Source organism: Papio anubis, chromosome 13 (genome assembly GCF_008728515.1).
Source record: "Papio anubis isolate 15944 chromosome 13, Panubis1.0, whole genome shotgun sequence".
NCBI classification, from domain to species: Eukaryota; Metazoa; Chordata; class Mammalia; order Primates; family Cercopithecidae; genus Papio; species Papio anubis.
This window is the reverse complement of record NC_044988.1, coordinates 48842425-49304765: the sequence shown is the minus strand read 5'-3', so window position 1 is coordinate 49304765 and position 462341 is coordinate 48842425. Positions and strand designations below refer to the sequence as shown.

The window sequence follows — 462341 nt, the reverse complement described above, 5'->3', positions numbered from 1 at the left end:
TAATGAATGAATTCTCACAAGATCTGATGATTTAAAAGTGTGACACTCCCTCCCTTTCTCTATTCCTCTCCTGCTGCCATGTAAGATGTGCCTTGCTTCCCCTTTGCCTTCTACTATGATTGTAAATTTCCCGAGGTCTCCCCAGCCATGCAGAACTGTGTCAATCAAACTTCTTTTGTTTATAAATTGCCCAGTTTCAGGTAGTATCTTTTTAACAGTGTGAGAACAGACTAATTCAAGAGATAATGATATTTACCTCACTAGCTTGATTAAGGATTAGATGAGATTATTCATATAAAGCCTTAACCAATTTCTAAATTTAATCTACCCATTCATTACTTCAACAAATAAATACTGTGCATCAGGCCTTCGGCACATAATAAGAGCTCAATAAATACAGATATTATTGTTGTTAAGGCTAAGTTCTTACTATGTATAAGGTGCTCTAATAAACACCATGGGTTAAAAAGATGCATAATAAACCCATGCTGCCATCATAGGGCTTGCAAAATTTTAAATGACTTTTAATTTTATTTTCTAATACTTTTTCAGTTCTCATAATTCCTCAATGATTAACCATTTCATTTGCAAATATGTCAGAATCTGGACGTCATGGGTACATGACCTATGTAGTCATATAGGAACCCACACTAAGAAAGTTCCTGTGCTTGCTTTAATGCTCTGCTGTTGGCTTCCTTGACATTTTCAATAATGTTTCCATGGGCACCCTGCATTATCTTTTTATTTATTTATTTATTTATATATTTTGAGATGAAATCTTGCTCTGTCACCCAGGCTGGAGTGCAGTGCCATGAACTTGGATCACTGCAACCTCCGTCTCCTGGGTTTTCAAGCAATTTTCTAAGTAGTTGGGATTACAGGGTGCTTACCACCATGCCCAGCTAGCCTTTGTATTTTCAATAGAGACGGGGTTTCACCATGTTGGCCAGGCTGGTCTTGAACTCCCGACCACAAGTGATCTGCCTCCCTCGGGCTCCCAAACTGCTGGGATTACAAGCATAAGCCACAGCACCAGGCCACATTTTCTTTTTTCACTGGCCTTACAATTTACGAAGCAACACAAATCCAGTCTTGACCAGGATATGTTTCTGGGCCCAAGAATCCTGAATTCTTTTAGAATAACCAAGTTTTCACCAAGTGCTTCTCAGGCTTCTGGTTTTTTTGTTATTTTGGTCTGTGCTGTTTTGAAAATAAGAAAATAATCCCCTCAAACCAGCTCAATTAAAGGAAGGGCTAATGTAAGGAACTGGTGACAAAATAAATCTAAGGAGGGCCTCTCTCCGGTTTTGACCCTCCCCTTGCACAACCCTGAGAATGAGGACCTCCTTAAATTTTTTTCATCCTAGGACCTCACTTGCCTCACTCTAATCAAGACCAGCTGTGGTCCTTGGTGAAGTACAAGGGCCCCAGGAAGAAAGAAACCAGGGAATTAAATATCCAAGAGCAGGGAAATAAATATTCTCTCTCTTCCATCCTCCGGTCTCCAAATAGGACTTCCTATGGAAGTCACAGGGCAAGGAATCCCCTTTGATGCAGTCCTTTGAAAAAGTCAGCCCAGAGCTGGGTTGGGAGGCTAACAGTGAACCTAGAGGAGAAAACGGGGAGCGTGCCACACAGACTGGGAACAGGATGGACAATAAAGTTTGTCTGGTGAGATCACCACTCCTTATGCTATGCATTTTGTTCCCATCCAGAATGTTGCTACTTTTGAGCTTTGCTACTTCATTCCTATTATTTGTTTTAAAGGTTTCTCCGGATAAGTCAGGATTCAATCTCCTGACAAGGCTAATACAAGGCGTAGACCAGCTCATATGTGGAAGGTGACCTCCTCAGAGACAGCCATTTAACTGGCTCCTGACAGATTCAATTACGACTAATGGATCTATTCAGTGGCCATCATGCCCTGTAATCACACCATTTAGGATTTGTCCAATCTTTATAGCCTATCCTAATTTCTCTCCTTTTCCTCCCCCTGCAATTTTTTTATGTAGATGTTGCCTTATATCGGAACATAAAAAATAGAAATATGAAAACAATAGTTAGCTGTTCGTAACTGCTTCTAACCACCAGGAGTATTTTATTGCACAGTATAATAATGCTAGCAAATAAAGCAACTTGCTTATATTAATAAACATTTATAAAATGTTTCCACTTGATTCACATTTCTATCTGAATGGGTTAAGAGGATGTCCTTCATCTTGCTTCTCTTTTTGTATCTAGTTGTCAAAATGGAGTCATTAAAGATCATATAATTCTGGGGTCATTTTCTCCCTTATGATTAAATGTTAAAAGTATTCAGCAATGAACTCTCAAATAGAGGAAAACAAAGGGAAATTTGTCATTATAATTTCACTCTTCACTCTTTAAAATACAAAAATGAGATGCAAACAAAACCAAATTTCTTCTCTACCATATGAAACATGGAAATGTATTTATTTACAGGAAACTGTACATTAAATTGTATTTCACTCAGAAATTATTAGAGATAATAGATCTTCTTTCAGCAAATGTAAAAGAAGAAAAATGTATACTTCCATTTCCCTGTCTAAACATGCTTAAACCTTTTCTAGTGGCATCTATAATCAACTAAAAAAAATTATGATTCAACTCAACTTCTGTTATCTACATCAGAATGATCTTTTTGGTGTATGCAGAGAAGAAAGAATCCGGTCTTTATTAGGGAGGTTTTTTTCATATATGGTTTTTATTTTTGTTTTTTGTTGATGTTGCTGTTGTTTTTAATTTCTTAATTCTTTGGAAGTCCAAGATTTTTCACACATAATCTCACCACAGACTGACCATGAAGCAGTATTATTCCTGTCACAATCGTGACCATGTCAAAAAGGACTTCAGCTGTCAACTGTAAAGCACCTAAAAGATACTTGGAATTTCTGCAGTGGTTTCCTGGGTAATTCCTTTCTGTCCTCTCGGGGATGTTCCTGAACCCCAGGCTAATATTGTAGCATTAGAGAGAAAGATTCCTTTGTCAGGGATGTGACCAAAAAGTGGGATTAATTTTGGATGGGGTTAAAACAAAGGAGATGCACTATTTATTGTGTACTTTTTATTTTGTAATTTAAATTCCCAATTATAAAATTATATGGCACAAACTTGTCCTCTTCTTTCTGGGTTAATGCATTTGTAGACTGTTTTAGCTTTAAGACTGCCAACAAGACTTATAAGGCCATTTCAATCTCAAATAAACGTGTGGATTATTTTTAGTTTTTTCCTAAAGTATATAGCCTTTGATTACTTATCAGAATATTTTGAGTAGTGAAAATTTTAATTTTTAATTGATCAAGATGATAGTATGAGACATGGTACAACATGTGCATTTCACATGAGGATGATTTTAGTGACTTTATAAGATAGACAAAGAAAGAGAAACTAATTAGTGGTAGATTCGAAATTCGATTTAAATGTAATTATTAGTAGATTTAGAGAACAATGGCTATGAAATTTGCCAAAATATAAAGTGACTTCAAATTTAAATCAATTTCTTTTTTCCTAATGAGTAGATGCAAAAGTAGTTTTTGTGGGTTTTTTTGTTTATTTTTGCCAACAAGAATATTTCATATTTCAGGAATATTGAAGATATAGTCAAAAAATAATTTATGGATTTATTTACACATACATGTTTACAATTTCAAGTTATCTAGTATTGTAGAATGTTCCCCAATTGATGTGCTTTTCCCACTTGTATACATTGAACAATTTAATCAAACTCTTCACCGGCACCTGCAGCATCAGTATTGTTGTTGCCACTGGAACTACATTTTAAATCATCACCATAATTTTGTAGAAAATACCCTCTTCTCTTCCATCTAAATTGTCTGAGGTTAAGTATTTACTAAATCTATATAGAAACTCTAATTGGAAACTTCATTCCAAATCGTTAAGTACCTATTTGAGTAAGAGTAAGACAGGTTTTGTTTGTTTGTTTGTTTATTTTAAGATAGGGTCTCACTGTCACCCAGGCTGGAGTACAGTGGGGTGATTTCAACTCGCCGAAACCTCCGCCTCCTGGGCTCAATTGATCCTCCTGCCTCAGCCTCCCACATAGGTGGGACTACAAGCATGTACCACCACTTCCAGCTGTTTTTGAATTTTTTTAGTAGAGACGGGATTTCACCATGTTGCCCAGGCTAGTCTCGAACTTCTGAGCTCAAGCAATCTCCCACCTCAGCCTCCCAAAGTGCTGGGATTACAGGGGCGAGACAGTGCACCCAGCCAGTTATTTTTATTCATACTATACGTAATATTTATGGTCTTCACCAAATAACCACCTAATAGAATGCATAATAATATGAGTAAATAATTTAAACAATGAGATACTACTACAGAATTTTTAACAACAAATGAACAAACAAACAAAAGCCAGCAGTCTTCTGACCCATCCTTTCCCACACTTGATTCCAGATCTCTAGTGACAACCACTTTCAAGTCCATTCCTTTTCCTCTCCCTCTTTGTATTTACCTTCCTAATTCTTAATAGATTATAGCAATATTTCTTGATTTTTAAAAAATGTTTTAGATGGTATCTATTGACTTGCTACTTTGAAAGACAAGGATTTAATCTTTCTTATACATGTCTGTCTCTGCAAAATGCACACATACATATACACATTCTCATCATCTTTTCAATGCAGTTATATCACTGTTTGGGGTTAAATCAATATTCAATATTTATCTTATTATGATTATGGTAATATTATTCACAAATTAGCCACCTTGTGTACTATGGTAACATTTTCATTCATGTGCAATTTTTTTTCTTTTTTTCTTTTTTTTTTTTTTTCCTTTTCTGAGACGGACTCTCACTCTGTCGCCCAGGATGGAGTGCAGTGGCATGATCTCGGCTCACTGCAACCTCCGCCTCCTAGGTTCAAGTGATTCTCCTGCCTCAGCCTCCTGAGTAGCTGAGATTACAGGCATGCACCACGAATTCCTGCTTTATTATTATTATTATTATTTTTTATTTTTTATTTTTAGTAAAAACAGGATTTTGCCATGTTGGCCAGGCTGGTCTCCAACTCCTGATCTCAGGTGATTCACCTGCCTTGGCCTCCCAAAGTGCTGGGATTACAGGTGTGAGCCACTGTGTCTGGCCTCGTGTGCAATTTTTTGGTTTGTTTTTCCTGGTATTAATGATCACCTTATTTGTTCAGTCTTCTATGTACCTATTACTAATTAATTCTCAAACACTCAAAGAAAACTGTAAACCTTTGTTTAACATGTCTAAACACAGGTAATCTATGAGTTATGTGTATGTGTGTGTGTGTGTGTGTGTGTGTATATATATATATACACTCTTCTTTTTGAGATAGGGTCTCACTCTCATCCAGGCTGGAGTGCAGGGGAGTGGTTTCAACTCACTGCAACCTCCGCTTCCTGGGCTCAATTGATCCTCCTGCCTCAGCCTCCCAAGTAGGTGGGACTACAAGCATGCACCACCACTTTCAGCTGTTTTCGTATTTTTTTGTTTTGTATTTTGTGTGTGTGTGTGTATATATATCCATATATATATATATATTTTAGATGGAGTCTCGCTCTGTCACCCAGGTTGGCGTACAATGGCAGTCTCAGCTCACTGCAACCTCCACTTCCCAAGTTCAAGTGATTCTCCTGCCTCAGCCTCCTGAGTAGCTGGGATAACAGGCACCCGCCACCACGCCCAGCTAACTTCTGCATTTTTAGTAGAGATAGGGTTTCACCATGTTGGCCAGGCTGGTCTCGAACTCCTGACCTCAGGCAATCCACCTTTCTTGGCCTCCCAAAGTGCTGGAATCACAGACGTGAGCCGCCGTGCCCAGCCATTAAAATCGTATATTTCAATTATATTCTGGGTAATAAGAGATTAAAACCTGGAAAATGCAAACATTTAAAGGACTTTTATTCCCTTTAAGAACTACTTTTCACTTTGTTCATCTGCTTAGGCTTGCGCTGTCACACTTTTCACCAACATATTTACTCATTTTCTTTCACTCTTATATTTCTAGAATCAAATAATTGTATAGACAGATGAAAGGTGGATACGCACTTATTCGATCTTGTCCTGACAATACAGACCACAGTCCTGAGGAAGTGACTGAACTGAAATCACTAACCTTTTTATTATAGAATGAGATAGAGAGATGAATTAGCTGATTCATCATTCATTAGTTACAAAAGTTAAAGAGTTGGGCTTTATTGTCCTAAGTAGTGTAAACGTAATATTTACATTTTCTGGGAGTCACTGCCTCCCAGAAAAGGCTTTGCAAATTAGAAGATATTTATGTTTTTCACTATCATCACTATCATACTCTTCTATAAGACTTGGAAACCTATACAGTTATTCTAGGTCTTTAGACTTCTTGGGACTCATTCTTACTCTTAATGAAACTTCAAGCAAGGTTTTTCTTTTTCTTTAGCAGTCTCTAAGCCGGTAACTCTAGCTCTATTAAGCCATTAACAATCAACATGCCTACTTAATCTAGCAGAATACCCCCCATACTGGGGCACTCTACCATGGCTTATCATTTTCCTTTCTTAACTAAGTCAACTAACATTGCCACCAACTTATTCTTCATAGGGCAGAATACCAGTTTTGTTATTTCTCTGCTTTAAAAAAGTGCAATGTTTTCCACTATGTATAACATTTCAAAATACCAAAAACTAGTATTTTGAAAAATAGTTTTATTGAGGTAGATATGACATACATTAAAGTTTATGTATTTAAAGTATACAATTTAATAAGCTTTGACATACTTATAAACTCTTGAAACCATCACCATTATTAAGATATCACCCTGGGCCGGGCACAATGGCTCACGCTTGTAATCCCAGCACATTGGGATGCTAAGTCAGGAGGATTGCTTAAGGCCAGGAGTTTGAAACCAGCCTGGTCAGTAAAGCAAGACCCCATCTCCATGAAAAAAAAAAAAAAGGAAAGAGAAGAAAAGATATCACTCTGATATTTGAAGCTCTCCACTACAAGGTTTCTTCTTTATGGGATTTGTCTCTCCCTTCCTGCTTATTTGCCTTATTCCTCTTGAATACATTATAAACTTATAAACCCTTCAGAAAGACTGACAAAGCCCTACTTGTTTTTGGAGCCTTAAAAATGCTTAGCAAATAATATGCACTGAGAAATGAATATCTGTTTCTAATTGAGGTCTCATTTTTTGAATCATTAAATAGAATCAGTATTAATTAAACTATTACTTTTTACCTCTTTTAATAAAGTAGGTATTTCCATGGTCATATTAGATGTCAGATCACTTAGTCAATATGGCAGATCACTTAGTCAACATCGTCTCACAAATAGATATAAATGTAATACTATAAACTATTTTTTATTTATATATGGGTCTAGAAATACAGAACTTTTTAAAAGGAAAACGTATGTTATTTAAATATGAAACTTTTAAAATTACATTTTCTGCAGAATCTTGAGTAGAAAACAGGGTTAATACCTTCATTCCATTAATAATTAATGAAAACAACAATTCTGATAGTTTCACTTCACTGTTGGAAAAGTGCTTTGAAATTTATTGTCTCAGAGGACCTCATTAAGACAAAATAACAACACAAAATATGTAACTAGGAAAGCAAATTTAAAAGACATCATCCACTAGTGATTTACTTCATGACATTAATAAAGAATAGAAATAAACATAATCCCTACATGTTTATTTTTTCAAGTATGAAGATTGGGAGAAAATATCATACAAAGTATATTTTGTAAAGATACTGGAGATAGTTTTTTACAGAAAATGTGTTTTAGAGAAATGGAAAATTCAGAAGTCTGAAAAGGAAAGTCTTTCAAAAAATACTGTGATATCTGAAGTAGCCTTAGGTTTGAGGTTACATACTGTTTTCCTCACACCAGAATTTTAAAAGCATTCTGGTATGATTATTCAAGTGCCAACTATATTGAGTTCTTTGAAAACAGGGCCTGTGTCTTAGAACTGTTTTTGATGCATAGCATTTAATAAAATGTCTATTAAGTGATTAAGGATAGAAGATAGATTGGAAGATTGCAAACGTAGTCGTCAACTCTGTGTGTGTGTGTGTGTGTGTGTGTGTGTGTGTGTGTGTGTTCATGCACACATGCTTACATGTAGTAGGTAATATGGACCGCTGGTAGAAATATTTCATTAAGAAAAAGAGTGCCTCTTAATTTATTATATTATTTATTGTTTGCTTGTTTGTTTTTTGAGACAGGGTCTTTCTCTGTCACTCAGGCTGGAGTGCAGTGCATGATCATAGCTCACTGTAACCTCAAACGCCTGAGCTCAGAACTACAGACGTGTGCCATGATGCCTGACTAATTTTTTATTTTTATTTTTTTGTAGAGACAGAGTCTCATTATGTTGCCCAGGCTGGTCTCAAACTCCTAGCCTTAAGTGATCCTCCCGCCTCAGCCTCTCAAAGAGCTGGGATTACAGACATGAAGCTATCACACCTAGCCTAATTTAATTTGCAAACATAGTGACTGTTCCTTGATATTGTCAGAAGTAAAAAACCTTTTGTTACATAGTTTGTTTACTGAGAATAAGATACATTGTAAGTGTTACTATTAGAATTGTAACTTTGAAAGGTTATATTGAAATACATTAGACTCAAGACAACTGGATACAAATAATTTTCTATTATGTTATTTGAATTATTCCTTTAAGTGTAAATGTCTTGATTTTTCTATTAAGTATACTATGCATTGAAAACTAAATCTTTAGAATGTTATCAAATATATGTTCCTGACTCTTCCAAAAGCAGGCTCTGAGCCAAAGTTCAGGTTGCAAGATGTTCATAAAGGATAAATATCTGACTGGGTGCAGTGGCTCATGCCTGCAATCCTAGCACTTTGGGAGGCCAAGGCAGGATGATCACTTGAGCCCAAGTGTTCAAGACTAGTCTAGGCAATATAATGAGACCCCATCCCTAAAAAAAAAAAAAAAAAAAAAATTAGGCCGGGCGCAGTGGCTCAAGCCTGTAATCCCAGCACTTTGGGAGGCCGAGACGGGTGGATCACGAGGTCAGGAGATCGAGACCATCCTGGCTAACGGTGAAACCCCGTCTCTACTAAAAAATACAAAAAACTAGCCGGGCGAGGTGGCGGGCGCCTGTAGTCCCAGCTACTCGGGAGGCTGAGGCAGGAGAATGGTGTAAACCCGGGAGGTGGAGCTTGCAGTGAGCTGAGATCTGGCCATTGCACTCCAGCCTGGGCGACAGAGCGAGACTCCGTCTCAAAAAAAAAAAAAAAAATTAAAAATAGAAACAAAAAGGTATAAATATCTGTCAAACGTGTTGGGGAGTGGGGAGAGGAAGCAGAATTGAGCAGGAAAAAAGTTGAAACCAGATGCAGGCTGGGCAAAGTCCCCAGTAACCTTGGCTGGGAGCTTAGCAGGCTAAAATTGCCCTTCAGAGTTGACCCAGACTAAAACGTCCCAGTCTTTATTCCCTCGCTTCTCTCAGTCACTAAATGTAAGCTGTCTTGGGAATGGCATAACTTTGGCTAAGATGACTCTTTACCCCTGAGGCTGACCCTAAAGGAGCTGACAGCTGGAGGCTCTTGTGTAGACTACCTTCTCCACAGCTGGGCAGTAATTCATTCCTTGTAATGAGATCTAGACTGTGCATCTTCATGGCTATTATAATGTAGCTTGTAATTATATATATATACACACACCCACACACACATATATACATATATACACACACATATATGCACACATACATGTATATTTCCACTTAATGTTTAGCAACACAGCCACATATGTAAAAAATAAGAACAATATAACAAGTTTACAGTGACATCATGTCCCATCCACTACTTGTAGGTGTTTTCAGCAGTTCTTTATGCAACTAAGGCAAATATCATATGCATTCATAATTCCCCATTTTTATAGACAAACAGTGAACACTCTACCACTGTTTTGTACCTTGCCTTTTTTTCACTTCATAATATATCTTGGTTATCTTTTCATGTCAATATATAAAGAATTTCCTCATTTCTTTTATAGCAGCATTTTTGATGGCCATTTTGGAGGTTTCCAAGCTTTTACTAACCACAGTGCTGCTTTTGCCCACATCATTTTGTACCTGCCTAAGTATATCCGTAGGGTAAAGTGACAGAAGTAGAATTTCTGGATCTAAATGTAAATGCCTTTGTAATCTAGTAAGTATTACTGAATTAACATCCATAGGGCTTGCAGCAATATGTACTCAATGTATCCTATGTTTGGTAATATGAAAATTAGACACAATGGCTGATTTTCTAAATATTAACCACTTTCTCCCCGTGTGACAAAATGTAAAACTGTAGGAAGAGAGAGAGTGAGAAAAAGCAGGACATTGAGAATACCTCAGTTTAAGAGTTCCCTCTTAGATTTTAATTTCCTGCCCTGTCTGTGCTCCTTGGCCCATCAAGTGGACAACTGCCTCCCAACCATTTAAATTCCCTCACTTTTAACACCTCTCTTTCCCCACTCCTCACAACCAGCTCGGGTTTTTCTATCACAACCTGCTGCAAAACCCAGTCTTGAGACAATCTTATAATGCATGTTGTCTATTCTTCCTCCTACAGAACTCAGCACATTGGAGACTATCATACATCTTTAAGTGTTGCTGACACTACAATTTTAATGTTTCTCCTGTCTATTGAGCCCTTCATGCTATTTCTCAATCCTTTTACTGATCTTTGCTTGTCTCCCAATCCATTTTCCTCTACCACATTTTTCAGATAACTTTGACTCCGTACTTCTCAGAGAAGACCAAGAACATCAGAGTGAATGCCATCATTTTCAGTTGCCATTGCCAAACATCTCCACAGCCTCCTTAGCTCTCTAGCTGTGCTCTTAATTATACTTCTCTACTTTCTCTAAAACATCCCTTCTCAACTTTTCCCTCTCTGTCTTAAACCTCCCCTCTTCTGCTGACTCCTTTCCATAGTCTATGAACATGTTCAACCACCCCATTTTATTCACAGTCTTGTCACGGAGTGTCCCTATAATTCTTGCCCAAATTGCTCGCTCTCTCTCTCTCTCCCTTTCTCTTGCACTCTCTGTCTCTCATATCCTTCTCAGCCATAATTCTTCTTTTATTTCTACATCCTCTTTTTCTAATTTCTCAAATCACTGTAATCTGACTTCTGATTCGTCTCCCTCAAACCCAAATAAAATGATCCTTGCTGGGGCTATCAGCTTTCTCCTACTTTTCACATTAAGTGAACACTTTTCTGAGTCTGTTACTTGGTATCTCTGTGGCATTGACACTGTTGGCCACTTCTCATCTTGGTCTTCCTTCTAACATTCCAACCAAACTCTTGCTGTCTCTTCGGATCTTCTTTTTCTGCTAATCTCTACATATTGGTATTGAAATGTCCTCAGATTTTATACTTACCTCTTTTCTTCTCACCCTATAGAGATCTCCTCTCTAAGGGATCTGAATATTTTTCCATAATTTTAACTACCAACTACATGAAGAGGCAAATCACCTTGTCAAGATACATGCTGTAAAACCAGACTGTGTGGGCTATAAGCCTGGCTCTACCACTTACTGGCTGAGAGTAACTTTGGGTATTGTTTCTCTGCCTCAGTTTCCTCATCTTTAAAATGGGAATAACAACAGTTTCTACACCATAGGTCATTGTAAGGATATGTGATATCCAAAGGGTTCAGAACATTGCTTGGCACCTGATAAGCCCTGGGTTAAGTGTTAACCATAATTACTATTATTGCTGTTATTATTGCTGATGACTCACAAGTTATTGTCTGTAGCCCCTCTTATCTCCTCATCTCCACATCTGGATACTTAGCTACCACTGAACCTGTCCACAAGGATGTCCCACAGGTACTCCAATAAAACATCTCAAAAGCCAAACTCATTATCTTGAAAACGAAACTAAATTTTCTTCCTAAATTTCTTACTTCAGGCCTTGATGGCATATTATTCACCCAGCCACTTGAGCAAGAAACCTGGAAATGTTGCCAACTTATCCACTCTGTCTCCATTAGTTTCTACCTCTGAACTATCTCTCAAATCTCACTGCACCATTCCTATGGTCACTGCCTTATTCAAGTCCTTACCATCTCTTGCCTAGACTGATGCAATATCCTAACTGATCTGCCTACCTGCATCTCACTGCTTTCCAATGCTTTCACATTGCCATCAAAATGACTGCTTCCCTGCATAAAATCTTTCAATGACTATTACTACATTAGTTTGCTATGGCTGCCATAACAAAATATCACAGATTGGGTGACTTAGACAACAGAAATTTACTTTCTTCCAGCTCTGAATGCAGGGAAATCCAACATCAAAGTGTTAGTAGGCCTGGTTTCTCCTGAGGCCTTGCTCCTTGGCGTGCAGATGATCACTTTCTCACCATATCCTCACATGGTCTTTCCTCTATGTGCATACACCCGGGGTGTCTCTTCGGCCAAATTTCCTCTTCTTATATCTTAATCCCCTCTTTTACTTTCTTTGTTTCTTTGTTTGTTTGTTTCTTTCTTGCTTGCTTGCTTTCTTGTTTTTTTTTTTTCTTTTTCTTATCAAGATAGAGTCACTCTGTCACTCAGGCTGGAGTGCAGTGGTGCCATCTTGACTCACTGCAACCTCCTCCTGCCATGTTCAGGCAATTCTCATGCCTCAGCCTCTCGATTAGCTGGAACTACAGGCACACACCACCTTGCCAGGCTAATTTTCTTTTTAACGTTTTTTGTGTGTTGGTGGGGAGAGGAGCAGAGTCTCACTCTGTCGCCTAGGCCAGAGTGCAGTGGTGCCATCTCGGCTCACTGAAACCTCCGCCCCCCAGTTTCAAGTGATTCTCCTGCCTCAGCCTGCCAAGTAGCTGGGACTACAGGTGCACACCACCACACCCAGCTAATTTTTTGAATTTTTAGTGAGAGATGGGGTTTTGCCATGTTGGCTAGACTGGTCTCGAACTCCTGAGCTCAGGCAATCGCCCACTTCAGCCTCCCAAAGTGCTAGTCGTGAGCCACCACACCCTGTCACTTAATCACCTCTTTAAAGGCCCTATTTCCAAATACAGTCACATTCTGAGGTACTAGGGGTTGGACCTGCCACATAGGAATTTGGGGAGAAACAGTTCAACCCATAAGAATCACCTACCAATTAAGAATGGAGTTAGTCGTTATAACCTGCAAACCTACGCATAATACGACCCCTTCCAACTCTGCAACTTCATGTCTTCTATTTCCCTCTGTTATTTTAATATCCAAAGGCACCAAATTTCTGTATAGTTCTTTAAACATCCAGTCTGTTTGGTGCTTTTGAGCCACACACTCCTTTTGACAAGAATGCCCACCCTGCCCTCTCGTCACTGGTAAATTGCTATTCATCCTTCGAATCTTACTCTGAGACTTTTCTGAAATTCCATTCCCATGGATCAGCAACTGTTATTTATTATGCTGTTTTGATAGTTTCATTGTATTTCCTAGTACCCTAGTTCCTAAAGACAGAACTAGGAGCATATCTTTTTTCCTCTGAATGAGTGAGCCTGTATAAAAAAGAAACAGAATCATAAAATATAAGCTTTTTTCCTGGACCTAGTGAGAGAATGAGAGACACTTACCAGAGGGAAATAAAGGACTGCTCCAGGCAAGATGAACATGAAGAAGTGAGTGAGCCTTGTCCCATTAGACTTGCCTCTTGGCAGAAACTGAGTCTTGTCTTGTCCATTCAAGAGAGGAACAAATCCTCTGCAAGAATGTCAGAGCAGCCACACAACAGGGACAGGTGTCTGTCCTGTTGCCTCAGTCCTGCATAGTTTATGCAGCCAAATGAGAAGGCAAGTTTGCATCAAGAGAAATCAGGCATTCAGGAACTGGGCTATCCAGGCATGAGAAACTCATCTATACTTTCAAACTTTATGGCTTAAAGCCAATCACACCTTTTTTCAATGTGGCACTTGCAGGTAAATCAAACCACTACATTTCAATTACATTGAATCATCTAACTTTATATTTAAGACATACTACTTCCCTCCCACTCCCTTCTTCAGACTGTCTTGCTCTATCAGCCAGACTGGAGTGCCATGGTGCGATCTCAGCTCACTAAGCCTATCTTGGCTCAAGTGATTCTCCTGCCTCAGCCTCCCCAGTAACTGAGACTGCAGGCATACATCACCACACCTGGCTAATTTTTGTATTTTTTGTAGAGACGAGGTCCCCCTGTGTTTCCCAGGCTGGTTTTGAACTCCTGGGCCCAAGTGATCCACCTGCCTCAGTTTCCAAAAGTGCTGAGATTACAGGCATGAGTCACTGTGCCCAGCCAAGACCTACTCTTTTAACTTATTTAGGGGATGGGGTGGTGCCCCAAAAAAGAGAGCCTTGCTAGAAAATATACCTGTTTTGTGTAGACCTAAGTCCAAAAAGGGACCTCTAAGATCCCTGAAAAGGGATCTTTACCAATATCCTTAGTAATCAGAAACCCACAAGTTAGGCAAAACGTTACCCTAGACTGAAAAGAAGGTGTCCAATTTAATAAAGAGACACTGATCTTCAAGGTCTTTTTTTCTTGTAAATATAGCTGTATTTCTTTGCCTTGTGATTACGAGTAGATTAAGTCATGACTTTCAAAACACTAATTTTGTCACCACTATGAGTTGTTCTTGTGCTGCTGTTATAATGCTCTATAATTCTCTGGCATAGGATAGGTCATATTTTGTTTTTTGTTTTTTTTTTTCAAAATCAGATCAAATCAGGGATGATCACAGTCATCTTTCTGAGGCACCTCCCCTCCTAGTCTCTGAGACTAAGGTCATGAAAGATGACTTGTTGCATCTGAGTGATGTTGCAAGTCCTGGTCCCTCACCTTCAGAAAAGGCAGCCAAGTGTTGCATGCCCCAGGGGTATGCCACGGGCTGCAGAGCCAGCGAAGGAAACCTTCATGGAGGAGCCCAAGGGAATGCCATGAGTATCCTGCTTCTTGTATTCACATAGGTACCCCATGTCCTGCTGCAGGACTGAGTCTCCATTTGTGATATTCATAAAACCCTCAGAGACCTGACAACTAGTCTGTATCTCAGTTTCCAAGAAGACCAATTCTGGGGTTAAGTCCCACTCTCTTTTTCCTAGAGGCACAAAATCCATAGAACTGAAGAAGAGGAAAAAAATAAGTTTTCTTTCTTTTGCTGATGAGACTGGATGAGGAAAAAGAGACATGAAGTATACCTCTACTGAACTTTCTAAAGTTGAGTTCACAGTTGGGTTATTGACAGGAGTTTTAAAAAACTTTTTTTGTAAAAGAAAACACATTCCATTCTCCCCATACTCCCACAAAACCTTTGTAAACCTTCCTCTGTACCTTCAGGTATAGGTACACCCTCTATACCTGAAGAGGTTCCTTGCTCATTACTATTTATTATTATTTGTTGTTGTTGTTGTTGTTGAGACAGAGTCTTGCTCTGTTGCCCAGGGTGGAGTGCAGTGGCGTGATCTTGGCTCATGCAAACTCTGCCTCCCAGGTTCAAGCAATTCTCCTCCCTCAGCCTCCTGAGTAGCTGGCACTACACGGATGCGTCACCATGCTCAACTAATTTTAGTATTAGTAGAGATGGGGTTTCGCCATGTTGGCCAGGCTGGTCTTGAACTCCTGGCCTCAAGTGATCCACCTGCCTCAGCCTCCAAATGTGCTGGGATTACAGGCGTGAGCCGCTGCACCCAGCCTCTTTTTATTTGTGTACCTTTTACATAGCCCTCTTATTTTATGTATCTACAAAAACTGGAAGCTCCCTGATAACTGAAATCTGATCTGTTTTGTGCACCACTGCAGCCCCAATGCCTAGCATGTTATTTAGTAATAGCCCATACTCTTAATAAATTTTCATGGAAATGAATTAAGTATTGATATCAAATCAGCTCAGGTATCTAGTCAAATGATAAAGGAAGAAGGAAAGCAAGTATCTATCAGTATACCTTACTTCACTGTGCTTCTTGGATATTGCTTTTCTTTTTTTCTTTTTGAGATGGAGTCTCACTCTTTTGCCAGGCTGGAGTGCAGTGGTATGATCTCGGCTCACTGCAACCTCTGACTCCCGGGTTCAAGTGATTCTCCTGCCTCAGTCTCCCAAGTAGCTGGGGCTACAGGAGTGCGCCACCACGCCCAGCTAATTTTTATATTTTTTGTAGAGACAGGGTTTCACCATGTTGGCCAGGATGGTCTTGATCTCTTGACCTTGTGATCCCCCCTGCCTCGGCCTCCCAAAGTGCTGGGATTACAGGCATGAGCCACCGCTCCCAGCTGGATATTGCATTTTTCACACCTTGAAGGTTTGTGGTAACCCTGTGTCGAATAAGTATATTGGCAACATTTTTTACAGAGGTATGTGTTCACTTCATGTCTCTGTGTCACGTTTTGTTAATTCTCAATGTTTTAAATAATTTCGTTTTATTTGTATCTCTTATGGCTATCTGTGATCAGTGATCTTTGATGTTACTCTTGCAATTTTGTTGGCGCACCATAAACCACACCCATAGAAGACTTGAATTTAATTGATAAATGTGTGTGTCCTGATTGTTCCACACTTTCACAGATCAGACATTCCCCCATTTCTCTCCCTTTGCTTGGACCTCCTTATTCCCTGAGAAATAACAATATTGAAATTAGACCAATAACCCTATGACCTCTAAACGTTCAAGTGAAAAGAAGAGTCACACGTCGCTCATTTGCAATCAAAAGCTAAAAATGATTAAGCATCACAAAAGCCAAGGTAGGCTGAAAGCTAGGCCTCTTGCATCAGTTAGCCAAATTGTGAATGCAAAGGAAAAGTTCTTGAGGAAAATTAAAAAGAGCTACTCCAGTGAACACATGAATGCTAAGAAAGCAAAACAGCCTCATTCCTGATATGGAGAAAGTTTTGGTGGTCAGGATATAAAATCAAACCAGACACAGCATTCTCTAAAGCCAAACCTCATCCAGAGCAAGGCCCTAACTCTCTTCAGTTCTATGAAGGCTGAGATGCATGAGGAAAGTGCAGAAGAAAATTTAGAAGCTAGCAGATTGGTTCATGAAGTTTAAAGAAGGAAGTCATCTTCAAAACATAAAAGTGCAAAGTGAAGCTGCAAGTGCTGATGTAGAAGTTGCAGCAAATTATCCAGATCTAGCTAAGATCACTGATGAAGGAGGAACACTAAACAACACATTTTCAGTGTAGATGAAACACCTTTCCATTGAAAGAATATGCCATCTAGAAATTTTATAGCTAAAGAGGAGAAGTCAGTGCCTTGCTTCAAAGCTTCAAAGAACAGGTTGACCCTCTTGTTAGGGGCTGATGGCTTTCATTTGAAACCAATGCACACTTACTATTCTGAAAATTTTAGGGTCCTTAAAAATTATGCTAACTCCATTCTGCCAGTGTTTTATAAGTTAAATAACAAGCCTGAATGACAGCACTTCTGTTTATAGCATGATTTACTGAATATTTTAAGCCCCCTGTAAAGACTTGCTGCTCAGAAAAAAAAAAAAAAAAGATGTACAAAGAGATGAATGTTATTATTATGCCTGCTAACACATCTGTTCCGCAGCCCATGGATCAAGAAGTAATTTCAACTTTCAACTCTTTTATTATTATTATTATCGTTATTGTAAAGCTATAGCTGCCATAGATAGTAATTTGTCTGGTGAATCTGGGCAAAGTAAGTTGAAAACTTTCCGGAAGGGATTAACCATTATAGATGCCGTTAAGAACACTTGTGACTCATGGGAAGAGGTCAAGATATCAACATAAACAATTTAGAAAAAGTTGGTTCCAACCTTCATGGATGACTTTGAGGGGTTCAAGATTTCAGTAGAGAAGTCACTGCAGATGTGGCAGAAATAGCAAGATAACTATAATTAGAAGTGGAGCCTAGGGTTGGGTGGCTCGCGCCTATAATCCCAGCACTTTGGGAGGCCGAGGTGAGCGGATCACAAGGTCAGGAGATTGAGACCATCCTGGCTAACACAGTGAAACTCTGTCTCTACTAAAAATACAAAAAATTAGCCGGGCATGATGGCACACGCCTGTAGTCAGGAGGCTGAGGCAGGAGAATCGCTTGAACCCGGGAGGTGGAGGTTATAGTGAGCCGAGATTGTGCCACTGCACTCCAGCCTGGGCAACAGAGTGAGACTCTGTCTTAAAAAAAAAAGGTGGAGCCTAAAGATGTGACTGAACTGCTGTAATCTCATGATATAACTGGAACAGATGAGGAGTTGCGGAGTTGCTTTTTGTGGATGAGCAAAGAAAGCAGGATTTGAGAAGACTGACCCCAATTTCTAAAGAAGTTCTGCTGTGGGTAAAATGCTATCAAACAGCATCACGTGCTACAGAGAAATGTTTTGCGAAAGAAAGAGTTAATTGATATAGCAAACTTCATTGTGTCTTGTTTTCAGATATTTCTGCAGCCACCCCAACCTTCAGCAACCACCACCCAGATCAGTCAGCAGCCATCAACATTGAGGCAAGACCCTCCTCCAGCAAAAAGATTACAACTCAATGAAAACTCAGATGATTATTAGCATTTTTATTGGTAACATATTAATAAATACTGTTTTATTGATAGCAATAGTTTTTAAAATTAAGGTATGTACTTTTTTTTAGACATAATACTGTTACAAACTCAATAGACTCCAGTATAATGTGAATATAACTTTTACATGCACTGGGAAAAAAAATTCACGTGACTTGCTTTATTGTGATATTTATTGCAGTGATCTGGAACTGAACCTGTAATATGTCTAAGGTATACTTCTAATCAGCCAAAATGATAAATCATCAGATTGAAAAAAATTCCAGAGTGAATATATTGAAAGGTAATAATGAATGAGAAGTAATACTGTACCTTAGTAATCTTAACTCTCTTCTCTATATACTTTTGTTTCTCAGCTAACGGTTCTATGTAACTAGGGCACTGCAAAGTTAAAGGATTTTCTGAACACCAGAATTTTACTACTAATAGAGCCATTCTAGAATCTGGCCCTATCCATATTTTAGCCTATGGGCACGTGATTTATCCATCTCTCTGTAATAATTTATCAATGCTATTGCTAGTAAATAGAATAATAAAGGTTCTTGAAAGAACATAAGAAATATATAGTTCTTCTTTCACCCCACCAATAGAAATAATAACTCTGAATATAAAATGGTGAGAGGTGGCCACGTGCAATGGCTCATGCCTGTAATCCCAAAACTTTGGAAAGTCAAGGTGGGAGGATAGCTTGAAGCTGGCATTACAAGATCAGCCTGGGCAACATAGTGAGATCCTCACATCTACAAAAAATTTTAAAAAATAAAAATTATCTGGGTATAGTCCTATCTATTCCAGGCTGAGGTGGGAGGATCACTTGAGCTCAGGAGTTCAAGTTTGCAGTGAGCTGGGATCATGCTACTGCACTCCAGCTTGGGAAACAGAGCAAGATCCTATCTTAAAAAAAAAAAAAATGGAGAGAGGTATGTCAAACGGATCATAACCAATATATGTGAAATGGTGATGAACAGAGCCTAGATATATCTTTTATATATTCTTGGATCCCAGAACTGAGAACAGATGCAATATATTAAGTCAATGAATTGCCAGCTATAGCATCAGCCATGTACATGCAAGATTTGACTAATCCTGGTCATCTTTTCAGGGAAGTACAGAACTGTGGTGTAACCATGTCTTCCCCTTTTTATCTCTTCAATGGAGGAGAGGTGGGATAGATGTCTCAGGCCAGATGTTGCTGGAACAAGAAGACAAGTGTCAGAGGGAGAGGGAGGCAGAGCTGATACCAAGCGTGTCAGAGGGGTAGCCTGCTTTCCTGCCATTTGAAAACTCATTTCCTAAATAACAGTTACACTGTGCAATGTAATAATATTTTGTCACTAAAAAGACAAGGCAGCTCTACACTTACCAGTATGGAACAGGCTCCAAGTCATATTAAGCTTGAGAGGGGTAAAGGGTGGGAAACAAAATGTAGAACAGTGTATATAATATGCTATCATATGTGTACATAATTAAATATATATTTATGTATGTATATGCTTACATACACCTGGAACATGTTTGGAAGATATTGAAAATTTGAGAGCTGGGTATGGTGGCTCATGCCTGTAGTCCCAGTTACTCAGGAAGCTGAGGTAGGAGGATTGTTTAAGCCCAGGAGTTCGAGACCACCCTGGACAACATAGTGAAAGAAACCCCATCTCTATCCCAAATAAAATAAAATAAAATAAAACTTGCAAACCTTGGGGGAGACAAACAAAGCAGGGCTTCCATGTAAGGCCACACATGATGGAAATACAACCTTCCAGAGGCATCAATTACATAGGCTCTTGCTACTCAAAGGTGTGGTTCCCAGACCAGCAGCATCAGCATTACCTGGGAGTTCATTAGAAATTCAGAATCTCAGCTTCTACCCCAGACTTACTGAATCATAATCTACCTTTAAAGAGGACTCTCAATTATTTTTTAATTGCATCAAATTTTGAGAAATACTGTTATAAATGCAAAGGGTATCGAGCATTCTAGAGTTGTACACTGCATAACCTTCATAACCAAGAGTAAAGGGAAGACTCGTGAGTAAAGGATGGAAAGAAGTCTCTTCACCATAGAGGCTTTTTTGTTGTTGTTTATTTTTTTGAGATGGAGTCTCGCTCTGTTGCCCAGGCTGGAGTACAGTGGCACAATCCAGGCTCGCTGCAAACTCCTTCTCCCAGGTCGAAGTGATTCTCTTGCCTCAGCCTCCCAAGTAGGTGGGATTACAGGCATGTGCCACCACACCCGGCTAATTTATAGAGCCTGTTTGCATTTGGTACATGTTGAGTCATGTGGTACTGAAATAATTCTAAATATTGAAAGTTAAACTAAAGCAAACAGGACTTTACAGCCTAAAGGGGATGACTTTAATAATTGAGAGTAGGCCAGGCACTGTGGCTCACACCTGTAATCCCAACATTTTGGGTGGCCTAGACGGGAGGATAGTTTGAGGCCAGGAGTTCAAGACCAGCCTGGGCAACATGGCAAAACTCCATCTCTACAAAAAATACAAAAATCAGCTGGGTGTGGTGGCACGTGCCTATACTCTCAGCTACTCAGGGTTGGGGTGGGGAGCTGGGGGATGGTCAATGGGGGCTGAGGCAGGAGGATCACTTGACCCTGGGAGATTGAGGCTGCAGTGAGCTGCAGTTATGCTACTGAACTCCAACCTGGTGACAGAGTGAGAGCTTGTCCCAAAAAAAATAAATAAATAAATAATTGAGAGTAACTGATCATTATGGAATAAGATATTGATGAGGAAAGCCAGTCAATGACAAAGAGCATTTCTACTGAGCACAGTGGTGGTAGTTTTTGGAAGCCATAGAACTGTTTCATGCTTATATCTCAAAGAGATATTGGTTACATTGGGACAATTAGTTTTAACAACTTTTGCAGATAACTAAGTTAGGTATTGGAACATCCACGTAATGTGTTTGGGTTCCCAAATGGGAGACTAATGCCTTAAGTGTGACTTCTGTTCTACCTCCCAGTCGCCCCACTTTCTGCCCTCTAGGACTTGTGTACTGTACTGCCATTTATGAGGCAGCACCAAGCTCATATTTTGCTTCAGATAGCATCATTATTTAGGTTGCAGTCTCAGAGTTATTTTATCATTTCAATAATAAGCAAATACTGCTGTATAAATGAGGAAAGGGGGTAATGTTTTAAAATTTAATTATATTTACACCCTAGAATTATATACATTTACATGGAACACAAAGTATAAAAAGGTACAAGGTGAAAAAGCTCTTCTTTATGGCTATAATCCAGTTATACTGTTTCCTTTTCTAGAGGCACCTACTATGAGTTTTCGTGTATCTTTCTGAAGATAACTTATACATAAAACACAATTTACATTATTTTACATCCTGTTTTTAAACAAAAGATAGTATACTATACATATCATACCTTGTTTTTCTGAATAACATTAGATCATGGAGATCATCCTGTATCACATAAAGATGATCCCCATAGCTACTGTATCCCTAGGGATACATTATTATGTATATCCTCTACTGGTGAAATCTTTTGGTATTATAAACAACGCTGTAATGAGTAATCTATTTCATACATGAGTGAATAAATCTGGGATAAATTCCCAGGAGGAAACCTGTTGAGTTACATTGTTAATTCTGTGAGATAATGGCAAATTGCCAACTTACACTCAACTAGCAATGTATGAGAACACACTGTCTAATCAAACCTTTAGATCTTTGCTAATACAATAACTTTAAAATGATATTCCAGTCATTGGAATTTGGATTTCTGTTTTTGTGAATAAGACCGAACATCTTTTCATATGTTTAAAGGTCATTTGTATTTTCTTTTATATAACCAGTTTTCTTTCCCTTTCTTTCCTTCTCTTTCTTCTTTCTTTCTTTTCTTTTTTCTTTGACAGAGTTTCACTCTTGTTGTCCAGGCAATGGCACAATCTTGGCTCACTGCAACCTCTGCCTCCAGGTTCAAGCGATTATCCTGCCTCAGCCTCCTGAGTAGCTGGGATTACAGGAGCCTGCCACCACATTCGGCTAATTTTTTGTATCTTTAGTAGAGACAGGGTTTCACCCTGTTGGCCAGGCTGGTCTAGAACTCCTAATGTCAGGTGATCCACCCACCTCGGCCTCCCAAAGTGCTGAGATTACAGGCATGAACCACCATGCCCAGCCTGGTCATTTTCTTACTGATTTTCCAATGCTCTCTCTGTATTAGAAAGATTAGCACCTGCCTGTGTTATAACTAGCAAATATTTTTCCAAGTTCGTCATTTGTCTTTTGAATTTTTGTTTGTCTTGCAGAACTTTATTTTTATTTTTTATGCAATCAGATTTTTAAATCATTTCTTTTATGGCTTCTGAATGTTATGACATATCTAGAAATAGCTTTCCCATCCCCAAATTTTTTTAAAAGGAAATCTTCAGAGCTTTCTTCTAGCTCTCTTACGTTTTCATTTATTTACATGTAAATATTTGAACCAACTTGAATTTGTTTTGAGGTAAGTTAGGAGATACAGATCCAAATTTATTTTTCTTATATTTTCTAGATGTCTATTGGTAGTCCTAATAGTATTTTTTATATAAATCATTTTTTCCCACTGATTCAAACGGCTGATTTTATAATTTACTAAATTCTATTTCTGAATGTTCTCATTTATTCCATTGATTCCTTTTAAGATATAAAAAGGCTAGTTTACCTTCACACTGTAGGCTTTTCCTACATTTTCCTAGATACTATTGCTTGTTATTATTATTATTATTGTTTTTTTGAGACGGAGTCTCGCTCTGTCGCCCAGGCTGGAGTGCGGTGCCGTGATCTCGGCTCACCGCAAGCTCCGCCTCCCGGGTTTACGCCATTCTCCTGCCTCACCCTCCCCAGTAGCTGGGACTACAGGCGCCCGCCACCTCGCCTGGCTAGTTGTTTTGTATTTTTTAGTAGAGACGGGGTTTCACCGTCAGGATGGTCTCGATCTCCTGACCTCGTGATCCGCCCGTCTCAGCCTCCCAAAGTGCTGGGATTACAGGCGTGAGCCACTGCGCCTGGCCGCTTGTTATTTTTAAATATAAGCTTTAGAATTTGATTGGCTAAAATAAAATCATCTTGTCTTTTTATTGGATCAATCCGTGTGTGATAATAAGTCTTCCTGTTCAAGAATATGCTATGTCTTTCCCTTTGTTCAAAGTTCTTTTGAAACTTCAGTTGCGGTTTAATGATTTTTTTTCTTTCAAATAGATTTTCTACATTTTCATTGGTTTTGTAAATGGAATCTTTTTGTCCATTATATCTTCTAAACTAACTAGTTAATATATGTAAATGGATTGACTATTCATTTCCGTATGCTAATTTTATACTTAGGCAACTTACTGAATTCTCTTATCATCTGTAGTAATTTTTCAGTTATCTCAAGTTTTTCGGAAATGCAACAATAATATTTACAAATAATTATAATTTTACCCTCTTCCTTTCCACTTTTTATACTTCTCATTTCTGTCTCCTTTCTTGTGATGGCTACTATCTCCAAAATAGTGTCAAACACAGGTGACAGATATTTTCACCTAGCTCCTGATTTTAATGGTACTTCTCCACATGTTTCCCATGATGCTGGCTTTGGGGTTGAAATACATGTATTTTATATACTATGACTATTCGCTGTGTATCAAATTAAGATTTAAATGACTAATGAAATCACGAGGGATCTCTTAGAGAGAGATGGTACCTTGTTTGGTCCAATTTGGTAATATATGGCTGTTAATGACTTATCAAATGTTTTTTACTTGTATCAGTTATCTCACTGGATCGCCACCATAAACCTGAGTTAGATACTCATTCCAGCATTTTTTTCAATTATCATGCCGTGTTCTGGCTTCTACCAGATAATTAGAAATGACCTACGAATAATGAGAAAATTGTTCTTCCTTCGAAAGCACAACAAAGTGGTCAAGAATAGCAGAGATTTAAAATAAACTATTTTATAGGACACGGTTTCTAGAGTATTAACAATATGTTCAGTGTCTCCTGCGGCCAAGAGATAGTTTAACCCTCCATTTTTCCTTATAGTTAAATCAGAGAGTTCCTTATTACTAGAGGCTAAGCCTAAACACGCAAAGTGAGAGCTGGCCTAGAAGAAGAGATTTGAGAATCATCCATGGGCAGGTTATAATTGAAGCCGTAGGATTAGATGAGATAATCCACAATAATGTACTCTAAAAGGAGAAGATAAATAAATCAAAGATGAAAGCCTGGATAAAACCAGTAAGAAGGGTGAGTAAAAGAAAAAAGGTCTAAACAAGGGAATAAAAGTGAACGGCAAGAGTTAAAGAGAGGAAAAAAACACAAGAAAATTCATTACTGAAACAAAGGGAGAAGGGAATTTCAAGAAGTTGTCAACAGCATCAAAGGCTTCAGAGACTAAAATAATTCCAAGAGTTGAAAAGTATTCGTTGTAATTAGCAACAAGGTGATCACAGGCAAATTTGACAATAACAATGTCAGTGGATGCAGTGGCTATTGTCTGCCCAGAATGCCTTGCTCTTCTTCATCTGGCAAGAAATCCTGCTTCTCTGTCCACAGGAGTAGGCACATGATTCAGCTTGTGCCAATGATAGCATCACATCTTCCTGGCTATAGAGATAGGCAGCATTCAATTGTAGGCACATAGCCAGGCACAGTGGCTCATGTCTGTAATCCCAGCCTTTAAGAGGCTGAAGCGGATGGATCACCTGAAGTCAAGAGTTCGAGATCAGCCTGACCAACATGGTAAAACCCCTTCTCTACTAAAAATACAAAAAAATTAGCTGGGTGTGATGGCATGCACCTGTGGTCCCAGCTACTTGGGAGGCCGAGGCAGGAGAATCACTTGAACTTGGGAAGTGGAGGTTGCAGTGAGCCGAGATCATACCACTGCACTCCAGCCTGGGCAATAGAGTAAGACTCTGTCTCATTAATAATAATAATAATAATAATAATAATAATAATGATGATGATAACAATAATAATAATAGGTGCATGACCCAAGCTAGACCAATCTGAACATTTGCATGGAATTTTTCTGTCTGGAACTAATGAGAAAAATCTTTTTTTCCTTCTGAATGATGGAAATATCAGAATGAAGTAAACATACAGAGATATGTAGAGATGAAACGAGCAATGGAGAGAGAGAGCACGCATGTGCGCTCCTGTGAAAGAGAAATATCTGCCCCACATTTTTTTGAATCTTAATTCTCTTCACTTAATTCTATGAGCTTCCTTAATGTCCTTCAAATAATTTCCACTACTTCCTCCTGCTTTTTTTTTTAGTAACAAAAGAATTAAGATTAATAGGTAGAAGTCAGATTGTAATTGGCTTAGAAATGAATGATATAAATACTTCAGAATAACCATAACAAGAAATGGACAGGAACGATATAAATAAAACTACAAAATTTTACTGAAGATCATAAAAGAAGACTTGAATAAATGGGAAGTCCTCACACGTTCCCGGGTAGCAATGACTATTATAAATATGTCAGTTCTTCTCAAATTAATTTATAGGTTTAATGCAACTCCACTCAAAATCCAAATAGGATACCTTTTGGAGCTTGAAACGGTGATTCTAGAGTTGATTAGCTTAAAGAAAATAGAAAAGAATGAGGAAATTTTTTAAAAAAGAAAGAAAATTGATGAGGGAAAGAGTGAATTGTTATTAAGTATCTTCCCCAGCTCAAAGGATTCAATAGGATTGGCTCTGTAGCTCTCTTTCCTTGTCAAAGAGATCCTTGCCTCTGGGCACATGGTCCATGGATATTCTCCCTTTTTCTTAAAGTAAGTTAAATAAATTTTTGTTACTTGTAACCAAAAGAGTCCTAATTCAAGAACTTGCCCCATCAGATATTAAAATAGTACATAAAACACAGTACTACTAGTATAAATGTTTATGAGCATATCTTTGGGACAAAGTAAATAGCCATAAATAGATACTATCTCTTACTTATAAAACCGATATAAATAATAAAGTTGACATCACATAGAAATGTGTAAAGGAAAAAATCATTCAATAGGTTGGTTAACTGAAAACTTAAGTTAAATTGTCAACTTGCAATATATACTAAAATAAATTCCAGATATTAATGTGAAAAGTGTTCACTGTAAAACAAACCAATGACTATTAAAACATGTGTCTGAAACATAGTAAATCTTTGCCAAAGTGCTGGTTAAAAAACTAGGAGATTATTTAGGGAACTATTTACTTGTTCTTGAACTGAAGGCAGAATTGTCTAAATATAAAATCAATGGGCTAAATCACAAAGGAATCAACATCAAATATTTGACTACATGAAAAATTCAAGTCTATACAACAGAAGCCATCAAAATGTGAAAGGTAAATTATAAAGTAGAAAAATATTCCAATATATCTGACAAAAAGCATGTAGTAGTTTAAATCAATAATGAAAACACTGAAACTTCAATGGAAAAAAGTACAACAATGTGCAGAGAAATCTCAGAAGCAAAAATATAAATGACCAATAAATATGTGAAACAATTCACTTTTACTGCTATAAGATAATACAAAAAGGTTACAATTTCAATGATATATCATTGTATTCTACTAGAAAAGTTACTAAAATTTACAAAATTTAAGGCTAGTGAGGTTGTTTCAAAAATAAGATCGTACACTCCTATTAAGAGTCTAAACCGGCATGTAATTTTTAGAAAGCAATTTGGCAACATATCAAGAACTTTGTAAAAGATTCGTATTCTTTGACCCAGATTCCCATTCTAGAACGTTTAAAGGCACAAAATGTATCTCCTGTTCTCAGAAGTGTAAATATGCATGAACATAAAGTTGACAGCCAGAGGGAAAGAAGGCAGTAGGAAGAGAGAGGTGGCATTAAGATTCTGGTTGTAGTCACTGAAGTCCCTAAAACGGCCCTGGTTCTTCATAATCTGTGAGCTATCTCAGAACCTTTCCAATAAATCCTCCCCCACAATCCCTTAGTCTCTGTCCCCTGCACGAAAAGATAATTGACTAACATAATGACCCTGGCCTGAAATATGTATTCCTTCCTTTTGCTAGATTAACCTACTGTATAATTTTGGGTAAAAGGTGCTGATTGCTTTGATTCATTGCAGTTGGTTCTAGTCCAAGCTTAATTAGTTTGGAATTAAACTGGATCCAATACTGGCAGCTTTTATAGTGTCTATTTAAATACAATATTAGAGTGATGAAATTCTTCTTGAATGAGAGGTGTTGGTGAGATTTTTAGCAAGACAAAGTACTAGCTGTATTAGTCAGGGTTCTCTAAAGGGACAGAACTACTAGGATATATGTATATATGAGGGGGAGTTTATTAGGAGAATTGACTCACATGACCACAAGGTGAAGTCCCACAATAGGCCATCTGCAAGCTGAGGAGCAAGGAAGCCAGTGCGAGTCCCCAAACCTCAAAAGTAGGGAAGCTGACAGTGCAGCCTTCAGTCTGTGACTGAAGGCCTGAGAGCCCCTGGCAAAGTGTAAAGTCCAAGAGTCCAAAAGTTGAAGAACTTGGAGTCTGACGTTCAATGACAGGAAGCATCCAGCATGGAAGAAAGATGAAGCTGGAAGATTCAGCAAGTCTGCTGTTTCCAACTTCTGCTTGGCAGCTGATTAGACGGTGCCCAACCAGCTTGAGGGTGGGTCTGCCTCTCCCAGTCCACTGACTCAAATGTTAATCTCCTTTGGCAACACCCTCACAGACACACCCAGATCAATAATTCGCATCCTTCAATCCAATCAAGTTGACACTCAATATTATCCTTCACACTGACCAAAGTAGATCAGAAACAAAAATTAGAAGAAATTTACTGGACTTAGTCCTAATTAGTGAGATAGAGCTGCTTCGTGTGGTGCTGTGGTTAGGTAATTAGGTAATAATGATTGAAACACAATAAAATTCAACATCCTGAGGTGATGCCTTATGAATCCGTTCCTCGTTGAAAAGCCTTTAACACAGTGGACTACTCTTTTCTTGTCTTTTCCCTAGCCTTCACAATTCCACACTCTCCTGGAACTTCTCATTAGTCACATTCTCTCCTGGTTTTAATAATAGTTGGATTAGCTTAGACAAAGGCTAGACTGAGGCAGCAAGAGACACAAAATACTTAAACAAGATAAAGAGTTATTTCTCATGTAATATTTTGTGTATATTGTCCAGGAATAATATGGTGGCCCAATAGGTTAGAGAACCCGAGGTCCTTTTGATGTATGACAGCCACTGGGTATGACCCTCATCCATGTGGTCAAAATGACCTCACTGTCATATTTGCATTCAACCCCATGGAAAGCATGGACATGCTTCTTTCCTATAAAAGGCATAATTGAGAAAGTGCAAACATCATTTCTAATAAATCCCACAAATCAGAACCTAATCATATGGCCACAGTTAGCTGCACAGAGGCTGGGAAATGTCGTCTATATTTGGGGAATCGCGGGCCCAGCTAAAGTTCTATTTTATAGAAAACCAGCACTTTCTAATACTGAGGTTTACTAAATATGTCTCACTAGTTCAGATTTCTCTCCCGATGTTCACACTTATTTATTCAACTGTTTACTGAGCATTTATTTATTCAATAAATATTTAACTGAGCTCCTGTGTTACCAGCCACACTAAAAAAGACGCTTTTTCTATTTAGATGTTATTCAGAACTCTAACATGTCCAAAGCTGACCATTCCATATTCCCTAAACTTTCCTCCTTCCTATCTAGGTCATTTGCACCATCATTCGACCAGTTGCCCAACTCAGAAGTAAAGGTGTCTCATACTTATATTCTCACCTGTCTCATCCAAACAGTCACCAGGCCTAATCAAATCTACCACCTAAACAGATCTTCATTCTAGTCACTTTTCTCCACATACCTCCTTTTAACTGTCATCTAGGGCTCAGTCCTCTCTCTTTTTGAAATTGAAGTATAACATATGTACAGGAAAGTATGTGAAGTGCACTAATATAAATGTAAAGTTTAATGGATTTTATATATGTACATATGTGCACACCCATTTAACCACCATCCAGATCAAGATACTTCTCAAGATTCTCTGTGTTCTTTCTCAATCAAGTACTATTTCTCCTGTTTAGATAGTTGTTGAAGCCTTTTCAATGGTTGCTTCTCATACAATAAACTCACTGACCATCTTTCAGTTTCTTTATCTCTCTGTTTCTGACTGCCTGCTTGTCTGTCCATCTCTCTCTCTCTCTCTCATTCTCTCTCTCTCTCTCTCTCCCCCCCACCCCCTCTCTCTCTGTCTCGTGTGTGTGTGTGTGTGTGTGTGTGTGTGAGAGAGTGTATTTCCCTTGCCCCTGGGGCTTCATTTTACTCCTGTTCTCTCTCTTCCTTTTTGGCTGAAAAATCCTTCTGTAACCCAGATCTCAGCTGAGATATCACCTTTATCAAGAAACCCTGTCAGTTGCTGGTATGGGGATTTGCCTAAATAATCTTGTATGGTTATCTTAGCTTAGGAAAAGGAGAGAAAAAAAAACCATGTTGAATATGTTTTGATGTAGAATATAGAATATATTTGTTTTGGGTAAATGAATTGGAGATAATATTCTACTCATCAGTGGGGCCTGGTCACCAAAATATTTTCATTCCTAGTATTAGTTTAAACATTGCTGCTGTAAGTTAGCTATCACAGCAAATCAATAATATTTAAGTCATAGTTCCTTTCAGTGGATCTCACTAGTAAGTAAGCCATTGAAGCCATTGAAAAGCATGACCATGTTTATTTTTAGTGAACTAATGTTTTATAATTTACATCTAGTAAAGTATACATAACTTAGTGTACAGTTTGATGAGTTTTGATGACTGTATATCTCTGGGTAACCAATATCCCAATTGGTTTCCAAAGCAGAACTTTTCCAGCACCCCAAATAGTTCCTTTGTGCCTTTTTGGTCAATTCCTCTAAAAGGCAGTTACTGTTCTAATTTCTACCACAATTCATTGGTTTTGCATGTGTTGGAAAGCCATACAAGTAGAATCAGACAGTATATATATATACACATAGACTCATATATTTTGCTTCTTTTGCTCAACATAACGTTTTTCAGATTCTTTATGTTGTTGCATATATGAATAGTTCATTCTTATTTTATTACTGAACAGTATTCCAACATAGTATATATAGCACAATTTATCCATTTTACCAATTCTCGTATTGGTGAACTTATGGACTATTCCCTATTTTGGCCTATAACAAATAAATCTACTATGAACATTCTTACATAAATCTTGTGAAGATATGTCTTCATATTTCATAAACACCTAGAAGCCGAATAGCAGATGGATCACAGAATAGGTGTATTTTTATCTTTATTAGAAACTGTTACACAGTTTATCCAAGATTGGTATTATTTTATACTCCAACTAGAAATGTATGCAAATTCTACTTGTTCCACATTCACATCAAAATCTAGTGTTGTCAATTTTTTTAATGTTTGTCCTTTCAGAAGTGTGAAATGATTTCTCATTGCAGTTTTCACTTGCATTTCCCTAATGACTAAAAATATTGAGCACCTTTTCTACATTTCTGTCCTGGAATCTTTAAAGTGTGGGTTTTGTTCTCATTCTTACAAAATGGCTGCTGGAGCTCTAGCTGTCACTGTATCGTAGGCAGAAGGAGGAACAAAGGGTCCAGATCTTACAGTCATGTATCTGCTGAGTCTTTCTCAGAAGCCTCACCCATGGGCTTCTCTTTCTATCTCATTGGTCAAAATTATGTCACATGCCTAAGCAATCTTCCAGGAAGGCTGGGAAATGCAATTTTTTAAGTGGATCTTCCAGGTATCTATTACTGTGAAACAAACCAACTCAAAACTTAATGGCTTAGAATGAAAATGTGTTTTTCTCACAAATAGGCCATTTGGGCAAAGCTCAGCAGAGACAGCTTGTCTCTGCTTCACTTGGCATCAGCCTAGAGGCAATTGTTGCTGGCTGCTGGCCAAGAAGACTCACACAGTTGGAACTGTGGTTAGAACACCTACACACGAGCTTTTCATGTGGGTTCTTGGACTCCCACACCACGATAGCTGAATCCCAAGGGTGAGGGTCCCAAGAGAGACCCAGGTAGAAACCATATTGCCTTTTATGACCTGGAAGTCACACATTATCACTTGTGCTATATTTTATTCATGGTGGAAAATACAAAGGTCTGCCTGATTAAAGGGGAAGAGAAGTAGATTTTACAACTTGATCTGGGGGTGGCAAGGTATGGAAGAGCAAGTGGCCCAAAATATTGCTGTGGGCTGGGCACAGTGGCTCACGCCTATAATCCCAGCACTTTGGGAGGCCAAGGCAGGTGGATCATTTGAGGTCAGGAATTTGAGACCAGCCTGGCCAACATGGTGAAACCCCATCTCTACTAAAAAATACAAAAATTAGCCAGGTGTACTGGCACACGCCTGTAATCCCAACTACTTCAGGAGGCTGAGGCGGGAGAATAGCTTGAACCTGGGAAGCAGAGGTTGCAGTGAGCTGAGATCGTGCTACTGCACCCCAGCCTGAGCAACAAGACTGAGACCCCATCTCAAAAACAAAAAACCAAAAACAAAGTATGACTGTGGCCATTTTGGGGAAATACAACCTTCTACAATTGGGCACGTTGCTTACCCCTAACTAAAGTGGGATTCTCTTCACAGGGAAGATGTGGCGAATAAATGTTGGGTAGGCAAGCTGAGTTTCTGTCATGTTCTTTACACATATAACATTATAATTGTTTGCTTTCCACTAGACTGTAAACTCCATAAGCGCAGCAGCCAGATTTGTCTATCTTTGTTAATTATTGGTTCCTTAGGGCCTAAGGAAAAAAAAAATAGGCATTCAAGAAATATTTCTCAATGAACAGGTATTAAACTAAACAAAACCATATCTAGAATATCAGTTTTAGAAAATAAACAGTGATGTAACATTAGGAAAGAATGTAAAAATTGGAATTTTAAGTCAATAACCTCCCAGCCTGGAGCCGGGACCTGTTGCCCACACCTGTAATCCCAGTACTTTGGGAGGCTGAGACAGGTGGATCATTTGAGCTCAGGAATTTGGGACCAGCCTGGGCAACATGGCAAAACCCTGTCTTTACAAAAAATATAAAAATTCATCAGGTGTGGTGGTGCATGCCTGTGGTCCCATCTACTCAGGAGGCTGAGGTGGGAGGATCACTTGAGCCCAGGAGGTTGAGGCTTCAGTGAGCCATGATTATGCTACTATACTTCAGCCTGGGTGACATAGTGAGACCCTATCACTAAATCACTAAATAAATACTTGTCAGGCTGGGCAACATAGTAAGACCCTATCTCTACAAAAATCTTTTTAAAAAATTAGCTGAGTGTGGTGGCATGCCCCTGTAGTGGCAGCTATTTGGGAGGCTGAGGTGAGAGGATCACTTGAGCCCAGGAGTTCAAGGCTACAGTGAGCCATGATCACACCACTGCATTCCAGTCTGGGGGATAGAGTGAGATTGTCTCTAAAAAACAGTCAGTAACCTACAAAAAGCCTAATAAATACATAAGCTAAGGATTAAAACAAATCTCATTCGACTTTTTAAAATAAAAAACAAAATAAAGTACTATTCAGTGAGGCAATCAGAGACCAAAAGTCAGTCCCTATGATTTTTCTATACATTACTTTGTATCGGTTTAGAATATCCAACCCTTGACCATTATTTGCTATTGTTGGAGAGAGTTTGGAAAATGCATGCTCCCTGATTCTTACTGGATCAGTATTGAGGTAAACAATTTGTTCATTCTGTGAGCTATCTCTTCTTCATCCTTAGGTACATTGTTAGCTTACACAGTTTAAAATCTTTATTTTCTCTTTTTAATTTTTTTTCGTTTTAGAGACAAGGTCTCAGTCACCGAGGCTGGAGTGCAGTGGCACTATCATAACCCACTGTAACCTCAAACTCCTGAACTCCTCCCACTTCAGCCTCCACTTCCCACAAGCAATCCTCCCACTTCGGCCTCCCGAGTAGCTGGGACTACAGGTGCACACCACCATGCCCAGCTAATTAAAAAAAAATTCCTTGTAGAGACGGGGTTTCTGTGTTTCCCAGGGTGGTCTCTAATTTCTGGCCTCAAGCAGTCTTTCCACCTCGGCCTCCCAAACTGCTGAGATTATAGACGTGAGCCACTGCACCCAGCCTTAACATTTTTTGACTTATGTTGTTTCATATATTTAAATATTTTTATCGTTTTCATTGGTTTCACATTCTCTTTCAAAGAGTTCTTCAATGTTTTGTTTTTCTTTTTCTGGTCCATTTAATAACTAGTTTGCCATTAACCATGGCTTTGCATGGCACATTCCTGAGGACTGTGACAAATATTATCATACTGTGATCTGATTATATCATACCTCTGCTCAAATTTTTTCAGTGGTTTCTTGTCAGGCACAGAAAACTCTTAAGGTTTTAAGCATGAACAGAAGACTCTTTCTGAGGAGACTCCTCATCTCCCAACACTTTCCTTCGGTCAGACCTTAGAACAATTATAGCTACTGAGCTTGCCATACCTTCTCTTTTCTCAGTACCCCTCCACCCCCACCCTTCCTAGCGTCTTTCCAGGCTGAGGGAAGAATATCTGTTAAGTGTTTGCTCCCAGTTTCAACTTCCCTCTCCTCATCCTTGTGACAAACTCTTACCTTCCAGTATCATCTCAAGTGTTAATGCCTCAGTGATTGTTTCTCTAAGCTCCCATCTCAGATTGGGTGCATTTTCCTTGTCTTGTATTTGCATACGCAAATCTCAATTAGACTTCTTTTTTTTTTTTTTTTCCTACTTTCTCACAGCAAATAGTTCTACACAAAATCTAGGTGGAAGGAACCAAGCACAATCATTTATTTAAATAACATTTATTGTTTCTTCCTCTCTCTATGTCTTTTTATAGAAGGGAGATATGAATTGGAGGGAGAGGCATCCTACTCTGTTGTTGGCTCTTTTTGTACCTAGTATTGGCCAAAGAAGGAGAAGACAGTTGGAGAGTAGTGATGCTCCTCCTGGAATGCCAAGGTGGAAGGAAAAGTGAGTGATTTGAGAGGTGATTGCATAAGCTTAGACTCAAAGGCCCTGCTGATATATTTCCTATCTTTTACTTGCACCCTTCACCAGGTGAAGGAGGTTTTAGGGCATTTTTCGCATCTCCCCATGGGAAAACCCAGCCATTTTCTCTGTCCTCTGGGCTCCCTGCCTTGAAGAGGCTTCTTACTTAGTGTGGCGTTGTCACAACAAGGCTGTAACTGTGATTGAAGGGAAAAGGTCAAAAGACGCAGACAGCGGAAAGTTTATTTAATAGCCATGAATATATAAATGTACAGAAATAGTCAGGCAAAGCAGAAAACAACATAAAGTACTCCCAGTTGGATTTACAGACTTTTCAAGTTCCCCACTGGGTCCCACTTAGGAAGAGTGAAACATCTTCTATGCCATTTTATCAGAGAATTTCCAATCCCCCTGCTCCTCCCTCTGCCTTTCTGAAGATTCTGCAATTGCCTTGCAGCTCTTCAGCTGCAAGCAATTGATGAAAATCAACCCTAGTAAATTCCAGAGTGTTTATGGGGAGACTAGGTGAGTTGAAGGTGAATTTCTACTTGTAGCGTCTATAAGTAGAGCATCTTGTAGCAGGCCCAGATTTCAGGGTTGCTTTTGTTTGGTCCATTTCTACACATGGTGTTTCTATATTTATTAGAGTTATCCCTGCATTGTTATAAAAGAGAAAACATGTTAATAGCCTGGAGTATGGAATTAGATTGCCGGGGTTTGAATTTTAGGATGACCAACCATTCTGGTTGTGCTGGGACTGAGGAGTTCTACAAGGATGCAGGACTTGTCAGTACTAAAACGAGGACAGTGGTCACCCCAGAACTTTGCTACTTACTAGCTCAGATCTAAATGGAGGTAAAAGTATTCCAACACTATGGAGGTGTTGTTGGAGTAAGAGTTAATATTTGTAAAGTGCTTACAACAGTGTCTGACATATATAAGTGTGTGTTAAATCAAAAACTTATGGAAGATATGACTTTTTTCTGGGCATAATCGCAGTGTCCAAGCAATGTTTTTAATTTTTGCCATCATCTTAGGGGTTTACAAAAATGAATTCTTATTTATCCACACATTTATATGTACACATATGCAAATACTGTTTGGGTTTTTACCATCTAATTTTCACATAAAACAATACATACTCAAAATAACTTCACCGTAGTAATGTTGAACTACAAAATAGCATGAGTAAAAAGTGATGTGGATAGTAAAGAAGGATGTCCAATTGTGAACAAGTTCCTCCAAACTCCTGCCCCTCTTTCCTTTCTGCTCTTACTCTACCTTGATCAAAACCCTGTTAAACAATTACTGTATTGTATTGGAATTATATGTCTGTTGCCACCAGATAGGGTGTGCAAAAGGAGAGCCTGTGTTGCAGCTGACAGTATGGAGGGAAAAGAGAGCTTGGGCCAGTGGCTATTCATTACTGGAACCTTTCACCAGAAATGAGAGACTCAGTGAGTATCTGACCCTCACCTATCAGATTAGCCATCCCTCCTCCAAAGCAGGGGTATGGGCAGTCCTAGAGAAGGCAAGAAGTATTCAGGCCATGTTCTATGGAAATGAGAAACAGGTTTGGATCACAGATTTATCCCCCAACCTATACAACCTTTTGACTAAAAGCTTCCTACTTTAAAATATTTGTTAATAGTTTGAAGCTTTTTTTTTTTTTTTTTTAAGTTTTTGAATCCCTTGTGGCTCAAATCCAGAGCAGTTCTCTTGACAAGAAATGAACATCATGTGAACATAAATATTTTTAAATATCAAGACCTTTAGATTTTTCTTGAACCTCATGAAAAGGACTCACAGACCCCCAATACTTCTTAAAAATCCTCCCTTCTTTTCCCATTGGCTACTCTATTCAGCTAGGCAGAATGATCTGTGATAGCCCACTTCCATTTTCCCCACCCCAAACCTCTTTCACCCTTAAGCCTAGAAGTCTTTGGGACCTTGTTCCTACTCTTTTTCCTACCCCTCTGAGTTCTTTATTGTGTAAGAAATAATAATTGACTTAATTTCTTCGCTAAATTGTTGCCTTCTAACATTCTTAAATTCTAAATCTGTGATGTCCTTCCAACACGTCAGCACCATCTTAGCTATTGAGTCCTTGAAAGGTGGCGAATCCTATTGGAGACATACTGTGGCAACCTAAAATCAGTGAGAGACCAACTCTCCGAAGAGTTCATTCAGGAGTAGCAAGGGATTGCAATGAGGGATATGTGTGCTATGAAAATCATAGGTGCATCCAAGAGAATTGAGGCAAAGGGGAAGCTTTTAAAGGCAAAATAAATGTCCATATAAGTCATTTTGAAACAAAGGCCATTGATTACAGGGTCTCATTGCTGGAGTTGTTAGCTTATTGGTGGAAATAGCCACTGTTAGGCAAGTGTCCCTGTGCAATCAGGTTACTGCAGTTTTGAGTAGTTCCCATCATAGGCACACATGTGTGAGGACCTGTCCTTCACGGCATCCCAGCTCCATTGTGTTAGGGTTTTATATTAGTGACTCCATTTTGGTACTGATAACTTTCACAACTGCAAGTGTATACACACTGAATTTCAAAGGCAGAATGAAAAGGAATGTAAAAGATAGCAATAATAATTTTTAAATTAATTTCATATTGAAATGATATTTTGGTTATATTGGGTTAAACAAAATACATTGTTAAAACTAATTTTATCATGTTGCTTTTTAAAAATATGGCTACTAGAACATCTAAAATTATATATGTGCCTCACATTACATTTCCATTCAACAATACTGTTCTAGATTGGGTCAGCAAACTTCTCCCATAAAGGCCAGATAGTGACAAAGATGTTTTGCTTGGCCAAACTTTAGTCAGGCTGCCGAACCTTCTCCTAGACCCGTCTGTGCACTTCCTAACTAAACTCAGTTTTAGGAAGAACCCCCTACCCTTGGCAGCTGACCATCTTCAATATCCGATCAGGCTCCTCATCCTCCGCCATCCTCCAGGTGATGTCTGGTCACCCTGGCCTGCCTTCAGCAAAAATCCTGTTAGGTCAGTTTAGCCAGACTCACTTTTATCCCTGATGTTTCCTCTTAGTAATTTCCATCCACTGAACCACACCCTGCCCCTTGACTATGAATTTCCACTTGCCCAGGTATTTGGAGTTGAACCCAGTTTCCCCTTCACTGCCAGACCTTGTTGTAGTGGTCCCTGTACCTGTCTTAATGGTGCTGAGTAAACTCTTCCTTATTGTGCTTTAATAAGTGTCATTGAATATTTTTTTTTCTTTAACAAGGATAAGCATTTTAGGCTTTGTGGGCCATGTGGTCTCTGTTGCAACCACGCTATTCTATCCTTGTAGCACAAAAGCAGCCATAGATATACAAAAACTAATGACTTTTGTTACGTTTCAATAAAGCTTTACTTATAGACACTGAAATATGAATTTGAAAATAGTTTTCATTTGTCATGAAATATCCTTTTAAAAGTTGTATTTAACTATTTAAAGATGTAGAAGTTTTTCTTAAACAGACTTAGAGTCTGATTTGACTTCCTGGCCACAGTTTGCCCACCATACATTACCCACATCCATTCTATATCAACAACAGGACCCTAAGGATGAGACTATCTTCACTACCACAGAAAGGGCCTCAAGAGCTGGGCTGCTTGAGTAAATGAGTAAATTGGGGAAATCAGAACTGTGGACAACTAGAGGAGGAGTACCTAGTCTAAGGGGGGTAGCCTGAACTCCGCTTCAGCTGAGTCTTCTGGATGGGTGAGCCCTGGGTGGCCAGATTTCTGATTTACTTTGTCCCCAGGAGAAGCAGGGATTTCAATTTTCTATGTAAAATTTTCCAAACTTGACATATTGTCTACCATCTTAAACAAATAAATAGGCCAAAAATTTTGTTCGGGTCAAACAAAAATAGGATATAGGTTCAATTCAGTTCTCCAGCCACCACCTCATATCCTCTGGCTTAGCCATGGAATTTTATTCCTGAACACATTTCTTTCAAACCTTGCAGATAAAGGTGACTGGTGTTTTACATTTTTATGTATCTTGCCAGAATAATTTTAAATAATTTCAGTGTGACATAATTTTGCAATTACTACTTCACGTTCTCAAGGATGATTTTGTTTCATGTAGAGATTTTTTTTTTTTTTTAGACGGAGTCTCGCTCTGTCACCCAGGCTGGAGTGCAGTGGCGCGGTCTCAGCTCACTGCAAGCTCCGCCTCCCGGGTTCACACCATTCTCCTGCCTCAGCCTCCAGAGTAGCTGGGACTACAGGGGCCAGCCACCACACCCGGCTAATTTTTTGTATTTTTAGTAGAGACAGGGTTTCACCTTGTTAGCCAGGATGGTCTCGACCTCCTGACCTCGTGATCCTCCCGCCTCGGCCTCCCAAAGTGCTGGGATTACAGGCGTGAGCCACCGTGCCCGGCCGAGATTTTTTTACTTAGTAAACCATCATAGACTATAACTAATTCTCTCCCTCCCGCTTCTTGTATATTTCCTCCATTTATTATGGTTTTATTCTTTGCAAAGCACATTCTTTTCTGAAAACGGCTTTTAAGTGACTAGTAGATATGAACTGTCATGACTCAAAAAGGCCAGGCTTTTAGTTTTATTATCTGAGGGAGAATGAGTACTTAGAAAACGACATGTGTTCACTGAAAGAAAAAGCAAACAAACATGAAAACTGATTTGGGGGTTCTAAAAATATTGTTGTTTTTACCTTTGACTTAACAGTTACTTTGGGGTCATCTTTATTTTTAAGTTAAATACATTTTCTACTATTGGCTTAATGAAAAATTATTTTGAAATTTTTTTTTTATATTTCTACAATAGAGTAAGATGGCTCAAAATGGTTATTTTGGGCAAGTCTGCTATCCCTGAACTCTGCCAGTTGGAGACAACCTCTCCTGTCAAAGAACTTCCTTTTTGAGACATGTGCTTGGCTCAGAATTCCTTCTGCTCCCCAGTTTTGCCAAGTGGGCTTGCTTATACCCGAGAGTTCAATAATTTTATCTTTGACATTAAGGAGAAGTTTAGCCAATTTATATTTAGGTCAATATTTTTAAAGGAAAAAAAAGCTAAGATTGATTTAATGCCATTTTGTAGCATTTTTCATTTATCTGCATATGAGTTCAATGAACTCTTGTATCCAAACATGTAAAATTAAATCATAAAGCCTCAGCAATTACCTTCAGATCTAATGTTTCAGAATTTCTACCCATGTAACACAAAGCAGCTTTTCAAAACAACCAATATGATAAAATACTGGAGTGGAGGGGAAAAGAATGAAGCTAAAGACTCCTGCTATAGTAAAACCAGAATCAGGAGTGTTCTGATTTATCCCAACTGGAAAAATGAGGATTGGTGTACCTCAACCTTGACAAAATTCATTAGTAATGACAGAATCCTGTGTAATGACAAATGCCCTTGCTTCTCCATTTCTAAATTGTTATTGAATTCAAACTATGCCTTATTATTTTATTCATATTGTTTCTTGTTATTTAATGAGTAGACTTATGCTAGGAAACAGATCATCTTGAAAAACTCAAAAACTAAATACCTGCAAGTTTTTCAACATTGTCTTTTAACAGATTTTCTTATTTCTCTAAATACTTTGAAGTGTTTCTTACCTGTGCCTTTTTACTTTTTACTTTTTATTTTTGTAGAGATGGAGTCTTACCATGTTGCCCAGGTTGGCCTTGAACTCCTGGGTTCAAGGGATCCTCCTGCCTCAGTCTCCTGAGTAGCTGGAACTCTTGGAACTATAGGCATGAGCCACTGTGCCCAGCTTTTTCTTATGTTTATCTCTTTCCTTTAGCCAATATGGCTCCATCCAAATTAACTTTCTGCTGAATTCTATTTCAAGTTGCAGAATTTAATTTTTTGTGCTTTATACATAATAGTTATACAATAATATTTGTGAAATAAATCTATAATGTTAGGGAAACTAGCTATTCTTTTCTGTTTTGTATTTGTTGAATATGTTATATCAATAGAATCAATAAACAATTTCATCCACTAATATGGTTATTGCCGTTTTAAGTAGAATAATTACAACTTCTTCCCATTCTCTCCAAAATAAAATAAAAATCAAAGCCTTGAGTGTCTCGCCAAAAATTTGTACCAAGTTGTTGAGTCAAGGAAGACAAAATGACTTGGAATATTTTGCATTATGACCTAGAAACTGTGTTTACATCTTTTTCCTGCCATGTGCATATGATCACTGCCTTACGGTTCAACTTTAGTTTTGGCTTGAAGTCAGACCATTGCGTTAGCTCTCTAATCAAAATGTCTGGGATACAGCGAGACCAGTACATAGTTTTAAATATAGGGTTGTACAAGAGAATTAAAGGCCTTGATTGAAGGAAAGGTTAGGAGGTCTGACATCTCTAAAAGACACTTCTGGTGCCTTTTCTTTACAGAGTACCACAACTTGGGTAAGAACCACAGTATAACAACTAATGAATTGAGAAACTACATGGACTGTTACATACAATTACAGCTTCCACATTGGGATTGCTGAATAAAAATCAAAACCAGTCTCTGAATGCTTTGCCTTTAGAGTAAAAAGAATTTTTCCAGAACACTGTCATCATATTTATAATTCCCATAAATTTTGCTTTATGGTCTAGTTTGGAAGTTTTTATCTTAAAGTGGTTTGGATTTATTTTGTTTATTTGTTCTTTATTTGGGACCTGATTTTTTAAATTCACATTTTCACTCAATGACCTTCTCTACCCCTCACAGATATTTTAAGGAGTGAGTGGCGCCTTTGAGCATTCTCTCTCAAGTTTGCAAAGGAAACATAGAGCTCTCTACCCTGTTATTTAGTCTACTCTTTCCACATTCCTCTCTGGTACCTGGTTGGCAAAAAAATCTCCATAAAGATCCTGGGTATAAAATGACAGCTCAAAGAGCAATCTGTTAATCTGCTATTTGTTCAAAACTGCTGGCCAATCTTTAGACATTGCATTGGCTGTACTTGATCAAGAAAAGGTCCTATTCTCGATTTTGAGAAGTACTAACCTGACAGGTGTCAGAGGTAGGTGACCTTTAAAGAAAATATTAACTGAGAACAAAAGCATTAGATGGTTTCTAAATGAGCCAAGGCTACTCATCCAGCTGCCCTTGAGCAATAAAAAAGGAAACTCAGTGCATTATACAACGGGTCAGTGATAAAAGCCATGAAAAAAATAATCTTTCTAAGTTAGACAATGCTGATATTGGCAGTCCTTGAATGCTATTAAAACACACACACTTCTTTTTGAGAAATGCTTAATGGGGCACAATTAAGCAGTCTGTAGAATTGAATGACCTTTAAATTGCTGTAATCTCATGAGGAAAACCTTTCATACACAGCATCTACTTTTGAAAGAACATTCCATGAAAATATTGTCACTAATTCAGCAGGGCATGCCAAACCTATGTCTAGTTTCTTGCTCCCTTTGGAGTCCTTCATTCCCAGGGAAAAGCTGAGATCACCAAATATGCTGACCTCAAACATGTCACTCAACTAAAAGCCGTCACATTATTATCATTCAAAAAAAACTTGCTGATAGGCAGAAAGGAGAAAACATAAAATAGGTAAAGCTTTAAACTGACAAGAAAGAAAAGAAAGGAAGAAAAAAGAAAAAACTATAACCTCTTTTACATAAAAATAAAATCAGTTAGATTGTAATATTTTCTCTTCTCATTTGTCCCACTTTTGTCCTTATTAAGCATATATTTTTAAGAAAAAATCATCAAATAACAGATATAGAACTGTGACTTCCTAAATTAGTTCTGAATCTTAGGAGTCAATTTTTCCCCTGCAACTTATATTTCGAATAAAAGAGACTAGGCATGCTGGCTCATGCCTGTACTCCCAGCGCTTTGGGAGGCTGAGATAGGAGGATTGCTTGAGGCCAGGAGTTCGGGATTAGCCCTGGCAATATAACAAGACCTCCTCTCTACAAAAAAATTAAAAAAAAAAAAAATACAGCAGGGCATGGTGTCTGGTGCCTGTAATCCCAGCGACTCTGGAGGCTGAGGTGGTAGGTGGATCACATAAGTCCGGGAGGTGGAGGGCTGCAGTGAGCTATGAATGTGCCACTGTACTCCAGCTGGGGAATAGAGCAAAATTCTATCTTTTTTTTTTTTTTTTTTAAAAAAAGGCAGTACAACGATAATTTCAATTCATTTGCTTTACCTCTCTTTTATCTTAATCTGTATCTTTATTGTTTTGACTCACCTACTTGAGTGTAAGTTGTAGACATGACACGACCCTAAATACTTCGACATGTATTTTCCAAAAACTAGGAGAGTCACCTATCTAATCACAATACTATTAGCACAATAAATTTAACTTTGATAATATCTTCTAATACACAGTATAGATTCAGATTTCTCAAATTGTTCCAAGAATATCCTTTAGGCTATTTTGTGTTTATATATATATGTTTTTGGATCCAGAATCCCAGTAAGTATTAAACATTGTATTTAGTTGTCATGTTTTAGTCAACTTTCATCTGGACCTATCCTCATCTTTTGGGTTTTATTTTTTTGGCCCTTATGATACTGATATTTGAAGAGTTCAGGTCAGTTATCTTGTAAAATGTTCTACATAATCTGGATTTGTCTGATTACTTCCTCTTGATTAGATTCATGTTAAACATTTTTGGCAAGAAAAATACCTAGGGGGTGATGCTGTATGCTTTTTATTGCATCACATCAAGAGGCACATGATGTCAGCTCTTTCCACTGGAAGTGATAGTAAGTTTAATGACTTGGTTAATTGGTGTCCATGAGATTTTTCCACTGTAAAGGTCTCTTTCTCCCTTTGAAATTAATATGTAATCTGTGATACTGCAGCACTAAATTAATATTGATATATACAATTAATATGTAATCTGTAACACCAGACTTTGTGAATAATGTATTCCCCAAAATTTTTCACTTAATACTTTCAGCATATACTGATGAGCCTTGACTAAATCTATTACTGTTACGGAGTCTGCAAAATTATGACTTTTCTAATCCTACTGTTCCTTTTATGTATATTAGCTAGCATTTTTCCATAAGGAGAAGTTTTATTTTCAACCTTCTTGTTAGTTTTTTAAAGTACCATTATGGAATCATAGATTCTTTCTGAAGTTCAAATTGTCCCAAATTTGACCAGTTGGATCCCTTAAAAGTAAAATTTTAATTTGGAAGTGCTCTCAATACTTGTTTTAATCTTAGTAAATAATTTCAGCGTTTTTTTTTTTTAAAGTAGAGGTTACTACAATGTCATGGCAAAATATTTTTTTTTCTTAAATAAGGATACAAGTGAATAACCAGGGCTTATTGTTATGTACTTAATAACATCTTTCATTTGTTGTGGTAACCTGTCAACTTTAATTCAATAATTATGAAATGCCTTGAAATAAATCATAGTTAGAGGCATCCTAAACTTACCCTGATTTGAAAGGACCAAGAAAAGTAGCTGACCTTCAATAGAAAGTCAATAAAAGTTAACTGAACACATTAAACTAATCATCAAACTAAAATGCTAAAGTCATGAAACATAAGAAAAAAGATTGAAATAAGAGATGTTAAGGGTTTGATTGTACAGAAATAAAGTAATTTAGCTATTCAAAAGTTATTTTTATCTCCTTGTTACTATATGAAATTTCTCCTAAACTGTTATCAATATAGTACAGAAGACAGTTCTTCACTAACTTTCCCTTATTTGGTTTCATAGGGCATATGTAATAGACCTATAATTAGGAATAGCCTTTAAGAGTTCTTTTGATTTAGCAAACTGTAAATGAACACTCCTTCTTTCCAATTGATTGGTATTGCTTCCTAGATCAAGAGATTTTTGCCAAAGCACCCTATATCTGGGATGAAAAATTGCTTAATAAAATTTAGAAAGTTTTTCTTAATAAAATTTAGAAAGAGCTCCAAAACAGAAAGGATGAAATAATATATAAACTTTTCTGTGAGAAAAACTATGAATGGAAAGTAACAAGTAGATGCAGTGATACACATTTTGTATAGTTTAAAAAAAACCTGCTTATAACATAAATTTACATTTAACCCCCCTCCCCGCACACACACACATAAATTGCATCATTGTGGGTTATCTACAAAGTAGGTAATATACTCATGGATTATTCAAGGCTGACTGTAAATAGCTTAACCCAACCAGGATACTTGATCCTACCAGAAGGTAGTAAATCACTGGCTTCTTAGAGGCTTAGTATTATTTTCAAGCCACTGTCACACCATTTAGTAAATGGAGAGGAGTCTTTTTTTTTTTTTTTTTTTTTTTTTTTTTTTTTTTTTTTTTTGAGATAGAGTCTCACTCTGTCACCAAGCTGGAGTGAAGTGGTGCAATCTCAGCTCACTGCAATTTCTGCCTCCCTGGTTCAAGTGATTCTCCTGCCTCAGCCTCCTGAGTAGCTAGGACTACAGGCATATGCCACCACATCCAGCTAATTTTTGTATTTTTAGTAGAGACAAGGTTTCACCATGTTGGCCAGGATGGTCTCAATCTCTTGACCTCATGATCTGCCCGTCTTGGCCTCCCAAAGTGCTGGGATTACAGGCGTGAGCCACTGTGCCAGGCCAGGAGTCACTTCTTTTTCCTAAGTTTTTGGCAGTTTTTGTTGAAATTTGAGCTGTCCAAATTAGTTCATAGGCCTGATATGTTATTTTTCCATTTTTACCATATAAGACAAAATATATTTTATTATTTTAAGATAAAGTGATTATTTTAAGCCCTGATTCATTATATGTGAGTGGTAGAGGGGAACTCATATATAGAAACAAACAGAATTTCCATTAAAAATAAAAGAGATCAAATCATTACATAAAGAAAGAAGGAACGTTGCACGGTAGCATTTGAAGAGATGCCAGAGATACATAAAGATATCGTCATTTGGTCTACTTTTTTAGATATTGTTTTATAGCAAACATTTTCAACTTAATATGTATTTTACCTATAACTATTCCACTAAGCCTCCTGTATATATTAGGGCAACACATTCAATCACATTGTATCAGCTGTCCCCCAATACTTATTTTGCTTCGTATTGCTGGTTTTACATGACATCCTTGATTAATTTTCAGGCCTTGAGGTGCTATTTATTAAATTAGGGATACAGCCCACTAAATTAATAAATTATTACTGTGGAGGCAGTCTTGTCTTCTGCATGTATAAGTGCATTGCTTAAATTACTCTCAGGGAATAATTTACACATGAAGAGGCTCTGGTGGTTAAAAAAGCTCTGTGTATTTCTTATCTCTGGAAATAGTCCTGGACTAGGTGCTCAAATGGCTATCAAAGCAATTTTTTTTTTCAAAGTAGTAATGATTCTTACCATTCTAGTGTTCCAACACACTATCCTAGAATCATGAATTAAATATAATGTTATACACGTAACAGTTTGAACCAAAAATTTCCATAAGAAATGGGGAGGCGATTTCAACTGAGAATTGCTCATGATCTTCAAAAGACAGCTTTCTTTCATTGTGGGATTTTTTTTTCTCCCTAAAAGAGCTGTAAAAAAGTGAACATACTAAATACTTCAGATCAAGAAAAAGGAAATTAGGAATTGGTTGCCGTTGCAAGAAAGATATCTGCCCCTCCCCACCTTTTAGGTATTAAAAGGTGGAATTAAGGACAATAAAATGACTCCTGGCTTCTAATCTCATTCCACTGTTTTTCCTGTCCCTGGGCTGTTCATGTCAGGTTTCTATGTTCCTCGCTTATATATGACACACATGTTATCCCAAATTTAGGTGTTATGAAATTTAAAAAATAAAAACAAATGTTTTTGGTGAAACTTCTCCCCTGGTTTACAAACTCTGATATCAGGAACCCTGTCATTCTTACAGTCTTAGGGCCTAACTCTCTGCCTGAGACATGGAATGATTTGGGTGAATAAATACAGAAAAAGGTGCACCATTATGGAGGAAGAATCCTTAATTATTTTGAGTCTGATTTTTGCAAAATGTCTGTGTAGTGTCTGGCACATTTTCTAGTTTTTTTCCCATGCTTCTTCTTCCTCTTTTCTTCCCAAATCTATACAGCAATGATGGGAAATAAATGGTAAATATTTATTGATTTGAATGTGTGCATCAATAATCTATCACAACAAATAGATAAGTTTATTTTAGGATGCTCCTTAACACTCTAATTACACTTTCAAGGCCCTCTCTTTGTTCTGCCAGAAACATGGAAACTGGCTTTAGCTTCCAGACTAAACAAAACAATTGCAAATAAAAAGGCTGGAGCCAAAATGATGGTGGTAGGGCAATGATGATGGTAGTGGTGGTAGTGATCTGTCACAGACACTGTTCTCTTTTATTCTTCATCACGATTTTTATTTGATATGTTAATTACTTTTCTGATCTTCAAACTAACCCCATGGTGCTTCATACTGTGCTATATACTACGGTATGAATTTTGGTAAGATAATTATTCTTTGGATAAGTAGATGATTTTATCCCTCATCACTTCCATTTTAGTTATTATATTACTATTTCTGTATTTAGCACTGAAGTTTGCCTTAAAATTTATTTACAATGCATTTTCTGTAATTACATTGTCAAGTACACAAAAGGTTATTTTCCACATTTTTACCTTACGTAAAAGTGTGAACATCTCCAGATAATGCTGCACAGGAAATTAATCTATTTTAATTGTTTTTAATGGCAAGCTTATTAAAATAGGTTGTAATTAATAAATTGAAAGACTTGCATAAATTCCTTTGTCTAAAGTTGAATGGAGAGTATTCAGGCTTGTGTTTTCTTTTCTTTCTTTTCTCTTCCTAACTGGTCTTTTTGTTGTAAAAGGGTCACGTAAGGACGTCCATGGAAGAGCTCCGTGCGCCATCTACTGACGGAATCTAAATGTCCAGTATTTGTAGATTGGGAATAACTGTACATTGGGTTGTTAGCACATTCTCTGAGAAAGGAGGGGTACTGGGAAAATACCCTTTCAGACTCTATGGCTTATTAGTGATTGCTGGAATAAATCTGAATTCAGCAAACACATAGTTCAAAAAAGAGACCTCTATCTGTTGTGCAAGTACAAGTTTTGGAGACAATCCCAAGAGATTCCGGTGGCTGGCGTCGGAAGAAGTTAAACCCTGAAATCAACTCAAACGGAGAATGGGATTGTTGTTTCTTGCCTGTGTCCTGAGCTACACTCGCTGTTAATTTTTACTTCCTAATAAGAAATGGCTTTACTAATGGCACATCCAGAAAACCTTTAGTTTCCATTATTATTATTACAAGGGATTGCTCTCCAATTTGATTATTTTATCAAAAGTTTAACAATGCACAGCAAATAGGTCTCCCCTTCACGTAGATACTACCCACACAGCTTGTCTCTGTGAATATAAATTTAGTCCTTGTACACACATACAGACACAGCGACACATATACCTACAGGATGATATGCATTTAGGTATATGTGTGTTAGTTGATAAATCTAAGCCCTTGGATTTAGATTAAAATGTTTCTCCCTTCAGTCGTTTGCTCCATTCTATGCTAAATCCTGTAGAAGGCTGGGAAGAACTGGGGACCTCAACCTAAAGAAGTTTCTTGATTATAGCTGACGGGCAGCAGAATATCAGTTTTAGGGAATCAAAAGTTGAGTTGGAAGGTTGCTGGTTTGGAAACTAAGGTTAGTTCCAAGTGGTCCGACCTGATTCCCAGGATCTTTTTGAGAGCTGCTGGGAGAACTGAAAATTAACAGCGAGGACCCAGGACGCCCTAGGTAACCTCCTCCCCGCTATTCTGCTCTTCTCAATTCAAGGGCCGAGACAACTTGCTTTTGTGGAAGATGGAAGAAAAGGGAAAAGAGGAAAGCAAGAAAGTTGAGTCAGAAGGAGGAAGAGGGACAAAGAGAAAAGGCAAGGAGAAGAGAAGGAAAAATCAAGGTTCAGCAAGAAGTTGGAAGGCGAGGGAAAAAGGCGAGTAAAGAAAAGAGACGGCAAAAGAGGTCTAAGGTCTAGGAAGATGCAAGGATCTTTGTTTAACGAACCAAAGTCACACCCATCTTTCACTTTCAAATCAAACGTCTAGATCTTATCCGTTTCCTTTTTAAAGGTTGTCTGCGTTTCTAAAGGAAGCCAGTAGTTGATACCCCTCGCCGCGCCCCACGCGTGGCCGCGCTGTTCTGTCTCCGGCCACTGAGACCAAATACAACGCGAGTGAGAACATTTGCAGAGGCGCGACTCTGGGAACACTCCTGCGACTGGTTGTCACCGGGGAGTCTAACCGGATTAATACCCAGAGATGGATTACGCTGGCTGTCACCAATACGCCTAAAGATTATAATCCAATTTACGCACATTACAGTCAGTATTAACTTTATCTGTTATTTTAAGACTCCCAGTTGCCCCGCGCGTCCTCAGAGGAAAATCCTCCACGTTCTGATGCAACTCAGCAGGCTGTCAGGAGGGGAAGCCTCCCGAAGAAAACAACTCCAAGCCTGGTCCCTGAGGGTCTGTACCTGGCACCCCCAGGTGTCTTGCCTTCACCTGGACACCGCTTTATGAAGCTTCCCAGCCGGGGATTACCAACGAGGAAGGCGTTCCCTTGCAAGGAAATAGCATCCTTATTTCTCCCTTGTTCATTTCATTTTCAAATTTTCAGTGGCGGTGGCAGGAGGGCGGGGAGTGAGGGTGGTGGGCGGGTGCCTGTGAGTGGATAGGGCAGGGGGCCAGGGGATCGTTGCGGGTTAGAATAGCCTCAGTGATTGCTATTTTCATGCTCGTTTTTTGCAGGATAGCATTTCTCTCTCTCTCTCTTTAAATAAGTTTGTTTGGGTGTGAGTTCTTGTCTTTTCAGCACAAAACCATAGAAATACGTGGTGGAAAGTAAAAGAAAGCCCACTCCCTCCTCCCCGTGCGTGCTAGCTAAGGACTTGATTTAACACCCCTTCTCCGGCTGCTGGGGGCTCTAAGCAGTGGCTACATTCCAGCAGTTTTAATCCGTTTTTTATTGTAGGGCGAGCAGAGTTTACACAGGGGCTGGGATGGCTCCCCAGCTGGCCGCTCTCCCTAGTCCCGCGCCCCCTCCCTGCCACCCCCGCAGCAGGAACCTGTTACTTTAAGCAAGGCTTTCCAGTGTGGCGCTGCGGGCCGCCGGGGTTTCGGGAGGTGGCAGGTGATTGGCTCTTTCGAGCTCCCCCTGGCTCGCTGGCTCGGCCTCCCCGCGCGCTCCGCCCCGCCCGCAAGCCCTCCCTCCGCCCCGCGAGGCTCGGAGCCCGGGTGTCAGGCGCCACGGCGCATGCTCCGGAATCATCTTCTTTACCCTGGAGCTGCTGCTGCTGCTGCTGCTTTTGCTTTTGGGGCTGAGTTTATTAAGCGAGCGAGCGAGCGAGCGAGCGAGCAAGCGAGCGCGGGGGGAAAAAGGCAGAGAATGTCCGCCATCTACCCTCCGCTCCTGGGCGCGCTCTCATTCATAGCAGCCTCTTCATGAATTACAGCTGAGGGGGGGCGGAGGAGGGGGGGTACCACACAACACCCCAGCAAACCTCCGGGCCCCCAGGCATGGCTAGCTCGGTAAGTACGCGCAAAAATAATAATAAAAGACCTCCCCCACTTTCCTTCCTCGCCCTGCGCCGCCGCAGCCCAGACAGCGCCAGCGCTCCGCGGTTCCAATTAGAGAAAGGTTGGTACGGCTTGCAGGGAGCTGCCGCCTCTCCCTCAGCCTCCGCTCCCCTCCTCCCCCACCCCCCCGGCGCGCGCGCACACACAGACACACACACACACAGACACACACACACTCACACACGCTCACACTCGCCCCTCCACCCCCCGCGCCTCCCTCCCTCCTCGCCTCTTTGCAATCACAAGAAGCGCACTCACACACTCCCTCTCGCTCACACGCGCGCACTCACACACACACTCACGGTGGAAGGAGGCGAATAATAACTCAGCCATATTTCAGTCGCCGCTGCCGGGAGCTGCGGGCACAGTCCGGGGACGCGGCGAGCAGCCTCGGCGGCCGCACCTCCGCAAAGCGCCGCGGCCGCTACGATGGTGCGTTCTCCGCGGCGCGCGTGTGTGAGCCGGAGTGTGCGGGGCTGACAGCGGCGGGGCCGCACGCAACTTTGCCCCAGCGCCGGGGGGTGCTGAGCGCGAGCCGAGGCTCGGCGGCTGTCCGCCCGCCGCCCTGCCTTTCTGAATTTCATTTTTGAGGGGGAGGTGGGAGATACTTTGGAGCCACTTTGGCTCTTGAAAGTGTGTTGCGGGGTCTCGGTTCGACTGGCCTCGCCGATCGCCTGGGGCTTTTAGTTGGGGGGTGCGGGGTGCTTTAAGTTATGGATGCCTCGGTGTGTTTTCCTGCGGGCGTGTGTGTGTGTGTTTCAATGTGTGTGACGATGTCTCATTTTTGTTGTGCACGAACCCCGTGGCAAGAGCACGGGAGTTTGTGCCCATCAGCAGAGGCTGCCTGTAGTTTCCATTCCGCCTGGCACAGCGCTCCACACGCACGCACATACACACGTACACAAAGACTTCCTCGGCGTGTGCCTGTCGCCGCGGTACTTTCGGGGAGGGGGCTCGCCAGGAACCCTTCGGTCCCTCTGGGTCCCAGCCACCTACCCTTCCACGCCGGAAAACCGCCCCGGCATTGCCTTCTGATTTGTTTCCGATGCATTTGTTATCGTCCTTGTCGTGGCTCAGTGTGTTCTCCCTCTTTCCCCGACCCTTTTCCCGACTGGGGATAACATTCCGTTACAATCCTGTCCGATGTGGATGCGGGGCCCGGGGCGCCTGGGGCCGAGCCGGGCCGGCCGGGCGGGTATATTTGGGGGTGTGGGATGTGCGCGCCCACGCACGTGAAACGTGGATGCAGAGGGCACCGCCGTTTCCTTTTATGTGCGTTTCAAGAAGGAGGAAAAAAAATGTCAGGCGCAACGTTCACTGCCGAAACGTCGCCTTCCTGTTGTTCACGGCTGTCTCTCCTCCCCCTGCCCGCAGTGTGCCGTGCAGGTGAAGCTGGAGCTGGGGCACCGCGCCCAGGTGAGGAAAAAACCCACCGTGGAGGGCTTCACCCACGACTGGATGGTGTTCGTACGCGGCCCGGAGCACAGTAACATACAGCACTTTGTGGAGAAAGTCGTCTTCCACTTGCACGAAAGCTTTCCTAGGCCAAAAAGAGGTAGGGCTCGAATACAAAAGGGTCTTGATAAAAAATGTCTTTGCTTGGCGAGGAAACAATCGCTTGGCCCGGGCGGTCCCGCTGCCCCGCTCCCCGCCCCCCGCGCCGCGCTCGCCGGCGTAGCCTCGGGATCCGGGTGCGCGGCGCCGCGCGGGCCAGGTCCCGGCTCCCGCCTGCCCGCGCGCGCGCGACTTCGGCTTGGTGAAAGTCACCGCAGAGAAAGGACCGTCAGGTGTCGAGTGTTTATTCATCCCAAGCCAACCCTCACCAGTCCTCTGGGGTTAGCCGCGGGTTCTGTGGGGAAGGTGCAATTAGTTGTTGAGTTTGGAGATGTGGGGAATGGGGCTGGAGGGAATAAACACTTTGCGTGTGTGTGTGTGTGTGTGTGTGTGTGTGTGTCCTAGAGAAATTAAGATTTACCTGTGTTATTAGCAAAGAATGTATTGGATGTAGTTATTGTTCGGTCTTGGCAAGTCAGTTCTCTTTAGGGTCTTCTCTGCTTTCCTGTCTGTGTATGAGGCACCAGGTACCAGTTGCCATAGACTTTTCTTTTTGTGGCTTAGCCTCCGCCACACCCCACTCCAGTCTGGATTTTATGTTTACTTGGGGGGCTTACTCGTTCCTCCCTCCCACCCCCGCGTGGCACTTGACTGCTCCTTTGATTCTGAGCAACGTTACAAAGTGTCTGCCGGATGTGATCTGCAGGGAGACGGTTCTTGCAAAGGTCGAAGCTAAGTTTAAGAGGAACATTGTGGAGGAAGCCTTTTGCTTTAGTCCCTCCCCACCTTGGTTCTTAGCTTTGGAGTCTAGTTTGCATAATCCTAGTGGGCCTCTGCGGTCCCATTTTCCATAATGGGCAGGACAGTTTTGGAAAAAAGAAACGGAGTGTCATTTTGAAAGAAATTTGAAGAGGGTTTGAGAAATACCGATTTCTTTTCCCTTCAACCTCTGGAAAGCTAATGTGTGGTTGTTTTAGTTGGATTAGTGAAGGTAACAGTACAAATACAATAAGGTGCTTTGTTTGTGAGCAGGTTTATTTATCTAAGTCGACACAATGGTTAGTAGTTATCTTCCATTTGATCCGTAATCTTTATTGGCATCTAGAACTCCTGCCGTTTCTTAGAGTAACATCATAATAAATCCATTCCGCTTAGAGCTATGTGGAAATTATTGAACATTCTGGGGGCTGAATAAAGAAAGGAGAAATGCCGTGTGCCTTAGAGGTGGCAGGGGTTTGTATTGGTGCTTATTTTTGTTTCCAGGGCTCATGTAATGGGAAGTAGGATTGTGTTTTTTGGCTTTAGTGGTTTGGTTTATATCTCCTCCTGAAAACTTAAACAGTTGAATTTGATGGTCTTTGTTGGATGGTTAATAAACCAATCCAGTTTCTTATGGAGGGCTAGAAATATGCATGGCCTATAGGAAATAACATTTGAAATTTGTTAGCATTTTCTGTTAAAATATAGTCAGAGATTATTATATTTCATATTTCCTCCAAACTGGTAAGGATGAGCGATGTCAAGTTTCTGTCACTGATGAGGTTGATGTGATGCTTCTTGGAATCTCTCGCTCCCTTTCCATGTGTCTGTAGAGCAGAGGAGTTTAAACAAAAGAAACCACCTTCTAATATCCTTGGTACACATTATTACTACTACTTGGCTACAGTTTGCTTCAAGGTGAAATAAGCTTTTAAAAAGCAACATTTATTAGGAAAATTAACTCAGTTGGCAGAAGATGTAGCTCTTAAGGTAACTTTGTTTAGGCACCTTGACAATCAACAAATTGACATTATAAAATTAAAGATGATCAACCTCTATTTTACCATTGTTTTTCTGCTTCAGTGGATGTGTGTACTGATGTTACTTTTATTTCCCATACTTAACGATTTTCTGTCTAGCCTGAGGGAACATGAGGGTGCTGCTCACATAGGCCACACCTGGGAGTTGTTGCTAGGCGTGGTAAGCTGCTTGATAGCAGTGATGCCTTCTCAGAGGTCTCTGGTGAGAGATGTCTGCTTGTCGGTTGGACTCCTCAATTTTTATACTCAACTGTGGAGGTTCTCTATGCAGTCCATAAGCCATTGTTTTAAAATGTTTATTTTTGGATTTTTATTTGTATGCGTGCTTCCCATGATGTGACAAGTCCTGGGAAAAGTGCCAGCTTACATCGCCCAGGAGAGACCTTGTCATACTGTAATTACACATGATTCAGATTGCAAGAGAAGGTTTCTCTGTTCATTGGGAATAGTTAGTTGTAAGTTCAAGCAACACCAAACATGCCACTTAATCCTGGGACTTATTTTTTGGCTTATAAAGTCTTTCAAAATGATAAGAATATAGAATAAGAACGCCAGGAATTTCTATGTCTACTTCCAGTACCTTTTAGGGTGCTATGTTAGCTATCTTGTAGATCTGTAAGTGATAGAGTAAAATTCTACCAACTAGAAATTGGCAAAACTGCAAATATGAATTTGTGAGAAATCTGAGTTATAAGATCTTTAAAAGAAATGCTCATATTCTATAATAAATAAGCTGTGTTGGCTCTAGTGACAATCTGAATCACTTTCACTGTACACAGTAGCTGCTAAACAGATGAGCCTTAGGACTGAGGATGAACTGCTCAACCACAAAGATGAATGAGTCCTTAGTTTTGTAAATCTTTGGTTTGGAAAAGTGAATTGATTTTCAGGTTGATTTCCTTTACTTCACAGTAATATTAGAACTTGTAGGAGAAGAAATGATAGTATTTTTAACTTGTGGCCTAATAAGAATTATGTATACCATTTCAGAATTGAGCTAATTGGATTTGAATTAATGAGGTTTTACTCTGTGATAAATATGTGTGGGAGACCTTCAGTTTAAAACTACTGGCACTAAATCTTAGAAAAGAGATTTTGATGAAATGGTGAAGCCTGGAATGTCTATTAGCCATGACAAAACAGGTAGGCCAGAGTATGATGCATTTTTAAACTATCTACCTGCAAAAAAAGACAATCTTATTTATTAGTACCAAAGATTTGTACTAGTCTGATATGACTGAAATTAGTAGTCACATTTGAAACATTTCTTTTAAAATATTAATGTTTTTGTTTTTAGTATCATGTGAATTTGAACTTACTTTCCAGTTACAGCCATCCTTGCTATTGCAATTTGTTTCACAGACATTTATGATATGAAATCTATTGCTTATTATTTTATGGAAGCTAATTTGGCCACTGGTATGATTTGATAGCTTTTTATTTGTAGCCTTAGTCCTTTGAGTGGGCAGATAAAGCATAATAAATCCACTCTAACAATTTTCCTGTAAGTGTTAGAGCCCAGCTTTACTGCATAGTTTGATTTGTGTTAAATGGTCTTCTGAAATAATTTGGATAAGTTTTTATCAAGGTAACTAATATTTGAGGGCTTACTAGCTAAGAAGTTGTGTGCATCTGGTATATTTTCTCTTCTGAGTCATTTAAAAGATATAAGGAAGAAAAATGAAGATGGGTGACTATTGTGATACATTCAGTGAGTGTTATTTGTGTAGGGTCTGTATGAAATTTAGATGACCAGTGAGTACAGTTTTACTACTGTGCATTTTGAAGCACATAAAGTATAATTTTCCAAGGCACTTAAAAGCTGAATTGTTGGAGGAAATCTCATATTCTGTGGGCGAGAATGTAAATTGGGCAGGGGTATTTTGGAGAACATTGGCAAGGTCTATTAAGATTTTTAATGTTTATACTGTTTAGCCTAGCAAATTTACTTCTAGGAATTTTCTGACAAATATGTTCTCACAAGTACACAAAGATACAGCATGTTTCTTGTGACTGTTTTTGTAACAGTCAAAATTTGGAAGCAAGCCATATAGGGGCCCTCAACTAGATACAATTAAATGATGATAATCTGTAAAAAAAAGGTATATCTATTTGTAGATGCAGGAAGATCTTCAAGAAGAATTAAGTGAAATAAGGCAAGTCACTAAATCATTGTGATCTCATTTTTAAAAAAAGTTCTTATGCAGATAAGTATGTGTGTGTGTATACATGCATATGTCTATAAATAAGTAAATTTGTATTAGTGGGCATCAAACTCTTACCAGTAGTTTTCTTTAGTAGCTACTTATGGTGGTGGTGATGGGAGGTTATTTTTCTAGTATTTGATTTTTTTAAAAGTTAACTCTGTATATTTAAAACATTACAATGAGCACACATTACTTTTTAAAACTGAAAAAGAATAAAGAACCAATATATAGAATATTGTTTTAAAAATAGGGATTAGCATGTAGCTGTCTAAAAGTTAAAGATCTAAAAGTGATCTTTAATATCTTGAGTAGATACTGTTGCTTAAAGATGAAGAGAATTTGGGGTTAGTAATTACAGACTTGTATTCAAATGCTGGTTTAAGAGACTCCTTGTGTGGTTTTGGACAAGTTACTTCTGTATCTGTTTTCTCATTTGCATTATGGAAATGATGATAAAATAGAACTATTAAGTTGAGGTTGAAATATGAATCAACTGTTGTCAAATTTATTGGGCTTAAGACCTTTTACACTTACAAATTGAGGAACACAAAGAGTTGTTTTGTGTAAGTTATATCTATTAATTTTCCTGTATTAGAAATTAAAATAGAGACATTTAAAAGACATTATTAATTTGTTTAAAGGTAATAACTTATTACATGTTAACATATAAGTAAATTTTAATGAAAAATTAACATTTTCTTTAAAAACACTGACAAAAGGGACATTGTTTATTTTTCTTTTTTTTTTTTTTCCCCCTCAAATCTCTTTGTTTTAATAGAAGACACCTAGGTCCTCTTACCTGCTTCTCTTTTCAGTCTATTGTGTTATCACATGTGCTGGAGCCTCTGGAAAACTCTGCTGTACACTCATGAGAGAATGAGAATTGAAAAAGGCAAATAACTTCATAGATTTTATTATATATATAGTTTTGACGTCACCAATCACCTGAAAAGATCATAGGGATCCTGAGGTCCTAATTCTACACTCTGAGAACTGCTGGTAGAAAGTATTTGGCATACAATCTGGCACACATAAATTGCCCAATATATGGAAGCTGATTGTTATTATTGTTGCTAATAAAAATTTATTTAATGGAAACAGAAAAGGTAAATCTTCCAAGGTATTTGCCTCATTAAATTCCAGTGAATGATTACCTAACAATAGTTTTTTCAGAAAAGAAAAATTTAAACTTGGGTTTTTCTGGACATATTTTATAGTTACTGTCACTGTCCATTCTTTTTTTTTTTTTTTTTTTTTTGACAGGGTCTGGCCCTGTCACCCAGGCTGGGTTGTAATTGTGTCATTTCAGCTCATTGCAACCTCCACCTCCTGGACTCAAGCCATCTTCCCATCCCCTGGTCTCACGCCATCCTCCCATCTCCTGGTCTCAAGCCACTTCCCCAGTAGGTCAAACTACAGGCATGGACCACCATGCCTGGCAATTTGTGTGTGTGTGTGTTTTTTTGGTAGAGATGGGGTTTCACTGTGTTGTCCAGACTGGTCTCCAATTCCTCGGCCCAGGCAATCCACCAGCCTCGAATTCCCAAATTGCTGGGATTACAGGCATGAGCCATTGTGCTGGGCCTATCACTGTCCATTCTATGATGCATTACCTGAATTATACAGAAGTCTTTTATATTCATTATTGTAGGTGCCCCTCTGTAGAACTACCTATCTTTGTGAAGTAGGCCAGGCAGAGATATCACTTGGTTTGATAATTTTGCCTTAAAGGTCCTTTGTTCCTTCTCTTGGTTCTTTGAAGTTTCTTTCCCATGGGTCTTCCATGGACCAATCTTGGCCTGTTTCTTGCCTTTCTAGTCATTTATTACAGGTAATCCCCACTACTTAACATCACTTTTATAGTTCTAAGATATATAACTTTTCTTGTTTTGAATCTTCAAAAGAGATGTTATAGAAGTTGGGAAATTACATGGCACAATTGTAGCTTTTGTGAAGAACCTTGTTCATTTTTTTAAACAAATGAAATGTGTTTTTCTAATTTATAAATATTTGTTCATTGTAGAAAAGTCAAAACATAGAGAAGTTATCTGAAATTTTCATATATAACCATAGTTAATATTTGTTAGACATCTTTATATATATACACATACACATCAGTATTAACTATTAACATTGATTCATTCAACAACTGTGTGTGTGTGTTTTTTAGCTCCTACTATGCGTGTGTGTGCCTGCCTGCCTCCCTCCCTCCCTCACTCCCTCTCTCCCTCCTTCCTTTCCTTCCTTCTTTCTTTCATTTTGGGACAGAGTTTCCCTCTTGTCACCTAGGCTGGAGTGCAATGGCATGATCTTGGCTCACTGCAACCTTTGCCTCCTGGGTTCAAGTAATTCTCCTGCCTCAGCCTCCTAAGTAGCTGGGATTATAGGCATGCGCCACCACGCCTGGCTAATTTTGTATTTTTAGTAGAGATGGGGTTTCACCATGTTGGCCAGGCTGGTCTCGAACTCCTGACCTCAGGTGATCCTCCCGCCTTTACCTCCCAAAGTGCTGAGATTACAGGCATGCGCCACCGCACCTGGCCCTAGCACCCTTCTTAGAGCTGGAGATAAAGCACAGAGGAACATTCCTACCCTTGTGGCATATCATCTTTTAAAATTGTTGGATTTTTCTGGCATGACATTGTATATGGCTTTATTATGCTTCATTTGGATTGTTCCCAGTTTTGATTTGTTATGAATAATGCTGTGATGGACATCTTTGGCATTCATTTTGATGGTTTTTCTAATAATTTACTTACGTTAAATTTCTAGAAGGGAAGTAGTGGAGTTAAAAGGTATACAGAGTTAAAATTTTGTTATATATTACCAAACTTTCTTCCAAAAAGATTGTCCCAGTTTATATTTCCTCAGGCATATGAACTAGAAATTAACAGCTTAAAAAAAATCTTTGCCAATCTGTATAGAAAAATGACCTCATTTTGGTTTGCATTTATATGATTAGCAGTGCCACATAACTTTCCTTATGTATTTATTTACCATTTGTCTTTTGTGATGTGCCTTTTTTGCCCTTTGTAGTCTATGGCTGCTTTTTTTAATTAAAAAAAAAAAAAAGGCATGGGGAAATGCAGAGAATGATATAACAAACATTCAAATCCCCACTACCAAGAATGAGTAAATGTTTACATATTATCATATTTGATTCCTTGTTTGGATTCTGGAGAATTAACTATTAGAGATGCAGCTAATGTTTTAAAATGCTTCCCAGCCTTTTCTTCCAACCCTTCTGCCTTTCTTCCATTCTATTTATCTTGCACATTTATATTGCTTACAAATAATAATGTATTGTGTCTTAAAATCAACATGAAGAGGATCATGCTAGTGAATCTTTTTTTTCAATTGAGATATAATTCACATGCAAAATTCACCCTTTTAAAGGGTGCAAGTCTGTGGTTTTTAGTATATTTGTAAGGTTGTATAACCATTGCCATTATTTAATACCAGAATATTTTTATGAGTGAATACATTTTCATCTTGCTTTTTTCACCTGCTCAATTATGTTTCTGAACCTATCCACATTTCAAAGAGCCATGTCATTCTCTTCAATTTCCTCTGCTTAGTATTTCATCATGGGAATATATTATATACCTTACTTTTCTGTTTTCCTATTAAGAAATAAATAGGTCATTTTCTGTTCTGTGCAGTGAGCATCTTTGTGCATGTTACCTTGTGCAGATGAACAAGGGTTTGGACATAGGCCTAGATTTTGAGTTACTGAGTTGTGGGCATGTGTGTCTTCATTTGTACTAGCTGTTGTCAGATTGCTCTAAAAAGTGGTTGTGACAGTTTATACTTTGTCAAGAAAATGAGTACCATTTTTCTTCTATATCTTTGCCAATTTTGGCTATTTTAATATTTCCTATTTTTCAGAGTTGAAATTTGGTATCTTTTTGTTTTCATTTACATTTCTCTAGTTCCTGGTAGGATTGAGCATTTTATATGTATTTATTGACTATTTTGATTTCCTCTTTATTGACTTCTTTTTATATCTTTTTTCTTAAAACAGGGATTGGGATGTTTGTCATTTTCTTGTTTGTAGGATGTTCTTCCTTTGTTATTTGTGTTGAAAATATCTTGCCTCATTTTTTTTTTTAATCTTGATTTATGGTATCTTTTCACCATATGCAAGCTTTTAATTTTGTCAGATTGATGTGCTTTATTTTGTTTTGTTTTCCTCTCTGGGCTTAGGGTCTTATTAGTAATGTGCTTACCCAAAAGGCATTATATATGTAGGATACAGTGGAAGACTGAGGGAGATACAAATAAGAGTAAGAGGAGGTCCCTGCCTTCAATGTGCTTGTATCTTTTTAGAGCTGGAAAGGACACTTGAGATTCTTCATCTTCAATTACCCTTTCGTTTTACTTTTAATCAGAAGCCTAGAAATGTAGAGCGATCTTATATGTAGACACAATGAGTCACAAGTATGCCTGTGCAAAGATAACTAGTAATAAATGGTGGTCAATGTTTACTTTTAAAACATTGAGTAATTATTCACTTATATTAGCAGACAAATGTTCAGCAATAGCTGCTTTTGTAGACATGATCTAGGATTTAATTAAATAGTGGTCACCATGGTAGATGCTGTTTAAAAGGAAAAAGTTCTATAGCTACTTTCAGACAAAATCAAATTCTCTATATAAATTAAAGTTTTCCTTTGAGATTAAATCTTTAGAAAAAATTGTTGCTGAGTGGTAGTTATCTCCTGATATTTTGTCCCCAACTCACCCAGTGGTAAGAATTGCAATTACATGAAGGATGCAGAGTGTTGTTTTAAGAAGTAATGTTGCATGCCTTAATCCTTTCAACTTAAGTGTGATAAGTTTGCAGTGGTTGAAGACTGAAGAAGGCTATTACGATAGAACTTCTAAAAAGATAAGGCTAGCATTTGGGTGTTACTTAGTTGGTATGTAGCAGTTAACAATTAACTTTTTGGATAAAATCAAGTCACCATTTTTTATTAAAGAAAATTATGGCTTATCTTTAAAATAATGTTTGTTAGTGATTATAAAGATGATTAGTTACATTTAATTGGAGTTATTACACATATTAGAAGGTTGATATTCTCAGAGCCAAGTAAATTTTTTCTATTTTAAAATACTTGATTTTATCAAAACTAGATTTGTTTTCTTTGTTCCCTTCCAATAGAAATTATCAGTTATTTCCTCATCGATACCAGGCGAAATTCTCTGTTTGTGTATATTGATTTTTAAAAGCAAAATATATATTAACAGTTTCCTGAAGTATTAATAATAATAGCAGTGGCGTGGAGAGTAGGGAGGTAATTTGCCTCTCAATGTTTTCAGATATAAATTTAGTCTGAATGATGCCTTTTCATTTTTGCAGATAGGTTTTTATGTCCAATTTCCCCTGCCACCTTCCAAGGATGGTACTGGGGATAGCATACTGTCTGATTATTCCAGGTATCTATTCATTTGATAAACATATAAAACGCTTTGGGTGTTTAAAAACAGAGTTCATTGTAGACTTTATGTAATCTTTACCCTTTACCCCAAATACTTCATTAATATGAATAATGAAAGCAAAATAATGAAAGCCTTTTTTTGTATCAAAGAAACATTCTTCTATTTCACATAGTATTTTCCTTCATTTTATTTATTTCTCTGCTTTTCTATAATAAGCAGCTGTTTTATAGAGGTTCAGTGAAAAATGGGGGGTTTGGGCTGTTGAGATTTAGTTGCATTTAGCGGAATAGGTTATTTGAAAATGTTGACACGGTTCAAGATTGTCTGATGCTTGTTGTATGACTCTTTCTCTGTTTGCACAGAAATAGTAACTAGTGGGTTGGAAGCTAACTTTTCTCATTTTAGGGGCACCAAAGCAGCACGTGTTATGCATTACATACTTTCATCAGTCCAACACTCCCCTCTCTTTGTATATGTTATCTCTTCTTCCTCCTGTGTTGCATTAGAGTTACACATCAGAGAGGATGGGACCTATGTTATCACTGTAGATACCACTTATAGCTTCATCAATGTGATATCTTGACACTGGAAGTTTTTGGCAACCATATAAAGGCAGGTATTGCAAGTCAGAAAAAGGGTTTCAGAATCCCTGACTTTACCTTCCACTCCTGGAAGTTATAAATTATTACTCAGATTTCTGAAACTCATTTCTTCTGCACCTCTAATAATTGACTTTGTGTAAATGGAACCACCACTTGAATTTAGCAGGAAACATTGTTTCTGCTGAGAATCACATTTTCTAGAGTGTGTTCTAGCATTTGTAATAGCCAAAAATGATTTTTTCTCTTTTCTCTTTTTTCCCTTATTTTTTCTTCACTTACTTTGGATGCTTAAAAAGAAAAACTAGACACAAACTTGAAGGACTTGGCCAGCTCTGTCATTTTTTTTACTACCTAATCCACGAAATAACAACCAGCCTTTTAACTTTAAAAATAAGAGTCTAATGTATTCCAGTAACTGGTAGGAGCAGTATTTAGCAGTGCGGCAGGAAAGGCCCTGGCCTGAGAGGTAGAAAGGATGTGTTTGGACTGAATAAACTGTGTGGGCTTTGGCAGCTCTGAAAATACTGTTTTTCCTTGAGTTTTAAAAAGGATAAATTCTGCAATTGTCATTGATCTAGTGTTTTTATAACAATGAAATAATAACTACCCTTTATTAAATAGCTATATTGGTTATCATGCTAGACAATAGACGTGGTGTATTTAATTTCTCACTCTTCCTAAGTAGTAGTTTGGAGAATGATATTTTTGAGAAAATAAAATATCGATATATGAACATCAGTGTATTGAAATTTTATCTTTTCTTATGATGAATGGACAGTGAAATGGGTGAAAGACTTGCTGCAGTAATAGGGAAGTAGAAGATAACATGAGTAATTCACCAAATAAGAGATTAAGTTACACTTGTAAAAGTTATTAATTTCTGATCATATTGTGCCATTCACCTCAACCGTCAACTACTTGTAGGTTGGAGCATTTCAGGAACTCAGAAGACCACCCAGTGTTGATAGGAAACTTCTTCCTCAAACATGGCTCTTGACCATGCCATTAGATCTGTGGATTTCTTATGCTTTTTTGTCTTTTAAATAAAATAGACCTTGAAATTTTGTCACTTAATTTGCTTTTCTGAAGTATCACTTACCAGATATTAGTTGTGATTATATTATCAATAGAATAATATTAGAGGACTGCCTATGTAAGCTAATTGAGGACTGTCCATATTATCATGTAAACAGGTTAGAAGAAAGTATATGAAATCTTTAATCATCCAACATACTTGTATACATACATATAAGAATAAATAGGGTTTTTCTATTTAATAATTCAAATGCTCAATTGAAGTTGTTCTGAAAAGCAAGTACCTTTCCACTCTTCAGTTGTAACATGCTATATAACTTTTAGGACAAAGAAAAAAATAATTCTAGTTAGCATTCCAATTCTATAAAGGAAATTGTCAAGCAGTTGATTAGAGCCAATAATTTAATTTATCCAAAAATACACAAATGCAGACATTTAAAATAGAGCTGCAAATAAATAGGAATTTTCTTATGTTGTAAAGGCTACATAAGAGCTTATAGTTAATGCTTCTTGACAGAGTATCTTTTTTAGGTTAACATAATTGATTTAGTTCATTTTCTGTATTAGAGTGGCTAGATTTGTTCATCTTTACCCCACCTTTTGAGACGCATGTGACAGATAAAAATACATCACTGAAAAGATGGGAAGAAATGCTATCACAAAATATTAATGTAAGTGATTTCTGGGAGGTGGGATATCAGGAACTTCCTACTGTTGTCAGTAAAATTTGTTGACTTTTTCAAGTTTCCTTGAATGACTCATATTATGTGAAAGTAAGACTAGTATTTAAATGTATATATGGGCACATTTACAATAGGATTTTTAGTTTTTTCTAAAAGTAATCTGGAACGTGATTAAGACTGTTTTTCCCAAGAAACATTTTCAAATTTTGTTATTTGACATTTTTGCCACCTTGTGGTTTTGAGTCTTTTCCTTTAATGTTACTATGAGTATTTGCACAATGTTTCATAAGTTGATCGTAAGCTTTAAATGGAGACATGTAGATAATGTTCTTACCTTTCTTAACATTTTGTATTGAAGTTATACAAGTAATGAGATTAACCTGATTTATAAATGTGTATTCATATAGGATAGTCTTGGTAACAGAAAGATACCATGTGTATTATATCAGTACAGTATACATTTTTGGAGTAGTAAAGAATGTTTTTGAAAAGTTCTGGTCTTTTTTTCCTGTGGAGTTTTGATAACTTTGATAATTAATATGTCTATCTTGCTGTGTAGTGTTAAAAATTTTTCTAGAGCCTACATCTGACTTTAAAAATCAGGTACAAATAAAAAGGCTCATCATGTTGTTTAGATATATGGCGATTATATTGAAGAATAAATAGTATTGATAATTGGAAATAAAAGACTCATTTCCAGTTTCTGCATCTTTTTATATAATTTGGAAGTTAGATATGAACTTTTAAGAAATAAAAAGTACCAAAACAAGTACCAAACATAAGGCATAGAGAAAAAAAAGATTTGGGGCAGAGAAAGAAGTGGTCCTTTTTGGATGGAGAATTCATACATAATTCCATAAATACAAACTATTTTGATACTAAGATGATTTTATTAATATTTCATATATAAGCTGCAAAAATATCTAGAGGTTTTTACAAAGGGAAATTAGTACATAATTTCATGTTTTATGTACAATGCAGATTGATATGAATATTCCTTAAACATAACTAAAAATGATTTCTGCAAAATGAGGAGGTTAATTTTAGTTGTCTCCAAGGTCTCTCTGCAATCTAAAATTTATCTAAATAAGTCCATGATTTTATAATCTGTGAGAAAACACATTTGCATTTTGACATTAAACTTTAAAAGTGTGCTGTGCACTAATGCATAGCAAAGCTATATGTCAAATAAAAATAAGGGCGTTTCCCTTTAGTAGTAGATAATTTTACAAAATCCATACATTCCAATTAGATTAACTCTACCTTAGAATGTTTATGAAATGTAAACATTGATGTTTGTGATCTGGGTATTTCTTATTAGCTGCTTGAATACAATTGCAACTTCAAATTCTATTTGCTAGCATTTGGAATAAGATTATATTCCATGAACTTAATTTAGTTCTGCTGACAAATTTCTACTTAACTATGTCTATTCCTTTTGAGAGAATTCTGAGAGAATTCTAAATGTGATTTATAATGGCCTGGAATCCTTTCTTCAGGATTAAGGTATGTACAAGAATGACGAAAATGTACTCTTTGGCACGGTGACTACAGATGGCAATATTTATTTGCTACTTTTATTAGTAAATTGATTTATATAAATGTCTTAACTGCAAAAATAAAATAATAGTTTTAAAATTAAATAATTGTTTTAAAACTTGTTATAACCAAATACCCCAGAGACCAAGTTGAGGAGTGGAGAGTTTGAGCAATACGAAGGCCTGGTTTGAGTATTGCAAAGAGATTCCAAATTGGCACCAAATGAAATAAAAATACTCATAAAATTTTGTTATAGGACAGACAAAACTATGGTAGATGACGATAGTGTACAAATGGCCCTTATTTGGAGCATATGGAGTGGGAGCATATTTTTGCAGTGAAAGAGGAACCAGAGGACAAGGTGTTCTCTACTTGTAGGCTTGTAAAGACCTCTGAGTTTTCTTTATGTTATTGTAGAAAGACATTATTTTTGCTTTGGCGTGCTTAAAACTAAAGGGCAAATGATCCAAAAGAATAATCTTGAAATTCAATAGCAAGAGAACTACTTGACATTGTGGGCTGGAGGCCAGCAAACGTGGGGCTTTCATTGAATGCGTGGGAAATGGGGCAGGCCTGGAATTTAAAGAGACAGGGTGCAGTACCCTAGAAAAGAAAAGCCCTCCTGTATGATTTGCTTACTTGGAGAAAAAAAATAGACTTAAAGTTTTCTCTAAAGGATCTTTATTGGATCAACTATTTAAGGCATTGAAAGACACTGAGTGAATTTTTCCTAACTCCACCTCCCACACTCCCTAGCCATCTTCTCTTGTCTGAAATTGGTGCAGAGTAAAATTGTTTATAACAGAGCAGAAGCAGCTTTTCAAATAAAAGTACTTTGTAGCCTGTTCAAATGGAGTATAATGTAATTCTCTCTGAAATTGAGCACTTATTACTTTGTTTATGTAGCTGTTTTAAAAGTACGGGTGGGTGAAGGGGGTACAGCAGGAACCTCTGCTTTAGAAATTACTGTTTTTTTCTGAGTTTTCCTCCCCCATCCACTCATGAATCCCTCTTCACCCCTCCCCCACCTCCCGCAATCCCTCAATAAAATAGTATTTAAAAGACTTGAATAACCAGTCCTATGTACCAGCTTCTTGCTGGAGGCAATAATGTTGTACTATTTTCAATGGGTGGTCTTGAATCTCCATGGGAGATTTTACAGGCAGTGGGCTTCAAGACCCACTAAGTGTATTATATGAACATAACCAGCTAAATTTCCCAGCCATAGATAATACGCAGGGATAGTTTTACATTATTGAATTCTCATCATTAATTACTTGCAAACTGATTAATTTTATTTGAAGAAGTTATGGTTTAAGTCCTTAAAGTGAAACATATTAACCCAGCATTTGGGAGTTACTTTTTAAAACCAGTAAGCCATTTGTGTGTCAATTTAGGAATATCCATTTGTGCATGTACTTTAATTATTAAATTTTAAGTAATTTGTACTCCTTTACAAAACCAACACTTAGTAATTGTCTTCAAATGCTTAATAGTTGAAGTGAGATTTCTTCTACTTAAGATAGTATAAAATGATGATATAGGACTCATAATCAGAAAGTATATTTGATATATTTATAATCAATTAGTATCTCTTACCTGTGGCGTATAGTATAAATGTTATACTAGCTTAAAATCTAACTAAAATTGTTCTGGGCCAAACCTTTGTGGAAGTAAACATGATTGGAATTATGTTAAATAGTGGATTAAAATTGCTCTTTAGGCAAATTACTTGAGTAAGACAATAGATTTACATATGCATCATAAATATTGAAATGGGGAATGTTGTCATAAATATCGAAATGGGGAATGTTGTAGTCATACCTATTCCAACATAACTTAGTTTGAAATTATCTTGCAGCTTCTTTCTAGTATGAACCCGTGGTTATTAACTAGAGTAATAAACATAACTTTGTTGGGTCATTTATTTAAATTACTTTGTTTCCCTTATTCACATTCTTCAGAAACTTGGTTTATAAATAAATAAATATTTATAAGTCCCGATTAGCTAGATGTCTGAAATACCTGTTTTCCTCAGGCTAAGTAAAAAAGAATGTAGGAATAGATACATTGATAGTAACCGGATGATGATATGTAATGAGAGAGCTATTTTTGGTTTATTTTGAACAGTGTAAGTAGTTTTTGGTAGGAAATTGTAATCCTTGAGGAATTGAGTTTGTTTCTTTTATAAAAATCATTATACAGTTGTTTTAGGTCTTATATAAAATGGTATAAATCCTGCAGTTTTCTTCACTGAAAGAATCAAACATCTGTGGCTCAACAGTTTACAGCAATGACTAACCGTTTGCCTTTTATTTTTTAGCTTAATATGTTCTTGAATAGCTAAAAAATTTTCCAGTAGTTTTTATAAGTGAGTTTAAAGAAGTGATAGCCATCTGAAGTTTTATCTTGTGTAGCCAGTATTTAAAAGTTATTAAGATTATCTACACACAAAAAAGATACAACTTACTTCTGGCCATATATGTGAATAAAAGTTTAACATTGTTAAAAATTAGCTTGTCAAGTAAACGTACTGACTGAGGCATAATTTTGTTTTCGTTATCCATTCCGTTGGCTGAAAATGAAATAGAAACGATCTGGTTACTAAAGACCAGTGCTGCATTGGATCACTTCCTTGAGCTTTTGCTATGATCGTTAAAGGCAAAGTTAGACAGCTGCTGTAGATTTTGCCAGTGGCCTCACAAAATAAATTGTTTAACCCTATTAGTTTCAGACACTATCATTTCTACTTTGCAGATATGCTAGCTGTGTTCGATATGAATCTATATGACTATGATTTGAATTTCTGATTTACAGGAAGGTAGTATAGCAGAAAATGAGTAATTTTAACATGATATTTTCATGTCTTGGAATATAACAAATCTCAACATTTTTGCTTATATTGGTTCATATTTAAAAACTTCAACTTAGACTCTTTAAAGTTAGACTCTTTTTTTTGTATCTGAAGACTTTTAGAAAACTGTGAAAATTGAGTTTGACTTATAATCCTTGGTAATTGGATATTTAAATGTCCTTTTTTAGGCTTGAAGTTCAGAGGAAATACTAACTCATTGACTTTAAAATCTCATCTTGGATAAGCGTAGAGTTAGAACGACACCATGTATTCCTGGAATTGATGTTGTAATGTTAAAAATACCAACAAAATTTCAACAATGTTGGGTCCTTCTGTATAATGTGTTTGCATTATTGCTATAGGTTTAAAGGGCAGGGAAATACTTTATTGTTAAGTCTGAAGAGGGCAAGATTTTGAAACCCACTGCTATGTGATTAAATCAGTGTGTTTGCCCTGAGGCTTCAGCCATTCAATCTGAATTCATAGTATGAAATTTTGGATACCTTCTGTGTTTGAAAATAATACTTCTTAAACAATTTAAAGACTGCCTTTGCCTATTCACATGAAAACTATTGAGGCAAATTACCAGGGTTAAGATTTTCATGTAATCAAGACTCTGAAGATACATTTCAGTATTTTAAAGAGAAGGTTCACAGCCACTGTACATAAAATTTTACTGGGCTTTTCATTAATCTAAAATAACTGGTCTATAAGTACTTTATCAGTGAAAACTGCTCAGCATGTAAAATGAGGAGTAGAAGAGCACAAAGGCTTCCTGCAAATTAAGGGCACAATGAGTACTAACGGACTTTCCAGCCATCTCCAGCTGTGAGATTATTATAGTTTTTGCAAACCCTTTTCTCTCAAAACTAAATCAAGAATGGTAGAGTCCTGATAAAAAGAAGTGTAGAAAAGCCTAACTAATCCTTGGATGAGTTACTTCAAACGTGCCAAAATAGAATAAAATCAGTTAATAGCATAGATTAAAGGTTACTTTTAATGCATTTTTATCACTCACATTGAGAATTTTGTTGTATGTTAATGCATTTGGCCTTAGTTAACAAAATTCAGAGGAGAAAACATAATTAAATTTGAGAGATTACATAACCACATTGTTTTGAGGAAATTTAGTACCAAGTTTTGGGTGCCAGATTTGACCTAAGAGGTAAAAGTGGTGTTCTTGAGATCAGAGCCATAAACAGGTGGCTCCAAGTTTTTGGGTTATAATTAGAAGGCTCACCTATATTCTTATAAGAGTTGACTTATTATATAGATTTTTAAAAAACAATGTGGCTATGTGTCTTTGGATAAATATGTCCAAGTGGTTTCTTCGATAAGATTATAGAAGACTGCCGAAATCAGATCTGGATTAATGTTTCAAAAGTGCTTGATTCTTGCTAATGGTAAAGAGAAAGTGAGGAGGAGAAATTAGAGGCAGATTTTGGGTGCAAAGATAGTCTTTGTTTTTATGTATATGTCTAAAAATGATCTTTCATATATAGAGGGAGACTATACCATGTCTACTTTTAATTCAGAGCCACATATTAGCCAACTACTTAATTTGTGGAATTATGGCATATTATGATAAAGCTGCCAAAAATATTGGGTTAAGGAAAAATTTATTTGGCATGATGCCATTGGCAGGAGGAATTGAAAAGTGACGTGTCTTTCTCTTTTTAGGTGGAGATGTATAAATATATGTGTGGATATGCTGTGTGTATGTATGTATATATCAAACTTAATAAAACATTGTTACTAGAGCCTGGCAGTAGGAGATTTGATAATCATGTTACGTTTGCCACTCCTCCAAGATGCCAAATTGTAAGTGTCTCTATCAGGATTTAACGTTTACTTCCTTGTAATAAATGTATTGCTTTTGCAGTGGGGTAACAGGAAATAGTCTGTCACTCCTGAGCACATGCATGTGCTATATGTGTTAGGTATTTGTGTGTGTGTGCGCCCATCCCACATATCCCATATACAAATGTAGATTTTTTTTATAAGCCATGTGAGAGTAAAGTTCTGTTAATTTATAGTCAAAACATAATTTGCGCATACATACAATTCCTTTATTGAAATTCTGACCACATTTAACTTTATTGAAAGCTTCTAGCTTGAATGAGTTTTGCTACATTGAATAATTACTATGCTGTATAGTTATTTATGTGCTTAAGAAGCTGAACTTTCATTCCATCCCAGTAAGTTCCCATGGGATAAGTTATTTTAGTAAATCAGAAAATTTTTCTGAAAGCAAAGTAATTCTTAATTTTTGGAGGCTTGAAAATGGAGAAAATAGCCATACGAGTTAGGGGGAAGAAATTCTCATTGATTCATTTCGCTACAATTAATTTAAAATACTTGTACTCTGAAATTATCGTGAGGGGGAAAACCCCACCAAAATGCTGCTGAATTGTTTTACTTCTGGGATTCTATCTTTGTGTGTTTATAGGAGTGGGAACATTTTATCTTCTGTGTTTCTGTTGAGGTTGTTTTTCAGCAGTGCCCCAAGAAAAGTCCTGGAGTCTAGCTTTGAAGCCCTGTGGACAAGCTGGATATCAAAGAGCCAGAGGAATTCGGCAGTAATTGTTTTATGACTGGCCAGAAATCAGACCTATTTGTATAGGTAGCACACAAAATAGCTGTGATTTGACAATTTGGTGCTATTTATACCTACCATAAAAAGAGAAAAGAAAAAGTTAAAGGGATATTTTGGAAACAGGAACTAAGCTGTAAATGCAAATTGCTTCATTTTCTCAAAGGAACAAAAAGAGAAAGGGTTTAGGAAGTTTTTATTGAAGCTACATTATTGAGGATCTGTCTGCTTTCAGGACACTCAATATTGTACTCACATTGAAACTACACTTTTTTCTGTTTGCAGTTTTTTCCCTATTCCCATCTGACTAAAATTATTTTTGTGGAGCAAAAGAAACTCTGGTGGAGGAGGGATAGTGGAGTCACAAAGTTTCCAACTCTATCTTAGTAGACATTTACAGTTTCATATTGCTGTTGTTATTTAGCTTGGGGTAAGAACAGTCTGCTGTTGCTACAGCTAAGTATTTTTCCATATAAAAGTTGCAGATCATTTATTATAGTGAAGTGTGAGGCTTTGCTAGGTAAGTTTTCATGTCTTTTTTTTAGAAACATGCAGAATAAACTTTCTACTTTCTATGACTATTTTTGATCTGGAAGCCAGAGACATCTTTTTGAATACAAAATGCCTTAGTTATTTGTTCCTCTCACCTGGAGAATATTCTGAACTAAAGGTGGGCAGTGTATCATGGTATGTCTGTACTTCAATGGGTAGCCCAAAGTGAAGTTTGACTGTTTCCAGAATGTCATTCTGACCTTTTGAGGTTGTCAAATGCTTCATTGTTTTGCCTCCAAACCCCCAGCCCGTACAGCAGTCTGAGTCTGGGGGCAATGGTGCAGAGAAAAAGCAAACATGTCTGTGATTGACTACACTTTTTTTTTTTTCTTTTTTTAAAGAAACTCTAGAAATGCCTTAGGGATCCCTGGGGCTTTGTCACAATTTAAAGCCATTTTACCATTGAATTTTGACTGTATTAATTTGCTTTGGTTTAAATTTTTTCCAATTGGATTCTGATTCTCCCATAATAAGTAGAGTGATCTTTGTCATGTATACGTTACTTTCTAGGGAGAGGCTCTATAGTTATGGTTGGATGAAACGAGTTCACTGAGGGTAGGAGAAAAGAAGTGGAAATGGGTGGAGGTAACTGGGTGTTCAGGCCATCAGTTCTGGCTTCTTTGAAAGAAGACTAAGAGTTTAAGATGGTGTGTGAAGGATCAGAAGCTTCTGAGTAAGGATTTAAAATGGGACTCTCCCAAAAGCCTAAAATCTGGTTGGATTTCAAGGTGGGTTCCTTATTCGGGAAATAGGTGACATCACTATAGAGAAGAAACATTTGGATTGCTGTTATTCCTGAGGAGTGTGAACACTCAGATGGGAAAAGAGGATACAACCTTACAGAATATTTTCGTGGGTTGAGAATGTACACCAGTTGGGGTTGGTTAAGGAAGGGGTTGTATTTCTAAAGTATTGATCATTTATTCAGCCAACATAGAGCACCATCTATGTGCCAGGCACTGCAGTAAACACTGAGGATAGCAACAGAACAGACGTGGTTCTTGTCTTCTGGAAGTGCTTAGTCCGGCATCAGGCATGTTTTCCACACACACAAAGCACAATAACAGCACAGCAAGATAAGTGCTTTTATGAAGCTATGAAAAATGAAGCTGTGGAAATAGAATTCTAGGTGTTTAGTATTGCCCAGGTATCAGAATATGAACTAAGTTTTTTTTGTTTTTTTAGGAAATTGCAAGTGAAGCATTTGGTAAGACAGAGAATCAGTGTGGATTTAAAAAAATTATCCTGAATCTATCAAAGATAGATTTTCGTCTCTTTGAGGGTTCTCTTTATAGGGCTGTATAAGTGCAGTGTTCTTGGAATTTCTGAACTCACTGGGTTAACATCGTACAATACAGTATTATATAGGTGAAAAAAGAAGAAAGCTAAGCAATTTATAGTTACTGAAGGTTTAATTTTCCACCTTGTTATTTTACAGACGTGGCATCCAAGACTGAAGGTTAACTAACTTGCCTATGGTCCACATGGCCTATGAATATGGTGACTCTATGCCCTGTTTTGCTGGGGACAGTCAAAGTATATGCCTGTTGTCCTGTGTTGGTGACAAAACTATTGCTTTTTGGATGATAGATTATATAGTCACCCTTTTTTAGAGTGGCATAACTAAGATTTAAACTTAGGCCTTTGACTCCGAGTCATAAGCTCATCACTGTTTTACTCTGTTTATATCATGCTTCTAGGTCATGTCTCTACTTTTAGGTTGGTCTAATGAGAAGGATTCTGAGGCCTAAGTCTGGCTTAGTACAATGTTCAGTTCTTCGTTATGTTTACTATGGGCAATGGGGAGAAACGTGATAGCTTTCATGCTACCTTTTTTTTTTTAAACATCCGATTACTAATTGTTTTAGAATGCAATTTAGTTTTCCTTCAGAAATTCTGAAGGCATTTGAAGAACTTTATGTCTTAGGCTCATATTTATAAATATTAGTCATCATTACATGATACTCAAAGAAGATTCTAATGATTTGAGTCTTCTGGATAAATGGAAATTTAGTACATCTCTTAATCATTGAATATTGTGCTTTTCCCTTTAATTTTTGTTTCCCTTTCTTCGCCTAATCAGAAGCCTAGAGCAGGAGAATGGGGTTTGAGGAAAGTAAGTCTAATTTGGAAAAGAAAATTGGGCCGGGCACGGTGGCTTATGCCGGTAATCCCAGCACTTTGGGAGGCCAACGTGGGCAGATTACGAGGTCAGGAGATCAAGACCATCCTGACTAACATGGTGAAACCCCCTCTCTACTAAAAATACAAAAAATTAGCCGGGCGTGGTGGCGGGTGCCTGTCGTCCCAGTTACTCAGGAGGCTGAGGCAGGAGAGAGAATGGTGAACCTGGGAGGCGGAGCTTGCAGTGAGCCAAGATTGCGCCACTGCGCTCTAGCCTGGGTGACAGAGCGAGACTCTGTCTCAAAAAAAAAAAAAAAAAAAAAAAAAAAAGGAAACTTATGTTGTGATTTGTTTAAATTGATTAGCTTTTCCACCAGGTTCTCTGGACAGCTTTTGAGTGAATCACCTTAATTTGGTTTCATTTAAATGGCTCAGCACTTCAGAAAGGTAGTTGTAGAAGTGTACTGTCTATCAGGTAAATCAGCTAAAACTTAAATGGATTAAATTCACTGATCACCTCTGGTAATTAGATAACTTTATTTTGTTCTGTGTCATTTCTTTTATGTAGTGTCTGAGCAGTGCTTCACTGAAGGCTGTAGTGTCTTCACCTAAAGAATGACTAATGGCAACTGTTAGAATGGTAAAAGCAAAACTAAAGCCATTTTTGAGAACTTACAGGTTAGATGGTATTGGGGTGGGATGGAAATGCCTTATGTTACCCATCCTACTTCTCTTCCAAATTTACACATCTAGTTAGACATATGGCTTCTCTGCCCTCAGAGACTCATATGTGGGGTGAAGGGGAGATAGATTTGTAAGTGGATAAATTTCAGTACAATTTAAATAAGTTATAGTTGGTAACAGAGTTTTTTGGGAACATAAAGTGGTAAGTAGAGATTGAAGATGAGCACAGTTATGTTTCCATTTGTATAGCAGATGTTTGAACCTGAATCCTTCATATTTTATATCATTTTTGGTTTCTGCAGCATTTTATGTTGTTTTGCTTCTCTTTTCAGAGACTGTTTATGACCCAACTTGAACAATGTGATGAAATTCTTCTTTAGCTCAAGCTGTTATGAATCCAAAAATAGATCTGGGCTAAGATTGGACTTTGTGGCACAAATTGTGGTTAGGTTGTGGCTGTCTTTCTTCCAACAAATAAATGTAATTTAACAATTATTTAGAAGTAAAGCAAATGTTGCTGAGACAGAAACAGGGCCTGGTTGATTTTTAAATGGTGCTTTGGAACACTAAGCAGATATCTAAGTTTAAAGTAAAGTACTATTTGGAAAAAAATTGTTTTAGTAAAAAAATATTAGTAAGCTTCTGTAGAATGGTAGAATTGGTGACTGCAGTTCTATAGGAACCTTACTTATTGTAATCTCTTACTGCTTTTATTTTCCATTTCTTTTTGTTTCACTTCTGAAAATTCGAAAGCATGAAATAGGCTTCACAGAAAGAAAAAACAAAGCTAGTAATTACAAGACACTAAAACTTTCCTATTGTATTGGTCAAGTGCAATACATGACACCACTCTGCAGTAATACTGGTGTTCAGAAGAGTTACGGAATAATCTAGTAATAAACATAGAAAGAAGAAGGAGGGCTGAACCTCATTTGTATGGTTGAAAAGTAGATGGTCTTCTGAGGCTCTTAACAGTATATAAAGGTAAATTTGTTATAAAGGAAATCTTATTCACATTTTTAATCTGATGTCTATACAGATTACTTGTGGGACAAGGATGATCTATTTCTGCAGTTAGACCTCTAGCTCCTTATGGACAGGATGTTTTTTAAGTCACTGTGTTATTCAGACCTTTGCACATAAGTGGTATTAAATAACGACTTTATAGTAAGATACCTTTGTAAGGTCCTAGATAAATAAAAGTACTTTAGTGGCCTACTGTGTGCCAGGCTGAATACTGGGTACTCTCCAATAATTACCTTATTAGTCTAATGAGCCCTACGAATTGAGGTACTACCTGTGCTGTCTCCATAATGAATGAATTTATCCAGGTTATAGCATACAAGATTAGTATACAAAAAACAATAGTATTTCTACATACTTGCAGTGAACAATCTGAAAACGAAAGTATTTCTATATACTTGCAGTGAACAATCTGAAAATGAAATTAAGGAAACAATTTTATTTATAATAGCATCAAAAAGGGTAAAATACTTAGGAACACATTTAACAAAACAGATGTGAAATTTGTGCTCTGAAACTATAAAACATTGTTAAAAGAAATAGAGGGCTATTTAAATAAATTGGAAACTATTCCATGTTCATGGATTGGGAGACTTAAAAGTAGGATGACAATACTCCCCTAAATTGCTTCAGGTTGCATACAATCCCTATCAGTCAGAACCCCAACTGGCTTCTTTGTAAGTTGACAAGCTGATTTAAAATTAATGTGTAATTGCAAGGGACCCATAATAACATTTTGTGAGTGAGACTACATTTTTAATGTTCTCAAGCAGCTTTTTATTTTATTTTATTTTATGTTATTTTATTTTATTTTATTTTATTTTTTTGAGACGGAGTCTCGCTTTGTTGACCAGGCCAGGATGGAGTGCAGTAGCACATCTCAGCTCACTGCAACCTCCACCTCCCGGGCTCAAGTGATTCTCGTGCCTCAGCCTCCCAAGTAACTGGGACTACAGGAATGCACCACCATGCCCAGCTAATTTTTTTGTATTTTTAGTAGAGACAAGGTCTCACCATGTTGGCCAGGCTGGTCTTGAACTCCTGACCTCAGGTGATCCACCTGCCTTGGCCTCCTAAAGTGCTGGAATTATAGGCATGTGCCACTATGGCTGGCCAGAGCTTATTATTTTAAATGAAAACTGCAAATCAGTTTTTAAAAATCAGTCATGAAAATAGTGACATCTTAAATCAGGGTACTCCTGATTAAATGCCGTAGTTTTCCTGGTAATTCAATGTTTTGGGGTCGGTTTAAAGCTTTATAAATTCAATTCTGCAAGCTTTTATTGAGCATTTCTTTTTTGTAGTCAAGAAAATGTGCTATAAGAAAGTTCAAAGGAGGCAATTCCTGATATAGAATTATCTGGTGATAAAAGCTTATAAAATAGTTTTACAAGTTTTTTAAGTTTTCCCTTAAGCCTGCCCATAATTTAAGCTTGTGATTTTTTATATTGTCTTTCGTGGCTAGGTTTGTGTATACCCTGCAGTGGTACTATCTAAAACAGTGGCCACTAGGCTTATGTGGCTTTTAAAATTTAAATTATTTAAAATAAAACATTTAATTCCTCAGTCACTGGCCACATTAGAGGACTTAATAGTCATAGGTAGCTAGTGGCTGCCATATTGGACAGAGCTAGGTAGAGAAATGGTAAGGTATTTCCAGGACTTCTTTTTACAGTGGGATTGAGATAGTATAAGTGCTTTTGTGAGGGACAGAAGGTAGAGGAAAATAATCTGATTAAGACTTTTTATATAAAATCATGTCTTTTTTTTTGTGGTTACTGCTGCTAGCATGATGACACTTTGTATGTTTCAAATGTCGTGTGCTACAATAATCTTTTCTCTAATAGTCTTAGCATCTACTGCTGATCTTTTTTTGATGAGCCTGAATTAACTATTTTATTGGGGTTGCAAATTGGTGCTTTTCCATCTTTGATAACACTTACGTTTCAAATGATAGATACAGGATCTATGCTATTTTTCCTGTTTATGGTTTTGACAAAATTTTATATTGTGACAAATGTTTCCTGTGTCTGATTTTATGGATAACTTAGTGAAGTATGTGGTAACATAAAATTATGTATATAACCTTATTTTTCCAGTAATTTTTATTTTATTTTATTGTCTTTTGAGATAGAGTCTTGCTCTGTCACTCAGGCTGGACTGCAGTGGTATGAACACGATTCACTGCTGCCTCAGTCTCCTAGGATCAAGTGATCGTCCTGGCCCAGCTTCTTGTGTAGCTGGATCTGCAGGCACACACCTCCATGCCTGGCTAAGTTTTTCTTTTTTTTTTTTTTTTTTTGTAGAGATGGAGGTCTCACTTTGTTGCCCAGGCTGGTCTTGAACTCCTGGGCTCAAATAGTCCTCCCGAATTGGCCTCCCAAAATGCTGGGATGACAGGTGTGAGCCACAGCACCCTGCAACCCCCATGCTCAGTAATTTTTTTTTAAGTGAAAATAAGTTTATTAGAGAAGTAAAGAACCAAAAGAATGGCTACTCCATAGGCAGAGCAGCAGCATAAGCTGCTATTTGGACATTTTTATGATTATTTCTTGATTATATGCTCAACAAGGAGTGGATTATTAATGAGTTTTATGGGAAGGGGCTGGGCAATTCCCAGAACCGAGGATTCCTCTCCTTTTTGGACCATACAGAGGAACGTCCTGACATCACATGGCATTTGTAAACTGTCTGGGCATTTGTGGGAGTGTCTTTTACCATGCTAATGCGTTACAATTAGCATATAGTGAGCAGTGAGGATGACCAAAGGTCACTTTCATTGCCATCTTGGTTTTGGTGGGTTTCAGCTGGCTTCTTTACCTCAGTCTGTTTTGTTAGCAGGGTCTTTATGACCTATGTCTTGTGCCAACCTTCTGTCTTATCCTATGACTAAGACTGCCTTAATCTCCTGGGAATGTAGCCCAGTATTTCTTAGCCTTATTTTACCCAGCCCCTATTCAAGATGGAGTTGCTCTGTTTCAAACACCTCTGACATATCGCCCCCTTCCCTTTTATAAGAGAAACCTTAATCCTAAGGGTTGAAGAGGGATGAAGATCCATCTTCTGTAGCTTCTTCAGGCTGAGTAGAGGTGATAATATTCCTGCCTATTAAGGTCTCTTGTATTCAGGGTAGAGAGGAGCTCGGCCAGAAAGCATTAGTATGTTGAGGACCACTCATAACTCTTGAGTTCTGACAAAAGGTGATATCTAGAAGATTAATAAATGTTCAGTTTAAGAGAACATTGGCTGGGCACAGTGGCTTACACCTGTAATCCCAGCACTTTGGGAGGCCGAGGCAGGCGGATCATTTGAGGTCAGGAGTTCGAGACCTGCTTGACCAACATGGTGAAACTCTGTCTGTACTAAAATACAAAAATTAGCCAGGTGTGATGGTGGGTGCCTGTAATCCCAGCTACTTAGGAGGCTGAGGCAGGAGAATCTCTTGAACCCAGAAGACGGATGTTGCAGTGAGCCGAGATCGCGCCACTGCACTCCAGCCTGGGCGACAGAGCAAGACTCCCTTGCAAAAAAAAAAAAAAAAAAAAAAAAAAAAAAAGAACATTGAGGAAGCTTATCCTGCATTCCTACACATGCTGTACACATGGAGTACAACAACAATATATTCCACAAGAGTAAAGCTAAATAAGCAAAGTGATCCCAAGTAAAATAATAAGAAGGCTTTCTATGAATTATGCAATTGTTGGAACCAGGCTGATAGTCTGAAGTTGCTGGCTGATTCCAATACGTGCCCAGAATTAAAATACTGACTTAGATTTTTGCATTACCCATCCCTATTGTTTCTTCTGAGTCACAGCCAGAGATCACTGGTTGGTTCACAGGAATAAGCAGAGCTAGTCTAAATTGCAGGAAAAAAACCCTCAAAAACAACTAATGAGACTAGAATCTAATAAGAGATGTACCATAGTTGTTGAAACATAATTTTTCTCTCTCCAGTGTCCTATTTTTACTAAAGACAAATCATGGTAAAACTGATCTTTATTATACTTGGTGTGATTATTTGTATAAAGTGAAGCAAGAAAAATTATTTTTCACATAGGCTTTTAAAATTGGCTGTGATGGTTCCATAAGGAATCTCAGATAAGACTTTCTTGATGCTGAGCCCAGCAATGGGTTTCTACCCTCAAATACCTATAAGTTTGGGTATATTCCTCTCCTTTTGAGGTCCCAGGATAACTTGGGGTTCCTGAGCCTGTCAGAAAGTGAACACATTCAGTAATTTTTAAATGTTGAGATCTGAGGAGGGAGGAGGTGGTTCTAAGGGAGGAAACAGATTTGAGTCAAATGTTTATGGCCATTTAAATTTACAATATTGAAGCCCTTGTTTTTTTTATTTTAAATATGCTTCTGGCTTCTGAAGAGTCACACTGTCTCAGAAGAAATTTCTGCTATAGTTAATTTAGCTAGAGTACAGAAAAATTTGAGCTTTTAATAAGTTCTGGGTATGGGCATCAAAAATGCCATAATAATACTTAACAGCTTCGGTAGCAAGTGTTGGAATGTCACTATATAAACTCCCCTTGCCCTTGCCTTCTCTTTCATTGCTTCTTTAGTTTTATCCGTGGGGATGGATGAGAAAGCAACTTGTTTGAAATTTTGTTGCTCATAGGAAGTGACTTAAAATTCCCAGGATAGTTTTAGAACTGATTCTTGATCTTGGAATGATGGAATAGACCTCCTGGTAATCGTATGGCTGATACGCACCTGCATTCTAGGAGAGATCTGGTTAGACCTGAGTGTGTTTTTACTTTTTGCTTATGAGTATTTATTTAGGACTTTTTCAAACTTTTTGAAGTAATGATTACTTTAAGTTACAAAAATTATAGCCAACTATAATGTTATGGACCGAATTATGTGCCCCCCTACCCATGCCCCACAAATTCATATGTTGAAGTTCTGAGAATGACTATTTGGAGATAGAATCTTTAAAGAAGTAATTAAGGTAAAATGAGGTCAATGGGATAAGACCTAATCTAATATGACTTGTGTCCTTAGAGAAGAGAAGATTAGGACAGACACACAAAGAAAAGACCATGTGAAGACTCAGAGGAAGGATAGCCATCTGTAAGCCAAGGAGAGGCCTCAGAAGAAATCAGTCCTGCCGATATCTTGATCTTGGATGTAGAGCCTCCAGAGCTGTAAATAAATTCCTGTTGCTTAAGCCACTCCATTCAGGTGGTTTAAACCCACTTTGCTATAGCAGCTCTAGTGAAGTAATAAGCATAGGTAAACAGTTTATTTTGGTTTATATCTAAAATCACATGTAAGGAGGGATAGGGGAGATGATAGGGTTAAGTAAGGATGGATTGTGAGGTTAAAAGTCTAATTTTTCATCTTCCATTTTAATTTATTGGGATATGTGATCGGAATAGGTAGAATGTTTATTCATGGGCTTGCCTTATCTTTTTCTGACCTCTTAATCACTTGAGAATGAAAATATGATAATACAAGTTGATGGCTCACTAATTATTATTCATTCTATTCTTAATTTATGTTTATTGTTAAAGAAATGTGTTGCCTAGGCTGGACTCGAACTCCTGGGATCAAGCGATCTTCCCACCTCAGCCTCCCAAGTGACTAGCTACAAGTGTGCCACTGTACCTGGCTTCATTCTGTTTAACATTTCTTAAAAACACTCTTCCTTTCTTTTCCATTTGAGAATTAATTTTCTGTTTTTAGTTTCGTGTTCCTTAGAAACCATCTTTCACATTGTTGTCACAAATTTTTTTTTTTTTTGATACACATCTAATCATTCACTTATCTGCTTAAACACCTTCTCTTAAAGTCTTCTTTCTGTGAAATAATTCACATTCAAGATGCTGCCTGGTGAGTTCACAGTTTGCATGTAAGTTTGGTAATTTTCAGATGACTCTTTGCTCCCTAAACATTTCATGATTCTATAACTCTGCCTAAGTTGTCCTTCTCAGTCTGGAATTCCTTTGGTGTTCCCTACTCATAATCAGTTCCTTTTTTATAGGCTTCTAGAATTCACAGATGGTTTTTAACATATCTGTTTATAAGTTCATTTTGTGGGCCAGGCTGAGTTGTTCTGTGACTGCATTTGCTGAATAAACCTCTCAGAATGCCCCTACAGTGGAGTCATATTTTGTTAAAAATGCTTCCTCCACACTATCTGAGACCTACTGACTGGGAACCTTTTCAGAGTGAAATCTGGGAATGTGAATTTTTAAATGCACCCCCAGTGCCAAAATGGCAGTACCTCTGCTGTACAGTAGTGACAGGAACTTACTCTTCTTCCCAAGTGTCAGGCCCACAGTAAGATAGAAAAAAACATACTAAATAAATTGGAGAGAACAATAAAACTAGATTCAAAAAATAGGTCCAATAAATTCAGAGTGCCACTAGGTATATACTAAAATTTATTTGGGGTTGTGGGTTCATGTGATTAATTGTCCCTTGTGTTCTTTTTAAAAACTGTCAAGGCCAGGTGCAGTGGGTCACACCTTTAATCCCAGCACTTTGGGAGGCTGAAGTGGAAGGATTGCCTGAGGCCAGGAGTTCAAGACCAGACTAGGCAATGTAGCAAGACCCCATCTTTACAATAAAATTAAAAAAAAAATAAATTAGCACAGTATGGTGGTACATGTCCATCATCCATCCCAACTATTCAGGAGAGTAAGTTCAGAGGATTGCTTGAGCCCAGGAATTCAAGGCTGCAGTGCGTGATGGTCAGGCCACTGCACTCAAGCCTGGACAACAGAACAAGACAATGTCACAAAGGGAAAAAGAAAAGATGGCATTTGTATTAGTTCATTTTCACACTGCTATGAAGAACTGCCTGAGAGTGGGTAATTTATAAAGAAAGGAGGTTTAATTGACTCAGAGGTCTACATGGCTGGAGAGGTCTCAGGAAACTTAAAATCATGGCAGAAGGGGAAGCAGGCATGTCTTAGATGGTGGCAGGCAGGCGAGAGAGAGAGAGAGACAGAGACAGACAGAGAACGAGCATGAGAGAATGAAGAAGTGAAGTGCCACACTTTAAAATCATCAGTTCCCATGAAACTCACTGTCATGAGAACAACGTGGGGGAAGCTGCCCCCATGGTCTAATCACCTCCGACTGGGGCCCTGCCTCCGCACGTGGGGATTCATAGGGATTACAATTCAACATGACACTGGGGACACATGCAACCCATATCAGCGGTAAGTATGGGGACTCTGTCTGGGTAGCACTGACGTAAAGAGGACTCATGCTTTCTAGGGAGGCACAACTGCCATTTTCATCTCCCCTGACTTGTAGGATGTTAAGAAGCTTGGAGAGAGTTGATGCCTATTGAAATGTATGTAATTATAGCTCTGGAAGCTTAATAAGTTGGAGTGGTTGGTGAAAGGAAAGGTAGAAAAAGGTTTTCCAACTTCTAACAACTGACCTAGATGATTTTGTAAATGGGCCGTTCGTTATCTACAGAACGGCTTCTCCTGGCAGGTAACTCAGCTCCATAGAGGGCTGCTTAGAAATCACCAATTAGGTTGGGCCGTAATCCCAGCAGTTTGGGAGGCCGAGGCAGGTGGATCACGAGGTCAGGAGTTCGAGATCAGCCTGGCCAAGATGGTGAAACCCCATCTCTACTGAAAATACAAAAATTAGGCGGGCACCGTGGCGGGTGCCTGTAATCCCAGCTACTTGGAAGGCTGAGGTAGGAGAATCACTGGAACCCAGGAGGCGGAGGTTGCAGTGACCCAAGATCGCGCCACTGTGCTCCAGCCTGGGCAACAGAGCAAGACTCTGTCTCAAAAATAAATAAATAAATAAATAAATAAAATAAAATAAATCAGCAATTAAAACCATGGGCTGGGATACTATTGCCATCATAGAAGGAACTTTCAAGAGACAAAGTTTTTGAACACCTCAATTCTCAAATTATTTTTTTATAAAAAATTTTTCAATAAAGGATTTCTGTGTACTTGAAAGCCATATTATAGATTTTTTTTCTTTTAATGGTTAAAATAAGTATTTTTTTTCTTTTGTCTTAGAATTTAGGCATTATTGTGAAGTGGAAAGAGTAGGGGGCCCCTCCTTTGTCTTGGAAGTGGGAGTCCTTAATTTGAATTCTGGCTCTCTTATGCACTGAAGGCCATGCAGTGAAAAAGTTTCCGTCACTTTCAAGAGTGTCTGCTTTCTTTCTTTCTTTTTTTTTTTTTCCGAGACGTAGTCTCACTCTGTTGCCCAGGCTGGAGTGCAGTAGTGCTATCTCGGCTCAAGCTCTGCCTCCCAGGTTCACGCCATTCTCCTGCCTCAGCCTCCCAAGTAGCTGGGACTACAGGTGCCCGCCACCACGCCCAGCTACTTTTTTGTATTTTTAGTAGAGATGGGGTTTAACTGTGTTGGTCAGGATGGTCTTGATCTCCTGACCTCATGATCTGCGTCGGCCTCCCAAAGTCGTCGGATTACAGTCATGAGCCACTGCGGCCCGCCGAGTGTCTGCTTTCTTATCTGTAAAATGAAGAGAGACAGACTGGCTTCCCCTACCTAATTCATAGAATAGTGATAATAGGAGTGAATAAACAAAAAGATTATATGATATGTCATTTTTATCTGCTTTGTATATTGGTTTCCTTGAAAGTTCCCTTTGCAGATATGAACCTATTGGGAAGTTTTTTTTTTGTTTTTTTTTTTTTTTTTTTGCTTAGCTATCTGCTATCTGTTGGAAATATGCAATAATTAAAATATCAAACTTTTGTTTCAAAAAATCTAAGGGAAATTAGTATATTAACATTATTTTAAGCTGCAGAATCAAGTCCTTTATTTTGTACTTTGTTTTTTCAGAGAATTGGCTGGCTTCTCCTGGCTCCTACCTAGAAAGTTTGAAGAAAATTAATTCATCACATCTTCTACTTAGGAAAGAATCATGCTTTTGTTTTAAAAACAGATTGAGGTTTCATTTCATTTTTTTAGAAAACAAAATAAAGGATGTAGCAGATAGATTGAAAAGGGTATTATACTAGGAATAGTTCTTTCTTACTCTTTTATTTTTGCTCTTTTTTTCTCCTCCCAACTTGCTCCACTCTGCTGACTCCTTAGAGGAATAGGAAACCATTTCCCCCCTTCCCTAACCAGTGAGTCCCATTATTTCTCTATCTTTTTTCCCTTCTTTCTTCTCCTCCCTTGGAAAGAGGTAAAACAAAACAAAACAAAACAAAAACAAACAAACAAAAAACTCCTTGAGGTTTGTTAGGGGCTTTAAATTTGAGTTTGACTTGTGACCTGCCATAGTTTGAATAATTTGCTTCCATGGTATTTCGCTTGTCTCAGCTTCCCAGCTGCATACCTAACTTCTGCATCCTCTCTTTTTCAGCAGATTAGTTGAGCTTATTTTTAAGGAGAACCAGTCCACTGCCACTCCAAGCCCCCTAGTGATTTTCTAGGGGTTATGTACAAAGTCAGTGATACCACTTTTGGGATTCGGGTAAACACGTCAGTTTTCAATCTCCTTTTTTTTTTTTTTTTTTCCCAATCACAGAATGACTTCGCTTTCCTGATTATGTCAGTACCCATCCATGCCTATCCATATTACTTTTTTTTTTTATTTTCTCTGAGATAGGGTCTTGCTCTGTCACCCAGGCTGGAATACAGTGCTATGATCATGGTTCACTGCAGCCTTGACCACCTGGGCTCAAACAGTTCTCCCACATCAGCTATCAGAGTAGCTGGGACTTCAGGCACACGCCACCACACCCAGCTAATTTAAAACATTTTTTTGTAGAGATGAAGCCTCGCTATGTTGCCCAGGCTGGTCCCAAACTCCTGAGTGCAAGCGATCCTCCTGCCTTGGCTTCCCAAAGTGCTAGGATTACAGATGTGAGCCATTGTGCCCAGCCTATATTTATTCTCTTTAAGAGGCTTTCTGATTGAAAAGTCAGCAACCCGTGAGGAAAAGATAATGGTTGCAGGTCTTTAACCAATCGATCCAGTAAGAATCAGTCTGACCATTGGTAATTCTTAGTCACTGCTTCTCCCTCAATTATATAGCAGTCTGTTTAGTGTTTGTTATTCTTGACTGTATTAGAAAAGTCTAATTTATTGTTACTGGTTGGGGCCCAATCTTCTGCATTTCTAATAAGCAGTCCAGGTGATCATGCTCCAAAATGACCATGAGACCACACTGGGAAATAAAACAGTGGAAAGGGTATTTTGCAGACACCTTGCCAAAGAATATGTACAGATGGCAAATAAGTATATGAAAAGATGCTCAATATCACATCATTAGAGAATTACAAATTAGCAGAAGCAGTGATACCACTACATACTATTAGAATGGTGAAGATTTAGAACACTGACAAAATCAAGTCCTGGGAAGGATGTGGATCAACAAGGACTCACATTTATTGCTGGTGGGAGTGCACAATGACAGCCACTTTTGAAGATGGTTTCACGGTTCTTCCCAAAACTAAACATACTATTACTGTATGTTATGAACTGACTGTTTTTGTCCCCCACCAAATGCATATATTGATACCCTACCCCTCTATGACTGTATTTGTAGAAAGAGCCTTTGTGGCCGGGCGCGGTGGCTCAAGCCTGTAATCCCAGCACTTTGGGAGGCCGAGACGGGCGGATCACAAGGTCAGGAGATCGAGACCATCCTGGCTAACACAGTGAAACCCCATCTCTACTACAAAATACAAAAAAACTAGCCGGGCGAGGTGGCGGGCGCCTATAATCCCAGCTACTCGGGAGGCTGAGGCAGGAGAATGGCGTGAACCCGGGAGGTGGAACTTGCAGTGAGCTGAGATCCGGCCACTGCACTCCAGCCTGGGCAGCAGAGCGAGACTCCGTCTCAAAAAAAAAAAAAAAAAAAAAAAAAGAAAGAGCCTTTGTGGAGGTTGGAGGGTGGGACCCTGATCTGATGGAATTAGTGTCTTTATAAGAAGGGACAGGATGCTGTGTACCATAAATATGTACAACTTTTGTCAATTGAAAACTAAGTAAGAGACCGGAAAGAAGCCTGCCTGCCCCCCAGTTTTTTGAGGACACAGTGAGAAGTTGGTCATCTACACGCCAGAAAGAGAGTCCTCACCAGAAACAGAATCAGTTGGCCTCTTTATTTTGGACTTTCCAACCTCCAAAACTGTGAGAAACAAATTACTGTTGTGTAAGCCACCAAGTTTATGGTATTTTGTTAAGGCAACCTGAACAGATTAATACATCATATGATTCAGAAATCATGCTCCAAAGTATTTACTCAAGTGAGTTGAAAACTTATGTCCACACAGAAACCTGCACATGAATGTTTACAACAGCTTTATTTATAATTGCCCAGAATTTGAAGCAATTAAGATGTCCTTCAATAGGTGAATAGATGAACTGGTGCATCCACGCAAGGGAATACTATTTAGCAACGAAAAGAAATGAGCTATCAAACTACGAATAGATGTGGCAGAACCTTAAATGCTGATGTGGTTTGGCTGGGCCCTCACCCAAATCTCAACTTGAATTGTATCTCCCAGAATTCCCACATGTTGTGGGAGGGACCCAGGGGGAGAAAATTGAATCTTGGGGCCTGGTCTTTCCTGTGCTGTTCTTGTGATAGTGAACAAGTCTTGTGAGATCTGATGGGTTTATCGGGGTTTCCACTCTTGCTTCTTCCTCGTTTTTCTCTTGCTGCTGCCATGTATGAAGTGCATTTCACCTCCCGCCATGATACTGAGGCCTCCCAGCCATGTGGAACTGTAAGTCCAATTAAACCTCTTTTTTCTTCCCAGCAGCATGAAATGGGTATGTCTTTATCAGCAGTGTGAAAATGGACTAATACAGTAAATTGGTACCAGTAGAGTAGGGCTTTACTGAAAAGATACCCAGAAATGCGGAAGTGACTTTGGAACTAGGTAACGGGCAGAGGTTGGAAGAGTTTGGAGGGCTCAGAAAAAGACAGGAAAATGTGGGAAAGTTTGGAAGTTCCTAAAGACTTGTTGAATGGCTTTGATGAAAATGCTGATAGTGATGTGAACAATAAAGTCCAGGCTGAGGTGGTCTCAGATGGAGATGAGGAACTTGTTGGGAACAGGAGCAAAGGTGACTCTTCTTATGTTTTAGCAAAGAGACTGGTAGTGTTTTGCCCTGCCCTAGAGATTTGTGGAACTTCGAACTTGAGAGAGATGATTTAGGATATCTGGCAGAAAAAATTTCTAAGCAGCAAAGTATTCAAGAGGTGACTTGGGTGCTGTTAAAAGCATTCAGTTTTAAAAGGGAAACAGAGCATAGAAGTTTGGAAAATTTGCAGCCTGACAATGTGATAGAAAAGAAAACCCCATTTTCTGGGTAGAAATTCAAGCCCGCTGCAGAAATTTTCATAAGTAGCAAGGAGCCTAATGTGTTCTTTTATTATTATTATTATTATACTTTAAGTTCTAGGGTACATGTGCACAACATGCAGGTTTGTTACATATGTATACATGTGCCATGTTGGTGTGGTGCACCCATTAACTCATCATTTACATTAGGTATATCAAGGAGCCTAATGTTAATCCCTAAAACCATGGGGAAAATGTCTTCAGGCCATGTCAGAGACCTTCATGGCAGCGCCTTCCATCACATTCCCGGAGTCCCAGGAAGAAAAAGTGGTTTTGTGTGCTGGGCCCGGGGTCCCCATGCTGTGTGCAGCCTAGGCACTTGGTGCCCTATGTCCCAGCTGCTCCAGCCATGGCTGAAAGGGACCAACATACAGCTTGGTCTCTGGCTTCAGAGGGTGGAAGCCCCAAGCCTTGGCAGCTTCCACGTGATGTTGAGCCTGTGGGTGCAACAGAAGTCAAGGATTGAGGTTTGGGAACCTCCACCTAGATAGCAGAAGATGTATGGAAATGCCAGATGCCCAGGTAAAAATTTGCTGCAGACGTGGGACCCTCATGGAGAACCTCCGCTAGGGCAGTGCAGAAGAGAAATGTGGGGTCAGAGCCCCCACACAGAGTCCCAACTGGGGCACTGCCTAGTGGAACTGTGAGAAGAAGGCTACTGTCCTCCAGACCCCAGCATGGTAGATCCACCCGACCGCTTGCACTGTGCTCCTGGAAAAGCCACAGACACTTAACACCAGTATGTGAAAGCAGCAGAGAGGGAGGCTGTAGCCTGCAAAGCCACAGGGGCAGAGTTGCCTAAGACCATGAACCCACCTCTTGGCATCAGCACAATCTCTACGTGAGACCTGGGGTCAAAGGAGATCATTTTGGAGCTTTAAAATTTGACTGCCCTGCTGCATTTTGGACTTGCATGGACCCTGTAACTGCTTTGTTTGGCCAATTTCTCCCATTTGGAATGGTTGTATTTACCCAATGCCTGTACCCCCATTGTATCTAGGAAGTGACTAGCTTGCTTTTGATTTTACAGGCTTATTGGTAGAAGGGACTTACCTTTTCTCAGATGAGACTTTAGACTGTGGACTTTGGGTTAATGCTGAAATGAGTTAAGACTTTGGGGGCTATTGGGAAGGCATGGTTGGTTTTAAAATGTGAGGACGTGAGATTTGGAGGGGCCACGGGTGGAATGATACGGGTTGGCTGTGCCCCCACCCAAATGTCAACTTGAATTGTATTTCCCAGAATTTCTATGTGTTGTAAGAGGGACCCAGGGGTAGGTAATTGAATCATGGGGGCCAGTCTTTCCTGTGTTATTCTTATGATAGTATGTCTCATGAGATCTGATGGGTTTATCAGGGGTTTCTGCTTTTGCTTCTTCCTCATTTTTCTCTTGCTGCTGCCATGTACAAAGTACCTTTCACCTCCCATCATGATTCTGAGACCTCCCCAGCCATATGGAACTGTAAGTCCAATTAAACCTCTTTTTCTTCCTAGCAGCATGAAATAGGTATGTCTTTATTAGTAGGGTGAAAACGGACTAATACAAATGCATATTGCCAGTTGAAAGAAGCCAATCTGAAAAGCCTACATATTATGTGACTTCAATATTATAACATTCTGAAAACAGTAAAACTATGAAAACAATAAAAAGATCAGTGGTTGCTGGGGGTTTGGTGGAGAGGAAAGAAGGGATGAATAGGTAGAACATGATGGGATTCTTAGGGCAGTGAAACTACTTTTTTTGATACTGTTATGAGTGGTTACATGACATTGTGCATTTGTCAAAACCCATAGAACTGTACTACAGAGAGAAAAACCCTAATGTAAGGGATGGACTTTAGTTAATAGTGTGTCAATGTTGGTTTATCAGTTGTAGCAAATATACCACCCCAATGCAAGATGTTAGTAATAGGGGAAAATGAGAGCCAGGTAGAGTGGGGAGAGGGAATATGTAAGAACTCTCTGTACTTTCTGCTTAATTTTTCTGAAACCTAAAACTGCTCTAAAAAGTACAGCTTATTGATTTTTTAAGAGTGTTTTCGATTCACCTTAGTTTTGTAAGGAGAATAATTTAAGATAAAAAAAAATATTTTTCATTGCGGTTGGATTGAGCATCAGATATAGAACTTAGTTCTGTGGTTTCAGAAATAGGAGAGAAAAAGTTAGGCTCTTTCAAACCCGATAGAGGGTTGCTCTTCTTAAATAGTAATATAGAGCCTTAAATGCATTTTTGTTGTTGTTGATCACTTAGAGAAACAGCCAGAGGTAATGGTATTCCTCTTACCAAACTGAAAGTTTAGCTCTGTAGAAATGTTGAATTTTAAATGTTTTCCTCGTACCTGGTAGAATTGCCTAGTGTTCCTGCATCTTATATGAGAGATCATTTTAAGGTGCTTCATCAACTGTGGATGGAATCCTCAAAGTCCAGTCTCTGATTGGCTGCCAGGGGCTTAAACAGGTTGGGTATTTTAATCAACTATACAGGAGTCAACCATCCCAAGAGTTAAAGAATTGCACAGATCCTTTAGTTTAAGGAAAACAAAATTCCAAGTGAATTTCTGGTGTGAATTAGGGTAGACTTATTTAGGTTGCCCTTTAAGTCATTAAAGTGGCCTCTTAGAACTCCTGATTTAATGAAAAGATAAAAATGTTTTGTAATTAGCAGATCAAAGCACTGCTGTGGGTGGTGTTTACTTTGTCAGTATGTAAATTAAACTTCTAAAGGGAATGAAATAATTTGTTTAACACCTCTTTAATTTTGTTTATGTAATTTCTTGCTTAAAAATCTCTTTCCAGTCCCACTTACCATAGATAATACTAAAATAAACACTAACTTACCACTCTCACCTGTGTATCAAAGAAGCTGAGAAGCAGCAATGTCTGAATTGTTGAACTTTGCTACATTTAAGACAGATTGAGTTTATCCTCCAAAGAGAAACATGGTCTTGAAAGGTTCGTTCATCAGTCCTAAACTATAAATGAATCCACTGATAAATGGAATTTAAAGAAGCACCAAAATAAATGGGTGTGTTCATAGTAATTTTGAATTGGAATTTGGCAATATCCTTTTGTACAAATTACCAAATGCAGTGTGGCTTGGCGTGCATTGCTCGTTTGGAATATAATGTAGGTTTAAAAACAAAATACGTTGACAGAAGCTCTTCTGTTCAGGTGGTTAGGCAGGTTAGCCCTGTGTAAATTGTAGTTCTGGTTCAGTTCCTCTGAACTGGAGGGAGGGGTGCTTTCGTTACACATTGCTATGTATGATTAGAATGCTATGTCTAATACAGTAAATATTTTATATAAAAATGAATGTTGATTGCTTTATTTCAAGGCTTTACCTCTAGCCATGTTTTTGAAGGAGTGTGTGATGAAAATATTGGTAAGCCAAGCCTATGTGAAAGGAAAACTATACTATATTTCAAGTCATTCCATCCCTGGTCACTTTTTGGTTTGCAGCCTTGGTCTTCTCCAGGACTAACCATTATATGCAGAGTGTGCACAGGTTCCAGATAAAACTGCTCAAAGCAAATAGATTTAAAAAACTGTCCAAGAGAGTTTAAGAACTTGTTTTATGAAGAGTCTTGGCTCTACAGTGGTGAGTCCCAGTCTGAATTTATTCAAGGCTGAAAGAAGTTGGAGCATGTCTATGCAAGGGTATTTTTCAAGAGATTTTCTCTAAGAAATTGAACTTAAAAAAAAAAAGTCAAGTTAACTAATGTAACATGCAAAGTGTTAGATGGGACTCTTATCACTGTCTAGTTACAGCAATGGAAATTATTACTAATTTCCATAAATGGAAAGAAGGGATTTAACCTTTCTGTTTTGTTGTAAGAGTTGATACTAATTAAATGCTCCCAGGGAAGGAAGAGTAAAGTAGTGGATAGCATTTGCATTTATGATCATTAGCATAGCTGGGGTCGTGCCCCTGTGAATGCTAAGATGAGTAGACTTTTTGTACTGTGAGACTGTGGTAGCTGAGCTGGAGCTCTTGGGTCTTGCTAAAGTGGTAAGAGGCTATGGCTATCTTTATTTAATGGGCCTGTTTAGTATAACTGGGATAGGACCTCACTGCTCCCTATTTACCTTACACAAGTCTGGTGAGATTTAATTAGTCTTACTTACAAAACTCTACCTGGGGTCTACTTTAGGGTCTGAATTCACCCAGTATCTGCTCTCCTCCTAGAGAAAACAAAAGGTTCCTCCCTCTTTGCTACCTAGGCATTCCACACTGACCTCTGTGGATCAACAGGCTGGAGGCCTAACCTTTATGCTGTTACTATGTCCTGTCTAGCCTCTTGTATGTGTCCCTAACTTGATTTAGACTTAGTAGTTAGTAAAAAGGGTGGGGTTAGAGGAAAGAGTTCTTTTGCCCTAACCACAAGTCCACATTTCCTCATACCATTCATACTTTGCTTTCTCATAGGAAATTAATTTTGTGTGCCTCCATAATGGCTCTCATCAACTTCTTATTTTTTAAAAAGTTTATATTTTTTCATTCATGTGTCAGATTTATTGTGAGGAAATTATTTGGATACTTAGAAATCTTATTTGGAGAGATGGTTTTTAAAAAGTCTTCTCATGGGATCTTTGTAGAGGCACATTTCCTTTTGTTTCTTGATGATACCAAATTGTTTTGTTCTTTTGTATATATATAATTTTCATTTCTTCTCTTTTCTTATTTAAACTTTTTTTTTTCTTTTTAATAGAGATGGAATCTTACTCTGTTGCCCAGGCTGGAATGTAGTGGCGTACTCACAGCAAATTGTAAACTTTGACTCCTGTGCTCAAGTGATTTTCCCATTTGAGCCTTCAGAGTAGCTGGGAACACAAGCATACGGCCAGCTAATTTTTAATTTTAATTTTTAATTTGATTAGAGACGTAGTCTCACTGTGTTGCCCAGGCTGGTCTCAAACTCCTGGCCTCAAGCTCTCCTCCTGCACTTCAGCCTGGGATTACAGTAGCTGGGATTACAGGCACGAGCTATCATACCTGGCTTGATTTATCCTATTCTTAACCCTTCTTTCAAAAATTGTTAAATGTTTTACATTCCTTAAGGTAAGCAACACTGTATAATAGAAATATAATGCAAGTCACAGTTGCAATTTTAGGTTTTCTAGTAGCTTTACCTGAAAAAGTAAAAAGAAACAAGTAAACTTAATTTTAACAATATAATTTATTTAACTGAATATATCCAAAATATCACTTAACATATCTATAAATAATTAATAAGGTATTTTACTTTTTTTTTTTTGCAAAGTCTTTGGAATCTGGTATGCATTTAGATTTCATAAAATATCTACTTGGAAAATGTTAGCGTCATGTACTTGAATTGTTCCCAGTATAATGTTCAAGGGTTTTCTAGTAATTGATTATATTTTAAAATTTTTAATTAATTTAAATAAAATAAAATATAATTTAAAATGCAGGTCGTCAGTTGCACTAGCCACATTTGAAGTGCTCAGTAGTTGCGTATGCCTGGTGGTTGCTGTATTAGATATCATAGTGTTCTTTATCTGTCATTCTTTCTTTGATAGGTTTCCCATCTTCTTTTCTTTTTCTTTTTTTTTTAGAGACATAGTTTCTGTGTTGACCAGGCTGGTCTTGAACTCTTGGCTTTAAGCAGTCCTCCAACCTCTGCCTCCCAAAGTGTTGGGATTACGACTGTGAGCCACCACGTTCAGCCCCATTTTCAGATAATGAAACTGAGGCCAGGATTAGGAATCAATCCCTGTTTTTCATTATGCTTCCATAATACTTACAGCAGACCTTAGTTCAGAGTGATTCAAAATGTTAATACATCTTATATGCCAGATATGACTAGGGAAGGGATGACTTACCTGGACTTCTTTTGAATTCATCTAGCAGTTCTTACATTCCTATTTAGTAAAGGTCAGTAGAAGAGCTGCCTATAATACAGATCCTTCAAATTGTTGTCTATCTCTTCTATCACGTTAGATATTAATAATTCCCTTTGTGGTGGAGTATTTCCTTTTGCAAATGATAGGAACTTAAAAGAATCATCCTTTTCTGTTTAGTAGTATGTAGGTCTGGATTCAGTTGTTGATAGCAGAGACCACTTTAGCCAGTTTTAGCGGGGAGGGATTTGATACTGGGAACTACGGAGGATATTGGAGGATCAGGTTTTAGGTTGAATTTCTAGGAATGATTCCCAAATAATATAGAACTGGCCAGCCAGGAAAACTGCTATGTCTGCTGTAATCAGGAAGCTGAACACTGAGCAGCCTTCAATTATCACAGCAGCAGAGTTCAAGACCCTATAGCCTAGCTGGCAAAATGGTGTGTGTGTTGACTCTTCTCCCTTGAAGCTGAAAACTAAACACTAGGATTTAATCAGAAGCACAGCCCCACCCTGCAGTGTTTATTTCTACCTTTTGAATCTGTCATGGCTGTGTCTGGCAGAAATCTGTCCTCTATTGTGCAGTAATGGGGTTAGAATGGATTTGAATGGACATGTCTGTGATAATTGCCCAAGTGGTATGTTGATATGAAAGTGAGAGATGGTCAAGGTGAATCTTTGCTGAACCTGGGGCTCTTTGTCTTGCTAGTAGAATTTCACAGAGATGTTAAAAAGGTACATGGGCTAAGACAACAGGCACTATGAAATGAAAGTTGTGCTTTCTTCTCTGGAGGGCATTTCTTCAGGTCCATAACATCTGAAAAGATAAAAACAAATGGTAATACTCCTGGATCAAACTTTATTCTTTTATGTTTTGAAAGATCTCAGAGCCTAACTCCGCGTGAATGTATCAAGTTAGTGTCTAGCCTACTTCATGATTTTTTTGTGCATCTGAACATTCAGAGCCTTAAAAATAGGAGGGAAGCAAGATTAAATTGAAATTTTTTCCTACTGTTGCTTTAACTGGAGTTATTAAATATATTAAATTTGTGTGGCGATAAATTACCACACAGAAGAGTGTATAATTTTAAAAGAGACAGGTAGAAAGGGTTATGTGTTTTGGGATTTTTAGAGTTCAAGATTATAGACATTGGACAATGTTGCAGGACTAATCCTGGTTTGAAAATAAAGTACAGGTATACTTCATTGTATGGTGCTTTGCAGATGTTGTGTGTTTTTGTTTTTGAGATGGGATCTCACTATATTGCCCAGACTGGTCCCAAACTCGGGCTCAATTGATCCTCATCATTTAGCTTCCTGAGTAGCTGGGACTACAGGCATGTGCCACCACATCTGGCTGAATATTGTGTTTTCACAGGTTGAAAGTTTGTGCCACAACCCTGCATTGAGCAAATCTGTTTGCTCCATTTCTCCAACAGCATGTGCTCACTTTATGTCTCTGTGTCACCGTTCGGTAATTCTTGCAATATATCAGAATTTTTCATTATTTTCAAATCTGTTATGGTGATCAGTGATCATTGATGTTACTATTGTAATTGTTTTGTGTTGCCATGAAGTGTGCCCGTATAAGATGGTGAACTATATATATGCTGTGTGTGTTCTGACTGCTCCATTGCTCCAGTCATTCTTTCATCTCTCTTCCTCTCCTTGCACAACAATTCCCTGGCACAACAATATTGAAATTAAGCCAATTACACATCTTTCATTTGAAATCAAAAGCTAGAATTATTAAGCTTACTGAGGAAACCATGTCAAAAGCCAAGACAGCCAAAACCTAGACCTCCTGTGCCAAACACTTAGTCAAGTTAAGAATGCACTTGGAAAAGTTCTTGAAGGAAATTAAAAGAGCTACTCCAGTGAACACGTGAATGATAAGATAGCAAACAGCCTTATTGCTGATATGGAGAAAGTTTTAGTGGTCTGGATAGAAGATCAAACCAGCCACAGCATTCTCTTAAGCCAAAGCCTAATCCAGAGCAAGGCCCTAACTGTCTTCAACTCTGAATGCTGAGAGACGTGAGGCAACTGCAGAAGAAAAGTTTGGAGGTTGTTTTATGGGGTTTAAGGAAAGAAACCATCTTCATAACATAAAAGTTGCAAGGTGAAGCAGCAAGTGCTGATGTAGAAGCTACAGCAAATTAGCCAGAAGATCTAGCTAAGATCATTGAGGAAGGTGGCTACACTAAAAAACAGATTTTCAATATAGGCGAAACAGCCTTCGATTGGAAAAAGATGTCATCTAGGACTTTCATAGCTAGAGAGAAGTCAGTGCTTGACTTGGAAGCTTGGAAGGACAAGCTTACTTTCTTGTTAAGGGCTAATGCAACTGCTGACTTTTAGTTGAAGCCAGTGCTCATTTACATTCTGCAAATCCTAGTGTCCTTAAGAATTATGCTAAATCTACTGTGCCTGTGCTCTGTAAATGGAACAACAAAGCCTGGATGACAGCACATCTACTTACAATATCTACTTGCTACACTGAGTATTTTACGTCCACTATTGAGACCTACTGCTCAGAAAAAAAGATTTCTTTCAAAATATTACTACTCATTGACAATGCACCTCATCACCCAAGAGCTCTGATGGAGATGCACAAAGAAATTACTGTTGTTATTATGCCTGGTGACACAGCATCTATTCTGCAGTCTGTTGATCGGGGAGTAGTTTTGACATTCAGGTTTTGTTATTTAAGAAATACATTATGAATGTATACATTATTAATGCACAGGAAATAAAAATTTTGCACAGACCTTAAAAATTTTAATTTTAAAAATGCTTTATTGCTTAAAAAATGCTAATGATCATCTGAGTCTTCTGTGAGTTGTATCTGTAATTTTGACATTCAAGCCTACTGTCTATGGCTATAGCTGCCATAGATGGTAATTTCTGTGATGGATCTGGGTAAAGTAAACTTGGAAACCTTCTGGAAAAGGTTCACTGTTCTAGATACTCTTAAGAACATTTGTGATTCATTGGAGAAGGTCAGAATATTAGCATGAATAGGAGTTTGGAAGAATTTTTTCCCAAACCCATGGATGACTTTGAAAGGTTGAAGATTTCGGGGCCGGGCGCGGTGGCTCAAGCCTGTAATCCCAGCACTTTGGGAGGCCAAGACGGGCGGATCACGAGGTCAGGAGATTGAGACCATCCTGGCGAACAAGGTGAAACCCCGCCTCTACTAAAAAATACAAAAAAACTAGCCGGGCGAGGTGGCGGGCGCCTGTAGTCCCAGCTACTCCGGAGGCTGAGGCAGGAGAATGGCGGGAACCCGGGAGGCGGAGCTTGCAGTGAGCTGAGATCCGGCCACAGCACTCCAGCCTGGGTGATAGAGCAAGACTCCGTCTCAAAAAAAAAAAAAAAAAAAAAAGAAAGGTTGAAGATTTCACTGGAGGAAGTCACTAAAGATGTGGTAGAAAGAGAATTAGAATTAGAAGTGGAACCTAAAGATGTGACTGAATTGCTGCAATCTCATGATAAAATTTGAACAGATGAGGAGTTGCTTCTTATGGAAGAGCCAAACAAGTGATTTCTTGAGATGGAAACTATTCCTGGTGAAGACACTTTTAACATTGTTGAAATGACAACAAAGGATTTAGAATATTACATATAAAGTTGTTGATCAAGTGGCGGCAGGGTTTGGGATGATTGACTTCAATTTTGAATGAAGTTTTACTGTGGTAAAATGCTATCAAACAGCATCACATGCTACAGAGAAATATTTTGTGAAAGGAAGAGTCAATCTATGCAGCAAACTTTATTGTTGTCGTATTTCCAGAAATTGCCACAGCCACCCTAACCTTCAGCACCCACCGTTGTGATTAGTCAGCAGCCATTAACATCCAGAAAGGACCCTCCACTAGCAAAATGAGGGGATGGTTGTGGCAGATACAACTTGCAGAAGACCCAGATGATCATTAGCATTATTTTAAAGCAATGAAGCATTTAAAAAATTAAGGTCTATCCATTATTTTAAAGACATAATGCTATTACATACTCAATAGACTATGGTATAGTGTAAATGTAACTCTTAAATTCACTCAGAAACCCCCAAAATTGTGTGACTTTCTTTATTGTGGTATTCACTTTATTGCAGTCGTTTGGAATGAACTTGCAGTATCTCATAGGTATGATTATACTTTACACCATAGTGACTTTTCACAGAACTTTTGTTCTTTGAAATGTGTAGTATAAATCAAATAACTGGAAAATTCAGACAGTGGAATTAGGTTCCTTTGAACATGATTCATTCTTCTTTTATTGTGTCTCTAACTGTCATGTTTCCTTTTTACTGGTGTACAGCAGTGGGTCTCTTAATTGTGATATGCGATTAGTCCGGCCATTATCACCTAGGAACTTGTTAGAAATGCAAATTATTGGACCTTATCTTGAACTTATGGAATCAGAGACCCTGGATGTGGTGCCCAGAACCCAGCAATCTGCATTTTAGCAAGCCCTATAGGTGATTTTGATTTTCAAGTTTAAGAACTTTGATATGAAGTGATTTACTATTCTCCTTAATAGGAGTAACCAGTCACCAGTTCTTCTGTTTCTATACTTTCTCAAACCCAAAAAATGAAACCAAACAACAAAAATGCAACAGAATTTTATTTTTGAGCAAGTAACTTGATCTGTCTTGTACCTCAATTTCTTACCTGTAAGATGAAAAAATTATAGTTTTGGGTTTTGATGAGGATTAAATGCGATAAATGGTTTATGTAATGTGCAAATAACAGCTCAATAATGAGTTGCTGTTAATATTGTTTTTATTATGTTCCATTTTTTCAAAGCCTTTTTGGAGGTAGCAACTTGATTCCATTTTACCAAGGGGAGACATATACCCAAACTGGTTTGGTTTTAGTCCTCTTAAATTGCTTCAGATCTTATAATTTGTATTTCAGACATCTTTTAACTTATTAAAGCTTTTTAATATCTACATTAAACATTAACTTTATTTGCATTTTCTTTAACTTTTCTTGGTCTTTCTTCATTCATTTCCATTTTAGTTTTTTATTTGTATTATGTGTTAGTGGTTTTTAAAATCTTTCTCCTGGCTTACCACAGTGGTTCATGCCTATAATCCCAGCACTTTGGGAGGCTGAGGTGGGTGGATTCCTTGAGCTTAGGAGTTTGAGACCAGTCTGGGCAATGCGGTGAAACCCATCTCTATGAAAAATACAGAAAACTAGCCAGGCATGGTGGCATGTGCCTGTAGTCCCAGCTATTTGCGGGACTGAGGAAGGAGGATCACTTCAACCCTGGAATTTGAGGTTGCAGTGAGCTGTAATCACGCCACTACACTCAGCCTGGGTGACAAAGTGAGACCATCTCAAAACAAACAAACAAACAAACAGAAATGAACAACAACAACAAAAAAAGAGAAACAAAGACAAAACACAACAACCAAAAAACAAAAAAACTTTCTCCTGTTGTGATAGTTTTACTTTGACCTAGTTTTCAAACTTGGTGGGAGATATGAAAGTATCAACAGGTGAATAAACCAAATGATTTCATTAAGTCTCCTAGTCAGTAATCTGGAGATACTTCATTTTATATGCAAGTGTGTAATTTTTTGAAGTAGAAACTATATCTATGGATGGACAAAACACATCTTTGAGTAAGAAGAAGTTTTCTAATTTTAGTTGTCTTTCAAATATTAAAAAGGTAGTTCAGAAATTTTCTGTTTTTAAACCTGATTAACCGATTGAGAAATCTGAATGTTACTATTTATTTATTTATATATATGATTATTATTGTTTTTTGAGGCGGAGTCTTGCTCCGTTGCCCAGGCTGGAGTGCAGTGGTGCGATCTCGGCTCACTGCAACCTCTGCCTCCAGGGTTCAAGCAATTCTACCACCTCGGCCTCCCAAGTAGCTGGGGTTACAGGCGCCCGCCATCACATCCAGCTAAGTTTTGTATTTTTAGTAGAGATGGGGTTTCACCATTTTGACCAGGCTGTTCTCGAATCCCTGACCTCAAGTGATTTGCCTGCCTCAGCCTTCCAAAGTGCTGGGATTACAAGTGTGAGCCACCATGCCCGGCCTAATATTTTGTGTTAATATATAAATAAATAAACTGTATATATTTGTGGGGTATAATGTGATATTTTGAGAGCTTTATAGATTGTGGAATCACTAAATCAAGCTAATTAACGTATCCAACACCTCACATACCATTTTGAGGTGGTGAGAACATTTAATATCTACTCTCTCAGCAATTTTGAAATATACAGTATATTATTATTAACTGTGGTCAGCTTCCTAGTTGATCTCCAGAACTTATTCCTTCCATTTAACTGAGGCTTTGTGCCCTTTGGCCAACATCTCCCTATTCCTCCACTCCTCCATCCCTGCATTCTGCTCTCTACTTCTATGAGTTTGACTTTTTAGATTACACATACTAGTGGGATTATTCAGTGTCTTTGCATGTCTGGTTTATTTCACTTAGCATAACGTCCTCTAGGTTCATCCATGTGTCTCTTTGACATACTGATTTCATTTCCTTTGGATGTGTACCCAGAAGTGAAATTGCTGGATCATGTGATCGTTTTATTTTTAATGTTTTGAGGAGCTTCCATACTGTTTTCCAAAATGGCTATACTAATGTACATTCCCACCAACAGTGTGCAAGGATTTCCTTTTCTCCACATCTTTGCTAATACTTGTTATCTTTTGTTTTCTTGACAAAAACTATTCTAACAGAGGTGAAATGACATCTTACTGTGGTTTTAATTTACACTTCCCTGATGATTAGTGATATTGAGGATTTTTTCATATAACTGTTGGCCATTTGTCTTGTCTTTTAGAATGTCTTTTCAGGTCCTCTGCCCATTTTAAAATCAGGTTGTTTTCTGCATATTCTCACTCATAAGTGGGAGTTGAACAATGAAAACACATGGACACAGGGAGGGGAACATCACACACTAGGGCCTGTCTGGGGTGGGAGACTAGGGGAGGGATAGCCTTAGGAGAAATACGTAATGTAGATGATGGGTTGATGGGTGCAGCAAACCACCATGGCACGTGTATACCTATGTAATAAACCTGCATGTTCTGCACATGTATCCCAGAACTTGAAGTATAGTAAAAAATAAAATCAGTTTTTTAATTGCTATTGAATTATTTGAGTTGCTTATATATTTTGGATATTATGCTCTTATTACATGTAGGTTTTGCAAATATCTTCTCCCATTCTGTAGGTCGTCACTTCACTGTGTTGTTTGTGTGTGTGTGTGTGTGTGCGCGTGCGCACGCGCGCACATGCTCATGCACGCTATGCAGAAGTTTAGTTTGAGGCAATCCCATTGTCTAGTTTTGCTTTTGTTGCAGTGAAAAGGTTTTTGTTGGAAAGTTAAAAGCTTTTGTTGGAAGTTATAAGCTCACCTGCAGCATTATATGAAAATAAATCTTCGTTTCCCAAGGAATGATATGTATATGTGTGAGTACATGTGGTGGTCCCTGTTTTTTTTGTGTGTGACTAAGCGACTGTGTGCCATTCTATACTACAAAGACATGTCTTCTGTTTTCAGTGAGTGATAAAGCCTAGAGTTTTACTCATGGCTTCTTAACTTTGTATGGAATACAGTCTAGCAATTGTGTAGTTAGTTTACAAAGTCTAGGTATGACTCATCTTCAGGCTATGGCTTTTTCAAGTTACACTTAAAGGTCAGAGTCTATTTAGTTCTTAACCCTGCCTTTTCTAAGTGCGAAGTTAGAGTCAAAAAAAAGTAAGAAAATATGGAATTTGTTGGGACTTGATCCAGACCTATAGGTTTCTTATTTTAATGGGTTGCTTTTTAAAGAAGAACAATCAGTATTACTGGGAATTTCCAGAATTGCTAAGTAATTTGAAACTTAATCATTTAACAGTGTTCATAAAAGTTGGACCTTTGGATTTTTTATTTTGCTTAAATGTTTGATTCTGACAAATACAAAAATTAATAAGGGTTCACAATTCATTTTCTACTCATGTCATAAATGTACATATGTCTAAGTACATATGTCTAAATGTACATTAGTTTTGTTGTTATAGACATTCCAGAAATCTCATTTAAACAAAAATAGTTTGATGTAATTAGCTTAAGAAATTGTTAAAACTGTGATACGTGTAGGAGAAATAATTCCCATGTTTGTTAGAAAACGTAGTGTTTATGTTTAGCCATATTAATTTTAGTTTCATTTATCTTTAGTGTCAGTGAATAACGTTGAAAAAACACAGTACTTTGACTCTGCAGTTGTTGTTTATTACTACCATGCTAGTGATGCTGATGGAAGAAAATTAAGATTCTATGACTTGATTCTTTGGAATTCTGACTGTTGTCACTGTATAAATAAAACAATCTCTGGCTGCCCATGCAGTTTTTGTCCCTTGGACAATATAATATCCTGGCATTTTTCATATTCTGTTATCAAAGCCAAAGTCTAGAATTTTAAGTGGGAAATTGGCTCTGAAATAATCAAATGCCAAACAAAGCCCATCTGAAAGTTCAATAAAGTAAAATTATGGTATTGCAAAATAAGAGCATTACTGAACTAAATCCCCACAGTTTGAGGATCTTTCCTTTATAGAATAGATGCTGTTGTGTTGTAAGAGTGGAGGGAATGTAGGTTGGGCCAGCTGAGGGCAAATTAGGAGCCAACAGTTCATTTTCCCATTAGTGTTATTGAAGGAGAAAGGATGTTTGCAGGTACAGAGCGCATTATGTGTACCTGCAGATCACAGCTCATTATGTGGAGAAGAAGCCTTTACCGAGCTTCTGCTTCACATTGAGTGTCAAGCACTGAGCTTTACATATGCATAAGTATGTTAGCTCCACTAAACAGGGACTGAAATAGCTAAGAGATGATGTGCCCAAAATCACAGAACTTGTGACTGGAGAAACTGGGATTTGGAATGGTCTCTTCACTCCAAACCTTTAGAACTGGGTGTTCTGAATACCAAGGGCACACTGAGTTTTCCCTAGGGCTTGTTTGCTGAAGTTTTATTATAGGTTGTCGTCATTGGCTTGTGTACTTTTTGAAATATCAAGCACATTATAAGTATGTTGTAGTAGATTTCTGTGTAATCTTTCTAACAGCTCTGAGACTTCAAAAAGTCTTGGGACATCTTGGTGACTGTTTTGTGGGGTGTTAATTGGGGGGTGTAGATTGATGATTGCTATTATTGCTATAACTGTTTTTAAAGAGTTAATGAGCCTAAATTTCAAGGTACAGCATTGGGTAATGGTGTGTGCAGTAACCCACAGAGGCTTTCTGGGTCTCGAAAACAGTTTTTGCCTATTAGCAGGTATCTTGAGCAGGTTACCTGGTTTCTCTGAGTCTCAGTGTTTATAAAATGGGAATGATAAGAGTTCCGTTAGTGTGTTTGTGAATAAGACCATGGGAGGCACATAAACATTCTGTAAATGCTGGCTGCTGTTGTTGATGTTATTGAGGTTTATGGAACTTTCCATTCTTCTTGATGTATTCCTTTTACAATCATTGGTTCCCCTTGGTCGTGAGCATGGACAGGAGGGGTGTAAATGTTACCCTCACATATGGTTAGGTTGGAACCCGAGGCTCTGGATAGTTTTCCTTTGGGAATTTTTTCAAGTAGACAAATTTTTATCTTTGTGTTTGGGAATTTTCTCTTCTATTTGTTCTCTGAGACATCCTGAAGACAAAGATGTGATTCTTAAATTCTTGGAATCCCTTCTCCAGCCCCACTCTATTTTACTCTCTGAATCTCAATGTCTTTATTTCATAAATGAAGGTAATAACTTCCTCTCAGTACTGTTGTGAGGATTAGATGTAAATACAGACAAGTTTTTTGTACATAACAAGGGCTTAATCAACATTAACTAAAAGGGGAAATAAACCTTTTTAAACGGATGATATTTCCCTTCAGGAAAAGAAATTAACTTGTTTTACTTTCTGTTGAGATATTTTTGTCAGATTCTTTTCATTTTATACTTGTTACATCCTCACTCGAAACTTTGTTTATATGGATTTTTGGGTGTGTATGCCTCAGGGCACTGTAGTTTTCTCTTAAGCTTGGATCTTGCTACAGCTTGGTTTGCTTGTATTAGAATGACTTCTAAAGGCATCCAGAAGTATTTTGCAGAATCATTATGCTAGTTGTAAATAATTTCTGAACACAAAAGTAATACAATTCTTGTCGAAAAGCATACTGAATAAAATTATCCAGAATCCTTCCATTAAGAGGTATTAGCATTTTAAGTTTTTAGTTCTTCCTCCCTAGCTTTGTATTGTGGAAATTTAAAAATATTCAGAAAACTAGAGAGAATAGTATAATAAACACTGAGTATTCTTTACTCAGCCTCAATAATTATTAACTCACAATTTTGTGTCATCAATACCACCATCTAAGCCTCCTTTCCTCCCTCTCTCCAACTGAATTTATTTTGAAGTCAGTCCTAGACATCAAATCATTTAATCTATAAATATCTCAGTGGTGAATGCTTTCAAAATGTTATGTATCACAGTTTCTAACACACATACACACACCCCTCTTTTCTGTCACCATATTCTTCTTAGCTAAGGTTCATTATTTGGGAATTGTTGAATAGCCACAGAATGTGGACTCCAAGTCAACATCTTAATTCTGTTACTGAAGGCAACTGGAGGTGGGGGATGGAGGTAAGTATTTTGGTGAGTGGGGTGGAGGGTAGGAGAGAAGAGTTCTTGAAACATGGGCCTTACTCTTTTTTAAACCCCTTGCCCCCCAGTAGAATGAAAAGCTGTTAGTTTCAGGGCTGGAAGCCAAGTGTTAGTCTGTGTAGCCATTCTTGACTCTGAGCCAAAATCCTGCTTGGTTAATGTATAAATCAATTTGTTCATTTCAAAATATATATTACTATTGGACATGTACCCTGTGTCTTGGTCACTGGGACCGTTCTGTAAATCTGGGTAATGATAATATAGTCAGGGCTGTTGACCAAGTTGTGGAATGTTTCTTGTGCCAAATCTTGAAGTTATGCTTTCTTGGGACCTCGGCAAGGAAAAGGAGAACTGGTAATGATAAGCTGAATTAAATGAAATTTCAATGTTCAAATCTGAAGATTTACTAAAACGGAGTTTGACATAGAAGAGTTTTCTGTGCCATTTTAAGTTTAGGCTCACTATAGCTTGGGGTGGCTGTCAGTTGGTGGCTTGATTGCAACAGCAAGGCTAATAACCTTTTTAAAAAGTTAAAGGGTTTATACTTCTATATTGAGTCGCATATTAATTGGTTAAATCATTTGTGTTAATTTTTTTTTTTAACTGAATATAGTACTACTTTCAGCACTTCTTTTGGTTATAGAAGCCCATTTAATTTAGATTCTTGGATAAAAGGGACCTACCCTACCCTAATTTTAATTTTTTCAGCCCTACTATTTTTTTTTTTTTTTTTTTTTTTTTTTTCTTTTGTGTGGTTATTTTTTTTTTTTTTTTTTTTGTTTTTATTTTCAATCTGAAGTTTTTTTTTTTTTTTTTTTTTTCCTGAAATGAGTTACGCATTTTCAAACACAATTCAGACATACTTTCTAATCCTCAAATGATCTGTTCTGAGGTTGATACCCTGAGAATCCTATATGCAGTTGCTGGATGGTGCCTTTAAGACAGTTAATAGCACTGTCCTTAAGATCAGGGACACAGCAGAATCCTAATGGGTCTCCCTCTTTGGTCAGTTGCTTTGAGTATTATTATTATTATTTTTTAAAGAAGGATATGCTGCTATTCCTCAGTAACCTTGTGCTGGCTAACCAGTGATCATTTGGTGTACCACCTGGAGCCCTAGTTTCAGATGCCCTCTACCCTTTTTCCTCCTTCCTAATCTCAGATGGGCATGGGCACAGGCACGTGTAAGGACACAGACATGTGTTTCTCCTTGTTTCCTGAGTCCCCAGAAGACCTGCTCCTCTGTGGCTTTAACCCTTTGATTATTGAGTGAGCAAATATTTACTGAGCAACGATTTGTATCAGCAGGGTGCCAGGTACTAGATGCACAGGTGAATACGGCATTTCTTGCTCTTATAGAGTGCACAGTCTGTTAGATATGCTAGATCCGTAAACTGATAAGCATGTATACATGTTTAAGTATATAAATCAGGCTGGAAGGATACATAACACATGGTTAACAGGAATTGGAGGGAGAGGAGAGGACTCTGTTGTAACTGAATGTGCCTAGGTATTGTTTGAACTTGTCCTAAGTATATATTGTTCATGCAATTAAAAAGAAGATGCATTGTGATAGGTACAAAAAGTGTTTATTTATTTTGTTAGGGGGAAAAAGGGTCTTTTTTTTTTTTTTTTTTTTTTTTGTTGAGACAGAGTCTCACTCCGTAGACTTGGTAGAGACGGGGTTTTACCATGTTGGCCAGGCTGGTATCAAACTCCTGACCTCAAGTAATCTGCCTGCCTCAGCCTCCCAAAGTCCTGGGATTACAGGCGTGAGCCACCATGCTCAGCCCAAAAAGTGTTTAAAAATACAGTTGGAGTATTCAGGAGACCCATCTTACATGCAGAGACACACATAGGCTCAAAATAAAGGGATGGAGGAAGATCTACCAAGCAAATGGAGAACAAAATGCAATCCTAGTCTCTGATAAAACAGACTTTAAACCATCAAAGATCAAAAGAGACAAAGGCGGCCATTACATAATGGTAAAGCAATCAATTCAACAGGAAGAGCTAACTATCCTAAATATATATGCACCCAATACAGGAGCACCGAGATTCATAAAGCAAGTCCTTAGAGACTTACAAAGAGGCTTAGACTCCTATACAATAATAATGAGAGACTTCAACACCCCACTGTCAACATTAGACAGATCAACGAGACAGAAAGTTAACAAGGATATCCAGGAATTGAACTCATCTCTGCACCAAGCGGACCTAATAGACGTCTACAGAACTCTCCACCCCAAATCAACAGAATATACATTCTTCTCAGCACCACATCGCACTTATTCCAAAATTGACCACATAGTTAGAAGTAAAGCACTCCTCAGCAAATGTACAAGAACAGAAATTATAACAAACTGTCTCTCAGACCACAGTGCAATCAAACTAGAACTCAGGACTAAGAAACTCAATCAAAACCGCTCAACTACATGGAAACTGAACAACCTGCTCCTGAATGACTACTGGGTACATAACGAAATGAAGGCAGAAATAAAGATGTTCTTTGAAACCAATGAGAACAAAGATACAACATACCAGAATCTCTGGGACACATTTACAGCAGTGTGTAGAGGGAAATTTATAGCACTAAATGCCCACAAGAGAAAGCTGGAAAGATCTAAAATTGACACTCTAACATCACAATTAAAAGAACTAGAGAAGCAAGAGCAAACACATTCCAAAGCTAGCAGAAGGCAAGAAATAACTAAGATCAGAGCAGAACTGAAGGAGATAGAGACACAAAAAACCCTCCAAAAAATAAGTGAATCCAGGAGCTGGTTTTTTGAAAACATCAACAAAATTGATAGACCGCTAGCAAGACTAATAAAGAAGAAAAGAGAGAAGAATCAAATAGATGCAATAAAAAATGATAAAGGGGATATCACCCCCGACCCCACAGAAATACGAACCATCAGAGAATACTATAAACACCTCTATGCAAATAAACTAGAAAACCTAGAAGAAATGGATAATTTCCTGGACACTTACACTCTCCCAAGACTAAACCAGGAAGAAGTTGAATCCCTGAATAGACCAATAGCAGGCTCTGAAATTGAGGCAATAATTAATAGCCTACCAACCAAAAAAGTCCAGGACCAGATGGATTCACAGCTGAATTCTACCAGAGGACAAGGAGGAGCTGGTACCATTCCTTCTGAAACTATTCCAATCAATAGAAAAAGAGGGAATCCTCCCTAACTCATTTTATGAGGCCAACATCATCCTGATACCAAAGCCTGGCAGAGATACAACAAAAAAAGAATTTTAGACCAATATCCCTGATGAACATCGATGCAGAAATCCTCAATAAAATACTGGCGAACTGGATTCAGCAGCACATCAAAGAGCTTATCCACCATGATCAAGTGGGCTTCATCCCTGGGATGCAAGGCTGGTTCATCATACGCAAATCAATAAACGTAATCCAGCATATAAACAGAACCAAAGACAAAAACCACATGATTATCTCAATAGATGCAGAAAAGGCCTTTGACAAATTCAACAGCCCTTCATGGTAAAAACTCTCAATCAATTCGGTATTGATGGAACGTATCTCAAAATAATAAGAGCTATTTATGACAAACCCACAGCCAATATCATACTGAATGGGCAAAAACTGGAAGCATTTCCTTTGAAAACTGGCACAAGACAGGGATGCCCTCTCTCACCACTCCTGTTCAACATAGTGTTGGAAGTTCTGGCCAGGGCAATTAGGCAAGAGAAAGAAATCAAGGGTATTCAGTTAGGAAAAGAAGAAGTCAAATTGTCCCTGTGTGCAGATGACATGATTGTATATTTAGAAAACCCAATCATCTCAGCCCAAAATCTCCTTAAGCTGATAAGCAACTTCAGCAAATCTCAGGATACAAAATTAATGTGCAAAAATCACAAGCATTCTTATACACCAGTAACAGACAAACAGAGAGCCAAATCATGAATGAACTCCCATTCACAATAGCTTCAAAGAGAATAAAATACCTAGGAATCCAACTTACAAAGGATGTAAAGGACCTTTTCAAGGAGAACTACAAACCACTGCTCAGTGAAATAAAAGAGGACACAAACAAATGGAAGAACATACCATGCTCATGGATAGAAGAATCAATATTGTGAAAATGGCCATACTGCCCAAGGTAATTTATAGATTCAATGCCATCCTCATCAAGCTACCAATGAGTTTCTTCACAGAATTGGAAAAAACTACTTTAAAGTTCATATGGAACCAAAAAAGAGCCCACATTGCCAAGACGATCCTAAGTCAAAAGAACGAAGCTGGAGGCATCATGCTACCTGACTTCAAACTATCCTACAAGGCTACAGTAACCAAAACAGCATGGTACTGGTACCAAAACAGAGATATAGACCAATGGAACAGAACAGAGTCCTCAGAAATAATACCACACATCTACAGCCATCTGATCTTTGACAAACCTGACAAAAACAAGAAATGGGGAAAGGATTCCCTATTTAATAAATGGTGCTGGGAAAACAGGCTAGCCATAAGTAGAAAGCTGAAACTGGATCCTTTCCTTACTCCTTATACAAAAATTAATTCAAGATGCATTAGAGACTTAAATGTTAGACCTAAAACCATAAAAACCCTAGAAGGAAACCTAGGTAAAATCATTCGAGACATAGGCATGGGCAAGTACTTTATGTCTAAAACACCAAAAGCAGTGGCAACAAAAGCCAAAATTGACAAATGGGATCTAATTAAAGAGCTTCTGCACAGCAAAAGAAACTACCATCAGAGTGAACAGGCAACCTACAGGATGGGAGAAAATGTTTGCAATTTACTCATCTGACAAAGGGCTAATATCCAGAACCTACAAAGAACTCAAACAAATTTACAAGAAAAAAAAAACCCCATCAAAAAGTGGGCAAGTGATATGAACAGACATTTCTCAAAAGAAGACATTCATACAGCCAACAGACACATGAAAAAATGCTCATCATCAGTGGCCATCAGAGAAATGCAAATCAAAACCACAATGAGATACCATCTCACACCAGTTAGAATGGCAATCATTAAAAAGTCAGGAAACAACAGGTGCTGGAGAGGATGTGGAGAAATAGGAACACTTTTACACTGTTGGTGGGATTGTAAACTAGTTCAACCATTATGGAAAACAGTGTGGTGATTCCTCAAGGATCTAGAACTAGAAGTACCATATGACCCAGCCATCCCATTACTGGGTATATACCCAAAGGATTATAAATCATGCTGCTATAAAGACACATGCACACGTATGTTTATTGTGGCACTATTCACAATAGCAAAGACTTGGAATCAACCCAAATGTCCATCAGTGACAGACTGGATTAAGAAAATGTGGCACATATACACCATGGAATACTCTGCAGCCGTAAAAAAGGATGAGTTTGTGTCCTTTGTAGAGACATGGATGCAGCTAGAAACCATCATTCTCAGCAAACTATCGCAATAACAGAAAACCAAACACTGCATGTTCTCACTCATAGGTGGGAACTGAACAATGAGATCACTTGGACTTGGGAAGGGGAAGATAACACACTGGGGCCTATTATGAGGAGGGGAGAGGGTTTGCATTGGGAGTTACACCTGATGTAAATGACGAGTTGATGGGTGCTGACGAGTTGATGAGTGCAGCACACCAACATGGCACAAGTATACATATGTAACCAACCTGCATGTTATGCACATGTACCCTAGAAGTTAAAGTATAATAATAATAAAAAAAGAAAATGTGTTTTCAAAGTCTTATATAAAAAGAGACATTAGATTATATTTTTGTTTGTATTGCTTTGGCCAAAGGTTTTAATAACTTTATTATTCAACATGGTCAATAAAATTTTATGTATGTACATAAAATTATTTAACCCCCCCCCCAAAAAAAAAAAAATAAATTGGAAAGTGGTTAATTCCATGGGACCAAAGTACACTTTTTGGAAAAAAAAAAAAAAAAAAAATATATATATATATATATATATATATATATATATATATATATTTGCTGTTTTTTTCCTTGAGTAGGAGGAAGGAGGAAGTAGGGGTAGAGAGAGAGGACTTTTTATGAAGAGGGACTAGAATGTGCCCAAGATGGACAGAGTAAGCTTTTTATGTTCAGGGTTTTGATAGTGACTAGCTTATCTAGTCTAGATCTCGGGGCACTACAGCTTTTCTTTCTTTGGAGTTGGAGAGGTAAAATGCAATAGTATTTTCTTTGGGGATTTGGAATACATTTGTTTCAATGTATTTAATATTTTTGAAAAGGTGCCATAATTGGTGGGTAGGTTTTCAGTGTGAACCCAGGCACATTTTAAAAAGTCATGATATAGATAACTGTAGACTTGGACTGTGATTAACTTTGTTTCAATAGGAATATTAAGTTCAATTATATGATAGTGAGGACAGTACTTACAGCAGTAGTTCTGCAAAGAAAGTGAACAATTAGGTCCTTGGGTCCACTGGGCTACTCTGGAAGTTTTCCTTTTTGGGCAGTGAGTTGGTAAGGTATTGTCAGTGTGCACGTCCCAGCAAGAGCACAGTTGCATTACAGCTCACTGTGTTTTTCTCATCCCTTCCAACTCCTTAGCCCACACTTTGCTAAGTGTAGCTGGTAACCTAGAGGAACTGAAGCTTTGTGCATTGTACCATTTGATCAGTAACACACTTACGGAAGATGATCTTGTCAGTTGTAAACAAATATTCAGTGGGGCATCGTTTTATTCCTCCAGTTGGTGGGAGAAAACTAAATACCAAGAAAAAACAAAAACATGATCAGGCAATAAACCAGAGCTTTTACCTAATATATGTGTAAAAAACTGTTAATTCCTTGATTCTCTGTATATGCCAATACTATAGTGATACCATATTTGAAAGTTTCCAGTGTGTTTTAATTCTCTAACTTTTCACAGATAAATGGAAGACATGTAAGCTGAGTTTAATGTAGAAAGCAGTCATATTAAGTGCTACCCATACCATGTGGTATTTCTCCCCTGACTACAAAACATTTGCCTTTTGGAAGAATGGATGGCTCAAGGGATTAGTGATGGGGAAGTGGAGGTTTTCACGTTGGTTCAGATTTGACCTTGGTCAGTGATGCTTGAAAATCAGCACTATTTAATAGGCATTAAGAGAGCCCACTTTTTGATCCACTTCCAGTGGATAAATATCCATAGTTCTTTAATGCCATAGTTGCGGAACTAATTGGCAGAATTAAATGATTTAAGAACTTTACTCCCCTTTTGCCCTCAGAAAATAGTTGGTTGTTGTTTAAATCAGAATCGTGGAAACTGCATGAGTTGCTTCTGAGGACCCGAGACTATAGCTAGCTTTCCAGCTCTTACTGTATTGGGAAGCTTATGTACTTTGAATTACTTTCAGTAGGTGAGGCTGGAGAAAGCAAAGACTATTTTTTTCTTTTAGTTTGCAATTTTGCCAAATTCGAGGCTTGCTCATCTGATCGCAGACACACTTAAAAAACAATACAGGAGTCATTTATTGCCAGAGATTCATTCTTCTTTTCTCCATGATCAAATAAAGGGAGTATAGGAGCCATCTCTTTTCTGTCTCCTCATTTTCCCTCCCCTGGAAGAATTTCAAGTGCATACAACTTTTCTGACACCCTGCTTCTGATTGATATGATGGACTTCTGCAGTGTGGCTTAAGTGCAGTTAGTAGTGTTTTACATTTTACACTCAGTAACTGCCAGTCTTGATCACTCTGCATTTATAGAGCATCCAGGGAAGGGTATGCACTCAGGGATGATATATTACCTGCTAATTTGTTTGCTGAAAGATAGGCCCATATATTTAGAATGATGACAGATCAGAATATTTGGCTAAGTATATCAGTCAGTGTCTCATTTTTCAAAACATGAAAACTCCAGCATGCTGCTATAAAAATGCTGTGCTGGAGATGGATTTTACTTGCCAAATGGATTTCTGTCCTGACTAGATTCACTTGCTTATTTATTTATTTTTAAAAGTCATCTTTTGTTATATCCTAAGTTGGATAATGAAAACTTGTGGCTGATTCTTTTTCTTCTTTTACAGTTTCTGTTTGTCATTCCTGCAACTCACTTTCCTTTTTCTTATTATAGCAGTGTTGGACACCAACATCTTTCGCACATAAAGAAGGTCAAGTACAGAAATCTGTAGGTCTGACTACTCTTTGTTCTCTCTGTCTGTGGCCAAGAGGTGTAGACAAGGCCTTCACTGAAGGATAAAGGGAAAAAAACAATGGGCTTTCTAACCCAGCTGAGAGGCTTTAGGATTGTAAGAGAAATTAAAAGCACCATCCAGGAAGGCGGAAAAGCAGTAGTTATGCTTAGCAGGTAGAGATGCTGCTTGTTCCAGATGTCTCTGTGGACCTTTATTGAGCTGTTCTTTCCTTGTGCACATAAGGGAATCTGGAAACATATTTAGTCTGGTTTGTCTGAATAGACTGTCAACAAAAAGAAAAGGAAAAGGCAGTTTCAATTATTATTTGTCAAATATATGACACCCTTCCCTACCCAGTAGGGACCTGGCTTTAGGACAGTAAGATTAGATAGTGAATAAAAGGTATTCTTAGTTCACCTGTTATAGCAAGTGATCTTAAAAAAAAGTGTTGTAGATATTATCAGATGAGATTCCAGGTAAACCCATTAATGCTGTTCCTCCATGACATGTTACTGATTTTCCCAGGACTGTACTTGTAATCCATATGTTTTAAAGGTATTCATATCTGGAGTTGATCATAGCTGCAGGGATGAAGTTTTCCTTTGAATTCTGCCTAGTATGCTTCTTGGAAACTTTCCCCAGCATGTCTGACAGCTCTGATAGGTTACTGTGCTTCTGAGCTCTTAGCTCCAGGTTTATGAGATCTAAGCTAGCAAGCCAGCAGGGCTCTGAGCTGCGATTGGATGGGAATGGGGGGTAGGAGGTGCTAGAAGATGTTTCATTGGGTACAGTATAAATAAAATAAAGACCAAATGCAAAGAATGCTCTGGGACCTAGTGTTTTTGAGATTTCACAACTCTCATTAGTTAAGACTTGAAGCCAGTCTTTCAGGGGAGAGCCTATTGCATCACCTATTATACTACACAAAGTATTAGGGAAACTCATTTTTCTGGTCTTACCAGGCAGAATGATAGGCAGGGCTTCTGAGCCTCTTATTCTTAAGAATAGTGTCTTCTCTTAGAAAATCAAAATGATAAATTATTTCTACCTGGTCATCCCCTAAAAACACTTAATATATAAAATTCCACATATATCTGGGAAATGATTCTTCTGCCATTAAATTTATTTACTCCTTTTTTCTTGTCACTCTTTTTTTGCATTTGCAGTTTCTTTTATTACACTTGAATCTGTTTAACCAAATTGTCTTTGAAATTGTCTTTGCTGGTGCTAAGGGTCCATTGGTGGGTTGTTTATATTTATGAAGTAGTTTATTAAAATCTGTTAGTGTCATATATCAAATTTTAAATTCCTTTACATGTTACTTTTGAGGTACAAAGCTTTGCCTTTTGGTTTTAGAAGTGTAAATTCGTTCTAAACTTTTTTTTTTTTTTGGGTGAGGATTGCATGAATGATGGTGGTGGTAGAGGTAGTGGTGGGAGTGGAAACAGCGATAGCAGAATTCAACCATATTTTAAATTACTGTCATGGTATATTTTTGCTTTTGGTTCTATGTAGCCAATGACTGGAAACTTACAGTGATTATGAAACTAGTTTTACTGTGGAAGCTACTGAGTCACTTAGTGTAAGAACATAGCCCTTTTCACAAGCATAACTTGCAGTACACTGTAAATGTTGACATGCTTGGCTTTATATATATCCTCAGTAATAAATGTGATTAAATAAAGCATGAAAATATGACATAAACTATTTATAGAAAGATAATATTTAAATTATTGTGTCTGAGGTTATGCTTAGGATTCTCTCCATCTCCCCTTGGTGATCCTCCTTACTTCTGTTCCCTAATCTCCGCGCCCCCCACCCCTCAAACCCAAACAAACCAAAACCCAACAACTCTACATTCTTCAAAAGGATCAGAGAAAGTTAATTATAGTGATATGCGCAAGTAGGACAATCATAGCTGTTGGTCTGTCCCAAAGCCTACAGAAGGTTCTTATTTCATAAGCAGAGATAATTTGTTTTTCTCTGTGTGCCATATGGTTTTGCAACTGCAGAGATCAAACAGATTTGTGGATGTAAACTTCAGTTCTGTACTTAAAAAACTTTGAGTTGTGTGGAGATTTTCATAATGTGCTTGAATCATTGATGCCAGCCAGGTCTGTTGGAGTCAAGGATCTCTTGTCAGTTCTGTAAGCAACTATGTATGGTGGTTTTTATTTGCCTTGGACTTTAAAGACAACTTTGGAAAGGAAACTTGGAACACAAATTGTCAACTGGAATGCAATGATTGTCTTTTGCTATAAAGATGATGATTAAAACCAGCAATCATTAGCATAGAAGGATAATAGTTCTGAGGCTGCCCAGGTGGTCTCTGGAAAAGATTGGAGTTTTTTCTTAATCAGAGAAGTTTTAATTACACGAATTTATTTTGGGATTAATTATTTTGGGGATAGTCTTCAGAATGAAGAGTTTGAGTATCTTGATTGCTAATTTTAAAATGAGAAAAAAATGTAAGTGTGCCAATGATTTCCCTCATTTTTTGTGTATATGTATAGTGCTCTGTCCTGCTGGTCACAATGTATATAATTTTTAATACAGTGCTCCATTGATCTAAAGTAGATACATGTTAACTAGAGAAATAGGCATGTGATTGTGCACACATGTGTGTGTGTGTGTGTGCGTGCATGCATGTGTAACCTGGAGAAAAGTACAGGAGGTGGCACACACACACACACACAATAAAGTAGATACATGTTCTCTGGTCCCTTTGCTTTTCAATTATAACATTTAACAGTATACCCAAATTATTTAAACTGTCTCAATTTATAGATATAACATTTGATAGGGTCTAATATTTCAAATATTTCGAGGTAGCTAGAAGAGAGGATTTGAAATGTTACCAACACGTGGAAATAATAAGCATGCAAGGTGATGACACCCCAAATACCCTGACTTGATTGTTACACATTCTATATGTGTAAAAAATACTCACATGTACCCCATAAATATGTAAAATATTATGTATCAATGAAAGAAAAAGAATAAAAATAGAATAAAAATTTTAAATAAGAGTGTAAGGTGATCCTCTCTGCTTAGAATGCTGCCTCCTGTTAGCCCACAGTGCTCCCAGCCCACAAGCCTTAAAATCTTAGATAAAATGTTATTCCCTGAGGACCTTCACACCAGCTTCTTCTACTATTAGGTTTTCTGGGCACACCCTATATCTACTTCTTTTGTGCAGCAACATCACATTTGTAAAAATTCTTTAACTTTGGTTTACCTAACTCCCCTGCTGTTTATCTAGCTCCAAAGAGCAGGGACTGCTTGTCTTATTTTTGTTCTTTTCCCCAACTCATGGGTCATAATGGGTTCTCAGTAAGTATGTGTTGAATGAATGATAGTATAGTTGGTATAAATCATGCTTATTTAGTATGTATAGATATAATATTTTTTCTTTTGCTAATTTTCATATACATCATCTTTCAAAATAGCAGTTGTGGCTTTTTGCCCCCTTCTTTTAAAAATAACTACATACCTTCTGTTTGCATATATTGAAGGGATCTGGTGTCTGGGTATCCAGATGTTATTTCTAATTTTTTTTTCTTCACTTCAGCTTGTGCATGGCGGCTATTATTTTGCTATTTCCCAGGCTTATAATTCCAGAACCCTCAGCAGGAATAAGCAGGCAGTAATGAATTTCTATGTAAACTTCACAATATGTTTCATTTTTGTTGGTACGGAGAACAAGACCTGAGACTGCTTGAAAAGTACAGGTTTACAGTGTGAGCTTTTAGAAATCATGTTATCCAAGTCTCCCTCATTTTATATCTGAAGAAACTAGTGGCACAAAGAATATACTTGGTGTTGCCCAAAGTAAAATGACTAGTCTGGTTAGGGTTTACGTAGGGTTAAGAACATAGTCACTTGCTTCTGTGTTAGTACTCTTGCTGCTACAGAATCCTTGTATTTGTCAGAAAGTCAGTCTTTCTTTTTACCAAAACTTTGTTGTGCATATTGAACATTCAGGAGTGTCTATTCTATAAATATGTATTTTATGCTCTCTGAGGCAGTAATAACAGGTACACAGCATTTGACAGCACAGAGTATTTTATCCTATATGACTCAGGTCAGGGGAGGCACTCAAATTGAAGGATGCAATGTGATGCATTTCAAAGGGGTGAAGTGATTTGGCCAAAGGCTCTACCATAGTAAAATTGGTCACCGTGCCTCTGCCTACCCCTGCAAAAGGCATTGGCTTTGAGATAAATATCCCTGTATAATAAAGTCAGCAACTTATCAGATAAGTTAATATGGAATGCCAAAATAAAGAGAAGTTTTATTCTGCCAGAGTGCTATTGTTACCCTTTGTACTGACGTAAAATGCCCCCACCCCTTTGCTTTCATAAAAACAGCTTGGAAACTGGAATGGCAACTTGAACACCACTTACTTTAATCAGTTAACAAAAGCTTTGTTTATTTTGTTTCCTTTTAATAGCAGAAGTGTCTCATCTTTTAAAAATACTCAGACATATGTTTTGCAAAGGAATATCCTTTGCTCTCTTTCTTTAGGAACACAAATATTCCAAAATACTTATATTGGTATTTTAAAATGGAATCCTATTATAAAGTATAACTTTATTTTTATATAAAATTATTTTTAGTAAAAACAAATTAGCGAAACGCTCAGTGAATGATTCCTGAGAGACCATATCCCATGAAGCCCCATTTTCCTGCTACAGGGTTCCTGGGCCATAAAGGTGGACCTGGAACAGGATAAAACAACCATGGTGCTATAATTTACCCTCATCATTCAGCCTTTTGGTGAAAAAGACAAGCAGCAATCAGGGTGATTCAGACCCTTCACCAGGATTGTGAGGAAGCTATGAGAAAGATGCTCTCTCCTTCCTTTCTGTTTGCAATGCTGGCAAATTTCAAATCCAAAACAGTTTGCAGTCATGGTCCCCCCCTTCTGGAAACAGAGCTTACTGATGAAAATGATGCCAACAGTTTCTCTTAGTGGGCAAAGGGAGTATGAATTGCATTTGCTAAGTGATATTCCAGGGATGTCCTTCAGGCAGTGGTTGTAAAACTACAGTGTACTTAAGAATTCCCTGGGGGTTTGTTTAAAAATGCAGATTATTGATCTCTACCCCAGACTGAGTCAGCCTCTCTGGGGGTCCAGGAATCTGTATTTCACACAAATATCTCAGCTGAGTTTAATGCTTTTGGGTGTTGTTGAATTGATAAGAGCCTATTCTTCAACTTGGCAGCTGAGGATGTGATGCTGGCTTGTATTTAGGCACAAGTGAGATTTAGGTTTATTGCAATGAAAAAGTTATCTTGCAGTTAGGGTTAGAAAGATGCTTCCTGGTTGGGTGCAGTGGCTCACATCTGTAATCACAGCACTTTGGGAGGCTGAGGCAGGCATATCACTTGAGGTTAGGTGCTTGAGATCAGCCTGGCCAATGTGGTGAAACCCCGTCTCTACAAAAAAAAAAAAAAAAATTGCTTCCTGAAGGTCAAATATGGGGCTACGTTTATTAGGACAAATCATTTGTTAAAAAGAAACATTCTTTCCTAAAGATATGATTTTGGGAATATGATTTTGTGGATGGTTGTTGTAGTGGTCACTGAAATCAGTGGTTCTGTGTTGATGTACCTGCCAGCCCACGTTCTCTAGGGCTGCTGTTTAGTACTGTCCTTGGCTTCCTTCCTGCAGCCTCTTTTTCTTTTTTCAATCAACTGTAAAAAGTGAACTACAGCCAACTGTAGGCCTGAACAACCAGAGAGGAGAGGAATAGCTAGTGATGTCTGTATCAATCGTCTATCCAGTTATTTTTTGGTTTTCTTTGGTTATCAATATAGGTTATTCCCCTCTCTAATTATTTTCCATATATTGTCTCTTGATTCAAGATAAGGAATGAAAGAAGCCCTGGGAATAGAAAGTGTGACCTTCTCCCAACAGTTTCTTCCCAGGACTTGCTCTCTCCCGGTACTTTTTGCCACTAGATTTTTCTGTTTTTGAAACAGGGTAGAATTACTCCCTAATTAAGATACCTTTGCTAGTGTTTCTCTTCCTTAACCCTAGTTGATTTACACAGAGTTTTTATGGACCCTATTGCATTTTCGCTAGTGCTTTTCTCTAGGAAGAGACTAATGGGATACATAGATATTCTTATTTGTTCCTTCCAACTAAGCAGTAGCCTGAAATAGGTGAGGAAGTAGCAATTTATAAATATGTGGGCTTATTGTCTACACAGTAAAAATCTGGACCAGGTGTGGTGATAGTCACTGTAGTAGAAATTTTGGTGGGGGTAATAATGATGATGTGGCCAAAACTGTCAAGCAGAGCTTTAAAGGTTTTAGCTATATTAATTCATTCAGTTTTTACAAAACCACTATCAGGTAATGTTGATTATAATTCCCATTTTAAAGATGAAAAAAATGGACCACAGAGAGATTAATTGGCTTAAACTAGTAAATTGCAGAGGCAGATTTTGAAACCAGGTAACCTGCTACCAGATTCCATGCCTTCAACCCCACTATGTTACTCTGCTCTCTTACCAAATTAGCAGTTCACAACACCTGACCAAAAGCCCCTTCTTAAGGAAGAATGGTGGAATTTGAGGAGGACTGCATCTGTTTTCTTGGTGGTATGAACAGGGGCCAGGAGGTGGGAAAGTGCAAAACTTGTGGAGGATATGATGTTTCTGAGACTCAAATTGCAGGTGTTAAAGGCTGGAACAGTAGGTTGCATTCTTCTGCTGAATCGTAATCATTGGATGCAGACTGACTGCTACTGCTATAGCTCCAAGGTCTTCAAATCTTGTGCCGATTGCATACATTGTTGTCATAAGCTTAGGTTGTTTCAAAATACATAATTTGGGTCATACTGTAAAAATTGGCATTTGAAAATAGACCTTTTACATAATATACTTAAGTAGAGCTGATGAAAGATCTAACATTGTCATAGCAACCACCATTCATTAAAAAAAAAAAAATCAGTGAACAAGCTCTTTAATTGGAAACTTATCTCTCCCTGTTTACTTGAACTCTTTTGTAATCTTACTTCTCCCCCAACTTTTCTTTTTTTTGAGATGGAGTTTTGCTCTTTTGCCCAGGGTGGAGTGCAGTGGTGCAGTCTCTGGTTGCTGCAACCTCCTACTAACGGGTTCAAGCGGTTCTTCTGCCTCAGCCTCCTAAGTAGCTGGGAATACAGGTTCCCGCCACCACAGCTGGCTAATTTTTATATTTTTAGTAGTGATGGGAGTTCACCATGTTGGCCAAGCTGGTCTCAAACTCCTGACCTTGTGATCCACACACCTCAGCCTCCCAAAGTGCTGAGATTACAGGTGTGAGCCACTGCGCCTGGCCTTCTCCCCCAGTTTTTATTCTAATATAGCACATGTTCATGTTTTAGAGTCTTTTGTGGATTATCATGTCATACTTATGTAATAAAAATATATCAATATTGAAAATTAAAAATATCCTGTGCCTCAAGGATTATTTAATCCAGAAGTAATTGTCTAAACATTTCCATTTGTGGAATGGGGTTGATCAAAATAACATGATTATATTACAAATTCTGATAAATGATTGATAAAAAGTAAAAATTATATCTCGTTATACATTCATCTATTGCAGGTATACAAGTGTTTTTTTTTCTTTATAAATTCATTTATTAGTAGATGAGAAAAGATTTGGCATCACTTTTATTTTCCATTTTTCTTTTCTGTGTAAGATGCAGGCATTTAAAAAACTTGTCAAAATTGAAAAAGGGAGTATTATAGCAGTGTCAGTCAATTGTTCAGAGTTTTTCTGAAGTTATATGGCAAAACTCACACAGTAATCTCATCAGAAATTATTTTTAGTAATTTATTGGCAGATGGCTTAAAGAATGGATGCTCCTGTAATTTTGTTTGAAGCAATCCAACTTGCAAAAGCATTTTGTTCCCTTTTAGATGTCTAGAAATGTTTCTTATTTATTTCTTTGCATCAAGACCAGTTTGCTTCCATTGGGTCTCCTCCTTGTTGCCTGGAAGGTTTTATAATCGTGGGCAGAGTGCCTAGTGAGATGAGGGGAGGGTGGTGGCTGAGAGGTATGCCCACTTTCGGAAGTAAGAGGGAGTTAGGAAAGAGAAGGGAAATTCTCAGGCATATTGTTTTACAAGGAAGTTGAAGATGGAGAAATAGTTTTTTTTCCTTTAGAGTTTTCATGTACCCTAAATGTTGTACATAGCCCAATTTAAATACATCAATGTAGAATGTAGTAGAGTAGTGAGATTTTAAGTTTTATATTTCCTCAGCTTTGTGGTTTCAAGAACTCAGTTGTAGCCTGGGTGTGGTGGCTCACGCTTGTAATCCTAGTACTTTGGGAGGCCGAAGTGGGAGAACCGTTTGATCCCAGGAGTTCAAGACCACCCTGGGCAACATGGTGAGACCCTGTCTCTATTTTAAAAAAAAAGAACTCAGTTTTAGCTCTAAAAATTTAGATTGGAGGCTAACACTTACAGAGGAAACTGTGTTTTCAACCAAACCGCTGTTTCCAGCATGAAAATAAACCAGAGAATCCAGTGCAAGATTAGGTTAAGATGATTTGTGGGGTCAGTTAGATGACCTTCAGAAGGAGTGTTCTCTGAAGACTGGTCTGGCAGTCCTGGGGAAGGGGATGATTGGGAGTGGCCACCACCATATGCTTTATTGTATTTGTTTAGCTTCACAAAACCCTTCTTAATTCGACACCAGCTGACTACCTGGTGTAGTTGTAGTTAATTAATTAGTTAGAAATGAATAATTAAAATTAAAATTATTGTTTCTTACAGACTTAAATTCTCTTTCCACCGTTCATTAGGCAGGTATTAGTTTATCCATTCCCCTTTGAGTATCTGCGAAGCAGTTAATTTAGTTTTTCAAAAGTAGTCATTTTTCACCCTCATTTTATTGGTTAACAAAATAATAAATTACTTAAGTACAAGAGCAAATGGTCAAGAACAAAAACAAAAAGCCAGGTTTTGGAACAAACAAGATGCCTTGTACTAAGTATATTATGGGAGAGGTACTTAATAGCTATATACATTTACTCTTTGGAAGGTGTCACCCGTGTATTTTACAGAGGGAAAGTAGGTATCCTTGTCAGATTGAGAGGTGAGTGAGGTCAGTTAAAAGTTTAGAGCATATGTAATCAGCTTTGTTTTGCTGAACTTTGTTTTATTCAGAGTTTTGTACAATTTATAATATTTTTCATTGATTTTCTTTCCTATTGCATCTTATATTGACTGTTGTAACATTCTGTGAGTATATTTTGTTCATGTCATCCATTTTTGGTGTTCAGTAATTTTAAAAATGAATTTTAAGTAGGGACAGGAGCTTGAATATGTAAGTTGGTTTTATGTACCAGAAGATCTATCAGAAACTGAGTAGCCAAACTTGTAACAACCTGTATTGGTGCATATTCTGCCAGGCTATGAATTTTCTTAAGTAATAGAGAACAGAGGTCTTTAAAAAATTGTGAACTGAGATTTTTTTAAAGGTGAAATGAAAGCAGTACTGTACAGGAAATTAAGTTTTTGGGTAAGGAAGTGGAATTGGTTTGATTGAAATTGTTAATGTCTCTTTAATGAGGGGTTATATGAAAAATGTTAGGCAGAAAGTGTGATCCAGTTAAAAATCCTAAATATGAAATTGATTCAGTTTGAACAAACAGTATTTGGAACTGAACAGAGAGGAAAAGGAAAATTCTTATGTGGAAGAAATTAGTTGTCATTCTCAAGGGTATGAAAAGCTGCTGGACCATTACAATTGATTTGCTTTTCTCTAAAGAGAAATACCTGACTCAGAGATTTGTTATTTTAGTTTGTGAAATTTTCCTCAAATTAGTATTTAGTATTCTGGGAACATTTTATTTTGCCAAGAGGGTTGTGAATGTCTATATTTGCATATCATAAATTAAAAAAAAATGCTGTTTATTTTTTGTCTTGTAGAGGCAAGAAAAGTTTCTAATGTAGTTGTAAAAACTTAGTTACATATTCAAGCTCTTGTTGTTTCCTCTCTTCTAGATCTGTAAGATAAGAATGTTTAAAAGGTCAAGTAATTTGACTACCCTTTTTGGGGAAGTCCAGTGAATAATAGAATAATATTTGGAGATGAATTTTCTGTCATAGACATGGGATAAACTCTATTTCAGTAGGAAGGCAAAATAATGAGCAGGATCTTATATAGACAAATTGTTCATTCCAAACATATTGGCTGGCCCTAGGAGGTGTTCAGTGTGTTTGTTGAATGAGTGTTACAGATGAATTGAGGTCAGATGGAATTGAGGTCAGATTCCTCCATGAGTAGAGGGATTTTTTTTTCTCTCAGGTCCTGGGCACCTAACACCATGCCTGGCACATGCTTCTCAGCTGTCATTTGTTGAATCTGCAAATAAATGTGAGGCCGACTCAACAACTCTTACCTCCCTGTGAATATACGTATAAGCTCTTCTAGAGTATTTTGGAGCAAGAAATAACCAGAATGTCAGCCCTCTCTTTTTCCTTTGTGAAACTGTTTTCTACAGTTACACTTAGTGTCAAGAAATGAGGGCTTTTCTGTTTTGTTTTAAGTGGCATTTAAAGTTGCTCCAAGATTCATCAGGTTAAAGTATAAAACTTTAATACTTTAGAAAAATAAGGACTTAATTCTGGATTCTGACCTCTGGTGGTGAAGAAGAAACACCTATCACTCATAATAAAAGATCAGATTCTCATACGTTCTCTAGTACTTTCTGAATGTCCAATGTAGGGAAAGTCTTAATTAGAAAAATACAAATTTTGTATGTGTTTTTGAATTTTCATATGACAAAAATTTGATTTTTTACCTTGCGGCTGCTTTTGATAAGCGCATAAAAAACATTTAGGTTGTACCTTTACAAGGCTCATTACTGAAAGTGGTTTTTTATTTGGGACCTTGCCTGATGAGAAAAGGTAGATTCTATGTGGGATTTTTATGTGGTAATAGTAGTCTTATATTTGACTTCTTAAACTTTCTATTAAAACTATTTCCTAAATAAATGTAAGGTTTATTTGGATAACAATTATATTGTTATCAAGAAAAACATGAATGTATTACTTGGGAGGAATGTCAAGGTAGATTATTTTGGGTCCTTAAAAACAAACTACTTATCAGAAACTCAAATCTCATCTTTATTGTCACACCTGTCACTGGACTCATAGGTTCTGTTCTCACCTCTTCTACTCTCAAACCGTCTATTCTGCCCCAACAACAACAGCAACAATAACAACAACAAACTGGGTTGGAGATGTTCTAGCAGCTAGAGTCTAGCTGCTAGTGGTGCCGCACGGGATGAGCTGTTTCTGCTCACATGAGTGATGGCAGCCTTAATTAAAAAACAAAAACTTGAAGTTTGGTAGCTGAGGAAATTAAAAGGGTAGATGAAACGCTTGCTACCTTGCAGCTGAACTCTACCTTGTATCTACTGGGTGGTCTTTTGCAAGTGGCTTAACCTTATTTTTGGTGTGTGTTAAATAGGATTACGAATGCTTCCATTTCTGAAGTGTTGTAAGAAGGCTCTGATGTGACTGTAAAGTTCTTTGCAAACAAGACTCCAAGTAATAAAGAAAATGCTAAAAAACATCTTTGCTACTGTTGCTCACTGTCCTCTGCCAGTATGCTTCTGAGAATTGATCAGAACTTTATAAAAGGAAAGTGGTTACAGTATGTCAGGAAGAAAAACCCATGAGAAATAAGTAATCCATAAACTTTACAGTCATAAGGGGATCCGGGTGGGTGGATCTGATGACTTGGCAACTCAGAGAGGGAAGCAAGTGTAATTGTTGATTTTATCAGAGCAGGTTTGTATATTTGTATGTGCACATAGGGGGTTGAATAAAGACTTAACAATTAACATGAATTTCAGGAGGTTACAAAAGTCTACTGCTGCATAAATCCTAGGTAATATGTTCATGTCTATAGGGTGTAATGTTAATGTTCAATAAGAATTAATATCTAAGTTTGTCATAGGTTTTATGTTTTGGGGCCTCCAGGTAAATAGTTTGTATCACCATTGGGAGTTTATGGAAGTTGATTTAAGTATATAGTAGTTAGTTCTCTATTAAATACTGAAATCATACACGGTGTCACCTTGATCAATGAGCAAGGTTTTTTTTTGTTTTTGTTTTTTGTTTTTTCTTTTTTTTCTGTCTCATTCTGGAATTTCAGCACTTTCAGCTTTGAAGGTTGCCTTGGGTTTGTTTTTGAATTAAGTGTCACAGGAAAAAGGGTGATTGTTACATTCAGGACCAATCAGAAGAGTTTGTAGGACTCAAAATGTTTGGTACGTTCCTTAAATTAGAAGATATGCTTCTGGACTTTTCCCAGGGAATGCAGTTCCATGTAATAATTTACCAAAAGAAAGTTGGGAGAATGAAACATCACCTTTTGTGGGGAAGAGGATGAGGTGGGGAGAGTGCTTTAAAGTGATCTTTGCTTTGTGGAATGCATTGGATTAAAGAGTCACAGAGGCCACAAAAGGCAGCTCAGTGAGTTATCAAATATAGGAGTACTTGAGAAATTAAGCCAGGTATTCTTTCCTAGGGAGCCTAAAAATAAACTCAAGGATGGGGATTGTTCCTTTTACTTTTATATCTGCTGGCTGCTAAAGCCAATTAGAAATTTTAGCCAACATGTTGACCTACTTGATTTTCATGATGAGTATTTTTTTCCTCAGCCAAACTGGTCATTTAAAGAAAACTTTGTGGCTGGATGCTGTGGCCCATGCCTGTAATCCCAGTGCTTTGGAAGGCTAAGGTGGGAGGATTGCTTGAGGCCAGGAGTTATAGACTAGCCTGGTCAATGTAGTGAGACCGCATTTCTACCAAGAAAAAATGAAAAAATTAGCTGGGCATGGTGGCACGTGCCTGTAGTCCTAGCTATTTGGGAAGCTGAGGTGGGAGGATTGCTTGAGCCCAGGAGTTTGTAGTTACAGTGAGCTATGATCACGCCACTGCATGCCAGCCTGGGCAACAGAGTGAGACCCTGTCTCTTAAAAAACTAAATAAATAAAATAAAGAAGACTTTGTAACATATTAGACAAGCTTTAACATAGTAAAAAATACACACAACCGGGTATAGTGGCTCATGCCTGTAATCCCAACATTTTAAGAAGGCCAAGGAAGTTCAAGACTAGCCTGGGCAACATAGTGAGACTCTGTGTATAAAAGAAAAATTTAGTCATGTGTGGTGGTGTGTGCTTGTGGTCCCAGCTACTCGTGGGGTGGGAGGATCGCTTGAGTCTAGGAGGCCGAGGCTATGGTGAGCTCTGATCATGCCACTGCATTCCAGCCTGGGTGAGAAAGCAATACCTATCTCAAAAATAAAAAACAACACACGCACACGCACACACACACACACAATGAAACAAATGGCACCAAGGAAGAAATCCACGTGTAAGAAAAGAGGGAATTGTACAATAAGAATAGGTTGGAAAGCCAGGGTTAAATATACATCTCTGATTAAGGAAGGGCTGTGTATCTGGGTTCATATTTTTCCCCTTTCACTTGGGTGTTTCTGTCATTATTATTTGTAAGTCACTTCTTTCATGAAGTGTTTTGAGCTTTCTCTAAGAGTAGAGAAACTAGAAATAGTTGGCAATTCATTATGAACCTTGTTACATGGGATTGGAACTATTGTCTAAAATGGAATTGTGAGTTTTTTAATTGTAGGTGAGATTTTAATGCATGTATCCATGCCCCCATTATTAAAGTGGGTTTGGAGTTCATGATACTAGGTGATATTAGGAGCAATTCCTTAGTTAGCAGTTCTTGTAGATGAGTGGTGAGCCACAAGATTTCTGTTGAGATCAACATTCAGTTGTATGAAATTCTTGAGGTGCAGAGGGGAGCAGAATAGGAATTTCCTAATTTGGTTGGATTGACTCCATTTTGGAACTAGATTTTCTACATGCATGTGCTAAGAAGAGAGATGGTGGTCACAGTGAATGGATCACTGGGCAAAGATCTTTGGTGAATAAATGTGGAAAGAAGTTTTCATATATTTGTATTTCTGTCAGGGTGGAATTAAAAGGTTTGAGTAAGTAGTGGTCTTTATAATTCTCAAACCAGCCAAGGTGAATTTGATAGTCTTGGCTCTACAGCATAGTGGTTAAAAGCATGTCATTTGGAGCCAGACTGTTTAGGTTCAAATCTTAGGTCTTCTGCCAATCGCCTGTGTGACCTTTGTTCATTAACTGTCCTTTCCTTACTTTCCTCATCTTCAGAATGGGTAGCATAAACTACTTGCTTTCTAGAGTTGTTAGGCAGATTAAACAAGTTAAGGTACGTAAAATGCTTAGGACAGTTCCTGGCACAGAGTAAATGGCATATATGTGTTAGCTATTATTATTATTACTAATATTATTAGTAGGAACGATTTGAGTTAGTTGTTGTTGTTATAAACCATATTGGGTTGGTAACAGAGATCGTTACCAACAATTGTTGGTGTTTCTTTGTAGAGAAAGCAAAGCCTGATGTCGTTTTTATATTTGTGTCCAGTGTTTTGGCTCACACAAATTATAGCTACTCGGCTTTTCTCTGTTCTGATGTTGCCAAGGAATCTTATAATTTAACCAGTGATTTGAGTGGCCTGTGCCTTGTCAAATGAAGGCACTATTCATAACACCTCATTTTATTATTATTGTTATTATCTTTGAGGCAGGACGTGATGGCTAATGCCTGTAATCCCAGCACTTTGGGAGGCCCGGGTGTGTGGATTGCTTGAGCCCAGAAGTTCGGGACCCACCTGGGCAACATGGTGAAACCCCCTCTCTACAAAAAATACTAAAATTAGCCAGGTGTGGTGATGCATGGCTGTAGTCCTAGCTACTTGGGAGGCAAAAGTGGGAGGATCAGCTGAGTGCGGGGAGGCCGAGGATGCAGTGATGGTGCCACTGCACTCTAGCCTGGGTGACATAGTGAGACCCTGTTTGGGAAAAAAAAAAAAAAAATCTTTGAGCAAAATGTGTGTTTTGGTAAGTTTGAGAAGATTGAAATTCCCAACAAATATTGCCCATCGATAACTTTCAAAGGCATTCAGGTGAGTAGTTTATTCTTTTTGCAGCTCCTTGCTGCCTTTTTATCAGCCTGCTGCCCAGAGCCGGCAGGAGAGATTACACCTGGGACAGGGGATGGTTTTTCTTGAATAGTACTCTTGATAGGGTCATTCCAAATGGATTTTAGAACAATTTCACATAATTAAGGTAAGCAGGTTTTACCCTTGGTGTTTCCAGTAATTAATTATTACAATTAAAATCCATTTACTGTATGTACTCCAATGGGATATCAAATGTAATCTGTATTTAGCACCCCCCTGGAAAACTTAAAATATTTTCATTTACTGTTGTTCAGACTCCAAATGTTGAGGCTTTTCAGAAAGCAAAAATGTCTTCCTCGGGGAGGAGGTTAATCTCAGGCTGTACCAGTTAGATACTACGAGAGCCATCATAAATGCGATGTCAGAGAACTGGAGAAGATAGAGCTGACTGATGAGATAGATGCTTTTTCATGTTCCTGTTGGACATATGCTGTTCAATATTGCAGTCACTAGGCAAATTTGACTGTTGAGTACTTGAAATGTGGTTAGAATAAAGAACTGAATTCTGAATTTCATTTAACTTTAAAGTTAAATAAGAGGCTTGATTCAATTAATGGAAAATTGTAAATATGTTTAGAGCAACTTGGGTGTGTGAATCTACTTTTTCAACTGTAAAGTTTTTCTGAACTCTAGATACAAGTCAAGTAGTGAAACAAAAATTTAGCATCTGATTTGAGATGTGCTGTAGGTGTAAAATGTGTACCAACTTTTATTTTATTTTGTTGTATTTTTGAGATAGGTTCTTGCTCTGTTGTCCAGGTGAGAGTGCAGTCATGTGACTTCAGCTTATTGTAGCCTCGACCTCCTGGGCTTGAGAGAGCCTCCCATCTGTCTTCCGAGTGGCTAGGACTATAGGTATGCACTACCACACTTGGCTAATACTGTTTATTTTTTTGTAGATAGAAGTTGTTCTGTTTCCCAGGCTAGTCTTGAACTCCTGGGCCCAAGTGATCTACCCACTTCTACCTCCCAAAGTGCTGGAATTACAGGCATGAGCCACTGTCCAGTGTAGGTACCCTTTTTTTTTTTTTTTTTTTTTTTTTTTTTTGAGATGGAGTTTTACTCTTGTTGCCCAGGCTGGCGTGCAATGGTGAGATCTCAGCTCGCTGCAACCTCTGCCTCCCAGGTTCAAGCGATTCTCCTGCCTCAGCCTCCCGAATAGCTGGGATTACAGGCGCCTACCACCACACCCAGTTAGTTTTTTCACATTTTTAGTAGAGACGGGGTTTCACTATGCTGGCCAGGCTGGTTGTGAACTCCTGACCTCAGGTGATCCACCCGCCTCAGCCTCCCAAAGTGCTGGGATTACAGGCATGAGCCACCGCGCCTGGCCATGCATCAAATTTTAAAGACAGGATGGAGGCCGGGCATGGTAGCTCACACCTGTGATTCCAGCACTTTAGGAGGCTGAGGCAGGTAGATCATTTGAGCCCAGGAGTTTGAAACCAGCCTGGGCAACATGGTGAGACCTCATCTCTACAGGGAAAATAAAAAAGTGTATATGGGTACAAGAATATAACATATCTTAATTTTTAATATTCACTACAAAGTGGAACTATTTTTGATATATTAAATAAAATATAATGTTAATTTCACCAGTATCTGTTGTGCCAAACTCCTATTTACTCCAGTAGGGATGGCACCAGGTTCAAGAGGCCAAAGAAGAGACCCAGAGCCAGCAAACAAGACATGGGGTGTTTCCGGGCCTCACATACAGGAAAGAATCCAGTGGCAGCAGGCTGGACAGGGTAACTGCACAGGCCAATGGCAGCAGCCTCGGCAGAACAGCTGCAACTGCTTGCAGAAGGCACGCAGTTTATGTAGCATTTTTACTTAGCACCCTCCTCGAACAGTCTCCACCTGGCAACCTTTGTGCACCCTGAAACAAAGAGCCTCAATCCTCTGTATGGCCCCTGCCTGTTCCACGGGACAGGATGGGAGTGAGAGAGGGTAGGGGCTTGGATGTTCCTCGTAGTTAAGGAATGGATCTCCAGATTGGCCACTCCTGGATTCCTTAGCTTGGAACTCCAAACGCACATTTAGGTGCATCTGCCATACAGGGTCATTCTGAGATATGCTTAAGTTATCACTGTCAGGTGTGTCTACCATACACAGGTTCGTCTACCATACAGTAGATTTTTTTTTTTTTTTTTTAAGTGATAGGGTCTTGCTCTGTTGCCCATACCAGAGTGCAGTTGTGTGATCAGAACTCACCGCAGCCTTCAAACTCTTGGGCTTAAGCAATCCTCCTGCCTTGGTCTCCTGAGTAGCTAGGACTACAGACATGTGCCACCACAGCCAGCTAAGCTTAAAATTTTTTGCCAAAACAGTGCCTCACTATGTTGCCCAGGCTGCTTTCAAACTCCAGGCCTCAAGTCATCTTCCTGCCTTTAGTTTTTTTTTTTGTTTGTTTGTTTTTAAGTGGTGATGGGAAAACTTTAAATTACATGTGTAGATTTTGTTATTTTTGTATCGGGCAACATTGTATTATGCTCTCTTTTTATAGTCTGTATCTTTGGAAGCATTTGGATAAACTCCTATGTTCCTGTGTATTGGGAGTTCATGTTCTGGAAGAGGTCAGAGAAATAAAAATCATCTGGAAATAATATTAGCTTAATACATGTTGAATATGAAAATAATCTCAATCTTGCTCCTTTCATAATTTCTTTTTTTATTACTGATTTTTTAGAGATGAGGTCTTGCTCTGCTGCCTAGGCTAGGGTGCAGTGGCACGATCATAGCTCACTGTAGCATTGAACACTTGAGCTCAAGTGATCCTTCTGCCTCAGTCTTTCTCGTAGCTGGGACTACAGATGCTAATTTTTATTTTATTTTATTTTTTGGTGGAGATGGTGTCTTGCTTTATTTCCTAGGCTAGTCTCGAACTCCTGTCTTCAAAGGATCCTCCCACCCTGACCTTCCAAAGTGTTGGGATTATACGTGTGAGCCACTGTACCTGGTCCCCTTTCATAATTTAATTTAAATGTTTAACAAATAGATTTGCTGCCCAGGCTGATTTAAATCTAATCATATATCTTAAAGATGTATGACTAAAATATAAGGTTGTTAAATAATACTTTGTATATAGGTAATATATTCCAGTGTACTCATTGTTTTTATTGTGGCAAAAACTTTTACATGTAACATAAAATTCACCCTCCAATAGTTTCCAAATGTACAGTACACTTTTGCCAACTACATGCATGTTGTCGTGTAGCAGTTCCCCAGAACTCCTTCCACCCACTGTGCATGATTAAAGCTCTATACCCATCTAACAACAGATCCCCTCCCCTTCACCTCAGGCCTCAGGCAGCCACCATTCTGCTTTGTGTTTCTGTGAGTTTGACCACTGTAAATACCTCATGTAAGTGGGATCATGTGGTATTTGTCTTTTTGTGACTGATTTATTTCACTTAGCATGTCCTCAGGGTTCACTCTAGTAGTATATGACAGGATTTCTTTGAGGCTCAATAACATTCCTCTCTGTGTATATAACACATTTTGTTTATTCTTTATCTTTTAATGGACTTTTAGATTGCTCCTCCCTCTTGGCTATCGTCAATAATGCTGCGTTTTTGTTTTTGTTTTTGTTTTTAAAGAGATAGGTCTTGCTGTGTCACCCAGGCTGGATTGCAGTGGCATGATCATGGCTTTCTGTAACCTCGAGCTCCTGGGTTCAAATGGCCCTTCCACCTCAGCCTCAGCTATAGCCTAGCCTGTAGCTAGGACTACAGATGTACACCACCACGTTGGCTAATTTTTTATTTTTTTTAAAGACAGGGATCTTGCTATGTTGCCCAGATTGGTCTCAAATTCTTGGCCTCAAGCTATCCTCAAACCTTGGCCTCCCAAAGTGGTGGGATTATAGGCATAAGCCATGCCCGACTGAATAATGCTTCATTGAATGTGGGTGTACAAATATTTATTTGAGATACTGATTGTATTTTCTAGGGATATATCCCCAGAAATGGGATTGCTGAATCGTATGGTAGTTCTATTTTTAATTTCTGAGGAATGTTCATACTGTTTTCCGTAGCAGCTCTACCATTTCATATCCCCAATGACAGTGCACAGGGATTCTAATTTCTTTACATCCTTGTCAACACCTATTATTTTCTGTTTTTTTCAGTAGTGGCCATCCTACGTGGAAAAGGTGGTACTTCATTGTGGCTTCATTTGCATTCCCTGATAGTTAGCGATGTTGAACATCATCTCATATGCTTCTTGGCCATTTGTATATTTTCTTTGGAGAAATGTCTGTTCAAGTCCTGTTCAACATCTTATCAAATAGGTGATTTGGAAATATTTATTCCCATTTCATAAATTGCCTTTTCACTTGATTTTTTTTTTCTGCATAGAAGTTTGTGAGTGTGGTATAGGCCCATTTGTCTATTTTTGCTTTGTTGCCTGTACTTTTGGTGTCATACTTAAGAAATTCCTCCCAAATCCAATATTCTGAAGCTTTTCCCCTATGTTTTCTTCTGGGAGTTTTATAACATGTTATGTTTTGGTCTTAATCCAACTTCTTTTTCTGGCATGTGGAAATCCAGTTTTCTCAGCACCATTTGTTAGAGAGACTATCCTTTCCCCATTGGGTAGTCTTGGCATCCTTGTTGAAGATCATTTGTCCGTATCTATAAGACTTTGCTTCTGGGTTCTCTATTCTGTTCTGTTGATTTATATGTCTGTCTTTATGACAGTACTATACAGTTTTGATTCCCCTGTTGTAGAGGCATATCACGTTTTATTGTGCTTCACTTTATTATGCTTTGCAGATAATGCATTGTTTACAAATGGAAGGTCTGTGGTAACTTTGCATTGAGCAAGTCTATTGGCACCATTTTTCCAATAGCATATGCTCACTTTGTGTTCTTATGTCATATTTTGGTAATTCTTGTAATGTTTTCAGTTTTTTTCTCCTCCTCCTCCTCCTCCTCCTGCTCCTCCTCCTTCTTTTCCTCCTTCTCCTCCTCCTCCTTCTTCTTCTTTCTGGAACAGGGTCTCATTCTTCTGCCCAGGTTGGAGTACAGTGGCACGATCATAGCCCACTGCAGACTCAAACTCCTGGCCTCAAGCAATCCTCCCTTCCTGCCCTCCCAAAGTGCTGGGATTAGAGGCGTGAGCCACTGAACCTGGCCAGTTTTTCATTATTCTTGTGTATGTTATGGGAATGTGACTAGTGATCTTTGATAATACTATTGTAACTGTTTTGGGGGCACCACAAGCCATATCCATGTAAGACTTGAACTGTGTGTTCCAGTGAAAGGAAGAGCTGCATGTTTGTCAGTTTAAATTAAAAACTAGAAATGATTAAGTATAGTGAGGAAAACATGTCAAAAGGTGGGTGAGTTAGGCCAAAAGTTAGGCCTCTTGTACCAAGTAGTTAGCCAACTTGTGAGCGTGAAGGAAAATTTCTTGCAGGAAACTAAATGTGCTCCTTCAGTGCACAATCGAATGTTAAGAAAGCGACACAGGCTTATTGCTAATATGGAGAAAGTTTTAGTGGTCTGGGTAGATCAAACCAGCCACAGTATTCCCTTGAGTCAAAGCCTAATCAAGAGCAAGGCCCTAAATCTCTTCAATTCTTTGAAGGCTGAGAGGAGTGAGGAAACTGCAGAAGAAATGTTTGAAGCTAGCAGAGGTTGTTTCATGAGATTTGAAGAAAGAAGCCATCTTTATAACGTAAAAGTGCAAGGTGAAGCAGCAAGTGCTGATGTAGAAGCTGCAGCAAGTTATCCAGAAGCTCTAGCTAAGATCATTGAGGAAGGTGGCTACACTAAACAACAGATTTTCAATGTAAATCAAACAGCTTTCTATCTTCTAATGGTGAAGATACCATCCAGGAGTACTAGTCAATGCCTAGCTTCAAATCTTCAAAGGACAGGTTGGCTGTCTTGTTAAGGGCCACTGCCCATTTACCATTCTGAAAATCCTAGGTTCCTTAATAATTATGCTAAATTTACTCTGCTTGCAGTGTAGAAATGGAAGAGCAAAGCTTGGATGACAGCACACCTGTTTACTGCATGGCTTACTGAATAGTTTAAACCCACTGTTGAGCCCTACTGCTCAGAAAAAAATTGACTCCATTAAAAATATTACTGCTCATTGACAATATACCTGGTTACACAGGAGCTGTGATGGGAATGTATGAGGAGATTGATACTGTTTTCTTGCCTGGCAACACAACACCCATTCTGCAGCTTATGGGTCAAGGAGTAGTTTTTGACTTTCACGTACTATTATATAAGAAATATATTTCATAAAGCAATAGCTGCCATAGATAGTGATTCTTCTGATAGAACTAGGTAAAGTAAATTGAAAACCTCTGGAAAAGGTTTACTATTCTAGATGCCATTATTAACATTTGTGATTCATGAGAGGGGGTCAGAATACCAACATGAACAGGATTTTGGAAGAATTAAATGACTTTGAGGGGTGGAAGACTTCAGTGGAGGAAATCACGGCAGATATGGTAGATGTAGTAAAAGAGGTAGAATTTGAAGTAGAACCTGAAGATGTGACTGAATTTCTGCAATCTCATGATAAAACTTGAACAGATGAGGAGCTGCTTCTAATGGATGAACAACAAAAGTGGTTTCTTGAGATGGAAGCTACTTGATAGGGTTTATCTCTATGTCCCTACCCAAATCTCATGTCAAATTGTAATCCTCACATGTCAGGGGAGGGACCTGGTGGGTGTTGATTGGATCATGGGGACAGATTTCCCTTATGCGGGGCTGGTGATAGTGAGTTCTCATGAGATCTGAAGTTTTAAAAGTGTGGCAGGTCCCCCCTTGTGCTGTCTCTCCTGCCACCATGTGAGATGTGCCTTGCTTCTCTTCTGCCATGATTGTAAGTTTCCTGAGTCCTCTCCAACCATGCAGAACTGTGAGTCAATTACATTTCTTTTCTTCATTAACTATCCAGACTCAGGTAGTTCTTTACTGCAGTGTAAAAACAGATTAACATAGAAAATTGGTACTGGCAGTGCAGCACTGCTGTAAAAATACCTGAAAACGTGGAAGCAACTTTGGAACTGGGTACCAGGCAGAGGTTGGAACAGTTCAGAGGACTCCGAAGAATACAGGAAGATGTTGAGAAGTTTTTAAGTTCCTAAAGACTTATTGAATGGTTTTGACAAAAATGTTGATAGTGATATGGACAGTGAAGTCCAGACAGGTGGTCTCAGATGGAGAAGAGGAACTTACTGGGAATTGGAGTAAAGGTCACTCTTGCTATGCTTTAGCAAAAAGGCTGGTGGCATTTTACCCCTGCCCTAGAGATTTTTGGAACTTTGAACTTGAGAGAGATGATTTGGGGTATCTGGTGGAAAAAATTTCTAAGCACAGAGCATTCAAGATTTGACCTGGCTGTTTCTAACAGCATATAGTCATATGCATTCACAAAGAGATGATCTGAAGTTGGAACTTATGTTTAAAAGGGAAGCAGAGCATAAAAACTTGGAAAATTTGCAGCCTGACCATGTGATAGAAAAGAAAAACCAATTTTCTGGGAAGGAATTCAAGCTGGCTGCAGAAATTTGCATTAGTAAAGAGTAGTGAAATGTTAATAGCCAAGACAATGGGAAAAATGCCTCCAGGGCTATATCAGAGACCTTCACAGTAGCCCCTCCCATCACTGGCCTGGAGGCCTAGGAGGGAAAAATGGTTTCAGGGGCCAGGCCCAGGAACCTACTGCTCTGTGCAGCCTTAGGACATGGCACCCTGTGTCCCAGCTGCTCCATCTCCAGGCCCACCCACTTCAGCTCCAGCCATGGCTAACAGGGGCCAAGATACAGCTTGGGCCATGGCTTCAGAGGGTTCAGGCCCCAAGCCATGGTGACTTCCATGTGGTGTTGGACCTGTGGGTGTGCAGAAGGCAAGAATTGAGGTTTGGCAACCTCTGCCTAGATTTCAGAGGATGTACGGAAATGCCTGGATGTCCAGGCAAAAGTCTGCTGAAGGGGTGGAGCCCACATGGAGAACCTCTACTAGGGCAGTGCAGGAGGGAAAAGGGTTGGATCCCCTACACAGAGTCCCCACCAGGGCACTGCCTAGTGGAGCTGTGAGAAGAGGGCCATTGTTCTCCAGTGACACCTTGCACTGTGCACTAGGAAAAGCTGCAGACACTCAATGCCAGCCCATGAAAGCAGCTGTGGGGGCTGTACCTTGCAGAGCCACAGGGGCAGAACTGCCCAAGGCCTTGGGAGCCCAGCCCTTGCATCAGCATGCCCTGGATGTGAGACACGAAATCAATGGAGATTATTTTGGAGCTTTAAGATTTAGTGACTGCCTTGCTGGGTTTTTGGAGTTGCCTGGGGTTTGTAGCCTCTTTGTTTTGGGCAATTTCTGCATTTTGGAATGGGAGCATTTACCCAATGCCTGTACCTCCATTGTATCTTGGAAGTAACTAATTTGTTTTTTACTTATAGGCTTCTAGGCGGAAGGGACTTGCCTTATCTCAGATGAGACTTTGAACTTGAACTTTTAAGATAATGCTGGAATGAGTTAAGACATCGGGGACTGTTGTGAAGGAATGATTGATCTCTCAATGTGAGAAGGTCATGAGATTTGGGAGGGGTCTGGGGAAGAATGATATGGTTTGGCTCTGTGTCCCCACCCAAATCTCATGTTGAATTGTAATCCCCATGTGTCAGGGGAGGTACCTAGTGAGAGGTGATTGGATCATGGGTGTGGATTTCCCCTATGTCATTCCTATGATAGTGAGTTCTCACAAGAATTGATGGTTTAAAAGTGTTGCATTTCTTCCCTTGCTCTCTCTCTCCTGCTGTCCTATAAAGTGTGCCTTGCTTCCCCTTTGCCTTCAGCCATGATTGTAAGTTTCCTGAGGCCTCTTCTGCCATATGGAACTGTGAGTCAATTAAACCTCTTTTATTTATAAATTACCCATTCTCAGGTAGTTCTTTATAGCACTGTGAAAATGGACTAATATACTACTCTTGGTAAAGATGCTGTAAACATTTTTGAAGTTACAACAAATGTTTTAGAATATTGCATAAACTTAGTTGATAAAGCAGTGGCAAGGTTTGAGACGATTGACTCCAATTTGGAGGAAGTTCAATGTGATGCTATCAAACAGCATCACATGCCACAGGGAAATCTGTTGTGAAGGGATGAGTCAATCCATGTATCAGACTTCATTGTTGTCTTATTTCTAGAAATTACCACAGCTACTCCAGCCTTTAGCAACCACCACCCTGATCAGTTGGAGGCAATCAACATCCGGGCATTACTGCTCCCCAGTGAAAAGATTATGATTTGCTGAATGCTCAAGTGATTGTTAGCATTTTTTTAAAGCAATAAAGCATTTTAAACTTAAGGCGTGTACATTTTTTAAACACATAATGCTGCCGCACATGTGTATATTTATAGTCTAAACATAACTTTTATTTACACTGGGAAACCAAAAAATTTACCTGACTTGCTTTATTGTGATATTTGCTTTGTTGTGGTGATCTGGAACTGAATTCACAATATCTCTGAGATATACCTGTACAGATTTTTAAAAAGCATTGGTGTTTTGTTCATGTTTTTAAGGGACTAAATAGGAATGTTTAAAAACTTGATTGGTAATGCCTTACTTCTTTAATTTTATATGGTTTATAAATTTTTGCATTTTGTATTCATTTTCTCTTTCTGGGAAGTGTAAGGGAATTTCCTTCTTTTCTCATTTATCTCAAGCATGTTTGGAGCAACTTGGGTATACAAATTGACTTTTTCAAAAGAAATTGCAGATGGTGTGAATTTAGATAGGAATGTTTGCCTTCTCAGGTATTTCTGATATTGAGGTGGAGGTTGGAAGCCAGGAAAGAAGGTTGGGATTGTTTAATATGGCATGCTCTAGAAATGTGGTTAAGACTGTGGAGCCAGATTGTATGGGTTTGAATTTCAGCTGTGTTACTTACTTACAAATTTTGGGCAAGTAATTTGATCCCTTTGTTTCAATTGCCTTATCTGTAAAATGAAGATAATGTTAGAAACTACCTTAGAGAAATGTTTCAAGGGTTAATTGGATTAAGCAGTGCTTGGCACTCATTAAGTTCTATTTAAAGGTGGTATATTTTATTACTTTGAATTTTACAAATAAAAGTGACAATAGTGGGTAAATTCTTAGGTTCTGAAAAAACTAACCTTCCTAATTCCATCAGCAATGATGAACAAATGGGGCACACATAATTTTTGTCCATAAGAACTCTAACACCCAGATGGTGTAATGGGAGATTTTGCCTTCTCAAGTCAGTGGAGGTTTCCAAATCTTTTAATAATTATATGAACCTTGCATTTATATTAAGGAATATTACAGGTCTGCCATGTAGTTTATCATTTGTCTTCTGATTTGTAATTAGTTTTAAAAATATATGTTTAAAACCTAGGCTAAGATGAAGATTAATGTATTTGAACAGCATAAACTATGATACTTTGATGTTGGAGTGCTTATAATATGCCATGTCTGTCAAATAAATTTTGCAACTTAGACTTTATTTTCATAGTGCAATAAATCATCTGCAGGATCTGAAGTTTATAAATTTAATGGTAGTGCTTTTAAATTTATTTTTCTTAGTGTTTTAATTACATTTAGCTTTTATAGCTTGCATTGCTTTATATCTGAATTATTCCAAATATTTGAAAATAACCATGTGAAAATTTGCATTGGAACCAAGGATTTGTTTGAGATGTATACATGTGAATTGGCAGGACTCCCTCACCCCTGCTTCTTTTTAAAGTGTAAATTAGTGAAAAATGTTAAGTGTTCTTTTATTAGGAAAATAATGCACTGGAGCTTATGACTCAAGATGTTTATGAAGGTGAGATAATCATCTGTAGGAAAATAAAAACATTCTTCAGATAAGAAATCCTATCTAAAATATATTTTCTTGTACAAAAAGAATACATCATTTTCTGTAAATTTTACATTCCCATAACAGATTAAAAAATAACCCTGCCCCCAACTCTAGACAAATGTCATATTCTCACTTATATAGAATACATTCTATTCTGTATGTAGTATACGTTGATTTGGCCTTAGCTCTTTCTTGCCCAGCTGTAATAACATTGAGTACCTATTTGCTTTTTTCAACCTATTTCAGAATGTATAATATTTTAAATATCTGTAGTTAAGAGAAAAGTAAGTGTATGTGAATGCATATGTTGAAACAGCTCATATATGGCCTTAAATAATTGGCTACTTTGGGGCTTCCCATCTATAGTTTTACAGCTGGCAATGCAGGTCACCTAGATTTCATGGTCGTGGATGTTTGTGTTTCTGAAACCTTCATTATAAATGAAGAACCAGACGGTTGTTCTTCATTCAGGTTGCCAATCTTAGATATTCTGGAAAGCTGCTGCTGTCTATAAATGTGGTGCTTATGTTTTCTGCACAATATGTGCTTGTTGGCAGTTTTTTAAAAAAAAATTTTCTAGTTAAACAGTTACTACCTGCAGGAGTCATCCTATACTGGAGTGGAGAAAAACTAATCTTGGCTAGGTAGTTTGTAGTAATTTTGTATTTTTTGAAAGATGCACACAGTAGATTTTATTAAAACAAAACAAAGTAGGCACTACCACAAAAGATTAGCCTTTAGGAAGACTCATCAGCATCCAATTTAAAATTGAAGGGACTTCGATTAAAGCATTGTGTCTTACCTATGTTACTATTTTCCCTTTGATTCACTTTTTCTTCTAAGCTAACTGTGGCTACAGTTGGCTCATTAGACTGATTCCAAGAGAACAGTAGGCATATAGCATTTTAAATTTACTGCCTAGCGTTGCATAGTGATTTTTATGATGTGCTCAGTATTAAAGGCAGTGGGGGAAAGGATTGAATAATCCTGGTATACTTTTTTTGCCTAAATGATATATATCAAAATCTAGAGTCAGGAAAGACTTTCTTATGGTGTCTTCTTTTATTACTGTGTGCCCTGCCAAAACCCTGGACACTTGCTCACTCCCAAGGACAAACATGAGCTAGAAGTATGAGCTCTACCTCACTTGTAGGATAAATACCACAAAGCCATTTTGTTCTTTCTGTTTTGCTATCCATTTATTCCCTGCTGTCCAGTTGTTGTTGTTGTTTTTTTTTAAGATGCTAGTAGTAATGCTATTCGCGTGGCTGAATTAATGACAAAGCATAGATTTCTGGCTCTTTGATTTTTCTAATGGATTGATTGGCTCTTTGCCTGCTTGACTACATTAAGAAAAAAAAAATCCCCTTTTAAAATTACAGTCAGAAATATACCTGTGATGGACTTTTAAAAGCTACTTTATATTTAATAAGTACAGGAGGTCCTTATAAGTTTTGTTTAGTAATAAAATCACATAGTCATGTCTGCCTCTTGGTGGATTAAAAGGCAACCTCATTGGATCTAATTTATGCATTGTTTGGATTTCTAGCTTAAAAATGGAGGGGCATCTTCCTATTTCTCCTAACATTTGCCGGTATCAAACAGTTTGTGTGATGATGTCATTGAGGATGTGGGACATGTGGGAGTTGAGAGGATCAGCTAATGTGTCCTGAACTGAACTTAATTCTGGTGAGCATCTCTGCTCTACCAAGACCTTACTGGTTCAGGGCTGGTTAGTACCTATTGTAATCCCAATCGTGTGCTCCTTGCAGAGTCTCTTCCTGCCGAGTGGATAGAATATGGTTTTCTTTCAGTAACTATTTTGTCTCTCATTACTCAAATATTTCATGATTGATTTTTTTGGTTGTGCATTTCCTTTCTTCTTGGTTTCTATTAAAAGTTATGTTGTGTCTAAAAAAAGACTTGCTGGCTGTGGCCTCTTTGGCACCAGGGCTTTCTGGGGTAAACTTGATTTACCCTGTGGTGTTGCTGTACCTCTTTTCTTACATTATGTGACGGAAAAAACAGTGGTCCCCAATCTTTTTGGCACCAGGGACTGGTTTCATGGAAGACAGTCTTCAATGGATGGGGTAGGGGGATGGTTTCAGGATGAAACTGTTCCACCTCAAATCATCAGATTAGATTCATCATTAGATTCTTATAAGGAGTACACAACCTACATCCCTAACATGTGCAGTTCACAATAGGTTTCATACTCCTATGAGAAAGAATCGAATGTCACCACTGATCTGACAGGAGGTGGAGCTCAGGCGGTAACACTAGCTCACCTGCTGCTGACCTGTGTGGCCCGGTACCTAACAGGCCAGGGTTCCTAACAGTACCAGTATTTGGCCCTGGGAGTTGGGAACCCCTGCTGTAAAAGACTTAGTCTTTGAAGTTTGATCTGCTTATTCTTCTTTAAGCAAACCATGATTAGTTCATGTCTTTGGTTCCTAATCTATTTTTTCTTTATAATTTTCTAAGTGCTTATGTGTTTAGTGTGCTTATTAAGAAGAATAGTTAGAACGCAGTGTTGTGTTCATCCAGAGAGGACAAAGCACAGTGAAAAATGAAGGGGAATGCTACTAAAGTTCAGAACATTTAACATAATTCCATGAATTCATAACTATATCTAAACTTTAGATTATTTAGAATTTTCTGTTTGGTAGCTTATATATAGGACTAAAGTAGGGCCATAGGATCACTATTTAAGTGGACCTTTCTCTTTTTCAGATGTTGAAAGCTCTAAAGATGCATTTCTAATGAAGACTTTTTCCCATCGTTGCCATTGCTGTTATTTGACTTGCTTTTTAAAAGTTGGGTCAGTTCTCCCACGGTAGCAGCTTTCCAAAGACATGACTTACAAAATTTTTAGAAATAAATTTGCTAAACATTTCTCCTTTGAAATATCCCTATTTCGTGTAATAACTGTTGAATATTCTGGTGGTAGCTTTTTTTAAGGGATGACTTATTTACTTAAAAATATTTAATTGACAAATGAGGATTGAGTACAAGATATACAACCTGATGATTTGATACACATGTACATTGTGTCATGACTACCACAAATTAATTCACACATCCATCACCATCCATGCTATATTTATGAGATCCCCAGAACTTATATTTTAACTGAAACTTTGTACCCTTTGACCAACATCTCCCCGATTCTCCCACCTCTCAGCTCCTGTCAACCATCTTTCTTTGCTTCTATGAGTTCAGCATTTTTAGGTTCTACTCGTGGATCATGCAGTGTTTGTCTTTCTGTGTTTAGCTTATTACACTTAGTATAATGTCCTCCAGGTTCATCTATTTTGCTACAAATGGCAGGATTTTCTTTTCTTTTATGACTGAATAATATTCTGTTGCTTATATGTATCACAGTTTATTCATCTGTGGATGGATACTTGACTTGTTTTCGTATCTTGGCTATTGTGAGTAATGCTACAGTGAACATGGGGGTGCAGATATCTCTTCAAGATATTGATTTTGTTTCCTTAGGACATATACTCAGTAGTGAGATTGCTGGATCATATGGTAGTTCTATTTTTAATTTTTTTGAGGAACCTTCATACTATTTTCTATAATGGCTGTACCAATTTATATTCTGGCGGTAGATTTTTTTTAACAGCCATTAAGATGACATTTTCTTTTCTTTTTTTGAAGGAAAATTTGTTTTATGTTAATTATTTTTATTTCCAGAAAACTCAACAGTGTAAATTTAACCCAGTTTGGTGTCAAGTTCTTTGGCCTTTGCCTTTTTGAGCTTGGCAATGTGAGCCACAGTCTAGGGACCCAGGACATTACCTCCCCAGTAACGGCAGATCTCATCGTATCTGTTGTTACAGTTGGTCCTGATAGCTTCCACCAGCTTAGCCAAAGCTCCTTTGTCTTCCGAGTTAACCTGTGGTTACAGTGAAGGTGACAGTGGTGCAGGTCTTCCTGTGGACTAGATGTCCCAGACTTGCCTTCTCCTTGGTTATGCAGTTAAGGGACCCCTATTTTACAACACGGGGCAGGCAGGAAGACAGTTCGATGGGATCCATGTCGTGGGCAGTCACCACCAGCTGAGCCTTCTTGTTCTCCATTAAGGTGGTGACGATATTAACTCCTGCTCGAAGGACAGGTGGTCTCTTAGTGGGGATGTGCCCTTTGCTGATAGCTTTCTTCTCAGCCCGGGCCAACAGGCTCTGCTTCTTTTCTTGCTTTGCCTCTGGTCTGTACTTGTGGGCCAGCTTAAGCAGCTGAGTAGCTGTTTGATGGTCCAAGGCCTGGGTGAACTGGTTAATCTCAGGAAGTGCTTTCAGCCGCTTATAAGAGGATAGCTCTCTGCTGCTGCAACCTGATACAGTGGGGCCGTTTCACAAAGCAAGTTAAGTCCCTTTTGGGCTGCGTATCCTGTCCAATGCCAAAATTCCTAGGCCTTTTCTCAAACAGGGGATTTACCACTTTCTTAGCCTCCTGCTTTTTCAGGACAGCAGGAGCCGGAGACACCTTCTTTCTCTTGGCCTTCTTTCCTTTCAGAATCTTGGGTGGTGGGAGGAGAGAGCAAGATGACATTTTCTTAAATGTTTTAATGACCTAGGACAGAATTAATGATACAAGTTGAAAATGTAGGCTCAAATTATATACTATATGACTGCAACTGTGTTAATTTTTTACAAGTATGAACATATTACATTTTGGTGTCTTTTACTAGTCCACAAATTTTCACAGTTGTTACTCTTGGGTGATGGTTTGAGTGATTTTAATGTATGTATATTTTTTCTATGATTTTTTTTTACATTTTTCCATACTGTATTTCTGACAACAAAAGGTAACCTTTTAAACTATTGCTGGTGAATGTTTGCAAGGGTCACTTTGGCTGAGCAATATTTTCTAGATCATTGTGAAGACTTTATCACATAGTTGAATATCTTCACTTTACAGATTAAATGATGGCTGATAAGGTTTAATGTTTTGTTTGACGCCATGACATTTAGGGGCTGTTACCAAATCTGTAATGGAACTTAGCTATGAAAATAACTTGCGGTCAATTTAATTTGGTCATTTTTGTGGGCTTTTGAATAGTGCTGTCTGTCACTAAGCTAACAAATACTGAATGTTTTGTAAATATTTGTTATTTAGTCTAAATTAAAATGAAAATTTGTAGCTTTTCCTGTGAAAGCTTAAAATTTTTGTTTTAGTTTATATTAAATGACAAATATTTATTCCTGTGAATCAGTAGTTTACACAGATAATATTGAGAGGCTTTCTTGGGAATTTGAAAGGGGTCTTCAAGTCATCCTTTCCCTTAGAGATTAAAAAATATTTTAAAAAAATTACTGTCTTGAACAGAGCCCTCAGAAATAATACCACACATCTACAGGCATCTGATCTTTGACAAACCTGACAAAAACAAGAAATGGGGAAAGGATTCCCTATTTAATAAATGGTGCTGGGAAAACAGGCTAGCCATAAGTAGAAAGCTGAAACTGGATCCTTTCCTTATTCCTTATACAAAAATTAATTCAAGATGGATTAGAGACTTAAATGTTAGACCTAAAACCATAAAAACCCTAGAAGAAAACCTAGGCAATACCATTCAGGACATAGGCATGGGCAAGGACTTCATGTCTAAAACACCAAAAGCAATGGCTATAAAGGCCAAAATTGACAAATGGGATCTCATTAAACTAAAGAGCTTCTGCATAGCAAAAGAAACTACCATCAGAGTGAACAGGCAACCTACAGAATGGGAGAACATTTTTGCAATCCACTTATCTGACAAAGGGCTAATATCCAGAACCTACAAAGAACTCAAACAAATTTACAAGAAAAAAAAAACCCCATCAAAAAGTGGGCAAAGGATAGGAACAGACATTTCTCAAAAGAAGACATTCATACAGCCAGCAGACACATGAAAAAATTCTCATCATCTCTAGCCATCAGAGAAGTGCAAATCAAAACCACAATGAGATACCATCTCACACCAGTTAGAATGGCAGTCATTAAAAAGTCAGGAAACAACAGGTGCTTGAGAGGATGTGGAGAAATAGGAACACTTTTACACTGTTGGTGGGACTGTTAACTAGTTCAACCTTTGTGGAAGACAGTGTGGTGATTCCTCAAGGATCTAGAACTAGAAATACATTTGACCCAGCCATCCCATCACTGGGTGTATACCAAAGGATTATAAATGCTGCCTATATAAAGACACATGCCTGCGATATGTTTATTAGGCACTATTCCTAATAGCAAAGACTTGGAATCAACCCAAATGTCCATCAATGACAGACTGGATTAAGAAAATGTGGCACATATACACCATGGAGATACTATGCAACCCATTAAGGATGAGTTTGTGTGTCCTTTGTAGGACATGGATGCAACTGGAAACCATCATTCTGAGCAAACTATCCACAAGAACAGAAAACCAAACACCGCATGTTCTCACTCTTAGGTGGGAACTTGAACAATCTTGAACACTTGACACAGGAAGAACATCACACACTGGGGCCTGTTGTGGGGTGGGGGCCGAGGAGATAGCATTAGGAGATATACCTAATGTAAATGACTAGTTAATGGGTACAGCACACCAACATGGCACATGTATACATATGTAACAAACCAGCACATTGTGCACATGTACCCTAGAACTTAAAAGTATAATTAAAAAAAAAAAAAAAAAAAAAAGAGTGGGAAACTTCTAGTCCTGACCTTGGTCCTCTTTCCACCATAACATAGCTTTTGGTATATTGAGCTCTCTTTTGAAACAAAATTTGCCTATCTTAAAAAAAAAAAAAATTACTGTCTTGTATATTTGATACTTTGAAAATGGCAGGGAATCAACAATTCGTTAATCTGTTTTTAAGTTCAGTTATACATTTAGTGGCATACTTCTTGTCTTAGAAATTGGTTGAAATTAATGTTGCTAGTGAAAGTGTAGAAATAGAAGCAGTTGAAGGGAAGACAAATGAGAAGTGGACCTTGCTTCTTATTGAGGAGGCTGCAGAACTAGAGTGGTTGCCAACAGGATGAAATCTCAATTAATTGCTTGACAGAGAATTAAAACAAAGACAAGTGGTGCTTTTAGAAAAGATAAAAATTGATGAATATAAAGTTGAAAGGAGGCCAGGTACAGTGGCTCACACCTGTAATCCTAGCACTGTGGGAGCCCATGGTGGGTGGCCTGAGGTAAGGAGTTCGAGACCAGCCTGGTCAACATGGTGAAACCCTGTCTCTACTAAAAGCACAACCATAAGTTGGGCATGGTGGCATATGCCTGTAATCACAGCTACTCAGGAGGCTGAGGCAGGAGAATTGCTTGAACCTGGAAGGTAGAGGTTGCAGTGAGCTGAGATTGTGCCATTGCACTCCAGCCTGGGTGACAAGAGCAAGACTGTGTTTCAAAAAAAAAAAAAAAAAAAAAAAAAAAGTTGAAGGAAAATGTATTTGAAAAAGCAACTGAATAATGGATAGAGAGGGGAAAAAAGAGTAATGTATCTAAAAAAAAAGCTAAAAGCAAAACTGGATTATTCTTGGGTTTTTCATTTTTGAGAAAAAAACTACAAGTATCTTAAAAATATAAGTAGATAAATTAGGTTAAAAAGATGTAAATAAAATATGTAATACATACTTTGTTCAAAATGTACAAGCAGCGCCAGGCACGATGGGCCAAGCCTGTAATCCCAGCATTTTGGGAGGCCAAGGTGGGTCCATCACTTGAGACCAGTAGTTCGAGACCAAGCTGGCCAACATAGTGAAACCCCATCTCTACTAAAAGCACAAAAAATTATTCAGGTGTGGTGTTGCATGCTTGTATTCCCAGCTACTTGGGAGGCTGAGGCAGGAGAATCGATTGAAACCTAGGATGTAGAGGATGGACTACAGAGCAAGACCAACAAAACCCAAAATGTACAAGCAATTTATGCAGGACTTTTAGGATCATGGTTTACTGAACACCTGTTTATATTCAGTAACTGTTTTTATGAATGTATTTACCAGAGAACAAGACATAATATAGGTATGGATTTCTGAAAACATTTTGCATATCTTGAAGGGAAGTTGCTGAATAAATTCCTCCCTATGTCATCTAGAAACTGACAACCCCTTTATCTTGGCAGATTTAAGCTCTGAACATTCTGTTAGGTGACTTGGCTTTGAAGTAGTTTTTCCACTGGCCGTACATTTTGCCTTTCTTTGTATACGAATAAAATACATATGTTAAATCAAAGGTTTAGTAACTCTTAACAGTTTCGATATTGAAATATGTGTGTGTTCTAGTCTTGGTAATTTTTTATACATGTAGTGAGAAATAAGGGTAACAATGAAAATCCAACCTTTGTATGACTTCCTGGTCTGATCTTCATTAGTGAAATCAGTTTATTGAGATATTGTTTTTGCCACCTTTGCAGTTATTCATCATACTAATCAAAGTAAAACATGGCATTTCTAAGCAAAATTAACAAGCATTAACATTATGCCCACCTGTTGACATGTATAGGCTTTCCTTTGAAATAGGAGGCATTTCAAAAAATACGCATTTCAAAATAGAATCGACTGACTTTTGAGTTTCCCTTCTCTTTCTCAGTAGTGGAGGTGGTAAACAACCTTAGGTAAGTGGATAAAAGTGCAGCCCCAGAAAGAATGCAGAGGAATCAGAGACATGAAAATAAAACCCTCAGTTTGTGTAATTGGCCTGGTTGATAAAGAATTGGATTACAGTGGGATGCCATGGCTCATGCCTGTCAGCTCAATGCTTTGGGAGGCCAAAGCAGGGGGATTGTTAAAGGCCAGGAGTTAGAGATCAGCCTGGGCAACACAGCTAGAACCCCATCTCTACCAAAAAAAAAAAAAAAAAAAAAAGGATTGAATTAATCATCTTTTCCAGACTCTGAATTTTGTTTGTCATTTCTCATGCCTTAGTAGTGGTCCTTGATATAAAAATAAAATCGTGAAACAGCAAGTATAATTCTAAAATGATCTCAACATGATTATTTTCATGAGCGGCTTATTCCAAACAAGCATTTGATACTTTTAGAGAAAGGTCAATTAAATGAACTAACTAGAGGTTCTTTGTTATGAACTAGACATTTATTTTGTACTGTATTTGGCTTTGGGTTTGCCATTCTGCTAACATATTCTGATTTGGCTAAAAGTGTCATGGATCAGTTTTTAGAACTTTTGATCTGAACATATTTTCAAATTAAGTTATGAACATGATTTTTAAAGGGATATTTTCTCCCTAAGGAGAAAATGTGGTTGCATTAAATTGGTTAAAAAGTAACAAAAACAAACCAAAAACAGTTCACTGTATAATTAAGGTCTTCATCCTATTTTGTTATTCTGTTGGGCTGGTGGTTTTTTAAACCTGGTTGCACATTGGGATCACCTGAGTCAATCAGAAAGCTCCAAGGCTGCATACCCAGATTGTAAGGAGTGGTCTCAGGTGTGGCCCTAGATGCAATAGTTTTAAAATGTCCCGAGATGATTTTAATGTTCAGCCAGAGTTGATAATCCTGAGCCAGGCTCTCACTACTAATAGACATCTGTAATATGACACTGGCAGTCTTTGATTTTTCTTGATTTTGACCTTCAGTGCACTCTGAACTTTCATACAGTACACATTAAAATTCCCTACCTTGTCTACAGTTGGGGCCTTGTATATTAACTGATGAGAATATTCAACAGTTTTACAGTAGGCTGCTGTCGTAGACCAAATGGTGGCTCCCCAAAATGTCCATGTCCTAATACCTGGAACCTGTAAATTTTACCTTATTTGGAAAAAGGATCCTTGCATATGTGGTAAATTAAGGATCCTGAGGTGAGGCGATCATCCTGGATTATCTGGGTTTTCCCTAAATGTCATCTTAAGTATCCTAGTGAAAGGAAAGTGAGATTTGACAGACACACAGAGGCGAAGGCACTGTGAAGATGGAGACACACATGGAGTGATGGGGCCACAAGTCAAGGAATGTCTGTCTATGGCCACCAGGAAAAGGCAAAGAGCAGATTCTCCCCTAAAGCCTTTGCGGGGAGCGCAGCTCTGATGACACCTTGATTTCAGTGCAGTGAAACTGATTGTGAGCTACTGGCCTCCAGAACTGTGGAGAAATACATTTCTGTTATTTCAAAGCACAAAGTTTGTGGTAGTTTGTTACAGTAGCCACAGGAAACTAATATAGCCACTTTGCTGTTAACATTTGGGTTTTGGCGGCATGGTATCCCTGTCTACACAGCAGTGTATATTTGTGTATTAGATTAAATGCATTATCCCATTTTATAAAAATAAGTTGAAATCAGAGAAAGGCTTTATGTATTTGTGTGAACACACACATGGATATATTTATACACACACCCAGTGGTATAGCTATAATCTTAATGTGATTGAGATAAAGATGGAAATCATTAGGATGGGTCTTTAACCTCAATTAGATGCTCATTAGATTTAAGCTGTATTTAATGATGAGGCAGAATAACACAGTTAATGAACATGTACCAAATGCTGGAACTATTTTGTTGAAGATTGTTTCTAAAAACATGACAGATAATTAGGGATTTTAATAAACTTCCATTGCACTGGGAATAGATAATCTCTCATAACATTTACTGTGCTTTCTTGGTTCTAAGGTGTAACACTTTCCTCATTTCTGAAATTAGGATATCGTATAATAAATGTGCTCATTTAATGTGTTCACCTTAAGATGTTACAGAATTAATGGCGTCATTCTGAAATAAAGGTATTTTAGAATTGTGGCCCTTCAGCAAGCCTGTCATTTGACTTTTCCAATTTGACTCTTGGATATTCAATTTGAGCACATGTTTTTGAAATGCATTATATAAGAAGGCCAAGCAGTACCTATATGAAATTCTAAAGCTTTTAATGTTCCAGTTTAATTATTGTTTTTGTCTTCAGTTCCCAGGAGCTACCATAGTAGAAACTACAATTTTGCTTGTTGAGATACAGACTGTTCAGTGGAAAAATCCTGGACTTTAGAAGTGGCAGACCTCAGTGCTTAGGCTAATTCCACTGCTAATTAGCTGTGACATTAGGTGACGTTTCTTTGGTAAATGAGGGTAATACCTATATTACAGGGTTGTGGTGATTAAATGAGATAATGTATTTAAAGTGTTAAGTAAGATCTGTTCAAAACTCCATAGACTGTTGTTATCTGCCCTTATTTTTATCCAACCTATTTTGTGCCCAGTAAAGATTTGAACCTTAAGGAAAGATTTGAACCTTAGGAAAGACAATTATGTTAACCCAGGAATAGGTTCATTCTGACTTGAATTTTGCTGCTCATGGCTCTTTATGCTTTTGCATATTGTTCTACCTGTATAAATATATTAAATTTCTTGATGGTCCACCTCCAGATTTCCCTTCTTTATATATCCTTCTCTGCCTACAATAACCTTAAACTGATTATTCCTTGTTCTGTGTTCCTAGAATGCTTGTAGGCTGGTGACATAACCTTACCTTTTGATCTTACATTGTTCTTTGTCTTTCCCCTGTGTGTATCATGTTCATACTAAATAGATTAAAAGCTTTGGACCAAGTACTTGTATCCAGAATATATAAAGGATTTTGCCAAATCAATGCAGAAAAGACAACCAATCCAATAGAAAAAGTGAATGAAAGACTTCAACAGATACTTCGTAAGTGTCTAATATGTACAATAAATATGTGAAAGGTGCCTAGCCTCATTAGTCATTAGGGAAATGCAAATTAAACCACAAGGTGATTTCACTACACAACTACCAGAATGGCTAAAGACAATGAAGTGTTAGCAGGAATGTAGAACAACAGAAATTCTCACTCTGCTGGTGGGAATGTAAATTGATACGAGCACTTAGGGAAACTGCCAGTAAAGTTAAACATACCCAAGGATCTAGCTATTCTACTCCTAGGAATGTGCATATGTGTGTGTGGGTACATGTACAAGACATGTACAAGAATATTTCTAGCAGTACTATTTATAATAGCTTAAAATTGTCAATCATTGTAGAATGTTCCTACAACAGAATGATCTACATTAGTGAATATGAACTAACTACTGCTATACTCAGTAATGTGAATGACTTTTAAGAAGCCATACACGTAAGCATGTGTATTCTATGCTTCTGTTAATAAAAAGATCAGAACCAGGATGGTACTACCTTTTGGTAGGTCTGGTTTGTGGGGCGTAGTAATGTTAGTGGGTACTGGGGGAGGCTTCTGGGAAACTGATATTGTTCCATTTCTTGAACTGGGAGGTAGTTTATTGGGTTTGTTGACTTAGTTTAAATCCATCAAACTGTATACCTATTATTATTGCACTTTTCTGTATGTATGTACACTAGTCTTTGATAAACTTTTTTAAAAAGTTCATCATTGTCAGCTAGCAGAGTGTTTGGCACTTCATGGGTGCCTAATGAACACATCTTTTGGTTTTACTTGATTTTTATACTCCTAGTATTTTGTGGAATTTTTTTCCATGAAATGTTACAGTATTTTCTGATCTTGAACATACATATCTTCTCCAAAGCAATGCCTCCCACCACCCTTTCTACCTTGTCAAACTCCAAGCCTTTCTTAGTGATAGCCGAAATTATAAAAGGTATTGCTTTTTTGGTCTCAGTACAAATGTTCTTGCCATAATTTTCAATAGATTCTTAAAGAATGCCACAACATGTAAATTTAGAGGGCAAGGCTTCAAGCTAGACTACAATCGGTCTTGTGAGACCAGTTGTAAGTAATAGTTTGATGAAAGGTATTAAAAGCCTGGGCTGACACATTAAAAGGGCTGAAAAAATCTTACAGCAACAAGGTTGTATCCTAAACCTATTAAATGGAGAAGCATGTGTGCTCAGTGACCTTGGGACTGACTAGACCTACATTTGAGAGTTGACAGGAATGGTTTACAGATGAATGAAATAAGAAGCATGTGTAGTGGGGATACTGTTACATTTGATAGGAGGAATGAAAACAAGAGCTTTAGATTTCATTTAAAACCTCAGTACTGTAAAAAAGTCTTAAGTTTTTTTTTTTTTTTAAGTCAGAGTCTCACTCTGTTGCCCAGGCTGGAGTGGAGTGGCAGGATCTCAGCGCACTACAACCTCCGCCTTCCAAGTTCAAGCGATTCTTCTCATGCCTCAGCCTACTGAGGTAGCTGGGATTACATGTGTGCACCACCATGCCTGGCTAATTTTTGTATTTTTAGTAGAGACAGGATTTTACAATGTTGGCCAGGCTGGTCTCAAACTCCTGACCTCAGGTGATCCGCTTGCCTCGGCCTCCCAAAGTGCTGGGATTATAGGCATTGAGCCACCGTACCCAGCCTTGCATTTATTTTTCTGTTTGTAGAGCCTATAAATGTTGAGGAACTAGGTACTTTTTTCACTGCCTCTTTTTTTTTTTTTTTTTTTTGTCTTTCTTCGTAATTCTACTTTCTTGTTCGTATCCTCTCCCCTGTCTCCTTCCTTATACTTCTCATCCCTCTCTTTCCTGTCCCTCCTTTTCCCTCCCTTTTCCTCTCGCCTCACTGGTCCAAGCTACTAGGTGCCTTCCTGAATGTTGAGGATGTTGTAGCCCCCTCTGTAGCCTGACAGGGTTCCTGCTCCCTTCTGATTGAAGCTTCTCACGAGGATTTAGCATTTATTTTTTTCCTTTTGGAAGAACAAGTTTTGACTTCTTGTCTCCTGTGGGAATACATTTATGAAAACAAGCAAAGGTGGAGGGGGTGTGGAGTTGGGGAACCTTCAGGCAGGCAGTGCCCAGCAGGAACCTCATTCAGAGATTTGCTGGGCTGGCTTGAATGGAATGGGGAACAAGTATGAATGATAATCACATTTGAGATCTTTGGTAAAACTGTTGGTGGGTCCTTCATGACAGCCACCCTGTGCCACAGTAATTTTTATTTAAAAAATGTTACTTCTGGGAGAATTGCTAGAGCCCAGGAGTTTGAGTCCACCTGGTAACAAAATGAGAGCCTGAGAGCCCGTCATTTAAAAAAAAGGTTCTTTTTCGTTAGTCACAGTTATTCCTTTTCTCTGCTTTAAAAAGTGTGGAAGATAATATTTATTATAGTACATTTCATCTGACAGAAACATTTCATTATTCTGTTGTACTATGCAGTAGTTTTATAGAAGTTTTTGCAGAGATTGTTATACCAGAACCAAGATGAGGATATTAATTTTGTATCTTGATACAAACGGTATTTTAAGAATCAAAACACTTATTTTTAAAATTTTTAGAGGAATTTTAGGTTTACAGCAAAGCCAAGCAGAAAGTACAGAGATTTCCTATGTAACCCCCAACCCCACACATGCACAGCTTCATCCATTATCAACATCCCCTACCAGAGTGGTATAATTTTGCTGTTGTATACTTTATGGGTTAGGATAAGTGTATAATGACATCTGTCCACCATTATAGAATCACGTGGAGTGGTTTTACAGTCCAAAAAATCCACTGTGCTCTAACTATTCATTCCTTCTCCCTGCTGCTTCCCTTGACCCCTGACAACCATTGATCTCTCTGTGTGTACGTGTTCTTTTATTTTTATTTTTTATTTTATTTTATTTTTTGTTTGTTTGTTTGTTTTGAGGTGGGTTCTGGCTCTGTTGCCTAGGCTGGAGAGCAGTGGCATGATCTTGGCCACTGTAACCTCCACCTCCTGAACTCAAGTGAACCTCCCATTTCAGCCTCCTGAGTAACTGGGACTATAGGCACACTCCACCATGCCTGGCAAATTTTTGTATTTTTTTTTTGTAGAGATGGGGTTTCGCCATGTTGCCCAGGCTGGTCTTGAACTCCTGAACTCAAGCGGTTGCCCTCCTCAGCCTCCCAAAGTGCTGAGATTACAGGCATGAGCCACCTCATCCAGCCCATTGATCTTTTTACTATCTCTGTAATTTTGCCCTATCTTAAATGTCATATAGTTGGAATCACACAGATGTAGTATTTTCAGACTGGGCTTCTTTCATTTAGTAAAATGCATTTAAGTTTCCTCATGGCTTGAGAGCTCATTTCCTTTTAGTGGTGAATAATATTCCATTGTGTGGTGGATGTACCACAGTTTATTTCTTCACCTACTGAAGGACATCTTGGTTGCTTTCAAGTTTTGGCAACTATGAATAAAGCTGATATAAACATCCATGTGTAGGTTTTTGTATGGACTTAAATTTTCAACTCCTTTGGAGTAAATACCAAGAAGTTCCATTGCTGGATTATACGGTAAGAGTATGTTTAGTTTTATAAGAAACTGCCAAATGTCTTCCGAAGTGTATACCATTTTGCATTTCTACCAGCAATGAATGAGAGTTCCTGTTGCTCCATATCCTCACCAGCATTTAGTGTTACCAGTGTTCTGGAATTTGGCTATTGTAATAGGTGTGTAGAAATATCTCATTGTTTTAATTTGCATTTCCTTGATGACAGATGATGTAGAGCATCTTTTCATATGCTTATTTGCCATTTGTATACCTTCTTTGGTGATTTGTTAAGGTCTTTGGCCCATTTTTGAATTGGGTTTTTTTTTATTTTTGAGTTTTAAGAATTTGTTGTGTATTTTGTTGTTACTTTTATTTATTTATTTATTTTTTAAGACAGGGTCTCACTCTGTTGCCCAGGCTGAAGTGCAGTGGCACAATCATGGCTCACTGAAGCCTTGACTTCCTTTGGCTCAGATGATTCTCCTATCTCAGCCTCCAGAGTAGCTGGGCCTACAGGCATGTACTACCACTTGCTGAGATTAGAGGTGGGAGCTACTGCACTGGGCCCTTTGTATATTGTATATCCTTTATCAAATATGTCATTTATTTCCTCCTAGTCTGTGGCTTTTCTTTTGATTCTCTTGACAGCATCCCTTGCAATTTAGGAAAAAACACCTACTTTTATTCTATTTGTTTTCTTCTCTACTCTTTCTTCTTACACTACACTGCAGATTTCTGTATCCACCCTCCCCTCCAAGCCCATACGGGGCAGTAAGATCTTCCTTAGCTATTTGAAACAAGAGGGAATAAATATCACATATGATCTCAAAAGAGTAGTAAAAAATTAACAGACAATAATTACATGTTCTAAGAGATTATATCTAAGAGACGATATAATTTACTGTTGTGGTCCAGAATGGTTATATCATTATTTTGAAGAGGAAAAGCTAATTTTAAAATGTGTTATTGCTTTCTTCCAGATAATGTTTAAGCTTTAATATCCAATTTATCATTTAAATACAACACAGAATTATTTTAATTTTTAAAATTCTTTTTTTTGGGGGTCACTTTCAAAACTGGAAGAGATGACTTTGGCTGTCTTATTTGGAATGGAAATTACCTAAGAGTCTTCTCTATGGGACTTGTTTCTGTACTACAGTAGTACTTTAAAAACATGGACAGTTTAGTACTGGTAGTGGGAATCTTAAATTTTTTTTTTTTTTTTTGTATCAAAACTTGTTTCTGGACTCTAGAAATAAATGTGTTTCTACATTTTTACATTCAGTTTAATGAGGAAACTTTCCACCGCATATTTCAGAGTGTTAAAAAAAAACTGTGACAGTCAAAACTTAATTATAATTTTCCCTTTTAATATCACGTGCTGTCTCCCTTTAGTTCCTATTACATTTCTTGTTTTCTTCTCCTTCATTATTTCCTTACAGCCCTTCTTTTAGACTGCTGTTAACTTTGGATACTAAGCTGCATTGGATAAATAGAATGAGAATATTACGACTATTTTTTCAGCAATTAATGAGTTCTAGCTGGTCGTAATTGCTTATGGCATCATGAACAATAAGGGATTTTTCTTCATTAAATCCAGGATTCAATACCTATTTAAAGAACAGAAAGCACTGAATTTTCTTTTTCATGTGTTACTTGAGAACACATTTTCTTACCATTTCTTCCTGCTTAGAGCATCTATATCCAACATTCTTTGTCAGTTTAAACTTTGCTTTTATGGTAGAGTTACTGTAATGTGGTAATGAATCAAAAGCCACCATAGAGGCTTGAGTTTGAGTTACAGTTAAATGATTTCTTCTTCTGTTTTCTCGAGGGTTTTGAACTCATTTAACATCCATTGTCTCCCATTTACTTACACACACACACACACACACACACACACACACACACACACGGCAAGAGACAGTGAGCAGGAGACTTTTTTTTGAGGAATAAATTCTCAATTGATTTGGTTTAAAGTTGACAACTTAGACTGGGTGCAAGTCTCACCTGTAAGTGGGTGCTCACGCCTGTAATCCCAGCACTTTGGGAGGCCAAGGTGGGCAGATCACCTGAAGTCAGGAGTTCGAAACCAGACTGGCCAACACGGCGAGACCCCGTCACCACTAAAAATACAAAAATTAGCCGGATGCGGTAGTGCATACCTGAAGTCCCAGCTGCTAAGGAGGCTGAGGCAGGAGAATCGCTTGAACTCAGGAGGTGGAGGTTGCAGTGAGCCGAGATTGCGCCATTGCATTCCAGCTTGGGTGACAGAGCAAGACTGTCTCTCTCAAAACAAAAACAAAAAACAAAAACAAAAGAAGTTTACGGCTTAGCTATGCAACTCATTTAAATTTAAAAAAATTATTTCAAAGGTTCTGTGAATTCTTTCACATCCTCAGCCTGTTTACAATGCTTTTGTCTTAGAAGAAGTCCTGCATTTTCCACTATTCCATATATCCTGCTTCTCCCACTCTTAGTCTCCCCTCAGCTTTAGGACAGTTGCTGCATCTCTGGCTTTTTCTGCAGCTGTGGCCATGGCCAGCATTCTCTTCTAACACTCTGCTATTCCCAGATGTTCTTTGGATTTTCCTGCCCCTGTGCCTTTAAGATGTTATCACCCTTTCTCAGAACATCCGCTTTTTCTTAGGATTGGCTAACTCGTCCTCCTAAGTCAAGACTCGTTCAACCATCTCTCTCTCTCTCGGGAAGTCTGTGCTGTTTCCCAGTCACCCATTTTTGCTGTGTGCCTAACTCTTGTGTGTTTTTATTGTGGTGGTATTCATATTAGTCTCTATATTCATTTTCTTGTATTATTATTCACATTATTTTTTATTTATATGCCTTCCTATTTTGCTGGACTTAAGTTACATGAAGGAAATTGGTTTTCACAGCATTTAGGATGGAACTTAGCTGGTACAAAGTAACTCGAAATAAGTACTTTTTCATTGATAGGATTTGCGAGCTGTTTATGTGACTGTGTCAATTTATTCCAACTGAGACTCAGGGATATTCTTTTTTTTTTAATTTAACTTTTGTTTTAAGTTCAGGGGTCCATGTGCAGATTTATTGTGTAGGTAAACTTGTGTCATAGAGGTTTGTTGTACAGATTATTTCGTCACCCGGATATAAGCCTAGTACCCATCAGTTATTTTTTCTGATCCTCTCCCTCCTCTGACTCTCTACCCTCCGGTAGGCCCCAGTGTGTGTTGTTCCCTCTATGTGTCCATGTGTTCTCATCATTTAGCTCCCACTTATAAGTGAGAACATGCGGTATTTGACTTTCTGTTCCTGTGTTAAGTTTCCTAAAGATAATGGCCTCCAGCACCACCCATGTCCCTGCGAAGAACATGATCTCATTCATTTTTATGGTTACATAGTATTCCATGGTATATATGTACCATATTTTCTTCATCCAGTCTACCATAGATGGGCATTTAGGTTGATTCCATGTATTTGCTATTGTGAATAGTGCTACAGTGAATATATACATGCATGTGTCTTTCTAATAGAATGATTTATATTCCTTTGGGTATATACCCAGTAATGAAGTTGCTGGGTCAAATGGTAATTCTGTTTTTCATTCTTTGAGGAATCTCACCACACTGTCTTCTACAATGGTTGAACTAATTTACACTCCCACCAACAGTGTATAAGCATTTCATTTTCTCCACAACCTTGCCAGCATCTGTTATTTTTTGACTTTTTAATAATAGCCATTCTGACTAACATGAGATGGTTTCTCACTGTGGTTTTGATTTGTATTTCTCTAATGATCAGTGATGTTGAGCTTTTTTTCATATGATTGTTGGCCACATGTATGTATTCTTTTGAAAAGTGAGATTCAGTGATATTCTGTGAGTTTCACTATGTACATCATTGTATGTATATATCATGTAGTCAAAAAGCCTATATATAGCTCTTAATATGGCCTAATATAATGACATGCTTCCATCTGGCAATTGTTAGGTACCTAAAAGTGATGACATATAAATAAAAAACTTTTTATCTTGGAATAAATTTAGGTTTACAGAAAAGTTTCATAGTATAGAGTATCCCTGTATACTCCTCACTTGATTTCCTCTATTGTTAAAAGTCTTTAAGGATTTTGTAAAGACTTTTGTAAAAACTGATAAACTAATGTTGGCACACCATTATTAATTAATTTCCAGACTTTATTCAGATTTGTCTAGTTTTTCTACTAATATCTTTTTTGTGTATGTTTCAGGATTTAATCTAGGCTACCACACTCACTCTATTTAGAAAATACTTATTTTAAAAGTCTGTAATTTAAAGAGTAATATAAATTTCTTCTGGCTAATAAGTATTTCCAACTTTTTTCTATTTAATAATTAAAAAACACTATTCCTTTTCTACCTTTTACAGGTAGGAAGAATTAACTCATTGTTAATTAACGAAAGCATTAGTTAATTTAAAGAGTATTGCAGGGTCAGCAAAATCAGGATCCACATCAGGATCCCACACTGTAGTTAGTTGTCATGTTTCTTTAGTCTCCTTTATCTGTGAGAGTTGCTCAGTCTGTCTTTGTCTTTCATGATCTTGATATTTTAAAAAATTTCTTGGTCAAGTATTTTGTAGAATGTCCCTTGATTTGGGGTTTGTCTGATGTTTTCTCATGACTAGGCTTTGGCTATATTATTGAGAAGGACTCCACACATTTGATAAGCCTTTCTCATTCATTCCATCACCTCAGGGGTACATGGTACATGATGTCAGTATGTATTACTGGTGTTAACCTTGTTCACTTGTTTAAGGTGGTATCTGTTAGGATCCTTCACTATGAAATTTTATTTTATCTTTATGATTACTAAATGTCTTGGGAGAGATACTTTGAGATTGCGTGATATCTTGTTTGTTCTTAAAATTTTGCCCACTTATTTTTGTTTCCTTCCTTGCATTTTGCCTGGAGCAGTTACCACTGTTGTATTCTAATGGTGTTTTTCTGTTTCTCTTATTTTCTTCTGCATTTATTAATTATAATTCTTCTGTAAGGAAAAGTTGCCTTTTTGTTTGTTTGTTTGTTTTGAGACGAAATTTTTGCCCTGTTGCCTGGGTTGGAGTCCTCCTCCTGGGTTCAAGCGATTCTCATGCCTCAGCCTCCTGAGTAGCTGGGATTACAAGTGCGTGCCACTGCGCCTGGCTAATTTTTTATTTTTAGTAGATACGAGGTTTCAGCATGCTGGCCAGGCTGGTTGCGAACTCCTGACTTCAGGTGATCCACCTGCCTCTGCCTCCATCTCCCAAAGTGCTAGGATTATAGGCATAAGCCACAGTGCCCAGCCATTCATTCATTCATTCATTCATTCATAGCCCTATGCTTTGTGAATATTTATTCTTTTGGTTATACTATTATTGTTCATTTTGTTGTTTAAATTACCCCAACTTTGGCCAGTGTAATTTCTTGTGAGTTGCCTTCTATGCCTTCTGACAAGTCTTCATCTCTTTTGCCATCTGCTTCTCTATTTTATTTTCTTTCTTGCTTTTTTTTTTCCCCCTAAGACAGAGTTTCGCTCTTGTCTCTCAGGCTGCAATGCAGTGGCAGGATCTTGGCTTCACTACATCCTCTGTCTCCCAGGTTCAAGCAATTCTTCTGCCTCAGCTTCCCGAGTAGCTGGTATTATAGGCACGCACCAGCACGCCCGGCTCATTTGGTATTTTTAGTAGAGATGAGATTTCACCATGTTGGCCAGGCTGGTCTCAAACTCCTGACCTTAAGTGATCTGTCTGCCTCAGCCTCCCCAAGTGCTGGGATATATAGGCGTGAGCCACTGCTCCTGGCCCTGCTTCTTTATTTTCTGACCCCACAGGATGATCCATGAACACCTTGTATTTTCACTGCCCTTATCTTGGGTTCAACAAATTTTCTTTCTTTCTTTTTTTTTGCTTTTTTGAGATGGAGTCTTGCTCTGTCATTAGGCTAACCCTAAAGAACCTTGGTTCCTTTTATTGGGGGATTGTATTTAGAAACTTCAATCTGGGTGCCATTTGTGTTCATTGTTACTGGGGTGCCACTCCTTCTGGTCCCTCTCAGTGGATAGAGCTATGAGATTTGTGTTGTTCTTTTTTGTTGTTGGTTTTGTAGCCCTCTACAGTAGGTAGAAACTGTTGGCCAATACTTTGTAAAAAATCTCAATATAACTTTTCCTTTTCTGTGTTTCTGAGGAAATTTTCCAAAATTCCAATGATATTATAATACTCAGTAAATATTATATAATACTAGGCTAAGAGCTCTGTGAAGTCTGAAAGAACCTATACTAGCACCTGGATGGTAAATCAATGCTTATTGAACAAAATGGAATTAGACTATTTTAAAAAATACAAAAACTGGGGTGTAGCTAATTAATAAAGTGAAACATTTATCCTTAAACTACATAGCAATTTCTAGCATATTACTGAAAATTTCTAGCATATTACTGAAAATTGAGTAGATGTTTAAAATGCATGAGTTGGATTTATTATAATACATTTTACATTATCTCATCCTATTGTAAAAATAATATACCTTCTAGGACAGATTTTACCTTTTAGCCTGCCAATTGAACTTGCTGAAAATATGTTTGGAAACAGAGTTGATGTAAAATGTGTTACCAGTTTAAGATTCCCATGTAATCTTTCTACATTGTTGTAACTACTTGTTAGGAGAGGCTCAGATTCTTTTTTTGGTTCAAGAGTATCTGGAAATCATTCCATATACTCCATAGATGATAGAGCATTCTAATAAGCTTTGATATAAAAAAGAAATCGATGTTTTTGCTCAACCTTGCAAATAAACTTTTATAGTATTTTGTGCCATTTTGGCATGACAGTTATTTAATACAATAGCATCAATAGCATTCCTGAGATACAGAAAATGAGGAATAACAAGGAAAGCCAAGAAACCAGAGTAGTAAGACTTTAGAAGCTCTAGCTCTGTGATTAACTGTAACTTAAAGTATTTCGGTGTGTATACATGTAGAGTGTTGTGCTTTTCTACGTATTTTTGTGAGGCTGCCTATCCGATTGGACTGTGATTTTAAAAAAAAAGTTGCAATATGGTTTGGGCAGTTGTGACCAGAGAGCTGTTTAGTGTAAACATTTGTTTCCAAGCTTATGTGATGGGGATACTTTCCCCTCCTTCATGTGGGTCAAGGTGGGGTTGGCAAGTCCTAAGCGGAGTCAGGAGGTATCTGACAGGCAGTGATGGTGTTCATAGTCACAGAGTCCCGGAGCTGGAGCTGGGGTTTATGGCTGACATCTAGATATATCTTACTTAACTGGCTTTGCTTCTGTTTTTTATTTCTTTGTCTTTATGTGTTGTGCTCCCATGGCATACAATATAACATATCTAGTAACATTGCTTGTGAGTCTTTTTCTTGTGTAAAAGCAAATAGATGTTGCTCTGGTGCAGAATATATATTGACTCAATTTTCTTCAGACATACTCCCCAGCCACAGAGTCTTACATCAGGGGGTCTGTGCTTGAGCTTCGGGGGAGGCCACAACCTGACCCAGATGACGTCAATGGGGAGATCCTCAAAAGAGGCCGCTGCCTGTTATGACTCCGGCTGATGGCAGCCATAGTAGAGGTGGCCACTTACCATGGTTGCCATTGTTTATCTGACCCCAGGAGTTGTCAGATAAACATCCAAAGAAAGAAAAATAATTATTTAGCTGCCTAGCCATTCTAAAAGATTTTGCCAAAAAGGAAAAAACAAAAAACAAAAACAAAAACAAAACCAAAAAAACAATATGGTGAGTATGGGGAGAAAAAGGAACTAATGATCTCACAGTCTCTGGCCACCCCAAGAAAAGGCTACTGCCTAGAGATACCAGGTCCCTTCCTCCTCCCCCATTTTCTCTTATCAGTCAGATATAGGAACTAAGAATGGTGTTGGCTTCAAGCCCAAGGGGGAAAGAAAAGGAACTTTAAACCCTAAAGTCCCTATTCACCAGGTCCTGCAAGTATGCCAGTCCTAGATTACTTACAATTTCAAAACAAACTCAGCAAAACTTCAGGCAGGCGCCTCAGCACCGAATGCCCTGGCCAACAAATAGTGACATTGTTACATTTATTATAAACAATTGGACCATTGCCTAAAAATTGTTCCTTCAGGCTGGGCATGGAGGCTCATGCCTGTAAGCCCAGCACTTTGGGAGGCTGAGGCAGGAGGATCACGAGGTCAGGAGTTCGAGATCAGCCTGGCCAACATAGTGAAACCCCGTCTCTACTAGAAATACAAAAAATTAGCCAGGCATGGTGGTGGGCACCTGTAATCCCAGCTACTAGGGAGGTTGAGGCAGGAGAATCGCTTGAACCCAGGAGGCAGAGGTTGCAGTGAGCTGGGATCATGCCAGTGCACTCTAGCCTTGGCAATAGTGCGAGACTCCGTCTCACAAACAAACAAACAAACAAAAAATGTTCCTTCAGGGTAAGAAACACGGAGAATCTCCTGTCTTGAAGACATTATTGGTGGTAACCAGGAAACACATTTCACTTCCTAGAAGACAATACTGGTTTCTTGGAAGATGCTTTCAGTAGAACTTTCATGTCCCTGATAGGTGTTAGGTAATGATTTAATTGAGAGGCATAATGTTCTCCTCAACTCCTTTTCAAATTCCAGCCCAACAAATAAAGCCCTAGCAGTTTCTATCTTGCCCAGGTCATATCTTTATACATTTGTGATCTTGCTACATCCCATAAAGGCTGGCAGCTAGATCAAGGGCACATTCTTTCCTGGGACCCATTAAAAATAGATTGTCCTATGGGCCAGGCAGTTTCTCATTTGATATGGGACTTATTTGAGCCTAAATCTCCACCACCAAAAAAATAAATAAAATAAGAAAAATAAAAACCCCTATATGGTACAGCTACATATCATTTTGTTGAATATTAGTCTCATTGCTACTGGTTTGGGTGTTTAATGGTTTACAGTCCAGAGGCCTGCATCAACTCGAGTCTGCAGTCACTTAAAAAGCCATACCCCAGTCTCACATCCCAGATAATATCACCCAACACAGGACCTCTCCATTGGAGATGACTTTGCCCCTGTGATTACTTCCCCTGGGACACTAAAACCTCCACTCAGCAGGACACAGAGGACATTTTTTGGTTTTCTTCCTGAACTCACTGTCTCCTTAGCCCGTGATCCTAGTATCCTCCTTGTTCTCCACTCAAAGGTACACCCCTACACTTCCATACTGAAAGGAAAATCTGGAAAGAGTTACTACAATTAATGGAGACTGTTGATTTCTTCAGGAGACACCTGCCTCATATCAGTCAACCCCTTACTCCCTAGGGGAGAGGACCACCTACCCGCTGGTGTCTTTTCCTGGTACCCCTTCCAACTTTCCATCAGAATCTCTTGCCTTGTGCCTCCAAATATGACCACCAAATCCACTTTCTCCTTACAGTCAGTGCATCCGCCCCTCAGACTTAAACTTACCTGACATTTAAAAATTGGTGCCCAGGCATCAAGATGTGAATTACAGGGAATTCTTATAATTTTTTGTTGCTTCAGCATCTATTCTGAATCTAGATTTAAGTTTTTTCACACAGAAGCAGGGCTCAGTCATTCTTGGCACACTGTCCACTCCCTGCTTCCTTCCAATTCCTCAGTGTGGTCGAGCCAGATATCTGCCATGTACAACCACCTCCCTCGTGGATGTACAGATACAGCCTGCTTGACTGACCCCCAGACCCTACATGGACTGCTGCAGATATGCCACAGTAACCATTCTCATTCACAGTGTGACTCCACAGAACTTTTGCCTGCTTGCTCTAAACCCAACAACTAGAACTCCCCATGGGAAACCTGCTTGGTTGGTTCCCTGGACCCCAATAAAGGCCTTGGCCCATAGCTCGTCTCTCTCTGGCTCACCAGCTGCTGGTTGAGTGTATTTCCCTGCCATCTTGTCTTTCGCCCGCATTGGTAGTCCTCTTCTCTCACCAATTTGTCATACGTTGCTTCTGGTATTTCACGTGTTTGTGTTGTGTTTCCTCCTCTGTGTCTCATTGGACTGATAGACCCAGACCTAATTTTCCTCTTAGAGCTCTCCCAGAGAATGGCTATCTTGGGAGGAATAAACTGGACACAGGTCAGACAAGAGCCACAATGGTGCCTGCTAGTATAAACCGATTTCCTGTGAGAGGGACACCTGGTCACAGGTCAGACACTTAGGCACTAGGCTATCTGCCAGGATGAAGAAGGATCTCATGAAAGGTACATTGTAAATATCTATGACTACATTTCCTAGAGCTCTATCAGGGCAAGACTAGAATTTATGGATACTCTCCAGAGAGATACCCCAAAACCAAATTGGAGAGAAATATAACAGAGCCTCACTTACAGTTCTTAATATGGTGTCTTAAAGATTCCAGCTTATGGCCAATGCCATAAATAGGAGTTCTAACCAAAAGACAGGCTCTGCAAACTGCATGCATAGTGTGGGGATGCATTTGGTCATGTACTGTGCTTTGTGGCAGTATAGTTAGAAGCAGTTGTGGTGATGGTCATAGCTATTTTAGTAACTTCAGTTACTGACTTCTGGGAACAAAGTTTCTTGAAAATCAAATCAGCTGCATTAAAAAACCAAAAACAATAAATGAACTTTGCTTAATGACATAACATGACATGCTATTGAAACAGCATTGTTAACTATTAAACCTAGGGGGTGTATAGGATAAAAACACTTGTACTCATAGATGCTGTTTATAATGGATAGTTAGGGGCAGTAGTTCTGAAACATTAGCCATTATCAGAATTGGAACAAACTGGACTCTTCTCCCAAAGTTTCTGATTCATTAAACTTGGGGTGGGGCCTGAGAATTTGCGCTTCCAAAGGTTCCCAGGTGGTGCTAATAGTTCTGGAGTCACAGTTTGAGAACCACTGTTTTAAGGTTAGGAGAGCATACCAACCTATCAAAGTGGGCGGGTATCTGGTATTGCTGATTCATGGTGGCATGCTGTTGCTATATTAAATGTCTAAGAAAAATCCATTGTGGAGTGAAAATATGATTGTTAATGGAATTTCAGATCAGGAGCCAGATAGGGAGACATCTGTTGTTCCACAGTCCCTAAAACAGCACCATTGCAGCCTTTCGTGGAGGCAGATCAAGAATGAGTATTTTAGGTTAGTATTTATTAAAGGAATACTTTTGAAAGCTTGCTCTTGAAGTGCTAGGTTAAGTGCATGAAGAGGCCTGTATCTCATCTTCAGCTCAGACTTGGGGGCTTTTCTTTATATTCCTCCAGCAAGGTCAGCTAGGCTTTCTGCCTCTCCTACTCAGGGATGGGCTTCTTCTGTTTTAGAACTCTGTACTGGTAATGCAATTCTGAGGCTGCTCCCTGCTCCACAGAGAAGAATGCTGTGATAGATTATTAATGTCTGCTGTGGCTACTTTTGCCCTTCTCTGCCTTCAGTGTGAGCACTTACAGGTGTTCTCTTTTTTTTTTTTTTTTTTTTTTTTTTGAGACGGAGTCACCGCTCACGGCCGCCAGGCTGGAGTGCAGTGGCGGGATCTCTCAGCTCACTGCAGCTCCGCCTCCCGGGTTCCAGCCATTCTCCTGCCTCAGCCTCCCGAGTAGCAGGGCTACAGCAGGCAGCCCACAACCCAGCGCCCGGCTAATTTTTTTGTATTTTTAGTAGAGAGGCGGGGTTTCACCGTGTCTCGATCTCTGACTGCTGTGATCCAGCCGCCTTGGCCTCCCAAAGTGCTGGGATTACGAAACGTGAGCCACCGCGCCCGGCAGGTGTTCCTCTTTTAAACTTTACCTGCTGAAGAGGAAGGAGAGGCAGAGGTGTGTGTGTGTGCGTGTGTGTGTGTGTGTGTATGTGTGTCTGTGATGTCTGTGTATCTGTATGTGATGCATTTAAAAAAAACTGTTACATATTTTCTTAGGTACTATGTTGTGAGGCTGGAGTACAGTGGCTATTCATAGGCACTGTCATAGGCCATGAAATCCTGGGCTCTAGCTGTCCCCCTGCCTCAGCCTCCCAATGTATGTGATACATTTAATGATGCTTCATAGCATAACACCTTTTCTACCATCTTATAATGTAATTCACTGTTGCTTTTACTTCTGGTAATAGTTTGAGAGAAGGAATTGTGAGGTAGTGTACTGTAAATATTCCAGCTTATAACTCATTGTGTTATACTTAAAATTTCTCGGTAGATTGATTTTTTTGTGTTTGAAAAAAAGGTATTGCAATTGCAACTTTTTATTATTTGCATACGTTCTTTCCAATACTGGGTCTGATCAGTTTCATTTGGTCTTAATCACTTATTTTTTTCTTGAAGATTTTTCTTTTTAAATTATGAAAGTAATATGTTTAAGTTTTATAACTCAGTCACTCCAGAAATTAATAAGCATCCTTCCATATGAGCATGCACACACACATACACTGTCACTCTAGTATTAACCTCTAGTAGACATGTTTAAAAATGTTTTAATTTGTTTTAAGTTTTATAATATTAAATAATACCAGTCACATGATTATTCTCTGACTTTAATTTTTCACTTGAACCTATCTCGGACTTATTTTGAGGTCAATAGATGCAGATATATAATTCATTATTTTTAATGGCTGCATAATATTCTCCAGAGAGAACCAACTGTGATTTATTTAGCCTTTCTGGTATTGATGGCAACCACATTTCCAGTTTTTGTTCTTCTAAGCAGTAATGGCAAAGCATTCTCAAGTATATATCTTTATATACTGGTGCTTTCATTCAGTTGAATAAACACTGAAAATGGGATTCCTAGACTAAAGGATGCATAATTTAAAAAATTTAAATAATAACATTTTACCAAATACTTTCTGGAAGATTGTAGAGACTTTCAAGCCCCTCTCCCAAGTAGTATATGAAAATGTGCATTTCCTTATAGTACTATCAACTCTGAATATTAACAATCACCAATGTTTTGCAAAATTGATCTTTTTTTCCCCCCAAGATGGAGTCTTGATCTGTCGCCCAGGCTGGAGTGCAGTCGTGTGATCTCGGCTCACTGCAACCTCTGCCTCCTGGGTTCAAGCGATTCTCCTGCCTCAGCCTCCTGAGTAGCTGGGATTAGAGGTGCACGACACCACGCCTGGCTAATTTTTTGTATTTTTAGTAGAGATGAGGTTTCACCATGTTGGCCAGGCTGCTCTTGAACCCCTGACCTCGTAATCTGCCCGCCTTGGCCTCCCAAAGTGCTGGGGTTACAGGTGTGAGCCACCGCGCCTGGCGGCAAAATTGATCTTATATTTGCATACCTCTGCCAACCAGTAAGATTGAGTACTTTTTCACATATTTTACATTTATTCACATTTCTCCGATTCATTGCTCATTTTTCCCTTCTTGGAATTATCAAATGGTTGGAATTCTTTAAAGACACTAATCCTTTTTCAGATGTATTACAAATATTTTCTTCTAGTTTATCATTTGATAGTGGTGGTGCCTTGCTCTTTTACCATGCAGAAATATTAAATATTTATCTAATACAGCCTGTCAGTCTTTCCTTCATGGTTTTAAAAATAGAATTTTAGGGTTTGTAAAACATTTTCACATTTGATTCACATAATTCAGCTAAGATAATGTTGATATTCTCATCCTTATGAAGAACCAGAGCTTCCAGGAAGCCAACTGGCCTGCCTAAGTTTGTAAGTGGTGGATACCAGATGTAAACTAAAAAAAAAAAAGAAAAAGATTTGTACTGTGCTCTGATTGACAGTTCTTTTACAATAAAAATTACTTAATCATTTGGCAGGATATAAAACAAAAATCTGTGGTATTAGTGAAATATAATCTGTTTTCAAGGCTATATGTAAGACAAAGTTCAGGTTACGTTTTGTTTGGTAGTGAAAGATGCAATGCCATGTACATTACAGCAATGACTTGAACTGTGCTGTTAATACAGTCTTGCAGTAGTGGCTTATTTTTAACATGGTATCATACAGTATTTCAAATATTTATGCTTAAATAAAAGCCAAAACCTCAAGTGTTATAGATATTAATGCTTGTCTTAGGAGAAAGACCAAGGTAGAAGAGAAATACATCTTCAACAAATTCAAAAGGGCCACCTCTTACTCAACACTTGGGTGTTTCAGTGACTTAAAGCCACCACAAGCACAACTAAAGAGTGAGATCCATTTTTATCTAGAAGCAAAGAATTATAAAGAAACAGTAAACGCTTTTCCCCCACTACATTTCAGCTGAACTTTGAACAGAATAAATATACCTTTCAGCACGTATTTTAATGAGTATACTGTCCATGGTGAACATACTTAAAAAAAAGAAATCCACTATAAAACAAAAAGATTGCCATCTTGGGTAGACATCAGTGATTTGTGCTACCAGATGTTCTGGGTACCCAGTCTGGATTCTGACTGGAGAGAGTTTGAAGAACCGAGGCAGAAGTGGTGTTCGTTAGATCTTCATGGAATATAAACTGTTGTGGGCATTGTACATACTTCATACAAAATGTGAAGCCTAGGACAATAGATACCTCTCTTGCATGGAAAGAATAGAGACCTTGTGCTTCTGATTCCCATTGGTGTACATTGACCTGTAATTCCTTGTTATGTCTTCACCACCCCTTTCCAAACACACAGTCACCAGACTTTAAAAATGAAATTATTTAAAATGAAATCGTATACCATATTCTTTTGATTATGAGTTCCTCGAGGATATAGAGGTGACTGCCATATGAATTAGTGATGCCATAAAATAGAAATGTCTTTCAGTATTTTATAATGGGGATGCTTAGCCATATTTTGTTTTTGCTGGACCTATGGGGTTTATAGATACTTATTTTATACTTCTGTTAGTGAATATGTCAAATCTTTTTAGCTGTTTGGGTTTAAAACTTTTTTTTTGAATTTATTACTTTTTGTTCTGTTTAGTTTCTTTAATTTATGAGGCTAGTCTACTTGAATTGTATGGAGTCTGACTTTGTAAAGCAGTAGTTTGTGCTTACTTATCTGTCTAATCCTTTCTTGTAGCCTGAATCTTTAATCTTTTGTCTTCTTCATTCTTTACCTCCAAGATTTACTTTCAGTTCCTCCCTATGGTTATGACTGGGGTTTTGTTGACTAGAATTTCTTCTGCTTTAGGTCTCTAGATCCTGGGATGATAGTGTTGGCACTGCGGTAGTGTCCTCTCCTATCTCTTTCTACCATCTGTAAACACTTTCATTCTCCTTTTAGTGGATGGGCCTCCTGAGGATACATGATGCAGAGTGTTTGTGAAAGGAAACTGATAGGACTGAAGACATTTTTCTTTATAAAAGGGGAAGGGCGGAATGTGGGGTGAGAGGTAAGGGAATGGATCTGTTGTCATCCTTACTTGTTTCAAGTGTTCTGTGGGTTTTCATTTATCTGCAGTTTTGTGAGGCCATAAATAAGAACATTACAATGGGAAAGTTGCAGTATTTTAAATTTAGAGCAGTTTCAAAATCTGTGATTCTGGTTAGTAGCAGACAGACGCTAAACTATTTTATTGTGATGCATTGAAATAGAACCTCTCCTTTTGGATTAAGCAACAGGGAATATACATTTGAATATCTTAATGTTGTTATTGAATTAATTTCTAGATTTATTATGGCTACCTCTCCCCTCATGTAAACTGCTTTTATTCTTTTTTAAACAAATATGTTATGTTTTGATGCCTAATCATGATTTTAGACATACTTTATTTGGATTGATATAGATTCTTATTGTGAAGAGTACTTTTCCTTTTCCTTTTATTCTATTATGATTTTAACATTAAAATGTTGAGCCAATTGATTTATCCATTTTTCTGGGCTTGAGAATTTTCCATTTCGGGAATAGACTACATGACATTTTGTGATTGGTTAATTTTCTTCTAATATTGCTGCTCTATCTTTGAGGAAGTTAATAAGCAAATTCTTGCATGCATGGGCAGGAGGAAATTGGGTAATCTTGAGAAATCATCTGCTGGCTTTGAACATGAGATTAATTTTGATTTTGATTAGTTTGTTAGACCAAAGGTTTGGGAGGAAAGGAGGGAACCTCTAAGGGTCTCTTTTTTTAAAGACAAGCTTTAAGAAATGTTATGTAAGATAGGACCTTTTTGTGAATATCTTTTTGTAGGGTTAACATTCTCATTTTAAAAAAATGAAGGAAGTTTTGAGCCTAGGCCGTGGTCAACGTGGGGGAAGCAATTTTAGGTTTTAGAAATATTTCCTTAGCTCTTCCTCGGACACTGATTTTCTTTTGGTGCCTTATAAGTAAGAAGTAGATTGCTGAAAGATGCTCAACTAAAAGATTATATGAATTTGTAGATTGTTCGTAAGCATCAAAACTTAAGAGGTAGATATTGGTGGAACTTGATCTGGATTCAGCTAGTCCCCTTTCCCTTCTTTTAAAGATCAATTAACTGCTAAATTGATGTTTCAAGAAACAGTTCTCTTTCTTTTTTTTTTTTTTTTTTTGAGGCCGAGTCTCGCTCTGTCACCCAGGCTGGAGTGCAGTGGCCGGATCTCAGCTCACTGCAAGCTCCGCCTCCCGGGTTTACGCCATTCTCCTGCCTCAGCCTCCCGAGTAGCTGGGACTACAGGCGCCCGCCACCTCACCCGGCTAGTTTTTTGTATTTTTTAGTAGAGACGGGGTTTCATTGTGTTAGCCAGGATGGTCTCGATCTCCTGACCTCGTGATCCGCCCGTCTCGGCCTCCCAAAGTGCTGGGATTACAGGCTTGAGCCACCGCGCCCGGCCCAGTTCTCTTTCAAATGTAGATACCGTCTTGAAAATTTACTACTCACTTTTGCATTAAGCCAGGCCTTACTTGTTAAAGGTTTTAGGGGGTGCCTTGCACTCTTCATACTGCCAGTTGAATAGTCAGTGTTGATTTGGAACAAAGAGAATTAATTTTACATGTTTGAGAAAGATTCGTTTTTAAGTGATACCCACCCCCTACTTAAATAGCAAGTGATTACTACTTTAATTTTCAATTAATCAAATTAGGTTTCTACTGGTAGATTTTGATTACATGCAGTTCTAACAGCTTCCAGATACACTTCTCTTTCCCATATGCTTACCATATGCTGACTAAAATCAATGTAGAATAAATTAGTGTAAAAGTAAGAACACTAAGTTCTTTTGTAGAGTTCATCTTGAATGACAGAAGACAGCTCAGAATCATTTTAGCTATGAGGCACCTTTTGAAAAGTGATATGGAAAAATAACCCATTTATGTGTGCCAAGGTCTGTTTTCATAAATGTAAATTTGAAAGTTCATTAAAATTTTGGCATGTGATTTGGAATGCATAATAACTGGAAATGAGTCAACGCCAGAAATCTGTATCCTTATACCAACAGCATGTTTCACTGAAGACTGGCTTTGTATAGTTGTTTAATATTTAAAAGGTTAAAAAAAAAGCATTTACTTGACAGTTATGGCTCTGTAATTGTATTCAGGATGGAGAGGCTGCAGAGGCAAGGGAGAGCCAGCAGTCTAACCCGTGGCCCCAGAAATCTAATCAGCCAGTTCTCTTGAAAAAGCAGGGGCTGGGCACGGTGGCTCATGCCTGTAATCCCAGCACTTTGGGAGGCTGAGACAGGCGGATCGCCTGGGGTCAGAAGTTCAAGACCATCCTGGCCAACATGGAGAAACCTCATCTCAAACTAGCTGGGCATGGTGGTATGCACCTGTAATCCCAACTACTTGGGGGACTGAGGCAGGAGAATCGCTTGAACCCGGGAGGCAGAAGTTGCAGTGAGCCGAAATTGTGCCACTGCACTCGAGACTCCATCTCAAAAAAAAAAAAAAAAAAAAAAAAAAAAAAAAAACAAAAAACAGAAAGAAAGAACAGGGCTGGTGACTTTTGAACAGTGACTACTGTCAGTGACCAACCATCTCTTGTTTTTCAGAGATAGCAAGACAGAAATGCATGTTTTCTATACCGTCTTTGGGAATGTAAAGTTGGACCATGAAGGACATTTTAGCTCACGTAACAACGGCTGAAAAATGGCTGAGCTGGGATCACACTTAGTGGGTATCTAAAGCTAGTGACTAGTATGAACAGTTAATGCTTGGATATATTCTAATGTTACATGCCAGGCCTACTGCTAACCTGTAACATAAGCCTTACGAGGTGACACAATACAGGTAAAGAGGAAAAGGAAAAACCTACCAACTGTTGGTGCAATCAAGCCCACTTCTTGGGTAACGAGAGAAGTGTGTGTCATGATAGTCCTTTTAGACATCTTCAAGTGAGGCATAGGAAACAATGCCATAAACCAAGGTAAAGATGAATGAGGAATTACTGAAATGGAAGAGTTTTTATTTTAGAACTTATAGGCTAACTCTTCAAATTCTTATCCCCTGCCCATTTGTTATTTTTGCTGTTATATATGTGTACTTTGTACAGATTCCATTTTTATTCTGTTATTCCTTTTTATGACTTTGTTTTTAAAGTTTCTTGTTCTCTGACATCTCAGGCACTCTGGTTTCTACATTCCAATTTTGTTGGAGGAATAAAAAGTTTATAATATAGCAAATAAAGTGATCACCACGATGAAAAGTCATACTACTTAAGTTTGTGATTGTGTGTTTAGGTCATATTCTGTCACTGAGTATGCCATTTATGGATGATGTTTTATAATTAACCAAGCTTCTTGCAGAAAGTAAGTTTAAAATCACTGTCATCTTGGTTTATTTCCTCTCTTAGCTTTTGATCTATTTGACTTTGACACATGCATCTCACCAACTTCTGCAGATTCTCATTTTGACAGTATGCTTTGATTCCCACCAACACCCCTCCAACACCCACCCCCAGTTCTGGTTCAAGCCATCAGTCACTAAATTGGATGTTCTCGCATCTGTTTTGTTCACTTCGTGTCTTTTGCTTTATTGTGAGCCCTTCTTTCTTTTCACCTGAACTTAGTAATTTTTCCTACTTTCGGGCTCCCTTCCCTCAAACCATTTTTCTCATTGTGGACAAATGCCTTTCTGAAAACATGGGCCTCCTCAAGTTTTTCTACTTAAAAAAATTAATTTTTTAAATTGACAAGTAAAAATTATACATATTTATAGTATATAACACGATGTGGAAATCTGTATACATTGTGAAATGGCTAAATTGAGCTAATATATGCATTATCTCAGATACTTACCACGTTTTGTGGTGAGAAGACTTAACATCTCCTTAATGGTTTTCAAAATAAAATACATCGTTATGAACTGTAGTCACCATGTTGTACAATAAATCTCTTGAACTTACTCCTCTTACCAAGTGAAATTTTATATTGTTTGAGCAACATCTCCCCGACTCTCCACCTGCCCCTGCCAACCACCATTCTACTCTTTGCTTCATTGAGTTCAGTTTTTTTAGATTACACATACACATAAAATCACGTGATTATTTGTCTTTCTGTGTCTGGCCTATTTCACTTAACATAATGTCTTCCAGGTTCATTCATGTTGTTGAAAATGACAAGATTTCCTTCTCTTTAAAGGCTGAATAACACACACACACACACACACACACACACACACACACTCCATTGGGGATATATATTTCACATTTTCTTTGTCCATTCTTCTCTTCATGGACACTTAGGTTGATTCCGTATCTTGACTATTGTAACAAGTACTGCAGTGAAAATGGAAGTACAGATACCTTTTCGAAATACTGATTTTGTTTCCTTTGGATATATACACAGTTTTGGAATTGCTGGGTCAATAATTTAATTTTTGAGGAACCTTAAAATTTTCCATAATGGCTATACTAGTTTTCATTCCCACCAATAGTATACAATGGACCCTTTTTCTCTACGCTCTATGTCCTTGCAAAAATTTGTCTTCATCTTTTTGATAATAGCCATTCTAGCAGGTGTGAGGTGATATTTCATTGTGGTATTAATTTGCATGTTTCTGATGATTAGTAATGTTGGGCATTTTTTCATACACTTGTTGGCTATTTGTATGTTGTCTTTTGAGAAATGTCTGTTCAAGTCCTTTACCCATTTTAAAATCAGGTTGTTTTCTTGCTATTGGGTTGTTTGAGTTTCTCATATATTTTGGATATTAGTCTTTTATCAGATGCATGGTTTGCATATATCTTTTTCTAGGCTATAGGTTGTCTTTTATTCTGTTGATTGTTTTCTTTGCTATGCAGAGCTCTTTAGTTTGATGTAATCCCAGTTGTCTATTTTTTTGTTTTTGTTTTTGGTTGCTTGTGCTTTTGGGGTCATATCCAAATAATCATCACCTAGAATAATGTCATGGATAATTTCCCCTATGTTTTCTTCTAGTAGTTTTACAGTTTCAAGGCTTACATTTGAATCTTTCCATTTTGAGTTGATTTTTATATTTGGTACGAAGTAAGGGTCGAATTTCATGCTTATGTGTGTGGGTGTCCAGTTTTCCTAACACCATTTATCTAAGAGGCTGTGCTTTCCTCATTGTGCATTCTTGGCCTCTTTGTTGAAAATCAATTGACTGTATATGTGTGGATTTATTTCTGGGCCCTCTATTCCGTTCCATTGATCTATGTGTCTGTTTTTATACTAGTAGCATGCTGTATTGATTACTATAGCTTTGTAGTATATTTTGAAGTTAGGTAGTGTGATGCTTCTAGCTTTGTTCTTTTTGCTTGAGATTACTTATTTGGGGTCTTTTGTGGTTCCATACAAATTTTAGGATTGTTTTTTCTATTTCTGTGAAAAATGTCATTGGAATTTTGATTGGGGAATCTGTAGATCACTTTGGGTAGTGGGTACTTTTAACACTATTAATTTCTCCATTTGTGAACACAGTATATCTTTCCACTTATTCGTGTCATCTACAGTTTTTTTCATCAATCTTTTATAGTTTCTGGTGTACAGGTCTTTCACCTTCCTGGTTTAAATTTATTCCTAAGCATTCTGTTCTTTTTGGTTGCTATAGTGAATGGATTGTTTTCTTAACTTCTCTTTCAGATAGCTCATTGTTAATGTATAGAGATGCTACTGATTTTTTTAAAACTGTGGATTTTGTTTCCTGCAGCTTCACTGAATTCATTTATTAGTTCTAACAGTTTTTTGATGGAGACATTAGGGTTGTTTATGTACAGTCATTGCTCAGTATCTGCAGGGGATTGGTTCCAGGACCTCCTGTGGATATCCAAACCCATGGATTCTGAAATCTCTGGTATAAAATGGCACAGTGTTTGCATATAACCTATGCACATTCTCCTGTATACTGTAAATTATCTCTAGATTACTTATAATAGCTAATACATTGTAAATGTTGTATAAATAGTTGGTATACTGTATTGCTTAGGGAATAATGATAATAAAAAAGTTTGTACATGTTCAGTACAGATGTAATTTTTTCCCTAATATTTCAATCTGTGGTTGTTTGAATCCACAGATGTGTAACCCATGGATACAGACAAGCAACTGTATAAGATCATGTTGTCTGCAAGTTTTTTCACCTCTTAAAAATATTTTCTGCAAGTTTTTTCACCTCTTAAAAATATTTGGTGGTTGGCTATTACCTATAGAATTCAGCTCCTTACAGTGCTATGTAAGGAACCTCACAGGCTGGCATCTACCTACCTTATTAGTCTCATGATCAGACACAAATATGGCTCTTTGTGGCTGGTCATGAGGCTAACAAGGTAGGCACCTGGAGCCACACTTCAAATCAAGTTCATTTGTGGTGCCCCGTCAAGCCAGGCATTCTGTATACTCTGGGATTTGCTTACATTTTAACTTTGTCTGTAAGCAGTAATCTTCTTCTTCTTATTGGCAAATATTTACCTACTTTTCCTTAAAAGGTAGCCCCCCACTTTCTTTTCTTTTTTTTTTTGAGATGGAGTTTCACTCTTGTTGCCTAGGCTGGAGTGCAGTGGCACCATATTGGCTCACTGCAACCTCCGCCTCCCAGGTTCAAGTGAATCTCCTGCCTTAGCCTCCCCAGTAGCTGGGATTACAGGTGTGTGTCACCACCCCCAGCTAATTTTTGTATTTTTAGTAGAGACAGGGTTTCACCATATTGGTCAGGCTAGTCTCGAACTCCTGACCTCAGGTGATCCTCCTACTTTGGCCTCTCAAAAGCTGGGATTGCAGGTGTGAGCCACCATGCTCAGCCTCTTGGGTGTGGTTTTAACTAAGTCTCCTAGGTCTCAATGAGGGCTCCATTGGATATTGTAAGTCATATCATGGTTGTTGGTAAATTTGCCTTCATAGTTAGATGCCTTAACTATGCGAGGGGAAGGAAACTGTCTTATTTGCCTTCGTGACCTCACACATAGCAGAAGGCCTGGTATGTATTCAGTGTTCTATCAATATTTATTGTGTGGAATTTTTTCCCATTACATTTTATGGAGAATGAGAGAATCTTAAAGTAAAGGAGGTGTCATAGGAATGGTATATTTGAATAAAGATCTGTGACATCATTATTTATGGAAGTAGAAAGGGAAATATAATAATTCCTAGGCATTTTAACTAGTGAATGAATACCATGAACCATAATTGGTAAATTATCCAAAAATCATTCATATTTAGCTAAGGAAAGTGCTGTGTGTGTGTGTGTGTGTGTGTGTGTGTTATAATGGGAAATTCACTTTAATGAAAGAGTGATTTGAAACTCTGAATTATAGACAAATCTTAATAATTATTGGGAGGGCTAGAGTGTAACCCAAGTTTCTGGGCCTTGATCTTAAAGAAGATATTGAAGTGGAGGGAGTTGAAAATGATGCAGCTGTGAATCAAGAGATTGTTATTAGTTTCTCTCTATGACCTATGGTAAGTAATTTTTCTGAATTCACTTTTTATGACACAGAACACCTGGAGGACCTAAGTCAATAGGGTATACTCAACTGTAGTAGACAAGATGGAAAACAGTATTGGGAGAAATAAGAATGGGGCAAATATTGAGCCCTGGGCATGTCAGTGTATAGCTTTGCCTTATAATTTAATTTGAACCGAATGGTCAATAGTTCTTGATGCCCCAGGGAGAACTAGGATATATTCTGGGGCAAATTGAATTTTCCAAAGATTTCTGTAAAGTTATCTTTCACCCACATGCTCTTCTCACAGTTGATTTTGACACTTCTGTCATTGAAAGGTAGGGTCTTTGTCTTTTCTTTTTGAAGCTAGGTTGGCCTTTGTGCCTGTTTCAGCCAATAGAGTAGGGCAGAAATGATGCTATGTGATTGCTGAAGCTAGATCAGAAAAGGTGATGCTCCTTTCTTTGTTGAAACACAGTGTTCAATTGTGAAACCTGCAGCCTTCATGTAAGCAGTCCAGCTGCTCAGAGGCCATTGTGTTGTGAGGAGAGACCAAGGACCCTCAGAAGACCAACTGTATTAAGCAGCCAGACCTTTGCCCTGGTAGCCCCCCACCGCTCTTGCTCCAGTCTCCATTTCAATGCAGCCAAATGAGAAACTCTGAGCTAGAACCACACAATCAAACCTTTCTGAGTTCCTGACCCTCAGAGAAAGTAAAATGGCTATTATTGTTTTAAACTAAGCTTGATGGTTTAAATATCTGTTTATTATTTATCAACAGATAATTGGAACATGTTTCTTTGGAGAAGCATTTTTCCATTTCCTTCTAGGTGGTATTGAAAGAAGACAGGGATGGAATAAGAGGCATCTCTGAATGCAGATTTAGAGTTGTCACTGCATTAACCCTGTTCCCCCACATTTTTTTTTTTTTTTTAAAGAAACAGATTCTTGCCATGTTGTCCAGGCTGGATTCAAAGTCCTAGGCTCAGATAATCCTCCCGCCTCAGCCTTCTGAGTAGCTGGAACTACAGGAGGATGCTACATTTTCACCCCCTATTTGGACCAATAGAGATCTTAAAAGAAACAGTCATACAAGCTTTTTTCTTCACGTACCTTTACCTAACAGTTGTTAATAAGGTGACAGCTCAGGGTAGACCCTTAAGCTGCACTGATTGTATTGCAAGAAATGCATCTATTTTGGGGAAATAAGACCATGGGTAAATTCTGCAAATTATTTTGAAGATATCTCTATGAGAACAGTTATTGCAGCAAAAATAGACTGTTTCAAGGAGGTCAGAGCTTATGTCAAATAATTTATTGTTCAGTGTGTTTTTTTAAAGACAATGTTTTCAGAGCAGTTTGAAGTTCACAGCAAAATTGAGAGGAAGATGTAGAAATATCGTATGTACCCTCTGCCCTCACATGTGCATAGCCTCCCTGTATCATTAGCAGTGGGTTTTAAAAAAATATTAAATACTAAGTGCCTGTTATGAGTTGAGCTGTGTTCTCCCAAATATATGTTGAATCCTAACCCCAGGTACCTTTGAATGTGACCTTATTTGTAAATAGTGTCTTTTGTAGATGTGATCAATTTAGGATGAGGTCATCATGGATTACTGTTGGCCCAAGTCCAGTGACTGGTGTCTTTATAAGGAGGGTATATGAAGATACAGAGGTAGGAAGAAGCCCATGGGAAGATAGAGGCAGAAGCTAATACACTAATACTAAGGCACTATACTCTAGTGCTTAAAGTTATATTGAAACAATGAAAACAATTTGCTCTTTAAAAGTTAAAAAAGATAAGCCACAACCTGGAAGAAAATATTTGTTAACATATGTCTGACAAGGGTATGAATCTAGATAAGGGTGTCCAATCTTTTGTTCTCTGGGCCACATTGGAAGAAGAATTGTCTTGGGCCACACATAAAATGCACTAATGATAACTGATAAGCTAAAAACAAATACAAATCACACACAAAACACATCTCATAATGTTTTAAGAAAGTTTACAAATTTGTGTTGGGCCGCATTCAAAGCCATCTTGGGCTGCATGTGGCCTGTGGTAGGCGGGTTGGACAAACTTGATCTAGATTATATGAATAAGCTACAGCTGAATAATAAGATGGTTCAGTTATAAAATGGGCAAAAGATTTGAATAGACACTTCATCAAAGGAGATATACAGATGTCAAAGAAGCACAAAAAAAGATACTCAGCGTCGTAAGTCATTAGGAAAATGCAAATTAAAACCAATAGAAGAGTATTACACTCTCAATAGAATGGCTAAAATTTAAAAAGACTGACCACACCAAACACTGGTAAAGGTAGAACAACTAGAAGAACTCTTTTGTTTTGTTTTGTTTTGGAGACAGAGTCTTGCTCTGTCACCTAGGCTGGAGTACAGTGGCACCATCTCTGCTCACTGCAGCCTCTGCCTCCACCTCCTGGGTTCAAATGATTCTCTTGCTTCAGCCTCCTGAGTTGCTGGGACTACAGGCACATGACACCACACCCAACTAATTTTTGTATTTTTTAGTAGAGACGAGGTTTCACCCAGTTAGCCAGGCTGATCTTGAACTCCTGGCCTCAAGTGATCCACTTGCCTCACTCTCCCAAAGTGTCGGGATTACAAGCATGAGCCACTGTACCCATAGAAGAACTCTTTTACCTAGCTGATGGACACTTAAAATGGTATAATCACTTTGGAAACAGTTTTTTAAAAATTTTCCTAAAACATTAAGGACATACCTAACCAGTCATTCTGCTTGTAGGTATTTACCCAAGAGAACTGAAAGTCTATATCCATACAAAGACTTACACACTTACACAAGTTCATAAGAACTCTTTTGTAATTGACCCAAACTGGAGACCACCCAGATGTCAACCAACAGGTGAATGGATAAACAAATTGTGGAAATTCCATGTCATAAAACACTACTCAGCAATAAAGAGGAATGAACTATTGATACACAACACCATGGGTGATTCTCAAAGTAATTTAAATAATTACATTTAGTGAAAGATGCCAACTCCTGAAAAAGCATACACATTATGTTCCTTGTATACAAAATTCTATAAAATGCAGCATAATTATCAGAACAGGAAGCGGATCAGTGGTTACCTGAAAATGGGAGCCTAGACAGGGCAGGGAGGGGAAAGGATCATGAAGGACAGGGGAAAACTTTTAGGGGTTGATGGATGTTCCTTATCTTGACTATGGTGATGGTTTCCTGGGTATATATTTATGTCAAAACATCAAATTGTATCACTTTAAATACATGATTTTTAATGTCAATTGTGTGTTAATAAAGATAGAGCAAAAAGAACATTGAAAAGTTTACAGAAAAAAATGTAGGTTTGGGAGGTCAGAGGGGTTTAGACCCCAGGCCATATTCTACTGTTTGTCAGCTGAACATCAGAAGGTGAAGTTTGCTTTGTCATTTACTATTGAATACTACAGCATGTCTTTAATGACAAGAAACCATTGAAATCTAGAGCCAACAAGTAAACCGTTTTGAGAATCAGTTGTGGTTTGATCATGGAAGAAGAACTCTAATAAGGTATTAGCATAAGGAATATATTATCAAAATTAAATCTTAAGCATTTATAGTGGAAGCTTTTGACAAGAGGGAAGTTGTAGGATCAGTGGTGTCCCCACTTAGTCTGAGAGCCACATATGAGAAAGGCCCTTGGGGGGTTGTCTCTGAGAAGCTGTGCCTCAGTGTGCCTATCATCTGTGTAGATATGTTGGGCCTAAAGCACTGTTCATCTATAGGTCCACCTTAGGAAGTTGGACAGGGATTTGGAAGAGCAAAGATAAGCCTGAATCCACTGGCATAGCGACTGTCAATATAGTAACCATGACGACTTTCGGCTTCCAAATCTGTGCAAATTCTATTTTCTGGTTCCGTGTCAACTTTAACCTAGAACCATACTGGAAGATCCTAGGAAAAGTAGTTTCAGCTTAACCAGGCTAACACAGCACAAACCACAACACCCTGCTAATTAATGAGCTTTGTAATCATAGTGCTTATTTTTTTTAATGTGTGTGTGTGTGTTTATAGTGCGTGTTATGAACCTAACCTCCCCTGTACTCATGTGATGTGTCAATTACACTAAACAAATATAGAATATAATTTTGAATGATCTAATTGGTATAGAATGGAGTGAAGGTTAGTCAAGGCATGAGTTATAAGCCTAGATCTTTCCAGAAACAGGGCTGATTACAATATAAACAATGGGGAGACTGCATCCCCTCTTACATGGAAGGTGTTTATAGCAACATAAACACCTTTTCAACACAGTAACATAAACAGTTTCTCAAGGAAACATTCTGTAGCATTCAGGAAATGTTTCTTTCTTTACAAACAAAAAAGTGTGTTTTTCTAAAGATTTAATTTACTTAAGGGCTCTGTTTGGAACAAGGCAATGATTGTAGAGGGATAAAGTTATTCCCAGAGCACTTTTGTGGTAGGTTACAGTTGAAATCCTTATAGAAAGCATCTTGTTAAAAAATCTGTAGACTAAGCACAGGTCAGTACAAGTGTAACGTTGCATATTGGGCACACCTATGGAAAGTTGTGTAAATTGTACTTTTGTGACTCAAATTGTGTTATAAATTCCCAGGAGCCTGTTATTTGGTATTTTCTTATGAAAATCCTTCTTGAAATTACGAGGACCCTTTGTTGCAGGTATAACATTGACTACGAGCCCAGGGCCTATGATAGGGGTTATGTGTTTGTCTCAAGCATATTTAAATTAATTTGTGAAGTAAATGCTTCCTTAGATTGGTCAATTAGGATTCTTACATTAAGGTTCTTTAAAACATTTTTTTTTAACTTGGACCAATTAAAAATATATTTCATCCACAAGATCCATTTTAGGTTTGAAAAAGAGGACAATTCTTTAGTAAGAATACTTTCTTAATAGAGAATAGTGAACAGATATACCTATTTTCAGTATGTTATTAAAAAATCTAGTTCTGGTTGTGTAATAAAAATGCCATTAATAGGCACTGAGCATCAGCCACACACGTTTTCTAAATCTATGTGAAAAGGCCACATTTAATTAAAGATTTACCAGTAATCTCTAGGAATGATTTATTCATTGCTGACTGTAGATTTTTTGCAGCTTTCTACAACTTAGAATGTGCAAGCAGGAGATAGTATATCATTCTACCTTCTACTTTAACCTCTAGACTAGGGCTTCTCAAACTTTACTGTGCAGACCGATAACCTGGGCATCTTGTTAAATGCAGATTGTGATTCAGTGGTCACCGTGGGGAGTCTGAGATTTTGTAGTTCCAACAAGCTCCCAGGGGTTACTGATGTCACTGATTTGCAGAGCATGCTGAGAAGCAAGGGAGTAGGTTTTCTGAGTATAATTCTGGGTATGGTTGCCCATATTATTAAACTTTTACAGTAAGTGTGATAGACACAGAGAAAAATGATTTATATAGGCCTAGTTCTTCTCTTGAGGGCAAAAAGACAATGGCAGACTCCCATTAATTAAGTAATTTGCTTGCAGTTTGGCAGGAATGAAGTACAGAAATTTCCTATTCAACTAGCCGTAAATTTATTACATTTTTTAATTTATGAAAGTGGGCCAATTTAAAAGCCAACCTCTCATCCAGATGCAAATTACCCTAGGAGGAAAAAAATCATCTTGCATATATGTATAGTACAACTATGGGCTTACTCCTTTCCCTTGGAAAGATCCATCTGGTATCTGTAAAATTAATAAAATAGTTGTTTTTTCAGTTTTAATATACATGAAATTAAATGACTTGCTCATGGGTATTCAAATAACAAACTCAGGACCAACTTGAGTAAGTTTGAACAACATTCCAATATAGAGAAAATGTCCGTGGTAGGGAAATTTGTCTGTTTCAAGGATGAAAACGAGGAATTAATTTGAAACGACTTTTTAGCTATCACCACTTTGTTTTACCTTTTAAAGTGGGCAGCCTGAAAACATTGGTAAAATGGTATCATGTGCTGTTGAAATAGACAGGTTTTGAATATTTTCAAATAGAACTTCAGGCAATTAGATTATATTTGGGAAATATCATTGCAGTATGAATTTGAGGTTAGGAAAAAATGTTCACAGAGAGAAATTCAAATACTTCAAGAAATTATTTGCTTATTTCTTAAACCATTATTTATTAATTTTAAGTTGACCCTTTATAGTGAAATTGAAGATTAAAAACAAAACAGAGCAAATGAGTGTCTTTAAAGCTTTCTGGATTTGTGCATAAACCTCTTCTCCCCTGAAGAATGGGAAAAGCTGTAGCCAAATGGCTGCTATATCTCTTGGTAGAGTGATATGATGGACCACAGAAGTCATTTAGCAACTGTGAAAATTCCTTAGGATCCTGACACAGACTGATAAAAGAATTTCTAGGGATCATGGAAGCCACATTGTGTTTATATGCTGTAATGATTGTGGATAGTCAGATATATTTTTGACAAAGATAGTTTAATAGTTTTCAGCTTGACTTTGTCATCCAGGATAATAAATTAAAACTTTGGAATTGAATGCATCTTCCTGAAGACCGAGTCTATTATTAGTTTCTATCTGGGAATTTCTCATCTGCGTTTCAGATGGTTGAGTATGTTGGAAATGTGCGTTCCAGAAAAGTGAGGAAGGAGGTATGTGCTTCATGGGGACTAGGTGTTAAAATGGTTGTGGTACCAGCATATTTTAAAGAATGAGTAGTAGGAAAATAACTGTGGTGTTACAGATATTAAAAATTGTGCATGTGTGTTGTGTACTATTTGCAGAAAGACAGTAATGTAAAAAACTTAACATACTTTATAATATTTTTCAGTTTCTTTAGAATTGTAATTATCCTATTTTTCATAGTTTCTGTAACATAAGGTATTTCTCACGGGGTGAACATTAATTTTGATGGCTTCATAATATTTATAAGAGGAATTCCATTTAGGTAATGATTTTTTCTTGTTGGATATTTAAGTGGATTCTTTATATCTTCTTATGACAAATAATACTAATGAGCATCTATGTGTAATGCTTTTCTGTGGTCAAACTTTTTTCTTTAAGATAGCTTTTCAGAACTTAAATTTATATTCTTATAGGAAATCTTTCCTTAAAGACTTGTCTGTGAAGTTGAGGAACTATTTATAAAGAAATACTAACCCTTCCTGAGTGCTAAAAGATAAGGATGTTATTTCAAGGTGTTAAAAGCTAAGCTGGAGTTGGACAGGTCAGATTAACCTGATTCTATCTTTAACATATTTTAAACACCTGTTGAAAAGGCTCAAAACTTGTTTTTTGATAAATTGCGATAGGGATAGGTAGGATGCTTTTTGGAGAAATATGAATTGTTTATGTGGCGAATGTTTTTAAACAATGTTTTTCTAATAACAAGAGTAGGAGGACACTTGAAGATAAAGTTTCTAATAATAAGAACAAGTTTATAATGTTTAATTCTTAATCCTCTGAGCTTTCTTTAGGGCAAAATATTGAGGTAGGAGTGATCCATTGGGCAAATAGAAAAACAAATTGGAAATGAGAATAATACCTGTAGTAGAAAAAAAATGGAAACGGGTGCACAATTCAGTCTATAAACTGATTTATGACATTCGTTCTTGGCTGATATTTAAAGGTAAGACAATCAATTGGATAGGTCATGAATCTATCCTAAACAACCCTAAACTTCTATTTAGCTGGCAGCATTTTAGTAGCTGGAGAGTCTTATGGCATTAAGTGTATAGATAGAGAAAAAGTTTTTCAAGACCAGATCTATAGGCTGTATTTTCTATCTATTTACTAAAGTTCTTAGTTTAGCATATTAATAGATATTTAAAATTAGAGATATTAGTTTTCAAGTGAATTCTTAATTTAGCTTCGATATTTAGAGATTTTAGTTTTGAAGTGGGCGCTAATTTCTCTTGAGTAACTCTTTTGTGCTCTTCTATAAATGATTTTTTTCTATTAAATCTAGCACATTAATATATATCTTAATATATGGGGGAAATTTAATTAGGTAGAATTAATGTGTGTGGGAAGTAATGAAGTGATGTCGTCATGATTTTATTTTTATGTTTATAACGTATTTTCAATAAATTATATCGCTTGTGTTCATTTTAAACTTTAACACTTGGAACACATAAAAGAATATAATGTATAAACTATAAAACAAAATAATACAATGAACATCCTTGAAATGACCATCCAACCTAAGAACTAGAATATGACCAAAACTATCTGTGAGTTCTTTTTCTAGCCCATTCAGTTTTGCAGAGTTTACAGGTTAAAAGGGATCTTGGTACCTTCATTTTCTAAGTTACAATTAGTATGATATCAACCTTTGAAAAAATCTAAATAGATATATGCAATTTACTTTAGGAACACCTGCAAATAAATGATTGCTATAAATCCATATGCATAATTAATAATGACAAAGATGGAGGTTTTAAAGATAGGTCATTAGTACTGAAAATATCTATGGTTAGATTTAAGCTTTTAAATTTATTAGGCTAGAAATTATTTCTCTTTTTTTTTCTAAACAGGTTATTTAATAAATCTATTATTACTGAACCTAAAAATGACATGAGTACAGTATCTGTACACAAAACACAAATAGGTGTTCATTTAACAACGTAAATTGACATTACTGGTTGGAAATCCAGGGTTGGTTTATTTGAGAAGAAACTCCATATTCCATATCATGCTCTCCCTCAGTGCAGGACCTTCTGTGTTCCCCAATCTTACTTTGTACTATACTCTGAAAGTCAACAATTCATGGTGAAGTCATACAAGAAAACATCAGCAGTAGAAGAAAGTGCTACTGATGAATGAAGCTCCAGGTGTATATGTCATTATTTAAAGATCGTCTCCCCAGATATTATTTCTCCCATTTGTACTTTTTGCCACTTACTGCTTTGGAATATAACCATTGTTGATTTCTCACTTGAGTTTTGACTGACTCTCTCCTAACAGAAACTGAAATTCTTTTTAAATTTTTACTGTCTTTAGCAGTAACTCTTTGAGGAGTAGGAAGTGCCGTTTATTGATCTTCTAGAGCCATAGAATGTGATTGACTGACTGTTTATCTTCCTCATAAAATGAATATTAGATTTCATTTTTGGCTTGTATTTTGCCGCTGATGTCTTTCTATATTATTGCCTTTATCTAGAATTTTCTGCTTTCTTGAGCAGGGATGTATCTACTCTAAATAGTGTGGTACTGTATAGTTCCTCATTTTTCTCTTTCTTGAAAAAATTCTCACATGGTTTTAAAAAATTACTTTCAGTTTTTTCTTCTTACAATACCATATTTAAAATGGTTTCATGGATAAGAATAAAAAACTGAATTTATGTTAAAACGTAGCCTTTGACAAAGCATTGTTCTTGATTTTTGAATATGCAGGAAGAAGAACATAGTTACATAGGTTTGAATTTATTTTTAGTAATATTGTTTTGCCTGTTGGGTTGACTTAAGGACATTATATGACATATTAACATCACTTAAGGACATTATTAAAAAATACCCCCCTGATTTAGAGAACCTTTTCATTTTAAACCATTTAAAGTTTTCTGATCTTTAAAATGAAGTTATTTCCCTGTTGAGTGAAATTTAGTCAGATTCCAGCTGCAATTTTTAATTCATGTTATAACTATTATGGACCAATTAGTTTTCTTGAATATACAGCAAAACACCTTAGTCATTTAGTCATTACTAGATCCACGGATCTGTGTTCTTAAGCAGGTTATTTAAAACTCTCTATTCCTTAGTTTCTGCATGTGTAAAATGGAGGGTGATAGCTTCTCAGGGTTGTTGTGAGAATTAAATGGGTTCCTGTGTCCAAATACTTGCATATGGTAAGTTCTTGCATTAATTTTCTGTTGCTGCCATAGCAAATTAACACAAATTTATTGGCTTAAAACGAGACTATCTCATGATTCTCTGGGTCAGAAGCTGGGATTGCCCCAACTTGTTTCTCTGCTCTGAGTTTCCTGAGGCTGAAATCTAGGTGTTGCCAGCTGGGCTCTGGGAAGAATCTGCTCCCAGGTTCATTCAGGTTGTTGACAGAATCTGGTTCCTTGTGGCTGTGGGGCTGAGGTCTCTGTTTCTTTGCCAACTGTTAGCTGGGCCAGCCCTCAGCAACTAGAGGCTTCTCTCCAGTCCTTGAATGTGGGCCTTTAACATTTCAAAGCCAGCAATGGCGTGACAAATCTTCTCATGCTAGAATCTCTCTGACTTCTCTCTTGTATGCCATCTTTCTGATTGTAGCCGAAGAAAGTTCTTCACTTTTAGTCTCATATGGTTAGATTGGGACCATCTGGATAATCTTCATATCCTAGGGTCAGTTGATTAGTAACCTTATATTTGCAGAATCCCTTCACAATAGTACCTAGATTAGTGTTTGGTTGAATAGCCAGAGGACAGGAATCTTTAGGGGGCAGCTTTAGAATTCTGCCTGTCATAATACTTAATCAGTGATGGTGAAGAGCAGTCATGGAGGTGACAAGCAGTGATGAAAGAAATCACATCTTTATCAGAGGAGCATGGAGTACATTCCTTGAAGACAGGCACCATGTATTCCTTTTTGTATGCTTAGCACCTTACAGTTTGCCATGTATTCATTTGAGTACCTGCCATTGGTTGTTAGCTTGAATATAATTTCTCTCTTTATTTTTTTCATTTTCTTTCCATGACTCAGAAAAAGTATTACAGGAGTTTTATTTGGTATCTCTGGCACCTGCTTGGAAAATTAATTACAACATGTAGTTTCCCTTTAACTTCTCCCCTAGTTTTGATTGTCATCAAATCACAAAAATAAAATAGCTTGCCCTTTATAGAGGAAGCTGCTATGACAGACTTATTGTCATTGGAGCACAGACACTGAATTGCTTTGCCTTGTGCTTTTTCAGGATATGTTGGTGTTTTATGTACTCTTAGCCATTTCTTCTGTATCTTGTATTTGAAGATAGGTTGTAAGCACAGCTATTGTGATGGCTGAGTATAAAGCTAGCCAATTGCTCCAGCAGATAGAAGGGTTCTATTAGTGTCTTCAGGGTGGCACCCCTAAATACTGAACCTGTTGGCCAAAGACAATAGCAAGATGATAATCACCCACAGTTTATCTTACCATTTGGGGACGTTTCCCTGATCAACAAATCTGACTAAATATCCCTTTAATGATTTTGTTAGACATATTAGAGACCTGCCAAGAAAGAGAATATAAATCTTCACCTTTAAGATGCCAAGATCTTTGAAAACGTGTTAGACCTTCTAATAACATTGTTTATAGAATATTTACATAGACCTGCCTCTGTAGATATAAAAGCCTATTTGACTCAGGAACCAATTCATTGAAAGAATTTTATAAAATTTATTTTTCCGATATTATTTCTATTCCATTGACATGCCAGTCCCCTACCTCTCTACCCTTCCACCCACTCTCCCTTGTTAAGCCAGGAGAAACAAGGAATTTGTTTAATATACTTTGTGGAATAGTGTTCACTTTGTTACTTTGTTCATAAATGGTATTAATATCTTGGAGTCTTTCTGACACTTAGATACTGTCTAAAAATATGTCTATCTTCCCCCCAAGAAGATAGATCAAATGAAATAACTCTTTTGTGCTGAGTAGTTGAAACACTTTTGCCAAAGTGCCTTGCTTGCTTTGCTGCCTTGGAATTTTATTACAGAGGCTGGCTGGGCATTCATGGGGTGAATCTTTTCAAGAATGCCTTTCTGTCTAAATCTGGGATCAACAGTGTCCACTCACCATTTATCTGATCTTTAAGTTTTACAGACTTATCTGGCAGTACAATTTCTTTCATGGAAAACAGGGCATTTGTTCCTTTACAGTAACCACTTTTCAGTGGATTGGAGCCTCCCTTACCAAATTTCATTTCAAGAGAGCAAATCTTTCAGAAGCTCTTTTAAAGAATCAGATTCTGTATATTGCTTTTTAAATTTTAACTATTTTTGGAGATTTATTCGTGTTACAAGAATAAGTTTATGGCTGGGCACGGTGGCTCACGCCTATAATCCCAGCATTCTTTATGGTAGGCCGCAGGCGGGCGGATCAATGCAGGTCAGGAGATCGACCATCCTGGCTAACACGGTGAAACCCCGCCTCTACTAAAAATACAAAAAATTAGCCGGGCGTGGTGGCAGGCGCCTGTAGTCCCAGCTACTCGGGAGGCTGAGGCAGGAGAATGGCGTGAACCCCGAGGCGGAGCTTGCAGTGAGCTGAGATCAAAGGCCACTGCACTCCAGCTCATAACAAAGAGAGCTTAGACTCTGTCTCAAAAAAAAAAAAAAAAAAAAAAAAAAAAAAAAGAATAAGTTTAAAGTATTATATTTGCTTAATTTGTTGAGAAAATTGTCATTCTTACTGATGTCATTAGTCTCTAATCAGGGAAATGATTAGCACTCTTTAAAGGCTTCTAAATTACTAACAAATTTTTAATCTTTTCCTACGGGTACACATTGTTCAATTTGTCATTCAGTTTGGATTATCTGATTATTAGTTTTTTTCATTTTTTATTGTGGTAAAAAATATATAACATTAGATTTGCCATTTTCACCATTTTTTAAGTGTACAGTTCAGTGGCATTAAGCATATTCACGCTGTTGCACAGTCATTATCACTATCCATCCTCAGAGCTTTTTTGTTATCCCAAGCTGGAAGTTTGTACCTGTTAAATGGAATGGGGATTCCCCCCTCCTTCTGGCCTCTGGCAACCACTTTGTTACTTTCTATCTCTATTAATGTGACTTAATTAATTTGTTTTTGTAATCTTTACCTCAAAACTACTTATCCTTCAAGGAAGATTTGGTTTATGGGTATCAGGTTTAATTTATTGCGCCTAAGGCATTAATAAGTAACCTTACCTGCCTTGTGTACTTTTGATTATTTTTAATGTACAGGATTTGAACATTTGGAATATACGAATATAACTTGTCTTTAACAGAGGTGCTATGTCATTGAAGAAAAAATAAAGCTTTGAACTTTGAGTTATGGGTTTTAGTGATATTCATCTCTCTCAAATACTATATAATTTCAGTTTGGTTTTTCCTCAGAACTTTTACCTACCATCTTGAATGTTTAGTCTATGCTACTAGAATTCAGTGGAAATAATCCCTTGTTTTCTTAGACACTAAAGCTTTGATTTTTGACATAAATGTGTCTCACATGCCACAAGGTTGCTTTAAAATTAATTTGATAAGAATTAGGTATTCCTAAATTGTGCCATTTGGACTGCAGATACTTCGATAACTAAAGTATTGGTACAGAGAGACCCTTCTAAAATAGAGGGAAATGGCCATCTTTCTTGCTGTAGGAAAGTAGTGAATAGTACTGATTAGGGAATAGAAAACAGTTTTCTTAGGTTTGACATGGGAAAGCATGGCTCCAGTTGAAACTAGGTTAGGTTTTTCTGTTACGAGTGGCCATAAGCTTCTCTAGAGGCAGGTTTCTAGCTGCATTTGTTAATTTATTTGTGAATATAACTGAATCATATGTTGGGCATAAATAGAATTTCATCCTAGTAGCAAAAGTCCTATGATTTTGCTAGACAGCAGCAAGATTTTAGCCTTGGATAGTTAGAATTAAAGGTAAACAGACAGAGTTCATTTCTTCCTGAGGAGCACTTTTACTCTTTTTTCTTCTTACATTTAGCAGACCAGGAGAAGAAATGAAAGATGAGGTGAGGAATATTTTAATATTAAACTAGCTCTGATTTGCAGCTTGTATTCGCCAGCTTTAGACCCTTTTTATTTAGTTAATGCCCTCTCTGCCATAATTCTAGGTGATAAACATAGATGAATACATGGATAAATAATTGCTATTTTACAGTCTGATTAATAATTCCATTTTGTTATCTTAACACACAACAATTGATAATCACCAATGCATTCCTATAACATTTCTGAAGTTAAGGTGGTTTTATTATTATAAAATATCATGCGTGTGGGTTTTCATTTCCTCCCGATTCCCCTGGCACAATTTTCTGTTAATCAACAAGTACTGATATAAAGATAACAAAATTTATGTCCCTTGCCTTTGGGGAATAAACAAGCTGATGGAGGCTTAGACATCCACTGAAAGAGTGAGCAAATAGTGCTGCATTACGGTAACAATGCAATACTGCAGAGTAGGTCGGCCTGACAATTTAAAATCTCATGGATATTAAGGGAGAGCTGGCCCTTGGAGAATAAGTAGAAACATTTGTTGCCGTGTGTCTTCCAAAGAGGTGATACCAATTTGCATTATAGGGGTGTAACCTTATCTTATTTAAAACCTTTTGCCAATCTTTCAGAAAATTGTGAGGTGGAATATCATTTCATGTATTACTAGCTGCTTTTTTCTGGAGGGTTGCCAGTTAGTGTGTTTTAATGTTGGCCTGTAGGGGATAGGATGTTTGTTGGAATTGTGTTAAAGGTATGGAAAATTAGCCTTTTTGTGATAGTGCACCTTTTCAATCTAAGAGCATGTTGTGTCTTTTTATTTATTCAAGTCTTATTTTATATCTCTCAGTAAAGTCATATAACTTTATAGGTAACCTGTGTTTCTTGAGTTCATTGAGTTTTTGCTACTTGTATAAATGGGGCCCTTTGTTCTGTTGTATTTTGGAAATAGTTATTCCAGAAAGCAGTTATTGCTGCCATGTAGGAAAAGCTATATATTTTTGTATATTACTTTATTTCTGGTTATATGTTTTTGTATATATAACCAGAATCTTTCTGGGAAAGTATAGAATAGTGCTAAAAGTATAGAAAAAATGTTTTATCATGTGACTGACAGATACAAATTTTATTTCAGGAAATGGATGACTTGACTATGACTTGTGTGTGAGTGAAGTGTTACTTCATGGCTGAAAATAATATAATACGTGCATCTCTGTGTGGACATTCTTATTATTTTATCACTATCTAAACATTCAAGAAGTGCTGTATGTGTATAGTACAAGGTTTATACCACGTGAGGTCTATTTGCTCAACCCTGTTATAATTAATGATACTGATTTATTTATCATTTGCAAAGTATAAAAATTTCACCTTTTTTCCACAATCTGCTTCTGGTAAGAAATCACTATTTTGTTTTATAGCCTTCCAGTCTTTATGTATTAAATCACTTCACACACACACACACACACACACACACGTATATGTGTGTGTATATATCCTTTTATTAAAATTGAGTGATTTAAGCAGAAAATGTAGTGATTTTTTTTTAAAAAAGTACCAATATATTGTGTACCTTTTAAATGTGATTTTAAACATCTTGGCGTAGTGTCTACACAATATTATTATGGTGGTGACATTTCATGGCTTCTTATGTTTGGAACGTGTGAGAAATAAACAAGTGTAGTGATATTATAGTAAATGAATTATTCGAAAACAACATATATTGTTTAGGTTTTCATACATATCAGTCATTCTAGGAGTCAGTTAGCCAAAAGTGGTCTCAAAATAATGTATGGAATTTATAGTTCCCTAAGAGATTTTCACCAATTAAAAGAAATTTTAATAAAACAGATATTTTATATGTAAAATCAAACTATTAGCGGAGACTTGAATATGCTCTTGCTTTAAAATCTGATGAAGGAATATAATTGAACAGGCATGGTGGCTCATGCCTGTAATCCCAGCACTTTGGGAGGCTGAGGTGGGCGGATCACCTGAGGTCAGGAGTTCAAGACCAGTGTGCCCAACATGGTGAAACCCTGTCTCTTCTAAAAATACAAAAATTAGCTGGGCGTTATGGTGGGTACCTGTAATCACAGCCACTGGGGTGGCTGAGGGAGGAGAATCGCTTGAACCTGGGAGACAGAGGTTGTGGTGAGCCAAGATTATGCCACTGCACTCCAGCCTGGGCAACAGAGAGAGACACTGTCTCAAAGAAAGAAAGAAATATAATTACAGATTTTGCAATAGGGGACTTATATAAATTTGATTCGTATTTTCAAAGACCTTTACCATACATACTCCTTATCTTTTGAAAATATTTAACTGCATTCAAACTGTGGTTACAATTATGTAATTATTGTTCTCTGGTTCATGTTCTTGTGTTCACGATTTATTTTCAGTATTTCGTTAAACATTTTGAATACTTTGGGCTAAGCACCATATTAGACACTGGTACTGTGTTGGGGGAAGGGACAGTTCTTTTTACAGACTTTACAAGTTACAGACTAATGGGAGAGATAAAGAAGCAAATTTCAAGGATTCCAGAGTAGAAATTGGGAATTTTGGACTTAGGAGGAAGATGCCAGAGAAATCATGGCGGTATGTGGTGGGGCAGACCAGAGAAAAGGAGTAATTTTTGGGTTAAGTTTACCCATATAGTTGGGTAGTAGGTGCATCTCATAGGGTTGAGGGAATAAAAGCCAAAAGTATATAAATATTTCTGGTTCTATAAACTGCACACAGTTGAGTGTAGCAATTGAGGAAAAATGAAGTGATGTAGAGCTTCCTCCAATACAGCCTTACTACAGCAGTGTAGTAATGACGATAGAACAATTATTCTGTCAGAGGTAGAGCAAAGTTAAAAGCATAAGCTGGAGAGCATGGTGAAGGATGCATTACAGTTTTCTGGTAATACTTTTTCATGAAAATTTTTAGTAGACCTAAATGGAAAATATAGTGATACTAGTAGGAAAATTTATTTGGTAAGATTTCTCTCCATTACCAGCTTGACTGGATTGCCTCTGTGTGCACATTATCTTTAGCCAAATCTCTTATTATAGGTTCATGTGCCCACAAATAATCACCTGTAATCATATCACTATTGTATTTTATATATTTTAAGGTCTACATTTTAACCTCTCTGAAAGTGGAATATATCTACTAATCTATGCTAAATTGAGAGTTTTACTGGGCCGGGCACGGTGGCTCACTCCTGTAATCCCAGCACTTTGGGAGGCCAAGGTGGGTGGGTCATGAGGTCAGGAGATTGAGACCATTCTGGCTAACATGGTGAAACCCCATCTCTACTAAAAATACAAAGAAATTAGCCAGACGTGGTGGCAGGCGCCTGTAGTCCCAGCTACTCAGGAGGCTGGGGCAGCAGAATGGCGTGAACCCGGGAGTTGGAGCTTGTAGTGAGCCGAGATGGCGCCACTGCACTCCAGCCTGGGTGACAGAGTGAGACTCTGTCTCAAAAAAAAAAAAAAAAAGAAAAAAGAAAAAAAGAGCTTTACTGTTATCTCATTAGTGTAACATCAAGTCATATTGAGTCTTATATTCAGGGGCATCTTACACTTAAAATATGGTATTAGCAGTTTGCTGGTGGTTCTGTCCTTTAAAAAAATTAGGCACACATGTTTTCCCTTTTTAAAAATTGTAATCATTGGCCAGGCACGGTGGCTCATGCCTGTAATCCTGGCATTTTGGGAGGCTGAGGTGGGAGGATCGCTTGAGCCCAGTAGTTCAAGACCAGCCTGGGTAACATAGTGAGATCCCTGTCCATACAAAAAGTTAAAAAAAAAAAAAAAAGCCAGTGGTGCATGCCTGTAGTCGCAGCTACTTGGGAGGCTGAATGGGAGGATCACCTGAGCCCAGAAGATCAAGGCTACAGTGAGCCATGATTGCACCACTGCACTCCAGCCTGGGCAACAGAGCAAGATCCTGTCTCAAAAAATAATAATTGTTATTATTTGTAGTAATATAATGAATATCCATGATGGTTTGTAATGGAGCATTTCTGATCATTGCATTAATATGGAATCATGGGTGTGGGATTGCTAGTTAGTTTTTAAGAGTCTGAAATGATTCACTGTTGGCCTCTAGTTGTCTTTTTCTTTTCCACAGTTTGTTTGTTTTTCACCTGGAGAAGCCAGAATCACTTGTCATTTGTCAATTCAGTTCTTAGCATGTAAATAGTACTGTACAATTCCAAAATCAGCAAAGAAAATTGAGGATAGACTGCTAGGACAAGAGGGTGGAAGATATGTTTCTAGGATATAAAAGTCCATAACCTAACAGGTTATTGAGTAATGTGTTAAACTCATGATTTGTATAAGAAACAACAGGTATAAGTAAATGGCGAGGACAGATGTGTGGGTGTTCCCTCTAATGGGAGAGATTTATTACCTAAGACATAAATATACACTCATTTGAACTCTTCTTGGATTAAAAAAGAAATGAAAACAGTCCGCTAATGCCTCTTATACTAATTATCTTAGTATTCACTCTCTCCTTTAGGACTTATTGGAACTTTGTATTTTTATGATAATCTGTTATTAAACCTCCTGGCTGATACTAGGTAGGAAATTCTAGTAGCGTATGTTGTGTTTGTATAGGATATCACCTTTTAGATTATCAAAAGACAAGATTGCAAATCTAGTTTAAAGATCTTAATTGATTTTACTTGCCATTCTAGAATTGGGCAACACTTCATTTTATAAGGTAGAATGAGTGTTCCAATACTCTGAGAAGGGGAAATTGGTTTTGTAGACAAGAGCTGAAGAAAGCAGAAAAAAGGAAAAGGTGGATGGATAACCATTTCAAAGTTACTTTCCTTGTAAGGTGGAAACAGGGAAACAGAACAAAAGAAAAATAACTAGTTAACAGCAGGTTACATTTTGTTGTAAGGATTAAAGACAGAGGGAACTTTATTGTCATGCTGATTGAAACTGGTCTGTGGAATTTTAGGGTGTGTGATTCCATTTGGTTTGGTCTAGTTTGTTTTGGTCTCATGCAGGAACTTAGTCCAAAACAATGGCCTCCTATAATTTTTATTTAACAAAATTCAGGAGTGACTAATATAGGGAAATACAATATGTGGATGAAGAGTCTAGCTTTTGACAGGCTTTCTTAGATTGGGAGATAATGTCTAAACAAGTGCCTTGTCTCTATAACTAGACAGGTAGGAGAGGACTCTTGAGTTCAGAGTACATTTCCTCAATTTCTTTAGCATGTTCTTGAGACCTTGGTTCTCTGTATTTGTTACTACCAGCTGACCACTAGTGTGGTCTTAGCCAAAATCAGTGGCAATGCTGGTTCTTGAGTGCTAAGTAAGGTATTCCTCTTCTAGTTGACTTTTTAAAAAAAATGCAGTTTTAGCTTTTTAGACACAATTTTGACTTTGGTAAGTAACCTGTAACCTCTGTCAAGTATATGTGAGGGAACTGAATTTTCTCCAGTGCTCCATTCCTAAGAAGTGAAAGGGAGTTTAAACTGGTGATATGTTATTGATCGAAGGATCTACATGGTCGGCATAAGAGAGCAGAGTGAGGGGATGTACAGGGTATGATGGGGGTGGAAGTGAGTGGGGAGCTATTTGATTCCTAACTCCCAGTAGGTTCCTCAGTGACAGTTGCACAGTTGTCCCTTGGTATCCGAGAGGTGTTGGTTCTAGGAACCCCCATCCCCTCATTGCAAAATCCATAGATGCTCAAGTCAAGTACAGTTGGCTGTCCTTATGTGGAGGTGTGGGACCTGCAGATATGGAGCGCCAACTGCATGTCAGATAATTGTAGAACTTGAGGTCATCCCTTTAGGCATCTCTTAAATTGTTTTTGGTCTGAGGTCCTTCAGGTTCCTGAGGAAAATAGGAAAATGTTTGCCCCTGTAACAGCAATTGGGGAATTAAATTAGGATTTGGCCAAAATCTTAATGGGAGATTAAATAACTCTTAGCTGTCTGCATGTAATATGTGAGTCCATCATTAGGAAAAAGTATATTAATACTCCAGTTCCCAAACACTACTCTGAGGCAATTCATCAGGGAAAACTTGGCTTTAATAGGACTGGCAATAGTTTGCCCATTCTTAGTTCTATCTTTTACTTGAGGTTCCTGAATCATAAATTAACATTTTTACCAGTAATGCTTAGTTTTTAAGGCTAGTTTTAGGGATACCTCCTAAATACCTCCTATGAAACTGATCCTGACTCTTTGTGTGTGTGTGTGTACTACCTCTGTCCTTTGCCAGTACTTTTAAAATTATAGTTCTCATAACTATAATTAATAATTATTTGCCTTTTATTCTCCTTTGATTAGGGTCCCTCTGACCTATCTTTGTATTTATATTGCCTAACATTTTATAGGTAGTCTGTAAAGAAATGAGCATCTACTATGTACCTATCGTTATATGAGGCCCTCTGAGATATTAAAATAAATGGGTTCCTAGTGGTTGGCCCTTTCTCACCTCCAAAAGTGTACAAAGGCTTGTTCAGTGAATCAGTGCATCAGTGCTCTATGACTACTAATTGATTGTCTTCCTGATTCCATTAGGCTGAACAGAAACATACTTTTGTCTTGAAGAGTGAAATTGCTCTGAAGTGCCTAGCTCAGAAGAGCTAGGCTATCTCTCCAATATGTGGAGGAAAAGGAATCCTGACCCTCTTTGCAGATGCAGTTTTGAAATAGGTCAACAGCAGGCTGGCTCCATCTGAAACTGTCAGTTCTTCATTGTTGAGTTTGCATATGGAAATTTGTCTTTGCTCATCCAAGCTCAGGAATTATTCAAGTGGATCTGTTTGCATGAAGAGAAACTTCCAGAACTCGAAGCCTTCCTATGAAAGTCAAGGAGCCAGGAATAAAGCAGTGGAAGCCTTGGGGCCCATGGAAGAGCTATTTCATGCATTTATTTTTAGGCCCCCTAAAATGAAGGAACGAAATAGAAAGGCTTAGGAAGCCCCAACAGGTTTGTAGCTTACCGTTTGGCTCTCAAGAAGACAGCATCCGTTCTTTCTGCAAACTTTTGATTTTCAGTTCTCATGTTTTACTTTTATTTTGCTTACTTCTTTGCCTTAAACCTGCTTTCCAGAAATCAAGTCAATGGGAAAAAGGATATGGGGTTTGGCAAAGAAAGAGAGCAGATAGAATACCTCTTGTATTTGTAGAAAGGACTGTACCTTGTTATAGGCTGTGATATGCTCACATTTTATATTGTAATAAAACCAGAAGTATAACTCAGCATCATGGGAGCTCTCTGTTGCAATGGTTCAGAGCATGGACATTAGGTAATTTCTACTCATACTTTCACATAACTCAGCTGTTGTATCACATATACCATTTCATTGTTATGAGTTATGGAAATTAAGCCATTGTGGTGCATTATTTCCCTGCAGAATATTTCATGGTCTTTATCCAAATTTGGTTATATATACAAATGAATGTTATCGGTGTGATGTTTCAAATGTTGATTTTTATTATTCATAGAATATTTTTACTTAAAAACAAGTATTATTCACAGCATCCCAGGAAGGAAAGCTAGGACAGATACTATCACTCATGTCTGATTAAGGAAACTGAGTCATGGGAAATTTTTGACTCACCTGAAATCTCAGGCCAGGAAATTAGTGGTAGGCTGGAACTAGAAACCATAGTACCCAACTTCTCTAGGCCTTACTCCTTTCTTCTCTCTGAATAGCTTGCTTTGAGTCAAATGAAGAAGGTCTCAGCTTAGAACTGGACCCTAATTTGATAAACTAGTTTTTCAGGATTTGTTTAGAGTGAGGAAAGGAAATCACCCATTTTGCCTCTTGTTTAAAAGAAAAAAAAAAAGCTATAAGAAAAAAAAAAAAGATTTGCTCTAGATCTGAAGGGAGGCCAACAGCAGTAACAATATAAAAAGCAAATTAATTAGAGAAATAGTTCTAGTGCTTAAAAGATACCCCTTCACAGTAATTGCCTTGGGGTACAAGTACACAGTTAACAACTTTCCTAAGAAACCTGAAAGCATAAAAAGAGCCAGGAACCCCCTCAACAACAAAAACAAAAACACACCAGCCAGCAGGATTATGTCATATTAGAAACATTTAAACTTGTAAAGGAAACCATTTTAAATCGTTCTTTCCAAATTACCCACTCCTCTCTAATTAAAGAGATTCATCATGTTAGGAATCACATAAGAGAAGGAATTCAGGTCCTGCCAGATGAGGGCAGACCAAGATCTCTTTAATTGAGAGCCTTCAAATCCAAACTGTCATCAGTTCCTGTCAATCTCATTCTTTGTAAAGTCTCTTAAGAGCGTTCCCACAGCTGCTATTGTACACCAAGCCCTCTATGGAAAATTCCATGTTGGAGTTTCTAGAGATGGAACTTCACCTCTGCTGAAGTTCCCTCCCTTTCTCCCCTTCCTCTCCTTCTCTCCTTCCCTCCAGGTGATTTCTTATACATGACCTCATTGCTAAATCCAACTAGACTGTGAAGTAGTACTCCCTCGTTAAACATGAGGAAAGCTCTGAGGTTAAAATGACTTGCCCCGAGTCATAGCTATTAAGGAGTGGATTTAGAATATAAACCAGGTCATCTTATTCACAGTCCTGTGCTCTTTTCACCTTGCCATAGTTATATCTTCCATCTTAACTGTAGTGATCGTGTGCAGAGCAAGAGATGTCTGAGGTCATCATTGACCCTAGGCTTTTAGGGCTTTATAAGACTAGGATCAGTTGATTGACTTGTTCGTTGATGGGGTACAGTGTCTCACTCTGCAGTTCACCAGCCATATTCTATGTTACGTTTCTGGCTTACTTTCAAGAGGCATGTTAGTCAGTCCGTCTGTGGTTAGTGAGCATCTCTTCTGTGCCAGGTATTGTTTTAGTCACTGAGGGACAGTGCTAAACAAGACAGAACAACTCTTTTCACAGAACTTATATCTCTTCTCCTCATTGTACCTCTTCAGTGAAAGCCAGAAATGTTTATAAAGCTGTTAGTGTATGCAAAGAATGCCGTGTTAACTTCTGTTCACATATCTGAGAAGAGACTGCAGAGGTAGAGGAATAAGATGCTGCTTCTCAGTGCAACCACTGCCAGTCCACTAAGAATCTGTGATCACGAAGCAGTTGCAAAGGATCTACCCAAGTTCTTGTCACGCCTGAAACACAGCGACACTAAGCCCTAGGGCAGGGTTTAGGGGACTTGTTATTTCAAGGTGGCTTTGTTTCTCTTGATCTACCTCTGATAATTACTATACTTTTTACTTTGGCAGCTGTAAATAGAGGATGAAGTTGCAAAGGCTGGAACAGCGCTTCTTCTGCAACCTAATTAAAAATGAAATCCTAAATTGTTAAAGGTGGTATTGGTTAATCTGTGAAGCATACAGTCATAGAAAATATTTCTTTCTCTTTAGGACTTTCTTTGATGCTTTTATAGCAGTGATTGGTCATCTCATTTTAGGGTAAAAGTGAGCTTCCAAAAATAACTCATACCATTGGGATTAGATTGATACTACTGTGCGCCCTCTCTGTATCTCCCTGGAATATAGGAGAACTGTAGAGTCAGAAACGTCACTAGCTCTAGCCTTAATTTTATAGAAGAAACTAAGTCCCAGGGAGAAGTTGTGTGACTCTTCCTGGGCCCCAGAGCATATAGGAGAGCAGGGCTTTATTTGTTTGTTTGTTTGTTTATTTATTTATTTATGTTTTTTCCTATCCAGTTTTGTCATCCTTCTGGTCATTAGGAGAGTAAGCTCACATAAAGGTGATAGGTTGATGGTCAGCTTCAGTTTTAGGTGGCAGAGTTTGTTTTAACTTATTGGGGTCTACTTTCAAAGATTTTTAATTGGGGATATGAGAGAGGCTACATCAGAGTTTCTAGTCAAATGCCATTATAAAACAGAGACTCCAGTTGTTTCACTACTCTCTCTAAAATACTACTTTAAAAAACAAAGGGCATAAGTAACTTGTAGAGTGTGTTGCCTTACAAAGAAAGAAAAAAGAGCCTTGAAATTTCCAATCATGACAAATAGAGCAAACCTTAAAGTCAACACTTTTTCATTTTTGTTCCAGTTTTCTCCTGGCAAATAGAAGAATTTAATAAGAAAGGAACCCATGGTTCCAAAACAAATAGGGTCTAAGTCCAAGACATCTAAAGCTTGTGTGGAATCCCTCCGGCATTCATCCCACTGGGCCCCAGGGAAGGGAGGAGACAAAAGTCCATATCCCTGTTCTAGTCAGAGTCAGTTCAATTAAAGGTGAAACTGTCTGTCAAACTATTTATAGCATGTTTATAGCATGATGGAAAAAACAAAGGACCATAGGTTTTAAAGCCTGGCCTTTATTCACAGATGAAAAAGGCTGTTTTGTTTGTTTTAAAGGATAGATTCCTTAACATATGTTACGGTTATTGATATAAATTTAAATCAGGACATTTTAACTAGTTGATAATTTTCTTGATTATAATCATTCTTAACAATTTCTGTTTAATATTGAGAAATCAATGAAAATGTCAGTCTTTAGAATGAATACATCACTTATTTAGGATGGGCTTCAAGATAAAATACTGTCTTCGAATGTAAAATGTTTTTCATTTTAAATCCTTAGAAGGTTGGTTTTCATTGGCATTTCCAAGGAATTTCAACCGGGTACCATATGATTTATAGAGCCTCTAGTATAATTTTATAAGCTTTTGTTTGGTTTTTGATTTATAATTATATGTATTACCATTTATTTTTGAATTAAGTAAGACATTACTTATTTAAGGATATAAATTTTTTTGATAATATTTTACAAGTGACTGATATAACTTAAATTTACACACTGTAATGAAGAGGGAACATATGGATAAGGCACACTGAAATCTATGAGCTACCTTTGTTAGACAATATATTTAACTCTTGATTAAAGTGAAGTTGCTGTCTAGGGTCTCTGTATAAAAGTATTTCTCTGATTTGGGTCACTCTTAACTTGCTTAAAAACTAAACCTGCTGACCTGCCTTGAGTATTGTAGGGAAGATGGCACAAAATCTGAAGAGTGTATGCATTGCTCAAGTACTATTTCCCCTCCTGTTTTGTTAACCATATTTATCACATGGCATTTTATCTAGAAATATCTTCACCAAATAGAATTTGAGGTCACTGTGAACTATGATTGCATGATTGCACTCCAGTCTGGGTGACAGAATGTGACCCTGTCTCTTAAAAAAAAAATACACACAGAAAACAGCAGCATTCATGTTGAGACAATAATTTTCCTGTTTTTGAATCAAATACGTTTGCAATAACTGGGAAAACTTTTAGGTAGCATTATCATATTTGCTATTTAGAAAAACACATATTAGTGAATCACATAGTTTGTTTCAGTAGGACAATTTTGTTGCTAACTGAAATAACACATTGATTGATAGCTTTACTGATATTCTATCTTCAACCTATTGAAATGAAATATTATGTGTATTTTGGAGGAGGACTCAACTTTGGTGTGTAAAAAGCTCTTGTATTTAAAGTATGCCAAATCCTGGTATAACTAGATAATGTAAATCAATGTAATGGAAGTCAAATGTGATTTTTCCCATAAAACCAATGTGAGAATGGGGGGCTTCCATTCCAGACCCAGGGACCTGAACCAGGTTTGGTTTTGTTTTAAATGAATGCACCAAATACCATATTTAATCAGCTATACATGGTATATTTCTGATCCTGTTGAATTGTCCTTCATATTTGCATGACTTATTTTAATACAGCTGCCTAACAGTAGAAAGTTGTATGAAACTGTATATGTTAACAAAATTTTAAATACTTCTTAACTGAAGCTGATTTGTGCCTTATTTTTAATGCAGCAGATCAGAATTTGAGATTATACCATTAAGTCAATAAAATGCAGGAAGGCTACCAAGAGGGGAGATTTGATGGGTTATCTTTGTGAAAAGTTGTTAAGAGTTAGGGGATGGGATAAGTCTTTACAGGTGAATTATTGAGAGATACCTGTTTGGCTACCCTCTTTCACATTATAGAAATTTACTGCAGAAAGCACAGTTGTTAACAGTCAAGTGGCTGACATTTCTGCTGTATTTGAGTTTCTTACTAGAGCTGCCATCCCATCACAAATAACTTCACCTTGAGCCTTTAAAGTTGTATAAATCATACTGACCTTTAAAATGCATGAATCAACTCTTAAGCCAATGGATTTTTCATTCATTCATTCAGTTTCCCCCCCATTTCTCATGCCATTACTTTATAGTGTCAAGTAGCCTTAAAGCTTTGGCTTGATGGGTTGGCATACTAGGCTGACAGCTCTTTGGTGAATTCATAGCATTAGGTTACTCTAGTTCACTCCTGGATGTGGACTTATGTAATAAAGTCCTCCACTATTTAGAACACTACTCCCTTTTACCTGTCAGCTATTTAAAAATATTCCAGTCCTGATGGGATTTGGAATAGATATATTAAAACATAGTTTTGCAAAATAGTGTGTTTCTTTCAAGTGCTTTCTATGGATGCTGCCTTCAAAATCAGCTTAATAGCTGTGGGAGAAAATTGCCCTCATTACATTATAGTCAGAGGATGCTCTTTGGTCTGCTTTTTTTTTTTCCCCCCCTCTTTGGTCAAACTGCTTATAGGGCACTATTTTCTTGAGCAAATAGCTAGATCAGAGAGGGGGCTATATGTGGGAAAAAGCAAATCAGGGTAGAATAGAAGGGTGTTTTTCAGGGTCTCTGCCGAATGATGGCAGAGTCTTTGGTGGTAGACTGAGCCTTGCAGTATATGGATGAGGAGATTCATGTATAGGAACAGAATGACAAGATAGAGTAGGTCCATTTATATTAACAGCAATACCTTGAGAGTAATTGGCTTCACATAATGAATATTAATTGTGGGTCAGCTAGTCATTGAAAATGTCAGTATACATAGTTGCATTTGAACATTAATATCTACACAAGCTAATTTCCAAGGTGTTCTGTTTAGATCATAACAGATATAAACTCTTTATTGTCACTTCAAATCTTTATTGTCACTTCTCCAATTTTCTTTACGCATTTCTTTAAGCAGGGTGTTATAAAAATTTCTATGTGGTTTTAAGCCGAAATTACTGAAGAATCTTTTGTTTCAAATCAGTCCAATAATTAGAGTGTTACAGAAATGGTGTCGAGGGCTTCAGAAATGATAAATTGTAAGTTTAGGAGCCAAGAGACAGAAAAAGACACTCCCAGCCGACACTTGCAAATCAAAAGCAGCTGCAGCCAGGTCAGTGTCCTGAGTATCGAGAGGCTGGTTATATTATCATCATTTAAAGGAATCAACTTTATGCTGTGTCTGTAGGCATTTGACACTTCTATTGGGCATCATCTCTGGCCTTCTAGGAACAGACATTAAGCAAGAGTGTGGTACAGTAAATTCTATTTGTGCAGTGACAAGAAAGTACAGTAGTAATTTACAAGTTGCATAATAATTATTTATGTATTGTACTTCTTTGTTGTATATGAGCCAGGCTTTGAGTCCATTGTCGTGAAGCAGCCTGCAGCTACTTTGTTTTTTGAGTTTGTTAGCATAGTTAGTTTTTTTGTTGTCTTTTGCTTTTTTTTAGATGGTTTTCATAGCAGTGACATTATGGGATTACTATGTTCTTGACAGTTCTTGTGGGAAAAGTTTGAGTATTATCTGGTGGATTAAGCTTGAATATTGGACCCAGTCCTATTCCTTACCAACCAATGAAAGCAACTGTTGTTTAGCCTCTGATGTTAAGAGAATTCCTTCTGTGACTATGTCTATGTCTTCCTGGCAGTGATTGCTTGAACAGTAAACAGACATACCTCTAGTGTTATTATCATATTAAGGATCATAATTTTACTCTTGAACATTTTATTTTGTTGTTCTTTGTAAAATTACAATTGGTGAAACTCAACATTATTAACAATTTTTGTATTATTAAAATAACGTTATACAGAAAAGGAAATTTTAGGGGATGATTGTACATCATGCTCCTTTAAAAAGTGTTTTAGAAAATGATATAATTTTTCAGATGAGAGAAGTAACTTTAACCATTTGGTGGAAGAAAAAATAGCAGTGTAACTGAGGCAATAAGAAAAAAGTGATTTGCAAAGAGAAAGCATCTTTGCTTTGAGTATAGTGAGTATATGAGAAGATCTCTAGTGTGGTGGATCTCAAACTCGAGCAAGCAGCAGAATATCCTGGAAGGTTTAGGAGAACAGATTGCTACGGACTACCCCGGAGTTTCTGATTTAAGAGATCTAGAGTAGAGACCAAAAATTGCTATTTCTAAAAAGTCTTTCAGGTGATGCTGTTGTTACTGATCCTGAGACTACTGTTCTAGGTGTTATTAAAGTAATGGAGTCTTAGCTAAGAACCTTTTTGTTTGTTTGTTTGTTTTAGCATAGTGCTAGTAAAAAGAGAGAAATGGATGGAAAGAATAGCAGTTGAAGTTTCTTTGGGAGGGTGGCCAACTTTTGAATGACTAGGAGAGGATTGAATTGCAATTACATTGCTGAACTAATATGATTAAGGAAATGATATGGTTTAGAAATTAAGATATTTCTAAATTTGGTTTGCTTGGTATTCATGTTAGCACTTATAGCTTATGAAAAGCTTTTTCTTTGGTTGTTAACAAGAACTGTTTCTTCAAAAACATGCAGGGGCTTATATATATATTTTCTTTGTAGTTGGTTTAAGCCCGTCTGAAGTTTGTTCAATCTAGGATGTTCAACTACTGCTACTAAAGACTTGGCACCTTCACTTATTTAGTGCCCAACCCCCAGTGGTAGGAGTGGGCAGTACTTGAAATTCTTATCTGGGATCTAAAACGCTTGGATAGAAAATGCCTAACTATGATCCTTTTGAGGATAAGTCCTTATTTCATTCATGCTTGCATTCTTAGTCCTGATGTGTAATAAATATACGATGTTTGGGAAAGGAATAAATGAATGGCTGGTAATACATTTGTTGAAAATAGGTGGTGGCACCGTCTCAGAATATAAACCTATCCCAGGAAATCCATGGTAACTTGAAAAATCTGCATACTGGTTTATTAATATAGTTCCTGTTATCTCAGTACATTTAAGGCAAATGAAAGTCCTAATAGAATTGAATAATATCTGGGTTTTAACATAAAAACAAATCCCTAGAAATATATTTTGATAGTTATAACATGTTATCTTAGTGAAGCTAGAATTAAAGCCATGGAGAGATAATAAAAGCATTAAACTAAAACATGAAGTTCAAGTAAACCATATTTGTAAAAGGACAAACTTCCAAACTTACGTCATTTATTTCATCTCAATAGTTTAGCAGTATTATAGTATTCTAATAATATATTCTTTTAGTGTCTTCATTTTCCTTTCTGTTTCTTAGCTAAGAAACAGCTATGTTGCTGTGTTGGTGATAAAGGTGTAATATCCACATCCTACTAGATAAAAAAAAAAAAAAAAGAAGGGAGTAGGTGACATCCTTAGGGGCAGAACTATGTCTCAGTATTTCTAACACCTATCTCTTGGTTAGTCAGAAGTTTTGGCTCAGTGACACCCTCTCTTTGTCCCCATTTAGTGGAAGTAAGCATAACTGTTGGGAAAATATGTTTTAAGACTAATGTTTGGCAGGAGTTTAGCATTTACAAATCAAGTTTCTCATAAAATAATGTGTTACATTGAATTTGTACAGCCATGCTTTCATTGTTTTATGGATAGGAGAATCTGAGGTAGAGAGAAGTTAAATAACCTACCTAAAGTTAATTACTACAGCTAGGAAATGTCAGAGCAGCAGATAACACAGTTTAGCTGGCTCTAAATCTGGTATCTTTATAAACTTGTTTGTTGTGTGTTTTTCATAGGAAAAGATGTAGAATGAAAGTACGCATAGGTGGAAGACCTAGACCTCAGTCTTCCTAGACTTTCTGAATATTTCAAATTCCAGAGACCTTGCATTTCTCCGAATTCCTCTTAATTTCACTCAACATCACATTACTATTTTAAAGATTTTCTTATTATTACAAGTAATAATTTTTGTTCTTATAGAAAAATGAGAAGATCCAAATAAGCAAAAGAAAAAAATACTTTTCATATAAGCATCCAGCACAAAGTGCTACACAGAAGCCTTTAATAAACATCGATTGATTGAATGCCAGGAATTAGCTCACTGACCTCTGAGTAAATTGCTTAAGTTGTCATATTCCATCTTTAAAAAAGGGTGGCTGGCAGAGCTCTTGAGCTACTTATTTCCTTATATTATAGATTTATGTGACATCAGTGATCTTTCAGGGACCTGGTGAAAGGTGTTAAATAAATCATCCGTTTATTGTTATCTCCAAGGAAGAAATTATTTGAAATTGGCTGTCTTTAAATGTCTTACTGCTTTTTATTGCAAGTAGAAAAGAAAATGACTTATTTGCAATGTTTCATATGTGTTTATTTAGAGGGTAGTATGTGTGAGAGCAAATGCATGTATTTATAAATAAAGCATCATTTTAAAATATTAAAATTTTCTTCCTGTGGTGTCAAGTACTATTGTTTAGTTTATTACTCCCTCCCTACCCTCCTTTCTACCTTTGGTTTAGGGTAGAAGCTAAACAATAGTACTTGACATCCCAGGAAGAAACTAGAGTCAGATGGATTTGAAATTTATCTACCAGCATTTCTTGATGAAAACAGAAAAACAAGGAAAAGGAATTGATAAAGTAGGAAAAGCTTATTCAGTTTCTTGGTAGTCTTTCTGGTTGATTGTATTTACTCCATGGGCATGGCATTGACGTAGGTATACTAATTCACATGATTTACTTAGTTCATTAGCTGATATCAGCATCATTGTCCAAAAGTGTTGCTATTTGGGAGGGAAAATTAAATTAGATAGTGGGTTTTCAACATAGGAAATGACAACACAGGGAGAGCAATTTTTTTAAAATAAAACACAAATGGACCTGTTGTCCGATGAGAAATTTAAATAAACCAGGCTTCTTAAAATGGGATTATAATGCCTCGTAAATATTTCCTACTAGCATGTTAACATTTTTTTCTATTCTTTATTCTATTCTATACTTTCCACATTTTCCTAAAACCAAGTTTGTATTTCCATTTTTGCAGGTAGTATGTGTACACAGTGAGAAATATATGTTCATCTTTTAGTTAAATACCCTGTTAGAATAGATTGAAACTGGTGACTGGACATTCAAGTCAACAAAAAATAGTACTCAGGAAACAAATTGCTGTTTTTTTCCCTCATAAAATTTCTTTTCTTTTTATATAAATAAATTAGGCTATAATAGAATTCTACACAAAAATAACTGGAAGGCTTTTACCAAAATTCACACTTCTGTTAATATTTGACATTTTATAGTTCTAGAATTTATTTTTAAAGTACAACTTGACAGCAGGATTTTAATCTGTGTTGTACCTAAGGTCCAGTCAATTTAAAATAGGAATGGTTCCCTGTAAAGATTATTTGGGACTTAGCTCACCTTCATTCAATTTTATAATTTATCTTTTAAAACAGACTCAGTGAAAGTTACTATGGTCACTTTTTAAGAAGAGAGTTTTTGTTTCCCCCCGCCCCCCCCCCCCAATTACACCGAATTAGCAAACACTAGCTAGTTCTTCAAGTTAGGATCTTAATTATTCTCTTCTTTGACCTTTGTCTGTAACATTTGGTTTGAGTTGTGTTCTTCTCTTTGACTTTAAGATTCAACTACTGGCAGGAGCCTTACTTAATCTTTCTATTGAGCTGTTTCATCTCCTTGAATAGGACATAAACCTATTCATCAACCTATCTTTCATATGGGCACGCTGTTCTGGAATACTATTAAGATTGACTGCATTGTGGCAGGGTACATTCTATTTAAAAAGCAATGTAATATGCTTCAATGTGATTAAGAACAAGGGTGTTACAAGTGCAATATATAGAAAAATCATAACATTCAAGAGCTTTTTACATAATGTGCTATGCCTAATGTGCAAACAGTTGATTTAATTTTCTATTTTACCATTTTAAAGGCATGATGTTTCTCATAAGTGCTGCCAGGTATGTTCTATTGTTTCTTTTCTTAATACTGGAGTTCATATGCTGCTCTAACTAAATTATACCAAGTTCCTGAGGAATCAAATTGCTGGTTTGATTTATACATGTAAGACAGGGTTTTACTCGGCACATTTAAGGTGACTCCCAAGTAAGAATGGAAACAAGAAAATGAAAATCTAATTTATTTTTATTGCATGGGGGCAATTATTTAGTATTCCTTTATATTTAGTATTTCCTGTTATATTTAGTATTCCTTTATTTAATGATCTAATAAAAATATAGTTGTTCTCTATTTAAGAAAAATGCTTTTACCAAATATATTTAAAACAATTCAAGTGTGATTTTAAATCTCTTCATTTTTGTTGTTTGTTTGCTTGTTTTGTCTCAATTTCCTGATTGTGTTAACAGCAGATGTGGTGTTTAGCTGATAAATGCTTTATGCTTAAACGAAGATAATGAAAATATATATTTGCTTCCAAGTTAGAGTAGAAGTAACGTATATGACTAGTCCTTAGAATGTTAGAATTTTAGATGTAGAAACAGCCTCTGAAATGGAAGCTGGCTTCTTATGTGACAGAGGAGGGCTAGAGTAAGTGGTTAAAGGACAAATAGCTAGTTTGTGATAGAAATGGAGCCAGAACCAGGTCCCCTGATTCCCTGTTAATTTTTCTTTTGCTGCACCACAGGACTGAAACTCAGATTACATTTCCATTTTCTACTCATTTGTTTTCTTGCAATATTTCAATGTTCCCGCTTTAGTACATAACCTCAGAAGCCTTACTTAAAGCTTTTTCACAATATGTGCTCACTTGGGCTTCACGAGTTTCTAGGCGGGCTGATTAGTGTGGCCTCTCTGCTAATAGTACCTTTAGTGGTGGATTCAGCTAAAAAAACGCCAAGTGAGGAACATTTTCTTTTTTCACATATCCCTGTCAAGGAGCTATGACAGCAAAAATAAAAACAAATTTAGGAATATTTAATTATACTGATGGCAAATATATGTATTTCACTCTGTTTGGGGTGAGAAGTCCAAAAAATTCTCCAATATTTATGGTTTGCATTTGACTACTATTAGATAACTGGGTGATTTCTAGTTTTCAGAAAGTGTTTTAAAACTTAAGGGACTATCTCATGGTTTCCAGCATGGATAATCTCTTAAAGTTTATAGGAGATATATGAAGTAGGCAATAGCATTAGCTTCACTTTGTAAATGAGGGAACCGAACATAATATGTCCGGGATGGGATCTGAACCTAAGGACCTTTCTCAAAGGCTCTGGCTCTCGACCACTAAACTCTTCTGCCTTCACATTATACATACCTGCCCCTTCCACAAAATGCTGCCTGTTGCTAAATTAAAATTTTCAATGAGCCCTTGATTTAAGTGAGGAAAACACCTACCAATTATTACTGTAAGCTTTAGCAGCATACATGAGAATTCCTACTTTTGTATTTGAGGTACAGTCATAATTTCTTATAGCATCTTAACCTTCAGCCTTGTTTTTCCTCTTCTTTCTCTGTATTTAGTCTTCATTTTCTGTGTTCTCTGTTCTCTTTGTTTATATGGGGCAATAGGCAATATGCTTTGTTTGGTTATCTTTGCTTCTATTCTCAAAATAACGAGTTTTTATTACTCCTAAATAAGATTAAATCTGCTCATCGACTTTTATTTATTTATTTATTTTTGAGATGGAGTGCCACTCTGTTGCCAGGCTGGAGTGCAATGGCATGATCTCGGCTCACTGCAGCCTCTGCCTCCCGAGTTCAAGCGATTCTCCTGCCTCAGCCTCCTGAGTGGCTGGGACTACAGGCGTGTGCCACCATACCCAGTTAATTTTTGTATTTTTAGTAGAGACAGGATTTCACCATGTTGTCCAGGATGGTCTTGGTTTCTTGACCTTGTGATCCACCCACCTCAGCCTCCCAAAGTGCTGGGATTACAGGCATGAACCACTGTGCCTGGCCTGGACTTTTAAAATCTTAAGCGGGGCATGGCGGTGCAGCCTGTAGTCCCAGCTAGTTGGGAGGCTGAGGTGAGAGGATCACTTGAGGCCAGGAGTTTGAGTCCAACCTAGACAACATAGTGAGACCTTGTCTCAATTGAAAAAAAACTTTTTACAATATCCGGTTCTCTCTCTCTCTCTCTCTCTTTTTTTAACCTTCCTCTTATTTTCTCAGTGTCTTTAGATTGAAAAGAACTGTTAAGAAATACCTAATTCAGTTGCCATCCTATAGAATGTTTCATATATACTCTAGCTTGTATTATAATCTACTTCTACCAAGCTTTCTGGAATCTTACTGCTCATTAAAATTTTATTTTCTTCTTCCTTTTGACCATCATACCTGCTTCCTTTAAAACAAACTAACATTAAGCCCCAATAACGGACTCTGTCTCTGCTTCTCTCTGGTTTGTTCCCTAAGCATTTCAGTGTGTGAGCACCCTCCTATAACATTGACTACTGGTAGTTTTTATGTTTGTTTTGATTTCTCTTTCATTTATATTTGTGCTGTCATATTTGTCCCCCTACTTAGTAATTCCTGCAATTCAGAGACCATGAGAGATACTATGCAATTAGTACCACATTTGATAATCAGAAGGCATTTTGTAAAAGTTGACCTGCAGAATTGAATAAAAGCTGTTCTTTATCCTATTATCTATTTAGCCCAAAGACATGCCAGAGTTACAAACCTGAGAGATCTGTGTTTCTCACTTCTATAGTTAGGGTGGGAAGAAACAGTAAACTGATACTATGTTTGATAGGAGCAAGCAAAAAAAACCCCATACTCTGTAAAAGTAGGTTTACTTAAATGATATAGCTAAAACTTCATAATGTACATGCTTTTGAACAGTGGTTTCAGATTTTATTTTAGCCATGGCTGACTTTTTTTCACATAATGTTAAGGGGACGCTAACACTGTGCAGGTTGAGTCTCCCTAACCCGAAAATCCAAAATCCAAAATGGCTCCAAAATCTGAAACTTGAATGACAACATGACACTCAAAGGAAATAATCACTGGAGCATTTTGGATTGGGATTTTTGGATTTGAAATCTAAACCTTAAGTATAGGCAAATATTCCAAAATCCTAAAAAATCTAAAATCCAAAATTAACCTCTGATCCCAAGCATTTTAGATAAGAAATACTCAGCCTATATCTTAAACTAGGATGGGTCCTTCCACTGTTCAGTTTTTCATTGTTTGGAGCAAATACCCTTTTGTAGAATCACCTAAACACCTTGCAAGGATGTAGGGTTTCCTGGAACACAGTTTGGAAATCCTTGGTTGAGAAAAGTGGAGAAACTGGATTTTCTCTGGTTTCTTGAAGAAGATTGAAAGATTGTCAGCCTAAACAGAAACTATACTCCTATATGCACTCTGTATAAACTGTCGTTATCATATTAACATCACCCTCATTCAGTCTTTGTTTTTAATGTCTAATGGAGTTTAAATCATTTAGGATATTTAGGATAGGCTACCACTATGCCGAATGCCATGCAGGGGGGAAAAAAGTAGAGCTCACAAGATGCTGAAAAGAAATCTTGTTCTTAATCCTTTCTCTGAAGTTAGAACAATTTTGGATCCTCTCCTGGAAAAGGAAATAAAGCAAAAATTAATTAAGAGAAATTGAGCCATCATGTTTTGGTGTTTCTGTCAAGTTAGGTTCTGATGGTCTCCTAGGCTATTTTTCAAAACTCAGAAATGGGTTTTATTTTTGATTTATTATATTTGATTATTTTATAACACATTGTCATTTCTATCACCCTGCTGCAATTGATAACTGTTGTGTGTAACACAATTTTGTTGTCCTCTGCATTTGGAGAAAAGAGATCAGTATAAAAAATGAAATTTCATGTTACGTAAGAGAATATGGGTATAGCATATTTAAAAGTAACTTTCATATAGTGCATTTATTAAAAGAAAAAACCCATCTATTTCAGTTGAAAATTATCCTTTTAAGGTGAATATGTTTGAGAAAATTATAACTACTGTGTATTAATAATTTGAACATTATCTCTTTTTGTACTTTTCCCCTTTCTCTCCTGAACCATGTAATTTTTTTCCCTGGAACACTATTTCCCTCCCTTGTGTAGATAGCTTTTCACCTGTTATCTTTCCTTTTCTCAAATTGCACTTAAAATCCGCTGCTTTTTTATGCTTTGGTATTCCTTAGTCCAGATTCTTTATTGTGTTTAGGAACTCTGAAATTTCAAGGGACAGATTGAAAAAGAAAAATTAGGTTATATAAATTCCCAAGAATTATATCTACTTATAAAATCTTTATAATGTAGAGTCATTATAAGCTCTTGGGGGTTTATAGCATTAGGAGAATTTAAGGTATGAGAAACGAGATTATCGTGAAATTATAAGAGCCAAACCTGTGTGGGTTATTACATGGTGAATTCATGGAAGAGAAGCCCAAGTAGGAAATGTTTAGGAAGAAATGGCTGTCACCTCAGCTATAGAGGAAGAAATCAGGTAAGGGGCTAAGTAGTGCTGGAAGTGAATGTAAGGACAGGCTTTAGATTGTTTGCACATCTTCCTCTGTAACCAATATAAATGTCATTTTTTCCTGCCAGGCCAACACATGCCCTCCCCGCTTTTTTTCTTTCAGGTCTCAACTTAAATGCCACTTCCTTAAAGAGGGACTATGATTCTAAAATAAAAAAGAACTCCTATTCTTTTAGTCTGTTTTATTATCATAGCACTTGTATTATTCTCTACTGTTATTTTTATGTAGCACTTGTCACTCAGTACTTTCTCAGTATTTTATATATGCATGTTGTCTTTCTCTCCACTTCCTCCCTTTATCTCCCAACAGTGGATATAAGTTTATTAAGTGCAGGGGGCTTGTCAATTATGTTTATTGCTCTATCCACAGTCCCTAGAATAGAACTTACTTAGCAGGAACTGGTCTCTGGTTAGACTGAGAACAGGACTCTTGTCTTATCTTTGTAAACTTAAGATTTTGTCGTGCTTATTGAATTTAATTAATTTGGCTATTATTGAGAAGAAATGAGTTAATATTAATGAAAAGTATAATTTTATAAATTAACACATTAAAATTCTTTTTTTTTTCTAAATAAAAAACTATACCAGTTTTAGCAATGGCTGGGCCACGTGTTGTACATGGAAGCCTGGGTAAAATTTAGATGCCAGAGGGCTGTCCCAATGTTTGTTTTTTCTGCTATCTACAGAAATCAAAAGGCAATTGTTTTAGGAAGTGATACTCTTCAATGGCTTTTTATATATTTTATTTTTAAAAAGCCACCGAGAAGGACTGTGTTTCAGATGAACAACTTCTATGATGTAGTAGTACACACTGAAATGAAGATGTTCCCAACAAATATTAGGAACAGTTCTTAGTTACTTTCCTAGAAGATCATTTTCTGTGTAGCTAGTGTTGCTTTTCCAGATGGACTTTCTGAGATATGAGTATTTTGCCCAAGGTTTAACTTTAAGAAAATGATAATAATTCTTGGAATACAAGTCTCAAGATTTTTCCATTTCTATAATTTTCCATAAAAGGTTAGGTCTGTTTCTAGGTTGAACCTTCTCTGAAGATACAGTTTTTTCTATTTTGCATCATATTAGCCTGGACATCTGTTTCCACTAGGCTAATCATTTGAAACAATTCTGTATACTGAGTTATATTGAAGGAACTTCGGGCAAGTTGCTAGGAGAAGCACTATCAATTTTAGTGAAAGATGTAAGCCTGAGGAATTATATTTAGTATTTCCTAACAATTAATAATATTATCTAGTTTTGGGCAACTTCTGAATTTTGCTGGCTTATTTGTTATACATTCCTTGAAGAAATGATTGTGAAGGCAGTCCTGTTTTAACATAGCTGTTATATTCCCTCAAGATGGAATGTATTGGCTTAACCTCAGCTACATGGACTTTGCTAACTCTAATGACTAAACTCCTTAGAAAGCTAAAAATATTGTGCATATATTAAAGAAAATTTCTTCTCCCCCCCACCCCCTTGAAAGAGAAGCTAGAGATATTCTGAATATATAAGTAAAGATTCCAAGTTACTAACAAATGAAGTAATTTTTATGTATCATCATTAAGATTTTTGCAATATAGCCAATTTGGAGTCTCGAATTCTTATTCCAAATCTAGGGGTTCTCTGTAACATTTCAGATTTAATAATCCCTCCTTTATGAGTACAATCCATTTTTCCTTTCCTGGACTTTTGACATGAATTTCTGAGTGTGTATAGCATGATGTTTTCTATACAAATATAAACTTTATTTGTATCGTGTGTTGTTTTGTTGTTTTCAATGTTTCTGCTTATACTGACTGTCTCATTATATTGAATTTTACTCTCCTGATGCCTTTGCTCACACTTTCTGCTTGCTGTCCAGGCTTTGTATACTTTCTCCTGTATACTTGCTCCATCCCTTCCTTTAAAACTCATGCTAAAGTTATGTTTCACAAATTTAACTCAATTTCATAAATGATCATCTGGGATAAGGAATGAGAGGAGGTGTGAGAAACAGCATTAGCTTTTGGAAAGCTCAGAATTAAGTAGGGATGAGGATGGGACTTGATGGTAGCAGATATATTAGGATTAGCTAATATGATGCAATGAGAAAAAGGTAGAAGAGAGAAATGACCATTTTTGTTTTGAATATTGGCAGAAGGCTCTCCAGAAATAGTGCTGTCGAGTCAGGCCTTGAGTGGTGAGTCCAGAGGAGGTGGACAGGTGGTCCGCATCTTCTCCGCTAGCTAACTGTATCTAGTTTGTGTTTTTAAAACTTTATGAAAGTTAATTAGACAGTTAGAGTGGGTGGCTACAGTTCTTTATTGTATAAGAAGCAGTTAGGTTTTTAGAATTGCATTTGAATTTTTTAAAAGATCCACAAGGTGATACCAGCTCAACATACAGCTCAATATATTTGTTGATGTTATCTTTAATTCTTGTTCAAGGAAATGGAGGAAATAAACACAAAAGAGGGAAAACTTTTTAAAATTTTTTCTTCAGGAATAATCTGTTTTGAAGTGGGCTGAATAAAAGCAATGATGAATCTTTTTGTGTGTGCATGTGTGTGCTTATAAAAATAAAAACGAAACCCAACTGTTGATTTTTGTTTTCAAAATGTCTTGACTGAAAAGCCTTAAGCCATGTTTAGTGGTAGGTACGGTAAGATACCCTCTGATGCTCAGACTTTCAGACGCTAGCTCTAGACTTCCAGATGCTAGTGCAGAACAGTTTGGGTGCAGGGAGACGGGCTGAACAGGACCCTGTTTGCCCCATTCCTGGGGGCTCTGATGTGGTAGAACTGAAGCAGGAAGTGAGGGAGTCCAAAATGCTAAAGCTGGAAGGGACATTTGACACAAAGCAATAGTAATAACCAGTCTATATATAGTTTGATGTGTTTCCTTCCTGAAGGGCTCTCTGCACAGTAAATAAAGCCAATAATTATCAATGGGCAACTGGGCCATGTTCTTAACAAAAGTATTCAGATGGCCATAAATCATAGCATCAAAACAAATAGACTAAAGGGATGCTCTGGAGAGGAATCTACCAGCTGTTTTCCTGAGGTTTTGGGAAAAAACTGTTGCCTAATAATATTTCTAAAGTTTAAATGAGGGTCTTATGGAGTTGGCAGAGTTTTTTCTTTTGGTACTAAAAAAATGGCTCCTATTAATTACATTTATTTATTGAATATATATAAGTAATTTATTATATAAGCACAAACATATTTTTTCAGTTACAGAGCATTTATTTCTCTGTACCAAGCACAGCTCTTTGTCAAATCTTTTACTTCTAAATGAGAATATTAAAATTTTCAGTAAGGACTTTTAATAAGTAAGGATTTGACTTATTGCTAACTTATTTCTAACTTTGACTTATGGAAAATTTGCCATATCATTTTCTTTTCCCCCTTTCCATGTGTTTTTCTTCCTTGTGTACATGTTTTCCAACTAAAAATTAAATAGGTTATTGGTTAATGTATGGTTAGCATCATACTACATATTATATATTTGAATCTATATTGTGTCTGTTATTTTGAAAAGCCATTTCAGGGAAAAATGCAATTAAACCCAATTAAACTTCTTTTTAAACAAACAAAAACTTTGGTCTGTTTCTCTCAGGCATGAATTTTCGTTATAGTATCCTAATAGACCTTACATGGTACATGGGATTAATTGGACAAAGAGAGTTTTGAAAACCTCTCCCAATTAGAGTCTTGGAGCACGTGGGTAGTAATGTGTGGACAGAGAGGAGAAGGGGAGCCATTATTTATGGCTCTTGAATATTAGTTTCAAAATGGCCTTAGCGATCTTCTGGTCCAGTTGATTAATTCAGTTGCTTAAAATGTGGTACTCTCAGAACTAGGAGCAGTTCCACAGTACTCAAGAAAAATTTCCTCTGTGGCAACACTTTTCTATCACCTGTACCAATTTTTAAAAAGTTTTAAAAGTTTATGTTGATTGTAGGGGTTCTGGAGAAGAGTTTGATTGGTTACTGTCAACTCACCACTTCTATTGGAAAAACAACTGCTTTGGCAGTGGTAAATCAGCGAAGGGTAGCATGAGTCTTTTAAAAGTTAAATTTAACAGACATTTGTTAAGTACATATTATTTGGCTCAACAGTAGTGTCAGGCATTACAGAGATGAATAATGATTTTGGTTGCTGACTTCGAGGGGGTCTGTCTAGTGTAGGAGTCTGAGAGGGAAATGACTTACCTACTGACCTGTTCATTGCAACAAGATCATGGAAGAGAGCCAAGGGAGATGTTCTGAAAGAGCTAACATCTGGGCTGGATTTTTACAGATGAAAAAAGTATTTAATAATTTTGCCTGAATTAATATGTGAGAACGCATATGCATATAATAGAACATGAGAATTTAAAAAATAAATGTTAATTACCCCATTTTATTGTCACCTAAAGATTTTAATGGCTTTTTAAAGGTGAATATTCCTTCAGTAGCTTCTGAAACTTGGCCTTTTATGACATAGAGCTTAAGGATGATCTGATTCTTGAACAATCAAGAGGAAGAGTTAATTTAAGGGTTTAGAATGCTTAGCTATCATAAACTTAATGCAGTGAGAGAAGAGACTCTTAACGAAGAAGTATGCAAGTGACAGGTGATCCCTCCCAAACATGGTTCTACTAGTTTTAAAAAGAATTGCTTTATATCTGATGTACTATCCCTAGTGGCTAAAATGTTTCTAAGTTTTAACTTCTGTTTCTTGTTTTGAACTAAGAAACTCATCATTCTGATCATAAAATACCCAAATTAATAACTTCCCCTAATTTGACTTTCTTCAGATTAGAACTGTAAGTTTTTATTTACATGGCTACTGATTTTCTAGCCTGTTTATTGTGTGTAAAAAGTTCCTATTGTTTGCTTCTAATTAAGAACTCAGTGCTTTACAGACATTGTTCGTTATTGTTGATGAAATTATTACATTAAAAATAATTATATGAATTGGTAAACAGTTTCTTATAAAATCACACTTCTATGGAATATTAGTGCATAGCAGGCCATTTTCTTTAAAGGGTGGGGAAAAAAATCCAAAGACATTCAACGATAAGATGTGCGCACTAACGGCTGTTTCCGATAATAGGAGCAATTTGCATTCAGAATAGAGAAAATGAATTATACAAAAGGGTATATAGAGGAACAGCTATAACTTCTCTGGCATGTGCAGCAGCCCACAAAATAAACTTCCTTCCAATGACATTGGCATGATTAATCCCAAGCAACCTGGACACTGAAATTGCTGTTCTGAAAAGGGGCTTTGCAGCCTGGAAATGTCATGAGTGTAACACTAGCCTTCTTGCTAAAGTGGGGTGGGGGCTGCTCAGTGCATTTAGTGAGACTCTCTCCTTTCTCCCCCAACCCCCAATGTTCACAGTATTTGAATATTCATGATGGGTTGACAGGTGGTCACTGAATGCAAGACTGAAGCCATTCTGGATCCTTTCACTTTTTCATTTTTCTATTAGAGAAACTTACAAGGTCATGTGAGATGCCTCGTTCTTGATTTACTTCTTCTGATATCAGTTTGGGACAATTTTCCTAAGGTGGGCTTCAGTTTACCTTTTTGTAACCATATTTTTGCTTGTGGAATGTCTAACCAATTTCCAGGTACATTATCAATATCATGTCTGTAATAAAAATGCCTCGCGCTTCTGTTTCCTTACATACAGTCTCCTGGCATGTCGACAGCCATGCCTTCAGTTGTGTAGATGGTGTTTCCTCTTCTTTAAAGGGAGGAAAAACGTAGGCTGTCTAGAGAATATTCAATCCAGGGCTGTGGACCTGAGTCTTCTGACCCAAATCTAGGGCTCTCTGCTTGCTGCATCCTGTTTATTTTCATCCAAAAGGCTACATAGCAATTGGGTGTTTTAGGGTTAGATTTCCTGCCCAGCTTGAGTCACTTACTGAGAACTTATGTGCACCAGGTCCTGTGCTGCATCTTATACGCACATCATTGTGCTTATCCATTCAGGATGCTTTAACAAAGTACCATCCACTGGATGGCTTATAAACAACACAAGTGGACTTCTCACAGTTCTGGAGACTGAAAGTCCCAGATCAGAGTGCCACAATGGTAGGATTCTGGTGGGGGCCCTCCTCAGAGTTGCAGACTGCTGTCTTCTCACCATCTCCTCACATAGAGGAAGGGGCAAGAGAGCTCTCTTGGGTGCTAATCCTATTCATGAGGTTTCCACCTTCATGACCTAATCACCTTCAAAATTCCTACCTCCTGATAGGATTTCAATTTATGAGATTTAGAGGAATACAAACATTCAGTCCGTAACAGTCACCCTGTTTAGTCTTCACATTGTCTAGAAGAGGAACCCAGAGATTTGAGGTGAAATAATTTTGCAGAGGTAGCTCACATAGTCTGAGGAGGATCATGGATTGGCACCCAAGTATGCTGGGCTGCTGTCACCTGAGCCCTTGACACTCTGTCTTCTTGAGGTGAATGTGCTTTCTGTCCTTGAGAAGTGAAAGGAAATTAGCAGAAAGAGCTTTCAAAATATGGTCATAAGGAACTCTGTTCAGTGTCAAGGCACTGATTCAGGCTGTTAACTTTTCGGGAGGATAAAAGGAAAAGAGATAGTAATACTTTGTGGTCTAGAAAGATCTTGTGAAGAAATTAGAATTTGAATTTGCAGAGGATACTGAGTAGCTTCAAGGTGTGGTAGAAGGGACAGAAAGAGGACTAGGCACTGGTGGGAAATGCTGGGCGCATTTGGGGGAAATGCATTGGAATGAAACAGAGGGGTTTTGGTAGGTGACAAAGGGACAGGTAAGCTGGGGCTGCTGAAGAGGACTCAGGGCATCAGTGTGTGTGGCCTTGGTATTTGGCATGTACGTGTTTACTTCATGATACCACCAAAATGTAGTCTTAACTAGAATGGTTTCAGTTGGCTTGTGATTGATTTTCATTTAATTGAAAGTTTAGTGGAATGAAATCCTATTTAGCTTCTTAGGGTCTCTTATTCCCCAAGAGCTTGCCTAATAGTCTTGCTTCCTTTTAACTCCATGAGAAATAAAAGCCTTATTGTTTCTTTTGTATTCTTATGATGTGATTAGATCTTAAGTGTTTACATGTATGTTGGTATTTCAGTAAACATTCCTTTTGGGTGGGTGAAGGAGGGAGGTTATGTGTCATAGAGAAACGCTGGTTTTGGGATTTTCTAAGGAAAGCAGATGGCATAGAAGTCAGAACATCTCTAGGCCAGGCACGGTGGCTCATGCCTGTAATCCTAACACTTTGGGAGGCCGTGGCAGACGGATCACCTGAGGTTGGGAGTTCGAGACCAGCCTGACCAATATGGAGAAACCGCGTCTCTACTAAAAATACAGAATTAGCTTGTGTGGTGGCGCATGCCTGTAATCCCAGCTACTTGGGAGGCTGAGACAGGAGAATCGTTTGAACCGGGGAGGGGCAGGTTGCGGTGAGCCGAGGTTGCACCATTGCGCTCCAGCCTGGGCAACAAGAGCGAAACTCTGTCTCACAAAATAAATAAATAAATAAATAAAAATAAAAAAGAAGTCAGGACATCTCAGACAAGTCAGGAGTTAAGGTGGAGAGTGATTTGCATCAAAGACTAGACATAGATAATACTCTTGTTAGGAAGCTTACAGTTCTTTTCAAACTTTGGGTTATAGGGAGCAATCATCAGTTTCCCTAAAGCTTTAGGGCAGGGTAATAACAAGTGAAGTTCACTCATTAATAATCATGGTTGACTGTGATGAGCTATTCTCCACCAAGATTTGAATAAATGAATTACATATCTGCTTTACATAAGAGAAATTATTGTTACAGTTTCTGGAGAAGAAATAAAGGATAGATCAGAGACTCAACTGGGGGTTTGTTTTGGCAAGGGGCTATGAAAATTGGGTGTGATCTAGACGGTAGAATGGGATTTTTTTTTTTTAAAAGAAGAATGTCTTTTTGTCTATTCTCATCTTACCTATTTTCTTTCTTAATGTTGCAGTGTGCAAAGATCCACCTTACAAAGTAGAAGAATCTGGGTATGCTGGTTTCATTTTGCCAATTGAGGTTTATTTTAAAAACAAGGTATGTAATCTTTACCCATTAATCTTTCAGTAGAAGATCCACCATTAGCCAAATGATGTTTAAAATAATTTTGACTCATAAGCACTTCTGTCACTAGATGATATTAAAATAAAAGTTAAATTTGTCTTCTAGGAATTTTGGCTATCATTACCCTTAATTATCAAGGAAGTGGCTAGAAGAAGATAATTTTAATTAAATGAAGTCAGATTATGTGAAATTCATTAAGTGTTCCTTTAAAGAGAGGAGTGATTACCATATGGAAAAGATAAATATGTTTGTAAAATAGAAAAGAAGAATTATAGTTTTTCAGTAAAATGCTTCTTTTCTCATTTTCATATCTGTAGAATTTTTTTGAGGCTTGCAAAGAATAATCTCATTTTATCTTTAGCTGATACCCACACCATACATGTATATAGTTATTTCAACTTCAGATATATGGATTTTACTGAATTTAAAAGTTTTCAGGCCAGGCGCAGTAGCTCACACCTGTAATCCCAGCACTTTGGGAGGCCGAGGCAGGCAGATCACTTGAGGTCAGGAGTTCGAGACCAGCCTGGCCAACATGGTGAAACCTCGTCTCTACTAAAAATACAAAAATTAGCTGGGTGTGGTGGTGGACACCTGTAATTCCAGCTACACAGGGGGCTGAGGCAAGAGAATCACTTGAACCCGGGAGGCGGAGATGGCAGTGAGCCGAGATCACACCACTGCACCCAGCCTGGGTGACAGAGTGAGGCTCCATCTCAAAAAAAAAAAAAGTTTTCAGCACTACATATGTGGCATAACACACAGATTGTATAATGCCAGACAAATTGCTCAACCTCTGTGGAGCTTACTTTCCTTATTTATGAAATGAGGAGATAAGAGTACTTACCTCAAAAGGTGGTTAGTAGGATTAGATAAAATAAACTTCTGCAAAGTATTTAGAATAGTACCTTATAGATAAGCACTTAAAATGCTAATTATTATATTCCTTATTTTTCCTCCAGAGATATCATAATTTCTAAAACCTGTTGAAAAGTCAGGTAATTGGCTTTTTTTTTCTTTTAAGGAACTGAGCAAATAGAATATCATGTTATCCAAACCAGTGCTCAGTAAAATATGGTCCTTGGGATAGCATTAGCATTACCCTAAGAACGGGTTAGAAATGAGATTCTCAGATTCAACCCAGATCTATCAAATCAGAATCTCTGGAGGTAGGGCCTAGGAATCTGCATATTTACTAGTCCTTCTGATGCTTAGTAAGAGAACCACTGATAAGCCACTCTTTAATGTGCAGTCCCTTCCACTGGAACAGTGTCACACTGGCTTTTTCAACTTATAGCAGTCTCAGTGCTCAGTTCAGCAGTTAGAAAGTGTTAAAACCAGATTCATGATCTAGGTCTTTCTCTCCATTGGCTATACTCCTAACTTCTGTGCTATCTAGCAATAACTCTTTGCTAGAATAATAATTATCTTTCTTAGTGGTGATACCACTGAATCGTTCACATATTTGTCATCAAATCAAATTGTTGAGATGTATTTATATCTGCTCATGTGATATGCCTTCATATTGAAGTGCTCATTTTTCTCATTTCAAGTTCTGTTTCCCTTAAGAAAATGGTTTTTGGCTTTCTTTTACTTCTTTTCTTTTTCCTTCACCACCAATTTCTCCAATACTTGTTACTTGTTATTGTATATTATAATCATCCTAGTAGATGTGAAGTACACCTCATTTTGGTTTTATGTGCATTTCTTTGATGACTTACAAGTTCGAACATCTTTTCATATGCTCATTGTTCATTTGTATTTTTTTTTGGAGAAGTGACTATTCATATCCTTTGCTCATTTTTCAGTGTAATTTTAATTTAAGCGGTATGTTTATGGGAAGAAATTTAGAGCCTGTCTCTATCTCCCATCTTTCCCACTACCCTTTTAATATCTTTTTTTTAAATTTATTTATTATTATTATACTTTAAGGTGTAGGGTACATGTGCATAACGTGCAGGTTTGTTACATATGTATACTTGTGCCATGTTGGTGTGCTGCACCCATCAACTCGTCATTTACTAAAGACACATACCCTTTTAATATCTTAGAAGTTTAAGTGATGAAGATCATATGGTGCTTTTCTTCCCTCTTGTCACATCCTCATATCCAGTGTTGTATTTCATCTAGAGATTGGGCTACATTATAGGAACAATCTAGCCCTTCAAGCCAGCAAAGTTCTTATCTCAAAGAAATTAAAGAATAGGCAATTATCATCTGTTATGAGAAGACAATAATGGTTATGATTATACCACTGCCTTCCCACCAGCAAAGTTAGTTTGACATTGCATTGACCTCAGTTTGGAAATAATGATGCAGTGAAGTATCTTCTCTCTTTTCTTGTTTTTAACGTTTCTGGTCATTTGTACAAGCTCTGAGTTAAGCAGAGGAATCTATTTTATGAATTGCTCAGTTTCCTGCTTTACAAAAATAACTGGAATTTCCCCATATGCCAGATTTAAGAAGAGAACAAGTAAAGGATGAAGAGGCAGCAAGTATCACTCCCTACCACGCGCGCACACACACACACGCACGCGCATGTGCGCGCACACACACACACACACATTCAGTCTTCTTGAAATTCATGGAACAGAGTAAAAGCAAGATATAATGAAGGCACATTGGGTAGTCATTATGACTGTAAGACATATATTCACTTTGTGGGGGATTTTATTTTCTTAAAATATAAGGGAAGAAAGCAGCATATGAGATGAAAAACAGCTCTTCCTTTGTGGCCATTGTAAAATAGACACAGGTGGAACATTGTAGATTTTCTCTTTAGTATATAGATTAGCTTATTTCTATTTTCTAGTTTTAGGCTTTCTTTAAAATTTCATACTTTATAATGATTTCTGTTTTCACATGTACACAATAATACATATATATTTCAGTGTTTGTAATATGGAAAAGCAGGATACACCTAATTGGCCCTATGTAGAGATGAGGATCAGTAAATGGTAATTAAGTAATCCTTAGAATTCTGTACAGTATTTAGTGTGGCAACATGAGTAAGTCTCAAAAAATGATGACTTAAAAGTTGCAGAAATATATGTACATGGTTATATCATTTGTGTATTTTTTAAAGAAATTACTAAAATGAATAATGGTGTTCTGGAGAGGTATGTATTTAGTATAAGAGCATATGCTGGAATGACAACACAGGAACTTAAGGGCATTAGTTACTGGAGGAGAGGAATGGAGAAGTTTACACATATGAAGTTCTTTTGTTTTATTTTGTTTTGTTTTGATGGGGTTTCACTCTGTCACCCAGACTGGAGTGCAGTGGTGCAATCTCAGCTCACTGCAACCTCCGCTTCCTGAGATCAAGTGATCCTTCTACCTCAGCTTCCCAAGTAGCTGGGACCACAGGCATGCACCACTACACCCAGCTAATTTTTGTATTGTTTGTAGAGACAGAGTTTTACCATGTTGCCCAGGCTGGTTTCGAGCTCCTGAGCTCAAGCAATCTGCCCACCTCTGCCTCCCAAAGTGCTAGGATTACAGGTGTGAGCCACCCCGACTGGCCAAATTTTATTTCTTTGAAGAAAAAGATAAAGCAAATCTCTGGAAGTGTTAGCTGTTTAATCTCAGTAGAGGGCACATGGATATAGCATTTTAAGTACTTTTCTATATGTTACTAATTTCTTAGTTAAGAAAGGAATTAGTGCTTTGTCACTGTGTTGTTTTCTTAGGATGTCTTAGAAACTAAATGTTTACTATAGTCTGATCTAGATCTCTGAGCTAGATATATTTGTTTCTTTATTTTTTCTAATTTTAACTTGTAAGAGCACCTAATGTGAGATCTAACTTCTTAAATTTTAAGTGTATTAAGTGTACAATACCTTATTGTTGACTATAGTTACAATGTACAGCAGATCTCTAGAGCTTATTCATTTTACTTAATTGAAACTTAATGCCTGTTGATTGACAATTCATTTTCCCCTCTCCCCAGCCCATGGTAACCACCATTTCAGTCTTTGATTTTATGAATTTAAAATCTTACATAATATCTGTTTTAGATATCTCATATAAATGGACTCAGACAGTACTCGTCTTTCTGCGTCTGGCTTATTCCCCAAGGTCCAGCTGGATGTATTTTTTATTTTTCGTATTACTGAAATGATCCATTGGTAAAAATTTAATAGGTCTAGGCTCTTGCTTCAGAGTGTTCATTTATTTATTTTGTATATTTATTATTTTATTTATCCCTGGAGTTTATTCAACTCTGTCTTGAAGAATAAACATCCATTGTAGTAATGATGTATTAGTCCCTTCTTACATTGTTATGAACACCTGAGACTGGGTAATTTATAAAGGAAATAGGTTTAATTGATTCACAGTTCTGCATGGCTGGGAAGGCCTCAAGAAACTTACAATCCTAGCATAAGGGGAAGCAAACATGTCCTTCTTTACAAGGCAGCCGGAGAGAAAAATGCAGAGCAAAGTGGGGAAAAGCCTCTTATAAAACCATCAGATCTTGTGAGAACTCACTCACTATCATAAGAACAGCATGAGAGAACACCCCCATAATCTAATTGCCTCCCAAGACACATGGAGATTATGGGAACCACAATTCAAGATGAGATTTGGGTGGGGGCACAGCCAAACCATATTAAATGGTTCATGAAAAAGTGTTGTTCAGAGTTTTCATAGGAATGAGGGAAAGCAGAAAAAAAATAATTCCAGGTAATGGTGGAAGAGTCTTAATTCTACCTATTAAAGATACCCTGTCCTTGGTCACATTCCCATCCTTGTGTTTTTCCTGCTTCTGTAATGAGCTCGTCTTCAATTCTGCTCATTTATTTGAGCTGTCAGGGTCAAGGGGGTAGTAGAGTGTCAGTACGTCTCTTGAGTTTGTATATGTTAATTCTGTCTTATTTTGTATTTGTGTCCAACAAAACAAGCCTATTTGTGAGAATTGTGTGTTTCAGAAACTCTAAACCAACAGGTACACTGAAACATAATCGATTTATGTTTGAAAGGATCCCATGCTTCTCTCTTTCAATATGATCTCATAAAAGAGAGAGTAAATGTCAAGGACTGAAGTTTCTGCAGAATGAGAGAGGGTAACTTGATATTGCCAAAAACAGATTTCCACCTCTAGGAAATGTATTATTTTTATACAGAGAGTAAGCACATGCTTTCTTATTTGAACTTTGAAGAAGAATGTTTTCTGAGGAGCATAGACTGACATAATATCGATGTCTGCCTTCTAAGAGAAGATATTCAGTTGGCCAGAGCACAAGTTTATGAGTACTTTTTTCTTACTTAAAAAAAAAAATCTTAAAAAAAATCATACTCAGGATTCGGAGAGTCATTTTCTGTGGTGCTTACCGTTGGTTTTATTGAAAAGTGATGTTTTTGTTCTGTTTTAGACTGTTGTAGACTATAAAGTGATGTTGATATTACCTCATTCTTTTTATGCTGGTAATTAATGTATTCTTCAATGTTTTTCTCTTTCAGAAAGTGTACAGGAGTATGTATTTTCTTAGTAAAAGTATATGGAATAGAACTTAGGAGTTTTAGTCCTTTGACTACATTTAATGATTGTCAACTATTTGGTACAGTCTTCCCAGATTTCCCTCCATGTATTTGCATAGATAAAATGTGTGTCAGCATAGATTGGCAGGGGCATGATTTAATATTTTTTTGTGACTTGCCTTTAATTCAGTTAGCAATATGCCTTTTTATTTATTTATTTATTTATTTATTTATTATTATTACTATACTTTAAGTTCTAGGGTACATGTGCATAACATGCAGGTTTGTTACATATGTATACTTGTGCTGTGTTGGTGTGCTGCACCCATCAACTCGTCAGCACCCATCAACTCATCATTTACATCAGGTATAACTCCCAGTGCAATCCTTCCCCCCTCCCCCCTCCCCATGATAGGCCCCAGTGTGTGATGTTCCCCTTCCCGAGTCCAATATACCTTTCAAAGTCAGTATTTTTAAACACCTGAATGGTGTTATATGGTAATGATGAAGATAATTCTTAGTTTCTTGTTATTATAAGCAATGCTACCATGAACATTTTAGAGTATATTTTTGTACCTATATTTGAATATTTCTATGGAAGAGATTCTTAGAGGTAGAATTACTGGGTCAAACATCATTTGTATTTAGTATGTTGACAGATATTGTCAAGATGTCTACCAAAAAGGCTTTACTAGTTTATGCTCCCAGTTACGCTCTCCTTTTAAAATTAACTCTAAAGTTGCATCTTCTGTTTTATAACTTAGAGGAGAGACAGATAAATAAAAAATGATCATAACTAAATGTGATAATTACTTTAATAGAGGAATGCTATGAAGGACGTCTAATTCAGATTATATTGGGAGAGTGAGAAAGACTTTCCAGAGGAATTAATGCTTTAGCTGGGTCTTGAATAATGAGTTTGCATTAACAAGGCAATAGGAGGGGAGCTATGCTGGGAGGGAGGACATTTTAGGTTTGAGGAGCACTACTTGTGAAAGGCCAAATGAATGAATTAATGTGAAGTATTGGGGAACTGCAGATGCTTCAAAGGTGTGGGAAAACAGTATAGTAAGATATCAAAAGAAATGTAGGAAAGGTAGTAAGAGACTGCAATGGTTATTCAAAGTAAATGGGATTTTATTGCAGAAAATGATGAACCATTAAAGGCTTTTATGTCAGTGGAAAGCTGTAATCTGGTTTTTGTGTTAGAAAGCTCATTCTCTGGTCATTGTGGGAAGTAGAATGAGGTAAGTTCAAAATCAGGGAGGACATCAAATGAAGAATGGTGGTGGTCTAAGCTAGGACAATATTTATGCCTTAGAGGAAAGGATAGGTGGATTTGAAAGTTCATAAGGACGAATGCTAAATAGGACTTAGAGAAAATTTGACTGTAGTGAGTGAGGAAGAAGGAACAGTTGGGAATGGTTTTTGTGTATTTTAACCTTGGCAAGCAGTTAGAATTGCTGTTTTCCAAGATAATAGAGGATAGGACAAAAGACACATATGCATGAATTGGATGCTGCCATAAGTCAACCTGTGGAACACATGTATGTAGCAGCCAATGAGAGCTGGGCTGGAGATACACTTAGGGGAGTCACTGTCACACAGGCGGAACTGACTCCTTGTGAATAGGTGTCATCTCCTTGGGAAACTTTGCAGAAAGGTAAAGCACATTTAAGGGTCAATGAAGAAAGAGAAGAAAGTCCATGAAGAATATTGAGAAGGAACAGCCAGTAAACTTTGAGGAAAACCAGGAGAGAATGGCATCCTGATAAGAGACAGAAAAAGTAGGTTTCATGTCAGATTGTAGTGGAAGTGAAGGAGTACTGAAGAAATGAGTAGAGATTATTATTTGGGAAGTTTGGATGAGGAAGTGGAAACCATGAATTTTGAGTAGTTAATTCTTATATTCTGACAGTTTCAGGTGCTAAGACCCTTGAGTCAAAAGAAATGGATTCAAATCATTTTTGTTTCATCATGTATTAGTAATATAACAATAAAACAAGGCTCACATCTGCCCCAAAGAGAGCAGTGAGAATTAAATGAGATGAATATTAAAGTACGTATTAGTTGTCATTATTATCTTGAGTCTGTATTTTCACCTTGCGTGGCTAAAGATCAATGTGTAGAGAGGGATAAATGTTCAGTCAACTTAAGTAATGGCTTGAGAGTTGAACCTAGGTATCATGAAATTCTAATTATTGTGTTCTTTTGCATAAGATGCTATTTTGTCCTAGTTATTTATTCAGAAAAATGCCATTCTTATTAATCTCACAGATACTTACTGCATTTCTACTGTGTATAGTCATAAACTAGTTTTTGAGGATACAATGATGATTCAAACATTGTTCCTACTTTCAACAATCTTCTGATCCAGCAGAGTAAATGGTGATAATAAGAAGTCAATTATTCTAAGATGTGGCAAGGGTAAGAGAAAGATGCATACAGGGTAGAGGAGAGGCAGTGGGGAGCTGAGAGTTAAGGGAAGGTTTTCCAAAAGTGAAATCATAAGTTGGGAAGGATGAGAAGTTACGTAGGTAAAGCAGTAGGTAGAGAAATGGAGGTAGGCAGTGAAGGTAGTAATGCAAAGCAAGAATGAAACCAGAGGTAACCTACAACATGGTAGGTACTGGGAAGCAACCAGCAGTGGGATATTGCTAGGCCATCAGATGGAGAGAAGGGGAATGGTAGGATATGAAGCCAAGAGCCAGATTATGAAGGCCCTTATGTGGCATTCAGGTGAGATTAGGGTTTTTAGCCTAATGGCCATTGGAAACTGTTGAAATTTTAATTAGGAAGTGAAAATGGCTAGATTTTTGTTTCATACAGATAATCTTAAGGTCTGAATGGAGGTGGAATTGAAGAGAATATATCCCAAAGTAAAGAGTTTATAGTAGTTTGGGCCATGAGTAAGAGCCTAGTAGTAGGAGTTAGAGGGCTTGTTTGAAGAAATATTTATGGAGAAAATGGCAGCCTTTGATGGTGAGTGTAGTGGGGTAGGGAAGAGGAAGGAATGTGCTTGGTTTCTAGTTGGGTGGCTGTGTTGCTGGTATCCTGTCACCTAAAAGATCATGGGGAAGATGAGAAGTTTTTCTCATTTCGTTTCCCCTAACAAAAGAAACTAATTTGTCAGATATTTCCACTTTGTTTCATTGATGATTCCATGATACTTTTTTCCCCCCAGTACTGCTTTGACAGTTTAGCTGTTAGATGTCTTAGGTCTTTTCTATTTCTTATGAGGAGTAAATTTTGCTTTTAAAATTTCACTTATGCCTCTCTTTTGTCTTTCATAAATTTTGTTAACCTCCAGGAAGAACCTAGGAAAGTCCGCTTTGATTATGACTTATTCCTGCATCTTGAAGGCCATCCACCAGTGAATCACCTCCGCTGTGAAAAGCTAACTTTCAACAACCCCACAGAGGACTTTAGGAGAAAGTTGCTGAAGGCAGGAGGGGTAAGTGGCACTCTCTTGTGAAAAGCGTTCCTATTAAAAAACAAAAAACAAAAAAAACACTAGTTCCTGATGTGTTAAAAAGTATAATAAGGTTTTGGGAGAGGTAAAAAGAGATGATGTAACTTGATGGCTTAGCTGTGGATTCATGTGTTCAGATGAAGAGGTAGACAATAATATTTTAGATAGGTATAAGTTTGAAATTACACTATGTATTAAAACAGTCGTAAAATCTATGCAGCTCAAATTTAATTATGACAAAATGCCAAAACAAATAAGCAATAAACTCTCCTCATTTAAGAAAAGAATAATATCTGAACTGTGTTGTATCAGTTATAGAAACTTTGGGGTTAAGTTGCAAGTCACATTAAAAATTATATAAAAAGAAATCCAAATTTTCTTGATCACAATTAATAGAAAAAGTATCTTCACTCATATTACATGTTTGAATCATTTAAATACGCATTTTTGTTTGTTTGAATTTTGTGTCGATAAAAGATGGATTTTCCTTTTTAAAGTAATGGTAGCAAAAGTGTTGTAAATTTTTGCCCTTGTGATTTGACTAGTATGGGAAAGAATTTTAAGTGGTACCTCTTGCAAACATAAACATTTGGAATGTTTGCTTCTGAAGCTGGGTCAGCTGTACAAACACTATTGATTGGTCAAAATCTATTTGACAATGAGTGTCACTGGGATCATCAGCTCCTACTTCACATGAACTTACGTATCATATTATGTGGGCACTTCACACCCTATTTTGAAATGTGTTCTTTTCTCCAGGATCATCTTCACTTCACTTCCAGTTTCTCTGGAAGGTTTTTGCACAGTTTTCTATTTATGAAGTTATTTTCTATATGCATTTGTAGACCATAACCCGCCAAGATGCCTTATATCACTGATAAACTCTACCTGAGGGCTTTGTAGGAAGGAGGTGGTTTTTTTGTGGCGTAGTTTTCTTTATTGGATACATGAACAACCACTTTGAGAACCTAAGAAAAGCTATTGTTCCTCTTATGAGAAAGTTGCCCATATATATAATTGTGTGACTATTCTGGGTGATGTGAACCTTATTTTTTGAGTTCTGTTTTGCTAGGCTGCTGCCCTTTTACCTGAATTATGAATATGTGTTTGAAGCATTGCAAGTACTTTTACCATGTTTCATTCCTTGTTGTATGTATGTCAGTAGAAAAGTGGGTATTGGGCCAGCTTTGGAAATGAAATGCCACTTAGAGTATTCTATGGGGGAAATGCAGTTTCATGAAGAAATGGGCTTTTGTAACACATCTTATTTTAAAATTAGGAACTTATTATAAAACTATTAAAGAAGTTGTTTGGAAAAGTAACTCTATTTTACTCCTTTTATGGTTATCAGGAGTATAGTGTTGATGCTATTTACCTAAGTCTATGCCCTTAACAATCAACTGGTCCATTTTACATCCTAATCGGCCTCATTTTTTTTCTTAAGAATTTGGCATTTTACATTTCTGATTATCTCTTTTGGGTTGTGTAGTTGGGTGGGTAATTAGAGTGTGCAAATTATGGAACTCGAGTACATCATACTTCTGATAAGGGTCATAGGAAAACGTAAATATGACACAAGAACTTTTTAAAGCAACCACTTAGTCCCAGAGAAGTAGAGGGTTGCCTGTGAGCTGGAAAAGAGGTTACAGTCAGTGATAATGCAGCAAAGTGCAGCACTGCATCCTGATAAGGTCTCTAGTTGATTTCTCATCTTGTGCTCTACTCAGCCTTTATCTCAGAATGATTCTTCTTGACTTCCAACTTTCCTTCTTTGTGTTTAAGTGCTGTTTGAAGCCAGCAGATATTTTCCTATTAGAATTAGACTGTGTCTTGACAACTCTAAAATAATAAAATGTGAACTATTCCAGGCATATGCTATTTGAAATATTACAAGTTATTTAAGGGACTAATCACAGTGAATTTTGCAGTAAAATAAACACTTAAAAATTTATTAAAAATCATAGTAATTCTACAGATTTTGTCTATTTCATATGGGAAGATTAAAATGAACTTCTATAGAAATGTAAAAAGAAATCAATAGACTAATAAACTTTTTTTGACTTACCTAGATTTTTGACTGCCTTATATTATTTATACCTGGCTTTAACCATTTGTCTTGTCTTAGTATTAATGCAGCCTATCATGGTGTTACTAACTTATGAGCCATTCTGATTTCATGAGAAATGAGTTCACGATTGTGTCTTCAGATAAACTTTTCTCTTTTTTTTTTGGCCTGGGTTTTGTGATGGGAGAAAGGATACTTTCCTCCTTATACCTAAAGATTATGTATGCAACATAGATGTATATATTCTACCTTAAAAGGAAAAAAAAAAATTGAACCCTTCTTCTAGTCATTATATATAACTTAAGGCATGGGTGGAGTAAACTTAGTGTTTGACTATGGTTCCCTCTCTTTTACTTTTTTCTTTTAAACTAAAAAGTACATGGAGCTATTAAAAGTTGAGTGTCGCTTTTCAAGAGGTCAGAAAGGTTGTTTTTAGAGCTGGAAGCATCTTGGAAAAAATGTTTTTTTAGCTCTTAGAAGAAAATAATTTGAAAGAACTTTTGCCAGAGAATCTTGAAAAACTGCAGATTTTTTCTACTTCATAATCTATAAGCCTATAACAACTTTTTTGGGAGAGGGGTCAGTAACATTCTATTCTTTTCACTGGATTTTGTTTTTAATTTCAATGTCATACTATTTCCTAAATAGTCTCAAAACTTGGTGTTATGTCCACCTTAGAAGAAATGTACCCTGTGTTTTTCTGTGACATGGCTCCGTAATATTAAGTACATTCTTGTTATAAAAGAAAAAATATTGTGGGCAGGGCACATTTAGACTTAAACATTATTTTCTGAGAGTATTGAATACAGAGTGATTTATTTTATAGGACCCTGAAAGTAGTTTCCTCTAAATTGGAGAGCTCATGGGAGCTTGCTGGGGAAATTGTGGATTTGGTTTAGGAACTAGCCCGTCAAACCTTTTTTTTTTTTTTCTTTTTTTTTTTTTAAATTGAGGTAGAGTCTTACTCTGTTGCCCAGGCTGGAGTGCAGTGGCTTGATTTTTGTACACTGCAGCCTTGACTTGCCAGGCTGAAATGAACGTCCCACCTCAGCTTCCCAAATAGCCGTGACTACAGATACATGCCACCACATTTACTAATTAAAAAAAAAAAAATTGTAGAGACAGGGTCTTATTATGCTGCCCAGGTTGGTAGATTTTTATTTTTATTTTTTGAGATAGGGTCTTACTCTGTCACCTAGGCTGGAGTGCAGTGGTGCAGTCATGGCTCACTGTAGCTTCCAAGGAGGCTCACTGTAGCCTCCTTGGCTCAAGTGATCCTCCCACCTCAGCCTCCTGAGTAGCTGGGACAACAGGCACAGACTACCACACCTGACTAATTTTTGTATTTTTTGTAGAGACAGGGTTTTCACATGTTTCCCAGGCTGGTCTTGAACTCCTGAGCTGAAATGATCAGCCCCCTTAGGCCTCCTGAAGTGCTGGGACTACAGGTGTGAGTCACTGCATCCAGCCCCTTGTCAAGCTTTAAGTAAGAAAAAGAGGGTAGGGGTTATGAAATGGGAAAGAACAACTTGAGAACTTATTATAAAAATTATTATTCATATTTATTATATAAATTTTAGTATATTATCATATTAAGGGAGGATATTTCCTTTGAGATCTTTATTCTTTGACTGGTAGAGGGAAGAGAGCAGTGAGCAGTAAACTTTTGAGGGCAAGATCACACATAATCTGTCTTTTAATTTTAAGCAAAAGGACCAAATGTACTCTGTGGAGAAGCACCTCTGTATTTGCTGAGATATTTCTATGTATTTCCCATTTTTAAAGAATGAACTGATTGATCCCTTTTGGATCAGTGATTCTCAAATTGTGCTCATTAGGATATTAAGATTAAAAGGCTTGTGATCATGACAGGTAATTTTCTCTCTATTCACTTATCACTTTTTAGTAGCTGGAATTCAGTCATACTGAAAATATTGCAGAAGAGTTTGACATCTGTTACTATAAGACAGATGAAAGAAGAGGAACTTTTCTTTGAGGTGCTGGCAAAGTAAACATATACTCTATATTAGATATTGTATGTCGGGGAACTAAAATTTATGGTTCTACTAACTTGTCTTTCTGAATTTCTGGTTGGAAAGAAGTGTGATACAATTGGAAAAGTTTTAAAGTCAGGTTGGTTTAGATAAAACCTTTATCATCTTCAAGCTGGGTAACCCTGGGAAAAACCATTGCATCTTTTTGTATCTCAGTTTATTAGCTGTGAAGCGGATATGGCAGTGTTTTCCTCATAGGGAACGTGTAACCATGATGTATGGCACATAGTAGATACCCAGTACCTTAGTTCTTTTCCCCTCAATTACTGGTTTAGAATATCAACAGATGCTTAACCATCTTTATATCAGGCACTTAAAGGTACGGTGAAAAAGATTTGCTATTTAGTGTAAGCTACTCAACATTTATTCACAGGAAAACATGTTTAGCACCAGTTAGTGTGACCAGCGCATTGATAGATCTGTGTTGTGTTTAAAGATTAGCCTGTGGTTTCTTTCTCCAAGGTGTTGGTACTCTGTATTTTGCTTGTATAAAGTGTCTGTTTGTATTTTGCTTGTGTAAAGGGCTTGGAATATTATTTTGTAAGATGTAACTTTTCATTAGAAAAATAGATTATTACCATTGTTCTTAATTCTGAATTTTGAGCAGATTAAACGCTTCTCAAGGCTATGTGTTTCCTTAGAAGAGTTCACATATATGTCCAGCAAGGTAGTTGGATCCTTGTGCTTCTACGAAGAAAGCACAAAATAGGCAAGCATCTTTGGAAAATCAAGTTTATTTTGCAGTTTCTTTTTTTTTTTTTTTTTTTTTTTTTTTTGCCTGGAAACCAAATGGCCTGCTTTGGTTCTGTTGTTTTTTATGGGATGGTGGTAGGGTGTTGGGTGTTTGTTTGTTCCTACTGCCTTTCTTTCTTCTTTCCCTCCCTCTTTCTCTCTCTCCCTCCCTCCTTCCTTCCTTCCTTTCCTCAATTAAACAGGGCAAAGTCTAAACATGTTGTTCAGTCCTATTTCTGAATCACTGGCAAGCAGTTAATTTTGAGGACTGAAAATTAAAACTAACCACAGCAGTTGTTAAAACTAGGGTTTCTATAGGCAGAAATCCAATTCTGTTCAGACACCACCTGTTTCAGTAGGACATTTCAGACGCCCATTTGGCAAGATTTGCTGGAGAAGACATGGGGAACATGCTTCCAGTCTGTATTAAATCTGCAGCATAATGCAGCCCTGTTTCTGAGAGTGACAGTTACATTTATATATGATCTGTTTTCGCAAGGAATAAATTGGAATCTTTCTGAAATGCTGCTGATTGTCAAGTGAAATTCAGGCCCACAGTGGACCTCCAACGAGGGGTTTTGCTTATTAAAGGGCCAAAAGGATCCTAGGATAAGGAGCTTTCACTAATGCAGCTGTGTCAAGCCATCTGAACACAGCATTTTATTACAAGGATTTGGAATGAATCTTTTGTAGGGTGGTTTAGTGTTTCCTTTGTAGGGGAGTTCAGAACACTTCTAATTTCTCAACTGTATGGATCACATTCTCTTCTCCTCAAATTTTAATTTTTTTGAGTAGGTAAATATACACACAGTGTAGCATGATGTACACTAAGTTTTCTTCTGGGACACCAGTAATACTGTAGTAAATAAACTCATACATAGTTCTTTGTGCACATGGGTATGTCTGTAGGATAAATTCCTTAGAGTAGGATTGTGGGTCCAAGGCAAAGTGAAATTTAAATTTTGGTAGACATGTACACATTTCCTGCCAAAGAGGTTGTATTACTCTATGCCTGCACCAAATAGTATGTGAGTGCCTGTTTCTCCACAGGATGATTTATTAAACTACCCTCTCCCCCAATCTGATGGATGAAAAATGGCATCTCATTTGTAATTCACATTTCTCTCATGAGTGATGGTGAGCAACTTTTCATATGCTTAAAAAGCCATTTTCATTTCCTTTCAAAGACCACATTTTAATGTATTTTAAATTGGAAATATTCTAAGTGTTTCAGTTTCAACTTAAATTTATGGGTACTCTTCCCACATACTTACATTTGGAAAGGTTACAAAAAGATACGGAAGCCTCTTTAACCAAGGTCTGTGTTTTCAGCTTTCTTCGATGTGTAACAAATTATGTTCTTAGGAACTGATTTGTCAAGACTTTGGCTTCTAAAAATATAAGTGGCTTTTGTGGCAAACTCATCTAGACAGTGCCTAGAGATGGATAGCTGGCTGCTTATTTTAAAAATGACTCAAAGAAAATAATACAGAGAAGATTATTTTAGTGGCTGCCACTGGACAGCTTCATTGGATTTTTGGATATTTGTTTTGGAATAAGTACCTTTTTGATTATTTTCTGATATATATATAATTCTGTAATTGTCTGCTTTAAAAGATAAAAGAATGCTGCTGCTTTTTTACTGGCACTGATAAAAGGTGGTTTATTTAAATAAATGTAAGACCAAGCAGTCTGCTTCATTTATGTGGTTATTTCTTAGAAGCTAATTTTCTGTCATATTTGGCATTTTCTCCTTCTTTCTATAACCTTGTCTGCCACCTCCCCTCAAAAACTGGAAAATTAAGTCATGAAAGTGGAACATACATATGAATGTTAAGTAGAAAGTCAAAATTGTGAACCTTAATTCCAAATGTAATGTCGATCTCATAAATTGTTTCAGGGAAAGCATGATCATGATAGTACGAAGTTATTTATGTCACTCCACCTATTTAGTGTTTTTATGATTTAATGTCTTCTTAAAGTCACACACGTTGATTGCAGGGCAGTTACAGACTTTTAAAAATATGTACCAGAAATATCTGTGCGATAAAACAACTTTCTTGTCTTCATTTGTTCCTTCCTTCCCAACTACTGTTTACCTTTTAAGTGACGAAGAAAAATATAGGGGCAAACGTTCCACTCTGCTGAAAGCTGAAACGCCATCACTGCGTAAACTGAGCAAAGACTGAAAGAGAAACAGAGGAGAGAGGGAGATGTTCCTAGAATGTGTACTAAGAAAAGTTTTTTTTAGTGTGTAGTTGTCAGTATTGGAAGGTGTGCCCCATTTCTTTCTGCAGACCTCCCTGCAGTAACAGTTTAGCTGACTGTGTGTATGAAACTCTTAATGTAGTAACCTGAATTTAGTTTTGAAAGGAAATGCTGTGATATCTTAAAGCTGTCACTTAATCCTGCTACTACCTCCTGTCCCCCATGCACAAAAAGTCAAGAAAATAAGAAATGAACAGAAAAGGAAAAATATGAAAGGATGTGAATGTTGGAGAAATTTCAGATTAAGAAATAATTGTTTCTCTGTTTAAATACACAAATATTGCAGTTGAAAACTGTTGATTCTGTTGCTCTTTTTCATCTTTGCTCAGGTACTAGTTCTTTATGTATTTGTTTCAAGGATGCATACAAAGCGTATCTAACAGTTTATCTGAGTTCATTCTCTCCTAGAATGGTAAGGGAGTTGTCTATGAGCACAGCTGCCTATTTTGACTGTCCTCGCCAGGTATTTTTGGGTTTCATAGTCTATAATATTAAGTGACAACAATTTTAGGGGAAATTGAGGAGGAAAATGGGGGCTATGATTAACATTTTGTTTTCTGCCTTTTTTCTTGTTCCATGAGTTATAAGAAAACCTGACAATAATCAGGATCTGAAGGTAGCACTTTAAGAAACAAATGTCTGAGACTCGAAGTAGGCATATATGGTTCATTTTCAGGGGTTGAGGATAGATAGTAGGTAGTTTAATATAATAATCTTCATTACCAAAAGGGATATAGCCATGGTATAACAAAAAGAACATTTGATTTTTATATCTGAAGGCACAAATTCAATTCTTGAATCTGCTGCTAATTTACCTTGGACTTAGGTTTGTATAAATCCAAAATAAGCATAATATCTCCTTTCTGCCATTTGAGATTATTAAGTGCAATCTGGTACATAGTTAAGTAGTCAGCAAATAAGTAGTTTATTTATTAACATGACCTCTTTTTTCTGCAGATTTATTATATTTTGGGTTAAACCATGATTTTTGTTACTTGGAATGGTAAAAGTAAAAGGTTTCGATTACAAGGATTTGACGTAATAATAATGTTCCACCAGAAAGAACATATTTTAGTTTCAAGAAGGAATATAACATTTTCCCTGATTTTAAAATAAGTATGTGTTAATTTTAGGAAGTGTGGACATCTAGAAAAGCAAAAAAGAAGAAAATAAATCATTGTAATCTTTCCAGTGATTATAACCTCTGTCAATATTTCACATTGTATTTTTATGTAGATGAGATCCCACTGAAAATCTATATTTTGCATTTAATATATTAAACATAACTTGCATAGATTTTAAACATATATGACTTTATTCTATGTCCTCACACTTCAGAGGATTGATGTAAACTTTTTGGTTGTTAAGAACTTACCATTCATGTGTTCCATTGCTTTCTCCCTCCCCCATCCCCCAGCTCCCCTTTCTGGGGCTCTGCTTCTCAAAATTAAACTTACTGGCTTAAGACCCAGAAATTAAAAGAACTGTTTTGCACAAATTTGAAATTTTCTCTTCATGGTTTTGACAATACAGAAGTATGATGTACTAGTTCGTGTGTGTGTGTGTGTGTGTGTGTGTGTGTGTGTGTGTGTGTGTGACTGTTTAATCCATAGATCAGTTATTTGGAAAGATCTGTAAATATTTTGTTTCTATTTTTGTTTTTGTTTTTGAGATGGAGTCTTGCTCTGTCACCCAAACTGGTATATAGTGGCGCTATCTCAGATAACTGCAGCCTCTGCCTCCTGGGTTCAAGGGATTCTCCTGCCTCAGTCTCCTGAGTAGCTGGGACTACAGATGTACACCACCACACCCAGCTAATTTTTGTATTTTTTAGTAGACTCGAGATTTCACCATGTTGGTCAGGTTGGTCTTGAACTCCTGACCTCAAGTGATCCACCCGCCTCAGCTCCGAAAGTGCTGGGATTATAGACATGAGCCAGCGCACCTGGCCTAAGATTTGTAATTTAATATAGATTATTGTAGATGTAGATTTTGCAGCTTGTCTTTCTAAATATCATTCACACCTTCCCTTTCCCTATACAGTAGATTGTGGGCCTGTGGGTAGTGTGAAATGGTAAAATAATGGACAGATTGAGTGAGATAAGGATGCCCTATTCATGAAACAAACTGGTCCAATCAACTACAGTTAGGGTAAAATGAAGTATAATAAAAATTTAGTTGGCCTTACAAATATCAGCCTTTACATGAACTTGTGGTGACTTAAGATAGGAATTTGTATGGATAATGTAGACAGAAGTCCATGCATATGATGACCATTGTGTCTTTGGGCAAATTAAAAATAAATGCCATGCTTATAATCCCAGCACTTTGGGAGACTGGGGCGGGGGATCACTTGAGACCAGGAGTTTGAGACCAACCTGGGCCACAGAGTGAGACCCCTGTCTCTACAAAATACAATACAATACAATACAATAAAATTAACTTGGTGTAGTGACACCCCTCTATAGTCGTAGCTACTCAGGAGGCTGAAGTGGGAGGATTGCTTGAGCCCAGGAATTTGAGGCTCCAGTGAGTTATGATTTCTGCCACTGCACTACAGCCCCAGCCTTGGTGACAGAGCAAGACCCTGTCTCTAAATAAGTAAGGAAGTAAAGTGCTGCTACCTCTCCCCAACCTACAAAACCCCAGCCCAAGGAGCGTGGCGTGGCTAGCATAGCATAGCTGAATTTCAGCTAATCCTCATCCCATTGGCCACACTTCCTATGCAGGGTATCATCTGGATAACCATTTGCAGTGGCAGTATTTATAGGTTCATAAAAAAGGTGATTTTGATGTTAAAGCTATCTTGTTTGATACACTCTAGACAGAATTATCTAGAGAAATAATAAATAAATCTTTCTTGAAAATTTGTTATCAGAATGTTCTGGTTTTGAATAGCCATGTTCTTTCAAAGGTTTAGCTTGACCTCTCTTTCTGCCACTCTGCTTTGTGCTTTTAGCTTATGACACTATTGTCCAGCATTCATAGATATCTGTAAAGGTCTGGTGTAAGCATAGGGAGCAAAAACTTTTGATAAGACTGTTTTGCTAAACCAGGGGTTTCAAATGCCAGTGGCTATGAGACCAAGCTAATCCTTTGAAAGAACATGGCTACAAAAACTAGAGGACCAGCTGAATAATGTAGCCCTTGCTGTAGGGAATTTCACACAAAAGATAGTTATTTATTGTTTTTTTTTAAAGTAAAGACTAAGTGAAGTGGAATTTTCCTTTCTGATGATTTTGAGCTCTAAATACTTTGGCAAAGAAATCATCAGTGAACTCTAAATCAGGAATATTCTAGATCAGCATTAATAAAAATACCTTCTACTATGTTCTAGTTTTAAGATGTACTTTAGCTGATTTGGCTCTTCATATGGGTCTCAGGACCAGGGCTAGAACTAGTTCTAGTTGAGTCATTTCTCTTATGTCCCCTCTGTATTTTTCCTTCCTAGATTTCTGTTCCTACTCTTGACAGAAGAGATTGGCTTCTTTCGTCCATCACACCCTCTCCCGGGGTCAGGTTTCTTAAGCTTCTTTACTTCTCTATCCACACCAACCCCTGGGATCATTTTATCTGAAATCTGTTCTTTTTCATTCTTTTCTGGAAGATATTTTTGTGGCTTATATACATACACTTAATTTTGGCTTCAGTTTATTTTTAATTAAAAAATGCTGTAATTAAACCTTTATTCTGATTTACCTTTTAAAAATGAAAATAGCTCGACATCAGATGTACAGGCTCTGTACTGCAGAGCACCATAGAATGAGAATGTCTCACAGGTCGTAGGTTAAACTACTCTGGATTGATCAGCCTTAGAGATAATAGTAACACCTATAGAAATTGAGATGTGTCATAGCTTTCTCACTGCTCAATTTTCTGCATACTGATCCTGATTTTTTTTGATGCAATGAATACAGCATAACAGTTAGAAAGGCAGACTCATAGCACAGCCCTTTTTTTCAAATGCTGGTATCGGTGCTTAGTAGCTGTGTGTCTTTAGACTCATTACTAATCTCTGTCAGTCTGTTTGCTCATTTGTAAAATGAGGTGTTGTGCCATCTACCAGGATATGGTAGTTGTGAGGATGACTTGAGGTAATGCATGAGAAATGATTAGCACAGTGACTGCTATTTAGGAAAAATCCATGAACACTTTCATTATTTTTAATACATTTAGATTCTGGGCATGTGGATCAGGGTATATTTTTATGACTATAAAATGAGTAAATCATACAGTTTTGTAGCTGATGAAATTCTTTGATATAATAGGTCAAAGTCACCATTTTCCAGATGAGTAAACTAAGGCATCAAATACTGAAATCAGTCAAGCAAGAAATTGCTGAGTCAGGGTTTTTGTTCACTGTCCTTGCATATTCTTTCTACAGTAACACATAGTGATATTAGCTTTCTTTTTGGAAATGCAATGAAAAGAAGACAAAGAATTAGAAATGAAAATCCCCAGGGCCAGTTCTCTTAGTTGCATTAGGACAAATGGAGCAATCTTGCATGAGTCTCCTTTCTGAAGACAACTTGGGGTAAACTGCCAGTGAAGCAGCTCACTGGTTGGCTGCAGTGGGCTTCATCTTTTTGTTTATTGCTTTGTAGACTAAATTTTCCTGTATTTCTCTTGCTTCTGAAAATACAGTTTATGTGGAGAATATGATAATTAGAAATCCTTTTCCCCCAAACTTTTTAAAGCCAGCATCAACCTATCTGTGGGGATTGGTTAAGTTTGCATTTTCTGTAAGTTAAGAGGTAATCATAATTTTTGGAGTTTTTCTTTTCTTCAGTTGAACAGCAAGGTTATGCATGACTTTTTATGTGGTCTAAAAATGGTTAATGCAACATTAATCAGCATATGAAAAACCTATAATAAATCAACAAATAACTGTAATCTACCAGGGTTTCGAAAGTAGAGATACAAATAAGCCATATGGTATTGTGATTTTTTTGAGTGCTTAGGTATTAAAAGGTTTTCTGCTCAGGGTAGGAAAGTAGGATGGTAATACACTTTAATAGAATCACTTTACTGTGGCTGACTTCCTACATTTTCTCTGGGGGAGCTACTTTGGCCTCTTTATAGCCATCTTCTGCTACCCCCACCACACATATACAGTCCTTTGGATTTATGATCTTAAAATGGTTAAGAATATTTGAATCTAGGACCGATAAGACAGGCTCAGGAAATCCAAGATGCTTTTCAAGTCCTGGAAGACTTCTGGTGGAGGATTTTTATTCTTTTGTTTCTTGCTTCATCGATTGAAGTTACCTGTACAAAACTAATTTATTTTGCTTCTGAAAATCAAGTTTGAGAGGACCTTCCTAAGTCTTCTCGTACTCCTTTTTCCTTCAGATACCATCCTTACACCTCCCACTTTCTGCCTACGTAGCTCTGAGTGTATAAACAAACAAAAATAAAAATGTCCTTCCAAGAGGCATTTTTTAGCTTAGCGTTTGCCTTATCTGAATGACATATAAATACTTTTCCTTTTGAAATATTTGAGTACCTACTGTGGGCCACACTTAATTCCAGATTCTGGGTGTATAGTGAAAGTTTACTGATTTATTTTTTTGCTTTCTATCAAGCCTGAACTCTTGGTCAATTTTTAAGGGATAATAAATTCTCGTCTTTTAAGAGGATTGAAATAATGTAGCTCAGTTTCTTCTTTTTAAAAAAACACCGGGTGTGGTGGTGAGCACCTGTAGTCCCAGCTACTAAGGAGACTGAGGCAGGAGAATTGCTGGAGCCCAGGAGCTCGAGTCTAGCCTTGGTAACATACCACGACCCCGTCTCTAAAAAAGAAAGAAAGAAGGAAAACAAAACAAATTCGTAGCCACCGGTCCAGGCTGCCCTCATGTGCTTTCGGGAGAAAAATCTGTGGTACTCAGACATCTGCTTCTTTTAGTGGGGTGCCAGAAACTTTTTTATTGGGCTCCATTCCCCATCCCACTCCAGGCAGGCTCTGAGTCTCTGAAGACTAAGGATGGCAAAAGCAACATTTTTGTTTTTTTTAAGAAAGCTGATCTTTTGTGTAAATCATTAGATGGTCAAAGTGCTTGTGTGTAAAATTGTCTTGTTTCTACAACAAATCCTACTAAATGGAGTTGATTTTCCCAATAAGATGTGGAAATGCTGTTCCCAAATATACTTTTGAATATATGTTACAAGTTTATTGTCTTTTTTCTGCAACCGAGACAATATATTTTAGTTGAGAGGAGATGAACTGAGGGCTTCAGATTATGCTTGTTTTTTGTTTGCTTTGTTTTTGTGTGTGATATAGATAGAAGAACAACCTCATTTGGCATCTTTGAGAGAAAACCACTGCCTTTTCTTTTATTAGAAAAGCCTTGATTTAGCTGACAAATCTAATTTGTACAAGGAAGCCTTTGCTCCTTTCAGAATGGTATTTAGATTCCTCTTAGAATAATATGGTGCAATTTAGGTCTGCACTGTATGTTATGGGTCCTTGGAGAGACAGCCAAGTAGAGCAAATTGAAACAGACTGAAGGCCCCTTGAAGACATCCTCTGATTTCAGTGCCCTTCCCAGAGTCCGTTAGTCCACTGTGCATAGATTGAGGTGTGGGGCTTCCCCAAATACTATTTACTTACTTTATAATTTTAAAAAAAATGGAAATAATCTCACATTTACACTTGTAATACAAGTATGGTACAAAGAGCTTTTCTTTCTTTGAGAGTAAGTTGCCAATATTGATGCTCCATTGTCCCTGAATACTTTAGAGTTTATTTCCTGCAAACAAGGGCATTCTTTTATGTAACTACAGTACGACCATCCAAGTCAGGAATTAGCACTGATACATTATTAACTTGTTATCCTCAGATACTACTCCAGCTTTGTTGCAGATTGTTCCAGTAATGTCCTTTATTTTATTATTATTATTATTATTATTTTTTTTTTTGAGATGAAGTCTCACTCTGTCACCAGGCTGAAGTGCAGTGGCACCATCTTGACTCACTGCAACCTTCGCCTCCCAGGTTCAAGCGGTTCTGCTGCCTCATCCTCCCGAGTAGCCGGGTCTACAGGTGCATGCCACCATGCCCAGCTAGTTTTTTTTTTTTTTTTTTTTTTTGTATTTTTAGTAGAGACAGGGTTTCACCATGTTGGCCAGTATAGTCTCGATCTCTTGACCTCGTGATCTGCCCGCCTCAGTCTCCCAAAGTGCTGAGATTACAGGCGTGAGCCACCATGCCCGGCCCTGTCCTTTATTTTGATAGCAAAAGGATCCAGTCTAAAATCATACATAGCATTTAGTTGTCATGTCTTAGCCTCCATCAACTGGAAAGAGTTTGTTGGTCTTTCCTTGACTTCCATGAACTTGAAGATTTTAAAGACTTCAGGCCAGTTATTTGGTAGATAAACATACTTGGGTATGTATATTTCCCCACAACTAGATTCATGTTATGCATCTTTGGTAGGAATATCTGGGCTTTTCTCATTGAACCACATCACATGATCCTGATTTTCATTGAGACGTTACTGTTGATGTTAACACCCGTCACTTGATTCAAATGGCGTCCTCCAGGCTTCTCCACTATACAGTTTCTCTTTGTAATTAATAAGTGTTTTATTGGAAGGTACTTTGAGAAGATGTAAATATCCCATTTTTCATCAAACTTGAGTTTATTCTTATGTTTATTTTATCATCATGGACTCATGGGTATATATTTTTTCAATAGGTGATAACCTATTACTATCATTATTTATTTTGACAACTTAAATTTTCCTGACTTGGCCAGTGGGAGCCCCTTTAATCTGGTTTCTTTGCATACTTTGTAAACTTTTTCTATAAAAAGATATGTCAAGTTCATTTTGTACTTTCTTGTCCCTGCTCTGAATTCAGCCATTTCTCCAAAGAGCAGCCCCTTTTAGTAGCTCCCAGCCACTATACGGATGTTTCTCCACCTGTAAGCACCCCTCCCCACTGTTGCCTACTTTGCTTGGCCTAACATAAGAGCTTTTGGACTGAATTGTTCAGGAAGCAAAAGGGAATAATTTAATCACTTGTGTTAGCTCCAAGTGGATGGGGACTATAATATATTTGATGTGGTATCCCCCGGTGCCTACTATATAGTAAATACTCAATAAATGTATATATTCATTCAAAGGCACATACTTATTATGTGCCTATTAGGGTCAACCATTATTCCAGGTGCTGGAGAGATACAACAGTGAATCAAAATTTAAGAACAAAAGTGTACATATGTAGGAGCCCTGTGAAGGGAAATATTTTTTTGTAAAGGATGGAAATAATTTTGTAAGGCAGCCATTTCCCAAGTGTGTTTGTTTACACCGATATGTATTCAATGAACAAAAAGGTTTTGATTTTGCACTTTTAAAACTGTTGCTCTTATTAAAGTGCATAGATTAAAAAAAAAAAAAAAAAAAAAACAGCATTTTTTTTTTTCCAGCCTTGGTGATTTCTTTTTCTGTATTAGGACAGCTCTACTTTTTCCCCCACCCGGTATGTGCCACACATATAGCTAACTCCACTTTTTAGGGCAAAGGGGTATTGTAGAAATTACATATTAGTTAATTCTGCCCTACAGTTTGTTAGTTTCTACACCTTTGACCAGCAATATACTTCCATAGAAAAAAGTGATTTGACTTGAATATTTTTCTCATTGTACTTTTGGTAATAAGTAATATAATGTGAAAAAGATAAGAATATATTAGTAACTCTTTAAAGTTATGTTATTTCATTTAACTCCTGTCGGTAGAACTATAAGACATACTATATAATCAAACTCTCTCTCTTTTAGTATTATAAACTTATTCAAGCATTTATTCACTCAGCACGTACTTGATTGCCTGTTCTTTATCAAGTACTTACCACACAGGGCTCTTTAAGAAGATGAAATGAGACTCTGTGTGTGTGTTTTGCTCATAGCAGCTAATAAATAAGTATCTGCTGAATTTGAATGTGAATTTCTCTTCCTAGACTAGAAGATTTTGACATCAGGAATTTTGAATTTTTCTTATAATAAAAATGTTATATTACCACTCTAACTGTATATGCCTCTCACTCTATTCCTTTGCCTTCCCTAGATATAATTACCTTCCGAAAGTTTCTTGAGCTTTTAAACATGGTTTTACCATCAATGTATGTATTCTTTTGTTTGCTCAACTTTGCTTCTTTTTTATTGTTATGAAAATGGTATAATACTATATGTATTTTTTATGACTTTGACTTGCTTTATTTATTCAGCATTATAAGATTTGTCTTTGTTACTATTTCACCACTGTATATAGTCCAAAGAGTGATTATATCATGACTTGTGTATTCATTGTCTTGTTATCTAGATACCTAGATTACCCCTTTTTATTTGGTTTTGCAATTATGAACCTTTTTGTGGATATGTCTAGTATACCCATGCAAGAGTTTCTATATGGCAGTAGATTTCAGACTTTTATGACCGTGACCCATAGTAAGAAACAGGTTTTCCATAATGATCAAGCATGCATATACATAAATATGCATGGACAAATGAGACAAAAGTTTCATAAGCCATGCTTAACTTTACTACATGGAATTCAGTCTATTTAATTTTGTACTGGTTGACTTATAAACAATTATGGAGTCCACTATATTGCTTTCCAGCCTTACTAAACCAGTTCTGTTTGAATAATACTGCTCTAACTCAGTGGTTCCCAAACTCTAGGGTACATGAGAATTACCTGGAGAATTAAGAAACATGAGAACTCCTGGGCCCAGCTGCAGAGATTCTTATTTTGTAGGTCTAGCGTGGGGCTTAAAAATCTAAATTTCTAATAAGCATCTAGGTAATACTAACATTGCTGGTCTGCCGACAACATTCAGAGAAATGTTGTCTTAGATTGTATACCAATGAATAAAATTGCTGGGTCATAGAGCATTCACCTATTTAGCCTTAGTTTATTTTATATAATAGTTATAGCAGTTTAGAGTCTCATTTTAGCATGTAAAAGAGATCTCATTGTTCTGTTTTCTTGTCAGACTTGTTCATCTCTGCACATTTAGTAAGCACATAAAATTGTATCATTATTATCTTATTTTGCATTGCAGTGATTATATGTTCATTAATGAAGCTGAACATATATTTCAGTGGCCATTCATGTTTCTTATTCTGTGATATGTTTGTTCATATCTTCCAGTTATTTTTCTATTTACGTATTAGAGGTCTTTTAATATCCTGGAGATACGAGTTCATTGTTATTTATATTTACTATTGACATATTTTCCTAGTTTTCTCAGTGGCTTTTTTACTTTATGGTATCTTTTGATAGACAAATTCTTAATGTGATCAGATTTTTAAAATAGTGCATTCTTTTTAATGTCCCATTTAATATGTTCTCCTATACCCCAAGGTCATATAGATATTCTCCTGAAATTTTTTTTTTTCTGAAAAGTTTTAGAAGTTTTGTCTGACATCGAAATATTTTCAAACATCTGGAATTGATTTTATGTATGTATGAGGTAAGAATCTAATTTAAATGTTTTCCTATATAGAAAACCAGCTCCAGCATGTTTTATTGAGTTGTCTATGCTTTCCTCAATGATCTGCCATGTCAGACATCAGCTTTTAAAATATTTGTGAGTCTGTTTGGAAGGGTGTCCATTTCTGTTCCATTGATATAGTTTGTTGATCTCTGTAGCAATACTACAATATTGTAATTACTATCATTTCATAAAGAGGTTGACTATATAATGTAACAAGTTCTAGTAGATCATTTTTTTCTTCATATACATTTTAGAATCAGTGTAAGTTCTCTGATAAACTGCTGGGATTTGAATTGAAATTGCATTGAATCTGTGGTTGAAGAATATTCTCATCTATGAACCTAGTCTCTCAATGAGTTTATTTAAATGTTCTTTAATGTCTTTAAAGTGTCTGTGTTGTTTTATGCTTTATTTATTCCTAGCTACTGTATATTTTGTTTTGCTATTATTAATATTAAATGTTTCCTGTTTGTTCCTAATGTGCAAATGTACAGTCTACCCTAGGATATTGATACGACTTCTAACATCTTACTAAACGTATTAATTCTTTACAGGTCCTTTTGTATTTCTGTGTGGACAATTAAATGTGAATAATGACATATATCTGTCTTACTTCCAATTTTCCTATCCTCCCCCCACCCCCACACACTACGTTTTGCAGTCCTGAGTCAGTAGGAATACCAGTAAAACTCCTGATTACAAAGGGACTGATTCTAATAATTTGCTATTTAGAATGTTGTCTCCATGGGACTTTGGTAGCTACTCTTTGTCAAGTTAAGGAATTTATCTCCTAGTCATGTTTGTAAGGAATTTTGTTTGTTTTCATTTTTTTGAAAAACCATGGATGAATTTTTGATTTTATCAGAAAACGTTTCAGTATCTATTGAGATGAACAGATGGTTTTGTTCTTCTTTAATCTGTTAAAGCAGTGCTTGACAAGCATTTTTATCATGCCAAAGTACTCTTGAATTTTGGGATTAAACCCAATTTGGTTTTGATCTGTTAGGTTTTTTTCCTTTTTTCTCCCTACAATTGGATTAGTTATGCTAATATTGTGTTCAAAAATTTTTGCATTTATATTCTTGAGTTAGATTAGGCCATATGCTTCTTTTTCTTACTCTTCTTGGTAGGATTTGTTGCTTTGATAATATTAACCACAGGAAATAAAATATGTTTCCTTTTTTCTATTATTATTACTTTTTTAAGAGACAGGACGTCACCCTGTTGTCCAGGCTGGAGTGCAGTGGTGCAACCATGGCTCACTTCAGCCTCCAACTCCTGGGCTCAAGGGATTCTCCTGCCTCGGTCTGCTGGTTAGCTAGGACTATAGGTGTGTGCCACCATGCCTGGCTAATTTAAAATTTTTTTTTAGCAATGGGAGCTTGCTATATTGCCCAGGCTGGTCTTGAACTTCGGGCCTCAAGAGAGCACTCTTCCCACTTTGGCCTCTTAAAACCACTGGGATTACAGGCATGAACTACCATAGCTGCTTCTCTTTTCTATTCTTTAGAAGAGTTTCTTTAAAATTATCTTTTCCTAGAACTTGCTTCTAAAACCCTGTGGGCTTGATGTTTTCTTTGTAGGAAGATTTCAAACTACTTATTTGATATTAATACAGGATTCTTCCTAATTTTTATTTGTTGGGGTGAGTCAGCTTGGGTAAGTTATATTTTCCTCAAAAAGATTTGCTTTCACGTGTGTTGAAATAAAATTATTTATAATATATTCTTATCTGTTTTATCTGTGCTATACTTGTAGATGTTTTCTTATTTTTTTCTTCCTATGCTTCATTTACACTTTCTCTCCTTTGTTTTAATTCAGTCTTTCGGAGAGGACTGTGAATTTTATTAGTTCTTTTCAAAGTTCTTTCCTTTAGGCTTTGTTGACTGTTTTATTAGGGTTACAAAAATCTTTATAGTCTTCCTTTTGCTTGAGTTTATTATTCTTCTGTTCATTTATCATCCATCATTTTCTTCACAGACAAGGATTGGTAGCTAAAATTTTTTCAAATCCTGTTTTAATTCCACAAAATTAATGTATCATTTTCTTTATCATTCAATATGATGAAGTTGAAAATTTTATTTTAATTTCTTCTTTAACCTGAAAATTATTGAAGTATATTTTTTATAATTCCAAGTATGTAGTTTTTTTTTTTAAAAAAAAAAAAAAAGGTTTTTAAATGTTAGCATAATTGTATTACCATAATTTCTTCTTAAACTAGTTTTCCTTATTCCCGATATAAATCCTGTGGATGTTCTTTTACTAAAAGGCTCCTGCTAGTAAACACTCAGTTTGTGTTAATCTATAAAGTTTTGATTGTTGCCCCTATTATGAAAGTGTTTTTTCTGGTTTTACAATTCTAGGTTTTTACCTACTTCCTTTCAATATTTGAAAATATTTTTCTATTGTTTTTGTGAAGTCTGGTGTAAGTCTGATTTAGGGTTGTGCTAATGTTTAGCAACTATCTTTCTGAGGGAAAAAGTTATGATTTTTAGTGTTTGGTATTTCTGTGGTGGAAATACTCTCACCATTATATCAGTTATTGCAAAGTTGGGAAGAACATACAGTTATGAATTATTTCTGCCATCCTGATACAACAGAGAGAATTACCTCAAGAAAACAGCTAATAATAATATGTAGTAAACTAATTAGAAAGTGCTGAGTTTTGATTATTGATTACTACTGCTTTTAATATTTCTCTGCTTGCAATTTTATATTATATAAAATAATAGTCTTGTTTAATATTTGCAGTGCATTTACTGTTTAAAAACTTGCTGAAAAAAATTCCAAAAAATTTAACAGTTGGCTCCCAGTCAAGCCTCTATTAGCTCGCACCAGTGTACCACTAGTTCTTTTTTTAATACATGATCTCTTGTTTCTTACTGCCTTTATAGTCTTTTTGTTTGGCGTTCTTCATTTTTAGTATAATGTGTCTAGGATTAAATTCTTTTAATTTATGTAAATTATTTTTATATTATACTTGGTTTATCTGTAGATTCATGACTTTTATCATATTTGGAAAATTTCTACCATTGTATCCCTATGTTCTTTATTCTTTCTGGGTCTCTGATTCGATATTTATTTTTATTCTGTTCTCCATGTCTCTTAATAGCTTTTATATTTCCCATTTTCTTGTGTCTTTGTGTGTATTCTGGCAGTTTATTCATATCTATCTTCCAGTTCACTAATTCTTTTCAACTGTGTTCAGTCTGCTGTTTAACTAGTCCATTGAGATATTGATTCCAACAGTGTTTTCTTCTTTTTCATTTCTTAAAGTCTTATTTGTTTCTTTTCAGTGGCCCAGTCATTCTTATTAATTTCTTATTGCTTGGGCGCTTTTGGGATTCCAATGTTTTTCCTTTTTATACTTCATATATAGTTATTTATACTCTGCATTTGATGATTTCCCTATAGGAAGTCTTTAAGGTCCTTTTACCTCATATCATGGTGACCTGTTTCTTTGTGTTCAGGAATATTTTTAAATTGTGAATTTATATTTGATTTAGGTAAACATTGGGACTCCTGAGACCTGAATTCAGAGCATTTTTCCCCAACAGCAGATTTGTAAAGGCTTATTCTTGGTTTCTGTGAGACCCTGAGGTTTAGGTCTCCAAATATGCTATAGGGCCCAGGTTTGGTCTTTAGAGACCCAGGAGAACACAGCCATGCTTGTGTCCTTTGGGCAACCCCATCTTTCCTGCGTGATTGTAGTTCACATTTTAATGGCCTGCCTTTTATCCTTCTATTTCTCTTTCATATACTCTTGATTCTTGAACTTTTTCTTTATTTTTTTAAAGGCCCAGCAATGAATTTTCGTTGTAATTATCTAATATCTAGTTGTATCGTAGTAAGAACTCCCGGAGTCCACCATATTGCCCAAATTAGACAAGTTGTTTTCTACAAAGCCATAGCATTTAACAGTTTCAGCATAGTCCTTTGCGTATGCTGGAGACCTCATAAATGTGTATTAAATAACTACTGAGAGAAGGTAACAAGATAGCATAAACCTGATTATATTTTCCCATTGTTCAGTTGCATCTCTTTGGGCTTTTATTTATGCAATATATTTATTAAATTTTTGTGTGTCAGGTACTGTTTTTCATTTTATACTTCTAGCCATTCTATTGTGATTAGTAATATAATCTGAAGATTGGCTATTTTCTGTTATTTAATGATTATTTATCAAGCCTAATTATCAGAAATCAAGCTAGTACTAAGAAGGCTGGAATGATCTGGCCAATGTGTTTTTAAGCTGGTTTAATAAAACAGGAACTGTACAAAGCTAAATATACAAAAACCTAGAAAGAGAAGTGATATAAATATTATTTCAAATTTCTAGTTTCAAACCGCAAAGATAAGCAGAAGTTTACTTGAAACTGCAGTCTTCTAAATATAACTTACAGTTAATAGTACTTAACTATGATTTAGAACTTAAACCATAGCAAGTCAGGGAGTATATATAAATAGGAGGATTTTAAATGAGATTGAATTCTGAAGCAAAAGGATTTTATAGCACATACAACATAGCTGAAACAAGTCATAGCCATTTGAGGAAAAAAGGGCATTACATATTTTGTCTATTTAAAATATTATTTTGTAAAATATTAAATATTTTTGCCAATCAGTAGTTTACACTTAAACTTCATTTAAGTGCATATACAGTACTTCAGTATATTTTTAATATTAAAAAATATTTATTGGGTTTACCTTAAATTCTTTAGAATAAAAGGCTAGGCAAATGTAAATTTACTATTTATTCTTTTCTCTTCAGAGTTGAAATAAATTTTTTCATTTGTTTCTATTTCTCAATTATAAATATAATTTGTAGATTTTTTTCATCTTGTTTATGATGTAAGTTAAATGTATATAACTCAAAGTGCAGTCTTAGTAAGAAGCTACATCTGTAGTTTGATGCTTGGTTGTAGTTTGCTCAAAAACAGTAAGATAACAAATGACATCAGAAGGAAAATTGAAATGTTTTTAAAACATAGAATGATACTAGTCACATTGTTGAATCATTTCTCTTTTTATTTTTCTAATGCAAAATGTATTTCACAAAATCTCTAAAGTGCAAATGGGTGCATGAAAAGGAAGAGGATAAAGTACATTTGTGAAGCTGAAGATATTTATATCAAAATAACACTTACATGGCTGAAAAAAATAGCCAAGTGTTCAACAAAAAGTAGAAGTCCTATGTTCTAATCTTCCTGAACCTCCTTCCGACTTTCTGGAAGGAACCATTTTAACTGTTTCTATATTTAAATTCTAAGGTAAATGCCCAGAGTTTCCTGACTATATGCTATGCTGCTATTTTTACTTGAGAATCTAACCCATTTGTTCCATATGATACCATTTTAATGACACCTAATATGACACCATTTTAAATTCATCTCTTGAATACCTTTATAACTTTATAGATGTTTAATGTAGAACTATATTACTTGGCTCATCAACTATAGACAATGTCCCTTGATTCTCAACTTTGTAATTTCGGGGTATCCTAAGGTTCTTTCCCTTCTCTTCTCCTGTTCAGACACTTACATTGTAAGGGTTGATAATATTGTGTGATGTAATAAAAATGTTAAGTCTTCTGTGCTTGTCTGCAGTAGTGGTGGTGGTGGTAATTGAAAGCACTCACATAGTTCCTGCTTTGTGCCCAGCACATTACATATACATGTTATTTATAATGCACACACATATACAGACATAGGTACTTTACATATATTAAGCTTATTTAATCATTAGGCTCACTTTGTGGTATAGGTAACATTATGGTAATAATACTGTCATTTTACTGACAAGAAAATTTAAGTCACTTAGCAAGTGGTAGAGCTGAGTGGATTAGTTTCCAAGAGTTGAAAATCTGAATATTGTTTATTGTTATCACTAGGTAAACTAACATTTTAGCTGTTTACTTGCAGCTGAAATGTTAGATTTTTCTTTATTGCACAGCCATATATTTTTATAGCTTTTAGTTTTCTTTATTGCTGCCTGTTTTTGTGTAAAATATTTCAAATTCTCTTTCTTCCTAAATACAGCCTATAGGGGCCCTTATAAGATTCTCCAGTTTTCTTAAAACAGTGACCTCTCCCATCTCATCCTTTTTGGAGGTGATTATTTATGTGATTTGAGCACTATAAATTTTTATGACTTCAGAATTTGAAAACATTTAATGTGAGACGAGAAGTATCTTGCAGTTTTATGATACCCTTTGAAATAATTGGAAACATCATGTGCTCTGCCAGGGCATTATAGGAGAGGCTGATTTTTCTCAGTATCACAAGAGCCCTCTGAACACAACTCTACTAGTAAGTTTATCAACTTAAAAATATTTATTTAGTACCAAAAGACTCAAAGTTTAACCCACTTGAAATGTATACAAGAAGAGCCTCTGATTTTAAAATAAATTACAGTTGCCTCTCAGTATTCATGGGGGATTGATGGGTTCCAGGACCCTCTCAGATACCAAGATTTGTGTATCCTCAAATCCCTTGTACAAAATAGCATAGTATTTGCATATAATTTATGCACATCTTCCTGTATGCATAAATACATTAAATCATTTCTAGATGTGTTATACTACTCAACACAGTGTAAGTGCTATGTAAATAATTATTATACTATATTTTTAAATTGTGCATTATTTTGAGTTTTTCCCCCAGTATTTTCTTTTCTTTGGAGATGGTTTTGCTCTGTTGCTCAGGCTGGAGTGCAGTGACCTCGTAGGCTCAAGTGATCCTCCTGTCTCACCCCTCGCAAGTAGCTGTGGGACTACAGGCATGCAGCACCACACTCAGCTAATTTTTTGTTTTTGTGTTTTTTTTAATTTTAGTAGAGATGAAGTCTCACTATATTGCCCAGGCTGTTCTCAAACTCCTGAGCTCACTATCCACCCACCTGAGTAGCTGGGACTACAGGCACATGCCACCATGCCTGGCTAATTTTTTTTTTTTAAATGTAGAGATAGGGTCTCACCATGTTGCCCAGGCTGGTCTCGAACCCCTGGGTTCAAGGGATCCTCCTTCCTTGGCCTCCCTAAATGTAGGGATTACAGGTATGAGCCACTGTACCTGGCCTTTTCCTGAATATTCTTGGTCTGTGGTTGGTTGAATCTGTGGATACAGAACCCTTGGATATAGGGGGCCGGGAGGACCCATTGCATTTTTTAATCACCTACCAAAAAATAATATTTTACCCCCTCTACTGGAAATAAATAGAACTTCATTTGTATAGTTCTGCTAAGACAACAGGCATATTTTTGATGATATTCTTTTATAGTCATTGAGCCTCTCCCCCATTCTATATCTTCTTTCATTTCTGGCCCAGGTTCTATTGGCAAGATTGACAGCTGATTTTGAAACCAATTGACTTTACAAGTGTAAATAAAAATATAGTGGTTAAGACTATAAAAATATAGTGGTGGTGCATGCCTGTAGTCCCACAGCTACTCACGAGGGGTGAGGCAGGAGGATCACCTGAGCCTAGGAGGTCACTGCACTGCAGCCTGAGCAACAGAGCAAGACCATCTCCAAAGAAAAGAAGTCAGACTAACTGGGGGCTTGAATGTCAGTTTTATCACTAATTATTATATGTGTCTTTGGGCACATTGGTCTTTGTACCTCAGTTTCCTCATTTATAAATTGGGGCTAATAATAGCTATTTCACAAGATTGTTGAGTTAATAGTGATAAACTTCTACATCAGTCTGGATTAGTAAGTATTCAGTAAGCTATTACTGCTGCCACCACTGTCACCATCATTGTCACCACCACTGTCCCACATTGCTACCACATGACCTTCCTAAAGTGATTAGTTAATATTGATCTCCTCTTTAGTTTTCAGGTGGGTTTCTTTTGTTTCCCAGAAGTCACTACTCTTTGCAGCTGCTATGAAGGCCTGTCTTTCCTAATAAATAATTGACAGAATTCGTAGTCAGGTATGGCTGAGGGGAATCTGTTGTTATTCTCTCGAATCTCTCCTTGAACGGTCAGCATCATCTTTTGCTCTTTTGTGTTATGTGTTGGTTCTTGCTTAACTGTTAGGATGATTGCTGTATCTTTTGTCATTAGTGCAAAATCCAGACTTATTTGTATTTCTGTAAGCGTGGTTATATCTATATTGGTTATTTTACAGATCTGGGTAAATCGAGGAATTTAAGGATGTAATTCTTCAGTTTTGTAAAACTGCTGCTCTTCCCTGGCCAGGTCTAGAAATGGCTTTATTATTTTGGATCTGCGAGGATATATTATAGAGTTCCCTCTAACTTTCTGGTTGAATGGCACCTTAAAAAATGGGACATTATTGAAAAGTCGAAACAAGTAAAACCTTTCAAAGCATTGTGTTTCATAACAGCAGACCTTTATTTTTCTTACTTGAGTGTGTATAAATATTTTATGTCCTTTTTGTGCACTGGCCACGTAGATTGTTTTGAACGAAAGACTCTTGCGCTTCTCAAGTGCCTTTTCTCTTCCGCTTGTGGCATGTTCTTTTAGTCCTCTGCCCATTGACTGGGACATGTTAGATTTTGGGTCTCTGGCTCTGTTTAGACTTGAGGTTTAAATAAGTTTTGATTCTTTAAAAAGCATTAATCCTACCAATTGTTAAGGTGTTTTCTGTTTTATAATTTTATTATAACATTAATTTTTAATAAAACATTTACAATATGAAGTCATATCTTGCTAAAAATCCTATAAAAATCGTCAGCAGTCCATTTTGCTTCACTCTTTCCCTTAGTACATTCTCTCTGTCTTTCTCTGCCAACTGTTGGGTTGATTCTTTTGTTACTTAACTACCTATTTTGACATGTTTATAAATTGCTGTCTCCTCATTAATCTTATTCCTTTTATGGAAAATCTGGGCTTTTCATTCAAGAAATTTTACATGCAAGAAACTTCACTTCTTTCAGTTAATGTGGAAAAGTAGATTATAAATTTTCTTTAAGTCAAAATTAACTTGACAACTTTCTCCTTAGGATTGGTATACTAGACATATATGTCAGGACATTATACAATTATATAATTAAAGCACTAATGTTGGTGAAATTTGTTTCTTTTACTTTCTTCATTATGTTGGGCATTATAATGTTTGCATGTTTTGTAGATCTTTTCCCAGTTTCTCAAAGTGAATACTAAGTTTAGCTTTGTACTTGGTTTCTCTCTTCTCCTTGTACGTCTTCTTTTTTGTTTAAATAATAAATGCAATAAAGGCTATGAATTTTCCTTTGAGCACATGTTTTTCTGTGCCTCCAGAGTTTTTTTTATATGAAGTGCTATTTTCATTGTTTTCTTTTGATTTATTTATTTTGTCTTTACTTTTGTTTCTTTCTTTCTTTTTTTTTCTTTTTCTTTTTTTTTTTTTTGGAGACAGAATCTTGCTCTATTGCCCAGGTTGGAGTGCAGTGGCACAATCTCAGCTCACTGAAACCTCCACCTCCCAGGTTTAAGCAATTCTGCCTCAGCCTCCCAAGTAGCTTGGATTACAGGCACCCGCCACTTGGCCCAGCTAATTTTTGTATTTTTAATAGAGCTCGAGTTTCACCATGTTGGCTAGGCTGGTCTTGAACTGCTGACCTCAAGTGATCCACACGCCTCGGCCTCCCAAACTGCTGGGATTACAGGTGTAAGCCACTGCGCCTGGCCTAATTTTCTAATTTTCTTGGAGTATAGCCAGCCAATGTAATCTATACAAACATTTTAAAAGCAGTATTTTAAAGCTTATGTTACCTTATGATTGATTTTTATCAGTGTTCTATGGATACATATAAAACTTCTAAACTTTATTCAAGAGATAGAAAAGCTCTATGTATAATTATTAAATCAGCGCGTGGGTTGTTTTGGTCAATTAAACTATGTCTGTAATCATTGTGTTTTATGAGATCTGTCAATTTATGACAAAGATATATTGATTTCTCATTTAAGTATTTTAAAATTCTTATTAAATACCTTTTGCTTTATGTAATTTGGATTTTTACATTTTTTATCCTATTTGGTACTCTTAATGTTGAATTCCACATGATCTGATATTAATCTAGCACTCATACTTTCTTTTGGGGGCATTTAGCTGATATTTCTTTGCCCATCCCATTATTTTAAACGTTTTTCAATTGATTTTAAGTATTTCTTTTAACAGCCTTTATCTGATCTTTTTTTTATTTTTATTTTTTACCCAGTCTGACAGTTTATCTTCGAGAGGGGGAATTCAGTTCTTTCACTTTTATTCTAAGTTACACTTGATCTTATTACTGTCTTTTCACTTTGTTCATTATTTATATATGTGACTTTTTCTACTTTTCTTAATTTTGCCTATATTTTCAAGTTGATATTCATTTTCCATTTTCCCTTTATGTGACAGTTCTTCACTTTTCCATTTCATAATTGATCACCTTCCTTTCTAATTGCTCATAATCCAATTTTTCTTCCACTTTAACATGAAAAAAGATATCAGCACTTTCTTTCACCTTGACACCCTAATCCTTCTCTTTCATTCCTAAATTTCTGTGGAAATCATGTAGTTGTTTAGGTCCAGATTGTTAGACTTTTCTGTGTCAGGAATTCATGTTGAGGACTTACATTACAGTTTATTTTTCGTTTAGATTTAAGTCTGTATATTGTGCAAGATACATTGTACCCCCCATTTCTTCCCTTTCCCACACGTAAAACATTTCTGGTTCAGTTATTGTTTGACTAGACTCTTTTCTCAAGTCATTTCCTTTGGCGGGGACAGTGGTTGATGTGCTATTTGAATTCTGAAATTTTGGCAAATACTTCTTTCACACCGGACTGTGTGTGTAGGATATTTGGGTTGTACTTTTTCTCCCAGCTGTCTGGATGTTATTGTTCTTTCTTCTAGATTTCAGTATTACAAATGAGAAGCACAATGTGAATTTAATTGTTATTCAATTTTAAGTAATTATTCTTCCTGAATACTTGTCAGGTTTTTTTTTTTCTTTTTTTTTTCTTTTTTTTAAAGTATAGGAATTGTAGTGTGATTTTTCCTGGGCGTCATTTCTCATTATCTTTGCCTGGATCTCGGAGAGCTCTGTGAGATTGTAATTCAGTCCTCTCTTTAGTTGGTGAAAATTTTTATCCATATTGCTTTAATTATTACCTCTTCTGTCTTTTCTTTTTCCTCCTTCCAGAACTCTTCTTATGGCTGTATGTTCTGTTTCCTTGATCCATTCAAGGCTCTTCTCTTTTCTCATTATGATTTTCACCGCTTTGTATTTTTACTTTATGCTTTGAGATTTCATTCATTTGATCTTTTATACTGCCAGTCAGCATCGATCTTCTACTTTATCTACTGAATTATTCAGCTTGAGAATATAAATGTTTAAATTTTAGTTTTTAATTAAACATTTTTTCTAGAAGTTATTTTTTATACTTTACTTGATTTTCCTTAAGTAGCCATACTGCTTTTGACCTCAATATTTCATCTTTCGCCTCCAGAAAATCTGTTAGATCTGCTTCCTCCTATTTCCTCCTACCCTAAAGTATGTCACTTATATGTGCATTGGGGTTGAGGTTGAGCTGTTAGGGGACTTTAGGCTGTTGGAACTCTATAAGTGATGAAAGGTACAGGCATCTCAACCTGCACAGTAGCAACAAGCGTATTATCTATTTCTTGTTTATACACCTAGAGGATTCTGTGCCTTCCTTCTGATCTCCTTACATTCTGCAGCCCTAAGAGCAGACTCTCCTCCTATATCAAGTGCCTTCTGAGTGCTGGGAAGGCTGGCCATACTTGTGTATGCAAAACTCTTCTGGAAGCTGGGCATGGTGGCACGTGTACCTGTCGTCCCAGTTTCTTGGGAGTCCAAGGCAGGAGGATCACTTGAGCCCAGGAATTCCAGGCTGTAGCATGTAGTGATCATGTCTATGACTAGCAACTGCATTCTAGCCTGGGCAACACAGCAAGACCCCATCTGTAAAAAAACAAACAAACTCTTTTGGGTCAAGCAGAGCAAATCCTGCACCAGTTATTTTTCTCAAGATGCCCATAAGCCTGTGGCCACATTCTTCAGGCCACTGCCTGCTACCCGCAAAGCTGACTAGTTCAAGAGAGGTAAATGGGGTTGGATTTGGGATTGAAGTGGGAAAAGTAAATCAAATTCAAGGTTTCCCCTGACCCCAGAATTCTGAATTTTAATACTCCATTCGTAGTTTCAGTTAGCAGTAACTGTGCCTCGCATAAACCTCACTGGCTACGATACTGCCACTGCACAGAACTATTTGTAGTTTCAGATGGCATGTCACCCCTCTGTGTTATTCATTGTGTGTTCAATGACATTAAAGAGGAGACTTTTATTTCAGAACCTTATCTTTGACTATCATGGTTTTTCCTATCCCTACATATGCATAACCTCTTGGACCACACTACAGTTTTTAGGAAGCGTCCTTGTAAAAATGCAGTTTGAACAAATAAACTTCTCAGAGAGTTTGTGGGTTTCAATAAGTAAAACTCTTCTGAGAGAGTTTATTTGTCTATATGCAAATTTCATTGAACAAAATATGATTGATCTGAAAATCTTTCACGAGACAGAAGCCAGTTAAAGTAGGACAGAGACCAAAAATAAGAGGGATGGCCAGCGGGAAGAAACAGGAGCCAAGAATCAGCTATGAGTTGTCAGTGGTTCTTAGAAATAGACATGAAGATAACATGGAAACTGAAAGCCACATATAATCAGAAAACCTTATTCTGGCCAGTAGTTCCGATTTTTTTCTTAAGTCCTCTACTTGAGTTGCTGACAGGTAGTATTAGAAGAGATTAAACATTAAAGATACCCATTCTGTTCCAAAAATTTAAAAGAAGGAAGCATTCAGTGCAATCTGAATAGATGAGAGAAAATGTTATATCCTATAGTCACAGGTTGTAAAGTTAGTGCAAATATATGTATATTTATGTTTAAACAATCATTTGCCTTAAATATTTGAGATTTGAATTATGCACACATGCTCTCTGTGTTACATTGCTTGATATTCAGTTTGTCCTAATCAGCCTCAGGCAAAGAGAATTTGAATTATACATGTGTAAACTTTGCATTGAATGGTAATTAGTCTGTGCTGCTCGGTGGTACTTAATATTGAGGTTAATGGTTAATTGAAAAATTTAAAAAGCCAGTGACAGGACCCCCATATATATAATATATTATATATATATATCAAATATACATTATATATTTATAATTTTTATATATTTACATATAATGTATAAAAATATCAGATAGGCTGAAAATCAGTGAAAGCTTTTAATCTGTGTCAGTGATAATTTAATGCCTGGCTGTGTATCTGAGCCACTGTTTTACATTTATTACATGTACAAACATGGAGACTGGTGACAAGACCCCCATATATATATATATATATAATATATAAATATATGATATATATAAATATCAGATAGATAGACTGAAAATCAGTGAAAGCTTTTATTCTGTGTCAGTGACAATTTAATATCTGGCTGTGTATCTGAGCTACTGTTTTACATTTATTACATGTACAAACATGGAGACTGGTGACAATATATTTGAACTTTGACATTTGTCATGGGCCCAGGCCAAAGAAACTGCTGCCTTAAAAACTGCTCTCTCTCCTTTTATTTTTTACATTTTATTTAAGACATTGTTATGGAATGTATTTGTCCTCATAACTTTTGTTCTCTTAGCTTAAAGATTCTTGAGGTGGTAATTACAAAAAAGGAAGGAACAAGATGTCTGGGTCACTTGCTTATACCAAGATTTGTTGAGTGGATAAAAAGGTAACAGTAGACATTCAATACCCGAACCAACATGAGAAGTAAAACATTATAAAAAGATGTATTTCTAGAGTTTTGTACCTAGCATTATATGCATGTAATTAAAAAAGGAACTTAACTTTTTTATGACACAAGAAGCTGCGTCAGATACTAATGTGTACCGTAAATTTAAGAATTCCAGTTTGTTCTAAAGAAGGATTTTAAAAATACATCATGGAAGGACCTATACAGAAATTTTATTTTCCTTCCTGGTACTAGAATATTGCTGTTTTTTAATACTTAACATTAGAGATATGTTGGTAGGTTAAAAATTGTATGCTTTTAAAACTTATTTACAAAATATGTGTATAGTACTTCATATAGGTTGAATATTAAACAGCGATACTTGAGTGTTCTAGAGCCATCATTAGAATACTGACTGCAAATTTTCAAAATTCAGTGGGTCAACAAGCCAGTTGAAAAAAACTCAAGGATATTAGATTTCAAAATGTTCTTCCTTAATTTAATTTGTCCATTATACTTTATTTTAATTATTCATAGTATTGCTTAACATGACAGGAAATGTCTTGTAATAGAATTTATAAAATAATGAAGTTTCAGTAATATGAATCCTATCTTTAGAATTTTCCTTTTAAATCTCAGATTATGATGTTTTCTAAGGAATTATCTAATTTGATGCATAAAAACAAGTCTTTGCTTAGTAACTTCATCCATTTTAGAATTTTGAAACCACTCCAGGAAATAAATGGAATAATTTTGTTATGTGTCATTTTGTTGTTGAGCAAGTAAGACAAAAAATGTATTAAGAAACCAAAAAATATATTTCTACTAATATAGAACAATAAGTTTTCATTTGGATATTATTTTGTGATGCTTATACATGTACCTATGTATATATTTTTCATTGTTTTGTTTTTGCGTAGACCCAATAAGTAGATTGTTCATTTTAGTGAAAAGCATAGCCCCTGCTTGCTTACTGTCCTGTGTCATGCTAGATATTTAAGGAACATAGGATTGGTTTACATATCATTGGGCTTAAGTGGGTGAGTTAGAGGTGAAAGATAATAAGCAAGCCTGAAGATGTAAATTCTAGTTGAAAATTTGGACATTTATTTGTCTTTGGTTCCATTAGGAGGTGGAAGTAAGCAAGAAAGAGCTCTTCTTTTAGTATTGATGTGGATTTTTGCATGTCCAGGATCTACTCTGTTTCTTATTCTTACTATTAATGGTAGAGGTTCACAAATATGGTAAGTATGGACTTAGATTTTGTTCCTAAACAGAAAGATTATATATAGGTTATATATTCTGATGTGTTTATATGAGTGGAAAACTTGATCACATTTAAAATGAAATAGGCAGCTATTACCTCTTTTCTCGTGATCATAACACAGTAATTGCTAAAGACTTTCTAGTCCATTGATGGTTAGGTGAAATCTTTGTTCTATTAACTTCCTTTTATCTTTTTCCTGGTGGGTGAGAGATATAGTTCTTAATTGATGAAATTTTGTGCAGCATAAAAATAATTGCTTTTTATCTCAAATTGAGAATTCCTTTATTTCTTTTGGGGGGTTTTATGATTCCTTATATTGCAAAGCCATTTGAAATTTAATGTAATCTGACCTTACTGTGTGAAGCTGGGCTATTTTTCTGCCTCCTTCTCAATCTTGTTCTATAGCTGGGTATTGTTCCCCAAATACAATCTGTGCTTTGCTCCCTGTTGTTTTAGTTTATTCTGGTCCTTGGTCTCTTAAGTACTTTTCCATTCTTTTCATTCTAGTAATTACCTGTTTATCCTCCAGGACCTAATTCAGATGTTACTTCTTTATGAATTTTTGAACTATTCTTCGCCCTATGCTCCCAACAGAATTAAATAGTTCCCTTCTTTTGGTTGTCGACAACTATCAATCTTAGATACGTCATAGTCATTAAGAGTGGGAGCCATGTCTTATTCATCCTTGTATCTTCTTGGACAAGCAGCAGTTAACATTTGTTGAATCGAAATGTTTTAAAACTCCATGCTTCAAACGATTAAGAAAACAGCTTTCCTCATTACATTCTTTGATAATAACCTACTGTCACTATGCTTCTCGCATACACTATTCTCACCTGTTATATTGTGGTTTTTGGTTTATATTAAAATGTTTTTGGTATTTTAATGATAGCTTGAGAGCAATAAAAGAAGGATCATTTTATGTAGATCTCTTTTGACTCTTCATTGCTATTTAGTTTTGAGAGTTTCATTTTCTTCTCCCTTTTTTGCAGGACCCTAATAGGAGTATTCATACCAGCAGCAGCAGCAGCAGCAGCAGCAGTAGCAGCAGCAGCAGCAGCAGCAGCAGCAGTAGCAGCAGCAGCAGTAGCAGCAGCAGCAGCAGCAGCAGCAGCAGCAGCAGTAGCAGCAGCAGCAGCAGTAGTAGTACCAGTTTTTCAAAGCCTCACAAATTAATGAAGGAGCACAAGGAAAAACCTTCTAAAGACTCCAGAGAACATAAAAGTGCCTTCAAAGAACCTTCCAGGGATCACAACAAATCTTCCAAAGAATCCTCTAAGAAACCCAAAGAAAATAAACCACTGAAAGAAGAGAAAATAGTTCCTAAGATGGCCTTCAAGGAACCTAAACCCATGTCAAAAGAGCCAAAACCAGACAGTAATTTACTCACCATCACCAGTGGACAAGATAAGAAGGCTCCTAGTAAAAGGCCACCCATTTCAGATTCTGAAGAACTCTCAGCCAAAAAAAGGAAAAAGAGTAGCTCAGAGGCTTTATTTAAAAGTTTTTCTAGCGCACCACCACTGATACTCACTTGTTCTGCTGACAAAAAACAGATAAAAGATAAATCTCATGTCAAGATGGGAAAGGTCAAAATTGAAAGTGAGACATCAGAGAAGAAGAAATCAACATTACCGCCATTTGATGATATTGTGGATCCCAATGATTCAGATGTGGAGGAGAATATATCCTCTAAATCTGATGTGAGTAGTTCTTATTGGCTTTCTTCCTTTCCCTTATTTTCAGATTTTATTTCAGATAGCTTTGTAATAAAGAATGGGGGAAGAAAATGAATGCTGAACCATAAAGTGGTAGCGCAGGGGTAGATCTGGCCTAGAAATGCATTTCCTTAATTAATGGGAAGGAGGAAATGAAGTCATTAAGGAATCTGCAGATTTTTAGGCTGTTACTTAAGTTGTTAAAGGAAAGATATTTCCATAGCATAATAATGGGTCATTTGAATAGCAGCAGAAAATTTCGGTGCTCATCAAAGCTTGGTATCTGTGCTTTCCAATGAGTGATGACTTAGGAAAATGAGAAGAATATAATAAGACTTGAATACAAGGGAAAATAAATTTAAAAGAGAAACTTAGAAAATATTAGGGCTATAATATTGGTGTTTTGATCATTGGAATGAAGTGACATGTTTATGTTGATAGAAGGCTGGTGACAGTATTTTTTTTTAACCAGTTTTATTGAGGCAAAATGATGTAACAATATACTACACATATTTAAAATGTATAATTTGATAAATTTTAACATTTGTGTATACCTGTAAAACCTGGCAGTAGTATTTTGAAAAGAGAATATTTAATTTTTTTCTTCATTGTTTAGCCACTGATTTGGAAGGGGTGGGATATGTGATCTTCACTACAAGTTTTTGCTGATCAGTAGGATTATCCTTTGTGGAGGCCTAAGAGAGCATCTGACCATCTAATACCCCTAAAAGGTGTTTTTTGATATTGGGGTTTAAACCTATAATTACAGATTTTCAGCAGTGGAAGGGATTGTCCGATTATCTATTTTAACCTCTGTAATAAACCTTATGCTTCTAGTGACAGGGTTGTTACTAATTCAAAAGTATTTCATAATGTTTTTGAAGAATAAACATTACTTTGAAGTTATCTCCTTACTTTCGTATTTTTTCTAATTTTGGCCTTTTTTCAGTTACTTATTAGTAATGATTAGTCCCAATAATCTCCTTACATTGGCTTGACCGTATTTCCAGGCAGTGGTCAAGGAAGCTATCTGGCTAAAAAATTACTGGCAATCTTAGAATACTTTTCTTTCTGTTCTTGGGCTGCCCACAGATGTCTCTAGTTTAAATGCTGGCAAAGGCTAGAAGGCTGTAGTAGCAGATTTGCTGTCCCGGGTTTGCACTGTTCTGGGTAGAAAGCCAGTCAGGGTCAGGACATGGTGCTGACACTGATCCCCAGTGGTCCACAGACCTCCCTACTCTCTATAGCTAATCTCGAAATTTTAGTAGAAGATCAGATTAGGACAGTAGCATATAAAATACTGGACGCTGGGAAAATTTGTTCCAGTATTTGGTAAAGGCTTTATAGTCATAGTTTGTGAAATGGAGATGAGAGTTGAGTATGTTCGTTCCAATATCTCAATTATTTATTTTTCCTTCTTTGCTTCTTACCTTTCCTCTTAATTCGAAACTTATTCTTAATGCAGAAGTTACTTGGACCATTTTTTGTGTGTTTGACTTTTGTCTCGAATCACCCTGAAATGCTTTTGGGTTGTGATTAATTAGTCTATCAAAATTGTCACATTTAGCAGCTTTGTCTTTTTATATTCTGACACTTTGCAATTCTTCTAGTATAGAGGTTTTCAAATCATGGGTTGTGACTCACTGGTGAGCTATGAAATAAATTAACATATTGCTAGCATTAAATAAATCAGAAAACATTATAATTAGTATGGGCAAGTAATGGCTTATGAAAATTTTATTTCTGAGAAGGTGTGTGTGTTTCTTATAGTGGTCAAAATTTTAAAAGGCACCTTTTTAGAATGTTTACCGATTTATGAGAAGACCAAATGGCGTTCATAAGGTACCATTGAAAGCTCTTTCTACATGAAACTGTCACAGATGGTCTTTCTCTTTAGGTAACTTTGTTTATTCTCCTTTTGTCTGCCTCTTGCTCCCTCCCATTTATATATGATTTGTAAAGTATGTCTTTCTTTTAATAAAATTCTTGTTCAATTTGATGTGTTTATTCAAAGGTATACCTTGAAAAGTCTTCTGGAATGAAGAGTTATAATTGGAAAACTTTACAGTAGGTAGTAAATTTTCAAAATGGTATATGACATATTAGAGCCACAAATCCAGTGATTACAACAATAGTTTTTGTAATGTACTCTGCATAGCATTGCAGAGAAAGCCCATAAAGACTTTCAGGTATTATTTGTGTATAAAACCCAACAACCGTACTTTCCTTATTAGTCTTCTGGTACTAGTAATGCTTTTATTGTTGTTGCTATTGGTTCAATACTTGAAAAGTAGGTAGCATAACAAAAGAGAATTAACAAAAGTGGTATCATGTAAACCATGAACCCAAAGACCTTTCTATGAGCAAAGGAAGGTAAGAGAGAATTGAAATTCCATTTATCCAGTAGAAAAGATAGCCTTTGTTTGGACTGTCTCCTACCTGGCATCCCTCCTGCCAGCAAGACAAAAGGAACAGGGGACACTTGTAATGGAGAGCACTAAGCTATGGACTGCTATGGACTGCTGGTGCTCTCCATTACAAGTATCCCCTGTAACCTTGGCCAGTAATTGACTTGGTAGCTTGGGGCAGGCCCAGCTTCAGGGGGACTGTGCACATTGTCCTGGTTGTGTGTCTGCCTCTGAGTAAGTGTGATTAGATGAGCTGATCTCTCTAAGGTCCTTTCCAGCTTTATTATTTGAATATGAGCCAGATTTGTATTCATTTGTGGGACATGGGGTGGTGGGTGATTTTAGATATAATGGGCAGAGATCTTGGAATTTGGAAACAGAAAAAAGACACAATTAAATCAGAAGAGTTTGAAGAATGAGGAAGGCTGGAGTGAATGATTATTTGTCTAGTATGTCTATAAAGAAAACATCTTGCCTCAGTATAGGTCTTATTGTTAAAAAGATGAACATTTTAAAGAACCTTTTCTAGAATCAAATTTGACTCAGGTTTTATATAAAAATGTCAGTAGTATTAAGATGGGTTAGGAAGCTTAGATTATTAATTGATACGGTTCTTTTTCGTAAGATTTTTGTATACTTCGTATGTGAAAAGAGAGAAAGAAGTTGGACATCCATAGTTTGTATGTCTGGCTGGTGTTTGAGGGCTCGATCACTTATTTGTTGATAAGTGAAAGGTAGGTAGATAGGTAATTAGAATTCTGCCATCTGTTGTCAGACAGGCTGTTTTAAATTTCATTGTCACCAGTGATCTTGGGCAAATAATTTAACTTTCTCTGTTTCTTAGTTTCCTCTTTTGTAAAATGGAGATCATAGTAGTATCTTCTTTGTAGGATTATTATGAAAATTTGATAAATCAATCTGGGTGAAACAGTTAACACACTAGTCAAAAAAATGTTAGTTACCTATTACTATGTATGACTTGACTTCTGGGAACCTATATAACCTGTAGCTTTGAAAGAGATTTTTTGATATTCAAAAATACTGCAGAACTCTGGTGTCCTTTTCCAAGGGTGTGGGTTTATATGCTGCAATACTTGGTACTCTAAGCCACTTTGTTTTGAATTTTGTCTTTTGTCACTTTGCTCTGGATTTTGTCATCACAGGGTATATAGTCTTGATGTTAATATGTTTCTGTTACATGATCAGTGTAAAAGTACAAGATAAAAAGGCTAAGTTTTAAGCTGAAAGATAAGCCAAAGTTTCTCAGATCTTTCAGCTTTTTAATTAAATGAGATAAAGAAGAAGAACATACCATGTACTGCATTGGGTAGGCACTTGGTAGGTTTTTGTTTTTTCATTTTTGTTTTTTGCTGTTACTGTTAAAATATCCTAAGAAATGATTGGTCTTTGAGTTACTGTTAATATAACTGAAAGAATAATTTTTAAATACATTTTGTGATTATTGAAATGTTTCTCATAAAGAGATCTAATACTGTCACATGAAAGTTTGTCAATAATTTTCCCCTACAGAAGAATTTGGTAGGGGCTCGGATAAGGTGGAGAGGCAGAAGGACTGTATTATAGTGGGTAAGCATTTAACAAATACAGAAAGCATGATAGGGGAATGTTTTTGTTAAGAATATTTTATATTCAAGAACTGAGGCCATTCGCATTACAGTACAGTGGTTCTTGGTTTAGGAGTTCATCTCTTTGGGGTACATAATGTTCCACTGTACTTACTGTTTAGTAGGTAAGTGGTGACTGACACTGACAGTTGCAAAGGGAGTGTATCAGTGTCAAGTAAAGGTTTATAACTGTGTTTTTTATTAACCTGCTTAAACTTTAGTTGATAATAGGGAAAACAACTGTCTTTCACTTCTTCTGTAATTCCTCTGTTTTTGTTTTTTGTATAATCTTGCTCCTGAAGAGAAGTGTATAGAGTTGATCCTGTCTTGTGATATGAAGAAGTTTGATATTCACAGCAGAGGAGGAAAAAACAGTAAATGAAAATTGAAGTAACCGCATATGATCACATTCAGTTATGGTAGTAATTTTCTTATCATTGCCTTCCTCTTTCTTCCCTGACTTTGAGGATTTAATCATAATTTTAAAGTGAAGGAGTAAAAAGTTTTAATGATCTTTCCCTGAAAATGAACAAATTACATTTGGTAAAATGTTATACCCTTCAGCCTGCAGTGTGAGAAGAGAGTCATGTCTTTTGATAGTTTGAGCTTACCAAGGGGTTTTCTGGGAGAAAACCTTCTTGAAGGAGAAAAACAAAATCTCATCAGATGGCAGCATTTTTCCCAAGGATGGATGGTGATTCCGATAAAGGATAAATGCTTTAAACCACCTTACCAGAAATTTCTTTCAAAAAGAAAAAAAGGAAGAAGGAAAAAAAAAAACTTCCCCTCTTTTGTTGTTTCTCATTTCCTCCCGCCCCACCCTGTTCATTGCCCTGCTTAAACTGTCTGGATCTGGTAGTAAATGTCCTGCTGTTGAAGCATTGGCCTTAGGTTTTTATGTGATGGAAGGTTGTTGCAGTCAGAGAAGAAGGTCTTTATTGTGTTTTCAAAGTGGCTTTTTAATGACTTGTAATTCCAGCACATGCAAGAGCTGTAAAGTCTGTAAGTATGGTGAGGGAGCAGCTGGAGAGGCCATTCATTAAAGGGCTGCCCCAACTCTCCAGGGGGCAGGTTCTCATTGGAGGCTCCTGTTTTCTGTGTTTTATAACTGGAGGTAAAAATACCTGAAGGGTTACAGTTCTTCCTCTGGTAAATTCTGCTCAATGTGGAACATTAATTAAAATTACCGAACAAAAGTTAACTTTGTTGGGTGCATGGAGATATTTCACCTGTCCCTATTTTCTAACACTTTTTTTTTTTTTTTGTCTGTATTGGGTGTGAACACACTGTGGAGGAGGCAGCCTCGCCAACCAGCTGTTCATTTATGCATCCATATTCCTGGTTTATTTGAAAAAAGCAGTTAAAAAGGAGATTAAAAAAAAAAAAAAAACAGTTAGAGGCCTTTTTGTTTCCTTGTTTCAGTACATACTAGGCCCAGTGTGGTATCTCAGTTCTTAAATTAAGTAATTCCTTAGAAGCCCTTGGATAGCAGACAGTTGTGAATACACAGGGGCTCTATCTTTGCAGAGCTGGTTGTCATCAACAATTGGCAAAACTCAGCATTTCCACTCACATGTATTGAGCCAGAATCTCTCTTCCAATAAATTCTGTGAGCCTTCTTGAAGAGAGCTGCATCACCTATTCAATGCATTATTGTTTCTTGCTTTATGACCTATGCATTTGATGGAATTATCCCATTTGTCATTTTTAGACATAAAGCCAACAATGGGACTCAACATGGCCTTTGCAAGACTAGCTTTACCATACCACAGAGATGCCTTATAGCCATAGCTAAACTTGAGTGTTTAGCCTGTGTTAGTCACCCTTCTTATGTACTTAACATGATTTCACTCACTCACCCTTCAAGACAGCTCTGTAAAATAGGTATTATTGTTATTATTATTATTATTATTATTATTGCCATTTTATAGATGAGGAAGCTGAGGCTCCAAGACGAAGAATCTTCCCCAAGGTTGCCATCTTTAAAAGTGATGGAGCTAGGATTTGAACCCACTTGGTAGGTAGCGTACCTACCTAAGAGGAGGTTGGTGATAAAACAAATCTTATTCTTCCTTGGATTCTTACTAAAATTGTAGAGGTGTGCTTCATGAAGTTGGCAGTGCTGCTGGGAAAGCCTTCAATATCTCATATTGTCCCCCATATGAATCCTGTTTCTTTGACCTATTGGTTTGGGCTTTACCAGTGGCCTTCAGGAGGTGACAGGTTGTCCTCATAGGGGGATTTGGCATGCACAGCCAGGATTGAGGGAAGAGCTATGAAACATCCAGGAGCCTCTAGCTTCTTATACGTCCCCCTTAAAATAAAACTGACTCTCTTGGGTCTAGACTGCACCTTATTATACTATATCAGGATTATTTTTTTGCCTCCAGAGTTTTTCCCATGTGCTTTTGCAAGAGAATTTATGTTTCACAGAGCTGAGCTGCAATATCAACCTTTCCCAGAAGATGCCACCAAATAACAAATGGTGTCCTCCAGTTTGGAGACTCCTTTCTGAATTTTCTAGTTAAATTTTGTAAATTCATGTTATAACCTCTCTAAGTTATTAAAAATGTAGGCTGTGCTTTCTTTGAATTAGGAGACAAGATAATGCAGTGGTAGGAGTAGAGGGTTGTTTTCTTTTAGTGTCTATGTAATTATTTAACCAAGTTTGAGAAATTGTTCTCAGCGGGTTACAATTTATGACTGTAAACTTTGCAAGCAGTGTCAAGGTCCACAAAGAAAAATCACCCCAAGCGGCTTCCTTAGGTCACCAAAGGTGATTGTGCAGTGATCTATTCCCAGATAAAGTCAAAGATCCTTCTATTAAGCAGGATAAAATGGAGAAGCATTTACTAAAATGTTTGAAGACAACACTTTTTATCTTTGAATTCTGAAAATATAGAGGTTAGGGATGTGGGAGTACAGGGATAGGAAGAAATATTCAGAATCTGTGACACAGAAAAGGTAATTTTCTTGCCTTTCATGGTCATAGAAGGAAAATACACATATGTGGGCCTCAGATATTACTTTAAATAAGTAGAGAAAGAAATAAATTACTAGAGTGCCCCTGGTTTGAGACCTCAGTGCTTAGAATCATAGTACTGGTTTTTAAAAAATAAATTGCTGACTTTTGCTTTATTATGTGACCCTCCTATGTTTTTTAAGTATGATAAACCATCATGTCACTTTAAGTTACTAAAAACACTTTCTTCTAGATGTGTTTAATGGATTGTAATATTCTTTGATTAATGATGTTCAGTAAAACTTAAAAATATGTATGCGGTAGGTACTTCCTATGTATGGGCACTGCATTAGGTGGTGCAGATAGTACAAAGTTAGAATTTAAGCTGGTCTTTGAAGGAAAGAGGCATGAATTAGTAGAGATGAGGGTGTGGGGTCAGTGGGAGAAGACTTTGTATTTGTTTTTGAGACAGGGTCACACTATATGGCCCAGACTGGTCTCAAGCTCCTGGACTTTAGTGATCCTTCTGCCTCAGCCTCCCAGGTAGCTGCTGGGGCTACAGGAGAAGGCTTTTTTTCTTTTTCTTTATTTCTTTTTTTTTCTTTTTTTTTTTTTTTAGGTGGAGTCTCGCTCTGTTCTCCAGGCTAGATTGCAGTGGTGCAATCTCGGCTCACTGCAGTCTCTGCCTCCTGGGTTCAAGCAATTCTCCAGCCTCAGCCTCCTGAGTAGCTGGAACCACAGGTGTGCACCGCCATGCCCTGCTAATTTTTGTATTTTTAATAGAGATGGGGTTTCACCATGTTGGCCAGGCTGGTCTCCAACTCCTGACATCAGGGATCCACCCTCCTCGGCCTCCCAACGTGCTGGGATTACAGACGTGAGCCACCACACCTGGCCAGAAGGCATTCTTGATAAGAGGAAACAACTTGGAAAAAAAAAAATTGATGACAAATTGTGTAAATAGTTTGTGTTGTCCTCTCTGAGAATGAAGAAGAATCTCATAAATAAAATCCTGCAGTTAATTTATCAAACGAGTTTATTGGGAACGAAAGAAGCCTTATTGAACTCTCCTCCCTCCATGGTAGACATGTGCAGGACTCTTTTATTTTATATATTCTTAATCTATACACTAGGTAAGATAGCTTTTGTTCTCGTCTTACAGGTGTGGAAGTGACAGAGCAAGAATTCGAATCCAGGTCTGAAAAATGTCAAAATTCATGCTTCTTGTATTGTACCACTGATTAAAGCTTGTTCAGAGGGAAGTCATGTCGAATTAAAACCACTGTAATATTGACTAAATGTTTTTGAGAACATAAAATTTAGTAGTGTTAACTTTCCCATCATCTGACATCCTCTGACCATCCGGTAGTGGTGCCACATTCCGGTGAAAAGGGAAGACTAAGAAATAAAATGTAGCCACAGTACTTGGAAACTTGGGTGTGAGTAATGGATGCAGAGGAGACTCTGGCATGATTTCTAAAATGCTGATTGAGTCTTGCTTTATATAACCTAATGTCATTTTCCGAGAAGCAGAATTGCAGAAAGTACTGAAAAGCTGTGGTACCTTAGACTCTGTCTAAGGGAACTTTTCCGTAATGTAGTATCTTATTAGGTTGTTTCATATATCTCATTTCTAGGGCCAAGGACATGGCCAGTGTTACTATGAGGGGTCCCACCTATTGTATTGATATTATATTGTGTTTTCTAAAGGTTGCATTCATGCATCTCCAAGTAGATTATGTCAGAAAAAACATTATAATAAAAGAAATAAAGGTCGCACTCATGAAGGATCTGAGGAAGGAAGGTAGGGCTTCTGTGTCCTGGAACATAACCATACTTGGCCAGTCAGTTATCCTTGTGTGCTCAGTAGGAGTGGTCCAGGAAGTATAGCACAAGAGTCTACACTTGGAATAAAAAGACTAGACAGACTGGGCACAGTGGCTGACGCGTATAATCCCAGTGCTTTGGGAGGCCATGGTAGGAGGATTGCTTGAAGCCAGGAGTTCAAGACCAGCCTGGGCAACATAGCGAGACCATGTCTCCACAAAAAAAATTTAAAAATTAGCTGGGTGTGGTGGTGCATGCCTGTGCTCCTAGCCACTCGAGACTGAGGCAGAAGGATTGCTTGAACTCAGGAGTTTTAGGCTGCAGTGAGCTATGATCACATCACTGCACTCCAGCATAGGCAGCAGAGTGAGACCATTTCAAAAACAAAAACTAAAACTAAACAGGTTTAGCTTAATAGTAGAGAACTATAAAATGTGGATTTAATAATCAATAATGCTCACCTTATTATAGATGCAAATTGCCATTCAGGTATTAGTTCAAGCAAAATATTAATGATGTCATAGATGAAGACAGCTTTTGTTTGGTAATTTTATGAACTGCATTCTGTGAAGACCTGATGTTGGCAGGGGTTCTTGTAAAGATTGGGAGGCAAAGCTGCAGTCTAGGAACCTAGTGATTTATAATACATGCCCACAAAATGTGTTTTTATTCCTTCATATATTTCTAAAACATCGTTTCCTATTTGGCCTAACCCTTCATTTTATTGGGAATAAAAGCAGAGTCTTTCTCAAAGTCCACCCTAATATCTGACTGGACGTGGTGGCTCACACCTATAATCCCAGCACTTTGGGAGGCTAAGGTGAGTGGATAGCTTGAGTCTAGGAGTTCAAGACCAGTCTGGGCAACATGGAGAAACCTCCTCTCTACAAAAAAAAATACAAAAATTAGCCGGGTGTGGTGGTTCATACCTGTAGTCCTGGCTACTTGGGAGGCTGAGGTGGGAGAATTGTCTGAGCCCAGGAAGTTGAGGCTGCAGTGAGCCATGATTGTGCTACTATACTCCAGCCTGGTCAATGTGAGTGAGATACTGTTTCTTAAAAGCAATAAAAAAGTTTAGTATCTGATAAATTCTACTCAAGATAACCTAATGCATTTTTAGTAATGTAAAGTATTCACTCTATTTTCAAGTGTCCTTCTAGTTCACATTATTTTGCAGCATTATTTTAATTTAAAGTGAGCCTCAGACTTGTTGATCTTGTGGTGGGTTATTTTAAAGTGCTAGGTTGTCTGATGATCTTAGTTAAGAATCAGACAGGGCTAGCACATTTACTGTTGTTTACCAAGCCTGCTGTCATTGTCCACCAGCTTTCAGAGACTTGTAGCAGGTCACTTCCTCCCCTTTAAAGATAAGTCATGCAGAGTCCTCTGTGTTTTGTATAATAAACCAATGAGCCTCATAGTTTGCCTCCTCCAAAAAAAACAAGATTTGAAGGAGGGAGGTTGTGTGTTATATGCCACCCATCTCTTTATCTTCATTGGGCCTGTAGATACATTAACAGCTCTGTGGTCTCTCTTCTCTATTTAGAAAACCTCTCAAGGCATAGGTACTCTTTTTGAAGGTTTAAGAACAAGTTTAGAAATCACATACAGTTTCATACAGCATTTATTTCATGATTTAGATAATCATAGAGTTTTTAGAACAAGGAACTTCAGAAATCTCATTCAACAACTTGAATTTTGCAGAAGAGAACTGAAAGCCAAGTTTAATAACTTGCTCAAGATCCTAGGGGTCTCATTGTTTTTTTTTTAAAAAAAAGGGGGCCCTAGGATGCAGGCCCCCAATTGGCATGCCATTATAGATCATTTACAGTTTGCAGTGGTTCGCACATCCATCACTCACTTTCCCAAACTCTCCTCCTCTAGAACATTTTAAAGTGGTTCCTAGTGAGTTGTTACCATCTAAAAACTAGCCCTTACACACTTATTTAAGCCTGTCAAGCATATGACCAATGTGACCTCTTGGTCCTGCATCTCAGCCTGTGCCCCTATGTTGAATGAATGAACCTCATATTTCATATCCCTAGCGGAATTCCACCTGCAGTGCTTCACGTCTTGTCTAAAAAGGGGTAGGGTGTAAGTCCCAAAGGGTGTTATGGAAGTTAATTGGTGAGAAATTTGATAGACTTTGTGTCCTGGTCATCCTTTATTGTCTCTGGGGTATTGCCAACCAGAATAATCATGACTTGATGTATTTAAGGGGGAAAAAAAATCACTAGGCAAAACAGAAAATGACACATTTAGGTATCTGGCAAATCAAATGTCTTAGTATTGTTTCATAATAAAAACATGGAAAGAGGTTTTAAAAACTCCAGTGTAAATGAAGCCTTTACTTGGACAAACTGCTGTTCTCAGCAGACGAAACCCAAATCCTCCTCTCTTCCACCCTCTAGGTTCTTCAGTATCTGACTCTGTCCTGGATGGTTCTCCTTAGTCTATCTACAAATATAACGAGTCATCCTTCAGAGCAAACATACCTCCCTGTAACTTTCCAGTGAACTCTGGTGCTTTTTAGATTATGGTGCCTTCATTTCCTTTCTTTCTCTGATGGACATCTCAAAAGCTCCCTTATTCCTCAACCCATTGTGGTCTGGTTTTTGCTCTTGAAACTGTACTTAAAACTACCACTGGAAAAGTTCACTAGTGCTACTTCCAGATCCTAATGTAGAAACCATCTCCTAAGCATTGACTTTGACCTTACTGGCACTTTTGACTTACTTTTTGCTTGATTCCTTGACTCTATCACACCTACCTTAATCTCACTCTGTGTGAGTCTTCTTTACCTCCTGACCTTCCTCTACCACCATTAAGTTAGCCATTCTGAGTTTCTCCTTTTCTATTATGTAGTTGGTCCCTAGACAATCACCTGTTACCAATATATTTTTTATATCTTCTTCAACACCAACTATTCTCAAAAGCTACCAATTGGACAATTCTGATCAATAGGTACTGGAAATAGAACAGATACCCAGGTACAACATATTCTAAAATATCTCTTGCAGACACTGCTAGTTATCTATTTAATATCCATTATCCTCTTCTTCTAACTAACATAATTTTCATTTTATTAGAGCGGTAATATGCCTAACAAAAAAATTTCCCCAGCTTTCCTTGCAGTTAGACACTATTCTGTGACTGAATCTGGCTAATGAGATATAAATGGCAGTTACTAGGTAGTAATTACAGGGAAGTTCCTTAAAAAGAAGCTGACTCATCTGGCTTGTACCATTTTTGTCTTTCCTTCTTCTGCTTCTTGCCTGGAACTTGGAAGTGATGGCTGGTGCTGTAGCTGCCACATTGTTAGAAGCATACACAAAGTATGGAGGAACACAAAGGAAGAGACTGGATTCCTGATTCTTGACCTTGTAGAGCTGCCATGCTGATCCTGTCTATCATACCGGGTTTCTCATTTAATGAAAAAAATGATGTTAATTCATACATACATTACTACCAGGTGGGCATACTCCCTAACTGATTTAGCTGTACCCATTATCCCAAAACACCTTCCTGTGTTTTCTAATTAGGTAAATATATATTCTGTCTATTTTTATTAGCCTAAATTAGAAATATCAGTTATTATTAAACATATTTTTTCAAAAAATACTTATTGTCTATTATGGGTTATTGGGCACTGGAGATAATACAGTACTTAAGATAGGAGCAGAGCTTTACCTTCATGTAAGAGGAAATCTATAATTTTAGGTAGTGATTGATGCTATGAAAATTATTTCTTTTCCCTCATATCTTATTTCATTTGGTTATGATTTCTTATCAAGTTTGCTCCAAAAATATCTGTGACTCTCCTTTTTCTCCTCCTCCTGCTTCTATTCAGCACTTGGTTTGGATTCTCATCACATTAACTCAGTTGAGGTTGGAGATTTTGAGTTGTTCTTCCTATCTCCTATCTCTCTCCTTTCTCAGGTTCTTCTCTACAAAACTTTCTAAAATACAAATTCTAGAAGAAAGTATGCAAAAGGATATAAATCAGTTAGTTAAAATGATGGTGTTATGGGTCACTTTCAAAATATTATCTTCACAATTGGCATTTTAATGAAACATTCCATAGTTTCAAAACTATGGACTAAGCACCAAATTCTCTTCAACATTTTTTTTTTCCTTTTTGTAATCCTTCATTATGAAGATTTTCAAGTATACATGAAATACACAAAATAGTAAACCCTTCATGGACCATCACTCAGCTTCAACAATTATTAATGGATGGTCAGTGTTGTTTCATCTGTAGTGCCATCTTCTCCTAGCCTGGTATGATTTTTAATAAGATCCAAGACATATTATTTCACTTATAAGTATTTTAATATGAGTCTTTAAAAGATAAGGACTTTTTTAAAAACAGAACTAAATACCATGATCACATCTAAAGTAATTAGTTAAGTCTTAATATCATCAAATATCTAGCCACTGGACAAATTTCCAATGGAATCAAAATGTCATAAGTTTCTTTTTCTCTACGTTTTGTTTGAATTGAAATCTAAATAAAGTTCACATCTTGCAATTTGTAAAAGTATTACATTTCTTTAATCTATAGGTTCTCCCTCATCTCTCTTTTTTCACATGAAGGTACAAGAGGAGAAAAACTCGGTTGTCATAGAATTTCTGGTTTTGGGTTTTGTTGACAGTATCTTCATGGTGTATTTTCTGTAAGTCAGTAGTCAAAGTTAGAATCATGGTCAGAGTCATGTTAGGTTTTTTTTGTTTGTTTTAGTTTTGTTTTTCTGGGCCAGACCATCTCATGGGTAGATTATATTCTTTCATTAGGAGGCCTATAATGTAAGGTTATCTCTTTTTTTATGATGTTAGCAACTACTGATGCTCATTGCTGTAAGTGTTAATTCATTAGGGGTTGTGAAATGCTGACATTTTTGTTCCATCATTGTTCCTTCATTTATCTCCAGGAGTTCATCTATAAAAAGAAACTGCCCCTTATCTACATTTTCCCCCCAAACCAGCAGTAGTTTGTATAGAAAAGTAAAACACGGTGCTTGATTCTTTCCATTTATTTGTTTCAAAAGAATGACTTTGGTTCCCTAGCAGCCTCCAACAGTTTCAAATGCTTCGAATTATTTTTTAAGTATTGCTTTTAAGCCTTCTCCAGTCTGACCTGTTCATCCTTATCTTTCTTTCATCTCCCCTGTATTTTAGTCATCCTAAAATATTAACAATCCATGATTCCTTGACTGTTCCATGCTGTTTTATGTCCCAGTGTATTACCCTTAGTCCTTTATGACCTGGTTATCTTTCACTTATTCTTTGAAGCTTTTCTAAATAATCTGCCACACCCCAACTAACCCCTCCCTCCTTTGTGCATCTACCATTTATACAGTTTATGTATACTTTGATGATGATTGTTTTTCCCTCATGTTAAAGTGTGTTTCTTCTGACCGGTGGACTATTTTGAGGGTAGACTCTGTCTCTTAATTTTCTAATCTCACAGTTCTTTGCATGGTCCCTGGCACTTAATTGGCACTCAAGAAATATTCAGTTAAATAGTGCTAAGATGTATTAATATATGTGTATGTATTTATAGTTAAGACTTCTCTTAAGTCATTGATGCTTGTCTAGTCGAGGAGTCTTAACTATAAATATGTCTGTGTAATCTGGAGATGGGATTTTTTGTCTGTCCTCTTTATGGAGGTGGAGTAGACAGGTCACATGAGTGAGAGAGCTCCCTGTACAAACAAGACAAGTCTTGACCCTCTCAGAGGTACACAGTACAGGGTGTAAGCCACCCTTATGCAAATAAGTTTATATAACAAAATCCTGGGATAAACTGGAGGTCACAGTAAGCAAGTTGCATAAATTGGATTTCACTCTTACCTGCCCTCGCAGCCCCTTGCCTTTGTGTTGGAGTATATAAGCCAGCCAAGGAGTGTGTAGCTCTTGAAAACTGCAACAGAAAGACAAGAGAATTTTTTTTTTTAGCTTATTTCACCATGAAGGCTATTAAACCACAAAAATAACACAGGGGCGGCAAGGACCACAAACTAATCTTTTATTGAGACAGCAGAGGGATGTCAGAGTCTAAAATCTCGAAACATTTGCTTCTCTATTTTAAAAAAGCAAATAGTTTTCAGAGAAATTTCAATAACAGGATGTTGCAGTGAAAGAAATTTCTGCCTCCCTATTTCCTATAGGGGCTGTGCAGAGGCATGATAACATGAAAGTTATATGGCCACCTTGTTTTTGCTGTCTTTGTGATCATGAAATATGATTATATTCCCTCCAATGTTTACAGTGCTCTTGAAATTATTGGAACGGGTAAAATGCCACTTGTATACCGTGTAAAAGGGGCTTGCTCCCCCCACCTCCCCCAACCTCTGTTTCCTCAGGTTCCATAATTGTCAAGACAGAATAGCTTTAAATTAATAAGCTTAATTTGGCTGTTAAATATTTATTAAATCATCACATCTGAGTAACTACAACCATATAATTAAATGTTTATTGTAGCCATGTAGTTCATGCCTGTAATCCCAACATTTGAGAAGCCGAGGCAGGAGGACTGCTTGAAGCCAGGAGTTTGAGACCAGCCTGGGCAACAAAGGGAGACTCTCTAAAAAAACTAAAAAGTAAGCTGAGTGTGGTGGCACACACCAGCTGCTTGAGAGGCTGAGGTGAGGGATTACTTGAGCCCAGGAGTTCAAGACTGCATGAGCTGTCCTTGTACCACTACACTCCAGCCTGAGTGAGACCCTGTCCAGAAATTTTAAAAATTAAAAATGTTCATTGTATATGCAGAAGAATGAATGAAAAAAATGCAAAATATATAAGTTTCTAACTACAAAGGGCAAGTACTGTGAAAAAGAGTTATATTGAACACTAGCATAGTGAGAGAAACAAGATGTGGAAGATGAAGTTAGTTCCCCTAAAAAATTAGGATCTTAGTTGTGTCTTTGTTGGCACTTGTATTTGGAAATATATATATATTTAATCATATTCATTGGATACACTGTAGCATTTCTAAGAGTGATTTTAAAAAAGCCATTACATCTATGAGACAATAATTATACCCAAATATAGTTTATCACTGTGGGAGGCTGAGATTATTAAGAGAAAAAAAATGAGCCCTAAAGACAGCAGTCATCATTTTAGAAAGAAGATGTTATCACAGCCATCTTCTCTTTTCTTAAGGAAATGTGTAGCCTCAGCACATGTACTTTGAAACCCTATTAAGATATCCTAAAACTTAGGTAAATATAGATTGATGGGTTGCCTCCTGTATTCACTTCTGGAGATCCCCTAAGTTGTAATTTGCATGCTGATGTGTCCTGCAGAGCTGCCCTTCTACCCAGCTTTTATAGGGCCCTACATGTTCTGCAGTCAAAAGAAGCTCAAGTAATGAGCCTGCACTGATAACAGTTATCTCCAATTGCCTATAAAGCATACTCACTGTTGCCAGTCGCTGGTGGGTGCTAGCTTATACTGTGTACTTCTGCTCCCAAAAGTTGAATGTTATACTCACTGAGAACCCAATATAGTTGTTCCCAAAGATGTATATCAGTTGTTCTAATTATGTTAATTAAATATTTTAGCAACCAATAATGTACAAAAAGCAATTGTTTCTGTGAAAACTAAGTTGAAACCTGAAGGGGAATCCCTTGAAAAAATATGCTTTCAAATAAGGTATAAAACACTAAGGCGGAAAAAATTATGACACTCTAGAAGGACTCCTGCATTCTAACAGCTATACAAGTCTCTGGCTTCTTGCTAATAAATGGTGATTATAGATAACGCATTGAGTGTAATTTATGTAAGAAATATTTTTCAGACCCCACTGAAAACTGCTTGATTCTGCATCAGAAGATTGGTTGATTAATGTGTATTTATGAATTTTCAGTTAAAGTAAAATATTTAAAATGTGTGTGTGTGTGTGTGTGTGTGTGTTTAACTAGTTCTAGCATCTTTCACCTGACAGAGCTCCACTAGCCAGAAATCTTGATTGTGCCTCGCCTTGGATTGTGGTTCTTTTTTCCTTGATCTTTGAGTGAGGAGAAACCTTACTCCAGCAACAACACCCTTTTTGCCTTTTCTTTCTTCCAGTATTCCATTTTGTCAATGACAGTGTCATACATACCTCACCTCCTGCATGCATTTCTTTCTAGATGAGTTTGTAGATTCTGTCAGCTTTGACAGCATCTATGCCCACCAACATTTATTTCCCTTCTGAACCTGTGTGCTCCTGTAAATATATGCCAGGTGGTGCAGGAATCTGCTTGGAACCATAACACTTTGGGCCCAGGAAAGCAGATTGTCCATATTTTGGTGAGGAACACAAACTGTGTTTTACAAGCCAGTTGAAAAACCAGCACCCCAAAAAGACTCTTGAGACCTGGGAAAGGGCCCCCGGGTCTGACAGTTTAACTAGCTCTGTGATCTGAGGCAAAATACTTATTAACAACTTTGAATCTTAATTTTATAATCTCTGATATGTGAATAATAGCTCACAAAACTGTTGTGTGAATCAAAGGGTAGTAAAAAGTACCTGGCACATAGTTGGTAGTCTGTAAATCTAGTAGAATCTGAATATTTCTAAATTAATTTCCTTCCTTCCTCCCTCCTTCCTTCTTTCCATGCCTTACTTCACATATTGTTAGGGGAACTATATGTGTAAAAGAGTTCCCAAAGTTTAAAGTGCTGCTCACAAGATGTTAAAAGAGATCACTTTATCTTAAAAAAAAAAAACCAAAAAAACCCTGAAAATATGGTTTATATTAGGCATTTTATTCTTTTAGTTGATAGTTTCTGTTCATGAGGTGACATTGCCATTATCGATGCTGTATTCATATGTATTAGTTAACTTTTGCCTTTATGCTTCATCTCATCTCCTGATTAGAACTGGGAATTTTAAAGGTAGGGACTCTCCTTTCTCCAACAACAAGCCTATGCTGTCCTGAACACAGGAGCCTGCATTCAGAAAATTCTACAGTGTAGCTGTTACCCATGGCTTCCTTCATCCTGTTTACCTGATGCTCTGCCATCAGTACTTTTGTTGGCTCTTCAACAGCTTAAAGCCTATAAAAGTGCAGACTTGGCTGGCATGTTTTAATCTATCGGAGGGCATGTAGTGTACCACACAGGGAAGATTTATGTTGCTTTCATTATATGTGGTTGTGAACCATGTCACTAACTCAAAGGAAAAGCTTTTAATTATTACTGAAGGGACAGCTAAAAGGTGTTTAACCTAAATTTCTTTCCTGAATGCCAAATATCTATCCAGGGAGAAAGATGCCAAGTTTTTTCTGATGAGTTTATTATAGAGCAGTAAACACATAGCCACATGAAAGGGAAACACAGTTTGGCATTAGATTCATAGCTGCATGTTTTAAAGTAGCTTTAAAAGTTACTGCATTAGTACCTTTTAAAGCTACACATAAAATGCCACTTTACATCTGGCATCAGATCTATTAATTTGACTATTATGAATATGTAGGAATATTTTTGAAAACTCCTGTGGTCTTGTAAAGCCTCCAGGCCCTTATTAGCTAAAAAATCTTGCCTTCTGCCAGGGCATGAAGCCAAAGTAAGATCCTTAAGTAGATAACATTTAGCGTTTGAAATAATAATAATGAAAGAGAAGTCCACATGGAGCTTTCAAGTTGTTACCCATTTGAAATATCCAGTATGGAGTTGGAGGCCAGGAGAGAAGATTAAGCAGATGTCAGGTTTGTTTCAGCAGGATGCACTGCTTAACCACCTTCCCTCCAAAGTGCTTTATGCCTGGCATCCTGGGAAGGGCAGTGACTAATTCATTTGCTCCATCTGTTGCCTTGGGAGACACTACGGTTTAGTTCCTCTGACTGTTAGCTTCACAGGTGGTGACCATTGAACATAGGGGAGATTAGGCCCTTTCCTTACTCTTGTGGGACTTTTCTTTCACCTGCCCTTCTCTCACATGGGTCACCTTGGACAGAAACCTCTTCCCACACCTCCCTCCATCAAAAAGGAAGTTGGGGCAGGGGGCGCGGGCAAAGCTTTTTAAATGGGCCCATTTCAAAAAGTTGAAATAAGCCAAGATTTCCTGTTTACTGGCATGTCATTCTTTTGTGGAAGTCTTATTTCTCCAAACTCTTTCTCTAACATTTTATTCCTTATTTTCTTATCTTTTCTGAAAAAGAGTTTAAAAATAAGTTCCATGTTTGTTACAAAGTGTATCTTACAGTCAGTGTCTAACACTTTGTGAATAAAGATAACCCTCAGAAAAGGTGGTATCTCTGTGGTGGAAGTTACAACTAGTTCCATATGCTGAGTAGATCAGTTCTTGCCTCCAATAGTAAAGTTGTACACCCAGATATGGTGTCTCCTTTGTGGACCCCAAATTTACATATTAGGAATATTGAGTTAAGTTACCTTATCACTATCCCTTAATTCCCCCTCCTTACTGCCCTATCAGAACTAAGACACGTAGTAGCCTTAAACAGTTAATTCTCTAACTCAGGGCCAGGTGACTAATTGGCTCAGTGTCTAGGTAGGAAGAATCATAGCTGGGTTTCTTTTTTTTTTTTTTTTTTTTTTTTTTTGAGACAGAGTCTCGCTCTGTCGCCCAGGCTGGAGTGCAGTGGCCGGATCTCAGCTCACTGCAAGCTCCGCCTCCCGGGATTCAAGTGGTTCTCCTGCCTCAGCCTCCCGAGTAGCTGGGACTACAGGCGCCCGCCACCTCGCCCGGCTAGTTTTTTGTATTTTTTTAGTAGAGACGGGGTTTCACCGTGTTAGCCAGGATGGTCTCGATCTCCCAACCTCGTGATCCGCCCGTCTCGGCCTCCCAAAGTGCTGGGATTACAGGCTTGAGCCACCGCGCCCGGCCATAGCTGGGTCTCTTAAAGCTGCTCCTCATCTTCTTTTTGCATAGCTAGTGTCTTATTTTGTGTTCAGATTGGACGAACTGCTCTGCCTCCCTGCCTCCATAGGCGGCAAATACCTGAAACCTTGATTCTAATTCTGGACAAGGTACCTGTCCCTCAACACTGCCCCCAACCCTGGGCCTTTTCCTCTGGGTCTCTGTGTTTGGTGTCTCAGCCTGTACCCAGAAGCATGTATGGGAATCCAGCCAGCTCCTTGCTGTGTTGTACAGGTGAAAATTCTATAAACTGCATATGAGCCATTTTCCTCATCTGGAAAGAATCAGAATCAGGGATGGTGGCATTGAATGATTTGAAAGAGTTGTTGTGAAGGATAATTAAAATGACTGTAAACCTTTTTTAGATATGAAGCTTTACAGGAATGATAAATCTTATCAATGATGAAGTACTTTTAAGAAAAGTATCAAATAATCAGAACCAATTTGTTATATATGTTTACAAATTGATAATGCGAGTTACAAATATATCTCAAGTTACAGTTATCACTTCTTCTTGTTACTCTTAATTTTCTGTGCTCTTGAAGCATTTTTACCTGTTCTTGTTAGATTGACACTTAAAAAAATGCATGACTAATTACTACATAATTGAAAAAAGTCCAATAATGACTTTTTTCCTCTGTCAACTAGCGTTACTTCTGTCACGCAATAAAAAGTAGTTATGTAAGGCATAGCTGTTGGAGTAAAGAAGAGAGGCATTGCACATATTTAGTCTTCAGGCATGGATGTTTTCATAGCATGTAACCTAAAACATTCATACCTGTATTTAATTAATCAGTGAATATTTTTGAAATCGAAGGGAAACCTTCATAGCAAGGTCCACTGTAGATGATATAGTGCTACAGTTAAAGATAGTGTTCTAAGTGAGTAATGTGAGCATTTAGCCTTGAAAATGCAACAATCAGCATCCAGTGATAAAGTGAGCATCATCATCTTTGAGTAGTCCTGACAAATCCTCAGATTCCAGAAATTGCCGATTGGTAAGTCCTGTAGTGTTTCCCAGTAAATCCTGGAATTGAATTTGAAATACATAGTTAAGGAACATTTGGAAAAGACTGTGGCTGTCACTAGGTTCTACCTGGTTATTATACCTAACAATCCTAATTTCTTTATTTTTTATAAGATTGACTAGAGAATGCAATGGCTCATCAGCTTTTTCTTTTTCTTTTTTTTTTTTTTTTAATTGAGATGGAGTTTCACTCTTGTTGCCCAGGCTGGAGTGCACTGGCATGATCTCAGCTCACTGCAACCTCCGCTCTCCTGGGTTCAATCAATTCACCTGCTTCAGCCTCCGAAGTAGCTGGATTACAGGCATGCGCCACTATGCCCAGCTAATTTTGTATTTTTAGTAGAGACAGGGTTTCATCATGTTGGTCAGGCTGGTCTCAAACTCCTGACCTCAGGTGATCTACCCACCTCGGCCTCCCAAAGTGCTGGGATTACAGGTCATCAGTCTTTTAATGATACTTAGAATAAAGTAGAAGAGGACCTGGTGATTCTTGAGATGGATGGATTTGTACTCACTCTACAAATGCATTTGAAGAGTCCGTGTCAGTCTCTAAAGAGATCTCTTGCAGAGGGTTACAGGGCTTTGCCTTTTGTCCTGTCCTATTTGTTATGTTTATTGCAAATTTCATAAAGATACAGAAGCTATGTCCACTGGTAACCCAAAACAGGGAGGGATAATGTATTCCATTAACCTCAGAATTATAAGACAAAATTCTCGTTGAGTAGAAATGCTAAGGTAAACCCAAGAAAGTGAAATTTAACAAAGATAAATATAAATTTCTTCATTTAAAATTAAGTAATTATTTTGATTAGTAAAGGAAAAGGAAGATGGGCCTTAGAGACAGTTTACATGGAGATGAGGAAGATCTTGGGGATTTTAGTAGATTGTCAGCTCTATATAAGCTACTTCAATCTAAGACTATATTAATAGAAAAAATGTATGTCAGTCTTATTAAATTACAGTTCTGTCACCTCCCATCAGACTGTATCTGGGTCTTATGTTTGGTGGCACACTTTAGAGATGCTGACAAAATAGAAATATAGTTCAGAGGTCAATCTCTGGACCCTGAAGATTCTTAAAATTACTAGGCATAGTTTGAGGAAGTGAGGTTGGGAAGAGACATAGTAATTATCTTTATTTTGGAAGTAGTGCTCTTAGAAGTTTCTTAGAGTGTTCTAATTAACAGTAGGTTTGGCTTCTTGGTCACTCAGGGAGCTCAGGAGGCCTCGGATAAGCAAATTGAAGGGTATTTTTCCTGTGAAGTTCCTGCTTACCCACAAGGTGAGCTGATTCTTGTGGCAGGCCGCCAGTGATACACTGCTCCTTAGACCGCCTATTAACTTCCATTTAGTTTTGTCTTTTTCTTCAGTTGTTTTCTGTCTTTAACCTTATGTAGCACCTGGGCTTTAGTATATTAAAATAGTAAAATAAAATTAGAGAAATCATAGGTACATACTAAAATCTTAACTTTCACATGCTTGCATAATTTGTAGTTGCTAGCTGGACATTTATCACATACATACCTTCCTTCTACTAACTTCAGCTTTAGAGAACTACATTTGATAGTGACAAAGAATTGTATATTTTTAAAACCTGTCTTAGGAAAAACATGGTAGTTGACAGAAGTAATGTTAAATGCAATAACATTAGATTTACAAGAGGTAAATATGGAAAGTGGATCAGGAATAGATAAACATAGGCTGGCATATTTTCTCATGAAAATATTCCATAAATAAATAGATGGATAGATGGGATGATGATTCCCTGTGTTTCAGGCTGCTCTTTGATCCTCCTAGGCTCACTTTATGTTGCTTATTAGATCTAGCTTGAAGACCTTCTGGTTTCATGCCTTAAAGTAATAATTCCCTCATACTGCCAACCTTCCTTACAAAATAAATATGGGAAGAATGAATGCAGTTCCCCCTGGGTTATTACCTTATTTATGTTATCTTACTGTGATCTTGCTGATCACAATCTTCAGGCACCTGTTCTGCTTCGCTTTCTTCTTTTTCCCTCTGCTTTTCCCTCTCTTAGAAATTAGCAAGGATTTTCTAAACACAGATAATCAATCACCTAGATGTGATTTTTTTTTTTTTTTTTTGCTACAAAATGATTGATTGATGTCAATTGAGTTGCCTTAAAATTTTTTCTACTCAGTTCCCTAGGATAGTTGGTAGGACCAAGCAAGAAATCTAGCAAATCACCTAGCAAACAATTGTCCAAAATTGCCAACAGGTGAACTGTTCTATATCTTGATCTAGTGGCAGTTACATGGGTGTATAAATATGTAAATTAATTGAGCTATACGCCTAAATTGTGCACTTTACTATATGCAAGCATGTAAATCACACCCCAGTTTGCTTATTTATTTAACCTTTTTTCTTTTTAAAAAAAATGAGATGGGATTTCGCTATGTTGCCTAGGCTAGTCTTGAACTCCTGGACTCAAACGATCTTCTCACTTCTGCCTCCTGCGTAGCTGGGATTACAGGCTTGCACCACTATGCCTGGCACACCTTAATTTAATCTATAAGATATCTATTTTGTCTTACCATTATAGAAAGGAAATTGTTTCTCCAAATGTTAGTTTGTATTTCTAACTCAGCTTTTAAAAAAGAAACTTTAATGCTCCCTCTTATGTAAGTATTTTGGAGAAGCTGTAGTTTTCATATTTGAAGAGTGTTAGTCAATTTGCCAGAGTTCTTGGTATATGTGAAATATTGAAGCAAAGGCAGTTAAACTTTAAACCATGAAATACACTCCACAACAGTCTCTAAGGTCAGGAATCGTATCTGGGTTGTTCAGCACTGTTTGTCCAGTGTGCTAAGACATTTCTAGACATATAGTAGGCATTCAAGAACATATAATTTTTGTATGTACAAAATTAGCTGATGTTTTACACAAAGGAATCAATTTATGATTATTTTCGGATCAGTGCTTTTATCTGATCTTTGTACAATTGTAGATCCATTTTCATTTTACATTAATGCTACTTTCTCTTTTTCAGTTAGTAGATCTCAGTGTATGTAACAAAGTTTTAATTTTTGCTTTTAAAGCCCTAACTATATTTACAGTCTTGGGGAAAATTAATATCCTACTTTTAAGTTCTGTATTTAAACTTACCACTTTTTCCTCCAAATAACTCAACATATTTTTCTAATTTATATCTTCTTAATGTAATACTATCAAATATACTACTACTTTCTTTGGCTAATGTTTCATATTTTATCTGTAGTTCATTGGAAAGATTGCCGCCAGACTCATCATTAACTTCCCTTGGTTGCTTCTCATAACATTTCCATTTTAGGAATGTCCATAATAATCTGATGGGCCAAATGTACTACACAATGCCCCAAAGTATACATAACTTAATTACATTTTAACCTTTTAAAATATAGGAGCTGAATCAAGTTGCCTTACTAGACAAAATAAGAAAAGAAAAAATTTAATGAATAATTGTCAGTATATGTTCAATGTGGCTTTAAAAATGCAACTTTATTTAAATACTATAGTTCACCCATTTAAAGTGGTTTTCTTTTCCTTCCTTTTTCTTTTCCCTTTCCTTCCTTTACCTGACAGTGTCTCACTGTATTGCCCAGGCTGTAGTCAGCAGTGTGGTCGTAGCACACGGTAACCTTGAACTCTTGGGTTCAAGTGGTGCTCCTAACAGCCTCTTGAGTAGCTGGGACAACAAGTACATGCTACCACGTGTGGATTTTGTTTTGTTTTGTTTTAATTTTTGTAGAGATGGGGTTCTACTGTGTTGCCCAAGCTGGTCTTGACCTCCTGGCCTCAAGCAGTCCTCCCACCTTAGCCTCCCAAAGCACTGAGATTACAAGCATGAGCCATCATGCCTGGTCTAAAGTGGTTTTTAGTATATTCCAGAATTGTGCAGCTATCTCCACAATACATACTGGAACAATTTCACTGACCCCCAAATAAACCCATACCCTTTAGCTATCAACTCTCAATTCTCTTATCTCCCCTAGCCCTAGGCAATCACAGGCAAGTAATAATCTACTTTGTCTGTACAGTTGCCTGTTCTAGACAGTCTATATCAATGGAATCATATAATATGTGATGTTTTGTGCCTGGCATCTTTCACTTAGTATTGTATTTCCAGGACTTATCTATGTTTGTATCATGTACCAGAACTTCATTAGTTTTTATGTCTGAGTAATATTCCATTGTGTGGATATACCACAATTTGCCTTTCTGTTCATTGGTTGATGGACACTTGGATTGTTTTCACCTTTTGGCTATTGTGAATAATGCTACTTTGAATGGCCGAAAACAGGTTTTTGTGTGGATTCAGTGTTGTTTTACACAATATGTTACTGATGAAACATTACTTTCTGATCCTACTGCAGCATTCAGAGTTTCTGACATTCTTGTTCATGTAATTTTCTATTTCTCTTCAGAGTATCTTGAGAAGGCTGAAAGAATTCTGATAGATGTTGAGGGAGATGGGTTGTTTTTCTCCCCACTGGAGTGTCACATTAGGTCAGTTATTACCAATATTTTCACCACAAAAAAAACGAAAAACAACAACAACAAAAAAAACAAGATAAACTGTATGGTCTCACCCACATTCTTATTCTTGGTGGCATCACTCTTTTCCCCAATATGCTGGCATATAACTTTTGTGAGAACTGTCTTGAAGAAGCCCATCTTTTGGAATCATGTTTTTTTTTTTCCTTTCTTCCTGCTTACTCTTTGTTTTTGACAATTACCTTATTATTGTTTTTTAATGGGAGATTCTTTTGGAGAATAGTTTGGTTTTTTTTTTGAGACCAAGTCTTACTCTGTCGCCCAGACTGTCTCTGCTCACTGCAAGCTCTACCTCCTGGGTTCAGGCCATTCTCCTACCCCAGCCTCCTGAGTAGCTGGGACTACAGGCACCTGCCACCATGCCTGGCTAATTTTTTGTATTTTTAGTAGAGATGGGGTTTCACCATGTTAGCCAGGATGGTCTTGATCTCCTGACCTCATGATCTGCCTGCCTCAGCCTCCCAAAGTGCTGGGACTACAGGCCTGAGCCACCGTGCCCGGCCAGAGAATAGCTTTCTTTATAAACAAAAAAAGGACAAATTCTACTGTCGTCTTCAAGTTTCTTCAACCTTTGATTTTGCTTTTTAGCTAATAGTTTAGTTTTGTTGTTTATTAGAATAAGTGTTCAAAAGAATCAAGTACAAATTTTCTAACTCATTCAATACTTGATCTAACTTTTTGTTTTGAGGTCTATACAAGAATCAATTTGGTTACAGACTGTAGTGTGGAAAATTTCATCTAGGTGATAATCAAAATACTGATCTTCATAGACATCAATTTGTCCATAAAGCACATGTGTTTGTTTCATTTGGTTAGGTATTTTGGGGGTACAATTGTGATGTTAACCCTCACCCTCCGCTGCCCTCCTGAATGAGCCAGTCCTGCCTGTATTTCTGTTTATAGAACTAGATATTTAAAACTTATCCATTTAAAATACCTGAATTTTTGAAACAATGAATTGTATTTGCTAAATGAGTGACTTTAGAAAGCCTTCCTGTAGTGGCTTGAGAATTCTGTTTTTAACTTTTCTCAAACTGCCTTTTCTAAGATGTTGCCGTATCAAAGAAACTATCTGGTGGAGAGTAATTTATTTTATTTTATTGATGAGACTTTCATTTGTTTACATTCAACAATATAATTGGCATGAAAACTCACTCTTCAGGATAATATATCACAGTTGTATCTTCCACAGTAACTCTGAGAAACTTGGACAACAAGGTCAGAACACTGCTGTTTTGCAGGATAGAATTGTTCAGCTGCCATAGGACAGAGGGCCTTTAAGGAACAGAAAACTGCTTAGCTAGTGAGGGAAGTCATTAAGCTTCCCCTCCATGACCGCAGAAACAAAAAAGCCAAAATTGTGTTTTCAAACAAAAATAGACCAGTAATAGGATAAGCTAAATCAGAGAAATCTGATTTAACAAAGTTCACCAAATCCCTAACATCTATAAGTGTGATATTGCTGTACTAAGTACCCATAGAGCAGGGATCAGCAAAAACAGCCTGTGAATCAAATCTGGCACACTGCTTGTTTTTATAAATAAAGTTTTATTGTACACAGCCATGCCATTTGTTTACATACTGTCTACGACTGCTGTCATGCTACAAGGGTAGAGTTGAGGAGCTCTGGAGTAGCCCCCACAGAGACTGAACAGCCTGTGAAGTCTGAAACATTTACTATTCAGTCTTTTATAGGAAAATCCTGCCAACTCCTGCTATAGAGGATCCAAAGTAAGAAAGATGTATTTTCTGTCCTCATCTTCATCTTTGGCTAGTGTGACTGCAGGGGAAAGTGGCTAATACAAATATTTAGATAACTTACACACAAAGCAAAAAATAGAATAGTAGAATTTTACCAGGTATGAAAAGGATATGAAAGGTCAACTTAATATATTAAGACAATTAGAATAATAATTTCTGTATTGGAGAGTAGTGGATATCTGGGTAAAATAGTAATAGCAGGCCTATAATTTATTATTATCTAGGTTTAGTCCAGAATTTTATATATATCCAGAAAATAGCCTGGTTTTCACCATAGGAGCAGAGTGGCCAATACTAATGGCCATAAAAGCCGGTTAGCATTTCTTACAGGGAATTTTTTAGGGTCTAGAATATTTGATGTAGTCCCCTACTCACTTGGCTGTCTCATTCCAGCACATCTTTAGAATAGGAGCTTGGGGCATCATGGAATGGAGTCTGTCACTTCCAGTGATGACTGTGGCAGCTGAAAGCTTCTGTCAGTAGGCTTTATCCAATTCTGCAATGTTCATTACTCCAGCGATTGGGCCTCCGAACAAAGCTTGATGACAGGAGCCAAATCAACTCCTTGTTGGTCTTTCTTTAGCAAAGCTATAGCCACGAAGGAAAAAAATCACACACAATTCAGAGGCTAACTTGTCAGACTTTGGGTTTATTGGCTTCTAAGGGAGTAGGCTTGGGACTGGTGACCAGAGAGGTATTTGAATGAACGACCCTTCTCCTCACTCTTTAACATCCTGTGCCTTGGAAATTCTCCTTGAAACATTGTTTTGTGCAATTTCAGGCATAGAACTCACTTGCCCTAAATGTAAACTGACTGGTAACACCACTCTTGTATTTACTTACTCTAATTGCAAACTCTTTTTCATTTCAGATAACATTATGTAAAGTATGTGCTTTCGCATGGTGCTTTTTGGACACTGTTAATCAAATGCCACGCATCTCTACAGGTTCTATATATGAAATACAGAAATGGCAGTGCCCATTGGAAATGGGAATTCAGTTTCAACCTAAGGGACAACAGGGCTGTCTCACCAGAACCAGAGTGGAGTGGTGGTCCCCTTCACTAAAGGGAGAGATGCAACACGAATATCTCAGAAGGCAGAGATTGTAGTTTACTTCAGAATGCACCTTAGCATCAGTGTTAGAGAGAGACCATTGAAATGGATCTTATCAGACCAAAAGTATCATTTCATAATGGTCTTAAGAGTAGAACTTTATTAAAATGGAATCATCTCTCAATTAGTGGTATATAATTATATGAGACTCTTACAGGTAACTTCTTGAGAAAACATTATCCTAGAATGGTGTCTCCCCTGCCCCACCCCATTGGGCACTATCTGGAGACATTTTTAAATGTTGTGACTTGGGAGTGTTAGTGGGAGTGGTGTGAGCCAACATTTTCAGCTGAGATTTTAACATTTTAGGAGAAATTATTAAGTCTTTCTAAAATCCTTTTGGACTTGGAAAAGAAAAGTATTTCCTATTGCTTTAGGATGTTCTCAACTGAACTAAGAACAGACATTTTGTTATTTTTATTCATATATTTCAAACAATTATTGTAAAAATGTTTGAAAGGTACAGAATTGTTTTATAAAGAAGAAAATAAAAAACACTATAATCCTACCATTCATTTGTACATTTTCTTCAGGATTCAAAATATCATGGAACAGATGGTTTATAAAGTAGTCTCCTTAAGTAAATCAACTGAAAGTGGGATTTTTCCTGGGATATTGCTTACATTATCTTTCCCTAGCCCCTTCTCTTTCAAATAATACTATTGTCACAAAGTTTAGGATCAGTTTATCAGAACGTGACTACTTATACTATAAATACCTGAGTAGAATTTCCAGTTTTAGGAATTCTTACTGATATTTAAATAGACTCAGGAAAAAGTTTTGTAGACCCCTTTATTATTTTCAGTGTGTATGTTAATAGGTTAGAGATTTTAATTAAGTACCTTTTCTTATGATAGGGTTTATTAATAAATAAAAATATTTTGTAACTTTTCAGCCTGAGTCTAGAGGTAACTTTTTACTTTTCTAAAAGAATTTTTAGTTGATTATGAGATCTAAAAAGGCAAGGAAGAGGGAAAGACCAGATAATCTAGACCACCACATAACAGTGTCTCTGGACTTCAGAAGCCCCAGGAGGGTGCAGCTGGGGAGTGCTATATTTTCTGTATACGTGGTGAGTCAAATTTGGTTTGGCAGAGAATTTTTAGAAGTAGATAAGTCTCTGTAAGTAAAACTTTGCAGTTTTAGCCAAAGAAAACAGACTGTAGATTTGATGACTCTATTTGATTTATTAGTGCCATATGCAGGGCCTTTTGATCTTCAGGATTCAGTAAACCAATGAATTGATATTTATCAGAACTCCATCACATGGGAAGAAATCTTAATTTGCCTGTAGTGTTGATACTAATGTAATTATCCAACACCTGCATCCCATTGATGATAATTGTGCTAGATTATATTAAATTTTAATGATAGTACAAACTGAGCATTAAGAACACGTTTTTGGATAACATTAACATTGACAATTCTCTTATTTCTTAGGAAATGAGTATATTAAACTTGCTTACTTCTATGTATATCAAAACCTCTTACTAGGAGTGCAGGAACTGTGTATATGTAGTGATTGTAGTTTTTAAAGAAAATTAGAAATAATTGGCATTGATGATATACCACATGACCATATGCTATATAATAAAGTGACTTACAGTCTTAATTTGTCAGACAACACTAGAGAGTTTCAATTAAGTTTGAGGTTTTGGCTCACCTCTGAATTCCTTTGTAATATTTTATAAAGTAGCAAAAACTACAGACAAATATTTCTGCCATTAAGCAATCAGCATCGATCTGTTTTTGTCTTTTTACTACCAAGACAAGTTAACATGTGGCAGAAGCATATAAGTCTACAAAATTGAGATGAACTGTTAAGAACAGTATCATAATATTATTTTCTTTAAATGGATCATTTTCTCGAGAGTCTTGGGACTCACTTTTTCTGCAAAAGGAAAAACTTCTCAAACAATGTGATGCCCTAAATAAGTTTCACTTTCTTTTTTCTATGAATTCTCAAATTTTACTTGACCAGGCACTTCTTACCTATAGATGATCTGTGCTTAGATTAACAATCACTTTTTAATTCTCGTTTTTGTTTATTCTGTTTGTATAGAAGTCCTTGCTAGAATGTCTTATATATTGGGCATTGAAGTAGGTACTTCATCAGCCGCCTGCTCCAGGAGAAGTTTGAGAGAAAATAAATTTTGGATTAGTCTAAAGGAAGTTACCTTATTTCTTGAAGTGTCAAGTGTTTTTCAGGGAAGACTATCATGGGGGAGAGGGTGGACAAGCCAAATGGACTCACATATAACTTTTTAATATCATAATTTAATATTTATTCCTATTGATGATAATAATAACTAGTATTTAGTCATCATTTATTCAGTGCTCTTTCCTAACTGCTTTGCATTGTCAACATTCTAACAGCAATATGAATTGGTACCATTATTACTTATGTTTCCCCATGTTAGAAATGAAGGAACTGAGGCCTGGAAAGATAATGTTACGTGCTAAGGTCACATAGCTAAAAAGTGGTGGAACTGAGATTCAAACCAGGTTTGATGTTTTCAGAACCTGAGCATGAAATTATTACAGTGTTTCATTCCTTTCACCCTCATACTAATCTAGACTTTTCAAAATATTTGACATTGAGATTAAAATGCAAAGTTCATGTCAAAAGTAAAATATAATTATTTTAAAATTGTTTGCCATTTTAAAATAATGTAGCCCCCATCATAGAGCTGCATTTGTTTTCTGCTCCTCACCAACACATCTTAATATGTATAAATCTCAATGCATAGCATATATACAACACAATAGTGTTGTAGGTGTAGTTGATAGCTGTCAGCAAACAGTGCCATCTGTGTTTTGTCTTGTTTCTCACTTACTGGAAAATGTTACTGAAGCTCAAATTTTGAATAGGGGCTTAAAGTTCATGTTCAGTATCTTCATTCACCTTTTGACTCTACCACCCTTTATTTGCACAAGAAAATGCGATCCTCTGTAGTGACTTTACCCTGTTTACAGAATAGGAGTGTGTGCTATTACTGATAGGATGGGCAGGTCTTACAGTTAAAAATACCCATAAGACAAATAGATCCTGCAATCTTTACATAGTCATTTCTTTACTTTGTGCTTTATAAAACGCTGCAGGCTAAGCAAGGAATTGATGTAAGTTGATGTCAGACTGACTTTGGAATTCTAAAATCAATGTGATTCAAGATTCTGGTGTACTAAGAGAGATAGTTAAGCATTTGACATTCAATCTCTCTAGAAGAATGTCTGGTTACCACACATAGAGTAGTATCAGATGGGAGAAGCTAGTTTCTAAAACAGTTCGGGGTGGATGTTTGCCTCTGATTAGCTTGTGTGTGTGTTAGATGAATGAGCAATTGGGAAGTCATGACCATGTGTTTGCTGTCATTTAAACTGCCAATCTAATCTAAATATACATGTGGGTGCCTAGGGAGACTTCTTTCTTTTCAAGAAGATCATTCTTAACAGCTCTCAATTCCTTGCCGACACACATGAACTTAGGGGCACTTCTGTTTTCCTGAGGGCTACACCGTTTTCTTTTAAAAGAGGTGAGGACAATTTCTTTGCTGTGTTTCTAATTTTTAAAGATAAACTATATGTAAAGTTTATTTACTAAGAATCATAATTTCATAGGCAAGATAGCTTCTGGGATATTATGTAAGGTAATGAAAAATGGGGTGAGAGGGATGGAACAAGTAAAAGCCACAGGAGGTTTTGATGTATAGAAAAATTCAGGAAAATCTTTTCAATTTTAGATGATTAATTTGCATATAATGTGCATTCATCTAATTATGAAAAAAATAGAGAAAAATTTTAAAACAGGAGCCCCAGTGTGCATTTTTTCTCCAGAGTGATTTAAAGTAGGAAAAAAGATACCCTTCTCCTCTGACTTCGGAGAATTTACAAGTATTTTATCTACCAGTGAATGTTTAAATGCACATTAAAGAAATAGAAGGGTTTTTTAACTCACAATTATCATATTAAATAATTTCTCTTATTTTCAGAGAAGCTAAGGATTAGACCTCTAATTATCTTACTAATCTGAAATGAATCTTCATTCAGAATAATATTGTTCTTACATTTTTCATGATTATATAGCTTATCATATGTTGAAAACTCATATATCCAAAATGATTTTCTCCATTCACATATTTTTAAATATAAAAGTAAACACTGCAAAATTTAACTTACCAGAAGAATAACAGAATATCCCTTGTTACCTAACCACTAGGGTATTTGGTAAAAATTAGCCCTTAATTATACATTAAAATGTTGTTTTATTAAATTAAAAATATAACCATATAAATTCTTATATAAGTACATGTATTTCATTTTTAACTTGTTTAATAGTTATGTGATTGAATGGAATTTAGATTGGTTTACAGGTTAATATACATGGCAAATAATACAAGTAGTTACAAAATTTAAAGAACATAGCGTTTGTTCAGAGTTATGTGCTTTTTACACATGGGCAATAAGTTCTGCCATTTTTTCCTAGATAAATATAACAGTTATGGGATATTATATTTGGAATATCAGAAAGCATGCACATTCTTCAGCAGAAATCAATTTTCCTGGAACTACATTCAAGGAGAATTTGTTTTGTGGATCTCTATAATTAAATGCAATCACATGATGTCCAAATAGTTAATATTATATATAAATGTTGTATATGAATGCTAATCCTGATAAAATTGTTTTTCTGATGCACTAAGACATGTTGCTTCTACCCAAATGTGGAAATATCTAAAGGTTTAAAATATTTTGTTGGAGCATTTTCTTTTGAGATTTCACTTCAGGGCGATTTCAGAGAAAATAGAAGCTGATCATAATAAGTTCCTTTTATTCTAGGAAGAGTCATATTTAGTAAATTATATTTTGGAGCAGTAAGTGGAGCCTTAGTGGTTCTTTAAGGCTAGTCTCTCCCCTTCCTCCCACCATTGCTCAGCCCATTCTCAGAGAATTCTGCAATTTGCTCAGTTCATCAGGAAGATCATGAGAATAATAACATCAATATTTCTGGCTTGCTTTCACATTTTTAGTTTATAAGAAAACAGCACTTTCCAGACTAATTTGACTTTTCAAGTTTCCAGCAGCCAGCTAGAAAAGAGAATGTACTCTGTTATGTATTTCAATCCAATCTCTTAGGAGATGTTTAAGTCAGATGAAATTAAGTGAAAAGAACAGTCTGTGTTTTCTCCTTGCTTTTCAGCCTGTGGTGTTTAAGTGTAGTGGATAAAAGGTAATAAGCAGCCTTTACTATGTAGGAAGAAATTGGAATGGCAGGTTATAAACTAAATGTGTTGAAGTTTTAAAAGTATCCATATTTGAATTGTATGTGCAAGTGTGTGTGGATAGTAGGGTTTGTAGAACTGAATAATATTTCCTGAATAATGATTCCATGAGTAGGAATTGCTCCTGTTTCATGAAGATTAAAAACAAGTTAGGCCTTTAAATCATTCTTGAGATATTTGAAATTGAATGAGTTTCTGAGGATCAATTCAGAAACGATCCCAAACCATCCCCTAAGAATGCTGTAAATCATGTGTGCTATTGCTCTAATTGAACAGTGTGGATCTGGACCCTCATTAACTTGTCTGTAGGAAGAGAAAATTGAAGAGAGAGAGGAAGAGGCTGAGGAGAAGACCTTTACCGGTGCTGTCCTGAGCTGCCATTGTTGAAGGACATCCTGTGAGCTAATTTCAGTCCCATTTAAAAAAAAAAAAAAAAATCTATTTAGTGATTAGTAACCAGTGGATAAGAGTAGAAAGCCCAAGTGAATAAAGGCCATAAATACTGAAGTCTTTGGGATAACAGCCTGTAAAACTGTCAAAAACCATTGCTTAAGTGACAAAAGATAGCCTGAAGTAACAAGAATGTTAGCTCACCGGGCAATACTACATATTCATGAATGAGGAGACGTAATTTAGTTTTCTTCAAAAATAGAGATTCTTCTTGAATCCAGTACCTGCCCCACTTTATTTATTTGTTTTGGATGGTGTCTATTTGTTTTAAATTTATGGTTAACTGCTTTTGCTAGTAAGAGTCATGTTTAAAGATAGCTTCGTTTCCAAAAGTAGGACTCTGATTACTGAAACTTCTGTTTAGATCCATCAAGATCTACTTACTTGTTAAGAATGTTAAGCCTAACTGGAGTGAATGGGTGAGTATGTGTGTGTGTGTGTTTTTAAAAGGCAGATGGTTAGGAATTAGATGCTGACAAGTGCCTTCTTATTGTTTTTAAATTAAAATCTAAAGTTTGTAATTCTTAACTATTTCTCCCTAAGGGGAAAAATTAAGTAAATAAAAAGAAAGTTGTCTATATTGCAAACTGTTTTGTTATTCCTGCACCATAGTGAGATTCAAATGATTAAAGTCTTACCAGCCAGTAATTTAGATTTGCTTTTAGAGCTAGAGAAAATTCAAGATGATGAATCCAGTGTCTTTATTCTAAACTCCAATTGTTCTCACTATGATGATGATTTGGGGGCTTTTGAGTGACAATCTAAATTCTGTGTTCTTTAGTTTTGTGGTATAACCTCTAAATCCCAAATGTATGTTTTAGAGATGGGACTTCAGTGTATTTAAAGTGTTATGCTTCTTCAAGTTAGAGAATTTTATCAAGTTAGAGTATTTGCTTTTCAGCGTCCAGGCTGTGAGAACTAGAGGTGTCATTCATTTGAAGGGAGCAGATGTTAAAGGTTCTTGCCCCTGCCTCCCTAATCCCAAATACCCTTGAAGAAGAGAAACGTTCTGTTACCCAAATAGGCATCTTTCTGATGGTGAGAAAAGGCGGTAAAAGGCAGTAAATCTGCCTTCTCATTATGAAGTGCAACAATAGATTGATTTATGAAGAAAAGCAACTGTTAGGCTTATATAAGATGTGTGCATGGAAATGCAGGTTCCTTTAGAGCCTTATAAGCAGCAGCATTCCTCCTATTCTGGACAGGAATCTAATATTACTAATAAGGAATATGTGATTCTGAATACCACATTTGTAAAGGGGCTACATTGAGAACAAAACAAAAGAATCTATCTCCTAATGTTTTCACATGAGAGCTGTCTTGTAAATGTAACATGTTTTTGCTATTTTAGTTCATTTTCATTAAGATAGAAGGACTTCTTAAAATAATTATATGTTTACAAACTTTTTATTAGGACTTAACATTTTAAATAGAAGTGAATGTAAATATAGTACTTTAGACTGATTATAAACAATTTCACTTAATACTGTATAATTTTCTGTAAACACTATAAAAGTAAACTCTAAAATAGAGCCCCAAATAATTTCAAATTTCTAGGGGGATTATGTAAACTATTCTGTGTTGGGTTTTTCAGAAAATCTGTGTGCACTTTAAAATCTTTTAAATAAGTTTGTGTTACCTCTTCTTCAATAAGGAACTGTTTACAGTATAAATATAAAAAGTAAACTTTTAAGCTTTTAGTTTGATTTTTATCATAAAATACTGTAAAATGGCAAAAATCTGGATACACTCTGTGTGAGTTGTAATGAGACTGTCCTATTTATTTAGCATGTATCACTCCAGAACTTGAAGTCATGTGATATAAATAAGATTTGAGCAGGTAAATTACAGAATTAAAACTTATAGAGTTGGTATTACAACTCCTCTCTCCCTGTAAACCTGTATCCCCAATATATGTACATTTCCAAATTATAGTAAGCCAACATATTATGTACAAGCATAAGTTATGCTACACTTTCATATTATGTACAAGAAAACACATACAAAAAATTGAAAATTTAAAAGTAAAAGACTAATGTGAAAAGAGGTCTTGTTATTTTCTTTTACTACTATGGATTATCTTACACACATCTATGTAAACATACGTGCGCATACCCACATCCAAAGAACGATGGAGTTCCTTGATCTAGATAGAGGAAAGAGCTCCAGTATTCTAATTCTAGTAGGAAGATACAAGGCTTGTAAAGAAATAACCCTTGCAACTATCCATAGTCTTTGTTTTATAAGCTGATAATGAGAAAATGTTGCATTTTTGACCGGTGAAGATGAGGTAATCTTAAGTCAACACTTTTTCCCTAATGGATTTTGGTTATATTAAAAGTCAAACTACCATAGACATAAGTTCTTAGCAAATAAAATAAACTTTTAATGTCACTGTCATGATAGTAAATCCAGGTTTCACATTTAATCGGGAAAATACTGTAAGATAGTCCACATATTAAAATTAATACTTCTTGACATCTGTGTAAATCTGTAAAGATTATATTGGTGTCAATCAAATGCTTTATGAACATTTTAAAGTAACTCATTTTTTAAAAAAGTTAAAGTTAATAAGGAAATGTAGTTCAATGTCTTGTCAAAATAATCTCTTCAGATATATCTGTTTTAGTTATTTCATTATCACGTTTGTTTCCTGAATTCATTCTATTTAATTTACTTTAATACTTTTTTATAATCCAAAATATACTTTAATCTTTATAATCCAATACTGAGCCCTACAGCCATAGTGTACTTTTTATGACTTCTTTGAATTCAGTGTTCAGTTCAATGTTGCCGTTATAAATGTTGAGAAGACAAAAGTGATTTTCCACTATTTTAAGTTTCTTATGCTCTGCACAGGAGGGTTATTTCACAAGTAACTGAATAGTTCTGACAATAATTTCAAGATCTCATTGTAAACTGATAAGTAGTGGTGTTTCGATGTTCATTGGTCAACTCCACTAACAATTAATTATGGGGCAGTTCTATCAGGAAACTTTTTCCTTCCTATTTCTCTTCTGTGAGGAATTACAGCTCTGAGCACTCTCACTTGTGACATTCTTTCTCTACCCATCACTCTCAAAACGCACAAAAGAGAAAAAAAAACACAGCTAAAAGATATGTCTTTGGCATCACAACTAAGTGGTGTAGTTAAAGGTCAGTTGTGAAATTCAGCTTTTATACATGTGCTCTTTGCTCAAAAATAGTACTGTGCTTATAGGTGGTGTGACTGTAAGTGGTCTGTTTTCAGATGATTTCTCATTCTCAAAGCTCTTACCAAGGATTCTTCAGCCAGTGATCTTAGAACACATCTTGCAACAACTGAATGTTTTGAAAGAGCACATGTTCTGGCTACAATAGTAGCAGCCTTTCAAGTACAAATGGTGATGAGAGATAAAAGACTTGAGGCTCTTCTGCTTAAAAGAGAGGAAGCTGAAAGAAAATGATAGCCATCCCTACATGTGGAAAAGGGTCTTATGGAGAGATTTATAGACCCTTGCTCCCCAAGGCCATTTTATTTCCTAATGACATTTTCTATTCTCAGACAAGTAGTGATAAGTCCAAATGACAGCATTTAATAATAATAGTAAAGATTATGATAATAATGAAGAAATTAAATGCAATTGTAAAAACAGGCACCTCAATACAAGCCAGTTATCTTGGCATCCAGGGTGATTTTGTATCTGTAAGTTGAAAATATAACAGAAATAAGGACATTTCCTGTTTTGCTAACAGTTGAGAGGGTAATTCTTAGGATCTTGCTCTATCACCAGAAAATGATGGGTATCACAATTGCTTTTGATAACATAAGAACCCCAGAGGCTAAATATGATTCTAATCTAACATCAAACTCATTCAAGTTGTCATAATACAAATGGAGAGCATCTACTAAAAAGAGCTGTAGAGTCTTCTCTGTGGTTACAGACTTGAGTAAGTGTCTGGCAATAAAGGTTGCACTCTAGTGTCCTTTCCCCAGTTCCACCTTGTTTTGAAAGAAGGAGCTGTTAATAGGTTATTTAAAGCTTTAAATGGTATTTTTTTCCTTGGATATTATGGGATTTATATTGAAGAGTTAGGAAAATTGGGTAGATCACTTGAAGGCAAATAAAATATATGATTGTACTGTGTTGCCTGATGTGCTCATTGGTCCTATTAATGCCAGTCTCAAGAGGATTAGGGTAGTTCAGAGAAGAAACTTCCTGTTTTCCTTTACAGAGCTTACTGAAGACTGGGCGCAGTGGTTCACGCCTGTAATCCCAGCATTTTGGGAGGCCGAGGCGGGCAGATTGCGAGGTCAGGAGATCGAGACCATCTTGGTTAACACGATGAAACCCCATCTCTACTAAAAATACAAAAAATTAGCCGGGCGTGGTGGTGGGCATCTGTAGTCCCAGCTACTCAGGAGACTGAGGCAGGAGAATGGTGTGAACCTGGGAGGCGGAGCTTGCAGTGAGCTGAGATCACGCCACTGCACTCCATCCAGCCTGGGAGACAGAACGAGACTCCGTCTCAAAAAAAAAAAAAAAAAAAAAAAAAAAAAGCTTACTGAAATAGCGAGGTTCCTAGCCAGGATTCGTTGTAATATTGATTGGACAAATGTTAGAAGCAATGGATCAGACACATTAACTCCCCTGGGATGAAGTGTTTTGTTTTCCCACTGGTTTGCTTTGGGGGTGGATCAGAAGATGTATCTTGGGGACAAAGGATATTCCTTACATATTCTGTAGTGACAAAACTTTGTTCCCTGTCCCTAATTTATAAAAGGGTGTTAGTGTGTTCAGAATACTGCTTTAAATTAATTGTACTTTTTCAAAGTTAATAGTTGCAGTACGAAGAGCATTGGACTAGAAGTCAGAAAATCCAGTTTTAATTCACCTAAATATTACCCCTGGTCACTTAATCTTACTGTGTGCTTCAGTTTTACCATATGAGAAATACTGATCTAAAATGCACCCTGCTATGTTAGCTTGGGCTGCCATAACAAAATACCATAGACTGGATGTCTTAAGCAACAGGAATTTATTTCTTGCAGTTAGTTTTAAAGGCTGGGAAGTCCAACAAGGAACCTGGTAAGGTCTCTCTTCCTGGATTGCAGATGGCTGCCTCCTTGCTATGTCCTCACATAGTAAGAAAGAAAAGAAGCAAGCTCTTTGGTGTCTGTTCTTACAGGGTCTTTGTTCTTTGGTGTCTGTTCTTACAGGTGTCTGTTCTTACCTCATTGTAAACCTAATTACCTTCCAAAGGTCTTCAAATACTATCGTATTGGGACACTGGGGATTAGGGCTTCAACATGTGAATTTTGGGGTAGAGGGGGCATAATTCAATCCATATCACTCGCCTTACTAGTGGTAGTGCAAATGAAATAAGTAATATGATAGAGCTACACAAAAATACATCATGAGGTTAGAGTTACTGATGTTTATTCAATCTCATTTTTATGTATCTTTTTAAATAACAAAGTTTTGTTCTTTTAGCATGTTTTTGAAGCAGTTACTAATGTAAAACTAAATGAAAACAAAATTTCTCTTGATTCTGGCTTTTAATAATTCACTAGTGCATAGCTTGTTAGGTCAACATAACTGGAATATTGTTTTATCACTTTTCAGTACTTCTTTGTTTAAATTTGGCCTTACCTTTTATTGACATAGCTATCTCAATATTTTACCCATTAATGGGAATTGGTAAGATAGATTTCACTCATCTGATGGAAATCATTTTTCCACAATTGTTTGGCATGGATGTTACATCTTTTATTTTGAGACAGAGTCTTGCCACCCAAACTGAAGTGCAGTGGCATAGCCGTAGCGCACTGCAGCCTCAAACTCCTGGGCTCAGGGGATCCTCCTGCCTCAGCCTCCTAAGTAGTTGGGACTATAGGGACACTTCATCAAACCTGGCTAATATTTTTATTTTTTTGTAGAGATGGGGATCTCACTATGTTGCCCAGGCTGGTCTTGAACTGATGGCTTCAAGCAATCTTCCTGCCTTGGCCTCCCAAAGTGCTGGGATTACAGGCACGTGCCGCTGCACCTAGCCTGTTATTTTTAAAAATGTATATTTAAAAATTGAGTGAATTATTTTCAGTTTCTTACAGAGGAGAAACTAAATGAGGTAGACTTTTAAGTGTTTTTTTTTTATGTTAAACAAAAAGAAAAGCTGTATAATGTGTATGTGTAAGATGATTTTTTTTTTAATGAAAGAAGGACCAAAACTGTCAGAAGAACCTAGTACTTCAGTCAGGCATGATGAAAATTGAACGGAGAAGTAAATAAAGTGTCTTATATTTGTATTTTCTTCTTTTGTTAGTATTCATCCACAGTCTTTCTGGATATTTGTGAAAGAAGAGATAATCTTTATAGCAGGCTATAGGTGTTCTGTTTCCAGGTGAGGTTTACATTTTATGAAAAGTTACATTTTCATAATGTAACTAATGAGGTTACATTTTATGAAACGTGTAGCAATGTGTCTGAAATAATTTCTGTTTAACTAGTTATACTGTATTCTTTCCTTTTTCACTATTTTTATTTTGATAGCTTTAAAGATCAAGTCACCAAAATTCTGTTCATAAATATAGTTGCCCATTAGAAAAGACAGAACTACTTCTGACATCTGTTACCTAAGGAGGAAGTGTGCTCTCAGTACAGGATCCGTGCCAGCTTATGCAGGCCTTCTCCTGTGATCCACCTTGACAGGTGCTCTCTTTTGAAACACTTCTAGTTGTAAACATGTGGTTTTTCTTACTTGTCTTGGACAAAAGTAATACGCTGTAGAAAATCCATTACAAAATGATTTTGCACAGCCATTTAATGTTGAAGATTGCATTGCAGATCCTGGTAGGCCCATTGTTTTGGTAGTAAAGATATATCTTGTTTTAGGCAGTAGAGGAGTATGTGACCTATTGTAAATAATAGTAACAACCAAATGTTGATTAGCTACCATTAGAACAGCAGTGTGCTAGGTGTTTTCACTTTATTATATCAATTTAAGATAATCACTTCTATATGAGGTTCAGTGCCCTCACTCTATGAGCAAACTAATGTTTAAGCAATCTTCCCCAAAATATACTATCAAGCAGTAGAATTAAGATACTTAAGCATATGTAGGCATACCTTTGAGACACTGCAAGTTAGGTTCCAGACAACTGTAATAAAGCAAATAGCACAATAAAAGTAGGCATGTGAAGTTTTTGGTTTCCCAGTACATATAAAAGTTATATTTCTACTATATCATAATCTATTAAGTGTGACAGTATACATTACCTTATTAAAAATACCTTGTTGCCAAAAATGCTTACAATTATCTGGGCCTTCAGCTAGTCATAGTCTTTTTGCTGGTAGAAGTTCTCACCCAGATGCTGATGACTACTGATCGATTGGGGCGCTGAAGATATGAGTGGCTGTGGTAATTTTTGAAAATAAGACAATGCAGGCCAGATGCAGTGGCTCACGCCTGTAATCCCAGCACTTTGGGAGGCCAAGGCGGGTGGATCATGAGGTCAGGAGATTGAGACCATCCTGGCTAACACAGTGAAACCCCATCTCTACTAAAAATACCAAAAAAAAAAAAAAAAAAAAAAAAATTAGCCAGGCATGGTGGCAGGTGTCTGTAGTCCCAGCTACTTAGGAGGCTGAGGCAGGAGAATGGCGTGAATGAGCTTGCAGTGAGCCAAGATGGCGCCACTGCACTCCAGCCTGGGTGACAGAGTGAGACTCTGTCTAAGAGAGAGAGAGAGAGAGAGAGAGAGAGAGAGAGAAAGAAAATAAGACAATGCAGTTTGCTGCATGGATTGACTCTTACTTTTGCAAAAGATTTATCTGTAGCATGTGAGGTTGTTTCATCACACAGTAGAACTTTTAGAATTGGACTCAGTTCTTTCAAACCCTGCCACTGCTTTATCGACTAAATTCATATAATATTCTAAATTCTTTATTGTCATTTCAACAATGTTCCTAGCTTTTTCACCAGGAGTAGATTCCATCTCAAGAACCAGTTTCTTTGCTCATCCATAAGCAGCAACTCCTCATCTGTTCAAATGTTATGAGATTGCAGAAATTCAGTCACGTCTTTAGACTTCACTTCTAATTCTAGTTCTCTTGCTGTTTCCACCACATCTGCAGTGACTTCCTCCACTAAAGTCTTGAACCCCTCGAACTCATCCATGAAGGTTGAATTCAGCTTTTTCCAAACTCCTTTTAATGTTCATATTTTGATCTTCTCTTGTGAATCATGAATGTTCATAATGGCATCTAGAATAGTGAATCCTTTTCCAGAAGGTTTTTTATTTACTTTGCTCAGATACATCAGAGGAATCACTATCTATGGCAGCTGTAGCCTTACAAAATGTATTTCTTAATAAACTTGAAAGCCAAAATTACTTCTTGATTCATGAGCTACAGAATAGATGTGTTAGCAGGCATGAAAACAATGTTAATCTCCTTGTGCATCTCCAGCAGAGCTTTCAGGTGACCAGATACATTGTCAATGAGCAATAATATTTTGATAAGGGATCTTTTATTCTGAGTAGTATGTCTCAACAGTGGGCTCAAACTATTCAGTAAACCACGCTGTAGACAGATGTGCTGTCATCCAGGTTTTGTTGTTCCATTCCTATAGCGCAGAGAAAGTATATTTATAATAATTCTTAAGGGCCCTAGGACATTTTCAGAATAATAAATGAGCATTAGCTTCAACTTAAATTCAACAGTTGTATTAGCCTCTAAAAGAGTGTCAGCCTGTCCTTTGAAACTTTGAAGCCAGGCCTTGACTTCTCTCTAGCTGTGAAAGCTCTAGATGGCATCTTGTTCCAGTAGAAGGCTGTTTCATCTACATAGAAAATCTGTTTGTTGTTGCCACCTTCATCAATGTTGTTAGCTAGATCTTCTGGATAACTTGCTGCAGCTTCTATATCAGCTCTTGCTGCTTCAACTTGCACTTTGATGTTACAGAGATGGGTTATTTCCCTAAACCTTATGAACCAACCTCTACTAGCATCAAACTTTTCGTCTGCAGCTTCCTCACCTCTCAGATTTTATAAAATTAGAATTAGGGCCTTGCTCTGGATTACGCTTTGGTTTAAGGGAGTATTGTGGCTGGTGTAATCTTATATCCAGACCACTACAGCTTTCTCCATATCAACAAAAAGCCTGTTTTGCTTCCTTATCATTCATGAGTTCACTGGAGTAGCACTTTTAATTCCATTCAAGAACTTTTCCTTTGCATTCACAACTTGGCTAAATATTTGGTGCAAGAAACCTAGCATTTGACCTATCACCTCTCCACATGCCTTTCTCACTAAGCCTAATCATTTGTAGCTTTGATTTAAAGTGAGAAATGTGTCTGGGTGCAGTGGCTCATGCTTGTAATCCCAGCACTTTGGGAGGCCAAGGCGGGTGGATCACCTGAGGTCAGGAGTTTGAGACCAGCCTGGCTAACATGGTGAAACCCCATCTCTACCAAAAATATACAAATTAGCTAGGCTTATTGGTGCATGCCTGTAGTCCCAGCTACATCGGAGTCTAGGGCAGGAGAATGGCTTGAACCTGGAAGGTGGAGGTTGCAGGGAGTTGAGATCATGCCATTGCACTCCAGCCTGGGCAATGAGAGTGAAATTCCATCTCAAAAAAAAAAAAAAAAAAGAGACGTGTGACTCTGCCTTTCATTTGAACATTTAGAGGCCATTGTAGGATTATTAATTGGCCTAATTTCAATATTATTGTATCTCAGGGAATAGGAAGGCCCAAGGAGAAGGAGGGAGTTGGGGATTGACAGGTTGGTAGAGCAGTTAGACATACACATTTATTAAGTTTGCTGTCCGAGACGGGCGGATCACGAGGTCAGGAGATCGAGACCATCCTGGCCGACACGGTGAAACCCCGTCTCTACTAAAAAATACAGAAAACTAGCCGGGCGAGGTGGCGGGCGCCTGTAGTCCCAGCTACTCGGGAGACTGAGGCAGGAGAATGGCGTGAACCCGGGAGGCGGAGCCTGCAGTGAGCTGAGATCCGGCCACTGCATTCCAGCCTGGGCGGCAGAGCGAGACTCCGTCTCAAAAAAAAAAAAAAAAAAAAAAAAAAAGTTTGCTGTCTTACATGGACGCGGTGTGTGGTGCCCCCAAAGCAATTACAATACTAGCATCAAAGATCACTGACCTCAGATCACTGTAACAGGTATAATAATAATGAAAAAGTTTGAAATGTTGCAAGAATTTCCAATATGTGATGCAGAGACATGAAGTGAACACAAATTGTTGGCAAAATGGCAATGATGAAACAAAGGATGTCTGTACTTTTATCACTGTGGAACATACCATTGAAAGAAACTACATGCATAGTGTTTCATTACCCAGTAGGTCAGGTAAGCATGTGGTTAGAGGATCAGCAAGAAGAAGTAAGACATTTTTCTAGTGGGGAGAATTTTGATATTTTAAAAACAAGTGTTATATTAGTGAGCAAGGGGGAAAAATCAGAACCTCATTGGACTTCTCTGAATTTTTGATTTAGCATTCACACATGTGCACGCCCTCACATGCACACAGACACAGACACATATTTAAAATGTTTCTTACGGGGTAGGGTGGGGAAAGGAGAATATTATATCTTGGCAATCCTTAGGGCCTGTAAAGATCTTCATGTAGCCCTGTTTATGATGATTGTTTTTTGTGTGTAAAGCAAGTGACCTTCTTTAGTTTACATAATCATCCTTGGTTTGTGTTTGGAAGATAAATATGACATTTTAAAATTAAAATACATAACTCACAGTGAACTGTAATTCTGTTGGTTGGACTTAATGAAATGTAAGACAGTGTCAGCCTCCTCTAGTGTCAGAGTGGCTCTTTGAGCAGTTAACATGCAGGTGAATTCTGTACTAGGCAGATTAAGTTAGTTTAAGGTGTCTCCACCACAACATGGTTGTACACGCTTCGTAAATGTTTTCATTGAGTAGCAGTTGTATTCTTTCAGACTGCCTCTGGATAAGTCTATTTTTCTTTCTAATTTTCTCATGATGTATATACTCATGCTTTCTTAAATTTAAAATTCTTTCAAAAATGTGTTTGTATGTGTGTATTTAGTGAAGAAAGGCAAGCTAATATAGAATCAGCGGCCTCATCCTGTAGTTTTCATCAGTATCTCTTGTGAGCTTTTTATAAACATGCCTGGATCTCCACTATCAACCTATTAAATCAGAATCTCATCATATATAGGCTTCTCCCAGCTAATTTTGTTGAATTTCTGTGATTATCAGTCTCTGGGTCCTTGATCAGTGGTTCTCATCAGCGTGGTTGGTCCCTGGACCTGCAGCATCATCATTACCTGTGATGTTGTATAAATTCCAGGGTCCGGTCCACTCACCCATGTCCCTCGATCTGCTGAATCTGTAACTCCTGGGTGGGGCAGCAGGCTGTGTTTTAACAAGTCCTCCTGTGGTTCTATTGTCCACAAAAGTGTGAGATTCACTGCCTTAGATAATTTTAAAGGTCTTATCTTCCACAAATGCTTGTTCTGTCCTGACTACTAAAAGCTTTCAGGACATTGCTTTGTTACCCACTCTTCAGCATTTTATCCTTTTTTATCCAGCTCTTTTGCTTTAAACTTTCTACTTTAATGTCCTTGTAGAATTAATGTCTTTTTTTGTAAAACTTCTCAAATACTTTGTGGCAGAGGCAAGGTCTTAATCATAAATGATGAATAAAAAGCCCTTTTTCCTGTTGTGTTATGTTCCTGTTTGTGGGTTTTTTGGTGATCAGCAACTGTGGAATTATTAACCTTATTTATGGGTAAGAAGCTGAAAGAAGTCTGCCTCCTGGTTTGGTTCTGGAATTGACATGATGCTTGAGACAGATGAGTCATGTTTCATGTGAGGTAGTTGGAGAGATGGCCACCATCCTCTCTTGTCATCCTAGCTAATGTCATTCTCAGCAATAGCTCTGGCAGAGTGGCTCCTTTAAGTCCAATACAATGTGAACTGGCCAGGCAGGATGAGGAATTAGAGCTCTCTCAGCTCACTGTAAGGAAACCTCTTTTTTGGCTCCCAGATGGTTTCCAGAGCTATCAAAATAATATCATTTGCAGGCACTTTTCATGGCTGAAAAGAGCAACTTGGAGAGGAAGAGGAGTACTCTGCAAGCCCTGGGAGAAATGTTTTGCAGCTGGGCAGTGCACATAAATGCCAACTGAATGCTCTTTCAGTTGTGTAACTCGCCATTGGGGCTCAACAGTAGAAGAGCCACTCGACAGAAATGAAGAGTACCTCACAGAGCATTTGTACTTGTAAACCAACTTTTCTTTGTGACCCACAAACAGCAATGTGTAAGACATTGTGCTACAATCCTCAAGTCAATCTTACAGTGCTAAAGGGTTGGTAGGCCGCCTGCTGCTCATTAGAGATCCTGTCTGGCTCTTTTCCTGCAGAATGAATGGTAGATTGCTGACACCTGCTTTCCCATCAAGCCTGAGGATGTGAATTGTGCATTAGGAATGTCTGAAAGTGTTTCCTTGTGTCCAAGTTGGTAGAGCTTGGTGCTACCTTGGGAAAAGGGGGTGAGAATTCAGTGCTGGAAGGGTAGATGAGAAAAGCAGTGGTGAGAAACAAATATAAACTGAGATTCTCATCCTCATTTAGTGATTTCTGGTTGTGCTCTTAGTTTGTCCTCGAATTTGGTCACCTTGGAGTAAAAAGATTTGTTCTATACGCAGGAAACCGCAAATATTCTCAAATACGTAGTTAAGACTATGAGCATATTAAAATTAGGATGGAAATAAATTTGGTTGTAAGAACATTACTAAGTTATTTTGAAATAAATTTAGCCTTAAATATGTAAAATTCAAGTTTGTTGGTATGACCAGTATCTTTGCACACTTACGTCCATGTGTCTGTTTTGCCTGTCTTTAGCTGCCATGAAGTCTTTCAATAAAACTGTGGCAGACGGTGGAACACAGGGCCTAATGTGCTGTCTTTAGTCACCGATAAAAAGTGCCTCTTGTATGCAATGCATTATGCTAGTACAAGAGGATTACAAGAAGCACAAGACAGATCCCTAATTTTTCAAGTGCTGGCAGTCTACAGACTATCTGGAAGCAAAGACACATCAGAGGCAGTGCAATACTGTCATACCTCTAACAAGAAAACATGATACTTCCACTGTATTGCAGTGGTTTTGGAGAAGGAAGAGAACTGAGTTGGATGATGTGGAACTTTCTGGTTACAAAAGGATAAGGAGAATTCATAGAGAGCAAGAGATTGAGGTGTGTGTATGACACTCTTTCCTTGCCGCTAATAGGTTGTGGAATTAAAGAGAATTTACAAAAAAGAAGAATGGCAACATTTTCCCTTGACTCATTTGGACCTGTCATTTGTGAATATTGGCCTCCATTTGCGAACTGTGGATGAAAAGGGTTAGGGTTGGGTCATGGCCTAGGGCCGCAGTTAAATTAACTGGCTCATAATGTGATTGAACTAATGACCTTAGCCTCATTACCACTATGTTTTAACCAGTTGAGTCAATCAAACATTACAGAAAGGGTAATCAAGGTATCTCTTAGAAAGAGACCTGTATTTCTCTAATGACCAGTGATGATGAGCTTTTTTTCATATGTTTGTTTGCTGCTTGAATGTCTTCTTTTGAAATGCAAATCAAAACCACAATGAGATACCCTCTCAAGCCAGTTAGAATGGCAGTCATTAAAAAGTTAGGAAACAACAGATGCTGGAGAGGATGTGGAGAAATAAGAATGCTTTTGCACTGTTGGTAGGAGTGTAAATTAGTTCAACCATTGTAGAAGACAGTGTGGTGATTCCTCAAGGATCTAGAACCAGAAATACGATTTGACCCAGTAATCACATTATGGGGTATATACCCAAAGGATTATAAATCATTCTACTATAAAGACACATGCACATTTATGTTTATTGCGGCACTATTCACAATAGCAAAGACTTGGAACCAACCCAGATGCCTATCAGTGATAGACTGGATAAAGAACATGTGGGACATATACACCATAGAATACCATGCAGCCATCAAAAGGATGAGTTCATGTGCTTTGCAGGGACATGAATGAAGGTGGAAACCATCATTCTCAGCAAACTATCACAAGAACAGAAAACCAAACACCACATGTTCTCATAAGTGGGAGTTGAACAATGAGAACACATGGACACAGGGAGGGGAACCACACACACCAGGGCCTGTCGGGGTTCGGGGGCTAGGGGAGGGATAGCATTAGGAGGAATACCTAACATAGATGTTGGGTTAATGGGTGCAGTAAACCACCATGGCACATGTATACCTATGTAACAAACTTGCACATTTTGCCCGTGTATCCCAAAACTTAAAGTATAATAAAGAAGTATTTTATATCTAAGATGAAAAGGAGACCTGTATAGCAGTAAACATAGGAGTGAAATCAAAGCCAGGCCCTTTTCTCATGTTACACCCAGGTGTTTATCTCTTCATTCTTGAGTTTTTATACTTTTTTCTGCATCCAATAAAAATAAAGTGGGCACAACAAAAGACAACATGACTCTCCTGTGTTAGTAATTTACATAATGAAATGCATCACGGTTTTTGCAGAGGATGGTTTGAGCAACAATACTGTTTTCAACTTTAGATGTGTGGTATCCCATAAATTTATTGATGGTGCCTTTTTATTCTTCTTTAAAGTCTGAACAACCCAGTCCTGCCAGCTCCAGCTCCAGCTCCAGCTCCAGCTTCACACCATCCCAGACCAGGCAACAAGGTATCAACATCTCCTGCAAACTAGGAGACGCTTTTCTCATAAAACATCTTAATGGCACTTTGGGAGGCCGACGCAGGTGGATCACGAGGTCAGGAGGTCAAGACCATCCTGGCTAACATGGTGAAACCCTGTCTCTACTAAAAATACAAAAAATTAGCCAGGCGTGGTGGCACGCGCCTGTAGTCCCAGCTACTCGGGGGGCTGAGGCAGGAGAATCCCTTGGACCTGGGAGGCGGAAGTTGCAGTGAGCCAAGATTGCGCCACTGCACTCCAGCCTGGGCGACACAGCGAGACTCCGTCTCAAAAAAAAAGAAAAAGCAAAACAAAACATCTTAATGCGTTGATTTATCACCTATCTTATACTGTTTTATTATTTGAATCATAACTAGGCTTTTATGCAGTTGTATTTATTTCCCTTAGGAATGCAGTTGAGTATTGTTCTGATGTGCAAGGCAAGGCTCTAGAAATTCCCCTTTTTCCAGTCCCTGCCATCAGTTTCTCATTGCTACAAAAGGATTATAGACACAGCCCATCCCAGGGAGTTCCCAAAGGAAATACAATAGCAAAAGCTTTAAGAGGCTTTGACATAGGGAAATAGGTTTTCATTTTTCCTCCTGGACATATTTTTTTTCCTACGTGTTAATAGTCTTTTTTTAAAGCAATACTAATTGGCTGTCTTTTAAATATATATTTTTCTTTACTCATGATCAAGTGTTAAATTCAGAACAAAGACATTTAAACTAGAATATTTAACTAATTTTCCATTTTTGTGTATGTGGAAAATTTTCAAATGTACACTGTTTTTTACATGAAAAATGCATAGGTATCAAAGTAGAATTTGTGTTTGAGCATAGTATTGAACATTACCTTTTTCATTGACCACACTGAATTCCTGATGGCCTTGAATGTTTTGAAAAGGATTAAATTGTTGTATGTGTTTGGACTAAGGCTAAGCTTCCAGGAAAAAAATAAAATAAAAGACAGTAATCGTTTTGGCTATTCAGAGGTCTCGTTTCACTGACTTCCAAAGAAATAAGCCCACTACAAAAGCAGAAAAATTTGGGTTTTGCAGAATGTGAGATGGTAGGGAGTCAAGATAGTAATAGCTTAGATATCCCTGTCATAGATGAGACTTTAGGAATTGCCTATTCCAGAATGAAAGTGTCTCTCTTTCTTCATTGTCTTTATAACCTCTTCTGTTAAGATTAAAACTACCTATTTTTTTTTGTCACATTTAGCCTAGTAAAGTGAAAATAAGCCACACCAGTTTGTGTTTGTGTGTGTGTGTTTTCATTTCTGTCCTGTTCTAGAATAAAATTAGAATTTGGTTTTTTTCTTTTTCCTGTCTGATACTGGATACTGTCCTGATTTTTCTGTGTACCTGATTTATTACATGGTCTTATTTATGTTTATACTTGCTGGTATTGTGCCAGTAATTTCTTAAAAAGTAAAATGAAAATTGGCTGCTTAAAATTGCTGCGACAAGACCTTGTGTCCAAGATCAATATGAAGATCAGAGGTAGGATATTACACCATGGAATTGAAATACTTTATAATCTGAACTTGACTGAAATGCTTGCTTGACCTGAAATTGACCTTGAAATAAAAGGAACAGCTAAACCTTAATAGATCAAAAACTACCACACAAAGGCTACATTGCCAAGAACAAGTTACAACCACAGTGATTTATTAATCTCAACTTTTCAATACATGGATTAACCTAACAAAACATTCAATTTACTAATAGATTTTTCTTTTTCTTTTTATGTGCAATTTTTCTTAGGGAAGAAAAATACACAGAAAAAAAATTCCTAGAAAATAGAGATTCTTTAATGAACATTTTGGGAATCTTATGAAAACAATAGTGTTTTGGCAGAGATTGCATTTTAGAAACTATACCAAATTTGCCTTGTAAATTGTATAAATATATGTGATGATTATTTTTAACAAGTCTTCAGTGCTGGTAAGCATCCCCCTGTTTCTAATATGACTAAGTGTGTTTGAGTATATGTTTGATTGTCTGTGGTTCGTTGTCACTACTCAGGTCCTTTGAGGTCTATAATGAAAGATCTGCATTCTGATGACAATGAGGAGGAATCAGATGAAGTGGAGGATAACGACAATGACTCTGAAATGGAGAGACCTGTAAATAGAGGAGGCAGCCGAAGTCGCAGGTGAGTGTCTTGGAAGGAAAGGGTTTGCCTGTGATGAAGTCAGACTCTTTCACAAGCCCTGCTGGGATGATCACAGCAAAGGTGTGAAACACCAAAAACGGTAGTAGATGGTCACATTCATTTGATGCAGGGTCTCCTTGGCATGCCTACACCTGCTTTACAGGGAACTATTTCTCCTTTTTCTCAGAAAGAGACTTTTCCTCTAAAAATTTTATAGGAAAAAGTCACATTAGATGTCCTTGTCCTTGGAAATGTATGCCAAGTGGCATGACTGACTGTTGAACTAAAGTCTGTTTTCATTTAAAGAGTTTGTGTCGATCGACTGCTGGAGATATTCTCAGAATTTAAAGAAATGTGTTTGCTGATGGTAGTTAGAAATACATAATTGGCTCTAGCGAATTGTGTGTGTGACCTAATTAAAACTAGGATCACCTATGTGTTTTCCAAAAAATAAATTCCTTTTAAGTGTGCTGACAATTAGGTGCCTTAAGTAGCTTTAATGCTGTGAGGCATAATTCTGTATTATAAGATGGTAATTCATGTGACTTATAATTAATAGTCAACTTGAAATTGCCCTGAGGATTTTATTTCTTTATCATGAGGAAAACAAATAGGCATGCTTACTTTAATTTGTCTTGAGTGGAAAAAATACAATCTACTTGAACTTAAAATCCAATTACATTTATAATATATTACATTAAATCTTTCCCTGTTATCCATTACTATGTAGAAGACCCTAAGATTAAAAAAAAAAAAATGCAGTATTAACCCAAGCTAGAGAGGATGATTCCTAATTGCCAATGCTTTATCCTCTGAGAAGAGCCTCCTTAGGGTGTGTGCCCCATCAGATATCTCAGTGACTGTTTTTTATGGTCATATTCAACCCCTGTTTCTCTCCTTGTCTCTCGGACTTACCTGTCAGCATTCCTTTTAAATAGGAGAATATAACCTCTTTAATATGACCATGGCCTTATAACATTTCCCTTTAGAAGTCTTTTGTCGGATAAAAAGGAAACTAGTAGGGGAAAAAAGACCTCAAAATCACTGAAACTTAAAGTAGCTTACTTATACTAACCAAAATCCTGACCACTGGCTGCTCTCAAATTTAGCTGATGAAAACTGCGTGACTTATTTAGATGATTTCCCAAGTTGTTATTTAGAAGATCTGGATATTCTGTGATTAATTGCTGCCTACCTACTTATTGCTTCAACCCCTGAGTCCGTGTGGTCATCATATAGGCTTGTGAGTCATCTGATATAGATATACATTGTGGCGGCTGCTTTTCTTGTTCCCCGCCTGACATGTGCTGTGTTAGCATGGCAGTGCCAGTGTAACATTTGATCTTCACTGCACTTGTGAAGTCTCAACTGTTTAATCAGTTTAAATACTCAGCCTTCCACTTCACTCAAGAAGCATTTTAAAACAGCGCTTCAACTGAACACTTCATTAATGTAATTTAGTTAAGAAAAACAAGTTCTATCAGTTTTTGCTAAAAGGATGTCCCAGTGTATCCTTTTCATTTCCTATCTTGTATCTTGTCTGTCTGAATACATTATAGAGCTAGAATGTGATTGCCTATTCAGAGTGAAAGAAAAACTATCCTGATTTCTAAAACAGTTTCTGTTTCTGAGAAGCATATTACATTAGGTGCTATATAACCAGAGAAATGGGGAGCAAACACTGAAAGAGGACATCTCTGAGGGAGGACTACATTCAGCACGGTAGAATAAAGAAATCTCTCCTATTGTGGATAAAAGAAAATTCCATTTTCTTCTGAAAAGAAAAAATGGGGAGGAGGTGGTGTGTATTGTCTTTACTTGTTTAATTTTTAAAAGATATCATTGTAGTTTTCCAAAGCAGTTATTCCAAACATACCATTTCTTTGTGTTGTTGTAGCGTATTTCCAATGAATTGTTGTATCAGTGTTGAGAACTGGAGACAGCCTTGAATAATGACACAGTAGAAATGATTGGTAGTGGTTCTAGCATGCCGGGCTCCACATGTTCAATCCTTAGATGTCACTCTGTGCTGTCAGTGGTGCAGGGCTGTTTTCCACATTCTTTATGAAGTTTCATTTATGTAGTTGCTTCTTCCCCTGCAGCGTGTATTCTAGACACATTTGTAACTTTTTCATCTGTAACAGAGAGGAGGAAAGGAAAATAAAGGTAGTAATCTACACACTGTCTTAATTTTGCTGACCTTCTGTAAGCTTGAGTAGCATGCTTGATCATAGTAGGTGCGTAGAGCAGGAGAAGGGAGATGAATGAATAAATGACCCCAGTAAAGTATAATAACTGAGCACTAGCTTTGGGCCACATTGCTTGTTTTTGAATTCCAGAGCCACCATTTTTACTTGTTACCCTAGATGAGTGACCCAGTCTTTCTAAGTCTCAGTTTACTCATCTGTGAAACAGGAGGTCATGAAAAGAGAAATGGCAGGTAAAGCACTTAACAGAGTTCCAGTTACAAAGTAAGTACCAATACATGTTAGTGGCTGTGAGTTAAAATGAACTTGTTAAGGGTTAGTGTTTGGATTCTGTGCTTTCCATGCCTATTTCTATGGGTATTTCAAGAATCATCTGTTTGTAATGATATTCATAACTTGTCTCTTTCTTTTCAGAGTTAGCTTAAGTGATGGCAGCGATAGTGAAAGCAGTTCTGCTTCTTCACCTCTACATCATGAACCTCCGCCACCCTTATTAAAAACCAACAACAACCAGGTAAATTGTGGGGTTTGCACTTTGCAAGACTCTGCAGAGCTAGGTGTAATCATTTTTACAAAGCATGCAAAACTTTCATCCCTGAATTTTAAACAAACTTCCTCTTGTTGCCAAATAGATGGGAGGCCACAGCCTTTGGAATAAACACATAGTTAGGGTAAAAGAGGTTCTGTTGTCATGAGAAGATGAATATGTTCCATCCGATGGGTTAATTAAGTTGGTACAATAAGAGAGGGTGACAAAAAGTATTGCCAATTTACCATTTACTCCTGATTTCTATATACTTTACACCTCAGCAGTAAGTAGGTGCCTTAATTAGGAAGAATATGACCTTTGGGGCTAGTATAAAGCCTGGTTCTTTACCACTGGTAATTTACTGGTGGGAAATTAACTTTTAGCTTTTGATTCTCAGTTTCATTATCTGTAAATGACATTAACACTACCTTTTAGGTTATTGGGAAGATGACAGATAATATATATAAAGAGCAAAAGGCAGTGCACAGCCCCTACTTGGCACTCATTGATGGTAGTTTATTATTATAGGTGTTTGGCCTCAGTTTTCTCATCCAAGATAAAAGGATTATTACTTGGATTTTAAGGAATAATTAATAAAATGCTGAGAAAATAATGGTCATTATCATTGTTACAACTTGAGCTAAAGGAAAGCTTATTAATTTGATAGTGAACTCAAAATACAACTGTTTGGATAAGATCTAGGCAGAACTTTGAAGGCTATGATAAAGAGCATTTGTTAAATAAATTAAATTGGGATATTTTCTTTACCAACTAAAATAAACTATTTTCAGTATCATGAATAATATAAAAGCCTCATTGAGCATTGAATTGATACTCTCATCATAAGTTTTTCTTATCTTTTAGTGTCAACAGATTTCCTATGACCTCTACAATAAGTGCTTAATTCAAGTTACTCTATGAATATTAACTTGAAAACTAAACAACTGTGTTTTTCTGAAAATACTCTGTTTCACAGGTGTCCTTCAATTTTAGATAGTCTTGCCCTTAAATTTGTGGTCTTTGTGTTACTTGGAAAATGTTAGTTTATAGCTGAAGACTTTTTCTTTTTGCATTTTATTTAAAGCACTGGCAAAGATCTCTTGTAGTTTAAAATTCCTCGTTTATAAGGTTTGTCTATAATGCAAATCCATTCTTGTTAAGTAGGAATGATACCAGTACTCTTTATTTTACCAGTTACAGTTCAACTGCAATTTCTTTGTGTCCTACATAAAAATCAAAGTCCAGCCTCATTATCTCTTATAGATGGGGTATTCAATGAGTTATTTACTTCTTTTTCCATATCCTGGCTCTTCCCCATCTTCAGGGCCAGCTGTGCTCATGGCCCGGGCGACTTTTACCTCTGGTGTGGATGCCTGCCACCACAAGTCAAGCATTTCAGAGGAAAGTAAAAAGAGGAAAGACATATACATCATGGCCAATCAGCTGAGAACACTGGACTGGTTAAATAGATAATTTGGGATCCTTTTGTAAATTTGTGCTTCAGTGAGAACTAGCATTAGGATAGAATTTGAACCTTGGTGAGAATTTTTTTTTTTTTTTTTAATTTGAGATGGAGTTTTGCTCTTGTCGCCCAGGCTGGAGTGCAATGGCACAATCTTGGCTCACTGCAACCTCCGCCTCCTTGGTTCAAGCGATTCTCCTGCCTCAGTCCCGCAAGTAGCTGGGACTACAGGCGCATGCCACCACGCCCAACTAATTTTTGTACTTTTAGTAGAGACGGGGTTTCACCATGTTGGCCAGGATGGTCTCGATTTCTTGACTTCATCATCCACTCACCTTGGCCTCCCAAAGTGCTGGAATTACAGGTGTGAGCCAGTGCTCCCGGCCAATGATATTTTTATGTCCAACTTAGGCCTATTTCAGCTTGATTTCTGTATCCAGTGGGTGGTGTATGAGAGCTACAATACGTCATGGGCACAGCAGTGGTAGGGCCAGGAGTGTAGGGAATTAGGCTCTGCTTTTGTGCCCCTCACTAATCTCCTTCAGTATCTCTCCTAATCATAGTGAAAAGTGGGCTTGCTAGGGAATGCAGCTCCAGCAAGCCCCTTTCATGCCCTTCAAACCTTATGGCTTCCCTTAAGCCCTTCCTGAATGGGCAGTCTTGAACTGACCTTGGCTTTAGGGAAAGGTTTAGACTCTTTGTCAGACTGTTTTTTTACCTGTCTAGCAAAACAAAACCAAAAACAAATAGTGTCATCTATCTGGAGAGGGTAAAAGTTACCTTACCTGATTAAGTAGCATACCTCTGGTTCCTTGGCGTGTTTATTTGGCAAATGTCGCTTCACACATATGAATCATCAGTCTGCCAGTAATACTCTATTATGTGTCACTTTCTCCATGCACCTGTAAGCATGGTAAGAAAGTTCATATGCTTCCACTTTTAGCTAGTCTGGGTTAGGAAATATATATACCATGGGAAGGCTTACCTCCTTAGAGCTATGTCTTGGAGCCAAGAAGACAAGAAACGGTTTCTTAAACCTTGTTTAGTATTGATTTCCTAGCCCCTCAAATCACTTGCACTGGGGTCAGGTGTGATGCTATCTCTTTTAAGTCAAGCTTCTGAGACTTAAAAAAAATTACTAGTATATCTTAATTCTCTAAGTTGATGATGTAGGAGAGTAAAAATTTCTTTAAAATCTAGAAGTCAACTAAATTTCACTCTGGAATGACTTTTTAGTCGTATTTGAATGTGTGTGTATGTGTGCAGGAGGGAGGGAGAAAAGTAGGTGGAGAGAGACAGGGATAGAGAAAGAGTATGAATCTGAATTTTCACAATAAATAAAGAGTTGAGAACATACTTGGAAGGACTAACTCCAAAATGGGAACACTCTGAGTTTCCTTCTTCCATACGCCTCTCCTGTTCTCTCTCTATGAATTGATAATGATCTCTGAGTTTGGTAAAGTACCAGGCAAAGCTGAATTGTCCATTGCCTTTTCTCAAATCTTCCAGGACTAGAGAAGAGGGGAAGTACTTATGGAGTCAAACATTTTCATACTGAATAAAAGTGAACATAGAGTCGCACGTCAACCAAGCAAGTAATTAACCTGAGTATTGTTGGGAGCTACTGTCATTAGCATGAAAGATCTATCAGTAGAGAATCCATCTGTGAATAACTGAGTTGTCCTTCTTCATAAAGGGTTACAGAAAAATATAATCTTGAAAGTTTGTCAAGGCATTTTCTCAGATTAAAGACAAAAGTGCTACTAAACCACAATTCTTCTATTTTCAGAGACTGCTGTATCTATAAATGGAGTAGCTAGGCAGTCTGGGTGGCTCTGCTTCTCTCAGTACAGTTTAATAGGGAATAATAGAGTGTTGCATCATTTCAACCAGAGATGGTTTTTTCACTCCAAACCTCCCTTATGTGAAGTTCAAACAAAAACAAAATACCACATCTTTTTTAGCCAAAAGCTTGGCAGGGAAGGAGGGGAGAAAGGACTTGAAGGAAGGAAGTGATCCATTGGACCCGAGTTAATATTCAGAATATCATAAATCACCTATCAGCCTGCAAGGCATGTTGAATGAAATTAAAAAGAGTCTATCCAGTTAAACTGGTTTAAAATAAGCCTGTGGAAGACAAGGTGTTGTACTTTTTTATTCTGGAGTTGTTTCCCTAAAGATAAGAAATGATCATAAATAAAACAATTGTCTTCAGCAGGGCTCAGCTCTCTCAGAATGAGGTTTTGACAAAGCTGTTTATTTTGGAGCAGGGAGAGATCAAAGAAGGAAGATTAACTGAGCCCTCTCTGGGCAGCCACTCAGTAACTTGAGGCGGGTCACTGACACCCAGAGCTTTTGTTCCTGCCACTGCAGCTTCAGAAGAAAGAAACTAGGATTTCAATGTATTTTGGCCTTCTGTGCTGTAGCACTTACGGAATGTGCGGGGTGGGACTTAAGCGTCCAAATGTTCTATTTTCTGCTTTGAAGAAAAGGTGGCAGAACTCTCTAAACCTAGTTAGCAAAGTTCTATTGCAAATACAGCGTCCTCAAGTCACTTCAACACCCAGAGTACAGGAGTTGGAGGAGGGGATCGTGGGAGGCAGCGGGATATGATGGGAACAAAATTCAGTTCTGTAATGCACAAGGCAAGCAGGCAGGGACTTTTTTTTTTCTTTCTTGCCTGAAATCTCAGCGGATTGTCTCTGCATGCCCAGCCCAGTATCTGAGTTGGCGAGGAGTGCCATCTACTGACCTACTTACTCTTAGGTCTCAGCGCTGATTTTTCCCTTGAGGTCTCACTTCCAACAACAATGGAGGAGGACATTCTGAATGTAGTGGAGAATTTGGTTTCCTTTACAGTGGAGCATGTTAAAAATGATTGCCTTGCCTCTGCTAATAAGTAATTTCCCTGTGTTGCCGAAAGTATTGTATTTTAAGTTAGCCTGGTCAAATTAGTCTTTTGGTTATCTTCATAGTAAAAATGATGAAAAAAGCATGATTCTCAGGAAAGACTGTTAGAAAGACACTTTTTACCCATGCATTATTCTCAATTAAAATAAAAATTTGCCGTTTCAGGAGTATTTGGTCTTTGCCAGGATGTCATGTTCCTATCCTCATCCAATAAAATGTTTATTAGTAGTATAACATGTTAAAACTGAATGGGAATCTGGGTGTTATCTTGTTCATTTCTCCCATTTCATCCTTTGCAGTCCGAAAATATTAAATGATAAGGCTGAGACTTGAACTTGGGCTTCTGAGCCTAATCAGTGCTCTTACCGTTACAGATTAAAAGTGGACTTATTCTTAAAATCTTTATGTTATGGAATGTAGTAAACGTGTGGACAGAACTGTTACTAAGTTAGGGCAGAGAATGGGTAAAGAGAACAGTAGGAATATAAAACTTCTTAAGATAAAGTAGGTCCTTTATTTGGCATTTTCCTCCTCTAATATTAGTCTCCAGTTATAACAACTCACTTCATAATGAGTTATAATGAAAAATACAAATTACTTTGCTTTTTGTGTTTATACACATTTGTAAGCACTCATCATTTATAAATTTAGTGGTTTCAAGCTTTTTCAAGTGAGGGCCATTTAAAAATACTTCCCTTTTAATCCTCAGTTTTGAAGATGCTGTCAAAGAAATCAGCTGCATTTATTAAATAATAATTTGCTTCTCCTTTTTATTAAGTAGAAACATAGCTTCCCACCAAAGCTTCTGTACAGTACGTAAAACTATTCATAACTTAAGTTGTAATCAGTCCAGATAAAAGGGAAAGCACTTGGCGTTTTACCAAGGGTAAACATATCGTTTCTTAAAACACAGAAGATAGTCCTATCTCTTTATTTCTTGAGTTGGAGGATCCCAAATTGGGAGCAACTAGTATAACTCATGGCCATCTTCATTTCCAAAGCTGCATCAGTTTTGTGCACATGAGTAATTTTAGAATGTGAAAGTTAGGTACTAAAAAGGGCATTTGAGTATTTGTTTTTGTCATCCCTAGCATACTGAGCACTAGTAGTCATGCTGAAACAGCAGAATGAATAGGAAAAAAATTCTTGCCAGAGGGAACTATAATCTCAGCATAACTCAGCTGCTATACATATGGTGAGAGTGTTGTCGCAAAAGAGAAGCAGCCTTGGAAGCTTAGATCAATTTCCTTATCATCAACTGGTTTTTTTAGTTCTACTCCTCTGACTCAGCATTTCAGATCTAAGTAATTTATTTTCCAAGGAAAATAAGATTAGAGAGAAGAAGAAAAATGTATAGAAAAGAAATGCTATTTGGAAAGTAAATGTTACTGTACATTTCATTCAGTGAGTGCCTTTGTTTAATGTGGCTGGTTAGCTAAGAGATGTTTGAAATAAAATTTAACACAGTGTTCTCTTTGATCCCTAGATTCTTGAAGTCAAAAGTCCAATAAAGCAAAGCAAATCAGATAAGCAAATAAAGAATGGTGAATGTGACAAGGTAGGTTTCCAGTCTGTTACTAGCAGAGCTCCAACACTGACAAGCCTTCCGTTTCTTTGTGTTCCCCTTGATCATCCTTGCTGGTTCTCCTTTCATTTTCTTTATCAAAGTGCCCAAGATGCCCAAATGATGAGTATTTCGTCCCAGTGCTTTGTAGTATGTTTTCCATGTGTTGTTTATATCTTCAGTATTAAGCTTGGCCTTATGCTGTCATATGCTGTGTTGCCTACATTGCCAAGGGATTTCAGGCACATTGAATTGGGAAGTAAGAGAATTGTGGTAGAGGTAGCCGGTTAAGGAATCTCAGATGTAGATGAGCAAGACATCTGATGCTAGTGCAGTTTGTTTTCCCAGAGTGTGCATCATGCTTCTGAAATCTGACTACAAGACCTAATGGGGTTAAGTTACCTGATTTGGGCAGGGCCCTAACCCTGCTTTGTAGGGCCAGGGCAGACCTCTGTAATGCTTCACAAATCTTTCATTTGCCTTTATTGCAAATGGTGCTGGGGGCACCCGTGCAATTATGCTAACAAAGACTCGTGAGTCTGAGCATATGGAAAGAGAGGTACCCCCTCTCCCCTTTCAGGGGAGCTCTTCACAAATCAGATGATAATTAGTGATCCCTGTTTTTCATAATACATTCTTCTGTTCTTCTGTCACTTGCTGGCATTGCTTACTGCAATGTTTGGTATGACCAGGAAGCCTTTTTAAAACAAAAACAAACAAACAGGAAAACCCTCACAAAATTGCCCTGACTTAATTAGTAATGTACATTGTTGTTTCCATATTCAAACTTAGAATTTTTTTTCTCTTAGAAACCTTCTGAGATTCAAGAATGGAAAAAAAAAGTATGAAAGTAGCCTTTGTTAACATGTTTAAACTCACTATTTAGCATTGAATTTCCCTACCTTTTGTAGAGATATTGTTGGAGGAAAGTGAGTCTACTGACTTGAATCTTCATAAGAGCAATTAAGTCCAAGAATTCCCTCCAACTCCCTTTTTAAAGTTGGTGTGATAAAGGTAATGGCTGGTTTGAGACAGGCTTGGTCTGCAGAGGCCTTTGGGCGCTAAGTGCACACAGCCTGGACTGGAGTGGTATAATGAGAACCTCCAACTGCTGCTGCTTGTGTGTTTTTACTTACATATTCATTTATTTTTGAACTACTTCTTAAAGTGCTTGTCCTTTTGGGGGACATTCTTCTCTTTCAGGCATACCTAGATGAACTGGTAGAGCTTCACAGAAGGTTAATGACGCTGAGGGAAAGACACATTCTGCAGCAGGTGAGAAATGCTTTTTAGCACAACCCTTTCCAGAAACATCAAGACTTGGTTTGTCCTGCAGTAGTGTGATAGCACCTGGAGGCCACTGCAGCCGCACGCTATCAGAATCTGGCGAATGCCACCTATAGACGTATTTGGGAAGGGTTCTCATTTCTGAGGCCACCTAGAAGTCTGCGTTGGAGCTCTATGGCAATTATTCTCCCTCCTCTAGTGCTGTGGACGATGAGATCTGGGCAATTTGGGAAGTGATGCTGGATTGTAGTGATCCCTCAGCTGGCTGGTGTAATGTGGGCTGAGGGAGGGGACAGTAGGAATGCAAAAACCTTTGGGGCCAGGCTTCTGGTTTCATGGGAAAACGGTGATAAGAATTTGAGTTAAGTGTTGTAAACATTTGTGATTCAATTTAGTAACCTTTGCCAATGATATTCTAAGGAAAATAAATATTTTCTTCATTTCCCTTATCTTGTACAACATACATTCTATTATTATGAACTCAACTGTGGAATACTTGTAAATTGGGGAAACTTCTATTAATACAATTTGATGTTTTAATAAGATAAGAAGGGTGGTTTTTCATTTTCATCTAGTTAATGATGTATGCCTCTGTTGCATTACCAGCAGCTATTGGTAATTTTTTTTTAACACCCAAAGAGTAGAATGTGTGTTCTAAATTCCAGGGCAGATATGTAGATTGTTTCACTGTTTGAATTTCTTTTTTTTGTTTTACTACTTTCAAATGACTTGACATTAATACTTAATCTACCCCAGCTGTGTGTGTGTGTGTATATGTGTGTGTGTTTTTTTTAAAACATTTAGTGGCTGGGGGTCACATTTATATTCTGTGTACATTTTTGCTTACATCTCTAAATACATAATCTCAAACTTGCCAAGTTTCCTGACTGGCCTGATAAGCTTTTTAACCCTTCTAGAGTTTTAGATTTGAACAAAAGACTACAGACCTATGATTCTTAATTGCAGATAAGTTGCATTTCTTGCAGTTTCTTTTTAATTAGTATGGGTAAGGAAGCAGGACTTGAGTGGCCTACCATAAGTGGTGGTCTAGTACTTCGCTAATATTCTTCTTAGGCCTCTTTTGAAGAACTGAACGTTGTTTTACCTGTCACTTACCACATATTTGGGGCTGGCATAATGCTAATTGCAGAGCTGTTGCATGATCTTTCTCATCTCTTCCCAAACACCAGCTCTGAGGCACTGTGGAGCAATTGTCCAACAAAGTTATTTATACCCAAGCTGGGCCCAAATAGTAAGTCTCACAGGAGGTGGGACAGATGTTTGTACAGGGTTGGGACATCTTCACAAAGAAAGCCTTGCCAGTGAGTCAAGGATACTAGGCTACTGGGCAGATCTTACCTTGGGGTGTCATTGGCATTCCCAATTTAATGTTGTCCTTTATTTTGACCTTATAAGAATTGTGAAGGAAGGTGGCTTACTGGAGAATTCCATCCAAGTGGATTATTTTAGTGTTCTAGAGGGAGAGAGTAATATCTATGAATTTTTAACCTGGCATAAAGGCACTCCAGGGCACACAGCATTTCACCCTAATTGCATTCCCAGGCCGGTTGAAAGCTCTCAGTCTTTGGCCTTTTGCCTTGTAATGCAGCTGAGGCTTGTGATTATGATACCATGATGCATGTCCTGTCACGGTTTACTGCTTAATTAATTCCTTTTGTAAAACATAGCACTATTGAGGACTAATGTTATTCTCCACCTTGAGGGCTGCTCATCTCATGGAATGCATTCCACGAAGTCTACGTATTCTCTGCCGTGCAGACTTGAACACCTGAAGCAGAATTTCTAGTGGGCCCAGGATCACATCTAGGTCCTTCCCTGTTAAATGCATCCTGTCCAAAAATCTGGCCTGACAATTTTATTTGGCTCACAAAAAGTGGTTAATAGCTTTGTTTTACTCTGGGGGCATGCAGTCCTGGCACTCGGCAGCTAGTTTAATGAACAGACAGCATTGGATCAAGGAGCCTGTGTTCCTAAGCCACTTTTTCAAAGGGTATAAATACAATAGAGTAGACACAGTCAGATCAAGAGAAGTGATTACCTAGGACTGATGAATAATTTGATTCATCTTTAAACCACATGTTCCACATTTATTTGGAAAGTGACATTGAACACATCTAACATCCCCAGCAATTCATTCTAAGCCTGGATTTGCATCCACGTCTGGGAGAAGAAAACTCTGTGGGAAACCAGGTTTCCTTAGAGGAAACTAAATTGCTTAGTTTAGCAATTTAGAATCCAGCCATCATTCTTTTCGAATTGTCTGCAGGGAATGGGGAATCCGTGGCATATTAGAATATTCCTTCTAAGAACCCAGAGAAGTCTCCCTGAGAAGTGTTCTGCTGAAAATGATGTTCTCCATCCTGGGAAATAACTTGTCATATCTCAGCACCCCTTATAGATTTGAGCCTGATGGCCTACCCCTTAACCAAGGGTAGGGCACACATTTTTATGTGGTGGTAGTCAGTGCTTTCCAGACCATAGTAGAGGCCATTCTATGGGAAGACCTATGTTATCCCAGACCTGGTTCTACTCCATAGAGAAGCAGTTAAAGTAAAGTCTGTTCATTACTTCTCACACAGAGGAGAGGCTGCTTCACATGGAAAGAACCCTGGTTTTTGAAACTATAATCAGACTAAAATCAGTGCATTTACCTTTTTATAATTACAAATTGGGGAAGGGAGCCACAGATCTGACAAGTGGATCTCACCCTGTTTAAAACAAAATGAGACATCCAGCAGCCTGCGTAGTACCCCTTAAAAGGCTGATGTGGCAGGAAATAATCCATCATGAATGTTTTCACAACAACCATCATCTGAAGAGTGAGTTAAGCAGTTTACACACTCTTCCTTTTCCACTACCCATATGTACCCGATTGCCTGTTTTTCTTATCTGCAGTCACTCTATCTACTATTATTATTGTTTTGGACAGACATTAATTATTGTACTATGATGCAAAGTAATGACATCAAGGTCAAGCCACACTGCATCAGCAAAGAGTGTATTCCTGTAGAAAGGCAGAGTGGAGTTCTTCAGGCACTCGTGGGGTATGTTCAGGCTTTGTGGCCTGTATCAATGGAATAAAGCATGTTAACGTTGTTTCTGATCTGACTATCAGGATTCCTGGAAAGGAATGCACACTTATTTTTCTTTATGGAGCCCTTACTTAAATGAGGATGTGGGCACATGCTCTAATAATTCAAATCATTAATGCTGTTCCCTTTGGCAAATAATTCCCAACTCCCCAACTGCTGCCACTGCTACTACATTAAGGCTGTTTCTCTGCATCTACCTTGATGTATTCTTATGGGCTCCCATAAAAATGTGGGACTCATTTAGTTAGATTTATCAGATCCCCGTTATGTCGTTGTGCATGTGTGGCTGCAGGCCGGGCGCAGCACGCTGATAGAGGAAGTAGGGGTTGGTGATGGAAATACTGGAGATCTGCAAGATAGCACAATGCATGAGAAATGCCCGGGCTCAAGTTTCTAGTAGGCAAAAGTGTTTATATGCTTTAAAATTAAGTCGCTTTTTTCTAGAAGGAATTTTTTTATTGCCCAGTTTTCTATTTGCTGTTAAATAATTAGGGAACAACTATATTGGGTCATGGAAAACTGTTTTCTTAAAAGAATTAGTTACAATTTTTTTTTATTCAAGCAGGCCTTTCTGAGTTTTAGTTTCTGCATTTTCTTGCCTTATTTATTTTAGTGCTAATGAAATGGCTAACACTCATTGGGGGCGGGAGGAAAAAGCATCAGGTCTATAATTCATGTGCAGTTTAGTTACCTCCCAGATAATTAAGGATCAGTTTATAAGGTAATCATAATCATGTTATCCTGACTTAGGTAGCAATTTACCATTTATAAGAAGCTTTGCTTATGATACCTTATTTGATCATCTGCCCAAACTTGCACAAGTAGAATAGGTAGCATTACTCCCATTTTCCAGATGAGGAAACTGAGGCTCAAAAGTTATGATGTTCTAATACCATTGAAAGAGTGAGCAGAGTCAGAACTTGATAATACCAAATCCAGAACTCTATTCTAAATGCTTTGTCAATTACCTACTGGGCAGCTGGCTGGGGGAAGGAGTCAAATTCTGGTCAGCTTGTTATTTCCATTGTATCAATTTGAAATTATAATAGCTCTGAAGAGACTACTTGTTTCCATCCCAAAATTTACACATTTTCACTAGATCCATAGTATTTTTGCACAAAATGGCAAAACTAAAAATTTATTCCAGAAAATACATAGTCTTAGTTCAATCGATGTTAATTATATAGTAAGTATATGATTGGGCATAGCTGTGTGTTTGTGCTTCTGTATGTATGTGGATATGTGTGGATGACTTGCTGAAAGTTCTATTACTAATAACTAATAAAACAAATGAGTGTCCGTTTTAGATCTTTTAGTGTCAATAAGATCTTGTTGGATAAATTTTTACATAAATGTAACACTTTAACCATAATTGGGTATACCCCTTCTAAGAATTTCTTGATGCATGTAACAGAACCTTGAGTCTAATGGTTTAAGCAAGTAAGGTTTTCTTCTGACTCCCTCCCCACCTAAAACAGTAACCATCACCTCTGTCATTTAACATTTTTCTGAAAGTTGGAGCCAATACAAGAAGAAATGAGGTTTTCCAAATTATTAACAATTATATAATGATAAAGGAAAATGATTTTATATAGCGGTGTGTGTGTATGTGTTTGTACTGAAGTAAAAGTAGTTTTGTTATTTCTAGGCTGGATTTTTCTTATGTTTAAGTGTAATCACTGTCTGTTGAGTCAGTAACTAATTTTTAAAGGGGTCTTGAAATGTTATCTCCCCCTAACTGCTCACTCACAGTTAAATATTCTGTTCACGACTTGAAAGCAGGAATGAGTTTAAAGGGTATGAAAAGCAAGACAAGTTCTCACTGGGAATTTCTAAGGCTTAATATACCTTTGACTTATCAAGTTGACTGAGACAATTTAATGCTATTCATGGTATGGGACCTTGTTGCTATAAATACGCATATTTATCACTTCATTGCATATTTGATCGCCCCTCTATTACTCTCTCTTTGCCTTTTGATGTTTGCTGCTTATTGCCCAAACTTTCTCTTCTTCACTCCTCTAGATCGTGAACCTTATAGAAGAAACTGGACACTTTCATATCACAAACACAACATTTGATTTTGATCTTTGCTCGCTGGACAAAACCACAGTCCGTAAACTACAGAGTTACCTGGAAACATCTGGAACATCCTGAGGATATAACAACTGGATGCATCAAAAACTATTGTGTTTTTTTTTTCTTTGGTTGTGATTTTTTGTTGTTGTTGTTTATATGAAAACACTCAGAATGATGCAACCAAAAGGGAAAAAATAAAAATCAAACAACCTTCAGCTTTATTTTTCTTTAAAGCCAGTCATCATCTCTTGATAAAGGAGAGGTTAAAGCAAACCAGCCTCAGCGGACCACTCTTCTCTCCAAGGAAATCCCCGGGAAGAGTTAGCCTGGATAGCCTTGAAAACAAACAAATCAAACACAACACAAGAAAACTCAAAGAATGTGTATGGTATCATGTATCTCTCTGTGGTGGTTCATTCCACAGGACGAATGCATATTCAACACACTGCCTTATTACATAACTGATCTATTTATTATTGCATACAGATATTCTAAGTCATTGAGGGAATGACACCATCAGACATTATAAGTACTTGGTCCCGTGGATGCTCTTTCAATGCAGCGCCCTTGCCATCCCAAGCCCAGTGACCTTACTTGTATACCGTGCCACTTTCCACCAACTTTTTCCAAGTCCTTTAACTCGTTGCAGTCTGTATTTTCCACCTTTTGTTTTTCCAGTTCCAGGACACAGATTATCAACTGGGGGGACCAAATAGCCACCTTGATTTTCTTCTTTGTGGTCTTTTTCCTGAAAATTGGGGCCCAGTCCTTGGCTGTATCCATGTAATGATCTTGGACCATGGTAGAAAATGCACCAAATAGGATCATATGAATTGCTGTCTAGCCTTAGTCAATAAACTTGTAGGACTTTTAAACAAAAGTGTACCTGTAAATGTCCTGAATCCAGCATTGTTGAGCTGTCATCAACATTCTTGTGTCTGTTTTACTGTTATAATACTAGGTAAATATGGAAGTAAAGGCATTCCACAGGATCATCATTTAAAAAAAAAAAAAGAATTCTGGTCCTGTTTTCTAAAAGAAAATGTTGTAGAAATTCTTAATTTGGAAATTTGGATCTATTTATTAGTAAGAGTTTCAGCTTTCTTCAGCTGCCAGTGTGTTACTCATCTTTATCCTAAAAACCTGGAATCAGAGATTTTTGTTTGTTCACATATGATTCTCTTAGACACTTTTATATTTGAAAAAATTAAAATCTTTCTTTGGGGTAAAATTCTTGGTTATTCTGCCATAACAGATTATGTATTAACTTGTAGATTCAGTGGTTCAATACCTGTTTAGTCGCTTACTAATATTTCCAGAAGGATTTCTTGTATTGGTGAAAGATGGTTGGGGATGGGGGGATATTTTTGTTCTCATTGTACCCTTGTTTTGAAACTAGAAATCTGTCCTGTGGCATGCAAAAGAAAGCAAATTATTTTTAAAAGAACAAAACCAAAGTACTTTTGGTGTCATTATTCCATCTTCTCCATAAGTGGAGAAATGAAAAGTAAGAACAGCTCATCTTCCAAGTTTTTACTAGAAATTCAACTGAAAAGAAGAGAAATGAAGAAATACTTCTGGATCCAAAGGTTCGTCACTGGATCAGCCTTAAGAAAGTCTCTATGTGTGCTAATAGACCAGTATCTCCCTTGTTTGTTCCCATGCCAGATGCTGTCTTTTCATACAGAGATTAACTCGTGTCTGTACAGAAAATGGTCTTTCCAGACCCATTCTTTTGGGCAGTTATATAAATGCAGATTGATAATGGAGTTATTTCTGCATTTTAAAAAGGGGATTTTTTACACTGTTTCTTTCTATCCAAAGAAACTATTTTTCCTTTAAAAAAATTATAATACAGCCATGCTCCTTGTAAATTATTTCTCTGAAGCGTCCTCCCAGAGGACAAGTGTACTTTGTCAATAATGTTATGATTCTTAATGATGATTGGCATGAACCGTACTTGAAGCATTTGTTGTATTGTCCACTTCTTGATGTGCAGAGAAACTTTGAGTCATTTTGGACATTAGGTGATTGATGAATTGTGTGGTTTCAGTTGTGTTTTGTTTTTAACTTTATAGTTGGAAGGGGAGGATAATGTTTATATGGAAATGTTGCAAATTTTAAAAATATTTTAAAATTTCTAACTGCTTACATATTCTGATCAAGGCAGAGGTTTATGTGGTTTAATATATCTGTGTAGTTTAACTAGAAACGTGTATATGTAGTTTGGGCCATTTTTATTTCTGTAACTAAATTGCGGGGCAAAAAATATGATTTGCCAATGTAAAATTTTTTCCCTTAAGTTACTAACCAAGAAACTAGGTAAGATAAGAAATGACCAAACAAAAAGGATGATAAGTAGGGCAGCCATTATATGATAAACTTTAGACTTGAAAGTTAGGGAATAAAGTTAATTTCTTCAGAATATCCTAAAATGTAAGTTTGTAAATTGATAAAAATCAGAAAAACTTACCCATCTTCTACTCATCAAGATAGCAAAATAAGTTTTTCACAAAATTAAGAGTGAGAGTTATGTTATTTTTTTTGAAGTGGTAATCTTGCTCTCATCTCTTTTTTAAATACAGAAATAAAAAGATCCCTTTGAATTAATTTCAAGTAGTTATAATACCTCTCTTAAAGTAACCCCTTCAGTTCTGTCACATTTATATGCACCCAACTTTGAAGCCTATTAAGAATATATTTGACACATGAGTACCCTAACAGTGGCTCTGGTTTCTTAAGCACAAAGGGAAAATGGCAGGGTTTAATTTCTTTGGTGTACATATATAAATAGATGTTTCAAATAAAATTAATTGGGTGAATGTGAATATGGTTTGAACCAGCCAGAGTATGATAAACTTTAAAAAATTTTTTTCCTCAGTGATTAGCCAGGGGAAAAAATATATGTACAGAACTCCCATCCCTATACCCCCTTATAACTTAGCTTTTGCCTCTGGTTTTGCAGCAGGATGTGTGTTGGTGGGTTTGGGGGTCCTTCTGTCTTTGGATGTAACAGTCATGTTAGCAACAATATTTTGCAGTTATTTCATGATCCTCAGCATAATCTGCCTCTGTCGATCTTAATACAGACAAATGGGTATTTCTATATATGCGTTCATATAGTATCAAGGGAAGACTATAAAAACTTCAGATCAGGAGACAAAAACTTTAGGAAAAAATATCTCAGAGTGTCCTAAACATTTTAAATTGCTAGGCAAATCTCTCTAATCTGAATATTCACCCTTTGGTGGAAACAGCCAATAATATTGGATTTCTTCCAGTAAAAAGTTTCTTCAACCAAAAAAAAAAAAAAGTGTTTTTTGCCCATGTCTTTTACAGACCCACCTAATCTTTAAAAAAAAAGAGAAGAAACAATTTTAGGCCTGTATAACATCCCATTTACCACTTCAAGCTCCACAAATGTAGTTAATATACTTGTTTAAGAGAGACTTTACTCTTAAATGTTTTAACTCTGCCTACTTAATGGAGTTGGATGTCCAGTGTTGGAAACAGTCAGTGTCTATTTGGTGGCTCGTGTTTATTTTTGTCACTGTAGAAGTGATCCGCTCTGGAGTAATTTGCTGTATGCTTATTACTTTCCACCTTTAGCTTTTTGTGTACTAATGCTATGTACTGCTCCTATATTTATATATACATATATATATACACACACATATATATTATCAGAGTAATCTTGCTTTGGACTGTTGCTCTAAACTATGACTATGATGTAGAGACTACTACAGCTGCAGTGAATGTTAAGGAGTCTGTTCCCATGGTTTAGTCTAGTCTTGGGCTGGAAGTCTACATCTTTTAACCTCTTTTGTTTTATATGATGCTTTTTATTATGTAGGCACTGCCATCCCTGAATATTCCTTGTAAAGATGCATTGAAGAAGTCAATTTAAAAGGAAGACAAAGCCACCGCTGTCTGTAAACTGTAAATATGTATTTTGGCACTTGTACTCCAGTATTCTGAAAATAGAGTTATGATGGAAATGCTGACAGATCCTTAATGGTGGCCAGAGCTACCATGCAGTGCAAAAATAAATTAAGTGAAAATGTATTATTGAGATTAACAGTGCAAGGCCAATACCTTTTATAAATCTGTCAGTATCTTTTTAATGGACTGTGTGTGTGTAGTTATGTTGAAAGACACATTGTGTATGTGTACATGCTTTTGTGTGAATTCAAGGCACACTGTAAGATGTATTTCCCTTCTCTAAAATCCATGTTGAAATGTAAGTACAGATTGATAGAAATAGGTGTTTTACTTAAACTCATATAATCTGTTGCAGCACCGTTTTTAAAATGTATAATTGTACTGATTTGCTAAGAGTCTTTTGACCAAAGTTTGGCTTTATTTTGCATAGAGGAAAAATTAACCCCTAGCCTTTTCTCAAAAAGTGATGCTGTTTCTAAAGAAGAGTAGATGGGGAGATCTGAGGCATCCAGAGAAAGGACAATGCGTCCAAAACCAGCTGAAGGCAGAGAGTCCACGCCTCATTCATTTTAGGAGTCCCTCATGTCTAGAACCATCTTCTGTGTCCTAAAGCCAGTATATATATAATTTTTTAAAGCTCTGTAAAGATTGGAACAAGAAGCGGTGGGATGCATTCTTGGCATAAACTGGGCTATGTATGCATGATGTTTTTTTCTTTCTTCCCCATTTCTTTGGAGGGTTTTGTTCAGAAACAATGTGCTATAGCCAGAGACAGTCAATCTTACAAAGTCCCTGCATTTACTTTCACAGCAGGAACTGCTACCTTGATTAGACAGGAAGAAGAGCAACTACAACAAAGAGAATAAAATACATTCAGTTTGGTAAATAACCAAGGAATTGGGTGTGATGCTCTTACTTAATAGTAAAGAGATTTACATCAAATTTGAGAAACTGACTTTATCTTCATTCAGGCTGACAAGCCATTTAGGGGATTAGAGGGGACTGCTTTGTCTCTTGTCAACCCGAGACTGATTTTAGGTGTGGAATCATCAGTCCCAGATGGGCTGGGATGGCAGTAGAACTTTCTAATGGCCGTACTTGGATTGGACTAATCTGTTTCCTTGTTGCGGCATAGATACTCATTTTTATTTAAAATAATGGCCTTATACCTTCTCCAGTGTATAGAAAGGGTCAAGAGCAGCACCAGGCCCTGCTGGAGCACACTCACCCAGGGGTGCACTGCACCACATGGTTTTCCCCAATAATTTGTTCCCTGTCTCTTCAGTTTATGGCCCCATTTTGATATGCAAGGAAACCTGGAGAGAGATGACAGATAACCAAGCCTGACCCCCAGACCTCTCTGGTTAGTAACTCAGGGAAATAAGTCTCCAAAACTAGTGGTCTTGTTTTATTCTGATTAGTGGAGCAACTAAGGGTATTTTATTGGTTTCCTTGCCAGGGATACCACCCAAATAGAAAACACAGAGCACATTTCAAAGCTTCTGCTTTCTCTGCCAGGTAATAGTATCCATACCTTCCTGTTTATGCGGTCCCCTTCTGTAGAGGTGCTTCCAATTTTTTCCAGAGGTTGTTAAATTGCCTTTGGCTCTCAGCTTAGCCTCTTGGTCTTAATTTCCCCCTAATTAAAGAAGGGTAACCAATGTGGTCCCTAGGAGCTAGTGAGAGAAATATACAGCACAAACCAAAAAACACTCTGATAATGATAATTGGGCCCTATGGCTCTTAAATAACAGCACAAATAGTCTACCACCTGAATCAGAAGGCTCCTTGAGTCCACTTTTATAACAATTCAGGGTGACTACTGGGGTCCTGGGTAATCCGCACGGAACAGGAGGTGCCCACAGGGAGTGGGAGATAGGTGGTGAGTAAAGACAAAGTTATTTGCTCATTTTCCCCTTTTAATCATGTCTCCCACCCCATGCAGTCCCCACCACAGAGTTCTGAAGCTTCAAAAGGGTAGAAAAGGATAAATCCAGGCCATTAAAAGAAAATAATCAAAGCTATTGAAAAGATAAAACAAATGAGTCGCACTAAAAGGGCCGTCTGTGCAAGTAATAAGGTTGAAATACTGATACTGATTTCCTAGCCGAACAGCATTCCTCACACATGTGGTTTGTGTATCCGTGTCTGGGTGGGTGGTCTGGTGAGAAGTGCTAAACGCAGCAAGATGGCTTAGTTTTTGAGCAGTGGAGGGAAACTTTGGGACAGGCTCAGCCCGTGGCATCTATAGTCCCTGCAACATAAAGAGGCTTTCCTTTTGCTTTGTTCCAGGATAGAAAGTTTTAACTTGGCTTATTCATTTAAATGTGAGCCTCTATTCTGCGCAGAACAAATCAGAGGGTAGGAGTGTGTATGTGTGAGAGAGAGAGAGTGTGTGTGTGTGTGTGTAAGAACCTTCTTGTCTCTCACCGCCCCAGCCCTAGGGAATGGGATGTGTGGCATAGAATGTATAACCCTTCATTTGTTGGAATATATTCCCTGGGTGCTAAGCACCTATTAAAATCTCTTTTGAAAGGGACGCTGTTTTAAGTAACACCTCAGTTTAGCTAGGACAGGAAATAGCATTAAATTAAAGGTACATATGAATATGGTCCACAAGCAATCCAAATAAAGGTAGACCCCCCTAAAAGCACATTTATACTAATGAGAATGCCAAATGAAGCACACTCAGTTCAAAGGGGGAGACTTGTTAAGGGAAGCTTCTTTCATTCAGGAAACACGATGCCCAGCGATGGCTTTTGAGAGACACAAATCATTGCCAACTCACATCTGAAGACAGGCTGCTTCATGAATATCCCTCAGAATTGTTAGATGTCGGGAGTTTTGACTTTAAATCAATTGGGAGATAAATCATTGTTTTCCAGATTACAATATTTACTTGTTTCTATGTTTATTATCTGTCTCCGCCACTAGAACAGAAGTACCTGAGGCTAAGAACTTTGTTTTGGTCACTGCTGATTCCAGGACCTAGAACAAGTCCAAGACATACGAGACACCTGTATTTATCAAATGAAAATGTGGGAGCATTTTGTGGAACATGAACCTCTTTTGACATTTCATGAGAAATGGTTTTGCATTTAAGGTTGGAAACAGTGCCCAGTATATGACCCTCTTGGCAATTCATGACATGATAAAATATTATATCTTTGGAAAGCCACATGTTCTACCAATAGTCAAACTTGTTTAACTTTATTTAATGCAATATTTCCCAAACTGTATGTAACACAATAGTAGTTATGCAAGATAATAATAGCGGTTTGGCATTTAAAATAATGTTTCTTTATCAAAATAGTTTTTAAACTATATTTCATTCTTCAAGGTTTATAATATAGTTTGGGTAGCACAGTTTCAGAGAAGGACAGCACAGCTATTACTATCTCTAGAAGTGGTTTTCTGGATTAGCTAATCATGTAACTTTTTGACCAAACTGGATTTTTTTTTTTTTTTTTTTTTGATACAGGATTTCTCTGTGTTGCCAGGGCTGTAGTTCAGTAGCTATTCACAGGCACGTCATAACATGCTATGGCCTTGAACTCCTAGGCTTAAGTGAACCTCCCACCTTGGTCTCAGAAGTAGTTGGGACTACAGGTCCATACCATCAGATCTAGCAAACTGGAACACTTTTGAGAAGGAAATGGGACACTATTAATAATCATCCCAGGACAACATGAATAAATCAAAGCTGTCTTTGGCAAATCAGGGCATGTGGTCACTGTAGCTTCGAGGAAAACACTTTGGGACATGTGGAACTGAAAGTATACCTTCAGATTTCTCTTTCTATCACTTTTATCATATGCACTTACCATGCATATGATAAAAGGTGTTTGGTTGGGCTGTGTAGGGCAGAAAAAAATCTTTCCTCACCCATTGCAAGGTTCATGGCTGACACCCCTATATTAAAAATACATTAACAAGAGAGAAGCAGAGCAGATTCATTGAACCAAAGTTTTATGTGACATGGGAGCCATCAGAAATGAAGGTCCAAGAGACCCAGAGGAAGCTCCATTTTTATGCTTAACTTTGATGAATGGACAGTCATGCGGAAGTGTCCATAAAGGAGGTATGACATAATAGTAATAAACTGGGGGCACTTAACAAGGCCTGATTGTTCAGATTCTTCTGGCCTCAGGGTATAGGGCAGGACTCCTTTGGAATGAAGATCTTTTTGACCTCCTTTCAGGTGAGGTAAGTCAGAATTTTTTTTTTTCTTTTTTTGAGAAGGAGTCTCGCCTTGTTGACCAGGCTAGAGTGCCAATGGCCTGATCTTGGCTCACTGCAACCTCCGCCTCCTGGATTCAAGTGATTCTCCTGCCTCAGCCTTCTGAGTAGCTGGGATTACAGGCACCTGCCACCATGCCCGGCTAATTTTTTGTATCTTTGGTAGAGATGGGGTTTCACCATGTTGACCAGGCTGGTCTTGAACTGCTGACTTCAGGTGATCTGCCTGCCTCAGCCTCCCAAAGTGCTGGGATTACAAGCGTGAGCCACCACGCCCAGCCCAGAAAATTTTTTAATGACCAGTCTTCATGGGAGAAATGTGGGGAAAAGAGTGATCTTTCTGCTTCCGAGTTTTGTCAGTTTCCTTCAGTTTAAAATACTCAGTATGCCAAGGTGCCATATTTTGGGATATTGTGTTCTGAACCTTGACATCTGCTGTTTTGTGGTAACAATTGAGAATCTCCCTCATAGTAAGGGTAGGCCCACAGGATCCAGGGTTTAAAGGGCATTATCAGTGTTGCTGAAGAGGCTTTGCACTTGATGTGGTCTCCAAGCCAGCCCTTCCTTCCTCACCCCCGCCCTTGTGTTAGCCTATCAGTTGAATAGGTGAATAGGCTGGTATTGAACATAAGTCCTGCATGCAAGGGTGCATTCCATATTTGGGGTCTCTGGCCCCATTTCCTGAGCCTGTTGCATGTTGAGGTTGTGTTTGTTTTCCTCACACCTGACACCTTTGAGATGCTACCTCTTCATTGTCACCTGCCGAGTCACTCTGGCTGCACTGCCACGTCCTGGTGGAATTGCTCAGCTGGCAGGTCCTCTCCCTGTTAGAGCATGTTCTGGAATTTTGTAGGTTCTCACTCTGTCTCCAAGTCCTACTACGTGATACCCTTTGATATTTTGGTGATTCCAAGTTGTATGGGCACAATTCCTAGCACAGACCAAATGCTCAAAAAATGATGAACCAATGAAATAAACGGCTGTAACTAAATATCTTCCTTGGCTTGCAAGTAGGTTGCTACCTTGATGCCAATTCTCTGCTGCCTCTTTCCTTAAAAGTATGTCTTATTCTGCTACTATATTAAAGGTAGTATAACATTAGAGGCAGAAAGGTTTGGTTTTGAATGCCAAGTCTGTCACTCCTAGCCATATAACCTTAAAACAGTATACTTTCCCAGACTTTGGTTTTCTCATTTGTGAGATGAAATGAACAATGGACCTCTGTTTTAAGGTGATTGTTAAAATTAGATGTTTGTAGCACACTTAGCACACTATGCCTGATCCACAGTAAAGTGCTTAATAAATGGTAGTTACGATGCTGTTGGAGTCTGATGAGACAATTCTCTCAGTGAATTCTCTATTCTCTTGTTGGTGGATAATTTTGCCAATATGTAGTATTACACTGGTGCTGTTTGCCATTCAGCCCCAAGTGTCTTCAGCCCCTTGTGATCATTGCCCTTCCTCAGGTGCACATTCTTGCAGGGCAGTCATCAGCTATGTAACTGACTACTGCTCCTTCAAAGCTGTTTTCAGCCCACTGGAATGACAGGGAGCCAGGTCTCTTGACTCAGAGCTGGGCCACATAGAACAGATAGAGTTGAACACATTTCCACCTGATGAGCTCAATTGCTAGAGGTAACACTGGTGAAACTGAGGTCATAGGTTCAAGCCCCTTGTGAACTCACTGGTTTGCCCTCTGGCACGACTACACACTTCCTGAGCCTATACAAACATGTCATGAATGGCGTCCTGGATCACAGGAAGGACAGTGTGAGAGCACGCCCTTTCAAACATGGTTGCATAGTGCCTTCTGGTGAAGTGTGGGTATACAGTATGAGCATCACTGTCATCTTTACGCAGCAGTGGCTTACCACTTTGACGAGTGGTATTTGTGTGGGAAGCCATTCTCTAGAGAGGGTTGGGCATTCACCTGGAGTAAGCCCAAGTTGTGATCTTGGTTAGCCAGACGTTCTACTGATTTATTTACCATGTACAAGACCTTAGAATGATGTCACTTTTTCTTAAGGCACATATGCCACATAGAAATGGCCATTGTTATTGTATAGTCTGTGATTTGATTTATAGCAAGCATCTCAGTAACCTTTATTTCACCATTATACTCTTAAAAGCCACACCACAGTCTTGAAAGGGATGTGGCTGGCCACATCATCTTATAGAGGATACAAATGTAGCCCTTTGCTATGTTGAAATGCAAAGAAATGCTAATTTAGTCACTATTACTCTCCAAATTATTTTTTTCTCTTAAATATTGTATGGTATGTTAGTTTCCTATTGATGTAACAAATTGCCATAAACTTTGTGGCTTAACACAAATTTATTATCTTACAACTTCAGGGGTCGGAAGTGTAAAGTGAGTTTCACTGGGTTAAAATCAAACTGTCAACAAGGCTGCATTTCTTCCAGTGTCTTTTCCAGGGGGAGAATCCATTTCTCTACCTTTTTCATCTTCCAGAGGCCACCTGCATTCCTTGGTTCATGGCCCCTTCCTCTATCTTCAAAGCTAGAAACATAGCTTCTTCTACTCTCTCTGACTCTGAACTGTGTCTGTCTTCCATCATTTTTTTTTTTTTTTCTCCTGAGGCAGGGTCTCGCTCTGTCACCCAGGTTAGAATGCAGTGGCATGATCACAGCTCACTATAGTCTTGAATCCCTGGACTCAAGCAATCCTCCCACCTCAGCCTTCCTAGTAGCTGGGACTATAAGCATGCACCACCATACCCTGCTAATTTATTTTTTGTAGATACAGGGTCTTGCCATGTTACCCAAGCTGGTCTTGAACTTCTGGCCTCAAGCCATTCTCCTGCCTTGGCCTTCCAAGGTGCTGGGATTGCAGGCCATGAGCCACCACGTCCAGTCTTTCTTTCATCTTTGACTGAAACTTGAATTACCTTGGGACCCCCCAGATAATCTAGGAACATTTTCCTAGCTCAAAATCCTTAACTTTGCTCATTTGCCAGGTACTGTAACATATTCACAGGTTCTGGGGACTAAAAAGTAGTCATCTTTGGGGAACCATTATTATGCCCCACAGATAGGAAGGTGCCAGCTTTGAAATCTCCATCCTTCAGAATGTTTAAAGTCTATTTAAATATCTAAGCAGAACTTATTTGGCCCACATTAAAGCAATTTGCTGCTAGTTCCAGTAATTCATAGTGCAGTTATTCATAATATCATAATTTATGATGATGACTGTGGTGGTGATTTCTTCAGAAGTTGGAGACAAATCCACAGTGAGACATCTTAAAAGACTCATGTTTTATCCACGGTAATGGGAGTCATTCATGAGATATTTACTGAGTGCCTACCATGTGCCGACAATTAGCCTGAGGACCTTGTGAAAATGTAGCTGCTGTGTGTGGAGTATTTCCTTTCCATTTTGCTGGTAGTAGAATCTCTTCACTCATGAGCAACAATGTCATCATGTAGTTAGAACTTCTTTGAAGCTGTATGGAAATCCTTAACTGGCAGACAGACTGAACACCGTTTCTGGGCTCCCAGCCTCCTTATTCCCATTACAGATGGGACACTTTCTAATGTGATCTGAATTTCACAGGCTTTTTAGAGAGACCTGAATCAATGGTTCAATTTAAAGTTATGCACAGGGAGCGGCCTGGAGCACCAGCCCAGCCACGTGTGCCCCATAGTCGATGTATAGTTGCTTTTTGCTGCTCTGGTTTGGAGAATAAAGATTAAAAGCTGATGACCCCAGCTTCATCTTAAAGCACTTAATTCAGTGTTTTCCATATGCTGAACTGTGGTCTGTTTTCATCACCTAAGGAGCTTTTACAGACAACTCCTCTGTGAGAGGTTCTGAGTCAGTTGTTTTGCATGAGGCCTTGGATACTGGTATTTTCAAATGCTCCCCAGATTATTCTAATATGCAGTCAAGGTGGGAGTGTAAAAAACAAAGTCCTGATTCCCACTGCCAGGGATCCTTATTCAGTAAGTCCTACTGAATTGTGAACATTCCTCTGGTGATTCTAGTGTGCAGCTATGTTTAGGGGTTACCATCCTAGCAACAATCTTTTGGCATTTTTAGCTATCAGGATTCTGTTTTCCTTGTTGCAAATGTAGATTCCTGAGGGCTGTCTCCATTCCAGGCTTTCTGACCCAGACTCTGGGGGCTGTGCCTAGAAAGCTGCAAGCTTAACACACATGCTTCAGGTAATTCTTATCAGGCAGTTGTAGGAAACAGTGTGTAGTGGAGCACTACAAAGAACTTAGAGCTGTGCCTTTACTTACTTAGAGCAAACCCTCATTCTCAGTTCCAGCATTTGGCTGATTTTCCCTTATGGCCAGTATTCCTGAGGCTGGGTTGGGAGTGTATGAAGGACAAGGTTATACACTGGTGGCATGGAATGTTTTGGTCCCTGAGTGATTCTCGTCAGGCTTTCTGTGTGTTGATGGCTGCCTGGAAAGCAGATGTTAGGTTAGACAACCTAACCCTGTTAGGTTGTCTGGTAAGTTATCAATAAAAAAAGATGAAGAAGTTCTCTAAAGCACTGTATATAAGAAAGAGTCAAATCAAATGCAACTCAATCTGGATAAAAGTAAACTAGAAGAATGCACCCGTCAAATTTTCTCTGAAGAAGACAACTATTGGCACTGAAAGCTTTAGTCTGTCCTGATTCAGCAAACCCACACCAAGTATAAATTTTTCAAGTTTCTTTTACATAATCAAATTTGTAGCAATTCTAGTATAAGAAAACTGTTTATTATTGTTTCAGTGTTGCCTTTTTAATTTAAAAAATATATATACTTTTAAACATACAGAAAATAGGAAAAAATAGCACATTGAACACCCATATACACACCAGTTAGATTCATTAACATTTTGCCGTATAGGCTTCACACGCATTTTGCAAAACCATTTGAAAACATTTTAAGGGACACTATAACACCTCATTCCTAAATAAGTATGCAAATGAAGGCATTCTTTTATAAACTACAACATCCTTCTCACAGCTCATGAAATTAGCAATAATGGTCTAATATTCAAAATCTAGTCCATATTCAAATTTTCTCAGCCCCTTAGGTTTAATCAAAGATTCCACATTGCATTAGGTTATGATGTCTCTTAAGTAACTTTAGAAGAGTTACCCTTTCCACTTTTTTTTTTTCAACACTGATATTTTGAAGCGATGAGGCCAGTTATCTTCTACAACATTCTATATTCTGGATCTGTCTGATCATTTCTTTAGTGGTGTCATTTAACTTGTTGCTCTATCCCCAGCATTTCCTGCAAACAGGAAATTAGATCTAAAGGCTTGACTGAATTTCAGTTAAAGTTTTTTGCCAGAGCACTTCATAGGTCATAGAGTGTACAGTGCAGTATGTATAGGACATACTGCATCACAGATCAGAAAACATGTCTGTTTTTTTCTGACTACTAGTGATGTAAAATGTCATCAGAGCTTAAGGAACTCTTTATTGTAAAAGTATATTTTTTCCACACAACCAACCAGTAAGTTTTTGGTGAGGTGATACTTTGATACCATGATAATTCTAGTAGGGATGTAGCTCAACCTTTTATCTAATAGTTTTAGTATCAAAATGTCTTTAATACTCTTTTACATTAACCTTTCAACTTTTTAACATTTTAAATTTAAAAATATTCAAAAACATTTGTTTGCCAGAAACCATAAAGTTTTACAAAAGTAAGATTCACTTTTATAATAATGGCATATTTACTCATTAATTGGAATGTGAGCACCCTCTCTCTTTTTAATTTTGCCTCAACCCTGTATAATAGCCAGTATGCTAGCCACTCATGGACCAAGAGATTAGCATACTTCCTAAAGCATTAATATCATAAAGAAAATCTAGACATGTGGCAGGTGGTGGGGGAAGTTTTGGTGGCCCAGAAGGAAATGGAGGCAGCAAGCATGATAGGAAGTGGGGTGGTGTGGGTGGTGGGCTATTGAATCTTAGACCTGACCTGGCTTTCCTGGTCCCAGAATTCCATGGAGTAGCACTGAATCTTGACTTTCGTTTTCATTCTCTTGAGCATTCTGTCCTATATTATTAGCTACAGAGGTTGAAGAAAGTAGATCAGACAGATTTGCTCCTCTCTATTTCCACATCCAGTGTAAACCACAACACAGCTTTCTCTCTTCGTATCAATTGAAGCAATGGTAGCTGGGTAAATGCAGCTGTCTTCTGACCAAATGGCAGAACATTTGTCCCGAACTTTCTACTACTTCAAGAAAGTTGCAGTGTTCTTTTCTTGGCTTTTATTCTTCTTAGCAGATTTTCTACTAGGCATGCTTTTTGGTTTATCTGAAATTTCGCAAATGTCATCATTCTTTAGAGCCTGTTTAAATGAAGCCACAGCTTTATTATCCACTTTTATCAGTGCTATAGCATCCCAAATGTCAGAATCGTCACTCTGGCCTGTGCTGCACTAGAACTGCACCAAATCTTCCTGCTCCAGGATGCCACAGCCACTGCTGGCACTGCCCATTGCCATCGTAAGCCTACTGCCAGTTTTACCTTTCAACGAATGCATTATTTCCTAAATACTAACTACAGTCAAAAATTGTTTCCCTGAGATGATATAGCCTTCTCCTTTGGTGGCATATATTAACTTTGTTAGTCTCAATATGACTCACAGTTTGGATTTTCAGGTTCAAGAATGTTTGTGCAGAGTCATCCAAGACCTCCCTACAGGTGATTTTTTTCAGCACATTTTACTTAGTCAAATCATCAAACTATCGATCATGTCCCCACACCTAACCAATTTATAAAATTCAAAGCCATCTGCCCTGTAAGGATTCTCCATAGTCTTGATTGCAGAGTTGATTTATGACCTAAAGAAAGAGAGATTTTCGCTTAGCTTTTGGAAATATTCCCTTCTGTAGATCAAAGATGCTGGTGATTTTCAGTAAGTTGATTGAGCAGAAATAGAACTTTTTAAGTCATCCTAGTTTCATAGGATTCAAGGCATTTCTTTTCCAAGGCTGATTATTAATTTTCCATTGAAATCCCTCACAACAATAAACCTGTTGAATAGAAACAAACTTCTGATGAATCATCAAATCATCAAATATTTTCTCTTTCTTCAAAATGAAGGACATCCATGCTAAGTTACTTCTGATTTAAAGGTGTTTTAAAAGGATCACCAAACGTCTCCACTTGACGTCTATACTTTGTAAGAAAGACATTTTCTCTGATAAAGTATAATTGCTGCCTTCTCTGAGCATTTCTTTATGTAAAATGTGATTGGTTTCACTCCTTGAATGATCCCTAAGTTGATTTAACTCTGGATCAGTTTGTCAATTTTAGTTGGTAACAAATGGGGAGGGAGGCAGATTTCCTGAAGGGCATAAAAATAAGATATTCATTTTAAAATCCCCTCCTCTTTCTCTTTGAACTGATTTAATACACGAGGAAGGTGAGGAGAACTGATACATAGGATGGAAACCTGAATAATTTTGACAAACCATGTGGAAGCCTTTCTTTTGTTTTAATGGAGGAATTTTGAGGATGAACCCAATTGGGAGGTGTAGGCAAATTCATAATTCCTTGGAATTTTCTTGCTTGTCTGATGGCAAAGTTAGGATGAAATGTAATCCTCCATTGTGACAAATATGCCTGCTGTTTGGCAGATTTGCTTTTTCATCCTTCCATGTGGCTTTTAATTTTGTGTGCTTCCCGAATGTAGGTCCTTTTATTGTATACTACCTATTATTTCAATAGTGTGGTATAAATTACAGTTAGGCCAATAAATAATTGTTTCTCCTCCTGGCAGGTCCATCCCACAGTTATTCTTTCGTTAGTTGTTGACTGAAGTGATTTGCCAGACTGCAAACTAGCTCTGAGGATCCCAAGTTGAAGAAGAGGCTCAATCCAGAGCTTACAGCTAGAGAGGTAGTAGACAAAGAAACCAAAGGTTATGAGACAGGTGGACATGTGGTATAAGACAGTTGGGAGGACAGTGTAAGGATTTGAATGGAGTTCTACAGAGCACCAAAGATGCTTGTAACCGAACCCGTACAGGAAGGCATTCTAGGCGGAGGGAACAGTATGGACAAAGGGAAAAGCATACAGCATTTGGGACAACTACATGTAGTTTGGTATGACCTAAAGATGGAGTGCAAGTGGTAGGAAAGCAGGAGATAAAACTGAAGAAATAGGCAGAGGCCACATGATGTCAGACCTTGTTGCTAGGGTAAGGAACTTGTGCTTGATTTAGTGGATAAATGGGCAGCTATAGTGGGGGTGGAGGTTGGAATAGCATGAACAGCTTTGCATTGTGAAGTAGGATGCCATACTTCTCCTCCAGAGAGTATCTACTGTAAGTATCCTATGATCCCAAGCTTTGGACACATTTAACACGAATCTTTGCATGTGTATCTCACCAAGTTTTCATTACATTTTTAATATATTATGTTATCTTTTGTTGTGTAACAAATTGCCCTCAAAAGCTAGCAGCTTAAAACAATACATATTTATTATGTCACAGTTTCTGTGTAATCTAGATATGGCTTGGCTACATCTTGCAGCTCAGGGCCTCTCCCATGGATGCAACCAAGATACTGGCCAGGTAATCTCAAAGTTTAACTAGGGCATGGTGTTTCCAAGTTCACTTAGTGATTGTTGGCAGGATTAAGTTTTTTTCATGGGCTGTTGGATTGAGGGCCCCAGTTCCTTGCTGGCAGTTGGCTGAAGGACACCCTCAGTTTCTTGCCACCTGGGCTTCCCAAACTGCCAGACTGCTTTATTAAAGCCAGTAAGAAAGAGAGTCTGCTGGCCGGGCGTGGTGGCTCACACCTGTAATCTCAGTACTTTGGGAGGCTGAGGTGGGCAGATAACAAGGTCAAGAGATGGAGACCATCCTAGCCAACATGGTGAAACCCCGTTTCTGCTAAAAATATAAAAATTGGGTGGGTGTGGTGGTACCCGCCTGTAGTCCCAGCTTCTTGGGAGGCTGAGGCAGAAGAATCACTTGAACCTGGGAGATAGAGGTTGCAGTGAGCCGAGATCATGCCACTGCATTCCAGCCTGGTGACAGAGCAAGACTCCATCTCAAAAAAAAAAAAAGTCTGCTAGCAAGGTGGAAGTCATAGTCTTTTATAACCTAATCATGGAAATAACATCCCATCACTTTTGCCATATTATGTTCATCAGAAGCTAGTCACGATGTCCTGCACTCACTCAAGTAGAAGTTCCCTGTGTTGCCATGTCAGTAGGAGGAATCTAGAATGTCATCTGGATGGCTGCCCACTTTGAAGACTGGCCTTCCTCCCATTAGGAGTTTGGTGGTTGGATAAGGAATTATATTGTTTCTTGAACCAAAAGGTTTTGGATACCTGAAGACACTTCCTGATATCCCAGACAGTTGGACAAACCCAAGGAAGCAGGGGAACTGGTGGAAATTTTGTTCCTCAGTGGGGCTTCATTTTCCCTGCTGAAGGGAAATACGGCAGAGCTCTGAGGCCTGCATGAGGCAAAAAGAAGAGATTATATAGAGGAAAAGTCTCAGCTGGAATTTTTTTAGACTGCCTGTTTATGGCTTCACCAATTCAAGTTTCTGGTTTGTAAATCATGGCCATTTGTCTTTCCCTTGGGGATGGTTTTGTTGTTGTTTTGTTTTGTTTTTGTTTTTGTTTTTGAGACAGGGTCTCATTCTTTTGCCCAGGCTGGAGTGCAATGGCATGATCTCAACTCATTACAACCTCCGCCTCCCTGGTTTAAGCAATTCTCCTGCCTCAGTCTCTTGAGTAGCTGAGACTATAGGCACCACCACACCTGGATAAGTTTTGTATTTTTAGTACAGATGGGGTTGTAGATACAGGGTTTCACCATGCTGGCCAGGCTTGGTCTCAAACTCCTGACCTCAAGTGACCTGCCCTCCTCAGCCTCCCAAAGTGTTAGGATTACGGGTGAGAGCCACCGTGCCTGGCCTCTGGGATGTTTTTAATGGCTGGAGAGCAACCCACCTCCTGACTGGCTGTTTAGAGGACACATTCCAACAACACATATTCCCTCCCAGCACTAAGGTGGCAGATTCTGCTCTTATAACAGGATATTCCATGCAACTATATATTTCATTTGTAAAACTTTCCATTGGGATTATGACTTTCTTTCAGATGTAGCTGACCCTCCTCTGGCACTGTTTTCATACAACTGTGTGTCATTGCCTGGCCCAGAAAAGATGCCACTATCCAAATCTGCTCTTACAGACTAAAATTTCGTTTCCAAAGATATTTATCAATTCAATAACATTTATCGAATTCCGACTATAGGTCATTTGTGGTGCTAATCAGGGAGAATATAGCACAGTATCTACCCTCTAGGAGTTTACAGACTAGTGTATTTGAGGTTGATTTGTGTAATTTTATATAATATTTTCCCTTACACAAACATTTCATCTAGTAAATGGTTCCAAGATACTTATAAATATTAATAGCAGTGTCACATTGTTCCCCAAAATGTTGAAAAATTTATGTGATCTTATCTGTCTTGCACTTTAATGCTGTGGTATATATTTAATAAAGGATTGAATTTGGTCAATGTCAAGAGTGAGGTGAGGAGAACCTACATGAGTGAGTTTGGAGTGAGTTTGGAGGAGTGTGAGTGTGCATAGCAGACTCCAGACCCAGCTTATGGAGTCAGCTTCTGGTGATTTCTTGTTCATCTTGTTCCATCTCAGCTTCCCATTTTGGTCAAATCACCCCCAACTGAATGACCATGGCAAAAACATTTCCCAAAAAGGCATTTTGAACTTGGGAATAGCGGTTGGTGAGCCCATAGTACTATTTGTACTTACTGGCTCTAAGACCTTAGTTAACCTCCCTAAACCTGTTTCTCAACTGTAAAATGGAGATAAGAAGAATACTTTAATGCATTTATTTACTAAAAAATGTTTTATTGAAAACACCATTCTTGTAGGTCCTGGGGATTCAAAGTGAATTAAAGTCCTGTCCTTCTCCAGCTACTTTCTAGTTGGCGGAAACGGTAAACAAATATGTAGCAGGTTGACAGTAGGGGTGCAATGAAGAGAATGTGAGCAGCGAATGGGATGTAGGGTGGAGATGAGGTACAGTGTACATTGGGCGGCCATCTTCTCCCTGAGAAGATGACATTTGAGAGTAAAAAAGACAAGCATTAGGGGAGAGAGGGGAATTAGTTGACAAGTGAGAGGAACAGCAAGACAAGCTAGAGTGCAGAACTGAAAGGTGATTCTCTAGAAAACACAACTGGAGAGCTCACAGGGGCCTCATGACAGCCTGCAGTAGGGATTTTACTTTTCCTCCGAGTGAGACAGCCACTGGAGAGTTCTGTGCTGAGAAGCGTCATCATCTGACTTCTGTTTTAAAGATCATTCTGGAGTCTGGGGGTGGATCAAATGAGATAATGCCTGAAAATGAGCAAATGCCTGGAACATGGTAAACTCACAATAAAGATTAGCTCCAGGGAAGAGGGGCCTACGATTACATAGCATCAAGCCTTTGGGAACATGTTTGCACATTTCTGTGTCCTTCAATCATGTAGACTTGAATCCTAAGAAATGGAGTTTTTTTTTTTTTTTAAGGATGTTCACTCAAAACCAGCGGGGTTTACCCACTTTCAGGGATGGCAAGGGGCATAAATTTTAGAGAAGAATTAACTATTTACAGTTTAGAGACTCAAAATGATACCATGTTTAAGGATACCTTTGGAGCAGCTCAGAGCATACCCACTGAAGGCCAAGGGGCTGCCCTCTGTGCATTTTTGCTAACAGCTTTGCATAGACTGGGTTTATGAAGTGCCACCCCATCTGCTAAGCCCCATGGGGATTCAGAAAAGCCGAGGCTGATTTTGATGGTGTGGAGGCGTGAGAAAACAAATTGGAGATTGATGCAGGGATGAAGGTGGGTGCTGAGCCACTGTGCCAAATTTAGTGTCAACACTGAACCGGAAGGTAGGAATGAGTTTATACTGAGAAATAGCAAATGAGAGCTTGCTCAAGAGGTTTGCTGAGAATAAGTGCTTCTTAATGGATTAGGTTGTGACTTCAAATTGAAAATTAATACACAGAAAGAGTCAAGCTCAGAGAAGGGCCACCTGGCTGTTCAACTCTGGCCTGAGAGATGGTCATGGGGGTTTGGGTAGGAGATGATTCCTGTTTGCAAGTGTGAATAAATTTTGAGTGGAGGAGGAAGTGTCTTGGAAACACAATCCTTCATAAGTATACATCCAAGGTGCCCGTTACAGCAAGTTCTTGAGAACAGTAGGTCCCAGGATCCACCATGTGCCCAGCAGTTTCTCCACAATCTAGGAAGCTAGGCAATGGGGCTTTTTCTCTCTCTTATCTGTGGAATAGAAAGGATCCATGAGGCATCACAGAGCGCCGAGTTCTTTCCAGCCACTTTGCCTCTTCTAACAGCATTTGCTTCAGTGGTGGTTTGACAGACTTGGGTGTTTTAGCAAATGTGCAGGGCCTAAGGTCAAAGAAAGCAGGCCAGGGTGCACTGTGTTCCCCATTGTTCCCTTTTCCCTTCTTGTCTTCATTTCTGTTCTCCCAGGTTTCCCTCAGGTCTCTCCTCACTCCTTCCTTTTCTCCTGTCACTCATTGTTCTCTCTCATTTGCTTTCTTTTCCCGCCATTCTTTTATGCCAGATTTCTCTTCTTTAATCACCGCTATTAGGCATTTGAAGCAGTGAGTGATGTGTGTGTTCGGCTGCAATCGTTCCAAACATTGGTCGTTGCCATAGTGTTCCTTTAGCATGAAGCCAGGGAAGTGTAGAAGGCTTTTGTGTCTGCCCTGGGGAAGGAGGACAGCCTCCTGAAGGGGTCTGAGTGCAGAGCAAGAGGTGGATAGTAATTTAGAAAGCAGGAATTTGCCGTCAAAGCTTTGGGGAGGTTTAGAAGAGGCTATTTATAATCCATCAGGGGATTTAAAAAAATAGGCAGGTTCTGGAATATTGCTATAGATCACCTAGACAAGATGAAAAGATAAAGCAGCTCAGGAAATGTGTTTACAGATAAGAGGCAAGTTTTAAAAGCAGGGCCATGATCATGGGGACTTTGACTGATTATACCTACTAAATAATGTATAAATGAATGTTATTCAACAACTACAGATATTGACTGACAAAACAACAGTGGGCAAATGGAGGCAAAAGCATAAGCCTTAGCAATAAATCTCTGTAGTCCAGGCTCCGCGCATGGTACTCCCTTGTGGCCATGGCCTTTCCCTCTTGTCCTCCAGCTAGGCTCCTTGCAGCTAGCTTTGGGGGGAGCTGATACATCATTCACTTGTGCGTTCATTTATAGTCACACATTTGAGTACCGACTCTGGGTCAGACTGGATACATTTAGGAGAAAAGATTCAGCCTCAGCCCTGAAGGACCTCATGGGAGGCAGACAGGAAACAAACCCAGCTAACAAAAATAAGATAATGAAACATGTAGAGATGTAAACAAAATGTATTGAAAACCTAGGAAGAACACCTCAGTATCAGAAGTAACTCAGAACTAGGACCTGGTGTTTTTCAACTCCAGTGGAAAGAGTCTTGAGATACTCCTAAATGGCATGGAGAGAGAAAAATCCAGCAATCTTTGACTTCCCTCTTTCTTAGGATTAATTATAAATATCAAGAATGGCGTACATTCCAAGTTCACTGAGGAACTAGAAGTGAGTCTAAAATGAATCCAGCCTTCGTCATTTATTTCCCCCAACTCTCAAAATAAGCTGGTGTTTGGTTTTTTGGTTTTTGTTGTTGTTATTTGTTTGTTTGTTTGAGACATGGTCTCACTCTATCACCCAGGCTAGAGTACAGTGGTGCGATCTCGGCTCACTGCAGCCTCAACCTCCCAGACTCAGGTGATACTGTAGGTGTGCAACACCATTCCTGGCTTTTTTTTTTTTTTTTGTAGAGACGATGTTTTGCCATGTTCCCCGGGCTGGTCTCGAAATCCTGGACTCAAGTGATCCTCCTGCCTTGGCCTCCCAAAGTGCTGGGATTACAGGCATGAGTCACCATGCCAAGCCATCATAAGCATTTTTTTTTAAATTCTTTGAGATAAAAAGATCCAAGTAGGCCAGACAATGGAGAGTTTGTTTCTTTTTTGTTAGATGGAGAGAATGAGAATGTGGCAACTTTGGGGAGCAGATTTTTCTATAGTTGGAGAAAACCTTGTTGATGACCAAGGCCTTTGGATTACAGTTGGATTTAACCATGTGGGTTGCTTCTGTGAGTCAATACTTTTAAGGTAATTCAATGCAAAGACAGTGGGTAATATCTGGAAAATGGCAAGGACAACTGTGTCTCACAGTAAAACATACCCTTCTCTTTGGGGGTCAATAAACTCTAAGCCACCGATCTTCAGTGTTGTGGGAAATTCTTAGAAACCTCAGAATTATTTCACGAAGACCAGATGGCATATATTAGTTTCACTAAAAATAGCGGGCTTCTATTTGGCACAGAAGGTCTCCTTCATCTTCAGATTTCCATCTAGAGAACTAAAGATGTCCAGTCATCAAAAGTCCATGGGTCATTGCTAAATGGTGTCAAGGAGGAAATACAGGGGCTGTAGTAAGCCAGGTTGGGAGTTTGATTATAAGCACGCACTCTCTAAAAGCGATTAGCAGTAATATTATGAAGCCTAGCAAAGATTAAAAGAAAACATTGTCCCAACCACGAACAATTAAATTAGAATCTTTGGTGGTGGGGTGCCAGGTACCAGCACTTTTTCAAGCTTCTCAGGTGATTCTAATACGCAACTAGCACCAAGCATCCCAGCCCTCGGGGCTGCTAATCTTGGACAGATGTGACTCAGTAACTGAGATTCAGCATAATTTTCAAGGTCAGAGTTGTACATGTTGCTCAGTGCAGAAAACATGGAATCGGGTTACTCTAAATTTGTTAGAGCAGGGTCCCCAAATGTTACCTTTTGCTAGAAGTGTGGTTGGGTTACAACAAACAGATTTCTATGGCAGAAAGTCCGAGTAGAATGCGAATGAGCACAGGATGCAATCAGACTACTGGGGCTCACTAGGCCTTTCTTAGCTTCTGTTTTGAAAGTCCAAAATTGTTCTCATCCAGACAGGCATTTGAAAGGACTGGAAAGATTTGGATAGGAAGCCCTAGAGAGATAGACATTTGCTGAGTTGAAGCCAAGGATCGAGTCTCATGCGTGTGAAAATCTAATACAGGTAAATCTCCAACATATGGCAGCACTAATTCCTGAGAAAGGTCATGAGTGAGCACCATAAGCACGAACAAAGCCTTCAAGCCCAAAGCTTTGCTTATGCAAAATAGCTATTTGTGGCACTTAAGTACAGTGGTCACCCTGGATTTTCCAGAGTGGTTTAGATTTTGGCTCCATTATCAGTGTGTTATATCAATGTCCCGTTTTTTGAAATCCCAGTACCTGATGCCCAGTGAATATACACTCGTGTTGGTTGAACTGAAGTACATTTCCCCCTCCAAGTTGCATGTCATACACAGAACCAAACTCTAGCCACCGAGCACCACAGACACCAAATGAGCTGAGGGCAGGGCACCCCAGGAATGAAGGTCATGCCCTGTGGCAACCTCACTGGATATGCAAGGTGGAAACTGGCTTCCTGCTGGTGCATAAGCCATTCCCTGCCTTCCCTTCAGACAGCCCAGCTCTAAATCTACCTTCTCCACTCCTGGAACTTCCTTTTTGGGTACTATGACTATATCTCAAAGCAAAGATCTAGGCATGGCTCTCCCATTCCTATTAATTTTGAGCACTGACATCTGCTTTGGGATCCACACATCTGGCTCCAAGCAATACTACATCCCCACTCCACAGCTGTGGTTCCCCATATGGCCCCGCCATCCCTGTAGGATACAAAAATTACCTTGACAGAGCACTTGTTTGCATTATCCCCCTGGAAAACAGGGTGCATTATTCACCCATATATTTTGGGGAAGAAAAGCAGCTGTTTTCAGCTAATCTAGTTGTTCTCAGCCCTGGCTGCACCCATGCCTATACTCCACACCCCTTCCCACACCCTTTGTGGCAACCTCAGCTTAAGCTTTTGTCACTGTGTTGAAATTACACCCCTAGTGCTTTGTTTTGTTTTGTTTTGCATTTCTGGTAGGATCATTAGCTCATACAAGGGTCATCAGGGAAGGAGCCATCCAGCTCCCATCTCTTTCTGTGGAGCAGCATAATGACTGTGTGCACTCATTGCAGGGAGCCTCAGGCACTCAGACCCACAGGGGACTGGTGTGAAGCTCCTCATTTCAAATGCTCCACTCTGTTGCTCTATCTGAACATGAGGACCTTCTCTTGGCAGCTTAGATCTTCTATTACGGCAAAGGATTGGCTCCAACCAAAGGGAGCCAGTTGCTGGTGGAAAATACGATTACCAACACAGAGGCAGCTGCTGTTGCTCTTTGTTTTTCTAACTTTCAAAAGTGTGGAACAGTAGTTAAAGCCTCCAACAATCTTATTCCTTTCTATCCCATTTCATTTCACCAAGGGTTCAAGATAGCTACACTCCAAGTAACATCTTAAATGATCATATTCAAAGCATGATGCCACACAGGGATAAGAATAGCAATTTTTTTTTTGATCAATATGCAAACCTGACTCCTTCATTCAGGGTTACAGCTCTCCAGTGTTTTGGCCTCTCATCACATGGCTCCAATGTGTGAATCTTCTGTATAGAACCTCTTGGTTGGTGAAACTCTGAACTGAAAAGGTACCAGTATCTGTTAAGACAATCCTGTTAACCTGTTATTACCTGCCAATTACATTGTTCCTTGTTTAGAAATCCAGTTGAAAGAGGCATGCTAAGAACCCCATCAGAAGTAGCTGGTGTGGGTTTTTGTAAGTATGGGTAGAGAATCTGCCTACAGCAAGTAACACCAGTGCTGGCATGCCCAGAAAATTCCAGCTGGAGGTGGGAGTAAGTGGCACTTGGCAAAGTTGCCCTCTTGACCTAATTGTTTAATTTGGATGGAAAAATGTGTTTTGTTTATGTATTTTTTTCAGGGAGCCATTATGGTGAGTCTTTCCAGTCTAATTTCCACTGAGACCTCTCTTATTTAGCTCAATTTTCTCTTGGGCTGAGGCTGACAGAGGCATGGTTGGTGGGAGAATCTGTCACCCTGTGGAGCTGAACAGTCTTCAAGATAAAGCTGCCTGCTGGCCTTTCACACCCAAATTCCCTGAAACTTGGTCACGTCCCAGCCAATGTCCTCTGCCTTTTGATGCGCTCCACTGTGAGGGGAGAACTAGAAACCGTGAAGAGTGGGTCCACTTGTTCCTACTGTGCAGTGAGATGGGAATTTGGTTACATTAAAAAATCCATCTGTATTCCTTTTATCATGCAGATGAAGTAAAAAGGAGTATATAAAATAAATTTATAGTTTTGCATTTAAAAGAGACACAGACAGAGAGAGAAAGAGAGACCTTTGGCCTTTGTTATTTGTTTAACATCTGCAGTCCTGCTGGACCACTAGCTTGGCGAGGGCAGCTGGCAGGCAAGCCTGTGTGCTGTTGCAGCCAAGTCCCTAGCACAGCTCATAGTAGGGGCTCAGTAAATGTTGAATTAATAATTAATCTCCGTATCAAATTTCCTCTTTGTCCGCAGTCGTGAAATTTATACGTGTCTTAAGTTTCAAAGCACTGAGTGAATATAGCTTGCCCTAAAGCAAACAAACAAAAATAGCATTGCTTTGAAAGATCTCGTTTAGCACCTTAGTTACCACAAGTGCTCATTAGGGCTTTCTTTTTCTCTTGAAGGTGTACATTTGACTGAGAGTGTGTAAGTGGGTTATGTGACTAGCCAAATGCCTTCTCTCTTCTGTACTTGAAGCCCTGTTCTCCCAAGCTGAAGAGTAGATGACTACAGGGAAAATGTGACTCATAGCAAGTGTTCTTATTAAATCACCTTGAAGTGTCTCTTGTAAAAGATAACTCCCTGCATTGTAGAAATGTCTTTGACAAGAGAGGATTAGGGTGAAATTGCAATTACCTTGACATAAAGGAATGAATTAACTTTCCAACTTGCATTTTTGCAAGGCATAGATTCAAGCTGCTTGGAATATAAACATTGAACACATTCACAATAGCTTGGGGCACTTGAAAATTGAAAAGATGGGCAAGGAGCCCCAAGATGCTAGGCAACTTCAGAGGTATTTCTCACCACAGAGGGAGTGCCTGCCTGGACAGAAACCGCCAGTGCAGTTGTGCAGTGTCTGCTCATGTGTCAGCAGGGTTTAGGGGACTGTCAGGACAAATACCTCCTGGAGCTGATGCCTGCAGGGTCTGCCGGGAGGAAATAGAGAAATGCTCTTCCAAGATTTGACTTCCAAAACTACCCATTCACTTGACTCAGCAAATATTGACCGAGCACTTACTATGCGTTGGGCCACGAGTTCAGGCAGTCTTGGCTGTCAGGGACTTGGAAAAGTCGGACGTTAAACAAATCGTGTGGGCATGAACCTCAGTCAACAATTCATGTGCAAAAATATACACTTTTGTTTGTTTTTTTTTTAAGTCAAAGCTGACTGTAAGCTTTCATCCTGCCAGGGCAGCAGGAAATTCCAACTCCTAGGTTTGCACCAGAAGCCCAGGGCCTTCACGAGGATTATGAAAACACAGGAAGGGCCTCTGGTTTCTGGTCCATCCTAGCTACTGCCAACATCTCTATTTTACCTCAGTCTCCAGATGGGCAAGCAGGCCAAGTTGTGAGGCAGCTCAGCGTGTTCTGCTGTGTCAATGTGACCTGTGGGCATATGAATCTCCACCTGAGCTGGAAAGTCCATGACAAGGCCCTGGCTTCCTCAGGTGCACACCTGGGCCATCTGTCTGAGGGCTATTCACAGCTCCCTAGGCGTGCTTCTGTTGGAGACACAGGCAGGCTCTATCCAGGGAGGGGAGGGGGTGGTCCGCAGAATAGGGCCTGAGCCACTCTTGGATGATAGTGGAGTGGGTACTCTTGTGCAGCTTCTAATAGGAGACTGGGTACTTCTTGTTCAACTTATTTCCTCTATCATCTGTCATATTCTTAACAGAAGCCATGGCAACATATGACTTAAAATTGTTAAAAAGCCCAGCACTTTGGGAGGTCAAGGTGGGAGGATCTCTTGAGGCCAGGAGTTTGAGGCTCCAGTGAGCCACGATTGTGTCACTGCATTCCAGTCTGCGTGACAGAGCAAGACACTGACTCAAAAAAAAAATTGTTTAAAAGGCTGAATTTTTAGTAAATGTGTTCAGGGGAAAAGCATTCCACTAACCCTTGGCTACATTTCAGTCTGGTCTCTGCTAAGCTCAGCATCTGTCTACCGTCATCCACCTTGAGAATTTCTCTCCTCTATCTTCCTGCCATTGAAGGAAGGGCTCTCTCCCTTTGCCCTGCCTGCAGAGGACTGGGTGTTTTACATGAAGAGCAACGTCTTCCTTCAGCTTCCACTTTCGCTCTGGAAAAATCCCCACAGCAAAGGAATAGAAAGCCAGGCACCCGGTAAAAATGAAGACATGGAACAACAGAACACCCAGGAACGAACGGCTCAGCAGGTTGTCCCACCAGGCCACAATCGCAAAGCGCATGAGGATAATGAAAGAGGAATTGTCTGCAGCCAAAGGGCACATGGTGGGCTGGTCTGAGGGGCCAGAGTAGGCCTCCTGGAAAACGTGATGACTAGGATAAGATCTCAAGGATGAAAAAGAAGTTAGCCAGGGAAGCAGGGTTAGGATGTTTACAGGGTCAGGTCTGAGAGGGAGAGGGGGAGTCAGACAGGGAGCAGGCATGGCCTGAGATCTGAGCAAAAGCCCAAAGGGCAAGGGAGGAAATATCGATGGTGACCCAATGGTTGTTGAGTCTGTCCTTGTCCACTGGGTCCCTTACAGAAGGGTTTTTCCTCATGTGGTTTGTTTGTATGGGGAATGTGTATTTAGGGACAGCACAGATAGAGGCAAGAAGGAATCAGAATGGAACCTGCAAAGGTGGAGGGGAAGGAGCCACAGCCCCTAGAGCCACCACATGTGCAGATCCAAGACGGAATGGAGCTCGGAACTGGCACTCTGGAGTGAGTTACTGATATTCTCACAGTCTCAGCATCTGTGTTTGTAAGATTAGAACAGTAATTCTCACATCCTAAGTTGTTGTGAGACTTTAAAAGTCTGGTGCACAGTGGACATTAGGCCAGGCCTGGGCTGCTTGCCCTCAGCTCTATTCCCTCCCAGTCCTTGCTCTCTCTGTGTGGCAGGAAGCCATCCCTGCAGTCTCCGGTGTCAGCCAGATCCCTGGCCAGTGAGGCCTTGGCAGGAGATTGGAGGGTGGGAGGAGGGAGGAAGCCCAGCTATGTCTACCCTCTTTCTCTGCTCCTGCCTGGTTCCAATTTCCTCCATTTCCACTTAGTAGGTGACCCAGGCCCCAAGTCTTGCCTAACCCTGACATTCCATTTGTCTGTGCAGTTGAGGCATGGTAGCAACTTTCTGTTCTTGCTAATCTCTGGGTTGTATGCCGTCTCCTGTTTGGCTTCTCAGCCTCTCTATCACCTGTTACCTCTTCTCTGCACCAAATCCCCTCTGCTTTAAACTCTCAGCATGATTTCTGTTTTCCTGGATGAATGATAAGCATTGCAGGGAGTAGCAGTAGTTCCTCTTCCCTTTGACCACAGCTGTGGGTTGAATTGTGTCCTCCAAAAAATACTGAAGTCCTAACACCTGGTGTCTGTGCGTGTGACCTTTTTGGGAATTAGATCTTTGCAGATGTAATCAAGTTAAGATAAGGTCGTTAAGGTGGGCCCTAATCCAATGGCGGAATCCTTAGAAGAAAAGGGAAGTTTAGACAGAGGAGAGCACCCATGGGAAGACAGAGACACACAGGGAGATCCTCATTTGAGGACACAGGCAAAGATTGTCATGATGCAATTGCAAGCCAAGGAATGCCAAGAATCGATGGCCACCACCAGGAGCCAGGCAGAGGCGAGGAAGGATTGCAGGGAATAGACTAGTTCCTGAGACAGCAATTGTTATAGGTGAGCCCAGCCCCTCTTGCCTGCCTCTTTGTGTGTGGCCACTGGCCTTTCTGCTTTTCCACCGAAAGGTGAAGCAGCCCATGGCCCTTGCCAGAGCTTGGCAGATGTCAGTGCCATGCTGTCGGACTTTCCTGCTAACAGAACTGTGAACTGAAACAACCTCTTTCTTTTATAAATCACCCAGTCTCAGGAATTCTGTTATAGCAACACCAAACGGATGAAGGCAGAAACGAATGCAACAGCCATGGAAGATTATCTGGGGGAGCCTCTTACATCCGGCTCTCCCTCCCCTCCTCTCCACTACCACTTTGAGCTGCCCTAAGTACTCTGGTCACTTACATGTAATAGACATCCTCTCCCCTACACATGGCTTGGCTTTGGGGAGAGGTATCGAAACTGATCTCAAGCTTGATAGCAGTTACTTTGGCCTCACCCATATTTTTCTGTTACAATCAATAGGAGGTTGGGATTTACAATGTTTTCAGTGTCTGTATTGGTTTTGATGTTTTAATTGCAAAACAAAACAAAACAAAAAAACTGACAACCTAGAAACCAGTCAACTTGGCTTAAGGAAACAACAACAACAACAAAAAAGGAAAAGGGCATAAATTCGAAGAACCCAGAAACATTTCACAAAATATAAAGGCACTAATGTAACTGTGCCTGTGGCGGGGATTAGAGCCAGAAACTGGAAGCCTTCTTTGACTGATTCTTCTCTTTTTTCTTATAGAGGACCGGATTTTTCTGCTGCTGCTCTGATTCACAGCTCCCATATTTATGTCTCGTATTTCCAGCCACATAGAGGTTGACTTGGCTCAAGTTCAAGTTCCAAATTCCCAAAGAAGAAAATCTGATTGGATCAGCTTGAGTCAGGTGTCCACACCTTATCCAATCAATTGTGTTTATGATGGTGGAGGGAGCACACAGGACCAGGATGGTTGCTGGGAGCCCACCTCTATGGAAAGGGAGATTTTAAAATATGAAGGGCAGGGGTTATTGTAGGGTTCATTCTCCAAGAAGAAAGATGTGTTCTGGGTTGGACGCCTTCTGGGCTGAGGCTGGGGTATGAAATGTGGCTCTAGGCCAGCCCCTGGCTCTCACCTAACAGTCAGGGCCCACAGAGACTCACAGGTGGCCTTCACCAAACCTTACCATCTGGGTGTGCAACAGAAAGAGTAACGGGAGGAGAATTCACTCTATCCTAGTTAAACCTGCAAATCAAACCTCCCACTTCACTAAATGATGTGTGTTCCTGTTATGTAATCCATGGGTAATAATAGCTAACATTTACTGGACACCTACAACAGGCCAGTGCTAAGTGTTAAGAACATTTTTCTAATGCTCATAATTCCACAAGATTGATTTTGTTATTCAGCGTCATCTCTGCCCCCACAACTTCCCCATCAACACACATCCTCATCTCAAGCCACAGTGTAAAATGACTATGATCTTCAACTTTCTGCCTCGTAGTTGATTTTTAACAGGTGATGCAGGAACATGGTTCAGGTATGTGTAAGTCTCCTTCCCATCCCTATGTTTCAACCATGTCCTTCCTCTCCCTAAAGGCAAACACTGTTGCTGGTTTCTTTTCTTTCTTTCTTTCTTTCTTTTTTTTTTTTTTTTTTTGAGACGGAGTCTCGCTCTGTCACACAGGCTGGAGTGCAGTGGCGCAGTCTCGGCTCACTGCCAGCTCCGCCTCCCGGGTTCACACCATTCTCCTGCCTCAACCTCCCCAGCAGCTGGGGCTACAGGCACCCGCCACCACACTCGGCTAATTTTAAGTGCTGGGATTACAGGCATGAGCCACTGCACCCGGCTGCTGGTTTCTTATATATACAAGCATAAATGTGTGTATCTTTTTGTTTTTCTAGAAATGATAGATTACTTTTCACGTTATTATAAAAATTGTAACACTGTGTCTTGGTGGTGGTTAGCACAGAGAGCAAATCTTCGAATGGTTTCTGATGAACTATTGTAAGGAAATGTCATTATCTATGAAACCACTCCTTTATTGATGATAACTTAGGTTACTTCCACTCTTTGGCTAATATAAACAGAGCTGCAGGAATATCTTTGTGGCTATAACTTTATGCACATGTGCCAACATATCTATAGAATAAATTCTCCAAAGTAGAATATCAGGGTAAAAGAGTACATGTGCTAGGGCTGGGCGTGGTGGCTCACACCTGTAATCCCAGCACTTTGGGAGGCCAAGGCGGGTGGATCATGAGGTCAGGAGATCAAGACCATCCTGGCTAACACGGTGAAACCCCGTCTCTACTAAAAATACAAAAAATTAGCCGGGCTTGGTGGCGGGCGCCTGTAGTCCCAGCTCCTCCGGAGGGTGAGGCAGGAGAATGGCGTGAACCCGGCAGGCGGAGCTTGCATTGAGCCGTGAGGGCGCCACTGCACTCCAGCCTGGGCTAAAGAGTCAGACTCCATCTCAAAAAAAAAAAAAAAAAAAGTGCTATACATTTTTAGATGAGTATTCAGTTGCTCTGCTGAGAGGTTGCATCAGTTTATAATCCCGGCAACAATTCAAGTGAATAGCTGTTTCTACTCTCCCAATAGTACTCCATTCAAGGATTTGATATTTGATAATTTGAAACGTAAGAAGTGTAGTTTATTTGCTTTCTTTTAAATGTTGTTTTAAGTGTTTTAAATCCTTTTGGAGTGTGTATGTGCTGGGGGAGTGTGTGCCACAGAGAGGGACATTTCCATCCCGGTCCTTTGCCCATTTTTCTGTTGTGTTTTTGGCCTTTTTCTGACAGATTTTTGGTGATTATATATATTTAGAGAATTAGTCCTTTGTTACATGTATTACAAATGGTATCCCAAGCATGTTACCATTGTCTGTCTTAATTTTGTGTGTTTCTTGTACGCAAATTTTAGTTTTTGTAGAGTTGTATACATTTTATTCTTTATGGTTCCTGGTATTTTTTTTTCTCATACTTTGGTCTTTCCATTTCTAAGATTATAAAATATTTTTCCATGTTTTTCTAGTGACTTACACCCATCAGGAATTTACTTTGGTCTGATGGATAAATTTAGTAATCCTGCTTTATTTTTTTCCTAAATGGCTACCTAGTTGTCTCAACACCATTCGCTTAATTATGTGTTTTTCACCACCGATATAAAATGCCACCTCTGTCATATTTTACATTCTCATATGTTTTGGAGTCTGCTTCTGGATTTTAGTTTTTAAATCAGGACCATGATGTTTTAATTACTCTAGCTTTATGTTATACCAGCTGGTACATCCAGTCTGTCTTTCTTACTTTTCTTTTTCAGAATTTTTCTAAATATTCTCATTGCTATATATTTACCATATACGAGTTTAAAATCTGTTTAGTGAAAAAAAGTTCTGTCAGTGTTTTCATTGAAATCACATTTCTTAGATTTCTAGTTATTTTATCCTTTAGGCTGCTGTTGGAAATGGGAACTGCTCTACTTTCCAACTGATGGTTGTTTTGATATTTGAGGCTGTTGATTTCTTTTTGACACTAATTATATATATAGCTTACTTTTTAAGTTTTCTTACTCATTTTAATATTTTTTCCTACTCTTTTATTATTCCCCATAAGCATGTGATCATATCATCTGCAAATACTGATAACTAGACCTCCTGGTGAGTTCTGAATTGGTGAATTCTTGTATTTCCTAATTGTGTTGGCATGTATCTCTAGACTAGTGTTAAGACTAGTGTTAAAAGGTAGTAGTGAATATGGAAGTCCTTTGTTTTGTTGCTGACTTTAATGAGAATGTTTATTATGTCTCCCCATTAAGCATGGCCCTAGTTTTTGGGATATGATATATATATTTTATTTCACAGAACCTCACCAATATGGCCTGCTCCATGCCTTTGCATATGTTAATTCCTTTCCGCTATGTGGGAAAACTGTCCTTATGCTTCATGACCCTTTCCAATGCCCTTTTCTGTATGCTGTCTTCCTCATGACTCAAGCTATTAGTCATCCTCTCCTCTGTTTTCCCACAATGCCCAGCCCATACTTTCATTATATATAATACACAATACACTGTTTTCTAGCCATCTGCCTGTCTTTTCTTAGGTTGTGAACTCCTTGAGAGCAGGCCCTGTGTTCAGAGCTTGATAAGAAGTGGACCAGTCAAGCAGCTTCCGGAAGCATTGATCTAAAAAGGGATACTAATACATCAGTGAACTTTGAACTTAATCTCTGTCTACACTCTCTTGGCCCATGGCTTTTAAATACTGTCTACAAGAAAGTGATCCAAATTTATATTTCTTGCCCTGACCTGTCCACTGAGCAAGTACATCCAGCCGCCAACTTGATATATACAGATTCAGGCAACACCATCTCATAGATCATGTCTAAAACAGAAATCTTGATTTCCTGTGCTTCCAAATCTGTTGCTGCCTTCCCACCCACCGTTTTCCTCATCTTGGCTAATGGTTCTGGAGTTCTTCTTGACTCCAGTCTTTCCCACACCTTATACCACACCACAGCAAGTCCTGTAGGCTCCACCTCCAAAACATATTTGGATCCCAACTGTTTCTCTCCACCTCCACTGCACAATTGTAATCATCATCTAAGCCACCCTTATTTTTTGCTTAGATTCCTGTGGTATGTTTCAAGTATTCATCCAATTCCCATTCTTTTTCTCATAATAATCTATTCTCTACATACTAACTGGCAGAATCTCTTAAAAGGGTAAATAAGATCATGTTACTCATTTTATTAAACCTTTTAATGGTTTTCCGTTACATTTAGAATAAAATGTAATCTTCTTATCATAGCCTGTAAAATCTGCCTCTCTTCTCTGCCCTGTCATTCCCTTATCATTTACCTGGGTGTTCCACTGCAGCCCTGCCTGCCTTCTGTCTGTTCCTCGATGCTACAAGCTTATGTGGGCCTTTCCATTTGCTGTTGCCTTTGCCTGGGCTGCTTTTCCCCCAAGTCTTTGCATGGGCAGTTCTTTCTCAACAATCAGATCTCAACCCAATTACAAATAAAAATCTAACTCAGCTCCCCCTATCATAATCAGAAAACGGCATAGGTCTTGAGCTTTTGAATATCCAGCATTCTTACTCTTCATCACATCTTCCTATTTGATTTCCTCCATTGAGCCTATCGTTATCTAAAATTAATCCATAGATTTGTTTAGTTGTTTATTATTTTTCCCTACACTCTAATAAAATGTAAACTTTATATAAACAGGGACATTATTTTGTTCTTTGAAATAAGCTCAGTAGTTGGAACAGTCCTGGTACATAGTGGGCACATAATAAATATTTGTTGAATAAATGAAATAATACATATATAATAATGTATATGTACCAATTAACTCATTTACATGGTATTATTCCTACATGAAGGGCAAAACAGGAATGAGTTTTTCTCTTGCTGTAGTTGATAGCACCCTGGAATGAAAAGCACCTCTTTCCAGGGTCCAAGGAACATTGCAGAGAGTTTTTGTGACACGCTCATGCAATTTGCAGTGAACCAATGGCCACAGTCTCCTGAGACCACTCAGGGGACTCTGGCCTGAAGGTATCACAATTCTGAAACCACATAAGGCTGGTAGAGTGTTGTTTATTGGCAATTATTGAATTATTTTATTGCCTAAACTCAAAACTCTTTAATATGTTTCTTTGTCCAAGAAGTGGTCTGATTTAAAAACAAACCACAATTTAAAACAGGGAAGAAAACAAGAGCTCTAAAAATGAACATAAGTCATTTGAACATTTTATTTCGACCAATGGAGGTAAAGTAGGTAAATTTACTGCTGCATACAATGATTATTAAAGCATTTACTTCCCACCATCACTAAATAAATATCTAACAAAGAACTAAAGAACATTCTTTTAAAATAGTACTGAATAATTAGGCTGCTTGGGATTCTTCATCCACTGGCCTGCCCTGAGCTTGTCTCATTCATCTTTGTTTTCCCTGTTTCATCTCCCAGAGTTGCTGATAAGGCCTGGTGCACAGTAAAGTTTTCTGAAATGAAAGGGGGCAGGTGAGAGTCTTGTAGATTTCTTTGGCATCCAAAGAGCTGAGAGATATTTGCACTCTCACACAGAATTCTCTGAAGGGATCCATCCAATGTGGAAAGCATCCTCTGTTCCATACGGCCCCTCCCAGAGTTTACAGCAGGAAGAATCATATACACAGAGCCCTGCCTTGTGTTTATATTACCCCAGACCAACAGAATAATGTGGCCCGACTTCATTACAGCCTTTATTCCAAGGCTTGAAATCTTTAAAACATCTTTCTGGGTGTATTGGAAATCTTCATGTAGATGCATTGAATGTAATTAGATTCAGCCAGCCTTGGTAACTCTGGTATGTGTGATGTAATTAGTAAAGCAACTAGTTGAATGCATTTGTACAGCCTCTCACCCCATTTGGGAGGAGGTGAAATGCTGACACACTGTACAGAGACTGTGTAGCTATAAACATTGTCTAGGTTGATTGTCAAAGGAAGGCTTGTTCTAATTAAGACTGTGAAATGGCTTCTCTTCCTCTGGCAGAGATGTTCTCAGTAAATTTTTCCTGTGGAATGGAATCTTTCATGTGTGGCTCCACCCAAAGTGGAATTTAACTTTCTCAAAGTCTTAACATTGTGGAGGGGAAAAGGGGTGGGACTCTGAAGTTCTTCCTTCCAATGCAGGAGGTTTAAAAAAAAAAAAAAAGAATTGAGCATGTAGCATTTACAAAATGAAATAAATATTCTTAAGGGTTAAGTAACCCAAAACTAGAAACACCTGGCTGAGTGTTTGGAGACTATGAAGGTGGTGATGATAGTGATGACTTAATAAGTGAGGCAGTAAATCTTATATACCATAAAGTTGTTGCCAAGAAATGGCTGGTCAGAGACAGACTGCATGTGTTAGGCAGAATAACAGCCCTCCAAAGATGTCCACATCCTAATTCCCAGGAAGTGAGTTCGTTGGGTTACACGGTGGAGGGGCATCAAAGTTGCAGGAGGAGTTAAGGTGCTAATCAGATGAGTTTTGATTAGGGAAATTATTGTGGATTATGCTTTTGGATGACATGTAGATAGCAAGGAGAGGATTACTCAAAGTTAGCAATGGCAGTCATGGGAGGGGACAGACAATAGGCAGGGATGGTGGGAACAAAGATGTACTTGAAGAAAAGATTGTGGGGAAAATGGGTACGTTGCTAATAGCAGTGGCTGGTTCAGTGGAAAGGCCACTAGTCAAAGGCCAGAAAATCTGCTTTGAAGACTTGGTTTTACCACCTCAACCTACCCCCGCTCACAGCATTAGAATTCTCATTGCAAAAGAGAGATGGTAAGACTTACCCTGCCTCCCAGGGTTGTTAGGCTCAAGTGAGAAGCAAGCCTTAGTTGCTGTGAACTGTAAACTGTGATTTTGAATGCATAGCATGGTGTGATACCACAAACGCAGTTTAAACCTCTGAGACAAGCCAGCTGTTTTTCCTTTGCCTAAAACTTCCTTGAATTCTGGCTGATATATTTGAGGGCAACTTTGGAGCCACCATGTCTGACTCATAGCTAGCACCACCTAACCCTTTGATGAAGACTCCAAATCCGATCTTGCTGGCTGCTTTGGCCTTGCTTCCCATAGACTCTGGCATGGCTGGCTTATTTGTAAAATCAGCAGAAAATCCATCCCAACTGGGAGACATCAATTCCCTCTAGCCAGAACACATGGGTTCCCTGCAGAGGAGAGACTTGCTTCTTTCTCCAAAGCACTTGGTGTTGGGTCTGAAGCGCCTCCTTCCTCAGTAGGAACTCAGACAGGTAAACATCTGTGAAGCTGGACACTGGGACACCAAGGCACAGTCTTGGTGTCCGAGGCTCTCTGCTGTCTGTCGTGGGGAGAATAGGAATGGCTTTCTGACTAAAGCCAATGGTGGATGTGGATAATTGTAGCACTGATGGTGAGTCATGATGTGATAGAAATAAAGCCATCTATCTCTGTAGCCTTGTCTTATATGCCAGCCATCCTGACCTTTCTTTCTCGTCCTCTTCTCTGGCAAGCTTGTTCCAGATCAGAGCTTTTGCACCTCTGCCTGGTGTACCCTCTGTCCAGAATGCTCTGCCTCCAGATCTCCATGTGGCTGTCTCTTTCCCTGATTGGCACCTTGGCTTGAATGTCATTTCCTCAGACACAGCATCTCTGACCACTCTGCCAATGGTACCTACTCCCATTCCTGTTACTTGCTTGCATGATTTATTTTCTTTAGGATCCTTATCACTACTGAAATTCTTCATTCTTTATTTCTTTCCAACCAACCTTGTCCATCCTTTTCATAGCTGTAGCCCCAGAGTCCGGGCTTTATAGATCATCAATGCATGTTTGTTGAATGAGTACCTTGTGCCACTCACCACATGCCAGGCACTGCATGCAGTGCTCTATAGACATTCTCATGGGCTACTCCAGATACTTCTGGGAGAAGGAGTTTGCTCTTCTTGTTTTACAGATGCACTGACAGAGGCCCCAAAGGGCTGAGTGATCTGCTCTAGTTTCCACAGCTGGTAATTAGGGGACTCTGAATTAGAACAGTGCTCCAAATGGTTGCAACATTTAGAGTGGTAGCTCCCAACTCTGAACGTAAGGAGCACACAGCTGAAGGATCCATGGTTTGCAGTCCAAGATGACCGCCTGATCACAGTTTTTTTTTTTTTTTTTTTAAAGTAGTGCTTCTTGAGCTTTAATGTGCATTGCAAATCACCTGGAGGCTTTGTTAACCTGGAGATTTGGATTCAAGGGTGCAGTTGATCTGTTGTAGGGCAGGGGGTGGGTTGTGGTGTGGGGTAGAGTGCTGAGATTGTGCTTTTCTCACAAGCTCCCAGGTGCTGCTCGTGGCCACGATTTAACAGCCAGGGCTTAGAGGTTCCTTTGATTTGAGAACTGGATCAGCTGTTTGCAGAACAAAGGCAGGATGAGAGGGACCTGGTAAATCTTGTAGTCAAATCAATTGCTGCATCTGAGCAAAGACAGCCACAGTCCCTCCTTCCCTGGGAGAAGCGGATGTTATCCCAGCACCTTCTGCAACCTGGTCAGGGACTGAGTCCCGGAAACTTGGGTCTAGTATGTGTCTCTGAGCCTAGATTTGGTTTCCAGTTGTGTAGCACTTGGCTGAAGACCAACAAAGGGGCCGAGCCAACTATAGAAAGTCATCTCCTTAAGCAGTGAGTATTTCCTGCCGACCCCTCATTCCTGGACCCCAAGTGTAGTTGTCCAACTCTAAATGCCAAATGACAAGCTTGCCTGGAGTTTAGGAGTTTCTCACAATGCCTACAATTTGCTGGAATTTTCTCATTTAGAGGACAAGTGTAACGTATCTGCTCTGCTTATATTAGAGGGTTGTTGTTAAAGTGTTTTGAAAAGTAGAAAGCAGCGTTTCCCAAATGTGGGTGGAATTGGTTTTCAGTAGGACAAAGTCCCAGCATTAGAGAATACTAATCACAGGGTGAAGAAGTTACTCTCTCTTCAAGTTTGTTTCAGCTACTGTTTAATTTATAAGTCTCACTTCAGGGCTACTATATTTCAAACACTTCTTTTACATGTCCCAATTTCCCTTTTTTTAAAAGCAGAGAAATAGGCAGCAAACAGCTGTACCTAGCTAGAATTTAATAATAATTTTTTTTGTGTACATTTTTATGATTACCTTCTATCTGTGGCAAATGATATAGGTTTTCCATTTAAGATAATGATATAAACCTTCCTTTTAAAGATTGGTGTAAACAAAACATTTAAGATGATTTAAAACATAGTAGGTAAAATTACAGGATGAATGCAGATATGGTAGACATTGTGAGGGTGATATGCAGATGAGTCAGTCTCAGAAAATAACATAAGGTCTGTAATCCCAGCACTTTGGGAGGCTGAGGTGGGCAGATCACTTGAGGTCAGGAGTTTGAGACCAGCCTAGCCAACATAGTGAAACCACGTCTCTACTGAAAATACAAAAAATTAACCAGGTGTAATGGCACACACCTGTAATCCCAGCTACTTGGGAGGCTGAGGCAGGAGAATCTCTTGAACCCAGGAGGCGGAGGTTACAGTGGATCGAGATCACGCCTCTGCACTCCAGCCTTGGTGACAGAGTGAGGTTCTGTCTCAAAACAAAAACAAACAAACAAAGAAAATAACATTAAGGACTGTAAAGGGGTGTAGCTATGGTATTACTCATGGGATGACACAAAGACCCCCAACACAGCCCTGCCCAATCAGTGAATGTGCCACCTCCCTGGCTCTGGGCTGGTAATCCTGCCAGAGGGTCCTCAGGCAGGACATGATGGTGGATATCAGCCCCAGGCAAGAATGGGCAGCTAAATCTCAGCCACAGGTTTGCAGAAGCCTTTGGGTCTTTCTCTATCTGTGGAATTTTTTGGGAAAAAAATAAGCAAGACAGCTATATAAAGGCTCAGCATCTTACATTTGCCTGTGGTAGAGACAAATCAATTGCTTTGCTTCAGGCCTTGCCTTGCATTTTGTTGTTGTTGTTGTTGTTGTTGTTCACTATGGTTAAAAGAACTATAGTGATTGTAAATAGAAGTTGCCAGTTTTGTGGTTATTTCCTAAATCTCACTGGAACAGGCCAAAGGAGTTAAAGAATCTTTCTGAATTCCAAGGCAACATGGGGTAGCTTCCATCATCCCGGAGTTGTGTCAGAATCCTGGCTCAGCCAGTGCTATGGGCTGAGTTGTGTCCCTATCCAATTCATATGTTGAAGTCCTAACCCCCAGAACCTCAGAATAATGTGACTGTGTTTGGAGTTGGGTCTTTAAAGAGGTTAGTAATTTAAACCGAAGTCATTGGGGTAGGCTCTAATCCAGAATGACAGGTATCCTTACAAAAAGGACACAGACACACAGAGAAAAGACCACATGAAGGCAGAGGGAGAAGATGGCCATCTATAAGTCAAGGAGAGAGGCCTCTGAAGAAACCAACCCTGCCCACAACTTGATCCCAGACTTCCAGCCTCCGGGACTGTAAGAAATGCATTTCTGTTGTTTAAACTGCCCAGTCTATGGTACTTTGTTAAGGCAACCCTGGCAAACCAGTTCAGCCACTTGCCATTGGGTGGTCTTGGTTAATTGCTTGACATCTTGGAGCCTCAATGTCCTCATCTATATATTGGGATAATGCTATTGACTTCACAGTTATATGCCCAAATATGCTGATGTATGTAAAATACTTAGCACAGTCTGTGCTACACTGTAGATACTGAATATGGATAACTATTTTTATTTACTTAGATCAGTCTCCCTTCCCCTCCCATTTCAAAGAGTTTAAGACAAAAATGACAGCTATTATTGCTACCTCCTGACCTTAATCTTTTTAAGATGTTAATTGCTATTATCAGGAAGTCTTTAACAGGTATGTAGTCATCTACACTGACTCTTTTGTAACTATTAAAATGGTATTACCGGCCAGGCGTGGTGGCTCATGCCTGTAATCCCAGCCCTTCAGGAGGCCAAGGGCAGGCGGATCATGAGGTCAGGAGATCAAGACCATCCTGGCCAACATGGTGAAACCTCGTCTCTACTAAAAATACAAAAATTAGCCAGGCATGGTGGCGCATGCCTGTAATCCCAGCTACTTGGGAGGCTGAGACAGGAGAATGGCATGACCCTGGGAGGCGGAGGTTGCAGTGAGCCAAGATTGTGTGACTGCACTCCAGCCTGGCGACAGAGCAAGACACCATCTCAAACAAAAAAAAAAAAAAAAAAAAAAAAGAAGAAGGTATTACCCTATTTGGTAGAGTCCGCTTTCTTTAACATGTATGTCTTTAAATAACTTTGTGCTAAATGGTGTTTTCCATATCCAATCCACTCTCCAGTGCGGGTATATGAAGTGGGGAGTCATTTAAGTAGTTGGATAGGGGCATGGCATGATAAGACTCATTGTGGGCTGGTGGACACCGAGACTGGCAGTAGGGTTGCTGGGCAGTTACTGTCATGACCCAGGTGAGCTTGTATGTGTCTCTGGGATCCCACCCGGGACTACGTCCTTGCTCTGCTGCTTAATATCCCTGAGACTTTAGGCAAGTTACTTGTTTTTCCTCTCTCTAGCTTGGTTTCATCCTCTGTAAAATAAAAAGAGTGAAAATAGTACAGGGCTGTCTCATTTTATATAAGGATTGTGTTCCTGGAGACCCAGCATAATTCAAACAAAATGTAAACATTTAAATCAGGAGTAATTTACCTACAAGAATGAGCATATACTGGGTTTTATGTTTATTCTGATGGGTAAAGTAGGCTTTGCATTATTTTCATACCTTTAACTTTGTACCTTTCTGTGTGATTGAAACTTTCCAAACTTATACATGTTTTATATAAAATACAAATGAGAATTATTTGGCTGTTAAGTCTTTTTTTTTTTTAAGAAAATTATCTCTATCTCTGTATTTTTTAGCACTTTAAAACAATTTTGAAAATGTATTTATTACAATGCACTCTTTCTAAATATCTCCTTTACCCTTCAAAAAAGATCACTCAGGCCAGATGGTCAGTTTTCCTCTGTGCTTTATAAGCCCTTTGCAGAAAGCACTGCAGAATCTGCTGGGGTTGTGGGATGGGAGTTTAGGAAGGGGGCTGGGGGTGGGCTGGCAGTGAGGGACAGAGCATCCAGCAGCGAAATAGTTAACCTGCCTGCCACTGAAGTGGAGACACCCAGCTTGAGGCAATCCTGTGTGAGGCAGCAATAAATTCAAGCCAGGTTTTCAGAGTGGAAACTGAAGCTAGCCTCTTTAATCAGATATTTCAGAGTCACTCAGCATAAAACCCAACACTAACGAATTCATACTAGGAACTGTTTTATAGCTATGTCATGAAATGTAGCTGAGATTCTCAGTGGACTTGGATATACTTTATGTGGTCACTGTCACTTGGGGACCATAAGGCTGAAAGTACTTCCCAAGTCTTGCCCCCATCCAAATCCCCAAAGCATAAGATGCACAGCACCCACTGAGCTGGGAGCCCACTTCCCTGTCTCCATGTTAGCTTCAGGTAAGATGCAAAGACTAGGAACACAGTGATGTTTTGCTGCTAGGGTGTCCCTACTTGAGAAAAGCATTGCCTGTGTCTCTAATAAGAATAAAATGAACTCTTCTGATGGCAAAGTTCAATTAAATTTCAAGATATGGCTACAGTCAGGTGGAGGAAAGACTTCTACTCTTGAAGGAGGGAATAATTGGACAGCTAAGAGTTGGACGATCTTCAAGGCTCTGTTGCAAATGTCTCTTGCTTGATTGTTTTAGCAAACCTCCAGTTATCTGAACTATCCCTGGCTGTATGGGCTGGGGGCTATCATCTTTTTGTGGCCCTTAAACTATGCTGTCGGAACGTGGGAACTAGATTACTTCATTCTGCTCCTGGGAAAGGGAGCAGCCTTGTGGGATTTAAAATGAATACATTAAATTTGTTGATTATCAAAGGGAAAAATAGAGAAAAATAAATAAACTCTTACAAGATCTTGGCTGAAGTACAGGGGCCAAAGTTTAAATCCTTGCTCTCAACCATGTTAGGATCTTGTAAAAGACCTTCAATTTTCCCTCCCAATTCACTCAGGTGGGAGGAGTGATGTACCCTTTGGAGGCCCCTGTTTACCCTTGGGATTCTTTTTTAATGTAAATGGAAGGGTAAGCAGAGGGATAGTAACTGTACTCCCATGATGCATGAAAAAGGGCAGCAGCCTTATGAATTTTTCCTTTTTTTAAAAAAAAAAAAGATATATCTATGTATCTTAGTAAAAAAATTTTTTAAAGTGTGATAAGATGGATATTGTCACATGCAGGTAAGAGGGTAAAGTGGTACTTTTTAGGACATAAGTTTAGCAAAATACATCAGATACTCCAACAAGATTGAGACTTCATTCATTTCTCTTTTAGGAATTTATCCAAAGGAAATAATCCAAAAGGTGCACAATTTCAATATGCTATCATTGCATTGTTTACAATAGTGAAAATCTCAACCTCAATGTTGACCATATGGGAAATAATTGATTACATTAATGTTGGTTCAGCCCCGCAATGGTATCCTCCTTGGCAATTAAAAATAAATGACAACACCACCAAAGGCACAATCCATGAAAGAAATAATTGAAAAGTCAGACTTCATTAAAATTAAAAACTGCTCTGTGAAAGACATAGTCAAGAGAATAAGAAGACAAGCCACAGTCTGGGAGAAAATATTTGTAAAAGACAGTCTGATAAAGGACTGTTATCCAAAAGAAAAGTATAAAAAACTCAACACCAAAATATGAAAATAACCTGATTAGAAAATATGCCAAAGATCTTAACAGGCACCTCACCACATAAGATATACAGATGGTAAATAAGCATATGAAAAGATGCTCCACATCATCTGTCATTAAGGAAATGCAAATTAAAACAATGAGATACCAATACATACCTATTAGAATGGCCAAAACCTAGAACACTGACAACACTAAATGCTGACAAGGATGGGAAGCAACAGGAGCTCTCATTCATTGCTGGTGCGAGTGCAAAATATAACAGTATGGCCATTTGGGAAGACAGTTTGCCAGTTTCTTACAAAACTAAAAATATGCTTACCATACAGCTCAGCAACTGAGCTCCTTGGTAGCTACCCAAAGGAGTTGAAAGCAGTACAAAAACCTACACACAGATGTTAATAGCAGCTTTATTCGTAATTGCCAAAAACTTGGAAACAAGATATCTTTCCATAGGTGAATAGATAAGTAAATGGTGGTACGTCCATACAATGGAATATTATTCCGCATTAAAAAGAAATGAGCTGTCAAGTCATGAGGAAACTTTACTGCATATTACTAAGTGAAAGAAGTCAGTTGGAAAGTCTATATAGTGTATGATTCCAACTTCATGACATTCTGGAAAAGGCAAAACTATGAAGACAGTAAAAAGACCCATGGTTGCCAGGGGTTAGCAAGGAGGGACAGGTGAATAGGCAGAGTACAGAGGGGTTTTAGGGCAGTGAAAGTACTCTGAATGATACTATAATGGTGGATACATGTCATTAATACATTTGTTCAGACCCATAGAACGTACAACACCAAGAGTGAACCCTAATGTGAGCCATGGATTTAGAGTGATTATGATGTGTCAGCATTGGTTGACAGTTGTACAAATGTACCAGGCTGGTGGGGGATGTTGATAATGGAGGAGGCTCTGCATGTGGGATTGCAAGGAGTATGTTGGGAATCTCTGTACCTCCTTCTCAATTTTGCTGTAAACCTAAAACTTCTTGCAAAAAAAGGCTTTAGTTTGTTTTAAAGTCTTGATCTCTTACTATGATACCCTGAACATTTCCCCCAATGTCTTTAAGGTAAAAGAAGCTGGAAATAAAAGGGTAAATGGTAATAACAGCTTTGTGAAATTACACACATAGAAGGAGAGAAATGCAGCAAAGTCATGTCTAGGTGGTAGGGTTATGGTTAAAATAATTATTTTCTTTTCCATTTTTTTCATGGTTTTCAAGATTGAACCTATACCATTTTTATAATAATAATAATTTTAAAAATGTACTCTCCAAACAACAATGGATGTGAAGCCTTTGTCAGTCTTCAGCCCATGAGACAAAGGGGGACTAAGAGCATGTTTACTTGCTTGGAAGGTAGGACTTTTAACCAACGCTTCTTTCATGTGCTGAAGGCTGAGAAGCCAAGAAGATACTGGAGGTAGAGCAAAGCGTGTACCTTTGTGTTTTTGCTCTTGTTTGCTTGGGGAGCAATGTGCCTTTGTGGCCTCTTCAGGTGGGAGAAGAGGTAAAGGAAGAGCTCCTCCAGTTTTTAATCCCCTCGCCTAATCACCAGACCTTTCTTGTGGTTTTACTGGGACTCTTTTTACTAAGTGGATGGATTGACACTGTTTGTGTGTGTATGTTGTACTTGGATTATGCCTTAAAGTATCATGATGATGACAAAAGGGTTTGCAACAGCAGGCAGGCAAACGTCCCTGCTTTTAATAGAAAGCACATTCCAGCACTTTATATTATCTGTAACACATAGAGCTGCTTAGAACAAAGCATTGCCCCTAAGACATGGTCCCCAAGAGTCTTTAATAAGTTCCAGACCTCTGTGAAGGTATTAATTAAATATTTTAAACAGAATGACTTTAGCTGGCTGGGGCATTTTTATGAGGAAAGGGAGTATATTTAAAACCAGGGCTGTTTCTGTAACAGGAACCTGTTTTGAAGGAAATGTTCTTGGGTGGGACTCTATGGGTACCAGGCTGTCAAATCTATGGGCCAACTTGATGTCAAAAACAGACATTTTGGATATTTCAAACAATATTTGAACTGGGTCCTTGCTGTAGAATTTGGACATAATTCTAAACCATGATTTTAGCACAAAGGGGAGAATAGTAAGAGTCTATGGGTATGCCAGGCACTGTTAGAGGTAGTTTCTCACAGTAGTTCCACGATAAGGGCTTTGACAAGGCCATTTTATAGAAAACAAACAAAACCTAAGTGACTATTTTTCAAGTCACAAAGTTTGATGGAGGAGCTAATACCAAAACTCAATTTAAAGTCTGTCCAATAACTAAAAGATAAAATTGGATTGTTTGTAACATGAAGCATAAATGCTCAAGGGGATAGATATCTCATTTTCCAAGATGTAATTATCATACATTGCATGCCTGTATCAAAACACTTCATGTACCCCATAAATATATATACCTACTATGTACCCACAAAACTTAAAAGTCTGTGCCCATCTATCCATCCATCATCTGTGTATTTATGTATACATTTTTCTACCTATCCATCTTCTATATTTCAGAATACTTTACTCTTTCTCAGGAAGTACTAGAAATAAAGATAAGCTTAAAACACAGATCCTGGTCCAATTGATAGATATTTCCTGAATTCAGAGTCATCAGAGTTATTGAATACTGTGTAGCGTCTAGAAGCACAGAGTTAGCTGATTTTTCTAGGAGGCAGCATGATGTAGTGAAAACAGCAATGCACTTGGAATAAGAGGTCTAAGTTTGGATCCTGGCTCTGTCACTTGTGGATATCTGTGACATTGAGCAAGTCTCTTCCCTGAGCAAGTTTCTTTGTCTTCAAAATTAGAATTGCACATAGCATTGTGCCTAGTAGGTGCCCAGGGAAGGCAAGTTAAAGCTGAATTTGGTCCTAGTAATAGGGGTAAGGAATAGGGAGAGGATTGTCCTTGAGTCCTTTGTGGATCACTCTGGGTCTTCAGGAATCAGCAATCCAATGGGTTCATAAAGAACCTCGCCTTCCTGGCTAATGATAGCCAAAGTAAAAAACTGGGGTGGAAACACTCCCAAATGAGACATTGGAGCCCCCTCAAAGGAGTGATCATGCTCGATGGGCATCACAAGCATGGCAGGAAATGATTGACGCTGCTTTGGCTTCTTCCCGGATTTACTTCATTCCAGAGCCTACCAATCCACTTCTCGGCATGAACAGCCCTTCTTGGGACCACCCTTAGTGTATTCCCACCTGCTCAAGAACTCTATCCTTCTTCATGTCCCCAAGCTCCTTTCCCATACGCGATGTTGCCTCACACATGGAACCTTTGAATCCCTAAATAAAATATGCGTTCGTGTCTGTGAAGATCCTTTGTGACCTGGGACCCAGGGCTGTGTGCATGAAAGGGCTAATTTTTATTATTCCTTTAATGGGCCTGCTCTGCCTGCTCCTGCTCCCTCTCTGTGAATCTTCAGAAGCCTCCAAGCTTTCCTATCTAGCCATTCTTGCTTATTTATCTCAAGACCCCCATATTGTCCTTCTCTGCTTTATTTGGGGAATGACTTCATGGGACTGTTGTATATACATCCCGACCCCCAAACCATCTCTCAGACCCTCCATGTCCTCTAGGGTCCTCCTTGTTCAGCACAAGTCTAGATGAGCTATTAAGAACTTGGAGTCATATGAGCCTCTGTCTGCCCCAACTAGCTGAGTGGGCTCCGGTAAGGAGAAGGGCAAAGGAAATGAAGAACGTAGAGGATAACTTTCTCCCTTTTCACCTCTCTCCTGCTGCTCACCTCTCTTACCTCAGATCCTCATGTCTAAAATGAAGATAGTAGTTGTATCTTCCTCAGTGCTGTTTGGAAAGATTAAATGACGTGGTACATACAAAGCACTTAGTGTAGTGTTTATCCCACAGGCTGCTGCTATTACTATCAAGGCTGCTAATAGAAATCATTGGAAACATGATTTGAGATAGAACATTGTATATTAGGAAGAACATACCTAGTTTTGAATCTAAGCTGTCTCACTTTAGTATGTATGAATATTAGTCTTTCTGGACCAGATGCGGTGGCTCACGCCTGTAATCCCAGCACTTTGGGAGGCCGAGGCAGGCGGATCACCTGAGGTCAGGAGTTCAAGACCAGCCTGGCCAACATGATGAAACCCCATCTCTACTAAAAACATAAAAATTAGCTGGGCATGGTGGTGGGTGCCTGTAATCCCAGCTATTTTGGGAGGCCAAGGCAGGAGAATTGCTTGAACCCAGAAGGTGGAGGTGCAGTGAGCCAAGATAGCTCCGCTGCACTCCAGTCTCGGTGACAAGAGCAAGACTTCATCTCAAAAAAATAAAAAAGAAAATCGTTCTGAACCTCAATTTCCTCATACTCATAATGGACATAATAATCACTTGCTCACAGATCTGTGGGAATGCAAAGTCTCTGAGACTGTGCCTGGCACTGTCTGAGCTTCATGGGTATCAGTCACCTAGTTCTGTGGCTGTCCTGCCTGCTGTTGCTACCTGTTCCAGAGCACTGGGGCCTGCTGCTTCCTTACGGAGTTTGCCTCCACCAGTGCTTGGAGTGGGAGCGTGTAAGGCAAGCAAGCTGAGGAGGGTTAAATTCAGGGAATATTGTGTACTTGAACTGACAGTGATTCACAACATGTCTGCACAGATTGCTCAGAGTCTAGGCATTTGCCAAAGTTGGGGAGATGGTGAGTGGGGGTAGAGCGTGGGGCTATGAGCAAAGGATGTTCCGTCCCTGGGAGTATAAACACAGCACTGTCTGTAACCTAAAAAGGTTTGGTTGGGAGGGCCATCAAAGTCTGCTGTGCATTATTTAGACTGTGCTCAGCCTCCTCAAGGAAGCGCCCACGGATCCACCCGTGTTGCATCTGAGAGCTGTCACAGACCAGAGTCAGCAGTGCTGGACTCTGCACAGGATTCCTGGCAGCTGGCTGGGGCCTGCCATTGCCATGGGTCTGTCCCAGACTTGCCACTGTCCCTGAGGCAGGCGGGTCCACCCATCTGGCCAGTGATTAATCAGAATGAGACCCTTTCCTCATTTACAGTCCACGTGCCAAACCCTTCCTCAGGGCCAGTTTATACTCCCTCCTCCCATCCCACCTTCCCCTGGTTTCCATTCCCTTGGCCTTCAAACTACAGCCTCGTTTCCTGTTTACCACCTCACCCTGATGCCTGGATTCTGCTTCTTTGGTCTTCAGGTCTGGTTTCTCTCCTTCATTAGGATTAATGTGTAAAATGGATGATGCTGATGTGGTATTTTGGATCCCAACCTGGATTTTGAGGCTCAATCTGTTACCTTCCCTCCAGGTTTTCCTGGAGCATAGTAGCACCCGGACAGTCTGACTGGCACTTTGGTTATGAGGATGTTCTTTGGAATGGGACAGACCTGGGTTTGAATCCTTGCTCTGCCACTTGTTGGCAGGTTTAGGCCATAATACCAAAAGACACAGTTCCAAACACCATAATCCTGAATGTGGAAACCCCAAAAGATCAAAATTCCTAGTCCAAAATCCCCAAAATATAATTCTGTAAAAAATAAAAATTCTTTAAAATAAATTTATTTACATTATAAAAGGGGGATTTATTTGAGAAGCAAAAAAGAATGACAGCACACTTCATAGACTGCTTAACACGACAGACTAGTTAATAACAACATACTTATTTTTGCAAGCATGAACAGTCCGAGGTACTAACAACAGTCATTAGGGCATAACAGTTATGAGCAGATGAACTATATACATGAAGACATAGGTCAGAAAGCGAAATTTATAAATGCATACCACTATGGTTGGCAATTCTGTGCACCCAGCTTTGCAACTGTGGTCATCTGAAATACCATGATGGACAACCTAAATCTTTTGACAAGAGCAAACAAAAACTACAATGGGTTACCACTGCCTATGCAGTCACCCAAAGAATTGGGATCTCAAGAAATCGTATCTTTCACAAATGCAGATGTACAAAGAGATGTATTTTTTATACATCTGCATTTGTGAAGGATAAATTCTTTACGTCTTCATTTACTGAGGAAGTTTCAATATTTTTTACATGCGTGCATAGTGCTTACATACAACATCAACATTGTGATAAAGCACTTTCTTGGTGTCAATTTTTAAAAAATGTCTAAAATGAATTAGAACTCTCTAAAAGTCTTTGTGCAATTTATACCACCAGTCCTAGAAATGATGCAAAGATAAAAACACATAGCATAGCCAACTGGTGCTACGTGTGAAGGGGCAGAAGTTGTATACAATTGAATAATTTGACAGGGGAGATTTCTTGTGTTTTTCATTTGTTTTCACATCTATGAGTTTGGAAACACTCACTGTACTTTTATTTGGAGAGTGGTTGTGGTCTACAAATTTCATAAGTATATGCTGTCCATCTGAAAGTCTGGTTATTGCTTGGCTGTTGCAATTAGGTGATTTTCTGCTTTTGCAGCAGCAATAATAATCAGTTTTAAACTTTTATCTTTCACCATTAAGTAGCCTCAAACACTTAAATTAGAGGGAACAGTTTCACAAATCTCTTCCAGTATGTTGTAAGGAACGCAGTAAGAAAGAATGATATCTGATTTCCCCAGTACAAAATCTGTATTAGCGTTCTCCAGAGAGATAGAACCAATAAGATATAGATTTAGATACATAAGAGGAGATTTAATGGGGAATTGTCTCACACAATTATGGAAGCTAGGAATTTCCATGACAGGCCACCTGCAAGCTGGAGACCCTGGGATATTGGTAGTGTGGCTCTGTGCAAGTTCAAAAGCCTTAGAACCTAGAAAGCAGATGGTGTAACTCTCTGTCCAAGGTCAAAAGCCTCAGGACCCAGAGTGCCACTGGTGTAAGTCCCGCAACCCAAAGCCTGAATTTCTGATGTCCAAAGCAGCAGAAGAAAAATTTGTCTCAGCTTCAGTAGAAGACAAATTCACCTTCTGTATCTGTTTGTTCGGGGCCTTTGGCTGATTAGGCAGTGCCTGCCAACACTGAGGGTATATCTTGCCTGCCTAGTTCATTCACACTCACACACTAATCTCTGGAAACACCCTCACAGACACACCCAGAATAATGATTTACCAGGTTTCTAGGTATTCCTTAATTCTGTGAAGTTAGTACTTAAAATTAAGTCCACAAATCCACTCCTTGTCCACTTGGCACCCTTAAACTATACTTAACTTCCAAACAAACACAGTAACAAGATAATAGTTAGCCTAAGATGATTGAACTAATATGATGCAGCTATTCTGTGTACAACTGAAAATGTACTAATCCCTCGCCTAGGATTCTGCTTTCGGGATTTCAACATTTGGTATTTTAATCTTTCAGGATTATGATTTTGGGGATTTTAGAGACTAGGGATTTTAGATGTTAGAAATTTTAGACTTCAGGGAATTTGATCTTTAGAGATTTCGACATTCTGGATTATGGCATTTGTGACTGTGTCTCTTGAGGTTGCAATACACACTATATATTTGTATATGTGTGTATATATATGCACAGATCCTTTTTGTGGTTTTATCTTATTTATTTATTTATTTATACCTGATCTAAAATGAGTGTGCTTAGTAAACGACAATTTGAGTTTTGCCAGTATTTAAGCAGAGTGGTACCAATGTGACCTGAGGTTTGGGGAAGGAAGAGCTCAGGCTTGTAGGAACGTGACCTTTGATGTTATACCAATGCCACGTGGCCATTTGTACTGTGCTTCTGTCACCAACATGCACTCATGAGGTTGGGGATGGTGCCTTATTTTTCTTTTGTCTTTTGTGCCTGAAACGTAATATTTGCCAGCAAATATTTATTGAATTAAACCAACTTCGTTTTCAAGTAATACTGTTTTTTTCTTTAAGGAAATCTCTAAGTGATTTCTGATGTCTTTAAAAGAACTGAAGGGCCTATACTCAAGTTTTCCTCTAATACAGAGTTGTCATTTTCAACATATATCTTAAGAAAGCATTGAGCCACAGAACTGAAGAATTGGGGCTTTGAGGGAAGAGTTTGAATTATTTCTGAGACAAGCAAGAATGCCACGTTTCCCAGTATGAAGCAGCAGCTCTGTCCAGGCTGGTTAGCTGAGTGGAGCAAGCTAATGAGCTTGCTTCATGGGGAGTTGGGAAGCAACAATCAGCCCCTTAGAAATAATTCCTTCCTAGGGCGGGAAGTATTCCAATATTACCATTGTCACCACGATGAGTAGTCATGTGGAGAAATGTGGCAGGGCTGTGCCTGATTCATTTGCATGACTTCTCTGCATTCGAGAAAGAGGGTCTATGGGAGACTAGGCCAGCAGGGTGCAGCCTACAGGTATGGGGTCTATATTGCACTATAGGGTGTGACTGTGCCTGGGGTAGCAAGCTGCTGATGTGCCATTCCAGGAGGGAAGCAGGTGTGTTTCAAAGTCCAGGAAACAAAACAAGAAGATGATGGTCTGAGAGGAAAGATGGCACAGTGGAGGTCATGATGAGCAAATGCACAAGCAGTGGGAGTCATTGTCAGGGTAAAGATGGGCTGGCCAGAGATGCACGGAATGGGAGTCAGGGCCTCATTCTCCATGCTCGGGGTGTCTTCCACAGCATCCTTCTTGTGTCGAGCCTGAGGACTTGGTTGGCTTACTATGTGAAGTTAAATGGACTGATCCCTAAGGGAGTGGGAGTGGACATTGTACTAAAAAAAAAGTCTTCAAATATCTCTAGGAGGACCCCTTGTAGAAAAGCAAATTGACAACAGAAAATAGGAGAGTTGGGGAAGGGAAGGTATTCTTGACAACCTCTGGAGTTTTATAGTGAGTGTCATAGATCACAGGAGATGAGCAAAGGATAACATTTGTGTTTTTGTGCAGAAACCCCACCCAGTGAAGAGTATGTGCATACTTGAGCCAGAAAGCAAGAAGGCTCTGCCATCCCCTTTGACCAGACTGATGGTGGTGATAACAGTGCTTCCTTAGGAATACCTCAAGGTAGGGGAGGATCCAAATGAGCCCCTGGGCTTTTTTGGCCACAGCGAGCCAATCTTGTAGTTAGGATTTGACCCCAAGGACCAGTCATAGCGGTTCCCTATGTTGACACCAAATCCATTCTGCCTCCCTGAGAAGTTCCTAGAGTGGAAACCTAGGTGTGAAGAGATGAGAGAGGTCAGGGAAGGAGTCTCTTAGATGAGGCCCTCTTTGGGAGACAAACCTATGTTTTCTGGGAGAAAGAACAGTGAAATGTGGGAGTGTTAGGTGTTGAGTTGTGTCCCCTTACAAAGATATGTTGAAGTCCTAATCCCCAGTGTCTCAGAATTTGATATTATTTGGAAATAGAGTTGGTGTCAATGTAATTATTTCAGAAGAGTTTATACAAGAGTAGGACTGGTCCCTAAACCAATATGACTAATGTCCTTATAAGAAGAGTCAGGAGAGACACACAGGGAAAATGCCATGTGAAGATCAAGGCAGAGATTGATGTTATGCAGTGACAAGCCAGGGAATGCCAAAGATTGCCAGCAAACCACCAGAAGCTAGGAAGAGGCAAGGAAAGGTTCCCTTACAGGTTTCCGAGAAAGCATGGCCCTGCTGATCCCTTGATTTTGAACTTTCAGCCTCCATAACTGTGAGACAGGGCCAGGTGTGGTGGCCTATAATCCCTTTGGGATTTGGGATGCCAAGGCAGGAGGATTGCTTGAGCCCAGGAGTTCGAGACTAGCCTGGGCAAGGTGGGGAGACCCCATCTCTACAAAAACTAAAGGAATTGCCTGGGTGTGGTGGCGCATGCCTGTGGGTCCCAGTGAAGTGAAAGGATCACTTGAGCCCAGGAGGTCAAGGTTGCAGTGAGTTGTTTGTGCCACTGCACTCCAGCCTGAGTGACAGAATGAGATGTTATCCCAAAAATAAAACAAAACAAAAAATAGAACTGTAAGACAACAAATTTCTGTTATTGAAGCCACCCAGTTTGTGGTACTTTGTTACAGCAGCCCTAGCACGTTAATACAGATAGCTAAGGGAGAATCAATATGTTTGTGTTTCTGAACTATTTATTATTTTATTTTAAGTTCTTAAGTGAATTGGAGACTTAAGAAGGCGTATATGTATCTTACCTCATCTTTTCTCCCTACTCTTCTCTTCACCTTCCTTTTTCCCTCTCCCACATTTCTTTCTAAACAGATAAAATCTTATACTCAAAATGAGACTATTAGTGGAATAAAGATTTCCATGAAAGTGATTGATTTTGTAATAACATTCCAGTCTGATGACTTCATTTCTGCTATTCCCATTGTATCATTCCCCAGGAAGACACCAACTCTCTGGTAGACAGATGCACTGCAGTCAGTTTCCCCCTGCACAAGCAAGTCGTTTTTTGATTGACTGACTCCAGCATGGTGTCAGTACCCTCTGCTGTGTTGCAGTTGGGTGTGTAGAAACACAGCACCCAAGCCTTTGCATCCAAGAGCCCAGTGCAGACTGGCAGGACTTAATTCTGACAGAATTCAAGGATTTGACCCAATTTTCCACCAGACACCCTTTCTAGTCTCCATATTGTCTTTTGAATTGGCCCTACTTTTCCTTCCTGCCCCCTTCACTCCCTCCATTTTCCCCACCTGGAGCATAGCATCCTATTCAGTCCTGCCTTGTTCCTCTCCAATCCTTCCTCCACTGGGTGATTTTCCTAGGTGCATTCTGATCGTGTCGCTCTGATCATGAATTATGTCAAAAATGGCCAGTGGCTCTTCTTGATCCCTAGATCTGCTACAAAGTCCACATCTTTGTTACATTCAAGATCCTCCATAATTGTCATTCAAGATCCTCTAGAATATATCCCCAAATTATTTTAGTGCTCCAATGTCCACGAAAGAGAACAAGAAGGTGATGGCACAGTGGAGGCCACGATGAGCAAATGCACAAGTGGTGGGGGGGTCATCATCGGGGTGAAGATGGGCTGGCCAGAGACACATGGAGAGGGAGTCAGGGTCAGAGCCTCATTCTCCATTTATGAGGTGTCTGCCATAGCATAATTCTTGTGTGGAGCCCGAGGGAGATGTGAGATGTCATCTCTTCCATCCACTTTAAGCTCCAGACAAATTGGACTATGGACTGTCCCGTTACATGGCCCTGATCTCCCCTCTGCCATTTCTTTGTTCATGCCTCTCTGTTTGAAGTGTCTTTATGTACCTTTCCCCTTTTCATTTCAAATGCCATCTCTCTCTGCAATCCTTTCTTGATTTCCCCAACCAGAAGCATGTTCTCCTCTTTAAATCCCTTGGCACTCCGTTTTTCTATTTCTCTCCTGGCCCTTCTCTTATGCTCTCCTATGTTTTCCATGTCCATTTGTTAGCCTTGCTTGCTCTCAGTTACTTGAGGGCAGGCATTTTTCACTTATTTTGTCCCCCTAGTTCTCATCATGACCTCCCTATGCTCCTTGGAGCTCTTCCCCTGTTCAGTGTTGATATGTGTGGTTGTACATGTTGTTTATTGCACAAGGACCCCTGGTCAAGAGGGTGAGTGGGGCTGAAATCCAGCCTATGCCCTGCTTGCTGGGTTGTGTACCTAGGTGCAGGGCCACAGCCCCAACTTTTAAAAAATTCTCATGAAGATGCCACATGGGCTGATGCTAGGCGATCCAGTCCTCTTGAAATCAGCTGTCCTCTGCCTTATCTGTGCCTTCTGGCCACAAGGTTGCAGTGGCCTCCGTGGACTCCATCCCTTGCCCAGAAGAACCCCACTTCCATTTCTGCCTCTGCCTTTCCCCAGAACCCTGAAGTATGCCTGCACTGGATTTCCAGAGTTTTCAGATTGTATTTCCATGGTAGCTTGTGGGCATCTCAGGAACAGCTCTCTGTAGCATCAAAAATGATTTGTCCCTGCTCTTTCCCCTCATCCCGCAGCAAAAACCTGCAGGAGCTGCAGGTGGTGGCGTCACAACAGCTTAGGATCCAAGAGACTCATTCCAGCCGCTAAAGCGCTAAGCTTTCTCTGTGATCACACATTTTTGCACCAGCCAGAGCTCACACATGCCTCTACAGACCCGCGGCCAAAGGCATGTGGATATCAGCGACTGCTTAGAGAAGCCGGCCAAGGCTGGCCTGACGAGGGGCGAGGGAGGGAGAGCCCAGATTACAGGCAAGATGAGATGCATTTGAAACAACTGACAAGAAACTGTACATCAGAAATCAGAACAGCTGTGGGCTCCTCAACATGGCAGATGGGTATGCGGGGAATGCTGTGCAGCTTTAATCACATTTAACACGCCTGTCAGAGAATTGGGTCCATCTCAGTATTAAATTGGGTTTTCTACATTGTTTGACAGAGTTCGGCCTTACCCTGCTTGCTGCACTCAGTATGGCTAGAAAGAAATTGATTTCTCTTCCTTGTTTTCAGCAGAGAGTAGCTAGTGCCACTCTGCCGAGCTGGGCAAGTGGTGGGTTTGTGTTTGGATTGGGTGCAGGGCGAAGGGACCTGTAAGCCACTGTCCTGGTTCAGAGGGCCAGAGCTCAGCCAAGGTTGGGGCAATAGTCCTTAAGGAGTGGGCATCCCAGTCCTGATTTATGAACACTATGTGATGCTACAATGTGTGTGTGGCTGTGTGTATAAATTCTGAATTTTCGAATCCTTCTATGAATGGGAGATTCATAGAAGGATAGGAAAAAATTCCAATTTTTCCAGTCTGTGCCAACCCAGTACACAGTTTCCATTTAGTATTTGCCAAGGAAAATCAACCCTGCTAGTTATAAGCCCTAAGTGTGGCATCCTGATATAACAGGAGGAGGCATTTTGGGCCCAGTAGATGGCAGTTCAATTCATTTGTTCATTCATTCATCCAGGAAATGTTTGTGGAGTGCCAGCCCTGTCAAAGGTGCCGGGCTGCTGGAGCCACAAGACAAAAGACCGCCTGACTCTGGGCCTGACTTTGTCTTAAGTGCTGCTTGTGTAGTTAAACATTCAATAAAAATTCCACAAAGTGGTTCTATTTTCATCTGCATTTCACAATGAGAGAACTGAGACTCAGAGAGGCTAATGACTTATCCGAAGGCAGGCAGCAAGAAAGGGGGAAGAGCCAGCATTCAAAACCTGTACTCCTTTAATTCCTCTTAATAACTCCACTAACCCTTGTCTTGTCCCCATGAAGAAGAAGGTATGACTGTGGATAAATTGCTTTGTCTTTCTGTGTCTCAATTTCCTTGCATGTGAAGTGGAGGTGATGGCAATAATTTATTGGTGAAATGAAAGAGTGCAAGAAGCAAACTCTAAAGCAGGACATAAAACTTAGTTGTTACCATGTTTCTGTGGTTATTGCCAAGAAAAAAGCAGCAAGCATTTGCATGCTGTTTCAGTTACTATGGCTGTATAATGAACTGCCCCCAAACTTAGTGACTTGAATTAATAATGACCTATGTTTTGCTCACAGATCTACAAATTGCTTAGGTCTCTGTAGGGACGGGTTGCCTGCATCACTTAATGTCAGCTGGGGTGACTTGAAATCTAGTGACTGGAATTATCTGAAGCCTCACTCAGAGACTTGTCTGGTGGTTGCTCCAGCTGTCAGTTGAGACATTCTCTGATGCTGTCAGCTGGAACACCTCCATATGGCCTCTTTATGTGGCCTGTGCTCCCTGCCAACATGGCAGCTGAACTGTACTGAGGATCAGCATCCTAAGAGACAGCCAGAGCTAGGCAGAGAGATAACCTAGCCTTGGAAGTTGCATTGTATCTCTTCCACTGTATTCTTTTTTTTTTTTTTTTTTTTTGAGACAGAGTCTCACTTCATCAGCGCACAATCTCTGCTCACTGCAACCTCCGCCTTCCAGGTTCAAGTGATTCTTGTGCATCAGTCTTCCAAGCAGCTGGGACTACAGGCATGTGCCAACGTGCCTTGCTAATTTTTTGTATTTTTAGTAGAGATAGTTTTGCCATGTTGGCCAGGCTGGTCTCAAACTCCTGGCCTCAAGTGATCCATCTGCCTTAGCCTTTCAAAGTGTTGGGATTACAGGCATAAGCCACTGCACCTGGCCCTTTCCACTGTATTCTATAGTTTGGAGAAGTTACCCATTCACACCCGCTCTGCTCCCCTGCCATGCACTCACCCTCTAGATGCAAGAGGAGGGAACAGGCCTTACTTCTTGGTGGGAGGAGTGTTGATGCCACCTTATAAGAAGAACACAAGGAATGAGAGGCTTTGGAAAATACAAACTGCCATATAAACCCTTGCATTACACCAAGTCTGACCTTCCCCGGCCTTGAGGTTCCCACAGGTAGATGTAGAAAATACTGATGTACTAATATATACTCCCCTGTCCCTGCCCAAGTGATGAGCAGATGATGGTTGCAAGTCACTAAGTACTGCTTTTCCTTGTTTCTAAAACTAATTTCTCTCTGCATTTTCAAACTCATGAAATTTAGATGCATCTTATGGTCTGGAAATTTTAATGTGTTTTTTTTTCTTTTTTTTTTCCTAACTCCTCCCTTCCTGCTCCCAACCAAAAAAAAAAAAAAAAAAGACAGTGTTATCAAATTGTTTGTATACCTTGCAATCAATGTGTGCAAAAATTGAGAAAACTTTGTAATGCTTGGACTTAGAGCATTTATTTCTTCATATGTGCATTTAACGGATATTTGAGTATCAGCCAATACCAGGGAGTTTGACCTGGACCAAGGGAGTATGGTATGAACTGAGATTGAAGAATGAACTGGAAGAGGCGGAGAGGTGGTTTTGGCACTCTGTAAGGTCTGAGAGCTCTGGAGGCTTCCTTCAGATCAATGGAGGCAGTGTGTTAAGTATGCATTCACCAGTGAGGTTCTTTGATGTAGGATTTCCCTCACTGCTTAACTGAAAGCTCTGTGAGGGCAGGTATCTTGTGTATTTTCTCATCAACATATCCTTAGCACTAGGTCTCTGACAGAGTAGGTGTTAAAAAACTATTCGTTGTATGAGTGAAAAATCTATACTTGCTCCCTCTTATTTGGATACTTTTTCTAGAGGCTACCAACCCTCTTGTTCTGTGGTTATCAGAATAGAGCTGGTTTCCTGGGACCCACCCCACCTCACCTCAGGGGAGTTGATAGGCTCAGCATATAACAGTTACCTGGGCAGGAGTGGGGAGAGACACACCTCTGGCATTGGGCTGCTTTGACCCTCCCACAGCCTTGCACGGGTCGGCTCACTTTTGCTGTCGCCAATGAGATGAAGGTTTGCCTGGTTCCCAGATTCCCTAGGTAATGCGTAGTCCTTATCAGGAGGACCAGGTCCTGCAAGAAATGTCCCATTGTCCTTTTAAACTACTGAGTCACAGAAGTTGAATAAATGTCATTTTTCTCCTAGTTAAAGCATGGTGGAGGAGTTTTGCTTATTTATACAGGTTTGGTTGTCTTAAAACAATGTTTCCTGGAATGCAGCTCACTGCATCAGACTCACCCTGGCATGTTTATTTAGGAAGCAGACCTCCAGGCCTCTACTCTAGACTTAGCGAATCCAAAGCCCTGGGGTAGGGTCAAGGAATCAGTATTTTTAGCAAGCACTTTAGTGTTTCTGAAGCAAATAATCTACATCTACATCCTCATAATCATAACATTCTAGTGCAATTGTTAAGGAGGATAAGTGTTGGAGTAAGAGTTAGCAGGGTTGGAATCCTCAATGTGTCCTTGGAAAGTTAACTATCCTTTCTTGGCCTCCTCTGTGGGGCATCCAAACACTTTGTTCAGGAGAGTCCTGTTTTATGCCTGCTGTCCTGGCATTATTATCAATAGCATCCCCTTCCCCAAGGGTCATGATTTAAATAATAGCTGATGTGTATAATTTATCCATACTCATCCATGCAAGGGGAAGGTGGCAAACACTGCTGTTGCCTGCTAGTAGTCATTCTCTCCTTCTCCCTCAGTTCTATTCTGCTAAAATGACAGATCTCAGCCCCCCTTGCAGCATAACATAGAGCAATCTAATGGACTGTAAGCAGGAGTTCTGCTTTTCTGTAAAACCTTTTTTAAAAGAGAAACTGAGTTGTCCTGTGCCTTTTGCTCATCATTCTTCCTATTCTTCTTACCTGAATGCGAGAGATGGAGTTACATTCTTGTTGAAATAAGCATAAGAACAAAAGCCATGCATGAAGAATAGCTAAACAGAAGCTTGATGGAGCCTGGGTATGACAGCTGCCACATCATCTCCCTGAGCTGCCTCATAGCCCTGGTCTGCTTTCTTCTGCACTTATTGAATATGAGAAAAATAAGCCTTCATTTGGTCAAGCCATGGTAGCTTGGATTTTCTATTATGTGCAACCAAACCTATTCCTAACTGATACAAAGATATGCACACATGCACACCCACCTCTGGACAGTGTCATGAGGATAAATGATGGCAGTGGGTGAAAAATGTATAGCTCAGTGCAGGCATAAGTTCTTTATACATGATGGTTTGCAGCGGGAAAGCTGTTTTCTCTTCCTTCCTGGGAAAGGGACTGTGTTAGTCTGCTCAGGCTGTCATAACAAAATACCACAGTCTGGGTGTCTTAAACAACAGAAATTTATTTCTCACAGTTCTGGAGGCTGGAAGTCCAAGATAAAGGTGTTGGCAGGTTTGGTTTCTCCCGAGCCTCTCTCCTTGGCTTGCGATGGTCATTTGCTTGCTGTGTCCTCACATGGCCTTTCCTCCCTGCATGTGCTTCCTTGGTGTCTCTCTGTGTGTCCCAGTCTCCCCTTCTTATAAAGACACCAGTCATATAGAATTAGGACCCCACCCTTATGATCTTAATGTTTGAACCTTACCTTTCTTGTGATAGTTAATTTTGTATGTCAATTTGACTGGGCCCAGAAATTTGGTCAAACATCCTGGGTACATCTGTGAGGTGATTTTGGATGAGATTAACATTTAAATTGGTAGACGGAGTAAAGCAGCTTGCCCTCTCTGATGTCAGTGGCCCTTGTCCAATCAGTTAAAGGTCTAAGTAGAATAAAAAGCCTGACCCTCCCCCGAGTAGAAGAGCATTCTTCCTGCTTGAAGGCCTTGGAATTGAAACATCAGCTTTTTTCCTGCTTTCAGACTCATACTGAAACATCAATTCATCCTGGTTCTAGGCCTTCAGCCTTGGACTAGAATTAAATTGCCTTCCTTGGTTTCCAGCTTGCCAATTCACTCTGCATATCAGTGTCTTGCCAACCTTCATAATCACACAAGCCAATTCCTTATAATAAACCTCTTTCTACATATTATATATACATCCTATTAGTTCTATTTCTCTGGAGCACTCAGACTAATACAAGGCCCTATTTCCACATGCAGTCACACTGGGTGTTAGGACTTCAACATGAATTTGGAGGGCAGCATGATTCAGTCTGTAACAGGGATGTTTCTACCTATTTCCTTGGGAAGAGGTTTCCTCACATGAATATGACGTGCCACCTCCTTCTCACCCTGCTAGCTCTGGCCTATTGTTTGCGTCATTTTGGCCTGCTGGTAGTAAATATTAGGTAATCCTTACACTTAACATTTAACAACTGCTCATAGAATTATGTTTGGCTTGCTTGAATTGCAAAGGCAATAAGAAAAAAGCTGCTTCTCAAACAGTATCACTGTAGTTTTTACATCCTTAAAATTCCCTGTAAGGCATTTACAGAAGCTGAATGTCTTTAAACATGTACATACTGTCCCCAGGAAAACAATCCTTTTGTTTCCATTTACTAGGGCCTAATCAGTGAAGGGAAATAAGATGGGAGAGGCTGAGGACCCCATCCTACTAGGCTTTTCATCTGGCTCCTCGAAATCCAGGATGGAATGGCGCTTTATTGTGCTTGGTTGTCTACTTGTGAAACTCTACTAGTTTCAAAGCTCTTGCAGGATTTCTTAAACTCTTCAAAAGAAAAATTTTATCTTCTTTAAAAAAACCCTCTTCTTGGCCGAGTGCGGTGGCTCACGCCTGTAATCCCAGCACTTTGAGAGGCCGAGGCGGGCAGCTCACAAGGTCAGCAGAACGAGACCATCTTGGCTAATACGGTGAAACCCCGTCTCTACTAAAAATACAAAAAGTTAGCTGGGCGTGGTGGCGGGCGCCTGTAGTCCCAGCTACTCGGGAGGCTGAGGCAGGAGAATGCCGTGAACCTGGGAGGCGGAGCTTACAGTGAGCAGAGATCGCGCCACTGCACTCCAGCCCCGGGACAGAGCGAGACTCCGTCTTAAAAAAAATAAATAAATACAATAAAAAAATTTTTAAAAAAACCTCTTCTTTTGCCATGTAGTTAGCATCCTGCTGGGCAGAGATGTTGAATCGTTAGTCATTGGCTTGACTATACCACAAAAAAATGTGTTTTAAGCTTATTCACACGGCTTAATGAGGGGTTGAACTATGACAGCTCAGAGATTTCTCTGCAGTTATTAAGATAATGTACCTGAGGTGGGCATGGTGGTGCATGCCTGTAGTTCCAGCTACTCCGGAGGTTGAGGCTGGAGGATTGCTTGAGCCTAAGAGTTCGAGGCTGCAGTGGGCTGTGATCACACCACTGAACTCCAGCCTGGGCAACAGAGTTAGACCCCATCTCTTTAAAAAAAAAAAAAAATACCTGAAAGCACATTTGAATTATACAGACAAACAAAAGCTTCATATGAGGATCACCAGTGATTTTGACTTATAAAGGGATCAAGTCCTTGGCTGTGTGTGTTACAGGTAGTTAGGCATGAGTAGGGCAGGAGGGGGTTCTCCCCAACCTACTAGAAATGTCGGGTCATGGTTCGGCAATTATCGTATTGCCTCTCTAGAAACCGTAATTCGGCAGCCAGGTAGAGACAAGTCACTGATGGTCCACACCTGTTAACATTAAAAATGTTCATTGAATGTAGAACCCAGGGAAAAGCAGCTTCTTGAGCATGCATGTTAACAGACAAAATGGTGAAGACATTCCAGGAGCACACGCCACCAGAGAAAGGAAAATGCCTCAGATGGGCATGCGTATAACTCCCTAAACACAATTCCAGAGGGTAAGAAAAGCACTGCACATGCGGGAATCCTATGCTTTTTGTTGGAAAGAGGCGAGCCTATAAAGTTCCAGGATTAAGATTAAAGTCCCCCGTCTCTACCAAAAACTTCAAAAAATTAGCCGGGCGCGGTGGTAGGCGCCTGGTGTCCCAGCTACTCGGGAGGCTGAGGCAGGAGAATGGCGTAAACCTAGGAGGCGGAGCTTGCAGTGAGCCGAGATTGCGCCACTGCACTCCAGCTCCAGGACAGAGAGAGACTCCGTCTCAAAAAAAAAAAAAAAAAAAAGATTAAAGGCCCCCTTTTTTTGCTCTTTTCTCCCTTGGACCTTCAGGTGCCCACTGGGCCTCTTCCAAGTGAATTTTCCTTTCTTTCCTGTTCTAAAGCCTTTTAAAATAGACTTCCATTCTTGCTCTGGAACTTGCCTCAGTCTTTTTCTGCTTTATGCCCCTCAGTTGAATTATTTCTTCAGACGAGGCAAGGACTGAAGTTGCTACTGACCCGTATGGATATTGCGGCCATAACTCCGGGTAATTCAGGTCTCTTCCACTACTTGTTTGCTGCTTCTAGGTCTGGAATCTGCAAAGGCCCAACTGGAGGAGGGCAGTGATGATCAAAATCTAGAGTCCATATGAATTGCCAGCAGAGCTAACAAAATTAGATTTCCTCCCTCCAACCCCCATGCAGGGATCATTTTAGGTAGTCTGAACTGGGACTCAGGAATCTACCTATTTCCTATGCACATAAGCATTTTAATGCAAGTGATCCCAAGAGCATTCGTTGAGAAACATCCCAATGGACAAATACACACGGCCAGTAAGTAGATGCTCAAAACCACTGGTATTTTAAAAAGTGTAAATTAAAATAATATGATATTTTAGACCTATCCGATTGGGAAATATTTTTCTAAGTGGTAATATCCAGCATAGACAAAGACACAGCAGATGGCCACTCTCTCTTGCTAAGGATAGGAAGAAGCTGTGAGTTATCTGGGAGATGGGAGGGAAGGAAGGAGGAGGATTTGACCATGTGTATTACCAGTCTTAACATGTTTCTGTCCCTTTGACTCAGGAGAATACTTGGAGGAATTTATCATAAAGAAATAATCAGAGGTGTGTGCAAAGTTGCAATGATACAGATGCAAGGTTCGTTGCTGAGTCATGTATTACATGAAAAGTAGAAATAGTTTTACGTGTCCAACATGAAAGGTATTTGGTTTAAATATTATGGTGTATTAACTTATGAAAAAGTATGTAGATGTTAGAATAATAATGTTCAAGAGTATATAGTCATGAGGATGTTATTATAAGTGATATTGAGTTAAAATATATATATAATCATTTCATGTTTTTCTATATTTTTCAAAATTTCTTAATGAACACGACTTTAATTTTAATAGTTAGAAAGATACTAATTCATGTTACTTCTAAAGATGGGGAGGCGGGATTGCCGTTGGCATCTGTCAGGCCTGAATTTGCATTTCTATCACTGATGGAGTATGATTTGGGGCATTAATCTCTTGCATTTCAGATTCCTCAACTAGAAAATTGAATAAATGCTAACAGTGTGTAGGTTTGTCATGAAAATTAAAAGAGATAATTATGTAAAATGCACTTGACACATAATACGAATGTATAAATATTGGATTTTGTCTCACTTTCAAATTTTTGAAATCAGAAAAAGTACTCAACTCTCTAGCCAGAGATCAATAAAAAAAGAATTTATTTCTTTTACACAAACCATGGAATTTCAACTTGTTTCTTTTGGATCCTTTTCTGGGAAAAGGTTTCTTGGGGCCTATTAGATACTGTTGGAAATGAAAACTGGAATTTGTAGTTGGCACTGTAATTGGCTAATTGCAGCCTCTGGTCTTATTTGTTTTCCCTTTTGTCAGTTTTAACAGTTTGGGATATTTAAATAATCTTTCTCCTCCTATCATGTTAATAAAAGAAAATTTTAGGATTCTTGTCTAGAAAGGCAATAAAGCTCAGGCTATTAAAATGTTCCATCTCCTTAAAATCCCACAGAGTCCCTGTACAATTTATAATAGCATCAAAAATATAAAACACTAAGGAATACATCTAATGAAAAATGTGCCAGTCTTCAACAAAGAAGACTACAAAACAATATTGAGAGAAATTTTAAAAAGACTTAAATAAATGTATGTTGTTCATGTTTTGGAAGATTTAATACTGTAGAGATATCAATTTCCCCAAGATTATTCTATATGTATATTTGCCAAAAGCTATAAACTAGAATTTTTATAGCAGCACTATTTGCAATAGCTAAAAATTGACAACAACCCAAATGTCCATTATTAGTAGAATGAATTGATCTACTATGAGATATTCCCCAAATCAAATACTATATACAACAATGATGCTGAGCAGTTCATTACATGTAACATTATGGATAAATCTGACCAACACTATGTGGCACAAAAGAAGACACACATAAAAGAATATGTACTGTATGATTACATTTATATAAAGTTTGAAGATATGCAAAGTTAACCTATGTGATTAGACATCAGCATCATGGTTTTTCTTATGGGAGAGTAGTGACTGAAAAAGGAGTATGTGGAAGTTTCTGCGGTGCTGGTAATGTTCTGTTTTTAATCTGGGTGCTGGTTACATGATTGTGTTCAGTTTGTGAAAATGTATCAAGCTCTATCCTAATGATATGTGCATATTTGAATATATGTAAAAAGTATATACTTCACTAAAAAGTATAAAAAGTTTATAGTTTCCTTAAGAAGTATAAATAAGATAAAGACTGCTGTTGTAGTTGTGTTTTATTAAAAACTTCATGCTTGGGCTAGGCCTGGTGGTTCACGCCTGTATTCCCAGCACTTTGGGAGGCCGAGGCTGGAGGATTGCTTTGAGCCCAAGAGTTCGAAACCAGCTTGCGCAAGATGGTGAAACTCTCAACAAAAATACAAAAATCAGCCCGGCATGGTGTCTCATGCCTGTAGTCCCAGCTACTTGGGAGGCTGAGGTGGGGGGATCCATTGAGCCCAGGAAGTCAAGGCTGCAATGAGTCAAGATAGTGCCACTGCATTTCAGCCTGGGTGACAGAGAGAGACCATTTGTTCCTCCAAATGCTCTAGGGAAAATTCTATTCCTTGTCTTCTCCTGCTTCTGGTGGCTCCAGGTATCCCTTGGCTTCTGGCTGCATGGTCTGCATCTTCACATGGCTGTCACCTCTGTATCTGTCTCTTCTGTTTCTAATAAGGACACTTGCCATTAGATTTAGAGCCCAACCAGATAGTCCAGGGTGATCTCATCTTGAGATCCTTCACCTGATTATGTCTTCTAAAACCCTTTTACCAATAAGGCTACATTCATAGCCTCTGGTGTTTAGGATGTGGACATGTCTTTTGGTAGCCCACGATTTGACTTAGTACAGGGACCCAAGTTCATAAATGAAAACAAAAGCAAAACCATAAACCCAAAGTCTGATGTGACTCCAGTACCAGAGATTTTTTCCTCTTTAGTAATGATGATCACCACTGATTCTTGCACAGTCATTCAGGGCAACATCTGAGATGCCCAGCTCAGACCTCCCTCACCAGGCTAGTGCCCCCTGTGATCTGGGGCTGTATTGGCTGCTAATAGCTCATGGCACCCTTTTCTGCAGAGATTTGCCTGTGGTCAGATGGAAGCTGCTTCAATCTAGAGGTTATATACCCACCTCTTCACCTCCGAAGGCCAATGACTAACAAGGGGTAAAAAAAAAAAAAGGCAACTCGCCTGAAGATAGGACCACCTCTGTGGTGTAATTTGTATCCCAGGGCTCCCTGTGGGATCACACTGGAGCCACCTGAGCCACATCTTTATTTAACTTTCTTCCGAGCCCCATTCAGCCTTTTTTGCTCCCTTTCTCCCAAGCTCACTCCCCTAATAAACTACTTTTTCGAGAATCCCCATCTCAGACTCTGCTTCTTAGGAACACAAACAGACAATGCCTCTGCCGTTGGCAATAGTCTATTTTTCCCGCCAGACCCTGCTGCTTAGAATCCTTCATTTGTTTGGCAGGGGCATATATGTGAGAATTTTAAAGATGGGACCATTCAGAAAGCTGAATCTCAAAATCCTGATCCTCAGTGGTTTTGCTGACAAATTTTATAAATACTCAGCTTAGAAGATCTACATCATTGATATCAATGAGAGTGTGTCCCTGAGACCTAGAGACCTGCTTATGACCAACTATGCAAACCACTGGAAGGAACACTTGTTTTAATGGTGGAGGTGAAATGATCAGTTCAGTAACCCAAGGAAAATTTTTCTACCCCTTAAGATGTAATCTTATCTTCCTAATTATGCTTTACACAAGACAGTAAGAATACAGGATCCCTTGGCATTTAATTCTACAAGTCAGGTAAGCTATTAGTCCAGCAGGATGGCTGTCCAGACCTCTTGGTTAGACATTGTTGATGGACTTGAAATATCATCACATAGCTTTTTAAAAGATAGCCTTTATTTTTATGTTTGTTTATTTTTTGAGACAGAGTTTCACTCTTGTTGCTCAGGCTGGTGTGCAATGGGCATGATCTCAGCTCTCTGCAACCTCTGCCTCCTGGACTGAAGTGATTCTCCTGCCTCAGCCTCCTGAGTAGCTGGGATTACAGGAGTCCGCCACCATGCCCAGCTAATTTTGTGTTTTTAGTAGAGATGGGATTTCACCATGTTGGACAGGCTGGTCTTGAACTGACCTCAGATGATCCACCTGCCTTGGCCTCCCAAAGTGCTGGGGTTACAGGCATGGGCCACCATGTCTGGCTGATTTTAAATAAACAATATATGCTTATATGATTTGGCTGTGTCCCCACCAAATCTCATCTTAAATTGTAGTTCCCATAATCCCCATGTGTCTTGGGAGGGACCTAGTGGGAGGAAATAAAATCATGAGGGTGCGTATTTTTTCATGTTGTTCTCATGATAGTGAATAAGTCTCATGAGATCTGATGGTTTTATAAGCAGGTTTTCCCCATTTTGCTCTCATTCTTCTCCTTCCTGCTGCCATATGAAGAAGGACATGTTTGCTTCCCCTTCTGCCATGATTGTAAGTGTCCTGAGGCCTCCTAAGCCTTGTGGAACTATGAGTCAATTAAATCTCTTTCCTTTATAAATAACCCAGTCTCGGGTATGTCTTTATTAGCAGTGTGAGAGTGGACTAATACAATAAATTGGTACTAGTAGAGTGGGGTACTGTTGTAAAGATACATGCAAATGTGAAAGTGACTTTGGAATTGGGTAACAGGCAAAGGTTGGAGCAGTTTAGAGGGCTCAGAAGAAGACAGGAAAATATGAGAAAGTTTAAACTTCCTAAAGACTTGGAGGGCTCAGAAGACAGGACGATGTGGGAAAGTTTGGAACTTCCTAGAGACTTGTTGAGTGGCTTTGACCAAAATGCTGATAGTGATGTGGACAATAAAGTCCAGGCTGAGGTGGCCTCAGATGGAGATGAGGAACTTGTTGGGAACTGGAGCAAAAGTGACTCTTGTTGTGCTTTAGCAAAGAGACTAGTGGCATTTTAACCCTGCCCTTGAGATCTGTGGAACTTTGAACTCGAGAGATGATTTAGGGTATCTGGTGGAAACAATTACTAAGAAACAAAGCATTCAAGAGGTGTCTTGGTTGCTCATAAAAGCATTCAGTTTTATTGATTCACAAAGATATGGTTTGGAGTTGGAACTCGTATTTTAAAGGGAAGCAGAGCATAAGAGTTAAAAAATTTTGCAGCCTGATATGTGATAGAAAAGAAAAACCTATTTTCTTTTTATTTATTGATTTATTAAAAAAAATTTTTTATTATACTTTAAATTCTAGGGTACATGTGCACAATGTGCTGGTTTGTTACATATGTATATATGTGCCATGTTGGTGTGCTGTACCCATTAACTCATCATTTACATTAGGTATATCTCCTAATGCTATTCCTCCCACCTCCCCCCCACATGACAGGCCCCGGTGATGTTCCCCACCCTGTGTCCAAGTGTTCTCATTGTTCAATTCCCACCCATGAGTGAGAACATGCAGTGTTTGTTTTTCTGTCCTTGCAATAGTTTGCTCAGAATGATGGTTTCCAGCTTCATCCATGTCCCTACAAAGGACATGAACTCATCCTTTTTTATGGCTGCATAGTATTCCGTGGTGTATATATGCCACATTTCTTAATCCAGTCTGTCATTGATGGACATTTGGGTTGGTTCCAAGTCTTTGCTATTGTGAACAGTGCCACAGTAAACATACATGTCCATGTGTCTTTATAGCAGCATGATTTTTAATTCTTTGGGTATATCTCCAGTAATGGGATGGCTGGGTCAAATGGTATTTCTAGTTCTAGATCCTTGAGGAATCGCCACACTGTGTTCCACAATGGTTGAACTAGTTTACAGTTCCCCCCAACGGTGTAAAAGTGTTCCTATTTCTCCACATCCTCTCCAGCACCTGTTGTTTCCTGACTTTTTAATGATTGCCATTCTAACTGGTGTGAGATGGTATCTCATTGTGGTTTTGATTTGCGTTTCTCTGATGGCCAGTGGTGATGAGCATTTTTTCATGTGTCTGTTGGCTGTGTACATGTCTTCTTTTGAGAAGTGTCTGTTCATATCCCTTGCCCACTTTTTGATGGGGTGTTTTGATTTTTTCTTGTAAATTTGTTTAAGTTCTTTGTAGGTTCTGGATATTAGCCTTTTGTCAGATGTGTAGATTGTAAAAATTTTCTCCCATTCTGTAGGTTGCCTGTTCACTCTGATGATAGTTTCTTTTGCTGTGCAGAAGCTCTTTAGTTTAATGAGATCCCATTTGTCAATTTTGGCTTTTGTTGCCATTGCTTTTGGTGTTTTAGTCATGAAGTCCTTGCCCATGCCTACGTCCTGAATGGTATTGCCTAGGTTTTCTTCTAGGTTTTTTTATGGGAAAAACCCATTTTCTGAGGAGAAATTCAAGCTGGGTGCAGAAATTTGCATAGGTAATGAGGAGCCAAATGTTAATCACCAAGACAATGGGGAAAATGTCTAGGGCATGTCAGTGGACTTCATGGCAGCCTTTCCCATTACAAGCCAGGAGGCCTAGGAGGAAAAAACGGTTTCATGGCCCAGGTCCAGGGCCTTGCTGCTTTGTGCAGTCTTGGGATTTGGTGCCCTGTGTCCCAGCAGTGGCTAAAAAGGGCCAACATACAGCTCAGGCCATTGCTTCAAAGGGTGCAAGCCCCAAAGCTTGGTGGCTTACACATGGTGTTGGGCCCACAGGTATACAGAAGTCAAGCACCGAGGTTTGGGAACCTCTGCCTAGATTTCAGAGGATGTATGGAAATGCTTAGATGTCTAGGCAGAGGTATGCTGCAGGGGCAGAGCCCTCATGGAGAACATCTGTCAGGGAAGTACAGAAGGGAAATGTAAAGGGGGAGCCCCTACACAGAATCCCCACTGGGGCACTCCCCAGTGGAGCTGTGAGAAGAGGGACACCATCATCCAAACCCCAGAATGGTAGATCCACTGACAGCTTGCACCATATACCTGGAAAAGCCACAGACACTCAATGCCAGCCGATGAAAGCAGCCAGGATGGGGGTTGTACCCTTCAAATCCACAGGGGCAGAGCTGCCCAAGACCATGGGAACCCAACTCTTGCATCAGTGTGGCCTGTATCTGAGACATGGAGTCAAAGGAGATCATTTTGGAGCTTTAATTTGACTACTACACTGGATTTTGGACTTATATGGGGCCTGTAGCCCCTTTGTATTGGCCAATTTCTCCCATTTGTAATGGCTACATTTACCCAAAGCCTGTATCCCCATTGTATCTAGGAAGAAATTAACTTGCTTTCTATTTTAGAAGCTCATAGGCAAAGGGACTTACCTTGTCTCATATGAGACTTTGGACATTTTGAGTTAAGGCTGAAATGAGTTAAGACTTTGGGGGACTGTTGGGAAGGCATGATTGATTTTGAAATGTGAGGACATGATATTTGTCCAGGGGCCAGGGGCAGTGGATATTTGTCCAGGGGCCAGGGGCCAGGGGCAGAATGATATGGTTTGGCTGTGTCCTCACCCAAATCTTATCTTGAATTGTAGCTCCCATAATCCCCACGTGTCATGGGAGGGACCCAGTAGGAGGTAATTGCATCATGGGGGTGGTTTTTTTCCCATGCTGTTCTCAGGATAGTGAATAAGTCTCACAAGATCTGATAGTTTTATAAAGGAGAGTTCCCTTACACATGCTATATTTCCTGCCAGCATGTAAGACATGCCTTTGCTCCTCCTTCACTTTCTGCCATGATTGTGAGACCTCCCCAGCCACGTCACACTGTGAGTTCATTAAACCTCTTTTTCTTTATAAATTACCCAGTCTTGGGCATTTCTTCATAGCAGTATGAAAATGGACTATAGAACCACCAGGCCTCAGGGCAAGCTAATTCTAGGAATTTGAGTGGAAGGAGTTTGTGATTTTTCTTGCAACTGCTCTGGCATTAGTGTAAGCGAGCCATTTCCTGTGTCCTTCATGGGTACCATGATATTCAAAGCCTCCATGAGATTCAAAACCTCTTTTCTTTTCTCTGCAGGTCCGCTCTCTCCTCACTTGTTTGCCACAACCCCTAACCCAGCTCTATGTCTATGTTTACATTTAGCTTCAGGCCCCGCTGCTGAGAACTTCTTGCTGTTGTTATGTCTTAGTTCAGATGCCAGAAGGGGAATCCTATTGGCTGTGCTCATCTCTTCCTGCTGGGTTGCATTATCATAGCTCCCTGGCCAGGCCTCAGGTATATTGCCTTGAATCAGGAGTCCACTCCTAATCCTGTCATCTAGGGTCTGGCTGAGGTGGGGATTGAGGGAGAAAGTCATGCATCACAAAAGGCAGCTGCTAAGGGTCACCTCTTCCAGCTGGACGTGGCTGGGAAAGGCACAGTGACTGACATATAGTACTACCACCCAAGCTTCTGCACCGTGGCATGCTCATCCCACAGTGCAGGGAGGGGCCTGATAAGGGCAGAGTTTCTTCATCCCCAAGAGATCTGGGTGGATGAGGAAGCCATGGTCCACCTTCCTTGGGGGACAAAGAAGGACAAAGCCTCTTCTGTTATCATTGTAACTTAGTGAAGATAGCCCAGGCACAAGGCAGGAGGCCTGGCTCACACCTCAGCCCTCCCAGAGCTGCCGTGGTTCCTTCACATCTCTGAGCTGCTTCCTAGTGTTAGACTAGACCCTTTCCAGGGTTCCCTTTACTTGTGAACTCTGTCTCCACAGTGTAGTATCGCAGTTGGGAGAGACTTGAGTTTAACAATAGTCCGTCCTCTTTTTCCCTTGTACCTCAAAAGCTAATTCTCAATCCAGCAGCCAAAATTATCCAAGTAAAATATTAATTGGATCAGGACACTTTTTTGATCAAAACTCTCTAAAGAATTCTTATCTTATTTAGAATCAGAGTCAAAATCCTTCATGTGAGCTAGAATGCCTTTCATAATCTTGGCTCCTCTCCTCTTCCCCCACATAGCCACATGATCTCCTCCACAATCACTCTACATAGAAGAGCAGGCCCCCAGCACTTCTGGTTCCCCTCCCCTGTTTTGGTAATATTCATAGTCCTTGAAGCCACAACAATTGGCATCATTATCTATTTATTTGTTCATTGTCTACCTCCTACCCACCCACACACTAGAATATAAGTGCCAGGAGAGAAGGAACTTTGGCTTATTCTCTCTTATATCCTCAGTGCTCAGAACACTGTCTGGCACACATCTGTTGATTGAATGAGTGGAGACATAAATCAGTAGGTATTGGGGATGACGGAGAAAAAGTCGTATCTTTCTCTCATCCATCACAAGTCTCATGGCTGATACCCATATTACAAAAGAAAGATTAACAAGAGAAAAGCCTAACAAATTTATTTAAATTGTGTCTAACATGAGAACCTTCAGAAATGAAGACCCATGGGTAAAACTGTCTTTTTATGCTTAGGTTTGATGGAGAATGGATAGTTGTGTAGAAATATGATTGAACAAATGGGGGTAAGGTTTAATATTAATAAACTGGGGAAACTTGGTGTATTAGTCTGTTTTCACACTGTTAATAAAGACATACCTGAGACTGGGCAATTTACAAAAAAAAGAGGTTTAATTGGACTTACAGTTCCACATGGCTGGGGAAACCTCACAATCATGGTGGAAGGCAAGGAGGAGCAGTCATATCTTATGTGGACGGCAACAGGCAAAGAGAGAGCTTGTGCAGAGAAACTCTTGTTTTTAACACCACCAGATCTCATGAGACCCATTCACTATCGTGAGAACGGCATGGGAAGGACTTGCTCCCATGATTCAATCATCTCCCACCGTGTCCCTCCCATAACAAGCAGGAATTATGGGAGCTACAAGATGAGATTCGGGTGGGGACATGGAGGCAAATCCTATCACTTGGGATGCTGTTTGTTCAGATTCTTCTTGGCATCTCTGTGTCTTTGTTTCTTTTCTCTGGGAATAAGACAGGACATCTGTTGCATGAGAGTTTTATAACTTACTTTCAGGGGAAGCACGTCAGAAAATTCTTTTATGGCTCACTTTCACACAGTAAGGTGGGGCAGAGTCAGAGAGTGACCTTTCTGCTTATGCTGTTTCCTCAGTTTCTAAGAAGCCATATTTTTGGGGCAGTGTGTCCTGTGCTCCATCAGGGACAAGCATCATGGTTTTTGGCTGTCCACATCCTCTCTGGGGTGTGGTATTAGACACATAGTCTGCCTCACACTGGGGAAGTCACTGATGGTAGATCCTCTTCTTCCCAGACCCTCGCAGCCTGGATGTGGGCATGTGACCTAGGCTTGGCTTGGCCAAACGGATCCTAGCCTGGGATCAGGATCCAGTAAAGAACACACTAAGGGCTCTTAACCTTTACTTGCAGCAGTTGCAGTGTGCTAAGGACATCACCACTGGGCTCCATGGAGAATCTCCTAGTGCTATTCCTATTGGCTTCAGCTTCCAGTGCATTCTCAGTGGTCCTCTGATAATGTCCTAATAAACCCCTTTTTTGCTGTAGGGGGCCAGAGTAGATTTCTAGAGCTGGCAACCAAAGGAACTGTGACTGGAACAAGAGATGCCATTAATTTTAGGCTGCCATGCTTTCCTTCTTTTTGTTATTTTGAGTTGCCTGATCAGTCAATTGGTTCATTTGAAGACTGGTTTATATGAGAGTTATATTACAAAATATGGGGTTTTTGTTTCTCAATTTTCCAACTTGCTAGGGGGGATGATGACCTTATTACAAAATATCTCATTCAGAGAGGAATAGGGTCTTGTTTAGTCTTCCAACCTTCAGGGTGTCAGGGTAGAGTCTAGAACACTACCTAGTACTCAGCTCACATTTGTGGAGTTGGAATAAAAAGTTAGGGAGGCTGAGCTAAACACACTTGTCAAGATGAACTGCCACATTAAGGGACAGGTCGAACTATGAGACTCTGAAACAGCAATTATCTCTGGATGATGGTAGGAATGATCACAAAAATCTCCCTCTGACATCTGTTAGAACATCTTGACGTTTGCTATACTACTGAGCCTCTTTTAGGCGGTCTCAAAAATGACTTCATTTTCTAATTTTATTGCTGGTGCTTCTCCCAAATTACTGGTTTACTCTTTAGTTTTTAACTTTTAGGCTCTACGAATTATGCACATCAGCCATTCTCAAAGGTGTATAGTTGGCATCTTGGGCAGGATGATTCTTTAGGACTCTTAAGCATTGCAGGATAATTATCCTTCCTGACCCTCACCCACAACGTGTAAGAAATAGCCCAAAGTTCTTGTGAAAAAGTGAATGTGACCTAATAATTTAACCTTTCCTCCTCCAGATGGGCGGCATCTCAAGCTGACCATGTTTTCCTCTTTGCTTTGGCCATTGGGTAGCACAGCACCAAATCTAATTAAGTACACATTTTTTCAATATCCTTACAAATGGATAATCTAATTTTCTTTATTTTTTTAGTTGAATTTATTTATCCTTTTTTGCTCCTCTTTGTATATTATACACATTTTGCAAGTTCATTCAAACCTTTCTTTAATAACAAAATGGAGTCCAAGTAAAATAAAATAAAATATTTGGATAGTGTGTGTTGTTTGTAGTTGCTTTAAAAAAAAATTCAACATCTGTGCCAGTCTCTTGCTTGAGCTTTTCTTTCCTAAGATGCTTCAGGAACAAAATCAGTTGCAGAAACACATCTGATATCATTTGTCTATTGCACCTAGCAGTGCTGTGAGTGAGAGAGACCTTCTGTGTGCTGATAATCTCAGTCATTTGTAAAGTGATTTCTCAGAGATCATCTGTGGAGTATAAGCAGAAAAAATAAAAAAGGAAATCCCATAAAAGAAAGCAGCAGCAGCAGCATATATCTGGCAAAACCCACTAGCCCAGGAGGAGAGGATGAATAAAGACACAGTCTAACTCTTGAAACTGCAGGAGAGCATATTCTGGGTGGGATGTAACTCCCCAGACATCTGTTGGTGACATCTACAGTCAGACATGCATCATTGAAGGGATCTGTAAATTATATGGGGGACAGTTTAATGATCTACAAAGCAGCACATCCAGCCAGCACAGACAACATCCTCGAAATAGGGCAAGAGAATTAATTTAGATGGGAGAGGAGAGAGTGCTGAGGTGGGTGAGTGCAGAAAAAGCTCTATGGGAGCCCTTTATGGGAAGGACCCCTTGGAGACAGTAACCTTAAAGCAAGAGTAAGATAGAATGAAGAGGATGGTGCTGTCTTGTGTATTTCAGGGAGGATTAAGCAGGAGACAGGAGGCTAGCACAACCCAGGGAACAGAGAAGAAAACAGTCCTTTTAAAAAGGAAGGAGATAAAAAAGGAAACTGGATTCCAAAGAACAAAGGCAAGTTCTTCCCTCTGTTCCCCATTTATTTAAGAAGACTAGGCAGGAATAGTAGAATTCTAAATGCCTTCTGAAAAACAATTGAAGACATCAGCTTTCAAATTTTATTGTATAAAAACATTTTTGTTTTTAAAATAAAGTTTATGCAAAGTTCCCTTAGAATGTGAACTCCATGGTGACAGGGGTTTTTGTCCCATTGTTAACTATTAAATCCCCAGAGTCTTTCTTGTAGCAAGCACTCAATAAATATTTGTTGAATGAGTAAATGAATGAATGAATGAATGAGTAGGTATGCCATTGGGCTGGGAAAGATCATTACCTTTCTAGCAGAGACCAGAGCTCCTTCAGGAAAGCACTTTATTTTAGGGAAATACCTTGCTAAGTCAGCTTCAGGGAGAAGGCAACCAAGAAACAGCTAAAGGCTTTCTGTAAGTAATAAACTTGAATTTGATGGTGGGGATGGGTAGCAAAGAGAGAGGAGGAAGAAGGATGGAGAGGCTGAGTAACAGGGCTTGTCATGAATAGTTATGACTAATTCTCTTAAATTACATCCTGTGAGGTACACAGGAAACTCCTTACCATTATTCCCAACTCTACAGTAAAATTATAGCCTAAACATCTCCTTTATGTGTGAGATAGGGAAGGGTAGTGCTATGGTTTGTTTATTCCCACCAAAATGCATGTTGAAATTTGATTCCCCAGTGTGGCAGTGTTGGAAAGTGGAGCCTAGTGGAAGCTGTTTGGGTCATGCGGTTGGATCCCTCATTAATAGATTGGTGCACTTCTGGTGGTTGTGAATGAGCTCTCTCTCTGATAAGACTGGATTATTTTTTGCAGGAATGGATTAGTTCCTGCTAGAGTAGGTCGTTGTAAAGCCAAGATACCCCTCCAGTCTTCCCTCTTCACACATCTGCTTCTCCTTTGAAATTCTCCACCATGTTGTGATGTAGCATGAAAGATCTTGCCAGAAGGCAGGGCCATGCCCCTGAACTTCCCAGCCTGCAGAACTGTGAACTAAATAAACCTCTTTTCTCACAAAATTACTCAGGCTCAGGTATTCCATTATAGCAACACAAAACAGACTAAGACCAGGTATCAAGAGGAAAGGGGTCAAGTCCTTTGTTTGGGTCAATGCCAAGAAGAAGATAAAAAACAAAAGTAACAAAGAAGCCATATGACTCAGATTGACAAATGTAGTAAAAACAAAGTATGATATAGAGGTGACTACCAGAAGGTAAGCCTTTAAGAAATTGAAAAAAAATCTTGGTGGGGGTCAGGGGAACAGGTCGTACTTCTTGGTTGTAGAATAGGGGGTTGGTTTGCTCTTATCTAGATATTAAAGGACATCTGCTATCAGGGGTACATAAAAAGCCATGAAACAGAGCTCCTGGGAATGAAGAGAGACACCCAGAACACTCCTCCTTTCATTCGTGCCCCTTCTCACTGTACCCCACCTGCCTTTGAAGCTTTTACTTGCTGAGAACAGAGAAATGAAAGGAAGTTCAGGAGAGTCATGGGTGGTAGAAGGAGGAGATGAGCTGAGGAATGAGGCACTGGGGATTTGGATTTAGACCCATGGTATAGTAGGGATATTCCTGAGATAGCCATATCCCCAGTTTCCAACATCATGGATTCATCTCCTTTTCTTACCTATACAGCAGGGATAAAAATACCTGCCCTCCAGCATGCTGGAAAGATTCATGTGCATTTATATTAAGGGAGAGCCACAAAACCGTTGAGATTTTATGCGTGTCTAGACTCCTCCATGGCTAGGACTCCCTCCTGTACACCAACTTAGGTGAGGCATAAAAATTCATGCTTCAGGCAAAAAACAACTCCCACCCCCAGAAATCCATTGAGGTCACTTTTAAATTGTCAAAGCAGCAAATATTGCATCCTTAACTGCCAAATTGTACCTAAAAATACTTCTTAGCAACAATAATAAAAATCCTTAGCTGTAAAAGGGTCCATAGTGGGTTCAACTCTTGTTAGCTAGCTGTTGAAGATGATATCCTTAAATGTCGAAAACTGAATGTCCCAGAATGGTACTCCCTTAGGAGTTCTCTTTCATAGTTCCTCCACATACATACCATTTATTTTGGGTCAGAGACTGCCTACAATGAGTCTGGGACAAATGGGAAAATATCTGAACTGAGTATATTCAAATGGACCCTGGAAAGATGCCTGAATCCTTTACATGAGAGGCAAGCCTGAAGAAGTAGATGTCTTAGTCTGTTTTCTGTTGCTTATAACAGAATACCTAAAACTGGGCTATTTAATTTATTTGTCACAGTTACATAGGCTGAAAAGTTCAAGACTGAGGGGCTGGATCTGGTGAGGGCCTTCTTGCTGGTGGAGACTCTGAGAGTTTTGAGGAGGTGCAAAGCATCACATGGTGAGGGAGCTGAGTGTGCTAGCTCAGATCTCTCTTCCTCTTCTTGTAAACCCTTCAGTCCCACTCCTATGATAACCTGTTAATCCATTAACCTATTAATTCATTAATCCATAAATAAATTAGTCCATTTACAAGGACAGAGCCCTCATGACTCAATCACCTCTTAAAGACCCCATCTGTCAATACTGCCAGGTTGGGAGTTAAGTTTCAACATAACTTTCGGAGGGGACATTCAAACCATAGCAGTGGGGCATAAGGCCTGATGTAGAGGAAGAAGACCATGGGGCTATTGACTGAGGGAGCACCCTCTCCTCTGCTCCTCTCTATGTTCAGCTTTCAATGCAGTGTCAACAGCTAACACCTGAGCTTGAGAGGGAGCGCATCCCAAGCCCTGCTTCCCACATCAGTGTTAATCTTCTCAAGCTAATGTGGCTAAGGTAGTTCACTTGCACCTCAGGCTACTCATTTCCCATTCCCTCCTTCTGGCAAAGGAGCTGAATAGCAGATAACCTGGCTGTCGGGGAGGAAGTGCATGAAACATCACGAGGGAGAAGAAAAGTAGGGGCCAGGCAACCCAGTGGGATGGGGAGGTTCAAGGCAATTGAGAGAGGGTTGAGGGCCCCATTCTCACTTCCTGGCACCCAGTGGGAAGGGCCAATGAGAAAGCTCAAAGTCATTTACTCTTTACTCGGTTGACTCATTCACCTACTCTTCTTAGGTCCATGAACCAAGCCCTCTATAGATTCTTGACACACAAAATTTAAAAAAAAGAAATTGTGTTTCCCCTTGGCAACTTCATAAATGAGAGGCCAACATTCTCTAAATGGAATGTAGTCCTGCAATATGTCAAGTACAATTTATTCATTACCTACTATGTGGCAGATACAGTGCTGGGCTTGGGGAATGTGCACTCAAAGTGTTACCAGAGCCCATGAAAAGGTGAGGCATCCAATGCCTCCCCTTAGGGTCTTCCCTGAGCACCTAGGCTCTTTTAAAGTCTGGAACCCCTTTTTCAGAGTGTTATTCTTCTTCTACCACCAAAAAGCCTGACAGGAAAATGTAGCTGTGGGGTGGTGATGGCACTGGGGAGTCCTGGCCAGACATGCACGAGGAGAGACCAGCATTCTGAGCTCACTGACCTGAAGGTGAGTTTTCAGGAGGATCCGGGCAAGCAATTGCCATATTCTTATTCCAAACGTACCAGGAGACCTGAACAAATTTGAGTTGGTGTGGGGGTTAGAGGGTGGGGATGGTGGTGGTTATTGTGAAAACTAGATTTGCTATAGGATGTAAATATCTTTGGGATTAAAGAAGCCATTTAATTTAATCTCCACTTAAAATATTATAGGCTGGCATTTTCCAAATTGGGTCAGAAGAATACTTGTATCTTCACAGAAATTTGTTTCAAAAATATTCTGTTTTATGATAATTTTTATGATGTTTTGTCAGTTAAACCAAAGTAGCTTTTTTTTTTTTTCATTTTTGTTTTTCATTTCTTAAGAGACAGGGTCTTGCTCTGTCATCCAGGTTGGCCTTGAACACCTGGGCTCAAGCGATGCTCCTGCCTCAGCTACCCAAGTAGCCAGGACTACAGATGTGTTCCACTATGCCTAACTGATTAATTTATTTTTGTGGAGATGGGGTCTCATTCTGTTGCCCACATGGGTCTCAAACTTCTGGCCTCACATGATACTCCTGCCTCAGCCTCCCAAAGTATTGGAATTACAGGCATGAGCCACTGAACCTGGCCTAGCTTCCTTTTAATTATAGTACTGCTCAGTGTCTTGGCTATGTTAAAGTGCAGTGTGAATCTCCAAGGATGTAGAGATTTTCAAATTTGCTTGTGTAGAACCTAAACTCACTTTCAGAAAAATAAAGGTTGTGAAATGTAGCTCTGATAGTTCAGCAAGTTTTGGGATGCCATTGTTTATAGTTTTGTGTGTCCCCTGAATTTTCCTGGAAAGAAACATTATTAGGTGCTTAGCAGATGTGCCCAAAAAAAACAAAAAAAAAAAATTACCAAGGTCTTTATGGAAACTAGAAAAGCAGTTATCAAAGGGATTTTTGTGGCCTAAGAACTATAACTATGAGAAGAGCAGTCATCTGGAGAATGAGTTAGGTCTTGGGCTATAGGGAACACCCAGAGACTGGGCGACTATTCTTCAGCTCCCTTTTATGACAGTCAATAACCCAGGTCCATGGATACCCTGCTTTTGCCAGGAATCCACACAGTAGACTGTGCCTGTTCACCAACTGCTGGCTGCTCTGACAGAAGCCATAGATGTCCTTTCTTTCTAATCCTCATATGATGAGGAAGCCTCCAGAAGTGCAGGCCATTGATATGGATCTCCCGCTGTAGCCTGCTGCAAGAGCAGAGCCATTTGGCAGGAGGCTGCTTCTCCAGCTGGCCTGGATATATCCTCAGGTGGTGAAAGACCCATGCTAATAGACCCAAATGTACCAGGGCTGGGAGCACGGGTGAATCCTAGACAGGCCTCTGCTCACTGCCGGACTGGCTTAGGATTCTCAAACAGTCCAACAGTGACTCCTGCGCCATCCTGAACTCAGAGATTACGCATTTTAGAACTGATAGACCTCTGGAAAGCATTAATACCACCTTCTCTGTTTTACAGGCATGTTGGTTTTTACAGGGATTAAGTAACTTGCCTAACTCCTTTAGGCCTCTGTTTTCTATAAAACGAAAAGTTTAGGCTCAGGAAAAAGAGAAACAAATATTGAGCACCTATATTTTACCACAGGTTATTTTCCATATGATCTCAAATATCACGAGGACACTATATGATGTAGCTATGATTGATTGCTCTCATTTACCAGAGGAGGAACCCAAAACTGAGATGATCTTTTGTCCAAATTTCCATGGTTAGTAAGTGATGGACACAGAATTGAATGCCAGTTGTGTTTGATACTTCAGCTCCATCTCTTTTCATGCCACCATTCCACCAAGGAAAGATTTGTTTCAGAAGTTCTTGACTTGATGTTTTCTTAAGGAAAATCTTTGGAGAAGGGCAAATTCAGCTGCAGCACATGAAGCAGGAGCGGCTGCCCTGACCTTTGGCCTTTTGGTGACCCTGCCCACTATGGATGAGATGAACTGAGTTATCTGAGAAAAGGGGATTACTTTGTTCAAAGTACTTTACAAACAGGAACTCATGTAATCCTCCTCTCAAGGGAACTGTGAAGTAGATACTTTTGCTAACCTTATAGGTGTGGAAACTGAGGCGCAGCGAGGTTGTGTCAGAACTGACATTTCAACAGAGGTGTTGTTCCTTTAGTGTCCTTGCTCCTAACTGCCTTTGTTACACCTGAGCGTCTTCTGGGCTCATGCGATGCCTTGTGTTGCTTGGGATGGGGGCCCTCAGGGCTGACTGTGATAGATATCAGATTGGCAGGAGGAAGAGGCATTGGGTCTCTCTCGTCAAGAGCTAGTTATTCCAGATACCCGGGCCAGCTCAGAGGCGCAGAGCAAGAAAGGAAACCATCCAAACTTCTGAGCAAGAGAGGAGATTGCATCTGCCCAGCCAGACATGAAGTTCACTTAAAGCCTTCACTGTGTTAGAGCCTTATGGGGGGATATCCAGGAGGGCAAAAGGGAGAGGAGAAGCAGGTTTGCTTCCTGCAACAATGGAAGTGTTCGGGGTGGGCTTCGTCCCAGTGGCACCAAGGAACATTGCAAGTCTTCCAAAAGGAACACATATTATAGGGTAAAGTTAGTGCTAGCTACTAGCACTGGCTACTACAAAGAGCATCATTCATGTAAACACATAGGGCACGGTGATTCAGGACTGCTATTCACAGGAAGCACAGTGTGAAGGTGCCCCTGGAATTTTGCCAGCTTCCTAATTTTTCACTAGAAAGCATGTGAAGAATCCTTCTCTGATGGATGCAGTGGTTCCCGCCTATAATTTTAGCGCTTTTGGGGGATCAAGGTGGGAGGACTGCTTGATTCCAGGAGTTTGAGACCACCCCTGGCAACATAGTAAGACCCTAGTCTCTACAAAAAATTAAAAAAATTAGCCAGGTGTGGTGCACACCTGTGGTCCCAGTTACTCAGGAGGCTGAGGTGGGCAGATTGCTTGAACCCAGAAGGTGAAGGCTACAGTGAGCCATAATCACATCACTGAGGACCAGCCTGGGCAACAGAGTGAGATCCTGTCTCACCCCCACCCCCACCAAAAGGAAAAGAATTCTCTCTCAGTCTCCTCCACCCAGGTCTTGATTAATTTTATTGCTGACTATCCTTCCAGGTTAACCTCAGAACAAACCAGTAGTGAAGAAACAAAAATGTGCACATGAATTTTGAAATGGGTTAGGTACAAGAAAAACCCAGTGATAGTACAGGTGTAGGCTCCAGTGGATTGAGGACAATTCATGAATTTACCCATTTCATTTATCCACCCATTTATTCCACCCTGATTTATTTCTCCCCTCAGTGAACATTAACTGACATTTACCATGTGCCGCTCTGCCAAGCCTTGGGAAGAATAAAACGCCATGGTTCCTGTTCTCAGGATTAGGAAAAAAAGATTCAAAACCAACCCTGCAGAGTAGAAAGGCACACATGGCAGTGGAAAAATGTACTAACTTCAGTGCAGACACCTAGGAGGGCGTGACGAGGGGCAGAGAGTGGGAAAAGGATGGGTGAGAACATTCCGGCAGAAGGAGTTCATTCAGGGAGCCAGGGGGAAGCAGCCAGATGGCAGATTCTAAACAAGTTCAGCTTGATGGTTTCCATTTTATACAGGCTGGTGCCCAAATATGAAATGAGATAATGCTCATGATAAGGTTTCATAAATGGAAAATAAGCACTTCTCCAGTTGTAGATATTAGATGGTTATTTCTGGGCTGTGCTGAGGTAGATGTGCTTCTCATGCAAGTAGCAGGGCTATGGTTAGCTCTGAGGTGCCAGTGGCCAGCAAAGCTGCTAGGAATCCTGAAAACAATTCTGCTGGAGAATTCCTGAAAAAATTACTTGTGAGCCAACAATGACCACTTTCCTTTACTGGCCACTGTGCTAGACACTTGGTCTTCAGTCCTCATGCACAACCTAGAATAGGTCTGATTATTCTCATGTTAGAGACAAGGAAACTTCGGCTGCTGGGAGTAACTCATCTGCTGGGGTCACATAGGTAGGACACGCCAAAACCAAGATTCAACCATGTTTGTCCAACGCCAGTGGAACCTGTGACATCAGTTTTATTTATTTGCTTACAAGTAAAACTCTGAGTAAGCTGGAAGCAAACTTGGTCAGAGAATAATAGTATTACAGGGTTATTTCTCTTTTGGGGGCTGCCTTTTCCTATCTGTACAGAGGAAATGTAATATGTTAGCAATGTTGTCTTTTGTTTATGGAGTTACTTAAAAAATGATTTGGTGGCTGGGCACGGTGGCTCTCGCCTGTAATCCCAGCACTTTGGGAGGCCGAGGCAGGTGGATCACGAGGCGGGTGGATCACGAGGTCAGGAGATCAAGACCATCCTGACTAACATGGTGAAACCCTGTCTCTACTAAAAATACACAAAATTAGCCGGGCGTGGTGGTGGGCGCCTGTAGTCCCAGCTCCTCGGGAGGCTGAGGCAGGAGAATGGCGTGAACCCGGGTGGCAGAGCTTGCAGTGAGCCGAGAATGCGCCACTGCACTCCAGCCTGGGCAACAGAGCAATACTTCGTCTCTAAACAACAAAAACAAAAAAAAGATTTGGTGTTTTCTACAAGTTTTCAAAATAGCCAGGCTTTACTTTACCAGTGGAAGATAGTGAACTTTATAGGAAAACGAAAATACAGTTATGATAGTACTGTGGTTTAAATGTATCCCCCAAAATTCACATATTGGAAACTTAATCCCCAATTCAGCAGTGTTGGATGGTGGGGCCTAACAGGTGGTGATTGGGTCATGAGGGTGGTGCCCTCATGAATGGATGAGTGTTGTTATTGCAGGAGTGGGTTAGTTTTGGAGAGAGTGGGCTTTTATAAAGCAAGTCTGACCCTGGCACTCTTCTTTTTATACGTGCTTGCTGGCCTATCGTAATTTTTGTGCTTCTACCATAGGATCATGCAGCCTGAAGGCCCTTACTAGATGCCAGCCCATTGATATTGGACTTCCCAGCCTCCAGAACCATGAGCTAAATACATTTCCATTTTTAGAAAATTATGAAGTCTGTCAATTATTCTAAGTGAAGTAACTCAGTAATGGAAAACCAGACATTATATGTTCTCAGTTATATGTGGGAGCTAAGCTATGAGAATGCAAAGGCATAAGGATGATACATTGGGCCAGATGCAGTGGCTCATGCCTGTAATCCCAGCACTTTACTGCTAGGCTGAGGCAGGCAGATCACAAGGTCAAGAGATCGAGACCATCCTGGCCAATATGGTGAAACCCTGTCTCTACTAAAAATACACAAGTTAGCTGGGTGTGGTGGCGGGTGCCTGTGGTCCCAGCTACTCAAGAGGCTGAGGCAGAAGAATTGCTTGAACCCAGGAGGCGGAGGTTGCAGTGAGCCGAGATTGCGCCACTGCACTCCAGCCTGGGCGACAGAGTGAGACTCCATCTCAAAAAAAAAAAAAAAAAAGAATGGTACGTTGGACTTTGGGGACTCAGGGGAAAGGGTGAGGGGTGGTGAGGAATAAAGGACTACACATTCGGTACAGTGTACACTGTTCGGGTGATAGGTGCACCAAAAGCTCAGCAATCACCACTAAAGAACTTATTCATGTAACCAAACACCACCTGTTCTCCACGAACCTATTGAAATAAAAAAATAAAATAAAAATAAAATATAAAAGCAATGGAGATGGAAAAAAAGAAATTATGAAGTCTATAGTATTCTGTTATAGCAGAACAAAATGAACTAAGATACAGTATTTTAATCCTGACGCATGTCATATGGATTTCTACAAAATGAAATTGAAAATTGATATCTAATTGTATTTAGCCACCCAGAAGCTAAGATCTCTAGTGTTACAAAAGGTTGCCTACACCTCACCTTTAAAAGTTATTATTCCCCATTAACTTTCATAATTAGTAAGTTTTCTTTTGGATGACTGGCTTCTTAGTCCATTGTTGCTGCCGTATCAGAATACCTGAGACTGGGTAATTCATAATAAACAGAAATTTATTAGCTCCAAGTTCTAGAGTCTTTGAAGTCCAAGATTGAGGTGCCAGTATTTGGCGATGGATTTCTTGCTGCATTATTCCATAGCAGGAAGTGGAAGGGCAAGAGAGGGCAAGAAGGGCTAAACCAGCCCTTTTAAAATGGCACTAAGTCTACCCATGAAGTTGGAGCCCTCGTGGCCTAATTGTCTCTTAAAGATCTCACCTTTTATTTATTTGTTTGTTTGTTTGTTTGTTTTTTGAGCTGGGGTCTCACTCTGTCACACAGGCTGGAGTGCAGTGGCACAATCATGGCTCACTGCAGCCTCAACCTCTGAGGCTCAGGTGACCTCCAACCTCAGCCTCCTGGGTAGCTGGGACTACAGATGTGTGCTATATCACCCACCTATTTTTCATATTTTTGGTAGAAATGGGGTTTTGCCATGTTGCCCAGGCTGGTCTCGAACTCCAGGGCTCAAGCAATCCTCCCACCTTGGTCTCCCAAAGTGCTAGGATTGTAGGCATGAGCCACTGTGTCCTGCTAGGTCTTACCTCTTAATACTGTTACAATGGCAATTAAATTTCAACATGAGTTTTGGAGGGGCCAAACATTCAAATCGTAGCTACTGGGGACTGTTTGGATCTGAAGTCTCTCTCCAGAGGCTTGAGATGATTAAGACTTGAGATGACTAAGACTCGAGATGATTAAGACTCGAGATGATTACTGGGGACTATTTGGATCTCAAGTCTCTCTCCAGAGACTTGAGATTATGAAGTTTCAGTTAATGTCTCTGACTCTGTCCCAAACAGTAGGCATATAACTCATTCATTGTTTGAGGAGCTTCCAAGGGTTTTTCTTCAACTACTGCTCATCTCCTATCTTGGCTGGGCAGGGTAGGGGGAGCGTGATAAATATATTAAAAACAAACTTTAATTTTTTTGGTTAATAAAATTTAATCCTCCCACATAGTAGTATGACTAAAAAGAATTTTCTCTAGGGCTGGGGTGATGTGATTTTATCAAAATAGTTATAGTAATATCTGTGTGCATTAATTTTCTATCGCTGATGTAACAAATTACCACAAATTTTGTGGCTTAAAATAACATAATCTTTTAATCTTACAATTCCAGAAGTCAGAAATCTAAAATGGGTTTCACTGGGCTAAAATCAAGGTATCAGCAGGGCTTCAATTTTTCCTGGAGGCTCTAGGGGAGAATCTGTTTTCTTGCATTTTCCAGTTCTTGGAAAAAATTCACGTTCCTTGGCTTATGGTTCCTTCCTCCATCTTGGAAGCCAGTAATGTTGCATCTCTCTTACCATTCTTCTAAGGTTTCATTTCCCTCTGACTCTCTCCCTCTGTCTCCCTCTTCCATGTTTAATAGTCCCTTTAACCACCCAGATAACCCAGCATAATCTCACCATCTCAGAGTCTTTTACTTAATGTTTTAGTTAGGGCTTTCCAGAGAGACACAATCTGTAGCATGGATGGATGGATGGATGGATGGATGGATGGATGGATGGATGGACAGACAGACATTAGATAGAGAGATAGATGTAGATAGATAGATAGATAGATAGATAGATAGATAGATAGATAGATAGGAGGAGATTTATTAGGGAAATTGGCTTACAAGATAATGGAGGCTGAGAAGACCAGTGACAGACCATCTGCAAGCTGGCGAACCAGAAAAGCCAATAGTGTGGCTTCATGGTGAAATTATTAGTCAGAGGCCAAAGGCTGAAAGGCCCATGGGCTTCTGGTGTGAGTCCCAGAGCCCAAAGGTCAGAGAATTTACAGTGCTGATGTCTGAGGACAGAAGAGTGTCCTGGTTCCAGAAGAGAGGGCAGGAGTTTGCCCTTCTTGTACCATTTTGTTTCATCCAGACACCAATTGTTGAATGGCACCTGCCCACATTGAGGGCGGATCTTCCTCACTCAGTCCACTGACCCACATGCCAGTCTCCTCTGAAAATACCCTCAAAGATAAACTTGGGGCAGCCCAATCATTCTAATCAAATGCCAAACCACCTGTGTTTCTCTTTCAACAGAGGAGGAATAGGCTCTGTGCTTACTGAAGCATTGAGAGTAATTAATGCTTTACCAGCTATCTGGGTATCCCTTAATCTGGTCAAGTTAACAGCCAAAATTGATCATCACATGTATTAATTTAATCATATTGGCAAAGTCTCTTTTCCCATGTGATGTAACATCACAGTTCTGGGTGTTAGGACTTGGACACCTTTGGGAGTCATTATTCTCCCTACTACATGGGGTGTGTCGGGGGAGGTTGGGGGAGGAGTTTAGGAAGAGGAAAACTATAATGCAAAAAGGTTTTAAGGTAAGGACACTTTTGATTTATTCTCAGCACTCACCTTGCTCTTTGTAGTTAGGTCTTAAGAATCTTTTTGGACAGCCCCCTTTTCTTAGCTATTTACACACAGACTCCATGAGCTAAGGACCCATGCCAGTGTCATGGAAAACACTGTTTCTGTATGGTGATGTCAAGCCAATGAGCCCACTCATTTTAGAAAAACCAGAGGCCCAGGGAATGGGAACCATTATTTATTGAGGGTTTGCTATGTACCAGGTCATTTCCATATATTATTTTATTTAGTTGTCATAACAAACTGATAAATTGGGTACTTTTGGTCTCATTTTACAGATGAGGAAGAAAGAAATTTAGAGATGTTAAAGAAACTGGACTAGTTAATAAAAGTCAGTACCAGCAGATCTGGGATTCAAACTCCACTCAGTCTGGTTTAAAATCACCTCTCTTTCTGTACTTATAAACATGATTCTTTCCAGAGGCCCAATGCCACACCATTAGTTTAAGGCAGGAGCTTAATCCTAACACCTGTCCTAACACCAGTGCCTTTTCCTTTCTGCAGTGCTAATGCATCTGTTATGATCAGAAGGATTGGGACCACAGATGTAGAGTTAAGTCAACTATAGAAAAATAAAGTGCACCAGGCCTTTCAATGTGACTGAAAACTATAAAGAGGTAGATTTTAACTCAGGACCTTGAAGTTTCTAGAGATTGAGTGTTTATCCTATTTTTTGGAGTGTATTTGTTCCTAAATCTCTGAGCCTTAAAAAATATTTTTTAATATTACGATGTATTTGTCACTAATTGCATTTGGGATCAAACCAGTCTAGCTGTATACTGCTGAACAAGGAACTTTGGAAAATTTCTAGGCATTGAGTATAAGCTGAAATAGTAGACCTCAGAAGACCCACAACCAATTTAAAAACAGATTGATAGTGCCTCTCATTTACACAAGCTGAAAGTGCTTAAGTCTCTAATTCTCTGAAATGATTAAGCTTTCAGTAACCAAAGGCAAATACAAGAATCTTTTAATTGTTCCAAGAGAATAATACTGGCTCTGCATGCTCATTCACCTTAGGTGTGTGTATGTGTGTGTGTGTGTATACATGCTGGAGTTTTATTATTGTTTTTTTCTTTTTGGTTTCGTTTCTTTCTACCCTTGGGACCATTTCATGCTCAGTGGGCATGGCAGGAGCAAATAAAAAGAGTAAAAAGAACTACAAGTTTGCTTGCGATTCATTACCTCCAGAGGTTGCTTCTACTGTCTAGGTATGGTAGATGAATCATCTCCAGGGTATCAGAAAGCCCTCACTGAATACACGGTTCTACAAAATCTGATCCCAACCTCTCCCTGAACCTAAGAACTGCACAGTTGGATTGGGAATCCTACAGCATTTATAATGCTTGATGGCAGAGCATGTAAGGATTAGAAAAGTGAAGAAAAGAACCCTTGGGACAGTTACCCAAGAGGTAGCTGTAGGGCAGGAAACACAATATAGAAAGGGCAAGCCCCAGTTGGTAACTGATAGAGGAAAAAAAAATTATGAAGTACAGGCCCAGACACTCTACTTCCTGAAATGATTGGTGAAGTCTTGGCAGGACTGTCTACCTTCATTGTGTAGCCTTTGGAGTTCTTCAATATTCCCAGAAGAGCAGAGGCTTAGTAGGAAGGACACATTGAGCAGAGTTGGTTGCAACTAGAGGTCTCACATTCTACACCTTTTTCCCCCCCCCCCAAGCCATTAGTCTTGAACTTCCCTTATGCTTTTCATTATGAACTACCCTAGCAAATGCTATGGTTTGAATGTGTCTCCCCAAAGGCATGCTTTGGAAACTTAATCCCTAAGGCAACAGTGTTGGGAAATGGGGCCTAATGAGAGATGATCAGGCCATGAGGGCAGAATGAAATAATACTGTTATCACAGGAATGGGTTTGATATGAAAGGATGAGTTCGGAGTCCTCTTGCTTTCTCTCACTCTCTGCCTTCTACCATGGGATTATATAAAAAGAATGGCCTCATCAGATGCCAGACTCTTGATCTTGGATTTTCCAGCCTCCAGAACTGTGAGCAAATAGATTTCTGTTCATTATCAATTACCCAGTATGTAGTATTCCGCCATAGCAGCACAAATGGACTAAGACAATAAACAGTTGGAGCTGGGCTCAACTTGCTTCACAAAACAGAAGAATAATGTGGCCCATTAAGTATGACCATGAATTCTTTGACACACTTTCTATTCCTTTTAACCTGAGTGTGTTCTATGACTGCATTGACCAGTAGAATATGACAAAAGTGATGTTGGGCCATTTTCTAGGACAAAGTCTACAGATCTAAGCAACTTCCACTTGCTGTTTCTTAGTTTCCACTCACCATGCTGTGAGGAAGACCAAGCAGCCTCTTAGAGAGAGTCACATGGAAAGGAACTGAGGCCCTGGCTGACAGCTACACCTGAGCTCTCAGACAATGTGAGTGAGTCAACTTGGAAGTGGATCCTCCTGCCTCAGATGAGCTGCTCCAGATGATGCCATGTATATAGATATGAGCTATGTCCTGTGTGAGCTCTGCCCAAACTGCAGATTCACAAGGAAAATAAAGAACTGGTGTTTTAAGCCACTAACTTGGGGGTAGCTTATTGTGGAGCAATAGAGCACTAGAACAAAGGAGATTGGGCAAAGTCAGGGCTGGAAACTATACTGTTTAATGCCACCCCATGGCAAAGCTTTTTATCTCACTGAGTCCAGAAATGTTATTAGCAGTACTCTAGGCAGTCATTACCAGTGGATCAAAGATAACACGTAAAATGAAACCATTTGTCATCTCTCAGCTAAGTGGTAAGTGATTAAGGATGATGGCACAGATATTAGACATGCTAAACACTGAACTTTGGTCACATTTCATTCCAGAGAGGTAGAGTGACAACTCATGATATGGTTTGGCTCTGTGTTCCCAACCCAACTCTCACCTTGAATTGTAATAATCTCCACATGTCATGGGAAGGACCTTAGAGGAGGTAATTGAATCATGGGGGTGGATTTTTCCCATGCTGTTCTCATGATAGTGAATAGGTTTCAGGAGATCTCATGGTTTTATCAAGGGGAGTTTCCATACACATGCCTCTTGCCTGCTGCCATGTAAGATGTGCCTTTGCTCCTCCTTCACCTTCTGCCAAGATTGTGAGGCATCCCCAGCCATGTGTAACGGAGTCAATTAAACCTCTTTTTCTTTATAAATTATCCAGTCTTGGGTATTTCTTTATTAGAAGTGTGAGATACAACTCCCATCTGGGAACCTGCTTGGAATCTGATTGTGTCATGAAACTAGAAATTGTCACCTCTGCCTTTTTCCTGAATCACTAAGTGGTAGTCACAATGGACTTAGTCTAGGTGCCCTCCTGGTCAAAGATGAATGCAGTTACCATTCTCCTTCCTTCACCACCTGAAGCAGATTAATAGAGGTACGACTTGTTACACACAGTGACCCTACAACAAGTAATTGCCTGTATTCTTATCAATCTGCTAGGGATATCCTACCCCTGCATCACCCCACACAGTGCCTGGCATGTGTTGCTATTGAACACATTTGTTGAATGGATGTAGCTGAAGGATATCTATTCCCAGTACGCAGCTCCTAGCACAGAGCCTGGAACACAGTGGGTGCTAAACAAATGCTCATTAAATTGATTTTGATGGCATTATTTCTAAAATAGCAGCTTGATGAACAAGTGGAGTCTCACCCTCCCTAAGAAACATCATCTCCAAACAGAGGCATAATAGAACTAGAGCTCGAAGTAAGAATTATTCACAAATTCCAAGTGCCTCAATCCATGGGTTTTAATGAAAGTCATTCTGCAGTTGAGAATGTTGTAGTAATTACAGGCAAGCTAATATCTCTGCCATATGGTTTGAAAGCAGGTCTGAATTCTGAAAGCCACTATCAGCAGTTTTATTTTCTGCTTCTGCTTCTCTGCACCCCACCCCCTGCCTGTCTTTGCCTCTCTCTTTGCTTTTATCTCTTTCTTTCAACCTCATTTTCCCTCTCTCCCCCACCACTCTCCCTCATTGGTCCTCTTTACCAATCCCAAGTCACATTTTTAAAGCACTTGGTATGAAGCATCCAGTGGTTCTAAGAAGTAATTGCAGTGCTCAGAACAGGTCATGACACACACCTGACCCAGGGCCAAGAAAGAACCACGGATGCTCTGACCACCCCCCCCCCCCCCCGCCCCACTGTGAATTGACTGTGTCACTCAGTCCTCCAAGTGTGGTTGCATGACTGAAAGAAAAAGAATCCAATTAATCTCTCTGCTACTGGATCACTCACATGCAGCATTTCACAACCCTGGCTGCACAGAGAATCACCTGGAGGGCTAATAAAAAGTACTGATGCCTGGACCCCACTTCCCCAGAGATTAGATTCTGAATTAATTGGTTCAGAGAAGGGTCTGGACATCATATTTTGTAAAAATCTCGGATGATCCCAGTGCGGAGCCGAGATTGAGAACCCTGCCCTGGATCATTGGCCTTGGATAAACAATAGTGAGATCTGGTCTCTCTCTTTTTGTCCACCTGTTACACTTAGAAGTAAGATGGTACAAACTATTATTGAAGTAATGCCAAATTACAAGGCATCCACTCACCTAGATGCAACTGTTTAATAAAATAACTACACATTTGTTGAGCTCAAAATGCATTCATGAATGCTTTGATAAAGTCTTGTAAAAACTCTGGAAAGTGAGCTGGACTGGAGTTAATATTCATATTTTGTAAATGGGAGCTTAGATACTAAGATCATATAGCAGGCATGTCTTCTCCCAGGTCAGAGCTCTTTCTACTGCATCATAATATTTTCTTTGCTCTGCTTTATAATAATTAAGAGAACAGGGTCCTAACCACCTATGTCCCAACAGTCAAGACTTCTCTCTAGCCTGTCCTAAAATTCCCACTATAGGGGTAATTGCCTTGGGATAGGCAACAAAAGTGGGTGCCTTGTTTCTAGCATGCCATTGTTATTCTTCCCTAGAAAGGAAGAGCCTGGAGTCTTTCTTTAGCAAATTAGTTGATGAGATTAACTAATGATCCCATTGGAAGGTCAGAGAAGCCTGAGGCAACAAAGAAAGGGGAGCTGTCAGGAGCTTGCAGGGAAGCACCAGCTGTTTAGTTAGGCATAACAGACAGGAATAGAGTCTGGAACCAGAAGGGGTCCTAGAGTGTGAAAATTTGGAGTGGGGATCCTATGTTTTTTGGAGGCATGCTTGCTGATTTAGAATCAGGTGTTGAGAAGGAGCAAGGGAAAAAAACAACAACAACTGTCCATTGATAGTAAAAAGCAAAACAAAACCAGTTCAATTAATCCAAACCTGAGTTTCTTACCATCAGCCTGCTTGAATCTCAATATCCCTATCTGTAAATGAAGACAACACCTTGCCTGATGTTTCATAATGTTGTTTTGGGAATCAAGTGAGATCATAGTGTGTGTGTGTACTTTGGAAACAAGTGCTCTATTCCTGTTGAGCATTTTTATAGTGAAAGTCACATGGTGTAGTAGAAAGACTGGTGAACTAAGTGTCAAAATGCCTGGCATCCTGTCCCACCTCTATCTCTTGCTTGCCATGAGACACCAGACATAGTACTCAGCTGGTTCCTTTTCTGTGAAATGGGATAATAATTATAGTGTCATCCCTGAAAACATGAAATACCAATGGGGAAGTTTGCAGGAAAGTACAATACAAATTATTAATTGCTATATAAATCTAAGGCAATATTAGGAATAAAACTCATATGCTTTTCCAGACATACCCTTTGGATGGAATATTTGTGGACTCTGAACCCTTCAAAATGAGCTTTATAATGATTTTCTCATTGTTCATAGCAGTCTACTTTCATTTATAATGTGAACACATTGTCTTGCAGTCCTTGTGGCCGGCTTGCCAACATCTGTTCCAACTGAAATAATTCTCTCAGGTTATTCATGGAGATCCTATTCCCTTTGACAGTGATTGGTCTAGGAATGGGCAGGAGACTCAACTCCTCGCCAATGAAGCATGTGGCAAAGTCTGGCTTAAGCTTCTGGGAAAGATGTCTTGTTTCAGTAAGGATACAGAGGCAGACCAATCCCGTTCTACCTCTGGACATTGTGGAGCATGGCTATAATACCTGGAACTGCAGCAGCATCTTGAGTCCATGAGGGAAGCTGACTCATACAACTGATATATTGTGGATGACAGAGAGATCCTGGAGAATCATTGAGCTGTTGAATTAACCATCCCTGGACCCATCTTAGAAGAGGTTTACTTCTAAATCTCTGGTTTCAAAAAAGATTTTTTTTGTTTGAACCAATTGGAGAAGATTTTTAAAAATTGCTGCAGCCACAGGTATCTTAACTGATATACCATGTAACTTGACCAGTTTATTACATAATTCTTGATACTTACTTTATCTTACTAATGCTTCCTCTTTGTGAAAAGATAGCTCCCATCCTCCCTATTAAAAAGTGATGATTGTTAATGACAGTAGATTGAGCAAACACGGAAAAGTTTAATGAAGAAAATGCAAATTGTACATAGCCTCCCTACTTAGAGAAAATTATGGCTAATATTTTGGTTATATTTTCCTTGGTGTTAGCATAGCTTTAATCTGAGTTTACTTGTTTGAAATGTTTGCAGAGAGGAAGAGAAAGCTCATGAAGGAATTTGCTAGACTCATTCTGCTTCTAGAAAGGATGCTAAAAAAGGGATAAGAGTGGGTGGGGACAAACCTGGAGGACCTCGTTGAGAGGAAATACCTAAGAGTACAAGAGGCTTGGGAGGAGAGAGTAGTAGAGAAGTAGAGAGAAAATTCTCAGAGACAAATGTAGGCTTCAAGATTTTCCCAAAGGTTGGTTGTGTGTCTTTTGCTGGCTTTCCTTGTCATATAAAGGAAGATGTGCTTTTCCTTTTTTACTGCCTTCTTCTCTAGGCTGAGCCCAGCAGAGACTAACCCTGACCCCTCTGTCTGGAGGAAGCAAACACCGGAGCCAGCTGGCGCCTTGCATATTTTGAGTAGCTCATCCAAATGCATCTCAGTGATTGAATTAATTGAGGTGAGAAGTGTGCTTCCAGGAATCAGGCTGTGAAGCTTACATGGATGCTCAGAATTCAGAGAATGGCAAGGATCACAAGACTTGGTTTATAGTTAAGGTTGCAAACTGATGGTGTATGTGACCCATATATTCATTCTGTTTAGGCTGCATAGTATTAAATAATTGGGAAATTTTGGATACCATGTAGATTTTAGATTTCTCTTTCTTTTTCTTAAAATTAAGATATGACAATGTTGAGCTTTCACTTCAACATAATAAAACATTAGCTGGAGGTGAATTGGCTGTTCCTTAATCCATGACATAGGCTCTTGTGTTCAGCACACTCACGTGAGGTGTGCATGGGTACTGACATTCCCACTATTTTACTTCTATCCATGACCAGCCTGGCTCCTGCTATAAAGACTTGAGTTTTCATTCTTTAAGGTCTGGTGCCTGAGTGACAGAGGGATTTCATTTCACTTGCCAGATATCATCAAGTGGTAATGGCTCCTGAAGGGTTCTGTTAAAGAAGACTCTGGGGCTCATTAGGAAAGAGCCACTGTTGATTGGTGATGTCTGCCATGAGCACCAGCTAGGGGCTCATTGTCATTTGCAGTCTAAAGGTCACCCACTAAACATTTTGAGGAGAAGATGTGTAGTACTTCCAGAATGATTTTGGAGAAACAGTGGACCAGGCCACCTGAGTTCTAATTCTAGTTCTACCATAGCCTAGCATAAGCAGGATGATTGATTATTCTAGTCTCCAGTTTCCTCACCTGCTAAATGGGCTTAGTGATCCTTTCCCTATCTACATCACAAAGCTGCTATGGGAATTAAGTATGTTGCTACGCATAGAAAGACTGGGATAATCATAGTAGGTCTTTCTATTGTTGTTCTCATGTATTGACTTGGTTTAAAATCCTTCTCTGCTCATTATTTAGCAAAAATTGAAAATGGTTCCTTCCCAAGACAATTTATAAATGTAAATTTTCTTTGTTTTAGATTATTATGAGTTACTTAGGAAATTGTACATATTTTCTTTTATTTGAATATGAAACCAGGAGGAGAATCTATATAGATGAGTCTGTGTGTAAGGCTTATTTTCTGGGCCCAAGGGGTCAGTGTTGGGAGTCAGCTCAGCTTCTGTGACCACTCCTTCCTCATTTCCAATTATAAATAATAATAGACGTAATTTTAATAATAGCAGATATCATTATTCAGTGCCACATGACATTTCAGACTATCTTTTTTTTTTTTTAGACAGAATTTCACTCTGCTGCCCAGGCTGGAGTGCAGTGGTGCAATCTTAGCTCACTGTAGCCTCTGCCTCTGCCTCCTGGGTTCAAGCAATTCTCCTGCCTCAGTCTCCCAAGTAGCTGGGACTACAGGAGCCCACCACCATGCCCAGCTACTTTTTTGTGTTTTTATTGGGAGACGGAGTTTCACCATGTTGACCAGGCTGGTCTTGAACTCCTGGCTCAGGTGATCCACCTGCCTCGGCCTCCCAAAGTGCTGGGATTACAGGCATGAGCCACTGCGCTGGGCCCAGATGGACTATCTCATTTAATCCTTATGACAAACCCACAGGTTAAGTATTATCGCCCAGATTACAGATGAGAAAACTGAGGCTCAGGGAATTAAGCAAACTGTCCTTGGTTCACAGCTATACAATGGCAGAGCTGTGATAATTATAATCACAGCTAACATTTATTGAGCACTCACCATATGCCAGGCATTGTCCTAAAGTTCAACATGAACTATCTCAATTCTCTTTGAGGCAACCAGGTTAGATATATACTTTACCATCCATGTTTTTATCCCATGAAAAATTGAGGCCCAGAGAGATTAATCAACTTACCCAAAGTCACACAGCTTGTGTGACTCATAGGCAGGCAGGCTGATTCCAGAGTCTGCTTTGCTTCATTGTCTTTGTCTTGAGAACAAGTTTGGCCAGCCTGAGCCTCTGCTCTGTCCACTGTGCCCCCTGACCTGTGCAGGCTGTGGTCTACATTCAGTAACTTCCAGGGGGAGAAAGGGGGACCAGGACCAGGAAGAACCATGAACATATCTCTGGAGGAAACAACTATTTAGAGGATCTCTTATTGTTCTTAAGAGCCCTGTAGGAGCTCTGCCATGTGGATGCCCCAGAGAAATAAATGCTAACAATATAGCTGTACATTGTCAGGATTTGCAGTTGGATAATGACTCTGTTCCTGATAAGATGGAAAATGAATCCTTAGAATTCGATTTGTGAGGCAGAGCTGAAGAAATGTTCTGGTGTAGACTGAATGTGGCCCCCCAAATTCATATGGTAAAGTCTAAATCCCCAATGCGATGGTATTTGGAGGTGGAGTCTTTGGCGGGTAATTAGGTCATGAGGGTGGAGCCCTCATTTTTGGGATTAGTGCCCTTATGAAAGAGACACAAGAAAGCCTACTCCTCTTTCTCTGCTGTCTGCCATGTGAGGACACAGCAGGAAGATAACCATCTAAAAACCATGAAAAGGGCCTTCACCACAAACTAGATCTGTTGGCGCCTTGATTTTGGAATTCCCAACCTCCAGAACTGTGAGAAATTTCTGTTGCTTAAGCAACTCAGCTTATGGCATATTTGTGATAGCAGCCCGAACCAAATAAGATGTGCTCTATTTTTGAAATCTTTCTTTAGCACCTGTTAGGGCCTTGAGCCAAGGCAGAAAGATTCTTGATGTACAAAATCCATGTTGCAGATCTGGTGAAAGCTCCCATAAGGGTTCCTTGCATTCACTATCGGTGCCAGCTGCAGCTGCCTCCCAAAAAATCAGCTGTTTGGAATAATCCATTCCAACTCAGGAATCAGAAACTATATCTCAGAGGGGTTGAGTTTATCAAGAACACACAGTTATCTAGCGGGAGAACTGGCACTGAAATCTGGATTTTCTGACATCCACTTTTATGCTCTTTGTTTTATACATGTGTGGACAGACAGGTGTATATAATCAAGAAATATTTATTGAGGGCATTCCATGTGCTCTAAACCCTTTGTATGTTATAACTCAATTCTTACAAGCATAGCAGGAGGTATTATTATTATTCCCATTTCACAGATAAAGCAACTAAGACTCATAGAGGTTAGAATCCTTTCCCAAGTTTACACAGTAAATAAGTTTGAATTCAAACTCATGCTCTTATACTGTTATGCTGTGTGGCCTGTTGGTTCTTTGTGATGGTCGCTTGAAAAGGCTCCAACTCTGGAAAACAGTTGATCATGAAAATTATGAAAGTATCTTACTCTGTTTGGGCTGTCATAACACCATACTATAGACTTTTGGCTAACGAATAGAAATTTGTTTCTCACAGTTTTAGAGACAGAGAAGTCTAAGATCAAGGCACTGGCAGATTAGGTGTCTGGAGAGGGCCTGCTTCCTGGTAGACAATTGATTTCTCACTTTAATCTTACATGCTGGAAGCCATAGGAGTCTTTCTCAACTCTCTATTATAAGGGCACTAGTCTCATCCGTTGGGGCTCCACCCTCATAATTTATCACCTCCCAAAGCCCTATTTCCTAATGCCATCACCTTAGGGGTGAGGATTTCAACATATGAATTTTGAGAGGACATGGACATTCAGACCACAGCAGTGGGAGAGGCAAGACTGGACTGTATGTGCTTGGAGTTCTTGGTGAGGGTCTGTTGATGCTAATGTAAGGATGATACCACCATGGGATTTGCTTGAAAAGAGAAAAATCTGTTGGTTCTTCAGTGGGTGGAGATGTCAGGAAATGCCCTCAGTTAGGGCATATATTCATAGAAATGCCCTTTTATGCCACTGCTGAAGAATATTTCCAATATAGAAACCTCTGAAGATTTCATGAGATAATATCTGAAAGTAAGCAGAGGCACTTAGCAGAAGGTGCTATCTAAGTTCAAGATATAAGTTGTCTCACATGTTATTTTTCTGTGAAAGGAGTCTCACTTCACAATAATGCAGCACACTGTATAATGGTCATGTAGCACAGAAATAGATAGGGATCTTGGTGCTATCTCCTTTGAATAGTTAAGGTAGAACAAATCTCACTCAGTAGCTGTGTTGGGGCTGGCAGCAGAGATAGGGTGGTGGTGGCAGCTTCAGTTGGGACTGGTGTAGATGCAAGGAGCCCTCACAGGTGCTCCTGGCAGGCTACATCTGGGCCTGGCTATACATGTGCCTGGCTATACAGGCAGACAGTACAACTGCAGTTGCTGAAGGATTCCAAGGCCCACAGACCAGGGCAGGCCAAATGTCAGGGGCTTCTCCCTTCCTTCCCATGATCTTGAACTTTATGATTGAATTTTTTCCCTCTTTTCTTGAGGGAGATCTGCATTCTGTTGGCCTGTGAGTAACTTGTTATTACTGTAGTCTTCTCATTAAATTCTATCAACACAAATGACTGAGATATATTTATTTTATTATTTCCCAAGCCAACACATGTGCTGAATGGATCATAAAATTAAAATGAACTCTTTCTTCCTGATTATATGTTTATAGGGTGCTTTGCTTTAAGAAAATCCAATATGGGTAATTCTGAAATTGCAAAAACAGGTACTTACGGGATGAATTATTTGTTTTGCAGAAGGAGCTATCTCTGAGTTAAAGAGTATGTGTTCAGCTGTGTGATAGAAATTTTTGCTTTACTAAAATTTGATGTACCTATGCTTCACATGTGAGTGCTCCATAAATATTAATATTTAGATGATGCTATAACTCCAGCATCAGGTACAAAATACAGCATCAGGTACAAAATAAGTGCTCAAGAAATAATATTTGTTGAATGAATGCATCTTTCTCCAAGTGCCAGACCTATATTCTTAGCTATTTATTAGCAATCTCTAACTCGATATCCTGCAGCAACCTCGAAATTTATGCACACATGATCTTATTTCTTCTCCTTACATAGCATGTTTCCTTCTCTGTGAGCAGTATACATAGAGAGTTTTGGGGAGGTTGGACAGCCTGTGTTCAAATCCTGGCTCTCCCTTATACTAATTGGTGACCTTAGGCTGTTCACCAAACTTCTCTTTGCCTCATTTTCCTCACCTGTAAAATAACTATAATAATAGTTATAGTGCCTAATTTATAGGGTAGTCTTGAAGTTTAAATAAGAAGGATTAGCATGGATCTAGATATAACAGCACACAGTAAAAGTTAGCTACTGTTATCCCCTGTTTTAGCCAAGTGCTCTTCTAAGTTAAACTTTGTTGTTACGTTTACTATCTACTTTTTCTCTCCAGATCCAATGAGACTTCATCTCTCCCTGCATTTTATTCATCCTAATACTTCCATAGTCCAAAAACCTTGATTCCTTTGTCATTCTAACACAACATCTGAAGATCAAGGTGTTCTTTCTAAGCTCTGCTTATTCTCCTCACCATGGCTTTGGGGTCTACCTTCCTTAGCACAGCAATCCAAACCTTTGATGAATTGCTTCTGACTCCAAACCCACACTTCCATTCCATCATTAGCCATTCCTTGCCACTCCCAGTCACCATGCGGTACCCATACTGGACTCCTTACTGCTTCCAGAAAACATCATAGATTTCCACCTGTCTTTGGCTTTGTTACCTCTCTCTGGGATCCTCTCACCTGTCTTGTCTCACCAATACCATCTAGGTGTAGGTTTCCTTGATACAGTCACAGTTCTGCAGAAATAATTGCTCCTTCATGGGTAGCCCATGAAACTTCATACTTAACTCAGTTATAGCACCTGCCACTTGGTATTAATTACAGGTATTTGTTTACTTGCCCTTTCCACCTTCTTCTCTCCTCCCATTAGATATCAACTCCTTGAGGGCAGGAACCATGGATTGTAAGATCTTTGTCTATTTTTATGTCACTAGGGCCTACCTAATGCATAATCACAGTTCAGTAATTTTTTAAATTTTTTCCTATTACAATATATTCTCATGTCTGCTTAAAAAACCTCCACAGGAATACATGACTTAGGATGTGACAATTTCCTGTACTTTCTGCATCTAGCACTAACTCATTGAAAGGTTTATGTACATTATTTCAGACATTTGCAAAATGTTTAAAATGAGATGTGAGCAAATAATGATGCTGACACTCTATCAAAACCACAGATTTTTTTTTTTTTAATAAGAGAAGTAAACATACTGCATTGGATGAAAGCAAGCTACATTTCTGTTTTAAAGAAAATGTAGATAAAAATTGCTCCTATAAAGAAGCAATACTGTTATTGTATAATACCTTCTGTTTTTACAGGATGCTTCCCCATCGTAATTTCCCTTTTTGCTGGAAAAAGGAAACCATGAATGCACAAAGATGGTGAGCAGAGTAATTTCTCTTGTGAACCTAAGGGAAAAGCACATGCGTCTACCAAACTTCCATTTAGCTTTGAAGGCAGAATGATTTTTCACTTGGAATCCAACAGAATTTCAAAGATGTTCGGCACTGGCGCCCCTCTTGGAGTGGTGCAAAGGCAAGCATAAATCTGACAGATCTGAGGGCTGCACGCATGCATTTCACAGGGGGCAGTGCATAGGGGCTGGGCGGGTCCTCTCCCTGGCCTGGGGGTGAGGGCCATCTGGTCTCTTTTATCTCTCAGTGCTGGCTTAAAGGCTCTCTTTCTGAGAATGCTCCCTTCTTCCTGCTCTTTCCAATGCTGATATGAGCATCTTATTTTTCACTTGTTCCCACTTTCCTTAATTGTCTCCTTGGGATCTTATAAACTCATTTTAGTGTCTGGCTCATAGCTGTTTAAAGGCACACGTTTTAACCGGATAGTTTATATTTTCTTTTCTTTTTTATCTGAGTTCATTTTTCTTCAATACTACCTTGGATGGGCTGCCAGAGTCAGAGATGCTCCTTGGAGGCTTGGAGCCTCTCAAAGGAATTAGTCCAAAGTGGCCCAGACTCTGTGGATTAGCTTAAGCCATCCTGCATGGGCTGCCCTGCTGAAGCCAACACAGTTTCACAGGCTGGGACAGCAGCCGGACTTCCTGTTTGAGTTTAGAAATCCCCACCTGACCACCACCCCCTCCTCCCCTCCCGCCACTCCCTTCCTCTTGAGGTCCCTCCTTCTATCCACCAATAAAACAAAGAAACCTGAGAAATTATCTCAGAAAGAAGAGACTTCTCAGGCCTTGACTGTCACACTGGCCTGGAGCCAAGCCACAGCCTGCCTCAAAAATGGACCCATGAGGCAAGCTACTAGAAGGCAGTCAAACACACCCAAAAAGTGAGGTCATTTAGCATCACCCCCATTGACCACATCGCATTTGCTCTGCTTTCCTTTTATTTTAAAGGAAAAATTAAAAGTCTTCTAAGACATTCTCTAGGCCGATAATAAAACGCTAGAATGCCTTGTTCATATATATAACAAAATTGAGAGCAAATGGGTGTGTACATGTGTGTGTGTCTGTATGTGTAAGCATGTTACAATCCGGGCTAGTAAAATTATCTCAGATTGAAGATATCCTCAAATACTGAAGATGATGCTTATAATTTTCAAACATGCTTTAATATTTTTACTAATGTATATATGTATCCATTATGTACTGTTTAGTATGCTGCAAATTTTTATAAATAGCACCTCATTGCATGTATCAAATATTTCATAAATAGAACCACAAAAACAGAATGTAGGAGCTGGTATGTCAGCATTCTGCTTATGTGTTTTTCTGATTATGATAGTCTCATGAAAAGAGGATATTATGCATTCTCACTTGAAATACAGCAGATGCCAACCATGAGGGGAATGAAGGTGCTAATTTATAATTTTTTAAAAATTGTGCAAAATGAAAGTAAAAAGAATGTAAGTGCGAGCTTAGCAATAAAAAGAGTAGTAAAAACACCCACAATATGGGGGGTGGGTGTGGAGTCCTTTCCTCTGTAACCAAGGAGGTCTGTAAGAAACCACGGAAGTTTCTACTAATTTGAAATTCCACCAGCTGAGAAATAAAACACTGCTGGGTTACTGAAGAAAGGTCTCGCCACCTTATGCACGGGAAATGAAACTTTTCATTTTGCAAGTGGCTTGTAGATTGGTTATTTAACCACCACCCATCCCCCCAGTTTTTCAAAGGCTGAAGAACAGGCTGGAGTTAGAGATGTGGTTTGCATATATTGCCGAGTTGACAGCAGTAGATCAACAGTGAAAGATTAATTAACCAAATTGAAGACAGCAAAGAAATAAGGTTTTAGCAAATGACAAAGCCATTAGTGGAGCAATGTTTCCTTCCACTTTAGCTAAGCTCTCTGTTTTTAATTAGCATTAGGATGTTTTTACGGCAGCTATTTAGAGGAGGCTCTTTCCCATGTCAGGTGTTGCATCCCGGAGTCAGAGCTGGTGAGAGAAAAGAAAATCCAACACATCCACCCTAAGCTGGAATTTCCAGGAGTGTCCTCATGGTTCCTTCCCCTCCCTGCACTCACGGCCTTGAAAGCTGAGGCCCTGACGTGGGAACAGCTGTCTTCTCCCATTGGACCACCATAGTCAGTTGCTGATTTGGAGGACAATTCTGAACATATGAAGCACATTACTGGAGCCAAAGCTCTGGATTTCCTCGTTTGCAGTTGATTGATAGGAAGCATTCAACCATGGATGTGATGAAATCAACCCACTAACCCAGCAATGCACTGAGTAGGAAGTCTTTCTTCTTTAGTTACGTATTTTAAGTGGTGAGTGTTTCTTTAGCCCTATTTCTCAGAACTCCACAAGCCTTTGTAATTTACAAGTCTCCTATCTAAATGGTCAGAATGCATGCTTTTATTTTATGGACTGGTAGACTGAGGCAAAGAAGTGTTTTAGTCAAGTTAATGTTGGGGATTGTTGGGGGCAGGAAAAAGAATGTCAAATCTCTTGTGGCTTGGCCAGCAGCTGCCAGAGTATTGGGCCAGCACCTGCTGGTGCGTTAGTCCATAGGATGGGCATGGTGGAGAGGATGCTCAAAGCAGGAAATGGTTTTGGTAAATGAGGCTGGCAGGTCTTTAGAATTTTGAGAAGATTCTAGAGTGGAATGAAAAGGTGAACTTTAAAAGTGGTGGCAGCTAGATTTGCTTTAGAGAGGACTAGGTATTGGTGGAAGTGAAACAAGGTGGTGACTGATGTTGCAGCCATGTTTTTTAGAAGCCGTAATGCTGTCTTGCATCTCTGCTCCTCCTGTTCCTTCAGCTTGGCTAACTCCAAACTGATAATCTTTCCAGGTTTGGCTTGCACCCCCAAGCTCCTCCCACTCCTCTCTCCTCAGCCTTAGGCTGGGATTACTGGCTTATGGTCCCTTTAGCACTGTGGCACACCTCTCTCCTAGGACGGATGGCAATTTATCTTTATTTTCTCTCAAGGCTGTAAGCTTCTTGAGGACAGAGATCATGTAATCCTCCTTGTATCCTCTGACCTACTTATTAAACAACTATTCTGTGCCAGACACTATGGATGAAGGCTCGAGAATTAATCCTCACAACAGCCCAATTAAGTAATACTCTAATAGTCTGTATTCTGAGAGGTCTAGGCTTATAGGGATTAAAATCACCTTTAAAAAGTCACACAACTAGTGTGTGGTGGGGTCCAGATGCAGACATAGGAGATGAGCTCAGAGCCCATCATTATGTTACCTGCTTCCCTAGTGGACCCTCAACAAACACCTGCTGAATTGAACTGGTAATTTGTATTGTGCTTATTTTATTACACATAGTAGGTGCTTAATTATTTGACTTCAGAACTCATTCAGATTTAAATTTTCATATAAGTCTATGGGAGTAATTTCTTTTGGGTCCTAATATGGTGAGTGTAAGAAAATTTCAGTGTTAACACCAGGTGGGCACTGGATGGGTGTCTCTGCTGGTGTTGGTAGATTCTGATGACACGTGGTTTTCATTGGTAAAGGTACCTACATTTTATTATTTCATATCACGTATTCATTACTGTAGTTTAAAACAGAATGAGAAATGCTTTCTTTCAGGAGGAGAGTGGATCTGAGGGAGAAGAGGAGGGAGGAGAAAGCCTCCTCTTATGAAGTTAAGACTCCTGAAACTGTGCCTCAATTTATCTGTGTGTGGCAGAGAATCTATTGATGCAGTAGCCCTTCAGGGGCAGAGACTGTGGTGGGTTATGAGAGACCTTCCCAGGTGCAGAAGGGGCTGGTGAAAGTATTATGGTCACATTGACCAACAGATTTCCATTTGTACTCTAGGTAACCTCTTCTTAGAAGCCCTCTTCCTGGAATTTCCCCCCCTTTGCTCACTCTAAATGCAGTACCTCTCTAGCCTTAGGGCCTCAAAACCCCCCTGAAATAACCAACCTCATAGTCATTTCAGTTCCTAGTCATTTGAAACCCTACTACAATCTGTGAAAGAAAGGAACCTCAGTGCCAATCTTAGAGTTCAAAAAATTCTACTCCCATTGATACACCCAAGTTAAAAAGGAAGCTGCTTAGTTTGGCCCCAAGCCAGTTTGCCTTCACCCCCTACTTCTTACTCTTGACTTTTAACAAGGGAAACACCCTGAGTCAAATCCCACAGCGTGATGCTTGGGAATGAGACTGAAATTGAGAGAAGAGCCTTGAGCTTTCATGAGGTTCCAAGTTCATTTATATCTTTCCTCCAACACTCAGCACTTAGCCTTAGGGCCAGCTTCCTTGGGTTCCCTTTGTGTGTATCCTCATGGCCCTGAGTTACAACCCATGGGATTAAGTTCTCATCTAGGCAGGCTCCTTTCAAGATGGAAAAACAAATAGGTGAATTAAGAGAATATTTACATACCTCATAGCATCTTCTGCCCAGGTAGGGTGACTGCTCTGCTCTCTCTCCTCCACCTCTCCTTCCCTGCCTTCTTGAAAAGGACAGTGCCTCACCTATGCACCAGGCCCCAGAGACATATGAATAACAGTGGGGGAGAGGGAGACATATCAATTCATGGGCCAGAAGGGATCACGTTCTCTGTCTCCTCTCCTGGAATGCTTAGCCTAGTCTCTCTCTGTAAGCTTCCCAGAAGATTACCATTGGACAGGGTGACCCCTTCCTAACCCATTCATGGGCAAATTGAAATACCTAACACCCTCTTCCAGTTCACAGCTGGTGTGAATCAACTCCACAAAACAACAACAACAACAACAACAAACAAAAACAAAAAAACAGAAGGCAAGGAAACTCAAAGCATTTTCATACCATAACTCTTTTTCTTTGACAATAGAAGCAGCTGATATTGAGACCTACTATATGTTAAGCATGGGGATAGGTTTCTCACAAATATTATTCCATGTAAACCTCTGTTTTACATACAGTTCAGGTAACTAAAGTTCAGAGAGATTAGGTAACTTGCCTAAGTCTCATGATGGATCCTGGGTCTCTTTATTCCTAAATTCAGGCTCTTCTCATGTACTCCTTTCCAAGTTATCTGCTACCAATACTGCCTTTAGGCCTGGGCAAGAGGGGCCCTTTTTCTAGGCCTCGAGCCTAAGAGGGCCCCTTCCCATGAGGTAAAGAATCTGGGGAACAAAGGGGGGTGCCTATCCAGGGCCCAACTCTCCCTGACCAGGCCCCCTTACACATTAGACAATGCTCTGAACACTGAGGTCCCTGGAGCTCCCTGACCAGAGCCTCAGTTGAGCCAGATTTAGCAAGTAAAAATACAGGATGAAATAGAGGGTGCACAGTTAAATTTGAATTTCAGATAAATAGCAAATACAATTTTATTATAATATCCCATGCAATGCTTAACACATAGTTAATACTTAAAAAATTGTTCATGATTTATCTGAAATTCAAATGTCACTGGGAATCCTGTATATTTTCTGGCAACCCTAGCCTCAGTCCACTTGCAGGACCAAGTGAGCTTCTGCTCAGTGGCTATTTAGATAGGATGTTGTATTAATCAGCTCAGACTGTTTTTAACAATGCCATAGACTGAGTGGTTAAACAACGGAAATTTATTTTCTGGAGGTTAGAAGTCCATGATCAAGGATTCAGCCAATTTAGTTTCTGGTGAGAGCTCTCTTCCTGGCTTATAGATGGCTGCTTTCTAGGTATGCCCTCCCATGGCCTTTTCTCTGAGGTCACTAGGAGGGAGGAAGAAGAGACAGGAGTAGGGGGAGAAGGAGGCCTCTCTTTTCCTCTTCTTATAAGGCCATTAGTTCTATTAAATTAGCACCTCATCCTTATAACATCATTTAACCTTAACTATCCCCTGAACTCCTTATCTCCAAATACAGTCATGTTGGGGGTTAATACTTCAACATATGAATTTTGGAAGAATACCAACATTTGATTGATAACAGATGTACACAAAGCTAAGACATGTACACTTGTGTGTCCCAAAGCATGCAAACAAGGCCCCTCACAGTGCTAGAAGCAGCCCAGAGAGGGAGAAAATAGGAATTGACTGGGAACTTCCATTTGTACTTTTGTTAGGGGTGCACCTGCTCCCCAGGCCCCATTTAAAGCATTGATTGCTGTATTTTCTAACTTAATTTTCAGTCATGATTTCCTTGGCCAATTCAGTTCATAAAGCATGAACCCCTTTTCTTTCTTTCCTTCCAACTTGATCTGGCGTGGTATGGTGGGTGCTAGAACAAGTTACTCAGAGTTCCACTCTAATGGAAATTTAAGTGTTGCTGCAGATGGCTAAATTGGTTGCTCAGCCTATGTGTGTGAAGGTCAGAGATTTTGGCTTTACTGTGCAAAAGGTGCCTGATCATGCATAAGACACTGCACCTCTCTGTGGCCCATTTTTTAAAATTCATAACATGTGAAAAATACTTCAGCCTCTTAGAGTGGGTGTGAGGGTGAAATGAAATAACACGTGAAAGTATCAAAGTACTTGGCAGGTGTCAGGCCTCATAAATGTAGTTGAATCTGAATAGGCAGGAACAGACCTGGGCTTTTCCTTCTGGGCAGGCTCAGCTGGACCACCCACATCAGTTTCCAGCCCAAGGGTCCTTAAGTCTTCTGAAAAGCCAAGATGACTCCAAGTCAGGAGCTCCAAATTAGGAGGTCCTGCGCCATGGAGTGTGGTTGTCACCTCTACCCAAGCCTTCTGGGACATTTCAGTAAATGAAAACAGGGATATGGCCTTCCAGAACTATCTGACTCTAACTCTGCAAACTCAAACTCAGAATGGGTGACTCAACACTATGGAAATGAGGAGACTACTTCTGTCAAAAGGCAAGGAGGACTCTGCCTGTGAAGATAGGGCTAAGAAACCCACCACAACAGCGGCCTGAATTATCCCCCTGCACTTTATTAAGACTGCTAAGATCAAGTCTTACTAAGAATCATTAAAAACAAACAAAAACTGGATTGCTTTCCAGTGCCAGGTGAGTCCTCTTTCTTGAGCATGCATAGCAAAACATGAAAAGAGAAATGCAGATCATTCCCAAGTTCCAGATGGCACGCCAGTGTGCTCAGGGCTTTTGTAAACTTCTCTAGTCTGTGTCTTCAATATCCTTCCAAGTTTCTTCCTTTCCTCTTTCCCTAGCAATCCCTAGGAACAGCTTTGGTTTACTTTGATGCAGAGAGCATGAATGCTAGTGTCAGAAAGACCTGGGCCCCAACACCAGCTCTGCCATCTTCTGGCTATGTAATCATGGGTAATAGACGTAACTTTTTCCAGCCTGTTTCTTTTTTGACAGTGAATTTTATGACCTACCTTTACCTAGCACAGTGTCTGCCCCTAGAAGGTGCTCACTAAATGGTGGTCACTATTATCAAAGATGATGCTTACTATATGTAATACATATAAAAGTATGCTTTATGCCCAAGAAGAACAAACGAATGAATGAATGAATGAGATAGTATCTAAAAGTTTCCCTTTGCAAATTTTACAGTTTCAAAAAAAGCAGAAGATAGCCAGAGTAACCTGGAGGTTCCATCTTGCCCTGGGCCCCCAGATTAGATGCTCTTTTGAGTCTCTGGTATTTGTGATTCAGGCTCCAGCTTAGCCTGACAGTATGAGACACACCTGGCTTCCGCTTGCTTATTGTGCTTGTCTGTCCCCACCCCCTCCATCCTTCATTGATCTGGGTCACGTTTTGCTGTTACCATCCCTGATTTCCTGCAGGACCAAACAAGTAGGCAGCAATAATTAGGAAATCACAGGCACATACCTTTCAGATAGCATAATCACCCCCACGTCTGGTACAAGTGCCCCAACAAGCTTGCTGCTGTAGTCCACTATGCAAACAGGTCCACCCACTGCAGGTGAAAACAATTCTACTTTTCAGGGCTGGGGAAGGCTGATTTTATGCAACAGAAGGCGTTTAATTATTCAGGATACTGGTGTCTTTTTTAGTTCAATTATTCAGGGGTTTCTGAGTACATGATTGTAAATTCAGCATTTGCTGGTCCTAAAGCTTGGACTTGATTGGTTTAGATCCAACCTGCTAAATATGTCTCTCAAACATGACAGTGAACATGGACAAGATAAATAGACATCCCTTTGACAGAGAATCAAGTACAGAGGAAAATTTATCTTTGAAAAATTTTGATTCACAGCTTCTAGTCAATACAAATGGAATGCTTACTTTCATGATGGCCTCCTCCCTTTCAAACCAACACTCACACAAAGATTTTTGGAAATCAATAAACAGCTGTTTCTGTATAATGAAGGACATTTATTTTAGATAGATTCACCTCTCTATCCCCCACTCAGATAGTATTGTATGTATCTGTCTTGAATATTTAAAATTAAGGGCTGCTTGCTTTCCTGTCGGGGTGCCATGTTTTCCTATCTCAGATGAGAAAACAACCTAAGGACAAAGTACCAGGGATTTCATGTTCTCTTTTGGAGAAATGATTTGTTTAGCACAGAGACACATGTTACCCTAAGAAAGTAGATCTTGACTGCTGCTGATAGATATTTTATTCAAAATTCACCACCTATCTCCTTTGCTGTGCTGGGTTCTAATGAAAACTTCTATAAAGTGATATCGAGTTATTTCTCTTGGACTATTTATTCATTCAACAAATAACGGCTGAGCTTCTACTATGAGATGTTAGCTTGAATAATGGGGGTACAACAGTATATAGATCCCAATTCCTGTCCTTGGAAAGCTTACAGTGAGACTCAAGACAAACATTAATTTTAAAAAAGAAACAGAAAAATAATCACATAAAATATAAATGAATATACTGTGATAAATGCTTTGATGCAAAAGTAAGAGTAAAATGAGAGCCTATGATAAGGGACCCGAGACTGGGAAGCTCAAAGGAAAAGCTGACAAATGCATGGACTGAGTAATGTTATTTTTCATGTCCCCAGGCCCTTGCTTAGTGCCTGACACATTGTCACTCTATTGTATAAATGAAATAGTATTTTATGAGACTCTTTTTACTCAAGAGTCTCTAATTTTAATGAGTAAAAGCTTGTACACACTATCTACTGAGTGTTTAACATAGACCAGGCACTGTTGTAAGTTCTTTATATATATTAGCTTATTCATTCCTTCTTCAAAAACTGATGAGGTAGGTACTCATACCATACTTTCCTTATATAGAGAAGAACTCCAAAGCACAACAGGTCAAAGCCCTTGATCAAGGTCACACTGTTATTAAGTAGCAGAGCCTGAATTTGAACCTCAGGCATCAGACTTCAGAACCTGTCTTCACTGAGCTACACTGCTTCTCAGGAAGAAATGAGCTCTCCATTAGGCTGTAGGAATGTGATGAACTGTGACTAACGGAACAAACAAATGGAATTAGAAAATGGATGGCATATGTTCCCTCAGGAGTCAGCACTCTGGGGGTTACAAGGCAGCAAAAGAGAAATAACACAGTTATGTCACAACTCACACCCTGCTCCCAGGCAGCAGCACCAAGTCCCTTTCCTCCCCCAGAGGCCCTTGTTACCAGGGGTGACTGGCCCTTGCTGGTGGCCTTTAGGACTTCTGGAAGACTCTGCACCCTGCAGCCACCACCATTTACCACTGTCTGTGGTACTGCATTTACCATTTACCAGCATTTACCACTATCTGTGCCCCTTCTACAGATTGAGCAGCCTTAGCTCTCCTTCCTCAGCTGGGAGCTCCAGCATCTTCTGCTTTTCTCTCTCCTTCCTTTTCCACATGCTTTGAGACACACATGGAATAGGAAGGCACAGGTTTTAGACTGGGTGCCACATTGGTTGTACCCTCCTAAGGGTCATCACAATCTTTGCTATTTTTCTGGGACTCAACCTCTCCCTGGATTAGAGACAATGGGACGTTCACCCTTCTTCTCTCTCAGGGCAATAGCAGAGAATTTCTGAAGAAACTCACTCCAATGCACCCACCCTACAGCAAGCCAGTCTACTCCCTTCCACTCAGAGTCACCTTCACCTCCCCATTTTCCATCTTCATATCTGTTCCCCTTGGATTCTTTTTTAAAAGACAATTTGGGGTGCCAACTCTCTTACTTGGGAATTCATGCTCCATCATCAATGTTCCTTCTCTGGGTGTGTACGTAAGTGCAACTGGGAGCTGACAGTCTGTGACCCCACCTCAGAGTGCTCTGTACTTTTGAGTGAGAGCTGGAACACAGCTTATGTTTTGAAGAGGAGAAGAAAAGGAAGTTCAAGAACTTTGACCTTGAGCCCTGATTTTTGGAAACTACTGTCTAGAGTCTCTTCTACTAAGAGGAAATTTAGGTCAAAGCACTTCCAAATTCCATTCTCAAATCCTGTGATAAAAAAAGCTCTATAAAAATAATATTTGAAATTTAGTAAACTGGGAATATGCAAGTGAAGAATTGTGTCAATTTCAGACATTCTAGTGTTTGTGTTATAAGGGGTGAGGATTTGTGGAAAAATAGAACCTGTTTTTAATGGAAGAATGACCTCAATGGACCTTTTGGTTTTGCAAAGAGAAAATGAAGATTCTGTTCTGGAGGGAAGAGAGTCCAGACTTGGCCTCCAAGAAGTTAAACTGAAACAGATTATTTTCATTGTGGATGGAGCAGAATTTCTGTGACTACATTTCCTTTGGGAAAAAAATATGTATTTCAGACTCCCCAGTCTCTGAATATTACTGGTAGTTGTTGGGAACTGTAGGTGTGTGACCTTGTTGGTGGCAAATTATCCCAATAGACATGGGAAAAGTTTAGGCAATAACATTAGAGATTCAGTGTTTAAGCCTGAGCTCCGGTGGCTGTCGAACATAGTTGGCTGCCTAGACTGTTCTGAAATGCCCCAAGGCCACGCTGATAGCAGGGCATAGAAGGGCAGAAGAGACACTATTTTTGTTATATTAATAGGACATTACAGAAATGTAGTTGCCTCACAGCTCCAGTTATCTTCAATTCATTCTGCTTAGTTTTTTTTTTTTTTTTTAAGAAATGTGTAAGCATTTTCTTTAGTCATGTGTATGATTATGCTTTTAGTTCTCCATGAGACCTTTCACTCACGTGGTTGAGCTATCCTTAAATATTCTTGAGGCCAATTGGGTGTTAAAACACCACAAAGATGATGCAAATAAGTTCGAACCACTTGCCAAGTTAGTACAGGATCATGGCCCTGAAGAAGAGTGAGGTTACATACCATCACATACCAAAGAAACCATAAACAAATCAAAGATTTTCATTGGCAAACCATAGTTAAAATATTTCATTGACTCCAGCAGCAGAGTCAACATATCATATTTATATTTTAAAACAATTGACTCTGTGTGTCATGGCAGATAGGAAAATCTGACCATTTTCAAAAAGGCAACCTTTCAAGGCTGTTCAGAACCAACAAGAGTATAAACAGTCTAAAAGGGATTTGTTACTAACACTGAGATAAAGTTACCACCAGTGTTTGGATTTAGAGAATGAATAATGCAATTAATCCCTTAGAAAGGATTTGGGACAGACAAGGAAGACAGGAAGACAGCTATTCAAGTATGTCCTTACCATTAGGTTCCTCCCTGTTTGCACAAATCAGAACAAATACTTTAGTCCTAAGTTATTTCCCTAATGTTAGTCAGAGCCTACTTCGCTGGCTGGATATACCTCTATTTGCAAACAGTCAGGTTTCCCCATAGGGGCTGTAATACACACTCATGATTGATAGAGATTACAAAAGTTGCAGAGGCCCATGCAATATGTAAACATATATCTGTAATGTATTTAAAATAAAGACAGATGGAAGAATGTGCCCACTAGATGACAAGACAGGAATATGAATGTGTATTGTTTCAGGTCTTCATCAGGTATTGCTCCGGCTCCATGTCAGGTCTATATTATGGCCAAGAGAATATGTGCACACATACACCCAAGGGAGCCCCAAAGAAAGGAAATTGCAGTAGGCACACAATTCATCTCTAGCCGCCCACCTGCCAAATGTTGGCAGACTACTCAGGGTCACAACCCACATGTTGTGAACCACGGTTTTACCTCCCTGGGTAGCATGTGGTTTTGAAGGTAAAGGCTGTGAGTTTACATTCCCAGATGCCGTATGTATGCAGTTAATGGACAACTATGGTCTCTTTATACCTACATGGCCACAAATCATTACAGACTGATGTCTGGCTGATGGACTTGATCTCCTGCAAATTTCCCATATGCTTCACCTTAAGCCAAAATGAGCTGGAAGAAAATACATGGTTTTTGGAAGCTTTTGACAGAAAAATGGGAAGCCTTTTCTTATGGAACTATGGTGTGTGGAGCTACAATGGGAGATGGAAGAAGACTAACTTTTCCTCAATTTCCTTACATATTCACAAAACAAATAGAAAAAAAGAAACAACCCGCAGCTAGAATATAATTGGCTGCTGGAACTTTCTCCAATGTGGTTAGTTCTGATTCATCCTTAGGAACTGAAAGGAAACGACCATCTCTACAGTTTCAGGGTTTTCATTGACAAACTGTATGATCCCGTTTCTTTTTTCCTTCACTTTCACTTTCCCTTTGTTCATTCTTTCCTCTCTCTCTTCCTCCCTTCTTCTCTCCTTCCTATGTATGTACATACTATTTTTCTCACTTTCTAAAGGATTTGGGAGAGTAAACAAGAGGAGCAAATGCTGTGAAACAATATCCTCAGACCCGTGGCCATTGAGAGCACAAGCTAACCATAAAGACTCATATGGTTTATTATTATTAACATCTAACATAGTTCTTCCATAAGTATCTTTGGAATAAAGATCAAAGGAGGGAAATACAACTTACATATTTTCTTATTATCAAAAAGGAGGAAACAAATGACTTCCTCATATATGTGTATTCCACAAGAGTGCATCAGGGAGATAAGTGGAATGGGTTTGAGTGAGGATTTAGAGCTCTCATATCTTGCTTTAAATGAAATATTTTTTATATATATAGTATAGAAAATATTACAAACACTTAATGTACCTACTCACTTCCCAGCTTTAATAAAGTCGGATTTTTCCACATTTCTTAGAAAAATTATAAAGACAATATTTTAGATACAAGTGAAAATTCCTGCATATCCCCTTTGACTTTCATTCCCTTCCTCCTCCCCAAAAGTAATTATGAGAGTAGGATTTATTATTTCCATACCCATCTATCCATGCTCCTACTGATAGACATTTAGACTGTTTCTGAGTTTTTACCACAACAATGTACACTGTTATACATGTTTCCTTGTGTAAATTTGCAGGATTCTCCCTAGAGAAGAAGCATTCAAACTTCTAAAAATACATTTTACATTATAACTCAGTGTACCTACACAAGCACTTAAAAATATGTACCCTTCTTTCTTAGGTCAGGTTCCCTAGCAGCAAAGCCTGAGACAGATTTTCTTGTGCTAGGGAAAACCTGTAAGGAAGAAAGGGGAGCAGGACAGAATAGAGGAAAGAACTAAGCAAAGATGTTGTTTCTGCTGAGGTCTAGCCTCAGCTTGATCCCTCAGGAAATTGTGGAGTAGGGGGCCCCCAACTTACATACCTCTTATTTGTCAGTCATTGGCTGCTTCGTGGGGTCAAGAGAAGAGTGTAAGCTCCCAGACATTTCTAGTTGAAGTAGCTCCCATCAGCCAAGGGCAAGCTCTGGAAATGAGGGCAGCTGTGAGCAGTTAGCAGCTAATACAGCAGTTGGGAGTGAATCCATTAGCCCCACGAAGAAGATCTGGGCAGGGCACCAACAGCATCGACTACACCTTCCAACTGGTGATGCATTCTGCTATTTTTTTCTCTTCCCCCCCTCTATCCCTCTCCTTCTCTGCCTTTTCGTCCCCTCCCCTCTTCTGTCCTCCACTTCCCGCTAAATTGATTTCATTATCTGTTAACCTGCAGTTTTAAAGATACTATTCTAGGATTTACCTTGAAGGTGACTTGCTAGAGTATGAAGTTCTACATTAGTAGATATAACCAATGGCTCTTCAAAGTTTAATCAATCTATTTTTTTCTGCCAGTAGTGTATGAAAAGTTTGGTTTTATGACTTCCATGTCAATACTTGTCAGTGTTTTCAGGCTTTAATTTTTGCCAAACTTATGGTTATGATTGGATGTGTTATTACTGTTGTAAATCGAATTTCTCTGATACTACTCAAATTGGGCAACTCCTCATGTTTATGGCTCAATGAGATTTCCCTTTTGTAACTAGATAAGAAATCCTTATCTAGCTTAAAGACATAAAGACATTCTACCTTATTTTCTTCCAAACATTTTAAATTTTTATTTTTCATATTTATAGCTTTATTCATTTCTGAGGTTTTCTTGGCATAGAAAAGGTATTGTTTGGCTCTGTGTCCCCACCCAAATCTCATCTTGAATTGTAATCCCTATGTGTCAAGGGAGGGACCGGGTCTGAGGTGATTGGATCATGAGGGCAGTTTCCTCATGCTGTTGTTTTCATGAGATCTGATGGCTTAAAGTGTTTGTTAGTTCCCTCTTTGCTCTCTCACTTTCTCTCTCCTGTTTCCACGTGAAGAAGGTACTTGCTTCCTCTTTGTCTTCTGCCATGATTGTAAGTTTCCTGAGGCCTCCTCAGCCATGCAGAACTGTAAGTCAGTTAAACTTCTTTTCTTTATAAATTACTCAGTCTCAGGTAGCTCTTTATAGCAGTGTGAAAACAGACTAATACAGGTATATAATTTTGTTTTGTTTTCCACCTAAATAACCAATTATTCCAGCATCATTTATTAAATAATCATCTATCTTATCCTCACCAATTTGCAAGCCACTTCTACTATATATCCATTTTTCCCATGCACACTGGTCTGTTTTTAGGTCTTTCTATCCTAGTCCATTGATCTATTTGTCTGTTCACCTGCACCAATAGCATACTCTTATAATTGCTAAGCTTTATGATAAATTATAATATTTGATAGCACCAAACTACTCACTTTGTTCTTCAAGATCTTCCTCCCAATTTTCTTCCACAGACGTTTTAGGATCAGCTTTTTAAATTCCATGGAAATTTCAGCTGGGATTTTTTGTTGTTGTTGCTATGTTGACCAGGCTGCTCTTGAACTCCTGGCCTCGATTGATCCTCCCACCTTGGCCTCCCAAAGTGCTGGGATTCAAGGTGTGAGCCCAGCCTGTTGGGATTTTTATTGAAAATGAATTTATATATCAATTTGAAAAGATGATTATGATATTGGGTCTTTCCATCAATGAATGTGGTATTTATGTACATTTATTAAGGTCTTTTTCTATGTACTTCAATGCTGTTTTTAAGCTTCTTCCATAAAGTAATAGTATTATCTTTTCTTAGATTTACCCCAGGTGTCTTTTACATTTTATTGACGTTTTGAGTGGCATCTTTTTTTGTCTATTACGTTTCCATGTGGTTATTGCTAGACCACAATCAGCAGAAACACTACTGATTTTTGTGTATAAACCTTAAACTTTCTTTTTGATTTTAACTTTGTATAGACTCTTTTTTATTTCCTAGACAATCATACCATCTACAAATAAGTAGAGGTTTGCTTGTTCCTTTCCAAATTTAATGCTGCTTTTTTTTCCCTCTTATTTAATAAGTTAGGACTTCATTACCATATTAACGTGAAGCAGTCACAGCAGGTGAAATGCTTTATTAAGATAATGCTTGCTGTAGGCTTATGGTGTTAAGGATTTATAATTCTATTTTGGTTATTTATAATTCTAGTTTGCAGAGATTTTTTAAAAATCTTGATAAATATCACATTTCATCATTTTTTGCATCTACTAAAATAATTATATACTAATGTCCTTTAATCTGTACTTAAGGGATATGGCATAGATTTTCTTCTATTGAACTATTCTTACATTCCTGAGATAAACCTCGTTTGGTTTTTACACTCTGCCAGATCATTTGCTAGTACTTTATTTAAGATTTTGCATCTGTTTGCAAATATATCCTTTTCTTTTAACAGTTTGTCTAGTTTTGAATCAATGTGACACAAACATTGATGTAAAACTAGTTGGAAATTTACCTTGTCTTTCATTCTCTAAAACAGAAATTACCAGATGGGATACCAAAACAAAATCTAGTTTTAATTGCCTAAAAAACACTCTCAATACTAAACTTTGCTTTTTATTAGGTAAGCTTAAGTACTTACATTGATTATTTTCTGCTATATTTGAGTTTATTTCTATCCTTTCATTTTAGGTTTTCTGTTGGCCTTCCTTATTCTTGCTTATTTTTTTTGACTTCCTTTCTTCTGGTGAACTAATACAGTTTCTACATTCTTTTCTCCTTTCTCCTGTTTCATAAGCTAGATTATTTTCCTACTATTTTAGTTGTCACTCTTACATGTTTAACAAAATATTTAACCATACATTTTCTACCAACATTTCATTATTTAATATTTATATTTTCTCGCCAGATATAACAAGATCTTAGCCTACTTTTACTACCCATGAGCAATGCCCCCACTCCCAGCTTTTTGTTTAGAGCTTTTGTTGTATCTTCAAAAATTCAGAATACTAGTTATTTTTATTTTCTGTGCTCACTGTTTCATTTCTTTGTTTCTGGGTTCACTTTTCTTCTAATTGAGGTAAATCATTTAATAATTTCCTTCCTTCCTGAGTGTCTGTGGGCAATAAATACTCAAAGTCTTTGCTGGGTAGAAAATACCTTTATTTTGTCCATACAGTTGAAAGACTGGACATGAAATTGCAGGTTGACAGTTACTTCCTGTCAGCACTGAAGATATTATTCTGTTATTTTTGGCACTGACTGTAGCTAAGGAAAAGTCTGCTCTCTGAGAGCTTTAAACGTCTTCTATTTTCTTTGATGTTCTGCCTGTTTCTTACAATGTATCTAGATGTGGATTTATTTTTATATATTTTGTTCAAGACTTGAGGATGCACTTCCAATCTGAGAACTTACAATTTTTTCAATTTTAGGTAACTACCATTTAGTGTGGTTTTAAATCTTCCTTTTCTCCTGTTTTCCCCACTAACTTATTACTTCATACCTTCTCCTCTTAACATCTGACAACTCCTCTGTCCTCATCATTCAAAACAAGTCTTGTTTGTTTGTTTTATTTTTTTTTCACCTAAATCAGTTTCTTTCATGATAACTTTCTTTTCTTTTTTTCAAATTCAACTCACCAACAGTCCTGTTGGTTGTAACTTAAAAATAAGCCCAGAAAATGGCCACTTCTCATCACCCTTACTGCCATCACTCTATCCTAAACCTTCTGCTTCTATACTTGTCTTCCACAGTCTATTATTAGTGTTTACAATTTCAAATTGCACCCCCAACCCTGACACTCCCTGTCACTCTTATCTTCTCTATGGCACTTATCACAATTAGCATGATATCTTTAAAAAATGTTTTCTTCTTCTTCTGATTCTGCTTCTGATTATGTTCACTATCTCTCTTCCTCACCACTCCATAAGCTCTGGTGATAAGATAAGAATAAGAATGCTTAGAAGAATCAGAATTTTTTGCATATTTTGTAAACTCTGTAGGCTAAGCACCTAGAACAGTGTCACACATAGTAAGAATTCAACAAATTTTTGGTAAAAGAATACATATATTTTAGGAAAGAAGAATAAATTTTGCTTAGGTTGATTGTGTATTGGTCATTTCCTTTAGAGGTGAAGTTGTTTAGACTTGATATTTTTCATTTAGGTAGGTGAGGTTTGGGGAACGCAAATAAATGAGAACTACATCTCAAAGAAGAACTGTAGAGAATCAGCACTCCATCCTGGATCTTAGCATTCACGTGTTTTTAAAAGGCAGGCCACCATGACAGCATTCTGAGTTAGGAGATGAGACATGCAGAAGGAAAAGAAATAGGAAACTCTGCAACCAACTGCCCAAGTGAAGGCTAAATAAACAAACAAACAAACAAACAAACTGCCTTTCTGGGTTTAGGATAGAGGTGCTGGAAATCACAGGAGACTTCCCTGGGACATGTGTTGTGTAACAAATCCTGACAAATACATGGATCATCAAAGAGATTTCTATTTTATATACTGAGAAGCTTTCTGATCCAGGAAGTGGTCAGGCCATCTGGGATCTCCTGCTTACCCATATGGAGCTCTGATTGAATATGTGAGAATAAGAGGAAAGCTCAATTTTAGTGAACATGAGCTGTTTGGAGTCAGCACGGGGGTGCATCAGAGGATGTGATGAAACAAAGGTATTACTTTTCCACCAAGCCCTTTTAATGAGGGCTGAAAGTGGTCAGAGTCTGGGAAGATAGAATGACAAAGAAGGAAAGGATTTCTCTATGTGACAATGTTATAGAATGTGGTCATTGACCTATACAACCAGACATTTTCTAGGGATGGGAAATCAGTGAGAAATACTTGTAAGCCATCAATCACATTGTGAGGAGAAAAAAATTAACTATAGGAATCAGCTTGTAAAAGGAATTATTCTTTAGTAAATAATACTGAGCTATTTATTCAGTAAAAGGAATAATAAATTACACTTACATAGCGTGTCACACTTTCTCAAAACATAGAAGCCACCTCATTAGATATTTTCAACCCTGTATGGTAGATAAGGTAGACACTCCAAAGCTGGAATTGAGCCATAATTCTTTAACTATCCTCCTTCCACAACCAGAGCCTAGTCTAGTGCTGGGTATGTAAAGAGTACTTACTCTTAATATGAATTATAATTTTATAGTTGAGATGGAGAGAAATTATGAAATTGTTTATTGACAAACAAATGTCACAGGGCTAATTGTGGTACAACTGGACCCGAGAGCAAGTCTAGTAAATTTTCAGTCTTGGGCTGTCAATATTTCATCATGTGCCCTGCCAAATGTGCTACCGTCCAAAGGCCACACAGATGCAGAACAGGAAATACAAGTGTTCTGAGTAATTATCCTGTGCCAAGGGTCATTGATCTTCCTGATGAAGAGCTACTGTTGATTCACCTAAAGTTTAATAATCTACCAACAAAGGCACTATTAAGAATTGCTTAACATAAGCACAACCTGCCAGTTAGGAGAAACTTGGCACAGAATGGGTCCATTTAACCGAGGACATTTTATTATAATCTCCAAGATTGGCCTAGTCTTGAGGAAGCAATACCAAAGTGGCTGGAGAAGTACAATGCAGCCCCAGGTGATTTACTCAGAAGGTCTCACTCTTTGCTTTCTTTTAAAGTCAGTGTCCAACTCTGGCACTGGCATTGGGAACAGATCTCTGTGCTGCAGACTTCTAGTGCACTTCCCACATCCCAGTGGAAGCCCATGTTAAACTGTGAGCATCTGCCTGCTGGTAGGAGTCCTCCCTCAGCTCATTTCACTAGCAAGTATACACAGTCTTCTCCACACCCTCTGCTGCATATGTTAACAGTGTCTCTCTCTGAAACCATCCACTAATGGGAAGGCTGAGGGCCACCCAACTCCATTGAGTAACTCAAAAATAGGGGATTGTACATTTACTTCCTTCTCTATTTCTCTCACCCTCACATTCAATGACAGAGATCATATATTTCCCTAATTCTTGTCCTTTCTCAATCCTCTGACTCTCTCATTTTGTTAAAGTGAATTAAGCCCTCAGCACTTTATCATTAGGATCACTGCATACACAAAATCATTCTCCTTGGGTTCCCAATGACTCTGAGCCTCTAATGAGACTGCACTCCTGGCAGACACCTGGAATGCAGCCTGATGAGACTTGGTAGTAGAGAATCCAGCTAAGCTTGGCCTGGTCTTCTGACCTATAGAAACTGTGAGATAATTAATATGTGATTGATTGAAGCTGCTAAATTTGTGGTGATTAGTTACATAGCAGAGAAAACTAACATAGTTAGGCATTAAAAGGTATGGGCACCTTTCTTTGGCTCAATCCTGTATGAACTTGAATAAATGACTACCATATTCAACATCAGAACTAGAACTTCGTAGGACATTAGCACTCCAAAGAACAATCTTACAACAATTACCCTGTTACAAATTTCTAATTCATAAAATTCAAGTTTAGAAACCCCTCCCTTAAGAACATTCTAGATATAGAGTAGAGCCTCTTCCAGGGTAATTTTTAGTACTCCCAACACAAGGACACATATCCCAACACAAGCACACACACATGTGTGTGTGTGTTGGTTGTGGTCGTGGTGAAAGTGTTTTATGGAGCCAGAATGGTTGGATGGAGCACTAGAATTCCAAAGGATTGTAGGTTAGAATAGAAAAGTCTAATTATAGACCAGTAACATAGCAAGAGTTCTTTTACAGGGGTAAAATCAAAGACTCAAATGGCTGGATAGACAATGTGAGGGACAGAACCCATGAATATTTTGATGTGACAACCAACAGGAGCAAATAAGTGGATGAATCTGGAGATCTAAGTTCTAATGATGGTAGCTTGCAGTGCCTTCCTAGTTCAGAATGAATTTCCTCTTTTGTACCTTTTGGAATCTCAAGGCTCAACATATGTGCATGCCTTTTCCTTTCTGTAGGCACTCCTCTGTGGAAGCTAAGAAAATGGTTACCCCAATCCATAGATCATACCCAAAGAAGGCAAATAACTTGCTTAAAGCCAGAAATGAATCTGGGGTTTCTAATGACTAGTTGACTATTTTCTTTGAGTTCATTGGAAAATGCATATAACTGGTTTAACAAAATGGTTGGAGGATGCAAAAGTGAAAGGTGTTGAAAGCTCCAGTGAAGATAGAAAAGCAATACAAAAGGAAACTGGGATCAGGAATGTAGGCAGGAGATAGCCAGATGTGACTCAAATTGAAGTAAAGGAAGCCAAAACACATGGGGAACAATAATTTGAAACAGATATTCTCCAGGAAAAAGCAATCTGGAAAGCAGTAGTATAGTGAGAGATTTGGGTAGCGCTGTTAAGACAAATGGGGTCTCTAGTGCAGTTTCAGGCTTTAACCAATCTCTTTGTTTACTGCCCCCCCTACCCCGTGTTCAAATTTTATCATGGCCTGTGTGTGTCATAAAATAAAAAAGGGTGGGACCCATGGGCCTGGAAGACTAACTCGCTCCCAGCACCAGCTTATTCTTCATTATTGCTCCTGTCAATTAAAAAATCTTACAACAAAGTGCTGCATACATGCAGAGAAGAGCACAAATGATAAGGTTCCAGACTGATCAATTATACAAGGGGAACACATCAGTGTTGCCAGTACCTGCATTAAGATGGTGAACATTACCTGGACACCAGAAGTGCCACTACCCTCCTTGTAACCTCTTTCTGATCACTACTCATCCCCTGCAAAGGTAACTACTAAGCTAAATCCTAACAGCATAGATCAGTTTTACCTGATTTTAAATTTTATCATACAGTTGGCAATGTCTATGTCTGGCTGCTTTTACTCCACATTGTATTTATGAGTATGATGTATGTTGAGTGTAGATACAGATTTTTCATTCTACTGTTGTATGGTATTCCACTATGTGACTATACTACAATCCATTTATTCATTCTATTGGTGATGGGCATTGCATTGTTTCTGTTTGGGGCTATCATGAACATTTTTCTTCTTGACTTTTGGTGAGCAAATGCACACATTTAATTCAGTTCTAACCAGCTTTTAAGAGTCTTTTGGGACAAACATTCTCCAAATTCCCCTTATACGCCTGAACCCTCCATAGGTTTAAGACACATTTAATTATATTTTTTCTCTCTCTGTCTTGGGAAAAAGATGGAAACAACCAATTGTGACTATAACTACTAATCTCAACTAAGGCACACTGAAATATTTGTATACTTCTCCCAGAAATATATTTTACTACAAATTAAACATGTAATGCTTACAAACACTCACTGAGAAACATTTGTTCAAAAATTGGTGTAGCTTTCTGTTCATTGATACTAGCAAAGAACAGAGTGATAGTATCTGTCCATTTAACCTACCACAAATGAGACACTGGATATCATCACTGCCCCAGGAGAGATAATAAAAGAGGGTCAGAACCCACGATTGAGACCAGAATTGTCTTTTGAAAGCCCCCAGATCACCTATCATACTCCTATTTATTTTGACACTTTAACAGAAACATCTAACAATTCTCTCCTCTCTGATAAAGACAGTAAGAGCTTTATTACCTAATGGGGTCCTAGATTTGTATAACACAAATATCTTAAATATGCCTATTTCCCAGCTGCCTCCAATCATTTTCTGCTTTAGAAGAAATTCATTTTCCAAGGGAGAATATGTATGTCCTCTAGCTCTTATTTGGAAGAAGAGACAGAGGAATAAACCAAAATTAAGTTTAATCTCTGACAGGTCATCCTTTTCATCTAGTGCCGGTATTTTTCTAATACAGCACACATTTTCCTGAGGCAAACAGGACACAACATGGTGCCTTATTTAGGAAACACATTTTGCATTAGACTGACTGCCCAAGGCACCATTGATATCAGGAACTAACACTGCAAGGGAAATAGAGAAGGAGAAAAAATCCTCTTATTTTGTTTGAATGGCTTTATGATTTATCAAAAAAAGGTAGATCTATTAATTAACAGGTTTCCCCTGCTGTAAATAACGGAAGGAGACCCAGGCTGATTTGAACAATGAAAGGATTTATTGAGAGGCTATTAGGAACATCACAGACTTGAATTAATGGCTGTACAATAAGACCTCAGGATTGGGAACTAGCGTGAGACACTTGCGTGCTTTCTCTCTGGGTGGCGGACTCATCTGTTTTGGCTTAGGGCTCACTCCTTAGACCAATCATAGTGACTGGAGCCAAGAGTAGTCTCACAGACCCAGCCTGCATCATGGGTTCTCTACCTCAGGGGTGGGTCTGTTACTATGAAGGGTCAGAGGAGGTGCTGGCAGACAAAAGCCATGGCCTTGTACTACAAGGGTGACAGCTGAAGTCATCAGCTTACTGATAGAAATAGTACAAGAAAAAAGGAAAGGTGGTCTGGTAAAGGTGATAACATTGGTAAGTGTATATAAGAAGTCCTGAGCTAATGACAGGGCTGGAAGATACAAGAAAAGGCTTTACTTGAGCACATATCATAATCAAATGCTACATTTGTTCAGGGTATTTGTTTGCTATAGCTAGATTTTTTTTTTCTGTTAAAAATTATTAAACTTTTTTCAGGAAGGTAACTTTGTTCTTTTGAGTCTTCTCATTCTACCCATTGAAAGAACTGTTTCATAACATAGTTCTCAATAATATGAGGTTTCTTAGTGCTGTACGTGAATGTTTTTGTCCGCCACAACATTCGTACGTTGAAATTCTAACCTCCAGGGTGATGGTATTTGAATGTGAGACCTTTAGGGTATGATTCAGTGAGGCGGACAGAGCTTTCATGACTGGGAGTAGGGTCCTTATAAAAGAGAATCAAGAGAGCTAGCTATCCCCTTCCACCATGTGAGGACACAGTGAAAGGGCACCACCTATGAATCAGGCAATTGACTTTCTCCAGACACTACATCTGCCAACGCCTTGATCTTGGACTTCCTAGTGTTGAGAACTGTGAAAAATAAATTGTTGTTTATAGGCCACCCAGTCTGTGGTATTTTGTTATAGCAGCCTGAATGAATGTACATATATATGCATTAGATAGGATTAGATATACAGATATATGCATTAGATAGGTTTATCTATATACATAAGTGAGACTGGACTGTAATTTTTCTATGTTATATTATACTGTGGTCACTCCCAGCATTCTCATTCCTTCAATCAGCTGTTTATTGAGTTACATTTATGTGAGAGGCTTTATGTGAATGTCGGTTCTAGGAATATGGGGATGCTTATGGTGAATACAGTCCCTGTCCTTGTAGTGCTTGGAATTTAGTAGGGAAGACAAATGATAACAGCAGAATGTAACGAACTTATTATTATCATTTTATTGTGATAAGAATACTTAACATGAAATTTACCCTTTTAACAATTTTTTTTTTTTTTTTTTGAGACAGAGTCTCCTCTGTCGCCCAGGCTGGAGTGCAGTGGTGGAATCTCAGCTCACTGCAAGCTCCATCTCCCGGGTTCACGCCTTTCTGCCTCAGCCTCCCGAGTAGCTGGGACTACAGGCGCCCGCCACCACGCCCGGCTAATTTTTTTTTTTTTTTTTTTTTTTTTTTTTTTTTTAAGTAGAGACGGGGTTTCACCATGTTAGCCAGGATGGTCTCCATCTCCTGACCTTGTGATTCGCCCGCCTCAGCCTCCCAAAGTACTGGGACTACAGGCGTGAGCCACCGTGCCCGGCCAACAAATTTTAAGTGTACAAAACATTGCTGACTATAAGTGCAATGTAGTACAGCAGATCTTTACAGCTTATTCATTTTGCTAGACTGAAACCTTATGCCTACCGAATAGTGGCTCCCTACCTTCCCCTCCCGTAAGCCTCTGGCAATCATGATGCCACTCTTTGATTCTGTGAATTTGACTATGTTCATTGAAGCACTATTCGTAGTAGCCAAGATGTGGAAACATCTTAAATGTTCATTGACAGATAAATTAATAAATTGTGGTATATACATACAAGGAAATATTTTTAAGCCTTTAAAAAAGAAAATTCTGCCATTCACGACAGCATGACTGGACCTTGAAGACATTATGACAAGTAAAATAAGTCAGCCACAGAAAAACTAATACTGCATGATGCCGCTTACAGGAGCATGTAATAAGGGAAATACAAGGTGAAATGGAGATACAGTGATATAGATCATAATACCTACCTTACAGGGTTGTATGTCAGGGATAATAGATAAAGCGCCTAGTATAAAGTAGAACACATAATAGGCACTACAAATATTATTACCATTTTTGGCAACTTTTCCCAATTATTTTCTAGTTATTAGTTTACATATATTTTTAAGTTCCTCAGCAAATTGTGGTAATATCTATTTTTTTTGAGAATATTGTTCACTTTATTATTAACACAAAATTGTACAGAGTATTATTCAATTTAAAAAGTTCCATGGCTCTGGTTATCTACATCTTCTCTTCCAAATATTTATTTTCTTTTTCAGATTAAGGGGAGAAAGTTGATCAATTGTAATAACTTTTAAAAGTATTCTTTTATGCATGAATATACATATTTATTGATTTTACTTTTTTGGCTTGTAAGTCTTTCACGTTATCCTTTTATGTCTTTTATGTAATCCCTTATGTTTTAAGTCTTTTATGTAATCCCTTGTATCAGTTTTTCTTACAATTTTTTGGTTCTTTTCTGGCTTCTTAAACTTAATGTTTAGTTTATTATATTTTGTCTTTCTTAATGAAAACATTTAAGAATATAAATTTTTATCTTTATCATCCTATAGGTTGATATTTATTTATTTTCTAAATAATGTGTAAATCCAGTTTTTACTTTTTCTTTAAATGAAAAGTTGCTTAAAAGAGTGTTTTAAAACTCCCAAATGGGTGGAATTTATTTTCTTTTGACTTTTTATTTATTTTATTTTAAGTTCTGGGATACAAGTACAGGACGTGAGGGTTTGCTACATAGATAAATGTGTACCATGGTGATTTGCTGCACTTATCAACCCATCACTTACATATTAAGCCCAGTATGCATTAGCTATTTTTCCTGATGCTCTCCATCCCAGCCCACACACACCCTCCGTCAGGCCCCAGGGTGTGTTGTTCCCCTCCCTGTGTCTATGTGTTCACATTTTCAACTCCCACTTATAAGTGAGAACATGCGGTATTTGGTTTTTGGTATTTGGTTTTTATAAATATGTGTATTTACACAAATTTTATACGCGTACTCGTTTTTGTTATTGTTTCATGGGAGCCAAAAATATTATACATAGGCTATAACGTTTCAGAGATATATCTATAGATAATTAGTAAATCCCTCATTTATTTTTATCTTTCAGCTCTCTTATTGCCTTATTTATCCCTGGCATTATTGATCTTTCTAAAATAGGGTTCTGGTTTATTTACCAATTATATAATATATATACATAATATAATATAAATGGACATATGCCTCCCGAGCAGCTGGGATTACAGGTGAGTGCCACCACGCCCTGCTAATTTTTATAGTTTTAGTAGAGATGGGGTTTTACCATGTTGGCCAGGCTGGTCTCGAACTCCTAGACCTCAAGTGATCCGTCCGCTTTCGTTTCCCAAAGTGCTGGGATTACAGGCATGAGCCATCACGCCTGGCCCCAATCCTATTTTATTTCTGTCACTTTCATCTCATATTTTAATTTTTTTTTCTTTGTATATTTGGAAGCAGGTAGTTTTTGGTATATAAAATTTCTTAACTCACAGCTTTGTTATAAATTAAACCACTTATTGTGAAATTATACTTTTTGTCTCGTGCTTATCGTCTTGAATTTTCCTTTTTACTGATATTAATATTTTGACATCTATTTTGGGAAGATACATTTAATATCTTTGTGTCTTTTTATCACTTGTCATAGACGATCACTGAATGTTTAAAATTTATTTTGAATTCTTTTGTGTTGTAATAGGGGAGTTCAACCCATTTATTGATATTTGATTTTATTTCTGATATAGTAATCATTTTCTTTAGACTTCCTTGTTATTTCCAGTCCCTCCCCCACACATATAAACTATAATTTATTGGATTTTATCTTCTATAGTGCTCTAGAAGTTTCATTTTCTATCTTAATTTTATTTCTTTTTAAGTTAGAAAATTGTTCTTTGACCAATACCTCTTTAATTATTAAGGTAAAAAATAAAAACAAACACGAATCTTTTCAGACTCCCTATTTAAGACAAATAATTTAATAGCCCTATAATTTTTTATGTTCCCTTACTTTCTTGGTTAACAATTTTTGAAAATATAAATTGGGGGTTTAGTTCTAGATTATTGTTATTAATTATTGCTAACATTATTATTTTACACCTTATTTCTAATCTTTTAAGAATAATGTTTGACAATTTTTGTTTTTGCAAGCATATTTAGTACAATTACTGTAGATTTGCATACATGTCTAGCTGATTTCAATACTCCAAGTCTCTAAGTTTTGCAAGTAACATATATTATTATTATTATTATTTGTTTTTTGAGACAGAGTCTCGCTCTGGTTGCCCAGGCTGGAGTGCAATGGCACGATCTTGGCTCACGGCAACCTCTGCCTCCTGGGTTCAAGCAATTCTCCTGCCTCAGCCTCCCTAGTAGCTTGGATTACAGGCATGTGCCACCAAGCCCCGCTAATTTTGTATTTTTAGTAGAAATGGGGTTTCTTCATGTTGGTCAGGCTGGTCTTGAACTCCTGACCTCAGGTGATTCACCTGCCTGGGCCTCTCAAAGTGCTAGGATTACAGGCATGCGCCACCGCGCCTGGCCAACAGGTATTATTTTTATAATTACAAAAATGAACAGATGTTTTCCAGAAGATAGGAAAGACTAGTGCTAACACCAATCAGGATAGCAAATGCTTATTCAAACTTTGTGTCTCTTTTTCTTGCCATTAGCTCTGGCAGCTGTTTATCTGATGTATGTTTAACGGCAATAATAAAAACATCTTTTTTTCCTCTTCTCTCTAATGCCAAAGGCAGTCTTGTCCTTCTAAAACCTAAAGCTCTGCCTATTTCAGGACACAGTCTAGATCCAAAAGGTTTATATTGACTGCTCAGATTAAGGTAGACCTGAAGCAGGCAGCAACAGCAGTGTGATTGTGATGATAATCACATGTCAAATTTCTCTTCCTCTCCCCTGCCCTTGCTTACAAGCCCCATCCCTTGGCACCGTTGACATGCACAAGAACCTTCTGTGGCCGGGCGCGGTGGCTCATGCCTATAATCCCAGCACTTTGAGAGGCCGAGGTGGGCGGATCATGAGGTCAGGAGATCGAGACCATCCTGGCTAACACCGTGAAACCCCATCTCTACTAAAAATACAAAAAAAAAAAAAAAAAAAATTAGCCTGGCGTGGTGGCAGGTGCCTGTAGTCCCACCTACTTGGGAGGCTGAGGCAGGAGAATGGTGTGAACCCGGGAGGCGGAGCTTGCAGTGAATTGAGATCGTGCCACTGCACTCCAGCCTGGGCGACAGAGCGAGACTCTGTCTCAAAAAAAAAAAAAAAAAAAAAAAAAAGAGAAACTTCTGCATGATGATTTTGTTCTGCATGATGATTTTGTCCATCTTTTCTTCTCTCTTTAAATAGTATTTAGCCAAATGTTTGTCTTTTGTCACTGCTTTTTACCACCTGATAGAATTTTTTTTTTTTTTTAGAGCCATTTGCTTACTGTCAGAAATTACTTTTCTGTTTACCAGCACTTGCTTTAAATGTATGTGATGTTAGTGTAAGCTGTAACTATGGGAGGCCACCTGCTTCTCTGCCATCCTGCCAGGTGCTGGGTCTGGGTGTGTAGGTGCGAGTGTTAAACCTGTCCCTCAAAGAAAACCACATCAGGTCTTTTATCCCTTTTAATGCTGTGGTGGGCTTGTTCATCCTGTGTGAATGTAAACTTCAGAGAACTTGGTTCGTGGAATTCAGGAAGAAATAACACTTGCTAGAAACCCCTGACAATGAACTCTTCACAAGACCCCTTCAATTAAGCTGTCTGCAGCTTCTAAAAAGTGTTTCAATGTTCTAAGTACTTTCTTTCACTTGAGGTATTGAGATATTCCTATGAAAGGCCTTATGATCAAGGTCAAGAAGGACAGTGTTATTCTAGTTATTTCATATTTCAGGCATGCTTAAACCAAATGTGTGCTTTTGAAAGTCTTTCTTATTTTTTACCAAGCACAATCTTGATGTGGTTTCTATTGATTCCTGTTCCACTGTGGATTAGGTAAGAAAGAGCCACTTTTCTTTCATGGACACATTTGACTTTGAGGGGGTTTGTGGTCGGAAAAATATCAAAGTCTGTGATTACTTCATGCTTTACCCAGTCTTAGGGTGAGTGTGGCTGGCGTTTGGTTTCAAGGCGTTGCTGGATGTTAAATGAGGACTTGTGAAAGCTCTCAGGTCTGAATGGGGATTCAAGAGCCCCCAGTCTGGGGGTGTTGGTGAGTGACAGGATGAGGGAACTGCTATTCTCAAAACTGCAGTGTCTGTTCAGAGTAGTAAAGGAAGCAGTTGGCAAATTCTGGGAAGAGAGCTCATTTAGCACTGTGTTTCAGATTTTAATAGAGAGGGCTTTCTTAGAATATTTTTATAGGATACAGAGGTTATGAGCAATAAGGAAGGGAAATAAAAAACCAAGTAGTTTTCTTGCATGGCTTTTTGGCTAGAATTTCATAAAATGAATGTTATCTGCAAGAAGACTAAAAACAGGGTGATTCATTACAGAAACTGTGTCCTTAACATGCTAAACAAGTAGTTACATATGGGAATAAAACAGTCAGTTAAGCTGGTCTTGAAGCCTGGCTTATTGAGACCTGGAAATGCTCTTGGCTGATTGACTGTTGTAAGCAATCATAATAGTAATAGGTGACATTTAATGAATGCTTTGCTAAGCCTTGAGTTACATCATCACATGTAATACTCACAGCAGTCTATGAAACAGACACTACTTATGTCTCCATTTTACAGAGAGAGTATATGAGTGACAGGGTAAATAAGTTAACCAGGATCACAGAGCTAGTAAGCAGTCGAGTTGTAGTTTGAACTGAGGCACTGCATCTTAATTAGTCAACTAGACCCACGTTGCTGACTGGCCAGACCTACTTCCTTGCTCCCCATGTCCAACAAACCAGCTGAAGAAATCTACAGAGCTTTGTTAGTATTCCTCCCATTTCTGGAGCCAGCCATTAAGGAGGAGTAGGTACCAGCTCCAGAATGGGTTTTCCCATAACACAGCCATGACTCTCTTGAGTTATATTTCAGCTTCTGGGCGGTAGCCTGGATGGGGGTCTATCTACTCGTTTTGGGAACAACCATAGCTGGGCTATTTTTTCCTTTATTTATGGGTCATGAGCACTGCCAGCAAATTTCTCTGAGGGGTGCATTTAAATATGCCACATTTGTATTACTGTATGTGTATGCTGGGTGAAATATTTATGATAAATCAAGGTTTTAGGTGCCCTATGGGAAAAACGCTGATGGAGAAATACATCTGAAGAAAACTTTTCTCTTAGCAGCAGTTACTTGAGGAAACAGTCTCCATTTATCTTTAGAGGCTTATGTGCACTGAATACCGACCACCCAGAATCATGGTTCTGCATATCAGAAGAGGAAAACGAAACACTTAAGCTTAGCTCTGGGCTGCTTCAGCCTTCGCCGTGCTATGCAAGCCCCTCTCCCATTCTTCCAGCCCTTGTTCTCTCCAGTTTTCAAGCCTGGCAAAGCTGGCAAATGCCTGCTTTCCTGTCAAGACTTCTACCCCAGCCACATTAACCTGCTTGGAATGCTCGTCTCAGCATTTCTCCTGTGGTTAACACCCACACGTGCCTACCCGCTTGCATTTTTTTCTTAGGGGGCACCATTTCTAATCCCTTTTCCCTCCCTGATAATGATGTATCACTATTTCTCCTTCCCAATCTTGCTCACCATTTACAATTACATACTTACTTCTGTGATGTTTGTTTAATGCCTGTCTCCTTTACAAGTCTAAGTCCGTTGAAGAGAGAGGTTCTGTTTGTGTCTTGAATAAGTGTCTTGCTAGACATAGGTGTTCTAAATATTTGTTGAAGGAATGTGCTTTTCCTGGGCTCTGCAGAAACTTGTGCATGTAGCTTGTTTATTATATTCTGCCATTTATAGATCCCCCCTCCTGCACTGGACCATAAGCTCACTGATGTAAATATTTGTAATCCCCAATGCCCATTGTAGTGGCTGACACATGTAAGTGTTCAATGAAAGTGAATGAAGTTGAATGGCCCTGTGTGACTTATACCTCAGATTTGACATCATGAATATAAAGCATTTCAGTTCAGTCTATCTAACATTTAAAGCACCCATTAAGTGTCAGACTCTATGCATAGTACTAAGGATACGAAAAGGTGTGAGACAGTCTAGAAAGGAAGACAGATATAGAAAGATAATTATAGACAAATTGTTGCTGTGCAATGAAAAAGATATGGATAGAGTATTATAGTAGACAGTGAATAGAGTTTCCTCATTTCTTAGCCTAATTTTAATCTTAAAGGTTCAGAATTAGAACTGTATAGAGTGTGTGAGTGAATGAACTCTGAGTACTAAGGACAAAGATCAAGAATGTGATTTAGTAGCAGTTTGATGCTGCTGAATCATGAGGCATGAGGCAAGGAGTGTAGTGGTCGTGAGGCTACAAGGGTAAGCCATAGATAGGCTTAAAAGACATGTGAAAGAATTGTGGTCTTTCCTTTATGTTTTTCTCTACAACCCAGTCATTGTAATTGCTGGAATTTTTCTTGGCTGTTTCAGAATGCAAGAAAATTTCAGAGACTAAAGTCTGCATTATAGAATGTAAGAAAAATTTCAGGTACTAAAGTTGAAAGATTCATTAATTCATTTCTGATTTTTCCTTCAATGATTGTTACTCAGTATCTACTAAATATTAGGTGCTGAGTATGGTTACAGGTTCAATGAAAATACAGAGTTTACCATCAAGGAGTTTAATCACGTGACGGGGAGAGATGAATAAACAAAAGAGTAAAATACGAAGTAAGTATAATGGCATAATGGCATAAGTCAACAGTTCTCAAATACTTGGGCCTTAGGACTTCTTTCTTCATTGGAATATTATGAAGATCCGTATCCCCCTCTTAGTTTTTTGTTTTTGAGGGTTATGTATCATCAGTTTTTGTTATGTTAGGACTTAAAACAGAAATTTTAAAAAGATTTATTAATTAAAAATAATAAACCGGCCAGGCGTGGTGGCTCACGTCTGTAATCCCAGCACTTTGGGAGGCTGAGGTGGGCAGATCACGAGGTCAGGAGTTCAAGACTAGACTGACCAACATGGTGAAACCCCGTCTCTACTAAAAATACAAAAGTTAGTTGGGTGCAAGCCTGTAATCGCAGCTACTCAGGATGCTGAGGCAGGAAAATCACTTGAACCTGGGAGGTGGAGGCTGCAGTGAGCCGAGATTGAGCCACTGCACTCCAGCCTGGGCGACGGAGCGAAACACTGTCTCAAAATAATAATAATAATAAACCAATTACGTATTAACATAACTTTTTTGTAAAAATTACTGCATCTTGTTATTTTTCTTTCACAAAAAAATTCATGAGAAGAGTGCCATTGTTTTACATTTTTGCAAGTCTGTATCTCTGGCTTAATAGGTGTTGAATTCTCATATCTGCTTCTGTATTCACTCTCCTGTAATATGTTCTGATTATTTTATATGGACTTTTCAGATAATTGTGGATATTCTTTGACACGATGCCAAAACTTGACAAGTGGTAGTTGCTTAAAAGTTGATTGCAATGGGGAATCTAAAACCAATGAATAAACTTTTTATACTCTGTCACATAAAAATTTATTAGTCTATCTTATATTTTGAATGGATTTATTAACCAGGCATGATTTCGTAACATTAGGTATTAGTCATTTGGAAAACGTTGGTTCACTGAGTGAACGACAGATGCATTTCGTTATAAAACATGAAGTTGTGATATAAATACAATATAAATACAATAACACAATAAAAATCAGATAATTCATTAATATAATTGTTGACCTCATCAGAAGAGGCTTTAAGCACTGAGAAGCCGTCATGGTCCTGGTGATGAGTTTTCCAAAATTCTAGCTTGCGCTTGAAAGTTTAACTTTCATAACTGACAGCAAATAGTGTCAGTTGTTTTAACATGTCAGTCTCACTTCAGTCATTTTCCAGAGAATGTCTGCTAAATACCTAAATCTGAATAACCTTGGTTTTTTTTGTTTGTTTCTTTGTTTTTGTTTTTTTTTGAGATGGAGTCTTTCTCTGTCACCTAGGCTGGAGTGCAGTGGCGTGATCTCGGCTCACTGCAAGCTCTGCCTC

The 462341-nt window shown here is 38.4% G+C and overlaps 1 protein-coding gene and 3 pseudogenes across 1 annotated transcript; 1 reads left to right on the top strand and 3 right to left on the bottom strand.

The window, feature by feature from the left end:
* The first annotated feature begins 50744 nt into the window (after positions 1-50744).
* Positions 50745-333243, top strand: MLLT3 (MLLT3 super elongation complex subunit). The gene is given in 11 exon segments (XM_017949830.3): positions 50745-51421; positions 51424-51685; positions 219833-219915; positions 228734-228877; positions 262522-263232; positions 311778-311853; positions 313898-314027; positions 316649-316748; positions 322622-322693; positions 323903-323974; positions 329125-333243. Coding segments are annotated over 11 exon segments (2028 nt in total). The 5' UTR covers positions 50745-51175; the 3' UTR covers positions 329257-333243.
* Positions 141662-142457, bottom strand: LOC116270024 (annotated as a pseudogene).
* Positions 258620-258735, bottom strand: LOC116270199 (annotated as a pseudogene).
* Positions 333244-343074: 9831 nt separating the features above from the next.
* On the bottom strand, positions 343075-345019 carry LOC116270023 (annotated as a pseudogene).
* Positions 345020-462341: the final 117322 nt, after the last annotated feature.